Here is a 547,733-nt window from a genome sequence, read left to right on the forward strand (position 1 = left end):
AACGCTGTTCCAAATTAAGTTAAATTTTTAGTCAAATATACATATATAAGCGTATATTATTTATATAAATAATACAGCTTCAAGCATGAGAAGAAAAATGACTCCTGTATGCCCAGGATTAAATTTAGGAAATAGAAACATTCCAGTAACTTGGAGGTTCCCATATGCTTCTCCCAGTGTACCTTCGTCTCTCATCCTTAAGGGAATCACTTTTCTGAATTTTGTCTTTACAATTCCCTTGCCTTTCTTTATAGCTCTGGGGTTTGTTTGTTTGTTTGTTTGTTTGTTTGTTTGTTTTGAGATAGCTGGAGTTCACTGGTGTGATCTCAGCTCACTGCAGCCTCTGCCTCCTGGGTTCAAGCAATTTTCGTGCTTTAGCCTCCAGAGTAGCTGGGATTACAGGTGTGAGCCACCTCGCCTGGCTAATTTTTGTATTTTTAGTAGAAACAGGGTTTCGCCATGTTGGCCAGGCTGGTCTCAAACTCCTGACCTAAATCTATCTGCCTGCCTGAGCCTCCCAAAGTGCGGGGATTACAGGTGCAGGGATTACAGGCTTCCCAAAGTGCTGGGATTACAGGCCGCCTCTGGCCTCTTTATAGTTTTATTAGCCATATATTGTTTAATTTTGCCTTCTTTAACCTTACTATAACTGTATCAGGCTGTATGAATTCTTCTGTGACTTCCTTTTTTGATCAATATTAAGTGATTCAGATCCAATCATACTGATACATGTATCACACTGATACTGGTACATGCATTTTTGGCACTGTGCAGTGTTCCATTCTATGACTATATCAGAAATTTTTACTTATTACCTATGCTTCCATGGTAGACTTTTTGTTTTGTTGCTGTTACAGGTAACACTGCTGTGAACTGTTATGCATGAGCCTGGCAGCACATATACACAACAGTTCCTTTAAGACAGAGATGGGCAAAGCATGACTCCCACAGGACGAACCCAGCCCACTGCCTGTTTTGGTATGGCCCACAGCTAAGAGTAACTTTTACATTTTAAACGGGTGTAAAAAAAGAAAAAGGAAGAGAAGAGTGTTTTGTGACATGTGAAAATTATATGAAATCTAAATTTCAGTATCCACAAATGAAGTTCCATTGAACACAAACACACCTAGTCACTTACATGTTGTCTATGGCACAGATCTCCGGAAGCCCAAAACTTTTATAACACTATCTCAGCTTTTACAGAAAATGTTTGCAGATCCCTGCTGTAGGTTAAAAATGCCCTAAGATGGACATTTGTGTTTCAGGTGTAGAGGGGAGAGTGAGTGAACAGGGAGGGGGTCTTTTGTCTATTGGTCTCCCTGGACTGAAGAGAGGGAGAATAGAAACCAAACACTAGGATTCTCAAAATGGTTTATTACCCAGAACTCTCTGTCTGGGTCAGTCAAGAACCATTTTCAAACAAGGAGATGGAGGGAATTTTTAATTTTTAATTTTTTCTTTCCATCTTCTAAGAAGGTGTTGGTACTCTGTTTCCCTGAATGTTGTTCTCTAGACTGGATTGATTTGTTTTCCTTGTGTCTTCAGTGCAGTTTTCTTCCTCAATGGTGTAGGTTGAGTGAATGCTGCCGTAGTGTGTGAGAGACTAGTGTCTCACCAGCTGGCACTTAAAGACATACAGTCACAGTAGCGTGACTGACACTCATAGACGTGCGGTGACAGTAGCAAGAGCAATCACAAAACTGTAATTTACTTACCAAATTTCTTCTTTTCCATTACCTCGCCTGCCTGTTTAGAGAAAGAGAAAGAATAATTTTAAAGGGATTTTGAGGTGTCTTTTTGGATCCTTATTGTTTCAAAGGGAATTTGGTGGGGCGGTGGGGAGGCAAACTCTTTTTAAATAAATTCCCTCTGAAAAAAAAAATCCAAAACACTGGCATCTGAGTAGGAATATGAAAATTACGCCTTTTCCAAAAATTAAGAAAAAATGTCTTTACAAAATAAGAATAATTTTTGAAAGGTAGAACACTCTTTTTTATTGGCAGTTTTGATAAGCAAGGCATAGATTTTACATTTTTGTCCTTGCTTCCACTGAAATGGGATAAACAAAAATAAAATACCATCTATTCATGGAATGTTGTGTTAGCCAGTCTGAAACCCCATCCTAATTTTTATATAGCCATCTTTTAGCTCTTCCTTTGACAGAGCAGGCCTTGTTTGGAATTGTTCTGCTTCTGACTGTTAAATATCTGTAAACCAAAAATAAAATTCTAAGCCCCACCCGCCCCCCAACCATCTGAATGGACTTCCTGCCAGGGCACTCTAAAATTTATCCTGAAAGACTGGTTCAGGCCGTGATGGGAAGTGGAGGATAAACAGGCCTCATTGTATCCCTCCAGCTTTAACATCAACACAGACCTTAAGTCTGAAAAGAAACATTTACGATCCATTCTCTCTGAATCCTGCTACCTGTAGGCTTCATCTGCACACTAAACTTTGGTCTCCACAACCTCTTTCAACCAATTACCAATCAGAAACTTTTTAAATCTACCTACAACCTGGAAGCCCTCGCCTTCCTGCACGTTTCAAGTTTTCCCACCTTTCTGGACCGGACCAGTGTATATGTTAAATGTGTTTGATTGATGTCTCATGTGTTCCTGAAATGTGTAAAATCAAGCTGCGCTCCAACCACCTTGGGCACATGTTCTCAGGATCTCCTGAAGATTTATTCTTATGTGCAGAATAAATCTCTTCAAAGATTTTAGAGTTTGACTCTTTTCTTTTCTTTTCTTTTTTTGAGACAGAGTCTTACTCTGTTGCCCAGGCTGGAGTGCAATGGTGTGATCTCGGCTCACTGCAACCTCTGCCTTCAAGTGATTCTCCTGCCTCAGCCTCCCGAGTAGCTGGGACTACAGGTGTGCACCACCACACCTGGCTAATTTTTGTATTTTTAGTAGAGACGAGGTTTCACCATGTTGGCCAGGCTGGTCTCGAACTCCTGACCTCAGATGATCCACCTGCCTTGGCCTCCCAAAGTGCTGGGATTACAGGTGTGAATCACCTCGCTCAGCCAAGTTTGACTCTTCGTCAACACACTGATGACCCATGCACTGCACATCTTCGTTCTCTTCTTGCTTCCCCATTGGCCTGAGTTTCTTGTGCATTCCTCCTCTCTTTCCTTTGTTAGAATAGGTACATCAGCTGTGCAAATAGAGAAAAAAAAACAGTATTCCGCACCTGTGGCATTTATGTAGAGTTGCAGTTGTGTACTGTGGAAAATGCGGGCTTTTGTAACAACGTGAGCTTTACTAATGCACTCATGACAAGTACCCAGTGTATTTTAGCTATTTTAGTAGTATTTGTTCAATAAATATGCAAGCTATAAGGTAAAAACAAATAAATAAATACCTAAGATGGAAATAGCAAAACATGAAGTACGTGCTTTCTTTCTTTTTTCTTTTGAGACAGTGTCTCACTCTGTCACCCATGCTGGAGTGCAGTGGCGCCATCTTGCTCACTGCAGCCTCAACCTCCCGGGCTTAAGTGATTCTCCTACCTCCACCTCCTGAGTAACTGGGACCACAGGGACATGCCACCATACCCAGCTAATTTTTGTTTTTTCGTTTTTTGGGGGGTTGTTTTGTTTTGTTTTTGTAGAGACAGGGCGATGTGGTTTGGCTGTGTCCTCACCCAAATCTCATCTTGAATTGTAGCTTCCATAATTCCTATGTGTTGTGGAAGTTACCCAGTGGGAGATAATTGAATCACGGGGGCATTTTCCCCATGCTCTTCTCATGGTAGTGAATAAGTCTCATGAGATCTGATGATTTTATTAGTGATTTCCCCTTTCACTTGACTCATGCCACCATGTAAGACGTGCCTTTTGTCTTCCGCCATGATTGTGAGGCTTCCCCAACCACGTGGAACTGTGAGTCCATTAAACCTCTTTTCCTTTATAAATTACCTAGTCTTGGGTATGTCTTTATCAACAGCTTGAGAACAGACTAATACAAAGGGTTTCACCATGTTGCCTGGGCTGGTCTCACATTTCTGGGCTCAAATGATGCTCCCACCTCAGCCTTCCAAAGTGCTGAGATTACAGGTGTGAGCCACCATGCCCAGCCCTGAACATTTTTTATTTCCCTTGTTTTCCAAAGTGACTCTACCCACATATATTCCCATCACCAGTGTATGAGCATTCTCAATGTTTTCGTGGTATATGCAGAAAAAACACATCAGCTATAGAAATAAAGAAACTACTCTTCTGTGTACCTAGGAGTTGTGGTGGAAATTTCCAACACTGTTTCTGTACCTGCAATAAACTATTAATAATAATTATGACTGTATGTTGGCTAATGTTGGATAACTTTCCTGAGTTCAAGCTCGTCAGTAGACAGGGTCCTGGAATGTTGATGTTGTCTAGACAATATCCTCTCACGATATTTGATCAAGGCCAAGCCCTGGGGTACCCAGCTCCTCCATATAGAGGGATTTCATCTGGCTGAGCCCATCCATGGGCCCTACAAAACCAGGATGGTACCAAGTGAATTGAGTGTAACTGGTGCAACTTCCACGTGCTTGTGAATTTGTCCTGCAATCCCCTGCTCCTGAGACCTAAAATGAGCCCTAAAGCTTAATCCAGAGCTTATTTTCCAGGCCACTCTCATGATAACTGATGAGTCTTCATACAGCAAGTATGCCAACAATTAATTTAGTATCTACTATGTGTTCTGTTCTAGGCTTTGAAAAGAAGGAAAACAGGCATCCATTAGAGAAAAAAGTGCCCAAAACTCAAACACTATAATAAGGAAGCCCCTTTTATATTTAATACAAAATAATTACAGTGTATTAAGAAAGAAAATACCGGATTCAGTTAAGTGTGTCAGCGCTTTAACCTATTCTAATTCTACTTTTTCATATTAATTGAGAGAAGGGTAGGCAGGGTGCAGTGGCTCACGCCTGTAATCCCAACACTTTGGGAGGCCAAGGCTGGTGGATTCCCTGAGATCAGGAGTTTGAGACCAGCCTGGCCAACATGGCGAAACCCCGCCTCTACTAAAAATACAAAAATTAACTGGAGGTGGTGGTGTGCACCTGTAATCCCAGCTTCTTGGGAGGCTGAAGCAGGAGAATAACTTGAATGCAGGACGTGGAGGTTGCAGTGAGCTGAGATCGCACCATCGCATTCCAGCCTGGGTGAAAAGAGTGAAGCTCCATCTCAAAAATAAAAATAAAAAAAAAACATTGAGAGAAGGATAGTATTTAAAAGAGGTTAGGCTTATGGCAGTGGAAAACCCAATGTATCTGGCACCTAGAAGGTATTTTTTTACCTCTTTGCTCTTTTATATGACAAAAATATTTTCTATAAATATCATGTAATAATTAGTCATATTTATTTTCTTGATTTTATAGTTTAACAATAAAAAAGATGAATATGATTCCATTGTAAAGGCATTTATTCAAACACACTAAAATGATTCACATAACAACTCAAATTTGCATTTTACCTAACAAAATATTACACCTCATAGTTTCTACTATGTTTCATTGTTTTAACATTTAAACACCCATAAAAACTTGAAGTGATCATACAGAATGAAGGACAAGAAGTAATTTGCATTTTGTTTCTTCTCTTTACAGTCGTGGTTTCATTACTGTTTATTTTGAATCTGCTATTTTAATGCAGGAATACTAATAACACAGGGCTTGGAGAGGTGAACTATGCCCAAAGTACCCTCTACTAATTATGAACTCTTACAATTTACCCTAGAGATGAAGGTGTGGGCTCCTGCAGCCTGTGTGTTGCCAGCTGTTTGTATAAATCTGGTAGTTCTCTTAATTAACTTTCATGTAGAATCCAACATTTATTAAAGAATTAGTAATAAAAATGTACTAAATTGATGTTTACATAGATATAGCTACGGATACAGACAGAGCTAGAGACAGAAACAAATGATTAAAACTTAACAGTAACTGCAGCACGTAGAAATGTGGTGCCCACAATGATAATTACTAGCCACGTGGCAGCTATCAAGCACTTGAAAGGCAGCTAGTCTGAATTGAGAAGTAATGGTAATGTAAAATACTCATAAGATTTCAAAGGCTTAATATGATTAAAAAGAATGTAAAATATTTGTTGTTTTAAGCTGCAAAACTCTAAGATAATTTGTTATCTAGCAATAGAAAACTAATACAGTAAAAAAAGAAGAAAATGAGATATTTCAAGATACTCATAAATTGGTTTTTTAGTATTCGCTTAATATTTATATTAGTTTTGATTAGCTTGGCCAATACTTAATTTTTAACAGACATTACTCATATAAAACAATTATTTTTAGATATGTACAATGTAAACAAAGATACGTTTTAGTTCTAGAGATGGATGGGTATTGATTGCATGACAATGTGAATGTATTGAATGCCACAGAACTGCACATTTTTTTAAAAAGGTTAAAATGGTCAATTTAATATAACAAATTTTATTACAATAAAAAAGAGATGTTTTAAATAGTTAAAAATTTTCAAAGAAAAGAATACTATGTGGCTGCATAATATGAATGAATAGGCATTAGTGCAAGAAAAGTTTTTTTTTATTCTTACTGTTCCAGAAAGCCTTTATGGCTTAAAAGATGGCTGTAGAATTAATAACCAAATTATGAACTATTTGGTGGCTGTATAAGTTGTTCTTTTACAAAAACCTTTGAAATAACAGCTTGCCTGTCTGTCTCAAAGTCCAACACTTTCATCCAAAAGAAAGTCTTTAACATCTGAAAGACAAGTGTGGTTATGTATGAGAATAGGTATCATGTGTAATAATGTAAAACTCTAGGAGAAAAATCCCTTACAAAGAGTAGTCCATTCACTTTCTTTAACGTAAAATGAATATTTTAAAATAGGATGCTAGAAACATGCTATATATGAGGTGAATATTAATGAAAACTTCAGATATGTGAATTACTGATGAGGGCAAAATATCTGCAGTTTGAATATATAAAAAATCTGTAGGTGAGCTCAATGCACAGCTATGTGCTAGTGTTCTCCACTTTATCTAGCCAAGCCAGTGTTCCCCACGCTTTGCTGACCATCAGAATCAGAACTGAACATCTTGACAAATGCCTAAGCTGTACCCCATAAAGTCCAAAGGTCTCACCATAGCTCAGGCTTTGAGTGTGTGTGTGTGTGTGTGTGTGTGTGTGTGTGTGTGTGTGTGTGAGAGAGAGAGAGAGAGAGAGAGAAACAGAGAGATCCGGGTTGGCGGGACGGTTCTTTGTCTATTTGTTTTTAAAAGTCCCCAGGTAATTTTAAACTAGGAAGCCAATGGCTTTTTTTCTGTCGGCTGGAAATCCCAAGAAAATACCTGGGATTTGTGTATTCTTCATTCCTATGGTAATTTCTGAACTTTCTTTTTTGTTTCTTGTTTTTTGTTTTTTTTTTGAGATGGAGTCTCGCTTTATCTCCAGGCTGAAGCGCAGTGGCCCGATCTCAGCTCATCGCAACCTCCACCTCCCAGGTTCAAGCAATTCTCCTGCCTCAGCCTCCTGAGTAGCTGAGACTACAGGCATGCACCACCACACCCAGCTAATTTTTGTATTTTTAGTAGAGACAGGGTTTCACCACGTTGGCCAGGATGATCTCAATCTCCTGACCTTGTGATCCGCCCGCCTGGACCTCCCAAAGTGCTGGGATTACAGGCGTGAGCCACTGTGCCTGGCCAATTTATGAACTTTCTTACTTTCTTCTTGGAAGCATTTGAGAAAGCTGACAATTTGTCCTTGAAACACTCGACCCACTTGGCTTCCAAGACACCACACTCTCTGTTTTTCTCCTACAGTTCTGGCTGTGCCTTCTCAGGTACCTCTAAACTTTGGGGTGCCCCAGACTTCAACTCTTGAATAAAGACCAAGTGGGCCAAATTAATGTGCAGCCCATTTGACTTCACCTCACAGCCTCTTCTTCAATACAGATTTTTTTGTTTTATATTTTTGAATGAAAGTTATACACGTCCATAATTTAAAGAGTTACATAATTCTAAAAGGCTTGTTAAGAAAAATGGCAGCTCTACAACTTCACCATTTCCAATAATGCAACTACATTTCATTCTTTTCAACCAATTCTTTTGTATTTCCCTCAATAGTTCTGAAGAACATTCCTATATAGATATGCCTTGGTGTTTGTTTGTTTGTTTGTTTGTTTTACTTTTAAACACTTATTTCCCACTGTAGAGATGATTTTACTTTTTATTTTTATTTTTTGAGACAGGGTCTCACTCTATCACCTAGGCTGGAGTGAAGTGGCACAATCACGCCTTACTGAAGCCTCAACCTCCCAGGTTTAAGTGATCCTCCCACCTCAGCCTCCCAAGTAGCGGGGACCAGATGCCCAGCTAATTAAAAAAAAATTTTTTTTGACGGGGCGTGGGGACTCACACCTGTAATCCCAGCACTTTGGGAGGCCGAGGTGGGCAGATCACCTGAGGTTAGGAGTTCAAGACCAGCCTGACCAACATCGTCTCTACTAAAAATACAAAATTAGCCGGGTGTGGTGGTGCATGCCTGTAATCCCAGCTACTAAGGAGGCTGAGGCAGGAGAATCGCTTGAACCCAGGAGGCAGAGGTTGTAATAGGCCGAGATCATGCCATTGTGCTCCAGCCTGGGCAACAAGAGTGAAACTCCATCTCAAAAACAAACAAACAAAAAATTTTGTAGAGATGGGGTCTCCCTGTCTTGCCCAGGCTGGTCCCAAACTCCTGGGCTCAAAGCGTTCCCCCTACCTCGGCCTCCCAAAGTGCTGGGATTACAGGTGTGAATCAAAGTGCCAGGCCTGATTTTACATTTTAAAAAATACGTCTAGACACAGACACACAAACACTCCTCCCAATGTCTCACCCTCCCACTATGTTGTAAGTTTGGTTAGATCAATATTCAGTGTTTCTATTTTATGGCCATGTAAAATGGAAACACTGTTGGCAGCTAAATCATATATTACTTATTTTCCTTTCCTGACAATTTATTTCTCTAGAACTTATATAATTGCCTTTTTAAAAGACGGCCTACATTTCTAATACCTAATGCTAATTTATTCCCAACTTTTCCTACAGTTGAGTCAATCTCCTCTCAGTGCTTTCAAATCCATTAGGTGTTCTACCATTCTGAACTTTATGAAGCTGTCTCTCCTGGTGCTTTCTGACCTGCTCCATTGGGATTGACTGATAGGTCAGCTGCGCAGAGGTCATTTCAATGTCTTCCTGTAACATGGTTCTAGAGATACTTTTCATTTTTCTCTTATGAATCACCTGTTTCTCAGATCCCATGTCATCTTCTTGGGTTCACTCCCTCATTTGGCAAGAATGCTCTGAAATTTCACTATCATGTGTCTTAATATGGGTCTTAGATGTATTTCACTGTGTACTCAGAGGGCCCTTTTAATTTGGAAATTTACATCTGGGAATTTTTCTTGAATTATTTCTTTGATGATTCTTTCCCTCCACTTTCTCTGCTCTCCTTTTCTGTAATTCCTAAATTACTCCTTTGATTTCTCATTTATAAAACACTTTTCTAGGCTGGGTGTGGTGGCTCATGCCTGTAATCCCAGCACTTCGGGAGACTAGGGCAGGAGGATCGCTTGAGCCCAGGAGTTTGAGACCAGCCTGGGCAAGATGGTGGGACCCCCATCTCTACAAAGAATTTTTAAAAATTAGCTGAGCCTAGTGGCAAATGGCTGTGCTCCCAGCTACTCAGGAGGCTGAAGTGGGAGGATTGCTTGAGGTCAAGAGGTTGAGGCTGCAGTGAGCTGTGTTTATGCCACTGCACTCCAGCCTGGGCAACAGAGCAAGATCCTGTCAAAAAAAAATTTTCTCTTTATTTTTTAATTTTTTTTGTTCTGCTTTTAGGAAGACTTCCTGCGCTTTTTCTTCTTCTAAACATGCTTTGGAAATTTTCATTTTTACTATTATGTTTTTAATTTTCATGAACTATTTTCTATTCCCTAAATCTTCTCTTATTTTTAATTATAAGATAATAATATTCTTATATACATATAATCTCATATTTAACTATAAGAAAAGCACAATTTTTCCTCATCTTTCTTAAGATATTAATTTTGTGTTTTTTTCACATTATCTTTTCCATGCATAAATCTCTCTTTCATATAGATTATTTTCTTCTTGTGGTTTCTTTATTTTGGCCTTTGTCTTTCATATTGGAGGGTTTGCTCAAAATGTGGTGACTTTCGGCTGTCATCTCGTATTTAAGGGTAGGGGACAAAAAGTTGATCAGAAGTTCTGCGTGCTATATGGGCTTCACTGTTAGGTGACTTGGCTGAGCATTTCACTGGGGGAACTGTCAACATCAATAGTTCTTGTTCTTTCTTTATGGGCAGGTTACAATCTCATAAGGTTCTACCAGCATTCCAGGAAAATAGATCAACAAGAAGCATGGGGTGGTATCAATATTCATAGTATATCAATTTTTATTTATTCCTCCTATCTTCACTTTGGTGTCCTGAACTTAATCCATATCTAGGGTTCCTCAGTCAAGAAATCCTCAATGTAAATGCTAGAGAATAAATCTCCAGCCTTCTGCTGGTGTGTGTAGTAAACGGGCAATCACCACTAACATGGGGTACAAGGAGTCTAGAGATCTAACTGCTTCTTAAACAGATTTTTGTTCAATCTTTCTGGTCTAAGCCACCTTCACCTTGACTTGCAGAAGTATCTGGGTCTATCAATTCCTGAATCTGTGTGTGGTAGAGGGAGTCTACCTTTGAACTAGTTGCTCTTGGCTTTCCCACAGCCAGTGTGGGATTCAGTTCTCTCAAGGCTGCCATGACAGTCCCCACTCTTCCAACCACTTTCCACCCTCCACAATTTGCTGTGGTTTCCCACCTCGTCTCATTCTCTTTGTCCTTGTGGATTTATGTCTTCCAAATATATCCCTTTATTTCCATTTTAGTGTGGTTTTAGAAGAGGTGGAAGTCAATGTATGTGGACAATGTGTTATTTTTGATGCAAAGCCTCAATCCAGGTTTTACCATTAATAAAACTAATATTTAATGTTTATCCATCAGATTGATTCTGTGATTTGGGGTTGTTAATTTACTTTTCTGAGCCTTTTTAAAAATTCTACCTCTCTTGTTCATTACAATCTCTTGTATCTGTGTATTAGATATACCATTAATGTTACATAAAATTAACCATTCAATGTTTTAGCAAATTCTTGTGAAAAACATTTTAAAGGGTATTTTTATGGTTGAACACGGAATTTTTTTCTCCATTACTAAAACTAAAAACTAATACACACTGCTATGGACTGAATGCTTGTGTCCTCCCAAATTCATATGTTGAAATCCTAACCACCAAGATGATGATATTAGAAGTGGGGCCTTCGGGAGGTGATTGGGTCATGGGAGTAGAGCCCGCATGGATGGAATTAGTGCCCTTATATATGACGTCAAAAAGAGTCCCCTCACTCCTCCACCATTTGAGGACACAGTGAGAAGGTAGCCCTCAGCAGACAGTGAATCAGCTGGCACTTTGATTTTGGACTTCCCAGCCTCCAGAACTGTGAGAAATAAATTTTTTGTTGTTTATAAGCTACTCCAGTTTATGATATTTTGTTATAGCTGCCTGAATGGACTAAGACACATACATTAAAATGTTAACTGAGCATTAAGACACAAAGATATGGAACAGGATATTTGACATACAGGAATGACTAAACTTATTGAAAACCTTTAATTATTTAGATGTCCAACTATATAATCACCTAAACCTTTAATTTCAAAATGAGCCTGTCTACAGCAAATTATATTTGTCAAACTACATTTTAATAAGATCTTATCAAGTCAAATGATGACACTATTTTTTAGAATGTGATAATGACAGGTACTCGAGAATTTTCTGCTTTCTCCAGGTCTTTATCTTTGTGCTAGTCAGAGAACATTTTGTAAGGCAAAATATGAAAACTGTAATGGTAAAAACTTTAAACTTATTTTATGTACATCATGTCTGAAGTTTGTTGAAAAACAATTGGTTTTCTTAACATTAAGAGGGGGCTAAGAACCCTGATTATCCCTTACAAAGGACAAAGGGTGGATGTACAATCCTCTTACAGGAAGGATGCCTGTCATCTGAAACCATCATACCCCCCCCCGCCCCCACACACACACACGCACACAGAGAGAGAGAGAGAGAGAGAGAAAGAGAGAGACATATTGAGTACTTAAATCATTGAAAAAAATGGGATTAGAAAGAAGTTGAATACCAGTTAGTATGGGAAAGTCTACAGGTTTAAAATTCTTTTTTCTTGACTTAAACACTGTATTTGTACATTATCACACTGCTGTAAAGAAATACCTGAGACCGAGTAATTAATTTATGAAGAAAAGGGGTTTAATTGGCTCACAGTTCCACAGGCTCTACAGAAAGCATGTCTGGGGAGGCCACAGGAAACTTACAACCATGGCAGAAGGTAAAGAGGAAGGTGAAGAGGAAGGCGGCATGTGTTCATGTGACCACAGCAGGAAGAAGAAAGGAGAGGTGCTACACACTTTTAAACAATCAGATCTTGTGATAACTCACTCACTATAATGAGAATAGGACCAAAGGGAAATCCACCCCATGATCTAATCACCTCCAACCAGGCTTCAACTCCAACATAGGGGATTACAATATGACATGAGATTTGGGCAGGGACACAGACACAAACCGTATCAAACACAATGTTCCTTTAAGAATTTAAGGCTGTATGATCCACCTTAAATTATGACTTGTGGGTTATCTTTGACACATAAGTTTATTTGAGGCCAGTATTTCTTTTAAGAGTACACCTAGGTCTCCTATGTAATATCGTTCACTTTAGGAAATACAGACCATATTCCATATGAATGCGGGTGCAATTAGAAACGACAGAGGTGAGAAGGTGGTAGATCAAGGTAATTTTGATGAAAAAGAACAACACAATGGATCAGGCAGCTTCATCTGGAGCACAGCAGTTTACACAGTGGCTGCCCAAACAGGCTAAATATTCAGTTTTCAAAACAGTGATGTTTCAGAAACATCAGGAATTATGTGGTGCTCAGGAAACAAAACAAAACAAAACAAATATCCAACTTTCCCTTCCTGCGAAGTCTCTTAAATTTAACTCTTTGTAGAGGTGCTTCTTTTAAAAAAAAAAAAAAAAAAAAAAGGGTCAGGCTCAGTCCCAAGCTGGAATGAGTATACTAGCACTTTAGAGGGTGCTGAAGTTTTCAAACACAAATCTCTTACACAGTTTTATCCTCACACATTCTGAGGATGTGGTCAGGGCATCTCTCTGACCAAGGCAGAAACTAAAGCACAGGGCAATTCAGTGACAGTGCTTCTCTAGCTCACCAGCAACTTCATACCTGGTTAATCACCCAAATGCCGCAGGCAAAAGGACACAATGATGCTTAACTGAACGCCAACCCCCTAATGAGAATGAATGACTCCTGCCCTGAGATCTAGGGACAGGTGGTGAGGTGTGCTGGACAACTGGGCACTGGCAGGAGGAAAAAGAGCAGAGGAAATTGGAGCCAAGGATCACAGACCAGCTCTGGTGTCGAACTTTTAGTATTAGAAGGCCTAGTGGTAGTTTAAGTGCAAAGAATTATTAAAATTAGTAATGAGAGAAAAATCAGACAATTTCATGAATGAAAATAGGCATAAATAGGCCGGGCGCGGTGGCTCATGCCTGTAATCCCAGCGCTTTGGGAGGCCAAGGCGGGCGGATCACCTGAGGTCAGGAATTCGAGACCAGCCTGGCCAACATGGTGAAACCCTGTCCTCTACTAAAAATACAAAAATTAGCCGGGCATGGTGGCATGTGCCTGTAATCTCAGCTACCATGGAGGCTGAGGCAGGAGAATCGCTGGAACCCGGGAGTCAGAGGCTGCAGTAAGCCGAAATCACACCACTGCACTCCAGCCTGGGTGACAGAGCAAGACTCCGTCTCAAAAAAAAAAAAAAAAAAAAAAGGAAAAAGAAAAAGAAAATAGGCATAAATAATAGATATTTTAAATTTTTACTGAGAAAGATCATTAAACTCCAGATGGTCTGCCAAAAAAGATTTGTTGGTGGTGTACTTTGAGTTTATGGCCAGTAATGAGTACACTGATAAAGTCTACTGGCACATTATTTACTCATTTTCTCATCAGCCTTGAAATTGGGACACTGAGATAATGGTGATGAGACATTTTTCTTCAATAAATTCAGAAAGGTTCATTTGTTTTAGAGAAAAGGTTTGGTAGGTTTTATACCCGTGTCTTATATTATTATTATTTTCTATGTTTATTTTTTCTTTATGAGCATAAGGGACCCAGTGATTCATTCTTCAACAAATACTTACTGAACATCTATTACAAACCAAGCACTGTTCTAGGTGCTGAAGGCTGAGTTAGGAAAAAACAGCAGAAAAGACAGTCAATATTTTTTAAATCAAATTTTTAACAGCATGGGATGGAGTTTGAAGAAAAACAAAGTACGAGACGAGAGTGGTGAAGATCCCATTTTAGGTACAGTCAACAAGAGAGTCAATGGTATACTGGCGACAGTTCATCCTTATTCATGACAGCACACTCTTCAATTTTTAGGAATTGTGAGAGCAGGATGTTAAACACAGATATTAATAGGGTTTGGATCTTTGTCCCCGCCCAAATCTCATGTCAAATTGTAATCCCCAATGTTAAAGGTGAGGCCTGGTGGGAGGTGATTGGATCATGGTGAGGGGGGTGGATTTCCCCCTTGGTACTGTCCTCACAACAGTGAGTGTGTTCTCAGGAGATCTGGTTGTTTAAAAGTGTGTGGCACTTCCCCACTCTCTCTTCCTCCTGCTCAGCCCTTGTGAAGTGCCGGCTCCCTCTTCACCTTCCATCATTGTAAGTTTCCTGAGGTCCCCTCAGAAGCTGAGCAGGTGCTAGCATCATGCTTCCTTTAGAGCCTGCGGGACGTGAGCCACTTTTCATCATAAATTACCCAGTCTCAGGTATTTCTTTACAGCAGTGTGAGAACAATCTAATACTGCCATTATTGAAAATTAAATTATATAAACTTCAAAGTCAACATATTATATTAAAAACAAAGGTAATAAATACTCAAACTCAGCATCCTCTATGTAGATTACTGACTATTACCATGATCTATGCCCTTTAAGTTATTTACATCTATGATACCTGTGTACTGGAAATATTATATAATGGTGTGCTGCTCCAATGTCTTCCCAACTCTGTGTTCAGTGATATCACATTGTAGCTTTAAATCGGCTATGACGGATGTATTTACACCATGGAAATTGGCAAACACTATAAGTCAGGGCTTTTTATCCCAGGGAGCCAGATTTTAAACATTTACCAGCATTTTACGGAAGAGAGATCTTTCTGACGAGCTAGTATTTGAGCAGAAGCCTGAATTAAATGTGGGAATATCTGGGGGAGGGCAATGCAGATATAGGCCTTAGACCAGCACTTGCTTGACATGTTCGAGGATCAGCCCAGAGAACAGCATGGCTCTAGGTAGGTGAAGACAAATAAGATACCATTTCTGTCCTCCAGGAAGTCAGTTCAGTGAGGGAGAGACCATAAACAGAAAATGATAATGAAATGAGCTTACAGAAAAGGCAGAAGGGAGTGGAACATGCTAAAGAACACCAGAGATTGGCCAGGTGTGGTGGTTCACACCTGTGATCCCAGCACTTTGGAAGGCCGAAGTGGGCGAATCACTTGAGGTCAGGAGTTTGAGATCAGCCTGGCCAACATGGTGAAACATCATCTCTACTAAAAGAATAAACAAAAAAATTAGCCGGGCATGGTGGTGTGTGCCTGTAATCCCAGCTACTCGGGAAGCTGAGGCAGGGGAATCGCTTGAACCCGGGAGGCGGAGGTTGCAGTGAGCTGAGATCACATCACTGCACTCCAGCTCGGGTGACAGAGCAAGACTCTCTATCAAAAAAAAAAAAAAAAAAAAAAAAAAAAAAAAACACCAGAGATGCAATCAGCAAAATCCAGGCTGGGAAACCCTATAGGACAGACAATCTAGTTTCTTCAACAAATCAACTGCAAGGAAATTGAGGCAGAATCTGTAAAATAAAAGAGACCTCAAAGACATATGAAGCCATGGGAAGATTATTTGGCGCCTGATTCAAGCAAACTGCAAAAAAATTATAAAATTAAGATTTAGGCCCTCTCCCTCTCCCTCTCCCTCTCCCCACAGTCTCCCTCTCCCTCTCTTTCCACGGTCTCCCTCTGATGCCGAGCCGAAGCTGGACTGTACTGCTGCCATCTCCGCTCACTGCAACCTCCCTGCCTGATTCTCCTGCCTCAGCCTGCCGAGTGCCTGCGATTGCAGGTGCGTGCCACCACGCCTGACTGGTTTTCGTATTTTTTTGGTGGAGACAGGGTTTCGCTGTGTTGGCCGGGCTGGTCTCCAGCTCCTAACCGCGAGTGATCTGCCAGCCTCGGCCTCCCGAGGTGCCAGGATTGCAGACAGAGTCTCCTTCACTCAGTGCTCAATGGTGCCCAGGCTGGAGTGCAGTGGCATGATCTCGACTCGCTACAACCTCCACCTCCCAGCCGCCTGTCTTGGCCTCCCAAAGTGCCGAGATTGCAGCCTCTGCCCGGCCGCCACCCCGTCTGGGAAGTGAGGAGCATCTCTGCCTGGCCGCCCATTGTCTGGGATGTGAGGAGCCCCTCTGCCCGGCTGCCCAGTCTGGGAAGTGAGGAGCGCCTCTTCCCAGCCGCCATCCCGTCTAGGAAGTGAGCAGCGTCTCTGCCCGGCTGCCCATCATCTGAGATGTGGAGAGCGCCTCTGCCCCGCCACCCTGAGAAGTGAGGAGCCCCTCCGCCCGGCAGCCGCCCCGTCTGAGAAGTGAGGAGCCCCTCCGCCCGGCAGCCGCCCCATCTGAGAAGTGAGGAGCCCCTCTGCCCAGCAGCCGCCCCCGCCCGGGAAGTGAGGAGGTCTCCGCCAGGCAGCCGCCCCGTCCTGGAGGTGGGGGGCAGCCCCCCCCCCCCCCGACCAGCCGCCCCGTCCGGGAGGGAGGGAGGCGGGGGGGCAGCCCCCGCCCAGCTGCCGCCCCGTCCGGGAGGTGGGGGCACCTCTGCCCAGCCGCCCCTACTGGGAAGTGAGGAGCCCCTCTGCCCTGCCACCACCCCGTCTGGGAGGTGTACCCAACAGCTCATTGAGAACGGGCCATGATGACGATGGCGGTTTTGTCGAATAGAAAAGGGGGAAATGTGGGGAAAAGATAGAGAAATCAGATTGTTGCTGTGTCTGTGTAGAAAGAAGTAGACATAGGAGACTCCATTTTGTTCTGTACTAAGAAAAATTCTTCTGCCTTGGGATCCTGTTGATCTGTGACCTTACCCCCAACCCAACCCTGTGCTCTCTGAAACATGTGCTGTGTCCACTCAGGGATAAATGGATTAAGGGCGGTGCAAGATGTGCTTTGTTAAACAGATGCTTGAAGGCAGCATGCTCGTTAAGAGTCATCACCACTCCCTAATCTCAAGTACCCAGGGACACAAACACTGCGGAAGGCCGCAGGGTCCTCTGCCTAGGAAAACCAGAGACCTTTGTTCACTTGTTTATCTGCTGACCTTCCCTCCACTATTGTCCTATGACCCTGCCAAATCCCCCTCTGCGAGAAACACCCAAGAATGATCAATAAAAAAAAAAAGAAAAAAAAAAAAGATTTAGCCTTTCTGCCAGAACCGCCATCTTCCAGTAATTCACCAAAATGACGAACACAAAGGGAAAGAGGAGAGGCACCCGATATATGTTCTCCAGGCCTTTTAGAAAACATGGAGTTGTTCCTTTGGCCACGTATATGCAAATCTATAAGAAAGGTGATATTGTAGACATCAAGGGAATGGGTACTGTTCGAAAAGGAATGCCCCGCAAGTGTTACCATGGCAAAACTGGAGGAGTCTACAGTGTTACCCAGCATGCTGTTGGCATTGTTGTAAACAAACAAGGACAAGATTCTTGCCAAGAGAATTAACGTGCGTATTGAGCACATTAAGCACTCTAAGAGCCGAGATAGCTTCCTGAAACGCATGAAGGAAAATGATCAGAAAAAGAAGGAAGCCAAAGAGAAAGGTACCTGGGTTCAACTAAAGCACCAGCCTGCTCCACCCAGAGAAGCACACTTTGTGAGAACCAATGGGAAGGAGCCTGAGCTGCTGGAACCTACTCCCTATGAATTCATGCCATAATAGGTGTTTAAAAAAAATAATAATAAAGGACCTCTGGGCTGTAAAAAAAAAAAAAAAAAAAAGATGTAAGTTAAAAGTATAATTAATATAAATTATAGATATGTGGAAATTTAAACATTAAAGGGACATTTGATGGTATTTAAAAATTACTACTTTAATTTGTAAAATTTTAGGTGAGATAATGGTTTTGTGGTTATTTTCAAATGTTTTTATGTTTCAGAGATACATACCAAAATATGTATAAGTGAAATGATATGATATCTGGTATCTTCCTCCAACTAACACAGGAAGGGGAAGTGGCTGGATGAAACAAGATTGGCCATGAATTGATCATTGTTGAGCTGCGTGGTGGTTACATAAGGATCAATTTTGTAAATAATTAAAACTCCATAATAAAAAGTTTTGTAAGAACTTTTTCTGGACTGGATACAAAAGGACTGACAGAATTGCTGACAAGGTATTTGAGGGCATTGGGAAGACTTCCAAGGAAATTGGGACACTCATGTGAAAGCGTTCCTAGGCAGCAAGAGAGCATGAACAAACAAATTAAGTTATTTTAAGCATCACCTAACATCATCGATATCAAACATGGTTAGTATTTGTTTTTCATCAAGAGCAGGCTATTATCACATGGAAACAGGTTGCCAGAGTTCATGGAACTTCCTTTGAAATGGATATGTGTAGAAATGGGCTGAGTGAAACAGGAGAGGGACTGAACGTTTGACTGGGATATCAGGAGATCCAGAGTGACAATCCTGGCTCTGTCATTAACCAGTCGTATGTCTTGGAGAAAGGCTCTTAAATTTCGAGTGTCTCCATTTCCTTGTTTACAAAACAAGAAGGCCTGACTTATTCCCTGAGAACCCTTCTTCAATCTACTATTCTATGTGGGTTTCCACAGACATAAAATGATAATGGTGGGGTCATATGTAAGAAATTATCAACCTCAGGTCTCTGCAGCATCACTGTCAGAACCTCCAATGTCAGCATCTTTGCTACAGGCAACCCCAGAAAAGTCCCTGACATAACCGTCTGCTTCACATGAGAAGCAGATGGAAGGAATAGAGTGTGACTGCGTGCATTGTTTTTCAACGCAGTAATTAAAATCTTGGTGCCCTTCTCAGTAAGATAAGAGAATTTATTTACATTTGGCAACTTACTAGTTAAAAGTTCCTCTCTACTTGGAAACTACACTTGCTTTATTTCCTTGTTTCCATAAAGGAATATTGAAAAATCTGCTTCTTGGTGTCTCAAATGAAGTTAAAATATTTCTGATTGGATATCATCTTGGGCCCACAATTTCTAATAAAATAAAAGGTGCCTGGCCAGGTGTGGTGGCTCACGCCTGTAATACCAGCACTTTGGAGGGCCGAGGTGGGTAGATCATGAGGTCACGAGTTCAAGACCAGCCTGGCCAACATAGTGAAACCCCGTCTCTACTAAAAATACAAAAATTAGCTGGGTGTGGTGGCACACACCTGTAGTCCCAGCTACTCAGGAGGCTGAGGTAGGAGAATCACTTGAACCCAGGAGGCAGAGGTCGCAGTGAGCCAAGATCACGCCATTGCATTCCAGCCTGGGTAACAGAATGAGACTCCATCTCAAAGAAAAAAAAAAGGTGCCAAAATAACTTCCTTAGACACCACTCCCCACATGTTTTGAACCATAGTAGAGACTCAGCTGCAACCATCCCTATCACGGAAGGACAGATGTGAACTCTGAGGCCCAGAACTGCTGGATATTTAGAGACCCACCAGCTCCCGTCCTACCTTGGCAGAAGGCTGGAGGCTGCACAGACTCATCTGGGAAAACTGGCATTTGAGATAAAAACAAGGGTGAGTGAGATCTGCCTGGGTCTGTGATTCTCCATGTCCTGCAATTTTTTCCAGAGCATGACTGAGAAGAAGGTTTATCTGGTGCAGAGAAAAGAGATAGCCTGAGTGTGGTGGACCTGCAGACCACCTAACATTTGGGGAAACTGAGGCAGACTGTCCTTCTCTTCTTCTCTGTGCTCCAGCCTCTCAGGTTTTGCAGTCAGGGGAAGGACCACACTCTCACATTAACTACATCCTTCCCTCACATCTCTCTTAAGCTTCCAGTGCTCAGGCAAGCTTCCTGACTGAGGTGGCCTCTGTTAACCTGCAGCCTCATGACATCTCTCTGCTTTCCTTCCAGCATTTTATCAGTTTGTAATTACGTATTAACTGCCGTGATTACATGATTAGTATGCCTTTCCCATGACACTAAACAGATATTACAGATCCTGGATATATATTTTTTCTTTTTAAAATTGAAGAACACACTAGCCGGGCGCGGTGGCTCATCCCTGTAATCCCAACACTTTGGGAGGCTGAAGTGGGCAGATCACTTGAGGTCAGGAGTTCATGACCAGCCTGGCCAACATGGCGAAATCCGTTCTCTACTAAAAATACAAAAAAAAAAAAAAAAAGTCTGGGCCTGGTGGCTCACACATATAATCCCAGCTACTCAGGAGGCTGAGGCAGGATAATCACTTGAACCCAGGAGATGGAGGTTGCAGTGAGCTGAGATCCCACCATTGCACTCCAGCCTGGGTGACAGAGCAAGACTGTGTCTCAAATAAATAAATAAATAAATAAGCCGGGCATGGTGGCACGCCCCTGTAATCCCAGCTACTCAGGAGGCTGAGGCATGAGAATCTCTTGAACCCAGGAGGCAGAGGTTACAGTGAGCCGAGATCACACCACTGCACTCCAGCCTGGGTGACAGAGCGACACTGTGTCTCAAAAAATAATAATAAAATAAAGTTGAAGAACATACGGAAAATGCACAACTCATAAGATTGCAGCTTAGTGAATATTACAAAGTCAACACACCTGTTGACCATCGTCCAGGTCAAGAAACAGAACAGTCCCGGAACCCCAGAAGGCACTTTCCCTCCTTCCCAAAGCTACCACTCTGCTGACATCCATAGGTTAGTTTTGCCTCCTTTTTAGTTTTTAATCTTAAAACTTAAAAAAAAGAGATATAACTTACATACAGTGAATTTTACCCTTTATATCGTACAGTTCTATAAGTTTTGATAAAAGTAAACCCCAAACTCAATCAAGATACGGAACAGTTCCACAACTCCCTCAAATTCCCTTGTGCCCTAGGTAGTCAACCCCTCCCCCAACCCCCAGCTCTTGAAAATCACTGATTTGTTTCCTTTACCTATAATTTTATATATTTCAGTGTTTTTTTTTTTTTTTTTTTCAGGGTCTCCCTCTGTCTCCCAGGCTGGAGAACAGTGGCACAATCAGGGCTCACTGCAGCCTCGACCTCCCAGGCTCAAGCGATCCTCCCTCCTCAGGACTCCCTCCAGCTCCCCCACCACGAAATAGCTGGGACTACAGATGAATGATGCAGTATTTTGGGGTGACGGGGTATGGGGGTGGGTGTTTGAACTCTGTCACTCAGTGTTTGTGAGATTCATTCATGATGTTGTGTATAACAGTAGTTCACCTGCATTGCTCTATCAATGTGCCATGATTTATTTATATGAATTGGTATGGATATACTACCAAGTATTTATCCATTGTATTGTCGATGGTCATCTGGGTTGTTTCCAGTTTGAGGCTTTTACAAATAATGCTGCTAGAAATATTCTTGCCCGTGCTTTTTTATGCTTATGGGTATGCATCTTCTTTATGGCTTGGTGATACCAGCGTCAGGAAGATGTGCTCCTATGTTAGTTTCCCTAAGTTTCACGCTACTATGGAAAGAGACCACCATTTCTGCTGTCCTTCCCAGCTTCTCCCCCACCTCCCCTTTTCCCTAGTTTATAAGACAGGAGAAAAGAGAGAAAGCAAAAAGTTGGAAAAAAACAGAAGTAAGATAAATAGCTAGACGACCTTGGCGCCACCACCTGGCCCTGGTGGTTAAAATAATAATAATAATATTAACCCCTGACCAAAACTACTGGCGTTATCCGTAAATTCCAGACATCGTATGAGAAAGCACTGTAAAACTTCTTGTTCTGTTAGCTGATGTATGTAGCCCCCAGTCACGTTCCTCACGCTTACTTGATCTATCATGACCCTTTCACGTAGACAGACCCCTTAGCGTTGTAAGCCCTTAAAATGGCTAGGAATTTCTTTTTCAGGGAGCTCGGCTCTTAAGACGCGAGTCTGCCGACGCTCCCGGCCGAATAAAAACCTCTTCCTTCTTTAATCCGGTGTCTGAGGAGTTTTGTCTGCGGCTCCTCCTGCTACACTACCTTTCGCACTTAGAGATACAATTGATCTGGAGTTCAGAGCTGTGTGTGATGGGAGGTAGGGGGCCAAGTTCCCTTTTTTCTTTTCCCTACGTGGATATCCCTTTGACCGAGCACCATTAACCAAAAATAGTTCCTTCCTGTGCTCTGCAGCCCCGCCTCTGAAATAAATTGTCCATACACGTGTATTTTTGTTTCTGGTCTCTATCTTATGTTCCACTGGTCTTCCTACTTTGCTTTTCTTTTTCAAGATTTTTTTCTGGCTGTTCTTGACCCTCTGAGTTTCTACATAGTCTTCAGGCCCCTATCTGGGTGCACTTCCTGGTATCCCAGCATCTGACATGTGCCTGGCGCGCAGCAGGAACTCACGGCTGGCTGTAGCCTGGATGCATCAGAGACGATGGCAAACCCTTCTCACACGTGCCAGGTTCCAGCAACCCACCCTAGCCCCGCAATTCCTCCTCGCTCACTCCCACCCCCTGCAGCGCACCCGCAAACGGCAAGGAGGCGTGCCCGCCGCGGCGCGCGTCACTTTCCCCCGGACCGACTGGCTCCGCCGCGGCTCTCCCCGCCCCCGCCTCCGCCTCCACGTCTTGGGGCCGGGCCGGAAGGCAGATCTCACCGCCTGCTTCCCTCTGCAGCGGTAGCACAAGCTCAGCGATGGCGGCTCCAGAAGGCAGCGGTCTAGGCGAGGACGCCCGGCTGGACCAGGAGACCGCCCAGTGGCTGCGCTGGGACAAGGTGAGGGGCACCAGCAGGCGGGGAGCGCCTGGAGCGGGGCCGGGTGCTCTGCCCTCTCCAGGCGCGGCGCTGCTTGCTCTGCCTGAGCTGCCTTCCCGCCCAGTGCATCCCGCTTCTCCCCCGGGAAGACCCAGGAGCGTACGGCCGCTGCTAGGCTTCCTTCGACCTGGCCGGCATGCGGCACGTTCAGAGTTAGGCCGGGAAGGCTTGTCCCCGGACGAAACCAGCCATCCGGCCGGCCGGACTGCAAGTTCGGAGTAGAGGAGCGAGCCAGGGTGGTGTAAGCGCGGCCAGACCCTGGACGCTGTCTAGTTGAGGGGCGCACGCCTTACTGTCACTCAGACCGCTGGCTCGTCGTCGGTAGTCGGCTGTGCATCCCCATGGACCCAGAATCGCTCCGTCCCGCGTATTCCTTTGGCCGCTGAGACCTTTGCAGAGCAGCGTTCTGGTCCGGTCCTCCCATCCCGAGGGCTTGGTTACAAACGTGGGTTGTCCTCCCGGGTGGGCCCGCCTGGCTTCAGGAGTCCCCCTTAGAACTTTGACTGCCAGGGAGGCACACCTGGGACACAGCACGGTTTTCTCTCTCTTCATTCCGTTTCTTAGAATCAGGAACCCAGCTCTGGACATCACTCCCTCTCCTCTCTATAAACTTGCGTCTCGCCCTTTCGACCTGTTCTGCTTGCTGTTAGGTTTTCTCGGAATGTCCCTCGCTGCTCTCCTGCTGAACTTGTTTCTCCCGTTGTGACTCATATTTTGTGCCTGAACTTAAATGTGGCTTACGTAGAGAGTCAGTCCTTCCTTGGCTCCGAAGCGTTAAATTATTTATCCCTAATATTCACTCTAAACAGTCTGTTATTTTCCTTTATAGCTCTTACTACAAATGGTAAAAACAAAAAACTCCAAAAACACTTGTTTGTAGGTTTGTTTAATGTCTGTCTCCAGGGCCGACTTCAGGGGCGAGAGACCCCTGCAGTCTCACAGGACTCGCGCTCCTTGAAGGGCCCACTGTTGTTTTAATGTCCTGCTGTCCTGTCTTGAAAGTCTTACTGGTAAAACAAGAGGTCACCCACTTTCATTGTGCACTGGACCTCCATAAATTATGTGGCCAGGCCTCTCTATTCTCACTACCTTGGTTTGTAGTGCCTGGCATAGGCATAGTGCATGACACATAGTAGGTCACTGAAATACTTGAATGAACAAAGAAGATTACAAGGTCAGTAGGGGTCAGGTCTTTGTCTTTATTTACCATTCTCTGGCCCCTACAAATAAAATGTCAGCAAATCCCATTTCCAGGATGCTATTGGCAACTCCTTGGGGGCGTTTTTCTTTTCCTGGGAAGATAACCTTGTGATTCACAAGGGAAGAAAAATGTTTCCATTTCTGATAACTTGTAGCTTGCAGAGTACAGAATTCTTTTGAAGTCAGAGTTCATAATGCACTTTCTCTAAGAAGAAGAAGAAAACAATCTAATTTCTACACAGTGTTGCATCTGTGTATAGAAAAATTGTATTTCTCTGGGTAGAGATGAGATGTCCTTTTTTTTTTTTAATCACTTCTCATGTTCTATCCTCTGTTAATTTCTTCTTTGCTTTGAGACTGGCACCTGAGAAGAAGCCCATTCATTCTCCAGTGAACCTCCCACCAGCTAAAAGCATTGCAGCCCTCTAGTCAGACTACCCCCGGCGACTGGCAAGGCGCCCTGGCAGGTGCCCTCTGTCTTTCCACCGTGCCTTCATCCCTGCTCTTTTCTCTGCTGTCAGTTTTGCTCACTGCCAGGGCTGATTCTGATCCTGCTGTACTCTTGACTTGTCATTCTTACCTGTCTGTCTCCTTTGTTTCTCTCAGGCTACTTAGTCTTTCATAGATATCAAAGACCAATTAAGATTTTCCAGACCTACACTATGAACAAGGGAGGATCACTCGATATTGAGTGTGGCAGTGAAGTCCATGTTTTCTGATTCACTCCACTAATATTTATTGAGGCTCTTTTATGAGCCTCTTTTATGTACCTGATCTGAGCCTTTCTTTGGGGCACCTGACAATCTGATAGGTAAGACTGTGTTCTGTAATTAGCATCTGCTGTTTTTCACCAAAAAAGATGGGGTTTACTTGATTCCCATTGAATCTGCCACAATCTGGAAATGTGGGCTTAATTCCAGAAAGCCAAGGTTTTATTGCAGTAGTATTTCAAAGTTTAATTAAATGGCCACGTCCTGCGTGAGTGCTCATCTAAATGGATAATGACTGTAAAACAGGAATATAAAGTCCTTCCTCTGTTGTTTTCCTGAATTCATAACTTAAAAGTCTCATATGAAACTAATGTGATTGTCATTATTTTTCTCCAACCATAACATTTTCTGCAACTACCATACAAAAAAAAAATAGGGCAATGTATAATGAACTTAAATGAATCATGTTAGCGTCTATTTGAAGCAGTTAATGTTATAGAAAAGGCACTAGATTAATGTTTATCTTGCAATTTAAGCAAGTCACCCAATCTCTGAGGCTTCCCCATCTATAAAATTGGGTTTCTGTTATTTGTCTACTTCTTGGAGATGTTACAATATTCAAACTTGACCAGGTATGTGAATGCCTGGTATGAATTATAAAACATTACAAAAGTAAGGTTTTGACTTAAGTTGTGTAATCTATCACTCTGGAAAATTTGAGGGCATTAGGGAAAAAAATGGACATTTAATCACAACTAAATGCCAGGTAGAGAAAGATATTTTACATTAATTTGAAGTAAACCACCTTAAAACCTTAAAAATCGTGTAAGGGAGGTTCTAGATTATTCCCATTTTGCAAATAGGGAAACAGAATTTGAGAACTGGAATAATCTGCGCAAGCACCTAGAGTTGGCAAGTGGTATTCTGGGATTCCATTCTGGGGGTTAGACTCATATGCTAAAATCTCTACTTTGATTTCTCCAAAGGTGCTTACCTTGACAGGAAAGAAAAGAACACTTACATTATAATGTCAAACTGACTTCATATTTCAGATTTCAAAAGCATCAGAAAATTGAAAGGTCTACATATATATATATACATATATATATATTTTCTATAGATTAGAATGATTGTGAATTTTTTTACATTTCTGATTTTTCATTCACTTGTCTGGCTGTGTCTATACATTTTTGTTTTTCAGAATTCCTTAACTTTGGAGGCAGTGAAACGACTAATAGCAGAAGGTAATAAAGAAGAACTACGAAAATGTTTTGGGGCCCGAATGGAGTTTGGGACAGCTGGCCTCCGAGCTGCTATGGGACCTGGAATTTCTCGTATGAATGACTTGACCATCATCCAGACTACACAGGTACCATGTTTTTTATAATTCTTAGTAACTCAATGTATCCCCTAGCTCATTTTCTATTTGGCAGACCTAATTTATTCTAATTATAGACATGTCTTACCAGCTTGGCTAGACACAGGAAGTCACCACCATTTACTCCATAAAGTAAGGCTTGCACAATAGGTCGAAGTAGCACTTATTCAGGACTCATATAGCCATCCATCCATTCATTCATTCATTTAACACACTTATTGAGTACATACCATGTGCCAGCACTGGGGATATAAGAATGACTCGAACAAACAGATTCTCTCATGGAGCTTTCATTCCAGTATAAATGCACCAACTAAGCTGACAACTTTTAAGGTCCTGTAATTTTTGCCATGATTACATAGCAAGTGCTAAAAAGCTTTTCTAACTGCCGGAGTTACCAAGAGCCTGTTCTCCTTTGTTTTATAGTATGGATTGAGTCTGTCTTAATTTGTGAATATTTTTGTCAGAATCTAGACCCAGCTTTTAGGAAGGAGATAATTTGACAAAACAGAAGTGCTTCTACTGGGTATTGGCAGTACTGTTTATGAGGGAAATGAAATAGAACAGATTATTCACATCAGTATTTCTTCACCTTAGACCTGTTGATGATGAATGTCACTTTAATTGTGGGAAAAGAAAGGCTAGAAAAAATTGCCTAATAGTGATTACATGTGCCTCACGTATACATCCCAGTGTAAAAGGCAGAGCTGGGCATGTTGTAACAAAACTCCAACAAGGAAAGCTTATCTAAGGGTATAGAATTACCACAGGGGCCAGGCGCGATGGCTCACACCTGTAATCCCAGCACTTTGGGAGGCTGAGCCAGGCAGATCACTTGAGCCTAGGAGTTCATGACCAGCCTGAGCAACATGGTGAAACCCTGTCTCTACCAAAAATACAAAAATTAGCCAGGCGTGGTGGTGTGCACCTGTAATTCCAGCTTCTTGGGAGGCTGAGACAGAAGGATTGTTTGAACCCGGAAGGCAAGGTCGTAGTGAGCCGACATTGTGCCACTGGACTCCAGCCTGGGCAACAGAGCAAGACTCTGTCTCAAAAAAAAAAAAAAAAAAAAAGAATTGCCATGGGAACTCCTGGTCACAAATTGTTATTAAGCAATAGGGCTCCCTGAGATGCTGGAGGAAAGACTTAGAATGGGGTAAGTATGGGAATCCTGTTTGGTTCATGGATAACATAGGAACTGTGCTGCTGAATAAGGTTGCCTTCTGTACCAGTTACTAGGGCTATGTAACAAATCATTGAAAACATAATGGTTTAAAACAACAACCACATTTATTTTGCTCACAAATCTGCAATTTTGGTAGAACTCAGTGGGGACAGCTTGTCTCTGCTCCACTCAGCACCATCTGGGCCAGTTTGGAGGTTGGAATCATTTGAAGGCACCTTCATTCACACGTCTGAAATTATTACTGGCTATTGGCTGGGATCTTAGCTGGGGTTGGAACCCCTTCATGTGGCCTGGACTTCCTTATAACATGGTGGTTGGCTTTCAGTGAAGTATCCAGAGAGGGAGAGAGAGAGAATGTGCCAATTGGAAGCTGTGCTGACTTTTATGACGTAGCTTTGAAAGTCACACAGTGTCACTTCTACCGTATTCGGTTTGTTAAAAGTGAGTCAATAAGGCTGTCTCATATTCAAGGAGAGGGCACATAGATACCCACTTCTCATTAAAGGAGCATTGATGTCACATTGTAAGAGGAACATGTGAGATGGCTTATATTACTGGGGCCATCTTTGGACAATCCAGTTGGTTACACCTGCCATTGGGCCTAATTGTTAGGGGTTTCTAAGGGATTCTAGATTAACCTAGAGCTTTTTCCCCTGTATTTTTCTATATCTAGTTTCTGAGAATAATGAAATGTATTCCCATTAAGGACTATCTTACCCATTTTTATCCTAGAATTCATCTCCTCTGGGGGTAAACCCTGTGGTAAACATAGATGATCAATATTCTAAAGGTCATGTAATTCAACCAGACACCCCTTGGGATAATTTTCTCCATGACCCCACCACTCTGAAGTGCTCATTCAGCCTATTCTTGGATACTTGTAATAGGAGACAGAGATGTGAAGAGTTAAGAAAGTTTTATCTGAGCAGCAAGTATATCTTTAAAATCTTAGGAGTGGATTCAAAATTAGAGGCAAGAGGATTCCCAGAACAAACAACCCAGGTTTCTACCCAGTCTTGGGTAGTGTTCCCTGGCAGAATGCTGATATGCAAATATATTTGTCACTTTTCACTGATCAGACTTTCATGGTGGCATAGGTGCCCTTCCTGCTGGTCTCTGGGTGTGGAGCCTCATTCTGAGGTACCCCAAAGTTTGCCTGGTTCATTTAAGAAGCAGATGTATGTGATTCAAAAATATGTCAAAGGAAACAGGACAGAGACTGGAGGAAACTTTTGTATTGTTTGCCTCATTGATAGAGGTTATAATTTCCTCCTGCCAATTAATTTATGCTTTATTTATGTTCTATTTTGGGTTCTGTGTTCATAGATTATTTAATTTAGCCATAGCATACCAGTGATGGGAAACTCACTGTCCTCTGAAAGAGGCCATTCTATCTTTGGACCATTCTCATTAAAAGATGGTTTCATTATTTTAAGCCAAAATCTGCCTTTCTGTAGACTTTACATATTGGTCTTAGTTCTACTTTTTGAAGGTCATACACATAAACTTGCTTCTTATGTTTTATAATAACATTTTATTTCTGAAAACCTCCCTCTTCCCCCACTGAGTCTTTCATCTAGAATAAGAATTCCCTTTTCCCTTGGCCATTCTTTCAGGTCCTCATCCTCAGCAGGCCTCCGAGATTTTTAGAGAATCTGGAGATGTGAATGCTTTTTTGCCCCATGGAGCATTGGGGCCACAGCTCAAGGGTTGAGCAGGAAGAGGGGTACTGTCACTGTTGTAAGTCTTGAAGTATCAGGCATCTGGGTACCTTCTGGGGAACCCACAAAACCAATACACATGGCCTTATTTCCTTGTATCACTCAGCCTCAGAAGATAATCCCAGTGCAATGTATTTGTCAAGGAAAAGCTAAAGGCATTCTAAATTAGCTTGGCTCTCGCAACAAGACTGTGATGTATCCCCTCCTACCCAAAATAAAAATTATGGCTTGGACATGGTGGCTCATGCCTGTAATCCGAGCACTTTAGGAGGCCAAGGCAGGAGGATTGCTTGAGCCCACAAGATTGAAACCAGCCTGGGCAATATGGCAAGATCCCATCTCTACAAAAATTGTTTTTTAAAAATTAGCCAGACATGGTAGCATGTGCCTGTAGTCCCAGCACCTCAGGAGGCTGAGGTGAGAGGATTACTTGAGCCTGAGAGATTGAGGCTGCAGTGAACCATGATCGTGTCACTGCACTCCAGCATGGGAGAGAGTGAGACCCCATCTCAAAAGAAAAAGAGTTATGTATATTTTAATAAGACTTCCTTTAGCAAAAGTGAAATAAATAATATAAAATGAATCATTATTTTTGCCCAATCAACCAGAGTTCTCTTTGTTTTATATGGCTTTGAAGGAAAATAACAACAAAAATAATGCGTAAAACAGCAAACACTTAATATAGTACTTAGTTGGTGTTGAATTCTCAGCACTTTGCATGTTTTCATTCATTTACTCCTTATGAGGTAGGTATTATTGTTATTCCTGTTTTACAGAAGAGGAAACTAAGGCACCAAGAAATTAAGGAACTTGTCATTTGCTTGTAGGTGGCAGCGTGGAGTACAAATTCTCAGATTGTGCTTCTAGAGTATGTGCTTTTAAGCCCTACACTGAACTACCTCTCACCAGCCCTGGATACAAATCCAGGCTCTGCTACTCGAATATCTGAAACTGTCACTGTGCCTCTCTGAGGCTTATTTTACCCATCTATAAAATGGGTTTTCTGGTCAGGTGCAGTGGCCCACACCTGTAATCCCAGCATTTTGGGAGGTCAAGACAGGAGGATTATTTGACAGTAGTTCAAGACCAACCTGGGCAACATTGCAAGACCCTGTCTCTACAAAAAATTTTTAAAAATTAGTTGGGCCTGGTAGCATGCACCTGTGGTCCTAGCTTCTCAGGAGGCTGAGGTAGGGGGGGATTGCTTAAACCCAGGAATTCAAGGTTGCAGTGAACTATGATTGTGCCATTGCAACTCCAGCCTAGGCAACAGAGCAAGACCCTGTCTCTGGAAAAAAAAAAAAATTTCCTAACAAAGTTGATCTGAGGTTAGAGATAACAGCTACTAAGTGATCAATGACTAACACAGTGCCCAATACAAAAACATAGATAATAAACAAAGCTGTTATTTTATTATTGTTCAGTTTGCTTCCTTACTGAGATGAATTTTTCCCTCTCTCCCATAGTGTTCTATGAAATTTGAGAAAACTTAATTTTTGGCTAATTTTTCTATATGGTATATATAAAAATATGTTAAAACATACTTTTTAAATCTATGGTGTATTTGTAGGGATTTTGCAGATACCTGGAAAAACAATTCAGTGACTTAAAGCAGAAAGGCATCGTGATCAGTTTTGACGCCCGAGCTCATCCATCCAGTGGGGGTAGCAGCAGAAGGTATTTAAACATTTTTACAAAATGATGTTTTTATAATTTATTTTGCAGTTTTATTTTAATCACCATCTCAATAACTTGACTTTAATATATTCATTAGCCTCATTGCTTAACTGTAAAAACAATGGGTAAATTCTCTTGGCAACTTTTAAAGATTCTGGTTTTACATTAGGTTAAGGAAATAAAATTATTTAGACAATTTAGAATGTAATACCTAGCTAAAAGAAAGAAATTTCTTAAACTGGCAATATTATTTTTCCCTCTCATTTGCCTTTTTATACATAATTTTTACCCTGCTATTCATAAACCTCATGACCCCCTTCCCTCTCTTGAACGCCCACGTCAAGCTGCATTTCTGAAACATTCTCAAACCAATGGGACTCTCTTATGTAGCTGAAGGCATATGATGCTGATGGTGACAATGATAATAGTAATAGCAGCAATCATTTGAGTGCTGATTATGAACCAGACACTTATGTATTTACTCATTCTATCCTCACAGCAACGTGTAAGGTATGTACTTTTATCTCTTTACCCTGAGATTATAATGTGAAAGGAGGAGTCGCAATTTAAGCCTAAGGACACTAGTACCAGGGGTCAGCAAACTTTTTCTCTAAAGGGCAAATAGTGGATATCATACACATTGCATATCACATGATTCCCATCACCACTACTCACCTCTCCCATGAAGCAGAGAAACATCCATCGACAATGCATAAACACAGGAGCATGGCAGTGTTCCAGTAAAACTTTACTTACAAAATGGGCTGTAGTTACCAACCCCTGCCCGTAACCATGTTACATAACCCTCTTTTTTACTTGAACACTTCCTCTGTTATGATGAATTTTTAATCATTCTAGAGTATCAGTATTAGTAGTAGCTTAGAATTACACATATTGAATATTAATGAAAAGTCTTATTAGCTTTACAGAGCTGGATGAGTTTATAGAGTCCTATCTTTGCCCATCAGGAGCTTCCAATCTAAGACAGAAGCACTCGTGGGGACAAACGTGTGGCCGTGAGGAAGGGTGCATAGCCGGGGAAAATCACCCGGTGGCATCAGCCCCAGGTTCAACTCAGGAGGGCATAAGATTTTTAGTCTTTAGCTTTGCAGCTCAAAAATGTGCTTTTTGTCAATAAAGCAAGAGAAAAGTTATAGCTCTGGGGGATAGATGCACATGAACTACATTCACAAGAGAATGATGTGGTATAAACCAGCATATCAGCTTGTCATTTACAGTTAGTGGATGTACAATCAGAACTAAATCGTGACCGTGTTCCTCTGCCGCCCCAGGGCAAGTCAGATCCTTTGCTCAGAGCATGCAAAGTGCACGTATGTGGCTAAGTCTGTCTGCTGAGCTGCGTAAATTTCTTCATTTTGGGCTGACTGCCCTGCTTCTGGTTGATACAACCTTCAGAGATATGTTAACATTATCAATTAAGGTACAGATTTTTTTGCCCTGGCCTTGGAGCCGTATCATTTCCTTAAAGTGAGTGATGTTACTGATTTAAGCTTATGGTTCAAGTCTCAGAGTTTGATGGGATGGGATGGAGTGGAACTCAAGGCTACTCTCTATCACCTGTAACGCGTGAGACATTTAGAGATCATAATGTAAGTGTTTAACCAACACATGGTAAAATATTCATGATGAGTGAATGGAATCTTCGTAAGGAGTTGGAAACTATTGCAGTTTCTGAATTTCGCCCGAGGAGATGTTTATCCTTTAATCTTCCAATTTTAAATATCTGGTGGGGAACGTAAGCAGTAACTGTTAAGTATATGCAGAGAACGCATTGCATTTTTTTGTGCACATTTGTAACAGAGAGAGAGAGTGGCGATCTGCTCTTTGTGCCCCAGCCAGCCTTCAGAATAGTGTCGGCGAAGCTAGTGCCCAAGAAGTATTTGGGGAGAGTAAGAATGATCTGATTGTTTAACTCACAGGGGTGGTATAATGTTGTTCATTCTAAGTAAATCGCTCATTTATTTGTGGTAACGTATTTTACACCAGCTTGAAGGAAGATTTGATGCCATTTTCTGCGTCTTACCCTAAGCAAGTTTCTGTGGAAGTTGAGAAAAATGTCAAAGAATTAAGTTTTCTTTCAAAGGCTGATTGGAACCAAGATGTATATATGTGTATGGGTGTGTGTGTGTGTGTGTGTATACACACATGCGTACTCCAGGATGTCTTTATATTTCAAATAAAGCAATCTCTAATCAAATTCCAGTCTGTGTGGTGTACGCTGGATTGTGATAGGCTTAGGCTGGGATTTTCAGCCTCTGCACTGTTGACATGTGACTGCACAGTGGCTGGATGATCTTTTGTTGTGGTTGTAGGGTACATTGTAAGGTGTTCAGCAGCACCCCTGACCTCTCCCTACTAGCTGCCAGTAGCAACTCTCTCCATTTCCCAGCATGACAAGCAAAAATGTTTCGAGACATTTCAGATGCCTGGAAGGAGAAGGTGCAGACTTGCCCTGGCTGAGAACCACTGAGATAGACAGAGAGCTGAAAGGCCAGGAAGCAGCCTGGCTCTGCCACTAAGTGGCTGTTAGAACCGGGGAAAGGGGCCTGACCTTTCTTGGCTTTAGTGCCATTTCTATAAAACAAAAGAGTGAAATGAGATGACTCCTGAGAGTCCTCCAGCTTTACTGTCCCATGCCAGGGTAAAGATTATAATAAATGCTGTCCTTGATCTGGATGCTGCATTCACCCTAAAGAACATTCAGCATTCATTTCCTTCTTTCCATCACTCACAGTCCTGATCACTCAACTCTCCTTTTCTTCCCTGTCACTCTGCATTCTCAGGTTTGCCCGACTTGCTGCAACCACATTTATCAGTCAGGGGATTCCTGTGTACCTCTTTTCTGATATAACGCCAACCCCCTTTGTGGTAAGTAGCCATTTCCTTTCATAATTTCCTGTCACATGATCAGGGATGGGACTTGGCTGAATTTTATAGTCTTTAGGGCTATTGGGATTGGACTGTTTGAATGACAGAGGAGTTCCTTGGCATGTATGAGACATTTCCTTCTCTCCTGGAATGTTTCTCCCACATCTTAGTAATATTTCTCTGGTATTCAACTTTTGATTCATTGGAATTGGTTTTTTTAAATTGCAGTTTTCCTTTTCTTTGCATTCTAAGGGTATTCGAGAGAGTCAGCAAATTTTTTTTTTTGAGACAGAGTCTCGCTCTGTTGCCCAGGCTGGAGTGCAATGGTACGATCTTGGCTCACTGCAACCTCCGTGTCCCGGGTTCAAGCAATTCTACTACCTCAGCCTCCCAAGTAGCTGGTATTACAGGTGCCTGCCATCACTCCCAGCTAATTTTTGCATTTTTAGTAGCGACGAGGTTTCACCACGTTGGCCACGCTAGTCTCGAACTCCTGGCCTCAGGTGATCCACCCAGCTTGGCCTCCGGAAGTGCTGGGATTACAGGCATGAGCCACCACGCCCGGCCTTTTCTCTGTTTTTAAATTTGGTTTGTAGTTCTTTTTCTCAGCTATCACAATTAGGAAACTTCTTGTGTCGAAATCTGAATTCACCTCAAACCCTGTCTTGTCATGAATATTTTTGACAAGCTGGCACACCCCTGTTTTATACAAATGTTTTATTCTAAATACTATTCATGGCTAGTACAGAGAGCATGCTCGGCATATTTGAGTAAGACTTTCATCAAATCCTTCATGTAGCACAATCTAAAGAAGAAGACAGTAGGGACTATGACAGTTGTTGCTTTGACATAGACAAAACTTTTAAGAGCTGGGCCAGATGCTGAGAATATGTTTTGGAAAATGTGATTTGGATGCAGTTAGTCACATCTAGTAGAAATGAGACTGTATTGCTACAGAAGGAGGTTCCAATTCATTTTGTGTTTGCCGGCTCTAGTGCACTGACAGGTAGATGCAGCACCCCTAGGCTGTAAATAACCTGCTAGACACTCTATTCACATCTAAATGTAGTTCAGGTTTCATTGTTTGATGGAAAAATTGTCATGTATTCAAGCATCCTAATTACCTTCTGTACTAAGTGTTAATAGCTATTAATTTTATGTCAGACATGAATTGAACCAGTGTATCATGATCCTCTGCCCACACTGAGGAGTCGTCCTCCCCTTTTCTTTGGCCCAGAACACCTGAGAGATGTGACATAACTTCCAGGGTGTTCAATGACTGCAGTGATTCTTGGTGAAAGGGTGGAGGGGACGGACAATTTAAATCTCAGGTTGCCTGTGTGTAATCAATGTCATTTGCCACAGTAGGGGGAATAATCCAACCCCTTCTCCCATTTTGGGAAGTAGTAGAGATGGGAGCTAAGTTGAAATATAAATATTTAACCCTGGAGTGAGAGATAAATGAGGAACCTGTAAGAGCATTCTCCATTCCCTCAAATTTTTTTTTTTTTTTTTTTTTTTTGAGACAGAGTTTCGCTCTTGTCTCCCAGGCTGGAGTGCAATGGCAGGATCTTGGCTCACTGCAACCTCTGCCTCCCAGGTTCAAGTGATTCTTCTGCCTCAGCCTCCCAAGTAGCTGAGATTACAGGCGCCCATGCCTGGCTAATTTTTTTGTATTTTTAGTAGAGACAGGGTTTCACCATGTTGGCCAGGCTGGTCTTGAACTCCTGACCTCAAGTGATCCACCTGTCTTGGCCTCTCAAAGTGGTGGGATTACAGGCGTGAGACACCACCCCTGGCCCCTCAGTGTTTTCCTCAATGTTTTCCTTAAAAGCAAATGAGAAAGGAGGAGAGGGAGAAGCAGTTGGAGGGAGTAAACTGAATCCACAAACTTCTGTCTCAGGTAGAAGCATTGAAAGCATTGGAATGGAGGCTTAGACCATCGTTGTGTTTGAAGAATTTTCTAGCTCTACCAAGTAGAAGATGGAATGAGAAGGCACTGAGGAAATTACTCACCTTTCTTATTAGGAAATACATCCTGGAATTATGAGCAGCCAGTTAATTCTAAGGGTAATTGCATACTGCTGGGGTGTGGCTCAAAAATATTATGCTATTTATATATTATGTTTATTAAAAGGGAGCAAGTTGGCATGAACAGTATAAAATAGACATTTTAAGAATATCTGGTTATTTTCGTTAAAAACTGTTTGTTCTTGTTTCCTGCTATGTTACAGCCCTTCACAGTATCACATTTGAAACTTTGTGCTGGAATCATGATAACTGCATCTCACAATCCAAAGCAGGATAATGGTTATAAGGTATTTTCCTTTTTCTACTCCACACGTACATCCTTCTGTAGGAATCCTGTATCTGTAATTTTTGGGACCATAGGTAATAGGTGCCTTATTTCCATTAACTGTAAACCTTCTGAATGTGTTCCTGGGTCCTCTAGGTCTATTGGGATAATGGAGCTCAGATCATTTCTCCTCACGATAAAGGGATTTCTCAAGCTATTGAAGAAAATCTAGAACCGTGGCCTCAAGCTTGGGACGATTCTTTAATTGATAGCAGTCCACTTCTCCACAATCCGAGTGCTTCCATCAATAATGACTACTTTGAAGACCTTAAAAAGTACTGTTTCCACAGGTAAATGAATTGTGTCTTCACTGACCTTAAGTGAGTTAATGTGATTCAGCCAAATTCTATTAGTGTTTGTGAAGTTTTTCTCTTTAATTTGCTCATGTACTACAGCTGCATCTGATTTTATTTTATTTTATTTACTTATTTTGAGACAGGGTCTCACTGTGTCACCCAGGCTGGAGTGCAGTGGCACGATTTGGCTCACTACAACCTCTGCCTTCTGGGTTCAAGCGATTCTTGTGCCTCAGCCTCCCAAGTAGCTGGTATCACAGGCGTGAGCCACTGCACCCAGCTAATTTTTTTGTATTTTTAGTAGAGACAAGGTGTTGGCATGTTGGCCAGGCTAGTCTTGAACTCCTGGCCTCAAGTGATCCACCCACCTTGGCCTCCCAAAGTGCTGAGATTACAGGTATGAGCCACCACGCCCACCCAGCTGCATCTGATTTTAGAGGCTGTAGATCAAGCCTTGGCAAACTTTTCTTAAAGGGACAGATAGTAAATATTTTTGGCTTTGAGGTCCACACAGACTCTTTCTCAGCTACTCAACTCTGCTGTTTTAGTACAAAAGCCATCATAGATGAAATGTCGGCGAAGGAGTGCAGACAGAAGTGGGTGGCTTGCCCATAGGCCATAGTTTGCTGACCTGTTATAGATTCCATACATGTATGTGATTCATACATATTCATACATGTAAGTGTGTGTGTGTGTGTGTATATATATATATATATATGTATGTTTTTAAAACTTGCTCAAAAGTCTTGAATAGCAAACACTGGTATTTTTCTATCTTTCCAAAAATTTTCTGTGCATATGCAAGCGTATATATATATATATATATATATATATATGTGTGTGTGTGTGTTTGTATATGTATAATATACTTCAAAACCATAAATAGGAATATTTGTGTGTGTGTGTGTGTGTGTGTGTGTGTGGTTTGTTCTGTGCACTTTTCCCCCCAATTAATTTGTCATGGACACCTTCCTGTGTTAGTCCCTATTAGTCCTGACTTTCTGTCTTAAAGGCTGCTGCACCGGTGTATTTAACTCAGTGACACAGACTCAGTCCTTACCATCAGGTAGGAAGAGGTGTAGCAGAGTGACAGTAGTGTCTGCTTGAGTATGCTGTAGGTCCCACCCCTCCTGATTGTCCCCCTAGCAAGAAACCACTGATTCAAAGAAACTGAACTTGTAGGTTTGTCTTTGATACTGTATTTGTTGGATCAGCTGATGGTGCCCACTCCAGTGCAGAGTATGAAAGCCCAGTCCTGCCTGAAGGGAGCAGCCGTGCCAGCTGAGTGTTGCCCACATGAAAATATAGGTCCCAGTTGCCAGATCATCTGAGTTCTCCTCTTCCCAAAATAACTGGAAACCTGGATTTTGTGTGTGAAATCTCCTAATTCCTACGTGTTGGACCATTTTTTCCAATGGTGTGTAGTCCAGACAAAATACGTCTGTGAACTTTCCCTCTGCCCCTCTGATTTAACTTCACGAAGAATGAGGCATTTCTGCTTTTCCACTCCAGGTAGCTTGGGAGTTAACTCCCCTTGTGCACAGTTGCTTGAGTATGTGTGTGGGTGTGTGCGCGCGTGCATGCACGTGCATGTGTGTGCGCATGTGTATCCGTAAGGTAACTTTCTGGCATCAAAATTGTATGTGCATTCACAAAGTTGATAGTGCTTAGCAAATTGACCTCCAAAAATATACCAGTTGGTGCTCCCACCAACAGTAGATGTTGACAGCATATGATACCTACATTTCCTCCTGCTCTGTGATCCAATTTCTCATTTTTCCTGATTTGCTAGTTGAAAGTAATAGCTCACTTTTATTTGTATTCTTTAATTAACCTATATTTTCTATGTGTTTGTTCACCTTTTATATTTATAAACATCTTTGTTTATAATATATATACATATATACATATTATATATACATATATGCATATACTATATATATAAAATATATTTTTTAGATGTTTTCTGTTGTCTTTGGAATTTTCTATTGAAACTGTTTGCTGAACTGTTTAAAAATCTGTATAATATTTATTAGTCTTATTTTATAGCTTCTGGGTTTTATGTCATGCTTAGGAAGACATGCTCTATAGCAAAATTATTAAAGTAATAGCAAAATATTTCCCTTGTTCTTTCTCTAGAACTATCATGTTTGTGTTTTATAATATTTAAATCTTTTGTTTCATTAGTGATTTTTAATTTTATATGGGGCATGAAGTAGGAAAGCAGATTAGATTTTTTTCTAAAAGGTTTGCAGTTGTACCAACATCAATGGAAGAATCTTTCTTTTTTTTCTTTTTTGACTAATTGGAAAGGTCACCTTTATGCAACAATTTCTAACATTAATCAAGTGCTTATTATATATCAGATAACTGCTGGAGGCCCTTCACATGTCATTTTTTTTCTTTTTTTTTTGAGACAGGTTCTCACATTGTCACCCAGGCTGCAGTGCAGTGGCATGATCTTGGCTCACTGCGGCCTTGACCTCCCAGATTCAGGGAATGCTCCTGCCTCAGCCCTCTGAGTAGCTGGTACTGCAGGTGTGCACCACCATGCTCTGCTAATTTTTTGTATTTTTTTGTAGAGATAGGGTTTCACCATGTTGCCCAGGCTGGTCTCGTATTCCTGAGCTCAAGCAATCCACCCGCCTCGGCCTCCCAAAGTGCTAGGATTAGAGGAGTGAGCCACTGTGCCCGGTCAACATGTAATTTCATTTAATCCTCAGAGTAATGCCAGTAAATTCTGGTATATTATCATGCATGTTATAGATGAAAAAACTACAAGGAAGAGTGGTTAATAGCCAGCAGTCACACAGCTTATAGATGGCAAAGCTCCAGGATTTAAATTCAGAGTCTGACTCCAGAGCGTGTTAACCACTCAGCATTATTACTTCTGTGTTCATCTCCCATTTCAAATTAGATCAACTTCTGAACTCTCTATTCTGTTCCTTTAATCTGCCTTTTTATGTCTAGTACCAAGCTGTTTTAATTACTGTAGGTTTATTATGTATTTTAAAATCCAAGAGAGTTGTTTTTCCAGATTTTTCTTCCCTAATCTTACATATTTATTTTCCAAGATGCATTTTATTTTCAGGGTATGCTTGTTTTAAACCACAATTCTCTTAGATAAGACCTTGTTCATTTATTCATTCCCAAAAGAAATGGATAATAACCTAAGATTCCAGCCATCAGAGCACTGGAAGTTTTTAAAGCCTTTTATTTTTCTGTAACTTCTCCTGTTAATTTTGGTATCTGTTGTTAGTCTGTATAAAGTCCCTAAGTCATGGCATGGTATCAAACAGGATTGTTACTTGGCAAACAAAAAGTTTTATTTATTTATTATTATTATTTTTTTTTTTTTCCTGAGACGGAGTTTCGCTCTTGTTGCCCAGGTTGGAATGCAGTGGCACAATCTCGGCTCACTGCAACCTCCACCTCCCAGGTTCAAGCGATTCTCTTGCCTCAGCCTCCCAAGTATCTGGGATTACAGGCATGCACCACCATGCCCAGCTAATTTTGTATTTTTAGTAGAGATGGGGTTTCTCTGTGTTGGTCAGGCTGGTTTTGAACTCCTGACCTCACACGATCCACCTGCCTCGGCCTCCCAAAGTAAAAGTTTTATTTTTTATATCTTTATGTATGGGATAACCCAACACATTTTGTTAAAAAGGACATTTTGAAAATCATTTCTGAAGCTGATAAAAGACATTTGGGAACCTGTCGCTTTGGGGATGTGTGGGTGTGTGGAGCCCTGGAACTGTCCCGGGCTGGCTGTAGCACTGTCAGGGCACCTGTCAGGCCAGCAGTGAGTCTCGTGTGGGAACATGAGCTTGAGGTTCTTCTTTGTATCTCACTCTAGATGGGATGCATAAAACAAAACCTGAAATAATCAGATTTGCTGAAAATAACTACAGAGTAGAATTTAAAACTTGAGTATGTTGAGGGAAGGAATATATATATCTGGGAGAGAATGGATACGTTTTGTTTTTCTGAAATGGAATTAGAAAGATGTTCAGTTGTCTTGTGCATTCTTGCAAACCTTGCAGTTTTGAGAGCCCTGTTTCTGCCTTGTATCATTTTCCACTGTGTATCTGATTCTAGGAGCGTGAACAGGGAGACAAAGGTGAAGTTTGTGCACACCTCTGTCCATGGGGTGGGTCATAGCTTTGTGCAGTCAGCTTTCAAGGCTTTTGACCTTGTTCCTCCTGAGGCTGTTCCTGAACAGAAAGATCCGGATCCTGAGTTTCCAACAGTGAAATACCCGAATCCCGAAGAGGGGAAAGGTGTCTTGGTAACCTAATTTTTTTTTAAATTATGAAATCTGCTTTTATATTCAAAACTATTACTGTCAAGTAAAATACATTTTTATGTGTTTTCATTGTGCTGAAGAAAAACTAATTTCAGCATGGAAATATGTATGTTTGGCTGGGTGCAGCGTCTCATGTCTGTAATCCCAGCACTTTGGGAGACCAAGGCAGGCAGATCACTTGAGGTCAGGTGTTCGAGAACAGCCTGGCCAACATGGCAAAACCCTGTCTCTACTAAAAATACAAAAATTAGCTGGGTGTGGTGGTACATGCCTGTAATCCCAGCCACTTGGGAGGCTGAGGCGCTAGAATTGTTTGAACCTGAGAGATGGAGGTTGCAGTGAGCTGAGATTGCACCACTGCACTCCAGCCTGGGTGACAGGGTGACAGAGCGAGACTTTGTCTCAAAAAAAAAAAAAAAAAAAACAAGAAGTATGTATATTTGTTAGTCATTAATTTCTTAAAGGATCTTTCAAATTAAACACCCCAGGATCAGGATATGAGAACTGAGCTCTAAATGGTGCTTCAAATTCAGTTAATTTAATTTAATTTAATTTGCCGTGTCTCCTTAATGCCAAAAAGAAGCAGTAATAGAGTGAAACTTTAGCAGGTTATGATTTTTATTTCTTGTCATTTTTCTGATATGAAGTGTTGCTTACATTATGGTTTCTGTAACATTTTTAAAGGTTGGGGTAGCAGTGGCATTCAGAGAATCAGTTTATTTTGTTTTATTTGTGAGGCTGATCACACAGCAATGCCCCGAAATACCAGTCCAACCACAGACCTACTGGCGCATGTGCAGCAGGCACACTGGTAGGCTTGGGTCACACACCGATGCTCCCATTATCTGACCTCTGACTTAGGAAGATACTATGTGACCAACCAAGACCAGCTGCAGCTTTTGTTTGCTAAATTTCACTTCTGGAGCTGTCTTGGTTGGTCCTATATTATCTTTCTAAGAGGGGAAAGACCTCTTGAGTTCTTAAGGAACTGAATGTTTTTAAAGACTATCATATGCTCGATTCTTGATTAAATAATCTTTTATTTTCATATTCTTCTTCAGACTTTGTCTTTTGCTTTGGCTGACAAAACCAAGGCCAGAATTGTTTTAGCTAACGACCCGGATGCTGATAGACTTGCTGTGGCAGAAAAGCAAGACAGGTAAAATTAATTGTGATTACCTATATTATAGAACATATAAAGGATGATCTCTTCATTGGTAAAATGTTTCTGGGGAGACGGGACCTATTTGGAAACATTTCCCATTTATTTTGCAAATGATCATTTCACTGAACCTCCTGTAGAGTCTTCTAATGGAGAGCAAGATAGAGATCTAGTGTGGGGGGAGGTTACGTGATTGGCAAGCATAATGCAGAGTAAATCAACCCAGTATATATTTCAAATTGAAACTCCTATTTGGGAACTTCTCATTTTGTAATTGATCTTTTTATAAGTAATGTCTCAGTGTCTAATGAGGGTAAAGCACTTTGGTGCTAGCTGTATGCTTCAGTATTTGCTGAGGGGTTTAGGAGGGAGCAGTACCTTCAAGGAGATGCTGAATTTAGTTTGGACAGACCAGGGAGGAATTCCTGTGGGGTATCGGCACAGTGTTTAAGACAAGTCTGACCAGAGAGTTTGTACAAAGGAGAAGTAAGTACGTGGGGCTAAAGTTGAAAGGTAGGCAGGGCCCAAGCAATTTTGGGCGTCAGGTAGCCTATGTGATGTTTTGGGGGCAGGAGGGTGCTGCTGCTGAAATGGTAGGGTTTTCAGATTGTGATAAAACAGGTTCCATTCTATATCAGTGTTGAGAAAGTTAAGCTAAGATGATACGTCCTGATAGGTGAGATTTACTTCTAGCCATCTGGACTGCCAAGAGAAGCAGAAATTACACATCTTTTCTCTGATGTTCTGACCATTTAGGACTGAGCTTGATCTTAAGGGGTACTGAGCTGTCCCCTCTCAGAATCAGCAATACTGACCAGTCCAGAAATTGAGATAGCAAAACTTACTCTATATATGGGGGATCTTGCCAGCATATTTGTTATATTTAAAACCAAAGGCTTTGCCAAAGATTAATATAGAGCCATTGTGTGTCATGTGTGACATACTTATTTTATACAGTCTTCAAAGACAGGATGTCTGTTCAGGCAAACTGGCTGATATATATGGTAGCTGCTCAGATGTTTGTAAAATGGCAGTTACATTTCTGACCAGTTATTTAAAGATGATGAATAACAAGAACAGCCTTGCAGAAAATACTTAGATGCTTTGTTTGCTAAATTGTTTTATCCCCATGACACTTTAGAGTCTTCCTTAAGATTATGGAAATGAATGGTGGTTGTTGTTTTTTTTTTCTTTCAGTGGTGAATGGAGGGTGTTTTCAGGCAATGAGTTGGGGGCCCTCCTGGGCTGGTGGCTTTTTACATCTTGGAAAGAGAAGAACCAGGATCGCAGTGCTCTCAAAGACACGTACATGTTGTCCAGCACCGTCTCCTCCAAAATCTTGCGGGCCATTGCCTTAAAGGAAGGTTTTCATTTTGAGGTAGGGTGTTTCTGGGACTCACTCATTTTCCTTTCATCTGCTCTGTAGAAGATCTAAGGCATGTCTTTCTCTTTTGGATTATCCCTTTAGGAAACATTAACTGGCTTTAAGTGGATGGGAAACAGAGCCAAACAGCTAATAGACCAGGGGAAAACTGTTTTATTTGCATTTGAAGAAGCTATTGGTAAGAAGTGATCATGAACATTAAGGAATTGGCTGCAAGGCAAAAGGAAAAGGTTTGGATTGGGATTCAAAGATCCACAGTGAAACACGGTTTATTTTGCCTCTCCAGCACTCAGGTTGAATGTCGAACTGTCCTACTCCAAAATTGACATCTCAGATGATTTACAGCCAAAAGGAATGTCTTAAAAACAACTAAGTCATTCATGTCAGAATCCTTTGCCTGGATGACTCAAAACAGTGACATTGTATGCTTGGCTGCCGGTACATGTATTTTGGGAGTTGTGATGTTTCCTCCACTGTGGTGGTTAATATCCAGGCCTAAACACTGTGGTATTTAATGTCCCTCCTCCTCCAAAAGTGCTAATGAGGATCTATGCTACGGTCTAGCCAGAGGAAAGGAGAAGGAAGGCATGGTTTGCTGCTGTCATCAGAATGATACTCACCCAAAAGGATGACCCAGGTCCAGCCAGAATGACAGAAAAACCCTTGTCCTAAACTGTCAATATAAATGAACAGAAAGGAGAACTAGCTATAGAAATTTGAAACTCACATTGTACCAAACGCTTTTAGCTATTAATTTAGTAAAAACTATTATGCATTAGATTTATTTATATTCATTTGTATATTCTCTGCAACACTAACACATGATTTAACTAATCAAAGCATAATCGCTCAGGTTCTGCTCTTTTATTGTCAGATTTGGCAGACTTGTCTTTCCGTAGCTTTTTATTTTAAGAAAGATTTTCTTTCATTTATCAAGTATTAATTGCATGTCTATTACTCAGTGACTCTAAAAGAAATGGATGGCACTGACCTTAGCCTACAGCAGCTTAGATAGATTTAGTTAAGTAATCACACACAAGAGTAGAGGCCAGATGTCAAAATGAATAATGTAACTAACAAATACTATTGGGATTCAGAGAAGAAAGAGATATGTATTGACTAGGACAATTAGAAACAATTTCATGAGCTGGAAGGAGTTTCATGACTCTAGTGATTGAGCACCATGTGGCCAGGAGGGAAAATCTTGCAGGTTCTTCAGCAAATACTTCTTGAAGGCCTGCTATGGGCTAGGCACTGGGCTAAATTCCTAAACATAAGGTATTAATGAGAAATGTGCATACACGCAACACTGTACAACCTCTAATATGCAATAGCCAGGATTCATACTCATATGTGGTTTGACACAGTATTGTATAGATGTATGTATGACGTGTGTTTCTGCAGGATACATGTGCTGCCCTTTTGTTCTGGACAAAGATGGAGTCAGTGCCGCTGTCATAAGTGCAGAGTTGGCTAGCTTCCTAGCAACCAAGAATTTGTCTTTGTCTCAGCAACTAAAGGCCATTTATGTGGAGTAAGTTGTTATTGACTCTGTTGGATTGAAATAATATTTTGAAATGTTCTATTATATACTTATGCATGAGATACTAATATCCTTTCTAATGCTCTTATTTTGGTGATGAATTCTATTTCTTATAAAAATTAAATAAGGCTGGGCACAGTGGCTCATGCCTGTAATCCCAGCACTTTGGGAGGCTGAGGCGGGTGGATCACCTGAGGTCAGGAGTTCGAGACCAGCCTGTCCAACATGGTGAAACCCCGTCTCCACTAAACATACAAAAATTAGCTGGTTATGGTGGTGGGCACCTGTAATCCCAGCTACTCAGGAGGCTGAGGCAGGAGAATTGCTTGAACCTGGGAGGCAGAGGTTGCAGTGAGCCGAGATCGCGCCATTGCACTCCAGCCTGGGTGACAAGAGCTAAACTCTGTCTCAAAAAAAAAAAAAAAAAATTTAAAAAAACTAAAGAGATCACCTTTTCCTTTTGATATGTAACAAGTTAGTAATTACTATTCCCGATCGCATTAATTCTTAACAAATGACAACATGAAAGAATGTGATTTTAAGTGTCCAGTATCAAAAAAGATTGAATGTCTTCATAATACATCTATTCATTTTTTTGTAGCACTTACTCAACTCTGCCTTGCCAGTGTAGTGCGTAAGCATCCAAAGAGAATACAGAAATGCGTGTGACCTGGCTCTCTGTGCAAATGCAGGCGGAAGACCAGGCAGTCATTTGGTGATCCCTGGGGTAGATTGTTGGACCTCTTTTTTTTTTTTTTTTTTTTTTTTTTGAGACGGGGTCTTGCTCTGTCACCAGGCTGGAGTGCAGTGGTGTGATCTCGGCTTACTGCAACCTCTGCCTCCTGGGTTCAAGCAATTCTCCTACCTCAGCCTCCCGGGTAACTGGGATTATAGGTGTCCCCACACCTGGCTGATTTTTGTACTTTTAGTAGAGTTAGGGGTTTCACCATATTGGCCAGGCTGGTCTCAAACGCCTAACCTCAGGTGATCCACCCACCTTGGCCTCCCAAAGTGCTGGGATTACAGGCGTGAGCCACTGTGCCTGGCCTAGACCTCTGTTTTAATGGTCTTTTAAAAATTATTCCTTTGGCGTCAGTTTTGGCTGTTACATTTATTTTATTATTTATTTTATTTTATTTTATTTTTTGAGATGGAGTCTCTCGTTGCCCAGGCTAGAGTGCAATGGCACAATCTTGGCTCACTGAATCCTCCACCTCCTGGGTTCAAGCGATTCTCCTGCTGCAGCCCTCTGGAGTAGCTGGGACTACAGGTGCCTGTCACCATACCCGGCTAATTTTTGTATTTTTAGTAAAGACGAGGTTTCTCAATGTTGGCCAGGTTGGTCTCATACTCCTGACCTCAGGTGATCTGCCCGCCTCGGCCTCACAAAGTGCTGGGATTACAGGCGTGACCCACCACACCCAGCCATATTTATTTTAGAATACACTGGTTGGTACATGTTCTGTGTCCACCCTACAAAATTATTTGTTCCTCATGTGCATGAATTTGTATTTGTTTGATAGGTATGGCTACCATATTACTAAAGCTTCCTATTTTATCTGCCATGATCAAGAAACCATTAAGAAATTATTTGAAAACCTCAGAAACTACGATGGAAAAAATAATTATCCAAAAGCTTGTGGCAAATTTGAAATTTCTGCCATTAGGGACCTTACAACTGGCTATGATGATAGCCAACCTGATAAAAAAGCTGTAAGTAATGTCTTCTCTTTTCAACTAACCTCTTTTCTATTTACCTTTTAAAATAATTTGAATAAATTATTTAACCATACAATTAATTGAAGCTGATTTTAGGCACTTAGGCGTGATTATAAATAAGCTATAAAAAATATATGGAAGCCGGATGTGGTGGCTCATGCCTATAATTCCAGCACTTTGGGAGGTTGAGGTGGGCAAATCACTTGAGATCAGGAGTTCGAGACCAGCCTGGCCAACACGGCAAAACCCGGTCTCTATTAAAAAATACAAAAATTAGCTGGGCGTGGTAAGTTAAAAACCGCAGGCTAGAACTGAAAGAGACTCTACTAGGCTGGGAGCGGTGGCTCACACCTGTAATCCCAGCACTTTGGGAGGCCGAGGCAGGTGGATCACTTGAGGTCAGGAGTTCAAGACCAGCCTGGCCAACATGGTGAAACCCCATCTCTACTAAAAATACAAAAATTAGCCAGGTGTGGTGGCTCATACCTATAATCCCAGCTACTCAGGAGCGTGAAGCAGGAGAACTGCTTGAACCCAGGAGGCAGAAGTTGCAGTGAGCTGAGATTGCACCACTACACTCTAGCCTGGGTGACAGAGCAAGACTTCATCTCAAAAAAAAAAAAAAAAAAAGAGGAACTAGTCATCAAAGCCTGTGTGGTCATTTCGCACCTTAGGCAATAAGTGATCAGAAGTGTGGAACCTGTCTGTGGACACAGAGCTTAGTTGGTGGTGGTCCAGGGAGAATCTGGGTTTTCTATCTCAGGATCCAGCATTCTCTCCCTGTCAGGAGTTCTCACACTTGCAGGAGCATCAGTAACCAAGAAGGCTGGGGAAACAGAGTGCTGGAGCCCACACCTGGACTTTCCGATTCAGTAGGTCTGGGGTAGGAGCCAAAAATGTTCATTTCTAACAAGGTCCCAGGTGGTACTGATGCAACTGGTCCTCACTTTGAGAACCACTGTTTGTTTTCTAGTTAGTGTACTCTGTTCTCTGAGTGTATTGGAGCTGTTGGCTGTAAAGCCTGAGTTTGCATTCTTTACACCAAGCAGATCTTTCACTGGAGACAAAAGAAGACACAAAGGTAGCAGAAGAGTGTTGCTTTCTATGTTGGGGTTGGGGGAGGAAAGTTAAGAATATCCTTATGAGATGTTAGGCACGTTCTTTGATATTTTCTTTGTTCTATTTTTCATTTTCATCTGCACACAGCATATTTTTAAAATAGAAATAGTATGAAAACGCTTACGATGAAACGTGGCAGTCCCACCCCTGCCACCTCATTGCCATGTCACCAAGACTAGATTTGTAAATCATGTGCTCATATAGTGATGTTTTGATATACCAGTTTTACAATTTGTTGACTTTCTATTTTTGAGATAAAGATTTAGTTCTTACGCTTTCTACATTCAATAATTCTCTTCTCCCCATCCTCACAGTACGTTTATGCCACAGCTTTTGGTTAAATCAGATTCCGTGCTTTTGTTATTATGACTAGTAACTGCTGTTGCCTGCTAGCTAAGTAGTGTATTTTGATTAGGTTTCCCTAATTTGTATAGAGAATTGTATTTCCTGTACCTTTTGTTTGTTTGTTTTCTTTTTTTTTGGAGACAGGGTCTTGCTGTGTGACTTAGTCACTTAGGCTGGAGTGAATGGCATGATCACAGCTCCCTGTAGCTTTGACCTCCCAGGTTCAAGTGATCCTCCCACCTCACCCTCCTGAGTAGCTAGGACCAAGGGTATGCCATCATGCCCAGCTCTTTTTTTTTTTTTTTTTTTTTTTTTTGGAGGGACGAGTCTCTCCCTAGGTTTCCCAGGCAGGTCTCAAGTGATCCTCCTGCCTTAGCCTCCCAAAGTACTGGGATTACAGGCGTAAGCTACTGCGCCTGCCTTAATTCATGTAGTAATAGTTGCTTTGTTCTTCCATTTGCCTGGATTTCTATGTCCTGTCAGCAGTTTTTCCCAAATCCTTCAAATGCCTCTCAGTAGGGTTTTCCTGGTCCATGTCCAATGGCCGCCCTCCTGGTTGGGTGCACAGCTGTCATCCTGGGAATGCCCTTCTCCAGGATTGAGTCCCTTGCTCCTAGACCTCATGGCTTCCTCTTTCTATATTTATTTTCCTAGATCACATCCTCTAATAGCTTTCTGAGAACAAGTAATTGGGTGGTAAGTTTTTGGTGGCATTTAAGTCCGAAAATGTCTTATTCTGTCCTCACACTTCACTGACTCACAGTTTTGAAAGCATTGCTCCATTATTGTTGGGCTTCCAGCATTGCTATTGAGCCTCCAATCCTTCCTTTTTCAGCAGATAGTTAAGGCCTACTGTATGCTGTATGTAAGGTTATTGATGCCATACTTATTCAGTCCTTTCCATGCAACTTGTTTTGTTTGTTTTTTTCCTCTGGGAAGATTTTAGGAACTTTTCTCTAAACTTCAGGTTCTAAAATTTCACAGTGATATGCTATAGTATGGGTCCCTTTTTATTCATGTTTCTGGATACTTGGTCTGTAGAATCATTTATTTTAGTTCTGAGAAGTTTTCTTGATTATGTATCAGGAAAGGGAGCTAATTGGTTATTTTTTAAAATAATCACCTCCCCTGCATTTTCAGTTCTTTGTTTCTTGAAGAGCTCTTAGATGCTGGCTTTCCAAGACTGATGTTCTACTTTTCTTGTTTCTTTCTTTCTTCTTCTGTTTTTCTGGGAGATTTCCTTAGCTTTAGCTTTCAGTGCCTCTGTTGGCTGTTTCAGTTATAACTAATTTATTAAAAATAGTGTCCTGTTGAAACAGTGTCTTGCTCTTTCACCCAAGCTGGAGTGCAGTGACATGATCATAGCTCACTGCAGCCTTGATCTCCTGGGCTCAAGCAATCCTCCTGCTTCAGCCTCCTGAGTAGCTGGGACTACAGGTGTGTGCCGCCATGCCCAGCTAAGGTTTTTTAGTTTAGTAGAGACAGGATCTTGCTGTGTTGCCCAGGGTGATATTCCTTTTTTTTTTTTTTTTTTTTTTTAATGTAAACAATATCTTACCTCTCTAAGGATTATAGACCTAATTATAGTTTTTTAAAAATATATGTCTTCTTTTTCTGCTACATTCTCTTTATTTCCACCAAGTTCTTTTTATTCTGTTTGTTTTGGACTTTGTCTTTTACATGATGTCTTTCCCCAAAAGTCTGATGATCCTTAATTTTCCTTTGGGCACCTAAGAACTGATTGGAAGCTCTGTGTACATATGCAGATCAAATGACATACTTCACTCAGAGGATATTGGTAGCAAGTTAACTTTATAAGGGGATCCCCCTGATTTAATGAGACCTTAATCACCTACCCAAGGATGATAAGATGAGATGCCAAGGCCCTGGAGGCATGACTGGGGCGGAGCTGGGGGTGTCAGCCTGAGGACTTCTACTTGATCCCTCTGTTTTCATCATGCCCTGCCCAGGTTCCCCAACTCCTGAATGTTTCTGATTTAATCTCCAGAGAATTTAAACCATCTCCTGCAGAAATGGAGAAGAGGTGGTTCTGTGACGGTGTGGGCTCAGGGCAAGGAACCGGGATGGTCTAAGAACTTCTTTCAAACCCTGTTCCTGCTTTCCACCCCTGCCTCACATCTGCCTTTTGCAGTACCTGGTGCCTCTGGTTCTTGAGCTTGGCCAGGATTTTGCAGAGCACCTTGCCTCAGTTCTCATCCATGTCTCCTTCCGCAGGCACTCAGATTTCATTCTCTGGGTCCCACCAGACCAGTTCTGTGCCTCCATCTGTTTTCTGACTTGTGCGATCGGTTGGCAGCCCCATCAGCTGCTACCTCCTCTTTGTCTCTTTGCCCGTGTGTTTATGCTATTCAAAGTACCTCTATTTTAATGGAGTTTTGGGACCTATCAAATATAAATATACCATTTCCTCAAGACCATTTTTCTTTTCTAACCAGTAAATTTATATGGCATTTATTTTTTCTTACAGAAGCTTCCTTTTTTTTCTCTTTTTCTTTTCTTTTTTGGAGGCATAGTTTCACTCTGTTACCCAGGCTGGAGTGCAGTGGCGCAATCTCGGCTCACTGCAACCTCCACCTCCCGGGTTCAAGTGACTCTCCTGCATCAGCTTCCTGAGTAGCTGAGATTACAGGCACCCGCCACCATGCCTGGCTAATTTTTGTATTTTTAGTAGAGACGGGGTTTTGCCATGTTGGCCAGGCTTGTCTCCAACTCCTGGCCTCATGTGATCCGCCCTCCTCGGCCTCCCAAAGTGCAAAGTGCTGGTATTACAGGCATGAGCCACCGCGCCCAGCCTGGAAGCTTTATTTAAAAAAAAAAAACAAAAAAAACTCCTTATGGAATTTTCTTTGCAAAGATTCACTTTATAACAGTAAATATAATCTAGTTTGAGGTTTTTTTTTGTGGTGTATTAATCTGTTTAAGTCAATATCTTGTGAAATGATGTGTTTAAATAAAACTTTAATAACTTCAATAGAACTAGGGAAGTAAAAGCTAATACACAAAGTTACTTAATTTTCTTTATTTAAAATTAATTTAGTTATGTTAATTCACAAATAAAAATTGTATACATTTATGATGTACAATCCGATGTTTTAAAATGTATACATTGTGATAGCTAAAATCAAGTTAATTAGAATGTGTTACCTCACATATTGATCATGTATTTGTAGTGAGAACACTTAAAATCTACTCTCTTAGCAATTTTCAAGTATACAATGCATCATTATTAACTATAGTCACCGTATTGTACAATAGATCTCTTGAACTTCTCTTCTGTCTAGCTGAAACTTTAGGCCCTTTGACAAGCATCTCCCCAAACTCCCCTCCCTTATCCCCACCCTTCCCCAGTCAGCCCCTGGTAACCACTATTCTGCTCTCTGCCTCTGTGAGTTCAACCTTTTCGGATTCCACATGTAGGTGAGATCATGCGGTATTTGTCTTTCTATGCCTGGCTTATTTCACTCAACATAATGTCTTCCAGGTTCTTCCATATTGTTGCAAATGACAGGATTTCCTTCTCTTTTAAGGCTGAATAGTATTCCATATAGTAGACCACATATTCATAAATTACTATCGTTTAGTATTTCATTCATGTGGAGTACATTTTCTGATTTCCTCCAGAATGTTTTTCTTTTCTAACCAATAGATTTGTTTGGCATTTATTTTCTTACTTATGCAAGAGAAGATATTGGTTAGGCCAGAATGTTACTATTTAAATTTATAATGTGTGCATTAATTCCTAGGTTCTTCCCACTAGTAAAAGCAGCCAAATGATCACCTTCACCTTTGCTAATGGAGGCGTGGCCACCATGCGCACCAGTGGGACAGAGCCCAAAATCAAGTACTATGCAGAGCTGTGTGCCCCACCTGGGAACAGGTATGATGTGGATGGCAGCTGGTGTGATTTTTACTCCCCAGACTTCCTAACTGGTTCTATTCAAATGCCAAGTGAAATGTTCCATCTTTCTAATAGGTAATTTAATTAGAAATGCTGTTTCAGAACCTGCACTAATATTTTGGTATTAACAGTCAGTCTCAGCATCCAGGGAAAAGCTTACTTTTTACTTTCTTACTTTTGTCCTAAATTTCTTTGTATGGGAAAATTTTATCCTTATTTCAGTATAGTAGTAAAAGTGCCTTTTTCTAAACACTTTTCATTGGTAGCTAACACCAATGAGATTTTCTCTTTTTCTCAAACTTCAGTCTTCCCATGTCTCTGATAAAATAAATTATAATCCGGGCCGGGTGCGGTGGCTTACACCTGTAATCCCAGCACTTTGGGAGGCCGAGGCAGGCGGATCACGAGGTCAGGAGATTGAGACCATCCTGGCTAACACGGTGAAACCCCGTCTCTACTAAAAACACAAAAAATTAGCCGGGCGTGGTGGCGGGCGCCTGTAGTCCCAGCTACTCGGGAGGCTGAGGCAGGAGAATGGTGTGAACCTGGTAGGCGGAGCTTGCAGTGAGCCGAGACTGCGCCACTGCACTCCAGCCTGGGCGACAGAGCGAGACTCCATCTCAAAAAAATAAATAAATAAATAAATTATAATCCATTCCACATGCATTCAAGAAATATCTTTGAGTACCCATTGTAGACAGGTCTGTGCTGGGTTCTGGAGGGGGCACAGAGAGCCTCATCAGAGAGAGTCCTTGCTGCCAAAGAACTGATGGGCTGGTAGCTTCAGGTTCAAGTTTCTGTGACCTCAAAAAAGTGTTTGAGTTGGTCACTCTGTAACAACTTAACATTTTGCACCTTAACAAGCTCAGTGCTGTCCTTAGTGTGTGTAAGTGTGATACTGCATGCCTATCCAACATGCCGTTAACCAGCATTTCCCTATTCAGAATACAGTTGAAAATCAGGAAAAGTTTTTGTGAAAGGTGAATTAAGTCAGTGCTGTCTGACAGAACTAAAATGCAATCCACAGATGCAATTTTGATTTTCTACTTGTCACCTTTTAAAAGCGTAAAAAGAAACAGGTGAAATTAATTTCAATAATGTATTTTACTTAACCTAGTATATCCAAAAATTATTACAACATATAATCAGTATAAATATTATTAATGAGATGTTTTACATTCTTTTTTTTTCCTCTGGAAAAAAGTCCTCAAAATTGATTCAGTAATTTTACACTTACGGCATATCTCAATTTGAATGCTCCATTTTTATCAGAAATACTTGATCTGTAGAGTTAATAAAATTTAGATTAGACAAAGTAGATTTTAATACCCAGATTATTCCAAACATACTTGTTTTCTAATAACTGAATCAAGTATCAGTTTTAAAACTTGAACTCAATTAACTGAACTTCATAAAATTAAAAATTTAGTTTCTCAGTGGCGCTTGCCACATTTCAAGTTCTTAGTAGCCACATGTGTCTAATGGCCGCTGTAGTAAACAGCACCCATCTAGGTAATTGTGACAACATAGACAAACCAAAGCTTTGCTCATAGAAGAGTTTTTCCAGCCTCGTGAATCAAACTTGTGCAAATAAAAGCAGATGAAAATTCCTGAGCATCTTAAATTGCCAAGCTAGTAGCAGATTAAATGTAGCAAATTAGAGGAATGGGGAAGTATAACAAACTTTTCTTAGGCAAGGAGAAGTGACTGCTGATAGCAAGAAAGGAAATATTAAAACAAAACAAAACTATAAAACGTGGACACAAGGACTTAGAAAGCTCACCACTCCATGAGTTTATCATGAGGGAAATAGCATTCTACACCCAAGTGAGCCCAGAATACAGCTCCACTCCAACACAGTCATGCTTATGGCTCTCAAATGTCAAGATGTTCAATAAAGAGATATTTAAGAAGTCATGGGACTATGTAATATATTTTCACTATGGATTCCCATTCAAAACCTTTTTGTGCTTAAAGTGCAAAAACTCAACTATTAAGTGAACATATAAAAGCTCATTTTCTAAGAATTCTGGATTACCAATATTTTATTGTAATATTATGCAAGAATCTTGTTTTCGTGTGCATTAGATAGTAAGCTCTTTGCTGCTATATTGCATATAGTTTTTTGTAAACATTTCTTTATAATTCTTGCTTATTTAGTGTTTTCTTATTTCTATGTTTCATTCTTTTAAAAAGAAATGGACAGTCCAACTAAACAGTCCAACTTAAGGATCTGTTTTTTCTGTATCTTGTCCTTTCCTTTTCATTATCTGATGAAAATATATCTTATACTTCGGAAAGCTTTCCTTTGTAATGATAACACTATTTAAATGTTTAAGGCTTTATGGTATTAACATTTTTCACATGGCTTATTGAGTGGACTTAAATTCAAATATTAGCTTATAAATTAGTGAAAAAAACCTTGAAAATTTGTCCTTTTATTATATGCATTGAAACATTGCTTCCATTTATTAAATGGGACATTAAGCGCTATGTCAGTAGATGGATATGTGGTCACGGCTTAAGCAAGGCACCAGCATACCTAACGTACAACAGCAATAAAGTTTTTTTTGTTTTGTTTTTTGTTTTTTTTTTAAGACATCTCTCTCTGTTGCCCAGGCTGGAGTGCAATGGTGGAATCTTAGCTCACTGCAACCTCTGCCTCCTGGGTTCAAGCGATTCTTGTGCCTCAGCCTCCTGAGTAGCTGAGATTACAGATATGCACCACCACACCCAGCTAATTTTTTGGTGTTTTTTTTTTTTTTTTAGTAGAGACAAGGTTTCATCATGTCGGTCAGGCTGGGCTCGAACTCCTGGCCTCAAGTGATCTGCCAGCCTCAGCCTCCCAAAGTGTTGGGATTACAGGCGTGAGCCACTGCACCAGGCTAGCAATAATGTCTTCACTAAGATTTCCTTCTTTCCTGAAAAGCTTAAATATTATTAATATGCTTTATGTCATAAATTTCAATTATTCATAGAATTTCATGGCCTTCTAATCAACTAAAATGGAAAATCCTTTTCAAGTATGTGCTGCTTTAAAAATATATTTTTGTCAGGGGAGATGTCCTTAGTTTTGTCCAACTTTTTTATTTTGAACAGTTTCAAACCTACAGAAATGTTGGAATAAGAATGCAGTGAATACCCACACACCCTTCACTTAGACCAAACTTTGTATGTAAAGAGCCAGATAGTAAATATTTTAGGATTTGCAGACATGTGATTTCTGTCACCACTACTCAGCTCTGCTAATGTAGTAAGAAAGCAGCCATATGTATAAAGGAATGGGCAGGGCTGTGTTCCAGTAAAACTACATGAACCACAGTTTGTTGACCCCAATCCAGACTGAGCAATTGCTAACATTTTGCAATATTTGCTCTCTCACCATATATGTTATGTATTTGAGATTTTTCTGTACCATTTGAAACACTCTGTGATACTTCATGACACATCATAAGACTTCATGATGCTTCACTCCTGATATTTCAGTATGCATCTCTTAAGAACACTCTCTTAATATTAAGGCAAATAGATAATAATGGTACTAGGCAGGTTTCCAGTGGACCAACAGAAGCAGTAGAATGTACCTATTAAGAGATTGTTTGCAAGGAATCAACCTGTGCAATTGATTGTAGGGGCCAGCTCGGCAAGTCTGAAATCTGCAGGGCAGGCTGTCCAGAAAGGGAGCCTGGAATTCTTGGGCATGGGTTAAAGTTACAGTCTACAGGTGGAATTCTTCAGGAAAACCTCAGTTCCATTCCTGATGCCTTTCAGATAGAATCTAGCCCATCCACATTGTCTAGGATAATCTCCTTTACTTAAAATCAACTGATGATAGATATTAATCACACCTACAGGATACCTTCACAGCATCACAACATTAGTGTTTGAATAACTGGAGACACTATCCTAGCCAAATTGACACCTAAATCCCCAAAAGTCCCCAAAATAGCTGTTTTCTCCCCAATTTATAATCAAATCAAGAACACTGCATTGTATTTACTTGTCGTTTAGCTTAAATGTTTTTTCATGATGATTAGAGAAAAATGATACTTTCCTAAACATTCTGATAAAGAGATCCATCTAGATTCTTTTCAGAAACAGGAATTCCTAACCCTGGCTTAAATGATTATAGGATGTGTCCTGTTATTTTTAAAGATGTTATGAAATATTCTCAAGCATTAATTTAACAAATGGAACAGTTATCGATTAGGATGGAGAATAGTAACACAAAATTTTTGTTTTAAGAATTGTACCACTAAACCTTACACGGTGGTACTGATTTCTTTTTCACACATAAAATGCAATATCAAAAACATATCACTGCATACATGAATCGTAATGTTCACTCATGTCATGATTAAGAAATAAATTTGAATAATAAATTAGTAATCAGTAAATTCACCAAGTTTTAGTTTTAAGTATACTTTAAAAAATGATTAGCTTACATGCCTTCCTGAGAACTGTTATTTTCTTCAAAGCACATTTATGGAGAAGGAAAAGAAAACTGATATAATTCATATGTACTTAAAAAGCATAATTACTTTATATGTTGCCAGTAGGGATAAAAATAATTATAATGATAGCTACATTTATTGAGGTCTTTGGGCCAGGTTCAGTGCTAATTGCTTTATATAATTTATCGCAATCTGTACAGAAACTCTCTTGAGAAGATAAAGTCTTTATCCCAATTTTACAAATGAGGAATCTGGGCCTTAGAGAGGCCAAGCCACTTGCCCAAGGGCACAGAGCTAGTAAGTATAGAGCCAGAATTAATGTCTACAATGAAATGGATTGCTTTAGCTATTACAGTACTGTTTAGCTATTACAATGTTGAAATGATTTTAACTAATTATAGGGATTTCCATTAAAATAAACTCTGCATATATTAAAGATGGTATGAAGAGTATGAAGTAATGGAAAGTACAAAGGATTTAGATTTTTAAATTTAGCTTTTTGGTGTTAAGTACTTACAGTACTCACACTAGGCTACTTAAGATGCTGGAAACCTCTTTAACTGCAAGTCAGCTGTATCTGTTACTTAACCTTTCAAATGTTTGTATATAAATGAGTGTTGCCCACAGCCCTGAAAACTTGATTTTCTTAAAGGGATTTGTCTCCCCAGATTCTTGTTTATACTTCAGTTGTGAATCTTTGGTTCAAGAAATAGATTCATTATGATATGACCACAGGGATCTGATTTCTTGGTGTTTGACTCCTCAAACCCACCCGGAGGCTCCCTATTGCTGTTCATTCTAGGAAGGCTTTATAGACAAGGCTGGAGCTTAGGTGCCAGTAGTTTGAGGGCAGACATCATCACAAATGTCTGTATTCTGGGAGACTGAGGAGTTAACAGAGATGTTGTTTATAAAAGTTTAGCAGGATTTAATGGCAACTGACATGAAAGCTTTCTCTACACCCTTAGGTACAAATATTACAGATCTTTTAGGGATGCTAGGCCAAAAATTGTGTTTCTTACAAAGTCTTATGAGAAGAGCAAAGGATAACTTTGTTTATAGTTCAGACATTGGAAAAATCTTTGGGAAAAATAATGCATATTGTCTCATGGGGTGTTTTGTCTAAGTCAATAGATGTGTTCCATGCTTAAGTCTCTGGAGTTCTCTTTTTTTTCCTATTTAGTCCTCTTCTTAAGGTTATATTTTCATTGTCACTTGGTCAATGGGGGGAGCATTTAAACTGTGCTTTGGAATAATCCCTTGACCTGGATTTTTTTCCCCCTTATTTTCCAGTGATCCTGAGCAGCTGAAGAAGGAACTGAATGAACTGGTCAGTGCTATTGAAGAACATTTTTTCCAGCCACAGAAGTACAATCTGCAGCCAAAAGCAGACTAAAATAGTCCAGCCTTGGGTATACTTGCATTTACCTACAATTAAGCTGGGTTTAACTTGTTAAGCAATATTTTTAAGGGCCAAATGATTCAAAACATCACAGGTATTTATGTGTTTTACAAAGACCTACATTCCTCATTGTTTCATGTTTGACCTTTAAGGTGAAAAAAGAAAATGGCCAAACCCAACAAACTAACATTCCTACTAAAAAGTTGAGCTTGGACATATTTTGAATTTTTGTAAGTGAAGATTTTTAAACTGACTAACTTAAAAAAATAGATTGTAATTGATGTGCCTTAATTTGCATAAATCATAAATGTATGTCCTCTCTGTAATTGTTTTAATGTGTGCTTGAAATATCCAGAAAACCTATGGAGTTAGTAAATTCTGGGCTGTCATATGTAGGATAGCCACTTTTTAGGTATATGTACATTTATATTTCTATCAATTCCTTAGAAAGTAAAATAAATGAATAGATCAAATGTTGTGTTCATGTTTGGGGAAAATATAATTTGCAGAAACCTATGAAGTAGAGCAAAGATGCTTTAAAAAGATAAGTTTTTTTGAACTAAATTTTTTTTAGTTCTAATAATGCACATAGGATATTAGTACATCGTACACGTGCTAGGAAAAAACAGCTTCAGTGTCTTTGTTTAATGTGTTGAAACTCATCTTTTTAAATCTTGAAAAACCAATTGTTTACTTGAAACTTGAAAGTAGCATATTTTTCTGTTTTTTGGTTGTTTGTTCATTTGTATTAGCACAATTTAATGTAATTCCTGGTTTGGAGGCAGCAAGACCTATGAGCAAGAACTATTTACTTGACCCTCGTTTTTTTCTCTTGTTCTTGTGTGGTCTGAAATCTAAAACTAGACTTTATTATGATAGATTTCCTATAAGCCAATTTCTAATAACAAATAGATTTATTATTTAATCTGTACCTTCTATCTTCTCATAATTCGTGGTCTTACAGCCTTCCAAAATAACTCCAGTTGGGCACCCATGAGCTAGGATCAAACTTTCTTTATATACTTTATATATTTTACATTATTTCTGATTTTTAAAGCAAATGATTGCCATTATGATTACACTCAACCTAAATAGTTATGAACAGTTTCAGAACAATGAAAAATTACAATACTATGTGATAGTATTGTAACTATTTTTCTATTTTAGTCATATGTCGCTTATATCCTACCAGAACTCTTAAATCTATAATATTCGATATATTCTACAAACTGCTTTATTGTAGAAGCCATATTTATGTTTATTTTATAATGTTTTCTAGTGTCAAACTGTACTGTGGAGAAAAGAAATGTTAGATCTGTGTTCTGTCTGCATTTTTTTTGAGTACATACCCTTCACCCTCTCATGGAGTTTGTTTCTGGAAATACGAAGTTGATTATGACCCAATCCTGCTATGATGGAACTCAGTCTGATTGGAGGGCTAATAAGTAACAGCAATACTTACAAATTCTATCATAGTGTTTTTTACAAGTATTCAGCGTTCAGAAATCTGAGGGAGGGATTCATGCTGCCCAAAGAAAGCCTCATAGATGAGGTGCTGAATGAAATGCTTCACCCTTAGGGATGAGGAGCAGCTGAAGATGGGAAAGAAAGCCTTCCAAGCAGAGAGCACAGCACGGACAAAAATGTGGAGGCTGTAGCAAGTGGGGGTAGGGGAAGCAAGGGGAGATGACGAAAACAGAAGCCAAGATGGAAACTTTAGAATGCATCCCACCTCTCTACCACTCACATGAGCGGATGATTTCACTGGACCTAGAGGGGATGCGCCCGAACTCTATTTGTCGCCCGTATTTCTAAGAAATAGCTCATCCTGGCTGTTCATTAGGTATTTCTCAACTTCTTCCTGTTATGGAATGTAGGGTAGCCCACCTGCTGCATAAAGCTGGCAACAATAAGGCCACTGGGTTTTAATCTTGGCCTACTGTGAACCAGCTCTGTGACCTTGGTCACCTCTCAGAGTCTCAATTTTGGTCATGTTTTAAAAAGACTTTTTAAAGGGCGGTTTTAATTTCAAAACAAAATTGAGAGGAGTGTACAGAGAAATTCCATAAGCCCCACCTGCCCCCACACATACGTTGCCTCCCTTTATGTCAACAACCCCCACCAGGGTGATACATTTGGTATAATTGATTAACCTACACACATCATTATCACTTAAACTATGGAGACAGGAAAAAGATCAGGGATTAGGAGGGAGGGATGAATAGGCAAAGCACAGAGGATTTTTAGGGCAATAAAAATACCCTGATACCATAATGATGGATACATGTCATTATACATTTGTCCAAACCCATAGAATGTGCAACACCAAGAGTGAACCCTAAAGTAAACTGTAGACTTTGGGTGATAATATTGTCATTTTTAAAATGAAGATATTGGCTAGGTATGGTGGCTCACACCTGTAATCCCAGCCTTTTGGGAGGCTGAGATGGGAGGATCACTTGAACCCAGGAGTTCAATAACAGCCTGGGCAACATAGTGAGACCCCATCTCTACAAAAAGTCAAAAAATTAGCTGGGTATGGTGGTGTGTTCCTGTGGTCCCAGCTATTTGGGAGGCTGAGGTGGGAGGATCACTTGAGCCTGGGAGGTCAAGGCTCAGTGAGCCATGATGCGCCACTGTACTCCGGCCTGGGTGACAGAGTGAGATCCTGTCTCAAAAAAATAAGATATTTTACTAAATGGTCTTTGAGGTCATTTCATCCTACAGGTCTCTACATTATATGAAAATCCATAAAGGGCAATTATAGTAATAATAAATCATTGGGAATTCTCTTTGGCAGAATTCTTAGGTCACCCTCTTTTTGTTGTTGTTGTTGTTGGATGGAGTTTGAGTCTTGCAGCCCAGGCTGGAGTGCAATGGCAACATCTAGGCTCACTGCAACCTCCACCTTCCGCATTTAAGCGATTCTCTTGAACTATAGGCATGCACCACCATGCCCAGCTAATTGTTTGGGTTTTTGGTAGAGGCAGGGTTTTACCATGTTGCCCAGACTGGTCTCGAACTCTTGACCTCAGGTGATCCGCCCACCTCAGCCTCCCGAAGTGCTAGGATTACAGGTGTGAACCACTGTGCCCGGCCAGGTCACCCTCTTTTAAGATCTAACATCTCAGGTGGGAAAAATACTTTGTACGAAAGAAGGCAGGCTTGTGTTCCTATCTTGCTTTGCCTTGAAGCCTGAAGGGGATGAATGGGGACAAGCAAGACAGAAGCACATGGCATGCAGATGCTGGGAAAATGCTTTGCAGGGGCGTGAGCCGTGGTCACTGGCCTGTGATCGGGACTGAGAGCTGTCACAGCAGCCCACTCTGCCTTCTAATTGCTGAACTTAATTTGAGGAAGCCTGTTGATTTGAGTGTAGAAGGGGCAGCCCATTTTCTCTCAATGCCTTGGAAAGAACAGGCCCCGAGTTAAGTGTAGGAGACAGACTTGCAGGAGGAAATAACTATTTTTACTTTTCCTCTTTGTGGTCTCTGAAATAGCAGCTGTTCCTCTTTCCATTGGGGAACATTGGGAGTACTTCTCATTTATATCTCATTGATTTTCCTCAATCATGATGCTAGTAAGAGAAAGTATTGCTATTTCAGTGACATTGGAATCCCATGTGGTTTTAAAAACAAATGCTTTAAGTGATGGAATGAATATGTGTGTCCTGTTTTGAAGAGATTTTTGAAAGGATGGCCTGCATCTCAGTCGTATTTATGATTTCTGCATCCTAAAAGACTGTATCTTCAAAGCTATTTGTGCATTCATTTAGGTGTTTATTGATTGGGTCATGTTGGACACCCTGTGAGGAGCCAGGCATTTTTCTGGCAATAAACATGCAGTCCTGATCTAAAATATGGCCTAGCAAAAGAAATACACGTGTACACAGATAATTCTAATATAGTATGCTGCATTGAAATAGTCAAGTATTTGAACTATGGGCAAGCAGTTCTGCCATGTCCCCTTCTGTGCTTGTCTATTTTAAGACTACTAAGTTCAAATTCCTAACCTTTGTGTTTAAAACCACATGGCTCTGGGAGGCTATTTGCGTGTCATTCCCCTGGGTTATCCGTTTGTTCCATTCTTGCTACAAGCATATTTGTGTAGAGTAACTCAACCATTGAAAGCAAGATGTGCACTCTTAGGCAGATAACAATCAAAGTTTAAAATAACATCACTTCTTCTATAGACTTCTCCATGCACACAAAGCATAGTGACTACTCAAATTAATTGGAGGAGAAAGAATACTGGAGAGGCAAGGCCCTCCAACACCATGGTGCTCATGCTCAAGGTAATCAGGATGGAGAACAGTATTGGAGAATCTGGTGTTTTCCCACCTGGCTCCCTTGTGTGGATTCTTGTTGAGAAGCAGAGCTGTCAGCCACCTCCTGCTTGAGTCCAGTGAAGGCCACTTTAGTGTTTGGCCCAAACCCGGTGCGGAATGAAGTTGGGCACACAGACCAAAGAGCCAGCTTCAGGTCTAAACAGCTTTTGAAACCATTTCAAAATAGCATTGCACAACTTCCAAAGGGAAGTTAGGGTTGCAAGTTACAGAGATGACAGAGCCTGATTATCTCCTTAAAATACATTGTTCTGAACTATTTCACCTTAACTGGAAAAAGACAGTTTTTTTGTTTTTGTTTTTGTTTTTTGAGACGGAGTCTCACTCTGTCGCCCAGGCTGGAGTGCAGTGGCACCATCTCGGCTCGCTGCCAGTTCCGCCTCCCAGGTTCACGCCATTCTCCTGCCTCAGCCTCCCAAGTAACTGGGACTACAGGCACCCACCACCACGCCCGGCTAATTTTTGTATTTTTGGTAGAGATGGGGTTTCACCATGTTAGCCAGGATGGTCTCGATCTCCTGACCTCGTGATCCACCCGCCTCGGCCTCCTAAAGTCCTAGGATTACAGGCGTGAGCCACCGAGTTTTTTAAAGTCTCTAGGTGGCAAGAGTGAAATGGAGCTCCATTTCTGAGAGGTGTTTATTGGTTTTCTAAAACAAAAGTAAAATGTAGGTAGGAGCTTGGGCTAATTATCTCCTTTATGAGCTCAACAGGCTTTCTTTTTTTTCCTTTCCTAGTTGGTTCATTCCCTGTGGTGCAACGGTATCTCTGCCCCCTGAACGCTTCTTTATGTTTGTGGCTTTCATTATCCTAAGTGCAGAGCTACAAACGTCTCTCCCAAGCTCCATCTTCATATCGCCATTTCCCTACTTGGACTTTCCCACTCGGAAGTCCTCAAATTGCTTTAAATGTAGTCTGGCCTCAAGTTAGGTTTTCCCACTCAGTTCCCCACCTCCCTATCCTGCAATCTACTCTGTTCGTTGACACTTCAAAACACCTGCCCAGGACCTTTGGTGATTTTTCACTTGTCTTTTTCTTCTGAGAATGTATTCTTGCTTATCCTTTTTATGGAGAATGTCAAACTTATACAATCAATAGTACAATGGACACCAAAGTAGCCATCACCCAGCTCTAGCGAAACTCAATTCATGACCAATCTAGTTTCATCTGTATATTCCTTGCTCCCCATCTTTCCACTGGGCAATTCTGGAGCAAATCCCAGGCCTGTCATCATATCTGTAAGTATTTCAGTATTTATATCAGTAAATATTTCAGTATATATAAAAGATTGGGACTTGTTTACACACACTGATAGAGGCGAGAGGCAGGCAAATGCCTAGGCAGATAGGGGCAGGTTCCCAGTGAAACCCAACCTTCAAGCTGGAAACTGTCCCAGGTAAATCCTCAGAATGGATTGAGAACCCGCCTTCCCATTTGATGTGCTTTCCTCTGATTGGTCCCTATCTTTCACCTATTTTACATATACCTACTTTTTCCCCTACACTGTTGTGCCCACCTTTGAGTAGAGTCTTCGCTTTGATCTTTTTTGCATACTCACAAACCAATCAGCACACGCTCTGTATTCTGGGCCCATAAGAAAGCCCTGGGCTCAGCTATATTGGGGGAAACTTTCCTGTCTTCAGATAGGAGAACCACCCCCCACATCCCCTCTTTTTCCTGAGAGCTTTCCTTTTGCTTAATACATTCTACTCCACTCACTCTTCGATGTCTGCGTGCCTAATTCTTCCTGATGGTGAGACAAGAACCCAGATGTAGCTGAGTGAAGAAGCAAAAATCCTGCATCAACACAACCGTACTACCATTGTCACTCCTAAAAACGTTGACCATTCCTTAATATCATCAGTTATTCAGTCAGTGTACAAATTTCCCCATTTGTCTCATACGTTTTGTTTACACTTCGCTTGAATCAGGATTCAAATAACATCCACTCATTGCATTTGATGGACAGCCTCTGAAATCTCTTTCAGTCTAAACATTCTTCATCTCTTTAATTTTTCTTGTAATTTATTCCAAACTACCAAATCATTTGTCCTTCGGAGTTTCCTGCATTTTGGATTTTCTGGTTGTCTCCTCATGATGTGTTTAACATGTTTCTATTGTGCCCTGGATTTCCTGTGAACTAGTACAACTAAATCAAGAAGCATGATCTGATTCAGGTTTGATTTTTGGTTTTTTTTTTTTTGGCAAAAATACTTGATGGGAGCAGAGGAGGGTGGCACTCCTACCATCTAGTTGTTTTCAAAGTGCCAAGGATCAGTTATCAATGGCCAATGTGCCCTCTTCTGCTTTGCCCTACATAATGAAAGGGCAATCAGGTCAATGGCAATGGGAATCAGTTAAAAAGGAAACATGAATCGATGTGTCCTGTGTCACTCACACAGAATACTGTCAGACTGATGGAGGCAGGTCTCCCTCAGAAGCAGGCAGAAAGGGCTGATGAGCTATTTGAGGCAGGCTTGGTAATTTACGTCAAGCTTGATGAACGAGTACTGAATGCTCTCATATAGCTCTGTGGGGCTTCAATGGTTCAAAGAAAGTGATTTGTCACACCTTAGGCTCTTAGAGATTTCTTTTCGCTGATTATTTGTTCTAGGACAAAATACATTTCTGTGTCAGGTGAGATCAGCAAACAAAGGAAGAAATGTGAGCAAGTTGTGAGAATCCACAAAGAGATCTGATGAAGGCTTTGGTTGAGTGGATCAGCTGTGTGTTGGATGCAACCACAGGTCAGAGGAAACAGGGCAATATTCCTTCAGATGGTGTGTAACTCTGGTGTGCTGCCTGGAACGGGAACCATTACTTTTGTTGATAAGACACCAGGAGATTTAACTGAGGGTGAGTTTGTGCTGCTTTTGAGGATGGACTTGCTTGAGATCTATATTGTATGACTAGTCCAAACAGAAAGTATGCATTTAGGATCTTCTGTGAAAGGACACTGCACTGTGTGATGGCCATGGAGTTTGCCCTGGAGTCTGCATTTCTGTGGCAAGCAACAGGCTGGAGCGATTCCACAATGTAAGACAAAGAAAAAGATTCCAAAAGACATCTGTGATGTTACACAGTTTGGTCCGTGTTATTCTCTATCATCTATGTTCTATCATCAACTTCTTTTTTCTTTTTTTTTTTGAGATGGGGTCTTGCTCTGTCACCAGACTGGAGTGCAGTGGCGCGATCTCAGCTTACCTCCACCTCCCAGGTTCAAGCAATTCTCCTGCCTCAGCCTCCGGAGTAGCTGGGACTACAGGTGCCCGCCACCATGTCCAGCTAATTTTTGTATTTTCAGCAGTGATGGGGTTTCACCATGTTGGCCAGGATGGTCTCGATCTCTTGACTTTGTGATCCACCCGCGTTGGCCTCCCAAAGTGCTGGGATTACAGGTGTGAGGCACCGGCACCTGGCCCTCTTTTTTTTTTTGAGACAAAATCTCCCTCTTGTTACTTAGGCTGGAGTGCAATGGCTCGATTCCAGCTCACCACAACCTCCGCCTCCTGGGTTCAAGCAATTCTCCTGCCTTAGCTGGGATTACAGGCATGTACCACCACACCCGGCTAATTTTTGTATTTTTAGTAGAGACGGGATTTGGTCAGGCTGGTCTCAAACTCCTAACCTCAGGTGACCCACCCTTCTCAGCCTCCAAAGTGCTGGGATTACAGGCATGAGCCACCGTGCCCAGCCTCTGTCATAATTTCATCTCTCTCATCAATAGCAGAAATATTTGAGGCTTCTGCTTCTTTGAGAATTTCCAGTTAGCTGCACAAGCCAGAGCCTAGATAATGAGTGGAAACGTAAAATATTAGTGAAGTGTACTTCAAGTTGAATGGATTAATCCTGTAGACTAAAGAGACCCAGAACTTGTGGCCAACTATCCTTTTATTTGGGAGAATCTTGACTATCACAGTGATAAAAAAAAATATTGAATATACCATTTCTTGAATTTAGAAAACTTGAAAGGATGAAGAAGTTGAAGTATTATGCATTTGCTCACAAGCCGGAGCATACTGTACACACTGTTCTGCAAACACTTTTCAGTCCCTTAGTTAAAAGATAGACATTTGTTTTCAATCTTTTGCTAATACAATGTTGCTATGAATAACATTGTATATATGTCACTTTCCTCCCATTTTCCTAGAGGACAAATGCTATTTTAACAACTGAAATATCTTTTTGTTGTAGGATGGCATGAGATAATCCATGTGAGAACAATTTATAAATTGCTAAGTATATCATTGGACAAACGAGCAAATTAGATTTCTAAACTATGTTTCATAATTTCCCCATTTAGTGTGTGCAGCTCTGTTTTAGAAAACTGATATATTTTTTGCTGCCTCGTTTCCTGATATTGACAGTAATAAGTGAAAGAAAAGAATAATCAGTATCGTTTCTAATATTTGCAAACCATTTATCTGATAAGGGGTTAAAATCCAAAATATATAAGGAACTCATATAACTCAATAGTGAAAAAGAGTCAGACTTTAAAACAGGCAAAATTCATGAATGGAATTTTAAAATTTTTCATTGATACATAATATTTGTACATATTTATGGGGTATATGTGATATTTTATAACATGCATACAATGTGTAATGATCAAGTCAGGGTATTTAGGGTATCTGTTACCTAGAGTATTGATCATTTCTATGTGTTGGGAACATTTCTTCTTTTCTAACTATTTTGAAATATACAATACATTGTTTTTAACTATAGTCACCCTACTTTGCTATCAAACACTGGAACTTATTCTCTCTATCTAACTGTATGTTTGTGAAGTTAACCAACCTCTTTTGGTCCTCCACTGCCCCCACGCTTTCCAGCTTCTGGTGTCTCTCATTCTACTCTCTACCTCTATGAGATCAACTTTTTTTTTTTTTTGAGACGGAGTCTCGCTCTGTCACCCAGGCTGGAGTGCAGTGGCGCGATCTCGGCTCACTGCAAGCTCCGCCTCCCGGGTTCACGCCATTCTCCTGCCTCAGCCTCCTGAGTAGCTGGGATTACAGGCGCCCGCCACCATGCCCAGTTAATTTTTTGTATTTTTAGTAGAGACGGGGTTTCACCATGTTAGCCAGGATGGTATCAATCTCCTCACCTCGGAGATCAACTTTTTAAGCTACCATATATGAGTGAGATACATGTGATATTTGTCTTTCTGTGCCTGGCTTATTTCATTTAACATGACCTCCAGTTCCATTCATGTTGCTGCAAATAACATAATTTCATTCTTTTTTATGGTCAAATAATTGCATAGACATTTCTCCAGATACATACAAATGACCAACAGCTATATGACAAGGTGCTCAGTGTCACTAACCATCAGCAAAACTCAAAACCACAATGAGGTATTATTTCACACCTGTTAGGATGGTTATTATCAAAAAGACAAGAAGAGGTAACAAGTGTTGGTGAGAGTGTGGAGAAAAGGGAACCCTTGTACACTGTTGGTGGGAATGTAAATTGGCACAGCCATTATGGAAAACAGTATGAAGGCTCCTCAAAAAATTAAAAATCGAATTACCATATGATCCAGGAATTCCATTTCTGGGTATATATTCGAAGAAAATGAAATTACTATCTTAAAGAGATATCTGCACTCCGTGTTCACTGTAGCATTATTCACAGCAGCCAAGACAAGGCAGAACCTAAGCGCTGATGAATGATGGATAGAGATACTGTGATATACTATTCAGCCTTAAAAAAAGTAGGAAATCGGCCGGGCGCGGTGGCTCACGCCTGTAATCCCAGCACTTTGGGAGGCCAAGGCTGGTGGATCACGAGGTCAGGAGATCGAGACCATCCTGGCTAACACGGTGAAACCCCATCTCTACTAAAAATATAAAAAATTAGCCGGGCGTGGTGGCAGGTGCCTGTAGTCCCAGCTACTCAGGAGGCTGAGGCAGGAGAATGGCGTGAACCCGGGAGGCGGAGCTTGCAGTGAGCCGAGATCACGCCACTGCACTCCAGCCTGGGCAACAGAGCGAGACTCCGTCTCAAAAAAAAAGAACAACAAAAAAAGAAGGAAATCCTGCCATTTGTGACAACATGGATGAACCTGGAGGACATTATCCTAAGTGAAATAAGCCAGACACAGAAAGTCAAATACTGCGTGATCTCAAATGTGGAATCTAAAAAAAGTCAAACTCATAGAAGCAGAGCGTAGAACGGTGGTTACCAGAAGCTGGGCCATGAAGGGATTGGGAAGATGTTGTTCAAAGGGTACACACTTTCACTTATAAGATGAACAAGTTCTGGGGGTCTAATGTAGCACATGGCAACTATGGTTAACAATACTGTATTGTATACTTGAAATTTGCTAACAGAGTAGCTCTCAAATGTTATCACACAAAATGGTAACTAGATACAGTGATCAGTGTGTGTTAACTGACTTGATTGTGGTAATCATTTCACAATGTATTTGTATAAAACTCATCACATTATATATCTTACATTTATACAATTTGTCAGTTATACCTCAATAAAGCTGCAAAGAAATATCATTTCTAGGTTGTGCCCATCACAACCTGTAGGAGTTAAGATTTCAGCCTGAGTTTCAGTTTCAATTCCAATACCACTACTTTCTATGTAATACTGAACAAGTTTTCTAACATCTCTAAACTTTAATTTCTTCCTCTATAATGGGAATAAAATCAAATTATTTTTTCAAAATCATTGTGAAAACCATTTTTGTTTCAGTTGCCTTAGATTATAGAGGACACTAATCAGTGATTAGGGAAAAATTTAAGATCATCAGTAGAAATGGATTCTCTACTGGTGAAAACACACAGGAGATATTAGGCCACATAAAAGACATGCAGTTGTACTCATTATTGTTCCTGCCTACATAAAAGTTTGCTGGAGAAAAAATGAGACTCATACAGGAAGTATTGAAAGACAATATTAGATAATTCTTTTATAATCTTAAAGAGGGAAAGGCTTTCTAACTATGACTCAAGTTATTTTTTTAAAGACTGAAAAATTCGCCTACATTCAATAAAATCCTCTGCAACAAACTAGGAAAAAATATTTGCAACTGTGTCACAAACAAAGGGCTTATCTCCCTAATGTAAAAGGAGACCCTAGATATCAATGCCAAAAAAAAAGAGTAATAACCTAATAGAAAAAGAGTCTAATGAGATTCAAAGATAGTTTAAGAAAAACACAAATGACTTTTAAATATATATATATTTTACATGCCCAAGAGAGTATTTTTACCCCTGTTTCCTGTGCCATTTTAGTGGTATACTCAATTCCAATTCTTTCTGTGATTACTCTTAAAATCTTAACATCTGTACTTGCTGGATCAAGTCTAAAGTTGTTATCTCTAGCCTCCACCCAAAAAATACAGGAAATTTAATTTTTTCTTAGATAATACATTCAAGTGGCATAAAGTTCAAAAAGTGCAAAGGGTAAACAGTGAAATAAGTCCAGCGTATCCCTAGTGCAGCCACCTAGTTCCCATGCACTAAGGCAGACATCTTTGCCAGTTTCATGTGTATTCTTCCAGAGATCTTATATGTAAAACAATTATATGATGAATTATTTTGGCTTGATTTCTTTTATCCAAGTGGTAGGACACTGTACACACTGTTCTTCACTCTAGTTGTTTAACCTAGCAATTGTGAAATCATGTTTGATGTTTGCAATGACTCACTTTCTCCTCCTGTGTAGATGGAGTGTATGAGAAATTCATTGTTATAACCCACTGGGATTTTGCAGTTGTTAATGCAGAAAATCTAACTCATATAGAAATACATTTATTGTATATCATACTCAAAAATATATTTTGTTGTTTTTAATGGCTAAATGGTATTCCAGTATATGGGTGTAATATAATCTATTTAATCTGTTCCCTTGTTGATGAATATTGAGGTTGGTTCTAATTTATGCTGTTTCAAACAGTGCTGCCGTGAATAATCTTGCCATGCATCATTTCACAGCTCTCTCTCTCTCTGTTGAGTGTGTGTGGGTGTGTATGTGTGTGCACACGCACATGTTGCATGCAGGATAATCCAAAAACCCTTTAAAATTATTAAAAAAATTTTGAGACAGGGTTTCCTTCTGTCACACAGGCTGGAGTGCAGTGGCATGATCACAGCTCACTGCAGCCTCTACCTCTGAAACTCAAGCAATCCTCTCACCTCAGCCTCCCAAGTAGCTGGGACTATGTGCACACGCCATTAGGTCTGGCTTATTTTTGTATTTTGTTGCTCAGGCTGGTCTCAAATTCCTGGGCTCAAGGGACCCTTCCGCCTTGGCCTCCCAAAGTGCTGGGACTACAGGCATGAGCCACTGCACCTGGCCTATAATTACAATTTTTGAAGGTTAATGCTTATGTAGATTCACCAATCTGTTGACGTTGTTTTAATCTTGGTCTGAAAATGTCTTTAGTCACCTAATAACAGTTCTGTTAGGTAAAGGACCTAAGTTGATGTTTATTTTCCATGGCATTTTGAAGTTACTATTGGATAACATTCTGGACTTTCTTGTTTCTGACCAAAGTGGGTTGCTAATCCAGCTGTTATACCTTTATAGGTAGTCTTTCTTTTGTTCTGATTACTTTTTTAAAAAGTATCTTTATTGATCTATAATATACATATAATAAAGTGCACAAAATCTTGCATGTACAGCTCAGTGACTTTTTACATACTTATAGAGCATGTAACCAGGAAGACATAAAACAATCTCAATATCTCAAAGGATACCCTATGCCTCTTCCCAGTTGGAACCCTCCCCTTAATCACCAGAAATAACCACTATTCTGACAGCTAACAGATAGATCAGTTTTGCCTGATCTTGAACTTCACATAAGTGAGGCTGTATGTTTTGATCACTGTGATTGCCTTTAAGACTTTAGTCTTCGGTGTTTTGCAGTTTTATTAGGCACATATTTATGATTTTCCACTTCTTTGTCTCTGTGCTACTTTCTTGGCAACTCCATCGGAGCAGTCTTCTAGTTTACTACTCTCTCTCTTTTTTTTTTTTTTTTTTGAGATGGAATCTCGCTCTGTTGCCTGGCTGGAGTGCAGTGGCGCAATCTCGGCTCACTGCAACCTCCGCCTCCTGGTTTCAAGCGATTCCTCTGCCTCACCACCCAAGTAGCTGGGACTATAGGCGTGCGCCACCATGCCCAGCTAATTTTTTGTATTTTAGTAGAAACAGGGTTTCACCATGTTGGCCAAGATGGTCTCAATCTCCTGACCTCAAGTGATCCTCCCGCCTCCACCTCCCAAAGTACTGGGATTACAGGCATGAGCCACAGCACCCAGCCTCTGTAGCTCCTTCTAATCTGCTAACTTTTCTTGGGAGTTTTGAATTTCAGTGACTTTTTACGAACTCCTAAAAGTTCTATTCACTCTGTTTTCAGATCTTCCTTTTCTTTTCTATTAGTGCCGAAATCCATTCTTAGGGTTCCTGTTTTTGCTTTCAGTTTTTGAATAATTTCTAAATACTTCTTTTATTCTTTCAATTTGTTCTATAACCTAAAGTTCTTGAAATGTTATTTCTGCAGTTTGGTGTGCGTATTGACTGCCCCTCAGAGTCAGTTATTTTCTAGTGTTTGTGAGCGTTCTTGTTTTTAATCTTTGGCAAGTTTTTTTATTTGTTTGTTTAACTTGTGAGAGCTTTTCGTGCCCTACATTGCAGGAATGATATTACAAAGCAATTTTGTGTTTGCTTCTGCAAGGTCCCAGGCGTTTTTCTAGTTTGTTTCTCTTGTCACTGTTATTGTTTTGTTTGCTTTTTTAAAACTTTTTGTTTTGTTTTGTGGTCTTTTTAAAACTGTTAAAATTGCTTTATACACCTACAATAACAATTATTAATTATAAGATACTATTTACATGTGGTTGTAAAGAACACACTTAAATAACTTACATATGTGAATTTAAATTATAAATTTATATTTAGCAACATAGTGCTACTTCAAACAACTATAAAAATTGATCTATATATTCCTAAAGAAGAGTAAAGGGCCAAAACAGGCAAAATAATACAGAAAAAGAATAAATGTTAGAAGGCAGTTCTCCATTGGTCTCTTGTATTTCTGCACATCTTCTCAGCAGAGGCATTGACAGATTTGTGTGTGTGTGTGTGTTTCTGTACTATTTTTCAATGATGTTTTTACAGAAAACAGCTTGGGAAGGTAGAAGTAGTGTCTCTCCTCCAGGGCAATGGCAGATTTGTTTGTTGTCCAGGATAATGAAGAAATGTCTTCCTCTTGGATAAAGGATCGGCAGATTTGCTAGCAAGTGTGGGGTTTCCTAAACTTGAGTTCTTCACTGTGATGCATATAGCATCCTCTTAGCCCTTCCATGTCACACATAGGACTTGGGTGCAAGGGTAAATGAGGTGAACATGAAGCTTATACTAACTGCTGTACTCTGAGCAATAAAATCATTTGCCTCTGACTCACCAGTCCCATATCTTTTTATTATATCCATGACAGGCTAAATTGTTAGCTTGCAAATGGAATAAATTCTCAGACTCTTCAAAATTCTTACAATAAGAAGAGCGAAATTATACTACCAAATAGTAAGATTTATTATAAAGACATAGTAAAACTGGCAAATAAATGGACAAGTAAACCAATAGAAAAGAATAACGAATAGGCATATATATGAAAGGAAAATGGTATAAGAGAAACACGGCATCATAGGTCTATAGGAAAAAGTACTATTGAATACAAAAATCTGGGGCAATTAGCTATCCAAGTGGAAAAGCTAGAATTAGATCCCTGCCTCAAGCCATATCCAAAACGACATCAAAAATAAAATCCCAAGGCCGGGCATGGTAGGTCATGCCTGTAATCTCTGCACTTTAGGCCGATGTGGGAGGATTGCTTGAGCCCAGGAGTTTGAGACCAGCCTGCGCAAAATAGTGAGACCTTGTCTCTGCCAAAAAGTTAAACAAAAAAATTATTTGGGTGTGGTGGCATGTGCCTGTAATCCCAGCTACTCAGGAAGCTGAGGCAGGAGGATCGCTTGAGCACAGGAGGCTGAGGCTGCAGTGAGCTATGATCATACCACTGCACGCCAGCCTCGTGACAGAGAGAGAGCTTGTCTCTAAAATAAATAAATAAATTCCATTTAAATTCAAGATCTAAATATGAGCAACAAACTTTAAATGTTTTAGAATAAATTGTAGGAGATTGTCTTTAGGATATTAAGGTAGAGAAAGATTTTTTAAGACACAAAAAGCCCAAGCCATAAAGCAAAAGACAGAGCCACATTAGAATTTAAAACTTCTGTACAGCAAGACCATATAAACATTTAAAAGACAATTGACAATCTGGGAGAAGATATTTATAACTTTTCTAACTAACACAGTTACTGGTGTGTTTTTACGTAGCTTTTATTAGCTTAGGATTCTGGCACTAATTTGTAAGCATAAATCACATGTTTTGCCTCTGTGTGACACAGGCTTGGAGTTTTTATTTCTGATCATGAACTCTCCCCAGCTTGGCCCACTCAATCCCTACCCAGAGTCTCAAGCAAAGTACAAGCTTCTCTGATCCTGTATCAGGGAATCCGAGATCCCTTTTTCATAAAGTAGGCAGTCCTCTCAGGTTTCTGGCACTCTAAGGGAAAGAACAGGACACCATGAATAACAACAGGCCACTTGAAAGAGAATCCAGGCCGGGTGCAGTGGCTCACGCCTGTAATCCCAGCACTTTGGGAGGCTGAGGCAGGCGGATCACTAGGTCAGGAGATCAAGACCATCCTGGCTAACACGGTGAAACCCTGTCTCTACTTAAAATACAAAAAATTAGCCGGGGGTGGTGGCAGGCGCCTGTAGTCCCAGCTACTCGGGAGGCTGAGGCAGGAGAATGGTGTGAACCTGGGAGGCGGAGCTTGCAGTGAGCCAAGATTGCACCACTGCACTCCAGCCTGGGCGACAGAGTGAGACTCCGTCTCAAAAAAAAAAAAAAAAAAAAGAGAGAGAATCCAATAGTAATTTTCAATTGAAAAATAACAATAACTGAGTTAGTTTGAACTCCCTGCCTTTTAGCAGCCCTGGGGCCAGTTTCCAGTCAGGTGTGAATGTTAAACCCCTAGTCCTAGAGGCCACACTTAGTCTCATACATTCTCCAAGGCCGTGGGCACTTCAGCTGCTGCTTTTTGCTCTTCCTCTTAGTTCACACTATTTTAAAAAGTTTTTTTTTCAGACAGGGTCTCACTCTGTCACTCAGGCTGGAGTGCAGTGGCGCTATCATGGCTCACTGCAGCCTTGACCTCCCGGGCTCAAGCCATCCTCTCACCTCAGCCTCCCAAGTAGCTGGGACTACAGGCATGCACCACCATGCTTGGCTAATGTTTTGAATTTTTTGTAGAGACAGGGTTTCACCATGTTGGCCAGGCAGGTCTTAAACTCCTGGGCTCAAGAGATCTACCCGTCCCAGCTTCCCAGAGTGCTGGGATTGCAGGTGTGAGCCACTGCGCCTGGCTAGTTCACACTAGTTTAAGCACCTAGGAAACATCTCTCTCTTTCTTTGGGGGTATAACTGTGCCTCTTAAACATTTTGTTGGCTGGGCACGGTGGCTCAACGCCTGTAATCCTAGCAATTTGGGAGCCCGAGGTGGGTGGATCACTAGAGGTCAAGAGTTTGAGACCAGCCTGGCCAACATGGTGAAACCCCGTCTCTACTAAGAATACAAAAATTAGCCGAGCTTGGTGGCGGGCACCTGTAATCCCAGCTGCACAGGAGGCTGAGACAGGAGAATTGCTTGAACCCGGGAGGCGAAGGTTGAAGTGAGCTGAGATCACGCCACTGCACTCCAGCCTGGGCGACAGAGCAAGACTCCATCTCGAAAAAAGAAAAAAAAATTGTTATATTTTATCCTGCATTATATCCATTTGACTTGTGAGTCTTCTCCACACCTGCTAGAACTGCCCAACCCTGACTGTGCTTGCCTGTGTACCTATTAGCTCCCTACAACATCTCATCGTGGGAGGGGAAACAGGGTTTGAAAGACTTCTTACATTGTTAAATTTTAACTTTAAAAATGTTACTCAGTTTGGATAAGCTTTCCCTGCCCTCCCTGGCAAAATGTTGACCATTTAAAGGAGGAAGAATGTTCCAAACTTTTCCTTAAAGCAATCATTGTAGTGTTTCTGCAGCAGCACAACCGCTGAATTCCTGAAGTCTTAATTTTCCAAAGATTGAAGGGTGTTTTGTTTTGTTGTGAGATGGAGTTTTGCTCTTGTTGCCCAGGCTGGAGTGCAATGCTCGATCTTGGCAATGCTCGATCTTGGCTCACTGCAACCTCCGCCGCCCAGGTTCAAGCAATTCTCCTGCCTCAACCTCCTGAGTAGCTGGGATTACAGGCATGCACCACCACACCCAGCTAATTTTTGTATTTTTAGTACAGACAGGGTTTCACCATGTTGGTCAGACTGGTCTGGAACTCCTGACCTCAGGTGATCCACCCTTCTCGGCCTCCCAAAGTGCTGGGATTATAGGCGTGAGCCACCGCGCCCAGCCAAGATTGAAGTTATTTGAATTTTTACCTGAAAGAAAACATCCTCTTGGGTTAGCTTCCTGTTCCCCACTACAGAAAGAGGAAGAGAAGAGAAGGCTACATGAAAGAGCTGATAGCATCCAGAGAAGGAAGAACAAGAGAGAATTACATCACTGAATAATGACAATGAGCATGATGTGCTATACTGCATGCCAGGTTCTGTTCCAAGTGTTTTACATTTACTAACTCATTAACCCTATCAACAACATAAGATAAGTACTATTATTTTTATTCCCGTCATCTTAAAGAGGGGACACATAGGCCGGGCGCGGTGACTCACGCCTCATCCCAGCACTTTGGGAGGCCGAGGCGGGCGGATCACAAGGTCAGGAGATCCAGACCACCCTGGCTAATACGGTGAAAGCCCATCTCTACTAAAAATACAAAAAATTAGCCGGGCGTGGTGGCGGGCGCCTGTGGTCCCAGCTACTCTGGAGGCTGAGGCAGGAGAATGGTGTGAACCCGGGAGGCGGAGCTTGCAGTGAGCCGAGGTCACGCCACTGCACTCCAGCCTGGGCGACAGAGCCAGACTCCGTCTCAAAAAAAAAAAAAAAAAAGCGGGGGGACACAGACACATAGACACACCAGAGTTCAGTGAAAATAACTTGTTCAAGTTCACATAGCCAGGAAGTGGTCTGAGACCATCCGATGCTGGTCAGTGAGACAGGTATGAGTTCTTCCTTTCAAGAAATGTTCAAATTTAAAGAGGCTTTAGCCTCTTGTGATTCCAGAACATTAAGGAGGGATTATGCACAGATTTATGGAGTCTTGTCACTGATTTCTCATGGGTGCTTAACCTAAGATCAAAGGTTCTCTGATGGTTCTGTGCATACACTCCAAGGGGTCAGTGAACTTGGGTGGAAAATAAAAATACATTTTTTAAGTTACTTCTAGCAGTTCTAATCACAATTTACATTTCTCTGCCTTTAAAAATTTAGGTGACAAACCATAATAGTATTATCACTCCCCATGACATTGTCATCAATAGAAATCATTGATTTTCATGTCACATTTCAGTTGTAACAAGTATCTCAGAATATCATATATTTTTATCACTCTCAAAATCATGGTAGTTATTATACCTGTGGGCAAATCTTGTTATTTAATACATTAATAATGATGTCCATATATTACAATATTATGCTTTTAAAAGTATATGTTGATGTCTGTATTTCCATATAATTGGTTACTTAAAGGAGAATTTTATATAATTGGCTATATAATTGGTTACTTAAAGGAGAACTTCTCTTAAAGGAGAATGTCATCCTACATTTTATATTTAGCAACAAAAGAATGAGAAGAAGGCTGAATGTCTGTACCCAGCCTTCCATATAATTTGTAGCCAATTACATGGAAATACAGATATCAACATATATTTTTAAAAGCATGATATCATAACATATGAACTTCATTATTAATGTATTTTATTTATTTTATTTTAGGCATTTACAAATATTATTCTGAGGAAGGTTCCATAGGCTTCATTACACAGGCAAAGGGATCTATACTATAAAAATAGTTAAAAACCTTTGCCCTAGAGCAGGGTTAGCAAATTATGTCCTGCTCGCCAAATCCGGCTACTTGTTTTTGTATGACCCATGAGCTAAGAATGGATTTTACATTTTTAAATGGTTGGAAAAATTTTTTTAAAGAATATTTCGTGACAATGTGAAAATGCATGAAATCCAAATTTCAGCGTCCATACTCACTAGAACACAGCCATACTCATTTGTCTGCATAGCGTTTGTGGCTGCTTTTGCACTGCAACAGACTTTTTTTTTTTTTTTTTTTCTTGAGACGGAGTCTCACCCTGTCGCCCAGGCTGGAGTGCAGTGGCGCAATCTCGGCTCACTGCAACCTCTGCCTCCCGGATTCAAGCAATTCTTCTGCCTCAGCCTCTTGAGTAGCTGGGACTACAGGCATGCGCCACCATGCCCGGCTAATTTTTGTATTTTTAGTAGACACGGGGTTTCGCCATATTGGCCAGGCTGGTCTCAAACTCCTGACCTCGTGATCCGCCCACCGTGGCCTCCCAAAGTGCTGGGATTACAGGTGTGAGCCACTGTTCCCGGCCACTGCTACAGATTTGAAAGGTGGGACAGAGATGGAATGTCCTGCAATGCCTAAAATATTTACTAAATGGGCTTTTAGTAGTTTGTCAACCCTGAATTAGAAGAGAGTAAGGATGCTGAAGACAAGGAAGCTGTCTCATATTTCTTTGCATCACTTCAGTGCCTAGTTCAGAGCCATGGAAAGAATAGCTCATCTATGCATCTCTACTGGTTGAAAGACTACTAACCCCTTTGCGGTAACTACCTGCCACTTTGGAAATCTTGGTAAATTCTACCTCCCCCTTAATGATTTCTCTAAGCTTCCTATCCAAGGACCCACACTCTTTTGAGTAAAGGAGAACTTCATCCTACATTTCATATTTACCAACAAGAAAATGAGAAGGCTGAATGTCTCTAGCTCAGCTTTAATGTTAAAAGAAATTACAAAGTAATGAAGCAACCTCCCACTATAATGCTGTGGCACAATATGAATTATTATGCAATAGAAAAGTGAGCAAAAAGAGACTGCCCCGGAGCACGTTTCTTCAATGTGTGCTGATCAAGGAAACCTTGGTTCTGTGGATGCTCCCGAGAAGTTAAAGGGTCAGAGAGCCCCAGCTGAAGCGCAGCCCAACCAGGAACACCTCGCAATAAGGAATGTTATTCTGAAAGCCAAGGAAATAACCAGACTCTCATTTCCCCCACACAAATCAAAACACCTCCAAACATGATCACCCTCAAAAACATTAGTTTGAAAGGCAGTAATATGGTATAGACAAAAAGAATTAGGCTTGCTGACAGAATATCCAGGTTAAAACCCCAATTTCTCCCCCACAGGTTTTCTGCCTTAGGACAACTCCAACTCTCTATAATGAGGGAGAGAAATAACGTTTACCTCTGAGGGCTGCTGAGAGGGTTAAATAATATGAGATCTGTAAATTACAACACACTGTACACACTATACAGGTAGCATACAAGGTGGTAATGAGTGAGAACATTTGATGTAGTGTGGAGCTGCAGGCGAGTTGGTATGTTCTCTGCCTGTACAAGTCTGTTTATTCATTCATTCATTCACTCACTCACTCATATTTCTACCACATCCCAGGAATGATTGAAGATGGCTTAAATGTATTCACTTTTTTTGTAAACAAAAAATGATTCAAAGTGAATTAAGAAAACAGGACGAAAGGAGAGGGTAGTAGGTGAGATAGAATGATGCTAGGAATTAGGTAGAAACCACTGCTCCTAGACTTTGGATTTTCTGAACCAGTAACATTTCTCCAAACACTAGGAATTGACAAGGGGGCGCTATAATGTTCTTTTGCCAAGTAAAGACATTATAAAACAAGCACAAAGCAATGGATCTCACCATATGGTTCTCACCGTAATTTCATAAAAGAAATACTTATTTGTTAGTACCTATAAGGTAGGAAGAACATGATCTCAGAAGACAGAGAAGTTCAGTTTGCTTTTATGAAGTTACACATTGTTATTTATAGTTTGTCTTGGATAGATGAAAAGTGGCACAAACTGGCAATGGCTTGGAAAGGGCATTTGTGAATCACTGACTTAGCACACAAAATGTCCTGGATGCCTGCCAAGCAGTGAACCCCAAACGGTCAGTGCAAGGATGGAGATAAAATCAGTTGCTCAAGGAAAGAAAAGTTTTTCTTAGTGGAGTCCTAGGAGAAACTTTTTCTTGGATTCTCTTTAAAAGGACACTGTGTAAGGTATTAATAAACACCCTCAATAATATCTTCAGACTGAATAGAGTATTTTTATAAAATGCATTCCCCCACTATGGACCAATGGAATAATATCAAAGTGAAACTCAGTAAAAAAAAATTTTCTGGATACACTCCAGGCAAATGGATCTTCACTTGGGTTGATCTGATAAGGAACTGATTTTAGGGGATCCAGATTTTAGAGGACCAGTTGAACTGCATTATCTTTCATGCTGGTCTCCAAGGTCATATTTTTCTCAACCAAACTTCTAACAAACTTTGACTGCTGATGAGTTCTCAGTTGTTCCTGATTCTAAAGTCCTTCTATAGTATATCTGAAATTAGAGTCTATGTTGATGGTTAAAGAAGGAGTCACATGCTTCAACATTTAGCTCACCTTGGGGGGAACTATTGACATACCTCTTAGGACAGTTGAGAAATCTAATGAGCTGTCAACAAGAGGAAAACCTAGAAATTCTAATCTAATGGATAGTACTTCTATAGATAGTACTTCTAATCTAATAGATAGTATTTCTATTAGATTGGAATTTCTAGGCAAGAGGAAAACATAGAAATTCTAATCTAATAGATAGTACTTCTATTAGATTCTATTCTAATCTAATAGATAGTACTTCTATTAGATTCTATTCTAATCTAATAGATAGTACTTCTATTAGATTCTATTCTAATCTAATAGATAGTACTTCTATTAGATTCTATTCTAATCTAATAGATAGTACTTCTATTAGATTCTATTCTAATCTAATAGATAGTACTTCTATTAGATTCTATTCTAATCTAATAGATAGTACTTCTATTAGATTCTATTCTAATCTAATAGATAGTACTTCTATTAGATTCTATTCTAATCTAATAGATAGTACTTCTATTAGATTCTATTCTAATCTAATAGATAGTACTTCTATTAGATTCTATTCTAATCTAATAGATAGTACTTCTATTAGATTCTATTCTAATCTAATAGATAGTACTTCTATAGATAGTACTTCTAATCTAATAGATAGTATTTCTATTAGATTGGAATTTCTAGGCAAGAGGAAAACATAGAAATTCTAATCTAATAGATAGCGCTTCTATTAGATTCTATTCTAATCTAATAGTACTTCTATTAGATTCTATTCTAATCTAATAGATAGTACTTCTATAGATAGTACTTCTAATCTAATAGTATTTCTATTAGATTAGAATTTCTAAGCAAGAGGAAAACCTAGAAATTCTAATCTAATAGATAGTACTTCTATTAGATTAGAATTTCTAGGTTTTCCTCTCTTTCTATATAAAGACATGTATTGAACTCAAAAATGTTATATATTACAAATTATTTTTTTCATTCATTCATTCACTCAGCACATATTCATTGGATGCCTACTATGTGTTGGGCTCCATGCTGTGAGTTGAAGATACAGCAGCAAATAAAACAGACAAAATTCTCTGCTCCCATGGAAGGCGGAGGGGGAAACAAATGACAAATAAGATATACAAGTAACCAATATAGTACATTAGAAGGTAAATGCTATGGAGAAATATAAAGCAGGAAAAGGGATAAGGTGTGTGTGTGTGTGTGTGTGTGTGTGTGTGTGTGTGTGTAGGCGTAGCTGTGGTTTCCATTTTCAAAAACTTGGTCAGCAAGGCCTCATGGAGAAGGTGACATTTAAACAAAGTGAAGTAAGTGAGGGGCCAATGTGAATATCTGAGGGAAGAGTACACTTAGCAAAGGGAAGAGTAAATGCAAAGGCCCTGGGGCAGGAGTGTGCCTGGCAGCTCTGCATAACTGCAAGGCCAGTGTGGCTGGAGCAGAGTGAGTCAAGGCTGGTAGCAGGTGATAAAGGACAGAGGTAGTGGTGTGGCAGTTGAGAAAGAAGATCCTGTAGGACCCTCTAAACCATTATAAGGACTTTGACTTTTACTCCAGGGAATCTGGAAAGCCATGGGAGGATTCCAAGCCAAGCAGTGACATGGCCCAAATGATATTTTAGCAGATTCAAGTGGCTGCTATGTTAAGAATAGACTGCAGGGTGGTGAGGGCCGAATCAGGGAAACCAGTTAGCAGCTCCTGCATTCTAGGTGAGATTACACATTAGGTACCACCAATGGCATTTGGGGTAAAATGAAGTGGGGTTGCTGCAGGGTAGAGAGCTTAGTCAGCTTACCCAGTCTGAGTAAAATCATCGACATCCATAACTAGCTCTGACAATTTACAAAAAAATTCTCATTGACCTTAGACAAATTTAGATATCATAATTTAAAAATGACGTGCCATCTAACATTTGCCAAACTTTGTACTTGGTGCCCAGACCCACGGAACCAGCTCGGGTGGAAAGTGAGAACCCCAAGTAAAGGCTGGACATCGTCAGAGAGCTGCGTGGAGCAGTTGCTTGTGTAGAGCAATGACAAATAGGAGAGGTTGCTGGAAAAGGAAGTGGAACCAGTGCCCAGAGTTTTATCTGCTTTGTCCATAAAAGGAGATTAGATACTTCACAGAAGCCTACTCTGGGGCTTAAGTATACAGTCCACCCATTCTCTCACTGCATTGATTTACCGTTGTCTCTTGCATTGTAAGCGTGAGTTCTTCGTGCAGTAAAATTTTTGTTTATTTCAATTGCTGAAATTCTAAAATCTATGTTGGCTATCTGCTCATTTTAATTTTTTGCATCATATTTTATTAATCTTATGCCTTTCGGAAAGCAATTTCAGGGATCTAGTATTGCAGACAATTGGATGTAATATAGTCTCTGACTTTGATTTTCATTTTCTTGTCATGAAGAATATTTCTTATAGTTAATTAAGATATTTGGGAACTGGGCGCAGTGGCTCACGTCTGTAATCCCAGCGCTCTGGGAGGCCGATGTGGGTGGATTGCTTGAGTTTAGGAGTTTGAGACCAGTCTAGGCAACACAGCGAAATCCTGTGTCTACAAAACACTTAAAAATTAGCTGGGTGTGGTGGTGTGCGCCTGTAGTCCCAGCTACTCAGAACACTGAGCAGAGGATAGCTTGAGCCCAAGAGGTCGAGGCTGCAGTGAGCCACGAAGGCACCACGGCACCCCAGCGTGGGCAACAGAGCCAGACCCTGTCTCAGAAAACAAAACCAAAGGAAAGAAAGAAAGAATTAGGAAGAAAGCTAGGAAGGAAGGAAGGAAAAAGAAAGAGGAAGACAAAGAAAGAGAAAGAGAAAGAGAAAAAGAAAGAAAGAAAAGAAAGAAAACAAGATATTTGGGCATAACTTAACAGACTCTATGTTATTATTATTATTATTTAGAGACAGTTTCTCACTCCAACACCCAGATTGGAGTGTGGTGGTGTCATCACAGCTTGCTGCAGCCTCAACCTCCAGGGCTCAAACCATCCTCCCACCTCAGCCTCCTGGGTAGCTTGAACTACAGGTGTGCAACACCACGCCCAGCTAAGTTTTTTTTTTTTGTATTTTTTTATAGAGGTTTTGTCATGTTGCCTAGGCTCATCTCCAACTCCTGGGCTCAAGTGATCAGCCCACCTCAACCTCCCAAAGTGCTGGGATTATAGGATAAGCCACCACCCCAGCCTTCACAAACTCTTTAGATCTAACTGTTATGCCTTGGATTGACAGGGTTGGCAAATTACCTGGCGCTGGTGTTGCAATGCTGCCTCCTCCCATGCTTGAGGCAGGTGCTGCTTCTCAATCTTGCACCCTTTCCCACTGAGCATGGACTTGCCTTACAAGCCTCGTCCACTCAGGGCTCCAGAAAGTCACTATCAATCAATGGGAACAAGCATACCCAGTGAACCACCTTACTATCCTAGGGTTCTAGCCAGTATAGTCTTATTTTTTGCCTTTATTGATGCCATTTTTTGGAAATGGACCCACTACCTTATTATGCACATTTTGAATTTAAGTAAAAATATATAATAGCAATAGTTTGGATTCCTAACTAATATGAGCATTTAAATACCTAACTGATGGATTTAATGATGATTAATTTTGTTAAAGGTCTTCTTTCTACATCAACGAAAGATTTTAATTCTAGATGTATATATGGTTCCCATGGTTCCCTTAACTTTTTAAAAGTAAAGTGGCCTCTGTTTTCTTTCAGGCTCTGAGCTTTTCATGTGATTTAATAGCATCGATGGTTCACAATTTTCTAGAGCTCTGCAGCCATCTTAAAGCTGATATTAATGTTCCTGGCTTTTGGCAATGAATAACTAATTATGCTGCAAATAGCTAAATTAGGAAAGAGTCTATGGGAGAAGCCCTAAAAGAATGATCCATGGCAGGATTTTGGGAAGAGCTGGAGGTGCGGAAGTTGTCCAGACAGGAAAAGTGCAGCAGCCATGATGGTCGGTGCCTTCGCATCAGGGTTTTCACTCGCTGAGCCAATGGGTCCATAGCTGATGTCAGCTAAATGCCCATGGTGGTGAAGAGCTCCACACTCCTTGTGTTCCTGGGTCATACTCCGTCAGAAGAATCAGAAGCTGAAGCAGAATCATTGGAGCATTTGGCCCTATTCTCTGCTTGCTTTTGTTATCGGTGACTTAAAGAGGGACCAACAGAACACCTTCCTGGGCCTTGAGGGAGCTCTCTGTTGCCATCACCAAGGCCCCATTGGCCCACGCTTCTACCATGGTGTGTACCAGCTCTCCTGGGAGTCACGTGGCCACATATCAAGGGGAAGGAGCTACTTCCCTCCTAGAGCAATGGCACCTGCAGGTAAGAGCTGAGTGGTGAGCTCTTACTTCTGCACTCTGCACTGGGCCAGTATGGATCTCCCCAACCACATTTGACAGTCTTCATCCTGCCATACCAGGTATCACCATCTGCTTCAAAGTCCCCTTTACTATTTGTTCTACAACTGCTAGAAAACCTAAGGCCAAATAGATTGATAGCAAGCTGTCCCCTAATTTCTAAGATAATGCTGTATAGATTTTAAAAAGAATTTCAACAATCCTTATTGCATACTATAGAGGGAGTTCTGTTTCCCAGAAGTTGAAAGTATGGTAAAATCCCTCCTCATCATTCTTAGGGTGCTAGCTGTCCTGGGAGCTGGAAAAGTGATGCAGAAATTGCTGCTTCTCACAAGGCCATGACCTCTCCCTAACCTAGGTAAGGGTCAAGGCAAATGGTCATTTGCCACTAAATTATAAATCTCTGAGCTGGAACTTGCTGGATGTCAATGCTTTGAGAGATATGAGGCCTGGGCCTGCATCTGGGCCCCACCCATCGACTTCCTACATCTGTATTCTGGTTAGGCACCCCGCCTGGCTGCCTACCTGTACTTAAGCCTTCCTGTACTCTGGGACTAGGGGTAAGGGTGAAGAGAGGGTAGAGGAGGTGAGCAAGTGAGGGAAAGAAAAGGTAGTGGAGTGGCAGGATGGGAGGGGGCTCTAGCCAGGATGTTCTGTAAGCAGAGCCCAGCAAATTATCTCTGTTCCCCTTGGCCTGACCCCTTTTCCCAGGAGCAGGGCCTGGCAAGCAGGGTTGTTAGGTAACAGTTTCAACCATCCTCTGGTGGGTTACATACAAAAAGCAGTTTACAGTGTCAATGAAATGAATGCTAGTGTACCTTTCTCGACCTCCTAGCACTCTGGAGGTAAATGTGTGCAGCAGGTCACTGCAGACAGGGAGAGAGAGTTCTACAACAGAGTTGAAGGTAAAAACATGAAATAATTTGGGATATGACCCAAGTGATAACAATATGGTTTAACTGGTTTACCTGGTCTTGTAACCTAAAGAATAATTTCCATAACCCAGTTAACATTCTACTCATTACAGTATTTATGACTGTATATTTCTTAAAAAAGAGTTGAGGCTATGCACACAAATAACTACTCAATGACAAAGAATGAGCTGAGGGCTACACAGTGGCCAGAGAGCAAGTATATTATAAAGGGCTTTGGATCTTGGAGATTCCAGCACCCACTAACCCTGTAGGCACTAACCTCTTACTTTTCTCCTTAGTCAAATGGATTTAACAATCTTTGCCCTGCAGAGTTTTTGAGCAAATTAGCAACAATATATAAGGACAGTATCTAGCACAATACCCCAAATCGACTAACTCCTCCGTAAAGAATAGCTACCACTATTGTGAGAGTTTTAAGTCAAGCTGTGAATAAAACTCTTGGGTCCACTTAAAAATACCTCCCCTGGATGTAAGCATCCAGGGAAATCAGGGAATGCCATAAGACAGCCCTAATCTAAAAGCCTACAAGAAGCTCAGTGGGCTTCAAGGAAGACACTGCTCTTGGTACGATGAGGAAACCTGGCCCTCTATTTGCCTCCTGGGCCACAGTAATATTGATAATAGCTGCTGCTTTTAGTTGAGGACCATGTACGTCTGTGTCACTGCACTGGCCACTTTACTTACACTTTCCTGCTTTGTCCTCACAAAGATCCTGTAAGGTGTGTATTGGTCCCATTTAGCAGGTAAGACAATGAAGACCAGAGGTCCAGCACCTTGCCTAAACCACACCTGCTGGGATTTGGATTCAAGTCCAACCGTACAGCTCAAACGCTCAGCCACTTCCCTAAAGTCCACCCCCAGCTACATTAAGTAAAAAAATCCAGAAAGATGCCACCTGGGGGTCTGGAACTGCCTCCTCCGAGCACCCGGCTCTCCCCTCCCTGCGGACTCTTCTCTGGAGAGGATGTGATGCTTCTTACTTTTCTCAGATCCCTCTCCCCACCCTGCGAGTGACGTTGCGCCTCTGTGCCTGGTGGGATAGGGATCTGGGAGCTTCGCCTGTTTTTTGCACACTGCCATCCCCTAGTCTTAGGGAGCGAGCTCTGTCCCGCTTTTCACATCTCCGCGTCTTTCCTTGCACTCTACATCACCGCTGGGAATGTCCCCAGACCTGATCGGGGCATGCACACTGGGGTGTGCGTGTGCGTGTGGTGTGTGTTCCTGCGCGTGTGCCGGGCTCGCGGGGCAGGAAAAAGCGCCTAATCCAGGCTCTGCGTCACTCCCGCAATTGGTTAGAAATGGAGTTTCCTGGTGTTTAATCCCGGGAGGGCACTTCGCCTTCGTTGTTTCCCAGAGTCCCTGATTTTCCTGCCTCGCATGCCAGCGCCCCATAGGGCATCCGTGCCTCAGTTCACCTCTTGCCATCCTCCAAGGACGGGGAGAAGGGGTAAGGCGGGGGAGAGCAAGGTGGCTTGGTCGCCCCCGGCCCCCGCCCCCCATGTTGTGTGCAGTTTCCACCACGTCTGTTTCGGAGGGAGAAGAGGAGGGTGCAGATGAGGCGAGGCGCCTTCGGGAGCGCGGAGAGCGGGCAGGCAGTGCCACCTGCTGAGAGCCACTCAGGCCGAGCAAGCGGCGGGCAGTGCCACCTGCTATAAATAGGCCGCCAAGGACAGGGTGTGCGACTGTACATCCCGCCACGAGGGCCTGCATCACGCGCGGGGCCCCGCGCCCCCGGCTCCCCAGGGAAACGCTGTGCCCAGATCCTGCGCAGGGGTCTGGATGGGGCGGCGGCCCGAGTACTTCCCCCCTATTCCCCCCACAGACACTGGCTGAGGATGGCCCGCGGGCTTGGGGGCGGGGGGTGGCAAGGAGGGGAGGGAGGCCGCGGCGGACCCGCAGTGCAGCAGCTGTTGCTCGCGTGTGACTCGCCCGTCCGGGCCGTGCTGCCCAGGCACAGTCACACGGCGCAGTGGGGAGGAGGAGGACACCGAGTCCCCCTCCCAGCTCCCCGGGGACCGAGTGGGGAGATCCCGGCTCCTGTCTTCCCCTCGCCTCCAGCGCGCTCGCCCAGGCTGGGAGGAGGAAACCAGAGCCGCGCGCAGACACCTCCTCCTTCTCCTCCTCTTCTTCCTCCTCCTCCTCCTCCTCCTCTTCGGCTGCTGCTCCTGGTGCCGCCACCGTCCGCCGGTGCCTGTTGCTGCCGCCGCCGCGGGACCTGCTGTGTCCTCAGCTGGGTGGAGAAGAGGCGGGCGCCGAGCCGAGGGGAGCCCCCTCCCCGTCCCCCCGCGGCGGGAAGAGCGCAGCCAGCCGGGTGCGATGGACTCCCCGCCCGCCCAGGCCGTCCCCAGGATGCCCCCAAGCACCTGCGCGTCCCGGCCCGGCCCCGGGCTCTGAGCGCGCCGCGGCACAGGTAAGGCGCTTCCTGGGGCTTCGTCCTGGCCACCCTGCTGGCTCCTCTCGGGGCGTCGCGGCCGCCCCCTCCCGCAGCACGCCCCTGCCCCGCCTGGCCGCGGAGGGGAAGGCATCTGGCCGCCCACGGACGCGAGGCCAGGGTCTCTCGGGGGAGGAAGTTCATTGCCATCTCGTTGCCCCCCTTACCCCCCCACCCCCGCCGCCCTTGGACGAAAGCGAAACCTTAATGTTGCTAGCGACCCGAGAGCTCCGCCGGCTTCTCCCCCAACCCCCGCCAGCTCACTGGTCCGCGCATCTCTCCCCTCCCCCCTCCCGCCAATTATCCTAGCGTGTTTGCAAGGCGACCAGATTGGAAAGAGTGTGGTCAGAGTGACCCCAAGCCACGCTTTAAAAGTTCAGGGTACTTTGCAGTAGTAACTTTGGCAGCTCCACCAGTGCGCGCAACATTTCTTTCTATGGGTACATCCTGTACCAGTCATTTTGAAACCCTGCTTCATTGTTTCTAGCCGCTTCCTGATGGCTCTGTGATTATGAGACCCCCCTCAAACTTCACCAGGCATTAAGGTTTTGTTTTTGCTTTTTTTTCAGAGAGGTATCATTTCGTTTGAAATCCACCTAGATGTGGCTTTTCCTGTTTTGATTTTACTTAACATAGCTTATTCTCTGGAAGTTGCTTTAAAAAGAAATTGAAAGTGATGGTTGTTCCTTCCACCAAACAGTTTAATTTTCAGGGTGCCTCATATTAATGGATATGTTTTCCCTTCATAGATTTCTCATTGTTTCCCTTATGATGGGATGATTTCATTTATTAATAAAATCAGACTTTGAAAGAGCATTTAAAAATGACCTGGTTTAAATAGGTCACACCCAAGAAACTCAGCTATCTGTACAAGTTCAAACTTCTAAACTTTTTCAATGAGCTAGGGGTGGTGGCACCCACCTGTAGTCCCAGCTACTTGGGAGGCTGAGGCAGGAGGATCACTTGAGCCCAGGAGTTCGAGGCCATAGTGAGCTATGACTGTGCCACCTCACTGGAGCCTGGGTGACAAAGTGAGATCCCATCTCTTAAAAAAAAAGAGTTTAGGGGACATTTTCTGAAGTGAACACAAGTAGAGCATTCTAACACTATTGAGTGCAAGGAGACCTGGAAGGGACTAAGTGGTTCAAAGCAGGAAATAAAATCATCAGGTGATAATTAAAATAATTTCTTTCCTGTGGATTTGTCCAGCCATTTGCAAACCAGGAGAATAGGAAAAAAAATCACTAGTGTAGTTATAAATTATTACATTACGTTTTCAAAGGAAAATTTTGCAAATGCGTCTCCTTGTCATAGTCTATTGTTATCTACCCCACTGAGAGTGCTGGGGCTTCCCCTTTTCACCACGACAGCATTTCTGGTTGGGTGGCAGTCATGCAGTGTTGACCTGGTGTCCCATAAGGCACAGTTTGTCAAAACACTAGTGGGTATTAGGAGGAAACGTGCAACTCTGAAGCAACAGAGCTTGCCCCTTCTTCCTCATTATCCAGCTGGTGATAATCCCTGTCCCCCACTTCCCTAGAAGACAGCTTTGACCAGGAAGGCTGCAATGACAATGAGATGTACCCCTATGCAGAGCCAGATGTGGGCGGGTGGCTTTTTTGTGGTCCAGATCTTCTAGGATCTTCTAGGATGTAACCCTGGCAAGCAGTGGGGAGCCTGAATCAAGCAGCATGGCTGTTACCTCTTCTGTGTTCACAGCAGCATCTTCAGTTGTCTTGGTGCCTGGAGCAGGCACCACAGCTGCCTGCTCTGTTGGCCACCAGCTTTCTAGAGTAGATGGTAGGGAGGAGAGCAAGGGGCTCAAGAGGATTCTGTCTTTGAACATGCTTTTAATTTGATCTGACAGAATGGCAGCTCCCTGAAGTCCTTCCTACTCTCTCCACAGCATTTCTCTGTAGGTCCCCAGTTTTTGCTCTTTTCAGATTCCCAGAGGACTGAAAATGTATCACGGCCCATTTGGGGACTTCCTGTATATGTGTGGGTGCCTCAGGATCATTTGTTTTGCCCTTTTCCAGTCTACCGTGCTGCCCTTCTCAAGTTTAATGACCACGTTAGTTTCAATATTTTATATATTTCTCAGCAGTTTTCATCTCTTGGTCATTAAACTTGAGAAGTAAAATCTGCTCATTAAAATGACTGAGTCCATGGCCAGGCATGGTGGCTCATGCCTGTAATCCCAGCACTTTGGGAGTCCAAGGCGGGTGGATCACTTGAGGTCAGGAGTTCGAGACCAGCCTGGCCAGCATGGCAAAACCCTGTCTCTACAAAAATATAGATCTACAAAAACTAGCCAGGCATGGTGGCATGTGCCTGTAGTCCCAGCTATTTGGGAGGCTGAGACAGGAGAATCGCTTGAAGCCAGGAGGCGGAGGTTGCAGTGAAACATGATCGTGCCACTGAGTCCATTCAGCAGCAGAGTAGTGTTGGGGTTTGTATCCCTGTAGTGATGACGAAGGATTTAGGTTTTCAGTCAGAACTGTTACCTTACAATTTCCTTCACTGACTTTTCTTCCTTTCCAACACCACATTCCAATAAAAAATATCTTTAGACCAGATTCTTCACGAAAGACATGAAGGTTTTCATGCTTCAAGGTTTTTGACTTTTTTTTTTTTTTTTGAAAGGAGTCTTGCTGTGTCACCCAGGCTGGAGTGCAGTGGCGTGATCTCAGCTCACTGCAACCTCCGCCTCCTGGGTTCAAGTGATTCTCCTGCCTCAGCCTCCCAAGTAGCTGGGACTACAGGCGTGCTCTACCACGGCCGGCTAAATTTTGTGTTTTTAGTAGAGGCGAGGTTTCACCATCTTGGCCAGGCTGGTCTTGAACTCCCGACCTTGTGATCCACCCGCCTTGGCCTCCCAAAGTGCTGGGATTACAGGTGTGAGCCACGGCGCCCGACCAGTTTTTGACATTTCTAAGCCAAAAGTTCCATTTGATGAGGTCTTAGATGCAGGGGCAATGTGTCCCTTTTCAGATTTCAGATGTTTAGAAAAAGATGTGTCATATTTGGGCCAACTGAAAAACTCTTGATATGTAGGTTTTTATGAAGCTGTGCAGAATGTAGGAAATACATTTTAGAACCAACAAAGAGGCATTTAATTTTGAGTGTGCCTGTCTCCTTTGAGATGAGCAACAGCTATTTTTCTCTTCAAAAGACAATGCGTGTATTTATCAGCACATTTTATATAATCAGCAAATCTAAACCTCTGAATTAGGTAAGCCCTATAGGTTTGTTGCCAGAATTAGTGAATTTATACATGCAAAGTGCTTAGAACAGTGCCTGGTACACAGTGAGCACTCAATATTATTTATTGCTATTATTATGTTTATTTATTTTATACTTTTAGAGTATAATTTTGATGTTAGGTTTGGATTGCTGAGGCCAAGCAAAATTTAGATAGACCAACCCAGCTAATCCACTAGAAAGATATTTGAGGGTTATTCCCATCTAAAGATCTATGGGATCTTTGGATATCATCTGTGAGAAACAACAGAAGTTTGTAGATAAGACAGATATAGATTCAAATGCCACCTTCACAATTTATTAGTGAGGGAACCCTTTGGTAAAATGAGCATGACAAAACCTACTTCTCAGCTTTGTGAACGTACAGAAGATCATGAATGTAAAATGTCCATGAAGTGGTAGGTGGTCAACAGATATTGCTCTAGCAAAGTGGTTAAGAGCAAGCAAACTCTGGAGCCAAAGGGCCTGGGTTCAAATCCCGATTCTGCCACTTCTTATAGTATGGCCTTGGGCAGGTGACCTCACTTTTCTGTGCCACTATTCAATGATAATATTCCTTTATTGTCCAACGTTTTGTAAGTTAAATCAGTTAATAAACACACTATGATAATGTGTTGGTAACTATTCTTTTTACTTTTAGCAGAATAACTTAAAGGAACACTGCAGGTAGGAGGGTTATACATAATCTCTGAGGGCCAGCTAGGACACTCGCCCATTTCCCACCCTTTTTCCTGTGCAATGAAGAGTATAAGAAGTGACAGTGCCATTCTAAAGGACTAGCCTTGAGTTGGCTCTAATTTATATGACTCGTGCCTGTAATCCCAGCACTTTGGGAGGCCGAGGCTGGCAGATCACTTGAGGTCAGGAGTTGGAGACCAGCCTGGCAAACATGACGAAATCTCATCTCTACCAAAAATACAAAGATCAGCCGGGCATGGTAGCACACACCTGTAATCCCAGCTTCTGGGGAGGCTGAGGCAGAAGAATTGTTTGAACCCAGGGGGCGGAGGATGCAGTGAGCTGAGATCACGCCACTGCACTACAGCCTGGGTGACAGAGTGAGATTCTGTCTCAAATAATAATAATAATTTATATGAGAAAGAAGTCATTCAAAAGCATCATTACTTTACATGTCAAATTAGAAAGGCACACCCCAGTACTAAAGCATCCTTGATGATGAAAACATTTAGAACCACTGGTTTCAGGAGCTCCATGCAATGGTGAAACAGCCTCTACTCCAAGGGTTGTTGCTCCCTGTGGGATTCCTGGGTGAGGAACACACTGCTCCCGTTGGGGTGGAATCCTGTGGAGGAAGTGGATGAAGAGTGTAGCCAAGTCAGTGAGCCTACTGCATGGGATTAGAGTACTTCAGGTTGCAGTATAATTCTGTTCAGGTGCATGCTCACTCCATCTGGCGTAAAGAACAGAGAAATTAAACCATTGATTCACAGAGCAATATGAGTAGCTGCCTGGGGACTTCCTGTCCATTCTGGGGTCCCCAACAGCCAATCAATATTGGCCGGTTCCTAATCTGACCTAGAGCTAGAGGCCACTAGCACCCCTCCATTCATCCTTTCTTCTCTCCCTACCCACTCCCACCAGCATTCTGAGGAGGTGAGGGCTGAAGCTGCAGAGGCTGTTGTACTGTCAGTTACTGTAAAGTCCCCATCCTGCTCTCTGTAGTTTGCTGTGAAGGAGTGGAGGGGGCTGGGAACAAAGGGGGTTCCCAATAAGCAGCTTACTAATACCTACCCTTGCTTCTCTCACTTCCTGATCAATAATTCCCATCCTTTCTTCATGTACCTCCCCCACATTTTTGTTCTTTAAGGGAAGAAGGGAGCAGCTTTCCATCCCCACACAATGTTGGGGACATTTGGTATTATACATTATGAAAATAAGATTTACCAGATTTTAGAGATGGAAGAAAACTTGGGGATGATCTTGTTCCATTCTCTTATAAGAACAAACAATATTTGGAGAAGCTGAGTAACTTGCTTTTTCAACTTCACACTTGAAAGTGTTTTCATGAGGAAGTTGGGGTTCTCTGCAGCACTTGGATGGGAGTCAGGGACTTGGATTGTCCCAATTCTGTCACTAAATTTGGACAAGCCACTTAACTTTTCCAGAATCTAGTTGCCTCATTTCAAATATTAGGGAAATTTCTAAATGGCTTAAAAGGAGCTTGTTAGCTTTAAAATTTTATGATTCTAAGTGTATGCTGCCAGAGATATGTAGCATAGCAGGACACATTAACAAGATTATTGAAACTGTTCTAATAAAGGACATCTTTGTGTCTTGGGTAGCTACTATGTTTAAAGACTGTGCTAGGTGGGAGTTGTGCAGAATACACAGGTTTGCTGTAGAGGGATAGGGCGTGTACACAGACAACTCTACTAACAAGAACGTTACTAGAAGCTTATTGGAATCACAGTATTTCTTGCTGAGGGTATGAAACATAAGAGTTCTCCTTGGAATATGAGGTTCTATTTGGGGCTTAAAGAATGGTCAAAGGTTGAGTGCAAATAACATGGATTGAGATGGCTTTAAAAAATAATCAAATGGTTTGTTAGTATTAAACTGGTGCAGAAATAATTGCAGTTTTTGCCATTCCTTTTAATGGCAAAAATTGCAGTTACTTTTAAACCAAATCCCTAATATTATTTGCATAGTTTATCTCTGTTATGGAAGTTTTTATTGACAAGTAATGTAGATATTCACCTGATCTAAGTTACCCTGAATCTTATATTAGCAGAATCTGAATTGCTTATAAATAATTATGGCTATGTTGGATGTAGAACTTATTATTTGATAGTTTATGAACAGTGCTAAGGTCTAATCTACTTTTTACAGAGAAGCTAAGAACATGCTACAGCTGGTTGAAAAACAAAAACTTCAGGCATTGAAATGTTTTGTCAATGAAATGGCAGGACTCATTTGATGACTGATTATTATCAACTGATTTAAATGACTGAATTTTTGGTACTGTGTACATCTATACTCTAAGAAGGAAATTGAAAGTAATTCTGCTATGCTTGTTGCCACTATATTAATAACTGCATCATCTAAAATAATTGATAGAGCTCAGATTTATCCTTTGTAATAATTCTAGTACTTCTTTAAACATGTTTTGGGATTAGCAGCTGTCAACAGTTAGAACATGAAACAGATTCTGTTACAGGAGTAGAAGTCGATCCAGACATTTAATGTCATTTTCACCTGTGAGAGAGAGAATAAAGAGAAAGAGAGATCATTATTTATGGGATTATGTGAACTTCAAGTCCGTTTTCATTATTAGGAGAAGCTGTGCTTTAAAGGACAGTCAGGGACTTTACTTTCATGAAATGCCTGAGCTGTAAATAAAGTATTGCTTTATTTTTTATTTCTTGAACATTTGAAATAAAAAATTAGCTATGAGTTATGTTCAAATTATATTATAAAAATTTGCTCTTAGCATTGTGCATATATATTATACAGAAAAACACAGAGTAAAAAGAATAGACTTCAGTTCCTGTTCAGAAAAGGTTTAAAATTTGAATACTGATTTTGGAAACCCCAAACCTTAAGAATTCAAGAAGCTTACGGTCTTCTTGAGGGACACCTATTCAAACTCTTAAATATGGTGATTGGGTAGAAAGTGCAGAAAAGCCTGCTGATACATGCCCTAAAACACCTTGGAAAAAAGAGGTGGTAGTTGCTTGAGGTAGGACTTAAGTACTAGTTGGAAATAGAAGACAAGGATGGAGACTGTTGGTAGATGACTCTCCATGGGTCCTTCCTGTTTCTACACACCTTGTAAGCAGGGCATTGAGTGCCTGTGTTCCAAACTACCTTTTCCATCATGTTTCTACAGCAAACAGTCATGGAAGATAGAAATAGAGTCTTCCTCTGGAGCAAAGGGCAGACACGCTTGCTTCCTGTACTTCCCACTATAAGATATTCCGGCTCCCTAAACTCAGCTGCCTTTCCTGTAACCCACCATGATACAGATGTCACCTGACCTGTGGGAATTGGGGGTCAGGGAACCAAGAGAAATGCTGACTGTCTGGCTACTGTGACTGCCCTGAGTAATAAATTGTCCTTCGTCTCCAACCCAGGAGTCTCATGTTTTCTACCAGCAGGATAACTGTGGCGGGCTAACGTGTTAGTTTGCAAGTAAGGTAAAATCTCAGACCCTTTGCAGTTTGTGGCAGGGATTATATTCTGAGGAGAGAGGAACCGTATGCACCATGGCTCAGAGGCATGAGAAACGGGGAACCATAACTAGTTCTCTATCTTCAGAGCCTTTAAAAGGTGCACCAAGGAGGGCATTTTAGGGGAGAATATAAAGTTGGAGATATAGACACAGCCAGATTCCTGAGAGACCTTATATGCCAGGTAGAAGACTTCAGATTGTATGGGGGAATTATTAGAGAATTTTTAGCAGGGGTGTGATATGATAAATTTTGTGTTGATTAAGTTACTCCAGGAAATATGCGATGGGTGGATTGAAGGATGGGGCACCTTTTCTCTAGGACGAAAAAGAAAGAGTAGTTGGTGAAGTCAGTTAGAGGTAGTAATAGGATGAAGAAGGGATCTGAATGACCCCTTGGCCATTCAGTGAGTAGTGATGCTATTCACCTAGATACAGCACATAGGAGGGAAAAGAAATTCTGGGAAGGAGGGAGATGAGACCGAGTTAGCTTTAAAATAACTAAATTCAGGCCTAGGAGCCTATAGGCTATCCAGATAGAAATATTTAATGGCCTATATGGATCTGGAACTCAGGAAGGAGGCTTCCGTGGGAGCAGAACACTTGGGCACCATTAGGGTGTATGTGGTAGATGCATTCTTGTGCAGCAGTCAAGGGGATGGGATTTAGACTCAAGTGCAAATTGCCCCCCATCTCCTGTGATAAGTGACTGAAGCTCTCCGGGCTTCAGTTTCCTAGTTCATCATAGTGGGCTCTAGCGGATAAATGTTACAAAGGTTAAATGAGACAACATAGGCAAAGTGCGTGGTACTCAATAGAAGTCAGCTGCTGTCATCAGCAGCAGGATCACCAGAATGTGGTGCTTGACACCAAAAGATTAGGTGAGATTGCCCAAAACAGCAGGTGAAATGAGGGGAGAGGATGAAGTCAAACACAGGAAGAAAAGCCTTTGAAGTATGTGGAAAGAAACAACCAGAAAGGTAAGATAAGAACCAGAAGAGATTCAAGAAGGAAGGTGTGGCCGGGCGCGGTGGCTCAAGCCTGTAATCCCAGCACTTTGGGAGGCCGAGGCGGGCGGAACACGAGGTCAGGAGATCGAGACCATCCTGGCTAACACGGTGAAACCCCGTCTGTACTAAAGATACAAAAGAATTAGCCGGGCGCGGTGGCAGGCGCCTGTAGTCCCAGCTACTCGGGAGGCTGACGCGGGAGAATGGCGCGAACCCGGGAGGCGGAGCTTGCAGTGAGCCGAGATCGCGCCACTGCACTCCAGCCTGGGCGACAGAGCGAGGAGCCGTCTCAAAAAAAAAAGAAAAAAAAAAAAAAGTAAGGAAGGTGTGGCCAAGATTGAGAAATTCGTCAGAGCAAACAAGGCAGTCAGGGGCTAAATAGCCTCCTTTAAATTTTACAACCTTGAGGACCTCGGCAACTTTAACAGAATTTCAGTGGATCCCTAGGGCAAACCAGGCCTTACAAACCAGGAATGGATGGTCAATAGGAAGTGGAGACAGTAAGTGTAGACCTTACCTTGGAGGGAAGGAAGAGAAAGAGCCATGGCCAAGGGAAGTTTGAAATCAAAGGAAATATCTTTTTTTTTTTTTTTCGATTGGAGAGACCTCAGTTATTCTTTTAAAATACTTATTGAGCCCCTCAGTTATTCTTTTAAAATACGTATTGAGTCCCTACTTTGAGTCAGGCACTATGGCAGACACGAGGGAGATAGCAGTGAATCAGACAGATGCAACGCCTGCCTTCATGGAGTTTCACCTTAGCATCTGTCCATATGCTAGGGGAGTGGGGCAGGGGCAGGGAGCTGGATACAGGAGAGACTGAAGATCCAGGGAGCAAGTGAGTAAAGAATAGGGCTTGAGATCCCACAGACAACTCAGCTTTGAACAAAAGGGTTTTGTCATCCAATAGGACAAGAAGGCGTTAGGATACATCAAACGTGGTTGTTGAAAACAGAAAAGGGCTGGGCACTGTGGCTCATGCCTATAATCCCAGCACTTTGGGAGGCCAAGGTGGGCAGATCACTTGAGGCCAGGAGTTCGAGACCAGCCTGGCCAACATGGTGAAACCCCATCTCTACTAAAAATACAAAAATTAGCCAGGTGTGGTGGTGCATGCCTGTAATCCCAGCTACTTGGAAGGCTGAGGCAGGAGAATTGCTTGAACCCAGGGGGTGGAGGTTGCAGTGAGCCACGATCGTGCCACTGCACTCCAGCCCGGGCAACAGAGCGAGACTCTGTCTCAAAAAAAAAAAAAGGAAGAAAGAACATAGACAGGGAAATGTAGTTAAGGGAGTTTGGGTTTGGGTTTGGTAGAAGCGTTTTCTGTTTTTTGTTTGTTTGTTTTCAGAAAGAGTCTCACTCTGTTGTCCAGACTGGAGTGCAGTGGCACAATCTTGGCTTGCTGCAGCCTCTGCCTCCTGGATTCAAGCAATTCTCCTGCCTCAGCCTCCTGAGTAGCTGGGATTACAGACACCTACCACCACACCAGGCTAATTTTTGTATTTTTAGTAGAGACGGGGTTTCACCATGTTGGCCAGGCTGGTCTCAAACTCCTGACCTCAGGTGATCCACCTATCTTGGCCTCTCAAAGTGCTGGGATTACAGGTGTGAGCCACTGCACCTGGCCTAACATTGATATCTGTTGATGAGAAGAAGCCAGGTGTTGGAGTGATAGCTTATAGCACATGAACTGAATAAAACAGTGTTTAAGACAATGTTTGCAACATAATAGGCACTGAAGACATGTTAATGGAAGGTGGATTTGTGATTCAGAACCTCTAGACTACCTGGGCGAGTCTTTTAAAATGTAAGTAATATCTTAAGTGATATTACTTGTCCCAGATCAGTTGTTTAAAACTGAGGTTTAATGCTGTCAGAGTAGCACTGTATCGTCTTCTATCATGGGGGCCTTTGTTGGCTTTAGGAGGTTTGTGTTTCATAGTAGTTTCCCAGTGGGCTCTTTGTTACCTGTAATGAGTGTGACAGTTATGCCATAACCAGGTTTTATATGGAATACAATTTTGAGAAAGTTCTTTCTAGGCAGAGAAGCTTATTTGAACCTCTTATTATATTTGGGTTTCAGGCTTTTGAGTTCTTCTGAAATAATAGCCCTTTGAAGGTAGCTATTGCTATGACTTCATTAAATTCTAATGCCTCTGGTTTTCTCCCCCAGGTTTCTGCATATGAAGTGTGTAAAATAGATTGCTTGATCCAAAACAGAAAAACAGTGATAACTGTTTTGCTGAGTTCCCAGACCCTTCCCAAGATGGAACCAATAACATTCACAGCAAGGAAACATCTGCTTTCTAACGAGGTCTCGGTGGATTTTGGCCTGCAGCTGGTGGGCTCCCTGCCTGTGCATTCCCTGACCACCATGCCCATGCTGCCCTGGGTTGTGGCTGAGGTGCGAAGACTCAGCAGGCAGTCCACCAGAAAGGAACCTGTAACCAAGCAAGTCCGGCTTTGCGTTTCACCCTCTGGACTGAGATGTGAACCTGAGCCAGGGAGAAGTCAACAGTGGGATCCCCTGATCTATTCCAGCATCTTTGAGTGCAAGCCTCAGCGTGTTCACAAACTGATTCACAACAGTCATGACCCAAGTTACTTTGCTTGTCTGATTAAGGAAGACGCTGTCCACCGGCAGAGTATCTGCTATGTGTTCAAAGCCGATGATCAAACAAAAGTAAGTGAGATGGAGATCCAAAAGACTAAGGTGTGGCTGGCTGGTTTTTATTGTATGGGGGTCAGGATATTTATTTTAAGTATACTGAAATGAATAAGGAATTAATGCTGCAGTTATAAATTGATTACTTAGCTGAATTTTTGTTTTATGGTGATAGTTTATAGTTTTAAAGCACATTTGAAAACAGATACGAGAAATTATCAGTTTTTGAGTTCAAAAATTCAAGAGAAATCAGTCTAAAACTACTAATTAAGAGCAGAAGTGTTAAGATGTACATTATTTCAGATGAATGTTCTAAAGCCATGCCTCTCAAACTGAAATGAGCTTGTGAGTCACCTGGGGATCTTGTTAAAATGTGAATCTTGATTCAGTAGGTCTGGGGTGGACCCCAAGACTGCATTTGTAACAAGCTGCCAAGAAATGCTGATGCTGCCCTTTTGCAGGTTGCACTTTGAGTGGCAAAGTTCTAAATCTCCACATTTGTAATCCTATTAAGAAAAATATAGTCATTCGTAAACTGTGTAAAAATGCTACTGGCCAGTTTCCCAAGGCATAATGTTCACTTAGGCAAAGGTCATTGATAAGAACGCTGGATATGCATCTAAGTTTTGATGCGATCAGGGGTTCTTTGTGTTTTTTTCTTTCGCAAACCTCAGGTCAGATCTGATTAGCTTGTTATTATCACATGATATGGCTGAAAAAAAATGTGAGACATGGTAAAAGTTCTGCTCTTTCCTCGTTCATTTGTGCTTGCTTTGTTATTAGCATTCGTTGTAGCTCTGGGCAGGACTCATTTGAAGATGCTTGCCCATTTTATGAGGATTAGCTTAGATAAAATTGAAAATATAATGCAAATAGCAACTTTCTCAGTTGGGCTCAGGGCTCCACAGCTAACCCCATGGACTGTGGAGTCTTGCCGTTGTTTTGGGTGCCAAGCAAGCCAAGTCACATGTGATTCAAGCTGTCTGCCACATGTACAGGGCGAGGATGCGAGTGTCAATCCACCTGTTAACTGTCAGTGAAGCCTTGAAAGCTTCTCATATTTTCAAGGTTAAAATCTGGATAGAAATGCTAAAGTTTTCTCTCTGCACTCCATTAGGTTATTTTATGTACTCTCTAGGGTGTAAGGACCTTATTTAGAAATTAATATTCTTGGTATCAAGTAGATGCCCTTTTGCTTGTTCATTTGTTGGTTCTTCTAGTCATTCAGAATTGCTGTTGCAGGTACTGTTGGAGATGATATTAGCAGAGGCTTGTAGGAAGGCAGGAGCATCAGTGGGGAATAGGACCAGGTGATCTATGTATAGGACATAATGGAAGGACTGAGAAGGGAGCCTAACACACACCCAAAGGGTAGAGAAGGCTTTGTGAAATAAAGGCTAATATGGAGCTCAAAACCACCATTTCACTCACAGAATCAAACTCTCATATTATAAATCATTTCATGTTATTGTCCACACATCTCAAGTGGGCACGGCAGCATCAGGCTTGGAGATTCAGAGGGACTAACTTCCTGTACTCTAATCCTACTTCTGCACCCATAAACTGGGTGGCCTCAGGCAATTGAGTCTGTTTTCTTATCTGTTAAATGGGGATAATTACAGTATTTATCCAATAGAGTTGCTGGAAAGACTAAATGAGGTAGCACTCGACCTGAAACTTAGTAAGCATTTATAGCCATAAAAACATTTTCATTCAAGAAAATTTTACTAGAGGCAGATTATATGCTAATTTCATTTCACGTCTTAGGTAAAAAGAAACATGATACCTAGATGAGTGCCTTCAGCTTTCAAAGATGAGATTCTGGTCATATTTGAGGAACATTTTAAAAACTACACGTATAACTTAATGGCTCCTATTATTTGGACAAATTCCAGAATGAAAATGAGAGGACTGAACAGCCTGTACCTCAGTCCAGCTCTATATAGTATTTGGACTGAATTTCCTTGGGGAGAGTTTGTGCGTGGAATCGTTGTTCAGCATTTTACACATTTGACTCTTTCCCAAAATCTTTTACGGCCATCTGAGAATAGGCTTCTGGCCAGTCATTCGGATGCCTGACAAGAGAAAGAGATTTATAACCAAATTCTGTAATTGGGACTTCCAGTCTTTCCCCAAGTAGAGAATTGGACTTACTCTATATGCTAAAAACCCATGGTTGAAATATGAATTAGTTCTTAAGTGATTTTTGGCTTGCATACCATTTTTGCAAACACAAATTGTCATTACTCTGCTCATTTAATAAAAGAATAATTTGTAGTATAGGTATATACCTCAATCAGTGATTTTGTTGTTGGAAACAGAACAGTAAATCACACTGGCCATGATGCTAACAGCGTGATAGATTTTCTGTTCTTGGGACACCAATGTCACTGTATCTCATAGCGAAGGATTATCTGCTGTAGGAGCATTCTCTTGACTACTTATAACATTTGCTGGGTGAAATAATTCTCCAGGTTAAGGCCTCTTCTAAACAGATGAGGTCAGCACTAACTGCATTTGCCAGAGAAGACATATGCATTTACTGCCAGCATCATAAACACAAAACTACAGTTTGCGAGGAAACCCTTTGACCAGCATCTAATTAATTCACTGAGTAATGTCTTGGGAGAAGAGGCATGTAAAGGAACAATTTTATAAGCATGCCATGAGATTGTTTTCTATTGTATGTTCCATAGAATATGAGGAAACTTCAAAACATTTTGTGGAAAAATTGAATTAAAAAGTAAAAAACACATATATACATAAGCTTTATTTCTCAAGATAAACTTTATCAAGTTCAAGACACTTTTGTAAGCAATGTTAACAGCCATTGAGTCGGTCTCTAAAGAACTGAGGGTCCTGGGAATTTAACCATGTTTATACAGTCTTTTATACATTATTAACTGGAGAAAAATTGGCGCTCTTTAAAGATTTTTTAAAATTGAGAAGCAAAAGGACGTCAGAAGGAGCCAAATTAGGCCTGTAAGGTGGATGCCTAATGATTTCCCATGGAAACTCTTGCAAAATTGCTCCTGTTTGATGAGAGGAATGAGCAGGAACATTGTCATGGTGGACAAGGACTCTGGTGAAGCTTTCCCAGGCGATTTTCTGCTAAAGCTTTGGCTAACTTTCTCAAAACACTCTCATGATAAACAGATGTTATCATTCTTTGGCCCTCCAGAAAGTCAACAAACAAAATGCCTTGGGCATCCCAAAAAACTATTGCAACCATTTGCCCTTGACCAGTCCACTTTCGCTTTGACTGGACCACTTCTGCTCTCAGTAGCCATTGCTTAAATTTGTCTTGATCTTTAGGATTGCGCTGGTAAAACTATGTTTCATCACCTGTTACAATTCTTTGAAGAAATGCTTCAGGATCTTGATCCCACCCGTTTAAAATTTCCATTAGAAACTCTGCTCTTGTCTGCAGCTGATCTGAGGGCAATGGTTTTGGCACCCATCTAGTAAAACGTTTGCTCAGTGTTAATTTTTCATCCAGGATTGTGTAAGCTGAACCAGCAGAGATGTCTATGATATTGGCTAGTTGGTCCTCTTCAATGAGGGCATGAACAAGATGAATATTTTCCTCAAACAATTATCTGGATGGTCTGCTGCTGCAGGCTTCATCTTCAATATTGTCTCGTCCCTTCTTTTTCTTTTCCCCCCCGCTTGAGACACAGTCTTGTTCTGTTGCCCAGGTTGGAGTGCAGTGGCCCGATTTCGGCTCACTGCAACCTCTGCCTCCCGGGCTCAAGCGATTCTCCTGCCTCAGCCCACCAAGTAGCTGGGATTACAGGTACACATGATCGTGCCTGGCTAATTTTTGTATTTTTAGTAGAGACAGGGTTTCACCGTGTTGGCCAGGCTGGTCTCGAACTCCTGACCTCAAGTAATCCACCTGCCTTGGCCTCCCAAAGTGCTGGGATTATAAACATGAGCCACCACACCTGGCCTCATCCTTTCTTAAAATGAGTTATACATTTGTAAGCTGCTGATTTCTTTGGACATTGTGCCTATAAACTTTTTGTAAAGCATCAGTGATTTCACCATTCTTCCACCCAAACTTCACCATAAGTTTGATGTTTCTTCTTGCTTTGATTTTAGCAGGATTCATGTTTCTCTGATAGGGGGTCTTTTCAAACTGATGTCTTATCCTTCTTAGAGCCTCATCCCAGATCCTGTTCAGACATGCTACAAGTTAATACAAGTTTATTTGGTGCCAAAAAATGGAAATCCATGCATAGTTTTTAAATAATATGCATTTTTCATGAACTTTTTGAAGACCCCTTGTATACTTAAACTGCTCCACATGGAAAAGCTTCCATGATCAAATGCAGTAAGGCAGCATCTCAAACATTTTGTTCTAAGGATTTCTTTTCACTCCTCAAAGTTGTTAAGGATCCCAAAGACCATCGGTTTATTTGGGTTATATCTACTAATATGTACTCTATTAGAAATTAAAACTCAGATATTGTAAAGATATTAATTTGTTAAAAAACAAAAGTAATAAACATCTACATGTTAACATGTTTTTGTGAATAACTATGTCTTCCAAAAAATATTTAGTAATAAGAGTTTTACATTTTTTCAAATCTCCTTAATGTCTGAATTAATAGAAGATAACTGGATTCTCATAGCTGATTCTCTATTCATTCTGTTGTGATGGATTGTTTAATTGAATATATGAAGAAAATTTGGCCTCACACTGCTACATAGTAGGAAAATGGAGCACTATATCCATAGCCTTTTTAGAAAATTGTGGATCTTTTTATTTAATGCTACAACTCGACAAGTGGTAGTTTTTAGAAGGTTAGCTGTAATATGAAATCTGAAACTATATCAAAGTATTTTTTGCACTTTATTATGTTAAAATCCATTGATCTATCTAGCAGTTTTTTTTTCTTTGAGACGGAGTTTCATCTGTTGCCCAGGCTGGTGTGCAATGGTGAAATCTTGACTCACTGTAACCTCCGCCTCTCGGGTTCAAGCGATTCTCCTGCCTCAGCCTCCCAAGTAGCTGGGATTACAGGCATGCACCATACATGCACCATAGGTTACATTTTCTCCTAACACCCATGAACGTCCCTCAGAATGTGTGAACACAGTGGCATAAGGTCCTGGGTTAAAATGTAGTGTTGCCTTTGAGTCCATGGTAAGTAAACATGGTAAGTAAATGGACATATCCACTCTGGAAACTGATGGTTGCATGAGTGACCCTGACTAGATCTTTACCTCATCACATCCCAAAGAAATCAAGAGTCTGCCCAGACTCAGACCTAGAAACATTCTCAAGTCTAAGAAAATCATCTCAGGGTTCTTCTTCTCTCCAGTTCTTCAGCCTTGTCTCTTCTACAAAATCTCTACTCAGAAGAAAATCCAATCTGCCCCTCATACTGATTGTCATTTTAGATCATTCATAAAAGTAATTGCATTTTCATTCTTTTCTTTATCCACGGAGGAAAAAGCTCTGCTTCCTTTAAAGGGACTTTCCAGCACTGAGGAGCAGGTAGCAGAAGTGTTAGGCTGGGGCTTCTGACATTACATGGTGCTGTTTTACATCAGTCAAAGGAAAGAGGGGATTTTGAGTGGGAAATGGCGGGGGTTCTTGAGATGGTAATAGGTGGAGAAGTGCAGGCTGGTGTGTGGTCGAGGGCAGTGGGCAGAGTGTGTGCCGGGCCCAGGGTAAGTCAGAGACAGTGTACATGGAAGTATTTTTGGTGTAAGCGCCTTTTTTGGGGGGTCTCTCTGTCGCCCAGGCTGGAATGCAGTCGTGCAATCTTGGCTCACTGCAACCTCTGCCTACCGGGTTCAAGAGATTCTCCTGTTTCAGACTCCTGAGTAGCTGGGATTACAGGCGCCCGCCACCACTCCCAGCTAATTTTTGTATTTTTAGTGGAGATGGGTTTTCACTATGTTGGCCAGGCTTGTCCCGAACTCCTGGCCTCAAGTGATCCGCCCGCTTCCACCTCCCAAAATGTTGGGATTACAGACATGAGACACTTGTGCCTGGCCACGCCAAATGTTTTTTAACTGGCATTTCTTATCGCACTCGAAATATGTCATGGCTCTTCAAGCACTGTTCTCGACTCTAATAAGATTGTGATCCTCTGGATTTGGTGTCCACTCTGAACGCGGCGTGGGTGTTTAACAACTGTGACGGGACAGATGTCATTAATGTGAAAATGCTCGCAGCCTTCCCCTTTTCCACCCTGCTAAAAGAATCTGGTAATTGCTAGCCTGGTTCCTCCCTCTCCCAAAAAGGAAGTCTTATTTCTTGCTGGGAGAAAGGCTAAGTTTGAGGGGGAACAGTGCGATACAGGAGCATGGGGCCTGGGTGGAGCGGGGGAGAGTGAAACAGAGCAGCTGCGTGGGAAACAGACATGTAGAAATCGACTTTATTAAACGTCGCTGGAGAAGATGTATTTGGATTCCTTTTAATGTCCTTTGACAAAACGGGTTTTCTTTTCTATGATTCTTGGCAATGAAGCTGCATTTCTTGAAGGTGACACATATCTGAGACTGAACCGTGTGGGCTCCCTTACCACTAATTTTAAGACTACTTGACTCTTTGTAGATTTGATTTTAAACCAATAAATGTTTCCTTTTGAAATTTCCTGTAAGGAACCAGTGTATTCTTGCATGAGGCCCTGTAAGCACATCGCCTTTCCCAGTAACGGCATAGGACCTTGTGCCTCCTCACCCAGCCTCTCTGGGCTGCATGTTACCTCGCATATTAAACAAGAAGGCAGTCTGAAGCTGTTTTCTTGTGATTAGCAGGAGTCCATCCCCCGTATCAAAAGCCATTGTTGCCTTGGCTGAGTTTTATTACTTAAATGTAAAAAATTTTTGAAACCTTATTTTTGAGTGTCGCTTTGTATCATTTTGTATTTTACCCATTACTAATTTGTTTTAATAATTCACCGTCTGCTTGGAATTTTAAGTTGGCCACTTAATATATGCACCATTACTTCAGGATTTTCAATAGAGTCTGGCTTCAATTGCATCTCTTGCTTGGCTGTTATATTTGCCGGCTCATTACTTTCTTTCTTCGCTAGAGTGAAGATCGAAGATTACAACACAGAGCTAGAGCATTTTGTTTCTGAGGGTGATTATTTTGAAGAACATAGTATTATTTTTCAAATATTCTCACCTCTTCCCCCTTCTACATTTGGTCATAATTTCTAAACTTCAAACATTTGTCTCTTTTGCTACACAGGTAATGATTCTGAGGGGGTCTTGTTAGGTATGTTTTGGAGGACTTCTTACCTATATTAAATTTCCACTGGGCACCTTTAATCCCAGCCTGATTTATTATGTAAATTTTCATTTGGGGTCCCATGCAGCAGCTATGACTCAGTGCAGTGTATCCATGTCAGCTAATCAGCACTTGACTGTCTGTCACACTAGACAGAAGTTGGTTGCTGGGTGCAAGGGCTGGCAGGAATTTTTTCGTCTATAAAAAGAATGTCCGGGACTGCATGAACTCCGAAGTATTTGTTGGAAGGTTTGGGTTCTTAACACCAGATTGATTACCTAATTTATTTTTGACTTTGAAAAATGAGTCTGTGGGCTCCAGAAGCATACACCTTGTGATAGATGCTTAATTTTTTAAAGTCTTTTTATTGTTTTACACATATGACTTTATATAGCTTTGCATTTTTTACCAAAGGCTTTGAGTTTGATAATTATTTTTTAAAATAAATCCATCCCTAAGAATAGACTTTACAAGTGTCTTGCACCTAAAGTTGACTTGCATCTTAGGGAGATTTATTTATAGCTTAGGTCTTTACTGTCCCGTACAGTAATCAGTAGTCATTTGCAACTACTGAGCACTTGAAATGTGACCAATCTGAAATGAGATATGCTGTAAGTATAAAAAACACAGTGGATTTTAAAGACTTCATTTGAAAAAATATGTAAAAATCTCAATAGTTTTTTTATAATGATTACATGTTGAAATAATATTTTGGGTATATTGGGTTAAATAAATTACATGACTAAAATTAATTTTACTTATTTCATTTTTACCTTTTAAAAATATGCTTACTAACAGAAAGATAAACTTTGCATGTTCTCACTTATTTATGGGAGCTAAAAATTAAAACAATTGAACTCATGGAGATAGGGAGTAGAATGATGGTTACCAGAGACTGGGAAGGGTAGTCGGGGCTGGGGAGTGAGGGGAGATGGTTAATGGTACAAAAAAAAATAGTTAGAAGAATAAATAAGATTTAGTATTTGATACAACGGAGTGACCATAGTCAATAATAATTAATTGTACATTTTAAAACAAAAGAGTGTGATTGGATTGTTTGTAACACAAAAGATAGATGCTTGAGGTGATGGATACCCCATTTATCCTGATGTTGTTGTTACACGTTGTATGCCTGTATCAAACTATCTCATGTACCACACAAATATATATACCTACTATGCACCCACAACATTTAAAAATAAAAGATATTTTAAATATAATTTTTAAAAATAAAATGTGCCTACTAGATAATTTTAAACTACGTATGTAGCTTGCATTCTGTCTCTTCCTGTTAGCCATGGACTAGACTAGCTTCCTAAAAAGTATTTCCAGAAGTAATAGGAATATTCATCACAGAGTGACCGTAGGTTCTCCCCTCCTCCTTTTTTTTTTTTTTTTTTTTTTTGGCTGCCTTTCATTTGTTAATGACTGAATGTTGCTCAGAGTTCTTCCATAAAGGTCACTTAAGTCTAGAAATATATTGCAGTGGATCAGAGCCATGTGGGCCACCATTTTAGGATATACTGAAGTAGCTAAATCTCTTGTTTCTCGCTTTTCTCTCTTCTGAATACCTTTCCTCCCTTTGGAGGCTCAGGCATCCACCCTACTCATTGTGGTCTGTCAGCTTCAACCCACAACCACAGAAGGTGCCGTGCCGGGCTAGCCTGGCACTGGGAAAACTTCAGAAGACACTGGATTGGGGTTGAGATTTGGGGGAGGAGCCTGATGCAGGATTTTAGGGAAAGAGGTGGACTTGAGTGTGGTTGCTGATGTGCATCTGAAGAGTGATTTGGTGGCTGCCCATCCTGCAGGGACCCTTTCCTGGCCGCTTTTATTCTGACCATGCATTGGAAGTTGTCATTTCTTAAGATCAGGTGATGTAGGTATTTGAAATTTTGCAGGTTTGGTGTTCATTCATTTATTGAAATACTACCAATGTGTTGGTCATGTGTTTTGCTGGGTGCTGGGGTACAAAGCCAAACAACGCATGATTGTGCCCTCAAGAACTATAATGGTGTTTTATGTGCCAAATGTAAGTTCTGAATGCCATATTTTCAGGAGTTAGCAAACATCTGCAAGTCAGGAAGAAAAAATTTGGGAGAATAGGAGGAGGGCTAGTGTAATAAATGCCTGCAGTTGTTTGAAAAGCTTCATGTACAAAAAGCAAGAGACGAACTATGAATTGCTCCAGAGGGCAGAACTAGGAACAGTAGAAATTTGTAGAGAGATTTTTGGCTCTTCCTGAGTATAATAGCCATCTAATAATTACATAGGTTATACTGAACAGTGGACATGGATGGATCTTGTCTCAGGACTTTCGCAAGTCATTCTCTATTTCCACACTTCCCAGTCTAAGGAATATCCTACCTGACAATGCTCCCCTCTCTGTTTCAGACAACTAAAGTCGCTCCTAAATTCATTTCATGTTGAAGGGAAGTTGTTCCCTGTAATATCTAGCTGTTCATCGTAGATGTATCTTCTGAAAGGACTCAGGGTAAATGTAATTTATTTTCCATGGGACATTCGAGTGGGTTTTAAAGGACTACTGGCAGTTTCCCAGGCCAATGGGTTGGGTGAGGATTGAATGTATGCTGTAAGTAGAAAATATAGTATGTGCCATGCCATAGCAGGATGGGGAATGATGAGATGCCCACTGTAGCTGGGCCTGCTGGGTTAGAGTTTTACAACTTGCATGGTCAGAGATGAGATAGGAAGGAAGGGCTAAGGCCAGATTTTACAGGGCTTTGTATGCCTTGCTGAAGGAGTTGGACAGTCCCCTGAAAAAGAAAGTTGCTGCTGTGGTCTGAATGTGTCTTCTCCAATATGTCTGTGTTGAAAGTTAACGACCAATGTAATAGTATTAAGAGGTGGGGTCTTTAAGAGATGATTAGGTCATGTGGGCTCCTCCCTCATGAATGCTATTATGATCCTATAAAAGAGGCTTCATGAAACATATTAAGCCCTGCTTCCTTCTTCTACTATGTGAGGATGCAGCAACAAAGCTCCATCTTGGGAGGAGAGACTCAACTCTACCAGACACCAATCCTACCTGAGCCTTAATATTGGGCTTCCCAGCCTCCAGAACTGTGAGAAATAAATTTCTGTGCTTTATAAATTACCCAGTCTCAGGTATTTTGTTATGGCAGCACAAACAGACGAAGACAGTTACTATTAGAAGCACTGATCAGGGAAGTGAAATGGATTAATTTATTTGGAGAATTTGGAGTGAAGGATGGAATAGAGGGATGAGAGACAGATGAGGGAAACTAGTTAGGAGGCTAGCACAGTAGTCGATATGAAAACTCAAGAAGCATCTTACCCATAGTGTAATTAGGAAGTAGCTTGTTCTTGCTGAGTCCATGCTGATGTCTTCTGATCACTTTCCCCTCAATACCCAACAGAGTTTTAATAGTCTGTTGGTCTCCAGTGGAAGAGAAAGTCAGACAGATCCTAATTCTCTGTCCTATTGATGCTTATATGCTTGGTTCCTAAGGAATGGTATGAAAAATAACATAGAAGTGAAATTCCTAACCTGATTTTGCTCAGCCTCCTAAAAAATATATTCAGGGCTGGGCACGGTGGCTCAGGCCTGTAATCCCAGCACTTTGGGAGGCTTAGGTGAGTGGATCACCTGAGGTCGGGAGTTCAAGACAAGTCTGACCAACATGGAGAAACCCCATCTCTACTGAAAATACAAAAATTAGGCAGGTGTGGTGGCACATGCCTGTAATCCCAGCTACTCAGGAGGCTGAGGCAAGATAATCACTTGAACCCAGGAGGCAGAGGTTGCGGTGAGCTGAGATCACACCATTGCACTCCAGCCTAGGCAACAAGAGTGAAACTCCATCTCAAAAAATAAATATATATATATATGTGTGTATATATATATATGTGTGTGTGTGTGTATATATATATATAGGGATATCTCCCATATCACCCTCCGATGACCCCACATCCCATTCCAGCTCCCTCCAGTTACTGGCCCAATTTTTTTTTTTTTTTCCTTCAAGAGTTATAGTGGCTACCTTCACCTGCACTCCCTTGCCTTTTCTTTGGTTTACCAGCTGGGCTTCTGACCTCATCATTCCACTAAAATTGCTCTTATAATGTCACGAGCCACCTAGAGCTTGTGAGATATAGTGGTCCCTTCTTTGTACTTTTCTTACTCAACTTCTCAGTAGCTTTTGTCATAGTTTGGCAAGAGAATGTTTCTTCTATCTTGAAACACTCTCTTTTGGCTCTTGGAGAACCACACCTGCCTGTTTTTCCTTCAACTTTCTAGTAGTCTCTACCCAGTCTTCTTTGCTTCTACCTCTTCTTCTCAATTCTGATTTTTATGTCCCCTGAGAACTTGGTCTCCTACATTTCTCTTCTGGACACCCTTCCAGATGAACTCATCCAGTCTTACAGTGTTAACTACCACCTAATTGATGGTAACTCTCAGTTGTTAATCTATTACTTCAGACTCTTCGAAGAGCTCCACACTTCTCTATTCAACTGCCATTGTGACTTTTCTAGTTGGCTGTTAACTACACATCTCAAACTCAACATGGCTAAAGTAGAACCCTTGATTCCACTCCCTGCAATCTGTTTCTTTCCCAGTCTTCTTCTATAGCTCTAAGTGGTGATGACTGTTGCTGCAGCCAAAGCCTAGGAGTCGTCTTCGATTTCTCTTTTTCCATTATCCCTCATCCAAATTATTCAACCCATTGCAAATACACCACTTCCTTTGCTCCATTACAGAGCCCAAGCCTGAGGCGCCATTATATCTTATCTGGACTACTGCAGTGTCTCCAAACTCATCCCTTTGTTTCTGTTCCTGCTTATTCTTTCCACCAGACATCCAAAGACATCTTCTAAAACCCAATGAAATCATGCCATTCCCCTGCTCAAAACCTCTCTAGTGGCTTCCCCAGTACTTAGACTAAAGTCCTGTATCTTTGCTGGGGCCTATCATGTAGACTTCATCTCCCACACCCTTCCCGTTGCTCTCTGGACTCCAGCCACCCTGGTGTTTATATTGCTCAAACATGACAACCTCATTCTTCACCTGGGATCTTTGCATCCGCTGTTGCCTCTGCCTGGAAGCATGGCTGCTTCCTTAGGTCACTATGGACTCAGCTCAAACCTCGCCCTCTGGCCACCCACTCAAAAGTAGCCCCACACTAAGCAATATCACTTCATCCAGTTTTAATGCCTTCATATTACTCATCATTATCTGAAATTATCTTGTTCAGATATTATCATTGTCCAAATTATCTCGTTCGGAATCATATGCTTCCATGTTAACCACCTACTTACCTGCCTGAGCTCTAAGAGAGCAACGCTCTTGCCTGTCTTCTTCACTGCTAGTCCCTGGCACCTGGAACAGTGCCTGGCACATAGTAGATACTTCATGAATGAATGAATGAATGTTACCTTTTTGTATTAATTCTTGAGGATGTACTCTTCCTTTCTATTTTTTTTAACCTGATATCATCTAGAAGCTCCTGTATTAGTCAGCATTCTCCAGGGAAACAGAACCAATAGGATACACATCATAAAGTACTGGCTCACATGATTATGGAGGCTGAGAAATCTCATGATCTGCCATTTGCAAGCTGGATACCCAGGTAAGCCAGTGGTGTAGTTCAAACGCCTGAGAGCTGGAGAGCTGAAGTCATAGATTCCAGTTGAGTCTGAATGTCTGTGAGCCGGGAGAACCAAGGGAAGGGGAAGATCAGTGTCCCAGCTCAAGCAATCAGGTAGAGAGCAAATTTAACCTTGCTCTGTCTTTTTCTTCTATTCCAGACCTTGAGGTATTGAAATATATACTTTAACATTGGGGAGGGCTGTTGCTTTACTCAGCCTGCTAATGCTAATCTCTTCTAGAAACACCTTCACAGACATACCCCAGAAATAATGTTTAACCAGATATCTGGACATCCCATGGCTTAGTCAAAATTAAGCATCATCACGTCCCCTGTGCACCCATATTAATTTATTTCCTCATTTTTCCTTTCCTCCTTCATCAGGACAGACTCCTGTTGTTCAGCCAGGATTTTGTTCTTAGAAGCCACCCCTCTCTCCCCATCCTTCCTGAGCTTCTTTCCCTTAGAGTTTTGTTCATGGGGTAATGGTCATCATCTCTCAGCTCTTTGGAATCTGCACCATTCTCTTCTTTGGTCTGTATGAATGCAAAATTTTCTTGGCATTTATTGGTGACAGTTGTGGAAGAGATGTCATGAAGGCTGAGCAGCCTTTACTGTTGAGAAAACCCTTGCGTGTAGATTAAGTCCTTTTAGATGCAACTGGAGCCCACTTTCTTGGCATCCATCTTTTTATTCTGAAATGCTTTTTCTGATTATACAAGAGTTGATGCTAAATGTAAGAAATGCATTCATACAAAAGAGTTAGAGGCACAAGTTTCCCCTGACTCCCATCTCCTAGAGGGAAACCAACATTAAGAGACTGGTGTATATCTTTATACATTTTACTGTCTTATTTGTAGAAACAAATGTTTCTGTATGAAATCATTTTTTATATCCTTTTCTACCATTTCTTTTATAACTCAGCTCTCTCTCTTGTTCTCTCTCTCTGTATGTGTGTGTGTATATATGTGTATATATACATATATATATACATATACTTTAAACATCTTTTTATGGTGATAGAGGTGCATCGTTTTTAGCAATTTCGTAGTTGTCCCCTGTATGAAGCAGGGGGAAAGGAAGGGCTAGTTTCATGACTGAAGCAGAGCTGCTGTTTGGGCAAGAACATCATCTTTATTTAGCTTTCATAAACCATCTTGGTTGTGAAAAGACAGCACAGCCAGGATGGGCTGAAAGTGCTTGGGGATGTCTAATCTGCTTAGCATAAGCAACCAACAAGATTCTGGAGAAAGTCAGGACTCAAGAGTATGCAAATCAGGAGCCAAAGTCAAATTCCTATTTTTGATGGTGAGCAGGGGGAATGACTAGTCTTTTAACAACGGGAGGGCTGATGTTTAGCTTTTAGTTAGCTGCTACTGTTTTGTTTTGTTTTGTTTTGTTTAGTTTTCTTGAGACAGTCTCACTCTGTTGCCCAGGCTGGAGTGCAGTGGCATGATCTCTGCACACTGCAACCCCTGCTTCCCGGGGTCAAGATATTCTCCAGCCTCCGCCTCTTGAGTAGCTGGGATTAGAGGCACATGCTACCACGCCCAGCTAATTTTTGTATTTTTGGTAGACACGGGATTTCACCATGTTGGCCAGGCTGGTCTTGAACTTCTGACCTCAAGTGATTCGCCTGCCTCAGCCTCCCAAAGTGCTGGGATTACAGGCGTGAGGCACCATGCCTGGCCTGCTGCTATGTTTTGTATGTTGCCACAGAGTGTCTGAGTATCTCACTCCCTCCTCTGTGGCCTCCCTTTGCTCATTTCCCCAAATACCTATTACAGTTTACCACATATAAGAAGTTGTGTGGGCCAGGCATGGTGGCTCAAGCCTGTAATCCCGGCATTTTGGGAGGCCGAGGCAGGTGGATCACGTGAGGTCAGGAGTTCAAGACCAGCCTGGCCAACATGGTGAAACCCCGTCTCTACTAAAAAATACAAAAATTAGCTGGGCGTGGTGGCAGGCGCCTGTAATCCCAGCTACTCGGGAGGCTGAGGCACGAGAATTGCTTGAACCCGGGAGGTAGAGGTTGCAGTGAGCCGAGACTGCGTCATTGCACTCCAGCCTAGGCGACAGAGCTAGACACCATCTCAAAATAATAAACAAATAAAAGAAGTTGTGTAAACACTATTTGTGAACATCAAAGAAAGGCTCTGTGTGGTGTGTCTGTCCACAGTAGATGGGGATGGAGGAGCCATGGGAGGCCGCACAGGGCAGAGAGCCAGGATTCACTGGGGCAGGGAATTGGACTAACTGTGGACTCCCAAGAACCCCTAGAGAGTTTGGGATGGATGCCGGGCTTCTCTTTCCCCATGAGAAGGGATTTTGATCCAATATTTAAAATCTTCCGAATGACAGAATAACCCTTGCTGCTATCTGGACTATATACTTTTGTACCATAATTTAGCTAGTTCCTCTTCATGATCATTTAGATTTTTCCAATTTTCCCCCTTTATTATACTTTTCTCAGCAATAAAAATATTGCATCTGCTTCCAAACAGATACAGTCAGTTTATATACACTAATAGATACAGTGCTCCCCACCTCAAAAAAAATAGACGAAGCTATTTTGAAGATGATCCCCTGAGGAGCTGGCATGACTTAGAGCCCATAGTTGCCCTGTGCTACTTCCATGATGTTAAATTTCAAAGCAGAGATTACATTTTAATTATAATAGCATGCTTTAGAGGGATTCACAGCTTAAAAAAACAACTGGAAGCAAATTGTACATGCAAGTGATTAAATGTCTTATCCATGTGATTTCCATTCTCAAAGCTTGATTTATAACACTTGGATTCCTAAAATCTGTTCTTGCCTTTTTCTTTCCACCATATTATGAGTTATCTCAGACTGCTCATGATAAATGAGGTGACTACCACTGATTTTTACAATGACAAAAAGAAAAGAAAAGCATGTTTCATATCAGAAAGTTGTACGTAGCCTTTGTGCTTCATGAAGAAAATAAAATTATGCTAAATACGATTTTAGATTTTTCTTTTTTGGCCTGTATGTATGTTTTAAACAGTGAACAAACAAATGTGATCACGGTGTGTTTTGGCATTTTCCTCTTTTTTTTTTTTTTTGAGATGGAGTCTTGCTCTGTCTCCCAGGCTGGGGTGCAGTGGCACAATCTCAGCTCACTGCAACCTCTGCCTCCCAGGTTCAAGCGATTCTCCTGTCTCAGCCTCCTGAGTAGCTGGGATTACAGATGTGCGCCACCACGCCTGGCTAATTTTTCTATTTTTAGTAGAGATGGGTTTTCACCATGTTTGCCAGGCTGGTCTCAAACTCCCGACCTCAGGTGGCCCGCCTGCCTTGGCTTCCCAAAGTGCTGGGATTACAGGCATGAGCCACCCTGCCTGGCCTGGCATTTCCCTTGTAAGCCTAGCCGTACAATTTTTAATTAGTCTCTAAAACCAGATGTACAAGTGTACAGTTCCCCTGTCAACTATAAATGATGTATTATGTGTATTCTGTACAACACATACTAATTTTAATTTCCTACTACATTTCTAGTATGTATAACATTATGAAAATGTTCATTAGCATAATTCAACATAATTGCTGAGGACTGTTGAATAAATTTCCTTCTAAGGTTTTAGATGATGTTCTACTCCTTATAATATAATACCAACAACACAGAGAAAAGTTGTGCAAGAAAATGATTCCTATCTGGAGGCTTGAAGACTTACGCCCCCATCTTTAAAAAAAAAAAAAAACTGGAAATGTACAGTTTGAAAATGAAAGGTTCAGGAGAAGAAATAACTCAAAGAATTTTAAAGTTATAGATTTTATTTTATTTTGGGATGAAGTCTCACTGTGTCCCCCAGTCTGAAGTGCAGTGGTGTGATCTCGGCTCACTGCAACCTCCACCTCCTGGGTTCAAGCGATTCCCCTGCCTCAGCCTCCCAAGTACCTGAAAAGGCATGTGCCACCATGCCTAGCTGGTTTGTTTTTGTTTTTTTTTTTTTTTGGTATTTTTAATATAGACGAGGGTTTCACTGTGTTGGGTAGGCTGTTCTTAAACTCCTGACCTCAAGTGATCTGCCTGCCTGGGCCTCCCAAAGTGCTGGGATTACAGACATAAGCCACCGCGCCTGGCTAAGGTTATATATTTTAATTTGATCACAGTTTCTATGCAGTTAACTACTGGGAAAAGCACAACTACTCCTATTTAAGACTCATATGTGATCACTGGTTAAAAAAAAGAGAAATACATATTTCTCAAAATAAGTAATGTAAATGCAGAATCTGCTGTATCATCTGTTTCATAGTTTAGATATATGAGCTTCCTCCTCTTTTGACACTATCAATGCTAAGTGATCACATTAAATAATCTGTGCTGATAGTTAAAAGTAAAATTATTTTCATCACAAGCAGAATGTTCTTATTTAGCTTCTCCACAGCTGGCGAGAATTGGTTTAGTTCAGTAAACATTAACTATCTGTGGCCAGGCGCGGTGGCTCACGCCTGTAATCCCAGCACTTTGGGAGGCCGAGGGGGGCGGATCATGAGGTCAGGAGATCGAGACCATCCTGGCTAACACGGTGCAACTCCGTCTCTACTGAAAATACAAAAAAATGAGCCGGGCGTGGTGGCGGGAGCCTGTAGTCCCAGCTACTTGGGAGGCTGAGGCAGGAGAATGGCGTGAACCGGTGAGGCGGAGCTTGCAGTGAGCCGAGATAACGCCACTGCACTCCGGCCTGTGCCAAAGAGTGAGACTCCGTCTCAAAACAACAACAACAACAAAAAACATTAACTGTCTGTGTGCCAGGCAGTGTGCTAGGCTTAGTGGGTACAAAAACCCAACAAAAAGCCCGTGTCGTTGAAGCACTTAGAGTCCGGTGGGCCCTGGGGTTGGGGGGTGTAGTTTGAAGGACAGTCATAGACAGGTGCTTCAATGTCATCTCGTAAGAGGTAGTAAGGTAGAGTTCTGTGCAGGCCACTAGGTGAGCTCTCTTCCACCTGGGGTTCTGCAAAACCACCTTGGAGCCAAATCTTTAAGGAGGAATAAGAACCGGGTAAAGAGACAAAACACAGAGCCAGTGTGAGCTGGGGAGTGCAGAAAAGAGGAGGGAGAATGAATGAGTAGGCATCTGTCCTTGGCCACTGCCTGAGATGGGAAATAGGAAGTAAAAGGACTTGGAGGCGAGGGGCCGATGACTTCCACTGCAGATTTCTGGGGTATTGGAGCCGTTTGAGGGATGTTCAATGGGCTGAAGTTCAGCGGAGTGGGCAGGGCTGGAGCCATGCAGGTGGAGCATACACATGGGAGTCAAAACGATGAGAGAGGTTAATATCCCGGGAGCAAGGAACACTGGGGAATGTGAGTGTTTTAAGAAGTGGGTAAGGGAAGGGAGTCCACAAAGGAACATGAAGGTAGGAGGAGACCTATGGGACCGCATTGTCCCAAAACAGTAGGGAGTTTTAAGAATGGAGACAAAGGGGCCGGGCGCGGTGGCTCACGCCTGTAATCCCAGCACTTTGGGAGGCCGAGGCGGGCCGATCACGAGGCCAGGAGATTGAGACCATCCTGGCTAACACGGTGAAACCCTGTCTCTACTAAAAATACAAAAAATTAGCCAGGCATGGTGGCGGGTGCCTGTAGTCCCAGCTACTCAGGAGGCTGAGGCGGGAGAATGGCGCGAACCCAGGAGGCGAAGGTTGCAGCGAGCCGAGATCGCGCCACTGCACTCCAGCCAGGGCGACAGAGCGAGACTCCGTCTCAAAAAAAAAAAAAAAAAAAAAAAAAGAATGGAGACAAACGACAACAGTGTCAAGAGCAGTAATGAACTTTGTAAAGGTAATGGCTGATGAACATCCCACAGATCTGGCAGTGCGGGTGGTCACTGATGACCTTTGGCAGTGGAGTAATAGGGCATAGACGCCAGATTGCAGAGAGGAGTGGATGGTGTCAAGGACATGGAGAGGCCATCTGTGACTTCCAACCCAGGAAAAAAAAACATAAACATATATGTTTTATATGTATATTATATACATAATACATATATATACAAAATACATATATATAATTTTTTTTTTTGAAATGGAGTCTCCCTCTGTCGCCAAGCTGGAGTGCAGTGGCGTGATCTCGGCTCACTGCAACCTCCACCTCCCAGGTTCAAGCAATTCTTCTACCTCAGCCTCCCTAGTAGCTGGGATTGCAGACACGCGCCACCATGCCCAGCTAATTTTTGTATTTTTTTTTTTAGTTGAGATGGGGTTTCACCATGTTGACCAGAATGGTCTCGATCTCTTGACCTCATGATCCGCCTGCCTCAGCCTCCCAAAGTGCTGAGATTACAGGCGTGAGCCACTGCGTCCAGCCCATATATATAATTTTGATTTTGCCTGTCCTGTTTTTTGGGGGCTAGGGTGTCATGAGTTACAAGTGGCACAATCATAGCTCACTACAGCCTTGAACTTCCAGGCTCAGGTGATTTTCCAGGCTCAGGTGATCTTCTTGCCTTAGCCTCCCAAGCAGTTAAGACTACAGGCGTGCACACCATACCCAGCTAATTTAAAAAAAAAAATTGTAGAGACAGCTTCTCGCTATGTTGCCTAGGCTGCTTATGAACTCCTGGCCTCAAGCTATCCTCCCACCTTGGCTTATTTAAGTGCTGGGATTACAGGTGTGAGCCACCACACCCAGCCTCTTTTCCTGTTTTTATCTCTACTCTTAAATAGGATACCCTTCCACTTTTTTTTCCTCCTTTTTACCTCCCCTGTCTGCTGACATTAAAAATAATAACCACAACTAATTTGCATGGTTCTTTGTAATTTATAAAATACTTTCACGTATCACTTTATTTAATATGCTCACCCATCTTTTGTTTTGGTATCATAACTAATTTACAGTTGTTTAGGATGGAGGCCCAGACATACAGATTCCTATGTGCCTTGTAATTCAACCCGTCCTATTGAGGAAACTGAGGCTCGGGCTTATGTCCTATTCCATCACTGTTTAGAGGGGTTCTGGCTTTAGAAGCTAACCTCCTGATTTTCATTGTGTAACTCTAACTACAAGGTGGAGACACTGGGGAGGCTCAGGCAACCCTGTTAGAACTCAGTACAGAGGAACTCTGGGCCCATAGGCAACCAAGAGCCTGTGCCTTTAAGCCGTCCTGAATCATGTGCTAGTTACTGGTAGGCAGTAAGCCAGACCACAGACCCTCCACCCTCATCTGTACTCGTCTGAGACTCCCTCGCTTTGTTCCCACTCATGACCTCTGCTTATTCTCAGTTCTTTTTCTGTTTCTATCTAGCTTCCTACACTTTGAATTTTGTCTCCTGCTACAGAATATTCCTCCTTTTTGTCCAATCGGCATCCATTCTACTGAATCAATCAACAGCACCTCTATATAGTCCACTGGAGATGGCCCATGGCTAATTAGCCTATTCTGCTGCCCTGGCCTCAATGATTGGTTTGGGGGTGGGCTTGTGATCCAAACCAGGCAAATCAGAGTCAATCCTGGAAAAAGAATCTCTCACAGGGGACCCTATGGCTGCTGCCTGTGTGAACGAAGACAATAAGGAGGTGCCACAGCTAATGGATGGGGTGGCAAAGTTCTCTCTCTTTTTTTTTTAATTATACTTTAAGTTCTTGGATACATGTGCAGAATGTGCAGGTTTGTTACATAAGTATACATGTACTATGGTGGTTTGATGCACCCATCAACCCATCATCTACATTAGGTATTTCTCCTAATGCTATCCTTCCCCTAGCCCCCCACCCCTTGACAGGCCCTGGTGTGTGATGTTCCCCTCCCTGAGTCCATGTGTTCTCACTGTTCAACTCCCACTTATGAGTGAGAACATGCAGTGTTTGTTTTCTGTTCCTGTGTAGTTTGCTGAGCATGATGGTTTCCAGCTTCATCCAGGTCCCTGCAAAGGACATGAACTCATCCTTTTTTATGGCTGCATAGTACTCCATGGTGTATATGTGCCCCATTTTCTTTATCCAGTCTATCATTGATGGGCATTTGGGTTGGTTCCAAGTCTTTCTATTGTGAATAGTGCTGCAATAAACATATGTGTGCATGTGTGTTTATAGTAGAATGATTTATAATCCTTTGGGTATATACCCAGTAATGGGATTGCTGGGTCAAGCAAGGTTCTTTAATATCCTCTGCACACTGGGATCCAACTTATTGGAGCTGGAAGTCTCCCTGCACTTTTCAAGTGCACAAGCCAATGAAGTCCACATGTATGTTTAATTCCATCGAGGTGAGTGGCAGTTGTAACCACAAAAGCCTTAACTATTAAACTATTATTCTCCTGCTGCACCCCCACCCCATTTTTTTTTTTTTTTTTTTGAGACAGAGTCTCACTCTGTCACCCAGGCTGGAGTGCAGTGGTACCATCTCAGCTCACTGCAACCTCCGCCTCCCAGGTTCAAGTGATTCTCCTGCCTCAGCCTCCCAAGTAGCTGGGACTACAGGTGTGCACCACTATGCCCAGCTAATTTTTGTATTTTTGGTAGAGATGGGGTTTCACCATGTTGGCCAGGCTAGTCTTGAATTCCTGACATCAGCTGATCCACCCACCTAGGCCTCCGAAAGTGCTGGGATTACAGGCGTGAGCCAATGCACCCGGCATAGTCACCTCTTTTTAGCCTCATTTGGCTCCTGTGTCTTGCTGGGACTCACTGTGATCGATCTTTGCAATCTCTAGAATTTGCTTCAGACCCAGTCGTCTTACTCTCGGCTTCCTTAGGTACCCTACACCTTGCTGGCTCCTGCCTCAGCTCCTGAGGCTCAAGCCCTGCGCTCTAACTGGTGTCACTGCCATATACCAGCCCTCTCCTCCCCCACACCACCCCTGCCATGCTCCCTCCCCAAACAATCTCATGGGATATTTTCTCATCACAGTGCTATGAGTCAGTTCAAGTTTATGGGTTGCCTATACTTTGTTTGTATGAACTGATTTTTTCTGTTATTAATAATGACAGAAGAAATATCTACCACTAACCCAATACTTTTTTGTTGCAGTAAAATATGCATAACATAAATCCGTCATTTTAACCATTTTTAGGTGTGCAGTTCAGTGGCATCAGTATATTCACTGTGTTATGCCACCATTACACTACCCATTTCCAGAACTTTTTCATCATCCCACCAGAAACTCTGTAGCCATTAAAAATAACTCCTCACTGCTCCCTGCCTCCAGACCCTGGAAACCTCTTTTATTTCTGTCTCTATGAATTTGCCTATTCTAGGCACCTTATATATGGGGAATCCCATATTTCTCCTTCTGTGTCTGGTGTATTTCACTTAACATAATATTTTCAGGGCTTGTCTATGTTTTAGCAGTATCAGAATTGTATTCCTTTTTAAGGCTGAGTATTATTCCCTTGCATGTATATGCCACATTTTGCTTATCCATGTATCTGTCGATGGACATGTAAGTTGTTTTTACCCTTTGGCTACTGTGAATAATGCTGCTGTGAACATGGGTGTACAAATACCTGTTTGAGTCCCTGCTTTCAATTCTTTTGGGTACATACCAAGAAGTGGAATTCCTGGGTCAACCAAGCATGTGCTATGTATTTTATGCGCATTATTTTATTTACTATTCACAACAACTCTATGTGGTATTATTATTCCTACTTTAAAGCTGAGGAAACTGAGACTCAGAGAAATTAACATGCCAACGACACATCCTGTGCTATGCTCTTGCTGCTGCTACTCATAAAGTCATCTCTCCAAGCCGTGAAGGAACACACATGCAGCATACACTGTCTGCCAGGCCCTGGGCTCCATGCCGAGGCACACAGTCACACGTCATACCTAGTGTTCTCTCCCGTGAATTCGAAGAAAGTGCGATCACCCTGTAGCATGCTGCATGGATGGTGCAGGGCCAGGTCTACCTTTCACACATGGTGTCTTGTCTTTGCCATTTACACTGCTGGGTTTTATTCTTGCCAAGCCAGTGACCAATTTTACCAGCCTCTTTCATTTCCTAACCTGAACCAACGCTGTCTATAGGTGGAAGGAACAAAGAAACAAGTGAAGAAAAAAAATTATATATTACTTCTGATTATAAAAATGATACGACTGGTTGTGGTGGCTTACGCCTGTAATCCCAGCACTTCGGGAGGTCGAGGTGGGGGGATCATGAGGTCAAGAAATCGAGACCATCCTGGCCAACATGGTGAAACCCTGTCTCTACTAAAAATACAAAAATTAGCTGGGCATGGTGAGGCACGCCTGTAGTCCCAGCTACTTAGGAGCGGAGGTTGCAGTGAGCTAAGATCGCGCCACTGCATTCCAGCCTGGTGATAGAGCGAGACTCCATCTCAAAAAAAAAAAAAAAAGAGAGAAAAAAAGAAAAATACATAATCATTGCAGACAATTTGGAAAAAAATAGTAACATATTAACAAAAAAAACAGAAACCACCCTATAATCATGCCACTTGAGATAACTGTTCTAAAAAAAAAGTTTAAAATAAATTAATAATATGTTATCATCAATTAGAAAAGATCAAAGTAGTTTGGTATCAATTTACTCAATAAAACAAAAGAGAGAAATTGGCCCTAAATATTTCCCCATCTACTTTTGACAGATTTAAATTATTCAATTCAGTTACTGCAGATTTATGTCTTTCTGTTTGAAGGACATTTATCCTACAGAACTTGCCAGATGGTGCCCTGCAATGGCTCTATGATTATCCATCATCATTAGAAGAAAATGCTCCGTAATCTGTGTGCATTAACTTTAACTATTTGGAAGGAACATGTGTACTTTGGAAGAAAGCTACCACATGGAGAAAGTATACAGGAAGACCTTTCTAGTGGTAAACATTATTGTCTGAACTCGAATGCCAGAGGCAGAAATGACACTGGATTTACACCAGGATAAGGATTCCCTCCCTTTGTGCCTCCATAGGGTACTTTCTGCCTGCCGTCACTTTAGGTCAGGTTGCTGTGGCTGCTCAATGCCTTAGCGTTGCTCTATAGGGCTGCTCAAGCCATATGGCACCTCTGTACAAATTACAAAGTGCCCCTTCCTTCCTGTGAAAGGAGGTGGCCTTGCTCCATCGCTTGGTCAGCAGAAGGGTGGTGAGTTCATTCTTCACCTGCATCTTTGTCCAGGTACCCTCGTTCAGCAATCAAAAACTCTATGTAATGATCCTGGCTCTGCCTTTTTGAGGCTTCCCTTCCTCTGGGGGTGCTGATGCTGTGGCATATTCTAGATCGAGGTGATGCGGCCCCACTTCTAGGTGAGCCCTGGTGATGTGGCCCTCAATTCAATACATATCTTTTGAACTCTTACTGTCCAAACCTGGTCCCCATGGAAAGGCTACTTGGACGTGGACATCGGTCCTGCCTTCTCTTTGGCCACTGCCACCAACTCTGTGTTACACAGGCTAGAACTTTAAACAGTCCTCTAAGTCTCAGCTGGATTTATTGGTGGTAGCTTTGTCTACAGGTGCTTGAAATATTACTGTTATGGCCAGGCATGGTGGCTCACGCCTGTAATCCCAGCACTTTGGGAGGCCAAGGCGGGTGGATTGCTTGAGGCCAGGAGTTCAAGATCACTCTGGCCAACATGGTGAAACCCCATCTCTACTAAAAATACAAAAATTACCCGGGCATGGTGGCGCATGCCTGTAACCCCAATGTAATTCTCGTGGCTGAGACATGAGAGTCACTTGAACCCAGGAGGCAGAGGTTGCATTGAGTCATGATCACGCCACTGCACTCCAGCCTGGGGGACAGAGCGAAACTCTGTCTCAAAAAAGAAAAGGAAAAAAAAAGAAATATTACTGTTGTAAGTATTAACAGCTATTCAAATTAACACAGACTTCTAATAGAGGCGGGAAGAGATCACTTAGATCTTCCAAAGCCATGACCCCACTCAAAACTCTCCCCATTTCGAATTTATTCTTTTTCATTGGAAGCTAAAGTGCACTCTCCTTCTACAAAAGGAGATTTTACAATTTTTACAAAATTGATTTTACAATTCTATTTTTTTGTGTGTGCCTTGGTTCTTACACTTGCTAGGACTACTAGGTTTCAAGTGTTTCTCTCTTTTAAGGTACTCCTGAAGAGTCTCTCTCTTATATCTATTGCTGTTTAACTCATATTTTCTTTGGTCTGGGGAGCCAAGATCCCAAGATCCACGATTCCAGCTGTAGGCAGCTTGGGTTTTTGCTTTACCATGGTGATGTTTTTATAAAAGCCAAAACAGCAATTACAGTGTCTTAGAAGTGGTGGATGAATTTTGCATGTTAGAAACAGTCATTGTGCCATTATGCAAATGAAATGTAATTTTATGGAAATATGTGATGCAGAGTGAAGCTGAGTGGCTTAAGTACAAATCCTTATGCTTTTGTTTGGTTAATGCACTTTCAAAAATATTGTTAGGTTAGCTGGCACAGCAAGCATCTGTAGTCCCAGCTACTCAGGAGGCTGACGCGGGAGGATCACTTGAGCCCAGGGGTTCGAGGCTGCAGTGTGCTACAGTTAGTTGTGCCTGTGAATAGCCACCGCACTCCATCCTGGGCAACATAGCAAATCCCTGTTTCTGAAAAACACATTTTAAAAATTGTTAAGTTGAAATTCAGGTCATTATTGTCCCTTCACAATAACAGAAATGACTGACAATGGCAAATGTGATTAAAAGCATGCACTCTAGAGTTACCTACTAGCTTAAGGTCCTTGGGAAAAGCACCGAATCTCTCTGCCTTAGTTTCCCCATCTGTAAAATGGGGCTAATAATAGTATCACTATCTTGGGTTTTTGCAAGGATTCAATGAGTTAAGATGTGTGAAGTGCTTAGAATAGGGCCTGGCATATAGTTGGAACTACTAGTTTAAAAGTGTTAGCTATCACATGAAAAATAATATGATTATCTTCTGGAAGTCAGATACAATTTAAGGATGCATTTTATAATATGGTATTACTTCTTCAATGCTTCAACCAACCTAATTGTGATGAAGTCCAACAGCGGCAAATATTGATGTTGTTTTGTTTTACACACTTTTGGTAATTGAATTACTGTAGGCATTTTCCCTCTTGGACAGGATATGTTGATATCAGAGTCAAGGTAAGTGTAGTAAATAGAAGCTTAGGTTTTTTTTTGACACCTGATTGGTGAGTCTGATTCTGTTATAATTTCTTAATTCCCATGACAAGATCCACTGCTCTGTTTTGCTTCTTGAACAGCTTGTCTGGATTGTACTTTCTCTCTTGCCGCTGTAGCGCAGCCAGCCCTTGCAGTGGGTATACTTTTGAAAATCTGGACCTTGATTTTGCAGCTTGTCTGCACAATAAACAGCCGACCCATGCCAATTTTCTTCCAGGCGGTCTTTGGCAGAGGAATTATGACTGGCTGCTCCTCAGTGGGTGGCCAGAAATTTAGTTAAAATATAAGAAATCCAACTGCAAACTATTTCAATCTTTTCTATTGCAGAAACGGATGCCGTTATAACTTTGAAAAATCCATCATGGCCACTTAATTTCCCTCTTTACATTACATTTTAGACGAGTAATTCTTTTGAAATCCAAGGTCATATGAACCACAGGCAAAATTCTCGGCAGTGCTGAAGATTCTCCCTGAAAGGTCTCTAGGCTCGGCTTAGGAACTGTGGGTGAGGAAACAAAGAATTTCCTTTTGGACTGTTAGTCTGAGCTAGCTCATCATTGTCCCTCTTTGTTGGTGCTCTAAATGTGTCATGATGAAATTGCAAGACGGTTCAATGCCAAACTGCATTTAGTAATCTTCTTAATCTCTTTTTGATGCTTTTATAGTGGCTAGTGGTATCTGTGGTTAAGGGATGCCAGACAGTTTTTCTTTTTAAATAGCCAGTCTAGCATTTATCTGTCTATTCATCTACCAGTCCAGCTCTTGAATTGGAAATGATTATAGGTGATTTATAAGTATATATAAGATATGACAATGTACTATGGATTAAAAACTGAGTGACAGAGGAAGGAAACACAATGATAAGATCATAATACTAAGTCAGAATGAAAGTTAAAATGCAAGATCATGTAGCGTTATATCAGCAGTTTCAAAATTTAGCAACCGCTGTACTCCCCATGGGGTATTTGTTAAGAATGCAAGTTCCTTAACCCCACCCTCGGACCCCTGGCACCTATATTGTTAACCCGTGCCCCCAGGTGATCCTGATGCAGGTGGTTGTAGGACCACACTTTAGAAGCACTGACCTATTTCCTTGCTGCAGATGGGTAAATTTGGCTCCAGGTTTTCTGGCAGTCAACATGAAAAATGAAGGCTAAGTTTTCCTAGTGTGCAGGAGATAACATCCTTGGCATATGGTATCAATGAAGATGTAACTATGCTTATATCAACTTGAATAGCTGAATAGGATTTTGACTTGTATAGGAATTCAGAAAGGAAATGTCTTCTGTAGTCCTCCCTAACGTGAACTATGTCAATGAGTCTGTGGCAGCCAACTAAACGATATTAACTAAACTTTTCTTTTGGTCAGGGGATGCTAAAGCCTCTTAGGGAGAAAGAAAGAGAAGAAAAAGGAGGAGAAAGATGGGAAAATACAAAAAAGGCAGAGGAGTGAGAAATGAAAAATAACTATGGCCACACTCTGAACAGTGGTTTGCTACTGTCCACAAAAGGTAAATACATGCACACCCCATGACCCGGCAGTTCCATTCCTAAGAATTCGTGCACATTATTGCCAAAAAACATGAATGGAAAGTTGACAGCAACGTGGTTTACAGTAGCCCAAAACTGGAAACAACCCATCAACAGTAGAATAGTAGAATGGATACATTGTTAAATACAATGTAATACTAAAAAGCAACTAAATGAACTACAGTTATGTGTAAAAACACGAGTGAATTCTAAAAACATAATGCTGATCAAATCAGATGGGAGAAAATACATACTGTATGACTCCATGTATTTAAATTTCAAGGTGAGTAAGAAGAGAACTGATGTATTGTTTAGGATTGCATGCTTTTTAAGTTTTTGAGACAGAGTCTCACTCTGTCACCCAGGCTGGAGTGTAATGGCGTGATCATGGCTCATTGCAGCATCAGACTCCTGGGCTCAAGTGATCCTCCCACCTTAGCCTCCCAAAGTGTTGGGATTACAAGTGTGAGCCATCATGCCTGGCCAACTTTTTGGATTTTTTTTTTTTTAAGACAGAGTCTTCCTGTATTGCCCAGGCTGGATTTGAACTCATGGGCTCAAGTGATCCTCCTGCCTCAGCCTCCTGAGTAGCTGCAATTACAGATGTGTGCCACTGCACCTGGCTAAACATTTTAAAGTCAGGATAAACTAATTAAGTTATTAAACTTTTCCTTGAAATGCTGTGTTCTGTGGTTACAGTTTTCTAGAAGGACTGTAACACTTTTAAGCAAATCTGCCTTAGCCATCTGAAGATTTTATTTTGCATGAAATAAATACTAAGCATATGTTTGTTTTCCTAAAGAAATATTTTCCATATATTAAGATAACACATACTTATTTTAAATGATAAATAATGAGAAGCTGAAAAATTAAGGGACATTTAAAAGATAAAAACTGTGAGAAAGGTAGAGAAAATCTTACTGGATTATACTGTTAGTAATGTCCTCTCCCATTCATATGGAGAAAGAATGGATTAGGAGACTTCTTGATACTGAGTTTATGAGAGAATACATGGTTGTTACCATCTCTTGCATGTCTCCTGTATGCCATTTACCACGATAGATACTTATGTTTTGGGTTTTTTGGTTTTTGTTGTTTTGTTTGTTTGTTTGTTTGTTTGAGATGGAGTCTCACTCTGTCACCCAGGTTGGAGTGCAGTGGAGCAATCTCTGCTCACTGCAGCCTCTGCCTCCCAGGTTCAAGTGATTCTCCTGCCTCACCCTCCCAAGGAACTGCAGGTGCCTGCCACCACATCTGGCTAATTTTTGTATTTCTAGTAGAGACAGGGTTTTGCTGTGTTGGCCAGGCTGGTCTTGAACTCCTGACCTCAAGCTATCCACCTGCCTCGGCCTCCCAAAGTGCTGGAATTACAGGTGTGAGCCAACTCACCTGGCTGGTACTCATGTATTTTATTTGCTACTATCTCAAAAAATTCCTGAGAATGAAGAACTGTTATCCCCACCGTTCCCTGACCTTTTTCCACTCTTTTTTTTTGAGACGGACTCTTGCTCTGTCGCTCAGGCTAGAGTACAGTGGTGCGATCTCAGCTCACTGCAACCTCCGCCTCCCGGGTTCAAGCGATTCTCCTGCCTCAGCCTCCTGAGTAGCTGGGATTACAGGCACCTGCCACCACACCTGGCTAATTTTTGTATTTTTAGTAGAGACGGGGTTTCACCATCTTGGTCACGCTGGTCTTGAACTCTTGACCTCGTGATCCACCCGCCTTGGCCTCCCAAAGTGCTAGAATGACAGGCATGAGCCACTGCGCCCGGCCTTTCCATTCCTCTTATTCCTTTCTGTTCAAATTCATTCACACAAGAAGTTTTGCAAACTCATCCTTCAGTATGAAACAAGTTTTACTCTTTCTTGTACCTCAAATCTAATTTACTTTGCTCTGTTGCTGGTAACTGAGCAGAATAGAGAAATAAATTTCAAATTAATGAATTAGATCTAAAACCCTTCTATTCTGTATCTGTTTCCCTACCAGCTTCTTTTGGTAGGATTTTGACTAACAAATTTGGAATCATCTGAGAAAATCTTGAACTCATCTGTCATTGTTTTTCCCCCAGTAGCAGCTAAAGATGGAATTAGTGGGCTTTTGCCAGAATAAACAGTCTGAATCTTCAGTGAGAGCTATGAAACCTAACTCCCAGTCATTTCTAAAGGATGTGTCCACACTGAGCTCCTTTAGTTGGCCTTTACAAAAATAGCTTCTGTCCATTCTCTAAAACTGATTCCTTTCATGATGCATTGTTTATCCCACTTAACTTAGAGAGGGTATAAAATTTGATTCATTTTGGGGCTTCTAATTTATGCAGAAAACTAAGAATTACCACTAATGTTTTATAATTGCTCTGTTTTAATGCATTCATTTGACTGGAAGTCATATGAAATTTTTTATTCCTCATTGATGCTTAGAGAAAATAAATTGCAAGGCTTTCAGGATGGAAAAAGACACTAGAAAATTTAAAGTGCACATTCTAATACCCCTTATGAACAAGGATTATTCAACATTAAATATGTAGTTATTATTTCAAGAGAGATATGATTTGATATTTTATTTCTTCTGAATTGTGTCATTTCAGAGCAGGAATGGCCCTGGTAAGGCATCAAGTCAAATTCCTTCATTTTACAGATAGGAGCCTTTGACTCAGAAGCTACATGCTGGGCAGTGGCAAAGCTGGGACTAGAACCCAGTGCTCCTCTCCTCACAGAGCCATTCCCAAACAACTTCCACATAAAATATAATTTTAAAAGCATTTTAGAACCTCTGTGGCTGGGCGCGGTGCCTCACGCCTATAATCCTAGCACTTTGGGAAGCTGAAGTGGGAGATCATTTGAGGTCAGGAGTTGGAGACCAGCCTGGCCAACATGGTGAAACCCCATCTCTACTAAAAATGCAAAAATTAGCCAGAGGTGGCGGCGGGTGCCTGTAATCCCAGCTACTTGGGAGGTTGAGGCATGAGAATTGCTTGAATCTGGGAGGCAGAGGTTGCAATGAGCTGAGATTGTGCCACTCCAGCCTGGGTGACAGACTGAGACTCCATTTAAAAACAAAAAAACAAAAAAACAAAAAAAACTTATATTAGAATGTTGCATTATAATAGGTGTGACACCAACTGGTTAAAACTGGATGTATTACCTATTTTCTCACCTAAGATAATAAAATTTCGACCCTTTCAGTTTTACACCCATATGCATATATACTCACAAACACACATATATATACCTATACACACATTTACATATATAGCTACATATACACCTACATACGCACCTACATATTTACACACATATATACACCTTCACAACATATTTACCTATTTATATACATGTAACAAATAGATATATAAATGCACCTACATATATGTTTATATGTACACACACACACCTGTGTATATATTCACCTATATGTATACACACATATGTTTTACACACACACACACACACACACACACACACACACACACAGTAGAATAATAAAAAAATAAAGGCTCTGGAGTCAGGCGGAGAATAGAACCCAACTGGTACTGGGTGTGTTTCCTTATTATGTAAACTTTTAAAATCTGAGTTTCACCATTTGTAAACTGGGAAAAAAAATAGGTAATATATGTTAAGTGGTTAACATGTTGTCTGCCATCTAATAAGCTTTCAGTAACTATGAGTAGCTACCATTGTGAACAACATATACAAAATGTTTAACAGTGATTCAACTTGAAAAAAGATAGATATGATTCATTGTCTTCACCTCCGTACTGATCGGAATCACCATGGGTAGGCTGGTAGGACCATGCCTGGGATGCCTGGTGGCCCTCTGGTTTGGGGACTGGGCTTAAGCCAAGGAAAGTGGCATAGTCTTGTTAATTTGGGGAAAAAAAAGGCACTTTCAAGCAGAGCGTCAGTCTCATTCCTAATCGATTGTGAAAGGAGAGACACATCTCAGGAGGCTGGAAGGTGGGGGATCCAGGCAGCCTGTTGTTGCAGGTTGAAAGTGAGCAGAAGCACCTGTATTGCATATGTTCAGGATAAATAAAGACACCTACACAGGCCGTGTGTTCTGGGTGAGCAGTGGCCCTCCAGACTGACTGGGAGACAGCTAATAGGTGAGAAGATTTGGCCATAGTCATCCAGTGTGTTATGGTCCAAATGCTGAGGCTGAGGCTAGGGAATGTGGAGGAAAAAGGAGTCAGACCAACTAGAATCTGGAAAGGTCAACTGGCTGACAGCTGTCCATCTGGGGCGACATCCAGGGACCAAGGCCAGAAGCTCAGGATGAGTCAGAATGGGCATGGACCGCCAAGGTGCAGGGCGTCCCAGAGGCTGTACCCAGGCACGTGGACATCAGGCTCCCCAGACAACCCAGGCACAGGGTTAGGGTCAAGGCCAAGAACAAGGTAGCCAGAAATGTATCCACGATATGGCTTGAAAACGGGAGGGAGCGAAGAGAGTAAGTCACAGGCTGGGCGAGGGCAAGGACAGATTGGAAGGAGGGAGAAAGGTGGGCTGCTTCTGCGTCATCCGTCCTGGTTGTGTCCCAGGCCTGAGAGTTGATGCATATGGCTTCTGACAGAAGAAAAGATAGAAGAGTGGGCAGAAAAAGGAAAGAAGGGTTTGCTTTTGATGGAGTGGAAACCTGAATTGGCCAGCAGAGAGAGTCTGCAGGGGTTTCTGTGAGGGAGAGACCAGTGTAGGAGGGGCTTTCTTTCTAGCCTCTGCTTTCCCTGGGGACCCTTCAGTGTCATTTTTCCACTTCTGTCATTGACCCACTTTTCTTCCCACCTGTATCAGTCAGAGTGGGCGTGGTTTTGCTGCAGTAACAAATGACCCCCAAATCTCAGTGGCTTATAACAGCAAACATTTATTTTTGGCTTTAACTACATGTTCACTGTGAGTTGGCTACAGCTTGCTTCCTCGTAATCTTTATTCTGTGACCCCAGCTGACTGAGTGGACTCTCTCTCTCTCTGGAACATTGCTGCTTGAAATGGCAGAGGGAAAAGAGACCGTGGAGAACCTTGAGCTGGCCTTGGAGCACCTGCACAGAAGGGAAGTGACACATGTCATTTCCACTCACATTTCATTGACCAAAACAAGTCTTATGGCCAAGCCTGACATTAACAGGGTGGCAAAAATCTAATTCTTCCCCAGAAATGAGCAATGAGTATTTGTAGCAATAATATAGTCCGCCACATGATTGCACTTGCTCCAGGGTCATCTCGCTACTCCCACGACCTCAGTAACTGTCGCTTTGATCCTAGGTTCCTTCCTCCAGCTCAGATCTCTGCACCAAAACCCAAACCCACAAATCCAGCTGTCAATCAGGCAGTTCTCCTTCAAACTGAACATGCTCAACTGAAGTCATTTTCTCTTCAACATTTTGTTTCTTTTTGATTAATGGCTCACTGTCCACCTGGCTATTGACACCTGGGAGTCGTCTTTGACTTTTTGCTCTCCTTCATCATCCCAGATCCAGCTATCCATCAGAAAGTCTTCTTGATTGTATTCAATAAATGTTTCTGCTTCTTTTCATCTCTCCTACCTCTGGTAACCCAAGATACAGTATTTCTCATCTGGACTACTTTGGCAGGCTCTTCAATAACTTCCATGCCTCCATCTTCTCCCTCTCCAATTCACTCCACCAGCGTCCAGAGCGATCTTTCTAATTTGCAGATCTGACAGTACACCTTTCTGCTGTCTCCCCTGTTTAAGCTCTTGCATGGATTCCGATTGGTCTGAGAATCAAGCTGTGGAAAGCTAATAAGAGTCTCCGTTTCCCCTCCAGTCTTACCTTCGCCATTATCCTACCCCTCCCAATGGCTTACATCTCCTGGCCCCACCATCCTGAACCCCTGCCATCTGCCCTAATGTGCCATGTTCTGTCTTACTTCTAGAATATGACAGCGCTATTCCTTCTGACCAGAGTCTTCTATATTCTCTTCAGCTGGCTAACTCTAACTCACCCCTCAGATCTCAGCTTACACATCACTTCCCCCAGGAGGCCTTCTCTGGCCCTTCCTAAACTAGGTAAGGTATTCCTGTCACATGCTCCCATGCACATACCATGCTGTCCTTCCTTTACTCTGGCACAGATCACCGCTTAGACGTGCAGTGGTCCTCCCTTACTTTACAAGACCCCAGTGGAGGCCTAAAACTGACGATAGTACTGAATCGCATACCATATATAATATGTTTTTTGCTGTACACATACCTGTGATAAAGTCTAATTTATAAATTTGGCACAGTAAGAGATTAAGAACAACAATAATAAAATGGAACAATTATAACAATAGATTGTAATAAAAGTTATGTGAATGCAGTCTCCCTCTCTGTCGAAATATCCTATTGTACAGTACTGCAGGTCACTAAAACACAAAAAGTGAAACCATGGATAAGGGGGGGTTACCGCAACATAAATGTCTGCTGTCTCTCTCTGTTGCTGCACTGGAATCTGTTTGAGGGCAGTGACTACTTCAACACTGTATCTCCACCTCCTAGCAGAGTGCCTGGAATAGTCTAGGGGCTATTGGATGGAATGATGATGAATGACCATTCATGGAGTTGAAAATTTGAGTTGACATGACCTCAAAAGCAAGGCCAGAAAGACCCAGAAAGGTCCTTGCTTCCTTCATGTCAGGGGAGCTGAGAAAGAGTAGCTTGGATTAGGGCTGGAGGATAATATAAGTTGCAAAGTACAACAGACTTCTGGAGAAAGATAAAGGAAGGGCAGGGTCTGGGAAGAAGTGAGATATACTAGAATAGAACCTCCTTGCGAGATGGGATTTTTATCTGTTTTGTTCACTGCAGAATTCTTGGGCCTAAAACAGTTCTCAACACATAGTAAGCAGCTAATACTTTATTGAATGAACTAATGAGCAAGTGAATGAATGAATGAACAAATTGTAGGTCAGGGTTCTTTGACTTCAAGGACCAACCCTGGCAGAAAGAGAATTTATTGGACATACATAGGGCAGTTCACAGACTCTGAAAGCCAGAAAATCAAGCCTGGCAAATGAACAGCAACCAAGGGAAGTCAGGCAGATAGAACCACAGCCAAGGTTGCATCACAGGAATACCCTGCTAAGGGCAACACGCTGGCACTGCTGCTGCCAGACACTGCTGTCCCTGGCACTGTCACCACTGCCCTCCTTGTGAGAGTCAGCTCTCACTGACCCTGTGACTTGACATTATTCCTTCGAGACTGAGAGTCCCAGACAGGAATCCCTGATTGTCTGAACCAAGGTGGGTTGCTTGCTCATTACTTGCCAGAAAACGGGAGAGAGTGAATATTTATCCCATCAGCAGAGGGGGCCACGCTGCCATCTTCTCCCTAAGAAGACGGTCGTTCAATGCTGGGTAGCCTAAAAAGCACTCTTAAGTGTCTAAGCATAATAAATGCTTACGATAAAAATTCAATCAATTCAGAAGGGTGCAAAATACAAAATGTAAATCCACTCTCTACTTCCCAATCTCTATTTCACCCCAAGAAATAACCACTGGTATTAGTTGGTAATGTGTTCTTACACACTTCTTCAAGAAACTTCATGAAGTTTATATGTAAATTACAAGCTCCCTATAATAGCTAGGAAGTCCAGCCCTGTGCAGTTTATGAAACAATAAGAATTGTTTCATCAAGAAACAATAATTACATAAAAACAATAACAATTCTTATTGTTTCATAAACTGCTGGACTTCCTAGCCACTATAGGGTATTTGAAAGTTACATATAAAACTTGTAATTTGAAGTTTTTTGCCTGGGAATAAAGTGGCTGCTTGGAGTCTGAAGCCTCGGCCATGTGTGGTGTTGCTGGTGGTTCCTAACGCTCAGGAGGGGACTACCTGCCCAGTAAACTGTAGGCAGACTGGCTCTTGGTGCTGTTTGCTTTGTGTGTTGCATTAAATATTACTGGGTATTTCTTGCTTGAGATTGATCAGGGATGTAATGACATCTAACATTGTGATGGGTAAGCAAAATGTGGGTTCTATTGGAGGGAAGGTATTCACTCCGCCTTTGCCCTAATTGTTTTAAATTGCTGAGGGGACAGTCTCCTGTTTAGGATGTCTCTTGTAGAGAGTTCTGCTCTTCTTAAAGAACAAAAACTTACTGGGTGCAGTGGTACACACCTATAGTCCCAGTTACTTGAGAGGTTTAGATGGGAGGGTCGCTTGAGATCAGGAGTTCAAATGCAGCTGGGGCAGCATAGTGAGACCCCATGTCTAAAAAAAAATTATATGTACGTACCTATAAGAGGAAACAAAAGTTATCTGAAATAATATTTTTCTGGGATTTTAAAGAAATAAGGTTCTAGAACTAACCCATCCTCAACTGATTGCCAGGAAACCTAGTTCTGGGTGTAATATTCTTCATTGTGTTGGTAAATGTGTGACTTTTAGTGCCCAGGAAGCAGTGCCTAGGTGCGCCACAGTGGTTGGACAGTGCAAACATAAGACACTTTGATAGGAGACAGTTTTGCACAAAGAACAGAGAATGGTTGTTCAAATAAGCGATTTGAATTTTTTTCATTTTATTTTATTTTATGTTTTTATTATTATACCTTAAGTTCTAGGGTACATGTGCACAAAGTGCAGGTTTGTTACATATGTATACATGTGCCATGTTGGTGTGCTGCACCCATTAACTCGTCATTTACATTAGGTATATCTCCTAATGCTATGCCTCCCTCCTCCCCCAACCCCATGACAGGTGTGTGATGTTCCCCTTCCTGTGTCCAAGTGTTCTCATTGTTCAATTCCCACCTATGAGTGAGAACAAGCGGTGTTTGGTTTTCTGTTCTTGCGATAGTTTGCTGAGAATGATGGTTTCCAGCTTCATCCATGTCCCTACAAAGGACATGAACTCATCCTTTTGTATGGCTGCATAGTATTCCATGGTGTATATGGGCCACACTTTCTTAATCCAGTCTATCATTGATGGACATCTGGGTTGGTTCCAAGTCTTTGCTATTGTGAATAGTGCCGCAATAAACATACGTGTGCATGTGTCTTTATAGCAGCATGATTTATCATCCTTTGGGTATATACCCAGTAATGGGATGGCTGGGTCAAATGGTATTTCTATTTCTAAATCCTTGAGGAATTGCCACACTGTCTTCCACAATGGTTGAACTAGTTTACAGTCCCACCAACAGTGTAAAAGTGTTCCTATTTCTCCACATCCTCTCCAGCACCTGTTGTTTCCTGACTTTTTAATGATTGCCATTCTAACCAGTGTGAGATGATATCTCATTGTGGTTTTGATTTGCGTTTCTCTGATGGCCAGTGATGATGAGCATTTTCTCATGTGTCTTTTGGCTGCATAAATGTCTTCTTTTGAGAAGTGTCTGTTCCTATCCTTTGCCCACTTTTTGATAGGGTTGTTTTTTTCTTGTAAATTTGTTTGAGTTCATTGTAGATTCTGGATATTAGCCCTTTGTCAGATGAGTAGATTGCAAAAACTTTCTCCCATTCTGTAGGTTGCCTGTTTACTCTGATGGTAGTTTCTTTTGCTGTGCAGAAGCTCTTTAGTTTCATTAGATCCCATTTGTCAATTTTGGCTTCTGTTGCCATTGCTTTTGGTGTTTTAGACATGAAGTCCTTGCCCATGCCTATGTCCTGAATGGTATTGCCTAGGTTTTCTTAGAGGGTTTTTATGGTTTTAGGTCTAAGATTTAAGTCTTTAACCCATCTTGAATTAATTTTTGTATAAGGTATAAGGAAGGGATCCAGTTTCAGCTTTCTACATATGGCTAGCCAGTTTTCCCAGCACCATTTATTAAATAGGGAATCCTTTCCCCATTGCTTGTTTTTGTCAGGTTTGTCAAAGATCAGATGGTTATAGATGCATGGTATTATTTCTGAGGGCTCTGTTCTGTTCCATTGGACTATAGCTCTGTTTTGGTACCAGTACCATGCTGTTTTGGTTACTGTAGCCTTGTAGTACAGTTTGAAGTCAGGTAGCATGATGCTTCCAGCTTTGTTCTTTTGGCTTAGGATTGTCTTGGCAATGCAGGCTCTTTTTTGGTTCCATATGAACTTTAAAGTAGTTTTTTCCAATTCTGTGAAGAAAGTCATTGGTAGCTTAATGGGGATGGCATTGAATCTATAAATTACCTTGGGCAGTATGGCCATTTTCACAATATTGATTCTTCCTATCCATGAGCATGGAATGTTCTTCCATTTGTTTGTGTCCTCTTTTATTTCATTGAGTAGTGGTTTGTAGTTCTCCTTGAAGAGGTCCTTCACATCCCTTGTAAGTTGGATTCCTAGGTATTTTATTCTCTTTGAAGCAATTGTGAATGGGAGTTCACTCATGATTTGGCTCTCTGTTTGTCTTTTATCGGTGTATAAGAATGCTTGTGATTTTTGCGCATTGATTTTGTATCCTGAGACTTTGCTGAAGTTGCTTATCAGCTTAAGGAGATTTTGGGCTGAGACGATGGGGTTATCTAGATATACAATCATGTCATCTGCGAACAGGGACAATTTGATTTCCTCTTTTCCTAATTGAATACCCTTTATTTCTTTCTCCTGCCTGATTGCCCTGGCCAGAACTTCCAACACTATGTTGAACAAGAGTGGTGAGAGAGGGCATCCCTGTCTTGTGCCAGTTTTCAAAGGGAATGCTTCCAGTTTTTGCCCATTCAGTATGCTATTGGCTGTGAGTTTGTCATAGATAGCTCTTATTATTTTGAGATACATCCCATCAATACCGAATTCATTGAGAGTTTTTAGCATGAAGGGCTGTTGAATTTTGTCAAAGGCTTTTTCTGCATCTATTGAGGTAATCATGTGGTTTTTGTCTTTGGTTCTGTTTATATGCTGGATTACGTTTATTGATTTGCATAGGTTGAACAAGCCTTGAATCCCAGGGATGAACCCCACTTGATCATGGTGGATAAGCTTTTTGATGTGCGGCTGGGTTCGGTTTGCCAGTATTTTATTGAGGATTTTTGCATCGATATTCATCAGGGATATTGGTTTATAATTCTCTTTTTTTGTTGTGTCTCTGCCAGGCTTTGGTATCAAGATGATGTTGGCCTTAAAAAATGAGTTAGGGAGGATTCCCTCTTTTCTATTGATTGGAATAATTTCAGAAGGAATGGTACCAGCTCCTTCTTATACCTCTGGTAGAATTCGGCTGTGAATCCATCTGGTCCTGGCCTTTTTTTGGTTGGTAGGCTATTAATTATTGCCTCAATTTCAGAGCCTGTTATTGGTCTATTCAGGGATTCAACTTCTTCCTGGTTTAGTCTTGGGAGAGTGTATGTGTCGAGGAATTTATCCATTTCTTCTAGATTTTCTAGCTTATTTGCACAGAGGTGTTTATAGTGTTCTCTGATGGTAGTTTGTATTTCTGTGGGATCGGTGGTGATATCCCCTCTATCATTTTTTATTGCATCTATTTGATTCTTCTCTCTTTTCTTCTTTATTAGTCTTGCTAGCGGTCTATCAATTTTATCGATCTTTTCAAAAAACCAGCTGCTAGATTCATTGATTTTTTGAAGGGTTTTTTGTGTCTCTGTCTCCCTCAGTTCTGTTCTGATCTTAGTTATTTCTTGCCTTCTGCTAGCTTTTGAATGTATTTGCTCTTGCTTCTCTAGTTCTTTTAATTGTGATGTTAGGGTGTCAATTTTAGATCTTTCCTGCTTTCTCTTGTGGGCATTTAGTGCTATACATTTCCCTCTACAGACTGCTTTGAATGTGTCCCAGAGATTCTGGTATGTTGTGTCTTTGTTCTCATTGGTTTCAAAGAACATCTTTATTTCTGCCTTCATTTCGTTATGTACCCAGTAGTCATTCAGGAGCAAGTTGTTCAGTTTCCATGTAGTTGAGTAGTTTTGAGTGAGTTTCTTAATCCTGAGTTCTAGTTTGATTGCACTGTGGTCAGAGAGACAGTTTGTTATAATTTCTGTTCTTTTACATTTGCTAAGGAGTGCTTTACTTCCAACTATGTGGTCAATTTTGGAATAAGTGCGATGTGGTGCTGAGAAGAATGTATATTCTGTTGATTTGAGGTGGAGAGTTCTGTAGATGTCTATTAGGTCCGCTTGGTGCAGAGCTGAGTTCAATTCCTGGATATCCTTTTTAACTTTCTGTCTCTTGGATCTGTCTAATGTTGACAGTGGGGTGTTAAAGTCTCCCATTATTATTGTGTGGGGTCTAAGTCTCTTTGTAAGTCTCTAAGGACTTGCTTTATGAATCTGGGTGCTCCTGTATTGGCTGCATATATATTTAGGATAGTTAGCTCTTCTTGTTGAATTGATCCCTTTACCATTATGTAATGGCCTTCTTTGCCTCTTTTGATCTTTGTTGGTTTAAAGTCTGTTTAATCAGAGACTAGGATTGCAACCCCTGCCTTTTTTTTGTTTTCCATTTGCTTGTTAGATCTTCCTCCATCCCTTTATTTTGAGCCTATGTGTGTCTCTGCATGTAAGATGGGTCTCCCGAGTACAGCACACTGATGGGTCTTGACTCTTTATCCAGTTTGCCAGTCTTTTAATTGGAGCATTTAGCCCATTTACACTTAAGGTTAATATTGGTGTTTTTTTTGTTTTTTTTTTAGGACGGAGTCTTGCTCTGTCACCCAGGCTGGAGTGCAGTGGCACGATCTCGGCTCACTGCAAGCTCTGCCTCCCAGGTTCATGCCATTCTCCTGCCTCAGCCTCCCAAGTAGCTGGAACTACAGGTGCCCACCACCACGCCTGGCTAATTTTTTTTGTATTTTTAGTAGAGACGGGGTTTCACCATGTTAGCCAGGATGGTCTCGATCTGCTGACCTTGTGATCCACCCATCTTGCACTCCCAAAGTGCTGGGATTACAGGCGTGAGCCACCGTGCCCGGCTAGGTTAATATTGTTATATGTGAATTTGATCCTGTCATTATGATGTTAGCTGGTTATTTTGCTTGTTAGTTGATGCAGTTTCTTCCTAGCATTGACGGTCTTTACATTTTGGCATGTTTTTGCAGTGGCTGGTACCAGTTGTTCCTTTCCATGTTTAGTGCTTCCCTCAGGAGCTCTTGCAGGACAGGCCTGGTGGTGACAAAATCTGTCAGCATTTGCTTGTCTGTAAAGGATTTTATTTCTCCTTCACTTATGAAGCTTAGTTTGGCTGGATATGAAATTCTGGGTTGAAAATTATTTTCTTTAAGAATGTTGAATATTGGCCCCCACTCTCTTCTGGCTTGTGGAGTTTCTGCCGAGAGATCTGCTGTTAGTCTGATGGGCTTCCCTTTGTGGGTAACCCGACCTTTCTCTCTGGCTGCCCTTAACATTTTTTCCTTCATTTCAACTTTGGTGAATCTGACAATTATGTGTCTTGGAGTTACTCTTCTCAAGGAGTATCTTTGTGGCATTCTCTGTATTTCCTGAATTTGAATGTTGGCCTGCCTTGCTAGGTTGGGGAAGTTCTCCTGGATAATATCCTGCAGAGTATTTTCCAACTTGGTTCCATTCTCCCCATCACTTTCCAGTACACCAATCAGACGTAGATTTCATCTTTTCACATAGTCCCGTATTTCTTGGAGGCTTTATTCATTTCTTTTTACTCTTTTTTCTCCAAACTTCTCTTCTTGCTTCATTTCATTCATTTGATCTTCAATCACTGATATCCTTTCTTCCAGTTAATCGAATCAGCTACGAAGCTTGTGCATTTGTCACATAGTTCTCATGCCATAGTTTTCAGCTCCATCAGGTCCTTTAAGGACTTCTCTACACTGGTTATTCTAGTTAGCCATTCATCTAATCTTTTTTCAAGGTTTTTAGCTTCTTTGCGATGGGTTCAAACTTCCCCCTTTAGCTGGGAGAAGTTTGATTGTCTGAAGCCTTCTTCCCTCAACTCATCAAAGTCATTCTTCATCCACCTTTGTTCCATTGCTGGTGAGGAGCTGCATTCCTTTGGAGGGGGAGAGGCACTCTGATTTTTGGAATTTTCAGCTTTTCTGCTCTGTTTTTTCCCCATCTTTGTGGTTTTATCTACCTTTGGTCTTTAATGATGGTGACATATAGATGGGGTTTTGGTGTGGATGTCCTTTCTGTTCATTAGTTTTCCTTCTAACAGTCAGGACCCTCAGCTGCAGGTCTGTTGGAGTTTGCTGGAGGTCCACTCCAGACCTTGTTTGCCTGGGTATCAGCAGCAGAGGCTGCAGAACAGCGAATATTGCTAAACAGAAAATGTTGCTGCCTGATCGTTCCTCTGGAAGCTTCGTCTCAGAGGGGTACCCAGCCATGTGAGGTGTCAGTCTGCCCCTACTGGGGGGTGCCTCCCAGTTAGGCTACTTGGGGGTCAGGGACCCACTTGAGGAGGCAGTCTGTCCGTTCTCAGATCTCCAGCTGCCTGCTGGGAGAACCACTACTCTCTTCAAAGCTGTCAGACAGGGACATTTAAATCTGCAGAGGTTTCTGCTGCCTTTTGTTCAGCTATGCCCTGCCTCCAGAGGTGGAGTCTACAGAGGCAGGCAGGCATCCTTGAGCTGTGGTGGGCTCCACCCAGTTCGAGCTTCCCGGCCGCTTTGTTTACCTACTCAAGCCTCAGCAATGGCAGGCTTTCCTTTCCCAGCCTCACTGCCGCCTTGCAGTTCAATCTCAGACTGCTGTGCTAACAATGAGCGAGGGTCCATGGGTGTGGAACCCTTTGAGCCAGGTGCGGGACATAATCTCCTGGTGTGCCGTTTGCTAAGACCCTTGGAAAAGCGCAGTATTAGGGTGGGAGTGACCCGATTTTCCAGGGGCTGTCTGTTACGGCTTACCTTGGCTAGGAAAGGGAATTCCCTGATCCCTTGTGCTTCCCAGGTGAGGCGATGCCTCGCCCTGCTTCGGCTCACACTCGGTGGGCTGCACCCACTGTCCTGCACCCACTGTCTGACATGCCCCAGTGAGATGAACCCGGTACCTCATTTGGAAATGCAGAAATCACCCGTCTTCTGTGTCGTTCACGCCGGGAGCTGTAGACTGGAGCTGTTCCTATTTGGCCATCTTGGGTCAACAAGTCGTGATTTGAATTTTAAGAAAGCAGAACTAGTGGTTATAAATCTTAGTAGAGTCCAGCTCTGGACTGGACTTTTTGTAAGAAATATATGACAAACCATAAGGCACAGCTATAAACAGAATAATGTACTTATAGAAAGTTGGATAAATGCAGTTCAGGTTGTTACAGGGCTGACCCAAATCATCGCTCTTGGTCCAAGTATAAGGTCTCAAGCTGGTATCCAATGTGACCTCTCAAGAGCCTACAGGTAGGCTGGGTGTGGTGGCTCATGCCTGTAATCTCAGCACTTCGGGAGGCTGAGGCGGGCAGATCACCTGAGGTCAGGAGTTTGAGACCAGCCTGGCCAACATGGCAAACTCCATCTCTACTGAAATCACAAAAAATAGCTGAACATGGTGGTGCACACCTGTAGTCCCAGCTACTTGGGAGGCTGAGGCAGGAGAATCACTTGAACCTGGGAGGCGGAGGTTGCAGTGAGCCAAGATCACACCATTGCACTCCAGCCTGGGCAACAGAGAGAGACTCCACCTCAAAAAAAAAAAAAAAAAAAAAAAAAAAAAAAAAAAAAAAGCCTAGAAGCAAAAGCCAGCACTTCAGTCCAACCTGCTTTGCCCAGCTCTATGTCAAAGAAGGATGTTACTTGGATGATGTTGTATGCTTCTTCTTTGCCAAACAACTGTCTGCAGTATTCATACACAGAAGTGAGCAGATCAGATATGCTTATAACATCCAGGATTCCCATACAAAGCCTTTCTATTGGAAATCAATGCTGTATTAGTATCTAAACTGGTAGCAGTTCTGTTTTACATTCATGAAATGGGATAAATTTTAAATCTTTTTGATAGAATCTAATGAACAAATATGGGTTAATTTTAAAAATGTGAGTTGAGATAATCTAGTTTAAAGTCGCAGCCAAAATAGAAGTCAGCTGTGATTCATCTGAAACTATGTGGACATTCTGAGTGCTGATAACAGAGGAGGGCCTTCCTTTGAAAGTATTATTTTACAAGGTGATTATAGCAAAGCTACAATGAGTATGACAGAAAGCCATAATATATTTTGATACAAAGAAACATTGGCTCTTTAAAAGAAGGTACCAGGAACAGAAGTAACAGTTAAAAATTGGCAAAAGCAATGATCTTTGATATTAAATTTAATTTTCTCTTGCCTTACTGTCTTGACTGTCATACAAATGAAACTCAGCAGACTAGAAATGCTGGAAAAACCATTTTTCTATAACAAAATTACAGTTACCTAGGAGGAATGAGTTCTGGTCTTTGCAGCACTGTGGGGTGAATATGGTTAACTGTAATTTATTGTATATTTTCAGAAAGCTAGAAGAGAGGACTTTGCATGCTCCCAACACAAAGAAATGATAAATGTTTGAGGTGATGGATTTGCTAAGTACCTGATTTGGTCGTTATACATCATATGCATGCATGGAAATATCACTCCGTCTCCCATAAATATGTACACTTATTACATATGTAGAATTATAACACTAAAAGGGAAGAAACAGTATCGTGTGAATCTATTAAAATAATGCCCTTGTTTTGTCTGAGCAGGAAGTCAATAATTTTTTCATGTTCCAAAGAGAAGCTAGATCATGACCTGGGCCTTGAAGGGTCAACAGTGGCCCAGGGAAAAGGACTGTGGGCATGACCTGCAGGAAGAGGAAGCCGGGCTGTGAAACCACAGGGAGGAGAAGTGGAGTTGTGGTGGCAGCAGGGACTGGGGCTGTCTGGAGAAGGCATGAGAAAGTGGGAGTTGCGGCAGTGTCGATTGTAGTTGTCCTTCTGCCTACATGCCATGAGACATATCTTCTCCTGGGCTATGCCAAATTTCAGGACTGCCTCAGGACTCCTTTCCTTGGTATTTACCCAAGAGAAAGGAAAATGCATGTCCACATCGTCTTGTACACTAAGGTTCCTAGCCGCTTTTTATGTAATAGCCAAAAATGGAAAACAATCTAGAAGCTGAAAACAGCCTACATGTCTGGCAACAGGTGGTAAATGGCATGCGACTCAACAATAAAAAGGGATGGACGGATGATGAACATAGCACTGGGGAAGATCTCAAAGTCATTATGCTGAGCAAAACAACGCAGACATCTCCCTTACCCGCACTCCCCAAGTAAAGAGTACATGCTACATAATTCTGTTTATTCATTTATTTATGTGTTTATTTATTTTTGAGACAGAGTCTTGCTCTGTCGCCCAGGCTGGAGTATAGTAGTGCCACTGCTGCTCACTGCAACCTCCACTTCCTGGGTTCAAGCGATTCTCCTGCCTCAGCCTCCTGAATAGCTGGGACTACAGGCGTGCGCCACCATGCCAGGCTAATTTTTGTATTTTTAGTAGAAATGGACTTTCACTATGTTGGCCAGGCTGATCTCAAACTCCTGACCTCAAGTGATCCACCTGCTTCGGTCTCCCAAAGTGCTGAGATTACAGGCATGAGCCACCATGCCCGGCCTATTTATGTTTTATTTTTTAGAGACAGGGTCTCTCACTCTGTCATCCAGGCTGGAGTATAGTCGTGCGATCATAGCTCACTGCAGCCTCGACCTCCTGGGCTCAAGCAATCCTCCTGTCCCAACCTCCCCAGGTTACACCAGGTGAGCACCACTGCACTTCATTAATTAAAAAAATTTTGTTTGTGGAGGCAGGGTCTCACTATGTTGCCCAGGCATAATACATACTTCTGTTTCTATAAAACTATAGAAGACGCAAACTAATGTTTAGTCAAGCAAACAGATCAGTGGTTGTTTGGAGACAAAGTAGAGGGAAGGATGGATTACAAAGTGGCACAAGAATTTTGGGGGTGACGGGAAGTGTTTGGTAAATTGTGTTTTAGTTTCACAGACATGTTCATATGTCAAAACACAAGTGGACAGTTCATTGTAAAAAAAAAAAAGTTAAAACAAAGGTAGTACCCCCAAATAAAAGAACAGGGCCTGCTAGATGGTAAGTTCTCAATAAATGTCAGTTAACGATAATAATAATAGGTAGGTACTACGATTATTCCTAGTTAACAAAGTGGAAACTGAAGCCAAGAGGTTAAGTAACTTGCCCAAGGTCACCTAGTCAGCTGGTGGTGTGTCCAGGATGCAGTCAAACTGCAAGACCTGAACCCCATGGTAGGAAAAAGAGTGTGAAGACAGGGCTAGAAGAACGGGCAGGTCCAGAAAGAAGATTATAAGAGGCACCATGTCAGAGGAGCAGCAAGGCGGACTGGAGGGCAGTGGGTGTGTGAAGAAGAGCTTCCACTGAGAACATTCTATGGGCATTTTGTATCAAGTACAGGAACTTGCCTTTTCTCACTCAGTCATTAATTCACATACCATAAAATTCACCCATTTGAGGCTGGGCGTGGTGGCTCACGCCTGTTAATTCCAGCCCTATGGGAGGCCAAGGTGGGTGGATCACTGGAGGCAAGAGGTTGAGACCAGCCTGGCCAACATGGTGAAACCTTGTCTCTACTGAAAATACGAAAATTTGCTGAGCGTGGTGGCGCATGCCTGTAATCCCAGCTACTCCACAGGCTGAGGCAGGAGAATTTCTTGAACCTGGGAGGTGGGGGTTGCAGTGAGCCGAGATCTCACCCACTGCACTCCAGCCTGGGCAACAGAGCAAGACTCTGTCTCAAAAAAAAAAAAAAATTACCCATTTGAAGTATACAGTTCAGTGGGTTTTAGTATATTCACAGGGTTGTGCAACCATCACCACAGGTTAATTTCAGTGTTTTTGGCACTCCCCCAAAAAACCTGTACGTATCAGCTGTCACCCCCCGTCTTCCTCCCTTACTTCTTCAGCCGTAACCACAGATCTACTTTTCATCACTATAGACTTGCATATTCTGAACATTTCACATGAATAGAATCATGTAATATGTGGTCTCTTCTGCCTGACATCTTTCACTTAGTATAATGTTTTCAAGGTTCATCATGTTGTAGCATATATCAGTAACTCATTTCCTTTTATGGATGAATAATACTCTATTGTATGGATATACCGCATTTTGTTTATCCAATCGTCAGTTGATGGCCATGGGTTGCTTTCAGTTTTTGGCTATTTTGAACAACGCTGCTATTCTCAATCAGTTTTATTTCAACAACTAATGGTTATTTCAACTGGTAAAGAGAGAGGCATATATCAATCACAGGCACAGATACGATCTGAGTAGACGGCTATTTATTTGCAGATCATCTGGTTCATTTTGTATTTAACAAAATATGTGGAGACTTTTTTGACATATTTTTCTGTGCAGTAAAGAACTTAGACTTAGGTTACAGGTATCAATGATAGTGCTGCCTAATTACTTGTGTTTAGGAAAATTGTTTGCAAAGGAATTGATAACTTTTATTGAGTGCTTCCTATTAGGTTGATGTATTTTTTCCAGTATAATTCTTACACTATTCTGTGTGCTCAGTTTTAATACCCTTAATATAAATGAGACTTCTGAGGCACATGGATGTTGTAGCACGTACTGCGGTGCCTGCCTCCAAGTTCACCCACAGGTGCGTACTGGCAGCTTCTCATTTTAACCACCAGTCTCTCTGCTTCTCAGCCTGAGGCTTTCTCAGACTGTCTGAAAATCCCTTAGCAGTGCTAGGGATCTAATCACTCCAGGGCAACCCTAAACTGTTGAAGTGACTACATGCTCAGCTTTCCTTCTTCCTTCCAGACGTTCTACATGAGAGGTCAGCAAACTTTTGCTCTTAGGACCAGAAAGTAAATATTTTCAACTCTGTAGGCCATACAGTCTATGTAGCAACTATTCAACTCTGCCATTTTAGCATGAAAGTAACAATAGACGGTACCAAAAGAATGGGCTTGGCTATGTTCCAATAAAACTTTATTTATAAATAGACATTGTGTGGGTTGGATTTGACCTGCTGACTGTAGTTTGCTGACGCCTATTCTCCATGATTTCTTAGAAGATTCCTAACGGAGTTGAACCCCAGTTGCACCGAGAGGTAACCCATTCGTTACCATACCCTTTTTTACTGGCCTTTCTTTCTTCCCTGTGTCTTTATTTACATGCCTATATTTTTGCTTCCTGGGGTCTCCAACCAGACAAACTCCCTGTCCCAAATTCCTTCTCTCAGGATCTGTTTTTGGGGGAACCAAATTGACAAACCAGGACAATACGATATTACACCAGGCTGAGAATATGCATATGAAGAGATCAGAGGCTGTGGCGTGAGTCTGAGGCGCAGTTCTGCACCTGAATGACCCTGGGCAAATAACTTCACCTCTTTGTGCCTCATTTTCCTCATCTGTAAAATGGGTATTGTCACAGAACCTACTGAAAAAAGTTGTTAGGAGGATTTTATGTGTTAATTTGTGTAAAACAGAAGCATGCCTGATAATAGAGGATTTCTTATTATAAGCCATAGAGACTTGTGAATGGTTCATAAAGTTTTTCATTCATTTATGGAAAGACCCTTTATGCCGTCTTTGCAAAAAAAAAATAGGATTGAGTTAATGGATTTTTCAAAAAATTCTTAAGACTTCATTTTTTTAGAGTAGTTTTAGGTTCACAGCAAAATTGAGAAGAGGCTACAGATATAGCCACCTGCCCCCTCCCCTCCCGCCCCCTACATGCACAGCCTCCCCCAATAGCAACATTCCCCACCAGAGTGGTCCATTTGTTACAATTGATGAACCAACATTGACACATTATTCTCACCCAAAATTCATAGTTTACATTAGGACTCATTCTTGGTGTTGTAAATCCTGTGAATTGGACAAATGTACAATGACATGTAGTCACTTTTTTTTTTTTTTTTGAGACGGAGTTTCGCTCTTGTTGCCCAGGCTGGAGTGCAGTGGTGTGATCTCGACTCACTGAAACCCCCACCTCCCAGGTTCAAGCGATTCTCCTGCCTCAGCCTCCCAAGTAGCTGGGATTACAGGCACTTGCCGCCATGCCCAGCTAATTTTTATATTTCTTTTTTAGTAGAGACAGGGTTTCACCATGTTGGCCAAGCTGGTCTCGAACTCCTGACCTCAGGTGATCCACCCTCCTCGGCCTCCCACCAATGCTGGGATTACAGGTGTGAGCCACTGCGCCTGGCCTATTCACCATTTTAAATTATTTATTGTGAGAAATATAAATAGCTGAACAATACAATGTACTTTTCCCCAGTTTGGCCTTGATGATTTGAAAATATATTGTCCTTTGTGTTCAAAAAACACAAAGAATTCCTGTCTTTGGGCGCTATTTACTGTATACTGAAATATTTATGAATGAAATAGCATATCAGGGATTGTTTTTAAAAATGATCGTGGGAAGAGAAGTGGGTGTGGATACTGAAATAAGATTGGTCCCGAGCTGACACTGGTTGAAATTGGGTGATGGAACCTGGGAGTTCATTAGAATATTCTCTCTACTTTCCTATTTGACATTTTCCATAAATATAGGTGGTTAAAAAAATACATGGCCTCAGAATCTATAAACAAAACTTTGCTGCTATAAGAACTGCATTATAAGAAGGAAGGAGGGGAATTATCTCCAGCTACATCCTGGGGACCACCACCCTAATTTGTTAACATATCAGAACTACAGGCTCTTTTTTATTCTTGTGCCCAAGACTCTCCGCGAGATTTATCTTCTGTGGTCACAGCAGGGGAAGGAACCTTGTGACACTCTGCTAGGGAAGAGGAGAGGCGGTGACACTCAGCCAAGTTAGGGAAGTGGACTTTCGATATTTGAAAAGGCCATTCAAAACAACATTTGAAAGAAGTCAGAGTATTTGTTCAGTGAAACACTTAGGATCTATAAAATGGTTATAGTGTTTGTCCAGGAGAATAAACACTGAAAATCTGTAGAGGGGTCACAGCCTTTGCCCAGAGGAGTAAATCATTCAGATACAATTTTTAGCTATTACAATACTGACATGGAGTTCAGGTGATAATGGGTATGTACTTTTACCATGTCCCTCCCTGTGACTGTACAAACCTACATACTGACACCTATGTGTTCTCAGACTATGTATAAGCCTTTCCCTGTATTACAGTGCTCATCATCACTGTAGGGGACCTTTGAAAGAGCTGCCGGAGAAGGTGAGGAAGAAAGCCCTGCCTGGAAAGCAACAGTGAACCACCAGTGTCAGCAACGTGAAGCTTGCTGCAAGGCCTGCAGTCATGATGAACCCAGCAGCTTCTAGTTCATCCCAGTGGCCCTGAGACTATTTATCCTGTGACTTCACACGCGCTTGGAAGTTTTGTTGTGATCTTCGCTGAGTCTGTGCGGAAATCACAGGCTAGATTTTAGATTTTTTACTTTTCAGCATGTGACTTAAAGTTCTGTTGACTTGGGGAAAGGGCTGATAATCTTGTGCTAAATCACTGATGGAATATAAATTAAAATCTCCATCTCTCAGTCAATCCAAGTGTCCATCAATGGTAGACTGGATAAAGAAAATGTGGTACATACACACCATGGAATACTATGCAGCCATAAAAAGAAACGAGATCACGTCCTTTCTAGGAACATGGATGGAGCTGGAAACCATTATCCTCAGCAAACTAACAAAGGAAGAGAAAACCAAACACCACATGTTCTCATTTATAAGTGGGAGCTGAACAATGAGAACACGTGGACACAGGGAGGAGAACAACACACACTGGGGCCTGTCACGGGGCGGGGTGAGGGGAGGGAGAGCATTAGGAAAAACAGCTAATACATGCTAGGCTTGATATCTAGGCGATGGGTTGGTAGGTGCAGCAAACCACCATGGCACACATTTACCTATGTAACAAACCTGCACATCCTGCACATGTACCCTGAAACTTAGAAATAAAAATTTTTCAAAAGGGAAAAATAAAATGTCCATCTCTTGAATCCTGGTTTTTTACTTATCCCACATGGCCCTGTCGTTTGCACAGATTATGTGATGGTTTTGAGTTGATGGGGGCTGCAGAAAAATTGTGCTAATTTACAGTGAAAATCAAATCAAGACATTTGATTGATGATGTGTGATCAAAATTGTGCACGGCTAGATGTGCTGATTGATGACGTGGTTTTGGATATGCCGTGTATTGTCTCAGCTGCAGGTAATTGGAATCCATATGCATTAGCTCCATTCCTCTCCCACTGTGGCATGCAGACATTTTGCATTCGGAGCCAGTAATTTGGTGCCTTTTCCGACAAGTTTGGAATGAAAGCATGAATGCTAAATTTTGGAATACCACAGTGTGATATGAAAAGCATATTACTAATTAATGGAATAGAACCAGGTAGGAATTTCTTGGACAGATAAGAGAGAAATGGTGTTTTTAATCTGGAGGTGATCCTGAGTAATTCTTCTGAGCTCAGTTTTTAACTGACAAATCTTAATATCAGACTTTATTAAAAACGTTTTCAAAGTGGCATGTGCAATTAAAGCTTCATCAAGGAGAGGCACTGCATGTCATTACTGGTAATAGAATCCTGCTCCTGTAGTTTTTAATTCCCACTTTTCTGAAATGAAACACAACCAGTTATGTAGTATAATATGTAAAATCTACTAGGGAATTCAATAATTTTGCAATTAAGCTTGAGGTATTTTAAAATCATTTTGTCTATTAAATATGTCACTATAACTGTTTAATCATGACTTGAATAAGAGACAGGAGAAAGCATATCTGGGAAAATGCAAATGGTTGATGAGTAGAAGAATTGACTAAGGTTGATGTGTAGAATAGTGGTAAATTCTACAGAACCTTAGAGCTCCTTCAAGGGAGGGATAAACATGAGCCACGCCTGGGAGACAGTTTGTATATTTTGAGAAGATTGGATGGTTACTGTGGTTAGCTTGGTATGTGGCCAGGGACAGCAGAAAATAAGGATGAGTTCAGCTAAAAGTAATAGAATGCCTAATTTATAGTGGCTTGTATCGTCATTTCTCATTTTGACATCCTTAACAACATTGCCAGGGAGCCCGTTATTAATGTAGATTATCAGGCTCCACTTCAGCCCTGCAAAATCAACATTCCCATTGTAAGGAGATTTCCAAGCGATTCATAGGCCCATTAAACTCTGGTCTAGAAAACAGAGATACTTAGATATCTCACAGAATAAGGATAGGAATGCAAGCAGTTCCAGAGTGGCTGGATCTAAATCACCAATAACAGGCTTTTGTCTCATTCCACTTTGCAATCCCTAGCATGTTGACTTTGGCCTTTTGTTGTGTGGCCTCAGGATTCCAAGATGGCTGCTGTGGCTCCTCGCACCAGTGCATTCTAGGTAGGAGAGGAGGGGCAGACGTCTTCTAATATCTCATTGGCCAGACGTGGGTCACATGTTGACTTTTTTTTCTCTTTTAACCTTTCCTATGGTACTGAACATGTTGACTTTTAGATGACTCACTTGGGAAGATAAAAGGATTAACATTACTAATTTATACATTCATTCATTCAGTAAAAAAAAAAAAAAAATTGCCTACTATGTGCCAACTCATGAGCATTCCATGGGGCTACAGCTGAGATCAAAGGTCTACGTCTATTGTCTGAACAAAATTAGGGTTATTTTAGTGAAGAGGAAATGGGAGAATCATTATTAGGTAGAATTAATATCAGTCACAGGTAGGTTGAGGCCAGATTTGGAAGGGTCTTGGAAGTCATGTCAAGAATGGACGGAGACCAGTGAGGATACCTTTGAGGTGATTCAAGTTAGAGATGATGAGGACCGGCCTAGGATAATAGTGGCTGCGATGGAGGAAGGGATGCTTTGAAGGTCGGCTCTGAGGCGGAAGTGCCTACTTAGTGATACTGTATGTGGGCGATGAAGAGGCGGGGTGATTCACTGAAACTCTGATGGGATCCCTCACTCAGCTGTCTCAGAACAGCTGACATGAAAAAAAAAAAATCTATGTATCATATGACTCTTAGCAGTGGATTTTTTTTTTTTTTGAAACAGTCTTTTTTTTTTTTTTTGAGACGGAGTCTCTCTCTGTCGTCCAGGCTGGAGTGCAGTGGCGTGATCCGATCTTGGCTCACTTAGCAGTAGATTTTTTTAAAACCTATGTATTTAACACATACATAATCAGGTGATACAAAGCTCTGTAATCTAGATTTTCCACCTGATGTGTCATGTACCGATTTCTGTCAGTACATGTAGAACTATCTCATCTTTCTTTAACTCACTTTTTATTTTTATTTGAAAAATGTTGTAAAACACAAGTTAAAAACCATGTATAATCTAATAAATTTAAGAAACTATAAAAAGTAAAAAAAGAAATCACCCCTTCATTTTACTTCTGGAGCATGTATCTCTCCCAGTTTTTTTCCAAAGGTAGCGCAGACTTAATGAGAGATTCCCATGAACTGCACATACATACCTCTCTATGTGTATACAGTTGTCCCTCAGTGTATGTGGGGATGAGGGCATTGGTTTTACCACCCCTGTGGATACCAAAATCCATGGATGCTCAAACCCCCGATATAAAATGACATAGTATTTGCCTGTAACCTGTGCCCACCCTCCTATATACTTTAAATCATCTCTAGATTACTTATACTACTCAATACAGTGTAAATGCTACATACATAGTGTTATACTGTTTTGTTCAGGGAATAGTTATAAGAAAAAATGTCTGTACATGTTCAGTACAGACACAACCATCCTTTGTTTTTTCCAAATATTTACAATCCACGGTTGGTTGAATCCACAGATGCGAAACCCATGGGTAAAGAGGGTCAACTGTATATAAATTACAATGTGTTACAATGTGCAGTTTCCACTGTGACTCTTTTTTACAAAAATTTCTGCCCTTTGTTATGAGCACCTGTGGTCCAAGAATAAGCAGTGTTTAAGAGAGCTTTACCTCAAAGTTTACACTTTTCATTTTTCTATTATGCATATAGATTATAATACATATTGTCAGGGCTGGCCGTGGTGTCTCACGCCTGTAATTCCAGCACTTTGGGAGGCTAAGGTGGGAGGATTGCTTGAGTCTAGGAGTTTGAGACCAGCCTGGGCAACATAGTGAGACCTTGTCTCTATTTAAAAAATAAAAAATAAATATCTTCCCCCAAAATACATATAATCTGCTTCAAATAAACTTTTTTTTTTTTTTTGAAACAACGTCTCTGTCACTCAGGCTGGAGTACCGGTGTCGTGATCTAGGCTTACTGCAACATCTGCCTCCCAGGTTCAAGCCATCCTCCCACCTCAGCCTTCTGAGTAGCTGGAATGACAACCGGCTAATTTTTGTATTTTTTGTAGAGATGGGAGCGGGGGTTCTCCCTGTGTTGCCCAGGCTGGTCTCGAACTCCTGGACTTCAAGCGATCACCCATCTCAGCCTCCCAAAGTGTTGAGACTACAGGCATGAGCCACCACACCCGGCTTAATGAACTTCTAATACACTATGCCATTTAAAAATTTGTTTCATTCGTTGTCTGACTCTCTTTTCACTAGGATGTAAGTTTCCCGAGGGCAGGGGTTTTGGTTTGTTTTGCTCACAGATGTGTTGCCACAGACTAGACAGTACCTGGCCCCCAGTAGGTGCTCAATACATATTGAATGTGAAGTGAATAAACTTCCAGCAGACTATCCTCATTGTGCTTTAACACATTTAAAATGACCAAATGGCTTTTCCCTGTACTTCCATTCTGTGTCTTTTCCCCTTGACCTCATGTGATATGCTCAGGGACGCCAACTAATGTTAGTATTAACTTAAGAAAAGTGGAGTGTAGCCGGGCACAGTGGCTCACACCTCTAATCCCAGCACTTTGGGAGACCGAGATGGGCAGATCACTTGAGGTCAGGAGTTCAAGACCAGCCTGGCCAACACAGTGAAACCCCATGTCTACTAAAAATTAGCCAGGTGTGGTGGAGCACACCTGTAGTCCCAGTTACTTGGGAGGCTGAGGCACGAGAATCACTTGAACCCAGGAGGTGGAAGATGAAGTGAGCAGAGATCGCGCCACCGCACTCCAGCCTGGGCAACAGAGCAAGACTCCGTCTCAAAAGAAAAAAAAAAAAAAGAAGGGAGTGTAGAAATGAATTTCCCCCAAAGAAGCCACTGATGCATGCCACGGTGAAACTTAAAGAATTACTCCTATCCGGTCTTTGGGATTATCTGCACCATGGCCTCCCTCCCCTTACAGGAAGGATCAAGCTGACCACATAAACATTTAGACTCCCTACGTGAGATGGGAGAACATAAGCCCCTCATGAGTTTGTATAATACTCATGGCCACAGTTACACAATGTGGCAGACGTATCTCTTCCTTTCCAAAAGAAGGAAAGAGACAAATGTATGATACCTGATATGACACATGTTTTCATTCTTCACAATCATTAAAGTAATAAATAACACTACTTTTTAGAGACAAGGAATTTATCTGTTGACAGGAATATGTATTGCTGGGCACAGTGGCTCATGCCTGTAATCCTAACACTTTGGGAAGCCAAGGCAGGAGGATATCTTGAGCCCAGGAGTTCAAGACCAGCCTGAGCAACACAGCAGGACCCCTCTCTACAAAACATAAAAAGATTACCTGGGCATGGGGGTGCGTGCCTGTAGTCCTAGGTACTCAGGAGGCTGAGGCAGGAGGATTGCCTGAGCCTAAGAGTTCGAGGCTACAGTGAGCTATGATCACAGCCTCAGCAACAGAGCAAGGTCCTATCTCTTAAAATAATAAAAATAAAAACAAATAAATAAATAATATAGAAAGAGAAGAGAGTTGAGATTCCAAAACAGTCTTTCTGACTCCAAACTCCATTTTTATCCTACACCACTTTTTCATAAAAGTTCAGAACAGATTGTTTGATGTTTTTCTTATTGCTCATTATTACTTTTTAAAAGGTCAATTCTGACATGTGATTTACATTTCCTGACAAACTACATATCATTTTCCTCCCTCCCTTCTGTCTTTCCTTCCTTTTATTCTTCCATTTATAATGCAACAGATGATAGTTTTTCATGGTGTCCTGTAGGTAGTGTATTTTATTTTAAAATACCAGATAAAATTATCAGCAGCCACTTGTGGAAAGCTTCACTGGAAAATATTACTTCAACCATACTTATATGTTTTTTAAAATGCTATTTTTGTTGATCTCTGCTTAGAACAACAGAAACACAGATGGCTACAGTTACTGGATTTGCTGCCAGTTTTTATGCCCCTTTTCTCATATACGTTTATGGCGACCAAGTTTACTTTCAAAAACATATGCTAAGAATAGTAACACATTTTTCAGATTTGAAGTTGTCTAGGAAAAAAGTATGCTTCATATTAAGAAAGAGTCTGTAAGATCAACAAAGCAGATTCATCTCCTAGAAAACCCATTCTCTGAGCAGGCCATTTTCATCTCTAACCAATAAACACCAGATTCCTTAGCTTGGCAATCAAGAACCTTGACCATATCTGGTCCCAGATGATTCTTCATATTTTTTATTTTTGTTCCAAGATGGTGTACTCTATTTTCCAGCAAAATGGGACAGTTAATTTTTCCTCGTAGCCATGCTTTCCTCTGTTTTGTTCATTGTTGTTTCTTTTGCCTGGGGAGATTTCCTCTTCTTTTACTTAAGCATTCCGTCTCTCCTAGCTCCTTCTCTTACTTAAGCATTCCATCTCTCCTAGCTCAAATGCCACCTCCTCCAGAAAGTGTTCCTGGATTAGATTTGCTTTCACACCTCTAGACCTCCTTTATTTGTCCCTTCTTTAGGACACATATATGACATCTTTTACTTTAATTATTTCTGCCCCAATTCAGAGTACTATTAGAAGGCTGTTAATAAAAAATGAATGTGTCGGAAGAGTTGAAAGAAGTTGTTTAATAATAATTCCTGCTAATGGTATAATGAGACAGGATTACAGACAGGTGGCCTGCAAACTTTATTGTAAAAGTTGCCTACCATAGTGTTTGAAGAAAAACAATTCAATTGGAATGCCTGCAGATTGGCACACACACTCTACCCCACCAGTCTCCCCGTTCCCCATTGTCTTCCACTGGCACATCATATATTTACATTCCCTCACTGACTCTGGGTGGCACTTGAATTTACAAGCTCCATATAGAGGTTACATCAATCAGTTGATATACCAGGTCCAAGTCATGGCTCTGTCACTTTCTAGCTAGCTGTGTCAGGTTAAGAGCAAGACTTCTAATGATACCTTTGAATGGCCCTTTGTATTTGAGGTGGCCTTATGCAAATAAACAGGCACAGTTGACCCTTGAACAATGTGAGGGTTAGGGGCGCCAATCACCTGCATAGTCGAAAATCCACCTATAACCTTTGACTCCCAAAAAGCTTAACCGATAGTCTTCCGTTGACCTCACCAATAACACAGTCGACTAACATATATTTCGTATGTTTTATGCACTATATCCTGTATTCTCACAATAAAGTAAGCTGAAGAAAATGTTATTAAGAAAAATCATAAGGAAGAGAACATATTGCATTATTCATTAAGTAGAAATAGATCATCATACAGGTCTTCACCCTCATTGTCTTCACGTTGAATAGGCTGAGGAGGAGGAGGAAGAGGAGGGGTTGGTCTTGCAGTCTCAGAGGTGGCAGCCGCAGAAGAAAATCTGAGAACAAGTGGATCCATGCGACTCAATCCTGTATTGTTCAAGACTCAACTGTATATTTTTGCATATGGGCTCAAATACGTACGCACATATGTCACTGGGTCAAAGATTCATAGAATGAATTAGACAACAAGAATATTTATCATTGAATTGAAATGGCTCACTGCAAAAGTGCCCTCAACTTATCTCTAGGCCTTAGAAACAGAAGTGACCCTTTGCTGCTGTGAATCAATAGCCTGGACTAGATTGGGGTTGGGTTGGCAAAGGTATATAGTCATTGCCATAGTCCAGTATTCCTGCCCAAGCAAGCACCATTAGTAGTCACGTTGCTCAGAGAGGGCCTCTCGGCTCTCCCCACCACTGCATGCTGGATTGTCTGCCACCAGTAGATCAGAGTTGGCAAAAGGGATAACTCGGGATGAAACATTTGAGCATTTTGCAGTTTAGAGAAACTTCAGGGGTGCTGCTTTAGTAAAAAATGGAAGACTTGCATTTATTAAAGGTTAGTAAGAAGTGAAATAATGTATGCAAAAGTACATTATAAATTAGAAAATGCAATAACGGCAGAAACTATTTATTTATTGGTTGCTCTGCCCTTTACCTAAGTGGTTTTTGACCATTTAACAATGTGTAAGAGTTGGGTTTTACCTCCATTTTATGGATGTGGAAATAGGGCTTGGATGTTAGCTAACTTGCCCAAATCTTACAGCTAACAGAAAGTGGTACTCCCGAGATTCCTACCCAGGTTTGTCTGACCTCAGGCCTGTGCTCTTTATATGAGTTCATGCTAACTCTCAGATGATGTGCTAGGCACAAAAATTAGATATTACACCAATTTCCACTATAGTTAACATTCTATCTAAATATAAAGTGGGACCACGGTCTTAGATGAATGTGGCTGTTGAGAGCGGCAATAATCCAGAATGGCTACTCTGATCTACGTTGATAAGGAAATTGGAGAACCAGGCACCCGTGTGGCTGCCAAGGATGTGCTGAAGCTGGAGTCTAGACCTTCAATCAAAGCATTAGATGGGATATCTCAAGTTTTAACACGACGTTTTGGCAAAACATACGATGCTCCATCAGCCTTACCTAAAGCTACCAGAAAGGCTTTGGGCACTGTCAACAGAGCTACAGAAAAGTCAGTAAAGACCAATGGACCCAGAAAACAAAAACAGCCAAGCTTTTCTGCCAAAAAGATGACCGAGAAGACTGTTAAAACAAAAAGTTCTGTTCCTGCCTCAGATGACGCCTATCCAGAAATAGAAAAATTCTTTCCCTTCAATCTTCTAGACTTTGAGAGTTTTGACCTGCCTGAAGAGCGCCAGATTGCACACCTCCCCTTGAGTGGAGTGCCTCTCATGATCCTTGATGAGGAGGGAGAGCTTGAAAAGCTGTTTCAGCTGGGCCCCCCTTCACCTGTGAAAATGCCCTCTCCACCATGGGAATGCAATCTGTTTGCAGTCTCCTTCAAGCATTCTGTCGACCCTGGATGTTGAATTGCCAGCTGTTTGCTATGACATAGATATTTAAATTTCTTAGTGCTTTGGAGTTTGTGTGTACTTGTATTAATAAAGCATTATTTGTTTAACAACATAATAAATACATAAATATAAAGTGGGTCATATTCCTCTTTATGTGCATCTGTCTCAGCTGTCCCTTGTTTCTATATTTCTTCCATACTACAGCCCGTACTCTTTGGGGATATGTCAACATGATTTACTTCTGTAGAGAAACAGGAGACAGGAAATAGCAAAGGATAAAGGAGAAAAGGCCAGGGCCAGGCCAAGAACTTCTACATCTTTTCTTCCCAGCCTAGTGTGAACCAGATGAAAGCCTTAAGGAGGTCCTAGCAGCAAAGGGAGATAATTAAAAGAATGAGAATTTTGTGGAATGCTAAAAAAAAATAGGGAACATATTTGCAGCTAGGACTAACACTGATTATCTTAAAATGTCTATATGGCTAAATAATGTTCATGAAATCCCGTATCTTATTCTGCTAATGTCTTACAACTTAAAGCACTTTTATGTCCATGCCTTGAATTCTGTACAAAGCTTTGATAGAGTCACAGATGTCTGGTGTCAATCCAGATCACCTGAGAGGCTTCAGGGTTTCCTCTCTGGTTCCTGAATTCCAAGACTTAGTGAGTTTCCTAGGCCAGGAGCTGCTATTCATTATACATGTTAGTGGTTTTGCTCTTTCTACTGAAAGTGAGTGGTGGTTATGTCTCTGAACATGTTATTCCACAAAAAGCCAACTAGATGTGGCTATTTAAGAACCATCAAAGGCCATGACAGGCCAAAGTTTCCAAATCCCTCTTCAATCAAAGGATGCTGTCAGAACTGACCTCCAAAAAAGATGCAAGGTCTCAGTCCTAGGCTGTCATACTGGTCCTTAGAGAAGAGTTACAATTTTGTGATCTGCTCCACTCCATTTTGATTTTTGCTTCCATGCTATTTTAAAACTGGAGAAGGTTTAAGTTTAAAAATTCAAGACAAATCATAAAATATTTGAGAATTTACTTGTACATTGCCTGTCTTCCCAAATAAACTGTGGGCCCCATGAGGGCAGGGACCATCTCTGTTTTGTTCACTATGGTGTCCAAGTACTTCCCCCATATCTTGGAGCTGATTCTGTGGTGGGCTGCTCCAAGTAATCTTTATCTTGGGCCAGTAGCCACGCAGGTCAAGGATAAGTTTCCATTAGGTGTGGGCATAAGCTCCTACCCAGCCATTGTCCTCTTCACCAGAAGAACTAAATTTCATCTGTAAAGGAAGACATCACATTCTGTAAATGGTAGGGCCTCATTCTCCTGTAAGATTCATATTTCTGCATTTTGGATTCAAGAACCATAGGTGTATCCCATGGCAAGACAGGAAGTATTACTGGAGTCAGACTCCCTGGGTCTTAACCCTGCTTCCTCTGTTTAATGGATATGCAACCTTGGGCAAGCCGGTAACATCTAAAATTTTACTCTTATAGCTGTTGATAGAGACACTAAACGTTTAAATTTCTAAATGTTTACTGCCATATTTATGTATGGTTATTAGCATAGTAAGGATCTAAATGATATCAGAGTAGAAACTCAATAAATATTTGTTAGATGGATGAATAATTAACCTCTCAGACTTCAGTTTCATCACCTGTAAATAAAGAGGTTTAGCTATATGGTATCTTTGCAGTTCTAATATCCTGTGGACTTAGTTATGTTAGTAGTTATGATATTTTTTATTCTTGGTAATTTTTTCAGGATTACTATAAGGATAATAAGAAGTCAAATTCTAAACTGAAATAAGTCAAGGGAATTGAATAAAAACTTGGATAAAAAAAGAAAGTGTTTTAAAAATCACCCTAAGTCCAATGATCAGCTGGCCTTTGATTTAAAGTGTGTCTGTGGTCAGCCCACGGAAATAGTATACAGCTTCTCTGAAGCTCTTTAACATCTTCATTACAGTCAGTTTAAGTACTTCTTTGGCAATAAACATCAACTTTTTTTCAGATGTCTCTTTGCATATGATGGCCTTGGCATGAGACATGAAACCATTAAGAAAATACAAGCCAGGTCCTCTGCTACAGTCCATAAAAATCATTTAGTTGAAGCTATGCATATTTACTTATTAGCTTACACTCATTTTTAAACTGACTCACAAAAAGTACAGTATTAGGCCATTCTTGCATCGCTATAAAGAAATACCTGAGACTGGGTAATTTATAAAGAAAAGAGGTTTAATTGGCTCACAGTTCTGCAGGCTGTACAGGAGGCATGGCAGTGGCATCTGCTCAGCTTCTGGGGAGGCCTCACAAAGCTTCCAGTCATGGCGGAAGGCCAAGGAGGGAGCAGGCCTCTCACATGGCAGAGCAAGAGCAAGAAAGAGTTGAGGTGGGGGGTGAGGGAGGGGGGAGGTCCAGGTGGGCGGACCACTGGAGGCCAGGAGTTCGAAACCAGCCTGGCCAACATGGTAAAACCCCATCTCTACTAAAAATACAAAAATTAGCCGGGCATGGTGGCACATGCCTGTAACCCCAGCTACTCACTGAGGAGGCTGAGGCACAAGAATCGCTTCAGCCCAGGAGGTGAAGGTTGCGGTGAGCCGAGATCACGCCACTGCACTCCAGCTTGGGTGACACAGTGAGATTCCGTGTCAAAAAAATACCCATTTATGTACTTACGTACAAAATATCTGAAACTGCTAAGACTGGGTAGTAATTACATGGGTGTCTCTTATATTATGCTATTTAAATGTTTTAAAAACATTTAATAATTTTTAAGATCCTAAGAAACAAGAATACTGTAATAAAAAAATCCAATATCGGACTCTACTCCCTTGTAGATTAGGAATGATATCCCTGCTCTTTTTCCCCCCAATGGCTCATTTGTACTTGGCATTTGGTGCCTGCTTAAAACACCAGGGTGACTACAGGGTCCCTGATGTTGGTTAGGGGCCCTCTCTGTAGCTTTCATAGCACCCTCTCTTTTCCTTCTCACTGCATTTATCACCCAGTTGTGCCATTTCCTGTTTCCTTGCTGTATGGGCCTGCTGGACCATAAGACGTTCCTGCAGGGGCAGGTGGCTTGCTTACTATAGCATCCCTGAGGACTGGAATGCAATAGATATTGAGTGGCTGAATGAATTACTGCAATGGTGACTGCAATGGCTTAAGTTCAGTGCTCTGCACACACATGGGCCAGGGTTGGATATGCGAAATTACCACTTGATGAAATTAGTTAAAGCAGCATTTGTTGGCACAGAGAGGCCGTGTGCCCCTTTCTTGGAGTCCCCTAGGCTTCAGTGCATGCACCACAGTCTCACAGTTGGAAAGGAGGGTCGGGGCGCTGTACTTCATGTAAGGTGATTCTAAACCTCGTGCTAGATCCACTGACACATCCAACTCGAGACTCAGGATCCAACTGGACACTCAGGTTCCCATTAGGCTGTGGCGAGGACCAAGCCCGCTGCCACTGAATTTCCTAGGCACTGAGGTCAGGGTTTTCCTGTCCACTAGCCTGACCAGTTTTTCACAGAAAGGACCAATGTGCCTGCCTTCCCGAGATCCGGCAGCACAGCTCCTGCTTTGTCCTGGGTTCAGATGGAGTTTGGCCTGTTGGTCCCAGCGTAGCCTGGATGGGGACAAGGGGCAGCCTACTGCGGGTCTCACTTTCTTATTAGCCCCTGGCCTGGCTGAACCCTTGAGAAGGGCCCTGCTGCCTCAGACCCAACAAGAATTTGCTTCCTTTCTCTCTTCCTTCCTTCCTACCTCATTCGTTCATTTGTTCTTTAGAATCTGCTGCCATTTCATGTCTATTTGTATCTCATCTAGCTAGCATCAGCTCTGTCCCCAGCCTCATGAAAAAGGCCAAGCTCCTTCCCTGACAGAGCCTGCTATTGGCAGGAAGCTGCCAGAGCATGGTGTCTGTCTAGAGAACCTCTCTTGGCCATGCCAGCTCCCTGAAATCTTAGAGCATGAAGCCCTGTGTTTGTAGCAGTTAGGACCTGCTTGGAGGGATGCTGACAGGTGGTCTACGCAGACACTGCTCCACTGTGCCTAGGTGAGGCCTTTGGTGAATTATTTTACTTTCCTGAACCTCAGTTTCCTCATCTGCAAAACAGAATAAGTAATACCTTGCAGCAGGGTTTTAACATAATTAGGGGCTGTGAAGTAAAGTGGTTAAGTTGGCAGAGTGCCTGGGCCTGATTCTGGTTTTCTCCTTTCCCACCTGAGTGCTTCAGTTTCCCCATCCAAAAATAGGTACTCATACTCTCGACCTCATGCGCTGTAAATGCTTTGAACCATGCCTGGTGCATGGTGGATGCTGCCTGAAGGTTTGCTGGTTTTAGCAGTGTCTGGCAGATAGGAAGCACTCAATACACATTATGTTTTATTACTATTACAATTATTCTTACCATCTAGGGTTGGGAGATAGATAATATATGAAAACATCTGGCATGCAGTAAGTACTCAGCGGATATTGTTTTCATCCTTCCTGACCCTTGATCTTGGAGCAGGGGTACCTTGAAGTGGAGGGAGGTGATCCCTGCACTGAGTTGGCATTCTTTTTTATACTTGTGTTGTCCCTGAGAACAAGAACTCTAGATATTTGGAAAAGTTCCAGGAGCATCGGGGCTCTTGTGATATTATGACCTAGAGATCGGTGAGCAGATATGTTTAGTTCTACCTTGACCCTGAGCGAAGGCTGCCAGGTGCAAACCTGTCATGGACATTTATTTATTTATTTATTTATTTTATTTATTTATCTGAGATGGAGTCTCACTCTGTCACCAAGGCTGGAGTACAGTGGCACAATTTCGGCTCACTACAACCTCCACCTCCCAGATTCAAGCGATTCTCCTGCCTCAGCCTCCCGAGTAGCTGGTATTACAGGTGCCACCATGCCCAGCTAATTTTTGTATTTTTAGTAGAGATGGGCTTTTACCATGTTGGCCAGGCTGGTCTTGAACTCCTGACCTCGAGTGATTCACCTACTTCACCCTCTGAAAGTGCTGGGATTACAGGTGTGAGCCATCGCCCCTGGCCATGGGCATTTAATTTAGCGTATATTTCACAACATGCCTGAGGGAAGCTTGGAAGGGACCTTGGAGATCGTGGGCCTAATACCCACAATTTACAAGGTGGAAACAGGTTCAGAGAATGTGACATGAACTGTCTGAGGTCACATAGCTGGTTGCCAGCAGGTATAGGCTAGCAGCAAGCACCTGGACAGCCTGGGCTGCCTCACACAGAGAAAGACTCCACAAATCCATGTGCAAATTGATTGACCCACTTTAGATGACTCCTGACCCTCATCTGAAAGCTGAATTTATCTTCACCTCACCCAGAGCAAAACTTCTGTCCTGTTTGGAAAATTCCAGGTTAGAAGAGCAATGACTCAGACATCACTACTTAGAAGCGTTTAAAAAACTGAGTGGGATCCCCACACAAATGGAAAAGAGAAGCTAAACTATTTCCTTCTTATATTTTCTCAGCCCTTACATCTCCTATCAAGGCCAATGGACATTTTCAATTATGTACCTTCTCTAGCTACGCATAGAGACTAAGATGCAGATGGTGGTTTATTTTATAATCTATGAGTTTCTTTGCTAAGTATACAGACACCTTTTATCTTTTTTTAATTATTATACTTTAAGTTCTAGGATACATGTACGAAACGTGCAGGTTTGATACATAGGGTTTGCTGCACCCATCAACTCATCATTTACATTAGCTATTTCTCCTAATGCTATCCCTCCTCCAGCCCCCTACCCCCCAACAGGCCCCGGTGTGTGATGTTCCCTGCCCTGGAGACACCTTTTATCTAAAGGTTTTCAGAGGGGCATTTGCCTAGGAATTCGGCACTTGGGTCTTATATTCTGGAAGATGAGCTTGCTCAGTGCACCTGAAGATTACACTGAGTTTTACCAGGCACATTCTTCTTGTTGACATGCAAGTACCTGTGGCTTGGTGGACTTTTTGTAGGAATCTTAAGTTACAACAAAGGAAAAAATTCAAATTGTTTTGTGCATTTCTGCAGAGGTTTGTGGCACCATTTTTTTTTCCAGGTGCTTGCTGTGCAATTCGAATCCAAAATTCAGTGCTGAAGCACATAAATTTAGGCTTTGAAAAGAGTGAGGACATTCACAAAGAGCTTCATTTGTGTTTAAAACTTGGCAATTTTAAAGGAATTTTATTAAGATAAAAAAGAGGGCCGGGCACAGTGGCTCACATCTGTAATCCCTGCACTTTGGGAGGGCGAGGCGGGTGGATCACCTGGGGTCAGGAGTTCAAGACCAGCCTGGGCAACATGGTGAAACCCCGTCTCTACTAAAAATACAAAAATTAGCTGGGCGCAGTGGCGTGTGCCTGTAATCCCAGTTACTTGGGAGGCTGAGGCAGGAGAATCGCTTGAGCCTGGGAGGCGGAGGTTGCAGTGAGCCGAGACTGCGCCATTGCACTCCAGCCTGGGTGACAGAGTGAGACTCTGTCTCAAAAAAAAAAAAAAGATAAAAAAGAGAAATTATTTTAGAAGTGGGAAATTATCCTAAATGAAGGTAAACTAAACCACCTTATAAAAAACAGAAAATTTTGATTTACTATAGAAGAAGTGGAAAGAGGAAGTTTGGGTCAGATTTTTATTCACTAATAGATTTGATCAGGAAATAGGAGTTGATTCTTTTCAGTCTTATTTTTGAAGGAGAAATATAACTTTCAGTTTAGAAAAAAAAGTTATTTCTTGATAAAATTAGTGCTCTGTCGAGTGATGCTTCTAATGTTTCCACTATGAATTATAGCAAAATGTCTGAGTTTAAAGCTAAGAGTCTATGTTGAGTTACAGGATGGGGTGTGGGTGTCGAAATCTTGACTCTAAATTTTTACAGTGTTTTCTTTTATGAGCTCAGGACTGCTGGGTTTTTCCATGAATTTGAAACAAGCGCACAGTGTTTTGAAAAGAAGATTATTTGCTTAAACTTTATAGACTGAGCTAAAAATAGAAAAACACCGATTCTATTTTTGGAATGTCTTACAAGCTAAAAAGTAAACATGATTGCTGTTCGTATTGAACAACATACTGAGAACAGATGTTTAAATAGCAAAATGTAATAATTTAGCTGGTTTTGAAATATCACAGCATTTTAATGAATTGATTGCTAATGAAGAGATAGACCTATGTCATAAGTAAATTTCTGTTTCAGCAAGTGTTACTTACAAGGAGAAAAAAAGGCATCCCCAAGCTGGTATGAACTTTACTCTCAAAGGGCTTTGTTACTATCTTCTTGTCTCCTCTGGAGTTGCAAGTTCAGGGGTTCCCTTTTACCCTGCAGTCTTCTTAGTATTTCTGGTGGGACTGCAGCCAGCTATTAATTTTGCAAGGCTTTTGGATACATTTAATGAAGGTGGCTGGGGCCGCTAAAAATGTTCTCATGAAGTCGGCTTGCTGTTATTCTGGCTAACAAGAAACTACAATGTAACGCAGAAAATCAAAACATAAAATTAGAGACCTTGATTCAAATGTTGACATGGATATATCAAGGTAGAATGTTCTTGAGGTACCCACCTGAATTTATAAGGTACTCCTCAATAAGTCCTCACCTAATTTGTTCTTCTACTTCTCCTCTACATTTTCTTTCCTTCATGAACCAATTTATTGAGCACCGTTTGCTCTGAAGACGGTCTTCAAATACTCCGTCTTGTCACCTGAAGATTCATCTTGAATCCGGCATGATTTAAAATGTGAGTGTGGGTGTGTCCTTGAGAGAAAGTGAGCCATGTAGACAGGCAAGGAGGGATTGGAGGTGTGGGGTTGGGAGAGGGAGTGTGAGTTCCATGTGTGAGTGAGCAGGACCCAAGCCTGGGGACGAATTTCTAAACTGTTGAAAGTGTGGCGGGCAAGTGATGCTTGTGTGTACCAAGTCTCTGCCCAGCTAGTATGATAGGAATGTACCAGAGACACTTGGACGATTTGTGGCTTGGCTTATGGAGTTAAAGTAACAATTGGAGCACAGTCTTGCTGTTAGACACAGCAACTCATAAAAAGGGAGAGGAAAATATCAAGACACATCCTGCAGGCCCACCATGCTGGAGTGAATTTTGGCTCACACACAATCCCTTCTCTGATCTTAACTGTGTGTCCTGTCCTATTTTGTGTGTCTATAAACCCAGCTCTGAGCTTGAGGCCTCCAGCCCATCATTTGTTTTACTTCTACATTTAAGACATATCATTCACACTATAATTCCAATATCAATCATTGTTGCTACTACTAATACTATTACTACCACCACTACATCTACAGCCAAAATTTGCTGTGCATCTACTATAGGCCAGTGCTTTATCTGTGTTTTTGTTTGTTTGTTTGAGACAGAGTTCCGCTCTTGTCGCCCAGTCTGGAGTGCAATGGCACAATCTCGGCTCATGGCAACCTCCACCTCCTGGGTTCAAGTGATTTTCCTGCCTCAGCCTCTGGAGTAGCTGAGATTACAGGCATCCACTACCACCATGCCTGGCTAATTTTTGTATTTTTGGTGGAGATGGGGTTTCACCACGTTGGCCAGGCTGGCCTTGAACTCTTGACCTCGGGTGATCCACTGCCTCAGCCTCCCAAAAAGTGCTGGGATTACAGGCATGAGTCACCACACCCAGCCAAAACTATCCCTTTTAAGTGTGGGATCCATTATTACAAAGGCCCAGTGACTTAACTTACCTAAAGTCATTCAATCATCATCACACAGCGGGATTTACCAAAATTAAGATGTAATTTACATTCTGTAACATTTTGGTATTTAGTAAATCCACAAATTTTGGTATTTAGTATATTAATGTAACCATCATCACCATCTAATTCCAAAACATTGTCATCACTGCAAAAAGAAACCCTGCACCCATTAGCAGTCTCTCCCTATTTTCTCCTCTCTCCAGCCCCCGGTAACTACTAGTCTATTTTCTGTCTCTATGGATTTGCCTGTTCTGGATATTTCATATAAATAGAATCATACAGTATGCAGTCTTTTGTAACTGGCTTATTTCAATTGGCATAGTGCTTTCAAGGTCCATCAGTGCTGTGGCATGTATCAGTACTTCATTACTTTTTATAGCCAAATAATATTCCATTGTGTGGATATACCATATCTTGTTGATCCATTCATCAGTTGAAGGGCAGCTGGGTTGTTTCCACTCTTGGGAGTTGTGCTGCTGTGCACATTCATGGACACATTTTTACATGGGCATATATGTTTTCAATTTATGCAGAGGGATTTTTAGTATTAGATTTTCAGGATTTGGTATTATCCTTGGCAAATATGGGTTTCTTTGGAAACAAATTTTTCTGTTTGTAAGAGATGATTGCATATCATCAAACTTACACTAACATTCCCTCTCCACTATGAAGCTCTGATTTCTGTCCTATCTCCTCCTATGCAAGGCCTGATTTCCAGAGAACGTTAATCTTCTAAGCCTTTCTCCATGCGGATCCTTCTTCCTGGAAAGCCCATTCCCTCTCCACCTTCTGTAAATGGCCTGAAACCAGCCAGGAAGCTGGGTTTTCCTTTGCAGCCTGAAGTTATTTTCCTTCCTCTGGGAACTCATCGAAGCTTCACCTGGACTTTGAGGGAAAATAACTTCAGGCTTTTGTCACTCTTTTCCCTGCCTGAGCTTCCCTGCTACCCTCTATGCCCCTTGAGGGCAGGATTCTGGTCTGACTCCATTTTGCTATTTCCTGCAAGGACTTCTGTGGCTTTCCAAAATAGGTGCTAATGAATATTCATATTTGTGAACTGAATTCCTGATCCATTGCCAAGTGGTTCTGATTCACTTGAAACCCAGTTGAACTTCCTTGTAGAGTTTGTATTACAATGGCTCTATTTTTAACCAGGTCTTAGGGTGGGGAGGAGCAAGCTGGCAGAGTGAGGTCATTCTTTTGCATGTGTCCCTGCCTCACTGGCCCCCCCCACTAGAGGGCAGCCTGCCTGGCATCACCTCCTAAACTTACAGGAGGTTTTGCCGCCCTTGCTTCTTGTTCCTCCTCAAAAGAAGAAATTGGCAGAAGAGCTGGGGCAGGAGTGTCAGGGTTTGTTTTGGTGGGGATATGGTCAGGCTTAGTAGGGAAGCAACTCTTCCAGTTCCCAGACCGGCCCCCCTGCCTTTCAAGTCCTCCGTTAATGTCTCAGGAGTGCTGAGATGGTGAGACATTAAAGCATCCTTTTAAAGTTACTTAGACAACAATTTGAGATTTCTGTAGGGATACTGTATTAGTCTATTCTTATGCTGTTAATAAAGACATACCTAAGACTGGGTAATTATAAAGGAAAGCGGTTTATTGACTCACAATTCCACGTGGCTGGGGAGGCCTCAAAATCATGGTAGAAGGCAAGAAGGAGCAAGTCACATCTTACACGGCAACAGACAGGAGAAGAATTGAGAGCCGAACAAAAAGGGTTTTGCCTTATAAAACCATCAGATCTCATGAGACTCATTCACTACCATGAGAACAGGATGAGGGAAATCACCCCCATGATTCAGTTATCTCCCACTGTGTCCCTCCCACAACTCATGGGAATTATGGGAGCTACAATTCAAGATGAGATTTGGGTGGGGACACAGCCAAACCATATCAGATACTATCGTGTTTAGATCTCTGCAGTCCTATTTGGATAGCCTATTGCTTTCCACAGAGCAACTATATATATATATTTTAAAGTAAAGGATCTAAAACTGTAAGAGTGGTTCTTGATCCTGGCTGATAATCAGAATCACTTGCTAGAATATATTTCTAAGCTTTAAGTAAACCCAGAGTCAACATTATGGGTCAACACCAATAATGACCTCTGTGGCTGAATTCAGTGGGCTGACACATTTGACTTGGCTAGGTGGAGTGTTTTAATAATTGAGAATGCATTCTCTAAGATGCTGTAGTTACTTCATTCTTTATCCTCTCACACCTTGCCCTCTTCACACATTTATATGACCTGCTTGCTCTTTGAGGTCTCTGAGAATTTGACCTTTGCTCCAAAACAGCCCAATCATCTGAGACCCTCTACTCTCTCTCTCACTTGGCCACCTTCCCATTACAGGTGACTCTGATAGACAATCAGGGCTGGAAACTATCAGTGTCTTTGAGCAATGACTATTCTGTCTGCAGAGGTTCTCAATTCTGACTGCATGAGAGAAACACCTTGGAGATGTTAAAAATTACTGATGCCTGGCTGGGTGCGGTGGTTCATGCCTGTCATCTCGCACTTTGGGAGGCTGAGGCGGGTGGATCACCTGAGGTAGGGAGTTTGAGAGTAGCCTGACCAACATGGAGAAGCCCTGTCTCTACTAAAAATACAAAATTAGCCAGGTGTGACAGTGCATGCCTATAATCTCAACTACTCAGGAGGCTGAGGCATGAGAATCACTTGAACCCAGGAGGCGGAGGTTGTGGTTAGCTGAGATCGTGCCATTGCACTCCAGCCTGGGCAACAAAAGGGAAACGCCGTTTCAAAAAAAAAAAAAAAAAAAGATTACTGATGCCCAGTATACGTACAATCCTTTCAGGGTAGCATATGCAGTTCCTTGTGGGAAGGATATATTTTTCAGATGGGTGGGAGAGTAGTATTTTACAGAAAATAGTGTATTTGAATAGGCCAGGCGCAGTGGCTCATGCCTGTAATCCCAGCACTTTGGGAAGCCGAGGCGGGCGGGTCACCTGAGGTCAGGAGTTCGAGACCAGCCTCAACATGGAGAAACCCCGTCTCTACTAAAAATACAAAATTAGCCGTGCGTGGTGGTGCATGCCTGTAATCCCAGCTACTCAGGAGGCTGAGGCAGAAGAATTGTTTGAACCTGGGAGGCGGAGGTTGCAGTGAGCTGAGATCGCACCACTGCACTCCAGCCTGGGCAACAAGAGCGAAACTCCATCTCCAAAAAAAAAAAAAAAAAAGAAAATAGTGTATTTGAGTATAGGATTAGATTTTCTGATGTTAAGTTTCCTTTTGATGGAATTCCAGATTATAACAGAAAATGTCTTTGTGCAGTGTGACTGGCAAGCTACATGCTGGTAGTGAATTAAAATAAGAGCTGTCACGTATATTTCTTAAAATATTTGGTGTTAGAGCACCACACATTGCTATCAAATCTACCCAATTCAAAGGCTCCTCCTACTTTCCCATGAGATTAGTGATTCTGCCTACTCCTGGATTAGGAAGGAAGACTTGGATCAGAGAAAGACCCCTGTGTGCCTAAAAGATAACACAAACCTTAGACAAATTCTAACCCAGACTGCAGGAGCCTCTACCCTGGATGTGTATATACTGAGAATTGGATCCAGGTTTAAACAATGAACCCTTCATGTCCTTATTTCACCTGCCTGCATACGTTCCCGCTGTTAACTGTTACATTGAGGATTTGGCCTGTTTTTTTGCAAGAAATGCAGTTTTTATTCCCCTAAACCTAATGTAATTTTCACTTTTTGGCATCTCTATTTTCTGTGGTGGAAAATTTATCTTAGTCATAGGTACTTCAGATTTCCTTAGTCAATTCTGGGTTCTCCTCATCCTTTCCCCAGAATTGCTTCTAAGTTCTGGGCATTTTTGGAGAGTTTCGTGTAGGAGTTGGAGTGATGGAGTATGATGACATTTGTCCTGGGTTCAGCTTGTCCAGTCTGGTCCTCAGCTGACCATCCACTCACATCAAAACTATGTTGTTGCCTGATAACTCTCTAGGTCGCTCTCTAGCTGAACTGGTTCATACCAGCCCAAGAACACAGGACAGTTTTGGCTGCTTTCTCCAGGGCCTATTGGTCAGTACCTTTTAATCATTAACGTTTTAAGACCAATGTTAATGAATCTCATCTACTAGTGCTTCTCAAACTTTAATGAGTATACCAGTCACCTGGAATTTTGGTAAAATGAAGGTTATGATGCAGTAGGTCTAGATTAGGGCAGGGCCTGAGATTCTGCATTTCTAACCAACAGCCAGTTGCTGCTGAGGCTGCTGGTCTGTGGACCACACCTTGAATAGTAAGGTTGTAGAGTCTACAAGCATTCTCGCTCTAATGGAACTGTCAGCCTCCATCTCTTCTAAGTGTTTGGGAAAGTGATGTGGTAACAGGGAAAGATTTGGCTAAATGGCTGCAAATGCACTCCCTTTTCCACCTTCATTAAGCAGGGAATATCACTGCTTAAAAGTGAGAGAATAGTACTTCCCTAGGATGCGTCTAAGGCCCTTTTCAAGGGTGGCCTCTGTTGGAATGATGTCACTTTTTTTTTGAGACAGGGTCTTGTGCTGTCACCCAGGCTGGAGTGCAGTGGCTGAATCTCAACTCACTGCAGTTTCGACATCTAGGGCTCAAATGATCTTCCCACCTCAGCCTCCTGAGTAGCTAAGACTACAGGTGTGTGCCACTATGTCCAGCTAATTTATTTTTATTTTTCCTTTATGTAGACATGGGGTCTCACCGTGTTGCCCAGGCTGGTCTCGAACTCCTGAGCTCAAGTGATCCTCCCATCTTGGCATCCCAAAGTGCTGGGATTACAGGCATGAGCCACCATGCATGGCCTGATATTACTCTTGACTTTCTCCATGCTGTTTTTTTTGAGACAGAGTCTCACTCTGTCCCCCAGGCTGGAGTGCAGTGGCATGATCTCAGCTCACTGCAACGTAGGCCTCCCGGGTTCCAGTGATTCTCCTGTCTCAGCCTCCTGAGTAGCTGGGATTACAGGCGCATGCCATCACGCCTGGCTAATTTTTTGTATTTTTAGTAGAGACGAGGTTTCGCCATGGTGGCCAGGGTGGTCTTGAACTCCTGACCCCAGGTGATCTACCTGCCTTGGCCTCCCAAAGTGCTGGGATTACAGGCATGAGCCACCACGCCCAGCCTCTCTATGCCTTTACGGTTTTATCTATTCCTATGCACCAGATAAAACCACAAGGGTGGAAAAAAGATGAAACCCTATCATCCCCTGTAGGGTCTAGCCCCACAGGGTTGGTGGGTTTTTTCCCCGTGTGCAGAGACGAGAGAGTGTAGAAATAAAGACATAAGACAAAAAGATAAAAGAAAAGACAGCTGGGCCCGTGGTACCACTACCACCAAGATGTGGAGACCGGTAGTGGTCCCGAATGCCAGGCTGTGCTGATATTTATTGGATATAAGACAAAGGGGCAGGGTAAGGAGTGTGAGCCATCTCCAATGATAGGTAAGGTCACATGGGTCACGTGTCCACTGGACAGGGGGCCCTTCCCTGCCTGGCAGCCGAGGCAGAGAGAGAGAGAAGAGAAAGAGAGAGACAGCTTACAACATTATTTCTGCTATCAGAGACTTTTAGTACTTTCACTAATTTGCTACTACTATCTAAAAGGCAGAACCAGGTGTACAGGATGGAACGTGAAGGCAGACTAAGAGCGTGACCACTGAAGCACAGCATCACAGGGAGATGGTTAGGCCTCTGGATAACTGCGGGCAGGCCTGACATCAGTCAGGCCGTCCACAAGAGGTGGAGTAGTAGAGTCTTCTCTAAACTCCCCCGGGGAAAGGGAGACTCCCATTCCCGGTCTGCTAAGTAGCGGGTGTTTTTTGTTGACACTAACACTACCGCTAGACCACAGTCCACTTGGCAACAGGCGTCTTCCCAGATGCTGGTGTTACCGCTAGACCAAGGAGCCCTCCTGGTGGCCCTGTCCGGGCATAACAGAAGGCTCGCACTCTTGTCTTCTGGTCACTTCTCACTATGTCCCCTCAGCTCCTATCTCTGTATGGCCTGGTTTTTCCTAGGTTATGATTGTAGAGCGAGGATTATTATAATATTGGAATAAAGAATAATTGCTACAAACTAATGATTAATGATATTCATATATAATCATATCTAAGATCTATATCTAGTATAACTATTCTTATTTTATATATTTTATTATACTGGAACAGCTCGTGCCCTGGGTCTCTTGCCTTGGCAGCTGGGTGGCTTGCCGCCCACAATCCCCCATGATCCTCTCCTTTTGATATTCATGTCCTTATATTATCTCCTCCCCTTAAGTGTGGACTAGACTTATGTCTTTGGTTTTTCACAAACAGTAATAGAGCAAAAGTGTTGGGATGTCACATCTTAATTCATAAAACACTGTTTTTGGATTTGTGCATTCTCTTGGATCACTTGTGCTGGGGGATACAAACTGCCATTTTCTGATCAGTGCTATGGAAAGAAACAGCAAGAAACAGAGGCCCTGAGTCCAGCAGCTTGCGAGGAACTAAATACGGGCAACACCTATGTGAATGAGCATGGAAGTGGATCCTTCAGTCCCAGGCCAGTCTTGAGATGACTCCAGCCTCAGTTAACAGCTTGGCTGAAATTTTAGGGCGACTTTCAGCCAGAGCCATCCAGCTAAGATGCTCCTGGATTTCTGACCCACAGAAGTTGTTTGTGGTTTTAAGCTTCTCAGTTTTGGGGTAACTTTTTATACAGCAATAGGTAGCTAATACCCTCACTAAACTCAGATGCCAGATATTTAGGGAACAACATTAAAATGTCCCAATGGTCCTTCAAGAAGATAATGCACAATTAGTAGAAGGAAAAGAGAAGCAGAATTCTTGGGCTGGGTTGGCCATTTGGCCTGAGGAACTCAGTGAGTGGTTCCACCTGACACATGCATAACACATCAGCGATTAAACCTTTGGACTTTTTTTTTTTTCAACGTGGAACTCAGGAGTGGCTGGGATTGAAACTCAGCTTTACCTTTGTAGCCATAAACTGACCACCTTGTCTCATCATCTTGCCTTGGGAGAGAAGAAAACTATGGTGAAATCAACATTTCTCAAGTTGCTAAAGCCTCCTGGCAGGCAGGAGCTAAATGGTTCTTTTTCCTCTGCCCCACTTTTGGTCTCAATGGCCGAGTTTCCTGACTCCAAGAAAACCACCTTTGATTATATAAAGGTATTAGGGGCTGGGGAACACTGGTCTTTTGTTACTAGCAATCTAAAGCGCTTAGGAAGAAAAGCCCTGGGGGTGGGGGTCACCCCTGGAAAGTTGGGCGGGCTTTGTGTTAGCTCCAACTCTGGGGCTTTTGTGGAACCTCGGAGAGGGAGGAATTCTTAGATTTCTGAAAGTTGTGCGAAACGGACCCCAGAGGCCTGGAAAGGCGCGTCCCCAGCCTCCAGGGTTTCCTGCGCAGCCCTGGGCATCTCGGAAGGGGGCGACCCCAGCATGTCCCAACTTCCCGCCAGCAGCGGAGCGCGGGGGTGGGCGGGGTCGGCTGCGCGCCCTCCCCTCCTCTCCCCTCCTCCCCCCGCCCACCCCCTCCCCGCGCTCTCCCCTCCCACTTCCCTTTCTCTGCCTGGCCGCCCCGCGGGCGCGACCTCTCGGGGCAGTGACGAACTGGGTGGAGCCCGCCGCCGCCGCCGCCGCCGCCGGGGAGAGCGATGCCCCGGCCCCGCCGCTCCCCAAGCCCGCCCCCGGCCGCCCGCGGGCCCACGGGCCGGCGGCGGGAGTGAGCGGGAGCCGGCGGGCGAAGAGCCGCCGCCCGGCCCGCGATGTCACCATTGTTCAGCTGGGTGGCCAAGGTAGGCGGCGTCGGGCGGGCGCCCGTTACCGGAGCGGAGCGGCAGGCGCGGGGCTGGAACATTTGTAACCTTCGGGCCGGGGCTGGGCCGGGCCGCTGGAGGCCAGGCGCGGCGGGGGGCGAGCGGCGGGCGCGACCAGGTCGTTAGCCGCGCGTTTCTCATTCATTAGTCTCCCAGATCCCTGTGGGGAGGACGGGCGAGGTAGCGGCGCCCATTTCACAGTTGGGGAGACTGAGGCTGTACTCGGGGACCCCTGCGGGAGCCCGAACCCAGCAGGCGGCTCCTCCGGCCCCTGTCGCTCCCCGCGCCGCGGAGCTGCCGCTCGGTGCCTCCCCGGCGCGGGACCTCGCGGAAGTCGACCCCGCGTGTCTCCCTCGCGGGTGTCGCCCTCGTGTGTCTCCCTCGCAGAAGTCGGCTTGCGCTGGGCCGCCTGGACAGGGCGCCGAGGATGCCCAGAGGCTGGTGCCCACAAGGGGCGTCTGTCTTTCGTTTTTAACCCTCTGGTTTCAAAGGGCATGTTCTGAGGTCTGAGTTTTAAATAGAAGTTTTTAACTTTCCATTCCCACAAAGTTTTATTTTCAGAACATCAGCGCCTTCGAGATAACTGGGTGGTGCAAATCCAGGCCAGTTGCACTGTTGCTAACAGGAAGGCATAAGTGTAGATTTCCCGAGTTCCCACCAGTTCGAGAACACAGTAATAGCATCAATAGCATTCTTTTTATCCACTCCTGCAGTGCCAGGTGTCTGAATGTGTTTTAAAGGATGCGACCCTCGCCACCTTGAAAGGCTCGCTGGTCGTTAGGGCATCTTGCTGTCACCCCATGCACTCAGTCCCTTGGCCGGCGCCTTCCCAGGGCTTGTTTCCTGTGTATGGCTGGTTGAGTAATAAGCTCACAACTCGTTAGCCATACTGTGAGGCTTTACCAATTAATAATTTAATTAGGTGGTGGTTATGTCTTGAGTTATCATGCAATGCTTTTATAGTCTTATTTAATTACATTTTTATGAATACCTGTTTGTGAGCAGGTATGGCTTTGCCTGTGATTTAAGTGATACAAAATTGGAGACACAGAAACTAGATAACACTAGTTTTTAGATGGGCAAAAGTTTTTAGGTAGATTTTCTTACTAGGTAAATAACATTCCATTAGAATCACTTCCTGAAACATAGCTGGTGGTAAAATGAGATGACTTTCAAAAACGTTTTGAGTCATTAAAAAGTCATTTCAAAAACCATCACAGACTTTTAGGACGATTGTTAGCCTTCTCCGAGTGTCAGTACGTTGGAAAAGTTTATATAGAGGAAATGTAGGCTGGTAGCTTAATTTGGATTCTGAATCTTGTTATTTCAAAATTATTATTTTTGAGACAGAGTCTTACTCTTGTCACCTAGGCTGGAGTGCAGTGGTGCGATCTCAGTTCACTGCAACCCCCACCTACCAGGTTCAAGCGATTCTTGTGTCTCAGCCTCCCCAGTAGCTGGGATTACAGCTGTGCGCCACCACTCCCAGCTAATTTTTGTATTTTCAGTAGAGATGGGGTTTTGTCATATTGGCCCGGCAGGTCTCGAACTCCTGGGCTGAAGTAATGCCCCCACCTTGGCCTCCCAAAGTGCTGGGGTTACAGATGTGAGCCACCACACCCGCCCTCAAAATTATTATTTCGATTACAGGACAACAGCGGAAAAACTATTAAATGTTTTTGGAGCAAATTCATGTATACCTCTTAGCATACATTTTTAAAATGTGGTTATTTTATATTTCATTTCCTGTAGGTGGTGCATGCATTACAAATTATATCCCGAAATTGAATGATTTTTATAGATAACGTGTTATCCTGTGAAAGATTTTAGAATACGAAATTAGTCTTTGGAAGTTTATTTCTTGGAGTTATAGATTGTAAGAATGATGTTCTATGGAACTGATGTGGTTTACGGTGAAGAGGCAAGTCATTAACACACTTTACATTACAAACTAGGTAATATCCTAAAGACAAAGACAAAAGGCATAGATAATGTACACAATGTGAATAATCTTGAAGTTGTTATATTTGACTTCAGAATGCCCCTTCAGAAACACACAGCTGCACATGAGCACAGGCCTCACACAAACACCTGCACATCCAGTTACGCAGCTGACTTTCCTTTTCCTTTTTCATTTTGACCTTTGCAACTGCAGCTGAACACCTGGTGGGGAAGGAGAAGGGGTGGGTGTCGGTTGATTCACATGGATACCTGAGCACGAATGTGTTTTTCTTTTTTTTTGTTTTGAGACAGAGCTTCGCTCTTGTTGTCCAGGCTGGAGTGCAATGGCACAATCTTGGCTCACTGCAACCTCTGGCTCCTGGGTTCAAGTGATTCTCCTGCCTCAGCCTCCCGAGTAGCTGGGATTACAGGCTTGCGCCACCACCCCCGCTAATTTTGTATTTTTAAATAGAGACAGGGTTTCTCCATGTTGGTCAGGCTGGTCTTGAAGTCCCGACCTCAGGTGATCCACCTGCCTCGGCCTCCCAAAGTGCTGGGATTACAGGTGTGAGCCACCGCCCCCGGCCAAGCATGAATGTGTTTTTCTTGCACGATGCATTAGTATTGTGTGAATATTGAATGTGTAGAGTGGGCAATTTCATGATGTAGGAATAAAGCCAAAACGGGAGAGTTTTGTTTTAAAGAGATTATCTGTTTAAAGAAGAAAGAAAAACATAAGATGTACTTTTAAAAAAAATTGGACATGATCTGGAACATTAGGGCAGGTGTACATTGCATCAAGAATGTGGCTGGGCTTTATAGCAGTGTGATTTCTTGATTAGTCTTTCAGTGGGGACACTTGACTTTTTACGCAGTTTATAAATAAAACTGAACTTCTCAAGCTTTGTGATTTTCATAGTAAACTCACAGATGTCCCCAACAACCTGTCAGTTTTGAGTATATCTACTGTTTCTATGCCTCCATGTATCTGTTAGTCAAAACTGACTGCAGCAGAACTGCCAAGTAACTTCCAGAATTTATTTGGATTTGCACCTGCTTATAAAGTTTGTAGCTAAGATTATTGCTGGTATCTCAAGTTGGTAGATTTTAAATATACATATGTCAGTTTATGAGAAAAAATGGAAAATGAGAACTAAATATAGCCAAGTTTGCTGTGTTTCAAATCCAAGTATAGTTTCATATAGTTTATGGTGTGTATTAAGTATTTACCTTATGAATAAAGTACTTAACTGTGTATTTAATGTATTAATTAAGGCATTTAACTGTGTATTTTCCAGTGCTCATTCAACAAGTGTTTTATTAGGTACTTTTTGTATATAAGCAGTGTTTATGTCCTGGAGGAGTTAATTCACTCTGCACAATAGATTATCCTTTAAAAAGTGTGCACCCTGGAGATTTGTAAATTAAATATTTAAAGATGCATTAAAAAAGGAATCTTTTTTTTTTTTGACCCTGAGTCTCACTCTGTCGCCCAGGCTGGTGTGCAGTGGCACGATCTCGGCTCACTGCAACCTCTGCCTCCTGGGTTCAAGTGCTCCTCCCACCTCAGCCTCCCTAGTAGCTGGGACTACAGGCATACACCACCATGCCCAGCTAATTTTTGTATTTTTAGTAGAGACAGGGTTTCACCAGGTTGGCCAGGCCGGTCTTGAACTCCTGACCTCAAGTGATCTGCCCACCTCCGCCTCCCAAAGTGTTGGGATTACAGGTGTGAGCCATTGCATCCAGCCCACAGAATCCTTTTGTAAAGCAAGTAACTGATTGCTAATTAATATTTTATGTAAAACCAGGTTTTCCGTATTTGGGCATTACTTTTAAAACATTGGTTTATCTAGCCACCATTCATTCAACAGGTCATTTAACAAATGTGTTCAGTGCAGATATTTATGGATAACCTACCTATAATAGGTACTATTTGAGGAGCTGGGGATTTAGCAACCGACAAGCAGACCCCTGTTTTCATGGAATTCTAGATGGGAGAGATAGCAAAGCAGCAAGCAAATAGGTGAACAAGATTATTTCAGATGGTGATCAGTGCGAGGAAGAGAAGTAAGTGGCTCCGGGCTGGGGTGGTGCAGGGGTGGCATTCCATCTGACTGGTGAGAGGGCAGGAAACATGCTCCAGGCAGGCCTCAGGGAGAAGGGAGGTATGGCTGGAATATATCCAGCTGGGTGCACAGCACTGAGCTTTGAGTGGGGAGGGGTAAGGTGGGCCAGGCTGTTTATGGCTCCATAGGCTTAGAATGGGGTTTGGATTTGCTTTTAAGTGTAGTCAGAAGCCGTTAAAGATGTGGAAAAGAGGAGTGATGTCAGCTGATGTATATTTCGGATGGAAGCAGAGGGACCACTTAGGAGGTGGTTTTGGTTCGGATAGGAGGTGATAGTGGTAGCTTGGACCTCAGTAATAAGAAAGGAATACCAGTGGATAGTCATTGTCTGTATTTTGAAATGATGTGACCCAGTGGCTTTGCTATCTTGTTTGTCTGTGTTTGGTGCAAATAACCGAGTAACTAATTGCTATTTATATGTTGAGTACGAGTACAACTTGCCCTTCCATCATCTCTTTCTTCTAAGCACAGCTTCCATGCAAAGTTCTGTCCTGACTCTGGGCTTATTTATTTACCTTTGAGGTTTCCTGCAGACTAGACCAGCCCACCTTGGGTGCCGGTAGGCGGTAGGAGTTGCCCTTCTGTTTACCAGCACACAGCACAGCAGCCTTCCTATGTAAGGTGTGAATCTGACTATAGCAAATATTTAGGCAACAATTTTCTTGTGTTGCTTGAAGTCAGTCCAGTGTTGGTTTGTCCTTGATGTGTGTCCTAGGTTAATGTGATGTATTGTTTTAAAATTTTTTTTTCTTCTGTAGACTCATACTACATTTTATTAGTGGATGCTTGAGTTTAATAAGGAGGGGAGAACTCCTTGTCATAGTCAAACCATTCCTTGAATTTGAAAAATGTGCTGCCTCGGCTAAGCAAAGCTGGTATAACCCTGACCAGGATTTCAGCAGAGTTCCTGTGGAGCACTTTTTATCTGGTAGTGGTGGCAGCTGTGTTTTGGGCTTTGGGAACTCTAGTTGCTTAGAGTGTGCCAGGAACTTGGGCGTAGGTTGGTTTTACTGAAAGAGAATGGAGGAGAGCAGAGATAGAAATCCCACCTAATCCACAAATAGAACACAGCCCAGAGCAATGCCTGATGAGAAAAAAAGATAAAGTATAATTTGTTTCCTTAGACAAATTCTTTAATCTGATTTTAACCTGTATGTGTGTCCCCTGTTCTTCTGTTTCTATCAAAACTCTCCTCATCCTTCATTCCTTTCCTGAAGCACCTCTGATTAATCATTCATTCATTGACGAATGTACTAAGCAGGGCAGAGAATAACGGGAAGGGCAGGTTGTGCCAGGCAGTTAGAGTAGCGTATGCTAAGGCCTGGAGGCCCCTTGGTGGAGCTGCACTCACAGGAGGTTGGTGGGCCTGGAGCGAGACTGCTGGGGGGAGTAGCAGAGGCGAATGAGGACCAGGATGAGCATGGCATACAGACCCCTTTGGTATTTTATTCTGGAGCAGTGAAGACCCATTAGGGGCCAAAGATGATCTTTCCCCAAACTCTTTTTTTTTTTTTTTTTTTTCAGACGGAGTCTCGCTCTGTCACCAGGCTGGAGTGCAGTGGTGCGATCTCGGCTCCCTCCACCTCCCAGGTTCAAGTGATTCTCCTGCCTCAGCTCCCGAGTAGCTGGGATTACAGGCAGGTGCCACCACACCCAGCTAATTTTTGTATTTTTAGTAGAGACGGGGTTTCACCATGTTGGCCAGGATGGTCTCGATCTCCTGACCTCGTGATCTACCTGCCTCGGCCTCCCAAAGTGCTGGGATTATAGGCGTGAGCCACTGTGTCCGCCATCCCTCCCCCAAACTCTTATAGCTGTGTATTTCATTCTGTATGATGCTTTGTACGGTCACCACACTGTGCCCAGCTTTTTCTTCTTCCCTTTTTTCTTTAAATATACTTTATTTTTTAGAGCAGTTGTAGGTTTACAGCAAAATTGAGTGGAAGTTACAGAGATTTCCCATATAGCCCCTGTCCCCACTGAACTTCTCAAGCTTTGTGATTTTCATAGTAAACTCACAGATGTTTTGATAGAAACAGAAGAACAGGGGACACATGCACAGCATCCCCTGTTATTAATATTCCTCACCAGAATGGTGCATTTGTTACAACTGATGAATCTATATTGACATATGATTATCACACAAAGTCCATCGTTTACATTAGGGTTCACTGTTGGTGATATACATTCTACAGGTTTGGACAAATGTATAATGACGTATATCCAGCATTATAATATCATACAGAGTAGTTTCATTGCCCTACCAGTCCTCTGTGATCGATTCATCCCTCCCTTCCTATAAGCCTTTGGCAACCCACTAATCTTCATACTATTTATAGAGCATGTATATATAGTTCTGCCTATAGAGAATGTCATGTAGTTGGAATCATACAGTATATATGTAGCCTTTTCGGATTGGCTTCTTTCACTAAGTATATGCATTTAAGTTTCCTGTGTGCTTTTTTTTTTAAAATGGCTTGATCATTTTTTTGTGCTGAATCATATTAATTGCCTGGATGTACCACAGTTTATCCATTCACCCACAGAAGGACATCTTGGTTGCTTCCAAGTTTTAGCAATTATGAGTAAAGCTACTATAAACATCTCTGTGTAGGTTTTTGTGTGGATATGAGTTTTCAGCTCCTTTGAGTAGATATCAAGAAGTATGATTGATAGATTGTAATGTAAGATTATGTTTGTTTTTGTGAGAAGCACTCAACTGCTTTTCAAAGTGCCTATACCATTTTGTATTGCCATCAACAATGAATGAGAATTTCTTTTGCTCCTCACAGGCATTTGATGTTGTATTCTGGAATTTGATTATTCTAATAGGTGTGTAGTGGTACCTCATAGATGTTTTAATTTATGTTTCTTTAATGACAGCTGATGTAGTCCTACTCCCTTTCTTTTGATTGACTTTTAAGGAATAGAAATAATGTTAGGCCAGGAGTGTTAGCTCACACCTGTGATCCCAGCACTTTGGGAGGCTGAGGTGGGTGGATCACTTGAGGCCAGGAGTTTGAGACCAGCCTGGCCAACATGGCAAAACCCTATCTCTAGAAAAATACAAAAATTAGCTGGGTGTGGTGGCGTGTACCTGTAATCCCAGCTACTTGGGAGGCTGAGGCACGAGAATTCCTTGAGCCTGGGAGGCAGAGGTTGTAGTGAGCCAAGATTGTGCCACTGCACTTAGCCTGGGTGACAGAGTGAGACCCTGTCTCAAAAAAAAAAAAAAGAAAATGTTAGTGCTTTTGAATTTTATTTTAGAATGCACAGTAATATTCACGAACATCTGTACAACCTATAGGAAGACCTTTATTTGGTTATATTTATGATATATATATTTTCTTGAGATGGAGTCTTGCTCTGTCACCCAGGCTGGAGTGCAGTGGCGTGATCTCGGCTCACTGCAACCTCTGCCTGCCGGGTTCAAGCAATTCTCTTGCCTCAGCCTCCCGAGTAGTTGAGACTACAGGCACGCGCCACCATGCCTGGCTAATTTTTTTGTATTTTTAGTAGAGACGGGGTTTCACCATGCTGGCCAGGATGGTCTTAAGCTCCTATCCTTGTGATCCGCCTGCCTCAGCCTCCCAAAGTGCTGGGATTACAGGCGTGAGCCACCGCGCCCAGCCTATATTTATGATATTTATGAATCTAATCTTAAGTATCTGGTTTTTCCATTTTAAAATTTCTATGATTTCTGATTTTGTTGTTGGAAGAGTGGTGAACAAGTACTCTGTGCTCTTTTGTTAAATTTATATGAAAAAGCTGACAGAAAAATTACCTTAATTTTCATGCACTTTGGTTATTTTCCTGTAAATCATTTTTATATCTGTCATGTTATAATGGGATTAGACTCACAGGCTCTGTTCTTTTACATTGGTTGAACTTGGCTAAGTTAACTTTGCTGAGCCTGTTTTCTTGTGTCTGAAATGAACTTAATATATACTTGTTTTGTATTTATCTTTTTAAAAATAGTTCCTATTTTAAAATCCATTAATGTCAAAATCTGCTTAGGAAATTGTGAAGACTATCTTCAGATGTAAACCATTTAAAACATGGTCGAATGGGCAGTTTAAGTTAATGGCATGTGTGGTATTAGGCAGGGTAGATACTGAGATGAGTAGGACATGGGCCCAGCCCTTGAATAGCTTGCAGTCTAATGGGGAGAGGGAGACCTGTGGAGATAATTTAATTTTAATGTGATATATGCACGAAGAATCACTCAGCTGGGATTTTGGAGGAGACTAGAAGATGAGGTCTGAGTGAAGTCAAGGGTAATTGTAGGTCATTGATGTGGTGGATTATGAAAAGGAATAGTGAGGAAATACTACTGGTAGTTTTCTAGCATGTTTCAGAATGATTCAAGGTTGCTTTCCAACTGTTTGCCTTGTTTTTGAGACCACTGATTTTTAACCTTGGGGAAGGCACATCAGTATAAATAAATTACTCAGACCTTTTCTTTCATACCAGCACTGCCTATGGCCCTCAAATACCTATCAGTAATTGTGGCTTAGGGTGGTGGTCATTCTAGTAGGATTTAGTAATGTAATTACGGTGTAACCAGAATGTCATCTTGAATGTAATTCCATTTGTTCTTTTCTACATGGGGAACTGACACCCAGAGCGATGAAGTAACTTGATTTGAACAAGATCACACAGCTAGTTTATGGCAGAACTTAAAAAGTTCTTGGACACCTGTTTTTGAGGTACATTGTTAATATTGCTCTGCTGATTTGTTTGCACTTTCATCTTCAAACTGTTTTACTAAAATCAAAACTATGCACATCTATCAAACAATATATTGTATTTCAGAATACTTTATTTATTTATTTATGTTTTTGAGACGGAGTCTTGCTCTGTTGCCCAGGCTGGATTGCAGTGGCGCGATCTCGGCTCACTGCAACCTCTGCCTTCCGGGGTCAAGTGATTCTCCTGCCTCAGCCTCCAGAGTAGCTGGGACTACAGGTGCCCGCCACCGTGCCTGGCTAATTTTTGTATTTTTACTAGAGATGGGGTTTCGCCATGTTGGCCAGGTTGGTCTTGAACTCCTGACCTCAAGTGATCTGCCTGCCTCAAGTGATTACAGGTGCGAGCCACTGTGCCTGACCCAGGATACTTTATTTAACCCCTTGATGAGTGTATTCTTGCAAATTTCAGGTCAAGATGCCTGCAGGGAAATGAGCAAGGAGAGGAAGCCTGAGTAGTCGGGTTGGGGTGGGTGGGGATCCTTTGATATGTGAAGGGTGTCTCTGCAGCCTGGTAGGACCAACCAGTTGTGTTAACTGTGCAAGAAGAAGCACAGCCTGAGTATTTGAAGAGAGTGCAAGTTGCCAATGTCTAATGTGGCTGTTTAGCTCCCTAGCACTGGGCTGCAGTGACCCACCCATTCACTGAGTGCTCCTGTTTCCCGGAAGGCATCCTCTGGGAGATGGGGTAGGTGTGTGTAATGGATCTCTTCCCTCTAATATGAGAGATTGACTTTGCTCAGAAAAACATCGACTGCAAATGGCATTTAATAGAAGGGACAATTATTTTAGCATGAATAACAAGGGAAGAGATGATTATATTTTTCAGAACTTTATATGTGCCAGCCATTGTGTTAGAAGTCTCATAATTAATTTAATTCTCAAAATAATTGTGGCAGTAGTGGTATTATTTCCTCCTTCCACTTTTTTTTTTTTCAGGAAAGAAATATGAAGAAACTGAAATTCAGAAAGGCTAGGTACCGTGTCCTAGCTAATAAGATTAAAGCTTGACTTGTTTGGCTCTAAATTCATATTTTATCTGTTGTACCTGCATTGTCTCTGTAACGGGGATTACAACGCATGTTCAATATGTGAAACAAGGGCAGCAGAGCTTAGAAAAATATCTTGTTCCACTGAGAAACTGAACTTTTTTCCCCTTTCTTAGGTGAGAGACATAAAACATTCAACTAATCTGCTTTTAAAAATAGATATACCATATGGAAACTATATAAGAAGTGTAACATTTTTTTAAATCCCTGAATTTTGTGATGTTCTCAGTTAGGGAGAGAAGGAAACAGGAAATAAGAGAAAAATCACATAGAAGATTGAAGGTGAAGATTGGGAGGAGGTTAAGACAATTCAATGATAGACCGAAAGAGGTCAGTTTTGAGTGACCACATGAGATTGCATTTTCTCGTTGACTTGAGTTGTGGATTTTAGAGTGTTTTCACTTATTCTCTGATATTCTTTTCAAAGTACCACAGAACCATGTTTCATAGTTATTCAGCTTACCTGGAAAGTTCTCTTTAGGAGTCGATTCTGCATAGACTCTCCAGAGCATCATACTGTGGATGTTTTATCGGCCTATAGATAGCACACTAGGCAGGCAGTAGCAGGCGTGGGGTGCAGGTCCCAGTGTGCTCTGTGTTTGCTGTTTAGCCTTGGCTAGGCGACAGTGGGAAAGATGATCAATGCCAGGTGCCCATCAGGTAGCCTTGTTTGGCATCACGTGAGCTGATGTAAGTGCATGTAAACCGTCAAGCACTCTTTTGGATGAACTTGTCTAGGAACAGCAGGGTGTAGCACGTGTTTCCAATACATTTTTTGACCTAGGGCAAGTTACACTTGCCTGGGCCTCAGTCCTTGATCTATAAAATGAGAACATTGTGTTAAATGATTGCTACAGTTGTATTCAATTCAGAATCTGTGTCCCTGTGAGTGCAAGTCAAGCCAACTATCTTAGATTGTCTACCTTTGATAAGGAGGAAAGGGCCCCTGAAATCATTGGTCTAGGTCAGATCTCTCCACCAGTTACCAGTGGAGGGATGACCTTAAGTAAGTTATTTTTTTCTCTAGACATTAATGTGTTCATCCATTAAAGGGGGGATGATAAACAGCTATCCTCTAAGCGGTTGACGATTTATCCACATAACACACTTAGTACCTAGATTAAGCACTTAGTACTCGTGAACCATCATCATCATTGAATTTAGGGGTGGAGGAAGACTTTTGTAGTTGCTTAGCTGCATTCCCTCTTTTTAAGGATGAAGAAACATGAAGCCCACTATAGGTGAGATGTCTTTCCCAAAGCCACAGCTAAGATCCAAACAGAGCTCTTTGCATCACCTGGCACTCATTCAAATGGAAACCAAAAACAAAATTTGAAGCACCCCAACTGACCGATGGACCGCCCCCTCCTCAGTCAAGGGCATTCCAGAGAAACCTGAAAAACTCGTTCAGGTCGTGATGGGAAAGGGGACATGCTTCATTACACCTTCCTCTCTCTGGAATTCAGGCACAACTGACCAGCGTAAACATTAAAACAGAGATCTTAAGACTGCCAAAACAGATCTCAAATTCCAGCCTAACTGCAGTCTGACATCACTTGACATAGCAGGCCCTGAAAGAAATTGAAGTATTTTACCACAAAATATATTTCTTTGGCATATTTTGAAATGGCCCTGGAAAGCTGTCTCTTATGGGGAAAATCTACTTTCTCTAAAGAATCCTCTTCACTTTCCAGATCTTTTCCTTGAACCAGGAGAGAATTAACTAAGAGTCTGGCACATTTTTTGTTAGGTCTGATAAGATCTCTGAAGCCTGCTACCTGGAGGCCTCATCTGCATGATAAAAACCTTGGTCTTCACCCAGGTTATGACCTTGTCTTAACCTACACACTTATTTCTATTGATTCCAGATCTTTAGATAATAACGCTTTCAACTAATTGCCACTCAGAAAATATTTGAATCCACCTATGACTTGCAACCTCCCCTCCACCTTCAAGTTGTCCCACCTTTCCAGACCAAACCAATGTACACCTTACATATATTGATTGATGTCTTATGTCTCCCTAAAATGTATAAAGCAAGCTATAGCCCCGACCACCTTGAGCACGTGTTCTCAGGACCTCCTGGGGTTGTGTCATGGGTCGTGGTCCTCACATCTGGCTCAGAATAAATCTCTTTAAATGTTTTACGGAGATTGATTCTTTTTGCTGACACTAATATTTAGATTCTTTCTGTTGTTCTAGCACATTCTGCATGAATTAAACATAAACCCTGTTCCCTAGTACAGAACAAGAGCAAACTGCTTTCTTTAGGCCACAAGTAACTTAGATCAGTTAAGGGGAAAATGGGGGAGAGAGGAGGACATTGGCTTCTGCCACCAGCAGCCTGTGTGACCTTGCCCAAGGTCACAACTCTGTGGGGTTAGTTCCCCTTCCCTGAAATAGGTGTAGGGAGGGACTCCTTGACAGTTTCTGGTTTTTTTCGTCTCTCAGAGTGCAATGAAGAATTTCTTCATGGCTAAGGCTGTTAGACTCCAGAAAATAGTTTGCCAACCAAAGACACAGAGTTTCCAATTTTGGAATACTTTAAAAATAGGAAGGAAGTTTATTTGTTTAGCAGAATTTATAATTGTAGGACTGCCCAAGGCAGAGAATTAGCCAAGTGGTATTTTGCGGAAGTTCTTTTTAAAGGGTGGGCCCAAAGGAAACCAGTCATTAGGTGGAAATAAACTGTCAGATTTTTGAGACGTTATTTGCTTAGGGACATTTACACTGGTCTATTGTGACAGTCTCTATTGTGTTAGGCTTTTAAAAGAAATATGTAAGTTTCCAAGTTTAAAATGTTAGAGCAAGTGTCCAGTCCACGGCCTGTGGGCTACATACAGGCCAGGATGGTTTTGAATGTGGCCCAAAAAAGATTCATCAACTTTCTTAAAACATTGAGTTTTTTTTTTTTAAGCTAATCAACTATCATTAGTGTTAATGTATTTTATGTGTGGGCCAAGACAATTCTTCCAGTGTGGCCCAGGGAAGCCAAAAGATTGGATACCCCTGTATTAGAACTTGTAAAATTTGACTTCAGAAACACAACCAAAAGCCCGCTTATGAGTAAGGAGTTTGTGGCCCCTTGTGTACTGATTATTAATCAATTAATTGTATAATAAGCATGAAATATTGCTAGTACATCTAAGGCCAAAGCCTTCTTACGGTTCCAGAAAAAGCTGTATTCCTGAATTTCCAGGTGAAGGGAAGGGATTCTCCTTCCATTTCCAGAAATATGTGAATATAATACATAGGGATTTTTATCACACTAGTGTTTCAGTAAAAGCAGCCCTTCAAGTCTGTGCCATCCAGTTTTGGTGTAACTGAAAGAACATCGTACCAAAGTTTGATTTTTGTCAATTCTCTAGTGTGTTAATCAGCTGAGAATGTGGTCTCTGGATATTTTTCCCCAAGGAAAGAGCTGGATGTACTAGACCACCAGACCACACAACTCTGTATTTGTTTTGCAATAACTACACTATTTGGGGGAGTAGTGTGGTGTTTCCAGACGTTCTTGGTCAAGAAATCTGGCCGCTTCAAGCTCAGTGTTGATCACAATCTATTTCTTTTGCCTCTACTCTGTGGCAGGCACTTGAGACACAACTGCCAAGATGAGAGAGACCCAGCTGCTGACCTGGGGCGGGGGTGGGTGGGGGGAAGGTGGTGAAGGCAGTCACAGAGTCAGCCTGCCAGAAAGCAGGTGGGGAACTGTAAACCTCTGAGTAGCCCCTTGGTATACAGAGGTAATAATTTCCCAAATGTAGTAAATCCCACTTTACAACCTCACGGTTAATTTTGATCAGGGATAAGTAGAACTGACTATACACTGTTAACTTAGATATTGTCCTTCTCAAAAACATCATTTTTATTCTGGGTGCCAGAGATTTGGCTTGGGTGTGGGTGTTAAGAACAGTCCACAGTGTCCTGGAGTACCTCTCCGCTGATCTGGGGGCTCTTTAAACCTCTCTAACAAGTTTTTGTGCTAATCCTGACTGAGTAGATGGAGGCAGTGGAGCCCAGCTGGCCTGTCACTATGGGGCAGAGGGTGACTCTACCCTCAAGCCCTGCATGAAGACCCCAGGGTGGGCACCACAGCCCTTTACAGTCACTTAGCACCTGCTGCTGAACACGAGCATGCAGACCTGGTAAGGCTTGTGAGTTTCAGAGAATTCCTGCAAGTCCCTGGAAATGTGGGCACTGGCAGCTCTTCTCTCTCTTTTTTTTTTTTAAATTTAGTGGGCTTAGAGGTTTTAGCCTAATAAGGAAATTTTACACTGGACGATTTTATCCCAAATAAAAGCAAATCATAGGGACCCAGTGTTGCCTAAAAAACCAGTCCTTACTGGGGAGGTCTAGTTGTGTCTAGCCTGGCTCTGTGACCAGATGCCAGCCATTCCAGCCTCCTGTGGCTGCATTTCATCCCGAAAGTGAATAAGGTGAGTGAGTGATTCAAAGGTCCCATCCAGGGGGTGACAAAGAATATTCCAGGTGGAAGAAACTGCATGAGCAAAGGTATGGAGGTGGAAACCCAAATGAACAGAGGCTTAGGAGGTGTGTTCGAAACATGTTTGGTACAAACGGAACTTACAGAGAAAGAAGCCAGGTGAAATAAGGCAGGAAGAGTTGAGTGGAGCCCCATTGGTGGGAGACCCTGAGGGTTAGCAGGACTGTGTTTGTTCTGGTAGGGATTGCAGAGGAGCCCTAGAAGGTTTGTGAGCAGGAGGCTGACCCCATCAGACCTGTGTTTCCAGAAGATCAGGCTGTGCTGGATAGCAGGATGGATGTAGGGAGATGCCAGAGGCGGCAGAGGAGAGGTCTTGCTGGGGTCTGGCTGAAGCAAGTGTAGGCCCGGACCAGCGCTTGAGGTTTTGGGCTCGTGGTGAGAGAATATACACCCAAAGAGCTGAGGGAAAGAAGGAGTAAGGAGAAAGAAGAGCAGAAGCCACTTACCAGGTTTTGAGCCCAGTTACCTAGAAGGCATTTGGGAAACAAGGAAGTAGGAAGAAAGGCCTATTTTAAGGAAAAGAGAATGAGCTTGATGTGGATATTTTAAGGTCAAGGACTAGAAGTCTGGTGTTTTTTTTTTTTTTTTTTTGAGACGGAGTCTCGCTCTATCACCCAGGCTGGAGTGCAGTGGCGCGATCTTGGCTCACTGCAAGCTCCGCCTCCCGGGTTCACGCCATTCTCCTGCCTCAGCCTCCCGAGTAGCTGGGACTACAGGTGCCTGTCACCACGCCCGGCTAGTTTTTTGTATTTTTAGTAGAGATGGGGTTTCACCGTGTTAGCCAGATGGTCTTGATCTCCTGACCTCGTGATCTGCCCGCCTCGGCCTCCCAAAGTGCTGGGATTACAGGTGTGAGCCACCATGCCTGGCCGATTCTTTTTTTTTTTTTTTTCTTTTTTTGGAGACAGAGTCTCACTCTGTCCCCTAGGCTGGAGTGCAGTGGCGCGATCTCAGCTCACTGCAACCTCCGCCTCCTGGGTTCAAGTGATTCTCCTGCCTTGGCCTCCCGAGTAGCCAGGATTACAGGCGTGTGTCATCATGCCCAGCTAATTTTGTATTTTTAGTAGAGATGGGGTTTCACCATGTTAGCCAGGACGGTCTCGAACTCCTGACCTCAGGTGATCCGCCTGCCTCAGCCTCCCAAAATGTTGGGATTACAGGCGTGAGCCACCGCGCCCGGCCTGGTGATTCTTTAAATAGGTGATTGGAAATGTTAGCGAAGTTTAGGAAAGAATTCAGAGCTGGAAATGTAGAGAAAGAAACCATCTTTCTTAGTTTTTGGGGAGTAGATGCCATCCTGAGAGAGAGGGAGAGACAGAGAGAGAGAATCAGAACACTATGAAGAATCTTTTTTAAGATGTCTGTGAAATGAAAGATTTTACTAAATACATTCTAAAGGAGAGAATTACATTAGTAAGATTTCATTACCCTGCGCCTCCCCTTAAGGCTGATCTTTATTTTTTTCCTCTTGTAACTAAATCAAGATGAAGCCTTGCTTTTGAAAATGTCATTAGGATTCAGAGACTACAATTCCCACTTGGTAGATGGAGTTCTTGTTCCTGCATTGTGGTGAGTGGATCAAAGTTCAGTTCCAGCAAGTCACTGAAGCCCCTCAACATACAGTAGCACTCCCTTGGCATGGGGCAAACAACAAAGCTTTATTTATTTATTTATTTTTGAGATGCAGTCTCGCTCTGTTGCCCAGGCTGGAATGCAGTGGCGCAATCTCAACTCACTGCAACCTCCGCCTCCCGGGTTCAAGCAATTCTCCTGCCTCAGCCTCCCAAGTAGCTGGGATTACAGGCGCCCGCCACCGTACCCAGCTAATTTTTGTATTTTTAGTAGAGACGGGGTTTCACCATGTTGGCCAGGCTGGTCTCGAACTCCGGACCTCAAGTGATCCACCCACCTTGACCTCCCAAAGTGCTGGCATTAAGGGCGTGAGCCACCGCGCCCGGCCACAACAAAGCTTTGAGCACATTCCCAGCATCAGCTCTTGGCTGGCGAAGCCAGTCTTTATCTCCTGTCAGCCTTGGTTTTGGTGTTGGTTCTCCAGAAATTCCCTGATTGTAAAATATCTGATCTCGTGAAAATGAAGTCAGCACTTCCCAGAAGTTGAGAGGCCTGAAGGGGGAGTAAAAACCGATTTCAAATCCTGCCTGGAGGGAACCTGCTCAGGAGGTCCTGGAAGGTGGAGGCAGGCTCTCATCGCCTGTCTTTATTAAATAAAGCCCTAAAGCCCTAGACTGTGGTGCTCGAAACTTTTTAAGGGATGCCTGACTCCTCAAGAAGTCTGTACCATTTGAATGAGCTCTAGTTGAAAGAAAGGTTTTTATAATATATTCAAAGTGGAAATCTTTCTTACTTTGTTTTTTTGTTTGTTTTTTGAGACGAGGTCTTGCTCTGTCACCTGGATGAAGTGCAGTGGCACAGTCTTGGCTCACTGCAGCCTTAAACTCCCAGGCTCAAGTGATTCCCCTGCCTCAGCCTCCTAAATAGCTGAGACTATAGGTGTGCACCACTGTGTTGCCCAGGCTGGTCTTGAACTCCTGGATTCAAGCACCCACCTACCTTGTCCTCCCAAAGTGCTGAGACTACAGACGTGAACCACCATGCCCAGCCTCTTTCTTTCCCATTTTTGAGAAGAGTGGAGCTAATGCCTCTTTCCTGCGACAGATTTCTACCCAAGCCAAAGGCATTTTTGTCTTCTTCCCCCAGCCTCTGTTCATGCATTTTATGACCCTTGTTGCTGCTGCTTTTAAAGTGTCCTAAAACCAAAAATGAAACTTGCCGTGTGACCTGATCAGCAAGAAGGAGGGTGAGGCTGTGACCCCTCTCTTAGTGTGAGGATGACATTTCTCCTAATGCCCTAGGCTTTTTGTTCCTTTTCATTCTTTTGTTCTCCAGGCCATTCTGCTGGCTTATTTTGGGCTTACAGTCAATTACAATCCTTAAATCTTTTTCACATGAACTTTTGGCAAGCTGGGACTAACTCCATGGGTGATTAGAGCTGAGGGCTTCTTTTTTGTTTTTTTTGCAACTTACGTACTTAACCTGTATCACCATGTTCTTGATGTTGGCATTTTTTTGGTTTTGTTTTGTGGGTATTTTTTTATTTTTGTATTTTCATCCTATTAGCCAATTTATTTTTGTAGAATAGTAGAATTTGGAACTAGAAGTGATTTTAAGAGTACTGCAGTTTGTTTCCTTCGATACTGACACAACAGCCCTCGGGAAACTGACCTGGAGCGATGGGTGCTAAAAGGAGATGAGATTTTCTTCCTCATATGCTAGGAGCCTGGACAGATAAAGGTGTAAACAAAAATGTTAGCAGAGGGTTAGGCACTGGCTACGAATTCAGACTTGGAAACTTCGTTGTCTGTGCAACTTCATACTGTTTCATTCTTGTCCTGTATAGTATTTCTTTGATTTCCTTCATCTGTAAAAGCAGGAAGAAAATATTTGCCACTCAGTTCTGTTTTTTAGGTATCAAATGCTAGGATACAACCTGAGGTTTCTTTCCCCGCCCCCTCACAAAGTATAGATCATTTGTTTTCCTTCCAGCCCTGGGCTCAGTACACAGATGGTTTCTCTTCACCTTTTGGGTTGCGGTTTTCTCCAGGTTGGTGCTGATGATATGATAAAGCTCAGCACAGAAGGCCTTCAGGTCCAGTACCCTGGCCTTGACCTCCCCATAGGCTGTCTTATCTCACTTTTGCACCAACGCCTGGTAATCCATTACATGGGTCTCCTTGGAGGCCTTGGCCACAGCATCCCCGTGTTCTGAGAAGTATTTGGAAATGGTTGTCTGGACGGCTTGCACTTTGGTCTTAACTGCATTCACCCTCTCCAGCACCTTCTCCTGGATTGCTACCCCAAATCATTTGCATCCTCAGTCTTGGGGATCAGGTGCTGGATCCATGTGATCACCAGAATGCATTTCTCTTTGAGAATCCAGACTTCTGGCTTAACCATGGCAAGCAGCGACAGGACCTTCTCATTCCCAGGGAGAAATCCACACTCAAGGACTTCTTTCTTCTCTTGCCTCTCTGTTTCTACCTCATCCTTGGGTGGGGGTTCTGGGATGGGGATGTCCAGTGGGGCCCGGAGGGAGGTCAGGCAGCTACAATGAGGGAATCCTTTTGCAAGGCCTATGTGGGTATATGATTTTCTGTGGCAAGAATCTGTAGAGGAATTCCTTGGCTTCTTGGAAAAGCTCTTGCCTGAAGACATGTACCTGGGTGTGGGCCTCCCTGCTCAGGCACCCACCACAAGGCTTGGCCGTGCAGCTTCAGTTGCTGGATCTCTGGTCTTCTGGCCAGTCGCCCGGGCTTTCGCATTCACAGCCTGACTGTTATAAATATATATTGAAGTTATCTAACATTTATAACTCCGAGAATGCCAAGGAGCAATGAATAGTATTGTTATTGTTACCCTTGGTATTGTGTGCAGTCTAAAATATATAAAGTGGAAAATGGATTAAACTGCTTTTAACTAACATCCTTTATTGGCAAAAGTTCTGATTTGCCTGTTGATCAAAGTTAAAGAAAGGGAGTGGTTACTTGGTGAGTGTAGTTGATTTCAAGAACTGAAATGGTATGAGAGGAAAACCTGTTTCTACCGCTGATCAGAATGAAGATCTGGGTTCTTGAACACATGTGATAAGTTTTACTCAAGAATGCAGTTAGTGCTGTAAAGCTAGTCTGGCATATTTTAAAATTGTAAATAATTGATAGTTATAACACATGCTCAGAGCCCTTTCCTGTGATTGAGCCTGGCACTCATGAATTAGTGTAATTTTTCTGTTCATTTGGAAATGTGTAAATTTCTATTCATTTGGAAATGACCATGGACCTCAAAGATGGTGACAGGGCTGTGGCTGGGCCACACTGTACATTTGTGCAAGTTGCGGGCTGCACAAAGGCACCCAGCCAGTGGCACAAGCAAGGACTGAGATCCAACCCACACTTGGCTTACCAAAGTCTGCCACCCATGGGTTTTTGTCTGTGAGGGGGAGAACAGGGGTTTGGCTTTTTAAGATTTGGACAAAGGCACTGTATATTTGAGGCATAGCCTATACTATGAAATATTTTGTTTTTAAAAAATTAATTTTGGTGCTGTCAAGGTGATTCCGTACTGTGTCCACATATGTAATAATTTGAATCACATTTATTTTACTGCAATTCCTGAGAAGGAACAAGAGTATTTATCTGGTTAACACGCTAATGGTTTATCTAAACTCAAGCTTGAACCATTAGCTTCACGAGACAGACCAGTGCTTAGTATTATCACAATTTTAATTTAAGCTACAAATCTTCATCTTAGATAATTATCTATGCAAATGCAGGGGCAGTCTTTTGAATATTGCTTTTAGACTGCCATCTAAAGTTTTTGGTTTCTGGGGTTTATTTGGAAGTTTGTTTTTGTACTGTATTGTGCTTCCTGACTTAAAGGCTTTTGTGTGTTATGTCGTGAAGCATTTGGGGGCACTTAGAACTGTATGCCGTTTCACTTGTACATTAAAAGAGTTTATCCTAAGATGAAGATTTTTTTCTTCTTTCCAAATGATTTTGCCCCTAGAAGTTTTTACCTAGTAGCAGTAGATGGTAACTTTGAAAAGACTAAAGTTTAAGAAAAATGTACTTTTAAAAAAATTAAAAATAACCTTTTTTATGATTACAAAAATACATATATATGAAAAATAACATACTGATAAGCCCAAATACATATTCCTACCACCCAGAGACCACCACACGTAGTCCCTTCCAGATCTGTTTTATTAATAAGCACTATTGAAAATTCTGTCTCTTTTGCTGGAAATAAGTAGAAGAAATAACAGCTGTTCATATACATTTACTTTTTTTTTTTTTAAAAGAGAATTTTTTGCCAGAATGCCAGAGTAGACTGAGGGTGGATGGGCGAGGGGATTATTCTCTGAGGTGCAGCACACCCTGGTTTCACTGTCTGCACAGTTCCCACTTTTTGTTCAGGGATAAGATGTCTTTGAGAAGAGAAAACCCATGTGAGTAAATATTGAGTTGTAATCTGTATTCGGATTTCTGGATTTTTTTTGGTCACAGTGGTTCTGCCATCTAGCCACTGAACCCTCCCAACCTTTCCCCGTCCTCAGCCCTCATCTGTCACGTTCAGTTACCACTTCTTGCCAGCTTTACCTTCTAGATAGTTCTTGACTTCATCCTCTCCTCTCCATTTGTATTGCCACTGCCCTAGGTGAGATCGTCACTTCTCTCTCCTCAGTTGCTTGTCTCTTCCTTCATCAGTGATGTATTCACTCTGGGTGTGAGGGGCAGCGCCAGGCACTGGGTTACAAGACCCCTGTCTCCAGCGACTGTCTTCTTGAGGACGAAGGCAGGTGAATGAGCCATTGCCACTTCATCCTTCTGCCTGTCATCCTTCCTCTGCTGTTATGTCCATCAAGCCCATTCTCTCCCCAGCAGCCCTGGTGATCCGTTGGAAATGCAAACCTGGCCAAGTCCCCACCTCGCAGTCCTCAGCTGTCTCAGTCTCAGCTGTTTGCTGGCAGCTGGGTCGGGCTGTCCTGGGCCTCCTCCACACCTCCCTCCTCGTCTGCCTCCCCTGACCAACCGGGCCTCCTTGCTCTTAGGTGGTTTTCTCTGTCCCTCCCCTCCTGACCTCCCCTCTTTGCACGTGGTCAGTCTCCTTGCCTCTGTTGCCTTGTTTTCTAAATCATGTTACCTGTCTGTCCCCACTCTTCAGCCCAGCGCACAGCACAGTTTCTGACTTGATAGTCTGCCTTCTGTAAAACGGGAATGAGGGTGTCTTCTTCAGAGTGTTGGTGTGAGGATTAAATGAGATGTAATCCACTGAAAGCATGGCCTCTGGCACACAGTGGGCCTGATAAGTGGTATTGATGCCTGAGATATTGTATTAACTTAAATGACCAGGTTGAAGAGAAGGTGTCAGAAATTTACGTTCCTCCATGTGTATTTGATTATATAAAATACTGTTGGTCACACTTTCCCTACGTCATATTAGGTAAAGTTAGAAAGTGAAGGCTTTTCCACTGGGCACGGTGGCTCTCGCCTGTAATCCCAGCACTTTGGGAAGCCAAAGCAGGTGGATCACTTGGGAACTCAGGAGTTCAAGACCAGCCTGGCCAACACGGTGAACCCCTGTTTCCACTAAAAATACAAAAATTAGTCGGGTGTGGTGGTGGGCGCCTGTAATCCCAGCTACTCTGGAGGCTGAAGCAGGAGAATCGCTTGAACCCGGAGGCAGACGTTAGTTACAGTGAGCTGAGATCAAGCCACTGCACTCCAGCCTGGGTGAGTGAGACTCCGTCTCAAAACAAACAAAAACAGAAGAAAAAAAGAAAGTGGAAGGGTTTTATGTTTCTTTCATGTTTAACCTACATGTTGTAGGTAAAGTTTACCTACAACACTTTGGTGTATTTTCAAGTAAATATATTTAATCGAAGTGAATTACTGTTACATTATGAATTTTACACTTTTAGAGAAACAGAAACTGCCTCACACATTAAAGTGTGTGTGTTAAGCAAATACTCTGATGTAGGCCCGCAAAGTACACAGAAACGAATCAAACAGCATCCTGCCCCCAGCGCGTGGTGTAGGGGAAGGGCTCAGGGCTATGACAGGTGTTACAGCAGAAGACCAGGTGCCCTCAGGACCTGGGAGAGCAGGCCTGTGGGGGGAGGGAGGGGAGGAGACATTTGGGTTGGATCTGGAAGAACCTGCAGACACTAGTGGAGGAGAGTCAGTGGAAGAACATTCTAGAGGAAAGGCTTGCCCACTTGCCTGCAGTGGTTGTCAGATGTGAGCTGCAACCTAATTAACAGTTTATTGAAATGAGATATCAAAGGTATTTATTGGGTATGCTTTTCTTGTTTTTCCATTGGCAGTGATAATACCAAGTTGACAGTTGAAAATGCTTTTCCATCTGTTTCTGTATTGGACTGAGTTGTTGTATTCCAAGGACTAGCTAGGCAATAAATCACATCAGACTAAAATTGAGTACTTGTAACATTTGAAAAGATTATAATGTGCTGGTATTGATGAAGAATTTATACTGTGTAGAAATTAATTCCATTATTCTAACTAATGGACACTTGAGTTTTGCCCCATTAGAGTTTGCTCTTCATGTTGATTTTAATTTCTTTGATGACTATAGCGTCTGGCGAGGCTTTCTCATTTTCAAGTGGATTTGTTTGCATTGGATGGTGGGGCTGGCTTTATTGCATTATTCATATATGCAATACATATGCACCATGGTCCCAAGACATGACTCGTGGTGGTGGTGATTGTATTTTTGAGATGTAGCTGATACCTCCCATCCTCTGGACTTCTTTGGTTCACATCTTTATTTTCACTAACCAGTAACTGAAAATCTAATATTTTCTTTGATTTTGAATGTAGTCAGCAAACCCAGTAGCATTACAGATGGAGTATCCCTTATCCGAAATACTTAGGACCAGCAAGTGTTGTAGATTTAGGGCTTTGGAATATTTGCATTGTACTCACCAGTTGAGCATCCCAAATCTGAAAATCCAAAATGCTCTGATGAGCATTTCCTTTGAGTGTCATGTCGGTGCTCAAAAGTTTCCAATTTTGGAGCATTTAGATTTTGGATTTTTGGGCTAGGGATCCTCAGCCTGTAGCAGTTCCTGTGACTATAACATCAATAAAATCACAGTACCATGATCTGTTTCTACACTGAACACTTCTGACATCAGATGTGTCAGAGTTTTCCCCACACCAGCAACCAGTTCTCTGATTCTCTGGTCACCAACTGGGTCTCCAGTGATCAGTTAAATTCTGACACTAACAACCTGAAGTTAGCACAGACCCCACAAGTTAAGGGCTCAGTCTCACAAGACTGCCCCAAGATACCCACTGACCTGCTATAAATCAAGTTCCCACCACCTCCTCCTCAGGGTCAGTCATTTGCTAGAATGGCCCACAGAACTTAGAACACTCTTTACTTACATTTACTGGTTTATTATAAAGAATACCACTCAAGGCCGGGTGCGGTGGCTCACGCCTGTAATCCCAGCACTTTGGGAGGCTGAGGCGAGCGGATCACCAGGTCAGGAGATCGAGACCATCCTGGGTAACACGGTGAAACTCCGTCTCTACTAAAAATACAAAAAGTTAGCCGGGCATGGTGGCGGGCACCTGTAGTCCCAGCTAATCGGGAGGCTGAGGCAGGAGAACGGCGTGAACCTGGGAGTCAGAGCTTGCAGTGAGCCAAGATTGCGCCACTGGACTCCAGCCTGAGCAACAGAGTAAGACTCCGTCTCAAAAAAAGAAAGAAAGAAAGAAAGAATACCACTCAAGAAGAGCCAAATGGAAGAGATACGTAAGGCAAGGTATGGAAGGGGTTTTGGGGTGTTTAGAGCTTCCATGCCTCTTTGGGCCTGCCACCTAGCAACACCTCGATAAGTTCATCAACCCAGGAGCTCCCTGAATCCCACCATTTAAGGGTTTTTATGAAGGTTCCAATATGTGAGCATAATGGATTAAATAGTTGGCCATTGGTAACTAATTCACCTTTCTCCCCTCCCAGGAGATATAGGTTGGGGAGTAGGGTGTAAATCCCAACCCTCTAATCACAAAGTTGGTCCCTCTGGCAACCAGTGCCAATCCTAAAGCTATCTAGGACCCAAAAAGAGTCACCTCATTAGCATAAACTCAGGTACAGTTGATAGGGGCTTATTATGAGGCATTCCTAATTCCTTATTATAAGGCATTCCTAATATTACCCAGTTCCCTCAGGAAATGCCAAGGGTTTTAGATGCTCTTGTGTCAAGACCAAATAGTTCTTATTATATCGCGATATCATGTCAGTTATTTCCATATGCCTTACAGTTTTATACATCTCTCAAATACTGTATGTGCTCATCACTGCTTTAAGTTACAGTAAGTTATTGACTTGCTGCTTGATCTTGTTAAATATGGCAGTAAGCACTTAGTACTATATCATAATTATTTGGATAATTCCCTTTCAGCATAATTGAATCTTTTGCCATCCCTTGTGTTCTAATTTATGCATTTGAGAACTTTATTCTTCAGGGTCCATAGGCTTCACCAGGCTGTGAGAGGGGTCTGTGGCACGAAAAGTTTAAGAATCTCTGCTTCAGTCCCTGGGATGTGCTTGAGAGAGAGCATTCCTGCATTCGTTCAGGATTGGTAGGAATGTGGGGTGTGTGATTGAGATGCTGTCTCTCACCTAAGACTAATCCCATATAGTCAGCAGCACACAATTTAACAAAACCTCAGTCGCTCTTGGGGGCATTGTAATATATACCCACCATAAAAAAGAAAGGGTTAAACTACATTCTCTGTAGGCTTTGAAAAAATATACTAAGCAGTTCCCATCCAAAAATATTTAAAATAAAAATAGCCAGACACAAAGTCTTCAGCTGTCTAGAAAAATCTTATAATACAAAAGGAATTACTCCCCGTGTTTCTGGTTTATTATTTTTACAGCATCTGTTTCTTCTGCAAATATTTGTTGTATGCCCACTATGCTCAGGCATTGTGTTGGAGATTTACAGATTTATGGTGGTTTTCTCTTCTAAGACCTATTTGAAATATGTCTTTCTCATTACTTAAAAACTTTGAAGTCATTAGATCGTTTTGCATTGCAATCATTTATACATTGAGCAGACTTATTGAATACTTGCAGTATGCCAGACAGTGTACTAGGCACTTACTTTGTCCTACATAAGTAGCACAATAGACAGTAATCCTACTCTCTGGGAGCTGACCTTTATTTAGGTGTTTTGTGCTCTGAGGCTTAGAGGGCTGCCTTGACGTGCCATAAAAACTGCTTGACGCTCTTAAAAATTATGGGTGGCCATTATTTTAGATTGAGCTTCTCTACTGGGCCCCAGCTGAACATACCAAACCAAAATGGAGTCACTTATGCTAAAGGTGATGTAATCAAACTGAAATGTTAAGAAAGCAGATGGATCCCAGAACAGACCAGTTTAAGAAAGCAGATGGATCCCAGAACAGACCTGAAAACAGGAGATTCCAGTCTACCTGAGTCAGCATAGCAAGGAAGTCCCTTCTGCTTTATTTAGCCCTTACAGAAAAGTAGCCTGAAGTAACCTGATGTTAACCAGTCAGGTTTTTCTATTCTGTTTCTTTGTTTCCATCTTACAATACCTACTGTTCTGCCATTGCCTGGTGGGAGCTTTCATTCGATTTGGTAGAATGGAGTCTTCCCTGATGTATGAATTGTGAATAAAATACAATTAGATCTATAACTAAATTTGTTGCAATTGTGTCTTTTGATACCACTCACAGACCTCGTGTATTTTGTAAGGTAGTGGTTTTCACACTCTGTTCCTGTGGGTGTTTATGATGTCTAGGGCTGGCAGAAGGAAGGAGGGGGACATGTTCTGTTTCCTCAGCCCCATTTTAATCAGAACATTCATACTCATATTTGAGATTGCCGGAAAGTTGAGGATGGGGTGAGATGGAGAGTTTTGTTGCCTACAGGGTGTTTGGAAATTTGGTCAAAGGTTTGAATATGACTGGCATTATCTATTGCCTGCTGATATTGTAGAAATTATTTTTGTCATTTATTATTCGTTCTGTACTGAAAGGTAGATGGAAGCTTGTTGCCTCTAGGTACTGATATTTTAATAAAGTTGGCAGTCAGATGTGGTGGCTCATACCTATAATCTCAGCACTTTGGGAGGCTGAGGTGGGAAGATCCCTTGAGCCCAGGTGTTTAAGACCAGCTTGGGCAATATGGTGAAAACCCATCTCTACAAAAAACAAAAAAGCTAGCCAGGCATGGTGGCATGCACCTGCAGTTCCAGCTACTTGGGAGGCTGAAATGGGATAATCGCTCAAGCCTGAGAGGTTGAGGCTGTGGTGAGCTATGATTGTGCCCATTATACTCCAGCCTGGGCAACAGAGCAAGACCCTGTCTCAAAAAAAAAAAAAAAAAGAGTTGGCCTTTTCTTACCTTACAAACATCAAGGTAACAGCTAGCATTTATTGGGAGCTATTATAGGCTAGGCTCTATGCTAAACTTTCATATTTAATTTTGTCCTCAAAATGACCCTCCAAGGTAGCTGGTAATGTCTCATTTTAGTAGAAGAGGAGTCGAGGTTCCTAGAGCTCAGGTGGCTTGCCCAAAGCAGTGCTTGCAGCTTATTTCAGCATTCCAAGCTACAGAGTTCCCCATAGGTTCTGTCAGCATCACACATTCATAGCTTCAGCTGCCTAGCAGTTAGGGCTGACTTTCTCCTGATAGTTGTGACCAGCAACGAGAGTTCATCTCTACTCTTTTAAAGGTTATTCTGTTTTAGTTACTGCTCCAGATCCCTGGCTCCCTCCGGATGGAATGTTTGTGGTCTAGTAAGCAGTACTGGGCTCACTCTCATATCTTTGTACTTCCCTCCCTCCCTCAACCTGCACACACTAAACAATTTTCTTACACTGAAATGCAATTAGCAGTCCTGGCAGTTTATGCAAAGGTTGGGATTTATACTCGTCACACATTTACCAAAATGCTTTATTATTGAGCAGAGTGCCTGATGGATCCTGAATATGCCTTTTTTTTAAACAAAAAAGAAATCTTGTACTTTCTTTTTGTACAGTGTTTGCAGTTAATGAAATCAATGCCTTAATTACCTATCAGAAAGGAATGAGATGGTTCTAATATGGGTTCTAGTGAAATATGCCCTCGATGATAAAAGTTAGTTGCAGAACACTATGATCCCACTTAAAAAAATTGGTAAATTACCATTAAGTGTACACAAAGAACTACACAACAGAAAAGCCAGATTGTTAACTGTAGATGTTTCCAGGGATTATGGGCAACTTTATGTTTTCCTGTTTTTCTTTTATGTGGATGTGTATTGAACTAATTTTTAGAAACCGAAGATAATTAAAGAGTACATTTTGTAGCTGTGTTCAAAAAGGATAGATTATTGAAAAACGGTAAAACATGAATATTTGTTTTCCTTGGTTCTTGAGGTTAGCCCTTTTATGCCAAGGCAAAATGCCTCAGCAGCAACTTAACGAGCCCAGAAGAAGGGTCTGACCTGGCTCCCTGGCAGGGAGGGGGAGGGAGAGAGCAAAGTGTTCTTCTCCTTCCATCTCCCCCGCCTTTCTGTTCAGCCGTAACCGTCTTGCATCTTCTTGGTTATGAAATGATTGACCTTTCTGTTGAGCCTAACAACACCTCTGCTGGTGCTGGTTTGGATTGGAGGCCCCAGGATGCGGAAAAAGGGTGTGTAAGAGGAGGGTGCTCCGGAGATATAAATGTGTGCTTTATTTTCCTCCTAAAGCAAGAGGATAGGGAAGGGAAGAATGCAAGAGCAAAGCTTACATTTTTCAGTAGTTGTTGCAGTTCTGATACATTGATCTCATTTGTTGTGGTTTAAATACACAGAGTGAGATCGTAAGGTGCTGGCTGTCTGGGGCTAGTTCTACCTGAATCTTGGGTATTGTACATTATGTGAGAATTAAGGTTATGATTTGATTTGAAAGACTAGGCTGTTTGCAGCTTCAGTAGGGAGTGTTCAGAGATGTTTTCCTTCCCTGGTGTTTATGTCTGGGTGTGCTTGTGATCCCCTAGCCTGGCTTCTGAGACAGCAGTGCAGCCTCCTGGGGGATATCTCTGTTTCTTGTGGCTTCTGGCCTGAGCCCCGTACAGGGAACTTTTCTTTTCTCCTTAGTTCCTCTGAGGGAGGAAAGCTTTATCTTTTACCTTAGAAATGAAGTCCTGCCCTCAGAGATCTGGCTAAAACCCAAAAAATTCCTTTGCTGTGTTTTTCATTGAGGCAGATTCTGTTTATAGGTAAGCAAAGCTGGATGTGAACCCCAGAGAGCCAGCAAGGCCATGTGACTTCTCAGCTGCCCCAGTCACTGGGGAGCAACTCCAGTCCCACTGCTGCCATGCCAGGGGACTGACATGGAGAAGACATGATGCCATGGTAGAAAACCGCATTTCCAGAGAAGCACAGTCACCTCTGAGTGACACATTAGACCCATGTGTGAGGCGTTGTGTAGATACTTTGCAAATTACCCGTGTTTTTTGGTCCTGTTTCTTTGTCCACTTGTATTGTATGTGATTACAGCCCTTTCTCATTTTACATAGCAGGGAGCAGAGAGGGCATGGGAATAAGGTGCAAGCATTCAAACATGAATTGCAGTTTGGCTGTGGTTGTTAAAAATTTTTGATATGAGCTAAAATTTTATTAAATCTCCTTTTTTATGGAGAAAAAAATAGAATCAGTTTGGAATTCCAGGAGGCTTTGGTGACTTTTTTTTTTATGTATTCATTTCATTAGAGAATTAGGTAAACCTTATATTACACAGCCAAGGCCAAAATAGTTTTGCACAGTTAAAGTGTGTTCAAGAAACCAGTCACCATTTAACTGGATTAGACTTCAACAAGGAGATGATAACCTCCAAATAACCTTCCTTTAGGAAGATGACATTCCTCCAATATGTGGAAAGACAGTAGATGCATTTTCTTCTCTCTGCCACAGAGGAAGAAATTTTCCCTCTTGAGGGACCAACACTATTTTTTTTTTTTTTTTTTTTTTGAGATGGAGTCTTGCTTTGTCACCCAGGCTGGAGTGCAGTGGCACAATCTCGTCTCACTGCAACCTCTGCCTTCCGGGTTCAAGCGATGCTCCTGCCTCAGCCTCCCGAGTAGCTGGGACTACAGGCATGTGCCACCACGCCCGGCTAATTTTTTTGTATTTTTAGTAGAGATGGGGTTTCACCATGTTAGCCAGGATGGGCTCAATCTCCTGACCTTGTGATCCGCCCACCTTGGCCTCCCAAAGTGCTGGGATTACAGGCGTGAGCCACTGCGCCTGGCCCAACACTATTTCTTTTATGCTGCTCTTTTCCCCTCTCCTTTCTTTGGTTTCCCCTTTCCACGAAGCTTCTTTTGTCATCTTTGCTCATCCTTAAAATCCTGATGCTCATCTCTGCAGAATCCAAGAAACCAGAGTGTTCCCATGAGTGTGGAGTAAGTGTTGTCATCTGGATACCCAGTCATAAGTCTCCTTCTTCTTGGCCAAGGGTGGTTCACTAAACAGTGTCACCATTTTCATAGACTTGGAATCAGTCGGCCTGGCGACTTCACCAAATAGCTGAGCACTGAGACGAGACATGCGCAGGGCATATTCTGAAAGAGAAGACATTTCTTGAGTGGCAAGGAACTGGAGTCCCTGGACTTGACTTTCCTCACCCACACCTGGTGACTGGTTTTATTTTAAGAAGGGCGGGGTTTGGTAAATGTTTGGCATCCTATCTGCTTTTACTTTTTATTTTTTTATTTATTTATTAATTTATTATTATTATTTTTTGAGACGGAGTCTTGCTCTGTCGCCCAGGCTGGAGTGCGGTGGTGAGATCTCAGCTCACTGCAACCTTTGCCTCCCGGGTTCAAGCAGTTCTCCTGTCTCAGCCTCCCAAGTAGCTGGGACTACAGGCGCCTGCCACCACGCCTGGTTAATTTTTGTATCTTTAGTAGAGACGGGGTTTCACCTTGTTGGTCAGGCTGGTCTCGAACTTCTGACCTCAAATGATCCACCCACCTCAGCCTCCCAAAGTGCTAGGATTACAGGTGTGAACCACTACTCCCTGTCCCTATCTGCTTTTAATAACTTATTTGAAATGCACCCTGTACTGAGATTTTGCATTTCTCTATCCTCAACCTCCTTAGTACTTCTGTAGCACTTGCTTTCCACCCTGTTTAGTCATTTATGTGCTGCTTTATTCCCTCTGTCTAGACAGATTCAGTCTTTTTTGTCTTTGCCAGTTTGTTCATCTCTGCGGTAAGCATGGTAGGGATCTGTGCAGTTTGGCTGCCCTTCGTGCTGTTCACAGTTTGCCAAGGGCCTCCATAATGAAATGGATTTGGGTAGGATGGTGCTGTGGGTGGCATGCGGAGGAGGCCTTCCTATGAAGCCCTGCCTTCCCTGGGATGTGACAAAGGACAGCTGATGAAGCCAGGCTTCTGGACTCTGGCTGCCCGTTAGAACAGCCAGGGTAGGGCACTTTGAAAACTGCGGGAGTGAGGGCCCCACCTCCAAACAAGCTGCTTCATTTAGGTGGGTGGACCTGGACATCAGGGCTTGAAAATACTGGCCATTCCCATGTGCAGGCACATTTGAGTTGAGAATCAGTGCTTTCAGTGAAGGGGCTGGACTTTGAGGACTTATATTCTCATCCAGATTGAATATTCAGTGATTCCATGAAGTCTATCTATATTTATGCTGGCCACCCAACATTTTAAGTTTTAAAAACTATTTTAGAAAACCTACGAAATAATTTCGTATCCTTACAGTGCAATCTTCCTTTTTCTTTCTCACCTCCTCCCACCCTCTTTTAGCTCCTACAGCCATTCGATTACTTCTTTTGTGGTTTCATAGTTTTAAATGTTTGTAGAAAGGTGTTGGTCAGTCAGAAGGTTGTAGTGAATCTTTTAAACAATTATTTTGGAGTACAAACTATGTTTTGTGTTTGCATAGACCATCTCTGTGGGGTTTAAAAGCTACTAACAGCTTATCCAATTTGCCATTTCACAACCAGGGAAGCTGAATAATGCTACTTCTTTTTTACATGGGATGAAAGATCAAGACCCAAAGGACAGAAAGATAAGGCAGAGGGGATGAAAAAGGGGCCCCTGTGTCAGGGGCTAACAGTCATTAGCACTTCACCTATGCCCAGATGCCTCCTCAGCCAGCTAACAGGGACACCTGATCACTCCTTGGCAAGATGTAACACATTAATCTGACCTGTTGTCTAATTGTAAGCATGAAGCAGGCATTGAGGCATTAGATCACCACAGCATGAAGCAAAAGAGCCAAGACAGACCACTGCACAGGAGCGGCCTTCTGTGCCTTCGCCCATGTTTGTGTTCTGGCACCTGTCACCTTATATTGGAAATCACATATGCGTGAGCCTCCTAAAGTCAGAGGGAATCATGTCTTACTCATTGTAGGAGGCATATTCAAATCTTCATGATTGAATCTAGTCCTGTCAGGCTGAGCTGCTGCATAATATGAATGTTTACCTGTGTCCTATCTAGATAGCAACTGATGGTATTTTCTGTTTAAATGATTTAAGTAATAGGCACTCATATTTTCTCAAGTGTTTTGCATGAAATTTAAGGCATGTAAGATAGAGTGAGGAAATACTTGGTTTAATTTAGTTTTTACCCCCTTCCTTTATACCTTACGACCAACAAATACAAATAACTGCTTGTCAATAAAAACAAGCCACAAATCTGTTCCTTCTGGACAATGATTACGTAGCATTTTTTTTGTGTGAAGTGCTCATTTGAACTCCTTACAATGAGAAAGCATTTCATCTAAGGGAAAAAACACAATGTGTCCGGCCATATTTTTGAAGTCTTAGAATGTGTTACCATCATATAACGGGAAAAATGCTAGAATTTTAAATACACAGTGCTTCAGACTTATTTAATATTTGTTTCTTACTTGTTGACAGAAAAACAAAGCAGCAAATGTAAAGTAAAATGACTTTTTATTCTAAATATTGTTTCAGGAGCTCTTTCCTAAATCCTTGTGAATAAAATTACACTTGCAGTGTATTTATAATCCTTTATAATCCCTAAATCCTTAAAAAGCAAGTTGACCCAAATGTTTAAATAAGGACTTTATTTACAGAACTGAATATTTCTAATTCTCTTGGGATGTCATTATCTGGCTACATATGAAACAGTATTCACTTATGCATGCTTCAGAAACTTCATACATTACTGTGCATTTGTTAGTATGTGAACAAAGAAACTTGTTTTGGTTGTGAGCAAAATGCAGACTTACTTTCAAAATTGAGTTTTAGTATAAACTCAAATAGGTTGGCAGAAGAGGAGTTTAATTTTTATGTATCTAAATAAGGCCTGTTTCTTCATTAAAAGAAAATTAAAACTAAGCCCCACACCCTTATTGAATCTGTCCCAATAAGATGCTTTTTGGGTTCTTGTTTGTGCTATAGTTGGTTTTGATTTACTTCGTCTGCAAACAGAAATGACGTAGATACTATTGCTCCAACAAAACTAAAAAAAGATTTTCACTAAAAGTACCCAGATCATATCAGTGGGAATAAATCCACTGGCCTCAGTGTATTTGCCCAAAAAGGATCTGTGTTTTGCAGTAAATATTGTAATTGGAAGTATATGTTCTTTTAGACTAAATAAAGTTTTACTTGAGGACATTTTTCAGTTAGGCATGTTTATTTTGGGGGTTTAGTATTGTCTTCCGCCTTATTTATTTTTACTTATCTGTATGAGCCAAAGCTCCAGCCAGCTCTCTCAGCCCTTATCCTGTTGTAAGTTGCTGACTCCTTTTCTTGAAGATGGAGTGTCCCCTTTCTGGGCGTCTCTAACCTCATCCTTGCCTCCCCCCAGGTCCCCATCTTCTCTGCCTGCGATTCCTTAGTTTCTCTACACCTGAAATGTTGGGGTATCCCAGGAGCCTGTCTTGGCACTCCCTTCCTTTACTTTCCCTCCCGGATGTGAGCTGCTCATGTCCAGCTTAGACTCCCTGTCTTGGACTCTAGGCCCACTTACCCAGCTAGATGCCTTTACTTTCAAGTCCTCCTGGTCTTAACATAGACAAAAGCAGAACTCATTGCACTGTCTCCCCAAACCTTCTCCACTCTGCACTCCCTCTGTGAACTAATGGCACAGTCATCCACACAGAAGCCTAAGCCAGAGCCCTGGGTACCACGCCCCATCTTCAATATCCTCAGCCCCCTATCCAGGTCACCACCAAATCCTGTTAGTCCTGTCTTCCAGAATCTTTCATTCAGCCTTTCTCTCAGCCTTCCTCTCAGCCTTCAGTGCTTAGTTCTTTCTCAGTTCAGGCTCTCAACATGCCCCATCTCAATTACCGTAAAGGATCCTAATTAAACCTCCTCCTCCGGGCAGGGACTCATTTACATTCATCTTATATTTCTGAATCCCTGGCTCTGGCATCTAGAGATGCCTAGAAAAATGTATAGAAATAAAATGAAGTAAATGACTGAAGTCCTCCATGCAAATAGGTGAGTCCAGGACAGAGTTAGAAGGATAAAGAATTCAGGATTTTATAACGAGTGGACATTATGCCTTCATTTTTTAGAAAATAGTGCCTCAGAGGCTGGGCACAGTGGCTCACGCCTGTAATCCCACCACTTTGGGAGGCCGAGGCGGGTGGATCACTTGAGGTCAGGAGTTCAAGACCAGCCTGACCGACAAGGAGAAACCCCATCTCTACCAAAAAAATACAAAATTAGCCGGGTGTGGTGGTGCATGCCTGTAATCCTAGCTACTCGGGAGGCTGAGGCAGGAGAATTGCTTGAACCTGGGGGGCAGAGGTTGCAGTGAGCTGAGATCGCCCCATTGCACTCCAGCCTGGGCAACAAGAGCGAAACTCCATCTCAAAAAAAAAAAAAAAGAAAAAGAAAAAAAGAAAAAACAGTGCCCCAGGTCCATTCTGGTAGAGGGTTTTATAAACTTACACACAGATAGAACCCATTTTTTATTTAGTCTCTTAGTATACTTGACTAACTTAAAGTAATGTTTAAATGGAATTAGGCTTTTTAACTATTTGCAATTTGTTGTTGAAACTATATTTGGCAATATGCCCTTTGCCTTCAAATGTTCTGAAATTGTTAGACCTCAATTATCTCCTTTATATCTGTATTACACATAACTTCTTGGTGCTTCTGAATGACGGGGCACACCTTACCCTGAGCATGAGAACCTTGAGCTCAATTATGCCTGAATACTAAAACTTAGCAGAGCAAGGAGAGAGAGACTTTGGTCTTTGACTAAAGTGTGTCTTTTTAAGATTCTGAGTAAAGGATAGGAGAGATTGGTCCTTGGAAAAAAAACTACCACAACCTCGATTGTGACCAAGTTATGAGGTATTCTTCAGTTTCTTCTGACCCTGGGAATCCAGGGGACAGTTAAGTGATCTACTTTGTGTCATCTTTTTGTTTGTACCATTTACTACTGAGTCACCAACAAATTCATGTGACTTCACACATTTTCTCTCTCCTTTGATACATAATGAAAGACATCACTGCTCACTTCAGATGCAGCAGAAGACACAGCATGTAGAAATGTCAGGTATTTTCATAAGCCTCAGAGGACTGAATAAGCTTTGAATTTTCTGTTCAGAGTGGGGTTAGTAATTGGGAAGACTCACGTGACTTGATAAAATAATCTTACACACTTGCTTAGAAGAGTGGCAAGGTTCTTGTATAAATTGATTATTTTTGTTTGACAAATGTTCTTTACAGAAATCACTTTTACCAGGAAAATCTTATAAACTCCTTTTTGGAGAGTAACTATGGCTTTTTGTTGTTGTTGTTGTTTTTTGTTTTGAGACAAGGTCTCAGTCACCCAGGCTGGAGTGCAGTGGTACTGTCTTGGCTTACTGCAGCCTCCATCTCCTGGGCTCCAGCAATACTCCTGCCTCAGGAGTAGTGGGGACTGCAGGCGCACACCACCTTGGCTGGCTCATTTTTGTATTTTGTATAGAGACGAGGTCTCGCCATTTTGCCCAGGATGGTCTTGAGCTCCTGAGCTCAAGCAATCCGCCTGCCTTGGCCTCCCAAAGTGCTGGGATTACAGGTGTGCACTAACATGCCCAGTCTAACTGTGGCTAAGTTTTTACCAGGCTTCTGTTGTGAACCATTGGCAAAGATGTGAATGAAACCTAGACTTCATGCTCTCTTCTCTCTGTCCTGTCTTCTTTTTATAATTGACCAACAGTTTTTAGGCCTCTGTATGATGTATGATTATTTGGCAGTATAAAAGTGGGCTATAACCAAGCAAATGCTCAGTGCAGACAGATGCTTGACCTGTTGAAATTTTGGCTATTTTGTTTTTTTTGAGACAGTCTTGTGCTGTCACCCAGGCTGGAGTGCAGTGGCACAATCTCGGCTCACTGCAACCTCCGCCTCCCAGGTTCAAGCAATTCTCCTGCCTCGGCCTCCCAAGTAGCTGGGATTACAGGCACCTGCCACCACGCCCAGCTAATTTTTTGTATTTTTAGTAGAGACGGGGTTTCACTATGTTGGCCAGGCTGGTCTCAACCTCCTGACCTCCTGATCTGCCCTCCTTGGCCTCCCAAAGTGCTGGGATTACAGGCATGAGCCACTGCGCCTGGCTGAAATTTTGGCTTTTAAAATCATTTAGGTCTCATCAGGTATCAATTATTTAAAATGTAAAACTTTCCTAAAGATCTTTTGACTCTTTGTGTGATAAAATACCTTGAAAGAATAGTCATAATCTTTATGACAGAGAGATCTTTAAGGTGTATTTGATATGAAGTCACAAAGAGAAAAATCTTTCGAGTCATTGGTTTTGGGAATTATGTCATGAACACTGAATATAAGGATACTTTTAAAATTTAAAACCACCTCCTTTACTGTATGTGTTGATCTTTGACCTGAATTGGAAGGGGGATTTTTAAAATTTCTCTATAATGTTGTTAAAAAGACATAGGGCCTGTGGGTATTGGGCCTTAAATTGAATTTTCCTTATATAGAAAAATGGAAAAAATTGGTTTAGGTGTTAGGTCATAACAAAAAGTAGGCCCTTTTGAAGATTAAATTTATGCCTGCCTTGGCCTTGTTTAAATCCATGCCTGGCCACAAATATTAGTGTTGTGGCTGTCCATCATCTGAGCAATTGCACAGCTGTTTCATTCACTGCCGTGCGGATTCATCTTTATGTCTATGCTGCTTTGAAGAACCTTCTCAGAGGTTAATGATGAGAGGATGTAGCAGTAGGGACAACACCGTGGCAGATGAGGTCTTTTATTACATTCTTTTAATCATGATTTTCAGCATTAGAAACCAAAAGCTTTATAGTCTCCATGTGAAGAATCCCTGGTGAGCCTGTTTGCTGTGATAATATTAGTCATGGGTTACTCAGTCCTTGATTAAAACCTCCTAGCTTTGTTGACTTGCTAGTCACTATTCACCTGCTAGGAAATATAGGACTGAGTTGTCATGGAAGGAAATAATGGTGCTGGGATTTGAATAAATAATTTATGAGATAATTTCAGAGCCTTTGTCTTCTTCATCCCACCATTTATTAAAGAAGACTTTCCAAAGTATACTGCCATGAGATCTAGAATAATTGAGTCATGTTTTGTGAACCACGTTGGAGACAGACTTCTCTGGGAGGCGACAGCTTCTCCAGAGGAGGCCTTTAGCTTTGGAGTGGGACCAGCCTGGGCTTGAATCCAAGGCCTGCTAGGTTGGGCTGTGTGTGTTCCCGGGCTGGTGGTTTAACCTTGCAGGGTGCTGTGGGCATGTAAATCCTCCAGCGCAGCCCTTGGCAGGTAAGAGGTGCTTCATAAGTGTCGTCCCCCTTCTCTTTTCTGTGGAAGCTGTGTGTTCACCTCCCATGGGAAGACATTCCTAGTCCCCTCCCGTGGGCTCCTCCTCCAGTGGGCTCCTCCTCCAGTGCTCCGCAGTGGAGTAGCCAGCGGGGCGTCCCGAAAGAGCATGGTGCATTCATTCCGTGAGTGCCAGCCACACTGCATGTTCCAAATAACACGCCTCTCTCTCTCCTCAGGTGCCTGAGATCATCAGCTCCATCCGTCAGGCGGGGAAGATCGCCCGGCAGGAGGAGCTGCACTGCCCGTCCGAGTTCGACGACACGTTTTCCAAGAAGTTCGAGGTGCTCTTCTGCGGCCGCGTGACGGTGGCGCACAAGAAGGCTCCGCCGGCCCTGATCGACGAGTGCATCGAGAAGTTCAATCACGTCAGCGGCAGCCGGGGGTCCGAGAGCCCCCGCCCCAACCCGCCCCATGCCGCGCCCACAGGGAGCCAGGAGCCTGTGCGCAGGCCCATGCGCAAGTCCTTCTCCCAGCCCGGCCTGCGCTCGCTGGCCTTTAGGAAGGAGCTGCAGGATGGGGGCCTCCGAAGCAGCGGCTTCTTCAGCTCCTTCGAGGAGAGCGACATTGAGAACCACCTCATTAGCGGACACAATATTGTGCAGCCCACAGATATCGAGGAAAATCGAACTATGCTCTTCACGGTAAAATATCACCCAGCTCGTGCACAGCCCCAGTCTGCCATACGCTTTCAAGAGAAAATCTGCTTTATGGAGCGAAGATTCTTAGTCAATTGCTTTTGATTTATGTGTGAATCCATATATTTTCATGCTGAACAATTCTATTCTTAGGATAAGCTCCTTCCTTTAGCCATAAGCCTTTACAGTCATCAGGGAGAAACATGCCCATGTGTAATTTTTATCTCACCCGGTAATTATAAAGACACCTTTTCAGTGTGGAAAGAACAGTGAAAACGTGTAAATGAGACCAGCAGAGAGATTTAAAAAATATATATGAATTTCAGATGATATATTTCAACAGAATCTTTTAGTTGGAAAACACCCTCTCTACTATTAATATTTTTATTTATGAAACATTTACCCTTTGCTAATCAGGAAGAGTGGCTTTGTGAGTGACATTATATTTGAAATTTATACCCAAACTGAAATATTAATTTAGCCAATGGCTTGCTTGCTTTTTTTTTTTTTAGAAAAAAAGTGTTAAATTGACAGCCAAATGCTAGAAAAGGACTGAACATGGGGGGCTGTCCCAGGTGGGTGGGGTTCCTGGTTCCATGCTGATCTGGGCTCTTCTGAATGGGTGTGCCCTCCCTGGGAGTCCCCTGGGTCTGAACGGATGAGATGTGGAGCTGTCCCGGCAGCGAGCCGGTCTCTGACAATGGAAGAGCTAGTTTCTTCCTTGGCCTTCTCTTTGGCTTAATGCTGACTGACGTTCTGTAGAGAACAAAATTATCTTAAATATAAAGTCTCCTTCTTGTGTCTAATTCAGGGCACAGGTGAGATGGCCAGGGGGTAAAAAACCAGCTACCTAGGTTAGTGCAGTGTGGATGTGTGCAGGTTTAAAACCAAGGGGGTGCACCCAAGGGTAAATAGGGCTGATGTTTTCATCTTTTGACCATTGATCTAGTGTACCGAAAAGAGTAGTCAGATTTGTGCTTTAATTTGTGATCTGCATCTTTTAAAAAAACTTCCTTGGTGACATTGAGAAAGCTGCTCCCTGCATTTATTTATAAGTACTGACTGTTTGACTGCTGTGCTAACGTCCCTTGCCACATGCTGGAAATGCAGCCGTGAACAAGACAAGTATGTTCTCTGCCCACATGGAATTTAGATTCCAGTAAGGGAGACAGGCAACTGAGTGCACAAATAATTATCTAATTATAATTGTGGTAAATGCCGTGGAGGAGAAGTACAGCATGCCTGAGAGCATTTCTCAGGGTAATCAGGAAAGGCTTCTTTGAGAAAGTGATTTTCACCTAACACAAGGTTTCATTGTGGCCACCTGGGAAGGTCTTCTGGGCTCACAGAGCAGCAGATGAGAAGGCCCTAAAGGCAGGGATGGTGCCTGGTGCCTGGAGAATCCCAGAGGCCTGACTGCCTCCTTTGCTCAGCATTCTTCCCTCGAGTTGTCACGGTCTTACCTCCTCTTGCTTCCTTTAGGTCTCTGCTGAAATGTTGACATGGAGGAATAATCGTATCAGTAAGACCAATAGCAGCCTCACTTCCTGCTTTTTTGCTTTATTTTTCTCCATGGCATTTTTACCATTTGACACAATTACAAATAAACAAGTAAAAGATTTTATGTCCCACATGCCCCCAAGAAGATAGGCTTCAAGAGGGCATGGATTTTCATTTCTCTGTTCACTGCTGTCGTTGGTAGTGCCTAGAGCACAGCTGTTGGGTGAGAAATAATTCCAGATGGCCGCACTGAAAACAAGGAAGGATGGTGCGTAGAGATGGGGCTGGGACTGGAGGCAGCCCCATGAAAGTTGTTTTCATCAGGCACAACTTTATGGGTCTTGGTCAGGGTTTTGTTTTTTATCCTGAAAGGAGTGGGCAGTCACTGCATGCTATAAAACACAGTGTGAAATATCTTTGGCTACAGAGCCAGGATACTTGGGGGAGGGCAAGAGTAGGATGGGGAGGGGAGTGAAGCTGTTGTAGTAGTCCAGGTGAGAGATAGTGGGGTTGTGGTAAGTGCAGTGGGAGTGGAAGGGACAGACATGCAGAAAGTCAAATTAATGGGATGTACAATCCTTTGGATGCCATGGGGAAGGAGAGGGATCTCAGGAGCCCCACCCAACTTTGGATTCTGACTTGCTCTTTACAACCCAGCCATAGCTAAGTAATAATGCCTTGGAGCCTCTCACCTTATGAGATTTTCAAAGGTTATTTTTAAAAATAAGTAAGGACTATCTTCATTATGTAGGTAAAGACAGTGACTTCTAAAGAGACTAAACATACTCCAAATAGATACTTATTCGTTGTTTACAAATAAGGAGGATATTGTGTTGGCTCCTACTCTAGAGAGAGACACAGTCTAGTTTAGAAAGATGTTGCATGTTAAAAATGAATTAGTTTTTCATCATCCTTGGTCTCCACAGAAGGACAAGAGTAAAAGGCTACCTGCCACTCTCTGCTGGCTGAAATACAGTTCAGAAACAGTAAGTGTGCAAAAACAATTCAGAATGCAAAGTCCTTGCCCCAAACAGAATGCACGTTTCTTGGGCCCCCTCATTGAGAGTATAATTCCCCTTGACTTACACCCCAGTTTCCAACAAGCTTGTGTATCTGATTTGTATTTTACATCAAAGCGTAAAGAGTTTAGAGGAGGAGATGGGTCTGGGAGTTAAGAATGGCAGCGTCAGGATGTGACCACTGACTTCTTGGTCCTGAGGAGAAACTAAAGCTGTAGAAACCAACACACACTGAAACCCAAGAAGCTTAGCGCTCCAGAGACGAGGAGTCTAAAAGGCAGCCTTTCACAGCCTGCAGGGGCGTGTGCACACAGAGTAGGTTGGGTATTGCAACACAGCAGTCTCCTATAATGCATGTCTATTAGCATGTCCCAAGGCAGTAAGAGGATTGTAATTGATGCTCATACTCTAACTTGAAAAGGTCCGGTCACTAGTGTATGTGAATGCCTCACATGTAATATGTACTAAACAAATGGTAGATTCTTTTAACAATAATTTAAAAAGACTTGTCAGTAAAAATCATTCAAAAGTATCTTGGAAGCTTTGAAAGAGTAGATTCTGTTTTCTGGAAGGTTCACTTATGCGGAGACCTCAGTTTTTAGGGGGATGTGTGGATCTTGAGGCCTATTGCTAACTTTTGGATATCTGGTTCTTTCATCTCAAGGAAGATGGCTGTCTTATCTAGGTGAAGGCACTAATAGATGTGTCTTATGACCTGAAATCCAGAGGATAAGAGGGGACCTTTGAAATGATTTCTACGATGATAGAGTCAGAATTTTATAGGAGCTTGTCCCTTTTATTCTTTATTTTCATAGGTCATGAAATGAGAAAGTTTGAAAAGCTAGATTTTTTTGTTTGTCTTTTAAGATTGGCCAGTCTGAAGTTTACCTCATCAGTCCTGACACCAAAAAAATAGCATTGGAGAAAAATTTTAAGGAGATATCCTTTTGCTCTCAGGTAAATGGAGATGGGTTTTTTTATTCAATTGCAATGGAATTTTTAAATGAATTTCTATAATATCTATCATGTAACAAATGCTAAAGGTTACAAGGTGTATGTTTTCTAAGTACTGTACTTGATTTGTGTTTCGCTTTTCTTCTTTGCTTTGGTATGTTAAGGTAAATTATGAATATAATTTTGAAATTAAGAAATTTGCTCTTAGCAACAGTAATGGACAAAATAGATCTACTTTTAATTTTCTCAGTTATTGGTAGTAATAATCCACAGTCATGACTTCCAGATGCACATGTGTGTGTCTTTGTGCATATTACACATATATATTTACACATTTCACACAAATATATCTTTTTATTAGATATATTTCTACTTTACAAAAATTTGTAACTTTTTTGGGTACCAATTGTCAGTATTCTCCCTTCAAATATAGATAGTGCTTATCTTTGACATATATATTTACACATTTCACACAAATATATCTTTTTATTAGATCTATTTCTACTTTACAAAAATTTATAACTTTTTTAGGTACCAATTGTCAGTATTCTCCCTTCAAATATAGATAGTGCTTATCTCAGAGTACAGTGTCTACTTGAAAACTTTTTTCTTGATAATCTTCCAGGTGTTTCATAGAGGGATTTTGGAAGAATCTATCAATTAAGATTAGCTGTGCCAGTTTTACTCAGGATCTTCCTAACAAATATGAGATCACTTAAGGTTATATTTGCTTTTTTTTTTAAACTCTGGATTTTTCATTTTCATAATTGATAAAATATGAAAATGTCAGTGTTGATTTATAATGTGATCTACTTAAATATTCAAAAGGGACTTTTCTGCAAAATGTGAAAATAAAGAATGTTCTTTACAGATTGAATAGGGAACCATTTACAAAGAAAAAGCTTTGCTAAATCATATTTCCTTAAGTGGTAGCCTTATGCTTAACTTGCTACTGGAGAAGATTAATTGAGATGGCAAAGCATGTTAATGATTGCTCATTTATTGGAAAATATTTGGCCTGAAAGTGAGATTACCCATAGAGTTTTTAATCCTGATTTGCTGCTATTTCTGTTGAAATATGAATGTTAAATGTTTACATTTTTGTGTGATAGCTTTATAATTTCCTAAAGAGTGTAGTTTACAAGTTTATATGATTACCTGAACATTAAGCTATCAGCACTCACATCTCTGCATGATGATGCTTTCAGAATACATTGATGTATTAATATTTATGGCAGACGTTTTATCTGTATTAAGGTGCCTCTGATAGCTGATGATTTTAAAACACATTTACATATTAATATTTATTAAAAATAGCTCTTATGATACCATGGTAGAGCCTTGGCCTAATATGTTTAAAAGCTCCTCTACTCTGTGTGCATGTAATTTTTGACTCTTTCTTTATTCCAGTTCACTTCAGTATTTACCTACTTATTTTAGGAATACAAATATATTTTAAATATTTTTTTAACCTTTGGGTGTGTATGTGCTTAGTTGTGTTTCTTCATGAATCTCTGGTCTGCCTTTGATTTTTTGAGTGGTTTTTATTCTTTAATACCTATGTCTCAAACAAAACAACAAACAAATACTAAAATGAGCACTAAAACTTGAATTTTCAGATCTTATTTTTCTTATTGTTGTGGGAGTAATCAAAGGAACATTCTAGTAAACCAACTTTATTTGAGATGTTTTTAGACTTTTTGAAATTTTAAAATATCAGAGAAAATAGTAATTTCCTAGTGTTTTTTAAAATTGTGCTGTGTAGGCCAGGCGCAGTGGTTCACGCCTGTAATCCCAGCACTTTGGGAGGCTGAGGTGAGTGGATTACCTGAGGTCAGGAGTTCGAGACCAACATGGTGAAACACCATATCTACTAAAAATACAAAAATTAGCCGGGTGTGGTGGTGCATGCCTGTAATCCCAGCTACTCAGGAGGCTGAGGCACGAGAATCACTTGAACCCTGGAGACAGAGGTTGCAGTGAGCTGAGATTGTGCCATTGTACTCCAGCCTGGGCAACAAGAGTAAAATTCCATCTCAAAAAGATAATAAAAAGTAAAATAAATTGTGCTGTATAAATCTTGAGGTGCATTTCTGAGGATGGTGCGTCTTCTGGATACAACTGAACATCTCGTTCTCTCCCTTTGGCAGGGCATCAGACACGTGGACCACTTTGGGTTTATCTGTCGGGAGTCTTCCGGAGGTGGCGGCTTTCATTTTGTCTGTTACGTGTTTCAGTGCACAAATGAGGCTCTGGTGAGAGAGGACAAGCAATTCTTACCTTGGAACCTTCTTTACAAGGAATTTTAGCTCCACTGATTTTTCTGTCCTTAGGGAAAACCAGATGGTCATTGACATATCATTATTTGTCTTTAGTTATTTACTTATGACTATTTAGTAAGCAGCTAATACACATCTGAAGCTTAATTGGCTGTGCATTTTATATTTTTTATTTCTGAAGAACTTGTTTAGTGTCACCTTCTGGTCTAGCATTTTACAATGTCATTTTAGACATCTGATCAAAGGAGTTTGCCTTTTTTCTCAGTAGTTTGTATTTTTAGTTTTTACTGTATCAGTCTGTTCTCACACTGCTAATAAAGACATACCTGACACTGGGTAATTTATAAAGGAAAGAGGTTTAATGGACTCATAGTTCCACATGGCCAGCGAGGCCTCACAATCATGGCGGAAGGTGAAGGAGGAGCAAAGGCACATCTTACATGGCAGCAGGCAGGGCAGCGTGTGCAGGGGAACTGCCCTTTATAAAACCATCAGATCTCGTGAGATTTATTCACTATCATAGAACAGCACAGGAAAGACCCACTCCCATGATTCAATTACCTCCCACTGGGTCCCTCCCATGACATATGGGAATTATGGGAGCTACAATTCAAGATGAGATTTGGGTGGGGACACAGCCAAACCATATCATTTACCTTACCTGCTTTAAGAGCTTTGAGCATACTTGTAGTATTTTCAGACTGTAATCCTAGCTGTTATTCCAATTATTATCTGTCAACCTGTGAAGAGTAGTACAGAAAACTCTTAAAGCTTAAAAAATCTTTTCCAAAGATTTTCTGACATCTCAGCCCAGCTAATTTCAAATTGACTTTTTGGTGACTACAACTTCTCTTCTCTTTGATTAGGTTGATGAAATTATGATGACCCTGAAACAGGCCTTCACGGTGGCCGCAGTGCAGCAGACAGCTAAGGCGCCAGCCCAGCTGTGTGAGGGCTGCCCCCTGCAAAGCCTGCACAAGCTCTGTGAGAGGATAGAGGGTGAGTAGGGGACCCTTTCCAGCATGAACACAGTGGGAGTTAAAGGTCCCAGGAGAACTTTAGATGATACTCATCTGTTGGAAGATTCTGCCTAACAGAGGCTTGTATTAGTCACAGGGATTGTAGGTGGACTCTCAGTGTGCAGTGGGTGTCTTCTGTATGTCAGGAATTGTGCCGGATGCTGGTGATACAAAGATAAGAACCCAGAACCCCCTTCTGCCACCTCCCTCCAAGGTATTCTGAGGATGGAGGAGGAGTTAGGGAAACAGGTTACCAAACCGGTTGCCTAGTGTTTATCAAGGTTGTGTGAGTGGTCAGTCATACTGGGCACTGCAGAGATATCTAGAAAGATAAGAACTAAGGAACTTGTACCAGTTTCTCCATTACAAGGTCATTAGTAACGTCTGCTAGTACAGTTTGGATGGAGAGGAGGTAGCAGAAAACAGGTTGCAGTTGAGGAGCAAATGGGAAGAAATCAAAGAAACGGTGACTATTAGTATTGACCAGTATTTCTAGAAACCTGGCTTAGGGAGAAACTGTAATAAATGTTATGATTTGTAGCTAACGTGTATTGAATAAGATCTGCCAGGAAGTGTATTAGGTGCTTTCTGTTATCTATTTAATCCTCATCACATTTGTGGGAGGAAAAGGGACTATTTATTTTGCACATATTGCAGATAAGTAAATTGAGGATTAGAGATGTCTAGGAATAAACTAGTGTATAGTGAGCCCATGATTCACCCCAGGCGGTAAAGCCCTGTTACCTGCCACCAACCATTTCCAGGAGAAGGCCATACTGGAGAAAGACCTGGGGATTGCAGCTAACTTTGTCTTTTTCAGAATTGGAGGGTTTGAGTGAATTCAGAGCCCAAGGGGCCAGAGGGGCCGAATGAATCCGAATGGAATGGTGGGGGTTCCTCTTGAACAAGAGTGGGGAGTCCACCTGAGGCAGGAAGTGAGAGTTTCTGTCTCTGTGACTGCAGGGAGGGGCCAGGGGAGAGGACAGAACCAGGTGACAGTGAAAGGGAGTGGTGATATGTTTATCTGAAGGCATCTGGAAGGTGAAGGAGTTTTCACCACTCTGTTCTTGATTTTGTGTTTTTGTTCTGTTTATGGGAGGATTTCTAAAAATTTTTTTGTGACTTGTGGAGGTCACATGATTTAAACAACCCATGCTATTGTGAAAAGAAAACAAAAATTTGATCATTTCTCATGTTTGTAGAATGTTTATTATACACCTGTAATTCCAGCGCTTGGGGAGGCTGAGGTGGGCAGATCACTTCAGGCCAAGAGTTCGAGACCAGCCTGGGCAACATGGTGAAACCCTGTCTCTACGAAATACAAATACATCTCAAATACGTTTCTACTAAATACAAAAATTAGCTGGGTGTGGTGGTGTGTGCCTGTAATTCCAGCTACTTGGGAGGCTGAGGCAGGAGAATCATTTGAGCCCGGGAGATGGAGGTTGCAGTGAGCCGAGATTGTGCCGCTGTGCTCCAGCCTGGGCAACAGAGCGAGATGTCTCAAAAAAAAAAAAAAAAGGAATATTTATTATAAGCTATAAGTTTGCAAAGAAAGCATTGTTATTTAGATCCAATTTTCCTTTTTAAAAAAATATAGTAAAAACATATGTAACACAAAATTTACCATCGTAACCTTTTTGTAAGCATGCCCTTCATTGGCATTAAGTCCATTCACATTGTTGTACAGTCCTCACCACCAGCATCTCCAGAACTTTTTCATTTTCCAAAACTGAAGCTCATTAAATGCCAACTCCGCTCCTTCTCAGCCTCTGGCAACATCTGTTCTGTTTCTAGGTAACTTCATATAAGCAAAGTCATAAAATATTTATCTTCTTGTTTCTGGTTTATTTCACTTAGCATAATGTTTTCCAGATTCACGTGTATTGTAGCGTTGTCTGAATTTCATTCCTTTTTAAGGCTGAATGGTATTCCATTCCAAAAGTGTGTCCACATTTTGTTGATCCATTTACTCGTCCGTGGACATTTGGGTTCCTTCCCCCTTTTGACTGTTGTACTAATAATGCTGCTATGAATGCTGACGTGCAAATATCTGTTGAAGTTCCTGCTTTCAATTCTTTCGGTTATATATCCAGAAATGAAATTGCTAGGGTATGTGGTAATTTTATGTTTAATTTTTTTGAGGAACTGCCGTATGGTACCACAGTGGCCACACCATTTTACAATCCCACTGGCAGTGGGTAAGGACCCCAGTTCCTTTACGTCCTCGCAAGATTTGCTACTTTCTGTTTTTGTTTTGTTTTGTTTTTGATGAAAGCCATCGAGATAGATGTGAAATGGTATCTGGTTTCCCTTTTTAAATGAGATAAATTAACAATTGACATCTTAAGGTCTGGGAAGGGTCATTTGTAGCATTACAGTGCTCTTTAAAATGAAGAAACATGATTAATATATTCAACTGTGTTTTCCACGTTGTTACTATTTGCTGACATTATACAAAATATATCTGGGAACAAGAAAATGTTTGCTTTAACTAGAGTTCCCAACTGAGAGGATCACTAACCCTTTCCTTAATGGTTGTCAAGATAAGGTAAATGATGATAGAAATGCCCCTTAAGAGCTTATTAAAAAGCCAGCAGTGACTTTGGCCTTGAAGATAAAGCAGAGCACGATCTGCAGGAACTGGAATGCTTCCAGAGCTCCCCTTGATAAATCTTTCTTTGGTCTGGCTTAGTTTTGAGAAAGTTACAGCTGAAAAGTTTGATCAGGGTAGGGATTTTGCTGCCGTCGTTTTGGAATTAATCATTTGATCCATCTATCACCTGATAAAATCCAACCAAGGCACAAAACTCTACTAACATGAGAACATTCTTAAATAGTGCAATTAGAAGTCTGGTGGGGGTATGTTTTACCTACATGATGGAACTCATTTCTAAAAGTGTAGAAGAAGTGCATTGTTAGTAGAAGAAGTGCTAGTTATTACATAAACAGTTTTAGGGTTCCTTGCTTTTTGTTATTGTATTCCTAATAAGTAGAATAAAGTGGCTTGTTAAAACTCATTGTATGTTGGTGTAAAAGTAGTTCTAGCAGGAAGTTATATGGTCTGATCAAGAACTCTGTAAAACTGTGGAGAGGATTAGTGATGTGGCCACACAAAGAAAGACTTAAAAGACTATGTTTTCTTAATCAGTAAGTGTAGTTAAGTCATCCCCCAGAATCTATAAGATAGAATCAATAACGCTGTTGATGTTGATTAGCTGCACTCTGCTCTAATTGCAACATATCAGAAGTGCAGCTCTACCCAGTTCTGTATTTGAATCATATACAACTCAGTGGTATTTATATAGTATTTTGCTTATTTTAAAAGAGGAGCATTCATTAAAAAAAATAGTTGAACTGAGATTTTCTTTTGCTCTCAGAGCAAATTTTCCTTCAGTAAAACACAGTCATTCATCACCGCTCTCTCTAACAAGGGCCGTTTCTGCACCGCCAGGGAGGCGGCCTCACTGACCAGAGGAGCCAGGAGGGGTTGTAGTTTGGAAACTCTCTTGATGCTGGTTACCTTTTCTGCTTCGGTCCTGGCTTCCCATTCCCTCCATAAGCCATTTTGGCATCACCTGGGCCTCTCTGAGGAGATGCGTTCAGTGGGGAACTGAAGGGTGCTTTCAGTGGGTGTACAGAAACCACCCAGGAGGGGCTAGCTGTGTGAGAATCCCTGGGGGAGGAACTCGGACCTAGGCGGGCCGGCTATTTAGAGATGGGACCAGAAGGACCTCATGAATTAGGCATCCTGCAGACAGGGTGAAATTGCCCAGAGGATTGCTTCACAGCTGCCGAAGCGAAGAATAAGCTGCATTTCGTGATTTCACCTGAGATTGGCAGAGTGTCGAGTTAGTCTAACTCTTCTTAAGCCTTGGGGTTTATTCTCCACATCTGAATGTTTCATGAAACAATATCGTTTTTCCAAAATATGATACTTCGGCTGTCAGAGATGTCCTTCATATGTGGGGGGGATTTTTAGTGCATGATGACTTAGTGCTTATTTGATTCATAAATCTTAACTCTGTTTCGCTTCGGCATTTAAGTAGTTGATACAGTAAAGCCTTGTCTGTTTCCCTGGCTTCATGTGACCTGACAGCTTGCTGAAAGAGTGACTGCATTGCACTTTGACAAAGGCGCCATCCTTCCTGCACTTTAACCCACCTCTAAGCTTGCTCTTGTATTGCAGCCACCTGAGTGTCAGGCGACTTGGCTCTGCTAGTCAGGGAGGGCAGTGGAGCAGTTAAGGGTTTGGTTGCCGGAGGCAACTTACTTAGCTGATGACCTTGGACAAAATACTTCGATGTGCCTCAGTTTCTTCAGGTGGGCATTGAGATTACTTAAAAAAAAAAAGGCCCATTTCTAATATTCATTTTAGGGTGAAATGAATAATGCACATAAAGTGTTAAGTGAAGTGGCATAGTAGCAGTCACTTAAATATTATTTCTGTGGTGGCTTCAGGGTTTTCCTGGGTTAAAAAAAAGGGAAAAAGAATGTCTTTCTGGAAGCAGAGATGGCTGCAACAGTGTGATAGGAGCAGCCACCTCTGCCACAGTCCCAGCCTACTTAGAGGTTGTGGGCTCTGCCTCAGCTGCTGTGGGAGGGGAGGAGCCGTGGCTTTGGGCAGGCGTGGCTGCCGATGGGCCTCCTGGCCTTTCACAAGTCACCTGGCTTCTCTGGGCATCAGCAAATCCATCTGTAAAATGAAGGCATGGTTTCCAAGTCCCTGGCTCAGCAGATTTCCCTCCCTGCCATCCGTAGTGATGTAGGTGCCTCGCACACTGTTCTCCAGCCCAGAGCCTTGGCCAAGCCTCTGCCTCAGGGCCACCCTGGTAGGATGAGAAGAGAGTGCCAGGTGGGTGAGGCAAGAGCTGCCCTTGGAAGAAAAATAACCCATGCTTTTTTTTTCTTTTCATGGCAGTTGGGTCAGCATATCCTTTCATTATCAACCGTCTCATCATGTGTGACATTTATCTCTGGATACCAAGAAAAGGCAGTGCAGGCTCTAAGCCGTATTTGTGTGGGGAAGGAACTTCTTGAAATATCGGGTTCTAATGGGTACTAAAATTATGTAATGACTTTATTTTTATAACTTTTCCTCAAAACTCTTTGTAACATTAATTAAATGTAATGTTAATGAAGTTATTAATAAGCATGTGGTGGTATAAGAAAAATTGTTAGCCACATGCATCAATTTTCCGTGATGGGAACCTGGTATGCAAGAGAAATGTGGGTCAGTTTTCCAACAGAATAGGAGTTGTTTTTTCCTAAGAAAAAGTTGTCAGGTTTACATATCAACACAAGAATTTATCATTTTCTGAGGAGAAGGTTCTGATTACGTGAGGTGTTTTAACATGGAGAAAGTAATTTGGAGCCACACAAACCTGAGGTAGAGTCCAAATTATTGGTCTGTGGAATGACGTAAGCTCTCTGGGTCTTAGTTTTCTTAGCTGTAAACTGGGGATAATAGCATCCTCTTCATCAGATTGTTTTGAGAATTAAATGGTGCAAGCTTAATGCCTATTATACAGTGTCTAGCACATCAGAGCTCAGAAGATGATGACAAAGATAACAGTGACACTATTATCGATGAAAATTTCCACGCCAAGCACAGTGGCTCACGCCTGTAATCCCAGCACTTTAGGAGGCTGAGGTGGGCGTGTTGCTTGAGCTCAAGAGTTCGAGACCAGCCTGGGCAACATGGCGAAACCTTGTCTTTTAGTAGACTAAAAATACAAAAATTAGCTGGGCATGGTGGCATGCACCTGTAGTCCCAGGTACTGGGGAGGCTGAAGTGGGAGGATTGCTTGACCCTGGGAGGTTGAGGCTCGCATAATCAGTGAGCCGTGATTGCACCACTGCAATCCAGCCTGGGTGACAGAGTGGGATTCCATGTCAAAAAAAAAAATAAAATATTTTTTTATTTCCTAAAACCTTGGAAGTCTGAAGTGGAAGAGAATGTGAAGGGGATGTGTGTGGAAGAGGTTAACTCCCTATCTCACAACTTTTATATAGAATTTTTTCATGCCTCTCTTTTTTCTCTTAATAGGAATGAATTCTTCCAAAACAAAACTAGAACTGCAAAAGCACCTGACGACATTAACCAATCAGGAGCAGGCGACTATTTTTGAAGAGGTTCAGGTACAGTACAGTTGCTAATTTCTAGAAGGAAAGAAAAGGCAGGCAGCTTACCTGGGAAATGCTATGTGTAAAAAATAGCAAACCAGTGTTGTCCCAACCTGGGGGAAGGTGCCTTGAGTTCGTCTTGGTTTCAGGGGTGACCAATCTTTTGGCTTCCCTGGGCCACATTGGAAGAAGAAGGATTGTCCTGGACCACACATAAAAGACACGATAGCTGATGAGCTGCTAAAAAAACAAACAAACAAACAAACAAAAAAAACAGCAAAAAAAAAAATCTCATAATGGTTTTTGTTTGTTTGTTTTTTTGACAGAGTCTTGCTCTGTTTCCCAGGCTGGAGTGCAGTGGCATGATCTGGGCTCCCTGCAGTCTCCGCCTCCCAGGTTCAAGTGATTCTTCTGCCTCAGCTTCCTGAGTAGCTGGGATTACAGGAGCACGCCACCACGCCTGGCTAATTTTTGTATTTTTAGTAGAGACAGGCTTTCACCATGTTGGTCAGGCTGTTCTCGAACTCCTGACCTCATGATCTGCCTGCCTTGGCCTCCCAAAGTGCTGGGATTACAGGCGTGAGCCACCACGCCCAGCCCAAAATCTCATAATGCTTTAAGAAAGTTTATGAATTTGTGTTGGGCTACATTCAGAGCCGCCCTGGGCCACATGTTGGACATGCTTGGCTTAAGCTTTCACAGTCTCATAGAGTGTCCAGGTCAGAATTGCAGATTCCCATCAGGCCTTAGCTTAGATAGTAAAACTAAATGAAACAGGCAAGCCTCTTCCTTAAACAAATGTTAGAATAAGAGAGAAGAAATTATAAAATGGAAAGCGCCTCAGGCTGGGAGACAGAAGGTCCGGCCTCTGGTCCGCATGTACTCATCTGTTCCCTGGGAAACCTCTGCCCGCCCCTTCCCGCTTAGGATTTCAGACCTAAGTGTGGGAGTCGAATGAGACAATGTTTGGTACATGAACTTGAACAGAATTCCTTCTTTCCCCCAACACCTTTTTTTTTCATTTTTGAAAATAAATTTAGGTCATGCTGTCTACTTGGAACCTGATAATATATCAAACCTACAAAAACAAAACAAAATTCAAGCTCATCAGCTTTCTGCAATAAACTTGGAAGCTAGCTCTTGCCCTTGCATTTAGATGCAGTGTATCTCGGGGAGACCATGCTGTGTGTGCTGGCATGCCTGTAGCCTGTTCATTATGAATCTTTAATGAGGTCATCCAAAATTTCATGTCTGCTTTAGCTGAGGGGCATTTTCGATGATTCCCTGGCACTTTTTTAGGGAGGGAAGCATATCAAAGAATAAATATCTCCTTTTGAGGGGCGGGCAGCAGGATCTACAAATAGAGGAGCCATTAAACAAAACAAGACAGCTAGCAACTGGGTGGGTTTAAGTGCTTTTCCTTCCTCACTGGGAAAAGACTATACTAGGATCCACGATCTGCTTTCTGTTAGTGTAAAAAAAATGAAAGGATTGTCTCTCTCTCTCTTTGTTGTTTTTTTGAGACAGAGTCTCGCTCTGTTGCCCAGAGCCGAAGTGCAATGGTGCGATCTTGGCTCACTGCAACCTCTGCTTCCCGGGTTCAAGCAATTCTCCTGCCTCAGCCTCCCAAGTAGCTGAGATTTCAGCCGCCTGCCACCACCACACTGCTAAGTTTTGTATTTTCAGTAGAGACGGGGTTTCACCATATTGGCCAGGCTGGTCTCTAACTCTTGACCTTGTGATTTGCCTGCTTCAGCCTCCCAAAGTGCTGGGATTACAGCTGTGAGCCACCACGCCTGGCCGTCTTTCTCATTTTAATCACGTTAGAGGTCTTGTCTTATTCCCTTGTTCTCCTTCTACAGTAGAATTGGCATATGCTTCAGGAAGAGAGCATAGAAAGATGTTTTTTCATGTCTCAAATAGCCTAGAGGGTAATTTTCACAATTTTCATTTGTCTTTGCATTTTCTTGTTTTCTTCTGAATCAACTTGAGACATGCTACTTTGTTTTTTCTTAAAAGATCTTTAGAGTTCTAAGTACACAATACTCTTAGAAAATATACTGTGATTTGCATTTGGAATTCAAAAATGGACAATATGCTTCTGATTGTTAATGCATTTACAATTCAAGTTGGGGCCTTTTTCATCTAATGCTGGCCCACTTACTGTTCTAGAGCTGTCCTGTCACTTTAAGAAACCATCTTTCTATCAAGAATAGAAGAGGAACTTCCCTCTCATAATGTGGGTTTTCTTTTTTGTCTAGACAGCACCACGTAGCTCTCCCTAAAACAGTGTGATGAATCAGTATAGGTAATACACAAAATATTCTTCCGCAGCAATGAGATGTTCCTAATGGATATGATTCCAAGATTCTCTTTGACTCATGCAGGCTTTTAGACACTGAGTACATCATGGTAAAGACACTTTAGAACAGAGTAGATTACGACTAAGGTTTGCTTTAGAAAAAGAGCTTTCAGTTAATATCCTGTGTGTTGTTCTAGAGGTCTCTGTAATTGTTAAGCTGCTCCAGACACCAAAGGGAGGTTGTATTCACCAACTTTGAAAAGCCGGCTCTCGCCTTGTCTTCCATCACTGTGAGTGTGGCTGTTCCTTGAGTGATACAGATTTGTGCATGGATCTTTTATTCTAGAGGCTTGTTAGATGGTCTTGTTGAATTATGTCCTCAATGACCATTCTTGGTTTTATAAAACATTTTATAAACCAAGTCATTGGTTTCATTTTAGACAGCAGTGCCAGCTAATGTGCTTGAAAATCATACATTTCAAAAAGGTTGTAAGGAAAAAGGTGGCTTTGCAGTTTCCTGAGTCTCCTTATAAAATAGAATGGTAAATATTTTCCTTTGTTCAGTCTTTCCTGGAGGGGAATTTGTTTCGGAAAAAGTCCTCTACATGCAAATTTTCATAAGGGAAATGTAATTACCGTTGAAATTAATGGTACGTGATTACTTAGTTATTAAAACATACCTTATTTAAGGATCATGTAAATGAATATTAAATCAAAAAATGGAACTCTAACAGCTATAAAGAAATCACTAATAACTGTGTAAACGATGCTGGAGGTTATCTCTACTGTAAACAAGCTAATTTTGAGCACTCTGAGAACTTAATGCCAGATGGGCATGTGGGCATACCACACTGCAAAGCCATATTTTTATTTATGAGCGTTTTTGAAATGTTTCATTTTCAAACATATCTAGCTGGGCATGTGTTAGGATGACCCCATGATGCTCTGTTACTGGGTGAATATACTAAATCCAAACTGATCATCTCAGGATAAGAATTGCTGTGAAGCCAATGTGGAGCTAGTAAATAAAATATCTCCAAGTCTAATTCTCCTAATCTATATGAGTGTGTTTCAGGGAATGACTTAATTAAATACTGACTAGATAAATCAAGTAGATTTATACTCAGTAGACATTGATAATTCATTAAGTAACATGACTTCACAAGTTAAAGGTTAATGGTCAGAAGAGACTCTTTTTACTTTCTGAAGAATATATATCAGCTTAGTTGGATTTTGCATGGTTTTAAAATGATGTTAGACTGTAGTTTTAAGATGTTAGACTGAAAACTTTAAGTTTTAAGATGTTAGACTGTAGTGTCCAAGTGAGTTTTAAGATGTTAGACTGTAGTGTCCAAGTGAGTGTTGTCTTTTTAAGTAGTTCCCTTAGGAGACCATGGGCTTTCTCAACATTCTGGGATGCATCAATCAGTGTTGGAAATTGATTTATTTATTTATTAATTTTTTTTAAGAGAAAGGGGCTCACTCTGTTACCCAGGCTGGAGCACAGTGGTTATTCTAGGGTGTGATCAGAGCACATTTCAGTTGCGAACTCATGGGCTCAAGCAATCGTCCTACCTCAGCTTCCCAAGTAGCTGGGACTGCAGGTACATGCCACCTTGCCCAGCTGGCAGTTTATATCTGAATTGCGTTTATGACAATTTATAAGCCTCTTATAGGTTAAGAAACATGTAACTAATTTAGTTTTGTTACTTTTAACAGGCGATTAATTATTTTGTAATATTCTTTTATAAATTGAAGTATGACATGCATATAGAAAAGCAAACAAATCAATGATGTATAATTCAGTGAATTTTTATAAGGTATATACAACTGTGCAGCCAGTGCCAAGATTAAGAAATGGAGCATTTCTGGCCAGGCGCGGTGGCTCATGCCTGTAATTCCAGCACTTTGGGAGGCCAAGGCGGGCGGATCACCCGAGGTCAGGAGTTCAAGACTAGCCTGGCCAACATGGCGAAACCCTGTCTCTATGGCAAATACAAAAATTAGCCAGGCATGGTGGTGCGCACCTGTAGTCTCAGCTACTCGGGAGGCTAAGGCATGAGAATCGCTTGAACTTGGGAAGCAGAGGTTGCAGTGAGCCAGGATTGTGCCACTGCACTCCAGCCTGGGGGATAGAGCGAGATGCTGTCTCCCCCAAAAAAAGAAAGAAATGGGGCATTTCCATTGCCTCATAGTCCTGTTTTGTGTCTGCCTCCAGGTAACCATCATCCTGACTTCTGACATCATAGTTTAATTTTGAACAAGCAAGTAATTTTTGATGGCACAGTGATGTTACCCAATTCGATTCCCCATTATTTTCCTAAGACTTATCTCTCTGACTAATGAATGTTCATAAAGTTAAATCACCTTTAAGAAATAATGATTTGGCCCAGAGCAGTGGCTCACGCCTGTAATCCCAGCACTTTGGGAGGCAGAGGTGGGTGGATCACGAGGTCAGGAGATCAAGACCATCCTGGCTAACACGGTGAAACCCTGTCTCTACTAAAAATACAAAAAAATTAGCTGGGTGTGATGGCGGGTGCCTGTAGTCCCAACTATTTGGGAGGCTGAGGCAGGAGAATGGCGTGAACCTGGGAGGTGGAGCTTGCAGTGAGCCCAGATTGTGCCACTGCACTCCAGCTCCAGCCTGGGTGAAAGAGCAAGACTCCATCTCAAAAAAAAAAAAAAAAAGAAAGAAAGAATTAATGATTTGCTACTATCGAGGATGGTGAAGTTGCATGGGAGATTTTAGGGAGGTGACACCTCACTAATTGTATTTCAGAATTACATTAAGGAAAGATTTGTTTCTTGATTGTGTATAACACCATCGACGTTTATTTCTCTGCTTTAGTGACTTCTGTATGATGTTTAACAAGCTCCATGACGCAGTCTCTGATTCTTAATCAGTTTTTAATGAAAAACAACTGTGGTAGTATACTGTTCCCAGTTGGTCTAATTTCCTTCTTTTAAAAGTGTATTTTGAGGGGAAAAATATATTAATACTCCTCCTCTTACTATATGATTAGCCCTTTAAAATATTTTGAAATAGATGATGATGAAGAATTTCTCCAAGCACAATATACATTTTCTTGTGGAGATAGCCAGAAGGTTTAATTAAAGACACAGGAGAAGAAAGAGTGGGCCAACCATCAGGCGCCTGTACCTGCTCAGAGGCCTCATAATTCCTGTCTGTTTCCCTGGATCATTTTTTTTTTAATAGACTTAATTTTTTTTAGAGCAGTTTTAGGTTTACAGGAAAATTGGGTGAAAAGTACAGAGTTCCCGTATTAGCTTTCACTGTCCCCCACCCCACAGTTTCTCCGATTTTTAACATATCTTGCATTACTGAGGGTTTCTTCATTATAATTGATGAGCCAATATTTGTACATTGATATTAACTAAAGTTCATGGTTTACATTTGGGTTCACTGTTGGTGTTCTGTATTCTGTGGGTTGTGACAGATGCTTAATGTCATGTGCCCATCATTACGGTATCATACAGAATAGTTTCACTGCCCTAAAAATCCCCGTGTTCTGCCTGTTCTCCCACCTCCTCCCTAATCCTTGATCTTTTTGCTCTCTCCATAGTTTTGCCTTTTCCAGCATGTCATGTAGTTGGAATCACACAGTAGCCTTTTCAGACTGGCTTCTTTTGCTTAGCAATATGCACTTAAGGTTCTTCCATGTCTCTTTATGGCTTGATAGCTTATTTCTCATTGCTGAATAATACTCAGTTTTATAGATGCACTACAGTTTCTTTACCCATTTGCCGATCGATGCACATCTTAGTTGCTTCCAAGTTTTGATAATTGTGAATAAAGATGCTGTTTTCAGCTCATTTGGGTAAACACCAAGGAGTGCAATTGCTGGGTTATGTGGTAAGAATGTGTTTAGTTTTACAAGAAACTGCTGGCCTGTTTTCCAAAGTGGCTGTACTGTTTTGCATCCCCGCCAACCATAAATGGGAGTTCTTGTTGTTTTGTGGACATTTGGGCTCAGTGTACCCATAACCCTTTGATCTAGCAGTGTTAAGTTGGGATTGTGGCATTACTGCCACTTTCCTTTTTGAGAATCTAATGCCCACTTTCTCCAGAGAAATCCACTTTTTGCATATAACTTGTAAAATTTTGTAATATTGGGGTTCACAGCCTGGAGTCCAGGTTGAGAGTGTCTGCTGTAGCCTCCAAAATATTTAATATTTCAGTCCGAAATTTGAAAGAACAGGAAGGCCTCAATGAAAACAAACCCTTCTAATCATTAACTATCCTTTCCTTAAGTAACAAGAACAACTTACCTTTAATCTTTTTCGTTAAGAAAGGACTGGGTTTCTTTAAGAAAGGACTGTCAGAAAGTCTGGGTTAGTGTTACCTTTGCTTTGAATGCTTATTATGTGCAGGGTAAAGTTGCTTCCTTAGTTAGCTGGGGAAGAAGTGACCAAGAGTGGTGTTGACCCAGATTCAGATCCTTGTGTAGTTGATCCATTTATGTCACTGAATTTGTTTTAAAGAACAGTCTGGAAATTTGGAGTAGGGAGAGGGGAGGAACAGGCAATGGATACTTGTCAACATAAAAAAAGATGTATTTTCAAAATTTATAGACTAAAAACTTTGTGTATCCCAAAACAATTCATTTTACTTTCTTCATATATGATAAAATCATACATTAAATTAGGTGGACTTTAAAAAAATTCACTCTGGCATTTCAAATCCAAAGCATTTGGGAGCAGGAGGAGACCATAGAGTTTCCTCTGTGCACCATCCTCACTTCAGCAGACAGGGAAGCTAGAATTAAGGGGCTTGGCTTCACACTTCTCGGCAGCAGCCGGAACCTACATGTCCTGACTTCTGGTCCAGTGTGCTGTGCCACGACCCTGTCTAAAAGTTAAAAGGCATAGAGAGAATTTTTTTTTTAAAGAAAGAAGAAAGAAATGTACATGCCATGAAGTTTTGTATGGAAGGGGGTGCCCCATGGGGATTCCACAGAGTGCTTCACGGTGAACACATTCGACATAGGAAATTATGACACTGAATCCCGTTGCTGTTTTCCTTGCCCGTTCCCTAAGAGTTTGTCAATGTTTGGTCATCATGGCCCCTGACCTTTGGGTATTTATATGGATTTTGTGTTTTTCCTCTTGTTTTAAAAACTATTTATTTGTTAAACATTTTGACTGTGTCTCTATCTGATATTAAAGATTCATTTTTAGATGGGAGGACATCAGAGATGAAAAGCTAAATCTGGCCCACTGGCTCCACTGTTCCTTTTTAAAAATTCTCTCTACTTTTAGGATCATTGGTGCCCCCTGGTGAGATGATTGAGTAAAAGCACTAGTTTAGTGGATGGAAGCTGTTAGCATTTAAAAAGACGGCTTAGCAATATTGTTGACGATTAAAAATAAATCCTGTTTCTGATTTTTGTTTTAAAGAAATTGAGACCGAGAAATGAGCAGCGAGAGAATGAATTGATTATTTCTTTTCTGAGATGTTTATATGAAGAGAAACAGAAAGAACACATCCATATTGGGGAGATGAAGCAGGTATGGCATTTTTGTCTCTTGTAATTGTTGCCAAGTCTCTGCCAAGTCTCTGTATAAACAACGTTTTGAGGATTTTCTGAAACTCTGATACCTTTTTTTCTCCCTATGTTTTATTTTCCTTTGTTGCACATAGAGGGGAAATTTGGGAGTGTTAGACTATGTATGCTTGAGAAGATAAGAAAAGTTTCTGCCTGCACCATAGTGGAGGCAGAACAGTTGCTCTAATAAGAGGACTGGCTTAGAGCAGCAAGAATTGAGTGTAAGAGTGGATGCCACCAAGATGAGCTGCTTGGCTTGCAGGGAGCTGGTTTGTCACCTCGCCTTTCTTCTTTGTAAACCTGGAAGGACATTGCATGGCTGCCTTTGGAATTACAAAAAGTACCTGAACGTCCTTTGTGATATAAATGCTAGGTCACAAATCAGATACAATGTTGGCAAGCCTGACTTATGTGCTATTCAGGTTAGAACTTGGATTAATTCCATTTTGCATGGTGGAAATACAGAGTCTCCCTCCCCTCCTCCACTGTCTACAGCCTTATTTAGCTTTTCTCTTTGTGGGGTCTCAAGGCAGAAGCTGGGGCTCTCTGCAGATCTCTCCCTTGGAAGATCTTCAGGTTTGGGAGTCCCTATGTTACATGGTACCACAGACCATTTCCTTTGTCTTTTGGACTCCATGTGAGTCCATTCATAATGAACCATTAATAGCTTCAAAACATACACATTTTATATTTGCTAAAGTTACCTGTTGGCCAGAAATCTAGAGAAAAATCAGTGAAGGATGTACAAGTTTCTCAGTTTCCCAAAAGTATGTTCCCTTTTTCTTTTTGAACACTCCCCACGTACGTGTTCCAAAGACACTTGTGTGCTCAGTGGTGTGCCCTGTCCTACGGCAGCCTTTGCGTCTGGACCCTAAACCAAGTGTGCAGTTTTCATGGGGTGTACACTTAGCAAATCTCCACATAAGGTTTCTACCTTCTAGGTGGCTTTGGCAGTCACGTGCCTTCCCTGAACACTTGGGCTGGTGTACAGTGTCAGCCACGGTTTCTAATCTCATTGGCCAGCCATGAGGTCCTTTAGCAGTGACTCTAACATGAGTATATGACCTGTGTTTTTTGGGGTTTTGACTTGTGGTCTTGGTTTGTAGCCATTCCTCCCTTCCCAACCTGTACCCTTAAGATAGCATTCAAGTTCTGTGTCTCTCCTGTTCATTTTTGGATGGACCAGTTGGTCTAAGTTTTCAGTTAATTCTGGAGTTCATTTTTCAGCCTATTTCTTTTCTCTTTTCCACTCCCTTTTTCCCCTCTTGTGCCACTGATAGCTTTTTCCCTGTTCTGATTTTCTTTTATCTGAGTCAGTCTGACTTGTTCCAACAGGAAATTGATAATTTTGAAGTAATTTATAACTGCTAGAAAGGGGAATGAAGCATTTACGGTGGATGGAAAGTCTTCTTTTACTAAACATTTTGAGCATTTATGGTGAATGGAAAGTTTTGACCTAACTGCAGACTCATTTTTATGGACCAGCATAATATTTTTATGATTTGGGCATAGATCATCCAATGGAGAAATGTGTTTAATGTTTTTTTTTTACCCAAAAAAACATAAGAGTTCAATGTAGAAGTGACTGAGCCTTACAAGCAGAACTGGCATCTGTGTAACACTTTTACTAGGGGTTTCTAAACATCATGAACCAGACGGCTCATGTCTTCGTCTATAAAGAAGCTGCCCTAATCCCCTGATGAGGTTGGTGTACTCCAGGCTGGACACTCTCATGGGCTCTGAGGAGTGGGTTTTTCAGAGCAGCAGCTGCTTTATAGACCCATTAGGCACAGCCTTGAGATTCACTGATAGATCCTTTTCATGTTTTCTGCTATCAGTTTAGCCACGTGGATTTCATTACCTTCTTGTTGCACCTAAAAATTTCTAAAGCTTTTGAAAATGTGGGAAGATGTGACATAGACCGTGGTAGGATCATGGCTTTGACAAAGAACTTCTCTGGCCACAGGACTTCAGAAGCGGACAGAGGACAGTGAGCGCTTCTCTCAGTGCTGTGCGTGTCAGGGTCGGCAGGGAGGCCATATGCGCTTTTCAAAGACCAAAAGAATAGTGCTGGAGAACTGTCAGAGGAGTTGTGAAATAGAAAAAACCCTGAATGAGTCTTTTGATCTTATAGAACAGGGTTCAGTTTGGGCAAGACTTATACATTAAGTTAGAGGCTGTCACGTTTTAGTCAATGGACTTGTCGTTTCCACCTGTATTCACAGAGGTGGTACAAAAATTAGTATGAAATCAGCTGCCACTTACTGAATGTTTGCCAAGTGCCAGATAGAGTTCTCATTCCTTACATAAATGACTCCATTCATTCTACAAGTTTTTTGAGGTAGGTGGTAAAATACCCATTTTATAGATGAGGAAATGGGGAAGAGCAGTCAAGCAGTTACTAGTGAGTAGTGGAGCCACTTTGTCTGATGTCTAAGTACTTTATCTTAATTATTGTGTGTTTTTTTAAGGAGCTTAACAAAATTTAATGCTATATAACTACTTACTGATTTTCTTGGGTCTGTTTTCTAGTAGATAAGATTTTCTTTCTTTTTTTGTGACATTTTATTATGAAAAATTTCAAACATATAGAAAAGTTGAAAGAATTATACCATGAGCACTCATATACCCACCATCCAGATTTTACAGTTTTAAAGACTTTGTTAATTTGCTTTATCATATATTTATCTATTAGTCCACCTTATTTTTGCATGCCTTTCAAATTAGGTGATATCAGTACCCTTCATCCCTAAACACTTTAGCATGTATATCATTAACTAGAATTTAGTGTTTGCTTCCAATTTTGGGGAGATTAAATTTACATATGGTAGGTTATGCAAATCTTAAGTGTACCATTTGTTGAGTTTTGACCACTGCTGCTACATTCAGGTAGCTCAAACCCCTATCAAGATATAGAATATTTTCATCCTGCCGGGCGCAGTGGCTCACGCCTGTAATCCCAGTACTTTGGGAGGCTGAGGTGGGCGGATCATGAGGTCAGGAGATTGAGACCATCCTGGCTAACACAGTGAAAGCTCGTCTCCACTAAAAATACAAAAATTAGTCAGGTGTGGTGGCGGGTGCCTGTAGTCCCAGCTACTAGGGAGGCTGAGGCAGGAGAATGGCATGAACCCGGGAAGCGGAGGTTGCAGTGAGCCGAGGTCGCACCACTGCACTCCAGCCTGGGCGACAGAGAGAGACTCCCTCTCGGGAAAAAAAAAAAAATTTCATCCTACCAGAAAGTAGCCCTATATTCGTCTTCTAGTCAGTCCTCACTACCCCTTCCCCCAGGTAACCACTGTTTTGATTTTTTTCACCTTAGATTAGTTTTGCCTGTTCTGGAATTTCTTATAAATGGCATCATACTCTTTTTTTTTTTTTTTTTTTTTTTTTTTTTTTGAGACAGAGTCTCACTCTGTCACCCAGGCTGGAGTGCAGTGGCGCTATCTTGGCTCACTGCAAGCCCCGCCTCCCAAGTTCACGCCATTCTCCTGCCTCAGCCTCCTGAGTAGCTGGGACTACAGGTGCCTGCCACCACTCCCAGCTAATTGTTTATATTTTTAGTAGAGACGGGGTTTCACCGTGTTAGCCGTGATGGTCTCGATCTCCTGACCTTGTGATCTGCCCACCTCGGCCTTCCAAAGTGCTGGGATTACAGGTGTGAGCCACCGCGCCTGGCCGGCATCATACTCTTTGAGTTCTGGCTCCTTCCACTTAGCATAACGTTTCTGAGACTCATCAGAAACGTTATGCTACATTGTTGCATGTATTAGTAGTTTGTTGTTGCATGTATCAGTTGCTTGTATCAGTAGTTTGTTCCTTTTTGTTCTGTGGTATTAATGTCAAGAGTTTCTTTCTCCATTCTCCTTCTGAGCTGCTTGATTATGAATAAGGCTGCTGGTAGATACATTGTGCCAGCCTGGGATGGTGAGTTCTGAACTGAGAATTTCAGTATAGCATCAGGATTTAAAGCTTGAATACTTGAATCCAAACTTTCATGCTTAGAGTTTACCCCATCTGTTGAAGGATGTGCAATATAATGACTGCAATAGAATTCACTGTGGAGCCTCCAAATTAGAAATTATTGTCTGTGAGGGCCAGGCACGGTGGCTCACGCCTGTAATCCTAGCACTTTGGGAGGCTGAGATGGGAGGATTGTTTGAGGCCAGGAGTTTGAGACCAGCTTGGTCAATATAGCGAGACCCCCATCTCTGTTTTTTTTTTTTAAAGAAATTATTGTCTAAGAACCAGTGTCATCTTCCAAGGAGAAACTTCTAGATACTTGTTTTAAGATAAATAAGAAACAAGTCATTTCTAAATGTGAATTATTTTTTAAATGCAATTTTTTAAACATTTTATTTTAATTATGGCAATAGACGTGGAAAAGACTCTTTTTTGATAGTAGGGGAGAGCAGAAGAAACATTGAATTAAGTACACAGAGATTCTTCAGACCTGCTTTAAAAACACATGCATACAAATGCACTTCTGTCTCTTAGGATCTACTAACTGATGCTGCTTGCTTTAGTCTTTTAGCTAATATTTTCTTTCTTTCTTTCTTTCTTTTTTGTTGGAGACAGAGTCTCGCTCTGTCGCCAGGCTAGAGTGCAGCGGCACAATCTTGGCTCACTGCAACCTCCGCCTCCCGGGTTCAAGCGATTCTCCTGCCTCAGCCTCCTGAGTAGCTGGGACTATAGGCGTGCGCCACCACGCCCAGCTAATTTTTGTATATTTAGTAGAGACGGGGTTTCACTGTGTTGGATGGGATGTTCTCCGTCTCTTGTCCTCGTGATCCGCCTGCCTTGGCCTCCTAAAGTGCTGGGATTACAGGCGTGAGCCACTGCGCCTGGCTCATATTTTCTTTATATATCAAAACAATTCAGCTTGCTTCACTTTTATGAAAGCTTTATTATGAGTTTGAAAGCAATTCTGCATTTTCTTAACATTGTAACTGGTGTTGAGTTGAAGGCAGGCCCCTGGGAGCCCTTTGTGGGCAATTCCCTTCACTCTGGAGGCTGCCTCGAGCCTGGACAGGCACTTACACTTGGTCAGTGATTGCACAGAACCGGTTGCAACAGATTCTGTGCACCTCCCTGTGGCGCGTAGCATTTAGCAGGCACTTGGTCACTATTTGCTGAGTGAGTCTGTTACCTTAGGCGTGTATTTCCCGTGGACCTGCCTGGGGATCATTGCTCATTCACTCATTTTGAACAAGCCAATATTACATGTCCAGGGTACGCTCTATAGTGTGAAACACAAAGGTAAATGATAGTTCCCCTTCTCAAAGGAATTTCTAAGGTAGTAGCCATTCTTTTGATGCATATTCTCATTCTCATAGAGAGTCCAATTATGGATAATTGGACAAAGCTGAATGTCGCTTTTATGAGAATCCATTCTTTCTCTTTTATGCTTTGAAAAATGTGTAGCATTCATTAGTGAATTAGGATTTCATTATTCAAAGAAGACATAAGGTCTTCGAACAGCAGATGACTGAATAAAATAATACCTAACAGCAGTAGAATGAGGGGAGGACATATTCAAGGAACATTTTATGCCCATTAGATTGGCAGAAATTTTTAAAAAGTGACAATACCGTATAAAGGTGAACTTTCCTATACTGATACTGGGAACATGAATTTGTACCATTCAGGGAAGAGAAACTTGATAATATCTGGTGTAGTCTGAAGGGGCACAGTCCCTGTGACCCAGTGAGGACATTCCTCATTATTTCCCTTGCCAAACATTTCACATGAGTCTATAAGGAGCTCTATATAAGAGAGGTCACTGCAGCCTCCTTTGTAAGAGCAAGAAAAAAAAGCAAATAAGTGTTTAACAATAGGAACATAGATAAATTAGGTTATGCAGTGAATATTTGCACTCTGACTAAAGTGAGTGAATCAAAAAAAATTTGTCAACAGGAATAAATCTCAAAAATAATATTGAAAGAAGAAAGCTAATTTACAGAAGGATGTGTACAGTATGACACCATTCATTTAGTTTCAACTACATATCTTTTATGGACACATACATATAAAAGCAGAAAACATGAATTGATAGGATAAACACCAAATATTTCTGCATATGGCCAGGTGTGGGGAAGTAGTGGTGATTAAGCTTCAAAGATGTCTGCAGTGGTTCCCATTAAAAGTAGAAAGTAGGCTGGGCACAGTGGCTCACGCCTGTAATCCCAGCACTTTGGGAGGCCAAGGCAGGTGGATCATTTAAGGCCAGGAGTTCGAGAACAGCCTGGTCAACATGGCGAAACCCCATCTCTACAAAAAAAATACAAAAATTAGCCAGATGTGGTGGCGCACACTTGTAGTCCCAGCTACTCGGGAGGCTGAGGCATGAGAATCACTTGAGCCCAGGAGGTAGAGGTTGCAGTAAGCCAAGATCGTACCACTGCACTCCAGCCTGGGTGACAGAGTGAGACTCCATCCCAAAAAACAAGCAAACAAAAAAAGCTCATAGAGTAGGTAATAGTCATGATATCTGATGTTTTTTGATTGTCTGGTTTACATTTTTTATTTTTATTTTTTGAGACAAGTCTCACGCTGTCACCCAAGCTGGAGTGCGGTGGTGCGATGTCAGCTCACTGCAATCTCTGCCTCCTGGGTTCGAGCGATTCTCCTGCCTCAGCCTCCCAAGTAGCTGGGATTACAGGCGTGCACCACCACACCTGGCTAATTTTTATATTTTTAATAGAGACAGGGTTTCACCATGTTGGCCAGGCTGGTCTCGAACTCCTGACCTCAAGTGATTCATCTGCCTCAGCCTCCCAAAGTTCTGGGATTACAGGCATCAGCCACTGCACCTGGCCTTGGTATATGTGTTTTAATTTGTATTCATTCATTTAAGCCTCATGACAGCTCTGCGAGGAAAGTTCACTATACGTCTTCAGGCTGCAGGTAGAGGACCTGAAAGGGACAGGAGGTAACAGTCTGGCCAAGACCACAGAGCCAGGGAATAGCAGAGGAACATTTCACCTGGGCATTGCACTCCAGAGCTGGGCTTCTCACTGTTCTCAACCCCTGGCAAATGCTCACTTGAACAAAGCCAGGTGGTGATACAAAGGTATTTGTTATATTAGTCTCTACACTTTTCTGTGTGCTTGAAATAACTGCAACAAAGAATATATCAGTATTTAGAGTAATGGGGGATTTGCTTGTGTGTGTTTGTATTTTTGAGATGGAGTCTCGCTCTGTCGCCCAGGCTGGAGTGCAGTAGCATGATCTTGGCTCACTGCAACCTCCGGCTTCTGAGTTCAAGCGATTCTCCTGCCTCAGCCTCCTGAGTAACTGGGATTACAGGTGTGCGCCACTACACCCGGCTGTTTTTTGTATTTTTAGTAGAGACAGGGTTTCCCCGTGTTGGCCAGGCTGATCTCAAACTCCCGACCTCAGGTGGTCCACCCACCTTGGCCTCCCAAAGTGCTGAGATTACAGGCATGAGCCACTGCGCCTGGCCGTTTTTTTTTCTAACGAAATTATTTTCTAACAGAAAGCAATCAGGTGAGAATCCACATAAGAAACAATTTAATTCAGAGATTTTTGTTGCATATTAAAAAAAAAATGTACCTTCGGCTGGGTGTGGTAGCTCACTCCTGTAATCCCAGCACTTTGGGAGGCTGAGGCAGGTAGATCACTTGAGCTCAGGAGTTTGAGATCAGCCTGGCCAACATGGTGAAACCCCGTCTCTACAAAAACTACAAAAAATTAGCTGTGTGTAGTCCCAGCTACTCTGGGGGCCGAGGGAGAAGGATTGCTTGAACCTGGGAGGTCAAGACTGCAGTGAGCCATGATTGTGGCCCTGTACTCCAGCCTGGGCAACAAAGTGAGACCCTGGCACCCTGTCTCAAAAAAAAAAAAAAGTACCTCCTTGTAAATAAGTAACACTAAGACTTCATTTAGTGGTTGTCAAGCAAACTCCATTGTATTTTTATTTTCAGTTTTTATGGCTAGTAGTTAAGGGAGAGAAGCTTGGTTGCAGAGAAGAATGAAAGGATGATGGGAAAATAAAAGTAGGAGAGAGGAAAACGCAAGAAAGCAAGAGATCTGTAGAAAGGGATGAAGGAATTGTATAGGCAGAGAGAATAGGTTCTTTAATTGAGAAATTTATGTTGTCTCACCTTCTGAAATGCCCCCAAAGGTAAGTTATTGTTTTATTTTGAAAAGCTAATGATAGCTACCTTTCTACCACGCTGTGTTCAATGTTTTACACACTTTACCTGTTTGAGTCTCACAACACAGTGTTATGATTCGATCTTGCCATTGGTCTCACTTTACTGAAGAGGAAGTTTGAGGCTCAGAAAAGTAAGAAACTGGCCGAAGACCACGGTTAGTGAAGACAGATCTCTGATCCAGTTGCAGAGTCTGAGCAATAAACTACTTCAACTGATTGGTTTCAAAGCACATTTCGTCATTTTACTTGGGGTAATCAAAGCAACTCTCTGAGGCAAAATTATTTCCTGGACTTGCAGCCATGTCACTAAGGAGCAGATGAGGTGAGATCACAGACAGGATCAGAATGATGGCCTGGTGCCAAAAAGATGTGTCCTAGAGATTTTTCATTCCTTTAAGAAGCAGAGAAGGGAGCGATAAATGACTTTTCGTTTTTCACTTTTTTAGACATCGCAGATGGCAGCAGAGAATATTGGAAGTGAATTACCACCCAGTGCCACTCGATTTAGGCTAGATATGCTGAAAAACAAAGCAAAGAGATCTTTAACAGAGTCTTTAGAAAGTATTTTGTCCCGGGTAAGTAGCATAATTTCTCCTGATTTAAGTTAAATCACTTTTTAGGAGAGTGTAAGATTGAGTTCTATGCTTTTATTCCATCAATGTTCATCATAAAGGTAAAAGTATAAAACCTTTTTTTATGTTTTCTCAGGCTTATAACAGTATTATCTACATTTTAAATTGTTTTTAATTTGGCCTAGGTTTAAAAAAAATATTCCTTACTCTTTTGTATTATATCCAATGGGATTTTTTTGCCGCTCCAAAGAATATTTGTTAGCCAGTCCCTATAAAGAGCATGCATTAGATACACTGAAGTGTGGCTTCTGTTCTCCCTACTATCACTATGTATAACTTAAAAAACAGTTACTGTCAGCTGCTGGTGTTAGCTATCTAAAAGGCTATATAGTAGGGGTCAGCAAACTATGCCCATGGGCCAAATTCTACCCACCTCCTATTTTTGTAAATAAAGTTTTGTTGAAACACCGCCACATCCATTCATTTTCCAGTTATCTAAGGCTTCTTTTTTGCAGACTTCAGCAGTTGCCACAAACACTATATGCCTCACAAAGCATAAGACACTTACTATCTGGCCCTTTACAGAAAAAGTTTGCCAAATATAGCTCTATAGAAAGAACAAAGTACACATGTACATCAATCTGGGAGTTCTTTAAGAAATTATCCCTCCCTCCCATGAGTGTAAATAGCCTGATGGCACGTCTGAGAAATCAAATCTGATTTTCCCTCAGAGTTTCACACCTTTCTGGAGTGTGCAGTATCTTATTATAGTTCTTTTTGATTTTATGGCACACTTCTTTTGAAACATCTGATTTTATTTTATTTTTTAATTAAGGAAAGTTAAATTTTATTTTCTTCGAAGATGTTTCTGAGAATTTTGCAATATCTTCTGAGATCATGAAAAACAGTTGATTTACAAAACCAGAGTTGGGAGGGGCTGCATTTGAGAGCTCCCAAAGGGATAGAGTGCTGTCCGAGTGACATGCGGCTGGCCGTTATGATGACTTGTGACCCAGGGGAGGGAGTTAGTTGCTGAGTGGGCTTGAGCACTTGATTTTCCTTATAGACGAATTGTCTTGTCTTCCTGCCTATCACTCATGCCAAATTACTTAGCCACCAGGTGTTTTGGAACGTTTAGGTTAGTGTCTTATTTATTTTTTAAAAAAATGATGGAAATGTTGATTATTTTAATGTACAAATATCCTTAGTAGCATTTCTCAGTAGATAACATTTTTTTCCTGAGCTTATTTAAATGGACCAATCTGCTTCTAGCTGATGCCTTTGCAAAAGCCTCCAGAGTCATAACTCGACTGCCTTTTCTTTATGTAGGGTAATAAAGCCAGAGGCCTGCAGGAACACTCCATCAGTGTGGATCTGGATAGCTCCCTGTCTAGTACATTAAGTAACACCAGCAAAGTAAGCACATTTCTCTTTATACGACACCCTGAAGAAACCAACAAATAGGTCTTGCTCATCTCCTGTCTACATACCTCCAATCATAAAACGTTTGCTGCTTGCAAATTTCTTGGCACAGGTGGAGGACTGGTCATGCAGTTCTATCATAACATAAAAGTTTTACATAAAAGAGCAGATGGGGCTGGGTGCAGTGGCTCAACGCCTGTAATCTCAGCACTTTGAGAGGCGGACGCGGGCGGATCATGAGGTCAGGAGATCGAGACGCTCCTGGCTAGCACAGTGAAACCCCGTCTCTACTAAAAATACAAAAAATTAAAAATTAGCCGGGCGTGGTGGCGGGCACCCGTAGTCCCAGCTACTCGGGAGGCTGAGGCAGGAGAATGGCATGAACCTGGGAGGCGGAGCTTGCAGTGAGCCAAGATCACGCCACTGCACTCCAGCCTGTGTGACAGAGAGAGACTCTGTGTAAAAAAAAAAAAGCAGTAGATTTTCCTATTAAAAAAATAATTAATATTGGGAAAACATCAGAAAGTGGATTTGTGAATTTAGAGAAGTATACAGCTTAAATTTTTCTTTTTTTAAGAAAATTTTATTTTGGATTTGGGGGTACATGTGCATGTTTATTACATGGGTATATTGCATACTGGTGGGGATTGGGCTTCTAGTGTACCCATCACCCAAATAGTGAACATTGTACCCAGTAGGTAATTTTTCAACCTTCACACCCCCTTTCATTCTCCCCCACTTGTGGGGAAATTAAATTTCTGAAACTTTATCCTGTAGCTGGCTCTATGATTATAATGAAACATTACTGTTTTATTTAAATAAGCAAGTATCTATGTCCTTCTTTTAATAACTTGCTTTCTAGACATTTAATCATATTTAAGCCTGGTCAGTTCAACTTTATAACTCCTGAAAAGTGGGTTTGGGTTTTGTGCTAGGGAGGCCAGCTTTCCCTTCTGCTACCAGAGGACTCTCTTTGGCAGTAGTGAGGGAGGGAGTGTTTGTGGAGGCCAGCTCCTTACCACAGGCAGGGTTTACAGTCCTCTGCCATCCCTCCTAGACATATGGCTTTCAGAATTTTTCTAACCTACAGTAAGAAGCACATTTAACATTGTGGCGTAGTTCACAAACACACATACCTACACATTCACACACAAAATTAAAAGTTCACAAAACAATATTTACTGTGAACAACATACAATACATACTGATATTTTGTTCTATTTTATTTTTAAAATGCTCATGGCAAACTACTCAGTTGTACCACCTACTAACATGATAGAGGGAGCAGTTTGAGAAACACTTCCTTAGATGGATGAGTGCTTCTCAAATTTCAGGTGCTCCGCCTCCCGGGTTCAGGCCATTCTCTTGCCTCAGCCTCCTGAGTAGCTGAGACTGGTTAAAGTGCAGATTCTGGTTCAGTAGGCAGGGTGGGGGGAGCCCTGAAATGCTGCATTTCTGACAAGCTCCAAGGCAATGCTGCTGCTCCTGGTCTGCAGACCGCCTCTGGGGAGTGAGGTCCTAGACAGCAGTCTTGTAAATGTGAGTTTCTGAGTTAAAATCCAGGGGAACATAGTGTCGTCCAGCCTCCATCTAATACACACTGATCCCACCCTGCAATTCATTGCAAGTGTGGGAAGGCTATTTGCTTATTTGTTGTGTACAGATGAACCACACACCGCCCCTTTCATGTAGGAAGTTACCTAGGAGGAGAGAGATGACAGATACAGAAACAGCCCCAGCATCAAGCAGAGTGTGGTAGGAGCCCAGAAGTTACAAATAAGAGACATTGGTAACTTCAGTGTCAGAAGAGCAAGGGGAAGGGAAGTTAGGTTTGGTCAGTGGAACCAGGGAAAAGGTGAGGGGTGAGGGGGCAGTGATGCTTTTGGACTAAATCTTGGTGTAGGAATTGTGCCTATGGAAGTGAACAGAGAAGAAGGCATTCTAGACAGACCAGTGTCAATAGACATACCATGAAGACATTCATGTCACTCAGTGGGCTTTCCAGTAAGCCTTATTGCTTGCTTTTTATTTTTCTCCAAAAGGCAGATCTAGGAATATATACATATTCATTCTTCAGGACTCGATAGTTGTGAAGATTCTTTTAAAAGGATTTAAAAGTCTGTCTAAGATTGCAATTTCTAGAGTCATTCTAAGAGAGATGCAACTTTTCAGAAGCTGCTTGTATGTATTGTATATGTTTAAGTGTACTTTACATCTTTCTTTTATTCATCTTGAATTGAGAAACTACTATATTCTATTTTATGTAATTGGATCCCTTCTAAAAAATTGATCACCTAGGAGTTGCAAAGAAACCAAATAGCCCTGAAACTTGACAAATGAAAATGGCCCTTTCAGTTGTCCAATTAAGCTAAGGGTTAGCTCTTTGATATGATTTGGAGGGATATTAGTAAGAATTTAGATCAACAGGTTTGCATGATGGAGATTGTGTTCTGTGATGTATTGTCTTAGAGAGACTTTTAAATCCTTAAAAGAATCTTCACAACTGTTGAGTCCTGAAGAATGAAAAACTTCAGTTATGAAAGTAATCAATATTTCATAGTATGTTGGGAATTTTTTCCTAATTCTTATACAATTAAATGTATGTAACTTCTCCCTTTGGTAAACACATTTCTTTTTTTTTTTTTTTCAAATTAAAACCCTCAATACTTGTTACCTAAAAGGCACTCAACTGTGTAAATGAACAGGTAGAATTCAGTCTCCAGTCCACTGTTAGATGCATTCATTCTTGTTTACTCTATTCCTGTTGATTTATTTTTTCTCTTCCAACAATTTCAATAGGAGCAAGCTGCTACAATTCCTCTTTTTGAATATTTTGAATATATTAAAAATATATTGGCCACTAGCCACGTCCTGGGTGCAGTGTTAAACATCAGTTTGCTTGAGTGGTAGTAGTTCATTCCTTTGAAAAAGCGTGCATCGTGAAGGCATACAACTTTAAAATATTGTCATGATTCTCAACAAATGTTTGAGCACTCACTCCATAGATTTATTGCATACCTAATAAAACAATAACTTATGTTTGTGTAACATTTTACAACATAAAAAGTACTTTTGGTTGTATCATCTTGCTTTGTTCTTGAAACTCAGATACATTTTTACTTTACCCTCTTACAGAAGAAATTGAGGTGCAGAAAGAAATTATTTGCCCTGAATTGCAGCAGTAAGTGCCTACAGAGTGATTTTCCATATTCTAAGAATATTGATACAGTTCTTAATCTCAAATTATGAAGTCGAATCTCAACAGTAGATCAGATTCGGAGAGAGCCTTAAAATGTGGGTTTAACATGAGTGAACACATGTGGCAAAGATAAAGAACTTGGTTAAGCAGTGGAGACAAGTTCTCCAGCACTCACACCCCTTAGAAGCTGCAGTAAACAGTCCTGTTTTCTAGAGAGAGGGCACTATTCATGGCGTTGTTCAGAACGTTACAGATTGTGGCTTATGTCCTTCACTCCTGCACTTGGCCAGTCTCCCCATTTCTCCAGCAAGCCAGCAGTGTGTCCTTGAGGAGCGGGCATTTATTTAATGGACCTTCATTTTCTTCTGCTTTTGGTGGTGGCTTCTAGATGGCATTATAATCAGAACACATACTTAGATACTGCAATGTTTGCCCGTGCAGGAACTAGAGATTTATAAATCCCACATATTCCCCATGGTGTGTCTGATCTGCTGTGTGTTTGCTCCCAGGAGCCATCTGTGTGTGAAAAGGAGGCCTTGCCCATCTCTGAGAGCTCCTTTAAGCTCCTCGGCTCCTCGGAGGACCTGTCCAGTGACTCGGAGAGTCATCTCCCAGAAGAGCCAGCTCCGCTGTCGCCCCAGCAGGCCTTCAGGAGGCGAGCAAACACCCTGAGTCACTTCCCCATCGAATGCCAGGAACCTCCACAACCTGCCCGGGGGTCCCCGGGGGTTTCGCAAAGGAAACTTATGAGGTATCACTCAGTGAGCACAGAGACGCCTCATGAACGAAAGTAAGATTTGTTTAAATTTGTTGCATAAATAGCTGGGGCATATCTGTGACTAGCCAGGTATGTGCATCCCAGGTATGTTTATTGAGTGAGAGAAATGAGTCAGGCTTTACTCTTGGTTTGGAGATAAAACTGGAAGCAGTGACATGTTCGTTCGAGCTGCTTGTGAGTATACAAGCAATGGGTACTTGTATTGTCAGGAAGCAAGTGAAAGTGAGCAAAAATGGTACCTAACATGCATAGTCATTACTCCTCAAACAAAGTAAGAGACGTTGTTGACTGTGGAACTTTGCTGCTGTGAGGAAGAGGGCAAGCGGATGAGTCTCCCCATCTGAAGCCCTGGAGCAGGGTTATAATGGGAGGGAGAGGCGCTGATCCTTACAGGCAGAGCAAGAGAGGTATGCTGGCCTCATAGGGTGACAGGGGTGCTTCAGCTTCTGGTCCTAGCTCTGCCGTGAACTAATTGTGACCTGGACGAATTTGCTAAATTCTCTGAATAACAAAATTGGAGTAGATGTTTTCTAAAATCTCTCACTGTAAGAATTCTAGATTCTTCTAACAAGATTTATTCATTGTAATAGTTGGGTTCCTGTGACCAGTTAGAATCGTCTGGTTATGGAGAAGAGTAATCAGAAGTTCCCCCCATTCCTTCCAAGTGTCCCTTAGTGATTCATTTAACTCTGTGTGCCAGAGACTATAAATGGACACAGTTATCTTTAAAAACAACTTTAAACAATTTTAAAAATCTCTCACCTAATATGAATCAAGGTCACACCTGTGTACAGTCGCTGCCTTCTTCTGACCAGCAGCCGCAGAAGTCCCAGGACCTATGTGTTCGTGTAGTTCATACACGGATCATTGAGAGTGTGAGTTAGTACAGAAGTGTTTGGAATGTTCTGAGTAAAGAAGTGTGAGCATTAACAGTCCTGGATGATGGAGCAGAGCCTCCCAGCTTTGTTTTCTGTCAGCCATTGGAAAGAGTTCTTGGTTCTTTGGAATTCAGCGGGGTAGTGGTGATCCCAAAAGCAGGGGACATGTCAGAAGGTACTGCTTAATAAATACACGCTTTTAGAGACACACATCGTTGGGTTGTAGCTGTGTAAGTTTCTTGTGTTTAACACCCTGTCTGCACATTACTTCTGTGCTGCCTCACCACTGCCTGCCCACTCCTCTGTTGTTGGCGTTTTCAGTGATCATTGAAACATTCCTGTCTGGAGAGTCCTAGTTCTCTTGTGAAGTCTGCTGTTTCTCAAAAGCCAGAGTTGATAGGACTTAGTATCAGTACTTTTCCTTTCTCCATGAAGAATGTAGCTTTATAATAGATGATGTCACACATCCGTAATGGGAGGGATGAGGAGATGCCTGTCTGTCTGCCTCTCTAGCATGGCCCATTCTGCTTTCTTTCCCCCTTGTGAGCTCTTTTCCGATTTATCTACAGGAAATAAGACATTGAAATTCAGGGCAGGATATTGTTCATTTTAAAGGGAAATGTATTTTTTAAAGTTCAGTTTTTTTTTGCTTTTGTTTATACTTTAATTAAAAATTTTTTTTCCTGCCAGTTCCTGAAAAAGAAAATAGAGAAAGAAATATTATTGTTCCTGGGCGAAGTGGCTCACTCCTGTAATCCCAGAGCTTTGGGAGACTGAGGTGGGAGGTTGCTTGAGGCCAAGAGTTCAAGGTCACAGTCAGCTGTGATCGTGCTACCGCACTCCAGCCTGGGTGATAGAGTGAGACCTATTAAAAAAAAAAAGTATTGTTGGGAGCATAAACACGTGGGAAATGGTCAAGAACGGCCGTCAATATACTCTGTTTTTCACTGAAAACTACCTTTGCCAGAGAGCGAGCAGAGATGAGGAAAAGGAGTGGAAGAAGTCCTCCACTCTGATAGTGTTACTGGAACAACGAGACAAAAGCGGTGTGCTCCTTCCACCTGTTTGCTCCGTGTCCCTGTCGGCGCCCCCTCTCCTGCTAACCCCCCCGTGCTTTCTCTGATTGCTGTTTAGTGTGGATCCTTCACCTGTGGGTGAGTCTAAGCACCGCCCAGGTCAGTCTTCAGCTCCTGCTCCTCCACCTCGTCTTAACCCCTCCGCCTCCTCGCCAAACTTTTTTAAGTACCTAAAACATAATTCCAGTGGAGAACAAAGTGGGAATGCTGTGCCAAAGAGGTGAGCACACTCACGTGGCAAGTTTGGTGTTGTCTGTTTTCCTGGGGAGTTCACACTGATGAGGATGTGCTGAATGGGGGGAATGTCCATGCAGGAAGCAGAGCCACTGTGTGTGTGTGTGTGTGTGTGTGTGTGCGCGCGCGTGTGTGTCTTTGTTTATATTTTGTCTTATTTTCAGCTGTCATTTGAACCAAGTTAATTTTACTATTGATGACTTTTCTTAAGATTATTATGAAAACAGATCTTAATGGCAGATTGGTTTGTGTTTGTGTTTGTTTTTTTTTTTTTTGAGACAGGGTCTCACTCTGTTCCCCAGGCTGGAGTGCAGTGGCGTGATCTCGGCTCACTGCAGCTTCTGCCTTGTGGGTTCAAGCAGTTCTCCTGCCTCAGCCTCCCGAGTAGCTGGGACTACAGGCACACGCCACCATGCCCGGCTAATATTTTTATTTTTTTTTGTAGAGATGGGGTTTCACCATGTTGACCAGGTTGTTCTTGAACTCCTAACCTCAAGTGATCCGCCTGCCTCAGTCTCCCAAAGTGCTGGGATTACAGGTGTGAGCCACTGCACCCTGCTGCAAATTGTTTTTTTATACTTATTTTCACATTTCCTTGCCCTAGTGGACACTTACATGCATGCGTATATACACACACACGCGCGCGCGCGCGCGCACACACACACACACACACACACACACACACACACAGGATAACATCTGTGTTTGATCATGTACACTGCAATTTGTGCCATATCAGAAACTTCCTGATTGATTTAGGGGAATTATTTTTCCCAGTTTGAAAGGAAGAGTTATTTGGAAAATGGATGGATTTTCTTTTTTAAAAAATTATTGATCCCATTCATTTAAAATCAAATTTTATTGGTGAAAATGAAAATTAAATCTCATTCGTGAACTACTTTTAATTTCTTACCTAGTTTTCTTTTCTTAGCATTAGAACAAAAATGTTTCTTTTATTTTGAAGCTTATATTTTATACTTTGTGTTTTTATGTTTCTTTATCCTAAACTCTTTTTTCAACCAAACTCTTAGCATCTCCTACCGTAATGCCCTGCGGAAAAAACTTCATTCTTCTTCCTCTGTGCCAAATTTTCTAAAATTTCTGGCTCCTGTAGATGAAAATAACACCTCTGATTTTATGAACACAAAAAGGTAGGGCTTAATTTAGATATATCAAGCCTGGGTGTTACTAAGTGTTGAATATCATTAGATATACAAGGGTGTTTTAATTACTATTTTGCCATTTAAAAAATCATTTCAGCTAAATCTGTTGTATCTTCTTTCTTATACTTTTTTCTTACTGAATGCCATTTTTAAAAATGTGCAACCAACCTGTTCTCTAGTTTTGACGAGGATTAGTTTAAGTGTTATCTTAAGAAAAGTCTTTGCCAAGTCTCTGAGACCAGTGTTTCTGGTTAGTGAGCATATGTCTGTTTCAAATCAGGATGTCTGATCTGTTCAGGACGTCTAATCTGTAAGTTGAGGGGATTGCTTACTTACAGGTACATAACTTGGGTATAAATTGGAAGGGCCTTCTCAGGTTGTCCTGTGAATAGGAGAAAACATTTATGATTGTGTTTATATATTGATAACTGTATTTTGTAGTTTAAAAAATACACACGTTAAAACAATTATCATCATCAAGTGACTGCATAGTTATTGCCTTGCTGGTTCTGTGTAATTAAATTGCAAGTTTTTTCATTTTTTGTGGGAATCCTTGGAGACATGGGCCTGTGCTGAGCAGATATTCCCATGCACAGAAGAGGGCAGAATGGGGCCCCTTGGCATCACCCCCTTTCCCCCTTTAGGCAGTTTCTCTTTATCAAAGTGGCACCAAGAGAGGCCCAATTGGAACTATGATATGTGGAACATGTTTCTTAATCTCTGTTACAATCGAAATCACTTAAGGGCATGTAATCTTTCTCTTTTCATGAAAAGAATTCTGTAAGAAAGCAGTTCTTTAGGAATGATGACCCACTGTGAGCTTGATATAACTTCTGTGATTGATTATTTGTTTATACAAAGATAGTTGATAATTTAGTGATTTGTTTAAAAAAATGTTAAGCTAACAAAATCCCGTGAATTCCTCCCCACTAGTCATAAATCAATCATCTTATAATTTTAGGGACTTTGAATCCAAAGCAAACCATCTTGGTGATTCTGGTGGGACTCCTGTGAAGACCCGGAGGCATTCCTGGAGGCAGCAGATATTCCTCCGAGTAGCCACCCCGCAGAAGGCGTGCGATTCTTCCAGCAGATATGAAGGTAAGGCCGGTACCTGAAATGAAACCTCAAAGAGAGCACGCTGACAGAGGACCCTGGGAGCCCCATCATATTGGTAAGAAAGCAGAGCGCCGTCCTCTTCAGTATTGGCAGGTCTGAGGCAATCACAAAGGTAACTAGGGAGGGAATTTAGAGGTTACCCTCCATTTCTTAGGGAAGGAATTTAAAGCTAATTTAGGGTAACCTCTCCATAAACAGGAGCAGAGCTCTGATGTTTAGAGTGGTCACAGTGTTAACCAGCGGTGAATCCAGACAGGTCTGCGGCAACCTCACTTCTTGCCTCCTAGGACATAAGGCAAAAGGAGAGACTGAGGCAAGTTTTAGAGCAGCAGTGAAAGTTTATTAAAAACTTCAGAGCAGGAATGAAAGGACGTCAAGTACACTTTGAAGGTGGTTAGGCGGGCAACTTGAGAGATGAAGTGTGAGATTTGGCCTTTTGACCTGGGGTTTTATATGCTGCCATACTTCCGGGGTCTTGCGTTCCTTCTTCTCTGATTCTTCCCTTGGGGTGGGCTGTCCGCATGTGCATTGGCGTGCTAGCACACGGGGGTTGTGGGGGAGCGTGCGCAGGGTGTTTACTGGAGTTGTAGGCGTGCTCACTTGAGGCGTTCTTCCCTGTCCAGTCTAGCATTCCTAGAGGAACGTCATGCACCAGGTAAATTCCGCCATGTTGCCTCTTAATGCGCATGCTTGAGCCCACTCGCCCAGCTCCCGAGATCTTATTGGGAAGCTGCAGCTCCCCAGTTTTAGGTGTTTTCTATCTACTGGGAGCCCGCCCTTCCTTGGTGCCCGCTGTGACCAACGATCACTTTAGAGAAACAGTTGACAACTGCCTGACCAACACCTGATGGTCGCCTGACATTGCTGGTGCATATCTGGAAAGGGCCCTCTCCTGCCGTCCTCATGTCTGACGAGCTACCCGCTGTAACCAAAGCGTGGGCTTCGGAGTCTGCTTTCAAATCCCAGCTTTTCCCCTTAGGAGCTGTGAACTAGAATAAACTGTCTAAAGTTACCACCTATAACCTGGGATTAATTATGCCTGTTGCCACACTGATAGAGACAAGGCAGCATGATATCATTACTGATACATTTTTTTTAAAGCATTCAAAATTCATAGTACTGGAAAGAAAATCAGTGATGCGAATGTTTCCAGGGTAATGTCACCTCCCATGCTGTGGAAGTCCTTCGGGTGAGCCTGGCCCCTTGCTTCTTTTGCCCCAGCCTTTCTATGTGGGGGCACCATGGAGCTGCCACTCACCAGCACCTTTTTTCCCTCAAGTAGTTTGTACCTATAAAGTATTCCTGCCGTGGGTGGCCCCTCGGTGGAGCTGCTGAGCCTAGCCAGGGTTTGATTTCTCTTCCTGCCAGTGTGAGCCAGATGGCCACATCTCTCTTCCCCTGCCCCGTGGAGAGGTCTGCTTACCGCAAAGAAGGGCTCTTCCTCCCAGGTCCTGTAGCACCCTGTTAGAGGGTGTGGAGTGGAGCAGTGGGAACCAGAGCCACCAGAGGGAGGCCCTGGAGGAGGAACGAAGCTGATTCATGTCTGAAAGGGGTGCCAGAACCCAAGTTTCGGTGTTTAATAAAGAGTGCCTCGGTGTTGCGGTGGCCATACCTCACAGGGCATGGTCGCTTGGAAATTTCTGCTCGGAAATGCTTTGTGCAGTGGCCAGGATGCGTTAGGGGCCACAGATGACTGCTTGCTCCATCATAGAACAGTTCCAAGTTTTCAAACGAGCATTCACAGACTGAGCCGCATCCTGCCTCCCTGTCCTCTGATTCCTGGCTTCTTCTCTGGTCTCTGAAGCCACACGGAAATGTGTTTGCATCTGTTTCCTGCCCTTCAGATGACAGAGGACCATGGAAGCTGCTGCCTCCTTTAGCTCTCTTCTCCAGGGGAATTGCCCTCGTCACTGTTTGGGAACCCCTGGTCCGAGTCCTGTCCTCCGAAGAGCCTCTGCCCCTCCTGGAGTCCTGAGTTGAACTTGGTGTTCACTTGGCCTCTGGCTCTGGCAGTGTGTTGCTCCTTCCGTTGACCTGCCACTGCTCTGTTAATGCAGATTGATCTTCATAATCTGTTTCTGCTTTAAGTGATTAACTCAAACATTCTTGGCTCTTATTCTATCTTGTCCTTTGGGATATGAACCATTATTTAAATTTGGACTGGTTTCCTGGCTTGGCACAGTTGACCATGCCTGTAAGCTCAGTGCTTTGGGAGGCCAAGGCAGGAGGATCCCTGGAGGCCAGGAGTTCGAGGCCACCCTTGGCAACATAGTGAGACCCTGTCTCTACAAAAAAATAAAAATTAGCTGAGCGTGGTGTTGTGAAGCTGTAGTCCTAGCTACTTGGGAGACTGAGGCAGGAGGATTACTTGAGCCCAGGAGTTTGAGTTTACAGTGAGCTGTGATCACACCCCTGCACTCCAGCCTGGGCAACAGAGTGAGACCTTGTCTCGCGGGGTGGGGGAGTCATGTCTATACTTGAGAAGTTTTTTTCCCTCGCATAGTTTGTACCTATAAAGTATTCATCAGTTTTGAGCAGTCCTTTTGCGATTGTTTTGAGTCTTGAGTCTGGTGACCAGTAAGTTGTATATATTTGCCTGTCAAGTGGACAAACATGGCCTTTGTGCCTTTAAGTAATGGCTAAAAGTACCAAACAGAACAGGGCCTGGCATAGATGCTGCTCCTCCTGTTCCTAGGCCGTAATCACCCCTGATTCATCAGACCCCAAACAAGTCAGCTCCTCTCCCTCCTGTGCCCCACCACCCAATCTCCTGCAGGAAGATGTCTAGAGACCCCTGTCAGCGCTAGGCAGAGATCACCATCCATGTCCACCTTTCCTCTGATGCAGGTTCCCACTAGCCCCTCTGGCTTGTGCCATGCCAGCCATGAACTCACCCTCATGCCCCACCCGAGCCCTGGCACAGGCTATTCCCTCTGCCTGGAATGCTCTTCGTCAGTATCCCCATGGCTCCCTCCCTCCCCTTCCCTTGTATCCTGACTCTCCCATAGCAGCTCTCTCCCTGTAACACATGTTCACAGGTTCATCTTTGTCACCCATCTCCGGCAGCTCCTGCAGGCTTGATGGCTGCTAAAGGCAGGCAAGTCAGTGGCTCAGATTCTTGCAAACTTAGTGATTAGTGATTTCTCAACTCCCTCCTCATGCCTCCTCTGTCTCTATAGGCACATATTATTTCTTATCTCTTCTCAGAACCAAGCCGCCTGAATTTCTGAATAACATTGTTTAAGTGTTCTGTGTATGCAAAAGAAAAACGAGAATAAAAGGATTATTAAGGAAGAATTAATATAATAATAGCCACATATTATGCTCTTTTTATACTCTGCTAAGTGCTTTACATGAATTATTTCCTTTAATTAGACAATCTTAAGAACATCGACATTTTTATGAAGCCCATTTTACAGGTGGGTGAGTGGAGGCTGGGAGTGGCTTAAATCACTTTCCCCAAACCAGGGAGTTAGTGGGAGCCAGAGGCAGGACCTGAGCTCGCGGGTCTGAGCTCCAAAGCTCATTCTCTGAACTGTGCACAGCACTGGGCTGCAGCCAGAGATGCAGGACGCTGCGGGACCCTCTGGAGGTGGTCCTGCCTGTGCTTCCCTCTTCCCACAGGAAGCTCCCTATAGGCATCTGTGTTGGGCGTGGACTCTCAGTGTACCTGCATGTCTCCCTGTTGGCCAGACACCAACACTGAATGGAAAACATGTTTCTGGGCATTTTAATGTACGTACTTGCCTTCAGTCAATCTCCTCCGCCCCCTTCCATCCTGACCGCCTCCCTAATAGTTAGCAGTGGGACTGGAGCTTGAATGGCAACTGATTTCTGTCTGAGAGGACAAATCAGGCATCTTTGTCCTCTGCCACTGTCTGTTCCCCATCCTTAGGATGCACGATGCCAGAGCCCTCCACTGTGGTCTGTGACCACTTTGACCCACACTAGCAGGTCTCCATATGTTCCTTCCAGCTGAGAGACATCACATCCAAAGACAGTTTAGAGCTCTGAGGTTTCTTTCCCCAGAGGTCCCTGCTTTGTGCAAACTGTCTCCAGCCAAGCGTGCACAAGACTCTGTTCCTGATTTGCCTGGGCGGCTGAGCCATGGGCAGCTGAGCCTGCAGCCGCTGGACTCACTGCATTCCCACTCTGACTTTGGCATGAAAGACACACAAGTGTGCTTGTGAGAAATAGATCTTAACAGTACCTTTTAACACCTATTTCAGGTGCTCAAAATGACTGCCTGTTTTACATTTATATTCTGGCAGTGCAAACTTCAATTGGACAGGAAATCTTACAACCTCTCTTCCAGGTGAAAAAGCGAGGCAGGGATGTTTATACAGTTCCATCCATGTCATCCCACTTGGAAGATACTAGTAAAACACACCAACAGTAATACAAAAACCATGGTGTTTGCAATAGTGATAATGTTACTAGTGAAGGAAAAATAGAAACTTTCTGTAATTTGGAGATTCTAATTTTTATAGGTGGGCTAAAAAAAAAATCTGGAGAGAAGGGTGTTAAGTGAGTAAGGAGTGTGTCTCTAACTAAATATAGTGTAAAAAGAGAAGAAAATACAAAGTCAGGCACAGTGGATAGAGGTGGATAGTCTAATCTCTAATAGTATAATGGGCAAAATTGTCTCAAACAAAATTAGTCTGCCTCTTGTTTACTCAGGGATGTGTGACTGTTTTCTATGCACAAAATCCCCATGAAATAATTAAGTTGCAAGAATCTGAACTTTATATTTTGGAAACCTATCTGAGGTAGGTAGGAAGTTAATTTATATTTAGAAATTTGCTTGCATATGTCTAGTAGCTCCAGGACAAATATTCCCAAATCCCAGACTATTTTTTTTTCTTTTTAAATTCAACAGTGACCAGTTGGTCTCTTGTAAGAATTACAGCCTTAAGTTAGCAAAGTCTAAGAGGGCTGGTTTTAATCCTGAACCTCAGAGGGTCCCTGCTTCTCAAATACTAAGTAGGTCACGTGCACAGCAGGTACTACATTGAAGGGAAATTGTATGATAAATAGGAAATCAGCGATTTTTACTTGGAGACTTGGCAAGGCAAATGTTTTTGTAATAAAAATAGATCGTGAAATAGAATCCTGAAAGCTGCCTGTTTAAATGTAAAGCAAATGGCTTTAGTGATGCTTTAAGTGTGGCAGTCACTTCTGGCTGCCGCAGAAACTATAGAAAGTGCATTCTCTCTTGGTGCTGTGGGTTCTTAGGGTGAATGCCTTGTGTGACGCTGAGTATGTGGAAGGACCATTCATTCTTGGTAACTATACACTAGGCAGAGGGTGGCGTTAGCGAAGCTACTGCAGGTTGGGTGTGTTTAAGATTTGGATTTATTTTTCTTTTAATTTTTATTTTTAGTTCCAGGGTACATGTGCAGGATGTGCAGGTTTGTTACATGGTTAAACGTGTGCCATGGTGGTTTGCTGTACCTATCAACCCATCACCTAGGTATTAAGTCCAGCATGTGGTTATTTTTCGTAATGCTCTCCCTGCTCCCTGCCGCCCCCCAACAGGCTCCAGTGTTTGTTGTTCCCTTTCCTATGTCCATGTGTTCTCATGATTCAGCTCCCATCTATGAGCAAAAACATGTGGTGTTTGGTTTTCTGTTCCTGCGTTAGTTTGCTGAGGATAATGGCTTTCAGCTTCATCCATGTCCCTGCAAAGGACATGGTCTCATTCATTTTTATGGCTGCATAGTAGTCCATGGTGTATATGTACCACATTTTCTTTATCTAGTCTATCATTGATGGGCATTTGGGTTGATTCCATGTCTTTGCTATTGTGAATAGTGCTGCAGTGAACATATGCATGCATGTATCTTTGTAACAGAGTGGTTTATATTCCTTTGGTTATGTACCCAGGAATGGGATTGCTGGGTCAAATGGTATTTCTAGTTCTAGATCTTTGAGGAATTGCCACACCATCTTCTACAATGTTTGAACTAATTTACATTCTCACCAACAGTGTAAAAGCATTCTTACTTCTCCGCAACCTCACCAGCATCTGTTGTTTCTTGACTTTTTAATAATCACCGTTCTGACTGGTGTGAGACAGTATCTCCTTGTGGTTTTGATTTGCATTTCTCTAATGATCAGTGATGTTGAGCTTTTTTTCATGTTTGTTGGCTGTATGAATATCTTCTTTTGAGAAGTGTCTGTTCATGAGAGAGACATATTTGCTCCTCTGAGTAAAGGGTAAGGATGCTTACGTCTGTGTGACAGCCTTCTCTCTTTTTCAGAACCTCACTGTGGATCGCCATCGTTGGCCTGTACTGAAGGTAAAGCAGATAGAGGCAGTCTCATCTGTCAGATGAAGACCTCATACACCTGTTGATTAAGAGGCTTTCTTCAGATCATGGTTTAGAGCGGTGTTTTACAAACTTGATGTGCTTGGAGTCTTCTGGAAATCTTGTTAAAAGGCAGACTCTGTTGCAGTAGGTCCGGGTGGGTTCTGAAGTTCTAACAAGCTCCCCAGTGAGGCTGATGTTTCAGGTCCACTGTGAGGAGGCAGGGCTTAGAATAAACAACCGTGGGAAATCCAGTCCAGATCTTTGATGCATCCTAGGTTAGGCCTGTCTGTCAGGCTGCCCTGGGTCTCTAGTGATGGACTCCAGGAGTCTCTCAAGTCTCAAATAAGTCTGAGTCATCAGGGATATTTTTTGAGAAGAGTTGTGCTGTCTGAAGAAGCAAAGAGTGAGTGTGATGGGGAAAATGCAGTGATTAAAAACATGGTAAGGTTTAAAGAAAGATTTGACCATATGCCAGGTGAACCCAAATGTATGGTGCTTTGCGTCTTTCCTGCCCTTTGGTTTTCCAGGGAGGCAAGGCCTTATCTCTTATGGAGCACAGGAGACACAGTGTGGGCGTTTGTTTTCTCAGCCGTGGGCTCTAACCTAATTGTCAAGCCTACAAAAAAAAAATGCTGAAAATCAACTTCTGACTAGATATCTGGTAGTACATAATCTCCATAATTTTCTCTCTGGGTGTATTATGCAAAAGATAATCCTTTGTTATTAAGAAACAATTTTTAAGGCAACTCCCAACTTTGAAACGGGGAAAAATCATTTTATTTACCTCTATGTGCTAGGGAACAATATTAAATTTAGTTTTATACTTTTCCTTTAAGCATTTCAGATTATATTGTGCATTTCACCAACAATAGAAGCTTTCAGACTTTATATGTCTTGTAAAAAAAAGCCTAATATAGATAAGAATAATTTATTGATTTGAAACCCATTGTATAAGAAATAGTCCAGTGAAACTTAAGTTCAAAGTTTTTTTTGTCTTGTGGATGTAGCTATGTCAATATGCCTAGTTTATAGTAACATTAAGTCTAGTGGATTAGATATTAGATATCAATTGAGATGTAAGCAGTAATAAACAGTAATGCCTAAACTGAAGTATATAATCTGAATCTTTATGATGACCAATTTATATTATTGTGAAAAACTTAGGAACTGATTTGAAACATGATTTACATGTTTTACATGAAACATGATTTACATGTGTCATATATAGTTTTCAATAATTTACGTACCAGCAGGAAATTTTAGTGGATAAGTGGAATAAACTGCAGGTGAAACTTTGCTGGAAAATACAAGCATAGTGACATCTGTGCACCAAAAGCACCTGGGGAGATTTTTTAAAACATGGGCCAGACATGCCTTCCTGGCTGTCTCCCTCACTGTCAGTGAGTGTGGGGATGGGGTCTGGGCCTGAATTCTTTCTTTTTAGACTCCTCAGGATTCTGATTGCTGCCACGTTGAGAGGGTTGACCTCAATTCGGACCTCAGAGGGTGACTTGAGAAACTGTCACCACTTGGTGGCAGTGTTGCTCCCCGCATCTTGATTGCCCTTGTTTCTTTCCAATCCCGGAAAAGTGTGCTTGTTTTTTTTTTTTTCCCTGCGTGTTTTTGTTTTTGATCTTGCTATAATATTTATATTCCTTGCTCATTTGCAACTTATTTGAATGGAGAGCTACTTTCTGAAATCTAGATGTTTTTCTTTTTCTACAGGGTTTTAGGGCATGGGCAAAACACGGAAGAAAAAAGTTGTCTTCAGTTGGCAGAGACGTGGATTTTTAAGATTGTTCTTAATTTACTTTCTGTATAACTTTGCTTTTCTGTGGTGAACAAAGACCAGGTTCAAGATAAAATATTGCAAGCCAAGAATCTGATTGTTCATGGATTTCTATGGTTAAAGATACTTGATCACCTCCCCATCCGCCCCCTACCCCACCCACCCTGCGCCGCCCCCACACCCCATTGTGCTTCTTGGCTTGTCATTTCAAAAGTCAAGGAAGTCACAGTGAATGGCAAGATTTTACCTCGACTTGCTATTTTTGTGCCTGTTAACAATTGTGAGTTAACACTGACTGAGCTTTTCCTAGTGAACCTCCGGCGTTTAAACAGCCAGTCCATAACACTGTGTGAGGGCTGGAGCTAAGGTTATTGGTGACACAAGATAGCACCTGAGCCAGTGCTGCTTGGTAGGAGGGCTGAGGGGAAGAGGGCTGAGGGCTTGGATGCTGAGATGCTAGAGTCACATCGCCTGGATTTGAATCCCTGCCCTCCTGTTCTGATACCAGCTGACCCATGACGATGCTACAGCACCTGACAGCAGATTCCTCCTTAGGGCTGGTCTAACTCTAGAGTGTGTGCCTGTGTGCCTGCAGGAGAATGTCCAAAGTGAGTGATCTTGATCTGTTAACCTTTGAATTTTAACCTATACCAGGGAGCCATTGAAGAGTTTAAAGCAAGTGAATGACGAGTAGTTTGAAAATATTTCCAGGTGGATAGAATTTGTGGACATACATGAACATGAGCAGCCTCAAAATCAGGGCTGGGACTAGAGTGAGGCCAGCACGTGTCCAGGGTGCAAAATGTAAGGAGGCATTCACTTTCAGGGCCTGGCAGGTGTGGACCCTGAACTTCCAGGACCTTGAGAGTGAGTGTCTCCTAAGGATTACACCCTGGGGGCCTATTTGCCTCATCCTGGTCCCTGGTCCTCTGTGTACCCTATTGCCTGCTTCAGTAAACAGGCAGCCCTGCAAGGGAAGGAAGGGTTGGATCAGCTCTGAGGAGGGAGTTTTTTTAGAAGGATAGATTTGTTTTGTTTAAAAAACAGCTTTATTGAGATATAATTCACATCCTATACAGTTTGTTCATTTAAAATGTACAATTCAATGTTGTGAGGTTATTTTTTGGTATATCCACAGAGTTGTGTGACCATGACCACAGTCTAATTTTTTTTATTTTTTATTTTTTGAGACGGAGTATTGCTCTGTCGCCCAGGCTGGAGTGCAGTGGTGCGATCTCGGCTCATTGCAACCTCTGCCTCCTGGGTTCAAGTGATTCTCATGCCTCAGCGACCTGAGTAGCTGGGATTACAGGCATGCCCCACCAAGCCTGGCTAATTTTTATATGTTTACTAGAGACGGGGTTTCACCATGTTGGCCAGACTGGTCTACAACTCATGGCCTCAAGTGATCCTTCTGCCTCAGCCTCCCAAAGTGTTGGGATTACAGGCGTGAGCCCGACCCACCGCAGTCTAATTTTGAAACATTTTTTGTCCCCCTAGAAAAAAACCTGTAGTTGTCACTTGCCAATCTACTGCCGTCCACCTCTAACCATAGACAGCCCCTAATCTACTTTCTGTCTCTATAGATTTGCCTATTCTGAACACTTCATCTAAGTGCAATCATATAATATGTGGTCTTTTGTGTCTGGCTTCTTTGATTTAACATGTTTTCAAAATTCATTATGTCATAATACATACCAGTAATCCATTCTTTTTTAATGACTTATTAATATTCCGTTGTATAGAGACATCACATATGGTTTATCCTTTACCAGTCGAGAGGCATTTGGATTGTTTGCACTTTTGGCTGTTACGGATAATACCGCTGTGAACATTGATGTATGTGTTTTTGTGTGTTGAATGTGAGCTGGTGTGGAAACTCCTCCTCCAGGGGGGCCTTACCTGTGATTCTACCCACGGGGATGGTTAAGCCAGCAGGGATGGGAAGGGTTTGGTCCTGCTGGCCCTAGGCTTTCCTGCAGGCTGCCATGTGCCTTTCTTCTGCCTAGGCTGAAACGGAGGCTGCCCTGGTTTCTGGCACTGCCCTCATGAGTGTGTGGGAAGGCTGGGGGAAGCCAAGTCTCCATGGTGCCTCCATCAGGGACCCTGCAGCTGGGAGGCAGCCAGAGGGCCACAGGTTGGTAGCATTCACACAGAGCTACATTTCTTTTTTTTTTTTTTTTTGAGACAATCTTGCTCTGTCGCCCAGGCTGGAGTGCAGTGGTGCGATCTCCGCTCACTGCCACCTCCACCTCCCAGGTTCAAGGAATTCTCCTGCCTCAGCCTCCCAAGTAGCTGGGACTACAGGCGTGCGCTGCCATGCCCGGCTAATTTTTTGTGTTTTTAGTAGAGACGGGGTTTCACCACGTTGACCAGGATGGTCTTCATCTCCCGACCTCGCGATTCACCTGCCTCGGCCTCCCAAAAAGTGCTGGGATTACAGGCGTGAGCCACCATGCCCAGCCTACATTTCTTTTTTTTTTTTCTTTGAGATGGAGTCTTGCTCTGTCACCCAGGCTGGAGTGCAGGGGCACCATCTCTGCTCACTGCAACCTCCGCCTCCTGAGTTCAAGTGATTCTCCTGCCTCAGCCTCCGGAGTAGCTGGGATTACAGGCAACTGCCACCACACCTGGCTAATTTTTTTATTTTTATTTTTTAATAGAGACGGAGTTTTTCCATGTTGACCAGGCTGGTCTCGAACTCCTGACCTCAAGTGGCCTCAAGAGGCCAATCCGCCTTGGCCTCCCCAAGTGCTGGGATTATAGGTGTGAGCCACTGCACCCACCCAGCCCGTAGCTACATTTCTGTCAGCTGTTTGCAAACTGTGCCCCAGAATCCCCTGGAGGACTTGTAGAACCACCAGTTACTGGGTTACGCCCCCAAATGTCTGATGCTGGAGATGAATTATCTTGGGTGGAGCCCTCAAGCCGCAGCAGCTGATAAGCATGGGGACCTCCTATTCTGATAAAAATTCCAAAAAAGTCCTGAGTGATTAATAAACAGCACATTGAAAATTAGAAATGAGTTCTATGGCAGGGGATGAAACAGGCAACAAAGCCTATTTTCTTTGCAATGAAGCGCATCAGATATTAATAATAGCCATTGTAATTATCTTTATCATGTATTAAGCATTTTGTGTTTTTCACTTTTACACAATTAGATGATCCCCATAGGTATTACCGCCTTTTTTTTTTTTTTTTTTTGAGACAGAGTCTTGCTCTATCCCCCAGGCTGGAGTGCAGTGGCACGATCTTGGCTCACTGCAACCTCTACCTCCCAGGTTCAAGCTATTCTCATGCTTCACCCTCCTTAGTAGCTGGGATTACAGGCGCCTGCCACCAGACCCAGCTAATTTTTTGTATCTTTTTTAGTAGAGACAGGGTTTCGCCATGTTGGGCAGGCTGGTCTCGAACTCCTGACCTCAGGTGATCCGCCCACCTCGGCCTCCCAAAGTGCTGGGATTATAGGCGTGGGTCACCACAACTGGACTTACTGCCCATCTTTTAAGAGATGAGGACAGAAAGATTGAGTGACACAGTTATGTCTCCTGCAGCTCTTGGTTCACATAGCCAGGATTCGTATCAATCTATTTAGCTCTAAATCTAGTCTCTTAATCACAGTAATGAACCGTTGACAGTTTTACGAGTAAATTATCAAGAGTTTTGATAGGTTTGCTCACTTAAATTAGTGCTTGTACAGTAATGGGCTGTGTTAGTGTGAAGGAATGTATCTTATGTTGGAAGTACTCTAGAATTAAATGTTAACTCTTGCTAATAAAGCATACATTTGGGGCATTATTAGCAACTTTTTTTTTTTTTTTTTAGCAAAATTAGAGGCTTCCTAGTTGAGTGGTTTATGTTATTTATATTTATTTATTTGTTTGTTTGTGACAGGGTCTTGCTCTGTCACCCAGGCTGGAGTACAGTAAGTAGCACAATCATAGCTCACTGCAGCCTCGACCTCTTGGGCTCAAGCAGTCCCCTGCCTCAGCCTCCTAAGTGCCTGGGACCACAGGTGCGCATCACCACGCCCTGCTAAATGTTTACAGTTTTTGTAGAGACAGGGTCTCACCATGTTGCCCAGGCTGGTCTTGAACTCTTGAATTAAAGCAATCCTCTTGCTTCAGACTCCCAACATGCTGGGATTACAGGTTGTGCCACTGCGCCAGGCCTCCATGTATTTGAATGAAAGAGCAGACATCTCCTGGAGGTGGCAAAGCTATGCATGCCCCCCCTGGAGGGGAGCTGGGGGCTCTGGGGTTACAGTGATGGCACATTCAGGGAGCTCTCCGCTTTGTGAGATCCTGAGATAAAGCCAAAGGATGCATTAAACTGCTTCTAAATGAACTTTTTCCAAGTGAATTTGTTATATCACTTCTATATAAATGAAAATATTTGCAGCATGAGTACTAACAAGATTTTTTTTTTCTTTTACCCCGATGGAGTCTCGCTCTGTCGCCGGGCTGGAGTGCAGTGGTGCAATCTTGGCTCACTGCAACCTCCGCCTCCTGGGTTCAAGCGATTCTCCTGCCTCAGCCTCCCGAGTAGCTGGGATTACAGGTGCGCACCACCACGCCCAGCTAATTTTTGTATTTTTAGTAAAGATGGGGTTTCACCATGTTAACCAGGATGGTCTCTATCTCTTGACTTTGTGATCTGCCCGCCTCGGCCTCCCAAAGTGCTGGGATTACAGGTGTGAGCCACGCTCCCGGCCAAGATTTTAAACATTATTTACCAAAGTAGGAACGTGGTAATTATGGTCTTATATAATTCTGAAAATGATTTCTAGTACCAAACTATGAATTTTATACTTGAAAGAATGATGGGTTTTTCACAGAAAGTTGAAGTTATTATGGTTTGTTTCCTGTTCAGGTGTTTTTGCTGGAGAATGTTCGATGAACAGCAGTTCTGGTGATAAGTTATGGATGTACACAGCTGGTGTGGTTTTTAGGATTTTATTTTGCAGCAGCATCTTCCTCAAACAGTTGCCAGGGGACGGCTTTCCTTCTTCTTACTGGTACCAGCCTTTCTCTTGCAGACAAGGCAGTATGGGAGGGTTGGGAGACAAAACAGAAGCTGTTGGTTTCTTCAGCCTGGCAAGGATTCAGATTGCAGGTTGTAGATTGGAGGCCGTCAGTGGGGATACCTTTCCGGACAAAGTGGTGTTTCTGCCTGGCACTGCTTGCCAGAGAAGTTTCAGTTCTTCATTCTCCGTCAGAGAAACCCATATGGACCACATTCTGATAGTTTTCTTCTGTTTCCCTAACACCGAAGGCTCAGCCCCTGGTGCAGGTCCCAGTGTACAGCAGGCTGCATACAGTTAGACCAGATGTTCTTGTAGTACGAAAAGTCACCGAGTTTCCATTCACTTGTGGGTGGCAGGTATGGCCCTCCTTACCTCCCATGGCCCAGGTTTCTCTGTCCTGCCGTTTTCACATTTTCCAGGCTTTCACCTCCAGGTACCAAAATTCACATCATTTAGAGATTGTGTCTGCCTGCCAATACGCGGATGTACCAGTGAGGGATTGTTCTCGCCTGACGAGAGGTCTGGATGATGAGAGAGCAGAGCTGGCCCTGGGGCTCAGTGGTGACACCCTCGAGCTTGGCTGCTTCTGTTCTTCTGCTTCCTCTGCTTGGATTCCTTCGCCTTTGGCTTCCCCTCCAGTTCCAAGCAGAACAAAACAGGAGATATCAAGGAGGAAAGGGTGACCCCTCTATATCTGGAGAGCAAAACTGTCGCGGAAATCCCTAGTGTACTTCCATTTGTGTCTCATTATCTGAAACCGAGTTACCTGGCTGGTCACGTGCAGCCACCAGAGGCAGGAAGGTAGTGATTCTGCCTGTGTGGAATGTTCTAGCATTCCCTGGTAGCTTTTGTTTCTTCAGGCAGCCATGACTTTGCATAGATCATTTCCTTTTGCCCAGGACACTCCTGCTCGTTTTCTCCCCTCCTCACCAAACCCACAGTGCATTAACAGCGACAGACTTCTCCTCATCCTCTCAGGCCACTTGGATGTCACCATTTCTTCTCTTTACCCCTCAGGCGTAGTCAGCCTCTCTGTGCCTGATGTTTTATGGCTTTGTGTATGCCCCGATGGAGAGCGTCTTACTGTGTCTTCGGGTTATTTATCTCAACCTCGCATCTGTGCTATCCTGTACAGTAACCAACAGCCACATATCACTATTTAAAATTAAATACAAACTAATTATACTTAAATGTAATAAAAATGTAGCCCCTCACATTAGCCTCATTTCAAGAGCCACATGTGGCTACCGTATTGTAAGCAGAGCTCAAGAACATTCAGCAATATTGTGAGAGTGGCTACCATATTGAGAGCAGAGCTCTAGAACATTCCCTTATCCCAGAAAGTTCTCTTGGACATGCTGCTCAAGGTGGTGAACTCTGAGATCTCCAGTCCCCCCAGCTCCGTCACTCAGAACCACAAATGTGGCACCATCAGCCTTCAGGGTGGTGCTTGTGTTGTACTGTCTCCTGACTAAAGAAGTAAACTTCAGGCAGTCAAGATTTTCTACAACCCACACTGCTCCTAAAACTAGTGTTACTGGATATGTAAAAGCTATTGAGCCCAGTGCTTTCAAGGAATCCTAAAAGCAAGTGGGGACTGTCATGTATCCAGGTTCCTTGTTTTGCAGAAGAAGAAATAGAGGCTTTAGGGGAAAGGGGTCCACTCAAGGTCATACAGGCAAGGTCATACAGTCAGTGGTAGAATGGACTGGAATCTTGATTGTTCATCTCACTCCCCTTTCCATTAAGCCATAACTGATTGAGTATCACCAACCTGTTTGTTTTCCCTGATTATGTTCCCTTCTCGCCTGTTTAATCAGGTTTCAGCTCCTTGTGAGAGGAAGTTGTTTTCAGCTTCTTAGCCCCCTACCTGTAGGCGGTGCTCTGGGAACGCTCAGGAAGCAGATGCATGTGAGCCTGTCTCAGCCAATGATTGCTTAGTTGCAAGAAACAAAAAAATGACTCAAACTAGCTTAATCAAAAGGAGGCTTTTAAACAGCAAGATAAGGGTAAAGGCTGGGAACTAGGAAGTTGTCAGGAACCAAGGCTGTCTCTCTGGATCTCTCTTTGAGGCCATGTAATTTTTTTTTCCTCTCGGTCTCTTTATTCTGCACACCAGCTCACCCAGCTTGCTTGTTACTATATGCAGTCATGCCAACCCCCAGATCTGTATGACCTGTTAGCCTCAGGGGCACCCACGTAGCTGGCTGCCAATCTGTGTTTTCTTCCAGGTTTCGAGAGGGAGAAATGATTGGCCCAGCTCAGGGTCACTTACCCAGGGAGAGGTGGGGGAAGTATGGAGGCACCGTGGTATCAGGGAACCCCTGGGCCAAGCTTGTCCAACCCGCGGCCTGCTTTCTTTCATTTTTTCTGTTTTTTGTTTTGTTTTGTTTTGTTTTTTTACAGCTCATCAGCTATTGTTAGTGTATTTTATGTGTGGCCCAAGACAATTCTTCTTCTGCTGTGGCTCAGGGAAGCCAAAAGATTGGCCACCCCTGTCCTAGGCCATTATCTGGGCTGTGGGAGGTGTGGAGCAGGGTCAGAGCTGGAGGGGGAGGGCATAGCCTCCAGCCACCATAAGTTGGTGTGTTCTTGGTAATTATATTGCTTGTCAACCGAAGGCAGAATCAGGACAATGAAAGTAATGAGAATCCCTAGCTTTGTAACAGTTAGTGGTTATCTAAAAGTAGGTGAAATTGTACATGAGTGAGTGGCATGAATTTCTTATTACTAAAGTGCTCAGATAGCTGGCTAACTTTCTGTCAAAGATCCCTCTGCTAGGATCAACATTTGATTAATATATTTATCCTGTAATAAGAATTTGGGATTCTTAAAGCAAAATAGTTGTCATGTGGCTGACTACACAACCAAAGATGGTCCAGGTGTCGCTGGAAGAGGAGAGACTGAAGAGCTGTTGCCAGGTTCCCACGTGGACCTTCGGCATGACCCGGCCATGGGGAGGCCTCACACGCTCCTGCATCGCCCACATCTTGCCAAGCCATGGAAAACACTTGGGATTCATATCTAAATCCTAGTTTAAGCTTGGTGAGGACAGTGGCCTGGTGCAGAGTTTGGGTCATAGATGGTGCTTGGTTTCTTTTGTATAAAGGGGTATATGATTTTGGAATATTTACCAAATGTGGGCATTTTTTCTATAAAAATTATTGTATCTACTGAGATTATAGTATGTAAAAAAAACATACACATGGAGAAAGAATACAAAGAGAGCATTGATATTCTACAGAAGTGGCAAGAAGATGTGGTGATAGGTGATATTTTTGCCTTTTGTTTCAATTTTGTATTGTAGTGACTTTTTTGGTAGAAAAAACTAATTTCTAATTAAGGGAGAAACATTTGAAGTACATTTAGTCTTTCTAGAAAACCTCATCTTCTCATAGAAGTTTAAGATGGAGACATACTTCCATTGTGAATCATGATGCTAACCAGTATTCAGATTTGTTGGAAATGGACTCAGTTTTAAAATTGCTTCTCTCTTGTGGGCTGGAACTGCAAATGATTGTTTGGGGATTTTTCCCCTTTTCTTCTATGGAGTTATTCAACTTGGCATGACCAGTGATTTGAGCTGAGAACATGGAACCCTTGATTTGCAGAAATCAAGCCCCCAAAGGTACAGATACAGTGGTCATTGTCTGAAGGGTTTCTTTTGTTCTTGGCCCTCCTGTCCCTGCTCTTACTGTGGCAGCTGCAGCTGCAGGTGCCTCTGAAGCCTTGCCATCCATGGTCACTTCCTGCCTGCTCCCCACCCACCCCTGGGAAAGAGCCCCCAAGTGTCCAAAAGCACTGTGTTGCCTAATGCTTGTTGAGAGTCTACATTTCTCTAGATCTAGCAGAAGTAAAATTTCAGTTTGTTATATTTATAGTTTCAGGAATAGTTTGGGAATGGATTTAATAAAAAATTTAAAAGCCCATCATTTTTATATCTCTTTTTCGATATTTGATGGTTTAAAAGACATCAAAGTTATCTTCTCCCATTACTCATCCTATACAATTAAAACCTGTTTTTTGAAGTTGTAATAGGTAAGTTAGCCTTAGGTCACCCCATATTTATGTAAACTCCAGCCCACTGCCACAGCTACTTTGATTGTGATCTGTCATTGTGTTACCCACTGTAGGGCAGAAATGGTTCCTGCCTCATGCCGTTGCTGCTTTACTCTTCCTGAAGTGGTGTGGTTCTGTCTCTGTAGTCCTTGGCACACTGTAGGTTCTCAGATGGCAGGGTGAAAAGTTCTTCTGTTTGCTTAAATCTCTCATAATACCCTGAGTCTGTGGAGCTCAATAAATTCTACTTGGTATTATTGATAGATTATTTGGAGCCTTTTATGTTAGAAAAGGGATTCTTAATCCAATGCTCCGTTTTACAGATGAGAAGACTGAGGCTCAAAGACCATACCCCCAGGAGCCATGATTTGCACTGTATTTAGGAATAGTGTCTAGGGTCAGCACCTGGTGTTGGCCGACTGCAGAGCAGCCTGGTTAGGAGCCCTGGGGTTGGGCGGGTCTGGGCTGCTGGTGCCACAGCAGTCTCCCTCCCCTGGGACTTTGGGCCTGCTACCCACCCCTGTTCCTTCCTTTGTGAGATAGGGCTAGCAGTAACTGTCTTGTTTCATCAGAGGCAGTATTGCATAATGAATGAGAGCTGGGGCCTAAATTAGGCACAAGTGCAAGCCCTCAGAAAACTATGTACACCTAGAGAGAGAGAGAGACACACGTCTGTATGACAGAGAGGCAGGGTTTGGGAATGTTCTGATTTCATGTTTTGAATTGGTGTGACCTTTGGGAGGATATCCTTGGAATCGCAGAGCTTCGTTTACATCATGACTTTCCTGCCCACCCACATTTTCTGAGAGGCCAGAGTTTTAAATGTGGACCCCGTGAGCTTTTCTCTGTTGCCTCATTTTGGCCTGTGGCCTTTTGTTTTCTTGGTATGTCATGAGGCAAAATAAAATGAAACTCAGTGCTGGTTAATAACTCCCATCATAATGTATATTTCTGTGAATGGCTTTTTAGCCATTTGAGAGGAAAAAGGGTCATGTAAATTTCAGAAAGGCCTGATTGGCTGGAGAGTCAGTGTAGTGTCACAGTTAAGAGTATAGATTTAAAAAAAATTTTTTATTGTGGTAAAAAACATAAACATAATACTACCATCTAAACCATATTTAAGTATAAAGTTCAGTAGTGTTAAGTATATTCACATTGTTGTGCAATGGATCTGCAGAATTTTTCATCTTGTTAAACTGAAACTCTATGCCCAATAAACAACTCCTATTCCCCCTCTCCCAGCCCCTGGCAACCACCATTCTACTTTCTGTTTCTCTGAGTTTGACTACTGTAGATAACTCATTTAAGTAGAGTCATATGGTATTTGTCTTCTTATTTCTGGTTTATTTCGCTTAGCATAATGTCCTCAAGGTTCATTCACGTTGTAGCATATGACAGGATTTCTCTCTTTTTTTTCCGCCTTTTTTTTGAGTTATATTCTGTTGTATGTATATTTAACATTTTCTTCATTCATCTGTTGACATTCATCTGCTTCCACCTTCCACCTTTTGGCTATTGTGAAGACTGCAGCTATGAACATGGGTGTGCAAATGTCTCTTCAAGATCCTGCTTTCAGTTCTTTCGGATATGTACCCAGAAGTGGGTTTGCTGGATCGATCATAGTGTAGTTCTGTGAGTAACCCTCATACTGTTTTCTGCAGCTGCTGTACCATTTTACATTCCCACCAACAGTGCCCAAGGGCTCCAGTTCCTCTACACCCTCACCCACACTTGTAATCTTCTGGATTGCAGATTTTCTGGATCAATCTTCTGGATTACACTTGATTTTCTGTGTTGGGCCTGGATGTTTAGAACAGTATCCCTCCTTTGGAGTGGTAAATATGTAAGTTTTTATTATAAAATAATGGCCATCCTAGTGAGCGTGAGGTAATATCTCATTGTGGTTTTGATTTCCTTCATAGTTAATGTGGTTGGGCATCATTTCATGTCCTGGTCGGCCATTTATGTTTCATATTTGGGGAAATGTCTTTTCAAGTCTCAAGTCCTTTGCCCATTTTTTAATTGAGTTATTTGATTTTCTACTGTTGAGTATGGATTATTAAATCAGACTGGCCTGAACTTAAATCATGGCCCTTCCATTTTTGACCAAAAGCAGCTGTGTGTCCCATTTGTGCCTTGGTTTCTTCGGTGTAATGCCGGCATAATGATAGCCCCACCTTGTAGTTAAGAGTGTTGGGGCAGTCAGTGAGGAAGCACTCACTCCACAGGAGCTTGTTACGTAAGGAGAAGGCAGCCGGTCCATTCCTAATAGGGGTCTGAAGGAAGGAAGAAGGGCTGAAGGAAGTAAAAAGAGCCTCCTCCATGAATGGCAGCCATTCTTGAAATCCACCTTGGCTGCCTTCATTTTTAATGTCAGTGGACTTTTAAGACAACCAAAAGGATGTTCTTGGATGACCAGAGACTGTGGCAGAGGGAGGATGGTCACATTGCCAAGGATCTCTCTCAACCTCTTGGATAGTGTGCTGCTGGTAGTTTGCACAATTGCTTCAGCTTTTTGGCAAAGTACATGTAAAATCCTGAAGTCACTGCCAGAGGAAACCTGGTTCCTGAGATAGCAGCTTGATGCTCCTGCCCCATCCCAGGTGCACACCTCACTGGGCAGCTCTGGCTCTGAATTGAGGGACAGCAAAAACCTCTAACCAACCATACTGAAAAGCAGGCATTGGGGGCTTTAGGGGAAGGTTCTTTTCAAAACTCATGATGGGGAGAGACCAAAGACTGGGAATCATTGTAAAGAAGTTAGTCATAGATGCTTCACTCTTTACAATCATCCCAACACAAGGTTAAACAACATGCAGTTTTCACGATGTCCCAGAAAGCGACGAGTGCAGTGAGGTGAAACGTGGCCATCTGAGCACACAATGACCAGGCTTGGAAGGATCGATTTCCCCTGTGCTGGCCCTCAGAATTTAAGGCACAACTTTTAAGCTGAGTGTGCAGCACTCGATTTTCTATGTTGGGCCTGGATGTTTAGAAAAGTATCTCTCCTTCAGAGTGGTAAATATGCAAATTTTTTACTGAATTACTTCATTTAATCAAAGCAGCCGACTTCTCCTGCCTCCCCTGTTTCTGTCTTGGGGTTGAATATTTGGTCCCATGTAACAACTCTTGATTCTTAATGATGCCACATGGAAGCTGTGTGTGCTGGGATTTGCCATATTCAGTTATGGTCAGTAGAGACTTTCTTAGTCTCTCTCTCTTTTTTTTTTTTTTTGAGACAAATTCTTGCTCTGTCACCCAGGCTGGAGTGCAGTGGCCCAATCTTGGCTCGCTGCAACCTCTGCCTCCGGGTTCAAATGATTCTCCTGCCTCAGCCTCCCGAGTAGCTGGGATTGCAGGCACGCGCCACCATACTTGGCTAATTTTTGTATTTTTAGTAGAGACAGGGTTTTGCCATGTTGTCCAGACTAGTCTTGAACTCCTGACCTCGTCATCCGCCTGCCTTGGTCTCCCAAAGTGCTGGGATTACAGGCGTGAGCCACCGCGCCTGGCCACAGTCAGTAGAGACTTTTGAAAGGAAATATTACCTCTTTAATGATGTTTTTAGTCCAAGTAAATTGTGGTAATGTTTAAGAAATTTGCTTACCACAAAAACAGTTTTCAAGGAGCATTTGAACTTGTCCACTTTAAGTCATAAAATGGATTAAAGTGTTTGAAATCTATTGGGATTGTAAATTTATGTCAGTGTACTGACTTTCAAGAGATCTTGATGATCATGTCGTCTGTTTTCATTTTCTACTACATGAGAACATTGAAGCCTGAAACTTAACACAAACCCGAGTTCCCCACTTGCCTAAGAGTCATGGATACCTAAAAAGTATGCTACTTCCCAAGTTGATTTCTTTCAGGATATGGGCCCTTCAAAGGAAAGCAGTGAGGCTGGGGTTTTCCAGGTGGAAAGGTCACATTTCCACATATAACTCAGCGAACATTGTGTTGGGTTGGGAGAAGAATTGGTTCACTATTTTAAACTTTTTGTTTCATCTTGAGGACTTCCCCATCCCCTCTCCTCCGCAAAGCACAAAAGTATTTCCTAATTTTTAAGTCATGGGCTTCCTTTAATGGATTCTGAACTCAGATCACGTCCAGATAAGCATTGTGTAATGGGATGGGTGGGGTTAGATATTTTAGTCACAGATGCATGAGAGGAGGGAGGGTGGAGGACAGCAAAGTTTATAACTGGAGCCTATAGTAGTTTATCTCTTGTCATCGGCCAGGTCACAGAGTCTCACTTCAGGACAGCTGTGCAAGCAGAACCCCCATCACGGTTTTCTTGATGCCTTTGACAGTCACCTGTACATGCCTCTGGGACCTTTCCTCCTCCTTTCTCTTTTTGTTTTTTTTCCCTTGGTCACATGTTTCATTCTACTAAATGTCTAACCAGCTCTTCTCTGTAAATTACAGAGCTGTGATGGCACCTTGCTTGTTGATTATTTCTGGTTGAATAGTTTCCAATGGGACTTCTCTGGAGATAAGTCCTGTATTAGTCCGTTCTCACACTGCTAATAAAAACATACCTGAGACTGGGTAATTTATAAAGGAAAGAGGTTGACTCACAGTTCAGCATGGCTGGGGAGACCTCAGGAAACTTACAATCGTGGTGGAAGGGGAAGCAAACATGTCCTTCACATGGCAGCAGGAGAGAGAAGTGCCGAGCAAAAGGGGGGAAAGCCCTTTATAAAACCATCAGATCTCATGAGAACTAACTCACTATCATGAGAACAGGATGGGGGAAACTGCCCCCATGATTAAATTATCTCTGCCTGGTCCCTCCCATGACATGGGGATTATGAGAACTACAATTCAAGATGAGAATTGGTGGTGACATAGCCAAACCACATTAAATCCCAAGTGCGCATGTCTGGCCCTGATCCCTTTATGTGAGACTGGGGTCATGATCCTCCCGCACCCGTCTTCTGAGCCCTATTCCTACTTGGGCATGCTTAGGCACTTCAGCATCTGCATCCCATTGATGTCTTAAGGGTGGTTCCAGACCTTGGAGGTACACACGACACACTGCTGATGAAAACCTAGAATATAGAATGGAAGTTACATTTATTCATAGAGTGAAAATCCAAAAATAGACCAGAGAGAAGATATGAAAATATCAAGAATGCTTATCTTAGGGAGGTAGGATTATAGGTAACTTTTTTTTTCCTTAGATAAATATATAGATAGATATATTAGTGTTTACAGTTTCTCTGCCACCAACCAAAATATTTTTTTCAGGAGGAAAAAAAACCCCAGCCAGCCAACATACCTAAAAACCATCTCCTGGGCCCGAGAGGGAAAAATTGGGCTCCTTTTCTTGAAATTGCCATTTGTGCCACTGTTGTATTATTTTACCAGTAACTCCAGATTCCAGGCTCCTGTATCTGAGTTCTCTCTCCTTCCACAGTGGAGCTCATACCTTCCTGTTTCCTGGCTGCCACTCAGATTTAGGCTCCGTTTTTCAGACCTCAGTGGCTGTAATAGCTGTTCCTTCTACCTCTTAGGATGGTTCTTTCTGTAATAGCCTTTGTCATCACATCATCAGAGGATGATAGCTCTTAATGAGGATCTAAAATTTGCAGGTAAGATATCCCTGCCTCTGACATGAGATAGATGTATTGCATGCTATTTAACATACAACTATACTGAGTGTGCAGTTGTATGTAAAAGCATTGTTCTAGGTATTGGGTTGAAAGTGGATCAAATGCTAGACAAAGGAGCGTACAAGTCTTGTAAGGAAGACAGCTGCCAAGAGAGAAGAAAGGATGGGGAAATGCTGCGTCTACTAAGTTCAAGGTTCTGAATTGGAAAGCTGCAGCTATTGAGGAGAAGAGTCTTTTAAAATTCCTAAAGGGTTTTTGTTATCTTTTATTGATGCAAATGCTATTTTGTGGCATAAACCTTAATAATTTTGGGGTTGAAACTCTTATCAGGATAAAATGATCCTTTTCTATCCCAAGCTTAATAAATATTGTTTAAGTACAAATTAAATATATGAAATCTGCCCATCTATATTATAAATGTCATATGGCAGAAATTATACCTTGACTTTTGGTTCTTTCACAAAACCTTAATTTTTTTTTTTTTTTTTTGCCTTCAATGAATTTTGTCTGATTTTACATTAAAAGCCTGTAATTTCTCAAGTCTTGAGTCTGGGGAGCCGTCGTCATCCTTTTTTCCCCTCTCCCTTGTCTTCTGGATGTTCAAGCGATTTTAATTAGATGTTGGGCTTTTATGTCAAGTGCTGGCATTGCACTCCATGATAATCCAGGGACTCGGAAGCACATGTTATGCGTCACCCTGGGTTGGTGCAGTGGAACTGGGGTGGGTTGGAAGTAGTATTCTAAATCTGCTTCCTGCGATGGGGTAGGTCAGGTTGTCCTGTGTTGACAAGGAAGAAGTCTGGGTGAGGAAGCGGGATGAAAGCAGACCAGACGCTAGAGTCCACTTTCAAGTCCGATCCCAGGACCTGGCTTAAAGTTAAAGAACAGCAAAGATGAAAGGTGCCGCACAGCAGCACAGGTCGGTGGCCACGTTAATGACATAGAAAGCAAGTGCTGTGAATTCAAAAGAAAGGACAGCTCTGAGCCAGAGTACTTGGTGACTTTGCTCAAACAAATCCCTTTCTGGCACCCCCAGGCCTTCCCTCCCGCTTCAAAAAAATTCTGAATTGTGCCAATCCATTGAGGCTCAGCTCAAGGCCATCCCATGCCTTTCCATCGTAATAAAGCCTTGTTTCCTGGGCTTTAAACATATTCCTTTTTTCTTAGGTACAGATTGAACTTTTTTAAAAGGGAAGTTGTCAGAGGCTCTGTAAAACGTTAAATCAAACCTGCTTTGTTTTAGGGATGGGGTAGCTTGGAATCAGATTTGCTCCTGCTATGGACTGAACATTTGTGTCCCCCCAAAATTCCTATGTTGAAGCCCTAATGCACAGTGTTATGGTGTTTGAAGGGAGGCCCTTGGGAGGTGATTAAGTTTAGATGAGATTGTGTGAGTGAAGCCCTCATGAATGGGATTACTGTCATCCCAAAAAGAGGTAGAGACCCCAGAGCTTCCTCTCTCTTCACCCTGTGAGGATACAGCAAGAAGGAAGCTCTCTGCAAGTCAGGAAGAGAGAGGGCTCTCACTAGAATACACTTGTACTGCCACCCTGATCTTGGACTTCCCCTCCAGAACTGTGAGAAACAAATGTGTGTTGTTTAAGCCACCCAGTCCCTATGATTTTATTAGAGCAGCCCGAGCTCCATTCTCCACTCCCTGGCTTCCTGCATGGACTTTGCAACCAGAGCTTCACGGGGTATAGTTTAATAGCTGTTTCTCTGTAACATAGCCACTTTTCTCTTTCCAGGTCTAGTTTTGACCCTCATAACACTTTGTTAGGGGAGATTTGAGGGTGAGGAAGTTGGCTTGCTTTTCTTTTCACCATGTCTCAGTAGAAACAGAAGCAGAAAGGCCCTGAGATACTGAGCCCACCTTTCTCAGCAGGGTGTGACAGCCCGGAGTACCCTGGGCTGAGGAGGCCAGGGCTGGAGGGGAGGCTCCCACGGTGGAGGGGTTGAAAGCTGGGTTGTAATGAGCTGCTTTTCTGTAGATGCCTAAATGATGTGGGTTGAGAAATCGTGATCTTAGCTTTTAGTAGTATATTTTTCTGTTTATGTTAGGTGAGTCATCAGTCTGTCTCTGACTATGTTCAGATCTGGAAGTTTTCTGGAAGGAAATTTGTTATTGCTGTAATAGTGTAGGTTGTTGATCTGGATTAGCAGGGAGCGGCCCCTTAATACATTCTTAAGAAAATGGTATTTAGTTCAGTCTTTGGCTTTGAACTTTGCCTTTGACAAAGATGAAAGTGCGACTTGACTGGTGTTTGAAAAACATGGTGATATGGCCAGGTGTGGTGGCTCATGCCTGTATCCCAGCACGTTGGGAGGCCGAGGCGGGCAGATCACCTGAGATCAGGAGTTCGACACCTGACTTGGTCAACGTGGTGAAACCTCATCTCTACTTAAAATACAAAAAAATTAGCCAGGTGTGGTGGTGTGCACCCATAATTGCAGCTACTTGGGAGGCTGAGGCAAGGGAATCACTTGAACCCTGGAAGGCGGAGGTTGCAATGAGCCAAGATTGTGCCATTGCAGTCCAGCCTGGGCAACAAGAGCGAGACTCCATCTCAAAAAAAAAAAGCAAGTTATATTACATTTTAAAACTCTATTTAATGGTCAGGTCATCCATCCATAATGGGTAGAGTCATTGCTTAATTAATTTAAAACAATGTATTTAAAAGGTACCTTTGTTCCCTAGTGTCACATAACGTGAAATATCCAATTAAGGTAACTGTAATGTAAAGTAAGTGGCTAAAAAAGTGCTGAACGCCAAAGGCCAGAGATTCAACCTTTTGTGTGCATTAGAATTTCCCAATTGTTCAAATCCAGGTTGCTGGATCTACCCCAGAGTTTTTGATCCAGTAGGTTTGGGGTGGGACCAAGAATTTGCATTTCTAACAAGCTCCCAGGTGGTGTTGAGGCTGAAGCTCGTGTGGGGACCACATTTTGAGAACTTCTCCCGTAGACTGAACTCATGGTCTAGGTTCTGTCAGCTGTGACCCCTGTGCTGCTGGAGGGAGTGGTCAGATGTCCTGACCTCTGTGCCCACAGTGAGGTCCAAGCTGAGTAGGTTTGACCAGCAGCTGTAATCACAGAGTGAACAATGTAAACGACCAATGTTGGGTGGTCTGACATCTTTTAAAAAAAATCCACGTGGATGAGATCACAGGGTTAAGTGTGGGCAGCAGTCAGGGTAACTCCATGTGGTTACTGCCCATGCACTCTCTGCTGTTTTTCACCTCTTCTTCAGAGTGTGGTCAGGATGGTGGCCTTGCCCAGCACAGGAGGCCCTTTTCCTTCTGACCACCTGACCTGACCCACCTCTTAGCATCTGCAGGCACTCCCTGTCCCTTCGCTGGGCCCCGTGGGGAACTACTTGCAGTCATCAAATTCATCATGCTGCTTTCTTTTAATTCCCACACTTGCCAAGGTGGGACTGCCCCGCATCTCCTTCCCAGTCGTGTGTCAGAACTCAGCACTGGACCTTTCCCCTTTCCCCACTCCCACCCCTCCTCACCCCGACGAACGTCTCACTTGGGATCATCTCTTCTGAGGTTGGACCTGCACAGCCGCCCTCTGCACTCTCGCCACCTTATGGGCTGCCCTTGACCCCTTGGCACACAGACCTGGAAGTTGGCCTGCTCAGCTGTCTCCTTAGGGGTGGAGCTTGGTTTTCTTTCATCACTGTTCTGCGATGAATTGAATGCATGATTGGTCACAGGAAGGTAGGGGAGGGATAAACACCTTATGATATGTTTCTTATAAGGTTTTATATGTAGAAAGTTATATGAAAGTGTCAGATATCTATATATGAAGTATATGTGAAGTTTTATGATAGTTTTGCATAATTTAAGAATAAACTCTTTAAAGGAGCTGAGTCCCAATCCCTTGGGTCGAGAGTTGCGTGGCTCCCGGGGCCTGCTTGTTTCCTTCCACTCTGCGTGTTCGTTGCTGGCCCCTCATAGGCTGTCCCAGACCTCTTTGACTTCTCTCCTTTCTGCCCAGTCTTCCCTGAGACGCTCCAGGCTCCCTGGCCTCCTGCTTCTCGGAGCTTCTCTTGTGTTTGTTTTCTGTGCTCAGGGCGCCATGGTGCTATAGGCCACAGAGGAGGCGTCTGGGGTCCCTCGGGGCAGGTGCAGCAGGAGGAAGCCGTCTCCGAGGGCATGACCTTGGAACTGAGCATTGACAGAGGAGAGTCAGCCAGACAAAGAAAGGCCAAAACCCCACCCCTCTCCCACCCTATTTCTACGTGACCATGGGCCCTGGACACAGCAAGACGGTGACCCCGGGCCTCCTATTGTTGCGAGGAGCCCCTGGGAAAATGTTGGCATTTTCTTCATAGAACAGGTTTCTCTTCTCCAGTATTCTTCAGTAAATCAACTTTCTTTTTTATCCCCAACCCCAGTCTGATTGCGAAGAAGTCTAAGCAACAGAAAGATTTTGCCAAATAGATTATCTTTTTTAGAACAAAATAGATCATGATATTAATAGGAATTCAGCACTTACTCTTGTCTAAGTACTGTTTTTAAGTGCTCTCAAGGATTTTTCATTTAATCCCCACAACAAAGCTGTGGGGGGTGGATGCTATTATTATCGGTGATTTATGAATGAGGAAACTGACACAGAGGGGTGGTCGAGGAGCTTGCCCATTTCCTGGTAGTTAGTACCAGGGCTGGCATCATCAGTTGCCTGCTCCTTTTCCTCTTTGCTTTTGTGTCCATTACCCCAAGGCATTAGGATGAGCCAGCCAAGTTCTAGTCCTGGATTCACCACCTAATTAGCTCTGTGTCCCATGTCTTGCCGTGGAGGGATAAAACCAATTCCTAGCTTATCCGTTGGTGGTGAAGATGAAATCAGTGGGGTACTTGTAAAGCACACTGCCCAGCACATAGTAAGTGCCCAGAAAATGTGACGTCGGACCTCTTTAAGCTTCAGTTTCCACATCTGGGAAGAGAGGGGGAGTTGAGCTAAGTCATTTTCCAGTGTCCCTTTCAGCTCCATGTTCCTGTGAGCACTGACAGTTTCCCCACAATACTGAAGAAAGAAGGAAAATAAGGGCGGGGTGGCGAAGGTCGCCACTGTGACGTGGCTGCTGGTGGGAAGTCCCTGGGGAGGCAAGGCCCAGCTTCCCAGACACAGCCCTCAGGTGCTCATCCTGGTGGCACTGACCAGGGGCCATGGTGGGCTTTTCCACCCCACCATGTCTCATAAAATTACAAGAACCACAGTTGAAAATCAGTGTTACAGAAATGGTAATAGGATAGGGCAAACTGTTACAAAGATCAGCACTTAAGATTCTGGCTGAGGCGGAATATTTGTTTCTCTTTAGTTTTGTTGTCTTTAATCAAGAACTGAGAGCCCTGACTTTCAGCTCCTCAAAAAATACAGCTTCCTTCCCCTTGCAGATGCAAAAACAAACGCCACTTCTTTCCAAGCATAATTTTCTCCCATGCGTTATCTCCTGTCTACAGCTTTTTCTTGATCCTTCTCCAGCTCCTGTAGACCTCCCATTTAGAGCCACCAGCCGCCCATCACTGGGGCTGCGCAGAGCTCTTGGTGCTCTGTGCCCTGGGCTCGCCCACCCAGGCCTGTTCTCTGTGCCTCTTCCTGGTTCTCTTCCCTGGACTTCCCACTGCCGTGTGGTCTTCAGTGCTCCTCTGAGCTGTTGTCATGACCTCTAACCAGACTGAGTCAGGACTTTTTTCTTCCTCATCTCTAAGTCATCCTTACACAGCCTTGGAAGTTTACCCTAAATGGCTATTTTGGGAGGGAGTGGGGATAAAGATCTGCAGGCCTCTTGCTCCTGGTCCTTGTTTCTGCTTATCTTGGCTTCTGTTTTTAAGTGTGTGTGCACCTCTTTCCTCATCACACCCTTCCCCTCCGTATGGCTCCCATCTCAGGCAGAGTTAGGTGCTCTGTTCTGTGTCCATAGCTCTTTTTCGAGCCCTTCTTCTCACTGTTTGGTAGTGGCCTTTCATGTGTGTCTGATCCACTAGGCTGTGCACTCCCTGCCTGCCAGGATATGGTTAAAGTGCTAAAGAATGTATATATGAGATCACTTTTGCTTAAAAAACCCCCAATCTTCTGGAATTCCCAATTTCTAACCAATTAATATGTGGATTGACTAGACCTTAAGCAACCAAGAGTCAGCCAGCCTTGTCTTCTATATTCAGGCGCATACTATCTGGTCGTTAGACAAAATGGGTCATTATCAGTGATGAGTTAATAATTACCTGCACATCTTGTTTATGCTGGTTCTTTACCTAAAGTGGCTCCCATCAATTAAACCTGTATGGATTTTACCTGTTCTTCCAGAACCACCCCACTTTCCACAAAAACTGACAACAATGATGGTAAGAAGAATGGTAGTTGACATTTTATTAAATGTTTACTGTGTGCAGGCTTGTTTTTTTCCACACATTTACCTACTTAATGCTCACAATAATCCTATGAACTAGTCAGTTTTATGCAGATTTCGCAGATTAGGAAACTAAGGTGGCAAGTGATCAGATAACCTGTTTGAGGTTGAGTAGCTAGATCATGGTAGAGCCAGGTTCAATCCCAGATACCTGGCTCCAGGGCCCATGCTCTTGACCTTATAAACGGCTGAAATTCATCTTTTTTTGCTGAACTTCCAGAACACTTTCTTTGTATTTCCCTTATTTTGGTAGTCTTGTACTTCTCTGCTACCCTGATTCATACTTGGATTTCTAGCAGCATGCCTGGCATGAGGCAACAACTTAACAGTATTTCTTTATACCAAATGAATGTTGTCTTTTTTTTTTTTTTTTTTCTTGAGACAGAGTCTCGCTCTGTCGCCCAGGCTAGAGTGCAGTGGCACTATCTTGGCTCACTGCAAGCTCCGCCTCCCGGGTTCATGCCATTCTCCTGCCTCAGCCTCCCAAGTAGCTGGGACTATAGGCGCCTGCCATGGCGCCCGGCTAATTTTTTGTATTAGTAGAGACGGGGTTTCACCGTGTTAGCCAGGATGGTCTCGATCTCCTGACCTCATGATCTGCCCGCCTCGGCCTCCCAAAGTGCTGGGATTACAGGTGTGAGCCACCATGCCCGGCCATGAATGTTGTCTTTAAAAAATTCTGTTTTCCTCTAGCTAGACTGTCATATAATGCAACTGTAGGAAATAATCAGGTTCTCTTTGGAGTATTTTCCATAAAAGATCCACAGAAGTCATGGCAGGGTTGAGAGTGGACTTGGGCAAATGAATCTGTTCATTCATTGAATATTCCATGCATATCTGCTGTTTCCCAGGCATGGGATATGGCAGGGAACACAGAAATCTCTGCCTCCTGGGCTCTGCTTTCTGTTGTAGTAGAGGTAAAGCTGCTCATACTTTGTAAACAATATGACAACATTAAGTCTACATGGTCATTTTACTTTGTTTTTTTCTAAGAAATTTTGAGCTGTTCGTAACAACAGACGCTGCAGATGTTAATCCCGTTGTTGTTAACTTTTCTCCAGAGATTTAATGTTCAATTTTCTCCTTTCCAGAATCGATTTATGTTGTTCAAACAGAGGTTTGAGAATAACTGGAATTTTTTTAACTTCTTTTTTTTTTTTCGCATGGAGTTCAGAATTTTCAAGAGGGATGAAGAGAGTTATAAAATGCTCTATGGTGGGTAACACACAGAAAAAGCCAGAAAATTGGAGAATAAGGATCTGTCTACTCGTTTCCTTCTAGAGCTCCTCTTTCTTACAGGGCACTTAACATGTGATTTAATGTCGTGTCTTTAAAAGGAGGAGAACTGCAGTTCAGAACTTAATGTCAGTGCTTTGTGAAAGTGCAAGAAAGAAGCCCTGTATTCTGCACTTGAGAGAGCCAGATACTGGGCAGATAGGAGGTGGTGTGCACGTTGCTTTTTGTCTTTCTCGATCATGGCATTGATTCTGTTCATAACAATGATGCAATGTCATCCTCTTCCCCACACATTTGTGTGCAGATAGAAAGAATGCAACAGCACAGAGTTGTTGGGGAATAATTTGGCATCTAAAATATCGACATACCAGCATAGATCATATTTATGACTCTGTTGGGAGTGTCACAGCAATGATTTAATAGGAGGCAGTTGTCTCCAAGGCCTCCTGAATTATGACTGGTTTTAAAATTCTTAGAACCCATTGGAGGCTATTGTTTCTGAAAGGCTACATAATTTAAGTGCTCCACATCCGTCATTATAGGAGATGTCAGAATAGTAAAATCTAATCCTGGACTAAGTTGTTATCGCAGCCCTTTGGTTTGGTGGCTTTGCCGACTTTATAAATATGCCTGTCAGTGCCTGTGGTCTCTACAGTTGGGCAGTCGGCGGTGAATATCATTTCTCACATTTTACACTGGGGGACTGGAACCCAGAAGGCATATGTTTTCCCAAGAGGCACCAACACAGTTGGCCCATGAGGTAGAGCAGCCCCTCCTTCGGCTCAGCCTCCGCTGCACTGAGCCAAGCCAAGCTTCCTACACTGGCCTCTGTGCAGCTGTCTCTCAGCAAGAATGCAAGTCGGGGAGAGAAGCCGGATCCCTGGGATTGTTCTAGAGAGTAGAAACCTCAGAGTAGCCCTCCTTAGACCACCTAACGCATTGCATCGCTGCATACATGTAAGGGACTCAATGCTGGTAGGATTGGCTTAGGAATGATGCAAGTGAAAACAGTGCCCCGGTTTATCATTAGAACAAGGTTCTTAGCTGACAGTTGCCTCAGACTTTGATTTTGTTCTCCTTGACCTGCCACTCCACTCGAGTCCACATCTCTCAAGACTGCACACGCCTGAAGGAGGACTGATTACAAACCAAAGCCTTGTGCCCAGTCTGGATCTTTTTGCATTGTTGAGAAAGCAGCTTACTTTCTTTGGACTGATTCAGCAGGCCAAATTTAGAACAAAGATTTTTAACTATCTCCCTTTATAAATTACTGAGCTATTTTGTAGCCAGGCTACTCTTAATATGAACAAAAAATATTATACAAATTTGTTGTTAATCGTAAACTATAAAAAAATCAGTAATTGTTACCACGTGAAATGAATTTGGATAAAAGAGATACGTTTTTGCCCCTTCCCAGGGTTTAGGAGAGACGAAATGGTGAGATTTTAGCTCTGAATCAGAGGTTCTTATTAGAGGTGGTTTTGTTCCTCCTGACCCCTAGGGGATATTTAGCAATGCCTAGAGGCATTGATGGTGGGCAGATGCTACTATGCCCTCTGCTAAACATTCTACAGTGTATAAAACTGTTCCTCCTGACAAAGAATCATCCAGCCCCAAAATGTCAGTAGTGCTGAGGTTGAGAAACCCTCCTTTAAACTCTTGGGTTTATTTGCTGACCTTTACAGTGGATCAGCTTTTATTTAGTTCATGTAGAGGTGAAATTAATACTAGTGCTCAAATATGTCTTTGTATTCTGGACTTGGCCTGGATCCCCCGACCAAATTTGGGACAAGCTCCTGCCATGTGTTGAGGACCTGAATTCAGGCAGCTAACAACAGTATTTGAACTGTGTTTTCAGTGGTGGGAGTGAAGGAGATGAGCCGACGTGCTAGCAAGCGCATAGGGTTGCATGAGGAAATAGAGAGTAAAGCTGCAGCGTGGAGCCCTGCTATTCAGAGTGTGCTTGGAGAAACAGCAGTGGAGGCATTACTGGGGAGCTTGATGGAAATGCTCCCCTCAGACTTGCTGAATCAAAATCTTTAATTTAGCAAGATCCCCAGTGAGGCTTGTGCATGTAGAAGTTAGAGAAGCACGGGGTAAACTCTTCTTTTTTTTACTTTGGAGGAAAATACACCTTTTTTCTTATTATGGCTCTGACCCTTACTAGCTGTGTGACCTTGGCCAAGTTATAAAACCTCACTGCACCTTATTTGTTTTAGCTGGAAAATGGAGATCATAATATCACCTGTCCTATGAGATTGTTGTAAGAATCAAACAAGCTTATTTATGCCAAGAACCCATATGGTAAAAGCTCAACAAACTGTCACTAGTGATAATAAGAAAAAGATCACAAAAGTAGAAAACATTAGGGAGACAGCTTAGGTCTTAAATCTCACAGTTGTCGTCCCCAAACAATACTTGTATTTTTGCAGATCCAGTTTCTCTGAATACTAAAATAAAACCGGAGTTTCATAAACTTCTATAGACAGTGGTCCTTGTCAGTAGCCCAAGTGGCAGAGAGTACATGGATCTGGGGACAAACAGCCTCTACTGTTAGGAATGTTCCATCCTCCTGGCCTGAGTTACACCTGCTCATTGTGATTCCGAATTTGAAAGGAACACAGTAGGAATTTTCAAGACCCTGGGAAGAGGAAGGCTGTGGTAAACAGGAAGGATGAGATTAGAAGAAGGAGTTTAGGTGAGGTGAGCCCTTGTTTTACTAGTAGGGTTTAAGAATATCCAAGTCAGCTGGACATGGTGGCTCACACCTGTAATTCTAGCACTTTGGGAGGCCGAGGTGGGCAGATCACCTGAGGTCAGGAGTTCGAGACCAGTCTGGCCAACATGGTGAAACCCCGTCTCAACTGAAAATACAGAAATTAGCAGGGCATGGTGGCGCATGCCTGTAATTCCAACTACTCACTCGGGAGTCTGAGGCAGGAGAATCGCTTGAACTTGGGAGGTAGAGGTTGCAGTGAGCCAAGATTGCGCCACCACACTCCCACCTGGGCAACAGAATGAGATTCCGTCTCAAAAAAAAAAAAAAAAAGAAAAAAAAAAAAAAGAATATCCAGGTCAACCCCACCTAACCCTCAGCGGGGCTCCCTTCTGTTGCCTGGGTGGGTCCTGGGTTCTCTTGACGCACACGAGATTGTGAGAGTGTATGGAAACACTGCCCTCGCTATCAGGACAGCGCCTGCCATGCCAGCCAGAACACATCATAGGAATTGCAAAACTCTTTTGCAAACCAGTGAGAGATATGCTTCCAATGTGAGGTAAAGCAGAACTTTAATCACAGCTGCAGTGTTCCACAGAATTCCAAGAGCCAAGATGGTAAAAGAATAAAAAAAAAGAAAGGAAAGGGCTCAAATTAAAGACTTCAAGCTGCAGAATAAGATTAAATAAAAGGATTCAATTGAACTGCATCATATTCAGTAATGACTAATCCTAAGTATACAGGGTTTGGGGGTGAAAGGATTTGTAAGTGTTTTGCAGGAAAATATTTTTTCCATCTTTCATTTTAATTAGAATAGATTTGCATTATTTTTTCTTAGTTTTTATTTTTAAAATATTTATTGCCACAAATTTAGAAAATACAGGGAAAACATAAATAACAGTACATGTAAACCAATATTTTGTCCCTTCTTTTGTTCAACAGCTATTTCTCAGGCACCTGCTGGGTGTCAGCAGCTGTGCTCAGTGTGGTGACCAAAACCCTTGTCAACAAGGCAGCAAGGTTCTAACCTGGTTAGGGCTTACAGTTGAGTAGCTGAAATTTTGATTTCTTTTCTGTGCCCCTAGTAAAGATATGATAGCAAACAATAAGAGCTATTTTTTTTATTGTGTTCTTACTCTGTGTTGGGCCCTGTTCTCAGTGGTTTATAGCCTATTAACTCAGTCTCTTTACCACCACTCTGAGGGGAGGCTCTGTCATACCCACTTGACAGATCGGGAAGTGGAAGCATCAGGAGGTTAAGCAACTTGTTAAAGATCACAAAATCAATAATGACAGAGTTTTGATTAGAATCCCAGCAGCCTGTCTCCAGAACCTGCCCTATTAAGTGCAGTGCAACTGTACTGCCTTTCATAATATGTATCAAATTGAGATGATACTTTATAATTTCAATTCTTGCTTTTCTATTGAACAGTACACAGTAACATCCTCCTATAATGCATATAAACCCCCAAAAGATGTAGAATTTTAATTTATTCATTTGTCTGATAGGCTCATAATGAAATAAGACTCTATAAAGCTGTGTAATTTAGATATAGGAAACATTTGGATTATAGTGGTATGTAGTGGGAACAAATGGTCTTCTGAATCAGGAAGACATGAGTTAGAGTATGCCGGTGTACCTCCTTACTCACTGTATGACCTTGGGCAAGTTTCTGAACTTTAGTTTCCTTTCCAGGCTAATATCTGCCTTCTGGACTTGTCATCAGGATTAAATGAGTCTACCTATATAAAATGCCCAGCGCAGTGCCCAGCACGTGGTAGAAGGTCTGCTAGTGGTTACTGTTACTGCTGGCTATTAAATACATTTTAATCTTCCTTCAGAATACCTGGCCAGATAGCACAGTGGTTAAGAATGCACATGAAAGCCAGACTGTTGGGTTCCAGTCCTGGCTCGACTCCTTCCTAGCTATGTGACATTAGGCAACTTACATAAACTCCTTGTTCCTCAGTTTGCATTTCTTTAAAACTGCATAGTTATCATACCCATGTCTTAGAGTTTTGTGAGTGTAAATTATTGTATATAAAGCTCTGAGAACAGTTTGGTACACAGTAGGCACTGTATGAACATTTTCTGTAATTATCAATAATATAATTATTAAATAACATTTTCAGAAGGAGATAAAAATATTACACCTTAAAAAGCAGGTATCTTTAAATTCTTCCTCAGCTACTGAAGTTTTGCTTACTATTTGACATATCATTTGTTTCACGTTTGTGGCTCAGACGTGGCTTATGCCAATGCATATTAACACAGGAATTTTAAATTTGGTGATATTATTATATTTTATCTGAATGAACAGAATTTGCTGATTTGACACTGTGTTTGAATGTGCATTTTTTGTTGAAAAATGACAATTCTGGAATGCCGTCTCCCTTTCCAGATTATTCAGAGCTGGGAGAGCTTCCCCCACGATCTCCTTTAGAACCAGTTTGTGAAGATGGGCCCTTTGGCCCCCCACCAGAGGAAAAGAAAAGGACATCTCGTGAGCTCCGAGAGCTGTGGCAAAAGGCTATTCTTCAACAGATACTGCTGCTTAGAATGGAGAAGGAAAATCAGAAGCTCCAAGGTTGGTTTGCCATCTTGATATTGAACAGGCCTGGTCTTATCTTGGCTCTGAAGTTAATCACATCAGACATAAGCATGCTGTCTTAAAAATACAGCAGCACGATAGTCTAATGTATACATCTATCTATATCTGTTTACTTTTTCAGAGTAATATTAACACTGTTTACTTTCTGGTGATCTAATGATAGTTTCACCAACAATATTCATTATTCCTCTATGGTCACTGTTAGTACAGTGTTTAGAACTTCTGAGATCCAAGCTTTAAATCTAAGCTCTAACACGCTGAAAGGTGCTTTTCATTTTGTTTTGTTTTCCCCTCTGTCTCTCTCTCTCTCTACTTTATCCTCAGCCATGGTCTGTGCCTGTGTGTTAGGTATGAACTTTTCTTGTGTAAGTCATTAACATACGTAACTTCACTCTGTGTGCTTTTTCAGTGATTTGCAAGTAATCTGAAAAAAAAGAATTAGCTGAGTTCTACCTGTACTGATATCAATAGTGTCAAAATATGACATGAACTTTGAAAGTTTAGATTTTGTTCATTTCCTGTTTCCATGCTGACACTGGAACCAATTAATGTTATCTTCAAAGTAGCTTAAGATGCAAAGTTTACATACTCTTTGGAAAGAGCATGAGTCTTAGGGTATCTAGAGAACTGCCCGGTGATAAAGTAGTGAAGATTTTGAGCAGGAAGTCTGCATAATCTCTTTCAAAGGGAAGATGTAGCAGATGGTTCAGTCACCCTGCCATTGCCCCAGAACAATTTTGGAATTACAGTACATTTCATTCAGCATCATTCTTGATTGCAAATTTTGATCTTTTAAAATGACCTTGATGCTTGTATAGAGCTAAAAAGTCATTAAGACACCAACTCTGAGGAATAAGCTCCTGAGAATGTGTTGCATCTGTGAGTTTCAGTTGCATAGCTAGTGTCATAGCGAGTGGATAGACGTTCTCTGTGCATGTCCCTACAATGCTTGTGAGTTATGACAACACTGTGTACGAGCAACATAGTTTCTGCAGTTGAAAAGTACGAATTCATAGAATGTAAAGAGATAGTGTCTATATCTTTTGACTGAAAACAGAAAATGAGATATAAAGGAATAAGACCTTTCGACATGAAAGTAACCCCACAGTTGGAATAGGCTAGTAAGCTTTCCAACATGCAGTTTTGAAGCTGAGAAAGACGGGTCCTCTCATCAGGGTGCTGTGGAAGATGATAGCACACTGGGGGGCGTTTAGAGCAGGTGAGTGCTGTTTTCTTCCAACCCAGTTTTTCTGCCACTTTCTTATGTTTTTGTGAAGGTAATTTTAAAAGCAGATGTCTAAAAGATGTTTGGTAGTGATGGCATTACTGCATGTGTCATCAGTTAAATGACAGCTCGGGAGCACAGCAGTTATGTTCGTGTGTATCTTGGGATTTTTGTTGAAGAGGAAAAAGGCAGTTATGTTCATCATGTAGGTCAAACTTTAATGCCAATACTGGCCAATATTCTTGCAAATGACAGCCATGTAAAATCAGGGCATAGCTATAAAATGGGAACGGTGCTCACAGCTGGCTTCTTTGTGGTGAGGACAGCTATAATTGGTGAGGCAAAACCAGTGTGCCACAAAAGCAGAATACATTCTGCTGTGCAAGCAATGACCAGACAGACTAGAATGAAAAGGCAAGAGTTTCCTAAGGTTACCTGGAACCCCTTGCCAGGTGTTGCATTAAGTTTACTGGCCCTTGCCAACATTCTTCTAATGCTTCCTCATTTCATCTGGCTTCTTGGCAGTGTTCAGTTTTTGTGGTCTTTTATTTTTACTGTTTGACTTCATTTCTCTTCTTAGCTCTGTAAAGTTCCACATGTGTTTATCTTTGTGGTGAAAACACAATAAACTTGCTTAATATAATGTTGGAAGTATTAATCCATTGTATTAGTGTGTACAGGACCTGGATTGCTGATAAAAAAATAACTAGCAATAACAGCCTGATTGCTTAAAAATATTTAGTAAGTTTTGTCGGGGTGGATTGGGGCAGGGCAGAACTTTTACATTAAATATAGATGCAAGATTTGATAAGAATCAGCCAGAGTGTACAGTAAGTATTCACTTAATGTTGCCAATAGGTTCATGGAAACTGCGAATTTAAGCAAAATGATGTATAATGAAACAAATTTTACTAAGGGTTTATTGATAAAAACAAGAGTTAAGTTCCTATGGCATATTTCTGGGCACAAAAACATCACCAAACTTCTAAATAAAGACCCAAGACACTTCTAATATTAAATATTGATGTAAACGTGAGATATGCAAACATTTAAGCAAGATTAATACAAATATGATAATTATTGGCTTGGCACAGTGGCTCACTCCTGTAATCCCAGCACTTTGGGAGGCTGAGACAGGGAGATCACCTGAGGTCAGGGGTTCGAGACCAGCCTGGCCAATGTGGTGAAACCCTGTCTCTACTATAATTACAAAAAAAAATTAGCCAGGTGTGGTTGTGCACACCTGTAATCCCAGCTACTTGGAAGAGTGAGGCAGGAGAATCGCTTGAACCCAGGAGACGAAGGTTGCAGTGAGCCAAGATGGTGCCACTGCACTCCAGCCTGGGCAACACAGTGAGACTCCATCTTAAAAAAAAAAAAAAAAAGAAAGAAGTAATTATTTTTCCACTTATTCCACTTCAGGGTCTCAGGGGGCCAGAACCTATCCCTACAGCTTGGGATGCAAGGCAGGAACCAGCCCTGGACCGAATGCCATTCCATCTTGGGGTGACTCACACACACACTCAGACTGGGACCATGTAGACATACTGATTAACCTAATGTGCACATCTTTGAGATGTGGGAGGAAACTGGAGCACTTGGAGAAAACCCACACAGACATGAAGAGAACACAAACTCCACACAGATAATGGCCCCGGGCTAAGAATCCATTTTTTTCTTGTCAACATTATAAGAAAGCGACATTGAGCATAAAGACATTATTTGAGGACCTGCTGTACTATGTACTTAGAGAGATAGGCATTCTATCTTGAGTTCCTTTTTTTTCTCCCTTCTTGAAGGAAGGTTAAATTGCATCTGAGATGGCTCTTGAAATTGATCAGGGGTTCAAGCTGACTTGCATACTCTTTGGGAAAGAATTTAGAAGGATGTGTATGAGGAAGTTCTTATGGTTAAGCCTGTTTCCTGACTTGAATAGATGAATCAAATATTTTTTACTATTCTGGAAGCATCGCATTCTGGAAAGAACCATACTATGTCATCTCAGTCTACCTCACTCCATTGTAGGCACTTGGAAGCTGAAGTTGTGATTTCTCCAAAATTAGATAGCTAATTTTCATTGGTGTTAGAACAAAAAGCGCTGCCTCTCTTTGAAGACACCAGTCCTCCACCGTCCTCCTCTGCAAGGCCGTTTTCCCCCCCCTTTTTTTTTTTTTTGAGACAGAGTTTTGCTCTTGTTGCTTAGGCTACAGTACAGTGGCACAATCTCGGCTCACTGCAACCTCCGCCTCCTGGGTTCAAGCGATTCTCCTGTCTTAGCCTCCAGAGTAGATTACAGGCACCCACCACCACACCCGGCTAATTTTTATTATTAGTAGTAGTAGTAGTAGTAGAGATGGGGTTTCACCATGTTGGCCAGAATGGTCTCGAACTCCTGACCTCAGGTAATCCTCCCACCTTGGCCTCCCAAAGTTCTGGGATTACAGGCATGAGCCACTGTGTCCAGCCAATTTTTCTGTATTTTTAAATGAAGATGTGAGCAGCCTAATGTAAGATCACAACATGTGATTCAATACAGCCGTGGCTTGGTGTTGACATGTTATTACCAGTTGAGCTAATCCATGTAACTCAGCATTTTATGCTTTACTAAGATTAAAATGATGTGATAACATTAAATTTTGAATTACAGTTGATGTTTTTTATTTAAAAAACATTTTTCTTAGTTAAATAATACATGATGGTTTAAAAATCAAATATTCAGTGCAATTCTTCTAAAATCTCTGCAAGTGTGGGGGTCATTTAATTGCTGAGCCTCCCAGCCTATTAGCTTTCCATTCTGAGCTTTCAAGAGATGGTGGCAGCTGGCAAGGCAGTTTTGTCTGGGAAAGCCATTGTTAACAGAGCAGAATTGGGGATGGAGCAGCCATAGCCCACCCACCAGAGTAGGCACAAATCAGACCTGAACGTTATCACAAAGTCCAAGTTGGCTCAGACATTTGTGTTAAATCATAATAAATATTTTAGAGAACTTGGTTGCAAATTTACATTTGATCTCAGTCAGTCCTCTTCCCCTATCTCTACAAGCTTACAAACCGCATGGGTGTGTGGGGGTCTTATTTAATATTGCGAACAGCTGGTTCCTGTATCTGAAGTTCTTGCCCTGGAGCCTGGGTGTTTGTTGTAGTTCTGCACCATCTGCCTTGGTTGATAAGGCATTTTGGAGGCCACTGATTTTAGGCAGCAGTGTTGTTAGGATACGGAAACAGCAGGATGTTTGTGGATTGAGCCTTTTCAGCTGAATCTTCTGGCCAGTTCTTTCTGGCTGTGTGAAGTTGTGTCGACTACAGAGCAGGATGCTCATGTTGCCTGCTGGGCTCTGTTAGGGTGGCCAGACGTGCTTGTAGCAGCCTTACTGCCAGAGGAACGTACGTTGGCATCCAGAGTCCAGTGCTGCCGCCAGTTGCAGTGCAGCAAGGCTAGCCCCAAACCTGATTTGCTGCAAGGATTAGCTCAACTCTAGTGACATTTATTGTGTTTTCTCATAGCCCAAATCACAGCCAAAAAAAAAAAAAAAAAAATCTAGGGTTGACATTTTTAAAAATTTTTTTAAAAAACATTTTTCTTGGTTAAATAATACATGATGGTTTAAAAATCAAATATTCATTGCAGTTCTAAAATCTCTGCAAGTGTGGGGGTCATTTAATTGCTGAGCCTCCCAGCCTCTTAGCTAAAAAATCTAGGGTTGACATTTTTAAAAATGTATTCAACAGAGTACGAGGGAAAAGATTAAAGATGGTGGATGGAAAACCATAAAAGCTGAGAGGAAGGCAGCACTGGGCTTAGAGTCACTTGGCTTCCCTCTAGCTAGTAAATAACCAGCACCAAATCACCTGATCCTCCTGAACTTCAGTTTCTGTGGCCATGAAATAAGAGGTTGGGTCCAGGAATCAATGTAAATTGTCAATTTAACATTTCCCTTTATTGATATTACTCCCCCCTGGGCTTGATAATTTAGTTATAATTCTTCATGCAGCTTTAGGTTGAGTAAGTTTGGTGGGAAACAGTAGCTCTCTTCATATATTTGAGAGATGTCATTTGAAAGGGGTAGATTTATTCAGTTTAACTCCAAGAAGCAGAAATGGGACCCATGGTAGAAGCTACCAAATGGAGGTTTGGCTCTAAATAAGAAAACGATCTTTGGAGTGCCTCTCCTAGTTTAGATGAAAAAAATTGCATCAAGTTGTAACCATGCTAGTCATTGGGAATTTTATTAACAACACGTAGCTCCTGTCCTGGGGAGGCTCATAGTTTGATAGGGGTAAGATGGAAAGAATTGGGCAGATGTGGATTATGTCTTAGCAGTAGAGCCAACAGAGTATGTTGGGGGTGAAGGGGTAAGAGAAATCACATACCTCCTAGGTTTTTAGCATTTTCCAAAATGAGGAAAATGGGTAGAGGCATGGACAGTGACTTATATTTAGACGCGTTAAGCCAGTTGTAACTGCTTGACGTCTCAGCGGGATAACAAGTAGGCAGCCATGTTGTGTAATGGAAATTCCATAGCTGTAGCCTTTACTAATGCGCTCTGGAATGGTCTATTCCAGCCTCTGAAAATGATTTGCTGAACAAGCGCCTGAAGCTCGATTATGAAGAAATTACTCCCTGTCTTAAAGAAGTAACTACAGTGTGGGAAAAGATGCTTAGCACTCCAGGAAGATCAAAAATTAAGTTTGACATGGAAAAAATGCACTCGGCTGTTGGGCAAGGTAAGCTTCATTGGGAAGCATCTAGTCAACCTCACCCCTCATTGGTGATTGGGGAGAAGTGTGGAATTAAAAAAAAGTCAAGTCTAATTTTAGTGGCCATCTCCCTTCTTTTCATCACATCTTAATCTATTTCCATATACCTTACTTAATAGACATGAGTTTCACCACCTTTCATGATTCCTCTTAATTAAAATTCCCAGAAGGCCGGGAAATAGGAAGAAGACAGAAAAACCCAAGGGTTTTGTTGCCTATAAACTAGATAATGATTTGATGATATACTTTGAATTAAATTATAAACTAGAAACTAATTGTATGGCTTGTCTCTGGGTACTCTAGGGAGACAACATAGTGTGGGGAGCACAGACTTCAGACAGGTGGTCTTGGGCTTAAATCTCAGGCCTGCCACTTACTTTGCAGTGTGATCTTAGACAAATGCCTCACCCTCTCTGAGCTCCAGTTTCTACAAGTGTAAGATGTGGGTGCTGACAGTGGATGTTGTGAGGAGCACACAGCATGTGTCTGCTATACTGTAAGGCCTTAGAGAGCGGGCAGGATTCACTGTTTTTTCAGTGAGATCTGCCAGCCCAAACTGTTACTGGTCCAAGAAGAGATAAGTACAGAACTTGAAACTAAGCTTTTGGAAATGTTTCCAGCAATGTGACACAGTGATCCTAATTAAAAATGTGGACTTATATTTTGTCCATCTGTTTTTTTTTAAATTTTGTTTTTCTACTAATTTATTTTTACTGTATCGTATAAAAATATCAGCCTGTAGTAGATTGGAAAATTTTTAAAAAGAAAAAAAATTGATGCTTCACAGATAGTTTGAGAACCGCTATTTTGAAGCTTACCTTCAGTCATTATTAGTGTTCTAGTCAAACAATGATTTCTTTAAAAATATATGTTAATGTCTTCTGGCAAGAGTAAAAGCCTGAGTCTAATCTGATTCTATGCTACTGAGTTCTGGTTGAGCTCATCATGAATAACCAGGTGTTCTGAATAAGGGTTTCAAGTATGTATAGAATGGGTTTTTCCTGAGTTTATCAGTTGTGCAGTGGGAAAACGTTGTATATGCACTTTTTCTTTTTTGAGATGTAGTTTCACTCTTGTTGCCCAGGCTGGAGTGCAATGGCGCGATCTCAGCTCACTGCAACCCCTGCCTCCCAGGTTTAAGCTATTCTCCTGCCTCAGCCTCCTGACTAGCTGGGATTACAGGCGCCCGGCACCATGCCTGGCTAATTTTTTGTGGGTTTTTTTTTTTTTTTTTAAGACAGAGTCTTGCTCTGTCGCCCAGGCTGGAATGCAGTGGCGTGATCTCAGCTCACTGCAAGCTCTGCCTCCCGGGTTCACACCATTCTCCTGCCTCAGCCTCCTGAGTAGCTGGGACTACAGGTGCCCGCCACCATGCCCGGGTAAATTTTTTTTGTATTTTTAGTAGAGATGGGGTTTCACTATGTTAGCCAGGATGGTCTCGATCTCCTGACCTCATGATCCACCCACCTTGGCCTCCCAAAGTGCTGGGATTACAGGTGTGAGCCACCGTGCCCGGCCAATTTTTTGTGTTTTTACTAGAGACGGGTTTTCACTGTGTTGGCAAGGCTGGTCTTGAACTCTGGACCTCAGGTGATCTGCCTGCCTCGGCCTCCCAAAGTGCTGGGATTACAGATGTGAGCCACTGCACCCGGCCTGCATATGCATTTTTCATCTCTAGGAGCATAAATGGAACAAAGCAGTGTTTTTTACTATAGTTTTTTAGGCATTTTTAACCTTTTCTGAATTTTGACATCAATTTTAGTAATCATGGGAAGTTATTGTTTGTTACGCATTTTCCCTTTCTATGGATAAGGAAACTTGGGCTTAGAGCAGTTGAATAGTGGCTTAGGGCCACAGAGCTGGGTTCACACCACCGTACTGCACTGCCTCCTGTTGAACAGGATCTCCAGGTGCTTATCTCAGAACACGTATGCAGTGGTGAAGACCGAAGTTCTGGATGGACACCAGCTTTCAGTGTGACTTTAGCAGGTACCCTCTTTCTGGGCTCTTGCCCCCTTACTGATAGAAGGAGAGACTTGCACTGAGCAGAGGATCTTGGAGCTGTCTTGGAGTTCTAATATTCCTTGCACCTGTACTTTTTCTTGAGGTTTACCTTTACACCAAATGACCCCAAATTGCTGTTTTGAAAAGGGAGAAAGCAGAGAAAAGAATGAGTCTGTTCTTCCCCCATTCACAGTTGCCTAGATGATCACCTTCAGGTGTCTTTGCTTCTGCGAAAGGCAAATTGCATGGGTCTGTGACAGCTATTCCAAATATTTGAGCTTCTTAGAAGCCTGGCACCTGGATATTTGTTTTTCACTGGGCATATTTTGTGGGGGCTAATAGAAATACTCTAGGAATCTGGACCCTGGGTAGTGAAAGTTGGGCACAGATGATTGAGCATTCTGTATACTGGAGTGAGCTAAGGCTGACCTGGAATTTCCTTATGTGTTGCCTGACTTTGCCACATCACTTTTTACTGCAGAAGCTCTAACCATAAAGGGGGCTTTGTCAGTCAGGTGGTTTTAACACATTAAGATTTAACAACTCCAAACAAATGAGGGCGGTCTATTTTGTGGTTCAGAATAAAAATGTGAATCAAAAAATTTGAGCCTAAATTTGAATCATATCTTTGACCTTTGAAGTAGAGGCCAACTCACCTCAGAGACCTTGTAAGAGAGGACAGTTGTGTGGATTAAGAGGCCCTTCCTCATAGTGACATAAAAGACCCTGAAGTGATGGAAATAAAGGAATTTATAAAATTTTCCCAGTTAAAATTAGATGAGGGGCCAGGATTAGGGTATCAATTTAGGAGAAGATAACATAATCCTATGACATTATAGATAATTCAGTTTAGTACACATCAAAATGATTTCTCTAAAGATATCTAGATAGAACCTTATAAGCTGGAATGTCTTTTTTAGGAATGGGATTGCAGAGGGGCTGCCTGGGCTGCTGACAGTAGGGGCCAGATGCAAACTCTGCTTGCCTTTGACCCGGCAATGCCATTTATAAAAACTTACTCTAGAAACTAATCAGCCAAAAATGTACTGCAGTAAGAATGCTTATTGTGACATTGTTTAATAGTCAAAACAAAACAAAAAACCCAACATGTGACTATCCCATGTCATATTCCTTGAAAATGACACCATAAGTAGATCTGTATTTACTGACGTAAAAGATGTCTAAGTTGTTAAATGAAAAGAGTACAGCATGGTCTCCTGTACTGTTGATATTTCCATGTGCGTATACATGGAAAAACACCCACGATGCAGATGTCCAGGTTATAGACAGGATGACCATAGGGCCCAACCTGGCATAGCCCTGGTTTATGACTCCTGTCCTGGCAAAATTATTAATAGCCTTCCTCCTCTTCACTGTCAAAAGCTTCCTGCTTTGGATGGTAAATATATGCTTATTCTAGTTATGGGTGGTTTTTCACTTTCTTCTTTATACCTCTTGCATTTCAGAGGTTTTTTTGCACCACTTTTAAACAGTGAGTGTATATTATTTTTTAAGTGAGTAAGAAGCTATTTACATGGGGGATGGAGGAATGGCCTCCTGCCCTCCCAGACCCTGCCTGCAAGCCGTAGGTGGGCTCCACTGCCAGGTTTCTCTTGGGTTAGGAGTGAAGGCAGCACCATGGTGGGGAAGGGCATTCCAGGCCATTCTTAGCAAAAACATTGGGTCCAACCTGCATGATCCTGTGCTTTAAATCACAGAATCTAAGCTTACTCCTGAATACCACAATATCTGGTACTGTCCAGTGACACAGCCAATATTCTTTTCTTTCAAAAAATAAAGGTCTGATAAGACAATGGGAATGATTTAGTAATAGGAAATTGGACATTTCATAACTTGGGAAAATTTCCCAGTTTGAGAAAAAGTATTTTGTGAAAAAAAGCCCCACTATAAATCACTTATCATGCTGACTGTTTTCTAGCCCACATTTACTTCTCATCAGCATTTGAAGTATTTGTGGGGAGGGTGTGCGTGTGTGTGTATGTACCCAGGATATATCTATGAGCTGGAATAGCAGAGGGAGACAAGAAATAGAATAATAGTAGAAAGCAGAGATCAGGGTATATTTGCTTCCTGTTGCTACCATAACAAGTTACTACAAAAATAGTGACTAAAGCAACAGAAATTCTTCTCTCAGTGTTCTGGAGGCCATAGCTCCAAAACCATGCCGTTAGCTTGTCTGTACTTGGCCTCTTCCAGCTTCTGGTGTCTGTCAGCTTCCTAGACTTGTGGTCACGGCACTCCAGCCTCTGCCTCCTTGGTCACATTGATTCCCCTTCTCATCTCCTCCTCTGTATGTCTATTATAAGAATGCTTGTCACTGGATATAGGGCCCATCTGGATAATCCAGGATGCTCTCCTCCTCCCAAAGTCCTTACTTAATTATATCTGCAAAGAAGGTAACATTCACAAGCTCCAGGGATTAGGAAGTGAACACATCTCTTTTGAGGGGACACCATTCAACTCACTCTACAGGGTCATTATATTAATGCTGAGATAAAATTACAGAAGGTATAGGATGTGGTCATGGTTTACAGGGGCCCTGTATTTCTTCTACAGGCCAACTTAAAAAAAATGATACGTGAAAGGGAAAGAAGAAAGTACTTACTACACAGTAAGTATTTCCAAGAGGTGGCCCAGTGAGACTTTTGAATCTGTTAATAAAATGATTACTATTTGGTTCAAATCCACAGATGGTTATTTTATCATTAATTGCAAGATAGGAACACAAAATATTTTTTCTCTAGTCCCCATTTGAGTAGCAGCCTTGTTTGACATTTCTGACATGGAGGACACCAAGAGAAAATGGCAGTCAGCATCCCTGGGCTGTCACTCACCGGCCTAATGACCTAGGGCAAGGGACCTGTTCTCACTGCCTCTCTTTTCTTTACCATGAGGATAATCATGTTTCCCTTAGAGGGTTATGAGTATGGTATGGGCCAATACACATAACGTGCATGGAATGGCGATGGTGCATAGTGGCCTCGCAATCAGTGCTATCTGCTGCTGCTACCTGCCAGAGCAGAAACTTTTCCCAAAGGTGGCCAGAGACAGAAACCAGAGAAACCATCCTTCTGGACAGGCTGTCTGAGTGGCAGGGCAGGGTACAAAGCGGCCACTTTTTTTCCCGGATGGAAAGAAAGATCAATGCCTAACTTGGAGGCTTCCTTTCTCCCAAAAGACAAGAAAGACTTGGCATCTTATTCTTCAGTCTTCTTGCTCTCCCCCTTTCCACCTTTTTGGCCTTGTAATAGCTGAGTAATGAGCTAAAGAATTTTGGTTCAAAACTGTCACCTTTTAAAATTAGGTTTGCCCTAAATAACATCCTTGACTTTAAGAGAATTTTCTTAAGTTTTAGACATTTTTAATCACTGTGAGTATTCAAATTAATCACATGCAAAGCATTAGTTAGAGGCTCTTGGACATTTTCTGTTTTTAGAGCTTTGTTGGATGCTCACATGGCAATGTCTGTGCAGTCAGTTCCTACCCAGCCTCTGGGCTCTTCTTGCAGCTTATCTTGCAGAAAGAAGCCTCATCAGAATTCCAGAATCTCAGCTATGATTAGCTTACTCCACCTCAGCTCAGAAACATGCATGATTCCCTGGAGCTACCAAACGTGGGGCAGGTTTCTTGCCGTCAATTTTGCCTCTCACAATAACCCTTCCAGCCTTCTTGCCAGCTGCTCTCTTCCACATGCACCCTTGTGCCTGAGGCAAACTGAATCACTCTCGGTTCCCTCTCTCTTGTACTTTTCTCTTCCTTTTCCCTCATCCTTAAGGCTCGACTCAAATGAAGGATTCTGTGGAACCTTGATTGCTCAGTTAGAAATGAGCAAACTGTCGCAAGGACAGAAAACCAAACATCGCATGTTCTCACTCATAGGTGGGAATTGAACAATGAGAACACTTGGACACAGGAAGGGGAACATCAAACACTGGGGCCTATCGTGGGGTGGGGGGAGGGGGGAGGGATAGCATTAGGAGATATACCTAATGTTAAATGACGAGTTAATGGGTGCAGCACACCAACATGGCACACTTATACATATGTAACAAACCTGCACGTTGTGCACATGTACCCTAAAATTTAAAGTATAATAATAATAATAATAAAAAGAAATGAGCCAGCTTCTCTTTCATCTGAGCTCTACTTCCTTTTGATTCTCTCTGCTTTCTGAGATCACATCTTACATGACAATTTTTCATACTTGGCTTTATTTCCCTAGAATGTTGTTAATTGGCACCAGGTTGGAGCTCAGGTCGTATTCTTTATTCCTTGCAGAGTCTGACAGGGTCAGAACATGATAACACATTTGAGAAGTGAGAAGAAGGGAGGAAGGGGCCAGGGAAGTGAGGGGAGAATAGGGGGTGGAAGTAGGGGAAGAAGCAAATAGGGCAAGGTTTTAGTTGCCTCCCTTCTGTTCTTATGCTGTTAATTAATAATGGAACCAGTGGCCAGGCATGATGGCTCATCCCTGTAATCCCAGGACTTTGGAGGCTGAGGCAGGAGTATCGCTTGAGCCCAGGAGTTTGAGACAAGCCTGGACAGCATAGTGAGACCCTGTCTCTACAAAAATAAAAAAAAAATTAGCCAGGCATGGTGGTGGGCACCTATAATTTCAGCTACTTGGGAGGCCGAGGTGGGAGGATCATTGGAGCCCACAAGGTTGAGGCTGCAGTGAGATGTGATTGTGCCTCTGCACTGCAGCTCGGGTGACAAAGCCAGACTCTGTCTCAAAAAAAAAAAAAAAGGAACAAGAATTTGGATAAATGGAACATGAAACACAATTCATTTTTATTATTAAGTTGTATTCTGTGCATAAATTATTTCCATGTCTTCTCTCCCTTTTAAAGGTGTGCCACGTCATCACCGAGGTGAAATCTGGAAATTTCTAGCTGAGCAATTCCACCTTAAACACCAGTTTCCCAGCAAACAGCAGCCAAAGGATGTGCCATACAAAGAACTCTTAAAGCAGCTGACTTCCCAGCAGCATGCGATTCTTATTGACCTTGGTAAGTCTGTGCCATCGATTGGAGATGACAATGGAAGTTTCACTCACATGAAAAATCTGAAGAGACTGTCCAAGTTATGTATTGACCTGCCTTTAGGTTTAGCAATCAAAATTTACTACTGAGACTTTTAATTTAAAAAGCCCTAGGGTAATCACAAATGTCATCTTCAAGCATATAAAAATCTCTGTATTTTCACTGGGGAGCTTGTTAACTTTGCTTGGCATGGAGGGAGGGTGTTCATTAAGGCTGCAGTCATAATTGTGGTTCAGTCCAGTAACTCAAATATTGATAGGAGGTTTTTACAGTCAACCGAAGGAACATCCTGGAAAACGTATAGATGTTCAGAACCGAGGCTTGGTTTAATTACAGGAGCCACTCCCTCATTTTTACTGCTCACAAACAGAATTCATCAGAAAAATTGTAGAAAGCAGTTTGTGTGTGTGCCTTGAATGATTTTATTTTGGAAACTGGGTGGCACCTTGTCTCTTGAATAGTTTTTAAAATAAGAAGATGGGAACAATATACAGTCAGCCCTCCATATCTATGGGTTCTGAATTTGGGGACTCAACCAACCTCAGATGGAAAGTATTTGGGAAGAAAAATCAATGAAAACTAAACAATAATATAGATTTTAAAATATAGTAACTATCTATGTAGAATTTACATTGTATTAGGTGTTATAGGTAATCTAGAGATGATTTAAGGTGTGTGGGAGGATGTGGCCGGGCACAGTGGCTCACGCCTGTAATCTCAGCACTTTGGGAGGCCAAGGCTGGTGGATCATGAAGTCAGGAGATCGAGACCATCCTGGCTGACACGGTGAAACCCTGTCTCTACTAAAAATACAAAAAAATTAGCCAGGCATGGTGGTGGGCGCCTATAGTCCCAGCTACGCAGGAGGCCGAGGCAGGAGAATGGCGTGAACCCAGGAGGCGGAGCTTGCAGTGAGCCAAGATCATGCCACTACGCTCCAGCCTGGGTGACAGAATGAGACTCTGTCTCAAAAAAAAAAAAAAAAAAAAAAAAGTGTATGGGAGGATGTGTGTAGGTTATGTGCAAACATAGCACCATCTTATAGAAGGGCCTTGAGCACCGTGGATTTTGGTGTCTGTGGGGACTCCTGCAACCTATCCCCCGAGGATGCCAAGGGATGACTGTATTGGATAGATTTGCAGTTGCCACTGTGAAGGACTTGTTGAACTGGGGTGTGATTATGATGCACAGAGGGCCCTCCTGACTTGTCAGTGGCCATGCACAGGGCCAGGTGGCAATGCACTCCCGTTTGCCTGCCGCCTATCACCCAAGCTGCTGTCTCTACTGGTGGTGAGCTGGCTCGATGTGGTAGGAGATGGGCCCTGCTGCTTTTAGAGCATGTGGCCCTGCTTCCAGAATACCTGTTCTGGTTGCAGCTGCTGCTGCTGAAGGCTCCACAGAACACACAGTGCTTTGGGGCCCTGCGGTGGCCCGGTTCTCTGATTGTTCCTGCAGCCACGACAGAGGATGCAGTGTGAGCCGCATCAGGCAGTATGAAGTCCTTTCCTCTCAAGCCACGTAGCTAGCCTTAAAGGTTAATTTCATAACCCTTAAGGTTATTTTTTTTTTTAATTTTTTTTTTTGAGACGGTGTCTCGCTCTGTCGCCCAGGCTAGAGTGCAGTGGTGTGATCTCAGCTCACTGCAAGCTCCGTCTCCTGGGTTCACAGCATTCTCCTGCCTCAGTCTCCCAAGTAGCTGGGACTACAGGTGCCCGCCACCATGCCTAGCTAATTTTTTGTATTTTTAGTAGAGACGGGGTTTCACCGTGTTAGCCAGGATGGTCTCAATCTCCTGACCTCGTGATCCTCCCGCCTTGGCCTCTCAAAGTGCTGGGATTACAGGCGTGAGCCACCACACCCGGCCCCACTTAAGGTTATTCTTTAGCTTGAACATCATCTCTGAGAAACTTTCCCTGACTGTGGTCTCCTCTCCCACCTCAAGACTGGATGAGGTGTCTTGCTAAGCCCCCTGTAGCACCCCACACTCTCCCCATGGTGCGTATCACATTTCTCATCATCACCGTTATCTGCTTATTATCATCACTGCTGCTGCCTAACTTCACCTTGGGCCAAATGTTGTGCAAAGGGACTTAAACTCCTTTCTTTAATCCTTACAACATGATCAGGTAGATGTTGTTCTGTTTCTCTTTAGAGTTGAGAAAATAGAAACAGACAGGTTACGTAACTTGCTGAAAGTGACACAGCCGATTTGCCGCTAATCAGTGTGACTTCGGAAGCTGCACTTTTTTTTCAACTTTTATTTTAGATTCCAGGATTGCGTATGCAGGTTTCTTACAAAGGTGTATTGTGTGATGCTGAGGATTGGAGTGTGATTGAACTTGTCACCCAGGAACCAAGCATGGTACCCAATAGGTAGTTTTTCAACCCTTGCCTTCCTCCCTCCCTCTCCACCCCCCAGGAGTCCCTGGTGTCTGTTCTCATCTTTATGTCCATGTGTACCCAGTGTTCAGCTCTCATTTCTAAGTGAGAACATGTGATGCTTGGTTTCTGTTTCTGAATTAGTTTGCTTAGGGTAATGACCTGCAGCTGCATCCATGTTGCTGCAAAGGACATGATTTTGTCCCTTTCTATGGCTGCAGAGTATTGCATGGTGTCCATATATCACATTTTCTTTATCCGGTTCACTGTTACTGGGCACCTGGGTTGGTTCCATGTCTTTGCAATTGTGAATAGTGCTGTGATGAACGTGTGAGTACATGTGTCTTTTTGGTAGGATGATTTATTTTGTTTTGAGTATATACTCAGTAATGGGATTGCAGGGTCGAATGGTAATTCAGCTCTTAGCAGAACCTGTATTTCTTACTCCACCTCCCCCGCCTGTCCTTAGTATACAGCAGTGGCTCTTTATTGCCTTTTTCCCTTATAGGATACAGCCCTCTGCGGACTGGGCTGGGGCTGTTTGGCCATTATACCCTCGGCTTCTAGGACAGTGGCTGTGACACAGCAGATGCTCAAAGAATATCTTTAAGATTCAGAGTGTGAGACACTGCACTAGCACCGCCATCTCATGGGCCCTCACAACAGCCCTGGGAAGGTGGCCTGCACCCTCTCTAAGAAATGAAGAAACTGAGGTCACATGTTGACCATGGTCACAAAGTCACCTGAGGGGAGGTGACAGGAACTGAACCCACTGTCACTCTGTGTTTCCCTGGGACCCTCTGAGCGCAGGAGGCCCGTGTTGCTGTGCAGTGGCAGGCCAAGGCAATGCCTTGGTGGAGCTGGGGCCCATTTGGCCCACTGACCTGAGGAAAGCAGTTTTGTGAATTGGCAGTAGCTGCATTTGCTGACATGGTGAGTTACAGGAAATGCCATCATGTTCCTATCATGTGAAACAAAGTGAGAAATAGGTTCAGGGTGGGAGGCTGAAAGGGAGGAATGCAGACAGCCCCGCTCCCCACACTTGCTCCAAGGCTGGGAGGAGGAACGGGAAGGTGTCTCCCCTCCTGGATTCAGTCACCTTCTTCTCTTCATTCCCCTGCAGTATCCCCTCATTCTTCCACGGACACGATCAGCCCCTGCTTCTTGTTGCTCAGATGTCATCACTTTTCTGCAGAGGGAAAAGAAGAGACCAGATCAGAACAAGGGCCTCGGCGTGGCTGTGCACTCCGAAGGCACTGTGTGTGCCTGAGCCCCACCACGGCCTCCCCTGCAGGGCTCAGGCAGCCTTCCTTGAGCTGGCATGAGGTCTGTGGGAGCCCGGTCCACTGGCAGGGCTGGCTGCATTCAAGTCCTCTCCATCCCTGCCTCTCCCCACCCTCTCCCTCTGCTGCCCCCTTCTCTGACAGTGCTGACCCCCCTCTCTCTTCCCCACTCTTTCCCATCCTCGCCTGGCCTCCGGTTTGGATGCTGTCCACACACTTCCCGAGGGCCTGAGAGGACCTCCGTGTGAGGCAATGCATTTCCCAGGTCACCTCTGTGTCTCTCTCCAGGCTTTTTCCAGGGACTCCCCGGGGTCAGTCTCCTCTCCCCACTGGAACGGGGAAACTGGGATTGGCCTAGACCCGGCAGTGGAGTCCCAGGTGCCCTGCCTGCCCGGCTGACTCCGCCCAGGGAGGCCTCCCACAGAAGCTCCTCCAGACTCCACCTGTTACCTCCCCCACTCCTCTCACCCAAGGCTGTGCTGTGGCCAAGTCAGTTGTTTAGTCTACACTTTCTGTTTAGTCTACACCATGGCTACCTCAAGGCCCAGTGAAGGTGTGTAGTATAAAGCAAAATCAAATCCATATTTCAGTTTTCCTTAAAAAGTGACCTTCATATTCTGGCCAGAAGAACAGAATGGTTGGTTGGATATATTTTGAGTTTTCATGGGTTTTTGTTTTCCTGCCTCTTGTTATACTTTCTGAAATTGGCTTTTAGTCTAAACAGGTTTTTTTTTTTTTTTTTTTTTTTTGGCAATGTGTTTTCCTCCAAAGAGTAAGAATAATAGGCCTCATGGCTGGGTCGTGTTCTACAGTTTGTGAATATTTTCTCAACCTTTGTCAAATTTCATCTTTACACATCCTGTGTGAAATTGGGCACGTGCCGTTATTTCCAACTTAGAGGGGATGAATGAGCCCTTAAGAGCTTGAGTTCTCTGCCCACATTGCGAGTTACTCAGTGCCAGAAGGAGTTCTGGAACCCAGGTCTCCTCAGTCTCCATACCACATCCCTTCTAGGGCACCATGTTGCTTCTGTGTTTCTTGGCTCTGCCCACTCCATGCCAGCACAACTCTCCCCACCCCTGCTTTGGTGGAATCATGTTCCTTTGGGGTAGATCACACCAGCCAGAGGCAACTGCTCTCAGCTTAGCAGATGGTACTCATCACATTATTCTTGAAGCCTTGGGTCAGGAGCCTGCCCCACCCATCTGCATCCATTTGTCCAGCCCTCAGACAATTGCCACTGTTTTCATGTCTATTCTTTGACTCTCTATCCTGGGTAGACAACATGGACTGCCCAGCATCCTGTCTTCTGTCTGGGGCTCCCACTGTCGTCCTGACCACGCTGGGGGCTGCCAGTGACACTGGGAAACTCCTGAGGGACCCCCTTCAGGCTTCACATCATCTGCTCCCTCCCTAGCATCCCAGCCTAGAACACTTTCCAGCCATCAGCTGCATTCCCCAGTGAGGCGTGCAGCCTCTCCCATGATAGGAGGGCTTCAGCCGAAAGAACACTTCAACAGGCCCAGAAACCCAGGAGCACCATTAGATCAGAAAGCAGAAGCAAGAATGCATCTAATCTCCCCCACATCAATTGCTATAGTTTTATTAATCTGCATATTATAGGTCAGTAAGGGGATGGCACAGTTTATAATCCCTGCAAGAGTCTGATGATCTTTTGGTGACCAGAAGTGCCATTTTTTGATGGGCTTCTAGAGATCCTCCATCAGGGATACCAGACATGTTTGGCATGCCTGTGCTGCCGCGAGACGCTAAGCGTGTGTCCAGACTACACGTGTGGGTCACGGGTCCAGCAGCAGAGCTGTCATGTTGATTGTTTGCTTCTACTAAATGTATAAAGCCTGCCTGGTGTCCAGAAGAAAAGAAACTATAATCCAATTTTTTAGAATCCATAAAAGGTAAGAAGTAGGAGAACATTTAGAATCCACAAAAGATGAGAAGTAGGAGAACGGTTGGATTTTTTAGAATCCATAAAAGATGAGAAGTAGGAGAACCTCCAAAAGGAAGGAATCAGCTGAGAGTATTGAAGATGACCAAGTACAAACAGGCAGAGGGGAGCGCTTCCCCTTCTCCTCTCCCAGGCGGTGGGCTGCCTCGCTCGGCCAGGACACACAGAGCAGCATCGTGCACTTTGAGGGGCAGGTGGAGCTGCTCATCACTAGCAGGGGTGCTGGCGGGGACCACAGTGTTCTCTTCCATCTTTGAGTTGAAGTCCTGTGTGAGAAATGAGAAACCTTCATGGCAAAAGACAGAAAGGGACCTAGAATGTAACATTCAGCAGTCTTGTTATCTCACGCACCTGTCTGTCCAGTTGGGGACGTTGCTGTATGGAGGTCAGTTGAACAATCACAGTTGAGGAGCCTAATGAATTCTTGCACCACCAGCCACACACATTATTCTGAAGAGTGAGCCATTGTCTCTGATCTTATCAGGATCACATCGTGGGATCATATTTATTTGGTCATTCTGAATATACCCTTTAAGTCCAAAGTGAAATAACTAAATGTCGTTGATAAAAGGAAAGAATAAAGTGGGGTATGATTTCCTTTCACAGAGGTCTGGAATCTTCCTGCCTTTTTCAAGTCAGTCGGTGGTGCTGGCAAATGTTTAATAACCAGCTCCTCTCACCCCTCAGAGGAAGCCCTTGGTGTTCAGTGTTTGCAGATTTCCATTGTGCAACTAGTCCTCCCACACCCCATTTTAAACTACCCACTTGATGTCACTGGTCATGGAGTTGGGCTCACAGAGCCAGTGGGAGTCAACTGGAGCAGCCACTGGACTCATTCAAGTGTTTCCCAAAAACAATCTGCTCCTAGAAGGACTCTCCCTTAATCTCCTAACCCTGCCATTCAGGATGATTCCCTGCACTCTGGGAAGCACACGTTCTAGTGGGAAGACTGATACTGGGCAACTGATAACCAAGTGACTTAAACTTCTGAGGGTTACAAAGGGTGTTTGTATCCTCAGTGTCTCATTTCAGATTCTGCTCAGAGCTAAATGCAACAATGTGAGAAGATGTTAGTATCCCAGATCTTCATCCAGGAAGGAATCTTAGAGATCATTAGGTTGTAGGGTTTCTCTTCTGCAGAGGAGATAGAGGGTCGGTGTCAGATTGCTGGTTTGCCAGTACCACTCCCTGGAGAAAAGAGCAAAAGAAAGAAACTTGTTAGTCAACTGTGCAGAGCCACCGTGAGACTGAATAGCTTTGTGGGTGGCCCCGTGTTTGCTGCAAGAGACCTCTGGCCTCTTGTAGCAGCTGCCACATGGTAAACAGAGCCGAGATATCAGGAGTCTCGCTGAAAATGCAGTCAGATGGGCTCTGAATAGAGGAAGGCAGGACACTCTTGAGATGGGATGGGGTTTCTCACAGCACCGTACAGGGACCACCTGCAAGATCTCTTGAGGGGCTTGTGAAAAACACATCCCTGAGGTCACCATTCTTGACCTGCTGCTTATTGAGTTTCTGATGCCTGGGATGTGCAGGTTTAACAAGCCCCCAGATGATCCTAATAGGATTCCTGCCTGAAAATTGCTGGGTGAAGGCTCTTCCCCCTCCAAGTGATAAAGAAGGAAAAGATTGATCCTGGAAGAACATCCGTTAGATGAGCAAAATTTTGTGGAGCACTTCATGAAGAGGAATTACTAGGTCATTTAGAAATATGTTTGAATTGTGGATCATCTTGTAGGCCTTTCTGGCATATTTCTCCACTTAGATCCACAAGACACATCGAATGTCTTTTTATAAAGGGGTTTTTTAATGCCCATGTTTGACCCTCTCCACTTAACAGTCCCATTCTCATTTTATATGTGAAGGTAATCTGCTTTACAGAAAAATGTAAAGGACCTGCACTTCTCTGCTTTGTGGTAAGTTGTAAAATGCAGTTTAAAGAGGCAGGCCTCATATCCTGATAGATTTGTAGGAAGGATTGCACAGTTTTACCCAGCTTCCCTCGAGTTTGGCAGAAATTAGCTTTCCCTGAGCTGGTGTCTTCCCGAGCTAGCATGCTTCTCCTATGGGGTGTGTGGCCTTCTCTCCTGTCTTCTTGAGGCAGAGCTTCAATCTAGAATCTGTTCACAAACTGAACAAATGCAACAAACAGTAAACAGTCTTTTGCTCATAGTTAAGGTGCCTTGAGTTGGGTGTGAGGGGCTGAGTGTGTTCTCAGGGGTGCTCTGCCCACGGCTCCGGCCAACTGCTGCAGGTGCGCATCATATGGGTGGTCTTTGTGGAATGCCATCAGCACTAGCTTAGTACCTCCTAAATGGGAGCTGGAGGGCTACAGTGCTCAACACTGGATTATACGAATGTGGATTGTCCAGGAAATGCTTTTAATCCCCCTCATCCACTCTCTACCCACGTGACCTGCCTCTCCCTCTTTACTTGGTGTTTACTCAGGAATGTGGGTGAGTTGTCGTGTTAGCCTAGAACAGCCATTCCCAAACTTTGATGGAAGGATGCCATTCACTTTGAAAATTATCGAGTAGCCCAAAGAGCTTCTGTTTCCATGGATAATTCCTATCAATATTTACTATATTACCAATTAATTAAAACTGAGATTAGTATTTATTTGATTCGTATTTATTTTTACATAGCTATAATAAACTCATACATATAAAAAATTATTAAAAAATGACTGTTTTCCAAAATAAAATTAGTTAGAAATGTGACATTGTTTCTACATTTAAAAAATCTCTTTAATGTCTGATTTAATAGAATCCGCTGAATTTTATTTGCTTCATTCATTCTGTTTTGCTTGTTATTTGAAGCATATAAAGCAAAAGCTGACCTTGCACAGATCTATAGTAGGAAAAGCAGGGGGAGGGCCTCATGGACCCCTAAAAGGATCTCAGCGACCTCCAGGGGTCCTCAGGCTGACCAAACATTGAGAACTATTGACCTGGAAGAATGTAAAATAGGAAAACAGTGTCTCCCCCAATAGAATTTCGTGTAAAACGTGGACTGTGTTACAAAGTCAGATGGGTGCAGTTGTCCTGCTTAACCGCTAATCAGGAGCTGAAGGCCAGAGACTCACAGCTGTTCCCCAGCCTGGTAGTGAACCCAGAGGCCTGTCTTGCTGTGCAGTGGGACAGGAAGTTGCATTTGGGAGTCTCATAGAACACACTGGAAGATGTGTTTTAGCTTGGCCAGTTTCATGCAGGACAGATTTTCTGCATAAAGAAAATCAATGACAGTTTCTGAAACTGCATCCTGGAAGCCTTGACCAGTTTGGGTAATAACAAGAGATTTGAAAGTGTGGGGTGTACAGGTGTTTTGCTGAATCTAGGTGGTGGTGGTGATTATTATTATTTGGAATTCAGCTTTCAGTTCTACCTGCTTGTGAGTTCCAAACTTTGTGAAAATTAGTTGCTTGGACGAAACTTTTCTTTGCCTCTGGAAGGCTGTCAGAAAGCGAGATTTCCCAGCTTATGTGCAGTGTTATAGTTAATAGAGTAATGGCTCTGCAAAGTTGTTCCTTTACTTTAAATGTAATTTATTTTGCATTTGTGCTACAGAACGGTCATAAGTGTGCCCTTTTGTCCTCTTGTTTGGAAACTGGGTTTTTATAATGTGTGTGGTCTATCCGAAGATTATTGCCCATTATTGAACACCATTCATAGCAACCATTTGCATTAGGCATTGTACGTGTACTCTCCACTCTGCAAACTATGTGTTCTGTCCCTTTTTAAAAAGAGGAAGCTAAGGTTCAGAGAAGCTAGGTAGTCCATTCTGAGCTTCACGTGCCAGAGGCCATTTTGTACTTACTTCAAATGCCATTGAAATAAATGCACATCAGAGAATTGTTCTTAGCATAAGGGGCGCTACATGTAACTTTTTATTAGTGAAATGGATGATGTTCAAGGGCTGTGGTTGATTAGAAAGGCGTCCAGACCCTGGCTCCAGGGACTATGGAGCAGAACTGGAGGCCAGTGCCTGTCGAGCGGGTCCCCACACTCCATCTGTGTGACCTGACTGTGGATGGCCTGGCTCTGCCGTTAGATTGCCACGGTGCCCTCCTCTGGTTGAACCTTTCTCGAGAAGTGCTTGTTGGAGGCTTGAGTGCAGAGCCTGTGAGAAGCTCTATGTGGTTCCTATTGCCTGTCAGCTTGCTGATAAAGGTCATTGGTTTGGCAAAATTTGGCCCAAGGTTTGCCTTCTCATAACATACCACTCGGTAGCAAGGCTGGGAGGAAGGTGGCTATAGCTATTTCTGGAAGCTGCTTAGGGGGCTGCCTCCCCCTAAATTGGTACATAATTTGCAGGGCCTATTGCAAGATGAAAATGCAGAACCCTTTCTTGAAAGATTATTAGGAATTTCAAGACAGAGACAACAGAGCATGAAGCCTTGTGCAAGGTCCTTCTAAGCACAGAGCCAGTGTGACCGCACAGAACACACACCCGTGAAGCCAGCTCTGCCCCCACCATCTGACCACTCTTGAGTGGCCAATTAGCATAGGTCACTCCCCACCCTGCTAGGCCCACCCTCTTAGGAATGTTGTGAGGCTTAAATAAGAAATAGCCACTCTACAAGCGGTGTCAATTAGCATGGGCTCTGGTTTCTGTGTGAGGTAGTTTGCTAACATGAGAGGGTATCTGATTAGCTAAAACGATAACACTGACAGATTAAATTCAGAATAACTAAACCTTCCCTGTGTTCCTTTATGCCACATGACTCCTGCATATTCTGCTACCAGCACCTGTTTGATACCAGACGGAGGGGTCCATTTGGGATGGGACAGGAGCATCAGCAGAAATGCAGAAGTGGGGAAGTGCTCCATCTTCTTGGAAGCTGAGCTGGCAAGGGTAATGGAATGAAAGAGATTGTGAATATTTTTGAGACTATGAGGAAACCAGTACACTGGTGTTGCCCAGTACAGAAGCCACATGTGGCTGTTAAGCACTTGAGATGTGGCTACTCCAAATTGAGGCGTGCTGTCAGTATAAAGAACACACTGGATTTCAAAGACTTGGCATGAAAAAAGAATGCCTAATGTCTCAGTATTTTTATATTGATTATGTTGAAGTGATAGTATTTTGTGTATGTTGGGTGTAACAAAATATCTAATTAAAATTAACTTCACCTGTTATTTTCTAATGTGGGTGCTAGAAACTGTTACATCCTGCATGGGGGTCACATTCCAGTTCAGTTGCATGTGCTGCTACCCATTGTTCTACACACACACACACACACACACCTGCACACAACCTAGAGGGGTCAGAGACCCCAGGAGCCCCTGCTTCTGGTGCCCAGGCTAAGCGCTGGAGTGGAAGATAAAGCTGGGAGGGTGGGTAAGGAGGTGAGTGCACGGAGCTCCAGGCTAACAGAGTGGATAATTTGTTCTTTGAGCACTGGGGAGCTATGGATTGCTTACTAGCAGCAAGGTGACTTGTGCAGGGTATATCTGGGGGAGATTTACTGGGGGAAGAGATAGAGGAGGCAAGAAGTGAATACAGAACGAGAAATCAGGACAGTGGTTAGGAGACCGTAGCTTTCCTCTTGAGTCAAGTTCAGATAACACATCTGGACTGATGAAATTCTTTTTCAGGAAGCTGAGGAAGAGCCCATGAAAATATGTTCCTCCCTGTGCTGAGACCGAATAATTGCAGTGAACAATTAACGTGTGGCCTAGATCCACCTTTTGCCTTCGCTGATCCAAGCAGGTTCATAATTCTTGCCTGGGCCCAAGCTTGGCCCTGGCTGCCAGCTGCCTGGCTCCAGATGTTTCTTAATCGTTTCAAGTACTTCTCTGCTCCCTGGAAACAGGCACTCCCATCAGTCACATTCCAGAGGAGGAGGAAGAGGAACTTGACAAGTATCAGCTACAAAAGCCTCCTGAACAAAAGAAATCCTTTAAGCCTATTTGAATAACAGTTTTTTGTGAAAATAATCAGGATGTTGAGAGCTTTTTTTTTTTTCTTTTAAACTCTTTTTGGAAGGTAACTTTTGTGAAAAGAAAACACCTGCTGCTCCTCAGGCTGTTTCAAAACACTGCCTATAGTTTGAAAGTACGGAGATATGCATGTGGTATGAAGCATTTGCAGGCATAATATGTGTAGTCTGGGAAAAGCAGATCCAGAGAGTGCTTGTAGTAAGGCGAGGCCTTTTAGCTGCATTTAGATGATGCTGGGATTGGGGTGGGTGCAGGGTGCAGCAGTGGGGAGGAAGAACTGTGTGTGTTCCTCTTGAGAATAGGGGTTATGTCTAGAGGATTAACAGTTTTCTTTTTTCTTTTTTTTTTTTTTTTTTGGAGTTGGAGTTTTTCTCTTGTCTCCCAGGCTGGAGTGCAGTGGCATGATCTCAGCTCACTGCCATCTCTGCCTCCCAGGTTCAAGCAATTCTCCTGCCTCAGCCTCCCGAGTAGCTGGGATTACAGGCACCTGCCACCACGCCTGACTAATTTTTTCTATTCTTAGTAGCGATGGGGTTTCGCCATGTTGGGCAGGCTGGTCTCGAACTCCTGACCTCAGGCGATCCTTCCACCTAGGCCTCTGAAAGTGCTGGGATTACAGGCATGAGCCACCACACCTGGCCAACAGTTTTCTTTTTTCGATTGAAGTTCAGCTATTTGCAGGACCGAAGGTAGTTCTGATTACTTTCACCTGTACTTCCACCAAAAAATAAATAAAACAACCATGAGTAATTGCTGATTTTTAATTGAAAGCATTATTCCAGGAATAACTGGTGGACTTCGTTTGCAGAGGAAGTGGCAAAGACTGATTGATATTATGATCCAGCTTCTAAAGATTTTGCTGCTTAATCTGAAGCACATTGGATTTCTGGTTCAATAGGCTTTCTTTTTTTGTTTTTATTATTACAACTAATATGTATTCTTTTCACAGGGCGAACCTTTCCTACACACCCATACTTCTCTGCCCAGCTTGGAGCAGGACAGCTATCGCTTTACAACATTTTGAAGGCCTACTCACTTCTAGACCAGGAAGTGGGATATTGCCAAGGTCTCAGCTTTGTAGCAGGCATTTTGCTTCTTCATATGAGTGAGGAAGAGGCGTTTAAAATGCTCAAGTTTCTGATGTTTGACATGGGGCTGCGGAAACAGTATCGGCCAGACATGATTATTTTACAGGTATAGAGTGTTCCTTATGTCTTTAATACAACAAAATGCTAAGAATGTTTCTTATCCCTCTCCAGATGTGCCTCAGGAGCTTTTTCACCGTCAGGTAACATTGTAATAGCTGTCACTGCTGATAAAGGACTCTGTGCTAGGCATTATTCCAAGCGCTTCATCTGCACTTCCCTCTAAGGAAGACACTGTTCATCGTCTCAATTTGTAGATTGGAAAACTGAGTCTCCAAGAGATTATAAATTGGGCCCAGTCACACAGCTAGCAAGTGTCAGAGCTGGACTGGAAACCCAGGCCTCTCTGACTCTAGGGCCTTCCCTCTTGCCCCCATCAGCCATCAGATGATCTCAGACCTACCTCCCAGCCTCTGCATCTGCTCTTCCTCTGCCTCACCCCCACCCTTGTCATCTCAGGTTCAGCTCAAATATCACATCCTGGGAGAAGCTCATTCTGACTACCCTGATGTTGTGTTCCCCACTTCCACCTTGGGCACACTGCGTCACGTTATCCTGGCTGATTTCTTTTGCACAACACAGCCACTGCCAGAAATGATCTTGTTTCCATAATCATCTCCCTGTCTATTTTCTGATTTTTCATAGCCTGTGAACTTTAGGAGAGGGAAGGGATCTTACGGGTCTTGGAGCCGAGTTCCTAGTTTCTGAAACAGTGCGTGGGTTGAAGTAGGCACCCCATAAGTATTTGTTGAATGAACAATTCTGTCAGAGAAAACCAAACACAGTAGCGTATTGCAAATACCACGTGCTGCTCTTGCTGCCTGTCAGAGGGAAAACTCTGGATCCTGCTTCAGGAATATTCCTAAATGTTGCAGCACATGTTGATATGTTCATTTACTACCAGTAAGATACTATGCCTTCAGAGCTCTAGAGAGTATCCTGGGAGGGAATACATTAGAGCCAAGGACTTGCTTTGAGAGCACCAAATTATGTGATTCAAAATCTTTTCACCTTGACCTGTGAACATGGACCACGTGAATGCAAATATCATAGAAGGAACTCATTCACTGAAAGATTTTGACCACATAACACTTTCCACATGTACTGTGAGGTTCTTCCTACATTCCCTTTATTAACTTTAAAGACAGTGGTCACCAGGCAGTGGAATTTTTGAGTTTTCTATAATTTATGTAACACACAACTCTTTTGGGGTGGTGCCTTTGGTTGATTAGACAGTCTTCGATATGGGAGAGCCACAGCTGGTGCTTATGGGATTATATTATCTGAGCCTCTGAAAACGGTTTTGTTTTCTTTCTCTCAGTTTAGATAGGACATATCCAACTTGGTGGATCTTAGCGGATTCTGACCCTCTGTAGGTTGTTGTTTCTTTAGGCTCAGGCCGTGGCACTGCTCAGATCTGGGCTGGCTCTCGGGCCTCTGTGAGCCTGTAACTCTTGGTGGCACTACTAGGAACTGGCATGAGATTTCTGCCAGAATCATGTCATTCTGTGAAGTTGGAGTTCCACTTTAGTTGGAAAAAGTTTTTATTTCATCTTAAGATGCACACTTGTCTTCTTGTTTTAACTTGCCAGGTATCTGGATATTCCATATATTATACACCAAAAGAAATTATGCTTCTCCTGCCTATTGAGTAATTTCAGGGGTCCAGAGGGAACTTGCTGAGTGAACATGTACAATGGATTCCTATGGAATCATAAGATGCCCCTAATTCAGTCTTAGTAAAGAGACTGGCTTCTTATTTCTAATTCCTCCAGGCTTGAGTTGTGCAAAGAGTATGTATTTGTAAGAGAATTTATGAAATGTTTGCACAAGACAGATTTTTAGATCTTCTTAGTGGAGGAATACAAGGGAACAATAAAAAGGAAGTGGCAGTAGAAGACCCAGCGTTAGCGTCCTGGGCCTACACCCAGCCAGTGCCTGGCACCAGCAGGCACTTGGGAAGCACTTGTTGGATGAATTAGTAGCTGAGCTCAGTGGATCGCAAGCCAAATCGAATGTTTAAAGTTCTAGTAAGTCTTCTCTTACACCCACCCTGTGAGCAGTAGGCATAACTTTATTGCTGTGGCAGATCCCTAATTCTCAGCCCTTGTGGCTGTCTTCCTGCAGATCCAGATGTACCAGCTCTCGAGGTTGCTTCATGATTACCACAGAGACCTCTACAATCACCTGGAGGAGCACGAGATCGGCCCCAGCCTCTACGCTGCCCCCTGGTTCCTCACCATGTTTGCCTCACAGTTCCCGCTGGGATTCGTAGCCAGAGTCTTTGGTGAGCATTAGTAAATCTGTTTGCCAGAACCAGCCTTCTCTTATTAGAGGGGAAACATTTCCTGTCTCTCCGTGGTGATTCTTATTTTTATACCTGTAGCTCTTACCAGAACAGGGTATTGTTTGATAGTCTAAGATTAGTCAGGGGTGGGTTTTGTGACTTTGGAGTCCTCCTTAACTTCTGATAATCACGGGGCTTCCCTAGATGCCTTCATCTTGTGGGATGTGGATCCGATCCGTGTAGATCCGATCGCTCACCATGAGGGTCTCCCTAGAGCAGACATTTGGAGGACTTGGCTGAGGAGCCACAGGTGTATGTTTCTCATGAATTGCCTTCCTCAGCCACTCTGGGTTGTGAGTATTGACTGATGCTGACTGTGGGCCTCTGGGCCCTTTCTAGATTCCCTTGGCATCTCTTCCTCCCCTTTCTCTTCTTGCCCTGCCCTTGGCTCTACACTTTCTCCCAAGTCACTGTCTTGGAGACCAGTGTCAGGACCTTGAGTAACACCTCCGTGTGGATGGCTCGCTCTCCCCGCTCAGCCTTGACACTTCATGAAGGCCTCTTGCCCCTGAGCCCACATGTCACAGCCACTGCCACTCCCGTGCCCCCGCTGTTAACCTTGGGTGGTTCACATGTAAAACCTGCCTTTATATTCTTGATTTACTTTTTGAGAACATTGTCAAAGTTAGGTGAGTGTTCATACACAAAGCCTTCAACCTGCCTTCATATGCAGGGATAGGGCTGTCCACGTGCGCATCAGGAACCGAGTGGAATGTTGTGAGCATGGTCAGTTCGGGCACAGTTTGTTTTCCCTACTGCAGAATAAAAGTGATATTTTTGACAATTCAGGTTCTTTTTTTTATTGTAAAGGAGGAGGCTACTAAAAAAATGATAGTTATTATATATCAAATGTTTTTAAGCATCACTTGACAGCTTAAAAACATGTGATCTTTAAAAAATTTGTTTTTATGATTAGAGAGCATCTTAAGGGAAATGTTCAAAGACATTGATACTACTTCAGACATGCTTTGGGTAAACATCTTAAATATCCAAATTCTAGAAATCCTAAAATTTGCTTTTTAATATAAGTGAGCATTTACCCTTCTTCTCTCTTTTCCTTTCCCCCCAAATACTAGATTTTTATTATTCACTTTTATCTACAAGAACCTTTAAAGAGTTTCCCATTTTGCTTTACTATAAGAATTCATATTCCTTCTTTTCTGTCCCTGAAAAAATAAAATCACTAAATTAAAATAGATACAAAAAGCTATCTCCTGGTTGAGCATATCTTTAGTGAGAGTTCATGAAGGTTTATACCATGGTTAAAAAAAAAAAAAGATTAACTAAAAGCCTCAAAATTGTGTGCTTAGTTTATTAACAAAAGAGTTACAGAAACTAAAATCTCAAGCTCTAGGCTTTAAGCTTTCTTGCCAATAACTTCTATGTTTTTGACTTCTCTAACACTGGAAATTAAAAGAAAATTATTAATCTACCTTCCTTACATTTTCTCCACATTTTAGCTATGATTTTCATACAGGGTCATGAAGAGGAGTGAGGATGGAAATGGGGAGGAGGGAGCGCTGTTTGTTAATGGTTTGTAAACAGCTCAGGCATTAAATTACTTGGTTAGTGAAGAAAATTCTACCAAGGCAACCAGGCTGACCACAGACTGGAGGGCTGAGGGGTCATCACTGAGTCATCTCTGCCCTGGGGCCCCAGGCACTGGAGCTGCTGCTTGCAGAAAGTTCTGGGGCTCTGGAAGAGAAATTTTTCCTTCGGCTCATAAATGGGTAAAAAGACGTTAACAAACAAGCAGACTCCACTTTGGAAATGATAGCCCTTCTATTGCAGAGTAATTTGAAGCTCTCTGAAGCTCACTCTAATGACTTCATAAATCAAAGCTGCAGCTTGTAAAGGTAAGATATTTTTCTGTAGACTTTGTAGGCAGTGGTGAGACTCGGAGTTTCATAAACATTATGCATAGAGATGCCAGTGTCTACATCATTCCTGGATCCCACAGACTCCTGCTGTGCTAAGTGGGTCGTTGTCCAGCTGGCCAAGGGCTCCTGGGATTAGAGGCGGGAAGTGGGATCTCAAGGCCGCACTGGCTTGTGATGTCACTTTGCAAGAACTGCTTTTTTTTCCACAGTCCATCCCATCTTTCAGTACTTAAAAACAGAAAAGATAGGTTTTTACAAACCATTTCTATTTTTAGCACTGATGACTTAGAGAATGGTGATGGAGATAGCTTAGTTTTATATTTCAAAGCCTGCCATTCAGTCACTATAGTCTTTTTTGGCCTAGGGCCCATTTCATTATAAGCCTTTAAGTCTGGATAAACTCTAAAAACATGTAGAACTTTGTTGACTAAGTAAAATATTTCAGTTTGCACCACCTTAGCTCATATATTAGTTAATAGGTTACCTGGCATTAAGTATGTATCTGCTCCTTGGAGGGGCGGCTGCCAGTGATGTGTGCGCCTTAACCTTCACATGATACTCACACCTTGCTGAATGGCAGTTCTTCTACCTGGTGTCACATAATGTCAATAGCCCCTTCCTGTATTTTTCTAGCTTGAGTACAGCAGGGCCCTGGGAGAGACGCTTGCTCTGTTCACTTTCTCATCACATCTACCTTTGGGGGAAGAAAAATCTAAAAAACAGGACCTGGCTTGCTCCTGATGGAGGAGGAGGCTGCAGTGTTCAGCCTCTGATGTTTTTCTATAGGACATGCTGCCAAATAGATGAGGGAGGAGGAGGAGTATAAAAACTAAGGGTTTGGCAAAAAACACAGAAGCCACCTGCAATATAGTGAAGGCTTCAGAGAGACTTTAGGATGAAAATAGACTGAAAACAAGATTGTTTCTGTGGCCAGGAAAATCTCCAGCTATTCAGGTGACATGATGCCGCGTGATGATGAGTGTGTCCAGTCTGTCTGTGCTGTTGTTCTGCACAGCACTGTCATCAGCCTTCAGCGTCCCCTTTACCCGTTACTCATAGAATGTAGCGGAGCCACGACTGGAGGACCGCAGCCTTCCAGAAGAAAGTTGAGAAGGCTCAGCCTTGACAAAGACAAAGGTGGCTGGAAAAAGAGATGCAGTGCAAGCTCACATAGGAAGATTGCACTTTGAGATCATGAAGTTTAGTTTCAAATAGAGTTCCAATACACAGTAACGCAATAAGAGGGTTGCTGAAATGTCCTCAAAGAAAAGCAGTTCCTTTGTGTTGTTCCCAGCGAATACAGTGCAAAGTAATAGAGTCAGCTGAATTTAAGATTCCTATTTCCTGCCGGATAAAACGTCTTGCCTGTTTCTAGGTGGCTTGAAAAAGGAGAGGAGAGAAGGAAGAGGCAGGAGAAAAGTCCCACTGAAAGGACGTGGGCTACAGTGTAGTGAGCTAGGCTACTGCCTCACTGCGCTGGGCGGCTCCAACAGTTCACTGTCTCCTAGGGAGGTTTTCAAATGCAGGACATTTGCTCACTTTTCCAAGGAGAGTTATTGTTTTTTTGTTTTGTTTTGTTTTGTTTTGTTTTAAAAAATTCCAGAATGTAAATGTATAAGATACCGGAAGACAGGCAAAATAAAAATAATTGGTTTGGGGCAGTGGGTTTATAGGTAACATTTTTCTTTACTATTGTTTTAAAATTAGATGTGATTTAAAAAAATTTCCAAAGCCAAAAAACGGTACAAATGCTTTAAAGGATGAAGATGTTGTCCCCAAGTGTCATCAGACAAATTTAGGAGGCCCTTCCTCCCAAGCAAAGCTTCCTGCAGTCCTTCCTTCAACTCTGAATTCAAGCACATTCCTGCATTGTGCACCCAAATGATCTCCCGATTTAAGACCCCCTGTGTCTCACAGAAGCTTCTGGGGCTGAACTTTCTCCGGCCTTGGAGGGTTGGACGCTTTGAATGGGAGGAGTGGTGGTGAGTGGAGCATCTCTGGCAGCAGGCATTTGGGAGTCTCTGGCAGGAATCAATCAGCGTAGTCTCCAAAGGTGGCCTTTCTCTGACACTAACTAGCCCTTGCAGGGGTCATACCCATAACCTGCATCTCATTAACATCATCTCCTTACCAGTGCACTGACCTAGTGAGAAAAGGAACAATAAGCATTCAGCGACTCCTGCGGTGCTCCAGGGGAAGTTAGAATTGCTTGGCTGGGGCAGAGGCCCCTGGTGATCTGGACCTGCGTGCCCCCATTTGCCCACCTTCTGCCCTGCACAACCAGTGCCCCTGCCTTGCCAGCCAGACTGTTTTTCAGGCTCCTGCACACCTCCCTGTATTGACACCCTATTTTCCTTTTATTCAGAGTATTAATCCTGAGGTCTGACCTAGGAAATTTTCATTGGTTCTTCAAGCAGTCACCTTTCTGTGGGCCTTTTCTTTCCTCTTTGTTCTCGTAACACCCTGGGCATAACTCTACCGAACCAGAACTCCTTGGTGTCTCTGCAGCGTGTTCTTTGTGTTTTGCTCATGGCTTAATCTCCAGAGCCTAATACAGTGCCTGATGTGTATTAGATGCTCAATAGATGCTCATTAAGTTAAAGTAGAAGACACCTCTCAGCAGAGTTCTCTTAAGGTGTTGTGAATAGCATTGGGAAAGAACATTTATTTTTTAATTACATTAAATACAAACAGATATAATAAAATAAATCATATGCCCAGTGCTATGTCTTAATTTTTTAACATATCAATAAAGAGACTTTAAAACACATAACACCACCCTCTCCCCTCCAAATTTCCTTTCCGGGAAAGTCTCCTTTTGGAATCATAGGAAGCACTTACTAAGTTGATTTATTGTAAAAAAACCAAGATCCTAATAAATCTCAGAAGATCTCCTGTTAACCTAAAGAGACCACTGATGTGGATTCTGTATTTGGTTGTGCTGACAAAAGTTTCCCAGTAATTGTTTATTTTAATTGGCGTAGATGTGGTACTGTACCTAATTTAAGGCACTTGTCCCTCTGAGAGTAGAGACCAAGCTATAGAAAATCACTGGTGTTGTAGGGAAAGCCTTTCCCCAGGATCCCTGCAAAAAAGGTCTTGATTTTTATTCTGAAAGATGCCCTCATTTTTTGTTCAGCTATAAAAGTTCATATATTGAAAGGAGGTCTAGGAAGTCTCACTGTGTAAACCACTGAAACTTCAAATTTACTTTAGAGTTTTGTTTCTGGAAATGTCATTTCTGTTTAAAAATACATCTTTGTTATAGTATTATTTTAGATCTTTTTATTTTCTGTAGTGGGGAATTATACAGGTAGACTACATTTTATAAACCAGATATTTCAGAGGAATATTCTTCAATTGGCCTGCCTTGGTGTATGTAACACTTACCCTGAAAAGCTCTGATTTCAAAGACACAGTTAGTTCTCTAGTATATCTTCCCAGCCTCAACAACCAGACTTAAGAAGGAAGTGAAGGATTCATCTTCCCCACTTTCCTGCGGCCACCCTGAGCCATCAGTAGTTGTGATGTTTGTGGAAAGAGTGTGGACCCTGAGCTGGGTGGGAGAAGCAGGCTGATCTCAGCGCTGGCATGGCTTAGGGCTGCACCCATCTCAGCTCACATGGTTAATTAAGGGTTTTGTGGTGGTTACAGAGGATCTCGAGGGCTATCCCAGCCAGCGGGCTCCTGGGTCTGTCATCTCTGCCTGTGCTTTGTTCAGAAACTACAGGGATTCAGTTTCCCATTTGCACAGCAGCACCCAGTCTTTGCTTTTCTGTTTCTTCGTGGCTTTTAAATGTTATCATATTAACCATCTAGAGAGGCACCCTGCAAGGTTATTCCTCTCACCTGCTTTTGCTTTCCTTGATTTGATGAAATTTACAGCTTCTTTCTCTCTTCCATTATCTTTCAGCCAAAAGAAACAGAGAAAAGAAATACTGACACTTGCCTCCAATTATATTTCTACTCTGATTTTTAAAATTGTTTTTTTCTTATATTATTATTCTAGTTATTAGGTAACCTGCCTCAGTTTAGTCAACCAATAATTAGTTATCGTGGCTCTGCTTTAACCCCAGGACATCGACTCTTTTTTTCCCCAGCAGCTTCAACTCTATGAGGAAGGTGAGACAGGGCTAGGGTTGCTGCTCGGCCGCTTGCCTTGGCCGGTGCCCTCCCTCTTATTCTGCAGTCTGTATAGAAGTTGCATCCATTTGCCAGCCACTCTAAGAACAAAATATGGCCAGAACTAGGAAGTAACCTTGACAGAGTTCTTGAACTCCTCAGAGGGAAAAATGTTCTTTATTCCATTATCATGTTAAAAATCAGTAAACTTGTATTTAACAAAGTACTTCTGCAGTTGTACAGCTGTTGTACAGTTTTTAAAGATCTTTGAATTCTATTCCTTGTTTCAAAACAGAGGAAACAGAGACACTTTTTCACTTACTCTATCTTAATTTCTGATGCTTTATCTATAAAAATCTTTTAGTGTGACCCATAAAAACATGTTTTAGTATCTCCTTTAAAACCCAGGAGCATTCCTGGAAAAATAGACTAATAAAACCTTTTTCCCTTTCCCAGTTTAACTTTTGAAGCATGTTTGAATTTTATTTTCAGAGTAAAACATAATTTTTAATGTTTATGTACTTTTATTTGCAATACTGTCTTGACAACACTGTCTGAGATATCAGGCTCTTAAAAATGAAATAAAGTTTGCAATGTGGGGCTATGTCTCCCACACTCCTGCTCTGTGATGTGTGGAAAAGGCAATGGAATGGTATTGCGTGAGAAACTGGTCTGGTTTAACTTTCTGCATTTCTGTGTTTTCTCAGATATGATTTTTCTTCAGGGAACAGAGGTCATATTTAAAGTGGCTTTAAGTCTGTTGGGAAGCCATAAGCCCTTGATTCTGCAGCATGAAAACCTAGAAACCATAGTTGACTTTATAAAAAGCACGCTACCCAACCTTGGCTTGGTACAGATGGAAAAGACCATCAATCAGGTATGAGTCAGTCCAAACCTTGCAAATGCTTAAGCCATCCTAGATATGTAGAAACTTAAATCTCTCTTGAGCAGGAACTGTTTCCTACCACTTTGTGTTCTGAACGGCATTCTGCATGATGCCTGGCATGGAGGAGGCATATCACAAACGTGTGGAATGATCGTGAGTGTGTGTGTTGTGAGCGTCATGGTGAAATGCCACATGGAAACATGGTGGCAATGTTTAGCTGTAGAAACCAGCACAGGTTATTAGTAGTTTCTTACATTTAAGAGACTTCAGCTCTAGTAGCTTGTTCTTCTGAAACATATATATATTTATGCAATGATGCAATGTAGGGTTTTGTACATTGAGTGCTTTGATTTGTGTGTGTGTATGTTGAATGGTTTTAATTGGAATTTTCTCCAAATAATTCTTTGATAACAAAGTTATGATAGGGAACATATATTCTATGAATTTGTTTCATGATGTGTGTGTGTGGTTTTTTTTTAACTGAATTCAGTTCAATATCTGTGGCTTCATTACCTCTGGTTTCAGTATACAATAGAACCATTATCCTCTGAAGTGTTAGAGGCTGAGAGGTGAGTTTTACTGGGAATTACAACTAAACTAGATGGTGAATGCCCTGGGTTGGGCATGGGAGCAGATTTTGATCCTGTACAGTTTAAGGAAGAACCTGCCAGTAATGGCTGCTGATGATGGAGGACTATGCTCCTTAGTAGAGAAAGGGGCATCATTGGAAGTGTCTAGAGGCTGGGTAGCTACGAAAGCACTGGAAGGGATTTCATCATTGAGTCACTGCAGAGTCAGCAGTCAAGCCTCTCATAAGCCTAGAATCTGCTCCAGATAGTCATGTGTCACTTAATAATAGCAATACGTTTTGAGAACTGCATCATTAGGTGATTTCATCATTGTGCAAACTTCATAAAGTGTACTTAAACCCAAGTGGTATAGCCTACTACACACCTACACATGTTGTTCCTAGGCCCTACAAATCTGTATGACATGTGACTATACTGAATACTGTTGGTAGTTGTAACACAAGGTGGAGTATTTGTGTATCTAAACATAACTAAACATAGAAAAGGTACAATAAAAATATGGTATTCTAATCTTATGGGACCACCATCATATATGCAGTTCGCCATTGACCAAAATGTTGTAATGCAACACACAACTGTGTAACGAAAGCATAGAGCAATCAGGCAAAAACAAATGGTGAAATAAAGCTATTTTTGAAAAATCCTTACTCTGGAGATTTCTGTAGTCCAAAAGGAATCCATGATTCCAGTGGATTGCATCCACATGCAGTGTTTGTGATTTTCATTTGCAGCCACACCTTAGGTGTTAAGCACAGAAAAAGATGCAAATTTGGCCTGCAAAAGAAAGAGGTTTCATACCAGTTGTTAACTTTAGATTTCTGTTTGCACATTGCATATGCCCTTATGAAAGAACAGTTCTTGTCTGTTCTGCACTCATCTTTAATTGAGAGCCTCTCCATCTCTTTTCCTTCCCTGGAACACTCTTCTTGATGTGGATAGCTTTGGCTTGTTGGGGCCTTGCTTTTTGCCAGGTTGGGTGGGCATCGAAATATACGCATGATCCCATTCAGTGCAGGCCGCACTCCTGAGAGGATATAAAGTGGTTCACTGACTGACCCACACTCACTCTGCTGCAAAGTGGAAAGGTAGGGGTTCAAACTCAAGTCCCTCCCACCTCAAAGTGCTTTAGCAGCTCTCCTACACTGCCAAGAGCCTCTGGAGGTCATTTAATTTAGAGTTTTTCCCTATTTTACCAGGATTCTAATACTGACTTCTCCACCCTTTTGATTCTTTGATTTCTGGCATTTTCATTCATTCTTTCTTTCATTCATTCTCTTCTTACAGCTTTTGTTGCATGTACTTACTTACATTTACAGCTTCTAGGGCAGACCCCCGAGAGCCTTGGTTACCTAGACTGAGGGCTATATCCACTACCTGACATGTCACCTTGCTCCTGTCCCTCAGGCCATCCCAGCTGACATTGTTTACCTCCTAAGTATTGAGCCTCAGAAAAAAATCCCATTGTCTCCTATTTTCTGTAAAAAACAAAAAATAAAACGTATTGAGAATACTTAGGATACATCAGGTGCTGTTTCAGTGCTGGAAGAGTGGAAATGGACACAGCATGGGAAGAAAATAGCTGTGCGTGTACCTGGTTTGTTTCAAGCCGCTATCTGGCTATTTGGAAGTTGCCATTCATTTTTCCACTGACTTTTTTTTTTTTTTTTTTTTTGAGACAGAGTCTTGCTCTGCTACCCAGGCTGGAATGCGGTGGTGTGATCTTGGCTCACTGCAACCTCCACCTTCTGGGCTCAAGCATTCTCGTGCCTCAGCTTCCTGAGTACCTGGGACTATAGGCATGTGCCACCACGCTCAGCTAATTTTTGTATTTTTAGTAGAGGTGGGGTTTCGCCATGTTGGCCAGGCTGGTCTTGAACTCCTGGCCTCAAGTGATCCACCTGCCTCATCCTCCCAAAGTGCTGGGATTACATGCATGAGCCACTGTGCCCGACCTCCACTGACTTAATAACTCTAGGACATAGGTATTATAATTCCTATTTTTATAGATGAAGCTGAGCAGAGAGTAACATGCCCGGCCCCTTGTAGAAAGGCAGGGTCTGTGGGAGCCAGGGCTGTGAGGTTGGAGCTGAGGTGTTTGAGTCCAGCTGGACTTAAAAGATGACCTAAGATCGGCTGGCAGACATTTTCCAAAGAAGGCCAGGCAGTATATATTTTAGGCTTCACGGGTCATAACGTCACAACTACTCACCTCTGCGACAGCTACTCACCTCGGCCTTTGCAGCACAAACAATCCATGACAGCATGTAAGGGGATGATGGGTCATGTTGCAAAAATCTTTATTTTAAAAACTGTGCAGCGTGATGGGCTTGGTCCACAGGTGGTGGTTTGCTGATCCCTGAACTAAAGGATCACAGCATGTGAGAAGGTACAGGAATGAGAGCAGAGAGCAATTCTCAGAACCTGAGGTGTTCAACATTTTGGGGGTATCGGGAGCACAAAAATTTGCATTTAGGGCCCGGGTTTTTATCAGTGGTCCTTATAGAAAGTAGATCTACCCGCATCTCTCCCCTCTTTCCCTCTGGTGTTTCTATCTGAACTTGACATCTGAGTGTTCTCTGTCAGGCTTTCTGCTTTCCTACTGCCCCCTCCCATCCAGAGGGTGCTGTAGTCTTAAGTTCTACACAGAAAGCAGACATGGGGTCCAGCATGATTCCTCTGCAGCCTTAGAGATCCCCCAGGCCCAAATCTTGGGGGTCTTCAGAGTAGATGTAATGGATGCTTCCATTGCAGATGGTGGAGCATACTGCCCTGTGTACAGATGGGGTGGGGCAGGAAGTGAGGGCATCTGGGTGGTCCTCTGTGATAGCTGTGGTTCCATTTCATTAAATGCCTTCCCTGTATAGATAGTCTCAGCCTGAGCAACTGGGACACAGCTGGATCCTGGGTGGAAGAGGTGGCCAAGGACAGGGCTCTGGAGCTCTGGCTCAATGTGGACAGGCTGAAAGCAGCCAGAGAGGGCAATTCCAAAGGTGACAGAGCCCAGGACAGAAGACCAAGGGTGTCTGAAGCCTTTGTGGCAGTGTACTTACCAAAGGACCTGTCCATTGAATAAACCATCTACATCTTCTGACCCAAGAAGAATGGAAACTTTGGGAATAATTAGTAACAAAGGAAAGGAGGTCAGTGTTGTATTCTTGTCACAGTGGGTGCTCTGTGGCTGTGAAGTCTCAGCTCAGTTTAAGGAAGAAAAAGAGGAAGGGTGGCTGTGGGAGGCAGGGCAAATAGCCTATTTTCAGCATCCTTTAGGCTCCACTCAGAGCATGGCCTCAGCCCAGCATTGTCATCATATCATGTCAGAGCTTGTTAGAAACTCAGCATCTGGGGCCACACCCGAGACCTGCTGAATCAGAATCTGCATTTCAGTGAGATCACCAGGGGATTCACATACACACAAACAGCTGAGAAACCCTGCTGTGGGCAACTCTGTTAGAAACACAATGAACAAAGGAGCCCCTGTTCCAGTTGAGCTTGTAGGTTAGAAACCAGGGTTCCTGTATTCAGAAGACACACCTCAAATCAGGGGCAAAGGTGCCTCTTCTGCCTGTGGGGGAGCCGTCACTTCTTGGGCAGTTTGCACCGTGGAAAAGGAGTAGTTTTGTACGAGGACAACTGGTGCCATACCAGGAGGGTGGGGCGTGGCGGGGAGAAGTGGTTTACCACTGGCGTTGTTGAAAATTGCTCACATGCAGTGGTAATAACAAGCAGAGGGACTTTTAGTGGGTTTGATGTTTTTTGTAATTCACTACAGATAGTGTGTGCCCCCTTGTTGCTGATACCAGGCCGACTGTTCCCACTCTCCAGCCCTTGGTATGACAATGGGACCAGCAGATTGGAGGGCAGGGGGTTAGGAAGGCGGAAGCTCTGTGGCGAGTTCTGCAAACCATCAGGGTTCATGACTTTATTAATCAGTGTCCATGGACTGTGAAGAGAAATGCTGAGTCTACAATAGCAAATGAGCCAAGAACATAAACAGACAATTCACCGAAGAGGAGATATCTAGTAAACAAATATCTGGGAAAGTATTTGGCTTCATGTGTAATTTAAACTTATGTAACATATAATGCTTTACTCTACTAGATAATAGAAAGACATTTCTTGATGCCAGTACCCAGCACCAAGGGTATACTGTATGCAGAACATTAGCATGTTGCTGATGGCAGTGCACATTGATTAGTGGCTGTTGGGAGACAATTTGGCGAAACATATCCCAAGCCAGTAAAATATTCATACCCTTTGACTCAGTCATCCCGTTTCTTGGAATGTATCCTCAGGAAATAATCCAAAATATGAGGGAAGCCATATGTATAAGGTTATTCTCCTAGACTTGTCACTTATAATAACAGAAACTTGGAACTAGATGTCTAACACTTGATGACTGGATTAATATGATGATGGTAGGTTGAGCTGGTAGAATATCATGAAGCCAGTTATATATAGCGACATGAAAAAGCTCTTATTTGATACAATGTTAAGTAAAGGAAAAGTGGGATAGGAAATTTTATGTTGGTTATGTTTAGAACTAGAAAAACATGCTTTTAGGAAATAGGAAATATAGCTAGATATAAAAGTTGTATTTGGTGATTTTTCTTTTATTTTTCAAGCTTCCAATAATGTAGCTCTATTGCTTCAGTAACTTAAAATAGTTTTATCTTTTCGGCAAAACATCGAAAGTATGGAAATAGTCATTCCTACTTTGGCAAACAGAAGAGAAATTTTCTTCAGTACCAAAATTCTGGAACTTGACTGAAAACTATGAAGAACCTAAGAGCCAGGATGACAGGAAGGCTCTAGATCCCCAGTAATTACAACTCTAGTGGAATTGCTCTGAGATGGGCCAGCAAGAAAGAAGATGAGAGCCAGTCCCCCTTGCAGAGGGGCCAGGTACCTTGCAGCTTTGTGTAGTGACCAGTGCTCAGGGAACGGCTTAGGCAAGACCCTGGGGGAGGTGGGCACTGCACTTGTCCAGCCTCAGGAGTGACTCAGACCAGAAATGAAAACACCTTAAAGTGTATATATCTTGTTTTCCTATCAACACCTAGTTTTTAATATTCGTCTGTTTTATTCATCTGAGACAACATACCAAAGGATTGGGTTTTTAATGTTAGGCCTTCCTGCTCTTTCTCTGGCTGAGAACTGCTCCTGGCAGTGGATCACTTGTGCTGTCTAAGTGTGCAAGGACAGGCGCCCCTCCCAATTCTTTTCTTTCCCCAAGTAATTAGCCCAAGGGCTGAAGCCCTCGTTCAGTGACCAGGGTTCTCCTTTGACCACCAGCCTCATATTGCCATGGTTTGGGGTAAATTCAGGGGCATAACTGCAGAATGAAGGGCCTAGGAGTCTTGGCAGTCAGGAGATCATCAGGCAATTAAGCAGAGATGATTGTGACCCAGGGTGGTTCCTAGGGATTAATGGAGGCCTGGAAGAGTTTATGGCTTTGGGTACTGCTGAGAGCCATTAACTTAACACAGAACATCAATCCGTAGGAAAAGCCAGAGGTTTTGTTCCCAGGCTTTCCAGGTTAGGAGATCACTTAAATCTTTGTGAAAGAAAAAAAGTAATAGTGTACATGACATTTATTCAGCACCATATTTATAATTATACATGAGTGCCAAACAATCTCAGTTTTAACATTTGTGGTTTTTACTGTTCAGACTATTCAGAAGTTCCATGACGTGGCATCCATTGATGATGGTTTTGCTGAGGTTGAAATGTGAGGGTTTTGTGGCAGGTGTGTGGAAGCAGATCCCTTAGCTAAGAGAGCGCCTGCTCAACCTGCCAGGCGTGTGCTGGGAACTTCCAGGAGTTGCCTCGTTTAATTCTCACAGCCATCCTGGGAGGTAGGCGCTGTCTGCCCCAGGTGGGAGGCCAGGAACTGTGGCTGAGAGAGGTTAAGTACCGAGCTCAAGTCATTCATAGAGTCGCCAGTGGAGCCGCAATTTTAAGGCTGACTCAAAGCCTCTGAGCCAGTTACCTCGGCTGTCAAATGGAGATAATAATCCCTGCTGACCTCACGGTCGCTCTGAAGGACAAAAGAGAATCAGTTCAATCCAGTAAACAATTCTCTCTCTCCCTCTTACTCCCCTCGCACACATGCACACACACCCCACAGATATAATGGATTTTAGTTTTTAGGCATCAAATGACTTTTGTGCCTTATTAATATTATCCACTGAATCAAAAACAGCAAGCTGAAAAATTCATCTCAAGGAAGAGAAAATAAGATTGTTGGGAATGGTGAGAAAGGAAACATGGTTTTTGAAAATTGATTCCAGGGAAGATAGGCTAGTTTGAATGCCAGTAGGGAGCCATCAGAAGAAGTAGTTTTACACTGATTTTTAACAATATTGGAGTTGCTTAAGGCAATGCAATAGAGAGGCAGTTTCTGCCCTTTTAAAGCCTGACTTCACTTTCTGAATGTGTGTTCTGATCTAGCAGGGTTTTTTTTTTTTTTCTTTTAAGATGGTCCCAGCTTGACTGCATTCTCAGATCCATCAGATAAACGTTAGGGCTTCACTGCTGTGCTGAGAGGCCCCAGCCCCTGGGGTTCTCTCATAGAAACAACTGGAAAGAAAGGAAATGCCTTGGGCAGCAGCAGCAGCAGCTGTCTTCTGATTCTGCTTTCCGCCCTGCCTTCCTTACCAAGAGAAAGTACAGACACGGACGGCTTGAGTCACTTAGGCACTTAGGAGTTGTTTTTCACACGTGTGGTGTTTTCGTCACCATTACTATTGTGGGAAAGAAGACAACTCAGGCATCGTTTCGTATTCACTCATCTGTGTGGGTGACATGTGGGTTTTGGCTCATTTCTGCATATTTGTGTGCAAAGGAGAGTTTTTTAGTAAACAGTCCCATTACTTAGCTGTTCTTGTAACTCTGAAAACCCAACTGAACTATAATTAAACTTTGACTTGGTGACTCTGCAAACAGGCTATGATTCTTTTGTTTCTTTTCTCCTTTTAACCCATAGTTGATGTATCTAACCTAACAGAATTTTCAGAGAAAAGAAGTGAAATAAGAACTAAAAATAAATTTTTATGTCTTTAAAAATGAGAGGTTTTTTTTTTTTTTTTGGCTTTTGGAAGGTGAGTATCAAAAACCTGTACTTAATGTTACCTTGGAATTATTTCTAGATGTTTCTTATATCCTTTTGTCCCAAGTAAAATTATTACCTTCTCAGTGCGTAGTTTTTCTTATTTATTACTTCTAGTACCAAGTGTAGAGCTAAGCGTAGAGGAGACGCTTCACAGGTGCGCATTGTCGTGATTGCAGACGCCTGCCTGTACTTGTGGGGTTTTTCTCAGTTTTAGTACGTGATGACTTTTCTTTCTATAACAGGTATTTGAAATGGACATCGCTAAACAGTTACAAGCTTATGAAGTTGAGTACCACGTCCTTCAAGAAGAACTTATCGATTCCTCTCCTCTCAGTGACAACCAAAGAATGGATAAATTAGAGAAAACCAACAGCAGCTTACGCAAACAGAACCTTGACCTCCTTGAACAGTTGCAGGTAGAGCATATTTATAAAGCAGCTTCCTGAATCACAAATATATGGTAGTTCATTAACTCACCAAAGGCAACAGCAGGCTGGGCTTTCCCATGACCAGAGGACCTTTCCCACCCTGATCTGTTTATAGTTGGGATCAAAGGTATCCCGGGAGAATGGGTCCTTTTTATTATGGAGCAGACAGATTGTCCTTTGCTAAGGTCAGGCAGTCCCAGAGCTTTCTGAGAGGCTGTTTCTGCACTTAACTCTTTTAGGGGACAGGCCCAGAGATGAACTTGGATTCAGGATGCCGTGGCCTGTTAGCTGAATGCCAGCCGTTGTCATTACTCAAAGAGAATCTAAGAGCTTTTAACTTCTATGAGCAAAACCAGCTAGGTCCACAGAGGGATGGTAAAGGAGGAAAGTAACACAGAAATAAATATAACAAACCAGAAGAGATGATAATTCTTTGTGAGTCCTTGGTGCATATACAAAGATTTGATTAATGAAGGTCTCAGTTCTCCCCTCTAGAAACTTCCATTTCAACACGGATATACTCAGGTGAGGACATACAGAAGAAAGACCAGTTGAGACTGTGCACGCAGGAGGGTGTGCAGAGCAAGCACTGAGGTGCAGCACGGAGACCAGAGCTGGCCAGGTCCAGCATCACCCCCACCCCCACATCACCCAGGCACACTGCCCAAAAGAACACCTAACTGCGGAGTGCAGCTCTTTTGTCAATCTGATGGCATGAAGCAACCATATGTTCTACTTTTTTCTACTTTTTTTAATGTCACAAGTGTGTAGCAGTGCTGTCCCTGTTAAGGAGTTGTTTTGAGGGTGTTTTTAAAAGTTGTTTTTGAGTGGCTGTGGATAAAAATACATATTTTTGCCGAAATTTTTATGGTGTTCCTGGGCTGTCCTGAGAATAAGTTCCATTCTGATCTAAGCCTCTGATTTTTCTTCATAGAAAGATGAGCTTTGCAGACACAAGCTTGGCAGCAAGGTGAGAAAGGCCAGCCTAGTGAGTCAAGCTATCTGAAATGCATTCCTCCCAGCGGGCATTCCATCCCAGCATACCCTATCAGATATGTGAAAGAGAGGAACCAAGACCGAATGCTATTCCTGCCCAGCCCTAATAACCACTCACATTCTGAAATTTAACTTCTTTTTTTCCCCTGAGATGTCCTAACTGAAAATATGCCTGTATACAATTTACCCTGGAAGTCTCAGCCATCACTCAAGGGAAGTCTCCAGAGGGTGAAGAGCCTGTCTGGCCTGTAGGGGTACACAGTGTAGGTGGTCATTTTAAATGGCTTCCAAGCCAATGATAGGTCCCTGAAATATAACATGGTGGAAACTTCTAATAAAGCTCACATTTGCATTGAAGTGTTTAGCTTGTTAAGATAGGCAGTTCTCAAATAAAAGGTTTGTTTTATTGGGTAAATGACCTTGTAGTTTTTTGGTGACAGAGCATAGAAAGTAATTTCATGCTGCTCCTGTGCTATTGTTTTTGTGAAGACAGGGAGCTGTGAAAAACTGCTTAGCTACCTACATTCCTCAATAAAGGCATCAGACAGTAATTGGTGATTACAGATGTTCTCCCTGGAATGGTCGTTCTCTTGACCAAGTAGTCCTACACTTCTGGAAGGATCATTCAGAACTGTGGTCTATGCCAACCCACCAGTAGTTCCTGAGTCCCTGCAGTGCTGAGTGCTGGGGGCCACCAAGTTGAGTAAGACACTGCAGCTCTCAAAGAGTTGGATCTAGGATTGTATTGTATCGATTTGTGGTGTTTGGATATAGTTTTTCCATGATCCCCTACGAAAATATGCCTCTCATATGTAAGAATCATGCCTCCTCCGTGTACACTTTTCAGACACTGACAAGGAAGGGTGTTCAATACAGTACTGAATTTTCATATAGCTTTTCTGGGGGGGCCAAAATACCAAAATCAACCCATTTCCTACCTTTATTCTGTCCATAAAATTGTTAGAAATATCAAAATCCCATTTCATTCCCTGTTAAATACATGTGAACGTTGTCTAGACGCTGGAGAGCAAATTCTACCACCTCTTTTGTTCAGCAGTACATCAGACGATTGCATAGACGTGCCAGATGGAACCAAATAATAATGCACATGGATTTGTCATAATCCGTACAAGTCATTGACGCCCACACTGAGCCAGGTGCTGTGGGAGACAGGACCATGTGTGAAAGAGAAGACATGCTTGCTTCTATAAAAGCATCGGTGTTATTGAGGAGACCTGACATTAATGCAGAATAGCAAATGACCATGCAAATTAATTCACTACTAACTAAGCTGCAGGTTGCACCTCGGAATGCAGAGGGGCTTCAAAGTGATGAGGGTAGGCCCTGAGCCAGGCCCTGACGATGGGTGGATTTTGAGGATCAGAGAGTACAGCTTAGAGAGATACCCCAAGTGGGACCACCCCTTGCCCAGTAGGCTGACAAACTAAGGCTCTTGGTCCCTTTTTCATATTTTGGGTGTTCTAGTGGCCCAGCCAGAGCTAGACTTCGAGTCATGAATTTTCTGGCACAAGTGTTGTCACATTCAAAAAAGTATTTTCTTTGTTTGAAAAATGAAAAATATATATATATGTGTGTGTGTATATATATGTGTGTGTGTGTGTATATATGTGTGTGTGTATATATACGTGTGTGTGTATATGTGTGTGTGTGTGTGTGTGTGTGTGTGTATATATGTGTATATATATACCATTTTTCCCACCTAAAATGGAGCATGGCAAATCTGGACTGGATTAGTGAGATAGACCAAGTCACAGAGCACTCCAGGATGCAGCTGTGAGCTGGGGAACAGGTCAGAAAGGCCTCAGGGACATCAGCATACATGTTGGAGTTTCTGCAGTTTTCTTAGGGAACCCTTTAATGTCACTAGAGCTAACACACTTGTCACCTGGGAAGCAAGCCTGCCAGAGCAAATTAGAGAGACGAGGGACAGTTGCTAGAAAGATACACCTGGAAGTTCTATTTAACTAGCATTAATTATGTGCTAGGTGCTGAGGATGTAGACTGAGTGAGATCCTCATTCCTCCTCTGTAGGGTGGAAGAGAGGATATTGCTTGTCTCCATGGCTCGTAGTGAACAGTCAGTGAGACCAGGCACATAAACCTCTTAGCAGAACACTTGGCCTTTCTAAGGACTCCATATGTGTTCCGGGGTAAATGCCTGTGTTTCTTGACGTAGTGATGTCTTGTTCCTCTAGACATCACTAACTTTACACAGTAGCTTTAGATGGCGTGGACGTGAATAAATGCAACTTAGGTTTTCTTGTTGGTTTCTTTTTGAGTATCATTGTGTTTGTAAAGAATTTCAGATTAGAGGATTGTTACCACGTGGGCCTTCAGGAGGAAACTGTTTTGAGTTTTTGTCAGCCCGAAATCGATTTGTGCGTTTAAGTATATGTGCTCATCAAAACAGGCCAGGCTCTGCTGCAGTAACAAACTTACAAGTCTCCGAGGCTTGGCACAACGGAAGTCTTTGTGTCACTGACGCCCACTTCAGCTTTGTGTTGCTGAAGCATTCTTTGGCCCTATCCAAGCTGTCCCTCTGGTGGTGGTGCCTGGGGGTTTGGGTTCCCTCTGTGTTGTGATCCACCATCTCAGCATCGGCTTCCACAGCAGCCATAGCAGGAGAAGAAAATGCTGGGGGCTCTCAGGGTGCTTTTAAGGGCCTGGCCACCGACCTGCAAGGGGTGCGAGTTGCCTTCCTGTGTGGCCAGAACTGATGATAAACTGTAGACTCATCCCTGCTGAAACTCGGCTCCAGAGTGCTCCCAAGGCTGGACAGCGTGTGGGCACTGGATCCCACCTGTGTTAGCACTGGCAATTGTATTCTCATTTCTTCTTTTATTCTCCAGGTGGCAAATGGTAGGATCCAAAGCCTTGAGGCCACCATTGAGAAGCTCCTGAGCAGTGAGAGCAAGCTGAAGCAGGCCATGCTTACCTTAGAACTGGAGCGGTCGGCCCTGCTGCAGACGGTGGAGGAGCTGCGGCGGCGGAGCGCAGAGCCCAGCGACCGGGAGCCTGAGTGCACGCAGCCCGAGCCCACGGGCGACTGACAGCTCTGCAGGAGAGATTGCAACACCATCCCACACTGTCCAGGCCTTAACTGAGAGGGACAGAAGACGCTGGAAGGAGAGAAGGAAGCGGGAAGTGTGCTTCTCAGGGAGGAAACCGGCTTGCCAGCAAGTAGATTCTTACGAACTCCAACTTGCAATTCAGGGGGCATGTCCCAGTGTTTTTTTTGTTGTTTTTAGATACTAAATCGTCCCTTCTCCAGTCCTGATTACTGTACACAGTAGCTTTAGATGGCGTGGACGTGAATAAATGCAACTTATGTTTTCTTGTTGGTTCCTTTTTGAGTGTCACTGTGTTTGTAAAGAGCATTCACAATACGGTGGAATTTCAAAAGCTGGAAGAGCTCGAGATCATGCCTCAGGCAAAGGCGTGGGTCCATCGTTCTTCCGAGAGGGTTTGTGTGGCGACTACACCCTCAGCGTCCCTGGCAAGGTGCAGTTGGCTCTCGCCCATTCTTGTTATGGAAACCTAAGATGATCATTGGGAAGATCAGTGATCTTGGGTCATTGATCCCTGGCTCAGAGGATAGCGGTTTCCATCATAAACCAAGATGATGAGTTCAGCCTTTATCCCTCGTGGTTCCACTAGATGTAACTTAAAGGAGTTAACATTTGAGGACTTTGTTCTACATCAGATTTTACTATTTGAATGTTTAAGATCACTTTATTGAATTTGAAGATCATCAAATTAAATAAAATGATTTATTTAATTTGGATATCCTGATCACTGTCAAGTGAAATGGATCTCTCTCTTTGGTATTTAAGGAAGTTTGTCTTTAAAAAAAAAATAGAGTGTTTTCATACATTTTTGCTTATCCCATAAGTACAGTTGATCAAAGTCATAGTAGGTAAATGCTTTATGGGACAGCTGACACCTTTTAGACCCTACCAGGTATTGCTAGCATGTGAGCTGCAGTTGTGGGGTCTGAGATATTTCTTTGTGGTAGTTTCATACCCATACTATAGAGTCATGTATTTATTTTTGCCTGTTGTGTGATGTAATGCAATCATGTTCCTTTGAGTCTCCATCCCTTGGAAATCTGACTTCTTGCAGAAGGAGTAGGCACATCAAGATATTCAGGGGTGCCCCAAGAGTCTGGGACTTTCAAAAAAAAAAGATCAGGCTGAAACTGCAGTCAGATTTATGACAGCTGACAGTTTTTCAGAGGTCGCACACAGTGACTCTCCTCTCTCAGGATGACGAGGACCTGTGCCTTCAACAAGCAAAATGCTGCTCACGGTTGTCCTGCTTGCAGCCAGTCACTGTGTAAAGCCTCTCTGATGTGCACTTAAGAGTGGGTTGCTTTCTCACAAAGATGGGGTTCTGTGCAGTCACAGGTCACTTCCTTGACAACACAATCATTTCTGATCTTTATCACTGTAACCACGTCTTCTATTCCATAGGAGTTTCTTTTGATTCTCTCAGTTGCGGGGGGCATCTCTTAATCCTGGGGTAAAAGGAGAGATTGCCATACTTAGACTCACTGTGAGTCTCCCCGGCCATTTCACGAGGAGACCACAGTGCTGCCACCAGTGCCTAAACAGGTGGCTGGCATTCGAGACTTCCTCCTGTTCCCTGGGTCAGAGGATAGCGGTTTCCATCATAAACCAAGATGATGAGTTCAGCCTTTATCCCTCGTGGTTCCGCTAGATGTAACTTATAGGAGTTAACATTTGAGGACTTTGTTCTGCATCAGATCTTACTATTTGAATGTTTACTGTTGGATTTTGGGCATCTTATTACTGTTACTCAAAAACATTGACTCTGCATCAAGAAAGAAACAAGAAAGCAATAAAACAAGAAATAATTCATGCTCACATTTTTATGGTGGTTTTTTTTTTTTTTTTAACTTTGGATTTTTGCTTTTCAGCCCAGGAGTAAAGGAATGCCTTATGAACACCTGTGGCCTACGTGTGGTCATGACCCAACCATCAGTGAGATTATTTGAGATATTGGTGTCTGCATCCAGTGTTGTTATCTGAGTGTTTATTACGTAAGTTGTAACACCTCTACACAGGGTGTGAGTTTAGCACTGATGAGACCAGCTCCATCATTGTATGTGGCAGTGAGTCCTGTTACGAGATTGGGTTGGGCAGAAAGGACTGTTGACATGAGCCTGTGGATGTAGGTTGGACAGTCTCAGCCTGTGACTGACTAGGCAAGGAGCGGAGAGGCAACTGTGTGAGGATTCTCAGAGCCAAATTTTTAAGCCATGTTTTGGGTTATATTTCCCCCAACACTCATTTGTGCACTTGGTGGTGTCAATCTTTAGATGCCATTTATGTCTCTTAAGACATTATGAGGCCTCAAGAAGTGTACTACTACCTGGAACAGGATGGGACTCTCTTCAGCTTGCACACTCGGTTCGGCTCCCTCTCAGGGGTGGCCTGTAGATAGAACAACAATGTCCATTTGGAGGTTTGTGTGTCTGGTTTGGTAAACAGGAGAAGAGTTGCTCCAAGTGCCATGGGATCCTGGATTTTGTTACAGAATTAGACCAAACTCAACTGTGTGAAGCGCTGGAGAAGTGAAGATTCAGAAGGTGTTTGAATCAGGCTAAGTCACCAGGTCGTCTTTCAGAAGCAAAGCACAAGGCCACTGCAGAAGTGGGCCTGGGCAGGTGACGTGGCGGGGGCTCTGTGACCACCTCTGTGGGTCTGCAGCCAGGTGTTTAGTGGTGTGCCTGGGGCCACCCTAGTCAGCACTCAGGAAGAAGAGCTGGAGGTGAAGCAGAAGGGAATGAGGACAAGCTGGAACTGGCCAGGCACCTTTGTGTCTGTCACGTTGCTACACCACATTGAACAATGGTGATCTCAGATAAAAATGGCACTTGTTTCACTTTGGCCCTCCAGATCTCATGCCAGCAGGTCTTAGAGCCAATTCTGAATTAGACCACCAGGGAAGGGGACTCTGGGAAACACAGTTCTGGGTTAACCACGTTAACATAGTATAAGCCGCCCTGTTTAGTTTTGGAACTTGCCTACTTTGAATGACAGCATGCATGTATGAGTCCTTTTATACAGGCCCTTCGTCTAAGTGTACAATTAGTGATCCGTAGAGTTCGGACTCAGATTGACATTGGCATCGAGAGTCACTGATGGTGCACCACTGGAGATGACAAACTTCAGGGACCACTTCTGGCTTCTGGGACTGCCTCCCAGCTTTCATCTGCCCTGCTCTGCCAGCTGTAGGAAGAGCTGACTCTGATTACTATTTAATTCTGCTAATTAAAATCCAGCAACTGTGGGAAAATAATTTACAAGCCACATTGTCTTAAATCTAAACTCTGCTTTAAGGGTTTGGCATGGCTCAAAATAATTCTAGACTGGGAAGACTGGAGGGAACTTACTTCTCTTCATACTAGAAAGTCACCTCCCACCTCATTTTGTACATGAAAATGCTTAGTGAGGTGTAGAGAGTTTCAGAATCACCTGATGGTTGGCTACAGGATCAGAGTAGATCCCTGGCCTTCTGGCTGCCTAATAGTGGGCACCACCCAGCTTTACTTCAGTGAGTTTTGGGAACCATTTCTGATGACATCAATTTACAAAGCAAAGAGATGTTTGCTTCATTTTCACAAAGCTAACCTGTATTCTAAAGAGCCCAAATCGATTTCTCTCCTGAAATGCCTCTAGCAGCTTTAATTGATAGGGAGTTAAAACTGGGAGGCTCTCCAGTGAGTGACCCCTGTGTATGGACCCAGAGGCAGAGAAATTCTATTGCAACAGGATTTGACATGATTAGATATAATGTTTGTTCTTGACAACTATTTCTTTTTTACCTTTGGACTTTTGAAAACTTGCATTGTAATGTTTTTAGAAGAAACAGATCAACACAGAATTCCCTTTGGTTTTATAAAAGAGAAATTCCATCATGTAAACTATTTTGCTGCCATCTCTAGAAATGATTAGAATGATTAGAGAAATTCAAGAGTTATATGGTATGGAGCAGCCACAACGGTTATTTGGACAATTTGAAATTGATAACAAAATATTTTAAAAGAATGTTCTTAGTATTTAGGCTTCATAGATATCTCTCTTAATATCTGTAAAAATAACCATACAACTGCCTTGGTTGTAAACCTTAGTAGTAAAGTGTTTAGATTTCTACCATGAGATGTATGTTTATTAATCAATTTTGTGCATGACTAAATTGTATTATAGAAGTTTTGAATGAGGTTAAAATACAATGTTTAAAAATATTAATGATAAAATTTCTATTCAGTATTTTTAAGAATAATGAGCACTTCATTACTGTAAATGCTTTAAAACTGTGATTAGTAATTCAGATGTCGGTTACAAGTTCAGCTTAGTTTTATGGTTGCTTTTAATGCACTGACTTCCAAAATTTAGTAACTCTAAATGGAAGAAGAACACAACTAGTCACATTAAGTCATAATTGCTCATTCTTCATTTTTCTTCATCAGTTATGCAAAGGTTTTTGTGGAAATCTGAGTAATGAATTTCCATCTTCTCTCATGGCCGATGACACAAATGTATTAAGGTTTTTATACTTTTTAACCAAAGACTTTAATACACCAAAACTCTTCATTTGGAAAGTTTTGAACAAATTATAAAAGCAGTTTCCAGGTTTGTTTGAGTAACACCCTCACATGATTTTTGGCCAAAACATGACCTAACCCATAGAAACACTTCCAAACCCTTTTCTGAAAAGCACTCTCTCTAGCACTTTCTCCATCATCTTTTCCTGGGCCCACCCCATTTGGAGCCTTTGCTCTGAATAATCGTGGTACGGACAGAGGTAGCAAGTTCTAGTCTGAGGCCTTTGGCCACACCGCTACCTGTTCACCTGCATGGTCCTGCTGTAGACAACCATCTCGCCCCCAGCCCTTCCCCGCAGTGCCACCGAAGACTTGTGGTTCTGAGCCTGCAAAGTGCTTGGCTGAGCAGAGCAGAGAGGAACTGAACAGTGTGTGTTAAGAATGGAGCCTGTGAATCACTCCTTGTGAATCACGGCACTTTATCACTGCCCTTTCCTTAGACCTACTGAAGACAGCCTGGACAACCTGGCATGGCCAAGGGGTGGGGGGACAGCTTTGTACATCCTTTTTCCCAGTCATTTGCTTGCTTTCCTCACTCTTCTGACTACATCTTCCTGCCCTTGTTTTTCTCTTATTCCATATTTGGATGGATGTTGACCAATTTGGGGTGTCTCCTTTCTGGTCTTCCAGAAATCTTTCTAAACCCTGTAACTATGTTTCTAATCTCTTCCAACTGTTGGAAGAGGTGACTGATTACTGTTAAACTCGGGCTTTGGCTCTCAGCACCCTGCAGGGTGACCTCCTGAGGTGCCATCGTGTGGAAACTGTGCAGATGGTGAAGTACCATGTTAGGGAGATAGAGGCAAGTTTGCATGTGGGTCTGTTTAATGATACCGAATGCCTATCTGTGCTTGGTACTCTTTACCAAGGAGGGCATGATCTATTTATTTTCTTTCTTTGAAATAAGTGAATATCAAATTTACTCCTAAATTTCATATGTTCAAATCATCTAAATGGGTTGGTTATTAGAAAGGATATTAGCTTTTTCACTCTGGATCTGTCTCTCTTCACTATAGCCCCACTGTCTTTGCACAGTGTGGTTTCACCTGCCTGCCTCTCCATATCCAGCTCGGCGAGCATGACGTCTCCCCTGCTTTCACTCTCCAGCCCTCAACTATGTACCAAGCCTTGTTCTAGGTCCTGAGATGACAAAGTAAGTATTTGCCATCGTTGCGCTTTTATTCTAGTGAGGGAGATAGGTAATTGGAATAAGTAAACGAAAAATCAATCATGAGGTGGGGGTGCCTACCTAGAATATTCAGAGAAGACTCAGCTGAGGAGCTGGTGTTCAAGTGAGACTGGGAAGGAACAGCTAACAGAGGAGTTGGGTGAGAGTGTTCTGGGTGACTTATTAGAAAGTGGAAGAGTCTCTTCCAAATGACAAATGATTCTATCCTAGCTTTGAGTCTTGTGCCAAGACCTTAAAAAAAACACACACCCACTGCTGTGGTCTGAATGTTGATGTTGCCCCATCCCCCCTCCATTCATGTGTTCAAATATAATATCCAATGTGATAGAATTAAGAGGCAAAGCATTTGGGAAATGATTAAGTCATGAGGGCTCTACGCTCATGAATGGGATCAGTGCACTTAGAAGCTGGAGATGTGAAGACACAGCAAGAAGGCGCCGTCCGTCTATGAGGAACAGTCCCTCACCAGACGCCACATCTGCTGGTGCCTTGATTTTGGACTTCCCAGCTTCTAGAACTGTTGTTTATAAATTATCCAGTCTGAGTAGCCCAAACAAACTAACCCACTTAGCACCCACTTAACACCATGTCTCTTTCAGATGGCAAGAAAACACCAATATTTTTAGAGATAAATGTTCCATTACTGTGTAGTCCAATAAGTATAAATAAGTTCTTGGCTTGATCCACTTACAGTTTTAATGGACACAAGGGAATCTGCTATTCTTAACTTAGCATTAAACTGCGAGGAGGAATGAGTTGGTGAAATGGACATTGTAGTGGGCACCTGGCAGGGGGTGACCTTGTTATCTCAGTTTATGATGATGTCCCCTACAGATCTGACAGCCAGTGGACACAGCCCTATCAACTTCCTGCTGTGATCATCTGCAAAGGGAACCTAGGCATCGGGAAGACATTCGTTAAAGTTCAGGAAAAAATTAGGTGTGATTTCATGGCATGACAGCCTAAAAGAGACTTTTGTGAAATTCTACAAAAGTAAATCCTGACTGTTCAAATTGCATTCCAGGGTACTGAGAAAATTTGAGCAAAAAAAAATTGCTCAACTGCTATTAGTATTTTTTTGGAATGAGTTGACAATGGTGGAAAGAGGCACTGGAAATGGGAAGACAGAGATCTTTGAAGAAATATAGAGCTAGCCAAACTTCCCACTTTATTTAATGAGGTAGGAAGTGGATGATGTAAGTTATGGTTCGTTGAGCCCAGTGAAAAGCTTGTCTGCATGGATCATGAGGATATTCTTGCAGTCCTCCCTTTAATTCTCAGTGCCTTCTCTAAGAAAGCCCCAGAACTGTTCAGGTATTTCTCCCAAATAATGTTTGTTTTTAATCCGATGTCAACTGTGTAATTGAACAGGTGACCCTATTTTAATTTGACATTTCCGGAACACTCAAAACCAAATTGGTGGCCCTCCCATTAGCAAATGTGCAGGCATTTGGTTCTGACTCATTTTGACCCTCTCCGATTCTACTTTATTCCAGTTATTTCATGCTTTCTTAAATCTTTAATATCCTTGTAAATCACTGTAAAACATTTGAGGAACAAGATGGAGCCAGGTAAATATAAATAGAAGCGACATCTCATGGCTAAAAGCGCAGGCCCTGGAGTCAGCTGGAATCCGACCCTGATTTCTTGTCTGTATAATGGAAATAACAGCTATTTCATAGGATTATTGTGCAAATATTTATGACAAGCACTGAGTACTGTGGTGGACACCAAATTAACAAGCAATAAATGTTATCATTACTTATGATGACGTGAACTAAATCAGTTATGTGAGCTTGAGATTGGACCCAGGCAAAATTCCTCAACAGTGCAAACATATAAGATAGGTGATTCCTTAAGATCATGTCATGCTAGCCCAATGTAATTTTATGTTTCTGAAAGCACAGTGACCAAATGGAAGATGGGAAGCTGTAGGAAAATATACCTTGATGTCAGCAAAGCTTTTGACATCTCTCACAATACCTTAAATAAAGTCTTATTAAAACTTAAATGAGTTAAAGTGACATGAGCAGTAGGAGAGTTCGATTGTGTTGATTTAATAAAACCAGAAAGACTTCTAGGTTGTGGTTCTCAGCCCTGGTTGCACAATAGAATCACCCAGAGAGATTTTTCAAAGTACCAGGGCCCAAGGGTGCTCCAGGCTAACACACTCATGCACTCTGGGGTAGGGCCTGGGCGGTTTTTAGTTTTTAAGCTCCCCAGTGAATTTAAAGTTTAGCTAGGATTGAAAAATGCTGTGATGGATAATGGATTGTGGTGAGCCTAAAAAGGAGGAGTCTCACTGAGGGTTTTTCCTTAGCCAGCCGGTGCACATGTGTGTCATGTGATCTGTATGAGGCCCTAGGGACCATGCTCTTGGATGCACGGATGCCACTGACTAAATGCAATGAATGACAGACAGGACCTTGATTGATGTTGACAAGCTGGCCAGATGACCTGATTCAAGCAAGATGCACTTTTGAATGTCAGGTTCTAAATGTGTGTATAGGGCAGTGGGTCTCAGGGTATAGGCCCTAGACCAATAGCCTCAGCATCTTCTGAAACTTGTTAGAATTGTATTAATGGGATCTACCAACCTACTAATTCAAAAATTCTGGAGGGTGGGGTCAGCAATCTTTTTTCACAAGCCTTCCATGGGATTCTGATGTGTGCTAAAGTTTAAGAACCACTCACATAGAAGGGGGAATCCCACTGGACAAGTACAGAATCAGAGACATCTCATTAGCAACAGCAGTGACTGAAGACAGAGTCTGTTTATTCTTGATCTATAGTTCTGTTTTATTCTCGCTTTCCCATTGCGATGAAGACCTCATACTTGGCAGATCACGTCACTTGCTTATCTCTGTGTTCTACAGTCATTGTATAAAACTGTTTACTGAAAATCTGAGTAATTCCAGAGACTGTTACATAGTGAGAAATGTTGAGTTTAGAGCATAATGACACAGAAATAGCTGAGAAGAACAGCAGTTGCCATATGCCAGGCACCATTATGAGCCCCTTAGACGAATATTAACTCATTGAATGAGGAAAGACATGGTCATGGTTATTGGTTGGGTAGCAAGTGTTGACAAGTGGGCTCATTTAACTTCCAATGCTTTTGATAGGTCACTAGGAGTTCTGTGTGTCTGAGAATCTTTTTGATAATTAGTAAAATATTAACTAGTAAATACTAAAAATGAATGATCCCTTGCTTGCTCTGCCCTCTCAGTATCCACCCACCCCCAAAAAGGCAGGTGAGAGGAGGAAGAAAAATCTGCCTCCACACATTGAGGGAACAAGAGAAGGTAAAGAAGTTGGGAGAGACTATGCCAGGAGAGCTCACCCAGTTCCAGGGCATGGGACAGGTACGCAACCATCTAAGGACACACGTGGGAAACAAGGTGCCCAGGGTGGTAGAGCACAGATACTTCCCCCTCCTCCAGCTCCTGGGGAAGTTGCAGGTCATTCATTTACAAAGGGAGGCATAAACCAGAGAGAAGAAGACAACTTGTGGGGCTTAAGAATGAGTTGCTTGGGGACCAGTCAAAAGTTGTCTGAAAGAGCTGTCATGACTTAAGGCACCTTGGGAGGAGCAGTCTGGCTACCTCAAAATGCCTAGCCTAGATTTTTCTGTGGCTGTGGCCAGCCTTAGCCCTCCCTGTTTCCTAGACTGGGGAGGTTCTGAGGCACACCATTTCAAGGATTTTGCTCCTCTGAGAGATTAAAAATATGTTAGCATGTGTTAAGGATGCCAGAAAATCCTACAGTAAAAAAAAAAAAAACCAACAACCAACAACCTAGTTTCCACCTTTTCAGTATGTGGTCTTTCTAAAAGATATCTTTCCTTGATATGTTGCATGTGCTAAAGACTTGCACACACAACAGAAACATACAAAACAAAGTTTTCCAAAGTCCCCTCAACCTATATCCTACTTCCCAAAAGTAATCACTTAGCAGTTTCTTATCTCTTCCTCCAAAAATTGATATGCATACTACAGGATGAATTGATATGCATACTACAGAATGTATGTATGTGTGTGTGTTTATACAGATATTCTTTTTTTTTCACATAAATGATAACACTATACACACTAATCAGTTACCTTGCTCTTTAAAAATATCTTGGGAATATTTTCATATCAGTACATGTAGATAATGATAGAAATAATAGTTCACACTCATAAAGAGATAACTAATGAATGAGCCAAGTACTGATGAGTACTGTGTAAGTTTGTTTCATTTAATCTCAAAACTATAGGAGAGGTACCATTATTATCCTAATTTATAGTTGGGGAAGCTATCTAAAGAGGTCATGCCTACTGCCCAAGGCCACCAAGCCCAGCAGTTCAGACTCAAGAGCCCATGCTCTTGACCACTGCCACTGCAGTATACAAATCCACTCCAGTCTTTTTTTTTCTTTTATCTTTTTTTTTTTTTTTTTTTTTTGAGATGGAGTCTCACTCTGTCACCAGGCTGGAGTGCAGTGGCATGATCTTGGCTCCCTCCACCTTCCCAGCTTCAAGCAATTCTCCTGCCTCAGCCTCCAGAGTAGCAGGGACTACACGCCCAGCTAATTTTTGTATTTTTAGTAGAGACAGGGTCTCACCACATTGGACAAGATGGTCTCGATCTCTTGACCTCATGATCTGCTTGCCTTGACCTCCCAAAGTGCTGGGATTACAGACATGAGCCACTGCGCCCGGCCCACTTCACTCTTCAACACCTGAACATAATATTTCTGTGCTTGGATGCACCACAACGTATTGAACCAGGTTCACACTGATGGACATTTGAGTTTATCTGCCTTGAGCATATCTGCACATAATACCTTTGTGAATCTGTAAATGTATCTGAAAGATAAATTCAGTGAATCACAGCAGCAAAGAGCACAAACTGAAGTCCTGATCCCCATCCCCTCAGATCAACCCTGTCCCCCACAGATCTCCGTGTTGGTCAATGGCACTGTCATTCACTCAGTTGCTTAGTTGACCCCTTTCTTTTTCTCATATCCTACATCCAGTCCATCAAACACATCCTTTCTACATCCCCTCAGTCTGTTCTTCACACAGCATCCAAAGTGGACCTTTCAAAACAAATCATGTCACTACCCTGCTTTAACCAAACTCTAGTGGTTTCCCATCACATTAAAACAAAGTGTTAAGTACTTATGAGGCCCTGAAAGGCTGGCAGTTGTTGGGATGCAATTTAAGCTTCTGCACAGCCACTCAAAATAGAGTTGCTCAAACAAAATAGCAACTTCTCAAACCTTTATAGCAGTCCAGAGGGCAGGTGGGCCATTTGGGATGGAGAGTGTTTCTGTTCTACAAGGCCAACTGAAGACCCAGGTTCCTTCTGTCTTCTTACTCCTCCAACATCCAGGGCAGTAGTTCTCAACTAGGGGTAATTTTGTTCCCTGGGGTACATTTGACAATGTCTGGAGACATTTTTGGTTTTAACAACTGGGGAATGAAGAAGGGTGTGTGTTAGTGTCATCTAGTGGGTAGAGGCCAGAGATGGCTGCTAAACATCCTACAATACTTTGAACAGCCTCCGCAACAAGTTATCATGGGTCCAAAATGTCAGTATTGCTGATGTTGAGCAACCCTGTTCTTGGGCAGTGGTTTTGAAGCTTGAGTCCCCTGGAGGGTTTCTTAAAATACAGATGGCTGGGCCCCACCCCCAAGGTTTCTGATTCAGTAGTTCTGGAGGGGGGCCTGAAAATTTGCATTTTGGTAAGTTTCCCGATGATGCTGAGGATGCAGGTCCAAGGACCACACTTTCTTTAAGAAACTCTGCCCTGGAGACTTTGCCTTGTCCACAGGGAAGAAATAGGCTTACCAGCACCAGGTCTTTGCTCTGCCTGTGAGAAAGGATAAAAGAGAGGGGAACATTGCCCATTTATTGCCCGTTGCCCATTTTATAAATACAGAACCAAGAAGTAGCAGAAACCATTTCCATCCATGGTCCATTAGCATGAACTCACTGATGTAGCCACACCAAGTGGCACAAGAGCCTGGGAGATAGGGTCTCAATGTGAGCCCCACAAAGATGGGGGATTTTGGCTGGGCATGGTTGCTCATGCCTGTAATCGCAGCACTTTGGGAGGGTGAGGCGGGTGGATCACCTGAGGTCAGGAGTTCGAGACCAGCCTGGCCAACATGGTGAAACCCTGTCTCTACTAAAAATACAAAAATTAGCCGGGCATGGTGGTGGGCGCCTGTGGTCCCAGCTACTCGGGAGGGTGAGGCAGGAGAATCACTTGAATCTGGGAGGCGGAGGTTGCAGTGAGCCGAGATCGCGCCACTGCACTCGATTGCCAGCCTGGGCAACAGAGCGAGACTCCGTCTCAGGAAAAAAAAAAAAAAAGATGGGGGGATTTTATTACAAAGGGAAGAAGGGAATGTGGATATTAGAGACAGTTCACAGTCTCTGCTGAAAGGCTCTGCCAAGATCTGCCCCCACCCCTCCTTGCTCTCAGACCTTGCTTCCTACCTCTCCTCCTCACTTACTGCAACTCTCTGGCCTCTGCTCTGCTGACAACCCCCATGCTCCCTCTCAGGGCATCTGCACTCATTGCTCCATCTGCTTTGGAAGCTCCTGTCCTGGTCAGACATTTGGTTTGTTTCCTCACTTCACTGTGGTCTCACCTTGTCTAATAGGCAGCCCCTGCCCCCTCTGCCCTGTACTCTCTATCCAGCCCTGTCCATGCTAATTACTGCTCTCTGACAGTATAGTCCATGTTTGGTTGCTTATCTGTCTGTCCCTGCCACAGGAAAGTAAGATTTGTGAGGAAAGGGTCTTACTTCCTCACTGTTGTTATATCTTGGGCAGCACTTGGACATAAGAGGCAATCAGATATTCAGTAAACAAATGAAAGTGCATCTTTCATTTTTGACAGACGCTGCCAGATTGGTGTTTAGAATGTAAATCCATGAGCCTGCTCAACCCTCATTAATATGGAATATTTTCTTTGAGCTTCTTGTGCCCAGTGTGGTTGCAAATAGGCCTTGCGGGCCTGGAACATTCATCACTCGCCTCTGCCTCGCTGGGGTGGCCTCATCTCCCCAGGTTCCTTGAAGCTGCACTTCCCAGCTGGGATGTGAGCCAGAGGAAACAAGGGGGTCTGGCTGCAAATCCTTCTAAGGAGGGGACCCCACCTCTCAGAGGAGTGTGTGATGGTCACACCCATTTAACGTGATAGCCCAATCAAGGGAGAGGCCATAGATTCATCTGATTTAGCCCCCCAGAAAAAAATCATATCCTTATCTAAACTATCTTGACTTACAAGATTCTTAATGGCTCAAAAGTGCTTTATCAGCTCAAGCTGATCTAAGAAAATAAACATTTCATAATTGTGATAATACAAGTGGCTCCAGACGAAAGAACAGCTCAATCCTGATGGATGGTTCTTATAAATAAACCAGGCAATCACACACTGCAGAAATAACTAGAATTTCTATGACTTCACGGGGAGCCAAATGGAAATGCCCTTGCCAAGTGAATGCTAAAGTCATCCCATAGTCAAAATGTGGTCAGGCGCTAAGTGTGAGCCAAAACATTTTGCTGCAGCTACAGCCATTCCTCAAGTGGAACCCAGTTAACTTGGGTCCTCAAATTGAATTTTTATGCTTTGATTTTTAGGGAAAGGGAATACACTATAACAAAATATTGCACATAGAAAGGGTCTGATTAAAACCAAAGAGAAACAAGATACCAGCGACCAGCAGCAGGCTGGAAATCGGGTTTGACTCAGTGGCTTACGTGTTGCATGTCTACAGACTACATCATCTGGACTTACAGCGCCCTGCAGCCCAGCAGTGTCCTGGATGATTAAAAGCAGGCCCAGGCATTGATTCATGAGACAGAGATTTTCAGCATCACTGGTGAAAATAAAAATAGTTTCCTTTTAGCCAGAAAAGGTCAGCTATCAGAAGAACCTCATTTCCTTAGCATTTTAATTTTTGAGATTTTATGGTGATAAGAAGAAACAAATTATTTTTCAACGCAGTGCATTCTAACAATTTCTCTGGAAAATTGTATCTTCTGAGGCCAGGCATCCATGTGGTCTTTTTTTGGTGGACATAATAGTAGCCAAGACAAAACCAGGGAGGCCCAGCTTTGCCTGCTGGCTCAATTCTGAGACAACTGGTACCTCCCTGAGAACAGGGCTTCACTCAAGACAGGTTGGCCAGAAGATGTTATTTGGTTCAGCCTATCTCCATACCTTCCCCTGGAGCAAATGTCATGATTTCTCATATTGCCCAGTCTCTAAATCCTCTTGGTAACTAGCTTGGTGGTTGTATTATTCCTTTTTCACACTGCTATAAAGATACTACCTGAGACTGGGTAATTTATAAAGGAAAGAGGTTTTATTGACTCACAGTTCTGCATGACTGGGGATGCCTCAGGAAACTTACAATCATGGCAGAAGGTGAAGGAGAAGCAAAGGCACGTCTTACATGGTGGCAGGTGAGAGAGAAAGTATGAGCAAGAGCAGGGAAAACTGCCTTATAAAACAATCAGGTCTCCAGAGAACTCACTCACTACCACAAGAACAGCATCGGGGGAAAAGCCCCCATGATTCAATCACTTCCCCTCAGGTCTCTCCCTAGACATGGGGATTATGGGGATTACAGTTCAAGATGAGATTTGGGTGGGGACACAGCCAGATCGTATCAGTGGTCTGTGCATTATGGGCAGTCAACATGGAGGAGTGAACACCTGGGAAAGGTAGCCAATTCCAGGCTTGGGAAGGCTCCAAAGCTGTTCCAGAAATGGAACCAGCCACCCCGGCAGGGTGGGGACATGCAAGAAACCATAGGACACCTCCTTGGCTTCAGGACTGGTAGGCACCAGCCACAAAGTCACATCTTGGCCCTTTCCAAGGTTTTCCAGAAAGTTCTAGCATTCTATGCACAAGGCAGGAATCATAATCCTGTGGTTTAGTGGGGCTGAGTGCGGCTGCTACCACAAACACTTCATTAGTCAGAAAGTGCCTCCGTAGGATCACCGGTAGGATCAGAAATGAACTCAAAGCACCAAAAGAAAATATTTTTCGTGTAATATATTTGGAAACTATTTCTCATATGCAGAGGTCCACAAAGCATTCAAAGGCCACAAACCCGAAAATACTACAGACACTTTGGAAGCCTAGGAAGATTTCCCAGTTCCTGAGGCTGCATGACAAGGCTGCCAGTGTTCCTACAGCTGGTGGCCCCAAGAGTCTCCCCTTTTATTATTATTTTTTTCTGTTTCTTACCCCATCAGACCCCTTTCCCTGGGAGGCTCCTTTCAAAAGCTTCACTACATCTGTGAGAGCTTGGAGGGAAGTGAAGAAATCAACCTCCTCTGACAGAGAGGTTTGAAAGCAGAGCTGTTCAGTGTTCCAGTGTCCTGCTGTTCTTTGCAGGCAAATGCTTCTTGTGTTTTATTCACAGTAGCCATAATACATTCCACCCCAAGACTAACATGCAAACATGAAGGGACTGCCTAGAAGACCAGAGAGAAGTGCCGTGGTTTGAGCCTAGATCCCACTTGTGTTAGTCTGTTCTTGCATTGCTATAACAAAATACCTGAAACTAGATAATTTATCAACTAAGGAGGTTTAATTGGCTCACAGTTCTGCAGGCTGTACAAACATGGAGCTGACATCAGCACAGCTTCTGGTAAGGCTTCAGAGAGCTTTTACTTGTGGAGGAAAGCAAAGCAGGAGCAGGCACATCACAAGGCAAGAGAGAGAAGAGGGAGGTCACGGGTTCTTTTAAACAACCAGATCTAGTGTGAACTAACTGAGCAAGAACTCTCATCACCAACGGGATGACACTAAGCCATTCATGAGGGATCTGCTCCCGTGATCCAATACCTCCCATGAGACCCCCCCATCAACATTGGAGGTCACATTTCAGTGAAAGATTTAGAGAGGACAAACATCTAAACCGTAGCACCACTTTTCCTAGCTTCAACCTCAGATTGCAGTTTCTCCTCCCAGGCTTCTCAGACTGGCCTGCATATGGAATACTGTTCCCACTACCTCCTTAACGACTACCCAGGTCTGAACCACAGAGCAGCAAGTGTTAAAAGACACAAGCTCAAGTAAATGCTCTAGGATTGTGCCGTCTAATGTGGTAGCCACTGACCACGGGAGTGACTGAGCTCTGGCAGTGTAGCTAATCCAAATTGAGATGCCCTGTAAGTATAAAATACACACCAGATTTTGAATACTTTGTATAAAAAAGAATGTAAAATATGTTATTAATGCTTATATTGGTTACACTTATTTTTGATACATTGTGTTGAATAGAATATAGCATGTCTTAGTCCACTTTCTGTTGCTGTAACAGAATACCACACACTGGGTCATTTATAAAGAAAATAAGTGTATTTGGCTCATGGCCTGGAGGCTGGGAAGTCCAATGGCACGGTGACACCTTCTAGTGAGGGCTTTTGTACTGTGTCATGGTAGAGGGTGTCACATAGCAAGACTGCAAGAGCATGCCTGTCAGCTTCCTCTTCCTATAAAGCTGCTACTGTCATCAGTGGGGGTCCCCACCCTCATGACCTTATCCAATCCTAATTACCTCCCAAAAGACCCACCTTGAAATAACATACGAATTTGGCACTTAGTTTCTCACACATAAAGTTTGGGGGACACATTTAAACCATAGCATAGTATTAAACTTAATTTCACCTTCTTTGTTTTTACTTTTTTTTTGAGACGGAATCTCACTCTGTTGCCAGGCTGGAGTGCGGTGGCGCCATCTTGGTTCACTGCAACCTCCGCCTCCCGGGTTCAAGCGATTCTCCTGCCTCAGCCTTCCGAGTAGCTGGGATTACAGGCATGCGCCACTGCACCCAGCTAATTTCTGTATTTTTAGTAGAGACAGAGTTTCACTATGTTGGCCAGTATTTTCTCCATCTCCTGACCTCGTGATCTGCCCACCTCAGCTTCCCAAAGTGCTGGGATTACAGGCGTGAGCCATCGCACCCAGCCTGTTTTTACTTTTATTCCTGTGGCTACCACAAAACTTAAAATGATATGTGTGCTTCACACTTTATTTCTATTGGATGGCATTGCTTTAGAAGTGCTGGGAGAAACACCCATGTAGTCTAAGGGTCAGGAGAATTCCTGGAGAGGGGACATTGGGGCTGTGCTGAGACAGGAGGGGGCATTTCATCAGGGGATGAGAGGAGGGCTTTAGGGCTTTTGTGTGGGGAGAAACTACCTCAACTTGCTAGCAGACCAGCTCAGCTGGCGGGGGGGCAGGAGGTGAGTCGGGTTTTATCAGGTTCATATTTCAAATGACTTGCTAGCTCAAGCCAGCTTTTCATTCTGCCATAGCACATCAGGGGCAGGAAATGGAAAGTCGAGATGCAATGTGTCTCCAAGCCCCTTCGGCCCTTCAGGAGGAAGGGAACTGTTTGTCCTGCAAGTCATTGGTACAGACAGTAGCCTACGTAGAGACAGGTTTGCATTTCAGCACAAGGTCCTATAGTAACAGCTGCCATTTCAATGCTGCAGAAATATCTTAAGCACTCACTGTCTCTTCAATGTTCTCAAAAATTCCATCCGGCTACTTTGATTACAGCCTGCATCTCACAAATAAGGAAATAAAGTCTCTGAGGGGTTACTGACAGCCATAAAGCCACATCAGATAAAAGAGGAAGTCAGGATTTGCCCTCCACACCCCTGCTTCTGCACTCAAGACCAGCATGGGCCACCTTGTGCCAACTTCTACTTGGCCCCAGGGCCCCCACCCCAGCTGCCTGCCCCAGACAACCCCACATCTGGCTGCTGGTCGTTCTGCTCTGACTTGTACTGCCTGGCGAGTGCTCCTGGACTCTGCTGGCTGCTCCTAAGCCAACAGGTACAGCCTGAGTCCAGGCCCAGCACCCAGCCCTTTGCCATGGTCCGTGGAATAGAAGGGAAGCGTTCAGAAGCTGCTCCCGGAGCTCTCTGCTGGCTGGGGAAGCTGACCTGGGTGAAAGGGCCAGCTGCCCCATTTCCCCGTGGCTCTGCATCCTCCCATCCCGCTGCAGTGCCCCCGGGTCCCCTAGGGGTCTGTATCTGCTCCAGGGAGATCTGGGCTTGTTGGGCTTTGCCTTTTGTCCAGTCCTCCGTTTCACCCCGCAGGTTCCATCTGGCATTTAGATATTAGAAATAGCTGCAAGTGAGGGTGTGACTTGGGTGGAGACCTGGAGCCTGTACTCCACCCTGAAAAGGAAAAAAAAAAAAAGCTTATTTAATTCATTTCTGTACTTGGAAGCCTCTAGCTATTTAGAATGCCAATTAGGCAGAGGCTGTTGGATTTGTTTTTTTTTTTTCTTTCCCTATCCCAAGACGGCCTGTCTGATTTTCTGTGCCTGTTGACTTAAGCTCTTACAGGAGGTTGGGTGGGGCGGGCGTGGCGCGCCCACAGCTGCTTTGAACGTGGCCTGGCTGAGCTTTGCTGACTTTCGGTAAGAGCCTAGGGGGTGGGGGTGGGGGTGGGTGAGGGGCCACAGAAGGGCCCAGCTCTTCCCTGTTACTTCCAAGATGCAGGAGTTTGGGTTAAGAGGAAAGATGTGTCCCTGAGAGAGGGGAGTCCAGCTGACTGGTGACTGAGGAAGCCCTTAACAGATATCCCCACCGGGAGGGTGCTAGGGCTCTTGGCTCCTGCAGAACTTGGGCCTCTCCAGGACTCATCTGGCATCAGTTGTAGTTTCTATGTGCTCTAAGTCACTATTTCCTCGTCAGTGTGGTGATTCCAGTCCCTGCCCAGAGCTCAGGGTGGGTTTTGTGGTACCTGAGCGTGGCATACCGTAAGACTTACAGACATTAGCTCTCATCGGCTTCTGTATTCTCTTGACATACACAGCCAGATGACGCTCAAAGAACAATTCCTGAATGGTTGAATGCAATTTATAGGAAGACCAACATAAATTGAAGGGCCTCTAGTTATTAGCCAAATATTAATATGTAAGATGATATTTTTTTAAAGTGAAAGCATTGCATCATACAATGTAAAGTGTATGTTATTGCATAATTATTAAAGCATCACAAAGTAAATGACTGCAACAGTTTAAAAATCCATGCAAGTAGATATTTCAGCAAGCAAAAATAAGAAACATCCATACACTCACCCTCCAGCGGTCATGGCCATTATTAAAACACTATGATGTGTGATCTTTGGGCTCTTTTTCTATGGATATATTAATTTGTACTTGCATATACATGGGGCGGAGGCTCTGATGCTGTTAGTGAGGGTTGTAAAGGAGTGACGGCGCTTTTGCCCCTATGGTTCTTTGGGTGTCACTGATGTGGCCTGGAGCTTGTGTGACGGAGGGAGAGATGGAACTGGGGGTGCACTGGCCCTATTGAGAAACAGGGATGACAGGGAAAGTAAAGCGATGTCACGGCCTTTGTCCTTAACCTGCCTGGGAACCCAGTTTGAGTTTTCACGGGGGAGAGAGGTAAGGGCCACAGGCTAAAGAAACTGGTTTTATGACAGACTTTGTGAGCGTCTGGGCACAGACGATCCTGCTTCAGGACCAAATGACAAGATGAATCAGGGAGGGGGTTGATGTTGGCACCATTACCTGCAGTGACAATGGGTTTCTTTGAAAGTTTGTTTAATGGGCTACTCACTGCAAATGAACAAAATGGAGAACAGTCGCGGGTTCTAGTGGTTTAGACACTAAACTCCCTTTGAGACTGCTGGGAAAAACAGGAAGATTTTAAAGGGAGACTCCGGTTCTGCTGTTTGGGGAGCTCAGAGTCATGGGAATTTGGGTATAAATATAAATTGGATGCTCTTATTAAACAAATATTGACTCATTTATTTTATAATAACTTATTGTTTGGTTATGAAGATGAAAACATTAATTTAAATTATGTTCATAGAGTCCATTCCATCATTTATCGAACAACAATAAGAAGATGAGATTCAAAGGAATTCCACAGTGTTCTTCAGATTCTATCAGTTGTAGGACACTTCAGGTATACAAAGACGGCTGGCTACCCTTTATTTCTCCAAAGTCCATCCTTGCTTGGCATGATGGCAAAGGAAAATGAACATGAGGCCCACCTAGTGCAGCATTTTAGATCTAACTTGGTACCCAATTGAGGAAACAATCTGAACTTCACAAATCCCAAGTCGGCAACCACGTGCCAAGCCTGCCAGCACCCATGATGAACTATGGCTTTGTCAGCTGTCTTGGGCCATTTGGTGTTGCTACAAAGGAACACCTGAGGCTGTGTAATTTCTAAAGAAAAGAAGTTATGTGGTGCATGGCTTAGCAAGCTCTATAAGAAACATGGCGCCAACTCCTACCTCTGATGAGGTCCTTTGGTTGCTTCCCTTCATGGCAGAAGGCAGAGCGGAGCCAGCGTGTGCAAAAGCCACATAGCAAGAGAGGAAGCAAGGGGAGGGAGGTGCAGGCTCTTTTTAACAATCAGCCCTCAAGGAAACTAAAAGAATGAGAATTCACTCACCACCCTCCCCCAGGGAGAGCATCAACCTATCCACAAGAGACCCATCCCCATGACCCAAACACCTCCCATTTGGCCCACCTCCAACATTGGGGATCAAGTTTCAACATGAGATTTGGAGGAGACAAGCATCCAAACTATAGCACCCACCTTCAGGAGCTGGGCATGTAATACTCAGGAGAAGGTCAACTGCAAGCCACACCCCTGGGAAGAGGCACACCCTCTTATGTAATGCAACAGCCACAGCCTCCGGACTTCATTCCTATCTCATATCCAGAGTTTAAGTGCAGCAGAGGAGTAAAACCTGACTCTAGAAGCTTAAGTGCTTTCCAGGTGTTAATACTGCCTTGCAGAATGCCTTGGGAGAGCTCAATTGTACATTACATTCCTTATGAACACAGTTCCTGTGTGTCATGCTCCTTAGAGGGTATCTGATGAGAGAAGCTTACTGCTGGCAGGTGCTGTAGGAATCCCTTTCTTCAGACAGGACCTTGCCTTGGGTCCTCCATGGCCTGTGAAAGTCTTCAAGGGTCTAACCTCTTGTTCTCTCTTTTATGTGCCTCCCTCTCCCCAACTTGAGAGAGTCTCACTATAACCCCAGAACACCATTCAATTTCCACTTCATTGTAGACTGAGTCTTTATTACCAGATGTCAAGGTGTTTTTTACTGAAGCATCAACGTCACTTTTTCAGACAGATGGTCTTTTAAAACCCCAAGGCAGGGAGAAGTATGGAAAAGCTGTATCTACAGAGAGGTGATTTCATTCTTAACTTATGTTTTTCTTCATTAGATGCCAAAGAAATACTTCTTGAACTCATGATCTCCACTGCTACCATATTGGTTCAGGCCACCATTCTCTTTGGGCTGGACCAGTGCAATCTTTTTCAATGGTTTTATTTGCTTCCAGCCCTTCTCCAACCATACTCATCCAGGTGATCGAAACACACACACACACACACACACACACCTGACCTTGTCCCTCCCCACCACTGCTGAACTCCACCTACTTTCAGTCCTGCAATGACACTGGCTGTCTTTCAGATTCCCAAATCTGCACAAACCCATTCCTTCCTCTGTCAGAGCCTTTGTCTGGACTGCTTCTCCTGCCTTTCCTTCTTTGAAATTGACTCCTTTAACTTCAGATCTCAGCTCAAGCATCGCTTCCTGTAAAAGCGTTTCACAAACTCCAGGCTAGAACAATTTCCTTGCAATATGTTCTTTTAACACTTGGTAGTTTCTTTCCATTTCATTGATCAGAATGACTGCTTATATATTTTTCTGGGTGACTACTTGATTAATGTCTGTCTTTTCACTAGATTATAAGTGACATGAGAATAAGGACTGTGCCCATTTTGGTCACCATTATATCCTTAATACCTAGCACAGAGCCCAACACAAAAATGCGTTATTAATAGATATTTGTCAAATACTTTTACTTGAATAGATATGTGAACTTGGCTCCCAGGAGTTTATCATCAGCTAGGAGAGAAAAAGATTGCTCTTTATTCCCCAAAGCCCTTTTCAAATGTCATCCTCATCGTGAGGTTTCCCTGTGCAATCCCCTTTCCTCCTCTCCACCCCTGGACAGAATAACCTTCTTCCAGCGCAGGCCCCAGCATGCTCTGTTGTTCCTTAGTATTCCCTTCTTGGGCTTTTGGAAGAAGACTGGTCTGCCTTCATCCAAATCTTTCAACTGGACAGATCCACCTGGATACCTGCATCAGTTTCTTAGGGCTGCCAATATAAAGTACCAGAAACTGGGTGGCTTTAAACAACAATTCACCATCTCACAGTTCAGGAGGTTAGAAGTCTGAAATTGGAAAGTCCGCAGGGCCATGCCCCCTCTGAAGCCTGTTAGGGAGAATCCTTCTGACATCTTCTAGCTTCTGGAGTTTGCTGCCAATCTTTGATATTTCTTGGCCTGTAGGTGCATCACTCCAATCTCTGCCTCCATGATCACATGACTGTCTTCTTATAAGGACACCAGTCATATTAAGGCCCACACTACTCCAAGAGGACCTCATTTTAACAAACTATATCTGCAACTCCCCTACTTCCAAATAAGGTCACATCTTGAGACATTGAGGATTGTGACTTGAATACATCTTTTGGGAGGACACAGTTCAACACATAGCAATAGGCAGTGGGTAACTCAAACTCACCAGATCTCAAATTGGCCTCCATGTCTTTTCCCCGGACTCACTCATTTTCCTGTACTCCTTATCCTGATTGGGGGCACTAGGCCCTAAAGCAGAAACCTGGAAGTCATTCTATTCTTCTCCTTCTTTTATATCTACATAGTCATGATGTTCTAACAAGTATCTCTTTAAGAGTTCTCATATTCATCCCCCAAATCCCTGTTTTAGTTTCTTCATCATTTTTAACCTATGCAACTATAAGAATCAAACTAGTTTTTCTATCTCTTGTTTCAACCCCCTCTAACTCATTCTCTGCATTGCTGCATGAGACTTTTTTTTTTTTTTTTTTTTTTTTTTTGAGATGGAGTCTCGCTCTGTCGCCCAGGCTGGAGTGCAATGACGCGATCTCGGCTCACTGCAACCTCCACCTCCCAGGTTCAAGTGACTCTCTCGTCTCAGCCTCCCAAGTAGCTGGGACTATAGGTGCCCGCCACCATGCCTAGCTAATTTTTGTGTTTTTAGTAGAGACAGGGTTTCACCATGTTAGCCAGGCTGGTCTCCAACTCCTGACCTCAGGTGATCCGCCCACCTCGGCCTCCCAAAGTGCTGGGATTACAGGCGTGAGCCACCGTGCCTGGCTGAGACATTTTTAAAACACAAGTATTACCATGATACCATGTTTAGAACTCTTCTCAAGCTCTGCTCTGCACATAAGGTGGTCCAAATTCCTATGCAGAGCACATGAGATTTCATCATCTCATCCCTACTTTTCCGAGCTCCTCTTTAGACATTTCCTCTTGCAATCTCTTCTCCAGTCATTGTGAACCATTCACAGTTCCCTAAACCCAGGAAACAGTTTCATGCCTTGTGCTTGTAGCAGAGACATTTATTACTCATGGAATAGCCATGTGTTCCTGTACATTTTGCAACTCCGGGAGGCATGTGATTAGTTCTGGCCAATGGGCTGTGGATGAAAATTTTATGTGTCACCTCTGAGCTGAAGCATTGAAGAGCCAGTGTGCTAAATTCCAGCTTTTTTTGTTTTCCTGCAATGCCAGCTTACAAACCACATGTTCCAGGTGGTACAGCTGGACCCTCTAGCTTGGGTCCCCAAGTGACTGTGTGGAGCAGGGCCCTGCTCCTTACTCCTCCTGTCCAGCTGACCTGATTAGGCAGGTGACCTGAGTGAGAAATAAACTTCAGCTATCTTCAGCTACGAAGGCTTCAGGGTCATATTATTACCAAAGCATAACCTAGGCTTTCCTGACTCATGCTTTTGTACAAGCTCTTCCCTTTGCCTAACATGACCCCCTTCAGCTGCCTGGGAAAGTCTTACTGATCATTCCAGCCCCATTGATCTTCTCTTCTGTGAAACCTGATCTGAGTCATTGCAAAAGAAAGCTAACTACTTCCTCCTGTGCTCCCATGGCAACTTGTAAACAATGCTGACATCATCCTCATCGCTGGTTATCATAACAATTTAATATCCATCAATTCATATGGTACTAGATCATGGGTGCATTGAGGGCAGGGACTGTGTGTCCATCCAGCTATCAAATTTGTATCTCCAGCACCCCACAGAAGGATTTGCATACAGACGATACCCAATCCAATGAATGATGAATGAATAAAAAACTGACTAAATGTAATCTGTACAGAATAGGCTTTTGGCTGAGCATGATGGGGGAGGTCTGGGTCATACAGTGAAAACACTGTATGGGACTCTATAGTTTGCAGACATTAGAAGACAATAATTGCCATTTTGAGCTTATGTTGAATTCATATTGGCCTGTATAATGTGTATTACTATAGAAAATAAAACTTTCATACATACAATCAGGAAGGTGATTCTTCAAAGAGTGTCTAAAAATTAATTATGACTCATGAGTGAGTGCACGAGAGTGGAATCAATGTGGGTCCTGTTAGTGGAGAGTGTTTATTTAGGAAACAACACTGCACATGTGTAACAGCCAGAATGACGATTAAGATCACGTGTAACTGGCACATTACAAAAAGGTGGAAAGGACACTGTGAACAAAATGCAACTCTATCTATCATCTGTCTACCTATCTATCATCTCTCGATTTATCTACCTACCTATCATCTATCAATCTATTATCTATCATCTATTAGCTATTATCTATCTATCTTCTGTCTATCATCTATCTATCATCTACCTATTATCTATCATCTATCTACTATCTATCATCTATCTACCTATCATCTGTCTATTATCTATCTATCTATCAATCTATCTATTATCTATCTATCATCTATCTATCTATCTATCTATCTATCAATCATCTATCTATCTTCTATCATCACCTATAAATCCCATGACAGCAGTAGGGGCAGATCTAAGTTTTGTGGGGCCTCTCATTGCCTCTTTAAATTAATTCTATTGGGTAGGGGCAGCATTCCTCTACCCCTGCTGATGACTTGGGTAGACCAGAGATCTCAAGGTCACATTCAGACAATAAAATATCCTTTGAATTGCACAAAATGGCCTCCATTCAGATTTTAGCATTCCAAGTTGCAGATAATAGTTAAAACTTCAGAAACAATTTAGCTTTAAATCTTCTTTCCTTCCCTGGCTGGGACCTGTCTCACCCAGGAAGTCTGCCCTGGGAAGGGGTCATGGCCCTCTTCCTTTCCCCTCCCTCTGCTCACCTCCTTCCCTTTGTTTGCTGCTATTTCCCTCCATTCCTGGAATGAAGCCCAGAAAGGGGAGAGGTATGAGGATGAAACAGCTCTCATGTGGCTGGGCAGCCTAAGGCTTTTGGGCCGGACAGCTGGCCTCCCTGGAGCAGCCTGGCTGATGATTAAAGCTGACCCTGCCATGAGCTCCACAAAGGCCTCCAGCTGGGCTGCTCTCGCCTGTGGTTCCATTGACCCAGGCTGAAGCACCTCTGTCCCTTCAGGTGGTCTCATGTGATTCTTTCCCCAGCTCCTGGGATTCTGGAGGTGCCACGTCCAGTCCCTCTGCTGAGGTCTTCAGTCCATGCCTTTAAGCCCCAAGACCACCCCACACTACCCCACACCTGCTTCTTTTCCCACGGGGCCCTCATCTGGTCTTGGGACATGCTGCTTGCTCTGCCACAATAGTATCCATCGGTTAAAATATTTTGGCGCTGTCCTATGTCCTTTGCATTTATTACCTAATTAATAATGCTCACAACCAAGTAGGTACATTTGGCAGGCTGTATCCATGGGTATTTCCTGTAAAATTTCTGTCCCTGGTTTTGCCATCATGAAACACTGTGTGCACATTTCATTTGTCATTGATTTTGGCTGCAGAAACAGGAATCAGGAGATTGAGGCTTTATCTTGGCTTGACCATGAACTCACTGTAAAGCTTACGGCAAGTCAGCCATATCTCTGGGCCTCAGTTTCCACAGCAATAAAATAGGGAAGTGGAATGGATTCATCCTTACAAGGTTCCTTTTCTTTTCTTTTTTTTTTTCTTTTGAGACAGAGTCTCGCACTATCGCCTGAACTGGAGTGCAGTGGTGCAATCTTGGCTCACTGCAACCTGTGCCTCTCAGGTTCAAGCGAGTCTCCTGCCTCAGCCTTCCAAGTAGTTGGACTACAGGTGCACCACCACACCCAGCTAATATTTGTATTTTTAGTAGAGATAGGATTTCAGCATGTTGGCCAGGCTGGTCTCAAACTCCTGACCTTGTGATTCACCTGTCTCGGCCTCCCAAGGTGCTGTGATTACAGGTGTGAGCCATGGTGCCCAGCCCCAAGGTTCCTTTTCACAGTAAAAGTCCATGATTTAAGAAATAATTCTAGGATAAAGAAATGCGTGTAGGCTTGGGGATAGGAGGGGAAAGGCTAGTTAGGATGTGGGGTTCAAGGATTTAAGTAATCCTTAAAGGTCCTAAGCATCCTTCAATATTGAACAAACTTAAATATGGATCTAAAATGCCTTGGAATCTAGGGCTTTGTCAATTGCTTCTTTCACAACTCTAATGAGAAATCTCATTAAAAAGAGAGGTTTCAGTCCATGGTTTTGAGAAACTTAAAAACATTTGTCTGCCTGACTCATTAACTCCACTACCAGAAATAGATTCTAAGAAATAATCAGAAGCTTACACAAAGGTTTGTGTATAAGACAGTGAGTCACCATGATCTTTAGAGTAGTAAAAGGTAGAAACAACTCCCTTTGTTCCATCTCTGCTCACACGACACCTCCTTAGAGAGGGTCTTGACCTGGACAAATAAAGTGGCCCCTGTCTTCTTACCATGCCTTTATTTGTTATGTCATAAGACGATCACCATGTGATGAAGTATATATTTATTTGTTAATGTGTTTGCTTTCTTTCTCACAACTAGGATGTCAGCCCCATGAGAGCAGTAGGGGAAGATCCAAGTTTTGTGTGACCCGAAGCACATATAAATCTGAGGCCTGTTTTAAGAAAAACAATTTTTAAAAAAGAATATAAAATTAGACATGAGAATGAACACTGATTTAGAAAGGGAAGAAAAGGTCTGTCATTCATTAGCCTTGTGGTGATTCTGCCATAGAGGGGCAAAGGCTTGGTCTGTCTTTTTCACAGCTACATCCTGATGACCTGAAACAGTACCTGGCACATAGTAGGTGCTCAAGAAATACTTGTGGAAAGAAAGAGTGCCCAAAAAGAGAGAACTGGTTAAATAAACGAGCAAAAGAGGAGGAGAGAGCCTATATAATTTGACCTCAAACACAATAAGCAACTGAAAGAACTGGATTTGAACACAGATCTGTTCTCTCCTTCTTTTTGAGTTTGTGACTACCCAGCCAAACTCCGTTCCCAGCCTCCCTTGCAGCTAGGTGTGCCCATGTGATGAAATTCTTGCAAGTTAAATGTGACCGGAAATGATGATGCCACTTCTTGGCCTCAGTCTTAAGACCATGGGTATGCTTCCTCTCCATGCTGGATACAATTTGGATGTGGTGATGACTTAGTTGGACAAGATTCTGAGGGGGATGGTAAAGCAATACATTGGAAAGAACCAGTCTTCCTGAAGGTAAAGGACAGAGTTTCCTCCCTGACCTGCATAGTTCACATCAGGATTGTGATGTGACAGAGAAATAATCTTTATTGTTCTCTAAGTCATGGTATTTTGGGCTCTTTGTTACAGCAGCTTAGCCTTGTGCCAATAGTTTTTGTTTGTTTGTTTGTTTTTTGAGACAAGGTCTCACTCTGTCACCCAGGCTGGAGTGCAGTGGTATGATCTTGGCTCACTGCAACCTCCACCTTATGGGTTCAAGCAATTCTTCTGCCTCAGCCTCCAGAGTGGCTGGGATGATAGGGATGTGCCACCATGCCCTGGGTAATTTTTCTATTTTTGGTAGAGACAAGGTTTTGCCGTGTTGGCCAGGCTGGTCTCAAACTCCTGGCCTCAAGTGATCGGCCCTCCTTGGCCTCCCAAAGTGCTGGGATTACAGGTGTGAGCCACCGCCCCCAGTCTACAGTTTCTTTTTCCCAAATTAAAAGTTGTATTTATTTCATATTAGTCTACTTATTTTTATTTATCTATTTTTATAAATTGACAAATGATAATGAATACAGTTTTTCTACTCAGGCCTTTTGCAGTGCATTCTACTGCCTTCTAGCAACACTGCTAGAAATAGGGCGAGTGAGTTATTTACCGTCAGGCCTGAGAGATGCTGTGTGGTTTTCTCCTGGCTGTTCCCAATGCTTCTCTTCCCTGGTAATATGAACAATGGCTGTGAGTCTGGTACTGTGCTAAATGCTTTCCATGAAATAATTTACTCAATCCTTACCTTTTGAGTAGATAGTTGTATTATCTCCACTTTACAATGAACAAACTGAGGCACAGAAAGTGTAAGCAACCCACCTAAGTAAGTGTGAGGGCTGGGATGTGGACACGGGAAGGCTGGTCCCATAACTGACTTTCCCGGTCACCATGCTCTGTTCTTCTTGTCTTGCTTCTTCTGCTCCCTTCCTCTCTTGCAGATCCCTTCAACTCCCCTCCATCATGAATAGGCCAATAGGGGCACCCAATGGCTATAAATAAAAAGAGGTTCCTGCCTCTCTCTGTCAATTGTTCCACATTTATGTCTATTTGGTGTCTTCATGGGATATTAAGGACTCTGGCATTTGATGAATGTCCTTCGGTACCAATCAGTCCAGCATCTCTTTGGGCACACTGGGCACACTGGAGAGAGCCCTGGACTGGGAGCCAGTAGTCTAGTTTCCAGATCTGGCTCTGCCACAGGTGTGCATGTGTCCTTGACCATGGTACTCCCATCTGTCAGTGCAGGGATGGATGATGACCTCTAGGATTCCTCATAGCCCTAAAGTCTGTGATATAATTCTTTCCTTCCTCAGCCTGGTATCTGTCCTTTGGCACTGCTGGCCTGCCTTTCCCCAGGAAGCCCATGGGCAGGAATCAGCTCCCTCTTTAGAGCCTGAGAGGAGCATTATGTGGTCTTGCCGATTTTGACAGGCAAAAGGAGAAGGTGAGGAAAGTCAGGCTCTCTGGTCTCCTAGTTGGTGCTGCCATCCGCAGGCTTAAATGTCTCCCTGAAATGCAGATGGAAATGAAGCAAGGTGAAAGGGTAAGCGTAGGAGCAGAGCAACTTCTAGGCTTAAAGAGGAACTTGAACCCAACTGACTCACGAGGGAAGTGGTTGTTGACCTCGAATCCTAGTTGACTTGCAAGTTGGTAGCTTGTCTTTTGAGAGACTTAGATGAATTTAGTTCCCGTGCCCATGAACTTCTGTCATTCATGGCAAAAAGAGGTAGCCTCCAAAAGAGCGATTGAACAAGAAGAATTTGGGGATGCATGAATGAATAAATGAAGGATATGGCAATTCTTTTTCTGTGAATGCCTTGGGCAATCAGACAGAAAAGATACTTAGCTCTCCAGGATGGCTTAGATGGATCTCCTCAACGCCACTCCCTGTTGAACTGATTGCGCCTGAAACACGCCAGAGTACAGGGGTCTTTGGGAAGCCTTTAATCCTGGCTGTCTGCTAAACTCAAACTTTCCCTCCTTCCTGATTTTACCATAGTCTTCCTTCTATAAATTACTTGCACATGGTAGATACAGTTTCAGTTCTGGGCTAACAAAATGGCAGCCAGAAACCATTCAGTCATAAGATGAGCAGTGACAGAAAAAAACAGGGAAGAGATAAAACCTTAAGCTGTAAGCAGGGTGGGCCTCTGCCAAATAAAGATGTTTATTGCTCTTCTGCTTTCTCAACAAAATTATAAGATTGAACGCCTTGATTTATGTGGCTCAGCAGATGTTCTCAAATCTATTAGCTCCTTGCCTCCTCCGTTGAGTGGGTGGTGCAAAAATAAAATCTGCAAGGAAGAAGCTGGCAGTGACAGGAAAGGAAGTGAGGGGCCTCTGAGAGATTAGGAGCTGAGACATGACCCAGAAATAAAAGAAAAGGAGAATCTGAAGGAACAAGTCTTCACGGTTCCTGTTCAATGAACTTTTCTCTAACAAGAGACAAAATTTGCACAGCCACAAATTATTGCAATTCAGAGAGCCAAGTGTATTGAGTTGAAAACATATTTTATGTAGGGAGGTGTCTTACATTGAGGTTGTCATAACAAAATCTCATAGACTGGGTAGCTCACGGACAACAGAAATTTATTTCTTACACTTCTGGAGGCTGGGGAGTCCAAGATCAAGGCTGGCAGATTTGAGGTCTGGCTTCTTGGTTCATAGATGGCCTCTTCTTTCTGTGTCCTCACGTGATAGAAAGGGTGAGGACCTCTCTGGGATCTCTTTCATAAGAACACTAACCCCATTCATGAGGACTCTACTGTCATGATCTAATCACCACCCAAAAGCCCCACCTCCTAAGACCATCACCTTGGGGGTTAGGATTCCAACACATGAATCTGGGGGGAACACAGGCACTTAAACCGTAGCAAGAGGCATTAACAGTATTGATGGCCCAAATCTCTCACCCAAAGAAAGTTGTCCAATACATTTGAGAAAATTTTAATGACATGGGTCCCTCGATGCCACCACCTTCTCTCATTTTTCTCTTTCCCCTTCCATATTGGCCGCATGTCTATCACCCCTTCAATTCAGGCTGGCCATCCAGAACCTTCCCCACTAGATAATATCTCTACCTCAAATTAAAAACAGTCTCCTTCCTACTTGTTCAGAGCCCTGGTGTCAGGATGGTTGCGGAAGATTGTTAAACTGGCAGCACGACGTGGAGATTTCCTGGGGATTTCAATCACCCAGTTCCCCCTACCCTTCCTGACAGAGGTTAATCACGAGGGGAATGAAAACAACACACAATCTTATGAGCAACGAAGGATAGGTTGGATGGAACCCACAGAGGCCAGCTGAGATTTCAATTTCCTTACTGTAATGAAAACTGCATTTCCATTAACTGCTGCAGTAGAAATTATTTACCAATGGCCACCTGTGATATCATTGTCCCGTAGTTTATGTGGCGTGGACTGACTCTGCAAGGGGTGGCTACTGAAGCCTCTATTCATTATCCCCCTCCTTGAAGCCCGGGGGATGCTGCATGTGAGCAAAGGCAGTGCTTTTGTGTGCATGAAAAAGGAGGAGCCAATTCATAATATCATGGTGATATAAAAAATGATTCTTCTCCCATTTTTCTATGACCTTTCCTTGCTTGATTTGAATTTATGATTTTCTGCATGTGTTTCAGATGCCAGATATCACCAATAAGAATAAATAACAAACTTATTTTCCAACGAGCTATATGCCCCGCCGTGAGTTAAGTGCTTTGTATACATTATTCCACATAGTTAGAATAGCCTGGTGTGCCAGAGATTGTCCTCTAGTATCCATCCTTTTCTTCTTCCTTTGATAATATAATCCCACGTTTTTCAGCTCAGCACATGATTTCCTGCAATCGAACCATGTATCACACCAGCCGCCCTTGCAGCTATGTGTGACCATGTGGTCACTGGGATGTAAGAGTTTCGTGTGCAATTTTCGGGACATATCCTCAGCAGGAGGGAACATGCTGCCCTCCCTCTGCCTTTTAAACGCACACATCCTTTATTTTATTATAAAAATTAAGATTTGATATGGAGATTTTCTATATGATAATGGTCACGTAATGCATAGATAAAGGAACCATCTATTCTGATATGACAATGCTAGAAATAGAGGGGACTAAAACACATATCTTTAGAAATGTGCAAGTACAGTTGTCCCTCAGTATACACAGCAGATTGGGTCAAGGACCCTTGCATATACCCAAATCCACAAAACATGCCCTTTTGTTCACCGGCTGGAATGTGGACATAATAGTTGGACATGAGTAGCCGTCTCAGACCATGAGATGGAAGCCACTTGTTGAAGATGGTAAAGCAACAAGAAGGAGCTTCAGGCCCTGATGACTGTGAGGGAGAATTTTGAGTTTTTTTGCAGCTGCAGCTGAACGTATCTTACTAGAAACACTCTGCAAGAAGGTAATAGAATGAGGTATTGGAGAGCATGGGCTTTGGGGTCAGATGCACCAGGGTTAAAATTCTTCTTCTGCACTTATCAGCTTTGTGACCTTAGGCAAGTAACTTAACCATCCTGTATCGGATTCTTTATTTGTATAATTAGTGGAAGTAAAACCTCATTGAATTTTGTGACAAGTTTAGGTATATATGATATATCTAAAATTTTCAGCATAGAACTTGGCACATGGTAAATGCATGAGACAAGGTAGATGTTGTCTTGTATGAGGAAACAAGCCTCAGATAAGTTAAAAAATTTCTTCCAAGGCCACACAGATAAATGATTGAGAGTCAGACCTGGAAGTCCCCAAAGCTTGTGATTTTCTGGGACATTGACCACCATGGATGCCCAGAGGTCATCATGAAAAACAAGAACATAAAAGTTAGCTGCTTTGTAAGCTTGCTAGTTAACACACCCAGACACACACACACACACACACCCAGACACATACGCACATGCACTTTGTATGTGACTCATTCTTTGACTGTAAAATTATTATCTCTTACAAACGAATCTGCTGAAATAGAAATGTTTATTTATTTGAACTAATATGCACCGACGTTACCTGGTATACAAAGTTTCCAATAGGTGTTGCTGTTGTTCCCTTATCCCTCAGGATCTCTGGCTTATGATGCAATCTTCTGTCACACAATCACATTCTCCATTTCCTTCATTTCTATTGAGTTCGGTTTTAAATTTTCAGATGAGCTGAGCTCAGAGATAGTCTCTAATCTTCCAAATCTGTGCCAATGGTGTCCTTCCCATCCAGGCTTTCTACAGATCAGGGCTGAGGTGAATTGTTTTACATCAACTATGGGCTTATAACAAAGAGGGTGATATCAGTGGCCCTTAAGTCAAAGAAGATTATTGAACAAGGCTGTGAGCTCCATGAAGGCAGGGACTGTGTCTGTTTTATTCATTGATATATCCCTACCACTTACCCCAGAAGGGCTCCATCAATATGTGTTGAATGAACTTTGAATGAACGGGCGCTTTCAGGATCACCATGCAATAAACAGTCATGGATGACATAAGCCATCAAATTGATGCTAATCACTTCCCCACCGAGCCCAGTTATAGTGGGCATTTGCCCAGCTTTGCCCCCCAGCATGCAATCCACTATTCTAAAGCCCCTCATCTTCCCTTTAGGGAGTTTTACGCTGTGGGTTGTTTTCTAGGGGTGGGAGAGGAGAGCGCTTGCCTCTTAGAAACCAAAGGGGCCAGATGCTCTTTCTGGAAACTTTGAACAACTGCTGCAAGAATGCGGATTGGTTGGAGGCCATTCACTGCAGGGCTGGTGTAGCATGTGGATCATATGCATCTGCTCTGAGTTTGGCAATGCTAACTTCAGCCTCTTCTTCACCAGCACTCTCAGGCCCTGCCCGCTTTCCAACCCTGGACTTCTAACCCTCCAGAGATTCTGATGTCCTGCAAATACTTGGAATAGTCCTATCCCTTAGTTTCATAAGAAAGCATGTAAGCTAAATTGTTAGAGAGATTTCACAGATAGTCTTTGTCCTCACCAACAGGCTTAAAGATTATTTGGTAAATTTCCAAATAGTAACTTGGGAGCAGGAGAGAGAAGTTGCACTGTCAAGGCCAATATGATTCAATTTGAAATATGGAGATTGAAGTAATTGGAGAAGGTGATAGTCACTGGTTCTGATCCTAAAATGATTATTAGGATAAAAAATCTGACACTGAAAAAGTTGGAGGGAAGCGAGTTGAAGGCTGGATCCATGGCTAAATATGGTGCCAACACCTGCTTTTACAATTGCTGATGCATTTTTCTCATCAACAAAGAATGTATGCTGGCAGGTTTCTCACTCCCTTTGCAGAGTGGTTGTTGCTGTGCTGTCTCTTCACATATTGTGAGGATTCTGGGTCATTTTCTCGAGTTTGAAACTGTGGATGTGGCAATGGCTATTTCCAGATAGAAAACAGTGGAATCCTGGAAAGAGCTGAAGAAACTATCAACTCGAATTTTGCACTTTGGTTCAAGTGAATTTTGAAAGCAGATCCTTTGCATTTTACGCATCTATAAAGGGAACCAGGGGCTCATTCTACACTGTGATTGTTCTCTAGGAAGAATGTACTTTCATTACAAATTACATCCGAAATATTCATACTGTGCTTTATGTTTTTTTTGTCTTTGTACTTCAAAAAGAACAATTTGAGAATCAAGTTTCATATGCCACCTTTGATAGTATAATTCCCATTGGAGCAATTGTCTCCCTTCTTCCTCATCTCTTTCTGAACCTACTTAAAAAAAAAAAAAGGCCAGTCTCGGTGGCTCATGCCTGTAATCCCAGCACTTTGGGAGGCTGAGGTGGGTGGATCACAAGGTCAGGAGTTCGAGACCAGCCTGACCAACATGGTGAAACCCATCTCTACTAAAATACAAAAATTAGCCGGGCGTGGTGGTGAGCCCCTGTAATCCCAGCTACTCAGGAGGCAGAGGCAGGAGAATCACTTGAACAAGGGAGGCGGAGGTTGCAGTGAGCCAAGACTGCACCACTGCACTCCAGCCTCCTTAAAAAAAAAAAAAAAAAAAAAAAAAGAAAAAAAAAGGCAAGGGAGAAAGGCAGATGGAGACCAAAATTTCACCTTTTCTACTGATAAAGCTGACACTAGAGAAAGTGGAAGATATCTGCAGACAAAGGGATGGCAAGGGGCTAGGCTATGCATGCCCATCAGCAATCATCTAAGTCTGTCCCCTCTCCTGGGTGGGGGGAGTGAGGACTGCAGGGAGCTTATTATGCCAATGGGCTCTCACACCACAGAGAAGGGAACACCCAGAGTGGTGAGTGGTTGTGAAGTACCTTTGGCTTAAATGGCAAAGTCTGTTGTGGGTATTTTCCACTCATGGTCTCTGGTTTCTATCCCTATTGCCTCCTCACTGTCCCTTGACATTCTCAGCTGATCCAGAGAAAAGACTGCATAGTGAAAAAGGGTGCCTGACTGGGTTTTGGGAGACTGGGACCCAGTTGAGGCTGGTGGGCAAGTCAGATCAGTGTCATAAGTCTTGTGTTCCTCGTATGTCCTCTGACGGTGTAGGAGAGGTTGCTCCCCCTTGCTGAAGCCAGTCTTGTGGTTTGGGTACCCTCCACCCACTCTGGGAACCTTGCCTTCTCTTGCATATTCAACGTCTTTTCTTCTCGGCTGCATTTTTTTCCATAGGCTTTTAGGCTTACACAAGTTGTTCCCACTTAAAAGCAATATCCTCACTTGTCTCTCATCCTTGCCAGCAATTTCCCTATCTGTTGCGCAGGCTGGAGTGCAGTGGCACGATCTCAGCTCACTGCAAGCTCTGCCTCCCGGGTTCATGCCATTCTCCTGCCTCAGCCTCCCAACTTGTTGGGACTACAGGTGCACGCCACCATTCCCAGCTAATTTTTTTTTTTTGTATTTTTAGTAGAGACAGGATTTCACCATGTTAGTCAGGATGGTCTCGATCTCCTGACCTTGTGATCCACCAGCTTCGGCCTCCCAAAGTGCTGGGATTACAGGCGTGAGCCACCGTGTCCGGCCTCTGCACCTTCTTTTTTATAGAGAGACTCCTTTAAAATGTTGTCTGAATGTATTGCCTGTGCTCATTCAGCCCATTAGCAGCACAACCTGGCTTCTTCCCAGATAACTCCCACTAAGGTGGCCAATGATCTTCATGTAGCTCAATCCAGTGGACACTTCCATTCTCCCTGTACTTCATTTCTCAGCACTAATTGGCACTGTTGATCATTCCCTGCTTTTCATTTGTCTTCCAATACAACACTTTCTTGGTTATCTGCCTTTGAAGTTGCATTGGTCTTCTAGCCAGCTATTTCTTGGAGCTCTTCAATACCTAGGTCCTCTTCTGTTTTCACTCTACCACCTCTTAGTGAAAGAATGATTAGACTATTTGCTCATTCATTCGATAAATTTTTATTGAGCACCTATTATGTGATAGGCACTTTCCTAGGCACTGATAATTTAACAGTGCAAAAAAAAACCCCCAACAAATTCCCTGCTCCGATGATGCTTTTATTCTAGTGGGAGAAGACAGGGAATACATAAATAAGCAAATAAGTATATAATATATCAGGTGGTGCTAAGTGCTGGGAGGCAAAATAAATCAGGGTGAGAGAATAAGAGGAAAGGTGATGTTATATTTAATGGTCAGAGTCCTAAAAGAAGTGACTGATTTTGTTAACAAGGTAATGTTGGCCTCATAGAGTGATTTAGGAAGTGTTTTCACCTCTGCTATTTTTTGGAAGAGTTTGACAAGGATTCTTTAAATGTTTAGTAGATTTCACCAGTAAAGCCATCTGGTCCTGGACTTTTCTTCATTGGGAGGCTTTTGATTACTATTTCAATATTTATATTTGTTACAGGTCTATTGTGATTTTTGATTCCTTCTTGAGTTAATTGAGGTAATTTGTGTGGTTCTAGAAACTGCTATTACATCTAGGCTATCTAATATGTTGGTGTACAATTGTTTTTAATAACAGTCTTTTGTAATTCTTTTTCTTTCTGTAAGGTCGGTAGTAATGTCCTCACTTTCATTTTCTGAGCTTAGTTATTTGTGTCTTCTCTTTTTTTGGTCAGTGTAGCTAAATGTTGGTCCGTTTTTGAAGACAGTGGCTGAGCATGGAGATACCAAGTGGCAGGGCATTCCTGGCAGGATGACAGATCATCCCAGCAAACATTTACGGAGAACTTCCTGTGTGCCAGGCATTTATTACAGGGGCTTCACCTGGATGTTTCCATAGAGCAGCTACGATGATGATGATTATTCTTACTTTCCAGATGAGGAAACTATGGTACGGAGAGGTGAATGAGCTTGCCCAAGATCCCATCACTATTAGAAGCAAAACCAGTAAGAGTCTGACTCCAGGACCTGGTCTCATCTGTACACTTTGACCTTGCCCAGGTGTGAGTTCAGTGAAAGGAATTATTATGACTAATGTCAAAACAGAGACAATGAAACAAAACCTCATCTCATGTACCTCAATATGGAATTTTTTCTCCTTTAGAAATACATGAGAAATGTGTCATTTCCAGCTTGGAGTAACAAATGGTACAACCATTTTACAACCTAATTTTACTCTCCAGCTGGTTCCAAGATATTAATAACTAGGGCTAGGCCATCCTTGTCACATTTTGGATTTTTAAAAAAATCTCCAGCTATCTTCCAATGTATGCCATTTTGTAAAATATATTTTTCCCTAGTATTTTTTTCCATTTGGAGGAAACAAAAGTATGTTTTAACAGCATACAATCCATATGCTTTTGATTTCCTCGTACTCAAGTCACCAAAATGTCGCTTCATAAGAGCTATTTTATTCCTCTTTAAACTCTCCTGAATATAAATTTTTAACATTTCCTTCCTCTCAACCACCAAGCAGTGTTTTGCTGAGGGAAAGAATATCCAGATAGCATCAAAACTAGATAGTTTTTCAACTGACGTTGGGACTTAAGGGGGCTTGGAAAACATGCTTTCCTGACCAAAGCTAAATTACGGGCTGATTCCGAAGCTCTAAGTACCTAATGGCTCAGGTTAAGGGACTTATGGCCCCAAAGACACCAAAGAGTTTTTAATCACTCTTCCTCCCTGCGTACCCCACAGCAGAGCTGTAAATCTTTTTTACCCTTTATAGGAAAAAAAAAAAAGTGAGTGGGAGAAAGAAATTTCTCTTGTCAGCTTGAGCTTTAAAAAGAAGAAGGAAGTACGGGGTGAATGGATGTTTTTAAGCTCAGGCATATGTTGGATGGGAGGAAATGAGACTGAGGGAGAAGCAAAGTGCTGATGTAGAGGGTCCATATGGCCTCAGAATGACCTGTGAGTCTCACCAGTTCCTATAACAAACGCCACAGATGCCTCATGTGAAGAGCAAGTTTTGTAAGGAAGCTCTGGCATTGAGTGAAGTCAGCAAAATTAGGAGTGGTGCCAAGAAGGATTCTCCTGTATGAGGAGCACTCCTTTTCCTTTCCATCCATCCATCCATCCATCCATCCATCCATCCATCTGCCCCAGAAACACTGGGGAAATCAGGCAGGAAGGATGGGAAAGAAATGGAAATTAAATTCTATTAGTCACTGGCTATGTCATCAAAGGCAATGCTGATTGATTGCTAGTGGCTGCCTGGAGTGCTGTGTTGAGAAGGATTCTGAGGTCTGGTCTGTTTTTTACAGCGAGAAGTAGAGTTGATCAGGGATTCAGCTACAGACAAGATGGTAGGGAGTGCCAGCCGTCACTCTCATGTTGAGAAATATCTCACTGTGCCATGTTCCCAGTCCAGAGCTGGTTAAATGGAGGAGATGAAGGAAGGATTAGCCTGATGCCCATCCAAGGTAGATAAGAGTGAGAAGAGCTGGGCTGGTTTAGGAGGCAATGGTAGGATTTTAGGAATGAGACTTTGGCCTGGTTAGTATCTGTAGCTCTACCAGAAAAAACACTAACCCCTCCAAGCCTCAGGTTTTTCCATGTGTAAAACAGAATAAAAACACTTTCCTTATAGGATTGGGGTGAGGATTAAATGTAAAATAAAGGGTCTGGCTTGTAGTAATGTTTTATAATTTTTTTAGTTTTTTGAGATAGGGTCTTATTCTGTTGCCCAGGCTAGAGTGCAGTGGCATAACCATGGCTCACTGCTGCCTTGACCTCCGGGGCTCAGCTGATCCTCCCACCTCAGCCTCCTGAGTAGCTGGAACTACAAGTGTGCACTATGATGCCTGGATAATTTTTTGTCTTTTTTTGTAGACATAGGATTTCACCTTGTTGCCGAGGCTGGGCTCAAATGATCCGCCTTAGCCTCCTGAAGTGCTGGGATTATAGGCATGAGCCACCACGCTCGGCCTATAAATGCTTTATATTTTTATATAATAAAAATGGCTCTAATTTGGCTTTAGACTTCGGTGGCTATTATCAATTAATCAGTATCTATTTTGTACTTAATAGGTACAAAAGGAAACAGAAATATCTAAAATCTGGGGTGACAGAAAAGAGATACATAGAACAGAAAACCACGTGATCAGGGCCAAGTGGCCCATTTCTACTAGATATCTGGAAGAGGGGAGACACATGAACTGGGTAAACATTTGAGGATGAAGAGTAAAGGGACTTCCCTTTTCTCAGCTCTAAATTTGAAATATTCCTCTCTCTTCCTATGTGGGTTTTTGTGTTCCTCAGAGGAGAGACCTAAATTCTGAGGCGTGGACAAGAGAAGGTCAAATTGCTGCTCACAAACAACGAATCAGGCTGGGTGCCGTGGCTCGCTCCTGTAATCTCAGCTCTTTGGAAGGCCAAGGCGGGAGGATCCCTTGAGGTCAGGAGTTGGAGGCTACAGTGAGCTACAACGGTGTTCCTGCACCCTAGCCTGGATGACAGAGTAAGACCCTGTCTCTAAAATAAATAAAAATAGGCCGGGCGTGGTGGCTCACCCCTGTAATCCCAGCACTTTGGGAGGCCGAGGCGGGCAGATCACGAGGTCAGGAGATCGAGACCATCCTGGCTAACACGGTGAAACCCCGTCTCTACTAAAATAAGTACAAAAAATTAGCCGGGCATGGTGGCCGGTGCCTGCAGTCCCAGCTACTCGGGAGGCTGAGGCAGGAGAATGGTGTGAACCCGGGAGGCGGAGCTCACAGTGAGCCGAGATCGCGCCACTGCACACCAGCCTGGGCGACAGAGCAAGACTCTGTCTCAAAATAAAATAAAATAAATAAATAAATAAATAAAAATAAAAATAAAAACAAAACCAAACCCCAATGAATCAAAGCCTTAGGTCCTTTCTGGATTTACCTGTATTAAAAAAATTGTTTCCTTTGCCTGTTAAGGAGAGCCACTGAGAAGCAGTGTGAGGGGTTCCGTTGCTTCTGCACCTTCCTGACTGCGGTGGGCAGAGTGTCAGGAAACCCTGCAGGCCAGGCCACACCACCAGGAGAAACCAAAACAGAACAAGAAACCGCGTGCAGCAGAACACGGAAAAGTCCTTTGTTGTTTAAAGTTTTTATCTTGCTTGTGGCAAGTCTGACGATTCAGCAACCACCACAGCTGCATTGGGCTGAGAGTTTCCTTGTAGGTCTTTTCTCCAAAGCCGGAACAATAGCAGGGGGTTAGTCCTTCCCTCTGCCCAGCTCACGTTCCAGTTTCTGAAATGGGTTTGGGACAAGCAGAGCTTGGAGCAGCCGCCCTGAGGTTTTTATCAGACTAATTCAAGTGAGAGGAGGCAGAGTAAAACTAGCTGTTTAGGTTCATGGGTGATGCATTTCTGGGCATGAACTTCAGCTCTCTGTATCCTGATGTTGAAATAAGTTGAAAGAGTCAACAGGTTTCCCATTACTTGGTTAATGGGAATTAACCAAGTTCCCATAGTAATGGGGACCCTTAGTATGGTTAATGACAAAGGATCATGAAGATTGAGGTTTCCAGACCTTGCTAGGGATACAGTGAGGATCTCCCAGCCACCATACTTTCTCTCCTGTGAATCCCCCCAATCACTTGTCTCCCTACTGTGTGCTCTGAGCACAGGTGACGGGGACCCTAAACCAGGGAGCAGCAAAAGGAGGGAAAAGGAAAAGCAAGGCGACGTGGCACGCCTGTGGCAATACCTGCCAAGTGACGTGGGGGTGCTACATGTTCTCAGAACACAGCTGCGGCATGGCTGGCAGCTGGCCTGGGTGTGGCTCTTGAGGGGAGCTGCTGGGCTCGGTGCCGCTGGTGTCTGTTGCAACCTCACTTTCCTTATCTGGGAAATGAAGGCATTGGGGGTGGTGGGGGAGTCTGTCTGCTCTGTCCGTCAATCGTTATTACTGAGGCTCACACATTGTTGAAAAAGTCAAAGAATGTTTTAGGAAAACACATTTTGTAGGTATTTGTTCATTCATTCATGGATTGATTTATCCTCTCACTGAAACTTTGTTTTTACACACTGACTCTGTGCTAGGTACTGAGGGTACCAAAACCAATAAGACTGGATTTCCTGTGCTCCTGGGCTCACAGTCTTGTGAGGAAGATAGATACATATGCAGATCATTCCAGAAAAACAATCTGCTTAATAACAGAAGTGTGTGTACTGTGTTCAGCCCTGCCTGGTAGTGTTGAGAAGGCTGACACGAGGGCCAGGTCTTGCAGGAAGAGTAAGGATGCCCAGATGGTGAAAGCATATTTCAGAGGAAAGTCTAGAGCTTGCAGAAAAGAACTTTACCTGAGAGCCATGGTAAGGCTGAAAAAGAGTTTAAGGAGGCAGCAAAAGGCAGAGAAGGAAACATGGATTATCCTGTTCTATATTGGATTATCCTGTTCTATATCCAGGTGAGATTCCAGTTTATCAAGAGAGAAAAAGTCTCCCTTTTTCTTTACACTAAGAAACGCTTGGGTCTTTGCATTGGGATGGCCCAACACTGTTTATATACTACAGAGCAGGCCACTGATGCTTGTTTTTACCAGGCTACGCAGAGGAAGGTATTTCTTGTTGCTATTTCTCGCATAGACCTTTGATAAAGGCTGAAGACTTTATTAAGACTGTTGTGATTCTTACCCTTTATAGAGTCAAAGCCTCCTTCGAAAATGGGAGGAAAATAATAAGCACATAATTTGCGTAAAATTTCAGAGGTTTCCAGAACCATGTTCGCAACCCCCAATGCCCACTCATGCATTACAGGTAAAGACCTTCCACCAGGCTTAGGCTGTGAACCAGGGGACTGGAATAACCCAGCCCAGATATAGAGCTTTATGGCGACCTGGCCTGATGTTGGCATTAAGTTTGGACATTGTTGAGGAAGAAATGTTACTAGGCTGACCTTTCGTGGGCTATGGCCAAGTTTGGGTGAGGGCAGAGTGTTGACAAGTGCCCTTTGCCCTGATTTCCTGTGGCTTGGTGGTCCTGGATCTGGGAAAAGCAGAAGCAGCTTTATAGCTTGGTTTGTTAGTTGCCTGCCAAAGGAGCAGTAACCTGCGATGAGGTTTGTTTGGCACATTTTTTTTTTTTTTTTTGCCATTTATTCACTTGTTATACTCGAGTGTATATGCTGGTTTGTGTACTTTCTTTCGACTGGGGTTGGTGTATCAACTAGAGCAGGAAGGGGTGCGGTGATGACAGAAGTGGACCAAGACCATTCTCAGATGGGGAAGAGTGGAGACAGATGTGTGGGAAATTGACAGGAGCCAGGGGTCAATTTCTTATTGCCAGAGCTTTGAAAGGAAGCGAAATCCTTTTTCAGAGGGCTTTGGCAGGGCTAGTACTAGGGGGAGGCAAGTGAGACCTTTGTCGTGGGTACGAAATGCGAGCGGGTACCCAAAACTCAGTAATCAAGAAAAATAATATTTTAATGCAGTTAAAAAAAATCAAAATGCAAAAAAAAATCATAATAAATAAAGCATTAAAATTTTAAGTAAAGACAGGATGCACTCCTGTACTTGCGAGACTCTGCCTCACTTAATCCTAATCCCCATTCTGGGCTTTCTTTGGAGCCAAGAAATGCATCCCCTCAAAGTCCCAAACTTGTATTTGAACAACACTTGTGAATTGCAGTAAAACTGGTACCTGGGCATTGCTGAGTTAGTTCTTGTAGCTCTCCAGGAAATTTTCCAGGCAGTGGGAGCCCTGCTCAGGTCCAGCCTAACCACCTTTGCCCAAGAAATGTGTGTTGGCAGTGACCCAAATTTTCCACCAGGTGGCACTCTTGCTCCAACCACGTGCCCCTGAAAAGAGGATTCTTAGCTAAGAGTGATTTAAACTAATTGTTAAATTGTGCTTCTTTTTGGAAAGGCTGAAAAAAATCCTGAGCAGGAATTGGGGTAAACAATGATGGGATATAAAGAGTATTTGAGGAGTGTTCTGGAAAACTTGGAGCAAGGTAGGGCCTGATTAGTGGCCGGCCACAGGCTGTGCTGCTCTTCAGCAGGTGAGAAAAGGGAGAATTTTAAACCGCCTTTTGTTCTCAGATGCAATATAAACACATGTGACATGGGAGAGAAATGTGGGATTAATGATTTTCTGTGAAGTATATCCTGGTAACAGCTCAGGCACTTGAGTCAGAAAGACCTGGAATGTTGGTTCCACCACTTCCTAGCTGTGATCTTGGATGAATGACTGGGCTTTGACAAGCCTGAGATTCTGCATCTTTAAATGGGGATGATTGTAGCTGCTCCTCCAGACGGCCATTAGAGGATTAAATAAACGAATGCACATAAGGCTGTTTGCACGGTGCCTGGCACATAGTAAGTGTTCAACAAAGATGAGGTGTTATTATGGACTTTTAGGCAAAGCCTGTCCAGCTAAATTCCTGGGCCTGGCCTCCCTTGGCTGTTGCATTAATTAAGGAGATGACCTCAGGGTGACCCAGAGAAATAACTTGATAATGAACCATGGCTCGAGGAGACTGGACCAGAAGAGTTTCCCACCTGGATAGAGTTTCACAGGTGTGATTTTTGAAACAGGAAATCAGGCTGGGTTCCCGGGCTCCTGAGCAGAACTGTCTCACCCTCTGTGACTTGTACACATCTGACCACCAGGTGACTGATCCCACTTAAACTATGCATTGTTGTGGAAAGTATCAATTTACAAGGATGTGTATTGGAACCTTTCCATGAGTCCAGTCTGTCTCCTTACTGTTCTGAACTCCTGAACTCACAAAGATGCCCCAAATTAACTATCCTTCAATAACAATGAGTTGATAATAGTTCCTGTTTGTTGAGGCTTACTTTATGTCAGTCACTTTAATAAGCACTTTACAGACACAGGTTCCTTCATGTCTCAAAACCACCTGGAGAAGTAAGCAAACCCATTTTACAGACAAACTAAGATTTAAGGAAACTTAGTACCTTAGCAGCTCTCCTTCAGCCAGGAATTGGTATAAACTTAGATCTGTCTGACTTCTAAATCAATCAATCAATTTATCATTGGCCTATCATCTATCCATTTGACAGCTTAAGTACAAACCATTCCAATCTAATTAAAGCAATGTTCCATAGAGACCTCTAGGGTCTAAGAAAATCTTTTTTGGCCTCAATTGAGGCTTCTTTCTTGAAAATATAGGGAGATATTCATGGCTGCACCTTTGCAGATCCATACACACATAGCTCATATATGTGACTCTCTAAGTAGCATGTTCTTACTTGTGGGCACTAGGACCAAGATTATGGTCCATTCTTGTGTCCACTGCACTTCCGGGATTCCCCAGGGAGAGCTCATTTGGGAGGATGGTCTGACAGTGTCATTCTCTGTTCTGCACTGAGCTCCCTTTGCTGGCCTAGGAAAAGCTAGCTGGCCAAAATGGTCTCAGTTTTCAATGGGATGCAGTTGGACAAGAGAGGATGCATCAGACAAGATCAGTTTGACCTTGGCTGCAAGAAGGAGCAGAAGGCAAATGCTATCTTCCCCAGTGAAAAACATCACTAGCCATCCAGGGAGGAAATCTGGTTTTCTCAACTGGAGAAGATAGCTACAGTTCAAAAGTTTAGAGTCTTCTTCGTGAATACAGTTCCTGGCATCAGTTGAGGGATCAGCGTAGATAAGTGGAAGTTCCCACTTATAGCATGTTTGATTTCTTTCCCCCAATGCAGTTTATTACCTCTAAGTTTATCCTGTAGCTCAACTCGGACTAATAAAGTTTTCTCTAGTACAGAAGGTCCATAGAGGATCTACTTTATTAGTTTAAGTGGGTTTTAATTAGTCAATTAGAGAACAGTTTCTTCTCCAGGACTTAAAAACGATTTTGTCAAATTATTTCAATGAAAATATAGTTGGCTTTATTTAGTAACTAAAAAAAGTCACTTCTAGTTTATATTGTTACAAATTAAGGTCAATGAAGTTTATGGATTAAGAGGCAAGAAACAGGCCGGGTGCAGTCGCTCACGCCTGTAATCCCCGCACTTTGGGAGGCCGAGGTGGGCGGATCATCAAGTCAGGAATTCAAAACCAGCCTGACCAACATGGTGAAACTCCGTCTCTACTAAAATGCAAAAAAATTAGCCAGGCATGGTGGCACACGCTTGTAATCCCAGCTACTCAGGAGGCTGAGGCAGGAGAATGGCTTGAACCCAGGAGACGGAGCTTACAGTGAGCTGAGATTGCGCCACTGTATTCCAGCCTGGGTGACAGAGCAAGACTCTGTCTCAAAAAAAAAAAAAAAAAAAGAAAAAGAAAAAAGAAAAGTCAAGAAACAATAATGTGTTTTTCCTTCATACGTAAATATTTTTATTAAAATTAAAATGACCCAAAATAATATAATAACATATAGAATTGAGAGGTGACAACATGCTGGCAGCCCTTGCTCGCTCTAAGCACCTCCTCGGCCTTGGTGCCCACTCTGGCCGCCGTTGAGCCCTTCAGCCCGCTGCTACACTGTGGGAGCCCCTCTCTGGGCCGGCACAGGCCAGAGCCGGCTCCCTCTGCTTGTGGGGAGGTGTGGAGGGAGAGGCGCGGGCGGGAACCAGGGCTGCACGCCGTGTTCACGGGCCAGCATGAGTTCCCGGTGGGCATGGGCTCGGAGGGCCCCGCACTCAGCAGCCCGTCCCGGGCAGTGAGGGGCTTAGCACCAGGGCCAGCAGCTGTGGAGGGTGCGCCGGGTCCCCCAGCAGTGCAGACCAGCCCGTGCTGGTGCTCGAATTCTCGCTGGGCCTCAGCTGCCTTTCCGTGGGGCAGGGCTCGGGGACCTGCAGCCCGCCATGCCTGAGCCTCCCCCCATCCCCCGCCGTGGGGTCCTGCGCGGCCTGAGCCTCCCCAATGAGCTCCGCCCCCTGCTCTGCGGCGCTCGATCCCATCGACCTCCCAAGGGCTGAGGAGTGCAGGCTGGCGCTGCGGGACTGGCGGGCAGCTCCACCTGCCGCCTGGTTCGGGATGCACTAGGTGAAGCCAGCTGGGCTCCTGAGTATAGTGGGGACTTGGAGGACCTTTATGTCTAGCTAAAGGATTGTAAATACACCAGTCAGCACTCTGTGTCTAGCTCAAGGTTTGTAAATGCACCAGTCAGTGCTCTGTGTCTAGCTAATCTAGTGGGGACTTGGAGAACTTTTGTGTCTAGCTCAGGGATTGTAAACGCACCCAGCAGCACCCTGTCAAAACGGACCAGTCAGCTCTCTGTAAAACAGACCAATCGGCTCTCTGTAAAATGGACCAATCAGCAGGATGTGGGTGGGGCCAGATAAGGGAATAAAAGCAGGCGCCCTGGGCGCAGCAGCAACGCGTTGGGGTCCACTTCAGCAGTGTGGGAGGTTTGTTTTTTCAGTCTTTTCATAAATCTTGCTGCTGCTCACTCTTGGGTCTCCACTGCTTTTATGAGATGTAGCACTCACTGCGAAAGTTGGCAGCTTCACTCCTGAGGCCTGTGAAACCACGAACCCACCAGGAGGAACGAACAACTCCAGGCCGCCTTAAGAGCTGTAACACTCACGGGGAAGGTCTGCAGCTTCACTCCTGAAGCCAGCGAGACCATGAATCCACCAGAAGGAAGAAACTCTGAACACGTTCGAACATCAGAAGGAACAAACTCCAGACGCACCACCTTTAAGAACTGTTAACACTCACCGCGAGGGTCCACGGCTTCATTCTTGAAGTTAGTGAGACCAAGAACCCACCAATTCCGGACACAGAATCATTATGATTTCCTTGGAAAATGGATGTGTGGAAAGATATTTACCATGGGCTTTCTTTGGAGCCAATAAATACATCCCCTCAAAGTCCCAAACTTGTATTTGAACAACACTTGTGAATTTCAGTTAAATTAGTACCGGGAAATTGCTGAGTTAGTTCTTGTATCTAGAACTATCTTCAGTAGAATGACTGCACATCCAGATGTAGACAGGCTGGGAGGAAGGGGCCAAATCTTACTCATTTCATTATTCTCGGTCTCCAGCATAGGACTGACATGGGTCTTTGATCAACAGATGTTTACTGGTTAGAATTAAAATCCAGCATGCGGATTCTCATTTATTTGATTCCTTGAGATGAAAAGGGCCAGTCTTCTGACCTTTTAATCCACTGTCAGCACTGGCGCCCCGATCAGAAATTATAGCACAGGAGCCTAAGCTCAGAGCGACTACAAAGGGGTCAGGGCAGAGGGAATTGAAGACACAGATTCTATCCCCGTCTGGACTTTTCATATGGACGAGGGAAGAGGTTCATAGCCTCAGCTGAGCTGCAGGTCAGACAATTGGGGTGGATGCTCTTTTATTGAGCACCTGCTATATAGATCAGGATATTTGCATTCACTCTCCCATTTAATCCTCGCAAGAGGTTGTGAAAACACCGACATCGCTTCTATTATCCCCATTTAGAGATGAGGAAACCAAGTCTTAGCCAAATAACCTGCATAACGGAAGAAGCTGGGATTCAAATCCGGGACTTCAGAATGGAAGAATGATGTCAAATTTCCTCTCAACAGCAGAGATTCATGCAGCCAGTAGGGGAGCTAGGGCTCACCTTAAAATGGCACTAGGTGTTTGCAACTTTTTGAACAAAGGCATTTTTAGGGAACTAGTGGACAAGCGGTTGATTTGGCAGGAAGCCCGCCAGACAGCTAGAAAATGCAACTGGCCTGGGACCGATCAATCAATTTCAGGTTGCAGTATGTTTTTTCCCCTCCAAATCCATCCACTGAAAAGTCCTTGGAGTAGGAGCGGACTTGAAAAGAACTGCCAGGATGGAAAATACTAATTTTTTTTTTTTGGCATTTATTTTAAAAGGGACTTACCTAAAGCTCTCTAGATCCACTAAAGTATTACACAAGAAGATGGGTGAGTCTCAGGCTCTTCAATCAGAAAATTATTTCCATAGGTCAAAAGAGCCAAAGAATTTCTCAACTCTATTTACATTCTCAAAAAGAAAAATTTAGTCTGAGCATGGTGGCTCATGTTTGTAATCTCAGCAGTTTGGGAGGCCGAGGTGGGAGTGTCACTTGAGGCCAGGAATTCAAGACCTGCCTGGACAACATAGTGAGACCTGTCTCCACAAAAAATAAAAATAAAAAAATTAGGCAGTTTTGGTGGTGTGTCCTGTGGTCCCAGCTATTTGGGAGGCTGAGGCAGGAGGAACACTTGAGCCCGAGTGGTCAAAGTTACAGTGAGCTATGATCACACTACTGCACTCCAGCCTCGGCGACAGCAATACCCCATCTCAAAAATATAAAAATGAAAATAAAAGAGAAAGAAAGAAAAAAGAAAAATTTATTTCTAGGTTCAAACCCCATTTCCTTTTACCGACCTTAACTAAATTTCTATTTGTCATCTTTTTAACTGGTTTGTGTGACCCTTTTTAACTGGCTTGTGTGCCATGAATGTCTGATTAAGATGTTTGTTTCCGCCTCTTATACAGTAATCAGGCAAGGAAGCACAATCTCTGGGTCCAAGAGGGGGTTAGGGAGGAGGATTCAGTTAAACAATCATGAAAACAGGGCCCTGTGGTAAGATGGGAGGGGCAGAGTCCTCCCCCTCAAGGGACTTAGTGTCCAGTGGGAGACACACAGGCCACTGTTGTCCGGTACCCATGGGGCATCTCTGGGTTCCTCCAGCAGGGAGCCTGATTAGGATCCATGAGAAGCTTCTCTTTGCACCCAGAATCTCTCCTGTTCAATCCAGCTCCCTGTGGGCTCTTAATTGTAAGGCTTTACTATTCGCCAGGGAGACCTCAGGTTTTTCATTGATTAAAGAGAAAGACTCCTTTGACACTACAAAGAGGAACATTTAAATTGCCAGGTGATTTAATGCAATTATCTCTCCTTGGCCTGACAGGTTGAAATGAGCAAAGGAGTGAAAGGATTCAAGGAACTTAACATAAATCGAACCAGTTATTTTCTCACTAGCAATCAGCAGATTGAGGATGTTCACTGGGGAGACGGATGATGCTTCCTGCAGCAGTGTTAAGTGCATTAAAAAAGAGCAACTCAAGAAAATAATTTCCAATGCTTTCCAATTCTTTTGCCACCTGGAAACTTTCTGTTCATTTATTTTTAAAACTCATTTTTAATCTTTGTGTATTGAACTTCCATTGGGCGCCTTTGAGGGGCCTCACTGCATTAGTTTGCTAGCGCTGATGAAACGAAGTACAGCAAACTGGGTGACTTAACAACAGAAATGTACTGTCTCCATTCTGGAGGCCAGGAGGTCAGAGACCAAGGTAGCAGAGGGGTTGGTTCCTTCTGAGAGTGGTGAAGGAAGGACCTGTTCGGGGCCTTTTTCCTAGCTTCCGATGATTTGCTGCCATCTTTGGCAGTCCTTGGCTTGTAGACACATCACCCTGATCTCTGCCTTCATGTTCACCTGGCATTCTCCCTGTGTGCATGTCTGCATGTGCATATTTCTTCCTTTTTATAAGAACACCACCATTCGTATTGGATTAGAAGCCACCCTACTCCAGTATGATCCCATCTTGAAACGAATTACAGACAGTCCCCCACCTAATGACGGTTCCACTTACAATATTTCTGCTTTATGATTGTATGGAAGTGACATGCATTCGGTTCAGTATTCAATAAATCACGTGAGATATTCAACACATTATTATAAAATAGGTTTTGTGTTAGGTGATTTTGCTCCAGTGTAGACTAATGTAAGTGTTCTGAGAATGTTTAAGGTAGACTAAACTATGGCATCCAGTAGATTAGGTATATTAAATGCATTTTTGACTTAACAGCATTTTCAACCTATGATGGGATTATCAGGTCATAACCTCATTGTAAGTTGAGGAGCATCTGTACATCTGCAATGACCCTATTTCCAAATAAGGTCACCGTCTGAGCTACTGGGGGTTAGGACTTCAACATATGAATGTTAGGGGGATACAGTCCCACCTGTAACACTCCCTGTAGCCCTTCTCTGTCGCTGGCTGAAACCAGCTGGTTGACATGTGGACATCCACCTTCTCGCTTCTGGCATAGGGACTCACAACCCTGGGTACAAAATGGAAATCACCTGGAAGATTTTGAAAGAAATACCCAAGATGCCCAGTGGGATTTTCCCTAGCATGTGCAGGGTCCTCGGTACACATTGTTTGCTGGGGCACTTATCTATAAAAATAAGCTGACTAGAAAATGCATGACAAAATTTATGGGCCCATATGAGGTACAGTGATGCATTGAAGAAAAATTAGAATGGGTAGAAGAGAGTTACTTATGATTTATGTATTGTCCAGTTAGTGCACATAGAGATTCTTCGCGGGGTTTAGACAGAATCTCTTCCTGTTCTTTATCATCAAATGTACCATTCCTGATTAATTTCATATCTCCTACTGTAAGAGAAAGATAGCAACACTGTTATTACAATGCCAGGGCTCTTCAGAACAGTTTGTATTGAAAGAATAGATTTTGTTTCTGCTTTGCCTCAATACTGTTAATTTGAGGGTTGTTTCATTGTTAAGGGTCAACTGTCTCATCTGGTGTGTTCGATGTGATTATCAGCTCTCAATGGTCTGTTAAAGGTGCTTTCCCCTTGGTGAACAGAAAATGCAAGTCTTTCCCAGTATGCAAGAAAGTGTGAAGGATAATTCTTTTTTGGTGATGTGAAACTTACTCTTTAAAGTTTTCTAGCACAAACGTAGGATACTGTTATGGTTTGGCTGTGTCCCCACCCAAATCTCATCTTGAATTGTAGCTCCCGTAATTCCCATGTGTTGTGGGAGGGACCCTGTGGGAGATAATTGAATCATGGGGGCGGGTCTTTCCCATGCTATTCTCATGATAGTGAATAAGTTTCATGAGATCTGATGGTTTTATAAAGGGGAGTTTTCCTGCACAAGCTCTCTTTGCCTGCCGCCATCCATATAAGACTTGACTTGCTCCTCCTTGCCTTCCACCATGATTGTGAGGCCTCTCCAACCACGTGGAACTGCAAGTCCATTAAATCTCTTTCCTTTATAAACTACCCAGTCTCGGGTATGTCTTTATTAGCAGCATGAGAACAGACTAATACAGATACCTTCCAACCATGTTCTGAATCCACCAGGCAGTAATTACTACCTTCCTGAAATGTGGTATATTTCCATAGGGACTGCATTCCTGCCTGCCAGGCAGTGCCACCAGCCTGTAGGGTAGTGGCTTGTGGAAAGAGTGAGAAGAGCAGGCCTCTTCCTGCAACTGTCTACCCTCATCAGGCACGGCCTGAGACCGACAGCGACTGCGGGACATCACTGCATCTGTGGGAGATGAGAGGACAATGACCCGCAGGGTCTGTTTGCCTTTAGGAGCAATGGACTGGACAGCCACCCTGGGAAGACTGTGGAGCCTGCAGCAGGTGTGGGTGGCTGGCCTGGGTGGCCGCAATCAGGCGTGCACAGCTAATGTCGCAGCCCCTACTGCTCAGTGTGGAGGACCTTAGGAGGATCCCAGCATGGAGGGCGAGAGCCATGCACAACCCACACATGTGACTCAAGTGGGGTCTGCGGTGGATGGTCTGTAGCCAGGGCCCTGAACATGCCCTATACGCCATGTGAGTGAATTGCCCCAAATCAGCACCACTGGTGGCCTCACCTCTCATGCAAGAAACATTGCTCTGGGCAGTGGGAGTGGCCCAGGCCACCCTCCTAGTCGTGACGATTGCAAAGGCACGAGTCACCAAGCTCTGTGGGTACCTGCATCCTGATCCTTGCTCAGGGTGCCCCCGGGGACGATTCTGACAGTTCCTGCAGGTGTAGGCACGGATGTGCAACCTGGAAAATTTCAAGGAAGGTGCCCCAGGGCACAGGCCAGGATAGGCTGGCTCCCTTCCCGGGTCTAAGGGCCATTCTGCTGCCCAGCCGCAAACCCGGAAGATTCTGATCTATGGGGCTGGGGCGTGGCTCCCCCACCATAGGTATAAAAACCTCCTCAGGTGACTCTCCCGTGCAGCCAGGTTGAGAACCACAGTGACCTCGCTCACTGACTCACAAATTTGTTGGCACATTGGAATCACCAGGGAGGTTTAATACATTCTAAGCCTGGATGCCACTCCCTGAGTTTTGACTTAATTGGTCTGGGGTGTAACCTAGCATTGGGATTGGAGAATCAATGACCTCTCATTTGAGGTGGTTTTTTAAAACCTCCAGTGGTGCCCTACATCTGATTGGCTATCAGTTGCACACTTAGCTTGGAAGGCCCCTGGATGCTGGTTTTGTGGGAGAGATTCCCCTTGCCCACTCTTTCATTGCCTGATTGGCTTCCCTGACCCCACAGGTGGCATCTTCCTCAAGTCAACCAGCGTGGTAGTCAGAGAGGGCTAACAGGAATGGGGAAAAACTTTCAACCTCCAGAGGAGTGGAAATACTGGGACTGTGGTCACACCTGGTCAACAGTCCTAAATATGAGTGTGAAAAGTCACTTGAACATTCAGAGACAAAGCTCTGGTCTCTGGTCACCACCCCTCTTTTTTTTTGAGCCAGAGTCTTGCTCTGACACCCAGGCTGGAGTGCAGTGGCAAGATACTGCTCACTGCAGCCTCGACCTCCTGGGCTCAAGCAATCCTCCTACCTCAGCCTTCTGAGTCACTGGAACTACAGGCGTGAGTCACTGAGCCTGGCTCTCCAACCCCTTTTAGAGGCTTTTTAGTTCTCAGGCTGCAGTGTAAACTGACTTTCTCTGACCCCAGGGATGAGTCAGGCAAATGTGAAGCCAAGGGGTCAACATGGAGCTGCTTCTTCCGTGGAGTATCAATTTTATTTGACAATGTACATTTGGAAAGTCAAGTAAACTTACTGACTAGAAATGCACAACCTTATTTTAATATCATAATACATGAGAATATTGTAAACCATGATGCATAACTTGCATAATTAAAAATGAAAATCAATTATTTTTATTTTTACTTTTAGATACAGGTTCTTGTTCCATCACCCAGGCTGAAGTGCAGTGGTGGAATCCATAGCTCACTGCAGCTGCAAACTCGTGGCCTCAAGCAATCCTCTTGCCTTGGGCTCCCAAAGTGCTGGGATTATAATCATGAGCCAACACACCTGGCCAGTCTAAGACATTTTATGCTTGCACTGGATGTTTCAGAACAGGCATCCCCATTCCCCATTTATCTTGTATTAAGAGTTGTTTGTTAAAAAAGCTTGAGACCCACTGGAACTAGTAGGTTCAACCTATTTCTCTGTGATCTAAATGAATTCGCATAGGATTTTTCTCTGCTGGGGATGTTCTTCCCTCACTTGGTTACCTGATGAACTCCCATTTGCCCCTCAAAGCCCGCCTTAGATTTCTAGCATACCTTTCTTCTCCTGTCAGTGAGAGGTTATCACCACCTACTCTGTACTGTGCTTAGTACATATCTGCGTTTATGCTTATTCCGCATTGGTGTAATTTATTTGTTTATGTGTCTATTTCATCTATAAGACTAGATACTCTTTGAGGGCAGGAATTACATTTCATACATTGTTCTTCCTCATCTTAGCACCAGGCCTGGCATAGAGCAGATCTCAACAAGAGTTAGTTGATTAAAAGCCATGTTTTTCTTTACTTCTTAAAGAATAACTGAAAAATCCCAAACGCTCCAAATTGCTGCTAGTTGAAATTCAAAAGGAGATCGTTTTGGTGCTTTTTTCTGAGTCAGCTGTGTGACTCTGAGTATGCCCAGAAAACACAGGAGTTGCCCTGGCAGGGGGGTTGGTTATAGAGGGGTTGTCACTAGATCCTGGCCCCTTGGGGAAAGGGAGAGAGGAGGACATTGAAGAAGGGACAGTCCAGCAGCTGGCCCAGCTGTGGGGCCTGTGGTCTCCCCTCCTCTGCCCCCTCCCGTGCTCTTTGGATAGCCTTGTACTTACAGCCACTTGGACAAGCCTTAGCATTGTTTGCCTCTAGTGTAGGGTCAGAGGCCTTGTAGGAATGGCATGATTCTGCTTCCTTAAATAGTGACTTGGGAATGAAATGAGTAACCATGTCTTTAATTAGCCATACCCCAGAGGCCCGTAGGGGGTTGGTAAATGGTGGGCTTCCAGCCAAGATCAGCACTATGTGGCTGGTATTCGGTCCAGGGAGGCTTAGGGGGATGTTTTATTGGCCTCTCTCCCTCCAGTTGTCCTGTCAGCCCCTGATCCATGCTGTCGCCCTTTCAGCACGATGGGCTTCTCAAGACTGACAGAGGAAAGAAGGGAGGAGAGAGGCTAACCCAGTCTGCACATCTGTTAGGTTGGTGCAAACGTTAATTGTGGTTTTTGCCATTACTCGATTTTGCATTTACTTTTACATCAACCTTATATAATATCATGGGCCAGCCTCTGTGCCCAACACTGAGAAGGGCAAAATCAAAGGACTTTAGAGAAGGACTAAAATGTAACCCAACAAAAACATATAGTCCCAGAGCAGTCAAAGAAAGAGGGAGTGAAAGATATTTCAGAAAAACTTAAGTTCTTTGCTCTTTCTCCTTCTCCTTCTTCTTCTTCTTTTTTTGACAGAGTATTGCTCTGTCACCAGGCTGCTGGAGTGCAGTGGCGCAATCTCGGCTCACTGCAACCTCCGCCTCCTGGGTTCACGCCATTCTCCTGCCTCAGCCTCCCGAGCAGCTGGGACTACAGGTGCGCACCACTATGCCCCGCTTATTTTTTTGTGTATTTTAGTAGAGACAGGGTTTCACCATGTTGGCCAGAATGGTCTCGATCTCCTGACCTCATGATCCGCCCACCTTGGGCTCCTGAAGTGCTGGGATTACAGGCGTGAGCCACTGTGCCCAACCTTGTATTTTCAAACTCTGTAAATGGAATCTACACAGGCTACCCTTAATTCAGCCTCCTTCCATTTTCTATCCACTTCCTCACACCCTGAGTCTGCCCTGGCACTCTTTCCTCAAAACGCTGCAGAAAACTGCCCTGGCCTGTGCACTTTTCCCTTTACCCTTGTAGAGAGAAAAGAAATCTTTCTAGCCCGAGTCCACATGCCTTTCATCTCTACTAAATATCCTCCTTTCCTTCTGCCTCTTCATTTTTCTCTCCCTAACTTTTGATGCTATATTACAGAAAAGAATAATTCTGCAAGGGAAATCTTTATCCCCAGGGAGAGTGGCAAAAACCAATGGGAAAAGGCCTCTTTCGATGGTGAGGAGAGAGGAGACAGGCTAGGGATACTCACAAGTTAAGAACGTTGGTCCTGTCTCTTAGACTCACACAGTACTGAAGTGTGGATGTCCTCGAGCAAAAGCACAGAGGAGATCTGCGGAGTCTACCCAAGATGCTGAGGATTGCTTCCCAGAGACGAAATGCCTGAGTGGAGATTTGAAAGAAGGCTAGGAGTTCACCAAGAGACCCAGGAGAAAGGGATATCCATTTAGAGAGAATGACATGGGTAAAGTCATTTGGATAAGACAAGAGTCAGGTCCCTCATCCACTTTGTAGCTCCTGACCTCCAGACTTTCCAGAACTGTGACTGCATATGAGATTCAGGATACCTTCCTTTCAGCTGTTGATATTGAACTCCTAGGGTCCAAATGGGAACTTGATGGAGGAGATGCTAACGGGTCCATAGGGCAGGCAGGAGAGATGCTCCTGTCTTTTCCTGGGAAGGGAATGCAAATACAGCCACTATCCTGTGCCTGGGATATAAGTCTATTCCCTCCTGAGAAAGGAGAAAACACTTTGGGCAGGTCCGGGCAGGGCAGGGCAGGGCAGGGTAAGACTGGCTTTGCCCAGACCAACTTTGGTGCTCTCAGAAAGCAGGTAGAAAGCCTGACTATAAACAAGCTCTCTCAGCTTCCTCTTTATTGGATCCACCAGTCCTCAAGAGGTTTATTCTTAAGTTACTGTTCAGTCTGGGCTCAACCTGTCCTTATTTCTTCACTCCCACTACCTCTAACTTCGAACACTTACTTGTGCATCTGAGATTTTAAATAATATGGTATTCTGGAATGTTTGAAGCTCCGGTGTATAGGAATGGTGTTGCATGTGTTAACAGAGCGGCAGGAATTCTACAAAGCTCTCTCTGGAGCTTTGTGTGTGTTTTTCCCATACCAGCAGCATCAGAATTACCTGGGAGCTTGTTAGAAATGCATGTTTTGGGGGCCCCATCTCAGACCTATGGAACCCGTGGGGTGGGACCCAGCAATCTGTGTTTTAACAAGCCTCTAACATGCTCACATTTTGGACATGCTCAATTGAGCTAGAAGGCTATGTCATGCCGGGGAATTAGCCTGTGATGAGTAGGACTGAGTCCCCGGGTTTGCAGGTTCCAAGGCACAGAAAACACTGTTTATTTAAGGGACTTCTTCTCTGAATGGGCATAAAAGCATTCTTTGCCCTTTTCCATGAACACTATCAGCTTCAGAAAATGCCACATGTGTTGCATCAGAGGGAGACTTCTGACTTCTCAGCAGGTAAATGTACCTTGACTCCAAGGATGGGGAAAAGAGGGGGCTTCAGAAAATGCAAATAAGGCTGCCAGTGGCTGCAGGTGACCTCCACTGGAAGTGTTTCAGCTCTGAGTATGCCAAGTGCATTGCTCCCCTCAGTGCTTACTCTAGGACAGTTTCTGCCTGGCCCCTCCTTCAACTTCTCAGAAGCTGCTACACCGAATTCTTCTCCAGCCTGGAGCAGTGCAAGAGGAAATGGACTGTAACAGAAGTAGGAGAAATTCAAATTTACTATAAGGGACTTTCTGAGGGCAAAGCCTGGAACAGAGCAGGTTGCACAATCTTTTCTGTACATCTCTCTCAGGGGCTACAGGGCTTAGTGGTTAAGGCTAGTGCCTGAATTGAGTTCAGTCCTGGCCTTTCCATGATTTAGCTGTGATCTTGAGAAAATTGCTTAACCTCTCAGTGCCTTCATGGTCTTTAATTTTTAATTTTTTTAGAGATAGGAGTCTGGCCATGTGGCTCAGCCTGGTCTCGAACTCCTGGTCTCAAGCAATTCTCCCACCTCAGCATCCTGCCTCAGCCTCCCAAGTAGCTGGGATTATAGACACAAGCCATGGCGCCCTGCAGCAGTGCCTCCATGTTCTTGATCATAAATTGGGAATTATAATAGCAAGACACTCACAGGCATTTGTGAAGATTACATTAGATAATGCATCCCAAGTAAGCACTAACCCAGCACCTGGCCTGTAAGTGTTCACTAAATATCAGCTATTAAACACCATCTGTACCTAACTTAGTACAGGCATTCAATTTAATACATGCTTGCTGAGTAAATGATGGATTCACAGTCCCTGTCTGAAGCTGCTAGAAGACCATCAAAAATATACTCCCCTTCCATTCTGAACAATTAAATTACCAGGGAGTGGTCCTGATTCCCAAGGCTTAATGGAACTCTAGCAGGTATTTTTCACAGTGGTTTCCTATTTCTGGAATGTCTTCTCCGTTCTGGTCTGTTGTCATCCAGTAGGCTGTTAGTGGGGAATCAGAGTGACTTAAATTGCTCTCATGGACAGAGGGAGGAAACAATTAAAAAGAAATGGGAAGTGAAGTTTCTTGGGTAGAAGGACAAGGGTTGCCACCAGGTAGCATTTCCTGACATGACTCGGCTTGGAACAGTCTCTTAGCAAATTAGAAAAGTGGTCTCTGAGAGAAATCCATCTGCCCCTCCATGCATTGCTGGCAGTGAGCTCCTGAGAGAGAATGTCAAAGGTCATTGTTGGGGTCTAACTTCATCAGAGCTGATATCTGGTAGGGGCTTATTTCTTTGGTTGAGCTGTTTAGAGGAAGAGAGATTGGTTTTTTTTCACTTATACCTGTACTTATAGAAAGCACCCTTGACATCAACACATCAGACCTGGGACCATCTAATTATCTGGAGATCTCTGTTTTTCATTTACCGTTATACCCATATAATCTAGGTGGTTTCTGCCCCACTGTTGATCCCAGGCATTTTGCAGTGAGACTGTTAAAGAATTCCAAAGCAGGTGTGAAAGTGCAGAGCAGGAAGATTTGGAGAGAGCTTTGAGATTTACTCTCCTCCAAAATCCTCCAGCCATGCAAGGCACAGGACTGGAAGAGCAGCAGGAGCAGAAATCCGGAATCTGTGCTTCTGATTTTGCCCAAGTGGCCAGATTTCCCCTGTGGAGGAATCACCCAGTTCCTGCAATAGCCCTTCCCCCACCTCACCTCTCTCTGCAGGGACCTCCAGGTCACCCCTATGCCTGGATAAAACTTGATGGCTGCCATTAGAACTTCTGCTAATGAGGTGAACTTTTCAGAAAACTCAATATTTAAAAACAGGGACTCACAAAACAGATCAACTGGGGAAGTGGGTGATTATTTGTCTTTGCTATATATAGGAAAGAGTCAGTTTATAACATAATTATTTTTATGTGCTATTTTTTCCGCAGAGCTCAGAGAACCATCCAATCTAATTATGCCTATATGCATTGATTTTTATAGCATCTCCTCTCTCCTTCCTGGGGTCAGACATGAGCTCTTCAGACTCTACTTCTTTTGTGACTTTCTCCAATGCCTGGCACTGAGCTTGGTACTCAGCAAGGCCCAACAAAGGTACAATTGACTGCTAGTTGTACTCCCTAGTGGGAGGTGTGTGGGTGTCTTGGAGCTGCAGCCTTTACCAGGTCTTCCCAGGAATATGCTGCTTAAACAAACGATTCTTCTTCCTCTCAAGGTGGCAGGGAATCAAAGAGCAAGGCAGGTGTGTCCACCCCACCTGGTCTTCTTATCTTTGGACTGAAATAATCTGTGCAAAATTGGAAACAGCCTGCATGTGTTCGGTGTATGTCTGCACGTGTGAGCCTGTTCCTCTGTGACTTGAAAACAGGCAAAGTATGAAGCATGAAGAAGAATATCTGGGTCATAAGGAGGAGAGAGCTCTAAGCATTCCTCCTGTCTGGATTTCCACCTCTTAGGTTAAGTCTGATTTATTTGGCTTTAATGGAGTCTTACCTCTGTATCTAACGAGAGTTATTTACAAAGGAAGCTTGTGTCTTGGTATTGTAAGGGTTCAGCTGTAAGCCATGATCTGCTCAGCCAGGGTCTGGGCTCTCTAGACTTGGCGCCCACAGTGTCTCTCCAGCCTCATTCCCGGGGCAGTGGGGGTCACACCCAGCTCTGTGCCTGCTCTAGAGCGTGGACCCTGCTCCTGGTTCTGCTCACACTGTTACTGTAAGCAGGAAGTTCTTGCCCTCTGCCCAGGTTGCCAGACCCTGGAGGAGACGGGAAGTTTATGATCTTTACATCTTTAGGATAATGCTTGACATAGAGAAGATGCCTGATAAAGGTATATTAAGCGAATGGAGAGAGGGATGAATGTGCCTCTTGCCACACGTGTCCTGCCTACATTTAGGGAAATTTACTGATGCCTACTATAGGCAGGCTCCATTCCAGGGGCTTGAGATACATCAAAGTTGGAAAAATGTCTTTCTTTATGGACAGAGATTATATTCTAGCAGGGGTGACAGACTAACAATAAGTAAATAAATTATATAGTATACTACATATAAGTGCCATAGGAAAAAATCGAGCAGGAGAAGGGGGAGTTGGAGGGCCGGGGCTGGGGCAGGTTGTGGTATTAAGTAGGTGGTCAGGGCCCAGTGTGGTGGCTCACACCTGCAATTCCAGCACTTTGGGAGGCCAAGACAGGTGGATCACAAGGTCAGGAGATTGAGACCATCCTGGCCAACATGGTGAAACCCCGTCTCTACTAAAATACAAAAAATTAGCTGGGCGTGGTGGTGCATGCCTGTCGTCCCAGTTACTCTGGAGGCTGAGGCAGGAGAATTACTTGAACCCGGGAGGCGGAGGTTGCAGTGAGCCAAGATTGCACCACTGCACTCCAGTCTGGGCAACAGAGCAAGACTCCGTCTCAAAAAAAAAAAAAAAAATTGGTGATCAGGGCATGACTCTGCTGGAGTAAATGGATCCCTTCTCTGATCACCTCAAATAGTTTGTCTGAACCTTTCCTCTGGCAATATTGTTTTATTCTTTAAAAATACATTTTTTTTAGATAGGGTCTTGCTCTGTTGCCCCGGCTGGAGTGCAGTGGTACAATCATAGCTCACTGCAGCCTCGATCTCCTGTGCTTAAGTGATCCTCCCACCTCAACTTTCTAAGTGGCAGGGACTACAGGCACGTACCACCATGCCTAGCTAATTTAAAACATTTTTTTTGGTAGAGATAGAGTCCTACTATGTTGCCCAGGCCGATCTTGAACTCCTGGGCTAAAGCAATCCTCTCACTTTGGCCTCCCAAAGTGTTGGGATTACAGGTGTGAGCCACCATATAGAACCTGTCTTATTCATTGTACTTACAACACACACATACACACACACACATAAATCACATTTATCTGTTTCACTGTTGGCTCTCCTACTAGGCTATCAGCATGCAGAAGCACTTCTATGCATGATCAGTATTTATATCCTCTCAGCATCTAACACATGATAGATGTTCAATAAAAGGGGTCAAATAATAATTATTAATAATTGATTTGCTGGGGGAAATAAATGGGCCAGAAATAGTAACTGCCATATTGGCCTTTTTTTCTTTTTAACATATATAACTTGCTCTCTTTAGGTAGCAAATACCTTTGAGTACATTAAGAAGAACATTTACCCTTAAATTAGGCTTAAGGGTTCACGTGCATCAGGGCCTTTAGGAATGCAGTATCCTTAAACACGAAACACACCTACCAGGGGAGTGCCTCCTGTCTGTAAAAAAGCTGCTTTTTGTTTTTCTTTTTTTTGAGATGGAATCTTGCTCTGTCACCCAGGCTGGAGGGCAATGGTACGATCTCAGCTCACTGCAACCTCCACCTCCCAGGTTCAAGCGATTCTCCTGCCTCAGCCTCTGGAGTAGCTGGGACTACAGGCGTGTCCCACCACACCCAGCTAATTTTTCTGTATTTTTAGTAGGGACAGGGTTTTGCCATGTTGGCCAGGCTGGTCTCAAACTCCTCACCTCAAGTGGTCTGCCTGCCTTGGCCTCCCAAAGTGCTGGGATTACAGGCGTGAGCCGCTGCGCTTGGCTTAAAAAGCTGCTTTTTCTAAGCTGCATTAATTCTTTTAGCCTGGCCAGAGGTGCTTTGGTAAATGTTTTTGCTTCAGGGGACTGATTAGTGCTTTGATGTCCCTAAAATGTTTTAACTTAGTTTTACAAAAGAGAGTGATGTATCAACCCAAGGGAATAGTGATGGGCTTTGGGCAGGTCATTCCCTGTTTGGAAGATAGGATGGGGAGCAGAAGAGTGTGGTTTGAGTGCCTGGACACTGTCTGGGCCTGACTGGAAGGGGACACCTTCCCTACAACCTACTGGCCCTTCTTCCCAGTGAGGGGGACGACTGGCCTTATCTGTTGCTAAGAAACTTATAAGAAACTTACACTCCCAGATTACCTTGTGCTACGCCATATCCTGTTTTGAATTTCCAAAGGAGAATAAATAAGAAGAAATGATAGTATTAACAAAATAGCTTCCATTTGTTAAACCCTTCCTATGTGCCAGTCTCCATGCTTGGTTTATATTTAGTATCTCAGTGTAGACCTCACAGCCATTCTAGGAGGCAGTGGTCACTGTCCCCTTTTCACTGACGAGAAAACTGACAATGAGAAGCCAGTTCTCCCAAAGTTGCCCAGATGGTAAACGGCGAAGTGAGGGTTTGACCCCAGGCCTGCCTGTCTGACTGTAAAACTTGGCCTCATAACCACTAAAGGAGCAGATAATTATTTAGAGGAAAAAAACAAATGTGGGGTCTTCTTCAAGATAGTGACAATGGAGATTATAAAGCACAGGAGTGTAGGAGGAGTGGCACGGTGTAGCAATGTGTGCTACGATGACAAGGAAGAGGGAGTTGAATGCTACCCAGAGACGGCTGCAGCAGGGGAAGCCACTTACCCATGCGAACAGGTTCTAGAAAGATGTGGGAAAATGAAAAATGTTGGTGGGGGGAGGTGGCGTGAAGTTGGTAAGATTATGGAGGAGGGACTTTTCTTCCGAAATTTTCATTAATATTGTTGATACATATTTCTAATTAGAACTTGTCAGAGACACTGGAACTGCTTCCTAAAGGGCATAGAAAATGTCTTATTTCAGCTTAAGGTTTATCCAAATTGAGTCGGTAAATGGTTTGTCAACTCACTGTGCTCCGTGTGGAGGCAGGGAGCTTGTGTGAATGAGTTACGGCCACATTCACCAAATCTCTCACTTTCTTTGGTTTCGCACAGAGTCTCTAAAAAGCCCTGCAATGGGAGGATTGAGTGTATTTTCTCTCTGCTCTCTTGGGGAGGCTCCCAAGAGAAAGGAAATGATGCCAGGGTGGGCAGCTCCAGGAGCTGGGATGCTTGGGGGCTCCTTTGTGGAACTGTCTGAACTTGGGGAGTTCAGAGAGCTTTGTGCCGTGACTTTAGGCTTTAAGAGACTTTTAAAACATGGAGTCTTGTCCAGGCCACAGTGGACTTGATTCCCTTAAATCTAATGGGTGACTTAGCAGCTCTCGTGTTTGTTGTGTGAGGTCATAGGGACATCTTCTGCCCAGTGAGCTACACAGATTGAGCCCCACACAATACATTTTGCTCCCTTCCCGTGACAGCCATCCTTGCACCTGCACCCTCATCTGCCTGTACTGCCAAGAGTCATAGGATTGCTTGTGGTGTGGGTGTGAGCGTGTCTTTATTTTCCTTTCTCCAGTCTGCCTGCTTTCTTGGGGGCTTGTGTTTGATTTTGCACTGCTCTTGCTCTCTCTCCCATCCCTGGCCACCCCCGTTCCCACCACACGCAGAGACATATATGTGTGCAGTATGTTTCTCCCCTTCCTGCTTCCAAGATCCAAAACCAGACCATTGCAGGACTACACTGATGCCTGAACTTCTCCACCAGACACTCTCCACCATATTCCTTCCTTAGCTACCCAAGCAAACAAACAGCTTTCTGGACAGTGACTGATGGGCCTTCCCATCAGTCAGATCCTTTTCCTCTGTTTACCATCCCTTCTTTCCATATACCAATCCTGGAACAAGTAGGCACTTTGGGAATACCTGTTGAAAGAACAAATCCCATTCCACCAAATTGTGGATTTGGCTCTTCCATGAAGATTTCAAGTTCATTTTGTTTACTTGCCATAGTTCACCCATGGGTGTAGGAATATCCAAGACTCTAAGCCTAACCTTCCAAGTCCCTCTCATGCCATTCTCCCCACTTATCACACTCTGCTGCCATTAAGCAGGTGCATTTCAGTTCCTCAAACCCTCTAGATTCTTTCCCAGCTCAGGGCCCTTGCAGATAAACTAATTCCTTCTCCTTGAAGTGATCTTTCCTCCCTCCATCTCCAGCCTGACTCTTCGCAGGTCTAGTTCCTTCTCGTCTTTCAACTCTCAGCTTGAACATCAACTCTTCAGGGAGCCGTTTCTCACCATGTTGTATCCACAGTGTCCTTTCCCCCTTCATTCTTTGTAACTACACCTTGTATCCTTCATAGCCAATCACTGTTTGCCATTATGTATCCATTTGTCTGTTGTCTTGTTCCGTGTCTGTCTTTCTCCCCAGGCTGTCAGCTCCGCAAGGATACAGATGATTCTATTGTTTTCACCCCATATACCCAGCACCTGGCACGGAGTAGATTCTCAACAATTCTTAGTTGAATTGAGTGGATGACTGACTGAATGAACAATTGAATGAGTACTTTTCTTTTCTCCCCCTGCTTTTTTTTTTTTTTGAGACTGAGTCTCGCTCTGTTGCTTAGGCTGGAGTGCAGTGGCGTGATCTCTGCTCACTGAAACCTTTGCCTCCCGGGTTCAAGCAATTCTCCTGCCTCAGCCTCCTGAGTAGCTGGAATTACAGGTGTGCACCACCAAGCCCGGCTATTTTTTGTATTTTTAGTAGAGATGGGCTTTCACCATGTTGGGCAGGCTGGTCTCGAATTCCTGACCTCAGGTGATCTGCCTGCCTCGGCCTCCCAAAGTGTTGTGATTACAGGTGTGAGCCACTTTTCCCCTCCTTTTTCTATTCTTGAAAATTACTTGTCACTGTCTCACTGCTATTCTTCTGTAACTGTTGTTTACATCATTTCCTTTTGAATGTAGTTTTGGGGTTTATTTGTGCATTTTTCTTCGTTAAGAGTCAGGAGTCATTCTATGCTCTCTGAACCACAAATGAGATCTTCTGTTTTATTCTTCCCTGCCCTAGAAAGACATATCCTACCCCTTGTCAGCCATCATCTTGGAGCTCAAAAATAAGATTTGGTGTTCTGTGTCCTGGATTACCATACTGGAATAAAATGTTCAGATGAAACTGGGAAAATTGACATGACAGAGAGAAACATGTAGAAGGGAAGAAACTGGGGGTTGGGGGGCCTGAAACTGAGACTGAATGTAAGAGAGAAGAAATAGTGCCATGGGCATGTGCTGCAGACTACCTTCAAGATAGAGGTACCTAAAGGCAAAAAGATGATGTTATCTTCACACCAATTACAAATCTAGCCACAGGGTTGGTTGGATGGTTGAAGCTACCTATGCAAAATGTGCTCTGCAGATCAGCAGCACCTGCTGCACCTGGTGCGTGTTTGAAATGCAGAATTTTGGGCCTGGCCCTGGGCCTAATGCAGTCAGAATCAGTATTTTTGACAGGCCATTCAGGTCATTTATGTAGAATTTGAGAATCACTAGCGTATTCCAGAAACTGCCTGACAATTCACGTTGCTAACAGCAGAGGAATCCTTTGATAAATTATGAGCGTGTGTTCCCTATGACTTCAATTGTCACTCTGTCACCCAGGCTGGGGTGCAGTGGCGTGATCCCAGCTCACTGCAACCTCTGCTTCGCGGGTTCAAGAGATTTTCCTGCCTCAGCCTCCCCAGTAGCTGGGATTAGAGGTGTGTGCCACCATGCCTGGCTAATTTTTGTGTTTTTAGTAGAGATGGGGTTTCACCATGTTGGTCAGGCTGATCTCGAACTCCTGATCTTGTGATCCACCTGCCTTGGCCTCCCAAAGTGCTGGGATTACAGGCGTGAGCCACCACGCCTGGCCCGGGAATGAAGGAAACTTCTTGTGTGAGCTCTACTCTGGCCCACAAAGAAGGCTGACATTGACATGTGCTGGGACAAATAAGATAATCTTCCCATTTAACTTTAAGTTCTTAAGAGCTGAGATGGAAAGTTAAGGCACAGTCAAATATTGTAGGCTTCAGAGAAGCAGATTTCAAAATGTGTAGGGATGGAAAGATGCAAGAGTTTTATCAGAAGATGGCGTTGACAAACTGGGAGCCCTTAAAAATGCAACTGCTACCATGTATAACACTAAAAATGGTTCCTGCGAGGAAGAAGAGGAGGTGTCTGAAAAGTTAGGTGTGGCTGCCCAGGGTAACTTACAGAGTCCAGTGTACAAAAGGAGGAAGGAGGAACACAAGATCAAAAGACTTGCTTGGATCTCTACCAAGAGTGGCAGGTGGTTACGTGCTGTAAAGAAATCCTAACTTGTTACAGTGTTAAAAACAAGAAGAGCTACTCTGGGTAAGTGTGGAGCAAGGAGGATTAAAGAGGAACATTTCTCTCATTTGGAAAATGGGAGGTGTCATTGCTTCCATGAGACCTTCCCTGATCATCAGCCTGTCCTGCACTCTATACTCTGTCATTCTCTAGCCATATCACCCTTTTGAATGTATTTCACAATGTTCATTGCTATGTGGAATTATCTAGTTTACTATTGCCTTATTCATTACCTACTTTGAACTCTTCTAGAATGTAAGCTCCATGAGAGGGGTGACTTCACTTGCCTTATTAACCACCAGATTCTTGGGACCTAGAACAGTGCCTGGTGTGTGCCAGGTGCCACATAAATGTGAATGAATGAACAGAAAAGTCTGAGACAAAGCCAAATGCCTCAACCCCTATGAACTCTATTCACTCTGTCTGTTCTGTAAAGATCTGGAGATGAGGCTCTCCAAATTGCACAAAGGATAATAAGCTTATCAAGAAAAGGAAAGAGCAGCTCATTTTTCTTGGGAGCCTTTGCTCCCAAGCCCATGGGTTCCAAAACCCATGCTCTTACCCTTAAATTGAAGCTTGGTGGAAACTGGAGTAAAAGGGAAATGAGCCCATTAAGCTTTAAATAAACTTAAATCTCTAAGCAGTGGACAAGGTAAGTATAAATTCTTATCACAAGGATGCCACTTAAAACCCTTCCAAAAATCTGTGGTGTGCAGCAATAAACACTTATTTCTTGTTCATATGTTTGTGGGCTGACTGGGGTTTGGCTGATCTTGGCTGAGCTCTGCCGGGCATGGCTCTAGGCTGTGGATTGGGTCGAGGTCTGCTCTAGGAGTCTTTTATTATTCTGGTACCAGTGGGCGTTCCGGGGCATGTTCTTCTCTTGGCAATGCCAGAAGCACATATGAGATGAATGGAAATACACAATACATAAGGCCTGTGTGTATTATGGGCACATTGTTTCTTCTGCCCACATTTCATTGGCTGAATCAAGTCACAAGCCACTCAAGCCCAAAACCAGTGGGATGGGCTGTACACTCCATCTCTAGCAAGGTCCCATGAGAACTGCAAAGTCCCATGGCAAAGGGTGTTGATCCTGGCAGCAGTGAACAATTGGGAATAATGATGCACTTGACCATAGGAATATATGTGGAGCATGCATGGTATTCAGGGACTAGGCCTTATGCTGTACATGCACCATCTCATTGAAGCCTCACAGCAATCCTATGAAGTAGATTATTATTATTCCTATTATTCAATGAGAGAGTTTAGGCTCAAAGCAGTTCATGACTCAAGGTCCCACTGAAATAAATGGACTATCAGGGGCATGTGCCCAGGTCTGCCTGGCAGGAACGCTCATGTTCTTAACCCTGACTCAACTCTGCTGAAAGAACTGGCTGTGATGAAAGAAAAGCTGCCAGTAATTTTTCAAAAGCTGTAGGTGATAGGGAAGGCATCGGAAGACCAGATACACGCAAATGGATGCATTTTTCAAGGGGTGGGAGAAAGTGAACTTCTGAAATGAGATAAGCTTGAGTTTTGTGTGTCAAGGATGGTTGCTTTATCAAGAAAAACAAAAAAACAAAAAACAAAACAAAACAAAACAAAAACCAAACTCTAGAGAAAAAGCCACCATCTCTGTGGCTGGGCTAATGAATCAGGCTGGACACTAGAACTGTAGTAGACTAGTGGAATTCATCTGAACTTCATGTTAATCCCTCAGCTTGGATGGATATATTCAGCTACTCCATCTACTCCCAGTCTTGGTTCCATATCCTTGTGGTGGTGCTATTCTTTAATGCCTTAATTCTCAACTTGCCTATAGCTTAATCCTACTGCCTTAATTCTCAACTTGCCTATACCCTGGGCCTTTGATTTGAGTCCCCTCACTGATAGCTTGGGGTCTCCCTAAATGAATGTCTGTAGATTTCTGCTGCTCACCCATACTGTCCTGTATATGATTCTCAGACAAAGCCTGGCACCTGACTCCCTGCTCTCCTCACCAAGCTGGCACGCCATCAGGACTCCTGTGTCCTCTCACCCTGAGGAGGGATACTCCCCCAGGAACATTCTAGAACACATTTAGAACAAGTGACTCATGGGCAGTGCTAACGGTAATCTGGAGGGTAGCATGAGCTCAGTGAGGGCGAACATGGCTCCGCAAACCTGATTTCCGTTGTTAGAAAATTGGACTGCCAGATCAAGGGGCGGTCATGAGGTTAGAATTTCAGATTTCATCAAGGGATTTGACAGACCCTTTCATGATCTCTTTTCGAAGAAGACTGAGAAACATTGGCTGATTTAGGACAAATAGATTAGTGCTGGCTGGTTAAAAAATTATGCTGTCATTAATCAGATGTGCTGATTAATGACAGCCAGAGGGAGGCAGCTGGTGTTGAACAATAGACCTTTGTCCTCAGCCAGGTCCTGTCCGGGGTTCTCACTCTCGCTCTCTCTATAGCCACCCCATCTCTCTTTGAACAACTTGGATGAAGACACAAGAGGCTGCTTTATAAAACTGATGGCAGGCATAAACAAAGGAGGAGTAGCTAGTATAAAAATGAGAAGGTCAAGATTAAAATAATAATAATATCTATAACACCTTACAAAGCCTTTCTCTAGAGAATGATGTTATCTAAGTCTCTAAACAACTCTGTGTAGTTAGGGTGACCAATGAGCCTCATTTCAGATTGGATTCAGGGCTTAAGTCAATTCCCAGAATCACGCAACGTTGTACTGCAGAACCCAGGTTTAAACACTTATTTTTCTGATTCCAAATTTTATACCCTTTAAAATTGGCCAAAATAAACAAGAGGAAATTAATGGAAACATTTTTTAAAATACACAAGCACAGGTTGGGAGAACCTAACGTACCAACCGCCATGGGAATGACCCTCAGCATCTCTCCCTCGTTCCCTAGCTCTGAGACAGCTGCCCACTGCTTCACTGTGACAGAGCTGGCATTCTCCTCCCCAACCTGGCCTCTTCCAGGCAATTGGTAAGCCCATCCAGCTGGAGCAGAAGAACAGAAATGTGGACTTGGCCCCCTAGTCTCATAAAGCTACAACTGCTGGTCTGATTCAGGGGCCCCTGTGGCATGGTGGAAAAGACATGAGCTTACAAGTCCTGTGAATTAATTTACTTTTAAAAGTAAATTAAATTTACTTGCCTTGGGCAAGTAAACTAAACCTGGCCAAGCCTCAGTTTCTTTTTTGTAAAAGGGGAGACTAATGATACAAATCTTAGTGGACAGTGGTGAGGACTGCAAGAGATGATGCATGTAAAAATCTTGGCACAGGGCCTGGCAGATAGAAAATCTCAATAACTTGCAGTTCACCTTCAGAGTTGGGAATTCATAAGTCGCAGCATGGATTGAACCAGGATTGTCGTACCCTCTGCACCATCATGGTACTCTTGCCCTTTCTGGATCTAAGTCCTGGCTTCAGTGATCCAAACGTGGGTAGATTTTAATTCTTCTGATAGGAGGCCCTCCCTATTCAAGAGATAAGAGAATGCCTAACACATGGCCAGCCATGCTTGTTCTGCTGTGCCTTTTAATTGTGCAGAAAATAATAATGATAATAGAACCTTCTAGTATTTCAGAAGGTTGGAACATCATGAGAACTTACCATTTAGATTCCCCAGTCAGGTAGACGAATGGATTGAGCAACTCATCTGTTTTCCTTCACTTCTTGGAGGTTTGGTAGAGGGAACAGGAAGCATGGAGGAAGGTGCAGAATTTGTGGGGAGCAAGTACCTTTGTGAATCTCTTTCTCACTGTTGCATTTTGTTTTCTTTCTGAGTTTCTCTATCTTCTGGGTGATACAAGGAAGGTACTGCTTGCCTAGAATTTAATACTCTTTTCTGTTTGTTTTAATCCCTACCAGGACCAGGTGTTCTTTTGGTTTTTGAAGTTCTCATCAATAGGAGTTTACTTATTTGGCACCATAAAACCCTGCTTTAAACAGGATACACAATTTTATGCATCATAAAAATAAAAACAAATTAAGTATTTTTGAAAGCAGTGTGTTTTAAATTATATCCAAATAACAAACACTCACCTAGGGCAAAAGATGAACTCTTCTGGAGCAATAGATTGTAGAGCTGATTGATTTATTTTGTGCAAGAGTAGATAATAATTTACCCAATGCTTGCTATGGTAGGGATTTTCCCCACAATAGTGTGGTGAGGTCAGCAAAGCATGATGGTCAGAACCAATGTATCTTCATCCTATCTGCAGGTCAGGTCCTGACAGTGGATTCTGTAAACTCCCACTCTCTTAAATTCACATTAATGGGCGTTAAAACTTGATGTTGGTCGCCAGGCACAGTGGCTCACACCTGTAATCCCAGCCCTTTGGGAGGCTGAGGCGGGCGGATCACGAGGTCAGGAGATCGTGACCATCCTGGCTAACACGGTGAAACCCCGTCACTACTAAAAATACAAAAAAGTAGCCGGGCGTGGTGGCGGGCGCGGTGGTGGGTGCCTGTAGTCCCAGCTACTTGGGAGGCTGAGGCAGGAGAATGGCGTGAACCCGGGAGGCGGAGCTTGCAGTGAGCCGAGACTGCGCCACTGCACTCCAGCCTGGGCGACAGAGCGAGACTCTGTCTCAAGAAACAAACAAACAAACAAACAAAACAAAACAAAACAAAACAAAACAAAAAAAACCTTGATGTTGGTCATGTGGCCTAGCACAGAAAACAACTTTCTGTCAATCACTTCTCCTCCTCTTTTATTGATTATCGTCAATTGCATAACCGTAGCACTCCTCACATATTTCAGCATTCACTGTTTGTTTTTCAAAACTGTTCCTACAGTCAACAAACCCTTTCATACATGCAAGCCAGTTTCATCCATTTCTTACATCTAATTAATCTCTTTGGGCTTCACCATAATGGCACATTTCTTCTTCTTCTTTTTCTTTTTTCTTCTTTTAACAGCTTTATTGAGGTGTAATTTACATGACATAAAATTCACCCATTTTAAGTCTGTAATTCAATTATTTTTAGCCAATGAGTGAAGCTGAGCAGCCACCACTATAATCCAGTTTAAGAACACTTCTATCACGCCATCCCCTTTTGCAACAATCTGTTTTCTCAACCTCAATCCCAGGCAACTACTAATCTACTTTCTGTTTGTATAGATTCACCTCTTCTGGATATTTCACATAACTGGAATTACAGAACATGTATCTTTTGTATCTATCTGGCTTCTTTCACTTAGCTCGATGTGTCTGTTTCATCTGGTGTAGAACATATCTGTACTTTGTCCCTTGTTACTGCTGAATAGTATCCCCCTGTTTGGATATATACCACCTTTTGCTTATTTACCACCAGTTAATGGACATTTGGATTATTTTCACTTTTGACTACGGTAAACATTGGCGTACATGTCTTTGTGTGGGTATGTTTTCATTTTTCTTGGGTAAATCCTTAGGGGAATTGATGGGCACAACTTTTTAAAATTGCACTTTTAATAGTTTCACGATTGACAATATGCAGATATACGAAGGTTTCTGAACAATGGATAGTCAGTTGGCCATTTGGTACAAATGTATGAACACTTGTCCAATTTAGTTGTAAGATCTTCATTGTAGTAAGATGTTTAATTACATCTCTGAACTGACACTATTCCTTCTTCCATTTTGAACATATCAAGAATTATGTATTTACTCAGTAAAATTTAATTAATATAAACATTTAAAAAGTTGAAATACTTTATTTCAGGAGCACAGGGAAAGACCACTGAATTTGGAGTAAAAAAAAATGGCTTTGATTCGCATCTCTGTTGGTTACTATCCATGTAAGCCTTTGAACAAAATCATTTAATGTTTCTGAGATTTTCTCCTTAGTACTGAGGGGTTGACCAGGTGCGTTGGGTCATGCCTATAATCCCAGCACTTTGGGAGGCCGAGGCAGGTAGGTTGCTTGAGCCCAGGAGTTCAAGACCAGCCTGGGCAACATGGCAAAAACCCATCTCTACAAAAAATACAAAAAAATGAGCCAGGCCTGGTGGCATGTGCCTGTAAGTCCCAGCTACTTGGGAGGCTGAGGTAAGAGGATCACTTAAGCCTGGGAGGTGGAGGCTGTAGTGAGCTGTGATCATGCCACAGCTCTCCAGTCTAGGCAACAGAGCAAGACTCTGTCTTTAGAATATAATGAATGATAATGGTGTTTATCCTGCTACATACATTACAACATCAAGCTTCTTGTAACCTTTAAAAACCTGGAACCAAGAGTTCAGTCTCAAAATGGTATCAGACTTAAGAAGTACACTTCAATAGGCAAAATTAATGAAAAAGTAATTCAATTTTTTTCTTATGTCTCCTGAAGGATAGTGAAGAGGAGCTGAGCATGTGGTCCATACTAATAGAAAGTCCCCTTTCCTCACATGTGTGCATCACAACCTCACCTCCTCAATTCACACCACCCCCCAAATCCTTCTCATCTCTCTGCCTGTGCTGCTGATTTTTCTCCTCCTCTTCACACTCTCCTTTCTTTCTCAGTCATTCTTTATGTGAATTAACCTAGCTTCCTGCCCAGGAAGAAAGAATTTTTCCCTGACAGAGGAGAGAAACCAGGTTGGTAGCTTCAGGGTATCTCTTGGATGGATGAAGGATGAAATCTGAATATTAAAACTTTTCACATACATTATAAAGTATAAGACACAATGGAAATAAAAGTTATTAGTGTTATTATCATAGTTATCAACATTATTAATAATATAAGGTGAAAGAATAGGTATGCCTTGTGCCCCAGGCAAATAATTTAGCTACCAAAGTACTAACAAGTCCGTAATACTGCATTTTATCCATTTAGACACATTCCCCTCCATATTTTAACATTTCTCTCTCTTTTTTTTTTTTTTGGAGACCGAGTCTCACTCTGTTGCCCAGGCTAGAGTGCAATGGCACAATCTCGGGTCACTGTAACCTCCACCTCCCTGGTTCCAGCGACTCTCCTGCCTCAGCCTCCCACGTAGCTGGGATTATAGGCGCCTGCTACCATGCCCAGCTAATTTTTGTATTTTCAGTAGAGACAGGGTTTCACCATGCTGGCCAGGCTAGTCTTAAACTCCTGACCTCCAGTGATTTGCCCCCCTCGGCCTCCCAAAGTGCTGGGATTACAGGCATGAGCCACTGCGCCCAGCCATATATTTTAACATTTCTAATATAAGAATGTTTCTTTCATTCTTATATTTCATTCTTATATTATATTTCATTCTTATATAGTGACATTGTAAAATCACTATTAGCTATTTTCCCCCATTTTCACAGCTCTGAAATCTTATAATCAGGGAAGTCTTAGATAAAATATGAACTGTGGACTATGGATTTCACCTCTGCTAGACTCTGTGTATTGAGCGCCACAGGGAGGCTGTGAGTCTGTTGCAACAATTGGGATTAGGGTTTCCTGGTCACTGAGTGGAAGCAGCTGAGTGGGCAGTTTATCTGTGCGGGGTAGGAGGAGTCTTGGGTGGGCTCAGCCCTGTGGCAGTGCACTCTTGGGGTTTTGATAGCTTACCTGACTTTTTTTTTTTTTTTTTTTTTAATAGACAGGGTCTCACTCTGTTGCTCAGGCTGGAGTGCAGTGGCACGATCACAGCACACTGCAGCCTCGAACTCCTGGGCTCAAGTGATCCTCCCACCTCAGCCTCCTGCGTAGCTGGGACTACAGACGCACACCACTTTGCATGGCTAACTTTTAAATTTTTTGTAGAGACGAAGTCTCCCCATGTTGCCCAGGGGTGGTCCAGAACACCTGGCCCCAAGCCGTCCTCCCACTTCAGCCTCCCAAAGCATTGGAATTATAGATGTGAGCCACTGCGTCCAGCCGGCCTTACCTGACTTTTGAAAGCCAGGTGAAAGAGAGGTTCAGGACTCCATATACACTGTCTACACTACAGCATGGTATACATCTCTCTTTCTAAATCCTTGCTGGGCACACAGGATTCTTCACAAACCAATTTCAACAGGGAACAGCCCATCTGAAAAATATGCACCATTCCTAAAGTCATGCCTTGCATTCCTGTGAAAGTCACTCCTGACTTGCTAAATAGCCACTGCAGGGCGCCTCAGAGTGACCACGATTGAAGTTGGATGAAACAACTTCTACTGATGCCAAATGGTGGTATATCACCCTGCCTGCGGACTAGTGGCGCCATGAATGTAAGATAATATTATGACAAGGAAGTTAAGAAGCACAGGAAATGAAAACAATACAGTGGCTTGGGATACAGATCCAGGACAGAAACGACTTCAGAGCGGTCAGGGTGTGTTTGTAAAAGCATAGGTTGTTTAAGCAAAAAACCATTGGGCAGAAACCCATAGCAGCCACTCTCAGTCCGCAGCTCACCAGGAGAAGTGCAGAACGTTTTGAAAAACTGTTCCACTCAAGCAAGGACTATGCTAGACAGAGGAGAGCTGTTGAGAAGGCAGAGGCTGTGTTTGGCCAGCCAAATCCCTCACAGGGCCACATTTGCTGACTAAGTAAATAAGAGTGGATGCTGAGAGGGGCCGTTAGAATGTGCAAGGGCTCACTTTAAAAATATGTTCCTAGGCTGGGTGCAGTGGCTCATGCTTATAATCCCAGCATTTTGGGAGGCCTAGGTGGGACGATCACGAGGTCAGGATTTGAGACCAGCCTGGCTAACATGGTGAAACCCCCGTCTCTACTAAAAATACAAACATTAGCTGGGTGTGGTGGCACGTGCCTGAAATCCCAGCTACATGGGAGGCTGAGGCAGGAGAATAGCTTGAACGTGGGTGGCAGAGGTTGCAGTGAGCCGAGATTGCGCCACTGCACTCCAGCCTGGGTGACAGAGTGAAACTTTGTCTCAGAAAAAAAAAAAGAAAATATGTTTCTATTTCCTTTGCTTCCTCTTATGTTCTGTTGATTTAGCACATACTGTGACAGCTTTTACTTTTGGCCTGATGGTAGCTTGGTCAGGGAGTCTGAATATGTGGACAGGGTACAGGATTTGGTCCTCTTGTTTAGTGTTCATTTCTGCAGTGGATCTAACTCCTGGCGGTCCTTGATAAGCTGATCTGGGGCTTTCCTAGGTCCCCTAAGCCTGATGAGACTGCACGAGTGGGCAGGGGAGGGACTTAAGATTCTTGCCAATCTGACCGTAAGATAAACAGGGGTAAATGGCCAAGAGATGTTGGCCAGAGGAAGGCCTTTGAGTGCCTCAGGAACCAAGTAGGAGAGGAATCTGAGGAATTGAGGCTGCTCAGACGTGCCAGACGTTGGCTGGCTGGTTTCCAGTGGTGAGCCAGATGGTTTTGAGAACCAGAGGCCAGTATTTTGGGCAGGAGTAGTGACTTGTGAGAAATGAAGTAGAAAAAGGCCAGGAACCCTGACATCTAAGAAGGTGGATGGATGGGATGGCAAAGAGTCTTACACCCCAGAAATCCTCCCATTTCAGATAAGGAATAAGAGGTACACTCTAGACCCAAAAACTGTGTTTTGGGTGGGAGGAGACTTGCCTAGAGACCCGGCCAATAGGACATTCCAAGAGGTGAGACTGATCTGCCAGCCGGACTTTCAATATCCAATTCACCCTTTTACTTACTCTAAGCCCAAGAAATGAGAATTAGGGGAACCCTATCTCTGTGAGGGAAATCCCAGCTCCAAAAAGTTTATCCCCTCAAGATGAGGTGATCAGTTCCCAGAACTGCAGCAAAGCCTGAGGCTAGGGCACCCAAAAACAAAGCTCCAAGAGCATTCAGGAGAACTGAAGGGAGGATTGTGGAAGCATCTCAGAATGTTCCAGGGCAGCAGAACAACCAGGCATGCTCTTAGGGTCATGTAACATTAGATGCTAAAGAGGCCCTAGGAATCTACACAGAAAAGACCTGGCTGGGCGCGTTGGCTCATGCTTGTAATCCCAGCACTTTGGGAGGCCGAGGCGGGCGAATCACTTGAGGTCAGGAGTTCGAGACCAGCCTAGCCAACATGGTGAAACCCTGTGTCTACTAAAAATACAAAAATTAGCCACCCATGGTGGTAAACAGCTGTAATTCCAGCTACTCGGGAGGTCGAGGCATGAGAATCACTTGAACCCGGGAGGTGGAGGTTGTAGTGAGCTGTGATCACATCACTGCACTCCAGCTTGGGTGAAAGGGAGAGACTCCACCTCAAGAAAAACAAAACGAAACAAAAAGACCCACACTGCTTTATAAAATTTTGAGGTAACAATAAAAAATCAAGAGAGTTCAAATGAAAATCCATATTTGAGGGCGTTTTTGAAAATTCAGAAGACCTGGCAATACAGAGCTCACATTCCCATGGTATATGAGTTGACTTGGGTGGCTGCAGTTAAATAGAAGCTACTCAGCTGGGTGCAGTGGCTCACGCCGGTAATTCCAGCACTTTGGGAGGCTGAGGCGGGTGGATCCCAAGGTCAGGAGTTCAAGACCAGCCTGGTCACGATGGTGAAACCCTGTCTCTACTGAAAATACAGGAAAATTAGCTGGGTGTGGTAGTGGGTGCCTGTAATCCCAGCTACTCAGGAGGCTGAGGCAGAGAATTGCTTGAACCCGGGAGGCAGAGGTTGCAGTGAGCCGAGATCGCACCACTGCACTCCAGCCTGGGTGACAGAGCGAGACTCCATCTCAAAAAAAAAAAAAAAAAAAAAAGAAGCTACTCACTTCCAGAGGCGCTTCTATCTGTCCTGTCTCCACAGTCCCCACTGCCTGCTATTGCCTCCTGGTGAGAAGATTTAACTTGCCCAAGATGAAATACATTGGGAATTATCAGAGCTGAGACTTTAACCCAGTTTCTCTCATACCCAACCCAACCCAACCTCTTCACTCCACACCTAGAAGAGAGACTGTTGTGAAACCTTTATTTCCTGCCTCTAGTTGAGTGTGTTCATTATTATCCCTGGAATGCTAGGATGCAGCAAGGATGGCGGGAAATACAAATTGGAAAGGGAAAGTAAAGGTGATGGTAGAGGTAGGAAGGGTAAGATTTTTTTTTTTGTTTTTAACAGTGAGAGATGGTGACTTAGGACTGAGAGAGAGGAAAAAAAAATCCCCCAAAACAAAGATCAAGGAAGCAAAATGTGGAAGGGAAAGGGGAAGGAAAATCAAGCTGCCCCAGTATTTCAGCAGTCAGAAGTGCCAAAATTCCCCTGAACTGGGAACCCAATTATTACAGAAAACCTTGCTTATTCTAGAGCCTGGGGACTGTCAAAATTGAGAAACTGTGGACTCACATTTAAATGTTAGAAATCACAATTTTGTTTTTTTTTTAGTTGGAGGATTAAAAACTGTAACTTGGTAGGGGAAAGGGGAAGTTCCATTTTTGAAGTAGATACCAAGATGGAACAAATACAGTTATAGAAATAAGATAGCATACTGCTTTGAAGCTTAAAAACAATTCTATTTGCATTATCTCATATATCACCTAACACTCATAATTGTTTTATGGCCAAAGGAGTCTATCCTCCAAACTTTTGCTCCCCTGCTGGAATCCTGTCATCTTAGACAGAGAAACTTAAACTCCACTGGGATATTGGAAATATCTCAGGCCCATGAGACCAGATCTGTTGCTTGAAAAAGGGTTGTATTTTGCATAGCGTGTTTCTTTTGTTTCTAGCGTTTGCAGAAATTAGAGCAGAGGTCATGTGTGCATGGTAAGGAGAAGAGTCTTCCACCTTGACTAGTAAGTTAAACAGGTCTTTTGTTTTGTTTTGTTTTTTTGGAGACAGAGTCTCGCTCTCTTACCTAGCCTGGAGTGCAATGGCGTAATCTTGGCTGACTGCAAACTTCACCTCTCACGTTCAAACGATTCTCCTGCCTCAGCCTCCCAAGTAGCTGGGATTACAGGTGTCTGCCATCTCACCCCGCTAGTTTTTGTATTTTTAGTAGAGACGGGTTTCACCATGTTGGCCAGGATGGTCTCGAACTGCTGACCTCAGGTGATCTGCCTTCCTTGGCCTCCCAAAGTGCTGGGATTATAGGCATGAACCACTGTACCTGGCCAGTTAAACAGGTCTTTACTGAGCTCTAACCTACATGCAAGGCAGTCTGCTGGATGCTGAGAGTATAGTGAGAATAAGCCATGTGGTTCCTTACTTGGCCCTATATAGGTTGTGATTCACTATGGCTGGGTAATGCTGAAATTTCAACAGTTTCTGGGAGACTTTTGTCTTCTTCCATTGTTACTCTTTAGTGCAGGACATGTGGGCCTTAGATATATGTCTCTCTAAAAATGTTATGCTATGTGCAAATGTCTTACAATCAGCAGGACTTGAATTTACATAGCACACAGGTGAAGTTTTAAAAGCATTTTCCCTCCAGTCACCTGTTTTTACACAAAATCAGCCTTGGATGGGTCCTCAGGAGCCTTGGCTGGGTCCTTCTCTTTTGTGCCTCCTTCCTCATCTTATTGTGCTGGCCTGGATCTCCAGGGTGACACTGAAGAGAAATGGTGATAGTGAAGATTGTTGTTATGTTCCAAGTTTTGAAGGAAATGCTCTTGACCAACAAGTTTTGTGCATTAGCCATTTACTATTATGTTTGTGGTAGGTTTTAAAAATAGCACTTTAAAATTTTCCTAGACTATGAAAAATTTTTAAAATCATGAATATGTTACCCAAACACTAGGGATTTGGACTAGGTCCTGCTGCTCATTGCACAGAGGGCCAATCACTAAGACAACAAGTATTGCAAGGAAGAAGGGTTTTTTTGTTTTGTTTTTTGTTTTTTTTTTTTTGAGATGGAGTCTCGCTCTGTCACCCAGGTTGGAGTGCAGTGGCATGATCTTGGCTCACTACAAGCTCCACCTCTGGATTCATGCCATTCTCCTGCTTCAGCCTCCTGAGTAGCTGGGACTACAGGCAACTGCCACCCCACCTGGCTAATTTTTGTATTTTTAGTAGAGATGGGGTTTCACCGTGTTCTTGATCTCCTGACCTGGTGATCCACCCGCCTTGGCCTCCCAAAGTGCTGGTATTACAGGCATGAGCCACAGCACCCAGCTGGAAGAAGGCTTTAATCCAGTGCTGCAGTCACAGAGAAGGGAGCTCAGTGAATCCATCTGCCTGACTGACTAAAACTAGGGGTTTATATAGCAGGGAAAAAAATGTAACAATGTATAAGAAAACAGAAACTAAGGAGGGGCAAGGAGGCATTCAGAACGATTTGGTGAGTTCCAGTTCTTTGACACTTTTTTTTGAGAGGCCTGAAGGTGGCTTCCTGAGGAAGGAACTTGGATAAAACAAATACCTGTTTCAAGCTTTAACAGCAGAAGCATCAATTTCTATGTTTGTCTAAAAACAATTGTCTATGGGACTATTTCAAATAGGTGTCAATTTTTATTGACTGCTTTTCTGCATCTCTTACAATAATCTTGTGATTTTTTTTGATCTGTTAATGCAGTCAATTCATTATGTTTTATTATTTTCTTTTCTTTTTTTTTTTTTTTGAGATGGAGTCTCATACTGTCGGCCAAGCTGGAGTGCAGAGGTATGATCTCGGCTCACTGCAACCTCTGTGTCCTGGGTTCAAGTGATTCTCCTGCCTCAGCCTCCGAAGTAGCTGGGATTACAGGCTCCTGCCACTATTCCCAGCTAATTTTTGTATTTTTGGTAGAGATGGGCTTTCGCCATGTTGGCCAGGCTGGTCTCGAACTCCTGACTTCAGGTGATCCACCTGCCTCAGCCTCCCAAAGTGCTGGGATTACAGGCATGAGTCACTTTGCCCAGCCTATCTTCTTTTCTTATTTATTGATAGATTTAGTTTGCCAATGTTTTGTTGATTGATACATTTTGTATCAATGTTCATGAGTGAAATCACTTTGTAATTTTCCTTTTTCAAACTGTCTTTGGTTTTTGGTATTAGTTGTTTATTCTAGCCTTATAAAATGGAAAGAGTTATCTATTTTTCTATTTCATGGAATAATTTATCTAAGACTGCAATGATATGTTTACTTTGAGGAAAGATTTTAAACTATGGGTTCAATTTTTTAAATTTTCCTAAAACAATTATTTTTTCTCCTACATTTTAGTATTTTATACATGAAAAATTTTAATATTTCATATTTTCTAAGAATTTTCCCTTTTCACCTGTTTTCACTTGGGGGTGCATAAATATTTATAACATTTTATCTTTGTAATATCTGCAGCAACTACAATTATGTTTACTTTTTTTATTCATGATATAGTTTTAAAAAATGATTGCTCTTTTCCTTTTTTGATCAGTATTGCCAGAAGTTAGTTAACTTTATGAGGCTTTCCATTTTTTTTAATGTGTTTATTTTTTAAATTTTAGAGTCAGGTTTTTACGATGCATGTTGCCCAGGCTGGAGTGCAGTAGCATGATCATGGCTCAATACAGCCTTGAACTCCTGGGTTCAACTGATCCTCCTGACGTAGCCTCCCAAGTAGCTGAGACTAACAGGCACATACTACCATGCCCAGCTTTTTATAAGACTTTTTCAAAGAACCAACTTTGGATTTATTGATCCTCTCTATTGTATGTTTATATTTAAATCTATTCATCATTTCTACTCTTTTTTTTTTTTTTTTTTTGAGATAGAGTCTCGCTCTGTCGCCCGGGTTGGAGTGCAGTGGCGCAATCTCGGCTCACTGCAAGCTCCGCCTCCCAGGTTCACGCCATTCTCCTGCTTCAACGTCCCGAGTAGCTGGGACTACAGGCACCTGCCACCACGCCCGGCTAATTTTTTTTGTATTTTTAATAGAGACGGGGTTTCACCCTGTTAGCCAGGATGGTCTGGATCTCCTGACCTCGTGATCCGCCCGCCTCGGCTTCCCAAAGTGCTAGGATTACAGGCATGAGCCACTGTGCCCGGCCTCATTTCTGCTCTTAACATTATTTCTTCTTTGGTTGGGTGGGTTTATTTCTAGTTAACTCTAACACTCACAGTTTTGATCTTGGAGGACCCAGATCTTCAGAGGACCAAATCTCCTTATATTTCTTACCTTAGATGAGATGCGGCTTATAAATTCTCCTTGTCAAAAGTTCAATAATGTCAGTTTGGCTCAAGCACCCAAGAGCAAAGTGGATTACTTAAATTCTTACTTTTATTTTATTTCTGGTCTCTGAGGAGTCTTTCCTTTATTAGCAGCTCAGTGATACATTTAGAAAGGTGAGTTTTTAACGTTTTATTAACCATATTAGCTGTTTTCAGTAGGAGGGTTGCTCTGGGTATCTGATTAGCTATATTGCAGGAAATAGAGGTTGTTCCAGTTTTCTCTTTCTCTCTTTTCCTCCCTGTGTCGCAAATGTGTTTTGTTCCCAGTTTTCTGGCTTCAAATTCCAGAGTCTGCATGTGATCCCTGGGTCCTGAGTATCTTCTAAGGTGGCTTCACATACTTCAGAATGTATCTCTACACAATGAACTATCCTTTTTTTGCTAAGATTGATGATGGTCCCTCATTATCTGACTTAGAGATATTATTATGCTCACATTGTCCCTGTTCTTTTACTCTGGAAAGGCAGGTGGAGTGGATTTTCAGGACAGAAAAGGAATAAGAAAGGTGAGTGTAAAACAAAACCTTGCCTCACCACAAGTGCCCAGAGCTGAGAAGTCCTAGGGCTACTCCACACACACAGGAGGGACCCATCAAATTTGCTTTACAGGGAAAACTTCTCCCTGATGATGAGACTAAAATGATCAAAGATCCTCTCTTTTTTTTTCTGATTAGATTGTAAATAATAAAAAATTAGTTTCTTTATATACACACACACATATAATATTTCAAAAATGTGAGCGTATATCCTCCAGTCTTTTATCTTCCCTGTCATTTTGTGCTTGATTCTCCTGAGTTCCTCATCCTCTCCCCGCCTTCATTGTTCGTAGGTCTCAGCCTCCACCAAGTAACCATGTTGCAGCTCAGGATGTTTTCTTCCCAATTTTCCTGCATTCACCTGCAATCATACAAATGCAGACTTGCCATTATTCTACAAGAGTTGGTTCATGTTATACATATTTGTGATTTATTTATTTATTTGTTTGTTTTGAGATGCCGTCTTGCTCTGTTGCCCAGGCTGGAGTGTGGTGGTGTGATCTGCTCAGTGCAACCTCTGCCTCCTGGGTTCAAGTGATTCTCCTGTGTCAGCCTCCTGAGTAGCTGGGATTACAGGCACACGTCACCAAGCCCAGCTAATTTTTTAAGTATTTTTAGTAGAGATAGGGTTTCACCATGTTGGTCAGGCTGGTCTCGAACTCCTGACCTCGTGATCCACCTGCCTTGGCCTCCCAAAGTGCTGGGATTACAGGCGTGAGCCACCACACCTGGCCCTGTTTTACATTCAATTATGCCTCATGGAACTAACTCCCTCTAAGCCAACTGATATAGCTTTAATTCATTCTTTTAAGGGTTATAAAAGTCTCCATTTGTGTGACTATACATAATTTATTGGACCATTCTCCTACTGGATGAATATTGCTTCAAGCTTGCCACTACAAACAAGGCTACAATAAATATCCTTGTAAACATGTTCTTCCTACTGGTGGTTTTATGTTTATGGGATAGATTCCCAGGAGTGGAACTGAAGGGTAGTAGGATATATGATATTTATTAAATTGTAATACACATTGTTAGATTGCTTTCCAAAAAGACCATGACAATTTACATTTCTATCAGCAGTATATGAAAGTACCCTCTTCGCTGAATCCAGTAGTCACTTGATATTTTCAATATAAAAACCTTTTGGCATATAATGAGAGTAGAGTGATACCTCATTGTTGCATAAATTTGCATTTCCCTGATCATAATTAATTTAGATAATTTTGCTATTAATCTTTTGCATACTTTTCTGAGCTTTTTCTTCCCAATTAGTAAATGCTCTTTTTATATTATAGGTGTTGTAAATTCATTTCAAGTCTGATATTTTTCACTTTTTTTACTAATCTACAATTCTTTACTATTTTTTAACTAAATAATTATTTTTTTACTAATTTTGTGTATGACAATGTTTTTTTCCCACAAATGTCTAAAAATTTTTACATGGTTAAATATGTTTATCTTTTATTTTCAAGCTTCTGGCTCTTGATCTCAGTTTTGAAAGTATTTGTCAATTTTAGGATTATATGTAGTATCCTAAACTATCTTGTAGTATTTCTATTATTTTTTTTTATATTTAAGTCTAGTCAAATTGGAATTTAATTATGCATTTTGTTTAAGATGGAGGTATAATAGTATTTTAATATAATCTATAATAAAATCTATAGTATGTGCTATTATCTGATGGGAATAATAGTATGGATATCCTGATAAGGATAACAGTTATAGTATGTGCTATTATCTGATAAGGCAAGTTCCCTTTATTATTCCTTTTTTTCATTTTTCTTGTTTTTTTCTGCCATATCTCTTCTTCCATATGTATGTTAAGATTGTCATATACAATTTCAAGAAAAGTTATTTTGAAATTTGATTCAAAACTGCATTACATTTAAAGGTATACTAATTATTAAAGAATTAATAACTTTGTGATATAAAATTTTCACTCCAAAATGTAGAACATGAATAAGACCATGGGCACTGGAGCTTAGCCCCCAGGGTTGAATCCTGGCTATGCCATCAGTAGTGGTATGACCTTTCTTTTTAAGCACTGACATGCCTAAACTCCAATTGTATGCTATAAAGATGCTATCTGAGCCTGGGTAATCAATAAAGGAAAGAGGTTTAATCTACTCACAGTTCTGCATGGCTGGGGAGGCCTCGGGAAACTTACAATCATGGTGGAAGGTGAAAGGGAAGCAGGAGCTTTCCTCACAAGGCGTCAGGAGGGAGAGAAGTGGGAGTGCCGGAAAAACTGCCACTTTTAAAACCATCAGATCTCGTGAGAACTCCCTCAATATCACCAGAACAGCATGGGGGAAATCGACCCCGTGATCCAATCATCGCTGACCAGGTCCCTCCCTCGACACGTGGGGATTACAATTCGAGATGACATTTGATGGGGACACAGAGCCAAACCATATCAAAGGGCCTTTCCCATCTCCAGAAACAGGGAAGGACTTGAGAGATTCATGACAGTCTAAGTCCAAGTGCAGATGAGGAAACTAAAGCTCAGAGAGATGTAGAACTGGCTCAAGATCACACAGCTTATTTAATGGCAGAGCTGGAATTTATATTAGGTCTTCTAACTCAAAGATCTGTGCTTTTCCCAGGATTCCATAAACATGACTCTTGTAGAATTTTGGTCATAACCGTATTAGTGTCTTTGAAAGCATGCTTCTAAACACTGAGCACGTAACAGCATATCTCACCTCACAAAAAGTCTGTTAGAGTAGAGCTATTATTTTTTCTATTTTTTCCAGGAGGGAACTGAGGCATAGATAAATTTAACACCTCATCCAAGGTCACGTGTTAAAAGTGGTACAGCTTGGATTGAAACTTAGTCTAGGTCCAAAAATCTATACTACTTACCTTATACTACACAGACTTTTGACATAGGATCTCTGCCTGTCTTCCTCTATTTTGCTTTCTGCCCTTTGCAAGACAAATTTTATTTGTGTGTATATTTATTATGTTTGCTGTTTTTTCTCCAGTGTGCCGTTTTTAGGGTTGTTTTTTCTGTCACTACAGTGAGTTTGGTTGAATAAAATTAGTTGGGTGGGGAATTGTCCCTAGGCCAGGCTTTAGTTATTGATGGAAAAATTGACCTCATGAAATGTATTTGTGGATATTCTGGGTCACAAAAACCAACCAAATACAAAGGAAGAGTTGGACAGGAGGGACCAGCTGTAGAAACTGAGACATCATGGAATCGGCCCTCAATCTTCACGTAGAAATGCAGGGCTCCCGGAATTTCTCCCAGACCCTTCTGGTTTATCCCAGATTAAACAGCATTGGTCAGGGTACTGAGCATTCATTGTGCTGGCTTTCACTCAAGATTAAAGGGAAAGATCTAAAACAAAACACAGCGTGATTCTGTATGATACCATAATGGTGGATACATGTCATTATCATTCACCCAAACTCATAGAGTGCACAACACCGAGAGTGAACCCTCATGTAACCTATGGACTTTGGGTGATTATGATGCATGAGTATATCTGTCAGTTGTAACAAATGTACCTCTCTGGTAGGGTATGTTCATATGGGGGAGGCTTACCTGCATGTGTGGGAACTGGGGCTATTTGGGAAATCTCTGTACCTTCCGCTCAATTTTGCTGTGAACCTAAAACTGCTCTAAAAAATAAAGTCTTAAACCCAACAACAAAAACCAATGCAATGTAAGGTTTTCCCATTCTCTGTTGGCATGCTCACATTATTGAAAATTTTTCAATATTTCAAAATTTTTCAATAAGAAAAATTTTCAGGAATATTTTTCTGAGTCAACAAATATTTTAAAGCATTTATTATGTGCAACGCATGATGCTAGGTATTGTTGGGGACTCATAACTGCATTAGCCATAGCCTCTACTCAATATCCTTAGGGAGACAGACACATATTAACTTTGACACAAACTCGATTTTGTTAAGAGGTTAAATCAAAATACAAAGGGAATGTAGGAGACAGAAAAGTGAATTTCAGTGGCAGGCACCCGGAAAGCCATCTTAGTGTGATGCGTTAATAAAAAATATAAAACATCATGTTTGAACAGGCAGGTTTGAAGGAGTTGGTGGGGGAGGGTATAGAGGATAGTATTAGGTTGGTGTAAAAGTAATTGTGGTTTTTGTTATTAAAATAACAGTTCTATTCAGGAGTCATGAAAACTGGGTTCTAGCCTTGTCTCTATAATCCTTACCAGCTGTGTGACTTTAGGCAAGTGACTGAATCTCTCTGAGACTCTTTCTTTACCTGTAAAATGTGGGGCGATTAAGAAGTTAATCTCGGCCAGGCGCGGTGGCTCACGCCTGTAATCCCAGCACTTTGGGAGGCCGAGGTGGGTGGATCACGAAGTCAGGAGATCGAGACCATCCTGGCTAACACGGTGAAACCCCGTCTCTACTAAAAATACAAAAAATTAGCCGGGCATGGTGGTGGGCGCCTGTAGTCCCAGCTACTCCGGAGGCTGAGGCAGGAGAATGGCATGAATCTGGGAGGCTGAGCTTGTAGTGAGCCGAGATTGCACCACTGCACTCCAGCCTGGGCGACAGAGCGAGACTCCGTCTCAAAAAAAAAAAAAAAAAAAAGAAAATCTCAACTGATAGGTTTGTTGGGAAGATTTTAGGCCAGTGTCTAGCACATTGAAGGGTCTCAGTAAATGCTCCAAATACAGTGTGTGTGCATGTGTATATGTGCGTGTGTGCATGCGTGTGTGTGCATGCATGTGTGTATGCGTGCATATGTGAATGTGCGCGTGTGTGTGCATGTGTGTGAGTGCTCGTGTGTGTGAGGAGAGTATCTGTTGGTGGGCAGGAATTCAGGGAGCAGAGGTGGGGAGGGCTGTGGCTGACTGTGTGTATGGGTGGGTGGTGTTGACAAAATGAGGGGAAGAAGATGTATTGGGACATACGACTGGAAAGCTACATAAGAATCCAATATTGAAAACTCTTAGATTTTACTTTGTTGGAAACAGGAGCCAATAATGTTTGTGGATCTGATGATTAGAAAGTCCTCTCAGGTCTTGGAAAACATGACCAGATCCTGTGCTTGTAGACTCATGTGTTTATGATACCTCTATTTGGTGCCACTCCCTGAAGTTGTACCCCAATCCCACCCACACCTCCTTTCTTAAAGGCAGTCTTTTCCACATGTTTTGAGGCCTGGAGAACAAAGGTGATGCGAGCTTAAAAAAAAATTAAACCAAAATTATTTCTCACCCAGTTACATGCTACAAACCAGCTTTCCTAGGTTTGCTCACACAAACTCCAAAAAAGTAATGGGGTAAGGGGAAGAGGTTTACAAGGTCAGAAGAAAACATCGAACCACATGAGACTTGATTCACTTCCATGGAACTGGTTTTGCTCCCCTGCTACAATATCCTGTAAAATTGTAAATAAAGCATTGGAACTAATAAATCAATCACAAAGGGACCTTCCTGCTGCCAACCCATCCTCTGGAGAATGAAATCCTGAGGGCAGATTTAGGGAATTGAAATCAGAATCTGTGCAGTTGCCAAAGTGCCCTGCCTTGGCCTGCCAAGTTAAATGTGAACTTTTGTGAACTTTCTTTGCAGCAGTTAGAATCAGCTTCTTTTGTGCAATGCAATTCCAATTTATGGCATTATTGAAGATAGGGTTTCAGGGAAATACACCAGGCCAGTGCATTTGTTTGGCCCATGAAGCTTAATTGCCAATGTTAAATCTATGGCCCTGGCAATCTTCTCTGATTAAAAAGCCACTGGGAGCCCAGTTTGGGGCCACTCTTCTTTATTACTGTTCTTCTGTAGAAAGTCGAAGTATTCATCCCATCGTGGGAGTTAAAAGCCCAAGTCAATTATTAATTGCATTTGTTTTCTTTCTGAATTAACCCATGTGACCCGTGGCATTTGCACCTTGTGTTAACCATTAGACACACAAATGAGCCCTGTATTTATTTGGGTGGCAGAGTTCTAATGCCTGTTGTTTACTTTATAGTGAGGGAACTGTGCAATCAGTAGGACTTTTCCAGGAAGAGAAACAGGGGTCCTGCCTTCCGTCCTCTGGTTTGAGGAAGCAGCTCTGTTTGCCTCTCTTTGCTCCCTTACTCAGGCTGCTCACAGCGAAGCCTTTCAGTGTCTGATATAAAAGTCCCTTTGATTGTGCGGTGGCCACAGGGTCTGGCTGTGGGTCTGGGTGGCTTGCAGGCGCATCACTAACCAAAACTAGATCCAGCAGAGGCGGCTTCACACTTCTCATGAATTCCGGCATCTTTTTTGTGTTAAAGATCTACTTTTCTTACAGCAAATATTATGTATGTTTTTACTCTTTGAACTCTTTCCATACTTAATGGAGGTGGAGGCGGGGCAGTTTGTAGATGTACTCTTGCCAAGTTATTAGTTTTAGATAAAGTCATCTCAGGTTTGAGCAAGAAAATGAAAGCCTCTGATTATCAGATTCTCTGGAACTTCTCTTCCTGCCAGAAACAATGTTGAGTCTGGCCCTCTCTCTCCCAGCTGCTTTCATTGTATTGCCTGAAATGGTATTTTTTAACTGTTTCTAATGCCAGTGAAACGAGGCATTAGAGGAGGAGAAGGGGAGTGGTTGGGTGGCACGCTTAGTTCATAATTGTCTGGGTTAGGAAAGAATCTCTTAATGAGAATTGGATGGGGAATTAGGATCCTGTGGTGGGGGGCAGGGGTTTGTATTTGTGTGGGAAAGGAGTTAAAGACTTTGTTTTATTTCATTGCTTCAATTTGCTTTGGGTTGTTATTTAGTTTCTTTTGAGATTTACATAACATTAAATGAGGATGTGGCTTTTTAAAATGTTTTTTGAAAATGAGCCTGTCTTAATCCATTCAGGCTACTAGCATAGAATGCTATAAACTAGGTAGCTTATGAACATAGAAACTTATTTCTGACAGCTCTTGAGGCTGAGAAGTCAAAGATCATGTTTCCGGCAGGTTCCATGTCTGGTGAGGTTCTCCTTCCTGGTTCACAGATGGTTGTCCTTACGTGAGGGAAGGGTAATGGAGCTCTCTGGGGTCTATCTTTTATATGGGCACTAATCTCATTCATGAAGGCCCCATCCTCATGATCTCATCACCTTTCAAAAGACCCACCTTCAAATACAATCATGAAAGGAACAGGTTTCCACATATGACTTTTGGGGGAACACAAATATTCCGTCTATAGCATTCTGCCTCTAACCCCTCAAAATTCATGTTCTTCTCTCATGCAAAACACATTCATCTCATCCCAACAACCCCCAAAGTCTTAATTTGTTCCAGTATTACCTAAAAAATCTAAAGTCCAAAGTCTCGTCTAAATATCACTTAAATCAGATATGGGTAAGACTCATCCTGAGGTGAATTCCTCTCCAGCTGTGACCTGTGAACCCAAACAAGTCATGTGCTTTCAAAATACAATGGTGGGACAGGCACGGGATAGACATTCACACTGCAAAAGGGAGAAACAGGAAAGAAGAAGGGAGTGAAAGATCCCAGACAAGTCGAAAGCCCAGTGGAATAAATGACATTAAACTCTAAGGCTTGAGAACAACCTTCTGCCTTCTGGGTCCCCTGGGGCTGGGGTCCTGCCTCTGCACTTCTCACAGGTTGGAGTCCCATGTCTGTGGCTCTCCCAAAGAGGGAGGCTTTTATATATCCATCTTGTATGTATTCCTGGAATGCCAGATTCTTTTCTTTCTTTTTTTTCTTTTTTTGAGACAGAGTCTTGCTCTGTCCCCCAGGCTAGAAGGCTGGAGTGCAGTGGTGCAATCTTGGCTCACTGCAACTTCTGCCTCTCAGGTTCAAGCAATTCTCATGCCTCAGCCTCCCGAGTAGCTGGGATTACAGACATGCACCACTAGTCCTGGCTAAGTTTCATATTTTTAGTAGAGATGGGGCTTCACCAAGTTAGCCAGGGTGGTCTCAAACTCCTGACTTCAAATAATCTTCCTTGAATCACCTTGGCCTCCCAAACTGGGGTTACAGGTGTGATCCACCATGCCCAGCCTTGGAATGCCAGATTCTTATATCCAATTGCCTATTTGCCATCTTTCCCTGGATGTCTGGTAGGCATCTTAAACTTAATATATACAAACCAAACTCATGACCTTGCCCAGGGCAAATTGGATTCTCTCCTGTTTGTCCTATTTCAATAAATGGCAGATCCAGCTTCCAGTTGTTCAGGCCAATTACCTTAGCATCATCTTGATGCCTCTTTTTCTTTCAAACCCCACATACAATCCATCAGCTCTACCTTTATAATATATTCTGAATCCGACTCCTCATCTCTTCCCATCTCTGCCACTACTCTCCCACCTCCAGCCCCTGCCATCTTTGCCTGGACTATTGCAATAGTATCTGCCGGCTCTCCCTGCTGTGTTCTTGGCCTGCTCCCCATGTTCTCTTCTAAATAGCCAAAGGTTTTAAAAGGTCAGCCAAATCATGCCATCCCCTGCTCAAAACCTTCCAGTGGCTTCCAAAATCTCTCTGAATGCAACCAGAAGCTCTTTCTATTGCCTTGCAAACTGTACCTGATTTACCCACTTGCCTTCTTGATCTCATCTCCTATTCTCCCCTCCACTCTGACCTTTTTGCTGCTTTTTGTTTGTTTGTTTGTTTTGTTTTTGTTTTGTTTTTGAGACGGAGTCCCGCTCTGTCGCCCAGGCTGGAGTGCAGTGGAGCGATCTCAGCTCACTGCAACCTGTGCCTCCCGGGTTCAAGTGATTCTCATTCCTCAGCCTCCCAAGTAGCTCGGATTACAGGCGTGCACCATCACTCCTGGCTAATTTTTATATTTTTAGTAGAGACGAGGGTTTCACCATGTTGGCCAGGCTGGTCTCGAGCTTCTGACCTCAAGTGATCCACCCGCCTGGACCTCCCAATGTGCTGGGATTACAGGCATGAGCCACTGCACCCGGCCTCTTTGCTGTTTCTTAAACATGTTGGCTGTGCGTCTGCCTCAAGTCTCACATTATACTTTGTGTTCATCTTCCTGGAATATGCTTTCTCCAGTGATTCAAAGTCACCTTAATAAGAGAGGATTTCCCTGAACACCCTATCCAAAACAGTGGCTCTCTGCCGCTCTCTGTCCCCTAATCTTCTTAAATTCCTTCTTGGTCCTTCACATTTACTACATCTATGTTGGCCTGCTATATTATTTCACCTCCTATTTGAATAAAAGCTCTATGAAAGCGGGCACTTTTTAAAAATTTGCTTCACCTAGAACTATGCCTAGCACATAGTAGGTACTCATCAAATACTAGTTGAATGAACTCCATGAGGTCCACAGAGAAACACCTGGAATGGCATTACAGGCTGATGACTCCCGAGGCAGCTGTCAGAGTCTAAGAAATGACTGAAAAGATCAAGGAACACATGCGTAGTGTGAACCCAGATGGAAATTAAGTACTTCTCTATTTTCTTCAGTGAATAGTTCAGCAGTTTTGTTTTATTTTCTCAAGAGAATGAGTTGGTCAGGCACGGTGGCTCACACTTGTAATCCCAGCACTTTAGGAGGCTGAGGCGAATGGATCACCCGAGGTCAGGAGTTCGAGACCAGCCTGGCCAACATGGTGAAACCCCATCTCTACTAAAAATGCAAAAATTAGCTGGGCATGGTGGCAGGCACCTGTAATCCCAGCTACTGGGGAGACTGAGGCAGGAGAACCACTCGAACCTGGGAGGCGAGGTTGCAGTGAGCCAAGACGGTGTCACTGTACTCCATCCTGGACGACAGAGCAAGACTCCATCTCAAAAAAAAGAGAGAGAGAATGAGTTAACTTCAGTGGCTCATCAAGTTAGTGTTTTCTTATAGTAGCTCAATAACTCATGCCACTTACATATTTCTGTGTGTGTAAAATCCTAACAAGCTTTCCCAGTTCCCTACTGTGTCCCAGTCAACAACCATTTCATATTTTAGCTTGGTTAGACATACAATCAATCTTACTGTTGGCTACAATCCTGATATGACCTACGCTCTCTAATCAAGAGGCTGACAATCTGTTCTGGACACCACAAAGAAGAGCCAATATTCTCATTCTCATGAGGTTCCAAACACCGTTTTGGAGCTTTGGCTCAGGATCTCTAATTTGCATTTCACGTTTGTTGGGGATTCTCATGTTCTTTACAACAATCAGAGCAATAACAATTTTTAAAACCCTTGAAGATTATTTCAGAAAACCAATTATTAAATATCTTATTAGGGATCTTGGATGTATGGAAATCTTATATGTATTTACACCTAAAAACTGAAGATGATGAATTTAATATACTTATCTAAGTTAGCTTATCTATATACTTATCTAAGTTAGCTTATATATATACTTATCTAAGTTAGCTTAGATAAGTATATTATCTCAACTCAAACTCAACTAAAATTATAGCAAAAACTTTTTTATTTTTATTTTTTTTTGGCTGGAGTGCAGTGGCACAATCCTAGCTCACTGCAACCTCTGCCTCCTGCGTTCAAGCGATTCTCCTGCCTCAGCATCTTGAGTAGCTGGGATTACAGGCACGCACTACCACGCCCAGCTAACTTTGTATATTTGGTAGAGATGGGATTTCACCATGTTAGCCAGGCTGATCTCGAACTCCCGACCTCTGGTGATCTGCCCACCTCGGCCTCCCAAAGTGCTGGGATTATAGGCATGAGCCACCATGCCTGGCTGCAAAAACTTTTTTTTTAAAGCATAAACTCATAAGGACAGGGAGAACAGGAGAGGAGATAGCAGCAACATAATTTTGAAAGCTGGACGAGAGATGGACACATAGTAACTGCCTCAGTGGATCGGAAGAAGCCATAGCTTATGGTGCCAGTGAGGACAGAGGCTAACTTGCCTGCCCAGAAGGTGTGAGTACTTCTGGAACTGTGGGTGGAGGGGGAGCTAATATAAGAAGCAACTGAAATGAACGTTGCTTGAGAAATCATTAGATCTCTAGATCACCTTCCCCCAATCCACGCCACTGAGGGTTTATTTCTCATATGGCTGAAAGACATTGTGAGGTTTATTATTGTTATTATTTTAAGAGAAAAGGTATACAAACTTATCAACATGTACTTGGGGAGAACCACAGAGTGATTACTCCTGGAGGGTTTTTCTCTGGAAAAACAAGGGATCTCTGTTTGGGAGACACCAGGTAGATGGGTGCCCTGTCCAACATAAGGCAATTGACTGCATGCAAATTGAACACTGATGGTACAGATTCCCCCCCAAATTGGCAGGAGATGCTTTAAGCAAGGCCCAAATGGTAAACGAAAAATAAGCAAAATTAGACTCCAGTGAATGAGCCTCTGTAATCAGCAGGGACTTGGGTCTTGACAAGGTGATATTCACAATGTCTTCAATCAGCAAGGGCATTAACAAATCAGAAAGATGCCAGATATAGACAATTGACAAGGCCATACCCAGACCTACATTGTGTGGTTGTGCAGGCTGTGCACTGCACAATTGTAGGCAGCAGTCCTGGCCAAATCAGAGCATATAAGCTGAATATTAGTTTTAGGTTTAGGTGATCTGTCCTTACTTCTAATTTGACTTGAATTTCTTACAGGTAGGGCCTAGGATATTGTCAGGATTATGTCTTTTGTGATTGGTTATTCCAAGATTGGGAACACAGGCCCCAGAGCATGGTCACCCTGCTAGTCTATTTTTTCCCTGTGGCATTTCATATTAGTCAATTGATTTTGGACTCATAATTGTTAATGAAATAAGCACAAGAAGCAGTTCCTGGTGAGGAAAGAAAAATAAATATTCCAAGCCCGTCTCCAAATCAGTGTAGTAGAAAATTGATGTTAATTGAAAACACTTTAACTCAGCAAAACTCACAAACACAATTTTTTTTCCAAAGTGTTTGCTAAATTAATTATTCTAACATTTATCCTAGGTTCTTAAAAGCAATATTGTTTGCACATGAGTGATCTAATGCGCAACTTTCCTTTGCTTGACAGGATCGGGGGAGGAAGAAGAGAGACGGGTGGACCTAGAATTCTCATATAAAAAGGCATCTAGCTCTTCCCTTCCTAATTACCTGAGTGCTCACTCTGAACTGCTCACCTGATGTTAATGAACATCAGGCTTGTCTGAGAAAATGCCAGCCTTTAATTAACGGGGCTGATTTATTTAGCTGAAGTCTGAATTTAGGCAAAGGTTAAAAGAAGTCACAGTTAGAACCTACTGCCTGATAGAACTTTCAAGCCTCCTGGAATTTTGCATTGCAATTGTGTCTTCTTAATTTATTGCCACTGAGCGATCCAGAAAGTTAATGTGCTCATTTGTATAAACAGCGTAGCTGTAAATCATTCACTAGTTCCCTAACTGGTCTTCATGGAGGTACAAAAGGAAATGCTTTTAGGTTGGTGGCCTCTCATTTCTGTCCTTTGCGGCCACCTGGATTTCCACAGAAGTTTTGCTCTCTTGGGTCCCTCTTGGGTCTCCTGTGCTCTGAGTGCATGCTTTTGGGCCAGGTTCAAACCAGGTTTGATGCTGCTACCTGCTGTTTCTTTAGGTGCAGCAGTGGGTGCGGCCGCAAACAAAAACAATTTCATCCTGATGAACCAGATGGTTGGGACTGGTGTCAGCAGGGCGGGTCCCTGCTTGCTCTTACTCAAGCCCAAGGTAAGAGCCTGGAGTCACACTCTTTATCTCTGGCTCCTGACCTGGGGTCAGAGTGCCAATAAACCAGGCCGTTTCAGACATGCCTCGTGATATGTCTGGGCGCTGGACTGTGGGATGTGGTCCTGGAAAAAGGAGATGTTGGTCATCATCCGGCAGTGACTGAGGCTCAATTTTCTTTCTTGGAAAAATCTGAAGGGGTTGTGGGATTCAATCCCTGGTGAGTTAGAAAAGACTTCCCTGTGACAGATGACCCCATACTCATGTGAATTTTCCTAGGCCGATATTCTTACTCTCAAACTCTCATTAACCTCCAAGCTAGCTCTATCCTTCTTCCAATGCTGCTGTGCTCTGCAATCATGCTTGTGGCTGAGGGCACTCCTGGGGGCCAACAGGTATCGGAGGCCCATCTGCAAGTCCCTCCCACTTGTCCAGGCCCCTGGTCTTGGCTTTCGGAGAAGCTCTCACCTGGCCGGGCATGTGTGACCCAGATGAAAGAATTACAGAGCAGCTTCCACAAATTCCCAGTAACCCAGGCCTAGATATTAAAATTCAGTTTCAAACAGAGTTCTAAGACAATAAACAAAGGTCCGGTATGTCTCTGCCACACACCAGTCCGGGGTAGATTTCCCAAGCATTTACCCCGGAAGGAACCTTTCTCAAGGCAGAAGCCTTATCTATTCTGGAAACCTGGCTTTCAGTTCCATGCAATGCATATAAACCTGCTCCTACAAGAAGGGGCTGCATCAGACAGATATTAGTTTCTCTCTTCTACTTCCTAGCTGTGTGACCTTGGAGGAATTACTTAAACTTTCTGAGTTCCAATTTCCTTACTTATTAAGTGGGCTAATAGCACCTATCCTGGAGGGTTGGGTTGTTGGAAGAATTAAATGAGATAGTATGTCAAGTGTGGGTGAAGAGAAGCATTTCAGTACTTGGAAAAGCTGTAGCATCTACTTAATGTGTGCTATCAGTGGACTAACTAGGCACTGGGGTACACCCAGGAAAAGGCACAACACAGCTTATGGCCCCGTGGGGAAGTCGGACCCATGAACAGATCATTTCACATGTCATGAGGGTTTGGGGAGCAGAAACCCAGAGGCACGCAGATGGTGCTAGAGGAGCTCATGTGAGTCCAGCTGAAATCTGGTACTACTTGAATTTCCTTGTTTCTTTTGTTTGTAATTGCCTGATAGTAACGTGTTTTCTGGCCACAGTTGGAGTCATGGGTGTAACTAGGTGGGGCAGATGAGGCCAAAGGCCAGGTGCAGCCTGGGGAAGAGGTGTGGGGGTGAGGTAAGGTGTGGTGTACAGGGCCTTGCCCTACCATAAGCAGCCTACAGGGATGCTACTTCCTGGAGAGGCAAAACCTCATCATCAACATCGGCCAAGATGGACCATGACACTACTTAATCTCTCTTTATCTAGCCAGGGCTGACGAGGTAGTCTGCAACGCGAGATGCCTGCAATTGCACCAGTTGCTGAACAGCTCTTCCTCCTCTTCCCCACGCACTCAGGCTCCTTGTAGTACCTCTTCTTGGTGATAGTCATAGAAACCATCTTGCAGTCATAGCCACTTTTCATGGGCATCTTTTACCTCTAGTTGTTTTTGAGGATGTTCAAGCTGTTAGTGACTTTAACCTCTCAGCAAACCTCAAACTCCGGGCCCAGTGAAATGGGTGGCCAACATGGATGTGATGTATTTCATCAAGTCTTCAGCCATTCTTGGGTTCAACAATAAACTCACCAGCCTGGCCCTGGAAGCTGCCCACAACGTATCCCCTACCAAGTTTCCCATTATATCTCTCCAGGTTTCACATCCTATTCTATTCAGCCACGGTGCCTTTGTTCTTTCTGTCTGAAATGTTCTCTATCCCCTCGGATTGGATGCAGTCTTTTGGCAAATTTTGGGCACCTCTCTCAAAATATATATGTTGTCTTTGCTTATAGTTATGTGAGCACTCATCTCCTCTCTTCTGCAAGACGGCCAGCTAATGAGGTGACGGTGAGGACCATACCTTACTCCCAGTTGTATTCCCCGTGCCTTACACATCGAGTGTGCTCAATAAATACTTGTTGAACTGAGGATGTTAACAGAATGTGGTTAAACATGCACAGTGCACCAGATGGTGACTGGAAGGGAAGGGAATCTAAAGCCCCAGTCCTAGGTTTCATAAGTCTTCCAGACTTGCCTTGGTCTTAGGTTGCAAACATTAAACTCATTTTGAGCCTTCATAGTGTTTAAACAAGAACTTGCCCTTGATGTGGCTAAATTAACATCAGAAATGGATAATGAGCAATAGAAAATAAGGTGTCTGTGGGTAGCTGTGATTAGTAATATTCTCTGTTGAAGGACAGGTCCTGGGTATCTGGGGTTTTTGCAGGCACTTTATATGACACATAGATGTAAGTTTTGTTCAGACAGCTCCCCCCACCCAACTGGTGGCCCTACAGATATCCTGGATGAATTAGTGAAAGTCATCACCTAGTAGAACAATAATTCAGTTCAAAGTCCAAGAAAAACATCACAGGGTTGGTTTGAAATCTAACTCTGTAGGAGACTAGACTAGTCAGTTATTATTGTGATGATGCTGTGTAACAAACAACCTCAAAGTCCCAGTAGCCTTCAATAACAAATGTGCACTGTTTGTTCATGTGTTCATCAGTGGGTATGGGTTAGGTGCAGTGGCTCGGGGCTGCCTCTGTCTGTCTTCTTATTTTGGGATCCAGCCTATAGGGACACCCCCATCAGCAAACAATGTTCTCATGTTAAAAAGAAGGAGTTCAAGAGAGCTGGCAAGTACTCGCAACACCTCTTCAAGGCTTCACTTGAAACTGGCATGTTATCATTTCTGCCCACATTTTATGGGCCAAAGTATTTTACATAGTCAGGTCCTAAATCAATGGGGCAGGGAAGAGGAGAGTGAGACGGGAGAGGGAATATTTGTGAAATGATAATTCAATCTACTACAAAGACACTTAGAATATTTTATTCCTTCTACTGATAGAACTATGGATTCCTTGAAGAAAGAGCGCAGCTCCTTGTTTCTTGCCTGGTACATTATTGACACTCTGTACATATTTGTTGAATGAATGATTGGCTTTCCATGGCTCAGTTTAACTAAGTGCATAATATTCATGGAGAAGGTGCTTCCTTGTAGAAACAGAGATCATATGGAGATTGTAGATCACTGGAAGTTCCAATCCTAGTCAAGTCAAATAAATGCTGCTGTCCCCTGTGGTGGGGCTGTCAGGGCAGCCAGAGTCATCCTCGGGAAAACCTGTGGGTGAACAAATGTAAAGAGGCCATTTGGGTGGCTCCCCACCCACTGCCACACCCAGCACAGGCCAGGCAGTGGATGGAGAGTAAATAGGAGGTTTCATCTGGCGAGACTTCCACCACCTGGTAAAGTAGGATGGCTGTGCCCTTCAGAGGGAAGCTTGTTATATAAGTTTAACCTTAACAAAGTGGGTAGCTGAAGAGGGGATATTTCTATGCTAGGAACAAGCTCCTTTTAAGAGGAATTAAAACAGGATTCCTCCAACTAGTGTAGTGGTGAAGTCAAGAAAGTTGGACTGGGAGGCTGAGGCAGGAGAATCGCTTGAACCCAGGAAGCAGAAGTTGCAATGAGCCGAGATTGCGCCACTGAACTCCAGCCTGGGCAACAAGAGTGAAACTCCATCTCAAAAAAAAAAAAAAAAAAAAAAAAAGGAAGTTGTACTTTGGAATTGAGCAGGCCTGCCTTGGAGTCCCAGCTCTACCACTTGCTGTGCGACCTTGGGCAGGCCACTGCACCTGCACCTCTCTCAGACTCAGTTTCCTTGACTGTAAACTGGGAAGAATGAGAATATTTACTTCAAGGTCTCCTATAGGAATTCAGTGAGCTGATGCATACAAAATTCTCAATACACTGCCCAGTATGTGGAGAACATAGTAATCGGAAGCTATTATTACTATTTTCAACATCATTATCTTAAACATATTGACTGAATTTCAAATGTTATAAAAACTTCATGACACAATTCCCCAGGAAAACATCTGTTTTTCAAGGCAAGGACCTCCTTTAGCTCTTCTTAGGAAGAGTGAGAAGCAAAAATGTTACAAAGGGAAGCACAAAGGGAGAGTACAGAAGAAAGAAAAGGAAGGGGACTGATCTTGAGGCATCTGAAGAAAAGTTAATAAGAATTGACTGGAAAAGAACTCTTGAGTTTTGAGAGTTGGTGGAGGAGACAGAGAAAGTCCAGAGCTTATGTTAGGAATTGGGATTTAAGGGACCAGAACCAAGAGAGGGGCTCCTTTGTGGGATACAGAAAACCAGAGGATAAGCTCAAACATACTCACTGGGAATAAACAAGAGTTGAAAGCCTGGAAAGTTTAGAAGAAGCACCAATTTCATGGGTCCAGAGGTGGTGGTGGTAAAGGTAGCCATGTCCAAGGTGTAAACTCTAGAAGAAATTGGCTAGGAGTGAGACCATGTCAGGGAGGAAAAGGGGTCCTGGGTGGTACATGTGAGCATCTTGGGACATGCACAGCTTGCCTAACAGGCTGGGATGGGTCAGGTGTGTGAAGACAACAGCCTTGGGAAGAGCAGAGGCAGGGCAGATGGCATGAAGGTGACAACACTGCTTCAGCCATGCCAAGATTGAAGGGACTGTTGGGTGCTGGGGGCAAGCCTTTGATTACAAGGACATGAAGGTTCCCCTCCCTTTCAAAATGTTCCTTTTCTTAGGAACAACTGCCTTCCTATTTTCTTGGATTTCCACAAAAATAGGATATCATGGAATATTACTTTAAGCCCCCAGCAAAAAATAGACACTTTCACCCATTTGAAATGCATATAATAAAAGGCACTCTTTTTGCAAAAAGCTGTGCCTCTTCAGAACATTCTGGGTCACTAGTTTCACAGCTTCTGCACATTCTCACAGCACAGAGCATGTCTGCTTTGCTCATAGATGTGTGCTCCGTGTCTAGCTCAAGTGTCTGGCGCATAGGAGGCGCTTGATAAATATTTGTTAAATGAATAAATGGAAAATTCTGAAACATCTGAAATAACTCTTGTTAAAAGAGTTTCTAAGTCTTTTATATTAACAAATGTGAGAGCTCCAAAAGAACTAAACATTTGTGGATCTGAGAGAAGGATGGGAGGCAGATTAGGGGTAACTGCAGTTTGTCTGGAGGCAGAGGTGATGGGCTTGGACTGTGTGCAGCCCAGCCCTGTGGTGGCATTATCCTAGAGCTGGTCATATTATATGGTGTATCAGGATCCCAGTAAAGAACAGATGCCACTCTCATACTGAGTAGACGGAGGAGGGTTTAATAGACTATTCACATGAGATGGGCGAGTTGTAGGGGAGCCACTGGAGACTGTTCCTACCCTGTATTAGTCAGGTTCTCCAGACGGACAGAACCAATGGGATATATGAATATACGAAAGGGAGTTTATTAGGGAGCATTGGCTCACACGATTACAAGGTCAAGTCCCACGAAAGGCCACCTGAAAGCTGGGGAAACAGAAGCCGGTAGTGGCGCAGTCCAAGTCCAAAAGCCTCAACACCAGGGAAGCCAACAGTGCAGCCTTCAGTCTGCAGCTGAAGGCCCGAGAGCCCCCACCGTGAAGCAGCTGCTGCAACTCCCAGATTCCAAAGGCCAGAGAACCTGAAGCCTGATGTCCAAGAGCAGGAGGAGCAGAAGCAAGCTTTTATGTGGGAAGGAGAAAGAGAGCCAGAGACCTCAGCAAGCGAAGCTCCTCCAGCTTTTTCTGCATGCTTTATTCCAGCCATGCTGGCTGCCAATTGGATGGTGCCCACCCACATCGATTGTGGGTCTTCCTCTCCCAGTCCACCGACTCACGTGTCAATCTCTTCTGGCAACACCCTCAGAGGCACACCCAGAAACAAGACTTTACCAGCTATCTAGACATCCCTCAGTACAGCCCAGTTGACACCTAATATTAACCATCACACACCCCTGGGGCTGAAAGGGCAAGGAGAGTGTGCGGGTGGGAGACTTTGGAGGGATAGCTGTGTAAAGAGGTTGGGCCTTCAGTAGAAGGACTCAGCCATCCTGCAGCAACCCGGGGAGGAAGCTGAGTGAGGGACCCTGACCTCACACCAACATCCCTCCCACCTCCTACAGTGCTCCCTATAGGCTGAACCTAACTGGAAGGCAGGGGCTGTGGAGTCCATTGAGGCACCCTTCCTAGCCAGCCTCCTGGGGTACAGAGCAAGCTAGGGAAGGTGGAGAATGGATATGAAAAGGTACGTGGGAGGGGGGGCTCTTAAATGAGCCTGAGGAAAATCAAATGGGAGGTGGAGTCTTCAAGTTCCACAGTGTGCTCACTGCTTAAGGCACTGCAGGGGGTTCTGATGGTGGAGTCCAAATGTGTGGTCATGTGGGCTGAAATGAGAAAGCATGGAAGTGTCGTGAAACGCAGGGATGAAACTGACAAGGTGGGGCATGGGTGGGGCCAGGGAGGTCAGCTTGGGCGTTGCCCCTTTAATCTTTATTAATGACCTATAAGATACAAACACCTTGTTGAAATTGACCAAGGTCACCTAATGACAAGGTGTTACAAACTGGCAAAGAAGAATGAATGAAAGACTTGCTAGTGACAAATGCTCCTGGATTTAAAGGCAGGATCTGGCCAAAGGAGAGTTAGCAATCGAGGGCAGCGTGATTCAAAGCACACACATCCACTAGGAGGTAGAAAACAGGAAGGGCCAGATGTGAGCAACCTTAGCTAAGTTAGAGTGAAACAGTTCACAGGAAATGCCAACTTGCTGGGGACTTTTGGTGGAAGGAAAAATCCATGCTGGATGATTCATTTACAGCATATACATATTTGGCAACCATGAGTTCAACAACCAAAATTATTTAATTAACCAGAAACTTGCACAGTCCAAAATCCAAGACGAGCTGTGTGTGCTAGTGGAAGCCTCTTGCAAAACCTACATTAAAATATTATATGTTGACTGGGGGCAGTGGCTCACACCTGAAATCCCAGCACTTTTGGAAGCCGAGGTGGGTGGATCACCTGAAGTAAGGAGTTCGAGACCAGCCTCGCCAACATGGCAAAACCCCATCTCTACTAAAAATACGAAAATTAGCCGGGCGTGGTGGCGGGTGCCTGTAATCCCAGCTACTCGGGACGCTGAGGTAGGAGAATCACTTGAACCAGGGAGGTGGAGATTGCAGTGAGCAGAGATCATGCCACTGCACTCCAGCCTGGGTGAAAGAGCGAGACTGTCTCAAAAATAATAATAATAGTAAAATAATAAAAAATATTAAATGTTGCGGAATAAAAATAAAAGTTGTTTCAAATTTTTAACATACCCTTTGATGCAGAATTCTACTTCAAGGAATTTATGCTAAAGAAATAATGAGGACAATTCTTAGAGCTGTAGGAAATAGGATTTTCATTGTAGAGTTTGTTATAATGGCTTCAAATTAGAAATAACCTCTCTGCTCAATGGTAGGGGATTGTTAGAGATATTTTGCTAAATATAAAAATAAATGTTAGAGATGAATTTTAACATCATTGGAATATGTCCAATATGTGGTTTAAGGCAGAAGAAAGAGACTCTACAACACTATGATCCCATTTTGGTTACACACACACTTACATACAGAAAGACTGGCAAGATTGCTGTGAAATGATTAAAAGTGATCCACTGTGTAATGTAGCACTAAAAGTAATTTCAATTTTTTTCTCATCCAAATTCCCTACATTTCTACAGTGGAGGTGTATTACTTTATGGTATGAAAACAATTTTTTTTTAACCCACAGAGAGTACTTTCTTGTCTCTCCTGCAGAATGTTAGCTCTCTAGTGTTTATATCCGAATCAGTGAGGTGAGATAGAGACAGATGTGAAGAGGTGCTTAGCGGGGGTTGGATTGAAGGAGCACAACAGAGGTCATGGTGCATTCTGTGGCAACATAGAAGAGTGTGTCTGAAGACCAGTGGAAGGTAGTGAATTTCTGAACCTCAAGGAGAAAGGTCATCTGCTTTATACACTATTTATTATTAGGTTGGTGCAAAAGTAATCACGGTTTTTGCCATTACTTTTAATGGAAAAAACCACGATTACTTTTGCACCAACATAATACTTTAGCTTTGAATAAAAATGAAACAGGCCGGGCGCAGTGGCTCACGCCTGTAATCCCAGCACTTTGGGAGGCCGAGGTGGGCGGATCACCTGAGGTCAGGAGTTTGAGACCAGCCTGGCCAACATGGTGAAACCCCATCTCTAGTAAAAATACAAAAATTAGCCAGGCATGGTGGTGCATGCCTGTAGTCCCACCTACTCGGGAGGCTGAGGCAGGAGAATCACTTGAACCCGGGAGGCGGAGGTTGCAGTGAGCTGAGATCGTGCCACTGCACTCCAGCCTGGGCAACAAGAGTGAAACTCCATCTCAAAAAAAAAAAACAAAAAATGATACCACAGTCGATTTGGGGGGAATGGGGTTGGGGTGTACCTAATAGTAGATTGTTAGGACTGAAAAGGATCATCAAAATCATTAGTCCAACATGCCAGAGGGCCCTCTAATAACAGGTATGAAGCAATCACTTGGTAAACATCTAAATTTCTAATAAAAGAGGATTTTTAAAAAGTAACTTTTAGAAGACTCAACAGAGGAAATCCTGGACATTGTTACTGCATTACCTCCAAAATGAGGTTATAGAGGAACCTCAGCCTTTGCAGGAGGCTCTTTTGCAGGTGGCTTCTCAGGTTTGCAGAATACAATTTGTAAACAACTGAGATCTTCTGAGTTCTAAAATGGTTTGATTTCATGGATCTAGGATTCCTTATTCCCCTAGTAATCCTAATTTAACAGAAATTATAGGAATGGGATATAATTTGCATTCCAAGATTTCAGGAAGAAATGTTTTGTTCCCTCTATTTATAGACATTTATTTAGCATCTATTCTATGCCAGGCATTGTGCTTGGTGGTGAAGAGAACAAGATGAAGAAGACAGTCTTCACATTCAAGTGGAGGAAACAGACTCGAAACAGATCATCATAATAGAATGAGACAAGTTTCATAATAAAGGCTCATACAAAGTAATAAGTAACACAGAGGAACAGAAGAACCTTGAGGGTAAAGTATGACTTAAGAAGAAGGATATTTAAACAGAGCCTTGAAGGACAGGCGAACTTTTAGTGGTCAAGGAAAAGAATACGTGTGTGTGAGTGAGTGAGTGTGCACACGTGTGTGAAGGACAATGAACTTCTTGCCAGGACTGAGCAAGGCATGACAATTTTTTGCATATCTTCTTTGGTAAAGTGTCAAGTCTTTTGCTGACTTTTTATTGGTTTGTTTACTTTATTATAATTTAGAATTCTTTTGATATTCAAAGGATTAAAAGGATATACGAAGGATTCAAGTCCTTTGTCAGACACATGTATTACAAAAATTTTCTTCCCAACTTTGGTCTGCCTTTTCATTAATGATGAAAGGAGCAAAGTTTTTAATTTTGATAAAGTCCAATTTATAAATGTCTTTCCCCATGGTTCATAGTTTTTGTGTCTTGCCTAATAAATGTTTGTCTACATCAGGATTGCAGATTTTGTCCTACTTTTTCTAGAAGTTTTATATTTCTAGCATCTATTAGCATCTCTAGTTAATTTTGGTGTATAGTATGGGGTACAGGTTCATTTTTTTCCCATATGGCTGTCCAGCTGTTCTGACACTACGTGTTTAAAATACTATCCTTTCCACCATAGAAAATCAAATGTTTAGGCCAGGCGTGGTGGCTCATGCCGTAGTCCCAGCACTTTGGGAGGCTGAGGTGGGTGGATCACCTGAGGTCAGGGGTTTGAGACCAGCCTGACCAATATGGTGAAACCCCGTCTCTACTAAAAATACAAATTAGACAGGCGTGGTGGCGCACGCCTGTAATCCCAGCTACTCTGGAGGCTGAGACAGGAGAATTGCTTGAACCCAGGAGGCAGAGGTTGCAGTGAGCTGAGATCGCGCCACTGCACTCCAGCCTAGGTGACAGAGCGAGACTCCATCTCAAAAAAAAAAAAAAAGAAAATCAATGTTTAAAATCAATCAACCATATCTGTGTGGGTCTATTTATGGAAGCCCTATCCTGCTGCATTGATCCGCATGCCTATTCTTATGCCAATACCAGGTTCTCTTGATTACTGATTTTAAGTCTTGAAATCTTATACTGTAAGTCTCTGATGTTGCTCTTCTTTTAAAAAATTGTCTTGGCCATCTTAGATCTCTTGTATTTTACTTCCATATAAGTGTCATAATTGGCTTGTTAATTCCTAAAAAATGGCTACCTGGACATTGATATTTTGTTGAATGTGTAGATCAGTTTGGGTAACTGACAACACTATTGAGTCTTCCAATTCATGAGCATGCTATGTTTTACATTTGTCCAGTTTCTCCTTGACTTTTGTCAGTAAATGTTTGTAGTTCTCATTGTACCAGTCTTGCACATATTTTGTTAAAATTATTTCAAAATATATCATGTTTTTGGTGATATTGTAAGTTGATTGCTTTCCTTCCATTGCCAGTTTTTTGGGTTTTTTTTTTTTTTTGAGACAGAGTTTCACTCTTGTCACCCAGGCTGGAGGGCAGTGGCACGATCTCAGCTCACTGTAACCTCCGCCTCCCGGGATTCAAGTGACTCTCCTGTCTCAGCCTTCCGAGTAGCTGGGATTACAGGTGCCTGCCACCACACCCAGCTAATTTTTGTATTTTTAGTAGAGATGGAGTTTCACCATGTCGGGCAGGCTGGTCTCGAACTCCTGACCTCAGGCGATCTGCCTGCCTCAGCCTCCCAAAGTGCTGGGATTACAGGCATGAGCTACCACGCCCGGTTCGCCAGTTGTTTTTTGATAGTATATAGAAACACCATTTTTATGTTGACCTCACACCCTGGGGCTTTGCTAAACTCAAGTATTAGTTCTGGGAACTTTTAAACAATAGACTCCTTAGGAGTTTTTAGAAACATGGTCATGTTATCTGCAAATAAAGAAAATTTTACTTTCTTCCTTTCCATTCTTGATGTATTTTATTTTATTTTGGCCTTATTAAACTGGTTAGTGTAATTCCTGATCTTAAAAGGAAAGCATTTAAACTTAAAGAGTGTCTAACATGCCAGGCACGGTGACTCATGTCTGTAATCCCAGCACTTTGGGAGGCTGAGGCGGGTGGATCACCTGGAGTTTGAGACCAGCCTGACCCTGATCAACATGGTGAAACCCTGTCTCTACTAAAATACAAAATTTAGCCAGGCATAGTGGCAGGGGCCTGTAATCTCAGCTTCTTGGGAGGGTGAGGCAGAAGAATTGTTTGAACCCAGGAGGCAGAGGTGGCAGTGAGCTGAGATCACGCCATTGCACTCCAGCCTGGGCAACAGAAGTGAAACTCCATCTCAAAACAAACCAACAAAAAAAAGTGCCTAACACACTGATGCTTCCAGGGAGGTGTTACATGGGGCTCCAAGAATGTCAACCATGTCCCCCTTCTTCATGGCTGACTTTGAACCAGGCCATTGTCATTTCTCCACTAAACTTTCCCTATAGCTTCCTACCTTTTCTCCCTACTTCACTCCACCCCCAGCCCTAGCTCCACTCCCAAGTCTATTCTCCATTCAGCAGCCACATTATCCTTTTAAGACACAAGTCAAACATCACCATAAGGACTCCTCCTCTTTTTCCCCCATCAGCCTCACTTTGTCTCCTTGGCTGAATCCCTCCACACCCCTATTTTAATGCCGTGTCTTGACTCACCTTCCCAGGGCGTGACATGCCTGCTCACGAATACTAGATTCATGGATCTTGATCTTCCTCTCTTAGCTCCTTCTGAACTAAACTCAACGAATTAAACTCAATTTGCACAGTAAAGTTGCTGAAAGGAGCTCTTAGAACCTCAGAATGTCTGGATCTTGGTGACCATGTGTAGAGAAGTCTAGGAAGGCTGGTAGGTTTGCCAAGTCTAGGAAGACAGACATTCCCTAGGGCTTTGCTCTGAAAACCCTGAGTAATATGAGTGTCTCCTAAGGTGAGCGATAATGACTTTTTACCTTTCTTGCAGGTCCTTAATTAGGGACTCCATAACAGACGCATCGTGTTAAATGGGACAGGAATTCCATTAGAGGAGAGAATGAGTAGGAAACTCCTTGGCCAGGACACAATGTTCAATCAGTTTTATGTTTGCAATAATGTCTTTGCCCCTGAAGACTGTATCCATCATCCAGTAGCTTTTGGTGAAAAACATCTTAAATAAACAGGAAGGCCTTGTCCTCCCCAGGCATCATCAATCACTCTGGCAGTCAATCAATCAGCAAAAGCTTTCTGGGGACCTATCACTCCCTGGCATTGTGGAAAGTGCTTTCACATGCCTTATCTTTTTTATTATCCTCAGGTGGGTAGGACAGATGTCACCCTCTTTCAGGCAGGAATCTGAGAGGCTGAGTGGCATGAGATCACATGGCTTGCCAAGGACAGACTTGGGGCTGGAACCCAGTTTCCTGATCATCTCTGCACCCAGGTGGAGTCCCAGTGCACCATGCTCTCCGCCATCAGAGGCTCTTTTTCTTTAAAAACAATGACTTGTGCTTTGAGGTCGCTGTAGATACCATCTTAAAGAGACTCTCTCACTCAACACATAATCAACTACAGCAGGAAAAGCCTGGGGCGGCCACCACCTACTGCAGAGAGAGACACACACAGAGAGAGAGAGAGAGAGACAGAGAGAGAGGACGGGAAGTAGGAAGTGGGGGGCTCACCAGCAGCTATGGAAGAGAAATAAAGGGAGACCATCTCTAGGGCTTGTCAGCTTTCAGGCAGCTGTATTCTTCCCAGCTCCTTTCTAATCAGTACGTCCTCTTCTAAAGGGTGGTTCCCACCACTCCTCCCGCTCTGCCTCTCTTAGGGAGCCCTTTAAAGCAGACGCTTAAGCTAAATAAACACACAAGTGAAACAAGCCAGGGCTGTGGCTGTGAAGGATGTAGCCAGTGAGCTCAGTGGACTTGGGCAAGTGTGTGTGTTTGTGTGTGTGTGTGCTGTGTGTGTGTTTGTGTGTGTATGGTGTGTGTGGTGTGTGTTTGTGGTGCGTGTGTGGTGTGTGTGCATGTGTTTGTGTGTGTGGTGTGTGTGGTGTGTGTGTGTGTGGTGTGTGTGTGGGGTATGTGTGTGGGGTGTGTGTTTGTGTGTGTGGTGTGTGTTTGTGTGTATGGTGTGTGTTTATGTGTGTGGTGTGTGTTTGTGTGGTGTGTGTGAGTGGAGTGTGTGTGTGGTGTGTTTGTGTTTGTGTGTTTGTGGTGTGTGTGTGGTGTGTGTTTGTGTGGTGTATGCTTATGTGTGTGGTGTGTGTGGTGTGTGTTTGTGTGGTGTGTGTGTGTGTTTGTGTGGTGTGTGTTTATGTGTGTGGTGTGTGTGGGGTGTGTGTTTGTGTGGGGTGTGTGTGTGGTGTGTTTGTATGTGTGCGCGCCAATATGAGGGGAAGGGTAGTGGGGACTCCTGGGCCCCCAGCCCTTTGCCCCTCTCTCCTGTGTTCTATTCCCTGGGCCTCTTTGTTTCTTGTGTCTTTCAAGCACCCATCACATGCCTTGATAGGTCACTGCTGCTCACCTTCATCCTGCTGTGTTTCCATTTGTGTCTGCCTTCCAGCCCTCCTGCCCTCCTGCCCTCCCTTCCTCCACTTCTCTTTTTTTTTTTTTTTAATTTTGAGATAGAGTGTCGCTCCGTCGCCCAGGCTGGAGTGCAGTGGTGCGATCTCAGCTCACTGCAACCTCCGACTCCCTGGTTCAAACGATTCTCCTGCCTCAGCCTCACGAGTAGCTGGGATTACAGGCGCCTGCTACTATGCCCGGCTAATTTTTGTATTTTTAGTAGAGACGGGGTTTCACCATGTTGGTTATGCTGGTCTGGAACTCCTGACCTCGTAATCCACCCACCTCGGCCCCTCAGAGTGCTGGGATTATAGGCGTGAGCCACCGCGCCCGGCCCCCTCCTCCTTCCCTTGCTTCCACTTTCAGTTGGGTAGATCTTTCTGTGATCTTAGAAAACACGTGTTTAGCTGATGGACAGTAGGAAGAGTGTGGGCCACGGAGCCTGAATTTGAGCCTCTCAGAGCTCAGTTCCTCATGTATAAAATGGGGTTGACTATCGTACTACGTTAAAAGCTGTTGGGAAGATTAAATAAATAGCACGCGTTGGATGCATGGAACAGTGTCCGACTCCCTCAGGACTCCGTAAGGTTGAACATTCGCACAATTGCAGGATTCCCCATTAGCAAGGCACCAGAGGCAAGCAGGTGTGGGTCCTGCTTTGATCCCTGGATTCCTAGACCCCTAAAGCTCAGGCTTTATCACAGTATACAAATGCCATTTTCTGTTTGGTCCTTTTTTTTGCTTATCTTACTCTAGAACTGTTGGACCACATAAATAATTTACCGAATAGGGGACAGAGGAGACACCTAGAAAGATTTGGGACCTACACTTGGGACAAGGCAACTCAAAAGGAGATGAGAGTACTGTATCTGGCTTCTGTGAAAACTTTGTGATGGGCAAATTAATTTTTCTTGGTCTCAGTTTCTTAAACAATAACATAGGGATCATTAAATGCTTCACGGGGTTTTGTAAGGGTCAATGAGCTGATGTCTGTAAAAGAGCTTTAAAACTCTAAAGCCGGACAGGTTGGGATTGAGCGGCTAAGGCTACCCTCTCTAACCCAAGGAAAGAGCCTTGGGGAAAATCATAGACAATTAGAGCTGGACTAATCTTGAGGTTATGATCCGAGTGAGGTACTGCCACAGTCTGAATGTGTTCCCCCAAAATTCATGTGTTGAAATCCTAACCCCCAAGGTGATAGTATTGAGGTCATAAGGGCAGAACCTTCACGAATGGGGTTAGTGTCCTTATAAAAGAGACCTCAGAGAGCAACCTCACCCCTCCTACCAGGTACAGAAAGCACCATCTATGAACCAGAAATTTCTCTCCCACCAGACACCAAATCTTCCAGCACCTCGATCTTGCACTTCCCAGTCCCCAGAACTGTGATGAATAAATTTCTGTGACTTATAAGCTACCCAGTCTATGGTATTTTTGCTACAGCAGCCTGAATGGACTAAGACCGGCACTTTACAGCTGAGAAAACATGATGGAAAGAGGAGGTGACCTGCCTGCAGCCACACAGCTGTTCAGTGAGAGTCAGGACCCGGGTTCCAGTGTGTGCTTCTTTACCTATGACACAGAGAAGGGCACAAAGGGAGAAGAGATCCCAGTACAGGAAGCCCCCGACTTAAAATACTTCCACTCACAATTTTTCTACTTTACAATGGTGTGAAAATGACCTGCATTCAGTAGAAACTCTGAGTACCCATACAACCATTCTGTTTTTCACTTTCAGTACAGTATTAAAATGAATTCCATGGGATATTTAATACTTTATTATAAAATAGGCTTTGTGTTAGATGATTTTGCCCAACTGTAGGCTAATGTAAGTGTTCTGAGCACCTTTAAGGCAGGGTAGGCTATTCAGTAGGTTAGGTGTGCCAAATTCATTTTCGCCTTATGATATTTTTAACTTCTGATAGGTTTACTGGGGTGTAACCTCTTTGGAGGTTTAGGAGTATCTGTACAATCCCACTGATAGATTTCCTGTGGACAGCTCTCAAGGAACCCATTTAGATATTTCAAAAGTGGAAAGCAGAGTTTGAATTCTAGCCCTGCCTACATGCTTTAAAAATAAACAAACAGGGCCAGGCTCATACCTGTAATCCCAGCATTTTGGGAGGCCAAGGTGGACAGATGGCCAGAGCCCAGGAGTTCAAGACCAGCCTGGCCAACGTGGTGAAACCCCGTCTCTACTAAAAATACAAAAATTAGGTGGGCACAGTGGTGCATGCCTGTAATCCCAGCTACTCAGGAGGCTGAGGCAGGAGGATCACTTAAGGCCAGAAGGCTGAGGCTGCAGTGAGCCAATCTGTGCCACTGTACTCCAGCCTGGACGACAGAGTGAGACCCTGTCTCAAACAAGACAAACGAACAAACAGTTCTGTTAGTTTTGACAAGTGCATACAGTCAGGGTAACCACCACAATTGATATAAAAGACATTTCCATTACTCCAAATTCTCTCATGTTCCATTTGCCATCAACTCTTCCTCCAAACCCCCGGTAACTGCTGATCTGTTTTTATCCCTATATCATTTGCCTTTTCAGATGGACATATAAATGGAGAATATAAGTGGTACACATAGACATATAAATGGACATATAAATGGTACATAGTCTGTACCTTTTGAGTCTGGGGTTAGTCACTTATCATAATGTATTTGAAATGCATTTAACCATCTTGTTGAATGTCCCAGTAGTTGGTTTCTTTTCATTGGTGTATACTTTTCCATTTCATGAATGTATCACAATTTGTTTAACCATACACCAGTTAATGAACCTTTGGGCTCTTTCAAGTTTTTGACGATTAAAAATAAAGCTGCTGGGCTGGTCGTGGTGGTTTACTCCTGTAATCCTAGCACTTTGGGAGGCCAAGGTGGGCAGATCACGAGGTCAGGAGATCGAGACCATCCTGCCTAACACGGTGAAACCCCGTCTCTACTAAAAATACAAAAAATTAGCTGGGTGTGGTGGTGGGCGCCTGTAGCCCCAGCTACTCGGGAGGCTGAGGCAGGAGAATGGCATGAATCCAGGAGGCGGAGCTTGCAGTCAGCCAAGATCACACCACTGGACTCCAGCCTGGGCGACAGAGCGAGACTCCGTCTCAAATAAATAAATAAATACATAAATAAATAAAGCTGCTATAAATATTCACATACATACATGTACTTTGTTTTCTCTGGGATGAATACCTAGGAGTAAAATTCCTGGATCATATGCCAAGTATATAGAAAATAACTTTATAAGGAACTGCCAAACTGTTTTCCTAAACACTGTCCCGTTTTGCATTTCTGACAGTAATGTTTCAAAGTTGCACTTGCTCAGCATCCTCACCAGCACTTGGTATTGCCAGTTATTTTATTTTTCCATTTTATTGGATATGAAGTAGTATCTCATCGTGGTTTTATTTTGCATGTCCTCATCACTGATGACATGAAACATGTTTTCATGTGCTTATTTGCCATTTGTATGTCTTTCTTGGTAAAGTGACATACATTCAGTTCAAAGCATCTGTTCACTTATTAAAATTGGGTTTTGTTTTCTTATTACTGAGTTTTGAAAATTATTTAGATATTATGGATATAAATCCTTAATTACATTACACTTTGCAAATATTTTTGTCCTAATCTGTAATGTGTCTTTTCATTCTCTTAGCAATGTCCTGGGAAGAGCTGAAGTTTTTAAAATTAGATAAAGCCCAATTTATCAATTTTTTTCATTTATGGATTATGCTTTTGTGTTTTATTTAAGAAATCTTTGCCTTAGCTAAAGTCACAAAGATTTTTCTTTTATAATTTCATAGTAAGAGGTTTTATATTTGGGTTTCTGATCAATTTTGAGTTCCTTTTTTTATATCATGCAAGATATGAATTGAACTTTTTTTTTGCCTAAATAAAATTTGCATTTGATAAAGACCCCATCCTTCCTCAACTGAATTACTTTTGCATATCTGTCAAAATCAGTCATTCTATAGATTCGCCTACTTCTGGATTCTCTATTGCTGTTATAATGATCTATTTATCTACTTTGATGCCAATACCACACTGCCTTGATTACTGTAGTTTTATAATAAACCATGAAATCAAGTGATGTTAGCCCTACAGTTTTGTCTTTTTAAAAGTTGTTTTGGGCTGGGCACAGTGGCTCATGCTTGTAATCCCAACACTTTAAGAGGCTGAGACGGGTGGATCTCTTGAGCCCAGAAGTTCATGACCTGCCTGGGCAACATGACGAAACCTCATCTCTACAAAAAGTTAGCTGGGCGTGGTGGTATGCACCTGTAGTCCCATCTACTTGGGAGGCTGTGGTGGGAGGATCACCTGGGCCCAGGAGGTCAAGGCTGCAGTGAGCCCTGATTGCACCACTGTACTCCAGCCTGGGTGACAGAGTGAGACCCTGTTTTAAAAAATAAAAATAGGCTGGGCGCAGTGGCTCACACCTGTAATCCCAGCACTTTGGGAGGCCAAGGCGCGCTGATCATGAGTCAGGAGATCGAGACCATCCTGGCTAATATGGTGAAACCCTGCCTCTACAAAAACAAAATTAGCTGGGCGTGGTGGCAGGCGCCTGTAGTCCCAGCTACTCAGGAGGCTGAGGCAGGAGAATGGTGTGAACCTGGGTGGTGGAGCTTGCAGTGAGCCGAGATGGCGCCACTGCATTCCAGCCTGGGCGACAGAGTGAGACTCCATCTCAAAAAATAATAATAATAATAAATAAAAATAAAATAAATTAAAAATTAAAGTTGTTTTGGTTATTCCGGGTTCTTTGCAATTCAACATGAATTTTAGGATCAGCTTATCAATTTCTACAAAAACCCTGCTGGCATTTTGACTGGGATTATGGTGAATTTAAAGATCAATTTGGGCAGAACTGGCATTTTAACAATATTTTGACCCATGAACACAGTGTTGGTTTCTACTTATTTATGCCTTCTTTAATTTATTTCAACAATATTTTGTAATTTTCAGCATTTGTCTTGCACAGATTTTGTCAGGGTGATTTCTAAGTATTTCATATATTTGATACTATTGTAAATGATAATTTAAAAAAATTTCAATCTTGTATTGTTTATTGCTAATATATAAAAATGTAATTTCTGAATATTGGATGTTGTATCCTGAAACCTTGCTAAACTCACTTATTAATTTTAGTACTTATTAGGGTTCCCTCAGATTTTCTACATAGATGATCATGTTGTTCATGAATAAAGACAGTACACTTTTTCCTTTCTAATTTGGATGCTTTTTATTTTCCTTGCCCTACTTCACTGGCTTGAACCTCAGTAGAATGCTGAAGAGAAGTGCGAGTGGACATCTTCATTTTGTTACTAATTTAAGGAGAAAACATTCTATCTTTTGCCATTACATATGATGTTAGCTGCAGGATTTTTGTGGTTGCTTTTTGTCAAATCAAGTTTTCTTGTTTCTGAGGGTTTTCGTAAGGAGTGGGTGTTGGAGACAATCAAGTACTTTTTCTTCATCTATTGAAATGCTCACATAGTTTTTCTTTTTTCTTTTATTCTAATGTTAAACCAACCTTGCCTTCCCAAGATAAACTCCACAAGATTGTGACGTTTTTATGTTGTTGATCTTGATTTGCTAAAAGTTTTTGTAAAATTTCTGTATCCATCTTCATGAGGAATTTGGTCTATAGTTTTCTTTTCTTAAAATATATTTTTCTGGTTTTGGTATCAGAGTAATGCTGATCTCATAGAATGAGCTTGGAAGTATTTCTCCACTTCAGTTTCAGTGTTCTGGAGGAGATTGTCTAGAATTAGCATTATTTATTCCTTAAATGTTTTGTAGAACTCCAGTGAAGCCATATGAACTGGGGTTTTCTTTGTGGGAAGGTTTTTAACCATGAATTCAGTTTTATAAATAGATATAGGACCATTGAGGTTACCTATGTTTCATTTGGTGAATTTTGTGTCCTTTAAGGAATTGGTCCATTTTATCTAAGTTATCAGATTCACTAGTATAAAGTTGTTCATAACATTCTCTTACTTTTCTTGTAATGTCTGTAGGACCTGTAGTGATATCTCCTCTCTTATGCCTGGTATTGCTAATTTGTGTGTTTTCTATTTTTCTTGATTGGTCTGACTAGACGTTTATTAATTTCATTGATTTTTACAAAGAAACAGCTTTTGTTTTATTAATTTTTCTGTTGTTTCTGTTTTCAATTTTATTTCTGATATTGTTTCCTTGTTTCTGCTTGCTTTGGGTTTAATTATTTGCTCTTCTTTTTCTAGCTTCTTAAAGTGAAAGCTTAGATGACTTATTTGAAGACTTTATTTATAATACAAGTATTTAATCCTATAATTTTCCCTCAGATTTCTGCTTTGGCTGCATCCTACAATTTTTTTATGTTTTGTTTTTTATTTTTATTCAATTTAAAATATTTCCTAATTCCCCTTGTGAAATCCTCCCTGACCCATGAGTTATTTATAAGTGTGTTGTTTAATTTCTAAGTATTTGGGGATTTTCCCAGTTTATTTTTTGATATTGATTTCTAATTTAATTCCACTGTGTTTTGAAAATGTTCTTTGCATGATTTTGATTTTTAAATATTTGTGGAAATGTGTTTTATGCCAGAACATTTTTTACCTTGGTGAATGTTTCACGTATACTTAAAAGGAATGTGTAGGCCAGGTGTAGTGGCTCATTCCTGTAATCCCCGCATTTTGGGAGGCCGAGGCAGGTGGATTGCCTGAGGTCAGGAGTTTGAGACCAGCCTGGCCAATGTGGTGAAACCCTGTCTCTACTAAAAACACAAAAATTAGCTGGGTATGGTAGCATGTGCCCTGTAATCCCAGCTTCTTGGGAGGCTGAGGCAGGAGAATCGCTTGAGAGGTTGGCAGAGGTTGCAGTGAGCCGAGATCGCACCATTGCACTCTAGCCTGGATGACAAGAGCGAAACCCGTCTCAAAAAAAAAAAAAAAAAAAGAAAGAAAAGAAAAAAAAAGAATGTGTATTCTGCCATTTTGAAGTCATCTATAAATGTCAGTAGGTTCAGTTGGTTGACAGTGTTCATCTGATCTATAGCTTTACTGATGATCTGTCTGCTTGTTCTATTGATTATTGAGTGAAGAGTGTTGAAATTTGTTTCCCTTCTCTGTTTTATTAATTTTTGCTTTATGTATTTTGAAGCTCTGTTTTTAGATGCATGCACACTTGGGATTTTTTGTCTCCCTGGTAAATTCATCCTCTTTATGATTCTGTGAATGTCCTGTTTTTCCCTGCTCATAATCCTTCCTCTGAAGTCTGTGCTTCATAGAGTTTTGGCAACCCCAAGGCACTAAGATCCAAGTGTGAAGGGAACTAACAGCAACCTTCCAAAATCTTTCTCTCTGTCTCCATTTTTATGATGTGGCCTCTTCAAGCATTTCCCGGCACCCTAAGTCCTCTGAGGGAGATGAGCTAAATAAAGCAGGCTTAATGTTGAGAGATGCCCTTTGGCTCTTAGAGCTAAACTGGTGAGATATTTCAGTAACAGTGGGGCTACAGCCCTGGCTACCTGGAGTAAGAGCTGGTGACAGGGATGCTGAGATCTATGGCAGGCAGGGCAGTAAGTTGTACTTGGGCATATAGCGCCCAAGTGTCCTGCAGTTCCCCAAAGTAGGCTTATATCACAGTCAGCTGCAGACACTCAGGAAGATGAAGGAGGCTGTGCAGTTTACACCCTCAGGCGGAAATCTTCCAGCCTGTAACAAGTGACAGGTAGCCCTTAGGGATTTTGGAGGGCTGTGTATAGGGATTTAGGTGTTTGGTGAGTGAGATGGGAGAGAAGGATTTGGACACCCAGTCACGATGGGAGGAACATCAAGCCAAAGCCATCTATTGCTCTCAATTAGCCCTTTTCTCTCAATATTATTAACTTTGAATTTCTATTATCACATGTGAAACATAATAAGTGTTCATGAAGGATTTGCTGAATGAATAAATGCCTAACCTTGAGAAGTAACGGTCACAGGTCAAAAGGATTCTCCCCGCCCCGCCCTGCCCCCGCTTTTTTTTTTGAGATGGGGTCTTGCTCTGTCACCCAGGCTGGAATGCAGTGGTGCAATCTTGGCTCATTGCAACCTCCACCTCCTTGGTCCAAGCGATTCTCCTGCCTCAACCTCCTGTGTAGCTGGGATTACAGGCATGTGCCACCACGCCCATCTAATTTTTTTGTATTTTTAGTAGAGATGGGGTTTCACCATATTGGCCAGGCTGGTCTTGAACTCCTGACCTCAAGTGATCCACCTGCCTTGGCCTCCAAAAGTGTTGGGATTACAGGCGTGAGCCACTGTGTCCGGCCTAGGACTCTTACTTCATGGCTTATTTAGATTGGTTACTATGGCCATATCCTTTTCTTTGAAGGATATGTGTTAGTCAGCTATTGCTATGATGATAGTGTATAATAAACAACTCTAAAAATCTTACTGGCTTACATCAAGCATTTATTTTTTCTCAAGAGTCAGTGGGTCACGGACCTGCGGATTGTATTCATAGCTCTATTTCAATTACAGAGTTGGGGTTCAGGTCTGCTGTCTGAGTCTCTCATTGTGGAATCAGCAGAGGCATATACTTCTCATGGTGGACTTAGAAACTTAAGAGGCTGAGCCAAGCCATAAAGGTATAGGAAAAGCCTCTGCTTGCATCATATTTACTAACATTCCACTGGCCAAAGCAAGTAAAAACCTAAAGCTATAAACTCTGAAGAAAACAGCTCCAAATTAGGCTGTATACCCAGTCTGCTCTACTAGGAGTCATAGCAAAGCCACACGGCAAAGAGTGTGGCTATATAATTCCCATTATATTCCCATCACAAAGGGACAGTAAATAGCTGTGAACAATAATTCAATCTATTACAGATGCCTTCAATAATAATTGTGAAAATACATACAAATCTGTGTGCCAGGCACTGTTCTAATCACTTTATATGTGCAAATAGCTCAGGGTTAATAATGCCTTCTTTGATGGCTTCAAGGATGGATGAAAACATAACATCTCAGATTGATTTTTGCTTAGATTTCTAGGGTTACAAAGGAAACTGAAAGTTACATATGCAATAATATGCAAAATGCACTGAAATTTTAAAACTCTATGTTACAGAACCCCTCATTTCAGAGAGAGTACAAATATTTTGTATTGTTATTTCAGGAATTGTCTGAGAATATTTCAATCATGTTTTTTATCTTCTAAAAGTTATATATGCCTTTGGTATTTATATCAAAGAATATCAATCAGTAAATATGTATTGCATTTCTGTGCTCTACTGTGGGGCTTTCTGCTGTCGGGGAACTTAAGAATCAGCCAGGAGGAAAAGGCATTTCCATAAGCATGACTTATAATAATTTAAGGCAGTAAATAAATGCAAGTGCCAAATGTCAGTGGTAAGAACCATGGGCGTTCAGGGGAAGAAGGCCTAGCCCATGCCTTCGCCCTGCGAAAATATTTAAAGTCCTGTGATCAAAGGGTCCACTAACCCCTGGGCTTCTCCCTGTACCTAATCATGTAGCTTATTTCCTGTCTGAAGGTTTTTTTGTTTTGGACATTCACAAGAAATGTGAATCGTCATACATTGCATCACTTCCAAAAGGCTCCAAAAGTTTTCTAGAGAAACAGGGTACAAACCGCCTTACATGTTATTGATTTGGTGAACTTATTTGATGTAACTGATCTTTCTCTTTCTCTATCTTCCATTCTCTATTTTGAGGTACCAAAAAAGAGTGCAGCCCAGTAAAAGTAGAAGATGCTTGGTCAAAGCTGTGAAACCTATGTCTGCCATACCATCTGCCCCCTTTGAGTTTGGTGTCTTGATATCTTTGTTTCCCAAGGGTCCCAAGGTGGTTTCTGTTCACATGTGGGGAATGGCAAGAGAATCTGGAAGTTAATTTATTTTCATTGCCCTGGCGTTTTTGCCAATTCCATGTCTAAATCAAGGCTGGGTAGAGAGAGGGATATTATGATTCCTGAAACATGAGCACTATGAAAAATTATGTTTGGCCTCAGGTATTTCTCCTTGAATAACATCAGAAGGATAAATGCTTTTTTTTTTCATTTTGAATTTTCTCTCATCCAGTTCATTATTGATTTCAAGGTTTTTGTTCAAACACATTATACTTTTCTTGCTTTTTTTTATTGGTCCTTAACCCATATGGAACACTATGTAATATGGAGGTTAGCCTAAGACCTTAGGATACTTGCAAGTCATAAAACACTTCTGAAGTGGCTCTGGCTTTATTTGATCCATAAAATAAGATACCTGTCCAAATATTCCCTTACCTTGGAAAATGGGCTACACTGACTGATGTTTCAACTAATTTCTATAGTCAAATTTTTGGATTGGAGGTAGTGAAATATGCCCTTAGAAACAGTAATTATGAGTTTATTTATATTCACTTATGTCTACAGAGCAATCCTCATTTTATTTAAATTTTGAGACTTGAGAAGAAACACATATGCTCATCTCACTTTGAAACAGTGGATATGAAGTGTGTGGGTTTAATAATCCCTGTATCCACAATCCTGGTGTTTGCATATTTTTGTGATTTTTATTTACCAGGTTTGCTCATCTACCTCTCTTATGCCTCTGATTCACGTCCTGAAAACCACCGAGAACAGAAACCCCAAAGAGGAGTTGGGCCTTCACTGACTTTATCTTATACTGCCCTCTGCATACTCTCAGGTTTTTCTTTGCTAAAGAAGGGAGGAGGCAGGGAAGGAAGGAGGCAGGAAGAAAGGAAAGAGGAAAGAAGGAGGGAGAGAGGGAAGACAGAAAGAAGAAATGGAGGAAGGGAGAGAGGGAAGAAGAAAGGAAGAAAGGAGGGAAGAAGGGAAGGAGAGAGAAAGGAAAGAGGGAAGGAGAGAAAGAATAAAGGAAGGGATGGAGGAAAGGAAGGAAAGAGGGAAAAAGAAAAATGTTTTTATCTAATAAAAGAAAATTCCCACAAACCATAAAAATTGATTAATTTGACTTCATCAAAATTAAAACTTCAAAAGACATAATAAATATGGAAAAACAGGGTGTAGGCTAGAAGGAAATATTTGCAAACACATATCTGATTAAAAACCTAAAGCTATAAACTCTAGAAGAAAACATAAAAAGAAATCTTTGTGACCTTGGGAAAGGAAAGATTTCTTAGATACTTAATTACAAAAGCACAACTCATAAGACACTAACAAGTTCGGTTTCTGCAAAATTAAGAACTTTTGTTCTTGGAAAAACACTGTTAAGAAATGAGCCACAGATTGGGAGAAAATATTTACAAACTACATACTGATAAGAGATTTTTATCTAGAACAAATAAAGAACTCTTTTGTAACTCACTAATAAGAAGACAAACAATCCCTTTAAAAATGGGTGAAAGATTTGAACAGACTTTTCACCAAAGAACAGATGTAGATACAAATAACCACATGAAAAGATGCAAATGAAATGCATCTTTAAAGAAAATGCAAACACTTGCTGTACAGAAAGCCAGTCACTGAGACAATGAGTATTGCCAGGGAAGAAGGCTTTAATCGGGTGCAACAGCCAAGGAGAATGGGAGATCAGTTTCAAATCTGTCTCCCCAACTGACTAAAATTGGGGTGTTTAAATAGTTTAATAGTTCAAATTAGCTATGTGTGGGAAGGAATTAGGGAGGGGTAGGGAAGCCATCTCAACGAATGGGGGTATGGCCTCTAATTGTCTGGATATGGCAATCTGGTGAGTTTCAGTCCCTTGTTTGAGGGTCAGTTTCCTGAGAAAGAGACTCAGATGAGACAAATGTAAGTTTTAAGATTTGGAGGGTCAAATTCTATGTTTATTCAAAAAACTTGGGCCAGGTACAATGGCTCATGCCTGTAATCCTAGCACTCTGGGAGGCCAGGGTAGGAGGATCGCTTGAGACCAGGAGTTCAAGACTAATCTGGCCAACATAGCAAGACCCTGTCTCTATAAAAAACAAAACAAAAACAAAAAAACTCATAAATATCAGTTATATGAGACAATTGGGCCAGTTTCATTAAAATCACAAGATACCACTACATTCCTATCATAATGGCTTTAAAAAATTTTTTAAAAACAGCAAATAAGTGAAAAATCTGGCAACAGCAACCGCTGATGAGACTTCAGAGCAACGTCTGTAAAATGGTGCAGCCACTTTGGAAAACAGTTTGGCTATTTCTTACAGTCAGACATGCACTTAGAATGTGACCCAGCACTCTCACTTCTAAGTATTTATGAAACATACATGAAATGAAAACACATGTCTACAACAAATTCTGAGAATATTTATAGCAGCTTTATTTGTAATTATAATTTAAAAAAACTGAAAACAACCCAAATGTCCATCAGCTCTTAAATGGATATATAAATTGTAGTCTATCCATACCATGAACTACTGATTCCTACAAAAGTATGAGTTACTTTTAAAATATTTATAAGTTTAAGAAACCAGATTCAAAAGTTTGCATCCTATATGATGTAATTTATATGACATTCTGGAAAAGACAAAATTAGAGGGAAAGAAAAGAGATCAGTGATTGCCAGGCATTTGATTGACAGCAGAGAGGATGTTGATTACAGAGGGGTTCAAGGGGACTTTTTGGGGTGATGGGATATCTATACATTAATTGTGTTTCACATGTTTGTCAAATGTATAGGGTTATATACTAAAAAGTGTATTTTTCTGTATATTCAGAATATACCTTAATAAACCTGATTTTAAAATAATCATTGAACATTACCAGAACATTACTAGATGCATTTACAATTTGAAACAGCAAGATAACCAAATTGTGTTCAGTTTAGAGAGTTTAGAAAACATATAACAGAGCCAGGTGTGGTGACCTATTATCCCAGCTACTTGGGAGGCTGAGACGGATGGATTGCTTGAGCCCAGGAGTTCGAGGACAGCCTGAGCAACATAGTGAGACCTTCATCTCTAAAAATAAAAAAGAAATAAATAAAAAGAGAAAACCTTAATCATCCCATAATTACAGTACCCACAGATGGCCAATGTTAACAACTTGATGTAATATATATATATTTGAAACAGCATCTTGTTATGTTGCCCAGGTTGGATGGCAGTGGCTATTCACAGGTGCAATCCCATTACTAATCAGCACAGGAGTTTTGACCTACTCTGTTTCTGAGGTGGGACAGTTCACCTTTCTTGTTTCTTTTTTTTGTTTTTTGAGACAGAGCCTTGCACTGTTGCCCAGGCTGGAGTGCAGTGGCGCAATCTCGGCTCACTGCAACCTCCACCTCCCGGGTTCAAGAGATTCTCCTGCCTCAGCCCCCCGAGTACCTGGGACTACAGGCACCTGCCACTATGCCTGGCTAATTTTTGTATTTTTAGTAGAGACGGGGTTTCACCATATTGGCCAGGCTGGTCTCGAACTCCTGACCTTGTGATCCACCTGCCTCAGCCTCCCAAAGTGTCGGGGTTACAGGCATGAGCCACCGCAGCTGGCCACAGTTCGCCTTTCTTAGGCAACCTGGTGGTCCCTGGCTCCCAGGAGGTCACAATACTGATGTCGAACTTAATGCAGACACCGACTGGTATAGAGTGCTACAGCCCAGAATTAGCTGGGACTATAGGCGTGCATCACCACACCCAGCTTGATGCAATACATTTTTTAAATATAAAGCTTGCTTTGACTTCCTAACATCTTATATAAATGTTCTCCTACACCAATATTTTCCATGGTCTCGTGGAATTCTGTCGTGCAAATGTACCACAGATTATTTAAATAATCCTCTATTGTTGGACATTTAGTTTATATATAATTTGTCACTTTCAAATTAATGTTTCAATAAGCATTATTATATACATATCCATGAATAACCATGATTTTTTTCTTTAGGATAAATTGCTAAGAATGACACTGCTGGCTCAAAGGAAAGGTACATTTTTAGGGATATTTACATAGATATTGTCAAATTGCCCTACTGAGAGTTTGCACCAATTTATCTAAGTTCATTTTTAAGCTCTCTTTATTTTATCCATAATTTACAACCTTCCTTCTAAATTCATCTGGACCCTTCTTAATAGAAAAATTCTAGCCAAGAAACAAAGCATAGAGGACTTTATGAAGGGCTACATGTAGCGGCAGGGATCAAGAATCATATAATAATAGATCTCAGCCTTCTCCTTCTGCCCCTCTGCCTTCTTCATTTCCTGTGTGTTGGAGCTTACTTTTTTCCCCATGAAATAGACTTAATTAATTAATTAATTATTTTCACAAATAATTTCAGTTCAGTTACCAAGCTAAGAGAACTGAAATTCAATGAAAAAAAAAATCAACCTCACATTTAATTTAGCATACCAACTTAATGTGCAATTTCTGATCAACATTTTGTGCATCAAAAACGCTTTGTCAAGACCCATTCCTCATTTCTAGGACTTTTTAGAGATTTAGGACCCCAGGTTTGGGCTCGAGGATCTAATGAAAATTGCCTTTGACCAGGAGGAAAGGCCCCAGGTTCTAGAGATGACCTCCTCACTGGCTGGTTCTGAGCCCTCGATCATATCATTTCTCCTTTCTGCGGTCTCATGTGGGTACTAATTACAACTAGTGAAGTACAGAGTTGTCTCTCCTTCCTGTTGTTATGAGGATAAAATTAGACGATGCTTCCAGTCGCATTTCAAGAGCATCAGTGGTGATCTGAGCATGCACATGTATCTTTACTATCTTTTATTCTTGTTATGGTGACCCTGGGGACCATTCCTGACAGGACTAGCTTCAGGTGCTCGAGCATCCTCAATTCCACCCCCACGTAGAGGTGAGCGAGGTCATTCCTTCTCTCGCTGGGCATCAGGTCGTACCTGGGTGCTGTGGGGTGGTGTTCTCAGGGAGGTCCTTTCTGACCAGCCTCTGAGATATGGTACTTCGATTGCCATTTTTAAAATTTCTGCAGAGTTTGGTCTTTATCCTTGAGTTAACAAAAAGCTGTTCTGATCACATTTAGGGAAATTGGGGCAGCAACAAGGTCAGATCCACATTTTAGAAACAATGCTGGTGACAGTATGGGGAAGAATCAGAGGGCTGCCCATGTTACCAGAAAGGGGTCCCGATTCAGACCCCAAGAGGGGCCTCTTGGATCTTGTGCAAGAAAGAATTCAGAGTGAGCCCATAGAGTAAAGTGAAAGCAAGTTTATTAAGAAAGTAAAAGAATAAAAGAATGGCTACTCTATAGACAGAGCAGCCCCAAGGGCTACTGGTTGCCCGTTTTTATGGTTATTTCTTGATGATATGCTAAACAGGGGGTGGATTATTCATGCCTCCCCTTTTTAGACCATATAGAGTAACTTCCTGACGTTGCCATGGCGTTTGTAAACTGTCATGGTGCTGATGGGGGTGTAGCAGTGAGGACCACCAGAGGTCACTCTCATGGCCTTCTTGGTTTTGGTGGGCTTTGGCTGGCTTCTGTACTGTAAACTGTTTTATCAGCAAGGTCATTATGACCTGTATCTTGGGCCGACCTCCCATCTCATTCTGTGACTTAGAATGCGGAGCTGTCTGGGAATGCAGCCCAGTAGGTCTCAGCCTCATTTGACCTAGACCCTATTCAAGGCGGAGTTGCCCTGGTTCACATGCCTCTGACACCCATAGTTTACCAGTTTGCTTCCGGCCATGTCCCCCACCTCTCCTGGCTCTGTCCTGTGTCACAGGAACCACGTTTCCCAGGCTCCCTTACCAACTGGCTTCCAGATGGATGGGCCATTGTAATGCACTGGCAGAAGCCTAGAGGGGAGGGAGCTGGGGAGAAGCCAGGGTATTCTCATCCCCTCTGCCCTTGGCAGCATCTCCTGCTGCATTTCTTCATTTCCTCTGCCCAAGAGCCTCTCCCTCCACCATCCCATTTCCTGCCAGGCGGCTCTGGCTGTGGTTCTAGTCCTGGTCAGACAGCCCCAGCCTCTGGGCTCCACTCCTCCCAGCCCTAGGGGTGGCAGTACTTCCTGCAGATGCTAATCTTTGGATTGCCTAAGGCCCCCTGTTGGCCTCTTAGCTCTTCCATCCCCTGCAAAGCATTTCCCTGTGTTAAATTCCCTTTCTGGAAACACCTAGAGTGGCTTCTGTTTTCCTAATTGGACTCAGATGGATACAGAGGGAAACCATAGCAGATAGCAGTTGGGTTCGAAAGAATTTATTAAAAGCTAGGGAACAGGCACAGCCTCCTGAGGGAAACAAGCACATAAGTAGACCATGTCCATGTGCTGTTGTAGTAAGTGCACCACAGAAGTCTATGAAAGGAGACCAGTGACTGGGACATTGTGATTGCAAGGGTCCAGACAAACCATATTAACAGCTTGAGCAAAGGCAGGGGTGGGGCTGGGGGCAGTGGCTCACACCTGTAATCCCAGCACTTTGGGAGGCAGAGGTAGGCAGATCACCTGAGGTCAAGAGTTCGAGACCAGCCTGGCCAACATGGTGAAACCCCGTTTCTACGAAAAATATGAAAAATTAGCTGGGCATGGTGGCACACACCTGTAATCCCAGCTACTCGGGAGGCTGAGGCAGGAGAATCACTTGAACCTAGGAGGTGGAGGTTGCAGCTAGCTGAGATCGTGCCACTGCACTCCAGCCTGGGTGACAGAGTGAGAGTCTGTCTCAATAAATAAATAAATAAATAAATAAATAAAATAGGCAGAGGCGGGTGATTAGAGAAAGGACTTGATCATCAATTGGATGTGGAACATGAGGGAAAAGAGGAGTGAAAAAAAGACCCTGAGGTAGTTGGTTTTGCTTTCACCACCTTTAGACACTGAAATTCTCTCCATCCTTCAAAATCCAGTTCAAAAACTACCTCAACCAAGTCTTTTAAAACCCATATCCCCCAATGGAAATTCTATTTTTCCTGTCTCTGTGCTTTTGCAGCACTTTTTCTCACCACCGTTTTAGTAGCACTTGTCACATTTCTCTCGGATCCTGATAACTCATCCATAATAAGAGCTAACACTTACAAAGTGCTTATTATGTGCCAAACAAGTATTAACTTGCTCATCACTTTATTTTCACAACAGCCCTATGAGGTAGAGATGGTTATTATTCTCTGTTTTACAGATGAGGAAACTGAGGCAAGGAGAGGCTTAAGGATTTGCACAAGGGCACACAGGTAGTGCATGGCACAGCCAGGAATAAGTGGGTCTTCAGAGTCTATGCTCTTAACCTCTATACCACAGAACATTCTATAGTTTTACTGTTTTCCTGCAGAGGGAACATTAAGCCCTCCAGGGTCTAGTTTTGGACATTAAGAAGCAGATATTAACTCATTTCCGTTTCTTTAACACTCCAGGCCTTTGCACATGCTGTTCCCTTAGCTGAAAACACTGTTCTCTGCCATTGCACAGTGGCTTCCTTTCATTCTTCAGTTTGGGTTTAAGTGCTACCTCCTGAGCCAGATCCATCCTGCCCATCCTGATGAATCCAACCCCTCTCCCCCATCGTGTTGTTCTCGAGCACTGAACCCTGTTGATGTATGTATTTGTTTGTTTGCTTACGTAGTTTCTGCTTCCCCAGCTAGACCAAAAAGTCCAAGAAGGCAGAGCACACATCTGTTTTACTCATCACTGTTTGCTTAGGGCATTCAGGGCTCCTAGCACATAGTAGAAGCTCGGTAAATAAGGAGGGATGGTATCTTCTCACTGTAGAGCATAAACATGTCCTTACTCTCATACCACTAATTTCTTAAGAAATTATTCTGAGTGTGAATTAGACAAAGAAGCAATCAGCAGAAGTTAGGAACAGGGAGTTTTCAAAAAGATCCCAAATGTCCTAAAGGTAAGAAAAGAATGATATTAACAAGGTCTTCTCAAAGAGAATAGTTCTGATGAGCCAATCAACAGAATATATAATTTCCTTTTAAAAATAACTAAGTCTACTTGGCCTGAATTTAGCTTATGTTTTGTTAACACATGTGAGATGAACCCAGCTCGTATTTTTGTTTCCCTGAATCGTGGGTGCTTTCTCAAAAACTCCCCCATACCCTCGCTCTTAGTCTCTTGATGAGGTGCTGTGGAAAACCAAGATGTCAAGGTATGGTACAATCGGTGAATTTAATGGTTATTCACGAAGCCTCTGGTTTTAACATTTGTTTGATTGCAAATATAAATATTGCAATTTTGAGATTAATGTTATGCTGTTTAACCAGAAAGGTACTCATCCCAATAAAATCCAGTAATTAGGGCAGTACGTTTTCTTAGTTATAAAATCAGTATACACAGGCCCTGACTTGGTTCATAGATTATTGCATGTATTAGGGAATCAGTTAAATACCAAAACTACAAGATACCTACAGCTTTTGAATTTTAGCTGAAGAACTTTATTATTTTATTTTATTTTATTTTTGTTTTGAGACGGAGTCTCGCTCAGTCGCCCAGGCTGTAGTGCTGTGGCACGATCTGAGCTCACTGCAAGCTCCGCCTCCCGGGTTCACGCCATTCTCCTGCCTCAGCCTCCCGAGTCGCTGGGACTACAGGCACCCGCCACTACGCCCGGCTAATTTTTTTGTATTTTTAGTAGAGACGGAGTTTCATTGTGTTAGCCAGGATGGTCTCGATCTCCTGACCTTGCGATCCGCCCGCCTCAGCCTCCCAAAGTGCTGGGATTACAGGCGTGAGCCACCGTGCCTGGCCTATTATTTTAAATAATGCAGTTCTTTTGTATAATATATTCAGCTTTAGGAGCTGTTATCTGACTAATAATAGTACAAAAACTAAAGTAGGAAAAGGAGTTTTAAAAAAATATTTAATTGGTAAAGAAAAACCTAAGATTTAGGGAAAAGCAGTTTGGTAAGTCTTCCAGGGATCCTCCCTCCTCCCCACGCTCCTCACAAAATATATAAATTAATCAGCAATTATTTGGTCAGTAGTGTGATTAGGTCAAAAGATGCTACAGGTGAATTCATATTCATGTTTCTCCAATCCTTGGGAGCCAATTTTACACACTGGCAAACTGTGGCATAGAAGCAGCTGAGTACTTCAGAATGTCATCATCTTGCTACTCAAAGAGTAATCCTTAGACCAGAAGCTTTTTAGAAATGTAGAATCATCAGGACCCCAAGACCTGCTGAATCACAATCTACATTTAAACAGGATCCCCAGGTGATTTGGATACTCATGAAAGTTTGAGAAGTGCTAATGCAGTGAACCATGCTGGAGGTGGGATTTTGATCTTTATCTTTCGGTGCAGAGAGATTGCCACCACCTTGGCTCTTGGCTGAGATGTCACCTTCTCAGGGAAGCTTCCCATGACTTTATAATTCCTGCAGTTGTCCTTGTCCTGTGATTTCAGAGCACCCCACACTTCCCAGTTATACCAAGTGTCACATTTTACAGCCACGCAGAGCAGACCATTCAACTGGCAATTAATTACTCAGGATCACACAGTTGTACCCTGGTGCTCAGTGCTCATTGGACAGACCAAAAAGGACCATGCATTCAATGGTGTCATCTTGCCAAACACAGTTTCATTGAGAAAAACACCAAGCACATTTCTGTCCTGAAGATTACTACTTTGTAACTGTTTTTTGTTTTTGTTTTTGTTTTAGATGGAGTCTCGCTCTGTCACCCAGGCTGGAGCACAGTGGCACAATCTTGGCTTACTGCAACCTCTGCCTCCCAGGTTCAAGCAATTCTCCTGGCTCAGCCTCCCGAGTCGCTGGGACTACAGGTGTGCGCCACCATGCCTGGGTAATTTTTGTATTTTTAGTAGAGACGGGTTTCATCGTATTGGCCAGGCTGGTCTCAAACTCCTGACCTCATGATCCACCCACCTCAGCCTCCCAAAGTGCTGGGATTATAGGCGTGAGCCACGGTGCCCAGCCTGTACCTGGTTTTTGAGTGGCATCCACTAAAAGGCTTCTGACAATTTGCTAAATACCCATTTCCCTTTAGAGCCCTAGCCTGCCCTTTATGAGGTCTAGTTGATGAACTTCAACAGACAGTAATAACCACACCTCTAGTATCATCCCAATAAAATCCACTAATTAGGGCACTACCTTTCCTATCATTTTCAGCCCATAGGGCCCCACCCAGTCCCCTAATTACAACAGTCCACAGGGCACAACCCCAGAAACAAACAAGGAAGTCCTTCTCCACCAGCTCTTCCTTAGTTTTCTGCCAGTTTACGGAGTGGCACTGTCTTTTATTCCAAAATAAACTGTGTTTGGGTTTGGAAATTAATTGTCACCTCTTTTTAAATGATATTTTGAGGCTCTGCATTTAACAGCATTTGCAATTATCAGAGGCTACCTAGGTGAGATTCATGGGCTGTTATAGAGCTAGAGGGGTACAGTCCTTGAGGAAGCAAGGAGTTTGCAAAGAAACTATACTCACACACGCACACACATAAATGTTCACAGATGTGTGAATTGGGCAGGGCACAATGGCTCATGCCTGTAATCCCAGCACTTTGGGAGGCTAAGGCGGGTGGATCATGAGGTCAGGAGTTTGAGACCAGCCTGGCCAATATGGTGAAACCCCGTCTCTACTAAAAATACAAAAAAATTACCTGGGTGTGGTGGCACTCTCCTGTAGTCCCAGCTGCTCGGGAGGCTGAGGCAGGAGAATTGCTTGAACCTGGGAGATGGAGGTTGCAGTGAGCTGAGATCGCGCCACTGCACTCCAGCCTGGGTGACAGAGCAAGACTCTGTCAAGAAAAGGAGAAGAAGAAGAAGAAAAAGAAGAAGAAGAAGAAGGTGGTGGTGGTGGTGGTGGTGGTGGTGGCGGTGGTGTGTGAATTGGCTTCAGAAGCTTTCCAACTCTTCAAAACAAAGTGTCAGTTCTTCTCCAGGTGATTTTTAAAGTTTACCTGGGATTAAGGCACCTCAGGACCTAAGTTAAATTTATTTCCAGTCTCCTTCCCATGTCAGGCTGGTACCTACATAACACTTTCCTGAAGACTGGAAAAAGGGAGTACAAATGATAGCCTAAAAAAAATAGGGAGTGCCAGCAGATGAATTTTGGGTAAATTTATGCTATCTCAGGGAGCATAGGATCGGGGTCGGGCAGTGGAGATGAAATTGCGGATGAGAGGCTATTAAAAAGTAGAGAGAAGTTCTTGAATGTAAAAGTTTGGATACAAAATTGGAGTGGCCCTGGGAGACATTATCTATGCAAGTTGTTGAACTATTTTTTCTAGAAATTCTGTTAGAAAAGAAAGTATTTTTCTAGACTGGCTTAAGTTTAATTCTCTCTAGAGGCAACAGAATGAATTGCATGACCTTTATATGGACACTGATTTTTCTTTTTTTCCAATTCTCTGATCCCTACTCCCTGGCACAGGACCTGAAAGGGGCATGATTTCTGTTGGCCTTTCCCTTTTATTCATCATATCCTTTAAAAGTCACCTTCTCTACAAAGCCTTTACAAACAAACTAGAAATAGATTTCAGAACCCCTTTTTGTCTGAAGGAAGGGAGGAGAATTGACATTTATGAGTTCTTCCTAAGTGCCAGCTTGGTCTAGTTTCCTTTGTTTATCTTATTTTATGAATTTTCATGAGAATGGTGCTTGTTTTCTACTTACTTGGTATCTTTCATTTATGCCTATCTTTTCAGGTGAGGAAATTTTAGAAAGATTAAGTAATTTACCCTCTGCTCATGTAGCTATTAATTAACTGCAAACGTAGACAATAATCTTTTCCTTTTACCATGCTGTTTCTAAACTCCATTTCTTTGAGGCTGGGCACAGTGGCTTACACCTGTAATCCCAGCACTTTGGGAGGCGGAGGCGGGTGGATCACTTGAGGTCAGGGGTTTGAGACCAGCCTGGTCAACATGGTAAAACTCCATCTCTACTAAAAATACAAAAATTAGCCATGTGTGGTGGCAGGTGCCTGTAATCCCAGATACTCAGGAGGATGAGGCAGAAGAATTGCTTGAACCTGGGAGGCCGAAGTTGCAGTAGGCTGAGATTGCGCCACTGCACTGCAGCCTGGATGACAGAGTGAGTGAGACTATATCTCAAAACAAAACGAAACAAAAAAAAAATGGAGATTTTTTTGGCATGCACATAGATAGACACACAGACACAAGCATGAGCGGACAGACATACAAAAGCTGTTCTCAACACTGAACTACATATAAAGACTTTTACCTTTTAAATTTGTATTAGATATCCAAACTATTTATAATGACTATTTTGTGCTGTATATGGTTGGGGTCAAATATTGAGATTATATATTTTCTTTTAATGATATTGTCAATTCCTCAAGGGAAGGGACCACATTTTCATTCATTTCCATTCCTCCTCTCACCAGTCCCCAGGCCCTAGCACTTGCATCAGTAGCCATTCAGTACATGTTTCAAAACTGACCAAGGACATGGGACCTGTCTATTGAAATTGCTTTTTCACAGTCTTCAAAAATCCTGGCAAGAAAGCCCATGAGAGTGTTTCCCATTTGTAAAGGAGAACCCACTGCAGATGCCTTTCATTAGATTGGCATTTGGCATCTGGCATCAAAACTGCTTTTTCAAAAACGAAGTTTTTCCCGACCAGTGTTCCAGCTTAGAATTCTGAATATCCTAAAAGGAACTGGAAGTCTTTGTCAACAGCTGAGGATATGGCTGGGCTCTTGTGGCTCTGGCCTTGTCAAAGCCCTTTTCAAGGCTGTGAGATCATAATGCATGATGAGTCAGGACGGGGACTAATGGCCCAGTGACATCAGGCTGAGCCATTGCAGGGATCTAAATATGACACAGACAGTCTATGCCCTGTTTTGCATATCTTACAGGATTCGAACTGCAAGTGGTAATAAACTAGATTTTAAAACTATTTCCCTTATGTTACCAGGTTAGACTTTTTTGCTATCCCCTCATGGACACTGACTAAAGCAGTGTGTTAGGATCCTGGTGGGAAAATGGGAGTGTATGCTAATGGAGTAATTAAGAAGAGTATTTTAAAAAATATATATATATATATATTTTTGTTTTTAGAGACTGGGATGCTGCTGAGGAGTATAGTAGCTCTCCACAGGGACAGTCCCACCATTGATCAGCACGGGAGTTTTGACTTGCTCCATTTCCAATCTGGGCAGGTTTATCCATCTTTAGGCAGTGTGGTTGGTGGTCCCCTGTTCCCAGGAGGTTGTTATATTGACGCCGACCATTGGAACATTAGTGTGGACACCTGATCAGCATAGTACACTACAGCCCAGATTTCTTGGGTTTAAGCAGTCCTTTTGCCTTGACCTCCCATGTAGTTGGGACTAAAGGTGCATGCATTAAAAAAAAAGTGATTAAAAAAGGTATGTAAATTATACTTTTATGGGAATGGGCAGAGTTAAGGGAAACCAACCATGGACAGAGCAGGAACCTGGGGTTAGCAGCACCAGGGCACAGGTACCACCCTGGCCTGAAGGGGCAAGAAGAAGGATTGGTTACTGGATCCTAGAGAAAGTAACTGCACACAGAGGGCACTGTGGTCTTGGGGTAGAAACAGAAATTCACCTTGAAAGGAAGGAGCTAGGGAAATCAATTCCCTGACCCCACTCTCTATTGGCTGGACACAGAAGCCAGAGGGCAAGTAACTCATGATGCAGTCCATAGAAGTCAGCCTTTCTGGGCACAGGGAAGTGTGAATTAAGGTGAAGATGAACCTGCTGGTAGATAGAAATGTCCAGCAAAGCGACTTTCCTCAAATATTCTTGCTTGGGAACTATTTCTATTGGTTGTTAACAAATGTTCTTTAACAAAAATAAAGAGAGTTGTAGGAGTGGATTCAGCATGGAAAATCATAGTTAAATAAAGTTAAACAGGTCTCTTCAGTATTTCTTGGGAGCTCTAAAATGCAAATGTGTGTTGTGGTTCTTTAATGAAAATGGTCTATTTCCTAAACGTAGTGGGTCTTGCAGTCCTTTATTCAGAGACGTATCTCAGGGACTTGCATTACTAAGAACTTGCTTTAGTTTAAAACTCACTGATTACAGCAAAGATATCCAAAGAAACAGACTGAAATAATAATGATAAAGAAATCAGGAGATCTTGGAAATGGTTGTTGCTAAGTTATAGACAATAACATAACTTTTAGCAGTTAATGGAAAGTCACCCCAAACCAAAAGGGAAAGTCACCTTGTATTTCACTTCTCTGTGTTTGGCTTTAACACGAAGGAGTGAGAGGCCTCACATACAGAAGGCCTTGCCAGTTCCCCCATGATGTCAGCCCCCACATGGATCCACTGGTGACATTGTCCCTCTCTTCTTTTTTCCTAAGACTGTGAAAAATGCCAGTTTCCTCTCAGCATCACCCCTAGTTGCCCCATTATCCTCTGCATTTAGGTGTGCGGCCTGTCTGCCCCTGGCAGCAGGACAGCCTGACTCTCAGGCCAGTGGAACTGGCCATTGAGTCAACTTATTTGGGTTTTCCTTGTCACTCAGCTCTCTGAGGCACAGTGTGGGAAAACCCATTAACCAACCAACAGCTTACCCCATTGATTGATCATCGATTGCATAAATAGTAGTTTTCTAGCTAATGATGACTAACAATCACCTATTTATATAGTCTTTTACCATTCTGAAAGATTTCTGTGTGATTTCTCACGCCTCACAACAGCTCTGTGAGACATAACTGTGGCCCTTTACCAACAGGGAAACCGAGTCTCAGGGAAGTAAAGTGACTTATCCAAGGTCATTTGGCAACCCTGGGAATGGAAACTGAGTATTTTGGTCCATAAATTGATGCTTTCTCTACCTTGTTGGCTATGTAATATGAGGAGGAGAACTGTTATCTGAAACCCAAACTGCTTTAAGGGATGTGGCATAAACTCAAACAAAGAATCTACCTTTCGAGTGCTTCCTTTCTCTTGCAGTACTAGAGGGAGAGAGAAAAGAGAGGTTACATTTTCAAGCCTATTTCTGGTTCTCTGTTGCCACTAAAAGGATAGCACCTGGCCTGGCCTGTCCAGGGCTTGGCAGGGCACAGTAATGAATCTTCAGTTGTGCAGTGGTGTGTCAAGAACCATCTAGGGGAGATGGAGATGAATTCATCTGCATTAAAAACTGAACTGAATTTGGGATGAAAAGAAACCAAGGATAAGCAGGCAGAAAACAAAGAATAAGAAGGTCTCAGTCAAGATGGAGGTGTCAAAGGCGTGGCAGGGGGGTCACTGGGAACGTGGCAAAAGGAAAGTCCACCGTCTGATTGGAAATGTTTAGACTTTGGGCCTCTGTAATTCTTTTCAGAACCTCACTTGAGCCTGTGTAGGGGGTGTTTTGAAGGAAATCAATGGAAAGCAGCTGCGTGCTGCTGGTGGGTGCAGTCCGAGTGGAATAGTAAGGCGACCCATTCACCGCACTAATCCAGGGAGCGTGTGCTTCAAGATGGAAGTGATGGGGAAGAAGAGAAGATCCAGAGGGCCCCCTCCTGACCCAAGAACCCCCAGAAGATGTAGAGGCACAAGTGCTACCACTCACGTGGGATAGAGCCAAACAATTGCTTGGGCTCCCCAAACAGCCAAATACTTTAACATTTGGGTAATTGCTACATGTCTTTCAGTTGGGCCATCACAGTGGTATGATTATTTCAGAGGAATTCCTGGCTCCCAGACACCCACTTTCCAAGCCTCAAGCACTAAGAGTCTCCCGTCATGTTCCCGTCAGTGAGAAGACCCTTGCTTCTGCTTTACGCTCCTCACTCCAAAAGCGCTTTATGTTGTGATACTTGCAGTTACAGAAGGGCTGCTTCTGTTTGTTTGTTTGACAAAGTGCTCAGCCTCAGTTGACCTGGGCAGGGCTACCGAGCGCCTGACAGAAGGTGGCCTTCTCTTGTGAATTCTGTGCCTATCCACGGCCTTATTCTCACTGCTTCCCAGGAAGCACCGACTCTGTACACTGGATGGGACCTCCCAGGACTCCACACTTCTCTGGGATGCTTGCTGGCTAATCTTCTGTCTTCTGCCCTTCTACAAAGTGTACTTTTCCCACTATTCACTTTTCCCATTTGGTTAAGACCTTGTTTCAGAGGTTTTAGCTACTGTATCTAGAAAATATCACCCAGGAACATACAGCGCCCTGCGACACATGAGCACAGAGTAGATTATGGAATGATCTACCTGCAGAAGCTGACAAATGCCCTCCTCCGAGATGTCCATGCCCTCATCCTCAGAACCTGTGACTATGTTATCTTACATGGTAAAATGAAGAAAAGGAAAATGCAAGATAAATGCTTGATTCTGTATCTTTATTTACCAATTATTTTTAAATGAGCTGGTTTCCTAGTATTTGTCAACAGGAATAATAAATTTTCAAAAGTCATTATTTTTATGAACTCATGAATCTAGTTCATTGCAGTAAAATTAATGCTTATTAATGCAGTAAAAAATGCTTATTAATGCTCAGATTTTCCCATCTTTTAAAAAAGATGGGAAAACAAGTGGGATCCCGTTCAGATTGGCTTCTGGGTCCATTGACATGACTCTTGGAATCTGGTAGCTTCCTTGTTTTTCTAATAAGATATTCAGACTTATTTGACATTTCTTGCCTTAGACCTAGAGTCAGCCATTTCTTCAAGGAGTCCTTTTAGTACAAAACAGTATTTAGAGGCAACAATGTGGGCACTAAGGGTGTTCAATGCTGTTGGATTAGTCACTAATTTTTAGGTCTTTTCAATAGCACTAAGAAAAACTTTTTAAAAATTAAAGATAAAAATACATCAGAAGTTCATACTGATACTTGCAATTCAATCCAAGACTACAGTGTTTAACCTAACCTCATTGATTTTACATCTGTATCTCATTCTTTCTAGGCCAAAAGTCCTAAATCTTAACAATACCAAGAAACTTATTCTGAGGCTGTATTCCATAACACACACACACACACACACACACACACACACACACACACCCAGTCTCAAAATACCTACACCAGCATTACCATCAACAATATGATGACTAATAAACAATTTGAGATGTTTTGCAGCTCTTTCTCTCTTTTTTTTTTTTCTGGTCATAGTTTATATCTTGCTTGGGTGTCTAGTAACCTGCTGATAAAGTTTGTATATTTCTCCCTGCCCAAATATCATACTGAATTGCAATCCCCATTATTGGAGGTGGGGTCTGGTGGGAGGTGACTGGATCGTGGGGGTGGGTTTCTCATGAATGGTGTAGCACCTTCTTCTTGGTGCTGTCCTCACAATAGTGAGTGAGCTCTTGTGAGATCTGTTGTTGAAAAGCGTGTGGCGCCTCCCACTCTCTCTCTTGCTTCTGCTTTCCCACGTGATGTGCCTGCCCCTGCTTTGCCTTCTGCCATGAGTAAAAGTTCCCTGATGCCGCCGGGCGCGGTGGCTTACGCCTGTAATCCCAGCACTTTGGGAGGCCGAGGCGGGTGGATCACGAGGTCAGGAGATCGAGACCATCCTGGCTAACACGGTGAAACCCCGTCTCTACTACAAAATACAAAAAAAATTAGCCGGGCGCGGTGGTGGGCTCCTATAGTCCCAGCTACTTGGGAGGCTGAGGCAGGAAAATGGCGGGAACCCAGGAGGTGGAGCTTGCAGTGAGCCGACATGGCGCCACTGCACTCCAGCCTGGGCTACAGAGAGAGACTCAGTCTCAAAAAAAAAAATTCCCTGCTGCCTCCCCAGAAGCCGAGCAGATGCCAGTGCCATGACTGTACAGTTTGCAGAATCATGAGCAGATTAAACCTCTTTTTTTTTAAAATAAATTATCCAGTCTCAGGTATTTCTTTATAGTAATGCAAGAACAGCCTAGCACATGTACTGTATTTTAAAGTCATTTGAAATAGCTCTTGGCCAGGCTCAGTGGCTCATACCTGTAATCCCAGCACTTTGGGAGGCTGAGGCGGGTGCATCACTTGAGGTCAGGAGTTCTAGACTAGCCTGGCCAACATGGTGAAACCCCGTTTCTACAAAAAATACAAAAATTAGCCAGGTGTGGTGGCACATGCCTGTGGTTCTAGCTACTCTGGAGGCTGAGGCAGGAGAATCGCTTGAACACAGGAGGCAGAGGTTGCAGTGAGTCGAGATCGCACCACTGCACTTCAGCCTGGGCAGCAAAGTGAGATTCATCTCAAAAAAAAAAAAAAAAGAAATAGCTCCTATGTGGTTATGCCACCAATTCCATACAGTGTCAAATTCTTCTATTTCATTTTGGTTTTTATCTTTAGGAATTTAAAACATTTTAATTTCAAAATTGCATAAAATATTTACATAGTCCCTAACTCAAATCTATAAACCACGGTGCATTTAGAAAAGTCTAGCTTCCATTTCTGTATTTTTTTTACCCTATTCTTTCCCCTTCCATTTAAAAATAGTTTTGTTCTTCCCTTCCATTTTAAAACATAAGCAAATATATATTTGCTATATTCCCCTTTTCCAGATAAGTTATGCAAACTTTTTTTAAAAATAGACTTTATTTTTTAGAGCAGTTTTAGGTTTACGAGAGAGTTCCCATATGCCCTCTACCCCCACACATGCATATCTCTTAGGATGAACATCCCCTACCAGAGTGGACCATTTGCTACAATGGATGAACCAACATTGACACATCATTATCATCCAAAATCTATAGTTTACGTTAGGGTTCACTCTTGGTGTTGTACATTCTATGGGTCTGGACAAAGGTAAAATTACATGTATCTACCACTATAGTATCGTACAGAATAGTTTCACTGCCCTAAAAATCCTCTGTGTTCCAGCTATTCATTCTTCTCTCTCTCTAACTCAGCTATGCAAACTTTATAAACCTTTTTTTTAAAACCCAGCAACCTGGAGATCACTGCAGGCTATTGAGACCTCCCCCATTTCTTTTTATACTTAGAGTCCTCTGCAGTGTATGCAATGTGTGGCAGTATAAATTACTCCATTTCTGTGCATTTAACTGGCTACATTACACAATTGCATTATACGGATACAAGATTTATTTTGCCAATCCCTTATTATAAGTTATTTAGGTTTTTACAGAAATTGTATTTGCTCATAATCAACACTGAGATGAGTTTTAAATATATACACATTCTGCTTGAACTTCTGACTATATCACTAGAATGGGTTTCTATCTAAAAAGTTACTGAGTACATCACACAGCTTTTGCAAAACAAACTAGGCCAAAACTTACTGACTTAAAATAACCACAATTGTTTACCTCACAGTTCTGGGGTCAGTAATTTAGGTTGGCTTCATCTAGATGGTTCTTACAATCTAGACAGGGCTGAACCATGCATTTGTAGTTAGGGGCTAGATGGGGCAGGGGCTAGCTTGTTTAAGCTGGAGGCAGCTAGGACAGCTTGTCTCTGCTTCATGTGGTCTCATCCTTCAGCAGGCTGGCACTGGCTTGTCACATTAGAGTTGGACAGGGTTCCAAGAGAGCAAGCAGAAGTGTGCAAGGCTTAAAATTGGCACATCCTCATTTCTGGTGCATTCTATTGTCTAAGTCAGTCACAAGGCCAGCCCAGATTCAAGGAGTGGGGAACTAGACTCCATCCTTTGATAAGAGGAGCTATATAAATGACATCCTAACACAGGGAGGGGCAGAGATGCAGGGCCAGTTTGAAAGCAATCTACAACTTCAAGTCAAAGAATATGAACTTTTATAAGCTCCTAGTATGTACTGGAAGGTTTCCAGTCTTTTATTTTTTATTTATTTATTTATTTTTGAGATAGGGGCCTCAGTCTGTCACCCAGGCTGGAGTGCAGTTGTGCTATCTTGGCTTACCACAGCCTTGACCTCCTGCGCTCAGGTTATCCTCCTACCTCTGCTTCCTGAGTAGCTGGGACTACAGGTGCACATGCCATCATGCCTGGCTAATTTTTTTATTTTTCAAGAAGACAAGGCCTCACTACATTGCCCAGGTTGATCTTGAACTCCTTAGGCCCAAGCAATTCTCCCGTCTCGGGCTTCCAAAGTGTTGGGATTACAGGCGTGAGCCACTGCACCAGGCCTTCATTCTTTTATCCTCTTTTTCCCATATGACAGAATTTCACTCAGTGTAAATAGGCTGCCCTCCATTTCCATCTGGGCATAAATCCCTAGGGGCAATCATGAGTATTAATAAAATTATAGGAAGTATGCACTTGGAGCCTCACTTGCCTGAAGTGCCTATGAGGTGAATCCATGCAATGCATAGCTCAACAAATTCAACCTCAACAAATTCAACCTGGTTGCCTAACGTGGGTATAAGGATTCCATTTTGCTCATGGCCCAGTCTGGTAGACCATATTTCTGGGAAGGCAGTATCAGTATCTGGATTTGATTTGAATCAAATTACAATTACTCTGGAGCTACTCCAGGTTATACCCCAATATTCATACCGTCTCCACCTTCTCTTCTAGCTCCTCATGGAGTGATCCGGATCAGAGTAGAAGGACTCTCCAGCTGGCAGAGCAGAGGCAGCAGTGCCCTGGGAGACAGGGGAGTGGATTCTACCCCGTCTCTGCTACTTTCTAGCTGATATGGTTTGGCTCTGTGTCCCCACCTAAATCTCACGTTGAATTGTAATCCCCAATGTTGAGAGAAGGACCTGGTGGAAGGTGATTGAATCATGGGGGTGAACATTCTCCTTGCTGTTCTTGTGACAGAGTTCTCATGAGATCTGGTTGTTTGAAAGTGTGTAGCACTTCCCTGCTTTGCTGTCTCTCTCTCTCTCTCTCTCCTTCCTTACTGTGTGAAGATTGTACCTACTTCCCCTTTGCCTTCCACCATGATTGTAAGTTTCCTGAGGTCTCCCCAGCCATGCCTCCTGTCTAGCCCGCAGAACTGTGAGTCAACTAAATCTCTTTTCTCCATAAATTACTCAGTCTCAGGTATATCTTTATAACAGTGTGAGAACAGATTGATAGACTAGCTTTGTGTCATTAGAGAATCGTCATCTTTCTGAGCCTCAGTTTCCTCATCTGTAAAATTGAAAGAATAATCCCTACCTCATGGAGTCGAGATGAGGATTTGATGTAATATGGTGTAATATAATACAGTAAAAGAACCCCTTCCCTTTACTCCCAGCTTTAATATTTGAGGACAACTCCTAGCTGGCAAGAGGCGTGGGAGAAGTAGAGTAAATCTTCCGTTAGGCCTCAAGTGTCTCAGACCTCTCAAGACACAAGGACCAGGGCTTCCCTTTGTCTAAGCATCTGGCTGGTGGCAATGAACATTTTATAGATGTAAGTAGTTGCTTTAAGGAATTTCAGCAATGACATAGTTCAGGTCAAAGATTTAAAGAACACGGTGCGCAGACCTGGGCTGAAGCTGTGGCTGGCCACGCTACTTCCTTAATGTAGATGAGCGTTTGTGCAAGACCTCATCCATGGAGGCTGCTGCCTCTTCACAAACCCCACCTTCACCACTGCAGGCTCATGCAGGTGTCAAGTGGCACCAGGAGAGCAAATTTGTTTGGTTAAATGTCTGACTCATCATTCATAGCTTGACAGGTTTCTGAGCTTGCTTCAGACTTGACTTGAAAGAAAAAGGTGGGAGCTGGCAGAGAGGAAATAGGATCCTTTTATTACAGAACACTTTCCTGAGGGGTTGTTTTCTTGAATGTTAATCCAGACCCAGGTTGTTATTCTAAAGGTGCACTGGAGCCAAACTTCAGGATGGAGCTCAGCTGTTAACCCATTAGTGACTCACCCAATCATGGAGACCCAGGGATTTGTGTGAGGGCTGAGATGCTGCAAGACCTGCTGATTGGGAGCCAAGGATTCTGACTTTTCTCTGCAGACTGAAGGTTCCCTTTCGTCATTTGCCCTTCAGACCTGGAATCCTTGCTTATCAGTGGGAAGTGGCTGTCTGCTGGATCCCATTTGATATCCCTGAGCCTGGGAACTATCTGGTAATGAGTTTCATCTGGAACTAAGTCTGGACCAATATGGATTGTCATTTGCATGGGGTGTATGGTGGCTACCCTGAATGCCAAGTGAAATAAATGTGAAAGCAAAAACACAGGCCCCACCAGTGAGGGTCAGGGGATGTTACTCAGCAAGGTTAGCAAACTACAACACACAGGTCAAATCCAGCCTGCTGTCTGTTTTTTATAAATAAAATTTTATTGGAACGCAGTCACGCTCGTCTTTTTAAATGTATTGCCTATGGCTGCTTTTGTGCTAAAGTAGTAGAGTGCAGTGGCTGTGACAGAGACTGCATGACTGGCAAAGCCAAAAATGTTTACTACCTGGCCCTGGGTTAGGAAAATGCTCACCAACCCCTGGGTTAGATGCACCCTTCCAGAAACACAACCCCTTTCCTACTGACCAGCCCTGTGGACATGCTTTCTCTAGCCAGTGTCCATCTTGAATGCAGGTAACGGCCTGGCCTCAGAGCTGAGGGCACCTGGTGCTGGGCCCATGGCCCTTCAGAGGCTAGCAAACCAGTGCTTCCACAGAAGGCTCAGGAAGATGGGGTGGAGGGTGTGGTGGGCAGCTCCTCTCTGCTGGGCAGCTCCTCTCTGCTGTTGACCCTCACTGGATTCATCATCTAGGGTGTTCTAGTAAGTAATGAAGAAACAAAGAAATTCCTTTGATCAGGGCTATATAAATTTCCTAGGGCTGGTGTAACAAAGTACCACAAACAGACTGACCTACACAAAAGGAACTTATCATCTCAGCTGGGCGCTGTGGCTCACACCTGTAATCCCAGCACTTTGGGAGGCCGAGGCAGGCAGATCACCTGAGGTCAGGAATTTGAGACCAGCCTGGCCAACATGGTAAAACCCCGTCTCTACTAAAAATACAAAAATTAGCCGGGCGTGGTGGTGCATGCCTGTAATTCCCAGCTACTCAGGAGGCTGAGGCCGGAGAATCGCTTGAACCTGGGAGGCGGAGGTTGCAGTGAGCCAAGATTGCGCCATTGCACTCCAGCCCGGGTGACAGAGCGAGACTCTGTCTCAAAAAAGAAAAAAAAAAAAAAGAAATTTATTATCTCACAGTTCTGGAGGCCAAAATCCAAAAATCAAGATGTGGGCCGGCCATACTCCCTCTGATAGTGCTAGGAAAGGATCTGCTCCAGGCCCTTCTCCTGGCTCTGGTAGTTCCTTCGTTTACAGATGATGTTGTCTTTGTTTGTTTCCATTGTCTTCCCTCTGTTTGTCTCTGCATCCAAATTTTCCCCTTTATTAAGGACTCAGTCACGTTGGATTAGAGCCTACCCCAAACACTTTATTTTAACTAATTACACTTGCAACGATCCTGTTGCAACCTCACATTCTGAGGTACCAGGGGTTAGAAGTTCAACATACGAACTTTAGAGGTGGTGGGGGGGCGGTACAATTCAACCTAGAGCAGGAGCTCTGTGTCACTGCAAGGCCTATGTCATACAATAACACGAAAATCTTATGACTGCGATAAAGAGAAAAAAAATCTGTAACATATGGCTCAATAATTGGTGATTAAACTTCTATTCTGTACAAGCTACGATGCTCCATTCTGAATCATTTAAACTTTATGAGAACCCTTTGCAAATGAGAAAATGAGTCCCAAGGTGTTTAATTTCTCAAACAGTAGAGCAGATTTCAAACCCTGGTCTGCCTGGTTTTGAAACCCTCTCCCTGTTCACTAGGCCAGTAGTTCTCAAACTATTATCCTGGAACCAGTGATACCAGGATCACCTGGCAACTTGTTAGTAATGCAAAGCTTCAGGCCCCACCTCACACATACTGAACCAAAAACTCTGCTACAGTAGCAGAAGGGGACTGTGGCCAAAGTTCTGGAATCCATGAATTGGGCCAGGCCTGAGAGCAGGCAGGTTGACATTTATTAGCTACGTAAGTGCCAGGCACATGGCTGATTGGCTTCATTTAGGCTGTTTTATATGATTGTGGTAGGCAGAAAATGGCATCCCCAAAAGGTCCAAATCCTAATCCCCAGAACCGTGAAGGTGTTCCCTTACATGGTAAAAGCGTCTTTGCAGATGTGATGAAATTAAAGATCTTGAGATGGGCAGATTATCTTGGGTTCTCTAAGGGGGGCCAACAAAATCTCAAGGTCTTTATCAAGGAAAGAGGTAGGGAGGAAAGTCAGTTAGAGAATGTGTGAGGATGCTTACACTGGTGGCCTTGAAGATGGAAGTAGGGGCCACGAGCCCAGGAATGGAGACAGCCTCTAGAAGTTGGGAAAGGCAAGGAAATGAATTCTCCCCTAGAGCCTACAGAGAGAGAGAGCTGCCAACACCTTGATTTTATCCCAGTGAAATCCATTTTGGACTTCTGACCTCTGAAACTGTAAGATAATAAATGTGTTATTTTAATCTACTATGTGTGGTAATGTATTCATTTGTTACAGCAGCAACAGGAAACAGATACACTGTATCTGATTGGTTAATGTGTTTCGATCCAGGCAAATATCCAACTTCAAGCTACAAAAGCCAATGCCCGCAGCAGCCTTGTTCCTGGCAACCAGACCTCTCCACTGCTGAATCAGAAAGCTATTAATAGTCCAAAGACCCACCATCCACGGAGGCCAACTTGGCCTTCTCCAACAAGGAAGCTAACAGGTAATAGCGGTTTCAATGACATGGAGTCTAAACCAGTGGGTCTCGGGCTGTGATGTGCATACAAATCACCTGCAAAGCTGATTAGAATGTAGGTTCCGAGGCTGGGCACGGTGGCTCACACCTGTAATCCCAGCACTTTGGGAGGCCGAGGCGGGCAGATCACGAGGTCAGGAGATTGAGACCATCCTGGCTAACATGGTGAAACCCCGTCTCTACTAAAAATACAAAAAAATTAGCCAGGTGTGGTGGCAGGCGCCTGTAGTCCCAGCTATTTGGGAGGCTGAGGCAGGAGAATGGCGTGAACCCGGGAGGCGGAGCTTGCAGTGAGCAGAGATCGCGCCACTGCACTCCAGCCTGGGCGACAGAGCGAGACTCTGTCTCAAAAAAAAAAAAAAAAAAAAAAAAGAATGTAGGTTCCGCTTCAGAAGGCCTGGCATTCTTCATTTCTAACAAGCTCCCACCGGGTGATGTTATTGGCTGTCAGGGGCACGTGCATAGCAAGCCATGGATGCCTACTCATCAGAGACCACCACCTCCTCAGAGTCCCTCTGCATTTACGGGTCTAGGTGAGGGCTTTCAAAATCGGATGGGTCGTCAGCCTCACCTGGGCGCCTGTCAACAAAGGGTGGACTCCACCCCGGGCCTGCAGAACCAGGAATCTACAAGTCTATTGGGCGCCTCCATTCTGAGGCCAGTGGTTTATGCACAGGTGTTTGAACACAACTGCTTGAAATCACAAAAGCAAACAACTCCTCAACAGATTACCTGCACCTCCATTCTGAGTTTGTACAGAATCAGTGCCATTATCTGAAATATGAAATACTTATCCCCTGATCACTCCTCTTTCCTCCTCATCTTAGGACCTCAAGCACTTCAAAGCCTGAGCGAACCCCCCAGAGAAGGTGGCTTGGCCACAGAGGGAGCCCCACAGAGACCCCTGCGAGGCTGAGCAGGGGGACACTGAGCTCCCACTGCAGGGTCAGGGCCAGCTAAACTCTATGGCTTCCTTGCTTTCTGGATCCCAAGCTCTCACCTCCAGCCAGACATTACTAGTGTGAATTCCACCTCCTTTTGCTGGGGAGGGCAAAGTGCAGCAGCCTGCAGGTACAATTTACTCCAGCATGGGCTCATAAAACACTGCAAATGAAACTTCAAAGGCCGTGGGCAGCCACCGCCCATGGGTCCACCTTTCTCCAACCCTCATTAGCCGCCCACCCTTGGAGTTCTCCTCCAGGGTGATCTCAGCTCCCTTCCCTACCCCACCCTCTATTAAGGCTTCCATTAAGTAAGCTGGTTTTATGACATCAGCAGTGATTAAACTGACCTGATTTCTCCCAGGCTGGCAGAGTCAAGAGCCCGAGTCAATAGGAAACCAGTTCCAAGGGACTCAGCTAAGCCACTCAGAGAAAAAAAGACCTGAGCTTTATTCGGAGAGGAAAAAAAAAAAAAATGGTATGCAGCTGCAGCTTACCCCGCATGACACTGCACAGAATCCCAAAGAAATAGAGCGGGAGAGACCCAGCCGTGCCTGCAGCCTGCCCCTCTCTCGGCTTGTGGCTAGGATTAGGGAAATGCTCTGACCTATACACATGGATGGACATTTGCTCAAAAGAGTTGGTATAACTAGCACTATTTCCCTTGGGGACAGTGGCAGCCTCCTGCCAGGTCATCTTGTTTGCTGGGCTTACTCTGGGATTTGCCAGCCCCATCCTTCCACCTAGGTCTCCTCGGACCCACCACACTGCCTCTGGCTTCTTTTTTCATGCTTTGTCCCACACCTGGAGTAGCTTTTTTTTTTTTTTTTTTTTTTTTTTTGCCTTATCTAGTAAACTCCTACTCATCCCTCAAAACCCTGCTCAGGCTTTGATTCGTCCAAAAATCCTTCCTCCCCTCACCCCCAGCCAGAATTACTTTCATGCATATAATTCCGTTTGTTCTGGCCTCAAAGTGTGGTCCCTGGACTGGAAGCTTCAGAATCATCTGGAAATGTGCTAGAAATGCAGGCTCCCAGGCCTCCCCTACCACTCCTTTACAAGTACACAAGGTTAGTGCTTCCGTGGAACACCCATCTCTATAGCATCCTGTGCTTTCCCCCTTTGGCACTGCTCACAACTGTCATTCTTGGATTCTTTGTTTAATATCTTCCCCCCCACCCCCTCCGCCATAGACGAAGTTCCCCAAGACCCAGATTGTGTTTCTGCTCCTGCATCCTTGGTGCCAGCCAGTGCCTGCAACGTTGTAGGGGCACTTCCCCTCTGGGCTCATCATCCTCAGCTCAGGTGCTACTTCATCCTTGCCTGCAAACCTCCAGGTCCTACCCATGGTTTCCTTCCATAAGCATGGGAAGTCGCAGGCAGCAGGGCTCTGGCAGCCTGACCTGACTTGCCAGAGCTTAAGACCTGGCCTGTGTGGGTTAATGATGAAAGCGCTGCCGGGGAGTTTTCACGTGGCTATTTTATACGTCCATCTCCATTGCCCAAGTCCCATTGGATGCCCCCTGCTTTCTTTTGGTTCCTGGGCACATAGTGAGTGCTTTCATTCCTGACTGTAGGTTTCCTGACATGATCTGGTCAGAATAGGGGAATTCTTCATGATAGGTGATTCGCTGTACAAAGTAGTGTTTTAGCAGCTACTGTGTGCCAGGCAGATCCCAGGTGCTAAGGACAGAACTTCGAACAAACAGTAAAAACTCCAGCCTCCTGGGGCTTACATTCCACCGTATGTCCCTGTATTTGTGTTAAAAGAACAGAGTAATGTGTTGCCAGTAAGTAACATTTTCCTGGACTTTAGAAACTGCATTCCCTGTGAAAGTGAGCTGTGGGTTGCTCTGGAGATGTGGCCTGTGTCTCTGAAAAGTTGTCAAAGTTTTCCCTAAGGATTCTAGGAGTCTATCCTTGAGGTAATACCTCAAGGATTTAGTAAGTCTCTGGTTTCTAGGGTGTGGTATTCACAGTGGTGACAAACATTATTGTAAGAGAATGTTCTACCCTTGAGAACTCATCTGGGGATGGGAAGAAAGCCAAAAAGTAAACTGCTTCGTTCTCTAGTTTAATCTGCCTGTTACATGGTCTCCTAGAAGCCTGTATCTTCTCTTCAAAGCACTTCATTGTTTATATGACTATTAGTTTTATCTCTTCCCTCCTCTTTCCTCTCTCTCCTCTCCTGATTGCCTTCTTTCCTCTCCTCCTCCTCCTCCTTCTCCTTCTTCTTCTCCTCTTCTTCATTCTCCTCCTTCTCCTTCTTCTCCTCCTCCTCCTCCTTCTCTTTCTTTCTCCTTCTACTTCCTTTCTCCTTCTCTCCTCCTGTCTCTCTTGTTCACTGATTATTTCTGTCATGCAGCATGTGCCTACACATGCTGGTGTTCTGTCAAATCGGGGGATAAAGGTGGGGAGTGAATCTTGAGATTATCTTTAGACCTGCAATGCTTGTGCATTTGATATTTTTATTTTGGGGCAGAGGAATTTTTTTTTTGGAGATGAAGTCTCGCTTTGTCACCCAGGCTGGGGTACAGTGGTGTGATCTTGGCTCACTGCAACTTCCGCCTTTCAGGCTCAAGCTATTCTTCTGCCTCAGCCTCCCGAGTAGCTGGGATTACAGGCATGTGCTACCATGCCTGGCTAATTTTTGTATTTTTAGTAAAGATGGGGTTTCACCAGTTTGGCCAGGCTAGTCTTGAACTACTGACCTCAAGTGATCCACCTGCCTCAGCCTCCCAAAATGCCAAAATGCTGGGATTACAAGCTTGAGCCACCATGCCTGGCCAGGCAGAAGAATTTTATTTTTGAGATTTATGACCTAATGCAGCCCTTACCAATATTCTTAACACTCTCCTTTTAAGTTTTTGAGTAAGCCTGTTTCATTGCAAGTCATCATTGCCAGCTTCAGGTGTTTGACCCAAAGAAGGATATTTGTATTCCGCTTTGAGCTACGGCTCTACTTAATTAAGTAATCTTAAGTAGATGCTCCTGCCTCAGAAGGCCTCCAAGCCTCTTCCTTGTAAAAGGAGTTGATTGGTCTGTGTGATTCCTTAGGCCTCTCCAGCTCTACAGCCCATCCCCATTCAGCCAGAGGACATGGCGCTTCTTCGAGGTCTCTGCCAGGACATTAGTAGGCAGTGGAAATCTTCCACCAAAATTCAAGGGGGATTTTGAATATCAGAAGATGGAAAATGAGAATCAATCCATCAAATTTATTATTTGTTATTAATTAAGGGTGAAAGAAAAGAGTGAAAGTACTGACCAATATGCATCTGTGATTTCAATTGGCCATGTTGTCACAGTCTTCTGTTTCTGTGTAAAATTAAGATTTGCCTTTATGTCAGCTGCTGGGTATTCAGGCAGACAATGTTGTAGAAGGAGAAAAGTACAGCTGTTTGGTCAGTTCCAGGTTTGAATAATGACACCTCTGTTCACTACCTAGTGATCTTGACCAGGCTTCTCTAAGCCTCAGTTTCCTCATCTGTGAAATAAAAAGAATACCTATCTTATTGTGACTATTATTAAAGAAATGAAATTGTGTATGTAAAATGCTTGGCAAACAGAAAGCACTCAAGAAAAGCTAACTTATGGCTGGGTGCGGTGGCTCATGCCTATAATCCCAGCACTTTGGGAGGCCAAGGCGGGTGATCACCTGAGGTCATGAGTTTGAGACCAGCCTGGCCAACATGGTGAAATGCTGTCTCTACTAAAAATACAAAAAAATTAGCTGGGCATGGTGGCATGTGTCTGTAATCCCAGCTACTCGGGAGGCTGAGATAGGAGAATCGCTTGAACCCAGGAGGGGGAGGCTGCAGTGAGCTGAGATCATGCCACTGCACTCCAGCCTGGGCAATAGAGCAAGACTGTGTCTCAGACAAACAAACAAACAAAGAAAAAACAAACAAAAAAAAGAAAAGCTAACATTTCTACTGACTCTTCCTAGCTGATTTGTGAAAACAAGGTGATGGGCCAATTTGGAGAAAAATATGGGTAGAAGTTGGTGACCTGACTTCACTTAGCCAAGTCTTTTATTCACTGACCATATTGCCATCATCTTACCTGTGTTCCAGAACTGGTTAATTGTTACAGTATAGTCCCAGGGTTTTGAAGGAAAAAAGTGGGAAACTTGCTGCAAAGGCAGCCAGATCTGTCCCCACTCTCCAGCTCCCTGCGGTATTTTAAGTCAGCATCTCAGAGGAGGATGATGGTCACCATCCTATCACCATTTACCATGCTCCTACATAGACATTGTCTCATTTCATTCTCAGCCATAGCAACTCTGTGGGATGGTGGATTACATGTTGTCATCTGGTGAGGAAACTGAAACTCAAGGAAGTCAGATGACTAGCCCCCATTCACACTGCTAATCTGTGGATGGAGAAAGAGTTGAACACAGCTCATGACTCTAGATCCAGAGAGTCTTTTTGCCACTTCATGTTGTCAGGCATAAAATAATGATTCTGTCTTATTTCTGAATATTTAACTTATACGTAATTTCACTCTCACGTTTTCACTTCCTTACAGAATATCTGCTTCTTTCAAGAAGTATTTTAAAGATCAATGCTGTCATATTCATTTATTTTACTATAGATCAAATTCTATGGTAACAAATAAGATTACCAGAAATCCCCAGGTATGTCTACATACGTATATATGTATGTGTGTATGCACATGCATATACATCTTTTTCTTTCAAAATGCTCTATCCAATAGCCCAGAAATACATCCAATTTAAAAGAAAAATAAATGCATTCAATTTAAAATCCCAAATGAACTTGCTCAATTTTGTGGGGAGGGGGGTTGTGTTGAAATTTAATTTCTGTGCTATTTGGGATTCATGCTACTTCTCAGAAGAGACACAGTTTTCCAGTAGAGATAAACGACCTCTTCCAAGAACAATGGAAATGAAAGGGGGATGGGGGTGGGGTGGGGAGTGCTGTGGGTAGAGGGGCAGGAAGCACAGATGAATTGAAAAGAGAAGAGTTATAAGCAGGTTGGCTTCCTTTAAAAAGATGGGATAGGGTCTCCAAAAAATAAATAAAATAAAAAGTTAGGCTATCTATTGGACTATCCTTCAAAGAGCGGCTGTGACTTAGTGTGAAAGCAGATTTTTAAAAAATATGAATACAGTGAGTCACAAAATTCTCTCACCAAAACCAAGATATGAAAAAAAAAAAAAAAAGAGTAGCTTCTATTTTCTTCAAAACTGCTCTGAGCTTTGTGTAAGCCTCATTCCCTGGGGAATCCAGGAAAACTTAGAATTGCCAAGAAGCAATATTCTGATCTCTTCTGATTTAAAGTCTCCTTTCCATTTAACCATTCAGTCTATTCTACTGGGTATCATCTGGTGGGGTATAAGAAGTCTCTTTAGATAAATAATGTTTTCAGAGCATGCCTTTTTCTTTCCTTTCCCAGGATGGTGCATACCATGGGGGATGAGGGGGTCTCTTCCCTCATACTGTGTCTGGACAGACCAGCTCCTTGGACTAGTGACTGCTGAGTGAGCCTGGTTCTGTCTGGCTTCTTGAGAAGCCACATGTGCTGACCCTACTGCTGGAGCCCATAGTCCTGATCATTTCTCCTGGCTCACTGTGGCCTCTCTTGCCACTCCCAAGTTTTTGCTGGTCCACTTGTTTCCTCATAAGCTCTGGGTCCTCTCTCAGGGGCATGAGGGCTCCTTCGGTTGTGAGTAACAGGAAATATGGCCTTGGACTCATCCATTCATTGCCTTCCATCACCTCCACATCATTATTCTTCAATGGTGTTAAACATGTCCTCAAACTAAAGCCTACAACCTCCTTGCATGAGTCCTGGAGAAATTCTCATCCACTGTCTCATCCCAGTATCTTTTATCTCCCCCAGAGAGTGGATGTTTCAGAAGCATCCCAGCCTCGTCTTGAGTTTTCTTCCCTGAGCTGCTGTCTCTGACCTACTTTCTTTACCACCATCTCCCCTTCTCTCCCCGTCTTGGCTCATAAGTGAATGGGGTATTTTCTCTGCACTGGGAAAGAAACTAGATCAGAGTCTTCTAAGCTTGAATCTGATATGTATTGGGAGTTAAGGAAATTCAGACTGGTCTTCAAGATTACTGTCTTGACCACTAAATGTCTTTTGAATGTCAAAAACTGCATGTTCTTTTCTTTGAATTCATGCTGATAATCTTAAACCTGAGACAAATAGATGTCTATGGCAGAAATTTGAGGAAAATCAGTATATTAATGAATTTTTTTAAAATTACAAAAAATTAAAATAAAAATAGACGAATATGTTCTTATTACAAATACTCAACAACACAAACATATATAGTAAAAAGAAAAATTCTGTCTTGCCTTACACCCCATCCTACCATCATAATACCCCATCCTACCATCATACTTTCCCCTCCAGATATAACCACTATTAACAGTTTAGGGTATACCCTTCCAGATTATTTTCTATATGTTTATATACATATGTATGTGAAAACTAAACAAAGGTGTAGTTTTGCTTCTATTTTTAGTGAAGTGACAATGACACATAGTCTTCTTTTACTTAACAATATGTTTTGTAACTCATTCCCTATCAGTAGGTATCAGTCAACTTCACTTTTAAAAACTGATGCGCGGTAATCCATAGCATGGATGGACCATTATTTAGTCAACCATTTTCATGATGTTACATTTACATTATCTTACAAATTTTGGCTTTTATAAACGGTGACACCCTTGTTTACATCTCCTTGTACAGTAGTTCAAGCATTGCAGATATGTTTGCTTCATAAGAACCTAATGTGGAAAGTGATGGCATTCCATATCTGTCTTTTGACCACCTGTAAACATGAAAAACAATGCTGTCAGGAGCGCCGTTGCCAGAAGCTGAGCTTCTGCTTTAATTTTGGTCATTATTCTTCATTTTTACCACTTAATCAGCTCCCCTGAAATGGCAGAGTTTTCAACTTAAATTTTTCTTCTTTAAAAACTTTCTTTTTTTTTAGAGACGGCATCTTGCTATGTTGCCCAGGATGGTCTTGAACTCCTGAGCTCAAGTGATCCTCCTGCCTTGGCCTCCCAGAGTGCTAGGATTACAGGATGAGCCACCACACCCAGCCATCAACTTATATTTTTCTCAATCAAAAAGTACCACAGTATAGATAGAATAAGGCAAATTCCATGTGTTAATCAGTATGGACCTGTTTTTAGTATCATTATTGCAGAGAATAAAGTTGAAACTTCCAGTGCATCATCCTCAAAACTGCAGAGTGGTCTTTTAGTGGGTGGCAGAGTCATGGCAGTGGGTTCTCTCAGTGGTGGTCATGCAGGACAGCAGCATGCCCAAGTTACCCCCATTGTGATGAAGACATGAAATGCTTGCTTCCCTGCACTGTACAGGGCCTCAGTGGAGAACAAGCTTGTGGCTGCAGGCACAGCACAGCTCAGGTGCCAGTTGTCTTGACACGGGTTTGTCGCTACCCAGTTTAGTGAATTCACTACTGGGGAGACTTCATGCCCTCCTTTCTGCTTCCATTGCCTTTACCACCTCCGGCTAAACTATATTCTTTCTCTCCTAGGTCACTGGATAGATGGTCCCTTTGGATCACGTGCTCATCCCTGGCCCAGTCAGCTGTGATCAGAGGAGCAAGACCGTGAGATAAGGCTTGAAACCTAAGGAATTTCAAAGAGGGGGCCATGATGGGCATTCAGCGGCATCTCAGGAGGGGGCAGAGTAACCAGCAGGTGCTTTGCATGCTGGTCTGGTGTGTCTGGAAAAGGCATCCCGCTAAAACGTTTGTCAGGAAACTTCTCATCAGCATTTCCAGCATGCAGGAGCAACCAAGAGAGCCACTTAGATACCATTTGATTATAATGTGTTTCTCAGAGAAATAAATAGCCCAAATGGAAGCACACTTCTGATTGTCAATTTTTTACAAACACCCTGGAACTCAATGACAGTTCTCGAGGATCGATATGGTCTGGTGACAGTGAATTGATTGTTCCAGCAGAGATCTTTAATGAGATTGTTCACACTATTCAGGCACCACCATCTCCAGCAGATTACAATGACAATGGCGGGGCCTTGTGAATATAGAAAGCAAAGCAGCCTTCCTGCTCATTTCTTTTTGAAAGCACTAACCCCTAGCAGCAAGGCCTTCTTGTTAATTAGTTGTTAATTATTGGGACAACTCGTGAAATGTTTATTAAAGAGCTGGTCCAGTGGCAAAGAAAAGAACCCAGGGCAAGAGACAGAATTGAAGGGTAATAAAAGGAACGAATACGCTTTTACACAGTTCACTGGCACCAAGGAAATTCTAGCAACTCACTCTTCTGGTGCAAGAGGAGAGGTACTGTAGAAATGCATAGCAAACAAACTAGAATGGATGAAAATGTAACAGACACATAGAGCTAGAAGGAACCTCTATAATTATCTTCCCTTATTTTACAGATTGGGAAACCCAGGTAACAGTGCATAGATGAATTGCCTAAGGTTCTGCTTCTAGTTGGTGTCCTGCGAATCAGTTCAGCCCAGAGAACTCATCACTACCAGGCCCAGTTGAAGGTGAGTGGTGGGGCATTTGGCTTAGACCTCCCATTAAAAAGGGGCTCTATTCTGGTGTTTTTTCTTTACCCTCAAATGACATGTATGGTCTATGATGTATATAGTCAAAGTAACACACTTACAGGCTATGATCAAAGCAGTAAGCCCACAGATTTAGATTGTCTTTCATGTAACTTTTAACCTATATCCCATGACTGTATAACCAGACTACACCACCTTTGAAACATTATAAATGAATACTTCAAAAACAAATTCCATTATTGTGTGAACAATTATATTGTGTCATCTACTTATTCTTTTTTTGTTTTTTTTTTGCTATGAAAAGTTAATTTGTTACGTGTATATTTACAATATACCGTAGTTTCTGTTATCTTGTTTTGGCATTTAAAATTTTTTTATCTTCTCTTCATTTTAAAAAAAATATTCTAAAATCTACAAAAATAGAAGCAGTCCAGGCTTCTCGAAACTCTCGGGGCTCTTGTTCCCTGCTCTATATGCTCTCATTGTAGCATGTCACTTTCATAAGTGATTTAAGTTGGCACAATCAGGTTGTAGCTTTGATGATGTTACATTAACATTATCTTACAACTTTTGGCTTTTATAAAGGATGACTATTTTTTTTAAAGTAGGAGATTCTGTGTTGCATATCTGTAAAGCTGTCATAGGAACCCAGAACTTTGCTACCCATCTCCTGGGAGGTGTAGACAACCTGGACACCAGTCCTGGTAAATTCTTAGGGAAGAGCAGTTAGTATTTTCGTTCTCTATACTAGCCACGCCGATTTATTTGGGTGGCTCTGAAATACGCCTTCAAGTTCATTCCTATGCACAATCATCTTTTAACTTAATATAGTTACTTAATATAGTTGACTTAGTACAGTAAACTTAATACAGTTAATTTAATATAGTTTACCTGCAATATAGCAGGTAAAAAAATCAGAGTAGGGGTAAAGTAAGAATATTATTAAAAGCATTTTTATTCTCCCTTGAAGAGTTGCTGTAAAATGTTATCTTTTCATTCCTGCTTTCTGCTTTCAGAAGTGATTTGGAAAGTATTGCTGGATGATGCCACTTTTATACTGAAACTATGTAGGTTCTATGCAATCTATGATAATTGAAGAAAAAGATAGATTCTATTCCTTAGGAAACCCTTCAGTCCCTTACACTGGCCCTGTTACGTGACGCCAGGCATGCAGTCTTACCTGATGCAGCTAGTACTTCTCTCTGTCTCATTCCTCTCCCAAGTCACACTGTGTAGTCTCAATGGTTCTCAAACTTTAGTCTGCAAGAGATCACCTTGCAAACTGGTATAAATTGTGGAACCCAGCCTCTCTCGCAGAGATTCTGATTCATTAGATGTGGGGCAGGGCCGAGGAATCTGCATTTTTAAGAAACACTGCATTTTAGTGTTAGGCATTTTAGAAGCACCCTTGAGAAACTCTGATCTGCCCGCATTTTCTTACCAGTCCCTTGACATGGATGCATGTTTTTGCATCCATCCAAGGGACCTGGTAAGAAGCCTCTGAATTACAGTCTTTATCTGTTTATTTGGGTGACTCACTCCTGGGATCCCTGGGGAGATGCCCCCTCCTCACTCAGCCTGTCTCCCAGGACCTGCCTCCACTCCCCTTGCCTCTGGCAGGGAGAAGAAAAGGAGCCTGGAGAAGGGCAGACCCCCAGCAGGATAATGCCTACCAGTGGGACCTTCCTTCTAGGCTCACTGCATTGCCTATGATTATTTTTTTAGAATAGATTTAGAAAAAACCCAGGCCAGTTGGGGCCAGTTCTGGTGATTCTGGTTTATGATCAAGTGGGAGAATTACTGTTCAGGATCAAGCTACATATAACTATAACACACATCACAGCTGGCATTCTGGCTTGGGTCATAAATGCATCCGTGGCATTAGATGCAGCGTTTCAAAAATACTCTCTGCAGTGATGGTAGATATCACAGCCAGGCTGCCCTGAATGAACTCACAGGTTGCTTACAACTTGCTCTTGTTCCAACCAGTCGGGCAGCCATTTTTATTGGCTGAGTGTCTCATTGATTCATTGGTACTCTGCTATGCCAGTTGTTAAATACTTGTACTACTGGAATTAATATATAATTTTTCTCCTGAAGGACGAAACTCCTGTGAATATCTCAATTCAGAATGTTTCTTAAAAATCTAATCTTGTGAACTAATAGTCAATCTTTGCAAATGATGTAAGTCATATGACTCACATTCTAAGTGAAAATCTACTTTAAGCCAGGTTAATATTGGTCCTACATTTATTCCAGGTATTAGCTTATATAAGCATGAAATCTCCATGCTGTTTTTTCTACTGTTGCAAGCATTCACTTCCAAAGTATGCATAAGGTTGGAAATTTAATACTCCCAATACTCCAGCAAAAAGATGCCTTTAACTTTCTTGGCCATATCTTTAGCTTGGTTTCCTACAGATGGTACTCTGCTGATTCATTTCCTGATGGTGCACTCAAGTTGATTGTTTTATTCTTTCGAAGAATGTTATAAATTGCAGTTTGCTTAGAGTTGAATGATGATGGGGTGGGCTGGGGTTTACAGTTGAGAAGCACCACTTTAGCTTATAATAAGACGCATATAATTTCAATTCACGAAATAGGCTGGGGAAGTATTTATAAATAATTATATGTCTGGATGTGTTTGTATATATAGTTACATTTATTTTTAAGCATACATAGAATTTAAATTAAATATAAAAATATTCACACATATAGTAATGCAAAAAACCACTATACCATTAAAAAATTTTTAACTTAAGTTCCAATTCTGGGGATACAAGGAGTGGTCAATTCTCCGTTATCACCACACCTGACTTATCAGTAGAACACTAGATACAACTGATACATCCTTCCTTCATTTTGCTGCCAGACATTACTTGCAGTTGGCTTTCCTTCTGCCTCTGGGACTGCACCATCTGTTAGTCACCTTTGCTTGTTCCTTCTCTTTTGACCAACCTCTGAGCATCAGAGTGAGGAGGGTTTAATCTTTGGACCTTATATGTAGCTATACTCACTTCCTAAAATTTCAGACTTGTGTGTCCAATTACCTAGTTAACTTTCCATTTGGATGTCTAACAAACATCTCCTGCTGAGTGTGTCCAAGGCAGAACTCTTAATTTATTACCCCTCATCCCAACCTCACCACTCCTGTTGTTTTTCCCATCATAATAAAAGGGAATTTCTTTATTCTCCTTGTTTAGGCCAAATCCTCAAAGTTATGTTTGACTGTTCTTCTTTTCTCATACTCCGTATTCAATCTGTCAGCAAATCCCATTTTCCTTTGAAAGGGCTCTTCCTTTGAAATATAATCTGCCAACCTCACCACCTCCTTCACTTTCCTGGTCCAAGGCTCTGTAATCCCTCTACTGTATTATTGCCATGGCCTAATTACTGGACTTCCTATCTCTCGTCTCTCTTAGACTTTTCTCAGCACAACGACCAGACTGATCCTCTTTTTTTTCTATTTTGACAGAGTCTTGCTCCGTTGCTCAGGCTGGCGCGATCTCGGCTCACTGCAAGCTCCGCCTCCCGGGTTCGCACCACTCTCCTGCCTCAGCCTCCCGAGCAGCTGGGGCTACAGGCGCCGCCACCACGCCCGGCTAATTTTTTGTATTTTTAGTAGAGACGGGGTTTCACCGTGTTAGCCAGGATGGTCTGGATCTCCTGACCTCGTGATCCGCCCACCTCGATCCTCTTAAATTTTAAGTCCAAACATGTCACGTTTTTGCTCAAAACCCTCCAATGGTTTCCCAAATCATTCAGCACAAAAACCAAAGTCCCTCTAATTACTTATAATACTCTCCCCCAACCTACCATCCCTAACCTCATCACTAATACTCTTATACTTAATCATCTGCTACAGCCTACAATTTCCTCTGCTGTTCCTCAAACATCCCAAAGATTTTGTCACCTGAAGGTCTTTGCATGTTCTGCCTCCTCGTCCTGGAAAGCTTTTCCCCAAATACCATTTTGTCTCTGCCTTCAGATTTTTGATCAAATGTCACCTTGCTCCCAAAGTTTTCTCTGGCCATGCTATTTAAAGTACAATGCTCTGCTCCACTCCTTGCAATCTCAATGCCTCTGTCCTGCTTTAGTTTTCCTTTGTAGCTGTTATCATCAACTGACATAGAGATTGCTTATGTATTTTGTCGTTTTCTGTCTCCTCACATTAGGAACTAGGGTTCGTGAGAGTGGGGGTTTTGTAGGCTTTGGAAATTAGTATTTCTTTAGCAACAAGAACAGTGTATATGGCAGACACTCAATAAATCCTTGCTTTAAAAAGTAACAGTGTATCATGATAAAAATACATAGGCACATGAATGAAATATAAATACAATGGTATCCATCTCCAATATGTTCTCCAATGATCTTTACCTGCTGCTAAAGAATTAGTGTAGTCCTCCTCTCCATTGTATCAGGGTTAATCTGTGTAACCAATAGATTATGTAATGTTGTGTGACCTCTGAGACTAGATTGTAAAAAATAGTACAGTTTCTATTTTGTTCTCTTGGATCACTGACTCTGAGGGAAGCCAGTGACAATGGGGACACTCAGCAGCCCTGTGGAGTGGGTCATGTGGCATGTAATTAAGACTTCCATCCAGCCAATAACATTTTGCCAGCCATGTGAGTGAGTCATGCTGGAAATGGATTTGCCAGCCCCAGTAAGCTTCAAATGGTTACAGATCTGGCCAACATCTTAACTACAACTTAACGAGAGACTCCAAGCCAGGACCACCAAGATAAGCTGCTCCCAAATTCCTAACACAGACATTGTATGAGATTAAAAAGAAGTTTATTGTTGCTCTAAGCCAGTAATTTTGACTAAATTTGTTATACAGAAATAGTAATTAATATGGATTTTTGTACCTAAATTTTATACCCGGAATGCTGTAACAAAAATCAAAATGTGGGAGAAGCTTTGGAATTCTTAGGATCCAGAAGAATTTTAAGGAGAACATTAAGTGAAAAACTGAAGGACTTTGAAGAGACTGATAGCAGAAACCCAATGTTCTTTGAAGAGGCTGCCATTAAGAGCTTAATGAAAAGTAAGAAAAATGTCATTGGCCATGAAAGAAAGGGAATCCTTGTTATGTAGTGGGAAAAAGTTTAGCAGTGCTGTCATCTGTGATAATATTAAAAGAAGGAAATTCACCTATTGAATTGGTGAATCTAACTAAGGAGATTTCCAGGCAGAGTATTGAAGGTGCCCCCTGGTTAAGTCTTGCTTCAAAATGTGAGTGGAGACAAATAAGCTAAAATAGTAGCTCTTAATTTAAAGTAAAACCCAGGAATTTCTGGATTTGAAAATTTCTAGCCTTTCTGGATGTCAACTGATACTAATATATAGCAACGACTTCTGGGCAAAGATGAAACCCTTTTTTTTTCTCAGGGAATCATGGTATAAAGATGAAACATACAATGTGACTGTAAAATACTTTGTTGAAGATTCAGAAAGATCCAAGACAGTGTCTCCTTAGAGAATTGTTGAGTCAAACAACAGGGCTTCTAACAAGCTTAAGGGTGATATCCCTGAGCAGTCCCAGCAGAAGCCCAAGATATAGAAATGCTTATCTCAAAAAGATTTGTAAATGTGGCCTTTGACTAATGTAGTAAGCATCAATAATATTTAAAGGAGATCCACAAAATTTTAAAAGAATAGTATTAGCAAAACTATCTCTAGCATGAACTAAAAGAGACAAGGACAATAAAAATGAAGAGGACATTTGACCCCAAAATTTATGGGAAGGAAGAAGTGTGAAAAAACTACTGAAGTATAAACATGGGCTATCTTTCATAGAAAATGAAGGATGCCTCAAAGGGCAAAACCATGATCCCAGAAGGTGGGGGCAGGAACCATGGAGAATTATTCTCAGGACTTCACTCCCAATCAAGGAACTACCAGAACATGTGCTGACAAATTTCAGAATTGTTATGTGCCAGGGACTCCTGTGTGACTCTCTTTCTCTCCTACATGGTTATTTTATTCCTAGGCTACCATTGTAGATTGAGTTTGTTGGAGAAGCATATAACTTATTTCTTTAGTTTGCAGGCTTTCAGATCAACAGTAACTGTGCTCAAATAATTGGACTTGAAGAGCCTCATCTGCACATGGACCTGATTTGGATAATGAGCATCTGGACTTTGAGCTGATGCTCTGATGAGATGAGAGTTTTGGAAAGCTTGAAAGGGGATGGGTATATTTTGCATGTTAGAGGGCATAAATCATTGACAGCCAGAAGGTGGACAGTGATAGGTAATCTCTGATGGCCATCAGTGATTCTTTCTTCCTAGAAATTATGCTCTGTGTTGTCAGCCTTCTTCCAAAATGAATGGGGCTTAACTATGTAACTAATGGGATATTTTTAAAGGACGGTATGTGACTTCAGTGGCTAAGTTTTTAAAAATTTGTGGCTTCTACAGGGATGCCCTCTCTCACCACTCCTATTCAACATAGTGTTGGAAGTTCTGGCCAGGACAATCAGGCAGGAGAAAGAAATAAAGGGTATCAACCAGGAAAAGAGGAAGTCAAATTGTACCTGTTTGCAGATGACATGATTGTATATTTAGAAAACCCCATCATCTCAGCCTAAAATCTCCTTAAGCTGATAAGCATCTTCAGCAAAGTCTCGGGATACAAAATCAGTGTGCAAAAATCACAAGCATTCCTATACACCAATAACAGACAAACAGAGAGCCAAATCATGAGTGAACTCTCATTCACAATTGCTTCAAAAAGAATAAAATACCTAGGAATCCAACTTACAAGGGATGTGAAGGACCTCTTCAAGGAGAACTACAAACCACTGCTCAAGGAAATAAAAGACAACACAAACAAATGGAAGAACATTCCATGCTCATGGATAGGAAGAATTAACATCATGAAAATGGCCATACTGCCCAAGGTAATTTATAGATTCAATGCCATCCCCATCAAGCTACCAATGACTTTCTTCACAGAATTGAAAAAAAACTACTTTAAAGTTCATATGGAACCAAAAAAGAGCCCACATTGCCAAGTCAATCCTAAGCCAAAGAACAAAGCTGGAGGCATCACACTACCTGACTTCAAACTATACTACAAGGCTACAGTAACCAAAACAGCATGGTACTGGTACCAAAACAGAGATATAGACCAACGGAACAGAACAGAGCCCTCAGAAATAATACCACACATCTACAACCATCTGATCTTTGACAAACCTGACAAAAACAAGAAATGGGGAAAGGATTCCCTATTTAATAAATGGTGCTGGGAAAACTGGCTAGCCATATGTAGAAAGCTGAAACTGGATCCCTTCCTTACACCTTATACAAAAATTAAGATGGATTAATACAAAAATTCAAGATGGATTAAAGACTTAAATGTTAGACCTAAAATCATAAAAACCCTAGAAGAAAACCTGGGCAATACCATTCAGGACATAGGCATGGGCAAGGATTTCATGACTAAAACACCAAAAGCAATGGCAACAAAAGCCAAAATTGACAAATGGGATCTAATTAAACTAAAGAGCTTCTGCACAGCAAAAGAAACTACCATGAGAGTGATCAGGCAACCTACAGAATGGGAGAAAATTTTACAATCTACCCATCTGATGAAGGGCTAATATCCAGAATCTACAAAGAACTTAAACAAGTTTACAAGAAAAAAATCAAACAACCCCATCAAAAAGTGGGCGAAGGATATGAACAGACACCTCTCAAAAGAAGACATTTATGCAGCCAAGAGACAAATGAAAAAATGCTCATCATCACTGGTCATCAGAGAAATGCAAATCAAAACCACAATGAGATACCATCTCACACCAGTTAGAATGGTGATCATTAAAAAGTCAGGAAACAATAGGTGCTGGAGATGATGTGGAGAAATAGGAATACTTTTACACTATTGGTGGGACTGTAAACTAGTTCAACTAGCCATCTTTGAAAACAATCTACTACAAGTAGAATTTGCCCCATTCTCACCTTTTAATTAGTAGATTATCACGTCATCATAATCATCATTTTGTGCTAAGACAAATTATGAAATTAAAACCAAATCACTTTAAAGAAATACTTAGCATTTTGAGGAACACATTTATGGTGAACATATCACTTTTTTCCGGCTTTGGCTTAAAGCAAGTTACATAGTTGGGATTCTATTGGATTCTTTCTTGCTCCCTGGTTCCAAAAGACACCATAGTAATACTCCATACTCTTATAGCTTTAGGCTACTTGCTGTAAGAGATAAAAAACTGTTTTCCCACTTTCAAATCACTCACCACTCTCAGTACTTTACTTCTGACACCAGATATATGGGGAGTTTTCCCCACACACTAAGAAATTCTCCAATGAGCACTAACTGGGTTTCCTACAATTTAACTCAATCCTGACACTATGTATCTGGAGTTAGGGTCAGAACCCACAGGTAAAGGGCTCAGTCCTGTAAGAGTGCCCCCCACCCCTCAAAGACATCAATCACACATACTAAGTTGTCACATATACTTCTGACTGAACAGTTATAAATCAGGGTTCCCATATCCTGTTCTCATATTTGAAGAATTTGTTAGAATGACTCATGGAACTCAGAGAAATACTTACACTTACTGGTTAATTATAAAGGATACTACAAATGATACAGAGGAACAGCCAGATGAAGAGGTATATAGAGCAAGGTATGAGGGAAGGGGTGAGGAGTTTCCATACTGTCTCTGAGGGCACCATTCTCCAGGCACCTCCATGTGTTTAACAATCCAGACATTCTCTACATTCTGTCCTTTTTTTTTTTTTTGAGATGGAGTCTCGCTCTGTCGCCCAGGCTGGAGTGCAGTGGTGCAATCTCGGTTCACTGTAAGCTCTGCCTCCCAGGTTCACGCCATTCTCCTGCCTCAGCCTCCCGAGTAGCTAGGACTACAGGTGTCCACCACCATGCCCAGCTAATTTTTTGTATATATATATTTTTTTTAATAGAGAAGGGGATTCACCATGTTAGCCAGATGGTCTCGATCTCCTGACCTTCTGATCCGCCCATCTCAGCTTCCCAAAGTGCTGGGATTACAGGCGTGAGTCACTGTGCCTGGCCTGTCCTTCTGTTTTTTTATGAAGGCTTCATTATGCAGGCATGACTGATTACCATTGGCCATTGGTAATTAAGTCAATCTTCAGCCCTTCTTCCCTCCCTGAAAATCAGGGTGGGGTGGGGCTGAAAGTTCCAACCCTCAAACCACATGGTTTGTTCCCCTGGCAATCAGCCCTGATCCTGAGGTGATCCTGAAGCCCACTGAGTTGCCTCATTAGAACAAAAGATGCTCCTATCAAAAGATGCTCCTAAAAGGGATTTAGGAACTCTGCACTAGATGCTTCTATCACTCAGAGAATTACAAATTTCTTAGGAGCTCTATGGCAGAAGCCAGGGTCAAAGACAAAATATTTAACAAAAGATTCTCCTAGCATTCCTATCTAAAAAGACTTTAAGTGCTCTACATCAGGAAGTGGGTGCAAAGACCAGTATATATATTTCCTATTATTTTCACATTTGCCTTTAATTAGAATTCTGTATTGCAGAAATTCACACACATACATATGCTCACTATGCTGATATATGTAGAGTCCAATGAGAATAACAATAATTTCAGAAATGTCTGATTGCCAAAATCAGATACTATTTTTCTTAGACTTCAAAAATAGCGTTGCCATGATAATCTCTCTTTTCAAAGCATAGCTCTCATGCATTTTGCAAAGTTATTGGTGATCCTTAAACAATCATTAAGTAAGTGACTGAATCTAATGCTAGGTAAATATTTGTTGTTTAGAGTAAGATTGTGGAATAGAAATATCCAGCACTCATTCCCTCACATAAACATCAATTTGAGCAACCAATCATGCATGAAAATATCTTCACAAGATCTAAGAAACCCAGCTGAGAGACTACAGCACACGGCTGAAGCACAGAAATAAGAAAAATGCATTGAAGAGGGTAGGAAGGACATTTTCACATAAACTGCACCACCCCTTCTCTAAGCCCATGCAGCACAGTGCAGAGAGAGATTCCCTCCACGTGGAGGAATAAGCATGAATAAGCACCCAATTTTTCCATGGACTCTAGCACCAGGCCTGTCTCAGTGGACTCTAATACCAGGTCAGCTCCTGCAACCCCTGGCTCTAGGCTCACCCTGAAGACCCAGGCTCTAGGACAACCCTAGCATCAGGCCAGCCCCCTGATGCAGATTTCAGCAGACCCAGAGCCCAGGCTTGCCCTAGTAGACTTTGCAACCATGCCATTTCTTACAGACTCAAAACCAGGTTTACCCCTAAGGACCCAGGCACTAGGCCTACCTCAGCACTAAGTTGTCTTCTGCAGACCCTCAGGGCCACCCTCATGGGTCTAGTCACTAGGCCCATTCTAGTAGGTCCCAGTGCCAGGTTGGCTCCTGTGGACCCAGGCACCAGGACAGCCCACCTGAGGACTCCAACAGCAAGCACTCCCATAGACCCCACCAGCTGGCCTACCAAGAATTTCTGGACAGGTTAACTGGTGAAGAGTTTTTTATGCCAAAGTCAGTCTGTAAGTATTGGAAGAGATGCCTATTTCTTCAAATACATAGACACCAATACAAGGCCATAAGGATCATGGATTATCAGGGAAACATGACACCACTAAAGGAACAAAGTAAAGCACCAGTGATGTAGAACTACAAACTGCCTGACAAAGATTGCAAAATATTTATTTTTTAAAAGCTTAGTGAGCTATAAGGGAACACAAATAAATAGGTAAACAAAATCAGAAAAACAATATATGTACATAATGAAAAGTTCAACAAAAAGATAGAAATCATTTTTTAAAGTACCAAACAAAAATCCTGGAACTGAAGAATACAATGACTGAATTAACAAATTTCATAGACAGCTTCAACAGCAGACTCAGTTAAGCAGAAGAAAGAATTAGTGACCTGTAAAGGAGTTCATTAGAAATTATGTAGTCAAAGGAACAAAAAGAAAAAGAATAAAGATGTGTGAAGAAAGTCTATAGGACTTATGGGACACTGCCAAGTAAATCAATAAACACATTATGGTAGTCAAAAAAAGAAGCAGAGAAAGAGAAAGGGGAAGAAAGCTTATTTAAAGAAGTAATGATAGAAAACTTCTCAAATCTGGAGAAGAAAACGAACCTACAAATCCATGAAGCCCAAAGAACCCCAAGTAAATTAAGCAGAAAGAGATCTTCACCAAGACACATTATAATTAAATTCTCAAAAGTCAAAGACAAGGAGAGAATTTTGAAAGCACCAGGAGAAAAGCAACTTGTTACATACAAAAGAAGCCACACACAACTATCAGCAGAAACCTTGCAAGCCAGGAGAAAGGGGGATATATACTCAAAGTCCTAAAAGAACAAAAAAGCTGTCAATCAAGAATACTATATCTAGCAAAGCTATCCTTCAGCAATAAAAAAGAGATAAAGACTTTCCTATACCAACAACAACAACAACAACAAAAACACCTGAAGGAGTTTATTATTACTACACCTACTTTACAGGAAAAGCTACAGAGAATTCTTCAAGTTAAAATAAAAGGAGACTATCACCAGGAAAAATATGAAAGAATAAAACACTGTAAAGGTAAAAAAACAAAAAAAAAGTCAAATCCAGAATATTCTAATATCATATAGGTGGTATGTAAATCACTTTTAACTCTAGTATAAAAGTTAAAAAGCAAAAGTATTAAAAATAACAAAAGCTGCAATAATGTATTGATGAATACATAAATATCAAAGATGTAAATTGTGACTTCAAAAACAAAGTGTAGGAAGAGAAGTTAGAGTGTAGAGAGTTCTTGTATGCAGTAAAAGTTAAGTTGTTATCAACTTTAAAAAGACTGTTGTGACTATAAGATATTTTATGCAAGCATCATGATAACCGTAAAGATAAAATCTGTAATAGATGTGCAAAAAAATAAAGAAAAGGAATCAAAGCATATCACTACAAAATTTTCTCAAATCACAAGGGAAGACAGCAAGACAGGAAGAAAGCAACAAAGAAACTACAAAACAATCATAAAGGAATTAACAAAATGGCAATAGTAAGTCCTTATGTATTAACAATTACTTTAAATGTAAATAAATTAAGTTCTCCAATCAAAAGACATACAGTGGCTGGACGGATTAAGAAAAAGAAAAAACAGGTTCCAACTATACACTGCCTACAAGAAACTCACTTTGGCTTTAAGAACACATATAGGCTGAAAGTAATGGGATGGAAAAGAATATTTCATGCAAACAGCGACCAGAAGAGAGCAGGGTGGCTATACTTACATCAGGCAAAATAGCCTTTAAGTCAAATGTGTCACAAGAGACAAAATGACAAAGAGGTCAATTCATCAAGAAGATACAACGATTGTAAATATATATGCATCCAACATTGGAGAACCTAAATATACAAAGTAAATATTAACAGAACTTAGGAAGAGATAGACAGTAATACATAGTTGTAGGGGATTTCTACTTCACTTTCAATAATGGATAGATCATCCAGATAGAAAATCAATAAACAAACAGTGGACTTGAACAACCCTATAGATCAAAGGGACCTAGCAGATATACACAGAAGATTCCATCCAATAGCAACGGAATATTCACCAAGATAGTTTTTATGTTGGCCCACAAAACAAGTCTTAACAAATGTAATAAGATTAAAATCATATCGAGTATCTTTTTCAGCCACAAGGGTATGAACAAGTAATCAATAACATGAGGAAAATTGGAAAATTCATAAATATGTGAAAATTAAACAACACACTCTTAAACAACCAATGAATCAAAGAAGTAACCAAAAAGGAAATTTAAAAATATCTTGAGACCAACAAATATAGAAACATAACATACCAAAAGTTATTAGATGCAGCAAAAGAAGTTCCAAGTGGGAAGTTAATAGTAATAAATGTCTACATTAAGAAAAAAGAAAGAATAAAGATCAGATAAAAAAATAAATGAACTAGAGACCAGAAAAACAATAAAATAGATCAATAAAACTAGGAGTTTTGTGTTCTTTTAAAGATAAACAAAATTTACAGACCTTCAGCTAGACTTACTAGGAAAAAAAGAGAAGAATCAAATAAAAACAATTATAGATGAAAAATAAGGCATTACAACTGAAACCACAGAAACACACAGAATCATTAAAAAAAAAAACCTACCACCAACAACTATATGCCAACAATTTGGATACTCTAAAATAAATAAATTCTTAGAAACATATAACTTACCAAGACTGAATTATATAGAAATAAAAAATATGAACAGAACAATGATGAGTAAGGAGATTGTATCAGTAATCAAAAGCTCCCAAGAAAGAAAAGCCTAGGACTTGTTGTCTTCACTGGTAAATTCTACCAAACATATGAAAAAGAATTAATGCCATACAAATATATTCAGACTCTCTGGCAAAAAAAAAAAAAAAAAAAATTAATGCCAATCCTTCTCAAATCCTCCCAAAAAATTGAAGAGGAGGGAACACTTTCAAACCCATTTTATGAGGCCAGCATTACCCTGATATCAAAGACAGACAAGGACACTACAAGAAAAGAAAATTATACGCCAATATCCACAATGAACATAGATGTGTGAATCCCCACCAAAATACTAGCAAACACATTAAAAGGTTCATATACCTTTATCCCTAGGATGCAAGTATAGGGGAAGAATAATATCTCTTCCTTCTTCTCCCCTAATTTCATTGCTTATGTCCCCACAACGAAAGAAAGATTAACAAGAGAAAAGCACACCCATTTATTTAATGTATGTTTTATCTGACATGGGAGGCTTCATAAGGAAATGGAGATCTGAAGAAACAGTTAAACCTTTGTATATTTTTGCTATGTTTGATGAAGAGTGGATAGTCATTGAAAAATATAGGGCAAAAGAGGTAAGATCTAATGGTAACAAACTAGAGGAAACTTAGTAAGGCCTGCTTGTTCAGATTCTTCTCCGTGACAAATGAAGATAAGGATATTTCTTTCCTCCAGATAAAGAGAGGGCATCTCTCACATGAGGGTCTTATTACCTACTTCAGGGGAAAGTCAGAAAATCTTTTCTAGGTTTTATAGCTTGCTTCAGGGGAGAAGGATGGGAGAGAGTCAGAGAGACCTTCCTACACAAGCTGTTTCTCAAATTCTTTCAGCTTAAATATTCAAAATGTCAAGATGCCATATTGTTGAGTAGCATGTCCTGAACCCCATCACAAAGATAGTACATTATATACAAATCAACAAATGTGGTGCATTGCAGTAACAGAATGCAGAATAAAAATTATGTGATCATCTCGATAGATGCAGATAAAACATTTGATAAGATTCACCATCTTTTTATTATAAAAACTCACAACAAATTAGGCATAGTAGGAATTAACTCAACATAATAAAGGGTATATATGACAAGCCCAAAACTAACATCAGAATCAATGGTGAAAAGCTGAAAGCTTTTCCTGTAAGATCAGGAAGATGAAAACAAGGCCCACACTTGCCACTTGTATTGAATATAGTACTGGCAGTCCTAGCCAGAACATTCAGGCACAAAAATGAAACAAAAGGCATCCAAATATTAATAGGAAAGGAAGAAATAAAATTGTCTCTGGAGATGGAATAATCTTATATGTAGAAAACTGTACCAAAAACTCTATTAGAACTAATAAACTTTATAAAGTTGCAGGATACAAAAATCAGCTGCTTTATTTATTTATTTAAACCTTTGTTTTACATTCAGGGGTAGCTCCTCTCTGCTAGGCAAGTTGTCTCAACAAGTGTTCGCTCCCAGCAGGGAGGGTAGCTCCTCTCTGCAGCTGGTTGCCCCATTGTCTGTTCCAGCTCTCAAAAGAAAGGGTAGCTCCTCTCTGCAGCGGGTTGTCCTGTCATCTGTAGCTCTCAGCAGAGAGGAGGCTCTGGAGTGGGTAGCTCATCTCTGCAGCCAGTCATCCTCTATCTCCTGCTCTCAGCAGAGAAGAGGCCCTGGGGTTGGTAGCTCCTTTCTGCAGCCAGCCATCCTGAAGTCTGCTCAGCTCTGGCTGAGCCTGGGGCTTTTATGGGCCTTAGAGGGGAGGAAGTGCAGGCCAACTGGTCCATGGGTGGCCATGGGCAGTCCTGGAAAAGGCACCACAAGTTCCCACTCTGGTCCATGGGACTGGCAGCTTGGCCCCAGCCTTCAGGCCCTCCCTGCCCTCAGCTCCCCCTATAGTTTCCTTACTATGCTCACAGACCCCCCAAACCTGGAGGGGGCCAAGGTGGCAGGGGGCTGGTGTGTCAGCACTGCCCTGAGTGTTTGCACACCTGGCTGGGCTGTGACAGTGCCTGGGCTCAGTCTCAACTTTGTTCCAAGATCACAGTGGGCACTGACAGCAAGGAGAAGCTAGGCAGTGGAAGCAGGCATTTATAAGCCTGTGAAGGTGGGGTGTGGGTCCTTCCTGGGCCCCCAAGAGTACAGGGATGCCTGGGTCCACTACTGAAATTTGGGCAGCTGCAACTGTGCCAGGGGCAGGGCTCCTGCCTGCTCCATGGAGCAGGAGGTCCAGGTCTGCAGCTGCAGTTTGAACGGCTGCAGCTGCACCTGAAAGAGTGGGACTCCCGCCTGCTCCTGGACCATGAGAGCACAGGGATGCCTGGGTTCACAGCCATATCTTGGGTGGCTGCAGTGGCTCCCAGAGAACTCCTGCCCCAACTTGAAAGGGATGGGGCTCCCACTTATCCCTGGCTCCTGCCCACTCTGTGGAGCATGCAGCCCCCTGCTGCACCTCCCTGCTGCAGCCAGTGTGATGGCAGCGGTTGCTCCAGATGGCCCACTGTTGCCATCAATCTCAATTACATGTGGATTCTAAAAGTCAAATTCATAAAATAGAGATTAGAATGGTGATTTCCAAGGTCTGGAGGGTGGAGAGGGAGGGAAATGGGGGGATGTTTGGCAAAGGGTAAAAGGTTTCAGTTATGCAGGATGAATAAGTTCTAGAGATATTATATACAGCATGGTGATTATAGTTAATATTACTGTAGAATATACATGCAATTTGCTAAGAGAATAGCTCTTAAATATTCTCACCACATACAAAAAAATGGTAACTTATATGAGATGATGGATATGTTAATCAGCTTGTGGTAATCATTTCACAATATACATGTATATCAAGACATTACATTGTCCATCTTAAATATATACAATTTTTATTTTGTCAATTATATGTCAATAGAGAACCCATCCCCCAAAATTTGTGGTTTAGAGTTAGTATGAATAATGCCAATGGGTTTTCAGTTCATAAAAGAGTGATCTGCTGACAAAAGAATGAGGGGAGCAAGTTTTAGGAGATGTGTTGACTGAGGAAGTTTCTTCAGAAGGAGCTGCTGTATATTCCATTATGTTTTTTATTCTCTGTTTGATCTTGCTGTCCTGTGGAACTTTGATGTAATTAGGAAACACATTCCTCAGGTTAAATGTGAATAGGATGGGATGGTCTGTGAATGTGCGGGCGCATGGTGTGGGACTGGCGGGCAGCTCCGCCTGCGGACCTGGTGTGGGATCCAGTAGGTGAAGCCAGCTGGGCTCCTAAGTCTAGTGGAGACTTGGAGAACCTTTATGTCTAGCTAAGGGATTGTAAATACACCAATCAGCACTCTGTGTCTAGCTCAAGGTTTGTAAACACACCAATCAGCACCCTGTGTCTAGCTCAAAGTTTGTAAACGCACCCATCAGTGCTCTGTGTCTAGCTAATCCAGTGGGGACTTGGAGAACTTTTGTGTCTAGCTCAGGGATTGTAAATGCACCAATCAGTACCCTGTCAAAACAGACCAATCAGCTCTCTGTAAAATGGACCAATCAGCAGGATGTGGGTAGGCCCAGATAAGAGAATAAAAGCAGGCTGCCCAAGCCAGCAGTGGCAACCCACTCGGGTCCCCTTCCACACTGTGGAAGCTTTGTTCTTTCGCTCTTTGCAATAAATCTTGCTGCTGTTCACTCTTTGGGTCCGCATTGCCTTTATGAGCTGTAACACTCACTGCGAAGGTCTGCAGCTTCACTCCTGAGGCCAGTGAGACCAGGAACCCACCGGGAGGAATGAACAACTCTGGACGGGAGGAATGAACAACTCCAGAGGTGCTGCCTTAAGCGCTGTAACACTCACTGCGAAGGTCTGCAGCTTCACTCCTGAAGCCAGCAAGACCACAAACCCACCAGAAGGAAGAAACTCCGAACATGTCCGAACATCAGAATGAACAAACTCTGGACACACCATCTTTAAGAACTGTAACACTCACCGCGAGGGTCCATGGCTTCATTCTTGAAGTCAGTGAGACCAAGAACCCACCAATTCCGGACGCAAATGTACTAGTATGAGGGACATCATTACATTTAAGGAGCCTGGGAACACGGTTCTCAGGCTTTCGGTTTGGTTGTTCTGCACAATTTTTTTTTTTTTTTTGAGACAGAGTCTCACTCTGTCACCCAGGCTGGAGTGCAGTGGCACGATCTTGGCTCACTGCAAGCTCTGCCTCCCAGGTTCACACCATTCTCCTGCCTCAGCCTCCCAAGTAGCTGGGACTACAGGCACCTGACACCGCACTCAGCTAATCTGGTTTTTGTATTTTTATTAGAGATGGGGTTTCACCGTGTTAGCCAGGTTGGTCTTGATCTCCTGACCTCATGATCCACCCGCCTCGGCCTCCCAAAGTGCTGGGATTACAGGCGTGAGCCACCACCCCTGGCCTCTTCTGCACAATTTTTTAAGTGGGGGGACTCTTTTGAAAGGACTTCAGGCTGAGACTTCTGAAAGCATGTAGTGAAGGGCTGAGGGACAAGACCAGAAGGTGGGGCCTAGCCAAGGCTTTGTACTCGCATTCTTACACTCTCCTGCCATTGTCCCTGTGATGAAATGAGCTTCATACATATAGTTTGCTTGAAAATACACCTCATGGGCCAGGTGCAGTGGCTCATGCCTGTAATACCAACACTCAAGCCTTTGGAAGGCTGAGGCAGGTGGATCACTTTGAGGTCAGGAGTTCGAGACCAGCCTGGGCAACATGGTGAAACCCTGTCTCTACTAAAAACACAAAAATTAGCCAGACATGGTGGCACATTCCTATAATCCCAGCTACTTGGGAGTCTGAGGCAGGAGAATCGCTGGAACCCAGGAGGTGGAGGTTGCAGCGAGCCGAGATCACACCACTGCATTCCAGCCTGGGCGACAGAGTGAGACTCCATCTCAAAAAATGTTAAAAAGAAAAGAAAAAACACCCCATGAAGTGTCCTATGATCAAATTTCTGAGACAGAGGAGAGATATGGCATGCTCCATTGTGATTAAAAAAAACGTGGCTTGTAACCTTGGCTTCTCCATCTGTCAAGTGATGACAATCAATGCAGCAATAACTGCACACCTCTCTCACTTCCTCTCTCTTGATCAAGGAAGACTGTGAGAATTAAGAGTTGATCAGAAAGCAAAGTAACAATGATATGTTACAGAGGAGTGAGCTTGCAATGAGATCTGTGAAATTTGGCAAAGCACAGGAAGTGTCCAATTCAGCTAGATTGGATTGGTGCTAAGGCAGTTTGAGCTTGAGGTTGTCCAGAATCCTTTCTGCTAACGAATGCCAACTACAAGGGGAATCCCTGCCTCACCGTTTGCATATAGATTTAGGAGGAAATGCAGATTTGCTCATTTGGTTTCTGTGCAATTTTAGAGTCAAAATGAAACTAGAATGTGAATATTAGAGTATGTGAACCTTCTTAGTATAAAGCTGGATTCCCCTCTGACTTCTGTAGCATTTAGGAAATTGTGCCTTATAATAGCAGCAATCAATAATACATTGTCCTTTCATCAAGTAACAACAATGACTGCTGATGCTCAGATCCTAGTGTTCTGTAGAATCTAGCAACCCATTGTTTGGATACAAGGGTGCATGAATTAACAATATTCACTGCTCATTTTCTTTGTGTTTGCATTCTAGTCTTCTGGAAATGGATTTACTAAAAAAATACTTTCCAAAAAATGAAGTGTTGATTTTTTTTCTTTGTCAGGTAAGAGCCATAATACATGTTCATCATTTTTAAAAAATTGGAATAGGGCCGGGTGCAGTGGCTCGCGCCTGTAATCTCAGCTCTCTGGGAGGCCTGGGCAACATGGAGAGACTGTCTCTACAAAAAATTTAGAAATCAAGTGGGTGTTGTGGCAGGCACCTGTAGTCCCAGCTACTTGGGAGGCTGAGGCAGGAGGATCTCTTGAGCCCAGGAGTTTGAGGTTGCAATGAGCCATGATTGCATCACTGCACTCCAGCCTCGGTGACAGAGAAAGACCCTGCCAGAAAAAAAAAAAAAAAAAAGATGAGAAGGAAGACTATGCAACCCAAACACAATCATTGTTGACTTGTATACAATAGAGTCCCTTAACTCATCTCCACTTAAGGAAACCACTAGATTAATGGATACAACCTCTATTCTATCTGCAAAGTCCTCAGTAGGCTCAAGATGTGACACTGGCATTCTCACAGTGCATCTAAACACATCTCCCACCAGTTGCATGGTCTACTTACCAGGAGTCAGTTTTGTTTGTTCCCAGATGTGTTTATAAAGTTTGCAGTGAAAAAAATATGTAATTAGGAATTATGTAAATGGATGAAAATATAGCAAAGAACATTCTCCCCACCATCACCAAATGCTGTCAGATTAGGTATGGACATGCAACTATAAAAGATTGAGAACAAATCATTAAAATCTAGAAGATTTGTCCTCAGATTGCTTCAAGAGTATCTTTAAGTTCTTGCTACATTCTAAAGAAACTAGAAAATTGTAGTTGATGCATTAAGGATGTGAGACTGAATTGTTAGGTATGAAATACAAAATGAGCGAAGATGCTCCCAAAAACAAAATAACGAAACAAAAATAAAAACCCAACAACAATAAAACTGTAAATCCATGCAATGTTTAATATGTGCCGTGGACTGTTCCAGGCCCTGGAGAAATATTATTCATTTTATTGTCATAAATAATATTGTCATAATTACTCTATGAAGTAGAAAGTAAGTGGTATTGTTATCCCATTTTACAAAGGAGGAAACTGAGGTGCAGCAACATGAAGTTTCTTACCCTGGATTACCCAGCTGGTAAGTAATAGAGCAGACATTTAAACACAGGCAACCTGGTCCTTAGTCCATGACTTCAGCCATTGCCTTATACTAGCCTTTGATTCTACAGCAATCTTTTAAATTTTTGAGTAAAAACTCAATTGATATATGTTTGTATCTTTAAAAACAAATTATTTTGGAAATCCTGAAGCCTGTATAAAAGTAGAGAGGAGAGCGTGATGAGACCCCACTTACCCACTACTCAACCTCAGCAATTATCAACTCATGGCCAATCTTTTATTGTATCTCTCCTCATTCACCTCCTCCTGGCTCTTGAAATATATTAAAACAAATATAAGAAATCATATATTCTCATCCATAAATATTCCAGAATGCATCTCTAAAAGACAAGGACTTCTTTTTATTACACTTGATCTTAGTCAAAAGACCAAGAAGCGATGACAAGGACTTCTTTTAAAAAGCATAGCCATAGCCATAGCTACAACATCACCATCACACCTTAAAAAAGAGAAAAATTCCTGAATTTAATCAAATATCCAGACAGCATTTCAGTTTCTCTGACTGTCTCAAAAACGTTTTGAGGGATTTTCTCCCCAAATAGAATCCAAGTAAGATCACTGTAGTTGTTCTGTTTTCATCTACATGTCCCCTCCCCTCCCTTTTCCCCCTTCAAAGTCGAGAGAAAACAGGTCCTTTGTCCTACCAAGTGTTCCACACTCTGAATTTTGCTGATTTTTGTCTCCTTTGATGTCATTTAAACCATTTCTCTGTCTCTCTCCTGCATTTCTTATAAATTGGGAGGCATAAATAGAGGTACAATCTGACTCAGGTTTTGATTTTTTTGTCATTAGTCATAGGCAGTGTCATAGGCAGTGGTGTGATAATCCCACCAGGAGTACATACCGTCTGGTTATGTCTGTTTCTGTAATGTTAATATCTCTTGCCTGATCCTTTATTTTATGGGGATGCTATTCTACTATTCCTGCTTCGTTCGTTATGTGGAATATTTCCATTAAAGGAAATTTGTCCTCATCAACTCTTTAGTTACCCTAAATTTTGCACAGTAAAAGCAGGAAAAATGCTTGGTTATTTTCTATTTACCAGTTTTCAGCGAAATGAGCTATTTCCTAGCTTCTCTAAACGTGTCCGATGAGGGTTTTTTTCCTGAGTAATTTTAAACCTGTAACTTCACAAATATTGATGTGCTTCAGTCTACTGCAGTTATTGATGCTTGAACTGTATTATCTTTACCTGGGTAAACAGAACTTCCTCCATTTAGTTATTGGGTACTTGTAACACTACCCCATCATATTCTAGGCTCAACCTGTTCTATGTAATATTTTTAATGATATCTCTCCATATTATCTTTTGTTCTATTTTTCAACTAGCTGACAAACAGCTAGGAGGCGTGGCTGTTGAGGCTTCCTGGATTCATCTTCCAGCTTTTACATTTTCTGCTACATGACTTGGGCAAGTTATTTAACTTAGCTCTGCAACAATTCCTTCATCTATAAAATGGGAATCATAATAATTGTACTTACCACAAGTTGTTAATAGAAGGATAAACTGAATTAATGTATGTAAAAACACTGAGCACAGTACCTCACACACAGCAAAAACTCAACAAATAGTAGTTATTTTCATTAGGTTTAATAAGACTGCTTTAGTGTGTCCTCTTTCTAAATTTTTCTAAGCATTATTGACACAGTTGTGATTATAATTTACATTTATTTGCTTCCTGACATTTTTTCTTGTAACAACATACACATTATATATGTTCCAACAAACATTTCAGAAACACAAATTCCAAAAATGCTGTAAAACTCTATTATGTGGTAAATACCATAATTTACCTAACCTACAAGCTCTCCCATAAAGACAGCTAATTTCCAACTTTCCCTAGTATTAATACAAATAACGCAGTAGTGACTATCTTTGTGGACAGAGGTTTTTGTTTTTCTTCTACATTTAGCATTATTTCTTTACTACAAATTTCCAAAAGCGAAATGACTAAGTTTTGACCAAATTTATTTCCCCATGGTTTGTAATCGATTCACATTTACGTTTTTAGTGTGGACTGAAAAATGTTTATCCACTGCCAATTATTTTTCATGCTCTTTTATACAATCCGATGACAAAATCAAGCCATTGAAATTGGTCAGCGCTATTGAAAAAATGGTGTAGTATGGTCACAGTCTCCTAGCAGTCTATGTACAGCAATGTCAGCCTAGCTTCGTTGAGTCAAACCAGGGAGATGGAGGGAAATTTTGGCTGCCACAGCCTTGAGTGCGGTGAAAAAAGAAAAAAAAGAAAGAAAAAGAAAACCAGCACTCTGAGTAATCTAGTAATTGGGTTCTGCCCTCTCATGAGCTGACAGGAGACCACAATCACGTGAAACAACCACCAAAGATGGTAACAGCTCAGCAAGAGTGACTTGGGCTTAACAGGTGCAGAGTCCTGGCTTGGAAAGGGAGCTTGGCTTACCAGGGCTCTGCTGCACTCTTGAACCTGGCTGCAGGGGTATGAAAGGGGCTGAAATCTGGCCCAACCCCTGCCAAGCAGTGAAGCTTAGTGTGGATATTACCCTTCCAGAAGGATCCTCCCAGAAAGAGCAGATTTTTGCCACTCATCTACCCAGGAGAGGTGCTACTTTCGAATTCACACAAAGGCTGTGTGTGCCACATAGGTTCCTGACATTCCTTTGAGTGAGAAGCCTTGATCTGACAGGAAGACAGCTAGAGAGTGCTTAACTGTTGCTTCTCCAGAGTCAATTCCTTGTGGAAACTTTCTGTCCCTGCACCTGTGAAATGTGCTTAATGGATTTTGGAGACCTACGGTAAGATGGAAGATGATAGTCCTCAAAGGCCAGGAATCCCAAGGTGTATTACTTGAGCCACTCCTAAACCCAACAAAATTTCCCTTCTAAATTGCTATCCGCTCCCAAATAAGTATCTTAATTTAGCTAATTTTGTAGCCTAATGGTGAAGCTACAGACGCTAAATGAGAAAAGCCTGGATTAGAATTCTGCCTTCACTAAAATAATATCTGTGTGATCTCACATTCCTCCTTATCTGCAGATTCAGGAAATAGAAGCACCTGCTTTCCACTTTTCAGGGTTGTTTTGAGGACTAAATGAGTCACTGTGCATAAAGTATTTGGTGTGTTTTAAGTATTCCATAAAGGTGGGCTCTCACTGTTATTGTGCATTTGAGCCACCTTTGCCTCCTACCCCTTGTTTTGGGTAGGGAGTGGGTTTCTTCCTCTTGTGATGGGAATATTTCCATTTACCTGTGTTATACAGTCTTGGTTCTGGGGTTTGCATGCTGAGTGTAGCAGGAAGGGAGGAGGAAGCACTTACTTCTAAAGGGCACAGAATAGTTGCCACCTTCGTTAGCTATTCCTTTTCTATTTCCTATTCACCCAAGAGGAATTCCATGCATCTCCTCGGGCGTCTAGCACCGCCAGCGAGCAAGAACACACACCTCATTCCCTCCGATTAAAATGAGTAAGGCAAAGGGATGAAATGTTCCTTTCGGCACTCACTCAGGTAAATTGGTTCTCAGTGTTTAAAAGGAGAGAGGGGGAACAAGAATGATGCTCTGTGCCAGAGTTCTGTGTTAAGTGCTTCCAGTCCTCTGGCAAAAGCAGACTGTGCATAGCCCCACCCAGGCTTGAGGAGACTTCTCCCCACAGCATCTGTTTAAAATAAAAATATTGCCGTATGTCAGAGGAAGGTTTGAACCTTCCCACTGCTCCTCTCTTGCTCCTTCTGTCATAATGGAGGTAGAAGATTTAATGACAACCTTCCATTCCAAGGAGGAGAGACTAGATTCAAATCCTGTGATGGGGAGGAAGGACAGGAACCTAGAGGCAGAATATTGAATTCCAGGCCTTGTTCTGTCCTTTATTAGCTTTGTGAGCTTGGAACAGAGACTTCATCTTCTAGAAAGAAGTAATCTTAAGCTTAGGGTCCTTGATTGTGTCTTGCTTATGAGGTATCTTTGCCAAACAATTCAATGTGATTCTAATCAGACCACTAGATCTAACTACCAGTTTACAGAAAATACAGGGAATGGAGGAACATGTTAAATGACACCACAGTGATATAATCAGCAAAATCTAAAAGGTGAGAAATTTACAGGGCAAATCACTCTCTTTCTTTAACAAGAGAATGTCAGGGAGACAAGGAGGCCTATATAGCTGATAGAGATTTAAGAGAGTTGATCAAATGCAATGTGTGAACTGCTTTTTCTTCCAATGCAAACAAAGCAACTGTAGAAATACATTTACAGGAAATCTGAGACATTTGAAAGGGTTTGGATGTTTGATGACTTGAAAAATTACTGTTATTTTCTTTGGAAGTAACACTGGTAGTGCCATTGTGAAAGTTCTTCTTGGAGATACATACTAAAGTATGTATGGATAATAACAGAATAATATGATACAGAAATAGTATGTGTGCCATTTACTTCAAAATAATTTAGTAATAGAAGACAGATAGGGAGAGCGATGATGTAATAAGATCTGTCTTGTGTCGATAATTTTTGCAACTGGTCAATGGACTTATGATATATCCTCTCTAATTATAATATTCTCTCATTATAATATTCTCTCTAATTTTGTGTATGTTTAAAATGTTCCATCATAAAAGGTTAAAGGTATGAAAGAATGTGGGCTTTGGAGTGAGGAAGACTGCTTGGATCTACTCTTATTGGCCCAATTAACCTCTAATTCAGCTCCCTCATGAAGGAAAAAAAAAATAGCATCTGCCTCATAGGATTGCTCTAGGTACAAGGAAAACACTTGTCACCATGCCTGGCATGTGATAAGTGACCAGTCAATGTTAGCTGTCATTATTAATAAAACAAGAGATTTGGTTTAGACTCATTATCTTCTGTAGTTCTTTTCAACTAAAAGGGTCTCTGATTTCCAACCTATTTCATCATGTCTTGCTTGGCCCTGTTTATTTTCTCTTCTACTCCACATTCATGTTTCTGGAAACTAACTTCCTCTAACGTTCACCTCCCTTTGCCCAAGGCACCTGGACTCTTCACCTGGGCGGGCAGGTGTCAGTTCCATAAGGCGTGTTGGACTGACTCCTGGATTGGCAGGTGCAGGTTTCTGATTTCTTCACCTGTTCACTCCCTAGCTGGCTCTTTTTCTTGTAGCTTCCTGTTACCTGAAAGGAGAGCTCAGAGCTTCAGGAGGAGGGTAGAAATTGGAGTGGAGAAGGGCACGCAGGATGCAATTACATCCTGACTCTTAGCATGCCTCCCCAGCTTCCCCACCCTGCAGCTCGGCAGTGGACAAGAGTCAGACTCCTGGGTGCCTGGCCCAACTGTTTCTCCCTGGCAGTGTGGAACTGGGCAAGGCACTTGATTTTGCTCCTTTGTAAAATGGGGACAATAATACCCATGTTTTTGTTAATACAAAGCTAAGAGTGTAAACTCCAGAGCCAGACTCCAGAGCCAGGTTAGAATTTTGGCTCCACCTTGTATTAATGGCGTGATTTTGGATTTCACTGTGGCACAGTTTCCTCATTGGAAAATGGGAATAGTAACAGGATCTACCACATAGGATTATGGGGAGGCTTAAATTGAACAGTGCCTGGCACAGGGAAGGTAATCAGCAAATGCTGGTGGTTGTTACTGTCTTCATCTTGCTATCCTGTTGCACAAAGCATGTTGGGAGCTCACTCCAGTGCCTGGCACCTCACTCAAGCCCTTCTTTCAGGCCCGTTTTATTTCCAGACCAGCCCAGGCATCCACCCACCAGCAGTTGGGGCCAGCAGGGTGTACAGTGAATGTGTCACAGACCAAGGTCATGCAAGGAGAAACACTGTCACACCCATCCCAGTTTCAGACATTTCCTTTGCCCCAAGGCACTTTGGACTGTAATCCTTCCAAAGATGAACCTGGGGTGGGGTAGGATGGGACAGGGAGGAGGGAAGGAAGGACAGCCACGCCCTATGGGCTGTCACGTCTTGTGTGAAGTAAGTGACTTCCCCCAGGAAGACCAGAGAGGGAGGTGAGGCTGGAAAAATAGAATGAATCACCCCACCCTGGCTACACCCAACTGCTCCTATGGGCACCTTGAGGCCACAAACTGTGGGTCAGGAAGGGGCCCCACCACCTGGTGCCTGGAGCTGTAAGTTACTCCCCTCTTTGGAGCGGTGGTTTAACTCCTTAAAGCTTCTGACTCTGACTCATTACTCAGCATTGGATGGAGCCCAAGACACGTGGAAAATAAGGATGGAACCCAAGAAAACAAGAAGGATGGGAAACAACAAGGGATTCAAATCACAAAGGCAACAGCCCTGTGAAAAATTTTTCTTGAGCTAAGCCTGGTGGAGGGGCTTGATGTAGGCTAGGGTTACCCAGTGTCCTCCCTCCGAATTACAGGGGTGGGGATGTTTGGTCCCTGGCTCTGTTAAGGCATCAAATCTACTTTATGACTTAAGAACCCACACTCATTAATATACGGTCCTCCTCACCCCCTGTCCCCGTGACCTCCCCAGAATATAGAATTGTGGGCAGGGAAAGTTGTAAGGACAATTGGGCCTTGTGCTCCCTCCTCTGGGTGTTGAGAAAGATCTGGAATGGAATTAGCTTTGTGGGGATTTCCAGGTGCCGAATCCCTGGAGCATGTTCGAACTGAGCTGGGCTGTTTTCACCTGCCTGATGGGCGGCAGGCCAAGCCACACCCAGTTGTGCCAAGTCATGGGTCCAAAGTGTTTGTCACAGCATCTCAGCAAAGATGTCAGGCTGGATTTAACAGAAACAAAGCTAAAATGATCAACACCACCAAAAGCCCAGCTATAGGGAGTGATCTATCTTTCGGCTTAGTATATATTTGAAAATGTAAGATAAAGAAAAATCTTACTTCAGAGTAAAAGGAGTATGTGATTTTGAAGATCTGGGCATTGGGGTCTCAGCTCCAATGGTCAGGGCTGTGCGTGAGGAGAGAGGCTGGTGAGGAGAGCTTTGTCTATAGCACAATAGTTGGGGGGATTTTTTTCCTGCCTTCGACTTAATAAAGACAAAGAAAGGATTTGTTGAAAATGACAGAGCCTACTCTCCATAATGAGAACCATATTATATTTAGTATAGAGAGAATATATGCAACACATTTTAAAGCAGAGGTTTTACACTGCCTCCCTCCTTCCACAATATACTCAAGGAATACAACACTTCCCCAGGCTCTCTGTGGTTTTTTTCTCAACGGTGGAATGGGGATGTGAGGCCAGCGCTTCGGGAGAGGATGACTGTGGGTCTGAAAAGGAATGATATGAGCTGGATTAGGTCTCCTTGCTTGTAATCCCAGCACTTTGGGAGGCCGAGGTGGGTGGACCATCTGAGGTCAGGAGTTCGAGTCCAGCCTGGCCAACATGGTGAAACCCCATCTCTACTAAAAATACAAAATTAGCTGGGCGTAGTAGCACATACCTGTAATCCCAGCTACTTGGGAGGCTGAGGCAGGAGAATCTCTTGAAACTGGGAGGCGGAGGTTGCAGTGAGCCGAGATTGCACCACTGCGCTCTAGCCTGGGCGACAAGAGTGAAACTCTATCAAAAAGAAAAAAAAAGAAAGAAAAGAAAAGAAAAGAAAGATATATTGGGATCCTAACCCCCAGCATCTCAGAATGTGACTTTATTTGCAGATAGGGTCTTTACAGAAGTATCGAGTTAAAATGAGATCCATAGGGTGGGCCCTAACCCAGTGTAACTGATGACCTTGTATAAATGGAGAATTTGGTCACAGACAGACACACACAGAGGAAAGACAACGTGAAGAGAAACAGGGAGAAGAGGGCCGTCTACAAGCCAAGGAGAGAGGCTGGAACAGACGTGCCCCTCACAGCTCTTGGAAGAAACCAACCATGCAGACACTTGAATCTCAGAGTTCTAGCCTCCATTACCATGAGACAATAAATGTCTGTTGTTTAAGCCACGCAGTTTGTGTTTAAAGGCAGCCCTGGCAAATGAATACCAGGGACAACAGTGATTCTGTAATGCACACTGTCCCCCAACCCCCCAGCCCTCTCCTTGGGACCTGCCATGTCAACAGCATGGAGACTGCAGGGCCCCAGGTCTGTCTCCAGTTCCTCCGCATGAGCCACTGTGGTAAACCCATAATCGGTGGGTGGGGAGACCATCTGTGCTGGTCTGATCTGTCTTTTCAAGTCCAGAGCAGCTTCTAGATAGCTTTTCCCTGTGAATCGACTGGCTGCCTCAGTCAGTGGTTGGCAGAAAATCCCAGGCTTCCCTTGGCTACAGCCATGTCTGGTTCTGGTTTCACGAGGGACCTAGGTTTACGGGGCAAACTGATCCAACTGGAGCCTTCATGGCTAGAACTCTTGTGTTCTCTGTCACAGTTGAGCTGTCTGGAGATCAATTCTACAATCCCTGCGGTTCCCAGGTAAGAGGGGGATGGTATAGCAAAGCCCACCACCACTTCCAGAAAACCAATTCAAAACGCACTAGATACACTCTCTTTATTGTAAGACTACAAAGAAATAAGAATAAGAATACACATTTTGTACTTTGTATTTTCATAAAGAAACATAGGTAGGGTTAAAAAAAAGTAATAAAAATGATTTACCAACAAGGGAGAAAAGGAAGAGGAAAGATTGGATTAACGGAAAGAAGTGGCAGCTAGTATACTTCTCAGGTATACTATATTTTAGAATTTTGACTTTTGAGTCATGTAAGTGAATGACCCACTCAAATAAAATTTTAACTTAAAAAGTGTACTATTCATGAAAAGGGGCCCAGAGTCCCATTTTTGCATTGGAAACACATCCTAGGCAATGTGTCCAAAGGTAGCTTGCTTTAAATGCCATATTACCCTATTTTAATAATGGTGATAGTCTATTTGTTTAGCATGAACGAGGGCCTGTAGAACCTGCTGGTCATAGTGCTATAATGGGCATTCAATGATGTAGCGTCATTCACAGGACCTTGATCTCTTAGTCTGGGCTTCCTAGGGAACCAGCTGAGTGGCCTTGGACTCAACCCTGTACCTTTCTGCTCCTCAATTCCTCATCTGTGACACAAGCTTAATTCACCTGTTCTGTGTGCTCATAGGCTGTTATCTGGCTCAACTGTGAAAACACTTTGAAATCACCATTATCATCATCCTCATGGTGGAGTTTTCAGTTGTGCATGTACAACTGGAAGCCATTGTGTCAGAAGCGTTTGAACCAGAGCAACTCCATCTTGAATAGGGGCTGGGTAAAATGAGGCTGAGACCTACTGGGCTGTGTTCCCAGGCAGTTAAGACATTCTAAGTCAATGGATAAGATAGGGTGTCAGCACAAGACACAGGTCATAAGGACCTTGCTGATAAAACAGGTTGCAGTAAATAAAGAAGCCAGCTAAAACCCACCAAAATCAAGATGGCAATGAGTGTAGGATCCTCACTGCTACAGTCCCACCAGCACCATGACAGTTTACAAATGCCATGGCAACATCAGGAAGTTACCCTATGTGCTCTAGAAAGGGGAGGCATAAATAATCCATCCCTTGTTTAGCATATCATCAAGAAATAACCATAAAAATGGGCAACCAGCAGCCCTTGGGGCTGCTCTGTCTACGGAGTAGCTATTCTTTTATTCCTTTCCTGTCTTGTCTTTTTTTTTTTGAGACAGAGTCTGGCTCTGTTACCCAGGCTGGAGTGCAGTGGCATGATCTCAGCTCACTGCAGCCTCCACCTCCTGGGCTCAAGCAATTCTCCTGCCTCAGCCACCTAGTAGCTGGGATTACAGGCGTGCACCACCACACCCGAATATTTTGTATTTTTCTTTTTCTTTTTTTTTTTTTTTAGTAGAGATGGGTTTCACCATGTTGGCCAGGCTGGTCTCGAACTATTGACCTCAGATGATCCGCCCACCTCGGCCTCCCAAAGTGTATTCCTTTACTTTCTTAATAAACTTGCTTTCATTTTAGTCTACAGTCTCACTCTGAATTCTTTCTTGTGTGAGATCCAAGAACGTTCTCTTGGGGTCTAGATGGGGACCCCTTTCCTGTAACAAGTGTACAGTTGGAGGCCATTGAAAAACAACCAAGCCTAAGATGGGACATGATACCATCTTAAGAATATTTGTATTTGTCTCTCTGACACTGTCTGCAGACTAGGGTCACTCAAAGGATGGATGTGGATCTCTTGATTTTCCAACTCTCACTTTCACCAAGCATTTTGACAAGGGTTGGAGGGGTCCTTTAATAAGAGGTATAGGCGAAGGAGGTAGGAACTAGTCTCTTCATCTGGACCAGAGAAGGAACTCTGGTTCTGCAAACAAATGAAAAGCTTAGGAAGGCCTTGTCCTGACAAAATTCACAGGCTTCTAATCCTCTCCCTTCCCCACCTTAAAAACACACAAAATTAAGGAAAAGACAAGAAAGGCGGTAAGATTCTTGAAAGAGCTTTCAAAAATGAGAAAAGAAAAACAAGAGAATAAACAGCACAATGTGTCCTGATATGTTAATATGTTTCCCTTTCGTTTTGCGTTTTTTTTCCCCTTTCCTTCAAAAAAAAAAAAAAAATCTAGGATTTTGTCTCCTCTAAGGAGAAATTAGGAAGGAAAATCTGACATAATCTCCAGAGCTGTAAAACTTCTTTGTATGCCGTCACTTGAGTGCTTTTTCTTACATTCCCTTAAGTAGCCAACCTACCATGTGGCGAGTTTGTGAAGCCAGGAAGGGAGGCAGTAACCCGAGAGGCGCTGCAGGGCGGCTCCCCACGGCGAGGGAGGGCAGGCGGAGCCCCAGCTCCTCCCAGCCGGCTGAGCGCTCGGCCCCTCCTATGGCCGCAGGGGAAAAGGAGGAGAGACCTACATTTAAAAAGGCAGGAACCTACCAACTGCAGAGTGAGAATTCCCATTCGTGAGGTCAAATCGAGGTCAAGAATTTCCTAACCATCTCTGAAAACCCCCTATTTAGGGGGTCAAGTCGGGCTGGCAACGCCCCAAATCATTAACTAAATCTAACTTGATCTTCAAAAACACAGCCTAGGACTGTTTTTCTTTCTTTCTTCTGCCTGAATGTTTCTCAGTGGCATTTCTGTTACTTCCTGTTTGTGACCGGGCTTTCCTTGCCCTACTTCCTTTTTTAGGGGTTTAGGTTGCCTCGACGGCCATTTCCACTTAGATAGATGGAAAAGGGGTGTGTGTGCGTTGGATTGGAAGGGAAACAGCTCACATTTATTTTTATGTTGTAAAAGTCTTTTCTCATGCATTCACATTCTTTCATTTACGTTCTACAGCAACACTATGAGACCAACAATATGATTATGCCCAAATTACAGTTAAAGAAACTCAGGCTCAAAAAGATTAAATAAGATGTCCAAGTTCACGCATCACATAAAGGCGCAAAACCTGGATCTGCGTTCCAAGGGTCTGAAATCCAAAGGGGCTTGGGGATTTCACGAGGTCTGAATCTAAAACTGAAGTTCTTTTCATTTATTGAACCCTTAAGGGAGACCTAACTTTAACTTATTTGGCAAAACTTTATTCAGGGAAGACTTTTATTCAATCTTTATTACAGAGTTTATTCTTCAAATGTAAAGAAAAGACTTAGCTTAGTGCCTTCCCCAGAGCAGTGGGAGAATTATGAAAGATGTACTATTGCTTTTTTTTTTTTTTTTTGGCAACCTCTCTGCTCTGCTGGCTTTCACCCTGGCCATCCCAGGACCGAGCTGGGGCGTTCAAGCTTGCCTCGGAGCCAGGCCTGCACTTCCAGCGTCAGGCAGTAGGGGGAGCAAGTGTGCAAGAGGAGGAAAGCGGCTCCAATTGGGCAGGAAACGTTTGAGACCATGTGTCCTTACCCGGCTCCGGTTGAAAATTTAATTTTTTTGGCTGCCTGAATGCTTAGGACCCATGGCTCCAGGCTTCTCTGCAAAAATTTATGCTTACTGATTTGTAGGGTGGGAAAAACCAGCCTCAGGGAGTTGTAGAAAAAGATTACATGTGTCCCCTGGATCAGAGGAAGTAAAAACCTCCACACGGTTGCTGGGGAAGGATCCAGGCCTCCTGGCCTCTGCCCCTATGTGAGGGGGAGAGGACGCAGAGGCCCGCACTATGGGCCGTCCTGGGTCCAAGCATCCCAGGACCTCCACCTGAAACCTGCCAGAGAAGACAGGATTTTGTACAGTCCCTAGCGAAAGAATTGGAATGTATACAGCAAAATGGGGAGAAACGTTTGTGTTTTTTCATTGTATCCCTGGCTTCTGGAACAGCGCAGGTGGCGGCCTGGCTTCTGGTACTCACATTGACAGAGCCTGTTAACTTAGGCTGCGCTTTGACAAGCTCCTTGAAGTCAGGTGGAAAAGAAACAAATGTCCTAAGCTTGAGCCTGTACTAGGTCTAGAATAACTTTAGAGTGCTGGCAGGTCACCTCTGCTCTGGGATGTAGCTTTCTCCCATTTCTTTCTCCATTACAACTTTAGTTTCTTAACCTGGGAAAGAAAAGTTTCAAAACTGCAGCAGTGGAGAACCCCGAGGGCTGGCTGGCAATAGTGTCATTCAAAGGAAAACAGAGAAGAACCAAAAGCTGATGTTTGCCTGCACTTTGGATTTGGATATAGAAGACAACTGATATTCTTTTTTTGATGGTGGTTATGTACAGAAAACGTTGGTCTTGGTTCCAAATACACATGAGATTTGTATTCTAATGCACCTGTTCCTGTGATTTTTTTTGTTTGTTTGTTTAAAATGGTGACTTCCTAGGGTATTTTTCTAGACCAGTAGAAAAGACGTTAACCAAAGCTTCCTGTAAAACTACCATTTAGGCATCTCTGCTTTCATTCTGCTCTGGGGTAAAAACTCCCTTCACTCTGAATAAGTTAGAGAAGTATTCAGAGTAGCTGAGATGGAAATGGATAAGATGTGGACCCACTAAGAGAGATGGCAATAATCTTTGGATCGCCACCCCTCACGGGATTTCCCCTAATATAAGATGATACCTGTGTATCATTGGTATATATCATCATAGAGGTATCTATGTATCTGCAATATAAAATGATATCTATATAAGGAACTTACAATCTTCTGGTACAGTTCTCACTTCGTATGGCCCAAGAACCCATCAGAAAATTTACCTTTTATTTGCAAACACTCTAGCACAAGTAATTAACAATTAACATTGATTAGTACCCTCTAGGTGCTAGGCATAGGAAATAAAGATAAAGACCCGCCCTTGAGGCTGGGCATTGTGGCTTACGCCTGTAATCCCAACACTTTGGGAGGCCGTGGCGGGCAGGTGGGGGAGCATCACTTGAGATCAGGAGTTTGAGACCAGCCTGGCCAACAAGCCGAAACCCTGTCTCTACAAAAATACAAAAATTAGCCGGGTATGGTGGCGCACACCTGTAATCCCAGTTACTCCAGAGGCTGAGGCATGAGAATCGGTTGAACCCATGAGATGGAGGTGGCAGTGAGCTGAGATCATGCCACTGCACTCCAGCCTGGGCGACAGAGCCAGATTCTCAAAAAGAAAGAAAGAAAGAAAGACCCACCCTTGAATAACTCACTCTGGTAAGGGAGACATCACATTCTAGGGTATGTGTGTTTCCATATGTAAATGACAGGGAGGAGTGTTTTGAGGAAGGAAGGCTCTGCTTGGATGAGGCAGTAGGTTCAGGGGCTAGGAGCCTCAATACTGGAGTCAGCCTGCCAGGATTGAATCCTGGCTCCACCATTTACTAGCTATGTGACTCTGGGCAAGTTTCTAGACCTAGCTGAGCCCCAGTTTTATTATCTATATGCTATAGGGAGAATCATGTTCCCTATTGCCATGGTTTTTTTTTTTTTTTTTGAGGATTCGGTGGGATGGAGCCAGTAATCACTCAATATGTGTTGGTGATGATAATGGTGATGATGATGGTGGAGGTGGAGGTGGATGAAATAGAGAAGGCTTGACTGAGGAATTCAGCAGGAGAAAGAGGGAACTGTGGAAGAGGGAAGAGCATTCTAGATGAGGCCTGGTATTCTGGGATTTAAGAAGCCCTCTAGGTGATTCTGATGCACACTAGGGTTTAAGAACCACAGAGTCATGGCAAGCTGTGGATTTTAAGATAATCATATGCTTAGATTTGAATTTTGGAGAGAACGCATTGGTGGCTGGATGAAGGACGCAGTGGACAGAGGAAGATAAGCAGCAGAACAATGAAAGTGAAGTGCCTACTAGGTCCAAACGAAAAATGATAGGGCCTTGAGCTCAAGTCATTGTGGTGGGAATATGGAGATAGGGGAAGGTACATGATAGGTCATGGGGGAAAGGGAAGAGAGACAAAGGGAATAGCTACTAGACATCGAAGTGGTAGAATTGACCAGATTTAGCAACTGGGTTTAGAGGTGAGGAAAAGGAGGCAAGGGTGAGTCCAAGGATAGCGGACACAAGACTTTTAGTACCAATGACTAAATAGTGCCTCTGTGGTCTTGATGAAGTTGTTCCTTTGCCCCCTCCCTCTCCCTCCTTCATCAGCTGCCAAGGAGACTGAGGGCACAGATTGGCACCCTTGCAGGGGGTCTGGTTCCCCTCTGGAATGCACCACTCCTCACAGTGCTCTGCACTCTCTAACCACACCCACCACCTCCCCATCGCCCCCCATGGTCAAGGGAGTGATTCCACCACCCTCTGTTGATGCCACATAGGCGGATGAGTCACTCTTCCAGAACAGCTGGTGGCCAATGTGCTTCTCCTCTCTTCCACAGTCTGGGAACCCTTCCAGGGCCCGTCCCATTCCCCGAAAAAAAAAAAAAAAAAAAAAAAAACAAGCAAAATTTTGACCTACCCTTTAATGCAAGCTCTCTTAGCAGAACCAGCCACCCACTTCTCCAGGATCAGAGGATCTCTACTCCAAAATGACACTGAAGTTATTGCTCTGTCTACCCCGGAACACAGATCATGAATTCATTATGACTTTACTGTTGCCACATCTAAAGTAAAAGATTGTAAGAGGGAAAGGGATGATGGCTACTCTGAGAATGGCATGGCACATCTCCTTCTTCCAAAGCAGTGTTTCTCAAAGAATAGTCAGTGCACCACCTCCTGCATCAAAATAGCTGGTGGCTTTGGTCAGACTCACCAAATCACAGAGGATGGGGTGAGATTAGAAACCAGGAGATGCATGTTTTTTATAAGCATTCCCAAGTGAATCTTAATTTACCTACTGAAAAGCAATAATGAAAGTGCTAGAATTTCCTTTTGTAGTATTTCTCAACCCACTATATAGCTAGGGTGACTTCACAGTTCTAGACCTTCGTAGCCTGCTTGGAGGAAGGCAGTACTTCCTTTCCTAAGGAAGCACCCTGTAGAGTTTACCAGATCAGTGCTTACTGCTGTTCTGTTCATTTCTTCGAGGTATTGCATCGCCTGGGGGGCAGCATGCAAATTAAGCACATGCATATAAAATAAGTCCAACATAGCTGTTTAAAAAGACAAATTAAACGCATTCTCATCCGCAAAATGATAGTGTTAGGTCACCATTACAATGCTCCTCTGTGTCCAGAGTTGGTTCCTTCTGGTGGGTTCTTGGTCTCGCTGACTTCAGGAATGAAGCCAAGGACCTCATGGTGAGTGTTACAGCTCTTAAAGGTGGTGCATCCGGAGTTGTTTGTTCCTCCCTGGTGGGTTCATGGTCTCGCTGACTTCAGGAATGAAGTTGCAAAGCCTCGCGGTGAGTTTTACAGCTCATACAGGTAGCGTGGACCCAAAGACTGAGCAGCAGCAAGATTTAATTATGAACAGTGAAAGAACAAAACTTCCACACCATGGAAGTGTGTCCGGAATTGGTGGGTTCTTGGTCTCACTGACTTCAAGAATGAAGCCATGGAATCTCACGGTGAGTGTTACAGTTCTTAAAGGTGACGTGTCCGAAGTTTGTTCCTTCTGATGTTCCGACATGTTTGGAGTTTCTTCCTTCTGGTGGGTTTGTGGTCTTTCTGGCTTCAGGAGTGAAGCTGCAGACCTTCACAGTGAGTGTTACAGCTCATAAAGGCAGTGCAGATGCAAAGAGTGAGCAGCAGCAAGATTTATCACAAAGAGTGAAAGAACAAAGCTTCCACAGTGTGGAAGGGGACCCGAGCCTGTTGCCACTGCTGGCTGGAGCAACCTGCTTTTATTCCCTTATCTGGCCCCACCCACATCCTGCTGATTGGTCCATTTTACAGAGAACTGATTGGTCTGTTTTACAGAGAGCTGATTGGTGCGTTTACAAACCTTGAGTTAGACACAGAGTACTGATTGGTGTATTTACAATCCCTTAGCTAGACATAAAGGTTCTCCAAGTCCTCACCAGATTAGCCAGATACAGAGTGCTGATTGGTGCATTCACAAACCTTGAGCTAGACACAGAGTGCTGATTGGTTCATTTACAAATCTTGAGCTAGACACAGAGTGCTGATTGGTGTATTTACAATCCCTTAGCTACACATAAAGGTTCTCCAAGTCCCCACCAGATTGGCTAGATACAGAGTGCTGATTGCTGCATTTACAAACCTTGAGCTAGACACAAAGTGCTGATTGGTGTATCTACAAGCCCTTTGCTAGACATAAAGGTTCTCCAAGTCCCCACTAGACTCAGGAGCCCAGCTGGCTTCACCTAGTGGATCCTGCACCAGGGCCGCAGGCGGAGCCTGCCAGTCCTGTGCCATGCGCCCGCACTCCTCAGCCCTTGGGCGGTTGATGCGACCAGGTGCTGCGGAGCAGGGGGTGGTGCTTGTTGGGCAGGCTTGGGCCGTGCAGGAGCCCACAGTGGTGGGGGGAGGCTTGGGTATGGCAGGCTGCAGGTCCCGAGCCCTGCCCCACAAGGAGGCAGCTGAGGCCCAGCAAGAATTCAAGTACAACGCCAGTGGGCCGGCACTGCTGGGGAACCCAGCGCACCCTCCACAGCTACTGGCCCAGGTGCTAAGCCCCTCACCACCTGGGGCCGGTGGCACCGGCCAGCCGCTCCGAGTGCAGGGCCACTGAGCCCATGCCCACCTGGAACTCGCCCATGAGTGCCGCGCGCAGCCTCGGTTCCCGCCCGTGCCTCTCCCTCCACACCTCCCTGCAAACAGAGGGAGCCGCCTCCGACCTCGGCCAGCCCAGAGAGGAGCTCCAATAGTGCAGCGCAGGGCTGAAGGGCTCCTCAAGCATGGCCAGAGTGGGCACCGAGGCCAAGGAGGAGCCGAGAGTAAGCGAGGGCTGCCAGCACACTGTCACCTCTCAGAAGGGGACCCAAGCAGGTTGCCACTGCTGGCTGGGGGGGGCCAGCTTTTATTCCATTATTTGTCCCCACCCACATCCTGCTGATTGGTCCACTTTACAGGGTGCTGATTGGTCCATTTTACAGAGTGCTGATTGGTGCGTTTACAATTCTTTAGCTAGACACAGAGCGCTGATTGGTGCATTTTTACAGAGTGCTTATTGGTGCATTTACAATCCTTTAGGTAGACAGAAAAGTTCTCCAAGTCCTCACTTGACCCAGAAAGTCCAGCTGGCTTCACCTCTCACCTCTTTCAAAAGACAAATAAAATGTACTCCCAAATTTCAAATAGTGATATCGACTTACCACTCAAAATATTTTGTTAATTGTTTTCTTGGTTGGAGGAATGGATTTCTTCTAAGTTGGGTCCTCCCTCACCTTTTCCCTGTGTGCCCAATGACTGACCAAGGCCAGCAAAGCAATCTGTGCTGGCTGAACTAGGTTTGTTGCTGTGCAAAGTTAACTGAGCACCTCATGATATTACAGGAAGGCGACATCATCAAGGTGCTTTGAACTCTGAGGAACATAAAAAGGCAATAGACACACAGGTTCAAAAAGGATTCTGAAAAATAAATTAGCTAGGGGGGTTCTGAATAATTGGATTTGGTTTACTTGTTCAGCAAGTATTCATTGAGTTCTGAACATAGCATTGAGTTAAGGGCTGAGGAGATGTAAAGGTGGAAAAGCCATGATCCACACCGTTGCAGAGTATGCTGTACGGCTGGCAAGTCAACACATGCACCTCAACATTAAATACCAATACAAGGCAGTAAATGTTAATGAGTGGTTGGACATCAAATGCTGGTGCTGTTCAGAGGAGAGGGAGAGAGATCACCCAGGGCTTGCAGTCAAAGAGGGCCTAAAGCTGCCCTCAAAGTTTGCAGGAGATAAGGAAAGACCGAAAGGATTGATGGAGCTCTTTAGATAGAAACCTACTGAGCAAAAGGCACAGCTCTGGGAAAGAAAACCATCCATGCTGGCGGTAATTAGCACAGGGATCAGAGTCAAGCCTGGGTGAGGGTTGGAAATAGTAAAAGATGAAGTTCAGGTTTCATTTCTTAAGTACTTATAAGGTGTCAGGCACTCTGTTCAGCCCTTGACTGACATTTTCTTGTTTAAGTATAGCAACAACATTAAGGGATCAGTATTATCTCGTGTTTCATTGTAACATGAGGAGGTTGCGGCTCAGAGAGGTTTGGTAAGTAGCCCAAAGTCACACAGCAAGTAGGTGGAAAAGCCAAAAGGCAAACCCAGTTCTACCTGTGTCCAAGTTTATGTGTTTCTTGGGAGCTCTTTTTGTCCTTTTTTTCACTTCTCCAGATCGTACTCCTCCTTGCAGCAGAGGCTTAGCAGAGGGAATAAAGTGAGGCCAGGAGGCAAAGTGTCCCATCCTGCCCATGCTGCCTGTAGCCACTGCCTGGCAAGGACCATATTTCTTCTCCCACTCACATGGCCCTGGGGGTGGTACCGAAACCAGGAAGGGGTGGCCAATATCTCTTCTTTGGCCTTCTTGGTCCTTCTGCTTTATGTCTGTATTTTTGATATCTTTGATATGTATTTTCTAAAAAGCAGGAAAATAATAATGGAATTTGACTTGCACTGTGCTATATACTCTACATGTCATATGGCTCCAGTGAGATTTAAGTTCAACAGTAAATAACAGGAAATTCTCTCAAAATGGATTTTTGTAAAGGTTAGTTCATTCCTCTCTTAAAAGAAATCCACAGGTCAGCAGTGTAAGGGCTGTATGATGGCTTCATGAAGCTTCAGAGAGGCCCTGCCTCCTTTCTTCTTAGTCTTCTACCATCTTTATTCTGCTGCCTCTTGGACCAAGATGGCTGCTTGAGCTCCAGCTATCACTTCTGTTCTCCAACCAGCAGGAAAAGGAAGCAGGTCAAACACCATTGCTTTCTCAATTTAAGGGCCTTCCCTAGAAGCTGATCACAGCATTTCCATTTATAAGTCACTGGCCAGAATGTAGTTAAACAGAACAACTAGCTGCAAGAATACTTAGAAATATAGTCTTTATTTCAGGCTGCCATGTGCCCAGGTCAAAATCCATTACTAGAAAAGAAAGAGAGAATACATATTTAGGTAGACATGGAGCAGTTCCTGCCACAAATCTATTAACTTATTTGATCTTTATTATCATACAATCCTATGAGTTGGATACAAGTATCCTCACTTTATAGATAAGGAAATTGAGTCTCAGAGAGGTTAACTTATCGAAGGTCACACAAGCTGTTAATGGAGGAGCTGGGACTGAAGTGTGTTTATCTGGCTCTAAAGATGTTCGGTCCTCACCCCTACACCTTAGACACAGAGTGCAAGTATTGAATTGATATTCATGGGTTTTTTATTGGGTGCAGGGGGAGTGTTTTTATTTTTCCTAACTAAGATGTAGACATACCCTTTATACCTTAATTCAACTGAGAAAGTGTTAACATTTTCCAAAATAAGTGTGACTAGGAAACCAAGGAGAAACAGAAACCACAATGTAATGAAATGGCGGGGCTTAGAGAGCACAGATTTAGTGTCCTGAAATCATGAAGGCCCGGCCAAGGCTGTAGAGGATGCGCAGGCTCACCTTAAAGGGCACACAGGCCTCGGTGCCTCTCCTGGCCTTCATCCAGTTGTTCTTAAACTTGCCCAGGGTGAGGAGTATTCATCAACAGATGGTTCCACTAGCTCAGCTTTTGTGATGTTTGGCTTTGATCTAGGCTAGTACCTGGGCCTCCTCTCCCTGCCATCTCATGCCAGCCAGTGGGTCCACCCTGGAGCTGGCTCACTGCATGCTGCAGCCTCTATCTGATGTCCTAAGTGAACCAGCACCAGTCCAGCATCCAGGCCTATAGAAAACCTCCATCATGAAGCTAATTAGCATAGCATAGGCGAAAGACACACCCCAGCCTGAGGAATGTCAAAGCCTTTTCTCTTCTCAGGTTACAGAAGACTTCTTATTTCCCCAGATGCTTTCTGCAGATAATTCTGGCACTTCCTCTCCAGCCAGGAGAATAATGAACCAAAGAAATCAGTCTTAGTCCATATAGTACAGTGGTCTCTGCAGAAGGCCGGCTCTCTTATAACCAGACACATTTTTGTTTCTGAGTGATTTTCTCTCTCCCACCCTCTCTCCCTCTTTTTCTCCATCCTGGCCTTCCTCTTTTCCTTCCTTCCTTCCTTCCTTCCTTCCTTCCTTCCTTTTCCTCCCTCCTTCTTTTTCCTCCCTCTTCTTCCTTCCTCCCTCCTCCCATTCCTTTCACCCTCTTGGTTTCTCTTTTCTTCTCTCTCTTGCTTTCTTGCAGGGTGCATGTGTCTCTGTGTGTGTGTGTGTGTGTGTGTGTGTGTGTGTGTGTGTGTGTGTGTTTCTATACTTGATCTTAGCCAAAAGGCTGAGAACCCATGTGTGTATTTCTGTAAGAGAGCAGACACAGTGCCTGCACCCAGCCAGTAATGGGATTCAGTGTTTTAAATGATACCCAGCAAAAAAGTCTTCACCTGAACTAGAAAAAGAGAGTGCATTCGGAAAAGCCTTCTCGGAAGACGTGGCATGGGGACACCAAAACAAATAAGCATGGAGACAAGAACTTTTGAAAACAGAATGATTTGTTCTCAGGCTCTTCTATCAAACCACCAGTCTTTTTGCCTGTGTCTAGGAGCCACCACCCTTCTGCAAGGAAATGAACAGCTACTTTGAAGCTAACAAAGCCACCTGAAGACGATCATGAGCTCCGGTTCTCTTGAAACTGCCTCCCTGGTTAGTTGCATGATTCAGGGTTTGTTTGCCAAAGAAATGAATGATTTAGGATCTTGTGCAGCTGTTTTTCTCTTTATAGAAGTTTCAGGTTTTTGTGCAAAGGAAATGCTCTAGAATGAACTGAGTTCCTCCACATCCCCATTCAGACCTTTCAGACTGGAAAAGTCTTGGCTTGGACCGTACACCTTCCAGCCTCAGACACAAATGCCTTTATCAGGCCCAACCCCACATAACCCTAAATGTGCAACAAGGAGGCACTGCTGACTTCCTCCTCCTCTTCCTCCTTCTCCTGTGTACACAGCCGTTATCCAGCTTGAGTGTCTGTCTGTCTGTCTGTTGTACTTGAAAGAATAGATGCTTTGTTCTCACACTTCGAGTTAGAACAACTTTTATCCACACTGACTTGTGAAGGCCCAGGATGCTCCTGTGGGACCTTGTTCATTTTCAGGATTTACATTACAATCCTGAATTCAGCACTCAGAAGAGATGTCACTGTCTCAGAGTAGGCAAAATCCTTTCTCTTTATGAAATGTTCCATAAAAAAAAAAAAAAAAAACAAAACCAGTGTCTGCTTTATAGCTGGAAAGAGTCACAAGTATATCATGCACCTGCCAGATTTCACTTCTTTTTGGAAAAGATAGTGCATTCCCACATATTATCATGCAGTCTCCCAGAAGGTTTGCCAGGCAGGAAGCAGAATGAATGACACAGATTTTCTTTTCTTATCACGCAGGTAAACTCGTTGCTCCTCATTTTAAAATAATGGCTTAAAAAAGATTTTTAAACCATAACTTATAGGAAAAAACCTGACCACTATGGAGGGTTTCATGTTAGATCAGTAAAAGTTAATGACTCCGGTGTGCCACAATGTTCTTAAGCACTTTTTCTATTCAACAGATCCTTATTAAGCATATATTGTATAAATAAATTTATGATATGCCCTGCTGGGAATGATAGACACATAAGAACTAGGCCTGGGCCTTAGAAGATAGCAATCTGGTAATTATAAATGGTTACTATTCACTGAGCAGGTCATGTGTGCCAAGCACTTCAGCTACCGTCACAACAGCTGGAAAACCCATCTTTATTCCCAGCAAATTAAGACTCAAATAAATTAGGTAGCTTTCAAAGTCAAAGACCTAGCAGATCATAAGAGTCAGAATTCACATCTGGGTGTGGATGACTCCAAAGCTCATTCTGTTTTCCACTACTCTATGCCACCTCTCCATTTAGCCAGGGATGTTTATCAGTCAGGGTCTTATCGGGAGACAGAAACCAGACCCCTTATTTTAAGCTGCTCACTAGGTAACTGAAAGAGTATAAAGAGAGCTCTTAAGGTGTCAAGAAGATAACAACTGCAGGAAGCAGCTACTACCCCTAAGGCTGAGGAAGTAAAAAGGGAGAAGCTGCAATGATGAAAACTTAGAATGTAGAGGGTGGGCCCTATGGAGCTGGAGCTTGGGCCTCTGAAGAGTGGATGCCGCTTGCTAGTGCTGATGTCTCTGAGCTCAAAGGAGTCTGAGGCTCAGACTCTGAGAAGCCTGGTGTCCACATTTTGGAGGGCAGTGCAACCAAGCTGGTTCTGAAGTGTTTGGGAGAACTGTCACCTGGATTCTTCCACTGCAATGGGAAGGAACTGCCACTGCCAGAGTGAAGAAGCGGTGTTGGGTGACACTCACAGGACTAGGACGCGGACAGGAAAGAGTAAGTCTCTGCTTCCTTCTTCAGCCTCACAGCCTACCTGTAGCCATTCTGTTGGCAGCGCCCGACATAGTTTCAGCTAGCAAAGCAGAAAGATGGTTTGCATCATAAAACAGAGTCGAGAAGGTAGACTTCGAACTGAATGACAGCTACTTGCTAACTAGCCCAGGAGGCAAGATCAAAGAAAACATCATCGTAGGTATTGCATGATCATGTCTCTGATGACTCTATGGATTATAAATACTCTGGAATTGAGAAACTAGTTAATGGTTGTATGTAAGGCTCTTGCTACTGAACTTGGATATTCTTGGGGGCAGGGACTATGTTCTTTTCATGCCTCTGTCTCCAAAACCTTCCTGGTAGTAGAAAGATGCTCAGCAGGGGCCAGTTAAAGAAAGGAATAACTCTAATGCTATAAGCTGTTATAAGGCTGTATGTGTTTTGCTGCTGGAGTTTTGAGATCCAGTTCTGAACCCTAGGGGCTCTTCTATTCCTGACTCAGAAGTGTGGAGGATTAAAGGGACTGGTTACTCTTAGTGAGAGCAGACTAAAGTGGTCCTTACTAAGGGATGGCAGCGTTAGAGTCTGTCCCAAGGGAGGCTCTTCCAGCCCTGGCTGGAAGTGTTCAGGATTGCTTCTCTATGGTGCTGTTTGTCTATTGCATGATGTTTGGTCCTGCCTTCAATACCAGAACCACCTTCTTCCTCTCTGGCTCCTGTCCCTCCCTTGTGTCTCACTATTGTTAGGCCTTGGAACATGTGTGTTTGCCTGGAGTTGTGGACGCAAACACTCCCATAATCACAGCACATACTTAGAGATCTGGAATAGAGAAAGAGGCAAGAGTCTGGGCCCTTAAGCTCCTGGTAATTACCATGGGTGATGCATGGATTCCTAGAAGCCCAGCATATCAGCTCTGTTAGAGCACTGGAAAGGGACTTAGAAGTCTACTGATTCAGCACCCTCATTTTACAGGTACAGAAACCGTAACTCAAAGGTAAAGAGTTACAGTTTGGGAATCACCTCTCTCAAACTCTACAGCTAGTAAGCCAGTCCAGAGTATTTTGCACAGTGTCCCATGGGTCCCTGCCCCTCTTTGCTGCACTTTTTTTTTTTTTTAAATGGAGTCTCACTCTGTAGCCCAGGCTGGAGTGCAATGGCATGATCTCGGCTCACTGCAACCTCTGCCTCCTGGGTACAAGTGATTCTCCTGCCTCAGCCTCTCAAGAAGCTGGGATTACAGGCATGTGCCACCATACCCGGCTAATGTTTGTATTTTTATTAGAGACAGGGTTTTGCCATGTTCGCCAGGCTGGTCTTGAACTCCTGACCTCAGGTGATCCGCCCGCTTTGGCCTCCCAAAGTGCTAGGATTACAGGTGTGAGCTACCGTGCCTGGCCTGCTGCACATTTTTGAATTGAATACAAACATTTCAGTAGAACATACTTGATGTGAGGCACAGAACTTTTGCATATTGTTAGAATCCTGAGTTGAATTAAATTAAATATTTTATTTGGAAAACACTGGGGCATTCTGGATTAGTTTCACCTTAAAGGTTTTATGTAGTATAGTATAATAACATTTTGTTCTAAATATGATTGCTAAATGATGCATTCATATAAATATATAAACATGGATTCATAAAAAAGAAATAAACATATATAAACATATATAATCTAAAGCCCTTGGAACCAGAGTTTTCTAGTTCATATTTCCAACTATAGGGAAATATTAAAGATAAAGTGGCTTACTAAAGGCTTTTCTATTCAACATGGATCAGCAACAAATTGATACTTGGTGGTATTTCCACCGGTAGCCAGTTTGTTCCACTGTTTCATTCCATCCATTTAAATCAGTAATCCTTACAGCCACACTGCTCCTGGCACTGAGACAAGCAGAAGCGACCAGCAAAGAGGAGGGGAAGGTCATCTTAAGTCTCTCAAGGCCCTGAGAGCAGCTGGTCAGCATCATAACCTCCCCGCTCCTTCCCCCCTGTTACTCAGGTCCCTCCCCAGAACTCTCCTGACCTGGCCAAATTTAACTTTGAGTTAACCTTGCCATTGCAAGCACAGCGCCTTCTGTCCAGATAAACCACACACAGTTTATGGAAAAGTCATGGAAAGGCAAGACTGAATGAGGAAATTTCTGTTTTTCTGGAAGGTTTTCTTGAGCCCTTTGCGAGAATTCATTTCCACTCTCCCTAGATGGGTATGATGGCGGGATAATGGACGCAGGAAACTTATCAAACATCATATATCAAAATCTATGCTTTATTCTATTGTTTGGATGCCTCATGAACTTCTCTTCATTATTTTCATCATCACTCTTCCTTTAAAAAAAAAACTATTATGAAGAACTCTGACATGAACATCTGTGAATCTACCCTTTTCTTTATTAGGAAAGGTTCCCAGAAGTGAGACTTCTGAATCAACACATGTAAAGATTTCTAAGTCCCTCTCTCAATATTGCAAAATTTCTTTCCCAGAAGCGGGTTCTGTTATCACAGTTCCTCTTGTAGTGTATAAAAGTGTCAGTTTCACACATGCTTGCAGACCTGGACTATTTTCTTTTTTTATTTTAAAGAACTGATTTGATGTTAAAAGAAAAAGCATATGATTGTTATTTTTCTTTATGTATGTGTTCGATCATTAATAAGGTTGAACATTTTAATTAAATATATGTTAGTCACAAGAGCAGAGACTATTTTGCTTATTGCTTGATCCCTAATGGTGCCTGATGCATAGGAGACACCCAATATTTTCTAAAATGAAATTTTAAATTATGGCCTTTCCTCATTTTTCCATTGGGAAATAATGTTTTTAATGACAAGATATTTGAAAATAATAGGATTCTATGCTGGCAAGACTAAGAGGAGTTTATTAATCCGATTATGATAAGTAGCATACAAATTAAGCTTTCACATGAGTGAATTGGTTTACCTTCCTAATTTGGGGAGATTGATATAGTCTCAAGCACAAAATTGTGAAAAGAAGTCACTAAAATGAGTTTTTATTCTGGCTTGACCAAGAATTAACCATGTGATTTTGCATAAGTTCCGTATGTTTTCAGTGCCTCATCCACAAGGCAGAGTAATATAAAACAAAAGTCAATGGATTTGTCCTCTTTTATTTTACAAAACCACCTGGATGATATAAAGGAATAATTCAAGATAATAACTAAAGATAAAACATTTGAAATGCAAAATGTCATATGCAAATACAAGTGCAAAGTATTAGTATTTCGCTCGCAGAGTTCCTGTTACAGGGCTCATTTTCTTTAACTTGGTATCTGGTATGTAATAAGTGTACGATACGTTACTTCCAAAGTTCTTGCTTTTACTCTGTGATTCTGAAATGCCCCATAGATTGAAAAATAAAGTGGTTATGAAAAGTAATTGCTGCTTCTATATTTGAATTAAAATTTGCTTACAAAGAATTAATTCAGAATAAAGCTTTCCTTCCGACTTTCCTCCCAAAGAAAGCTTTAATATGATACACAGAACTGTTCATAATATTTAGTAGGAAAATAACCACTAAAATGAAAGAGGATAATCCAGGTAGTGAAATCCTGATTTGCTCAATGTTTATTAGTGTACGTAGCTAATTTGAAACAATCCAAATTCTCAACTATAGAAATGGAAAAGCACATTACATTTATCTTAACGTGATAGAATGCTACTTAGGCAATGATGGAAAATATATAGTCTATGTCATTATATGGAAATGTGCATAGAAAGTACTGGCATGCAAGAAATAGAACACAAAACAATGCACACACCCAGATTACAGCCATATGAAAACATACGAATACATATTTTTAAAGATGGGAAAAGAATGAGGAAAACAAGATATGTGTGCTTATTAAGTCCTCACTTTCCCCAAATAAAATTGCCCAGCTCTGTCACTTTTTTAAAGTCAAAAAATTCCCATGAGTTTCATGCATAGCTTGACAGTCTTATACTATAACATGATGGCTTCAAAATGTGCATTGTTTCATAAATAAGCCAAAAGACTCTCTCCACAAAAGACACATCATCTGTTCGGGCTTGTCCATTGCTTGACTTTTCCTTGACTAAATAATGATTAATAGGTTATATAAACAATGTGCCAGGTACCTGTATTTGTTTTTGGATGGAGAAATTATTTATAGTTGTGTAAAGACAGTATGGCTGTCTGCTATTTCTATGGGATTGTCTTCATCTCAAAAAGAAATAAAGAAGTTTTGTAAGAAGAAGAGAAAGTGTTTTTTAAAAAATCTGTGCAATTATCTCTGGAGTTGGCTTATGTAAAGTAAAAGAAGAGATAATATCTTCACAGGTAGCCTGAAAAAAGAGGAAAATAAGAGACTGAAAATGTAAGATGAATTTCTGAACTTTGTGGGAGGAACCTTCACATAAACCACAAAGAGTTGGCTTTTGACTAAGTTCCCAAAAGAAAAAGTCAGTTTCCTGTTTGCTTGGGGTTATATTTTAAAGTCTTTTTTGGTCTTGGTTGGATAGTTGTTGAGAACATATGGAAAAAGTCTTGGCAATACCCCCGTCATCCCCAAAGAATTGCAAAGAACTATGCAAAAATGAAAATGGTGGAGAAATCATTTCAATCAACAAAGACTGCATTCCATTTGATACCAAAACTTTCTCTGGAGGTAATTTACAACCACAGTACTGGTAAAATAATGGATGCCGAGTAGCATTTTACAAAGTTTAGGACAGGAAGTAAAGACTCCTGAGATAATGCAACTGGAGAAAGTGTGCACGTGTGTGCACACGTGTGCACACACAGGCATGCAAACACATACACCATGCAAACACACACACACTTCTATGGTTTGAATATTTGTCCCCTTCAAAACTCATTTTGAAATTTAATCTGCAGGCCAGGCACGGTGGCTCACGCCTGTAATCCCAGCACTTTGGGAGGCCAAGGCAGATGGATCACGAGGTCAGGAGAGCGAGACCACCTGGCAAACACAGGGAAACCCCGTCTCTACTAAAAATGCAAAAACAAAATTACCTGGGTGTGGTGGAGGGCGCCTGTAGTCCCAGCCACCTGGGAGGCTGAGGCAGGAGAATAGCGTGAACCCGAGAGGCGGAGCTTGCAGTGAGCTGAGATTGCACCACTGCACTCCAGCCTGGGCGACAGAGCAAGACTTTGTCTCAAAAAAAAAAAAAAAAAAAAAAAGAAAGAAAGAAATTTAATTTGCAATGTAGCACTATTGAGAGGTGAGGTCTTTAAGAAGTGGTTGAGTCATGAGGGCAGAGCCTTCATGAATGGATTAATTCATCCATGGATTCATGGGTTCATAGATTATCATGGGAGTGGGATTGGTGGCTTTATAAACAGAGGAAGAGAGACCTAAGAAGGCACACTCAGCCCCCTCCCCATGTGCTGTCCTGCATTGACTTGGGACTCTGCAGAGAGTCCCCACCAGCAAGAAGGCCCTCAACAGATGCAGCCTCTTGACCTTGGACTTCTCAGCTTCCATAACAATAAGAAAGAAGTTATTTTTCCTTGTTAATTACCCGGTTTCAGGTATTCTATAGTAAGCCACAGAAAACAGACTAAGATACACACAAATATGCCAAACTCTGTTATCTAAGATTAAATGTGACCAGGTAGTAATAGTGGTAGTGATGATAGAAATAACAGCCAAAATTTTTTTGAACACACTGAGTCAATAATTGCATAATACTTTAAATGTATTATCGTATTTAATCCTAACAACATTAGATGCTTGGAAAAATAAGGTAAATTGTTTAAAATCCCCAGCTGGTAGGCACTATATCCAGAATTTTTTTTGAGACAGGGTCTCACTCTATCACCCAGGCTGGACTGCAGTGATGTGATCTCAGCTCACTGCAACCTCCACTTCCTGGGCTCAAGCTATCCTTCTGCCTCAGCCCCCCAAGTAGCTGGCATTATAGGTGTGAACCACCACGCCTGGCTAATTTTTGTATTTTTTGTAGAGATGGGGTTTCACCATGTTGCCCAGTCTGGTCTCAAACTCCTGAGCTCAAGCCATCCACTCACTTCAAATATCTTGGATTTAAACACAATTTTGTCCGATTTCCAGAGGCTGAGCACTTAATTACTAAGATATACTACCTAACCTTGATGCTATGATAGACTTTGGTCAACCTGAATTTTTTTTTTAATCACATAACTCATGTGTTCATGCATCATTATCTATGGATTAGTAAATGAATACATGCTGTGAAATAATGAAATCGTTGTATGATTTTACATACAACAAATGTCTCATGATATGACCATCTAGTAGAGAGTTTTGGGAAGCAATCCATGTCAGTCCATGTCAGGATTTAGTCCTCAAGTAAGCTAAAGCTCTCTGAATTATGCATTATCTTTATCTTCACAGTTTCCTATGATTGATAAAACTATAGATAAATTGATCAAGAATAAAAGAGCAAGGACACATATTGTGAATATCAGGAGCTAAAAAGGGAATACCAGTAGAGAGCCTATGGACATGAAAAGAATGAAAGGAATATTTCAGAGAAAATTTTGCAATATATTTGACAATGTAGAACAAAAACATTTTTTTGGAAATACAGCTTTCCCAAACTGACACATGATATAATAGAAAAATCTGAATAGCTTTATGTCAATTAAAAAAATTAAATTTTTATCTAAAATCTTTACAACAAGAAAACTCCAGGTCCAGATGTTTTGCTGGTGAATTCTATCAAATATTTAAGGAAGAAATAACACCAATTTTAAATAAACTCTTTTCAAAAACTTGTTTTATGAGACAAGCATACCCTAATATCAAAACCTGATTTAAAAAACATGAGAAACAGGCTGGGTGGGGTGGCTCATGCCTGTGTCCCTACACGTTGGGAGGCCAAGGTGGGAAGATCACTTGAGCCCAGGAGTTTGGGACCAGCCCGAGCAACATGATAAAATCCCATCTCTACAAAAAAGTACAAAAATTAGCTGAGTGTGGTAGCATGCATCTGTAGTCCCAGCCACTTGGGGCGGCTGAGGTGGGAGGATTGCTTGAGCCCCAGGAGGTCTAGGCTACAGTAAGCTATGATCACACCACTTCACTTCACTCCAGACTGGGCAACAAAGCAAGACCCTGTCTCCAAAAAAAAAAAAAAAACCCAGACAACAACAACAAAAACAAAACAAACAAAACTTCCAAAAACCCCATGAGAAACAAAATTAAATTACTGACAAATATCCTTTGTAAACATTCTTAACACCATATTGACAAAGTTAATTCCATAACGTATAAAAAAGAATAATACATTAAGACCAAGTTGGGTTTGTCCTAGGAATGCAAGGTTGGTTTACCTTTTTAAAATCAATTTAATTCACCATATTAACAAAGTAAAGGAGAAAAGTCATCAATAGATGCAGAAAAATCATTTAACAAAAGTCACACCAATTTATGTTAAAAAAACAAAACAAAACAAAAAACCTCTCAGAAAATAAGTAATAGATAAACAGATAAAGCCATCTACAAAACAACCTACAAGTAGTTTCATGCCTACTAAAATCTTCCCCACTAAGATCAGCAAAAATGCAAGATATTTTTTTTGAGCCTTGCTCTGTCGCCCAGGCTGGGGTGTGTGGGTGCATGGCATGATGCAGCCTCGGCTCACTGAAGCCTCTGTCTCCCAGCTTCAAGCAATTCTCATGCCTCAGCCTCCCAATTAGCTGGGATTATAGACGTGTGATATTGGAGGAACCAGCCCCCAGTATTTCAATGTAGGCTCTTTTCTGTTTTCCCTAAGTGTCAGCCAGTCTGAGAAATAAAGAGAAAGAGTACAAAGAGAGGAATTTTACAGCTGGGCCTCTGGGGATGACATCACATATTGGTAGGACCATGATGATGACCCCGAGCCGCAAAACCAGCAAGTTTTTATTAGGGATTTTAAAAGGGGAGGGGGTGTACGAACAGGGAGTAGGTCACAAGGATCACATGCTTCAAAGGGCAATAAAGATCACAAGGCAAAGGCAAAATTAGAATTACTGATGAGGGTCTATGTCCCACTGTGCACATATTGTCTTGATAAACATCTTAACAGGAAACAGGGTTTGAGAGCAGAGAACTGGTCTGACTAGAATTTACCAGGCTGGAATTTCCCAATCCTAGTAAGCCTGAGGGTACTGCAGGACACCAGGGCATATTTCAGTCCTCATCTCAACCTCATAAGACAGACACTCCCAGAGTGGCCATTTATAGACCTCCCCCCAGGAATGCATTCCTTCCCCAGGGTATCAATTATTAATATTCCTTGCTGGCAAAAGAATTCAGTGATATCTCTCCTACTCACAAGTCCATTTAGAGGCTCTCTGCAAGAAGAAAAATATGACTCTATTCTTCCCGACCCCACAGGCAGTCAGACCTTATGGTTATCTTCCCTTGTTCCCTCAAAATCGCTGTTATTCTGTTCTTTTCAAGGTGCACTAATCTCATATTGTTCAAACACACATGTTTTACAATCAATTTATACAATAGTGGTCCTGAGGTGATGTACATTCTCAGCTTACAAAGATAACATGATTAAGAGGTTAAAGTAAAGACAGACATAAGAAATTATAAGAGTATTATTAGGGAAGTGATAAATGTCTATAAAATCTTCACGATTTATGTTCAGAGACTGCAGTAAAGACAGGTGTAAGAAATTATAAAAGTATTAATTTTGGGAACTGATAAATGTCCATGAAATCTTCACAATTTATGTTCTTCTGCCTCAGCTCCAGCCAGTCCCTCCATTCGGGGTCCCTGACTTCCTGCAACAGTGTGAGCCACTGCACCTAGCTAAGTTGTTTTTTTCTTTTCTTTTCTTTTTAAAGTAGAAATGGGGTTTTGCCATGTTGGCCAGGCTGGTCTCAAACTCCTGGCCTTAAGAGATCCTCCCGCCTCTGCCTCCCAAAGTGCTGGGAGTACAGGCATGAACCACTGTGCCCAGCTGATTGGTCTTAAAACTGAATCAACATAGTACTGGAGGTTGAAACCAGTGCAATTTGGCAATGAAAAAAATAAAGTATATACGAATAAGAAAGGAAGAATTAAAAATTATTATATTTGCAGATTACTTGAATGTTCACAATTAAATCCTCAGGAATCTACAAAATGACTACTAGAACTAACAGACAGATTTAGTTACAGGGATGGATTTAGTTTGTACCAGGATGCAAAAATCAATGTGGTTTCATATATCAAAAGCAGATAAATGAAAATAAGTTTTAAAATTCTGTTTTCAATAGTTTCAAAAACATGTTCAAAAAAAGAGTTCAAGAACACTCAAGAATAAATTTAGCAAAAGATACACATGATCTTCACTGAAATACTAAAACACTGCTGAGAATAATTAAAGATGTAAATAAATGGAGTGATGTATCACGTCGATGGATTAGAAGATTCAATAATGTTAAGATACCAACTTTTCCTAAATTGCTCTAGTGATATAATTCAATTCAAATCATAATCCCACTTGGAGTTTTGCAAACATTGGCAAGCTATTTCTAAAATTTACATAGAAATTCCAAAGACCTACAATATTAAAAGAAATTTTGAAAAAGAACAAATTTAGAGAACTTTAATTACCTGATGTTAAGATGTTTTTTAAAACTGTGGTAATCAAGACAGGGTGGTACTGGGACAAATAAATTAGTGAAAAAGAATAGAGACCTCAGAAATGAACCAACACTTATGTGGTCATTTGATTTTTTAAAAAGATGCTAAAACAACACAATGAGGAAAGAAAAATATTTTCAATAAATTATGTTTACAAAACTGAGCATGAGAAAGTTTTTAAACTTCTGCTCATTAAAGATATTTTTTAACTGAATAAAAATGACACATTCCAAGAAAAAATTTACAGTACATGCATATGACAAAACAATTCACCACATGCATATGTACCCAAAATACATAAAGAGCTTTTTCAACTCAATAGTAAGACAAACATTACTTCCTGAGCTCCGCCTCCTGTCAGATCAGCGATGGCATTAGATTCTCATAGGAGCACGAACCCTATAGTGAACTGCACATGTGAGGGATCTAGGTTGCATGCTCCTTATGAGAATCTAATGCCTGATGACCTGTCACTGTCTCCCATCACTCCCAGATGGGACCATCTAGTTGCAGGAAAACAAGCTCAAGTCTCCCACTGATTCTTCATTATGGTGAGTAATGTAATATGCAATGAATAATTATTTCATTGCATATTACAATGATTCAAGGGCATTACATTTTTTGTGCACTTTATTTCTGTATAATGTAGAAACCAGTTCCTAGTGCCAAAAAGTTGGGGACCACTGCTCTAGAGGACCAAGAGAAATGAAAGACTATGTCCACACACACAAAAACAAGCCCAACTTGTACCAGCAGCTTTGTTCACAATAGTCCCAAACTGGAGATAATCTAACTGTCTATCAACAGGAAAATTGATAAACAAAGTTGGTATATTCATGCAAAGAAATACTACAATGTAATAAAAATGAAACAAACTACAAATAGGCAATTATATGGATTAATCTCAAAAGCATTATGCTGAGTAAAAAAGCCTTACACAGAAACATATGTGCACTATGATTCTATTTATATGAAGTTCTAGAGTAGGTAAAACAAAACTATGGTGAAAAGAAATCCAAACAATGATTGCCTGGGATTGGGGAGTATAGGCAGGAATTGACTGGAAAGGGACAAGATGTAATTTTCTGGAGTGATGGTAGTGTTCTTTATCTTGATAATTTATTCAGATACACAGGTACAGGCACTTGTCAAAACTAATCAAAGAAACACTTAACATGTATGTTTATTTCAATATACATACGTCTTACAGAAAACAGCCATAAAGAACTGTAAATAAATATAGAATCTTAGCTAATTACATGTATGCTGAAGTATTTAGAACGATGTGCACTAGCATTTGCAACTTACTTTGAATTTTACCAAAATACTAAACTGGATTGATGAACAGTGAGAGGGATGAGTAGATGGATAGTTATGTGAATATATTAGATGGTTCTAATATAGTTATGTGAATATATTATATTAGTTAGAATATAGAGATGGGTGTGTAGGTATTTACTGTAAAACTCCTTCTCTGTATGTCTAAAGATTTTAATAATAAAACATTGAAGGGAAAAAGGGAAATTCTTCTTCCTTCTGCGTGGAACACACTAGCTATGAGAATCTAGGAAAGCTTATAAAGCCCTTCCCATATGCCACTGTTCCAGCATTCAGGTGGCCACATCTTCCCAACTCCAACATAGTACATACTTTTTTTTTTTTTTTTTTGAGATGGAGTCTTGCTCTGTTGCCCAGGCTGGAGTGCAGTGGTACGATCTTGGCTCGCTGCAACCTCCACCTCCAAGGTCCAAGCAATTCTTGTGCCTCAGCCTCCCAAGTAGCTGGGATTACAGGTTTGTGCCACCACGCCCAGCTAATTTTCGTATTTTTAGTAAAGATGGGGTTTCACCATATTGGCCAGGCTAGCCTCAAACTCCTGACCTCAACTGATCCGCCTGCCTTGCCCTCCCAAAGTGCTGGGATTACAGGTGTGAGCTACCGCGCCCAGCCCGTACTTTTTACAAACAAACTTCAAACAAAGATTTCTGCAAGCCAGTTATAAATTAGAAAAAATATCATTAACCTTCTCAAAAAATGATATTTTGTCCCTGGTAGGACAGATATTAAATGTTTCATGCCGTTAATGTGAAACTATTCATATTAGCAATATCTTTAGAAATTTTCCTTAGTTGGAACTCAGTAATTGTATGACTGGTTCTAATTAGAGCAGCTTGGTACTTAAAACAATAAATCACAAAAATCAAGTCACGACTAAAGATATGACTTACCAAAATACCACTAGCGTTTGAGAACCTTAGGCACTGAAACAGTTTTAGTATACACTTGACCCTTCAACAACATCGGTTTGAACTGTGCAGGTCAACGTACGTGTGAATTTTTTTCAATAAATGTATTAAAAAATGGTATGGATATTTGTGACAATTTCAAAAAACTTGCAGAGTAACCACCACCCATGAGACAGCAAGACCAACCCCTCCTCTTTCTCCTCCTCAGCCTGCAGAGGATGAACACTTTATGATGATCCACTTCCAGTTAATAAATAGTAAATATATTTTCTCTTCCTTATGATCTTAATAATATTTTCTTTTTTGGCTCACTTTATTAGAAGAACACAGTATACAATGTGTACAGTCTACATGTAGGTTATATGTATGCAGTATACAATACACATACAAAATACAACTGTTTATGTTATCAGCAAGGCTTCTGGTCAACAGTAGGCTATTAGTAGTTAAGTTTTTGGGGAGTCAAAAGTTATATGTGGATTTTCGACTGTGTGGTGGGTTGGCTCCCCTAATCCCCTTATTGTTCAAGGATCGACTGTATAATGTGTGTATGTATTTAATTCTTTTATGAATTAGAAATAAATAAAACATTAACTTCCATGGTGAGATTAGATTTTTATAACTATGTAGCAAATTAACTGTTCATTGTGCCGCTGTAATTTTCAGAAGTGAGCTCTTAAATACTAAATAGCTCCAGGTTGTTTAAAAGCCATATATAATTCCCATACTCACAAATGAAATCATATTATACTCACAAAATGAATATGCTTTAAGGTAAAAGGTGATGACAATTGCAAAGCACTTTACCAAATGGGAGACCTAAATTGTTATTAATTAGAGTAAGTCATTGTTTGACACTTTCTTTATTCTGCTCCTTTTAGATCTTTAAATTTATTGCTTTCCAATTATACAATTTATAGGGGAGAGTGCAGCTCAGCTCTTCTGCTAAAACATTCAACGTGATTTGAAAGGCAGAGGAGAGACACGATGGACTAATAGGCCACTTTGTCTTTTAGCAAATGCAAGAACAGATGAATACTGTGTGAAACTAATTGTATTTGAAAGGACTACCTATTGCAGAATGCTAAGTAGTTTTTTTATAACCTTTGCTCCCTTCTTTGTGATAGGCAAGACTATCAAAGAGACATCATAGCATCTTAATGCCTCCTGACATGTCTGATTCTTGTAAGAAAAATGCTAGCCATATCAACCCTGGGGATGAAAAGAATCTTTCCTTGAATTTCACCCATCTGTGTAATTTTTCACTGATTCTAACTAGGAAAAATGCCGTGCTGTTCATGGAAGATGTGTGGACTAAAAAGAAAAGGATCTGGGGAAATAGGCGAAAGAGTTTACAAATCAGATTTCCAAGGGATAGGGTAGGAGGCGAGGGAGATGGTCAGAGATGCAGCTTTGCTTGCCACCTCTCCAGCGTTGAAAATGCTTCTATGTGTCAGTGGCTTCAAATGGACTCCTGGCTCTGCTCCCGTGGCCTGGAGGAACCCTCTCCCAAGGCAATCTCCATAGATACAGGTACTAGTGACAATTTAAGAGGATATTAACTACCCAGAACATCAATATTATATTTATATGTTATCAAATGATATGCCAACATGTTCTAAGCATATTCTGTGTATAAGTCATTACGGAGGACTGACAGATAGGGAGAGGCTCTATCTTTCTTCTGCATAAGGTAGAACCTCTTCCCCAAGGAGTTTATAAACTGAGAGTATGGACAGAGAGCATATATATGTATAGTCTACATTCTGACAATTTGGGGACCTGAATACCTTACTGCCTGAAAATCTGAGATACAGAACAGAGAAATGACTCATCACAGTAAGCAGTGTCAGGACAGCGTAAAATTGAACTGCTGTGGCCCTCTAGTTTATTAGATATTATTTTAATAGAACAATTAGCTCTATTGTTACTCTATTGTCTTTAATGTAAAGCAAAGTATAAACTATCAGTTGATCCAAGGGGGAGTCACTGAGTGATAAAATGCTAGAACAGGAGGAAAAATAACTAAAATATCACCTAGTATAGCAAGTTTTTTAGAAGTCGATGTAACTTCCAAGGGTTTCTCTGAAGTGAAGGAGAGAGGGAGAAAGAACAGGACCGTGGGACCTTCCCCTTTCACCCTGTTCTGCCCTTCAACTTCCACTATGACAGTTTGCTTATGATCTGTTTGTAGATTGTGGTTTTATCTATGGTTAGCTAATGTAAAAAGCATGTCCTGCTGAATAGAAAGAAGGAATGAATGGAAGAGGAAGGAAAAAGGAAGGAAGGATGGAAGGTAGAAAAGGAAAAAGGAAGAAAGGAAATAAGGAAAGAAGACAGGAAGGGAGAAAGGGGGGAAGGAGAAAGAGAAGAAGGGAAGAAGGAAGGAAAGAAGGAAGAAAGAAAGGAAAACCACTGATGTAAGTCAGCTCTCCTATTGGGCCTGAGGGCAGACAGGTTAAATAACTAACCCAAGGCTATCACTAATTCAAGATTAACAAGTCTCCATTTCCTGACCAGGGCACTTGCGGTTGTGTCGTGCAGATGCATTACCATCTGTGGCACATGCTCTGGGCTCCTATCCAATAGCCACCCCTGTCCTGCCCTCCATGCCCCTTTCCTTTTATTCCTTTCCATCAGTACCCTGTATTAATCAGGTATGGGGTATCCATGTGTTTCAGGGAAGGTTGAGTCCCTCCCAAGCTCCAGGGATTAAGATTAGGGTGTAGTGGATTGTAGATATCTGTCATGCATATGGCTGCTCATCATCTTTTGGATAACTTTTTTATATTTGGAGGAAATTGGGACATGCTACATACGTGGTGGTATTATAAATTCTGGTTTGTTCATGGATAATCCAGAATAGAAATTCACAGACTCCCTTGCAGCTAAGACACAATACAGACTCCATCTCTCAGACGCACCTGTATAAGTCTTCAGTTGAGAAGGGAGCAGTGTGGGGAAATGGGCTCTGTTTGGCATTTCCATCTTTTACAGGCTTAAAGGAGTAATCAAGGTGTCTGGCTTTCAAGGGCTGCTGCATCAGAAGCATCAGTTTCTCTGTGGTCTCAAAGATGAATTCGTAGTGCAGAAGAAGCACAGGTTGGGGGCAGCAGTTTCCTCTGGTGCTCAGTGGATGGAATCACTGGGGCTGCCTCCTCAGTAGGCCTGTTCTCAGGCATCGTTTAGAGACTTTGTTGATGGAAGTCTACCTTCCGGCAAAGTGTTCAGTCCTGATATGGTTAGGCTTTGTGTCCCCACACAAATCTCATCTTGAATTGTAATCCTCACAATCCCCATATGTCAAGGGTGGGACCAGGTGGAGGTAATTGTATCATGGAGATGGTTTCCCCCAAGCTGTTCTTGTGATAGTGAGTTCTCATGAGATCTGATAGTTTTATAAACATCTGGCGTTTCCCTTGCTTGCACTTCTCCTTGCTGCCACCTTGTGAAGCAGGTACCTTGCTTCCCTTTCTCCTTCTGCCACAATTGTAAGTTTCCTGAGGCCTTCCCAGTCATGCTGAACTGTGAGTCAATTAAACCTCCTTCCTTTATAAATTACCCAGTCCCAGACAGCTTTTTATAGCAGTATGAAAACAGACTAACACAAGGCCCTCCACCAAATAATGAGAGCTTTCTAGTATTTGTTTAATATTTATACTGTATTATGGAAACTTTAAAAGCTACATAAATGTAGAAAGTGTCATAAAATAAGACCCCATATACTCATTTCCATCTTCAAAAATTATCAACAATTTTGTCATTCATGCTTTATCTGGTCCCTTTCACTACTTTTTTGCTTATTTTAAAGCAAATACCAGGCATCATGCCATTTCACCAATAAATATCTTACCATGCCATTTTAAACACAAAAATTAACAGTATCCAGTGTTCTTGATATTATCTAATATCCATTCCATATTTTATTTTCCCTGATTGTCTTTTTTTTTTTTTTGAGAGAGGGAGTCTTGCTCTGTCACCCAGGCTGGAGTAGAGTAGCACGATCTCAGCTCACTGCAACCTCTGCCTCCTAGGTTCAAGCTAGTCTCCTGCCTCAGTTTCCCAAGTAGCTGGGACTACAGGTGTGTGCCACCACACCCAGCTAATTTTTGTATTTTTTGGTAGAGACAGGGTTTCACTATATGTTGGCCACGCTGGTCTCAAACTCCTGACCTCAGGGGATCTGCCCACCTTGGGCTCCCAAAGTGCTGGGATTACAGGCATGAGCCACCATGCCTGGCCTGATTGTCTTAAATATGTCTTTTTATAGTTGTCTGGCTTGATCCAAAAAGGTTCACATTATTGTGTTTGATTGTGATGTCTCTTAATTCTCTCTTATGCTAATAGTTGCCCTCCCTTTTTTTCTGAAACCATTGATTTGTTGGAAAAAACAGATGATTTGCTCTATAGAATGTACTACATCCCAGATTTAGAGAATTTTCCCCTTGCACTGATGCTTAGCTAGTTCCTCTACCCACAGCATTTCCTTTAAACGGTAATTGGATCTGAAGACTTGACAAGGTTCAGGTTCAATTTTATGTTTTGGCAAGAATACTTTCTAGGAAGTGCTAAGTGCTTGTATTGCCTCATATCACAATATGAACATTGGTGGGTCTTCCTTTTAGTGCTGCTAACACTGATTAGTGGGCTTTGGCCACTATCTTTTAAAGAAAACTGTCTTTATCAGCTAGAATCAGCTTCTGAGGTCTACAGTGAAGAGATCTGACTAATTTATGTGGTGATTCCCTTCCTGAAAATGTACATGAGTACATTCTGGCCATTGAGATGTGATGGGAAGTTTGCCGGGAAACTTTTACAAAGGCCTCCCTCGCCCTTAGAATGTGCCCAAGGAGAGGAATTCTCTCTTCCAAACTTTGGATGTTGTTGCATGAAGATAGGATATTTGCAGCTGCTATGGCCATCATGCAACCATGAGGGGACACGCTGAGGACAAAGGCTAAAGCATAGGGGATGGCAGAGCCAAAGAGGGAAGAACTGAGGGTACATGAAGATGTCAGTAGGCATCTAACTTAATCCAGGAAATGCACTTCTCCAAAACTTTTTATGTGAGGTAAATATTTATTCAAGGGTTCTCACTTGGTTTTATGACATGGCACTTGTTTTTGTCTGTTCTCATGCTGCTAATAAAGACATACCTAAGACTGGGTAATTTATAAAGAAAAAGAGGTTTAATGGACTCACAGTTCCACTTGGTGGGGCAGGCCTCACAATCATGGTGGAAGGCAAAGGAGGAGCAAAGTCACATCTTACATGGTGGCAGGCAAGAGAGAGAGCATGTGCAGAGGAACTCCCCTTTATAAAACCATCAGATCTTGTGAGACTTATTCACTGTCATGAGAACAGCATGAGAAAGACTTGCCCTCATGATTCAGTTACCTCCCACTGGGTCCCTCCCACAACAGGTGGGAATTATGGGAGCTACAATTCCAGATTTGGGTGGGGACACAGCCAAATCATATCACTGCTCATAGATAATGTTTGCATGATGATAATGTTTGCATGTCACACTGGCATAGGTGCACTGTGGAAGTTTATACTATACAATTAAGTTAGGAAAAGTAAAATGCAAATTACTAGGGAATATTTAGAATACAGAATTTCTATAAAATTTCCAACTAAAATTTCAAAAATTTCAAATTTCCTTAATGAGGAACTTGAGCTGCTTGCATCTGTGAATACAACATAACTAAATCAGAGATTTATGCTTGAAATGGCTACCTGAAATTACTGATGAAAATTTTTGATGATGATAGCTTCAAATACTTGAATATGACTGTCAACATGAAACTGCAAAAGTAAGAAGTTAAACATTTAAAAACTATTAAAATATATAATTGTTGAAATATATTTGACAAGTTCAATAACTAATTTTTCTCTCATTAATTTAATGCTAAAATTTCTTATATCAATGCAAGTGAATTTCTCATCTAATGTAATTTTATACATCAAATATGTCAAAACAATTTAAAATTCTAATTTATAGATTCACTATTAAAATAGGGACACTACAGCTAGCTCAGATGCCACTAAATGGTAATATCAGCTATAAAAGGACATAAGTGTCTAATGTACGTAAAGGCAAATGTTAGCACCACCATCTGGAGTTGTGCCTGCCAGGAGTGTCTGCATCACCCTCTACTCCACTCCCCAAAGCTTGGACTCCATGCCACATTCTTTAGGAACCTAGCACATGAAAATTCCCAGCAGCATCACTGGAGAAGTCCATGTCTTGGTAGAACGCCTCCTTGGCTACACTTAACATGTTGTGGTGGAGGTCTAGAAAACATTCCCACTTAGGCCACCCTGTGATAAGCCCCCAAAGGGCTGCTTGTAGTAGGAGACAACCTGCCCAAGGATTCTATCATCTGGCTACCCAACGATGAGAGATCATGTTCTCACAGCACAGGGTACCATAGCAGACTGTAGCCTTCTCTTTATACCATCTTGAGGTGAGTCTTTTTGTATTTGCAGCCTAAAGCATACTAGCTGGTATAACAGTACATAAATTATGTTCAGGTTACAATGCCTTAATTATATTTTACTTGTAAAAGAAACATATAGTATGCCATTCCTAATTCATAGGGCAGTTAAATTTTAGAGATGAGTACAATGAAGATCATATCCTCTATAAAAAGAAGGAATCTAATAGAGCAGATGTTGCTGGTGCCTGTGCCACCTTTCCTCAGTCCACCTCTGACTGAAACTACAGCTCTGGTGGACATTGAAATATGAGTTTTGGGCCAGGCATGGTGGCTCACACCTGTAATTCCAGAACTTTGGGAGGATGAGGCAGGAGGATCACTTGAGTACAGGAGTTTGAGACCAGCCTGGGCAACATAGTGAGACACTGTCTCTAAAAAAAAAATTAGCTGGGCGTGTTGGCATATGCCTGTAGTCCCAGCTACTTGGGAGGCTGAGGTGGGAGGATTGCTTGAACCCAAGAGGTTGAGGCTACAGTGAGGTGTGATTGTGCCACTGCATACCAACCTAGGCAACAGAGTGAGACCCTGTTACAAAAATAAAATAAAATAAAAAGTTAAAAAGACATGAGCTCAGTCTTATCACCTGTTGCCAGCACCTCATCTTAAGAACATTCTGCTGTAGCATCTTCTCCCAGGCAGGCACAGGTTAGCAAGTGTGAGAGAATTAACGTCCCCAAAGGCAGTCCTCATTTCATGGAGAGAGGAGGCTAAGGGAATGTTCCAGCCTCCAGTCTTTCAGGAGGATGATTTGGGGAGGGTTTTCTCTATATTTTTCCAGAGTCTTGGGGAATCATGCCTCCATTGCCCACAGTCGTGACTTTGATCTTGACTTTGCGTCCTCATTGTGACTTTTCCTTCAGTGTGTCTCTCTCATTCTCCCTGCTCACTCATGCCTACTTCCTGGGATCACTTCCCAAGCAAACCATCTAGACCCAAGATCTTATTCCAGACTCTTTAGAAGAACCCACACCAAGAAATCTAACATTTAAATCATTTCCATGTAAGTCAGAATATTGTTGAATAAATTGACTTAATTTTATGGGTCTTTCAAAAACAAAATTTGATATTTGATGATGATACTCAGTTCTTAAACATCAAACAGACATTAATTGTATGGATTATCCTAAAGCAGGAACCCCACTGTGACTCCAATCACAATCTAAAACCCTGCATGATATCTCATTAACAATGCATGCATCCCCCAACATCAAGCTGACGGCATTCCTGAAAATAGTTTTTAAATTGACTGTTTGCAACTTCGTGTATTTTCTAAGAGAAAATATTGCATTTTCCAATAGATACTGTTCCAAATAGCCAAGCATAGCCCCAATGCAAAGAATTATCCACTCATGTTCTGCTTTGCCAAGGAAGGGATGAAACAAGAGGGATTGGGCTTTGGGAGTTCTCCATGGCAGAGATGGCTATGCTTCAAGGTGCATCAGGAGCAAGAGGGACAGAGAGAGCCAATGTCAGAGGACAATAAATGATAGTGATGTCCAGAAGCTACAAAACGGAAAATAAGTCTATAAATAACTGTACTGGGTTAGATAGCCCCCCACCATCTCAGAATTCATGTCTGTCCAGAACCTTAGAATGTGACCTTATCTGGAGACAATGCTTTTGCATATGTAATTCCTTAAATTATGATGAAGTTTGGGGGCAGGACAAGATGGCCAAATAGACACAGCCAGGAAGAGCTTCTCCCACCAAGAAAGACCAGAATATCAAGTCAGCCAGCATATACCAAACAGATCTTTTGAGAGAATGCATTGAGAGTGGATGGAGAGACCACACAGACACCACGGCTGAAGTGGGAGGAAGCTAGGAACACTGCATGGGGTTGCCAAGCACTGAGACTCATTTCTGGCCCTAAAAGCCTCCTGAGGAAGGGGTGAGTGAGGTAACTGCAGAGCAGCCCACTCTCACCGTGAACCTCTGGGATCTAGTTGCAGGAGATCCCATGGCCTCATGGATATTTGAGTTGGCAGAGAGAATTAACTGATGAGTTGGTAGAGACAGAGCACAATTCTCTATGGAGCCCAGGGAGTTTGGCACAGGGACAGGTACAAAGGAACA

At 42.6% G+C, this 547,733-nt stretch overlaps 4 protein-coding genes, 4 long non-coding RNA genes and 4 pseudogenes across 41 annotated transcripts, besides 64 other annotated features; 7 read left to right on the forward strand and 5 right to left on the reverse strand.

Moving 5' to 3' along the window:
* On the forward strand, nucleotides 17,664-18,221 carry RPL21P45 (ribosomal protein L21 pseudogene 45; annotated as a pseudogene).
* Nucleotides 21,498-21,667: an enhancer, noted in NCBI's record as "experimental_79175 CRE fragment used in MPRA reporter constructs". NCBI's record gives its function as "activates a minimal promoter by MPRAs in K562 erythroleukemia cells, with activity observed for the non-introgressed 4:37826862 variant allele {active_cell/tissue: K562}" and the evidence as "EXISTENCE:reporter gene assay evidence [ECO:0000049][PMID:34662402]".
* Nucleotides 22,700-23,201: an enhancer, noted in NCBI's record as "H3K27ac hESC enhancer chr4:37827979-37828480 (GRCh37/hg19 assembly coordinates)". NCBI's record gives its function as "activates a minimal SCP1, AML or CMV promoter by ChIP-STARR-seq in naive and primed H9 embryonic stem cells {active_cell/tissue: H9 hESC(naive and primed)}" and the evidence as "EXISTENCE:reporter gene assay evidence [ECO:0000049][PMID:30033119]".
* Nucleotides 22,700-23,211: a biological region, named in NCBI's record as "H3K27ac hESC enhancer GRCh37_chr4:37827979-37828480".
* Nucleotides 22,912-23,211: a silencer, noted in NCBI's record as "silent region_15350". NCBI's record gives its function as "represses an Ori minimal core promoter by ATAC-STARR-seq in GM12878 lymphoblastoid cells {active_cell/tissue: GM12878}" and the evidence as "EXISTENCE:reporter gene assay evidence [ECO:0000049][PMID:35858748]".
* Nucleotides 23,029-59,280, forward strand: PGM2 (phosphoglucomutase 2). 2 transcript variants are annotated; one of them, NM_018290.4, is made up of 14 exons: nucleotides 23,029-23,156; nucleotides 26,307-26,474; nucleotides 30,961-31,067; nucleotides 33,872-33,956; nucleotides 36,191-36,274; nucleotides 36,409-36,602; nucleotides 40,707-40,896; nucleotides 41,976-42,073; nucleotides 43,274-43,454; nucleotides 43,545-43,638; nucleotides 44,865-44,994; nucleotides 46,527-46,716; nucleotides 51,951-52,084; nucleotides 57,853-59,280. In NM_018290.4, exons 1-14 carry the CDS (start codon nucleotides 23,076-23,078, stop codon nucleotides 57,953-57,955), a joined length of 1,839 nt encoding a protein of 612 aa, NP_060760.2. In that variant the 5' UTR covers nucleotides 23,029-23,075; the 3' UTR covers nucleotides 57,956-59,280. The 2 variants fall into 2 exon arrangements, with proteins under 2 accessions (NP_060760.2, XP_047271851.1); XM_047415895.1 differs by lacking the exons at nucleotides 23,029-23,156; nucleotides 26,307-26,474; nucleotides 30,961-31,067; nucleotides 33,872-33,956 and adding an exon at nucleotides 35,916-36,026.
* Nucleotides 23,202-23,701: an enhancer, noted in NCBI's record as "H3K27ac hESC enhancer chr4:37828481-37828980 (GRCh37/hg19 assembly coordinates)". NCBI's record gives its function as "activates a minimal SCP1, AML or CMV promoter by ChIP-STARR-seq in naive H9 embryonic stem cells {active_cell/tissue: H9 hESC(naive)}" and the evidence as "EXISTENCE:reporter gene assay evidence [ECO:0000049][PMID:30033119]".
* On the forward strand, nucleotides 64,637-65,414 carry HNRNPRP3 (heterogeneous nuclear ribonucleoprotein R pseudogene 3; annotated as a pseudogene).
* Nucleotides 69,811-70,105: a silencer, noted in NCBI's record as "tiled region #10943; K562 Repressive non-DNase unmatched - State 23:Low". NCBI's record gives its function as "represses a minimal TATA promoter and a strong SV40 promoter by Sharpr-MPRA in K562 cells {active_cell/tissue: K562}" and the evidence as "EXISTENCE:reporter gene assay evidence [ECO:0000049][PMID:27701403]".
* Nucleotides 77,631-78,131: an enhancer, noted in NCBI's record as "H3K4me1 hESC enhancer chr4:37882909-37883409 (GRCh37/hg19 assembly coordinates)". NCBI's record gives its function as "activates a minimal SCP1, AML or CMV promoter by ChIP-STARR-seq in naive H9 embryonic stem cells {active_cell/tissue: H9 hESC(naive)}" and the evidence as "EXISTENCE:reporter gene assay evidence [ECO:0000049][PMID:30033119]".
* Nucleotides 86,946-87,135: a silencer, noted in NCBI's record as "silent region_15351". NCBI's record gives its function as "represses an Ori minimal core promoter by ATAC-STARR-seq in GM12878 lymphoblastoid cells {active_cell/tissue: GM12878}" and the evidence as "EXISTENCE:reporter gene assay evidence [ECO:0000049][PMID:35858748]".
* TBC1D1 (TBC1 domain family member 1) lies at nucleotides 87,427-335,516 on the forward strand. Of its 32 annotated transcripts, XM_011513659.3 has the most exons (24): nucleotides 87,427-87,691; nucleotides 98,346-98,855; nucleotides 210,852-211,316; nucleotides 213,737-213,796; nucleotides 214,697-214,786; nucleotides 216,934-217,038; nucleotides 217,929-218,061; nucleotides 224,131-224,222; nucleotides 231,931-232,041; nucleotides 240,705-240,833; nucleotides 242,160-242,246; nucleotides 245,961-246,241; nucleotides 248,242-248,403; nucleotides 249,449-249,568; nucleotides 250,542-250,681; nucleotides 256,963-257,001; nucleotides 286,275-286,460; nucleotides 292,272-292,433; nucleotides 299,342-299,500; nucleotides 312,053-312,297; nucleotides 314,376-314,535; nucleotides 321,305-321,474; nucleotides 329,427-329,600; nucleotides 333,478-335,516. In XM_011513659.3, the coding sequence occupies exons 2-24, from the start codon at nucleotides 98,439-98,441 to the stop codon at nucleotides 333,676-333,678; spliced, it is 3,888 nt and encodes a 1,295-aa protein (XP_011511961.1). In that variant the 5' UTR covers nucleotides 87,427-87,691; nucleotides 98,346-98,438; the 3' UTR covers nucleotides 333,679-335,516. The 32 variants fall into 32 exon arrangements, with proteins under 32 accessions (XP_011511961.1, XP_011511962.1, XP_011511964.1 ...); XM_011513660.4 differs by lacking the exon at nucleotides 256,963-257,001; XM_011513662.4 differs by lacking the exon at nucleotides 249,449-249,568.
* Nucleotides 87,456-87,955: a silencer, noted in NCBI's record as "silent region_15352". NCBI's record gives its function as "represses an Ori minimal core promoter by ATAC-STARR-seq in GM12878 lymphoblastoid cells {active_cell/tissue: GM12878}" and the evidence as "EXISTENCE:reporter gene assay evidence [ECO:0000049][PMID:35858748]".
* Nucleotides 88,735-88,864: an enhancer, noted in NCBI's record as "active region_21417". NCBI's record gives its function as "activates an Ori minimal core promoter by ATAC-STARR-seq in GM12878 lymphoblastoid cells {active_cell/tissue: GM12878}" and the evidence as "EXISTENCE:reporter gene assay evidence [ECO:0000049][PMID:35858748]".
* Nucleotides 88,985-89,034: a silencer, noted in NCBI's record as "silent region_15353". NCBI's record gives its function as "represses an Ori minimal core promoter by ATAC-STARR-seq in GM12878 lymphoblastoid cells {active_cell/tissue: GM12878}" and the evidence as "EXISTENCE:reporter gene assay evidence [ECO:0000049][PMID:35858748]".
* Nucleotides 89,295-89,574: an enhancer, noted in NCBI's record as "active region_21418". NCBI's record gives its function as "activates an Ori minimal core promoter by ATAC-STARR-seq in GM12878 lymphoblastoid cells {active_cell/tissue: GM12878}" and the evidence as "EXISTENCE:reporter gene assay evidence [ECO:0000049][PMID:35858748]".
* Nucleotides 95,894-96,432: an enhancer, noted in NCBI's record as "H3K4me1 hESC enhancer chr4:37901172-37901710 (GRCh37/hg19 assembly coordinates)". NCBI's record gives its function as "activates a minimal SCP1, AML or CMV promoter by ChIP-STARR-seq in primed H9 embryonic stem cells {active_cell/tissue: H9 hESC(primed)}" and the evidence as "EXISTENCE:reporter gene assay evidence [ECO:0000049][PMID:30033119]".
* Nucleotides 97,607-98,170: an enhancer, noted in NCBI's record as "OCT4-NANOG hESC enhancer chr4:37902885-37903448 (GRCh37/hg19 assembly coordinates)". NCBI's record gives its function as "activates a minimal SCP1, AML or CMV promoter by ChIP-STARR-seq in naive H9 embryonic stem cells {active_cell/tissue: H9 hESC(naive)}" and the evidence as "EXISTENCE:reporter gene assay evidence [ECO:0000049][PMID:30033119]".
* Nucleotides 150,103-151,302: an enhancer, noted in NCBI's record as "BRD4-independent group 4 enhancer chr4:37955381-37956580 (GRCh37/hg19 assembly coordinates)". NCBI's record gives its function as "activates an origin of replication core promoter dependent on BRD2, P300/CBP, MED14 and CDK7 cofactors, and independent of BRD4, by STARR-seq in HCT116 cells {active_cell/tissue: HCT116}" and the evidence as "EXISTENCE:reporter gene assay evidence [ECO:0000049][PMID:35650434]".
* On the forward strand, nucleotides 156,741-157,471 carry PTTG2 (pituitary tumor-transforming 2). Its single transcript, NM_006607.3, has one exon. The coding sequence runs from the start codon at nucleotides 156,778-156,780 to the stop codon at nucleotides 157,351-157,353; it is 576 nt and encodes a 191-aa protein (NP_006598.2). The 5' UTR covers nucleotides 156,741-156,777; the 3' UTR covers nucleotides 157,354-157,471.
* Nucleotides 173,532-173,601: a silencer, noted in NCBI's record as "silent region_15354". NCBI's record gives its function as "represses an Ori minimal core promoter by ATAC-STARR-seq in GM12878 lymphoblastoid cells {active_cell/tissue: GM12878}" and the evidence as "EXISTENCE:reporter gene assay evidence [ECO:0000049][PMID:35858748]".
* Nucleotides 173,672-173,791: a silencer, noted in NCBI's record as "silent region_15355". NCBI's record gives its function as "represses an Ori minimal core promoter by ATAC-STARR-seq in GM12878 lymphoblastoid cells {active_cell/tissue: GM12878}" and the evidence as "EXISTENCE:reporter gene assay evidence [ECO:0000049][PMID:35858748]".
* Nucleotides 173,912-173,961: a silencer, noted in NCBI's record as "silent region_15356". NCBI's record gives its function as "represses an Ori minimal core promoter by ATAC-STARR-seq in GM12878 lymphoblastoid cells {active_cell/tissue: GM12878}" and the evidence as "EXISTENCE:reporter gene assay evidence [ECO:0000049][PMID:35858748]".
* Nucleotides 173,982-174,281: a silencer, noted in NCBI's record as "silent region_15357". NCBI's record gives its function as "represses an Ori minimal core promoter by ATAC-STARR-seq in GM12878 lymphoblastoid cells {active_cell/tissue: GM12878}" and the evidence as "EXISTENCE:reporter gene assay evidence [ECO:0000049][PMID:35858748]".
* Nucleotides 178,525-178,624: an enhancer, noted in NCBI's record as "active region_21419". NCBI's record gives its function as "activates an Ori minimal core promoter by ATAC-STARR-seq in GM12878 lymphoblastoid cells {active_cell/tissue: GM12878}" and the evidence as "EXISTENCE:reporter gene assay evidence [ECO:0000049][PMID:35858748]".
* Nucleotides 189,364-189,533: an enhancer, noted in NCBI's record as "experimental_79216 CRE fragment used in MPRA reporter constructs". NCBI's record gives its function as "activates a minimal promoter by MPRAs in K562 erythroleukemia cells, with activity observed for the non-introgressed 4:37994727 variant allele {active_cell/tissue: K562}" and the evidence as "EXISTENCE:reporter gene assay evidence [ECO:0000049][PMID:34662402]".
* Nucleotides 190,808-190,947: an enhancer, noted in NCBI's record as "active region_21420". NCBI's record gives its function as "activates an Ori minimal core promoter by ATAC-STARR-seq in GM12878 lymphoblastoid cells {active_cell/tissue: GM12878}" and the evidence as "EXISTENCE:reporter gene assay evidence [ECO:0000049][PMID:35858748]".
* Nucleotides 191,794-192,577, reverse strand: PSME2P4 (proteasome activator subunit 2 pseudogene 4; annotated as a pseudogene).
* Nucleotides 197,384-197,562: a silencer, noted in NCBI's record as "fragment chr4:38002662-38002840 (GRCh37/hg19 assembly coordinates)". NCBI's record gives its function as "represses an EF-1alpha promoter that drives an FKBP-Casp9 reporter gene in an ReSE screen in K562 erythroleukemia cells {active_cell/tissue: K562}" and the evidence as "EXISTENCE:reporter gene assay evidence [ECO:0000049][PMID:32094911]".
* Nucleotides 199,915-200,084: an enhancer, noted in NCBI's record as "experimental_79245 CRE fragment used in MPRA reporter constructs". NCBI's record gives its function as "activates a minimal promoter by MPRAs in K562 erythroleukemia cells, with activity observed for both the introgressed and non-introgressed 4:38005278 variant alleles {active_cell/tissue: K562}" and the evidence as "EXISTENCE:reporter gene assay evidence [ECO:0000049][PMID:34662402]".
* Nucleotides 201,171-201,465: a silencer, noted in NCBI's record as "tiled region #1196; HepG2 Repressive non-DNase unmatched - State 23:Low, and K562 Repressive non-DNase unmatched - State 23:Low". NCBI's record gives its function as "represses a minimal TATA promoter and a strong SV40 promoter by Sharpr-MPRA in HepG2 and K562 cells {active_cell/tissue: HepG2 | K562}" and the evidence as "EXISTENCE:reporter gene assay evidence [ECO:0000049][PMID:27701403]".
* Nucleotides 202,923-203,499, reverse strand: MRPS33P2 (mitochondrial ribosomal protein S33 pseudogene 2; annotated as a pseudogene).
* Nucleotides 216,705-217,904: an enhancer, noted in NCBI's record as "BRD4-independent group 4 enhancer chr4:38021983-38023182 (GRCh37/hg19 assembly coordinates)". NCBI's record gives its function as "activates an origin of replication core promoter dependent on BRD2, P300/CBP, MED14 and CDK7 cofactors, and independent of BRD4, by STARR-seq in HCT116 cells {active_cell/tissue: HCT116}" and the evidence as "EXISTENCE:reporter gene assay evidence [ECO:0000049][PMID:35650434]".
* Nucleotides 246,821-247,284: an enhancer, noted in NCBI's record as "ENSG00000065882_4:37728494-37728957 (NCBI36/hg18 genome assembly) insert fragment". NCBI's record gives its function as "drives selective reporter gene expression in differentiated C2C12 myotubes {active_cell/tissue: C2C12}" and the evidence as "EXISTENCE:reporter gene assay evidence [ECO:0000049][PMID:22144875]".
* Nucleotides 250,661-251,860: an enhancer, noted in NCBI's record as "BRD4-independent group 4 enhancer chr4:38055939-38057138 (GRCh37/hg19 assembly coordinates)". NCBI's record gives its function as "activates an origin of replication core promoter dependent on BRD2, P300/CBP, MED14 and CDK7 cofactors, and independent of BRD4, by STARR-seq in HCT116 cells {active_cell/tissue: HCT116}" and the evidence as "EXISTENCE:reporter gene assay evidence [ECO:0000049][PMID:35650434]".
* On the reverse strand, nucleotides 251,018-252,492 carry LOC124900692 (uncharacterized). Its single transcript, XM_047416508.1, has 2 exons — nucleotides 252,123-252,492; nucleotides 251,018-251,332 (listed from the first exon to the last, which is right to left on the reverse strand). The coding sequence occupies exons 1-2, from the start codon at nucleotides 252,307-252,309 to the stop codon at nucleotides 251,094-251,096; spliced, it is 426 nt and encodes a 141-aa protein (XP_047272464.1). The 5' UTR covers nucleotides 252,310-252,492; the 3' UTR covers nucleotides 251,018-251,093.
* Nucleotides 253,923-254,092: an enhancer, noted in NCBI's record as "experimental_79330 CRE fragment used in MPRA reporter constructs". NCBI's record gives its function as "activates a minimal promoter by MPRAs in K562 erythroleukemia cells, with activity observed for both the introgressed and non-introgressed 4:38059286 variant alleles {active_cell/tissue: K562}" and the evidence as "EXISTENCE:reporter gene assay evidence [ECO:0000049][PMID:34662402]".
* Nucleotides 263,831-264,332: an enhancer, noted in NCBI's record as "H3K27ac hESC enhancer chr4:38069109-38069610 (GRCh37/hg19 assembly coordinates)". NCBI's record gives its function as "activates a minimal SCP1, AML or CMV promoter by ChIP-STARR-seq in naive H9 embryonic stem cells {active_cell/tissue: H9 hESC(naive)}" and the evidence as "EXISTENCE:reporter gene assay evidence [ECO:0000049][PMID:30033119]".
* Nucleotides 264,333-264,832: an enhancer, noted in NCBI's record as "H3K27ac hESC enhancer chr4:38069611-38070110 (GRCh37/hg19 assembly coordinates)". NCBI's record gives its function as "activates a minimal SCP1, AML or CMV promoter by ChIP-STARR-seq in naive and primed H9 embryonic stem cells {active_cell/tissue: H9 hESC(naive and primed)}" and the evidence as "EXISTENCE:reporter gene assay evidence [ECO:0000049][PMID:30033119]".
* Nucleotides 265,896-266,035: an enhancer, noted in NCBI's record as "active region_21421". NCBI's record gives its function as "activates an Ori minimal core promoter by ATAC-STARR-seq in GM12878 lymphoblastoid cells {active_cell/tissue: GM12878}" and the evidence as "EXISTENCE:reporter gene assay evidence [ECO:0000049][PMID:35858748]".
* Nucleotides 272,471-272,680: an enhancer, noted in NCBI's record as "active region_21422". NCBI's record gives its function as "activates an Ori minimal core promoter by ATAC-STARR-seq in GM12878 lymphoblastoid cells {active_cell/tissue: GM12878}" and the evidence as "EXISTENCE:reporter gene assay evidence [ECO:0000049][PMID:35858748]".
* Nucleotides 275,126-275,295: an enhancer, noted in NCBI's record as "active region_21423". NCBI's record gives its function as "activates an Ori minimal core promoter by ATAC-STARR-seq in GM12878 lymphoblastoid cells {active_cell/tissue: GM12878}" and the evidence as "EXISTENCE:reporter gene assay evidence [ECO:0000049][PMID:35858748]".
* Nucleotides 275,396-275,505: an enhancer, noted in NCBI's record as "active region_21424". NCBI's record gives its function as "activates an Ori minimal core promoter by ATAC-STARR-seq in GM12878 lymphoblastoid cells {active_cell/tissue: GM12878}" and the evidence as "EXISTENCE:reporter gene assay evidence [ECO:0000049][PMID:35858748]".
* Nucleotides 289,534-289,703: an enhancer, noted in NCBI's record as "experimental_79381 CRE fragment used in MPRA reporter constructs". NCBI's record gives its function as "activates a minimal promoter by MPRAs in K562 erythroleukemia cells, with activity observed for both the introgressed and non-introgressed 4:38094897 variant alleles {active_cell/tissue: K562}" and the evidence as "EXISTENCE:reporter gene assay evidence [ECO:0000049][PMID:34662402]".
* Nucleotides 302,465-303,140: an enhancer, noted in NCBI's record as "H3K27ac-H3K4me1 hESC enhancer chr4:38107743-38108418 (GRCh37/hg19 assembly coordinates)". NCBI's record gives its function as "activates a minimal SCP1, AML or CMV promoter by ChIP-STARR-seq in naive H9 embryonic stem cells {active_cell/tissue: H9 hESC(naive)}" and the evidence as "EXISTENCE:reporter gene assay evidence [ECO:0000049][PMID:30033119]".
* Nucleotides 314,533-315,034: an enhancer, noted in NCBI's record as "H3K27ac hESC enhancer chr4:38119811-38120312 (GRCh37/hg19 assembly coordinates)". NCBI's record gives its function as "activates a minimal SCP1, AML or CMV promoter by ChIP-STARR-seq in primed H9 embryonic stem cells {active_cell/tissue: H9 hESC(primed)}" and the evidence as "EXISTENCE:reporter gene assay evidence [ECO:0000049][PMID:30033119]".
* Nucleotides 314,666-314,835: an enhancer, noted in NCBI's record as "experimental_79418 CRE fragment used in MPRA reporter constructs". NCBI's record gives its function as "activates a minimal promoter by MPRAs in K562 erythroleukemia cells, with activity observed for both the introgressed and non-introgressed 4:38120029 variant alleles {active_cell/tissue: K562}" and the evidence as "EXISTENCE:reporter gene assay evidence [ECO:0000049][PMID:34662402]".
* Nucleotides 324,496-325,349: an enhancer, noted in NCBI's record as "NANOG-H3K27ac-H3K4me1 hESC enhancer chr4:38129774-38130627 (GRCh37/hg19 assembly coordinates)". NCBI's record gives its function as "activates a minimal SCP1, AML or CMV promoter by ChIP-STARR-seq in primed H9 embryonic stem cells {active_cell/tissue: H9 hESC(primed)}" and the evidence as "EXISTENCE:reporter gene assay evidence [ECO:0000049][PMID:30033119]".
* Nucleotides 325,070-325,229: an enhancer, noted in NCBI's record as "active region_21425". NCBI's record gives its function as "activates an Ori minimal core promoter by ATAC-STARR-seq in GM12878 lymphoblastoid cells {active_cell/tissue: GM12878}" and the evidence as "EXISTENCE:reporter gene assay evidence [ECO:0000049][PMID:35858748]".
* Nucleotides 325,310-325,729: an enhancer, noted in NCBI's record as "active region_21426". NCBI's record gives its function as "activates an Ori minimal core promoter by ATAC-STARR-seq in GM12878 lymphoblastoid cells {active_cell/tissue: GM12878}" and the evidence as "EXISTENCE:reporter gene assay evidence [ECO:0000049][PMID:35858748]".
* Nucleotides 325,310-326,202: a biological region, named in NCBI's record as "NANOG-H3K27ac-H3K4me1 hESC enhancer GRCh37_chr4:38130628-38131480".
* Nucleotides 325,350-326,202: an enhancer, noted in NCBI's record as "NANOG-H3K27ac-H3K4me1 hESC enhancer chr4:38130628-38131480 (GRCh37/hg19 assembly coordinates)". NCBI's record gives its function as "activates a minimal SCP1, AML or CMV promoter by ChIP-STARR-seq in primed H9 embryonic stem cells {active_cell/tissue: H9 hESC(primed)}" and the evidence as "EXISTENCE:reporter gene assay evidence [ECO:0000049][PMID:30033119]".
* Nucleotides 329,281-329,420: a silencer, noted in NCBI's record as "silent region_15358". NCBI's record gives its function as "represses an Ori minimal core promoter by ATAC-STARR-seq in GM12878 lymphoblastoid cells {active_cell/tissue: GM12878}" and the evidence as "EXISTENCE:reporter gene assay evidence [ECO:0000049][PMID:35858748]".
* Nucleotides 331,392-331,561: an enhancer, noted in NCBI's record as "experimental_79448 CRE fragment used in MPRA reporter constructs". NCBI's record gives its function as "activates a minimal promoter by MPRAs in K562 erythroleukemia cells, with activity observed for the introgressed 4:38136755 variant allele {active_cell/tissue: K562}" and the evidence as "EXISTENCE:reporter gene assay evidence [ECO:0000049][PMID:34662402]".
* A 16,270-nt stretch (nucleotides 335,517-351,786) lies between the features above and the next one.
* Nucleotides 351,787-357,889, forward strand: LOC124900693 (uncharacterized). Its single transcript, XR_007058099.1, has 2 exons — nucleotides 351,787-351,903; nucleotides 353,327-357,889. It is a non-coding gene; the product is annotated as an uncharacterized LOC124900693 (long non-coding RNA).
* Nucleotides 353,931-354,225: a silencer, noted in NCBI's record as "tiled region #4886; HepG2 Repressive non-DNase unmatched - State 23:Low, and K562 Repressive DNase matched - State 8:EnhW". NCBI's record gives its function as "represses a minimal TATA promoter and a strong SV40 promoter by Sharpr-MPRA in HepG2 and K562 cells {active_cell/tissue: HepG2 | K562}" and the evidence as "EXISTENCE:reporter gene assay evidence [ECO:0000049][PMID:27701403]".
* Nucleotides 357,190-357,691: an enhancer, noted in NCBI's record as "NANOG hESC enhancer chr4:38162468-38162969 (GRCh37/hg19 assembly coordinates)". NCBI's record gives its function as "activates a minimal SCP1, AML or CMV promoter by ChIP-STARR-seq in naive H9 embryonic stem cells {active_cell/tissue: H9 hESC(naive)}" and the evidence as "EXISTENCE:reporter gene assay evidence [ECO:0000049][PMID:30033119]".
* Nucleotides 373,907-374,176: an enhancer, noted in NCBI's record as "active region_21427". NCBI's record gives its function as "activates an Ori minimal core promoter by ATAC-STARR-seq in GM12878 lymphoblastoid cells {active_cell/tissue: GM12878}" and the evidence as "EXISTENCE:reporter gene assay evidence [ECO:0000049][PMID:35858748]".
* Nucleotides 375,907-376,076: an enhancer, noted in NCBI's record as "active region_21428". NCBI's record gives its function as "activates an Ori minimal core promoter by ATAC-STARR-seq in GM12878 lymphoblastoid cells {active_cell/tissue: GM12878}" and the evidence as "EXISTENCE:reporter gene assay evidence [ECO:0000049][PMID:35858748]".
* Nucleotides 376,377-376,436: an enhancer, noted in NCBI's record as "active region_21429". NCBI's record gives its function as "activates an Ori minimal core promoter by ATAC-STARR-seq in GM12878 lymphoblastoid cells {active_cell/tissue: GM12878}" and the evidence as "EXISTENCE:reporter gene assay evidence [ECO:0000049][PMID:35858748]".
* Nucleotides 383,558-383,727: an enhancer, noted in NCBI's record as "experimental_79551 CRE fragment used in MPRA reporter constructs". NCBI's record gives its function as "activates a minimal promoter by MPRAs in K562 erythroleukemia cells, with activity observed for both the introgressed and non-introgressed 4:38188921 variant alleles {active_cell/tissue: K562}" and the evidence as "EXISTENCE:reporter gene assay evidence [ECO:0000049][PMID:34662402]".
* Nucleotides 385,900-386,069: an enhancer, noted in NCBI's record as "experimental_79567 CRE fragment used in MPRA reporter constructs". NCBI's record gives its function as "activates a minimal promoter by MPRAs in K562 erythroleukemia cells, with activity observed for both the introgressed and non-introgressed 4:38191263 variant alleles {active_cell/tissue: K562}" and the evidence as "EXISTENCE:reporter gene assay evidence [ECO:0000049][PMID:34662402]".
* Nucleotides 429,901-439,798, reverse strand: LOC105374408 (uncharacterized). The gene is made up of 2 exons (XR_925214.3): nucleotides 439,687-439,798; nucleotides 429,901-430,213 (listed from the first exon to the last, which is right to left on the reverse strand). It is a non-coding gene; the product is annotated as an uncharacterized LOC105374408 (long non-coding RNA).
* Nucleotides 439,579-440,080: an enhancer, noted in NCBI's record as "H3K4me1 hESC enhancer chr4:38244857-38245358 (GRCh37/hg19 assembly coordinates)". NCBI's record gives its function as "activates a minimal SCP1, AML or CMV promoter by ChIP-STARR-seq in primed H9 embryonic stem cells {active_cell/tissue: H9 hESC(primed)}" and the evidence as "EXISTENCE:reporter gene assay evidence [ECO:0000049][PMID:30033119]".
* Nucleotides 439,722-439,891: an enhancer, noted in NCBI's record as "experimental_79581 CRE fragment used in MPRA reporter constructs". NCBI's record gives its function as "activates a minimal promoter by MPRAs in K562 erythroleukemia cells, with activity observed for both the introgressed and non-introgressed 4:38245085 variant alleles {active_cell/tissue: K562}" and the evidence as "EXISTENCE:reporter gene assay evidence [ECO:0000049][PMID:34662402]".
* Nucleotides 440,857-441,054: a silencer, noted in NCBI's record as "fragment chr4:38246135-38246332 (GRCh37/hg19 assembly coordinates)". NCBI's record gives its function as "represses an EF-1alpha promoter that drives an FKBP-Casp9 reporter gene in an ReSE screen in HepG2 liver carcinoma cells {active_cell/tissue: HepG2}" and the evidence as "EXISTENCE:reporter gene assay evidence [ECO:0000049][PMID:32094911]".
* Nucleotides 464,670-464,839: an enhancer, noted in NCBI's record as "experimental_79588 CRE fragment used in MPRA reporter constructs". NCBI's record gives its function as "activates a minimal promoter by MPRAs in K562 erythroleukemia cells, with activity observed for both the introgressed and non-introgressed 4:38270033 variant alleles {active_cell/tissue: K562}" and the evidence as "EXISTENCE:reporter gene assay evidence [ECO:0000049][PMID:34662402]".
* LOC124900694 (uncharacterized) lies at nucleotides 472,520-476,219 on the reverse strand. Its single transcript, XR_007058100.1, has 2 exons — nucleotides 476,014-476,219; nucleotides 472,520-472,977 (listed from the first exon to the last, which is right to left on the reverse strand). It is a non-coding gene; the product is annotated as an uncharacterized LOC124900694 (long non-coding RNA).
* Nucleotides 475,349-475,518: an enhancer, noted in NCBI's record as "experimental_79608 CRE fragment used in MPRA reporter constructs". NCBI's record gives its function as "activates a minimal promoter by MPRAs in K562 erythroleukemia cells, with activity observed for both the introgressed and non-introgressed 4:38280712 variant alleles {active_cell/tissue: K562}" and the evidence as "EXISTENCE:reporter gene assay evidence [ECO:0000049][PMID:34662402]".
* Nucleotides 476,220-476,324: 105 nt separating the features above from the next.
* LOC105374409 (uncharacterized) lies at nucleotides 476,325-483,839 on the forward strand. 2 transcript variants are annotated; one of them, NR_188372.1, is made up of 3 exons: nucleotides 476,325-476,432; nucleotides 476,929-477,024; nucleotides 483,504-483,839. It is a non-coding gene; the product is annotated as an uncharacterized LOC105374409 (long non-coding RNA). The 2 variants fall into 2 exon arrangements; NR_188373.1 differs by lacking the exon at nucleotides 476,929-477,024.
* Nucleotides 477,270-477,429: a silencer, noted in NCBI's record as "fragment chr4:38282548-38282707 (GRCh37/hg19 assembly coordinates)". NCBI's record gives its function as "represses an EF-1alpha promoter that drives an FKBP-Casp9 reporter gene in an ReSE screen in HepG2 liver carcinoma cells {active_cell/tissue: HepG2}" and the evidence as "EXISTENCE:reporter gene assay evidence [ECO:0000049][PMID:32094911]".
* Nucleotides 504,440-504,609: an enhancer, noted in NCBI's record as "experimental_79617 CRE fragment used in MPRA reporter constructs". NCBI's record gives its function as "activates a minimal promoter by MPRAs in K562 erythroleukemia cells, with activity observed for the introgressed 4:38309803 variant allele {active_cell/tissue: K562}" and the evidence as "EXISTENCE:reporter gene assay evidence [ECO:0000049][PMID:34662402]".
* Nucleotides 506,748-506,877: an enhancer, noted in NCBI's record as "active region_21430". NCBI's record gives its function as "activates an Ori minimal core promoter by ATAC-STARR-seq in GM12878 lymphoblastoid cells {active_cell/tissue: GM12878}" and the evidence as "EXISTENCE:reporter gene assay evidence [ECO:0000049][PMID:35858748]".
* Nucleotides 506,888-507,047: an enhancer, noted in NCBI's record as "active region_21431". NCBI's record gives its function as "activates an Ori minimal core promoter by ATAC-STARR-seq in GM12878 lymphoblastoid cells {active_cell/tissue: GM12878}" and the evidence as "EXISTENCE:reporter gene assay evidence [ECO:0000049][PMID:35858748]".
* Nucleotides 514,272-514,772: an enhancer, noted in NCBI's record as "H3K27ac hESC enhancer chr4:38319550-38320050 (GRCh37/hg19 assembly coordinates)". NCBI's record gives its function as "activates a minimal SCP1, AML or CMV promoter by ChIP-STARR-seq in primed H9 embryonic stem cells {active_cell/tissue: H9 hESC(primed)}" and the evidence as "EXISTENCE:reporter gene assay evidence [ECO:0000049][PMID:30033119]".
* Nucleotides 514,773-515,273: an enhancer, noted in NCBI's record as "H3K27ac hESC enhancer chr4:38320051-38320551 (GRCh37/hg19 assembly coordinates)". NCBI's record gives its function as "activates a minimal SCP1, AML or CMV promoter by ChIP-STARR-seq in primed H9 embryonic stem cells {active_cell/tissue: H9 hESC(primed)}" and the evidence as "EXISTENCE:reporter gene assay evidence [ECO:0000049][PMID:30033119]".

Source organism: Homo sapiens, chromosome 4, assembly GCF_000001405.40.
Source record: "Homo sapiens chromosome 4, GRCh38.p14 Primary Assembly".
Classification (NCBI taxonomy): domain Eukaryota; kingdom Metazoa; phylum Chordata; class Mammalia; order Primates; family Hominidae; genus Homo; species Homo sapiens.

What these genes read in the sequence shown, in the direction of transcription:
- PGM2 (NM_018290.4), top strand. Translation starts at nt 23,076, where the DNA reads ATGGCGGCTCCAGAAGGCAGCGGTCTAGGCGAGGACGCCCGGCTGGAC. An exon ending in TAACGCCAACCCCCTTTGTG is followed by an intron (nt 33,957 to 36,190) that starts GTAAGTAGCCAT and finishes GCTATGTTACAG; the next exon opens with CCCTTCACAGTATCACATTT. An exon ending in AAGAGGGGAAAGGTGTCTTG is followed by an intron (nt 40,897 to 41,975) that starts GTAACCTAATTT and finishes ATTCTTCTTCAG; the next exon opens with ACTTTGTCTTTTGCTTTGGC.
- TBC1D1 (XM_011513659.3), top strand. Translation starts at nt 98,439, where the DNA reads ATGGAACCAATAACATTCACAGCAAGGAAACATCTGCTTTCTAACGAG. An exon ending in AAGCCGATGATCAAACAAAA is followed by an intron (nt 98,856 to 210,851) that starts GTAAGTGAGATG and finishes CTCTCTCCTCAG; the next exon opens with GTGCCTGAGATCATCAGCTC. An exon ending in CATTAAGTAACACCAGCAAA is followed by an intron (nt 242,247 to 245,960) that starts GTAAGCACATTT and finishes GTTTGCTCCCAG; the next exon opens with GAGCCATCTGTGTGTGAAAA.
- PTTG2 (NM_006607.3), top strand. Translation starts at nt 156,778, where the DNA reads ATGGCTACTCTGATCTACGTTGATAAGGAAATTGGAGAACCAGGCACC.
- LOC124900692 (XM_047416508.1), bottom strand. Translation starts at nt 252,309, where the DNA reads ATGGCCACCGCAACACCGAGGCACTCTTTATTAAACACCGAAACTTGG. An exon ending in AGGAAGAGCCCTTCTTTGCG is followed by an intron (nt 251,333 to 252,122) that starts GTAAGCAGACCT and finishes ACGTTCCTCTAG; the next exon opens with GAATGCTAGACTGGACAGGG.